This window comes from Pogoniulus pusillus, chromosome 30 (assembly GCF_015220805.1).
Source record: "Pogoniulus pusillus isolate bPogPus1 chromosome 30, bPogPus1.pri, whole genome shotgun sequence".
In the NCBI taxonomy this organism is placed as follows: domain Eukaryota; kingdom Metazoa; phylum Chordata; class Aves; order Piciformes; family Lybiidae; genus Pogoniulus; species Pogoniulus pusillus.
Genome location: NC_087293.1, coordinates 13440619 through 13860085, shown reverse-complemented (window position 1 = coordinate 13860085; position 419467 = coordinate 13440619). Strand labels below are relative to the sequence as shown.

Genomic DNA, 419467 nt, shown 5'->3' with positions numbered 1-419467 from the left:
AAATTCTTCGCAGAGAGAGTGATTTGTTACTGGAATGGGCTGCCCAGGGAGGTGGTGGAGTCACCATCCCTGGAGGTGTTTTGACAAAGCCTGGCTGGGGCACTTAGTGCCATGGTCTGGTTGATTGGACAGAGCTGGGTGCTAGGTTGGCCTGCATGAGCTTGGAGCTCTCTTCCAACCTGGTTGATTCTATGGTTCTATGAAATGACATCACCAAAGGAGATCTCTCAGCAGGTAGCAAAGTTCAGATTTTCACCACGGTGAATTGCTGGTGTCAAAGCCATTGGATTGCTGTAGTAAGCTTTCTATGTCGGGGTACAAAAATCAAGCTGTGTACAGAAATGTTCATCTTTCTGCAAAATGCTGACATCCTCTACTGTAACCCACACCACAGCTAGTGGTGGGAGAGGGGAGAACGACTTCCAAAGTTGCTTGGGCACTGGAGGGTAGGGATAGGCAACTTGCAGTATGGTTTGAAAGTGCCTAACAAGAGTTTAGATCAATAGGAGGCAGACACCTGACTTGTTCAGATGCTTTTGAAAACCATACTGGAAATGTAACTTGCATCTTAATGCTCATAAATATCTTTGAAGTCTTGCTCTTAATATAATTGAGAATTGAGCCCTTGTATCTTCAGTGCTTCTGAAGATAAATGTTGCTACCTTACAGTGCTATTGATTGGTATAAAAATAAAGGCTTTATATTAAACCACTTAATGTGACAGAGAGGGGAAAATGCAGCAGTTCCTCTAATGTCCTTTAGTGCTTCTGTGTCATAGGTAATCTTACTTTTGCTTTACTAATGTACTGCTATCAGTTCTCTTCATTTATTTATATTTACATAAATTTTCAACTATGCTTGAGAAATGCAGTCAAACACAGCCTGTGCTGGAAGTGAATGTGAGTCTTGTACAACCAAACCATTCTGCTGCAGGCAGGACAGACCCATAAAAAAAGAGAGGCATCAAACATAGGGAAGCTAAATGACATCTGACTGCCCAAATCAGCAAGACCCCTGGTGACAGCAGTGGGTGCTGAAGGCAGAATGTGGTTGTCTGACTGAAGAATTCATGCCTGAATAATGTGTTCTGAATAATGGAATAGAACCATCCAGGTTGGAAGAGAACTCCAAGCTCATCCAGGCCAACCCAGCACCCAGCCCTAGCCAATCAACCAGACCATGGCACTAAGTGCCTTATCCAGTCTTTTTTTGAACCCTCCAGGGACGGTGACTCCACCACCCCCCTGGGCAGCCCATTCCAATGCCAAGCACCCTCTGGCAACAACTTCCTCCTAACATCCAGCCTAGACCTCCCCTGGCACAACTTGAGACTGTGTCCCCTTGTTCTGTTGCTCCTTTCCTGGGAGAAGAGACCAACTCCACCTGGCCACAGCCTCCCTTCAGGTAGTTGTAGACAGCAATGAGATAATGCTAGAGGGAGCTGGGGCTCTGAGGGAGCTGGGGTTGCTTAGTTTGAAAAAGTGGAGGCTGAGGGGAGACCTCAATGCTGTCTACAGCTGCCTGAAAGGATGTTGTGGAGAGGCTGCTGCTGGTCTCACAGGTAAACAGTGATAGAACAAGAGGAAATGGCCTCAAGCTGCCACTGGGTAGGTTTAGACTGGACATTAGGAAACATTTTTTTTCCCAGCAAGAGTGGTCAGGCATTGGAATGAGCTGCCCAGGTGGAGTCACCAACCCAAAAGTCATTTGGTTGTGGTACTTGAGGATATGTTTTAAGGGTGAACTTTGTAACATTGGACTTGCTGATCCTGAGGTCTTTTCCAATCAGAATGTCTCTGTGATTCTGTAACTCATTAAGAGGGGCTGAGGGGTGTGAAGCGAGCAGTAAAATATGCTTCAGCTCAACACCTGTGTCCTGGGCAGGTGAATTGACTCTTCCTCGCACAAAGCTGCTCCAGGCTTCCATATTTTTTTTTGGTGCAGTCCTCCTGCATGCTGAAGGCACCAACTAATACCTGAAGTCCAGCTCTCTTTTCCTTCCTGCATGTGTTACAGGCAGAGACAGATGGAAACTTGAAATTGCTGGCCTCAGCTCCTGGATCATGTTAGCATCTTTCGCTTCTTACAGGGCAGCTGCGTGCTGCAAAACAGCAGCGTGCATGTATCTTGATATGTAACCCTAGAAGAAGGCTTCTAAATATAAGAGGAGTTTCTTTGCTGCTCTATGAAGGAGGTCAGCCAGACTCTTAAACAGCTTGTGGTGTATGTTTCATGAGATTGCACAGCAAAATAAAAACCAAAACCAAGGGGAAAATATGAAATAAAATTCTTGGGGTGTTTCTCTGGAGGCACACCCAGGAGTTTGCAGCTTGCAACTTCAGTTTTATGTGGCTGCAACCATAATCCATGAACAGTGTGGCTCAAGGCTCCAGAAGCTGTTGCTTTTGCACCTGATCTCTTTGGATATGTGCCACAGTGTGAACTGTCTTCTGCCTCTCAGCTTGGACCTAAGTTGTATCTGATTGCAACCACAGTGTCCATCGCTCTCAGAATCAGTCCAGATGCATCTGCTTCACTCTTTAGCCTCAGTTCCTTACCTGGGCCCTCACTTTGCCTACCAGTTATTTAAGATGGATTTTGTTACTGCTTTGCATCAGTAAGGGAGAGGCTGGGTCATCCTTGGCTGCCCAGGGAGGTGGTAGAGTCACTATCCCTGGAAGTGTTCAAAAAATGTGCAGACACAGCACTCTGAGACATGGTTTAGTGGGTGTGATGTTGTTGGGCTGGACAGCTGGACTTCATGATCTTAGAAATCTTTTCCAACCTTAATGATTTTCTGGTTCTGTGGTCTTCCCAGTGAGTTTTTACTTTGGGTGCACTGCGTGTGCATGCAAGCACAGGAGGGTGCATTTAAAGGCCTGGATTCCCTAAGGCAAAGCCTTGTCACCAAACTTTCATTCCTGATAATGGGGTAAATTAAGGGAAAGTTGGGTAGATGACCTACTTAGACTTTGGAGAAGATATATCCAAGCAAAGTAAGAGCCATCAGAAGGCCTGTGCAGGGCAGTCTGCATGGCTGCTGCCTAACCTACAGCTCTTCTGAGCCTGAGTCCTCAGGTTTTCATGGGCAGTACCTTCAGACTGAAGTAATGCATGAATGTTGATTTCCTCTTGCTATCTTCCCAGCTCATTTTTAACCAGCAGGTCTCTGAAGGTGTGCAGTGTTATGCTGGAGCAGAGGAGCTGAGAAGGGCTGCAGTGGTCTGTGATTAGTTTGTAGAAGGAGTCACAGTTTTCCGTTCCCCAAGGACAAGGGCATGTTCTGCATGCACAGCAATGGCATCTGGCCCTGAAATGTGAGTGAGCCTTTGAGCAGCCTGCCCAACTTCCTCTGCAGCACTCTCTGGCAGCCTGGCAAAACGAGCTGAAGTCAGAAGGCACCTAAAAGGAGGAAGGGGTTTGGAAACAGATCAAACAGCCAATGTAGAGATGGAGGAACCAACTTGGCAGCCTAAGGTAGAAAGCTGTAGTAAGAACTTTAACCAGAAGGTTTCTGCAGTTAAACTTCTCCTGTCCTGAGCTCTAGAATAAGTTCTGCTGCTGCTACTACCACATATCTCACTCTCCACAGTACAGAAGCCATAATAAGCACTTGCTCATGTGTCCTTTCTACCATGATTTATGGCATGTCTTAATTTGACCTACCAGCTCGTAACTGAGGGTGGCTCTTCTGGTTTTGTCATATCTAGCTGTAGGGCTGAGTCAGCTTCCACTTCACTTGCAAAGACTTCTCTTTTGGATAGATAAGCTTGCATCATGTCAAGGAAAAAGAACATTTTGCCAGATATCAACTGATTCATCAGGACTTTAAACTGCACAGTCTGAGACTTTAGGCCACTGCATTTCTCTTTCAGCACATGCTTTGGGTAAGAGAAGAGGAAACTCCACTGAAATGAAGGGATACCACCAGAGCAATGGTAACTGTGAGCTGTGGGACCCTCATGGACACATATCTCAACCAGTGTTCAGCAGGGTCTTAGCTGCCTTTTCATTTCAATCAACTCCTGGAGATAACCTGAACAGTGAAAACTCAATCCTGGCCTAGAGCATAAGTGGCTGGTGAGTGCCCTCCCTTCCCTGGGGCTAGCACAAGAGTTTAGTTTGACTTTTTGTGCCTGAAAGGTTTGTAAGACCACTCCTCACCCCGTTTACACAGGTCTCTCCTGAGATCTATCCTGTTTGGACCTTCCTTTCTGTAAAACTGAATCAGCTGATGCCCACAGATGTTAAGTGCCTGAGAGGTTTGCAAGATCACTCTTCACCCCATTTACACAGGTCTCTCCTGACCTGACATCTATCCTGTTTGGACCTTCCTTTCTGTAACACTGAATCAGCTGATGCCCACAGATGTTATGTGATACCTCTGAAGGAGCAGAGTGACTCAGTAGTAAAAATGTTTGTTTCACTTGACCCCTCAACCTGTACAGCACCAAAAGTGCTTTGTCAGGGTTGGTAGAACTTTCACAAACTCTGCTGAGTCTTATGCTCTTAGAAGCCAAGAACCAAAATGCCTTAGAGTTAATTTCTGAGGCAGAATCTCTGTGTGGGCTTTAACAGTTAGGCCAGGGCCAGTTCCTGTTTGTTTAAGAAGGTAGAGGTGACATGGGGAAACAGAAGCTGACCTTTGCTTGTAGCCAGTGGCATGGGAAATCATAGACTCAACCAGGTTGGAAGAGACCTCCAAGATCATCCAGTCCAACCTAGCACCCAGCCCTATCCAATCAACTAGACCATGTGGCTGAGACAGAGACCATGTGGCTCTTCATATCCTGCAGGTGCTTTACAAGCATCTCCTTTTTAAAACCTCACACTGCCCTGTGAGGTGCTGTAGCACAGACCTGACACCAGACACAACAGTTAATCAAGTACTTTTACCTTGGTTTGTGGGTTGTGGATAGTTCTGCTTTTTACTCAAGGTACTCTCTTTGCTTTTTATTCAAGGTACTCTCTTATTCAGAATGATTTGGTTACATTTTCCCCTGATCCTTTTGCCCCCCAGCCTGCCCTTTGTATTTCAACCTGTTGTAGAGATCCACCATGCAATTTCTGTGACATCACTTCTCTCTCCTGAACAGGCTACCACAAATTCACATTGCTGGCGTGGTTACTAACACCAACACTTTATATTTGTTCTTGTGATGTCTGACCTTTAGTTAAAGTGAGCGTTTGTCCCATGGAAATGTGGGCAGTGAGCACAAGCAGGGCACTGAACACACCAGAACAAAATAATCTGCAGTTCTGAATTTGCATTTAACCAAAGGATTTTGCAGTACTCACCCAAACTAGCATCACCTTCCTTTGGCTGAAGGATAAAGGCAAAAGTGATCAAGAGGCTTCCTGAAGACCTTGCTGGCAGCTAGTGTCAGGGGCAAGAAGGAGATTTTTATCTAATTCATTGTCTCCTCAGTGAAAATGCTATTCTTGGGCATCCCCCCAAATTGTAAGGGCACATACAGAGCTAAACAGCTAAGGAACAAATTATTGCAGGCTGGATGGGTGGGCAGAGGCGAATGGAATGAGACTGAACAAGGCTAAGTGCAGAGCTCTACAGTTTGGCCACAACAACCCCAAGCAGTGCTACAGGCTGGGGAGCTGGCCAGGCAGAGAGGGAGCTGGGAGTGCTGGTAGATAGGAGCTGAGCATGAGGCAGCAGTGCCCAGGTGGCCAAGAGAGCAAATGGAATCCTGGCCTGATTCAGGAGCAGTGTGGGCAGCAGGACAAGGGAGGTTCTTCTGCCCCTGTGCTCAGCACTGCTCAGGCCACACCTTGAGTGCTGTGTCCAGTTCTGGGCTCCTCAGTTCAAGAGAGATGTTGAGGTGCTGGAAGGTGTTTGGAGAAGGGCAGCAAGGCTGGGGAGGGGCCTGGAGCAGAGCCCTGTGAGGAGAGGCTGAGGGAGCTGGGGGTGTGCAGCCTGCAGCAGAGGAGGCTCAGGGCAGAGCTCATTGCTGTCTGCAGCTGCCTGCAGGGAGGCTGTAGCCAGGTGGGGTTGGGCTCTGCTGCCAGGCAGCCAGCAACAGAACAAGGAGACACAGCCTCAAGCTGTGCCAGGGCAGGTCTAGGCTGGATGTGAGGAGGAAGTTGTTGGCAGAGAGAGTGATTGGCATTGGAATGGGCTGCCCAGGGAGGTGGTGTTGTCACCGTCCCTGGAGGTGTTGAAGCCAAGCCTGGCTGGGGCACTTAGTGCCATGGTCTGGTTGATTGGCCAGGGCTGGGTGCTAGGTTGGGCTGGCTGAGCTTGGAGGTTTCTTCCAACCTGCTTGATTCTATGATTTTGGTACCAATGCCATGAGCACTTAGCAAGGGTGGAGCCCAAGTGCCCTGTTGCTGTGTCCCCTCTTTGAGAGAGAGTAGAGAGAGTTGTCATGATTGATTATTTCACTGGACAGTGACACCTCTGACATTCTCACTAGGGAAATTAACCAGGAGCCTCACTGGGGATACATGGAAGTTATGATGGAAGCAGGTGAATCAGCTCCTCATCTGTCACATCCTCACTTGGCAGCAAGAAGGTTAAAACAGCTATGCAGAGGGGCAGGGGTAGAAGAGATGCTTTGTAGTCTTCCTTTGGAACACAGAGGCTGGTCCTGGATGAAGGGAAAGAGGGTGACTTTTTGTGCAGGTTTCAGAGCAGGGAAGCAGGCAAACCTCCAGGGTTCCAGAAATCAGTGCATAGATGAGCTGTGCTAGGCCCTCGTGCTGTGTCTTTAGCTAATCTCTGACTTCCCACATCCTCTGCTTTAACAGTTGCAAGGGAATTGCCTCCCACTCAGGCTGATAGGAGAAAACAAGACTCCAGAGCACATGAGGACCACGAGCACAGACATGCCCACGAGGAGGCAGGGTGATGATTTAGTGGGCAGCAGTGGTTAAGCCCCCACATAAGACTTGTTGCTCATCCAGCCCTCATAATTCATATGGACATGGCACTTCACAGAGCAAGTTACAGGCTCCAGGACTGTACTACACCCACCTGTCACAGCTGACAGTGAGGGAAGACAAGAATCAGGGCTGAAGAAGCAGCAATCATAGGGGAAAGAGGGAGAAGGCAGCAACAGCAAAGCCCAGCCACCAAGGGGTTGAGGTGCTTGTGTTCACTGCTTCTGTCCTGTTTGCAGGCCAGCAACTCCCCACGGGTTTGGAATGTAGTACATCAGGGATGGACCACGGATTCTATCCCCACCAGGGACAGAACCCACCAAGGTTCACCACGGTACAGGGAGGAGCCATCACACTTCAGTACCAGACCTTTACACTGATCAATGCCTGCACCCAGCCCAGACCAGTGCCCAGACCTTTACACTGATCAATGCCTGCACCCAGCCCAGACCAGTGCCCAGACCTTTACACTGATCAATGCCTGCACCCAGCCCAGACCAGTGCCCAGACCTTTACACTGATCAATGCTTGCACCCAGCCCAGACCAGTGCCCAGACCTTTACACTGATCAATGCCTGCACCCAGCCCAGACCAGTGCCCAGACCTTTACACTGATCAATGCCTGCACCCAGCCCAGTGCCCAGAACTTTACACTGATCAATGCCTGCACCCAGCCCAGACCAGTGCCCAGACCTTTACACTGATCAATGCTTGCACCCAGCCCAGACCAGTGCCCAGACCTTTACACTGAGCAATGCCTGCACCCAGCCCAGACCAGTGCCCAGACCTTTACACTGAGCAATGCCTGCACCCAGCCCAGACCAGTGCCCAGACCTTTACACTGATCAATGCCTGCACCCAGCCCAGACCAGTGCCCAGACCTTTACACTGAGCAATGCCTGCACCCAGCCCAGACTCGTTCCCGCAGCCAGCGGAGAAGAGAGCAATGGAGCTGGGAGACAAAGCCCAGGAGGCTGCTGAGCTGCGTGGAACAGCAGGCTAGCAGCTGTGTTTGACAGCAGGATTGACTGCTGGGCAGGGGCTGGGGAAGAGCTGCCCACATGCATTGCCCTGCCAGCCTGCAGCAGGCTGTCCTGTGCCAAGGCTCCCACCCACGGCAGAGCAGCAGCAGCCGCTCCTCAGGGCGCGCTGGGGCGGGCAGCCAGCGAGGCACAGCGCATCCATCCCGGCAGGGCTCTGCCCACAGCTAACAGCATGGCACGGGGATACAGCTGAGCTCGGCAGCAATCCTTCTGTCTGCCTGCAGGCTGCTGGGACTGGCTAAAGAAAACACCCAGCGACTGCCTTGTAAAGGAGCGCTGAGCCCAGGACCCGCAGCGCTCCCAGCTTCGCAGCTCTGAGCGCAGGAGAAGACAGACAGCGACAGCTGCTGAGGAGCACAGGGTGAAGCGAGCCCCTGTAATCAGGAACGCGCAGAGGAGGATGTGAAAGAAATACAGATGAGCGTAACTTTATTGGGGACACAGCAGTTAAGGACTTAAATCCCCCTCAGTGCCCCCCCAGAGGAGGCTGGGCTGCCCAGGGAGGTGGTGGAGTGTCCATGCCTGGAGGTGCTGAAGCCAAGCCTGGCTGGGGCACTTAGTGCCATGGTCTGGTTGACTGCATAGGGCTGGGAGCTAGGCTGGGCTGGATGAGCTTTGAGCTCTCTTCCAACCTGGCTGACTCCATGAGCCAGCCCTGCGCTGGCGGCTCGCAGCCTGCTCTCAGCCCCTAGCGTTCAGCCTCCCGCTGCAGTCTCCCCAAGCGGGAAATGCCTTCAGTGCCGGCCCCAGCGTCCCGGAGCTCACTCAGCTGCAGAGCAGACCCAAAGCTTCCCCGCGGTGGCCGCTCGGAGAAAGCAGCCCCGAAGGCAGGTAAGGAGCCGCCGCGCTCCTTGCTAGCCTCGGGCCTCCGACACACTGTAGCGGCCACATGAACCGGTGTGGAACAGCCCCGGTGACCCCAGCGCGGGCAGAGCCTGCCGCGGGAGCCTGCCGCAGGCTCCTCAGCCCCCCAGGGACGCTCTGCGGCCGCTGCAGGGCCTGGGGCCGCCTGCCCGCGGCGGAACCTGCGCGCCGGGCTCGGGTTCCCTCCGGGCCTCATCGCGGTGCGCGGCGGGCGGAAGCGGAAGCGGCGCGGCGGCAGTGGAGGCGCCGCGGCGGGCTCTGGCGGCAGGCGGTGGGTGCCGGCGGCGGGACACGGGGCCGGGCGGTGCGGGGACCTCCCGGGCAGCCGGGCAGGAGCAAGGGCGGGTGGCGAGGCGAGGACAGTGCGGTTGCGACGGGAACGGTGGGGGCGGGCCGGGTTGCTATGAGGACGGCGGCTGCGGTGCGCCGGCGCCGCTCGGGGTTTGCAGAGCGTGTGGGGAGCGAGCGGTCCCGGCCCCGGTGCGCGGGGGTGCCGGTGCCGTGCGGCTGTAGCCCTGGGCACCTTCGTAACGCGGTCCTGGGTGCTTGCGGGGAGCCACGCCGGCTGCCGCTGTGCTCGGCCGGGGAGGGCAGGCGGGCGGCGGGGGTCGCACCGGGAGCTGCTGCCCACATCGCGGCGTGAGTCGGCTCGGTGGATGCGGCAGGAGCGTGTGCTGAGGGAGCTCCGGCGGCTCTGGGGTCTCGTTCTGGCCTGCTCAGAGCCTGGCTGGCAGAATCAGCTGTCGAACGAGGGCACTGAACGCTTCAAGCTGCGGCAGGGTCAGGCAGCCGCTTAACGCTTACACACCGCAGGCTTGTTGTTTTATCGCGCTTTTAAGCTGGGTACTTACTGTCTTCTTCAGTTACTTGAGCCATGCAGGCTGGGACAGGCTTCGGGTTGTTGCTGAGCTGCGATCGGCACGGTTGGAAGTTGGGCAGCGTCTGTAAGCTGAGTTTCAGGAGCCAGGGTAACATCCCATGGCAGCCCTGCAGGCCCCGGTTGTGCCGTTCCAGGGCTCCACACATCCCTCTTGGCCACATCTCCGCTGCTGCTCTTCCCCTGTAAGCCCTCTCTCAGGTGGGATGCGGCATGCGCATCCAGCCGCCTGCTCTCAGCCCGTGGCTGTGCGCTGCGGAGCGGGGGGAAGTGCTGTGTTTCTTCCACTGCAGGCCTCTGCCAGAGAAAAGCAGAGGATGAAGGAAGCAGGGGAACTGTGCTGCTCATGCTTTAGAGCACAAGGGTGCTCAGCAGGATGCCATAGAATCATAGAATCAACCAGGTTGGAAGAGACCTCCAAGCTCATCCAGTCCAACCTAGCACCCAGCCCTATCCAGTCAACCAGACCATGGCACTAAGTGCCCCATCCAGTCTCCTCTTGAACACCTCCAGGGATGGTGCTGCTACCACTTTGTAGTGAGGTCACAGTTCTAGTAGACTGCTTTTGAAGCACTCTGCCAGGAGCTTTTACTGATGTCTCAACTGATGTGATAGAACAGGACAGACACAGGACAGAAGAGAGAGGAACAAGCACTGATCTTGGGAAGAAGGAGTACCAGTGTGCTGCAGTGACAGATAGACCTGCTTGGTCAGCTTTTGGAGCAGCTGAGTCTTACAGAGGTGCTAGGGTAGATGCTGTCTGGAGCACATTATCAAGGACAGCAAACATTTGCTTGGGCAAGTTTTGGAGCAGCTGAGTCTTACAGAGGTGCTAGGGTAGATGCTGTCTGGAGCACATTATCAAGGACAGCAAACATTGGCTTGGTCAAGTTTTGGAGCAGCTGAGTCTTGCAGAGGTGCAAGGGTAGATGCTGTCTGGAGCACATTATCAAGGACAGCAAACATTGGCTTGGTCAAGTTTTGGAGCAGCTGAGTCTTGCAGAGGTGCTAGGGTAGATGCTGTCTGGAGCACATTATCAAGGACAGCAAACATTTGCTTGGGCAAGTTTTGGAGCAGCTGAGTCTTACAGAGATGCAAGGGTAGATGCTGTCTGGAGCACATTATCAAGGACAGCAAACATTTGCTGTTTGTTGTCTGTGTTCTGAGCGTGATCTGGCTTTAAGATGGCATCGGTTTGGGTTAGTCAAGTTCCTTAGACTTCTGAACTCAGAAGGAGAGCCCAGGTCTAGCAATGAGCCTGCCTGCCTCCCTGCCTGCTGGTGCTGTGGCTTCAGAAGCACACATGCTGATCTGCTTTGCAATTGTGCTTTTAGGTCCTTAAAAATGGGGAACACAAGCAGCGAGCGAGCTGGGCTGGAGCGTCATGGCCATAAGACATCTCGAGGGGACAGCTCAGGAGGAGCCATCAGTACAAAAGAGGGTGACAGACCAAAGATCTTAATGGACAGCCCTGAAGATGCAGACTTGTTCCATTCAGAGGAAATGAAGGTACTGCTGCTTGATTCTCCTGGCTGTTGGAAGTCGGAAATGCTGACCAGTTGGGATGCTGGTGGCAGCTTGCAGTGGTTCTGTCACTGAAGTTATGCACAAAACCACCTCCCTGCTTCCCAGGCTTAGCAGAGGTAGCACACTGCTGTTCAGCCTGGAGGAGAGAAGGCTTCCAGGAGACGGTGTAGTGGCCTTCTAGTATCTCAAGTGGGCCTAAGGGAGGGCTGGGGAGGGACTGTTTGCAAGGTCTTGTAATGACAGGACGAGGAGTAATGGGTTTCAACTGGCAGAGGGGAGGTTTAAACTGGAAAAGAGAAGATTTAAACTGGATGTTAGGAAGAAGCTTTTTTCCAGTGAGAGTGGTGAGACACTGGTACAGGCTGCCCAGGGAGGTCATGGAGCACAGAATCACCCAATGTGATCAAAGATCAGCCTTGATGCCCTTCTCAGGACACCTTCCAGTACCTCAATGTCTCTCTTGAATTGAGGAGCCCAGAACTGGACACAGCACTTAAGGTGTGGCCTGAGCAGTGCTGAGCACAGGGGCAGAAGAACCTCCCTTGTCCTGCTGGCCACACTGCTCCTGAGCCAGGCCAGGATGCCATTGGCTCTCCTGGCCACTGGCTCATGTTCAGCTCCTATCTACCAGCACCCCCAGATCCCTCTGCCTGGCTGCTCTCCACCACTCTGTCCCTAGCCTGTAGCACTGCTTGGGTTTGTTGTTGTGGCCAAAGTGTAGAGCCCTGTGCTTAGCCTTGTTCAGTCTCATCATTCTGCCAACTGTGAATGTTGTGCCTATAATATTTGTGCAATCTAAATGCTTCTTAGGTGTATTTCTTCTTTGTCTTTCTCTCTCTCAGTGTATCTTGAAAACTTGTGAGCTCAAGTCAATTTCTTTTGAACCTGATTCAGGCTAGAGGGGTTCTCAAGTCGATTTCTCTTGAACCTCATTTGGCCTGTGGGGGTTATTTTGCCTCCCACACTTTCTGCAGATTTGGAGGACTTTAACATCTTTGCAGAATTTGTCTAAATGAACTTGTGAACAGCATCTGGAAGTGCACAGTTTCTGATCTCCACCTGACAAAGACTATTTCTAGACTTATTTCATGCCTGAGCTCAAAAATGCCTTCAGTATAGTAAAGGTTCAGTCTGCCAGGAAAGAATTCCCTTTGAATTGTGCTTGTAGGCTCCATTGGAGAAAGAAGAATTTCTGGCTTGGCAGCAAGATCTGGAAGTGAATGATAAAACCCCCACTCAAGCTCGACCAACAGTGTTTCGCTGGACTGGAGGGGGAAAAGAAGTCTACTTATCTGGATCCTTCAACAACTGGAGTAAAATTCCTCTGACAAGGAGGTAATAAACTGCTGCTGCTCTGCTGGGAGTATTCCCCATGGCCTGGGAATGGTTAGGGCAGTGAGGAAGGTGATCAGCTGGTGGATTGGTGTCATGCCCAGGTTTGCCACTGTCCTGCTGCTCTCCTCAGGGCCTTGGTGAGAAGGTGACTTTTTGATGCTTGGAGAGCACAGGAAGAGCTGAGCTGTGTGTCAGTTTTGAAGGGGGGATTTGTTCACTGGGCACAGCCTTCCTGCAGAGTCTGGGCCAGAGTCAGGGTATGTAAGGTGAAGCTGGTTTGAAGCAGTGTCTCTGATGGCCTGTCTACTTTCTTCCCATATCATTGGCTTTTGCCCACCTCAGAGACCAGTTTCTGCTTAGGAAACTGAGCCTGGGATGCCTGCTGGTAAACATGAATGAGAAAACAAATCTGTGCTAAGGTGCCCACTGCTTCTTCCTGCCAGAGAGTTCTGGAGCTGTGTTAATGCTGCCCCTGACCAATGCTTTCCGAAAAGTCAGGACTTAATGGATGGCAGAGCCTGAGCTTTGCTGTTGCCCTGAGGCCTGCTCTCTGTCAGCAGTGACATATCCAGGAGAGATTGGTCTCCTGCCAGTTCCTGGTGTTTCTCAGCTCACTGAGTGGCTGCCTGCACTGTCACTGTTGCAGAAGTGTCTTCACTCCTTAAGAAGCTGGAGGGAGGGACGTGGTGGCCTGGGGAAGGACTATGGGAGGGTTGTTCTGTGCATGAAAGATGTGAAATAAATTACTGAGAGTGGAGCTGGCAGAAAGACCAATGGGGCACTGGTGTAGCTCTGTCATACTCTGAGTAGAAAGCCTGGGAGGTGGGAAATGATGAAATGAATCTGGAAGCAGGACAAAAATGTCTCTTTGCCAATAATAATAGTCAAAAAAAGGCAGGTCTGTCTCTTGTCAGGTTGGGTGTGCTGGCAGAGGAGCTGCTTGGGCCTGCTTGGAGGCTGGATAAGATTGTGTTACTGAATCAGATTTGCCTAAGTCAAAAAGCTCATCATTCCAGACTGAAGTTTGAAGCCCAGGTCTGTGGTAGCATGCCTGTGCTCCTTCCCTGAGAAGGAAGAAGTGAAGAGAGGCTCGGAGATTCATAGAGATGCTGCTGGTGTGTGGCCTGTTGGACCTGCTCACACTGCATCAGCCCTTTCTCAGCTGCTTCGAGATGCTGCTAAAGACTTCACAGGAAGTTCATGGCAGAGCAGTATCAGAATTACCAAGCAGCAGCCACTGAGACCCAAAGTAACTTGGGAGTATTGAGTTGCAGCTTTCATCCTCTGGCCATTGCTCATTCTTTTATGAGCATTTGTGAAATGCAATTTCTGATGGCAAGGAGAGGGGAGTGAGCTGATCATGTTCCATTAACAGGAGTCTCACAGGTAAAATGAGGTAAGATGAAGATGTGAGGCTGACTTTACAAAAGCTCAGTGCTGATTCCTTGATGTCAGGAGTGTGGATGCTAGTTCTGATTGTGTAGGGACTGACTGACTGTGACAGAGAAGATGGTCACTGGCAGCTACCTTAACTCGATTCTTCACCTTTAGTTTGCAGGAGATTCCCTGACATTCTCTCCCCAAGCTTCTGCTTGCTCAGGAGGCCTTGCATTCTGTGTCACAGCGTTTGTCACAGCCCATCAGCTCTTCACAATGTTTCAGGCCTGACTGTTTGTCTTGAATTCCAGTCACAATAACTTCGTGGCCATCCTGGACCTGCCAGAAGGAGAGCACCAGTACAAGTTCTTTGTGGACGGGCAGTGGACACATGATCCTTCTGAGGTAAGGTTTTCTTCCACTCCCTCTGTGTGTGTGCACTGAGGCATCTGAAGAGCAGGACCTGGCCTTTCTCTGCCAGTAGCTGGCCTTTCAGAGAGGAGTTCACAACAGAGACTGACTGGTTTAGCTGGCAGGAGAGACATTGCTGATCCCTGCTGGCCTAGGCAGCAGGCTGATGGCCTCAAAGGGTAGGAGGGCCTGGAACAAACAGGTGACAGTCTCCCAGGTATTGGCTTGTCAGAGGCACTGAACTTTTCTTGTCTAGTGCCAGAGTGTCTTTTAAAGCTGTGCAGCATTGCTGACAGCCCAGATCTCTGAGCTGTACTTGCTGTCTGTGCCAGAATGATGCTGTTGCTGCTCTAGGTATTTTCATGGTCCAGTAATGGTGCCAAAATCTACCAGGCCTTTTCTTTCCCCTCTGCTATGAAAGGAGCTTTAACCACAGGCTGCCCAGCAGTCCCTGTCTGCTTCAGCAGTCCTCACAGCTGCTGGTTCCAGTCTCCTTTGCAAGCCTTGCAGAATCCCACAGAATTTTCCCTGCAGTAAACCAAGCTTTTGGAACCCCCTGCCTTGGACTCCAGGCTTTGCTTTGGTAGTAAACCAGCAATACCCACCACACCTGGCCCTACAGCAGGCCCTGCAGGTCTTAGCCTGGTTCTGAAAGCCCTGCAGAAGCCATAAGTAAATCTTAGCCCCTTGTGTTGTCACTGTTAGCTTTACCCAGACCTGATCTCAAGACTTTGAGTGCTGCTCCCACTGCCATCCACCCCTCAGCCCTGCACCTGCTCTTAAGCTGAGAGTGGGCAATGGTCAGCCTTTGCCTATCCAGTGCTAGCATGCTTTAAAAGCAAACAGCACTCCTGCTAGTGCTGAGGGGCTTTTGAGAGTCCAATAGCCCTGCAAGGCTCTTTATTCTGACTTCTGCCTCTTGTTTCTTCCCAGCCAGTAGTAACCAGCCAGCTGGGGACTGTCAACAACATCATACAGGTGAAGAAAACAGACTTCGAAGTGTTCGACGCTTTGATGGTGGACTCCCAGAAGTGTTCAGATGTGTCTGGTAGGAGCTTACTGCTCATGGCAACACCTTTCTGAGCTGGTACAGATTCCATCTTCTTTTTCATCTGGGCTTAAAGCTCCAGTACAGATGAATCCCTGCTTTTGTCAGGCCCCTGGGCGTGTGCAGGAGTCACAAATGCAGAAAGGAAAAATGTGGAGTGCATGAAGTGGAGGTTCAGAGACCTGAGAGAGAGCAGCACAGGTCGCTAGAGGTCTGGTTAAGAGGAAGCCATGGGGGCTTAACAGCTGCTTGGCTGCCTGTCTGGTGTGAGGTGGCTGGATGTGGTCATGCAGTGGTGCTTCAGTCTCTGCCTTACAACTTCAAATCAATGCTGACAGCCTTTTCCTGATGAGGTGATCAGAAGCTGCATGTTAAGAGGCAGCAGTTAGGCACACCTTGGCAGTGCTACACAGGCTCAGGAAGGTGTCACATCCTCTCGCTTACCAAGGTGATATTTTTGCCTTAAGTTTCCTATCTTAGTGTAACAGGAGAGAGGTAAGATTGAGCTTGAGTCACCTCTGAGATCAGCCTTGCCATCTATTCTGTGCAGACCTTTGTAGGGATGGAGACCACAGCTGGTAGAGTACCTTAGATCTCCCCCAAGACATGTCCTCTGAATCTGAGGCAGAGGTGCATTTGGTTGGGTTTTGCTCTGTGCAGCTCTCCCCTGGACAAAGTCTTTTTCAGAGGGGGTCTCTGATGTGTGAGACTTGGATGCCACAAGAAGCCAGAAGGAGATTCCAGCAGATGCTTTCCCAGCACAGGCTGTAACCACCTTTGATGTGTATTGCTTCAGACTCCAAAGAGCCTTTTTATTACCCTGTCCTTGCATGGGAGCAATCCCTGCCTTGTGTACGGGGGTGCTGTGTGTTTAGTGCTTCCCTTGGAGGTTTGCTATGAAGCATTTGCTGGAGAAGTGCTGGGCAGCCATGACAGTGAAGTTCTGGGATGCAGCAGAGTCCTCAGAACTTCCACCTCCCCCATCTTCCTAGCTAGTCTCCAGTCAGACAGACCTTGGGCATCTTAAATCACCGCTTGGGCAGTGACCGATCCTCTGGCTCTGCATCGCCTGCTGCAGTTCTTGTACTTAGGTGCCATTGATTTCTTTTGGCCATGGATTTCTGGATGTGGAAATCCACTTTGAGTACTGATGACAGCATAGCTAGAGAGAGCAGATGTCCTCGCAGGCTGTTTAAGAATAAATATTTCACATCTTTCTGGCAGAGCTGTCAAGTTCACCTCCAGGACCCTACCACCAGGAGCCCTATGTGTGTAAGTCAGAGGAGCGCTTTAAGTCACCACCTATTCTTCCTCCCCACCTGCTGCAGGTCATCCTGAACAAGGACACAGGCATTTCTGTGAGTACCTTCCTTTGTTTTGCTGAGTAGCAGCCCTGAGGGGCAAATCTGAGTACTTTGGGGTAGTTACTGTCTTGGTACTTTCCCTAATGGATCTGCCCAGAGGAGTCTGAGCTGAAGTAAATTTATTGTTCTGCTTGATTCAAAGTGCAAAACTTGCTGGCGACTTCACTCCCAGCAGCCCTCCTCTTCCCCCTGCAGCACTGTTCAGATGTCAGCAGCAAATCAGAAGTCACTGAGGTCTGTTTCGGGATGCCGGTGAGGCTGCAGAGGGGTTCAGCCTGGTCTGTGTTTGCGGAGGGGCTCAGCAGGAGCAGCAGTGTGATGTGCCCGAGGGCATGGCTAGATGCAGTTTATCACCCAGCAGCCGGGTGAGCAGGCTGAGAGCTCTGCTGCTTTCACATTGTCTCCCTTTCTCCCTGTTCCAGTGCGATCCTGCTCTGCTCCCTGAACCCAACCACGTCATGCTGAACCACCTCTACGCACTTTCTATCAAGGTGAGAGGCCAGGGCATGCACTTCACACCTGTAGCTTTCAGATAACCGTGTCAAATGCTCACTTGTCTCCCATCTCCTGTAGGATGGAGTGATGGTGCTTAGTGCTACACATCGCTACAAGAAGAAGTATGTGACTACTTTGCTCTACAAGCCAATATGAGCATCAGAGTAGCTTGGGACCAATCGTTCTGGGCCAGTGCAGTCTCAGAAAGACATCCTTCTCTTAACCAAATGTACTTCTGCTCTGTGCTGTAGCAAAGGAACTCTGATTTCACATTGTTTCTGAGACTTCCTGGTTCTCCTAGATTTGCCTTATTTTTCCAGTCCCACCGTGGAAGTACTTGGAGATGGCAGCTTTGTGGCAACTATGCAGGCGGCAAAGGCTTCAGTGCCACCTGTCAGCTCAGGCAGAAAGCCAGCAGTTTAATTAGGCTGAAAAGTGTGGGGGCGGCAACAGAGTAAAGACCTGCAGCTGCAGGTGATCAGCAAGGCAGCCCAGAGCCTAGGAAGTTCAGGATTCTTGTGGAATCTTGAGCTCAATGCTCAGCAAAAGCCAACCTGCCACTGCTTTCCTAACTCATCAAGCACAATTATTTCAGTAGCAAGCTCCAAACCCGAGGCACTGAAATAAGTGTGACCATTGATGAACCTTTTGTAGCAGCCTTTGCGAGGTGAACTCTGCGACACACTCGCCCACAAGCTCGTTTGTATGTTACAGTGGCCTGAGGGCACTGTTTCTGCTGTGAACAGCTCTGTAGTTTTTCTCTTCATGAGAACTGAAACACAACTTTTTCCTCTGTGGAATTTCTGGTAAAGACAATTGTTCTAGTGGCTGGGGGTCTGTAAGTCACAGGTGTGTGCAGCACTAATCTGCTTTTTGAAACCAGCATCTCCTCTTGTCACCAATGAGCTCTTCCTTAAGCTGGGCTCAGTAGCTGTAAGGAAACCAAAGTGCCCAGTTTAGGGATTAGTTTTTCAGTGACCAGCCTGCAGGTGACCAAGTCACTTGTGTCCCCGTGGCCAACTTGCCCCTTTGCATGAGCAGCAGCAGCCTGCTGGGCACAGCAGTGCTGCACTCCAGGGCAGCCAGGGCTGTGGGCATCTGCCACTCTGTGGTCTGTTTGTATTTGCTAAGAGATAGTTGTTGCTGCTCACAGCCTGTTTCATCCCAAACCAAATGCAACGTTAATGCAAAAGCACTGCCAGTGTGGCTCGGGCCTGCCCTGGCAGAACCAGCTCGGGAGGTGACACACAGAGTCCTTCCCTCTTTTGTTTTTTTGGTGCCTGAGAGTGCCAGTGACTGTGCCAATGACAACCAGCACCCTCTGACTGGGGGGAAGAGCAGCAGGTTGGACAAACCAGTGAGGAGCCTGAGCAGGGAAGAGAACTGCGTCAGGCAGCGGTCAGTGGGAGCAGCCCCAGTGGCAGGGTGGTTTGCCATCCTCAGATCTGTTCACCAGCCCTGTTGCAATACCTGAGTAGCTGTGTAGAGCTGGGTCTAGTGCAATGGTTTTCTCTGAAAACTCTTCCTTCTGTGCTAGGGCTAGGATTTGGTATTCTGAGCTCAGACTCGCTTTTGTTTGCAGCCTCTTTAGAAACAAATAAAAGGTTTTCAAGAAAAGTCCCTGACTTGCTCTGTTATTGCCCTTCCAGCTGCAGGCACCTCTGCTGCCTCAAGTCGTTCCCTGTTTCTAACTGGGCTTGTCTGCTTGTGGTTTGCTGCCTCGGTGCATTTCGTTCACAGGTGAAAGCTTTTCAGTCAGTGATGCAGCTTGAACCATTTTGTCAGCTTGTGGTTAGTCGCTGGAGAGAGGCACTGAGTGTAGTTCTGATGTGCAAGTTACAGGCAGGAGTGCCGCTGCTCACAGGCTCCAGCCAGCAGTTCCTCGGGGCTAAGCTTGGAATGGGCCTTAAGCTTCTGCTGCTTTTCCAGCAGACCTTTTGTTTCAAGCCTTTCTCCCATGCAGGTTGGGTGTGGCTGTGTGTGCTGTCAGGCTACATTGTTAGCACCTGAAAAAGCTGGCTGGGGAGGAAGGTGGGAAAGAGGCTCAGTGCTGGTCCCTGCAGGAACCCTGTGTGCCTTGCCGGGAGCGCGGAGGTTCCTTTGAACGTGAGCTGGCTGTGTCAGGGTGGAAACCGAAGCTGGCTCAGAAGCAGCAGGGAGAGCAGGTTGGAGAGTCGCAGTTAACCAACAGGATGGCTTTGGCTGGAGTGGCTCGGTGACAGCAGCTGGGTGTTTGTGCAGAAGGAGCTGCAGGGTGCCCAGCACAGCTCACAGTCTACGGAACCCCACTGGGAGAGGGCTTTTGGTGAGAAGTGGCTGGTAGGAAAAGTGTCAGCAGCTGGAAGGCAAGCAAGTGGTGCAAGGGATTCTTTTTTCCATCTGTGTTCAGAGGAATGTAGCTGTGAGCATGCACTGGCAGCAGACCTCATGTGGTGAGGCCGCTGAGCTGCTTCAGTGGCAGCAGGGAAATGCTAGCACAGGTTTCTTACTTGAGTAGCCTGGAATTATTCTTTTTGCTAGACACTAAAGAGGAGCTTAAACCTAGCTTAATGTTTGGGATTTTTTTTCCAGTTGCAAAATAGACTTTTTAACAAAGCAAAGACTGAAGCTGAAAGTGAAGAAATGGAGCCCAGGCAGGGCAGCATTGATGGACTTGGGCTCATTAATGGTTTTGCTAAGCTGTGTGGATTTTTTCCCACCCTGACTCACTCCCTGCAGGCTTTCCATCAGTGCTGCTCTGGTGGAACCACAGGACAGCACTAATTATTTGGTAGAAAGTGTTTGCTTCTTTCCTAACTTGCAGCCTGTGGCTATGTCATAGAGTGCTTGGTACAGGGGTTGCAGCCAGCACTGCACCATTCGCTTCTGCGGCCCCAAAACCGCCTTGTTTGCCTCAGAAAGCAGTGAAGGGCTCACCAGGCTTTGTGCCCTGCTGCTCATGAGAGTAATTAACACTGTGATCACTTCCACCTGTCTGCTGTTGGAGTGAGTGAGGGCAGCTGCTGTCCGGGGGCCTCTCCCAGGCAGGGGGAGTGGCCGAGGTGTAAGGTTCCCTGGCACCTGTGGCCTCAACCATCACCTCCCAGGAGCAACAACCTGCTTCCAAGTAAGCCGCAGCCCCTCCTCTGCGCCCAGAACCGTTCTCTTCAGCGGGCACAGCAGCAGGAGTTCCTGGAAGGAAGAAGAGGTAAGCTGGTGGGCTTGGTTTTTTGCTGTGGGGTGGGTTTGGGGGGGTTTGGGGGGAAGCTTTCTGGGTTCTTTTTTTTAATGCTAGGCTGCTTCTTGCTTGAGAGGTGAATGAATTTGATTAGGCTGTGTTCCCTTAGTGTAAGGGGATGAATTAAATCCCTCCATAGGCAAAAAGCTGGATCAAGAGTTGGATTTATTAGCTCACTTACATTCCCCACCCACAGCTCAGTCTGTGCTGTTATGTTTATTCCTGGCTGTTGCTAGGAGCACACTTTCTTTTTTTTTAGATAGAGGCAGAGACTTTTGTTAGAGCCACTTTGGGGCTTCTGAGTAAGCTTTTAGCTTCTGCATCTACAGCACAGCTAGGAGGAGGCCCCTGCTCTCCCTGTTCCCCTGAACTCCCCCAGTGTGTGGTGGTCAGGCCAAGGGTGGATTGGTGCAGGGTTCTTGGGAATCAAAAGGCTCAATAGATGCTTCTTTTCTCTCTTTTTTTTTTTTACTCCACCAGTTTCTGGATTATTTTAGTTTTGTTACAATTCTGATCATGCATCATAGGACTGCAACAATGAGCTTAAATAAGTAGTCTTTGTGCACAGTAAAAGAGAAATAAAGGAACACTGAACAAGTTAGCATTTCATCATATACATCAGATAGTAGGCACAAGAGATAAGTCAAGCAGCTTGGGTTTCATGTAGAGCATTTCATGAGGAATGTCATGTAGACCAAAATGTAAGAGGAGCTATTAGTAACCCACCCCCACAGCCTCCAACAAGCCCTTTATCAAGGGTAAGGGGGTGGGTATGTGCACAGAACCAAAAACACTCAACAGTAGGAGGACAAATTAAGCTACTGTAGGCAGCAGTGTGAATATTAAAAACCTCTTCCTGTGAAAGAATACTTCAGACCCTGTAAAAACTGGTTCAGTTAAAAATAGATGTATTTACATTTAAGTCTGATCTAGCAAGTTTTCCCAGCAGGTGTAAGTAAGTTAAGATGTACAGGAACTCTGCAGGTTGTACTGGATCTGGCTGGGTTTGTCACTGTTGGTTTTCATAGTTGCAGCTGTCAGGCCTTAATAAAAGCACCAGCATGGTACAGCGATGGGATGGGTCACTGGCTCTGGCCGCTCTGCTGCCAGGCCACTGCTGGGGTAAATCCCAAGCCTGTCCTTAGCTCACACTAGTGTTAATCAAGGTGTGTGTTTGTTCCAGGTCCAGCTGTGTGGGTCATTTACCAGGGTGAGACTGCTGTCCCAGATACTCACAGGTCTCTCACCTCTCCCCATCTCACTAGTTGGGTATGCAAGGGCAGAATTTAGCTGTGGGTGTTAGCAGCTGACCGCTGCTCTGGTAGAGTGCTTGGGCAAATGCACCTGTTGCAGTCTGTGTGCATATGCTTTGTTCTCCTGCAGCCACTTCTGTTACTTGTTGAGGGCATAGTGACTGGAGAATGCTAAATGCCATCAGGGTTGGCTCTTTGGTAGGCTCTGACACCTCTAGATGAAGCAGCCTCTCCCTGGGGCTGGGGCTGGAGGGATGGCTGAGGGTCACTCTAACAGAAGGAAGCGTCCATGTCACCATGCCAGTCAAGATAGTTATTTGTTTTATTTGGTTATTGTTCAACAACAAAGTTCAATACTTTCCAGGTGGAGCTTTGAACTGTCCCTCTGGTTCCCTCCCTTGTCAATAATAAAAAGGTAATGAAGAAAAATCCTGTACTTTTAGAGACCTAAAACCTCATTTATGCTAACAAGCTTCAGTTGCAAGTTAATGTTACAATATTTCTTCATGGGAGCAAGGAGGACTAAGCTGAGGCCCCTCCAGTGTCTGGCGATGGCTGTCCACAACCACCATTAAACCAAAAAAGCTAAGTGTTGAAAAACGCACAGTTTACAATAAAAAAGTAGAAACCAATTCAGTTCCCTTTTGTTACGAATATAAAGATTCTTGGAAATATGTACAGTCCTTGGAGCTGTTTCTATAGCAGGAAGCATTTCACAAACAAGACACAAGAGAGAGAGACACTTCCAGGACTCCACAAGCCCCTTTGAGGTCTTGAAGATCTTCCATGAGATGCAAAGATTTTAAAGACTTGATCTCAGTGACCAGGAGACAAAAAACTTTCAGCAGGTTTCCTGCCAAGTCATCTGACCTAAACCAACCCAACAACAGACAAGAGAAGGGAATAGGCTACTCATGAGACTCGCCGAAGGACACCGACAAGGCATTGGTGATGGGTTTCTAGGACAGGTTAGCACAGGCTTGCGAGGGACTAGCAGGAGTTTAAGTGTCGCCAAGGGAAGATTGGCTGCAGTTTTGCTCTTGTAAAGAACATGGTGGTTCACTTGGTTGCTAGTGCAGACTGAATGGTCAAAACCTGCTTTGAAAATCATTTGCTCTCTGCCCCATGTTCACAGCAAAAGAGAATAGGAAGCAAGAAAAGGCTGGAGGTCAGGCGGGCAGCAGCAAGGCGAAGGTGGCAGCACCCGCAGCAGCTGGTCACTGAGTGTCCTCTCGTGCTGTGGCACCTGGTGCTTATTGTAGGACAGGTTACAGACCACGGGAAGAGCCCGCCCTGGGCAGCTCCTCTGTCAGGACTGTGGTCAGTGCTGAGAGGAGAACACAAGCCTGGCTGTAACTCTTGTCATAGAATAAGGCTCCTTAACTCTTCCTTGCCAATTTTCCAGAGTAATTAACAGTTATTTTGCAGCGTAATCTAAAGGTTTCAGTTAATTTACAAGTGAGGTACAATACACTACTCAGCAAAGCAACCTAAAAGGAGAGAGCAGCCAGTGATGGTGCAGCAGCATGCAGTGAACTGTCATGCAGAAGACCTGGATAAAGTCTTACACCCCAGCAGCTTTATATAGGTAATGCACTTTGTCTCGGGGCCGGGCACGTGGGCTCGTTTAAAGCCGGATTCTTCCCTCCCCATCAGAGCTGCTCTAGAACAATTTGAACGAGAACAAAATAACTTTCAGAAGTGGCAGGTGAACAGACTAACCAGAAGTAATTTTTCTTGTGTTCTCTAGAGAACATCCACTCGCACCTTCTATCGAGACTCACTCACCTTGGCCCTTCTTTTTCCAGGCCATGAGGGATTCCCAGCACATCTCACAACTAGGATCTGCTAAGGGGTGCTAACCACAGAAAAGACCTGGGGTGGGACTCCAGTCCCGCTTAATTTCCTTGATGAACTACTAAGGGACTAAAGTGAATACAAAAAGTTCATGAACTGCTTGAAAGAGTAACAGTAGTACAAAGTGCAAAAACAGGAGTGCAGGAAAGTGCAGAGAAATTAACTGAGATGCCAACAATCTTCAGAAGCATCACCCTCCCGCCGCAGAGCGAGCGTTGGCCCAGCAGCGCTGTGGTGGTAGCTGGGCAGCAGGCGTGGGGAGTGCATATACTCAGTGTAGTTCCTTTTTTTTTCCTGCAGGTCAAGATGAGTAACTTTGTCTAGCTGAGACTTACACTGAAGACTGGTCCCAGACCTGGCAGGGAAATAAAACAAGAGTTAGCATATGGCATATCTTTTTCTCACACATGCAGAGGTGCCAGCAGCAGCATTCAAGTGCTGTGGCTGAGTCAGTGTCCTTTGCTGGCCCACTTGTAGGGCAGAACTCTAATACCACTGGCAAAGGCAAGCACAAGGAGAATCACTCCCAGCACAACAGGCTCTCAGCTTCCTTTCTCCAGATATTGCCACCTGCAAACCCTCACTAACTTGATTTCTGCTGGTAAAGGCACCTTTGCTTTCAGATCTGGAGGACCTGATCCTGTTTCAGAGCAAAGCTGCTTTTGTGGCAGCAGAAGCAGCACAAGGGAAGGTGTACACAGAGCCAGTGAGCTATACCCTGTATGCTAAGGCGCAGTGGAAGCTGAGGGGCAGGATGGGAGATTTCCTTTGCTCTTGGACTTTACAGTACCAGCAGAACAGAAAAAGCTCTCCAGGCTCCTGCCTTACCTTATTGACTTGAGCAATAGGAGTTCTAGCCCCGCTCCCAGGCATTCTGCCTCGGCTGCTCTCGTCGAACAGTCTTCCAGGGGACCTCTCTCTGCGGGTGCTCAGAAGCCGTCCAGGAGACTTCTCCCTCTCCAGAGGTCGCCCAGGTGACTTGTCCCTCCGCAGCTCCGTCCTGCCCTCGCGGTACCGGTGCGGTGTGCTTGGTTCTCGAGGGTGGCTTGGGCCTTCTGGTGGTCCTGGGCTGGACGCTACCCGCTTGGTTATGTGCTCGTTGTATGTGGGAGGACCTCTCTTGTTAGGGCTGCTGTCATTCAAAAATAATGGACGCGAACCGCTGAGCGACAAAAACCTCACGTTACATTGTCTGCTGCAGAAATGTAACTGCCCCAAACACCAGCAGTGTTCAGGTGAAAAGCATCAGACTCCCCTGAGCCAAGATGGAAAGAGCAGAGATTTGCTGGCAGCTGAGTGTCTGTCACATCAGCCACACCAGCCAAGTGCCTCGGTCAGTCGCTGGCTAAGGCTCGGTAATGGAGCAGACAGCTCCCCGCTGGCACACTTCAGCAGTACCTCCCCATGCACACTACCACCTGGTGTGTGCCTTTTCACACACAAACTCTTCATCAGCTCCAGGATGCTCAGGGCCAGGAAAGAATGAGCTATGACCCTCAGTTTCACCATTTCCAGAATTGATTCAGCTGTCTGAAGTATCACTGCTCTGCTGAGCAGAAAAAGAGCATTTCACCCTCCGCAGTGCCAGCTCCCTAAGGCATGCTCATAATTTAAGAGGAAGAGGCTTTTTGCTTGAGAGATTGTTTCAGTCAATCCATGTTGAGTGTCCTATCATCTGTGTGTAAGGTCACCTAGCTTTGAAGTCACAGCTACGCCACACTGTAAAGATAAACCAGCTGAAGGCCACAAAGCATTTGTGGAGGAGACTACCCAGATACTGCTACAGAGTGAATGTTTCTTTCCCTTTGGCTTTTGAAGCACCGTTGACTCTGCTCTTTGCCCCTTTCCAGCGTTACAGCAACTGGCTGATGCCAGCCTCCATCTCCAAGAACAGAACAGGCTGGACACAAGGAGGAAATTCTTCACCGTGAGTGGCAAGAGACTGGAATGGGTTGCCCATGGAGGTGGTTGAGGCCCCACGTCTGGAGGTGTTTAAGGCCAGGCTGGATGAGGCTCTGGCCAGGCTGATCTAGAGTAGGGTGTCCCTGCCCATGGCAGGGGGGGTTGAACTGGCTGCTCCTTGTGATCCCTTCCAACTCTGACTAATTCTATGAACAAGGGCATCCCACAACACAGAGGGAAAAGCCACTTAGAGCCAGGTTTGTTTACGAAGCACACAGGACCCCTAAGGCACTGAATTCACCATACCTGCGTGTAGCAGAAGATCCTCTGTGGTGCTGCTGCTGCTGCTGCTCATTGTTGGTCTCCTTCACTAAATTGCCCTTACAGCAGATCACCCTTAATTTGTCTTGGTAGGAGGAGGCCAAGTAGATTGCTCCAGATGAAATTGCAGGCCCTAGGTACCGCGGATTTGGTATCTCCAAGTGGGCTCGCGCAGGAGTTCTGGGTAAAATTGCAGAACAAGCCTTTACAATGACCACACAGTACCTTTTCCTGGCAAGGACACAACTCCAGCTCACGCTGTTCAAAGCAATCCAAAGAGAACAACTCACCCTAGAGAAGCTCGTGCCTGAATCTCAATGACTTCCAGGGAATTGAAGTGGGTCACAAACAGATAGGGCTCCCTGTAGGCTGGAGGAGCACCACAAAGGCAGGAGAAACACAACATAAAATTCTCTGTTAAAAACTTCTGAAAAACTCCAGTGAGCAGCAGAGAGCCTCACAGCCCCGGGGGGGAATGGAGGGAACATATTTTCTGTAGTAAGGCACAGACACTGGAACTAGGAGGGAGATAGGAGCTGAAAGAATTGTTGCTTTGAAACTGTATCTCAAGAATTTGACTAACCAAAGTATCATGAAAAAGGCATCAAAAGCTGACTTAAATGAACAGAATCCCATTAGGCTGTGGGAAAGGCCTGTGGGAACCACAGTGACATGAATTCTTGACTACTTCAGAAACCTCCAAGCATCATTAAAAGTTCCACTGGCCAGTTCAGTCACTGCCAGGCTGGGAAATGTTAAAGAAATAAACCCAGGGTTTCTTTGTCCTCAGCTGTTCAGTTTTCTTCAGCACTTCCAAAGGTTTTCCATTTCCATTTATTTATTATTTACATCTTAAATCATGGGGAGATCTCCAGTTTCTGAGAGAGTCAGGAGAGGGAAGATGAAATGGAAGTGCTGAGTGAAGAATATCTGTCCTAGAGGGGTGCTTCCTGCTTTCAGTAACTGCCATAATCCAAGTGAATTTCCCTCAGCACCTACCAAAAGCTAAGGGCAGGCGATTCCATTTCAGGTCGTCTGTCCTACTGCGTCTCCCATAGGAATCCACAAAGACACCAAACTCTGCCAAGAGAAGTCATGTCATGAGCACGCAGCTGAATTTCATTCCTTTGATTTTGAAAGGACAAAGGCAACTTGGGCTCATTAGCAGCAACTGGGTGCTCACTGAGCTGCAAATCCCTGAGTGCCGTGGATGATTTTAATTGATGTGAAACTGGGTAGATGTGGGAGTGCCTTCTGGAGGAAGAGCTCCTGCGCTTCTAGGTCTCTGTAGCTCTTCAGGTAAAGAAGAAATAATCTATAGCTGGGAAGACTACAGGACTCCTGCTGCTGCTAGCCCAACGCTACTTTAGTGAGCTTTTAAAGTCTCTCTTTGTTTCCCTGATGCTATCCCAGAGGGCCAACAAAAGCAGCTAAATGAAAAAACTCACACCTTCTTACATCATCACAAGATGAAAAGCTCTCATCTGTCTGTACGGAACCAGACAATAAAGCTGAAGATTGGAAACCTTGAAGGTATTACCAGGATAATCCAGCACCTGTTGGCACAGCCACTGCAATCTCCCTTCCCTCCAGGCACAGATGCCTACACCTGGCAACTGAGCTACAGGCTTGGGAAGCTTTTAACCCAGGAGTGAGCTGACCAAAGGCTCCTCAGCAGGCAAGATCAGAAAGTGCTATTTTAGTGCTAGTGTCCTCTGCATCTGCTGCTCAAACCAGCAGCCACAGCTCTTCAGGGCTTTTAGAGTCACAGGCTCCAACGACTCTGTTACAGGAACTAGAAAGTCACCTCTGTTCATTTCTCCTTTACAACAGGACTTGGGTACTGTTCTGATGGTTCACAGAGCAGAGAGCACTTGCAACACAACTCTAACAACCACACCACACACCTACCGTGGAAACACAGCAGATACTCCTCCCTCTGCCCTGCTGGGTTCACTTGGATGATACTGACTGGAAAACTGTTGGTGGAAGCAGCGAACACAGCAGAGGCCAAAGTGTGGTCATTTTTATCCAGAAACTCTGCAAAGAGAATGGAGAGCAGCAGCTCCATCAGCACCAACCTGCTTTCCTACACTGCTCTAAAAAAGCCCCACCAAAAGAATTTGTGGAGCCACACAGTGTGTTCCTCAGGAGATGTCTCCTACCCTCCAGCGTGTACTGCTTCATCTCAATCTCATAGAACTTGTTGGTTCCAATGATAATGCTGTAAGTGGTCAGGTGGATGCAGCTGCAAGGCTCGGAGGTTTCAATCTCCTGGGAAAGAGGAAAGTACAGACTGAGATCAGTTCTCTGTAACAGCTGACAGCTTTTACCTGGTCTGAAGGGTTATATATTGCCACACTTGTCTGTATACAAGGGAAACATGACAAGATCCAAGTCACTAACAGTCTCTCTAAAATACACGGTAAAGTACTCTTGCTGGAAGAAAAAGATTTGTTGTGGTGGAAGTGATACTTGCTTGAAATATAGCCCTGCCTATTACCTCACCTCCAGTTGTGAACCCTAGTAAGAACCCCCTCCTTCTGGAGGAATACACTCTTCTGAAAGATATCCTTCTGCTCTGTAGCTCAGGGGTTTCTGGAGCAGCAGAGTGAGTCTCTTATGCTGTGACACAGCCACGCCAGTGACTGCTTGTCTGAACAGTGTCTGTAGAGGACACTGGCCAGGACTGAGCAGCTAAATGACAGATTTGTCACAAGTAAGTCAACCAGTCAAAACTGCTCCAGCTCCAAAGCAGCTGAGCTAGAGCAGTCACAACCTAGCCTGTACATCACCAGGAACCAGGGCAGCTGCTAGAAAGACAAAGAGATGACTTAAGACAGCAGGATTGACCCCAGTCAAGTCCCAAACTCTTTACAACCCACAGAACAAAGCTCTTGTCAGCAGGTATGTCTGACATTGTGATTGTTTCAGCAAAAGTCTGCTCTCTAAAGCAGCTCTGCTCTTAACATGCTTCAAAAATTAGCTTGATGGCTACATAAGCAAAAAGAATTCAAACACAATCTTCTTCCTTCTCTGTGCAAAGTAACCGAGATCTGCACTGTGACTGAACAGGGAGGTGCAGAGGCACCTTAGCCTGACACCACATGCAGATCCCCAGATCTTCTGAGGACAAGATTCCTTGCATAATTCCTAGTTTATCTGGAAATTCAGTTGGCAGAACGGAAGAGCACATTCTGGGCTTGCTGCCATCTTGTCAGGATCTAAATTGAGTTGTCTGGATCAGTGCAGATAAGGAAAATCTGCTCTGGAACAAGCCTTTGCATGTTTGCATGTAAGCCCTTGTCAAGGTGCTCGGTGCCATGGAGGTGAGTGGTAGCACAAACAGCAGACAGCAGCTGCTTGTCTCCAGTGTCTCCTACCAGCTGCAGCTCCACTGTGGGCAAGAGCTGCTATCAGCTAAATGCATAGTGGTGTTCCAGGCTTGTGGCATCCACATTGTTTGTGCCAAGATCTCCATCAAACACATCTTTACTTCCAAGGAGGCCAGCACCTGAATCACTGTGCTGACTGCTTCCAGTGCCTTCAGGGCAACCTGCAGAAGCTCACACAGCTATGTAGTTTGGCCTGGACATCCCTGAATTTGAGAACTGGACGGGACATGAGTTTCTGGATACCACTCCACTTAAAAGTGTGCAATATTCTCTTTGTTCTGAGGAGAACTCCCTGTTACTTTACCATTTAGGGTTTTTCCTGTGTGTGAGCATATAGCTTCTATTTGTGACAAAATGGACTTGCCCTTGAGAGGAGCAGAGGGTGAGGTGCTCAGAGTATTACCTGCCTGCAGCAGTTCTGCTTTTCATACCCACACATGGCAGGAGGAAGCAGTACAGTACTGGTGTTGGAGATAGGCAGGGTTATCTATATAGAGAAGCTGTATGCACAGCTCTGCACACAAGACCCAGATCTCACTGGGTTTGCTGGCCAGAAGAAAGTACACATCTGCCAGGGAAAAGTATGAGAAACAGCTGCCTAATCCTGGGATGCAGTAATACCAAACACCACTGACTTTCATTGGTACAGTAAACAAATTCAGACATCTTTTTTTTTTCCCTTAATTGCAAAGAGAAGAGAAGTCATCTGATAGGAGTTTCTCCAAAGAGGTAAGGGAACACTTAAGAAGTGCTCAAGAAGTAAATAAGTGAGGGTAGGCTTACAGCTGAGTCCAGTATATCAAAAATCATCACAGTTCTGTTCTGCATCTCCCCAAATATGCCACCTCTTATTAAAGGAAATTGCTGCCTACTCCAGTTTTAGTCAGCACAAGCTGCAATTTATTATCATTTTATCTGGCAAACAAATGTTCTTATGCATGCAAGAAGGTTAAGATGTTTGCTCCAAAGCCAGGCCTTAGAGCAATGTGTGAATTCCCTCAGTTACTGAAGGGCATTGCTAAGCTTACCTTTCTGATACAGAACTTGCTCAAGCTCTCATTGTAGCGCAGAACAACCACTTTGTTAGGCATGGCTGCACAGATACAAAGACTGTTCTCAACCTGTAAGGAAGATCACAGCAGAGTGACACAGATAGAATTCTAATGCTGAGCCTGTGAAGCAGAGCTGAGTACCTTGTGCCACAAAAAGAACTCTGCAGATAAGTACATTTTTAATAGGGTAGTTACTGTGAATTAGTGAAATAAGAAAAGCCTCTTCAGGTTCTCAAAAAAGAATGCAAATTTGAACTGCTTCTGTGATTTCTTTCATGCTTGAAAGAAGTTAATAAAAAATTAGAAGGTTTTCCAGAGAAAAACGTTTCATGAAAAGGGATAAGGATTTCAAATGGACTAGGTCTGCATTTTACCCTCTGAAATGGTTATCTTAAACACTGCTTTGAAATGAATGATGTTCAGTTTGTTATCAAAGCAGTCCGTGGAAGTAATTGTTAATGAGAATTTTTACTTTGGATTAACTGTTGCATAGTGAAACTGGCAATCCACATACACATCAGGAGTTACCAAGTGACACAAACACTTCAGTAGATTAGCCACCCTGGAAACTCTTACATGACGTTCAAGAGTGGGTGGAATTCACTGGTTATAAATCTCAAAGTGCAAGTTGGCTGTGAGGAAGTAGTCAGCCATGCTGTGCTATGTTTCTTAGCATGTAGCCATCATCATCATCTCATCCTGACTGGATTTATACATATCAACAGTAGCCCCTCCATACTGTGTTCAGCTCAGCCTCTACTCTTTACATTTGAAGATTAAAACAAGAACATAAACCTTGTATTTGTTGCCATTGAAATGGAGATGCTGATTTGATTCATATTATACTCAGTGTAGTCTAAAGGATGGTCCAGGGACATGAGGGAGCTGTATCCTACCTTGCCAGCAGCAAAAAGGTGACATCCTTTGACAGCCTCAAAAACATTTGGTGTGACATCAGGCTGGGCTGGGAGGTGAGACTGAGCTAGAGATTGCTTCACTTTCTTTACATCAACAAGACACAGAGCCCTTTCTTCTCCTGGAAATAAAAATGGTTACATTTTGTCAAGGGAAAACTCCCTGTTCTCTGCCAAGGTCTGTTCTGTTACCTAAGCAGCAGCTTATCATGACAGGCTGTTGCTGTGGTAACAGTCACAAGGTACCATCTAGAATCCATTCCATATTATTCCTATTAAAAGTGAAATAAAAAACTTACAAAACCCCAATCACACAACAGGCAGTAAGAATGGCAGAAGAATCATTCCCTCCATGCAGTATTAGTGTGGCTAAAGTCTAGCAGATCTCAGTAAGAGTGGCCTCATTGGGACACTATTCATACTCAGGCAGGAAGTTTTATTTTACCCTTCAAAACTTCCTCAAATAAAACTTGCCTCAGCCTCTCTGACGACAGAACCAGCAAAGGATTTCTAAGAGGTGCCCTAATAAATTGCATTATGGATCCAGCCCAATTCCTCTCAGAAGTTTGATGGTACAGCAACAGCCTGCTCCTAATTTTGTGTGAGATTTTCTTGTTCCAATTGCTTTTTTCTCTACCACCCTGAAACTAATAAAGCATGGACAGCTTAAATCTTAGCAAGGGGAAAAATGCAGAATAAACAGAACAAGAGGCAGAGTTTCTTTTCCACTCCCTATAAATGTCATACAGGCACTTGATAATTTGGGCTTTCAGATGAAGATACACCCTAATGTTCAGCATGCCTACATTAGTGTGGGAAGGAGTATCTCTGGAAAACCACAGATGGAGAGATTAAAGCTGGTTTGCTGCTCACAAGGGAATCAAACTACAGAAGAAGTCCCAATTGTGTTACATGGATTAGTGCTTAGAGCAAAAGAGGTTAAGAGTTGTCCCTAGGCCACAGTGATCACACTGTAGTCCCCAAATGGTTAACTACATTAATAAAGACATCACAGTGATTAGAGAAAGAGATGCTCACTGATCAGCTCAACACTTTTTAAACTGACAACAAACCCCTAAGCTGGAAATGTCTCTGAAGGTTTAACCAAGTCTCCATTCATATATTCATTTACAAGAGAGCCTCAGACAACACCCTGCAAACCACAGTCTGCTGCTCCCTGACAGTATGCTGATAAAAGACGAGAGAAAAGCCTATCACGAATCCAGAGGGAAGCACAGCTCTCCATCACAGCAGCACTCCTAATAGTACAATTGCCACACATTTGCTGCAGCAAAACACTAACACTTTCCCCTACCTGCTATCATGAGCAGCTTTTCCAGATCCTTGATGAGGTGAATTTGGAAGACAGCTCCCATTCCTGGGATGTGCGTTAAGGAATTCTTCAGTACATTCAGGGCGTAGAGGCCTTCTTCTGCACCCACCAGTACTACCTACGGTCACAACAGCACTGCATGAGGAGAACAAGGAATGCTCCAACAGCAACTGTGCACATTACTGTTTACCAGCAGAGAGGAAAACCAAGCCAACACACCAGCAGATAACTACACCTACTCCCATACAGACACCATTCCCATGAATGAAGTACCCAGCACCCTGAGAGGCCCAGCAGAACATTCTCTCTACCTGGTCACTGAAGGGCATCGTGCAATTTATATCCAGACGGTCTTCACCCTCCAGCTTCAGCAGGGAGTTTCCAAGCAATTTCTGCCAATGATAAGAAGATATTTTGTTTGTTGAGTTAATCTTTATATCCTCCTTTATTCGTATTTTAACAGTGTAAGGTCATCATTTAAGACAGGCAAAAAAGCTTGGCACAGACTTTCTCAGAAAGTAAAGGGTTGCAGAGATACCTCCTACAAAACAATCACTAAACTTTTCTTTACCTGCAACAGTCAGGCAAACCAATCATCATTACCCTAAACTCAGAGAGAACCTATTGCTGTCCCCATCCTTTCCATTTCCCCATGTATATCTCTTGCCAATGGAGCAGTAAAATTTTCCAGGAGGAAGGATTAAACACAGTCCAAGGGTAGGTGGGAACATGTATTTTTCTCAGAGACAAGAGGAATGCTAGCATAAGAGGTGATTTCCTGCCAGTACTCTCTACCTCCAGAGCTAACAGTTTCATACACAATGCCATAGAACCAAATCTCACTTTGTCAGAAAAATAGTGCAAATACGATGAAAGAGGCTATCCAAAACCAAACCAAATCCATCCAACCTCATAAAGAATAAAACGTAAACTAAAACAAAGAGAACAAACCCTACACAGCCTCCCTCCAAGAAACAAAACCCCCCAGCTCCATTAAGAATGGGAGAGGAGAAAGATTTTTGCTGTTTCTTTCTTTTGAGGTTTGCCCATTTTAAGATTGGACTTAAGCCATGTTCCTCACTACTCTTTCTTCCTTTTCTCTTTGTTGCAACTAGAGAGATATAATTTTGGGATCTTCTTGTTGCACTCCTCAAGTCCAAAGAGGGTACTGCAATATAAAGCATCAGCCTCACAACGAAGTCGTTCCTGGAACTCATGTCACACCTCACAAGGCAGAAGTAACAACTTACCTCCAGTCACATCTCTGTATGTCAATTACCGAAAACATATTTTTCACAACTCTGCTCCCTCCCAGAATATTTTATTATTAAATGAAACTTTTATACTCACAGCATCAGCCTCAGCTTTTTCTCTGGAAACTCTCCCACCTGCCACTACTGATTCCAGTGCTGTGACCCAGCGCTGTTTGTCAGGGAAGCTGGGTGCTAACAGGTAGAGTGTTCTACCAGGCCAGCAAGTGGTGTGTGGATGAGACTCCAATTTTAGGATATATGGCACATCTGAGATGTTATATAGATAGAATAAGACTTAGATTAGTTTTTGGTATATTGTTAGTGGACTTAACATCAACACCTTTCAGCCTCATTGGAGAGAAGTTGTATTTATCATGATGTGATACCATGGCAATTTCTACATAAGCTGTTCCTTTACAGATCCTGCCCAGGCTAGCTATTTTAAGCTAAATATTAGCTGCATGTATGCAATCCATACAGACAAAGCAGTCTTTACTAATGAAAAAATATTTCCTGCCTTTTAACTAAAAGAGAAAGAAATTTCATTGTGAAAAAAAGTATAAGAACAGCCACTTGACTAAGGTTTTCCTTGTACTGTTCATGAAAAAAACAACCAATCTGTAAAAACTGGTTATGGAAACCTTTGTTTGTAACCATCTGCATCCTTTAATGTTGAAGTCAAGACATACATCATCTTTCATCAGTTCTATTCATTACATACAAGTCAAAACATCAACATTTTTTCATAATGAGAGACTGTACACACCCCACAATATTTCTAAGTTAATGATTTTCTGCTTAGAGCACAATGGTGGCATGAATGATGGCACTTCACACTTGATAGAGCAGAGAGATTTAAATAACCCGAGTGCTTTTAAGTGTGTTACAGAGCTCTTCCACTTTACTTCCATTTGGCTCGATGATTAGATAATTCGCAGCTCAGCTATCACGACAGAAGCAAAGCCTGTGTGTAACCAGATCTAGATGACTACTGTTCACCTAATTCAAATAGAGGTAACCTCGAGATTACACAGTTACAGAGTGACAGTTAAAAGGGAGAAAATTCTGTTCAAACAGAATGCCACTGACAGCCAGCCAGATGAAATCCATTTCACCTCATCTACGTAAGATTCTCACCTGTCTTTGCTGTATTGGTAAGCTCAGTAGCTCCCACAGCTCCGTGAACAGTTACATCACCATCAGGAAGGCAGAGCTCAAACTCCTCCAGAGGCCGTTGTCCAGCTGCAAGGAGAGTGGGGAGAGGGATTAAGAGAAAACCAAACAAGCAGCAAGACAGTAACTGATAGCAAAGTGGAGTGGATACACACTGGATGTTTCACAGCTGGGTTGTTAGGACACACCAGCTAATACAACTGTTAAGGATCTAGAAAAACAATGTTGCCTTATTACAGAATATTTAGTTAAATTGGGTCTGGCCACAGCAAGCAGTTACAATCTCTAAGCCTCTTAAATCACCAAAGGGTAGCTGAAGATTTAGAAAAGAAAATGAAAACTTCTTCCTAGAAATACTAAGGTACCTTCTCTTGCTTCTGCATCATAAATGAGCACTTTGGTTCCTTCCAGGACAATATACTTCCTGTCCCAGCCCTGCTGCCCACGTTTATTATTCCTGAGGAAAATAAGCACAAAGCCATGTTGGATCTTCTGCTTGGATTCAGAATAAACGAAGCAATGCAACTCCTAGAAAGACAAACTTCAGTGGCAGTAATTTCAATGGGCACATCCTGATTATCACACAGTCAGAGCCAGGGCAATATAAGGAACTATTCCAAACATTTCAAGACCTGACATAGCACCATGAGTCATATTTATACCTTGGCACCTTCATCCATCCCTCAAGACGCAAACTGCTGCTCGGCTCCTTCAGCTGCAGACCAGGAGAATTCATTTTATCCCTGCAGAATGCTTCAGAGAAGTGTGTGGCATATTCTGCTGGCAGTCCACAAGTAGCTGGCAAGCAAGTTGAGCATTTTGGGTGACACATCACCTGGCACTCTGACAAGAGGACAGAGAAAAAACTTCTGTTAAATGACAAAAAATTCATGACACAGCTGCCTCAACTTCTAACACACAACCCTCCCCCCAGCTCTTCCAAGAATCTCCTCCTAAGTCTGAGCCACCAGACATTTTCTAGTGTAGAATGTTTGCACCACCTAGCTTCAAAGTCTTCATACTTGGACCTTTCTTCAGCTTTCACTGAAAATCTGTTCTAGATGGCTGATGGTTCCACCTGCCAGTGACAGTTGATGCACACCCTCTGCTCTCACCGAGACACTTGGAGGCTTGCCGGCCGAAGTGCACCGTGTCCAGGCACACAGCACACTTGGTTGCCCTCATGTTCAGCCCCACGTTGAAGCGGTGTGGGATATTGTGGTGCATTCGCTCCTTCAGGCGCCGGCTGTACTCTAGAAGGCACAGAATTCATTATCAGGGTCACAACTGTGGTAGGGATGAAAACCATAGCAGGGTTTGGCATTTTAAGGACAAGGTAATAAAAAGTGACTCCATCTCTCTGTTAAAGCCTGGCTGAACACAGGCACTGTTTTCCTTTGCAGTCTGCAAACCTTAAGCTACATGGTTACCACTTCAGTAATCGCCTTATACAGATGCACAGAATGTGCTGCTTGAGAGCAGGCTGTGGAACTGAAGTGGCAAATGTGTGGTGCAGCAAGAGTATGTCAATCAAACCATCTCGAGTTCCAGTCTGCACTCAGCTCCAGTTCTTACCATGTGCTAAACTATCTCTCAATTTTGCTTATAGCTAACAAACCCTTCAACACCTTTACTGCTGCAATCAATACAGAGCAGGCCTCCCTCACACAGCCTTCCTGCTATCCATCAGCACCAGCACAGAATCATAGAATCAACCAGGTTGGAAGAGACCTCCAAGATCATCCAGTCCAACCTAGCACCCAGCCCCAGCCAATCAACTAGACCATGGCACTAAGTGCCTCATCCACTCTTTTCTTGAACGCCTCCAGGGACAGCAACTCCACCACCTCCCTGGACAGCCCATTCCAATGCCAATCACTCTCTATGGGAAGAACTTCCTCCTAATACCAAGCCTATACCTCCCCCAGCACAACTCGAGACTGTCCCCCCCTTCTTCTGTTGCCGTTTGCCTGGGAGAAGAGACCAACCCCACCTGGCTACAACCTCCCTCAGGTAGTTGTAGACAGCAGTGAGGTCTGCCCTAAGTCTCCTCTTCTCCAGGTTTCCCAACCCCAGCTCCCTCATCCTCTCCTCACAGGGCTGTGCTCCAGGCCCCTCACCAGCTTTGTCACCCTTCTCTGGACATATTCCAGCATCTCAACATCCCTTAGTACATCTACACTGAGAGAAGTTCATCCTTCAAGTCATAATCTTCTATTGAGGAACAGGATGCTTCTCCCTGTTCATGATCTACCTCTGAGGACATCTCCTCATGCCAATGGTACCCATCCTCACAGCACTTGTGCTGCCCCAGCTATGTCTGAACCAGTCTGTGGGTTCCAGCTTTTATCCAGCTAAAGGCCAGAGGTTTTAGTTTAAAGGTCTCAGGGTCCAACACTCACTCTGGACTATTACCTAAGAACAAGTTAGCAGAGTTCTCAAGCCTTGAATGTTTTTCTGATGATATCCTCACAGATAAGGAAGAATATTCCCTTTTTCTAGCTAATAGGATATTCACATCATCTTTGATCTAGTATCTTCCTTTCATGCTTAAAGTTTTTTTCCTTTACAAAAGTCTTGATAGGACCTTTCTGCTTAGCAGAACAAATCTGCAGTTTAAACAAGAGAAAATGTTCACTGCTAAGGAAACAGCCATAAATCATTTTGGTCAATGCAGAGAGTAGCACAGAAAACATGTTCCTTTGAAAAAAAACATGCTCTTGAAACCAGTCAGACTAATGGTTACTTTATTGCTGAAATGTTCAGAAATTAATTCTCTAATCCAAAGAGAGGGTTTTAAACTAAAAACAAAAGCAAAACTACTCATCTAATGTCCTTATAAAGGAAAAAGAGTAAAAGATTTAAGATTGCAATAATAGACAGAGAAGTTCACCAAGAACTTACCCTCTGGTGTGGAGGTTTCCTTCCTGCGACTGGAGGGTGGAGCTAGCAAACTGATTGGAGTAGGCTGATGCTCCGGGGAGCGGACTATGGCAGACATGATGATCTGCTGCCTGGCTGTGGCTGGAGTAGAGGGATGAGGGTGGTCTGATATTTTCCGATGGGCAGCTAGAGACGAGACAAATTGTACCTGTTAACATTGCCAGCACGAAACACAAGTGCATAGCAGCGGTTCTGTGTAACCACTCAGTGGTTACCACCCGCAGGAAAAGGTGCAGCTTTATAGCACCTTCACAGCAGCAGGTGAGAATTAAACATGTTACTGCTGCAGTGGCACACAATTAAAGGCACGTTTATAGACCAAGGATTTGCGTCTCCTTCCAGATGCACCTTTTCTGTTAACCCCTACCTTCTTCACGAGCAGATCTGAGTTCAATGCGTGTTTTCTGTAGAGCCTCCTCCAGCTCAGCAGAACGAGCCTTCTCCTTCTCCAGTGCTACTTTCAGCTCATTGTATTGCAGGGGAACCTGTGTGGGTAAAGAAGGGTCCTCTTTCCGCCGACTAAACAGGCCCTAGCAACAGAAACACACAGACAACTCCTAACTCCTAGTAAAAGATGGCTTAAACTAGGCAAAGTGAAACTAGCTAGTGGCAGTCCGGCCAGAGGGCCTAATGGCAATTCTGACATGGATGGATTTTTAGTTCACATTGGCGCTGGAGAGGAAAAATGTTGAGATATGGATTAAAAAGGGATGTACATTACCTGACAGTACTCACACCTTGAGTTTCCAAAAGCATCTAAACAGAGGATCTCAAAGTAGGTGGTTAAAAATTAAGTTACTTAATTCAAAAATGATAGAACGGCTTATGAAGATGTGACACAAGTCACACTGCCTGCCTAATCAGTCCTATGCTGCAGCTACAAGACAGCCACAGTATGTCCATACACACAGACATACTTACCATTACAAAGCCAAAAAAGCATGGGTAAAATTCCGTATTCCTACAGCCTGACTGAGGTGTAATTACTGGGTTGTAACCTCAGTACAGTAGGAGTAACAAAATACTGGGAAAGCCACCAAAAAAAATATTCTGCCTAGTGAAGTTTGTGTTTAGCAACTCAAAAAGCTTAAATGAGGACACGAAGAAAGATAAAACAGAATATTATGAATACACAGCACGTAACTAATCACAGAAGCAGCATTTCATTCCATGCCTCTCAAGCCTTTTTCACCCACCTTTTTCTTTTTCGCTGGTTGGTCCATCTTTGCCTGCAGGAAATCAATGAGTTTGGTTTGCTGAGAAATAGTGCCCTCCATTTTCACTTTTTCATGGGAATAGAGAACCTGTGAACCACACGCATTAGAAATTCCCTCTTACTCAATAACTCAATAGCAGAACAGAGCTAAAGCAACAGCATAAGTGAAGTGTCACCCAGAAACTCATCCTAAAGGCCCATGGGGAGCTGAGTTTTAAGATGAGAAGCATGGAGTCCTGCCCACTGTTTCCTCATCCTCACCTGAATGTTTTCCAGCTGATATTCCAGATCACTCCTTTCAGTCTTCAGAAGATCTGCTCTATCTAGAGCCTCTTGCAGACCTTGAGTTAGGCGGAAGATGTGATTCTTCTGTAGATCCATTTGCTGCTGCAGCTTTGCCTGCTGTTAACAGGAAAACAAAGGCCAGTGTTTTGACTGTTGTTTGCTTGGTTTTAAAGAAAGGCTATTAAATGTCATCTTTCTTAGTAAAATAAGTATCATTGCACAGCTTAGAAGGGAACAAACCATTCTTTAAGAGCTGGAAAATGACAATATTCCAGCAGCTTTCCCTCCTTCCAGAACACAAGCATTTCCAAGTAGTGTGTTCACGTTAATCCAGAGCATAATTTCTTTCAACTGCATGTGCAAGTTTTTTGCCTTTGAGCATTTAAAATCTTGTAACTTTTAATTACTGCACAGAGGTGAATCATTTCTTGATGCCATTTTCTCAAGTTCTGTACCCAGTCACCAGAAGCCATCTCAGTACTTTGTTTAGAAAAAAAAAAACATTTATTTCCTATAAATCAGGATAAACTTCTTCCTTTATAGTCACATCAGGTAAGCAAAACTGCATCAAATTGTTTATATCTTTTGTCTCCAACTTAACAGAAAGGGCACATGACAAACTACTCTTAGTTCAGGCTTTATATTTTCTTGATGAGAAAGTCCTTGAGTGTGAAAACCATGAACGCTCATGTGTTACAAAGCAAGAGCCAGAAATCTTTCTCTGTGATGTGTAATGGAGTTCTTGGCTCTGGGATAACATGTCAGTACCCCAAGTACACCACAAAGGCTCCAATTGCCCTTTCTGATTGTCTGTAAGCAATTAGAATGCCTGTAAGCATCCCTTCCCTGAAATTCTTCTCTGCAACCTATGCCCCACTACCCAGATGTGGCTGCCTGCATTCAGTATCTCATTGCTAGGGTGCAGGTATGTAACCTTGGCCTGGACTGTTATGGAAAAAGAGCTGGAAGAAGCCTTGCTTGTGGCCTCCACCCATGCTCCCTTGGCACACTGCCCCCAGAGCTGGCTTTAAACTTAAGTCCTTGCACATGGTCTGGTCAGAACAATATTGTAAGAATGCGGTGCCTGGGCACAGACCTTGCTTTGCAGATCTGACCTACAAAGTGTCTCATCACTACAGGTTTCTGTAGTGGTCACTGTGGGCTTCTATATGGATGAACCTTATTACCAAACCTGCTCTGCTCTTCTCATTCATGCTACTGTGTCCACTGGTTGCAAGGTCCGTGTCCTTGCCCCCAAGTTGCTGTCACTGGCTTCCCTTGGGGAGCATTTCACTTTTACTGCTCTCTGACATGGATGCACACTTCACAAAGCTTTAAGGAAAATCACAACCTCCAACTTCATAAATCTCCTCAGTTATACAGAATAGGGATGGATGTGTAACACTGCTTATCACACAACTTCCCCCTCTCAAGACATGGATTCTTGTTCTGAAGTTGTAACAGGAATTTCCAAGGTTACCTCCTCCAGAAGCCTCTGCTTGAGCTCCCTTTCTGTCTCAAGCTTCTGCTGTAAACTGCGTGCATTCATCTCCAACATAGCATGCTTCTTCTCCAGGTCATTGAGCTAGGCAGGAGGGATAGATGGTCAGAATGACATTGAACACTAAGATATACATCATTCTACAGGCATAAAATCCAACATCCAAGCACAGGCTAAAGAAAAATTGTACAACTATCCTTTACTTACAATAAGGAGGAAAACCAACCAAACAACATTTTTGGTACGCTATTGCTGAAAAGCAGGTATCAAGTTAGTGAGGGACCTCACTGTACACTCCAGGCATCAGAGACTGCTTTCTGCTTCAGTCTTTTTCAAAAGGAAATCCAAGGTCTTTGGCTTGAAAACAGAATTCTATTCTGTGACCTCCAGCCTTTTTCATTTTCTCTAACATCTTCAAAATGCTGCTCAAGACCACACTTCTACAAGCAATAGCTCTAAAAAAGCATCTTATCTAATTATAAGAGTCTAGGGTTGAAAGTTACTTACCTTATCAGAAAGGCTCTCAGCTTTGAGCTTTTGTTCCTTTAGTGCTTGCTGGAGGGCTAGAATCTCTGCCTTGTGTTCTTTGACAGCTAGTTCTACCACCTGGCGAGATTCAGTAATACGCTGATCTGCTCTCACTCTGCATTAAAATGGAAGATAATGTTATCTAACTCCTTTCTGGGCTTGACCTCTTCCCTAGCATGCTGTAGCATCAATAACTCTTTCAGGGGTTTGCCTCAAATTCAAGATGTTACTTTACAAAGCCAGACTGTTTGCTGCAACACTTTTCTATTACATAACCCTGTTCCTGCCCCTGCTAGAACCGTGGCCTCAAAATTTTGAGACCCCACATGAACAGCTAGGAGCAAAGACTATTTGTCTGTGCAATAAAATAGAAGACACTAGATCAAGACATTTCTAAGTTACAGTGATAAATACCACTCCCCACGAATCGCTCTATCGCAAAGAAACAAAAGGAACAATATCACTGCCGAATGACTATTAACTAATAAACCATTTTTAGAACTACCTCACAAGAACTTATATTTAGTTCCAACTCCCATATCCTATTCTAAATATAATTTTTGGTACTAGCTTCTATAGAGCATTTCCATAAAAGTTAATAAAAGAAGGGGGGGGGGGGGGAAGAGACCTGCTCTGTTTCTCGGTATCCAGCATCCTCTGCAACTCTCTAACTCGACATTCAAACTGGGACTTCTCATCCCCTAGAACATTTCTCCATGCTTCCCACTGACGCTCTTTCTCCAAGAGTTCATCATTCAGGGCCTCCAAGTCCATTACTTGCTCTTCCAGCATCGTACACGTTGTCTTCAAGGCCTCCATAGTCTAAAAATAAATCCTCCTATCAATTCTCACATCCCACATCAAGCGTGCACTTTAAGCTTCAGCCTTACCATTTAAATTACAGTACATGCAAATTGGCAGCAAACATAAGCTGGTAAATCACAACCCATTTATTTCAAGGCTCCCATACATTCACTTGTGATTGCTGTTAATGTCAGTTCTAGCTCATTATGAAAATTTTGCAATTTCCAGGGTCACAACATTAAAGTGATTAATTTTAAATTACAGGATCTTCAGAGTGCAGAATTTCCAAATGAAACTGCATGAAAATACAATGGGAAACACCAAAACCATCCATTCACTCTGCTGCTCTGGAAAGAAAGGCTTAATGGAAAACAGTTTAAGCTGTTGCCCCTGGAAGCATAGTCACTCCTTAGGGGTTTCCAGGTTCAAAAGAACTTCTGCCTTTCAGATAATTAGCCAGCTATCACAAAGAGACTGCCACCCAGACTGACAAAGCCTTACCTGTTTCTGACTGGTAAGCTGCATCTCTCTCTCAGTAATCTCCCGACGGAGATGGTCAACCTCACTCCGCAACTGGACCACCTCATCATTGGCCCCCGAGGCCTCATCAAGTTGTTTGGACAGGAAGAAGTTCTGATTGTTCAGTTCTGCATTGTCTTCAGTAAGCTGGTTCAGCTGCTCTTCCAAATCCGTAATCACCTAGGAAGAAAAACAAATTAGATTACATGTCAGTGAGTACAGGCAGAAGTGCTCTTCTCTCACACAGCCTTTTATTGCCAAGCAAGGAGACAACCTGGCTTTTAGTTTTCCAAATTTAAACAAAAGCAGTATGGTAGATTTTATGCACAGGAGTGTCCTTCAGTTAGGAACAGTTTTGTTTCTTAAAGAAAAGAGTTTGACTTTTTTGATTTGGTTTAGAGTGTAAATATGCTGCAATGCAATTTGTCGTCCGAGAGAGAACTGTCACCTCTAAAGCAGTGGATTGGGAGCCAGGAGTTCTGGTTGTGTCCTCAGACCTGCTGCTGACTTAGTGTGCCTCTGTCAAAAGCACTTTACCTTTTTTTGACCAAAGTTCCCCTTAAGTGGAATGAGGCTAATACCACAGGGGGGCTTTCAAAGGTGACATTTAACAACATTGAACAGGAGGTGCAAAGGAGGCAGTAGAGTAAGGAATCTGCCTACCAGTTGTTTATTACTGCTGTATGTAACACTGTATGCAACCAGGGAAAGGAGAAAAATGTTAAGAGACACATTCTATCAAAGTAACAGCCTTATAGATGACAGCACAGGATACACGAAGAAAGAAAAAAAATTGGCAACAACAGACTAACAGAAAAATCAGTGAAAAGCAAAGACTCAGCAAGGACAACAGCTTGGCCTTTAATGAAGTGGAAGCGTCCATTTGTCCCATCAGTAGAGCATCATATTGTGTCTATTATGCTGTACTACCACTATACTGCTTTAAACCACATTCTGCCTTAAGGTAAAGAAAAATATGAATGGTAGGTGGGCCACTTCCACAGTCCCATCTGATTTTTATGAATGAAAGGCCATGAACGCTGGGTGAATGAATGAGCAAATACCTGTAACTCCACCTAACTCAAAGCCAACATCATCGCAGGAAGAAGCCTCAGTATAATCTTGAAATAACCTTCCTCAAAAGAATTTCAGAAATTGATAAACTCTGTACAATTCATATTCAGCTTTTACAGGCATTTTTGCCTAGATGCTGAAGGAAAGTGAATAAGATAGTTCACTAAATGGGAAAAATTTAAATCCCAGAGCACATTTGGCATCCCATTCGAATTTAAATGTTCCAATTTCCCACACAAGCCAAGGACTTAAATATCTAAAGCAGCAGAGCATAGAGCTCTTCTCAGCTATCTGGAAAGATGACAACCATTTCTTTCTGAAGCATCTGAAATGTGTGTTTTGGCAGCCTTTTGCCATCCCCCTCTCCTCTAGCTAAATTAACAGTGCTTGATTTTCAAAGTGTCAGCAGAAAAAGTCCAACTGACATTACACCCTGCTGGGTGAAGGGGAGTTCCTGCTTCCCATATGCTCAGGGTCAAAACGATTCATGCTTGAAATTACACCATTTCTAATGAAAACCTGACTGGGTGGTGGTGTTTCTCGAGCGCTCTCATTGCCCTGTTCAAAACACACATTGTATTGTGTGTGGTAAGAACGTCAAGGTTTCAAAGAGCACAGACTGCATCCTAAGTGTGTGTTAGTGTCTGTATTGCTGTGGGGATAAGAACTTAGACATGTATTTATACAAACAAACAGGAACAAAAGAACATTTGTTTTTACACTGTTTTACCCACCACTCTCACAAGTAGTATCTGAAATTCTACTGCCAGATAGAGAAAATCATCTATATTTTTCTTCCATCTTAAGCAGCACATAACAAAGCAGCTTTAAGTTACTTTTTATACATCCATGGTTTGTGCCACATATCATTTTATTAATACAAGTACTTTCTATCAAAATTTACTAGTTTTGAAATACAAGAAAGCAGAGATGGGGGAGACACAAAATGGATAAGGTGACACGCAAAGCTACATATCAAACTACTTCATTTGTTCTAAAACTGCCTACATTTCAAGTTGATTTTATCCCTTAAGGGCTGGAACTTCAGCTCCCATTTGCCTTTATTCTATGTTCTGAGATTTTTTACTTCTTTCCCTGAGTATAACTAAAATTAAACCAGATCATTTCATATTTCATTGTTACATATCATCTAGGAGGATATTTCTGGAACACTTGAGGCAAATAACAAAGCAGTTAAGAAAGAAGGGTTCCAGAAGAAGTGACATGATCTCCTTTCTTGAATATTTTCCTACCAGCATATTTATTGACAAAGCCAAAATGGCTTGGATTCCAGATATACTAGGCATTTATATATTATAAATAGATAGACAGATTTCTCTCTTTTTAAAAAGAGAGAAAAATCAGTTCTTCTCAATACAATTTTCCTTTTTCATAGAGAAAGGGGAAACCTGTTAGCCAAGTCAATATTTTTTGTTCTCTGCAGCAATGTATAACCCAACAGGGTTACAGGGCTTGGAAATGCTATAAAGCCTAAACAGTAATGGGAAACACTGGCACAGGACAGTGGGACATGGTAGAATATCAATGTCTGTCCTGGGAACCAAGAAGAAAGAAAACACAGATCAAAACCACACATTTGAAAGGAGATGTTGTCTTAGGCATACATACATACAACCTATGCCAGAATCCTGTACCGGAAGAGAGTTAATAGCTTCTGGTATTTTTCCTTCCAGTTAAGGAAATCTCCAGGCAAAAAAAAATATCTCCAGCTATTCTGGAGCTACATCTGAAGTCTATTAAAGGAAAATCTGTAAGAAAATAGATCTTATCTTTTAGAAATCCATAATATAATTTCAAACCCCTTCAAATTCAAACCTTATAAAATAACCAAACACTTGAAAGCTCGGAAAAGCAGTTCCAAACAATCTGAGCAGCCACTGCATCATCGCTCAGAGCAACTGGAATTTTCTCTTCAGTCTATGCACATCTTCACCAAACTAACCCATAAAACAGGTACCATCTAACTCCACTGCACAAATCTTGGCAGACTGGTCACACCCCATGTCACATCTAAGTGCTCAACTTATCTTTATACTGACACAGAAGACCATCTCTCATTTTTAAATATTATGGAGCAACCCAAGCACAACCCTTCAGCAAAAGTGACCAGATCCAGCACAGTTCCCTCCCCATTGCAGAGTTTCAGAAAAGCAAAGAGTTTCTGTTGTGAGATCAGGCAGATTCACAGCTATTACACCTGGCCCTGCAAACTTTCCAGGCATGGCTCACAGACTATCACCACATAAGTCCGGGGCCAAGAGGCTTAGTCTTGCAAAATGTGCTCCACATACCAAAACCACAAGGAAAACAATAAGGAAAAGAAGAAAAGGAGGCAGTTTGAAAATACTATTAACTGCAGCTTGCAAACTGCTCCATAACTTTAGTCATTTACAAAGATGTCTCAGTTCTCAGATGCCACCAAACAACATACCAGGAAATGGTAGGACACAGCAAGGTAAACTGCTGCTGTCTGCGGCAGGTTTTTCAGAGTTAAAGCAATTTCTGGTACAACCTTAATTCAGAACTTCCAGACCAAAGCACAGTTTCACTCTATCCATTTCCACTCCTCCCCACTCCCATTAATCTTCACTAGAGAGGTTGCTGTCAGAAGGAACTAGGAAAAAAAGAAAAATGTCTCTCTCAGCCCCAAATTATTGGTGAGGAGGAAGCAAAAGCAGGCATCAGATTTGCTTCATCGTAACCCACTGACGTTTAGAACCAAGACACAAAGCTTTCTTAGCCCAGAAAGCCCAGGCACTGCAGTGGCACAGAATGCCAAGTCTCTTAAGGCACACAGCTGCAGCTAGGGACCAGCCTTCTATCTCCACCTGTCTGATCGATACAGAACAATGAACTCCTCCCTTTCTTCTCCTGTCCACATCTGTGACTCGAACAGAGATCTCAGTCTCCAAAAACTCATCATGGCTTAGTTTGAGGGCCATTGCTCTTGTCAGTAGCTGCAGAGTAGTAGGATACTGCAGCCTGCATTCCTCTCCTTCCCACACCAGTCCCTTGTTAAAACAGTCTCCTGTTTTATCTATCTACACTCCTCTATCCTAGTTCCCAGAAGGAGCTGCCTCAAATGATGATAATGTCAGCATCCACAGTGAATGTCCCATTAGCCTCGTTCATAGCAACATCCTAGAAGACTCTGTTTCTTTCCTCAGGCTACAAAGCTCCATATTTGCCTATAACCAACATCTACCATCACATTTTCTGTCACATGAGAACCAGGGATAATTCTTCTCACCCAGCAGCCAGTTTTGTGGTTCTGTTGCTGTTGTTTTTCCCTTTTTTGACAAATTTAATAATGCCACTTGAAAGTTTTTGCCTGGGTATTAGCCTTGTTACAGTGGGCAAGATTCCTTTACTCTGAAACATAACTCTAGCATTTAAATATGTAATGTCTTTAGATGTAGTTTTGGAAGTTCTCAAGAACACAGATTATTCTTGTATGCCAACTCATCATTATTCTTGTATGCCAACTCATTGAGTCAATGTGGAAGCAGGATCTTAAACTGAAGTCAGCAGGACTTCATCCGTGACTGAAATTATTCATGTGCCTAAAGGCCTTACAGATTTAATGTCTCAATATCCAACCTCATAGTCAAGTGCAGAATCAAGCCTGTTAATATCATATCATAGTATCAACAGGGTTGGAAGAGACCTCACAGATCATCGAGTCCAACCCTTTACCACAGAGCTCAAGGCTAGAATGATTAAGACAGGAATAAAAGGTGGTGACAAAAGGACCTGAAGGAGGGAAGATAAACCTTGTTTTGCTGGAGACATCTTGAATAAACATCCAACCAGTAGTAGGAAATGTCCCTCTGCTTGCTAGAGTAAAAGCAACAGCCTGTACCTGAATGAAACTAGAGGATTCTGGTGGTGATCTCTGGACTAGCAATAGTATTTTTGTAAGCTGACTGCAAATACTTTATAAGATTCTTTATTTTCAAAGTTTATAGACTTCACCACTCTCTTCCTGAAAATTTTCTTTTGGGGACAATTCTACTATTTAGACAAGTCAGTTGCATTTTTAACTTCAAATATGTTGATGCTCCAACAACAAGCCACAATTGATAAGCAGTTGGAAACAACTGACAAGTGCATACATTTTCCTCATTTAGAAAATTACTTCCATTTCTGGGTCCTCTTCTGATTGCCTGGAAAATATTTTTAGAACTCAAATGGATTATATTTTTGATAGAATAATTTTTTAAATGGAGGGAGCAAAAGATTTGCTGGATGAGCTTATCAGTGTGATAAGATTATAATAGAATACTGCTCCTCATGTGTGCCCGCATGCTTCTGTGTGTGCATACAGCAAGTATTGCAATTTACAGGTTTTATTGTTGATTATGGGTCCTGTTATTTCTTGTACAATTGAAAGACTGAGAAAGCAAAAGCCAGCATCTCCCCTTTGACCCCCAGTAGTAAAAGGCAGATGTCACAAGATGAAACAAGGCAGAGCTATCAGAGCAAAGTCACAAAAAAGGCAGAAATTGCAACCGACAAGACAGCGATGGGCTCTATGTATGCACCCCAAAACACAGCCAAACAGGAGAAGCTAAAAAATGTCTACTTAAGAGATGTCAGCAAAAGGAAGGACAAGAGTGCAATGAGGGTACAAGGAGAGCAGACACATACTTGAGTTGTAAGCCTTCCCTACAATTGGAAGCTGTGTACTTTGTGAATCTAAAGAAACAGAAATACCAAAGAAAGCAGATTCATTACTTTATCTTCTGAGTACTATGGAAGTACTGAAGTAATTCAATCTTCCAAATATTTTTTTTCCCTCTACTAATCTTATTTTCACAATTCTTATGCTGTTTTGGGCTTCTCAATAAGATTAAATTAAAAAAAAAAATCCAAGGTTTGCCAGACTAGTTCAAGGAGTTTGTTCCAGCTTAAAAAGGATATCTTTTGAAGACTGGCTGAGAGAATAAACCCACTCGTTGTCACGCTGCACACATAGCAGCATATTACAATTATTCCCTTTAAGAGTTATCTTATTTTAAAAGGCATATGAATTCTTTTCACCTTCAAGAATAATCACATGGTCACCAAAAAGCAAAGCCTGCATCACACTGGCCACAAGCAGATAAAAAGAAGGCTGAAGCTTCTGGCAAAGGCACCATAATAAACATTCCCTGATCCCTCGGTGTGTGTAGAAGATACAGAATCATACAATGGTTGGAGTTGGAAGGGACCTCCAGAGACTGAGTCCAACTGCCCTGCTAAAGCAGGATCACCTATGGCAGGTGAAGCAGGAATACATCCAGATGGGTCTTGAAAATCTCCAGACTCCACAAGCTCTCTGGGCAGCCTGCTCCAGAGCTCTAGTGCACTCACAGTAAAGGAGTTTTTCCTCACGTTGAAGCGGACCTTCCTGTGTTCCTGTTTGTATCTGCTGCCCCTCATCCTATCACAGGACACCACCGACAAGACACTGGCCCCTTCTTCTTAATGTCCACCCCTCAGATATTTATAGACGTTATTAAGATACCTTCTCAGCCTTCTCTTCTCCAGACTAAACAGTCCCAAGTCCCCCAGCCTTTCCTCATAGGACACAGTCCCTAGGATTGTCCTGTCTTTTCCCTCAGTGCTCCCCAGAAGACAGGATGGACATCTAGGACTACTTGTAACAGAGAACAAGAAAGTTTCTGACCATGGTCAATTGAACTATACATTTTCCTGGGCTAGAAAGAGAACAAATGAACATGTATTGTCCATTTAGGAGCTATTCAATTAATTTCTTGTGGATGAGGATGTCCAATCCCACTTATCCCACTGAAGTGCCCTACAGTGCACAACAATGAAATCCTTTCGAGTAGAACCTTCAAAACTCTCAACATTCTTGAGATGTTATGGGTCACTCTTCACACTGCTGGAGACTGTTTACCACACTTCCAGTGCTGAAGTGCTACTACATGACGAGTTACAGCCTCTGAAAGGCAGCCTACTAGGCAGTGAAAAGGAAGCTACAGCTTTTCCACAGCTGTTTTTTACCTGCGTGGAGCTCAGATCAGCCTTTCTACACAAAGCTGTGGTTCTGCATGAAGGGCAAGATGGAGTAAAAGAAGACAGCTATGGATTCAAGATAGATGATAGCATATATGGAGCTAGAGAATCGATCTAAATAAACAAAGAAGGGAACAAAATGTAGAGTTTCTTGAACAGGATTTCTTTTTAGACATGAATACACTTTGGCAAGCTCTGCTTACCAAACAGAACAGAGGAATCCCCTAGCTTTGTGCTAAACAGCAACTGAGGAAAATAGATTTCTCCATCATAAAAAATGCTTGAGAGAAGAAAACTTTAAATATTAGACACTTAGTCCTACAGCATGAAAAAATAAGTCTGAGCAAATCACTGGAAGTAAGGAAACAATCAAGAGTTTAAAAGCAGCACTTAAGCCCTAATTAGAGGGTGAGGTTAAGGAGAAAAAGCCTAGGAAGATCAGCAATCAATGCTGATATAGAGGACTCTGGTCCTTTTGTAATTTGTGTCAGTGGGAGACGAATGCTCTCCATCAAGCACAAGCCTGAAGATAGTGTTAATCTGCAAGAATCCCTATTGATTGACAAACCTTTGGACACCTGTCCTGGACTGATGAAAGCAATCTAAAAACACATCAAAAGATCTCGAGCAACAGAAGGTGCAGACTAAGATCCCAGAGTCCTCTCTGCTCCTTGAGCAGATGACTATGTGTCAGTTATTTGGAACCACACTTCTTGCCTTTTCAAACATTGCTGAAGTCCTTAAAACGCAGAGGAGCATAAAGGCTCTTCCACTCTGGCCTAGATCTACAATGCAGCTCAGGATCTGGACAGGTAGATCTTTTTGTGAGCAGGAAAGATCTTTGCCTACAGTCATTTTTGCAGCTGCTACACCATTCTTACTAGCTGCACTGCAATGAGATTTTAATTTGCTTTCTTCTCCAAAAAGAAGAATAGCATCAATTTCATCATTAGACTAAAACCTCAAAATTGAGGTTTACCTGAAACCTAAAAGAAATCAAATCCAATCAGTCTAGCTCCTACTAACACCTTGAAGCCAGAAGTCCACATTAGGAACTAGTGTCATCAAGGATTAAATAAGTGAATAGTTTGTTTCCTTATCCTTAATTTCAAAAGAATTCAATGATTATCTGTATTTAATACTCACTGTGCAGCTATTACGAAGGGCTTCAAATTTACGCTGGATTTCATCTCTATGTGCCTAAAGGAGGTAAGAAGTTAATCATCAATTTTTCATACATTAGAATTCGAATCCAACAGCTGTTGCTAAACAAACTGCAGAACAATCTACCAGCAAGCAAAGTTTGGAAGGCAGATGCTGCAGGCTATGAAAGCACTCTGTAGTGGCAAAGAACTGATTAGCAAAAGTCACATCCTACTTAATCAAAATGCACTCACACTCCCAGTTCTGAACTGCTTTAGAAAAATGTACAAACTCAAGAACTGCATCATGTAAAAGGTTCCATTTGAAATGGTCACCAGAAGACACATGGATTCTATGTTTAGTTTGTACATTCACAACATTTGAATTTGAGTTGGTTTTACCTCCATATCCAGATTGGTTATTTCCAATGAAATAAACACTGCATACAATTTATTGCTTGCAAAGAAAAACTGTAACAAAGTACTATGCAAGCTATCCCAAACAGCTCTGTCAATCTACCTGAAGCCTACCAGAAAGTACCATTTAATCCTGAGCCTCTCTAAAATGCAGTGATGAAACATAACAATCAATTCTTTGGAAGACAGCATCCAAAGTATGGAAAAGTGCAAACACTCATTTTAAAGAATGCAGTATTGCATGCACCATTTTACCTCCTCATTTACAAGCAAAGCATGACAAAGCAAAAGTTCTTGTTTCAGCCTCATGGCCCCTCTCAAAATCCATCAAACTGATTTAGCAAGTGTCTCATGTCATATGCTGTCTGAAAATTTAACAATTGAAAGGTCAATGCTCTAGCCCATCCAGCCATCCTTTTTCATTCAGGATATTTTCCTTAGAGCCAAGAGACTAAACAGGAAAAAAAACTGTTCAGCAGAAGTCAAACATGAGAGATAAAAAGCTATCTTACCACAACAGGCAATGTGACAAATAAAAAACAGTGTATTAAGAAGTCAGAAATACTCCCAAGCCCACCAAAATGGACTCTCTTACACCAGCTGGTCCAAAAACACTACCACTTTACCAAGTTAGCTGAAGCAACGACTGAATGAACACAGGTCATATCTATTTACTTGTTTCACTGGTGGTACAGGGTAAAGATAGCAAGCACATCACCATCCCACTGGCAGCAATATTAATTGTTAGCCAAATCTTGCAGCTGGGAGGGGACTGCCTCAGTTTTGAGCAAAAAATGAAACTGACACCATGTTCTATTCAGTTATTCTTAAGCCTTGATGTTGTTGCTGTACTCTCCCAACACATACCCATCTCAGAACAACTCTGAGTGGGTGATTCTTCCATTCACCTACCCCAAGCAGCAACATCATACAAGCACCTATCTGAGCTGAGGCCACCATCCCTTCCCAAATGTAACAATGGTAGACATACTCAGAACAGTTCTTTAATCAAATGCCACTGGAGCAGGAGAATGCACATTTTCAGCACTTTAAAATAGCTGGATTTGAAGGTCATTAAAGACTGATGTGGCAGCAGGTCATATACTTCTCCACTCTCTCCCCCCACAGCCCTGGGCATCTTTTGTGAAGGAAATATTTCTCAGAACCATGCAGTCTGAAGGCTTCTTTTTGTACTCAAGAGACAGCAACCAGCAGCATATAATTTAGAATTCCATTTACTGAGGGGAGGGGAAAGGGAGGGATGAGGCAGGAATTGAACTTTTTTCTTTGGTATCATTCACACACCTCACCAGATACTGCAAGACACACGTGAGAAGTTCTAATGAAATAAGCACTGGAATAAAATTATGCACTAACAATACTATTTTCCTAGGGAATTTGTTTGGGTGCTTTTTCAACCTGAATAAGTTCTCTTCAAAGCAGGGTAGAAAAAAAAGAATATCAGAAAATTCATGATCCCCAAGTACTTTCCAACTCATGAGGTATTATTTAAAGAAGTAAATCAGAGTAAAACTCTTCACAACAATGATTTCCTATGCAATTTTTGCCTCATTGAAAAAGTAAGAATGCTCTGACAAGCAATCAGTTTTGGCAGCAATGAAACAATACTAGGAAGCATGCATCTGGAGACAGACAACATTTGATGTTTTAGCCACTCTTGCCAAGATCACAATTCATATCCTGTTCTGAAAAAAATCAAACATTAACATTTTATCAAGTCATGTTGACCTCATTATGAAACATGCACCTACATAATTCTGCTCTGTGTATGTAGTTCACACTATGAATTTTAGGGCTCACCGTGAGAGCTTGAATCTCCTCCTCTGCCTCAGCTGTGGTCTCCTCTAGTTCAGTTTTGGCTTCCCGGAGCTGGTTCTCCAGGGCTGTCCGTGCAGCCTGCAGCCCAGTAATCTGAGATTCCCGTTCCTGGAGTGTCAGCTGCAATTCTGTCAGCTGCCTTTTGAGTTCCAGCTTTTGTTCTTCGTGCTCTAGACTAACCTGAAGAAAGCAAAAAGTAGCATTCAAATGTAAGTTACAAAGAAAATATAGGCAATGTAATCTCATTTCAGACCTCACTTAAAGATGTCATTGCCATGTCTACCCCAAAAATCATATCTTGACAGATTGCTTAAGTCATTGAGAATGCAGGTTTGTCTATTACCTAAAACACTTACTCATTTGTTTTGCCAAAGGTTAAAACCAGCCTGGCATTTTGAAACAAGTTTCAAAACAACAGGTCCAGCTGTGATTCCAATATCGCATCTCAAATGTCAATATAAAAAGTACAGAAGTTGAAGTAGTTTGGGATGAACTTTCTTCATTGATATTGAGAACCTTTAAGAATCCTTATTTGGGAATCTTTAGGCATAAACATCAATACTAATCTTCCTGCGTATGCAAACGTTACCTTTTGCAATTGACTTTAATTTTCCCTTCAGATTCTTTTCACAGAGACAAACCAAATCAGCTGGCTCTGGGTTTATTTGAATGGCTTCTGTTGAAGTTTTTTTTTGAGGCATAGTCAGGGATAAACACCTCATTTCCAGAAACGGATGAGAAATGAACGAGCAGCAGAATACATCTCAGTGCTCAAAATCAGTTTCAAACCTTATCACCTTCTTCAGGCTGTCTGCTATCCCAAGGGAATCTGGCTGTTGTGCTGTAGATGGGCCATGAGCTTGCCAGAAATCTTACCCCTTTCCCAATCAAACTCTGGTCAAACAAGGACATGTGTTGGCCATCTGACCCTCTTAGATAAAGACAAGATTTCAGTCTTAGCTGAAAATTAGTGGAGTGGGACTGGAGAAGGTAAGAGAGGATTTGAAGTGGATCCAAACTAGTTGATACAAAACCAAAAATGAAGCACAGCTCACAAGCCTTTTAAAAAGCACATTTTCATATCACTGTTAGGTTACTTTTGCAGAAAACTTCTGCAAAGAGCATGTGAAGAAATAGGTCTCCTGTTTTCTTACAGCAATTCTGTTCTGTCCTTTGCTTTCCATTCCATAGACTCCAAGGCTGTGATAAAGCTGATCATTGTACAAACTAAGCTTTTCCTCTCTACTCTATAGCCAGTATAGCTAGGCAACATGAAAAGGATATTGTGCAAGAGAACATAAATAAGATTCAGAGAAAGCAAGAACGATTTAAAAGCTCAGATTCAGTTCAATCTAAGAAAGTCAAATGCTGAATACTTCGTTTTCTAATGAGCAATTTTGAATTATTTTTCTCTTACTCCTAGAGAAAAAAGTACTGCTAGACAAAACCAAGTTAATACACCTTAAAATATCCTTTTTTTGTCATGACACATGGAACTAAAATAATTTAATTCTACTTCTCTCTGTAACACTCAAAACAGAGTACATTCAGGTACATTTGTTTGGAGGGATTAAACCCAAGCTTTCACCTCTCGCAGCCTCGTCTCTAGCTCCAGCAGGCGGTTCTTGTCAGTGTGATCTTGGTGACTCATCTTTTCCAATTGTTCTTCTAATTTTCGGTTCTGGGCCTCTAACTTTCCAGCTTGTGTTTCCAAGTAGAACTTCTGTTGCCTGAGCTCTGAAATCATCTCCTCTTGGGCTTTCCTGGAAGGAGAAAAATGCAAAGTGGCAATCCCAAAACGTCTTTAACAGGCGGCCTTTCACTGGGGTGAAGGAAGAAAGAAACGAAGAGCTTCCTGTTAAGTAAGACAGTTAGGCTCATAGCTACATCTCAACAAAAGAACCCAAACAAATGAAAAACAAAACCACCTCCAAAAGCCAGCTTTTTACTCCCATGGACTAGTGTATTCATCAGCATAAGCCCAGAGGACTAGAAAGCCTGTTTGCAAATTGCACAGAAGTATTAATCCTGGACAGAGTAACATTTCTACAACACCTCTACGAATGTCTACAACAACATTTAAGACACAGTTTATTCTCTTCATTTCACCAATCCCTTTTTACATGTTTTTGTCTGCAGGAAAAACGAATGCTAAGAAAGGTCTTTTCACATAACATATTTCATGAGGTAAGAGAAACCCTGAGAGCTAGGGTTTGGGGTGATGTGGGGGGAGGGATATTGTGTTGTGGGTTGTTTTGTTGGGGTTTAAGCTGTAATGGACCTAGAATTTGACCCACACTGAAGTGAAGCTTTGTTGTCTCTGATCAAAGTCTTTATCTACAAAGTGAACTAAAATAATTACATGTGCTCACAAGAATTTTGAGAGCTGGCAACAATCATTAGCATAAGAATTTGAAATTGCTTTTGTCATAAAAACAAACTCTGAGAGAAAAAGGAGAAAAAAAAAAGGGAAAAAAAATCTTTCTATATTATTTACAATTCCTGGAATCATTTTATCAGGCATTGGGAAATTCTGCCTCATAGTGTGCTTTCTACTTAGAAGTCTCACAAAGCTCTCCATATATTAATGAATTAATATTTTAAGAGGTTTGCTGCGAGATAAGCTGTTATTAATCCTATCCCAGAGAAATTATGTGGGTTGCTCAAGATCAAATAGGAAGACTTAACAAAATTAAAAATAGAATTTAAGTCTTCTGACTCACATTTCTGTGCATTGCATGCAAACCCACCCTTTCACCCTTTCTCTTTCCTTATTACCTCTACAGATTATTGCCAGCCAGAACTGTCAAATGGTGTTACTGCACTTCCTGCTGTTTACTGGGCTATCTTCTCTGGAGCCTGATAATCACTGCTTTCCTCAGATACTGATGGAACAAAAGCTAGCAGAGTTCCCCTCTCCTCTGAAGGGTTTAATCACTAGCTCTCCTCTTCAAACATGCTCAGATTAGCTGCAGCTTTTGTGCCTTCAAAATACAGTCCAACAACAGATTTATACATTTTCACCACCACAATTCACAAAATAAGTAGAAATTCATCAGCTATGTGCATGCATAATAAGGCAATTTTCTCCTAAAATGCTGGTTATTCTCTACCATCTTCTTCCAATCCTGCAAAATTACAGCTCTTGAAGATAAGTCTCTCAATAATCTATTCTAAATCCTATATTAAAATGTTATTATGTTTTTTTTTTTCATGTTTCCTATGGATCCCCAGTCAAATGTCCTGCTCTCAGAAGGTGCCTCTAGCTCAGCTAAGTTCTTACACTCATTTCAGCACCAAAGACTGACACTAGATCTTGTATATGCTTCCCAGTCAAGACAATAGTTTTGGTGTTTTGCAGACTAAAGGCAACTTCTGGCTTTTGCTGCCTCAACAAACTTCTTGGGTGATTAACAGGATGCCATCTGGAGCATAAAGCAACACAATTAAAATTTTCAGTTATTTCTGTGAATATTTTTGGTTGATCAGGCTAAAATAACTTGCCAGATACTTGAAATACAGCACAAATTGGAACCATCACATATCTGGAGGCATAATCATGACTGAAAAGGGGAAAAAAGCAAACCAGCTCTTTGCCAAAATTTATCCTGCTTGATTCAATGTTATAGATGAATCTATCCAAGTGCTACCCAGAAACGCTGCCTGACATTGCACCCAGCAGCTGACACACTGAAAACCTTTCTGCATGCAGCCAATCTCTTACCCTAGTAAGAGCATATGCTACTTTAGCCCTACCTTGCAGGACATTCAGGTTTTTAACCATACTTGAAGCAGAATGGCTCCAAGCCATATATAATGGAAAAAACATCATTACTAATACAAGGAAACTCAGCTAAAATCCAAAAAGGAGAGCAAATTCAGACACACAAAAAGATCTGACACAGAAGACTTTTTCTCCATTTAACAAATAAGGCTTCACAAAGTGAGCTGCTGATTGCACAGTGATTCAGGATGACATTAGATCTTGACTAGTAGTATACTCCCAAAACAATGAAGTATGATATTGGTCATTGACTTGAAATCAAGAGAGGCTGAAGCCAAGAAGGCAATACAGATATATGCAAGTGTTGTCTGGAAGTAGCATTCTGAGGCTGAAGCTAGGATATCTACTACTTCACATTAGTTCTGCCCAGAATATCTCACTCTTGCAATCAGCAATTCAAAAACATGCAGAAAACTTCTTGGCTTAAAAATCTAGCTTTCTTACTTGTCTTCTTCCCCATCGAGGCAGGATGGAATGGTTAATGTTTAAAAAGGTGTTTATAAAGATGTTTAATGTCTTCAATGTCAATGTCATGTCATGTAACTGCCACAGGAATCAAGGACAATTTAAATCTAGTAGCAATATCTATGTTCCAAAAAGGAATACAGGTTTCTCTAGAGGTGTTTCAGACATTCAGAGTATTAGTATTCATTTAACATGTTTGGAAAGACCTGCACAAACACCAGCCACAAGAAAGATTCCAAAGTAAACACTGTAAAGCAATTTTCCTAGTCATGTCTGAGGAAACATGAGCTGTGCAGTGAACCACAGCTATGTGAAGAATAAGTGTTATTTTTACATCACTGAGAAACAAGTAGGAAGCACACAGCAGGCCTGCAAAAAAAGAACCACTTTTCCATGAAGAGAAGAGACCTTACTGTACACTGTTCAGTAGTGACCAGTAGGAGAGCAGCTGCTACACTTACATGTTCCTCTGGGTAAAAAGGCTGCTGTTTGCTGCCAGTTTATTGGCCTCAGACAATTCCACTATTCTCTGCTCCAGTGACCTAATCTTCGAATCCATTGCATTGATCATCTGAAACAGAGCAATATGCCTTTGAGACTGCACAATGGAAGTGATTATAAAACCAGTGTTTAATAAAGAAAAGATTTCACCTTTTGCAGAAACAAAAAGTGGTAAAAGAAAACCCATCAGATGGCCAAAAGTGCATCACAGATGCAATTACTGGAGCTCCTTACAGCTGCATTAATATTAGGAGAAAGCAACCATTGTATTATCAGTGCACATTAGTACACAGCAAGCTACGTGGCTACTTTGAAGGACATATGCTTGAAGACACTTGGAATTTAAACAAACAAACAAACAAACCCAAATACCAATTTTAAAAGACATGTTCCTTCAAAACAGCTCAGCAGCACTACAAAAGCTCAAACAAAAGTATCTTGCTTGAAATCAAAGTTGAGGAAAGCTGCTCTTAAAACACTAAGATTTCCAGTTCAGCTAAACATACCGCCTTCTGTTCAGCCAGGACTTTGCACTTCTCACGTGCTTCCTCTTCATGCCTTCTGAGTATATTCTCAAGTGCTTCCTTATCTGCAAGATCTTTCTTCATCTGATTTTCCAACACCTAAATTAAGACATTTCTTTTGTCTAAATTATATGTGTTTCACTGGGCAAAGGACAAGCAGAAAGAAAACCATCAAGAAAGACAGAAATGTTTTTTTGAGTAATTGATCATATCTCAAGCATAATTAAACCCAAGATGTAATTGCATGAAATCCATGGAAGAGCAAACTTCAAAAATGAGCACTCCCTCAGTTACCTCTGAAGACTGAATTTAATGAAATTTTGTCAAGATATGAGGATACTACAGATTTGGTTTTAGTTACTATTTCAAGTCATATAAACTGTGTTGAAGAAATACTCCAGATAAAGGCAACAGAGAACAGAAAATCTCTCGACCTCAACATATATGGTAGAGGAAGTAAGGAAGTGCACATCCTTTGGCTGCCCTACCAACACAGCTCAGGAAGCAATTAGTATGTTCTGGAAGTATGCACAAGAACAGAGACTCAATGAATTCTTCAAGTCAGAGACACTAAATGAAGAAGCTAAATAAAAGACTTCTCTTTGTATTCATTAGGAACAGGACTACAGTAACTAACTAGAAGCTTTTCTTTTTTCAAAGAAACATAGGTTGTGGCTGTAGGTATGTCCAAAGCCTCAAATCAGTTGTTGAACTAGAGGCCATTTCCTTCAAAGAAAGTTTTCAAAAGCACAAAGTCTGGATACCACAGGACAGTTTTTACCGTTCCAGTTACACACATCCCATGTACTCTTTTATGTCTCTCAATCTCTCACCTGGCTTTCTGATTCCTCCTAAGCCCTGTATGTGTCTCCATAATATACTGGCTGTATTTTTAATTATTTTTTCCAATCCCTATCCTCTTCTCCAGTTTTTATGCCACCATTTCTTTTCTAACATTATCTTTGACCTCTCTACTTTCTAGCACTCTCTTCTCATTACTGATTAGCAATGCTCTGGTATGCCAGGAAATCATCTTACTTTTCTTTTGTCCTTTGTATTTCTCCCATAGAAATTTCCTTTCCCCTTTTAAACACTACATCCTCTCATATTTAAGATGAAATATGGAATTAAAGTCTGAGGTAAATGCACCAGATAAAGACTGACAACAGAATGTCTTGTAGAAACAAAGATTCTTATAAAATGCATTTACTGGCTGATGCACTGCAGGTTCTTCAGAACAGTGCACATACACCTATTTCTCACTTTGTTTTTCCTAATGTTAGATGGTGTCTATGATTCTGTTTGTTAAAGTCTCATGTTACACTGGAAAAGACAAAAACAAAGTGGGTGGTTTCTGTGGCTCCTTGGCAGATTTTGCAACTCCAAGAGGATGGAATTTCAGAAACACTCTAGTATTTGCTGAACTTAAAACTTGCAGGTAGGCTGTGTGAATGCTCATGGAAAATCACCAGGAGGAACTGAAAGCCTTTCCAGGATGTGAGATCCAAGAGCATTAAATATTTTTTAGCCAGGAATAGTCAAGTTACAATCAACAAATGCCTTCCTATGGTTCTGACTTCAAATGGCACCTGTTTTAAGGCGGTGCTAAAGACAATTAAGGTGCAATGGCACAGACTAAAAGAAAAAATTGTTGATTCCACTGAGCTCTCCAAGTATTCCAGCGGCAGCAAAAAAAAAGGTAACTCATAGAGCCTAAAGGCAACTTCAACTGCTTTTCCCTGAACTCATTCTGACCACAAAAAACTTGTAGGAAGATGATATTTTTACTTTGAGTTTTTCCTCATAGAATTGTTCCTTCTGTTTCAGCTGCAACTCCAGATGTTGTGCTGCGATCTGAGCCTCACGATGCTTTTCTTCCAGCTCCTAAAAGCAGCAGAGATTCATATTTAGAGACAAAAAAATAGCAGGTGTTCTGTGTGTGTTACACAGGTATCAAAGATACATTCATTCATTCTCCTTTTTTTCAGGCTTCACACTATAAAAATCCCAAGCCCAGGGCTACTGCAGTAAAACTACAATAGAAGAGCTGTACACTATCAGTTTTAAGCTTTGCATACTGCTGCTGACCCATCCACTGCAGAGCAGATATCCTGCTACAGATAAAGAATTCTGCTGCCACAATAGGAATGGCCATTTCCCTGTAAAATACTCCCAGAGATGGGCCAAGGACGTTTTGTGAAAACAAGCAGTTACAAACACTTCATAGCTGCATTGGCATCACAGGAAATTCAGATCTATTTTTACCAAGGTCTCTCACTTGTTTTCTCACAGAAGACCTCAATAACAAGGCACTGCTGTCTATGCTTTTTATTCTACATTCATGGAATGGGAATAGTACTTACTTGGTTACATTTCTCAAATGAATGTTGTCAGAATAACTATTTATGAATTGCTTGGAAAAATACAAGATGCCATATATATGGGAGAACATATCAGGGTATTTTTAACTTCTTTACTTCACATCCGATAGTTAGAGCCATGCACAGTAAGGACTTGGATAATTCTGTACCTCTTATGTTAGCTATTTCTGCTGTATGACTATAGCATTTAGGATCTATCTATAGTCACCTTCCAACAGGATACCTTGCAAGAGTTGAGCTTAGAATTTCATGTTCATTCGTTGTCATATTTGCCATTTTAACAACTTCCTTAGAACAAGAGGCAGATCCAGGCCTGTCATTCACTATCACTGGGCTGACTCAATGATCTCCAGAAGTCCCTTGCAACCCCTAACCTCCTGTGATCCTGTGACTTGCACAAACACGTTCAGGTTTTGGGATGCACCAAGTTCTTCTGTCTGCATTCATTACTGCAGAGGACAGCAAAGTTTCTTGATAACTCTACTTTAGCCCTTTTCTGATCCTCCTCATCTTGAAAACATACAAAGACTTTTGTGCTCCAATAATTGCAATAGATCTTTTTCCAAAAGTGAGAATCAAAGAGGAGGTTCACTAAAAGTAGGTCATCTACAGTGCCTAGTACCCAACACTTCTGCAAGGAATGGAGATTTCTGCTTTTTGCAATTGAAATATGTCTCCCAGCAACAAGAGGGACAACTCACCTCCCCCAGAAGCCCACACGTTTCAGGTCCTGGCAGAAAATCAGACAACCAGATCAGCACCAGCTTCAAAGCTACCAGCATCAGACTGCTCATATTGTAGCAGAAACTTTACCAGTTTCTGCAGTGGCACTTCACAGGCAGTATGGGCTTAAAAAGGTAATTTCTTGCCATTCCAGATCTCACCATTCTCTATGTAGCTCTAACTTTGTTATCGACATCACAGCAATGATCTACACTTTCAAGCAGTATCATTTTCTCTAACTTGTCTCTTACTTCTGAAGTACCTGCTGATCTGCCTGTAGAGAACTGATTCTCAGGTTCTGCTAGAGAAGCATAGGAAAGCCAACTTCCACCTTATGCCTTGCAATTCTGTATCTACAGCTCCTTTCCTACCTTTCTATATTTCCTATACCAGGAAGAGTCAAAAGCATTTGAAGATATCAATGCCTATTTGACTTTTTAATAGAAATACTTCTGCAACTCTCCAACATTCTGTCAGAACTCCATGGAAACTATCTATAAGAGGAGCTAAACATGGTGTAAAACAATTAGTTGGTATTTCTGCATTCCCTTCCAATTTATCCTCCACAATGTAATCCAAACCAAGCAACAAACCCCAAATATACACAAGAGGCTTATGAAACAATGTGAAGTTTTACAGTATTTCTAAACATAAAGCTGGCTCTGTGCCCAGCAGAACCATAGTCTCCCACTTACCATGTACTCATGTTATGAAAACAATTTGAAAGAAAAGAGCACTACTAAAGAACTGATTCTGCCTGTTCTTGAGAGTGCTCAGACATTCTGATGTTGAAGTCCAGGTAGCAGGCAAGGACTTGTCAGTGTTAGGCTAAAGACTGGACTCAATGATCTTAAAGACCTTTTTTCAATCTAGGCAATTCTGTGGCTCTGTGACACTGAACTATCAGCCAAATCAAGTATGGGTCATCTGCTGACTCCAAACACAGTTATTGATATACTTCTACTTGACCTTCCTCATGCGTGTCTATGCCCAGGATTGCTACCAATATTAAGACATAATCTTTTTCCCTTGTCAAATTTGCAACACAGATACAGAATTCATCTGTAATGTAAAATTAATTTAATCATTCCACTATAAAACTGTTTCCTGTCCCAGGAAGCAAAAGCATTAACACCACCCTCTGCTTAGGTCACTGCAGACTGATGTAGTCCCTAGAAAGTTTTGTTTAACAAGGAGAGAAAACAAGAAACTGCCAACAGAGAAGGTATGTGGGTGAAAATGGATTCCTGACAAATAGTATCTTTGGAGACAAACAGTTTAGATGACTAATTTCTCTCTGCTTCAAAACGTAAGCATTCCAAGTACATCTGACCTCTTAATTCCTTTGCAATTTAGTTTAAAAGCTAAATATTAATGTTTTTCTTGTTGCAGCATTCTGTGCTGAGAATGTTTTACTTCTGAAAATATGCTTAGGCAAATAAATATTACTAACTTGACTTGAAATTGCTCCCACTGAGACAACTAGGAATTTAAAGTAGTATTAAGACTAAAGGCACAGGACTGAGTTTGTAACTACAGTTGCAAATAGTACTCCAGCACGCAAGCTCTCTCCAGTATTACTGGTACAAGAAACAAATCCCTTTCTTTAAGCATTTCCACCTTATCCAATGCAATTCTATGTCTTCTGTTCCTTTCCTACCCCTTCCTTACAAACTCTTACCCTTTATCTTTCATTTTCACCTCTGCTCACCAGAATTTTTTCTGCCATCTGTTGAATCTGTTGAGATTTGGTTTGAATATCTTCCTTCAGACGGTTTTCTCTTCGTTCCACAGTCTCTAATCTCTTCACTTGGTTCTCCAGAGAATGGCGCCGTTCCTGTAGAGCAACCATTAACTGCTGTTAGGCTTAAGCAGCTCTGCATTAGCACAAAGCCACGAGTAGTGTCTAGAAAAAGGCAGCTGAAGAAGTCAATATATGGTTGTTCCTCGTATTTTAAATCCTCATCATGCCTCAAATCTCTTTGGCTCACTAAGGGATGTGGTTCTATGTCCTTATTGACTCCTTGCTGAAAAGTCTTCTCTGTTTTCTTCAAAGAAATAGAAGCTTTTTAATTAACAACAGATTAATATTAACATCACTTTCCCACGACTAATTACTACAGCAATACAGGCTGTACGCAGCTCTCCAGAGGAGGGATTCTCAACAAAGACAAATTCCAACAAGTGATTTACTCTATACATGCATTCCCCACTCACCTCTGCTTCAAGCAATTTCTTCTTCATGCTTTCATTAGAATCCTCCCGATTCTGCAGTTTCTCTAACTCCTTCTCAGCTCTCTCCTTCGCTTGACGGATGTTCTGAAGAAGCTCAGTTGCCTCTGAGCTTGCTTTCACAGCCTAAGGGTAATACAACACAGAAAAATTTGCTATGTGAAAAGTTCATCACCTTGAGATGGTCAACATTCTGAGTAAAATTGCTAGACAAATTTGGCCTCAAAATCTAAACTTAAGCCCACTTACAAATACGTGCAGGAACTCTGATTCTACCTTCTGTTAAATATTTTCTGCTTCAGAAAAACAAAATTAAAATCTAAGAGATCTACATGTTTGTCTTGCTGTGCTGCAAGTTACTAATTGTCTCTACCTACTGCAAGGAAAAGTCTAACCCCAAATTCAGCTCTTGGAAATAACTCGCAAAGTACCCTTACTAAAAGACTGAAAGGAGAAAAGTGGAGGGAAGATTAAAACATGACTGGTTTGAAATATTAGTAGCACCAATCCCACATAGCTTTGGTTTCCTATTAATGTTCTAGATCACTAACCCTGAAAAAGGTCTCAAGTTTGAAAATCTGTTAGTGAATTACTGTGACAAGCCCTTTCTCTGCTGCTGGCAGATCCTCATAAGAGCTTTCCTGCTGCTCTTAAGTGACAGACTGACCACAACAGCAAACATAAGATGTTATGTACTGCTTTCAGCTTCCACTGCTAAGATACTTTAATTCTGTTGTGAAACCTCAGCATTCAACCTTTTTACTGTGCAATACTGAACTGGAAAGTGATTCTGAAGTTAAAACAGTATACTGAGAAACCAAACTAAGGTCAAAACATATTTTACCAATCAGCTGAAATTATCAGAACCCTGTCTACAGAAGCAAGGGCCCCATGCACTGCACAGGGCATACCCAACCTGACCTTTTAAATTAGGGTTTCTCTACACTACTCCAGTTCTGACTCAGCTCCATTTGTAAAAATAAACACTGTTGACATGCCTCAAGAGCTGAAAGCATACAGAGAACACCAATGATTTCAGATACCAGTTCCCACCCCTTTTACCTTATCATCCCCCATGCTATGACTAATTCTATTTTTGAGGATAAAACAAAGTGCATCCCTCCTCTGCATTAAGGTTTCACTGGAAAATCTTGTGGAAAATTCACTTTCACTACCCAGACATTACCTTTGTCAGCTTTTCCTGCAGCTCTTGGATTTTGGCCTGCTGCTCTGTATTGATCTACAGTTAAATAAAAAGATGAGGGGAAAGAGCACTGTAAAAACAGAATGGCAAAAATGCTCTCTGCTTATATGATCATATTTATTTTAATTCACAGACTTAATCAGGTTGGAAAAGACCTTTGAGATCAAGTCCAATCTGTCACTCAATACTATGTAAATTCACTTCCTCAATATTTGTGTTTCTCTCCTATAAATTGCAACACACTAAAATGCTCCTTGGCAAATCTACACCCATTTTACTAACATCTGGTTAAGAACACTCAGAACTCTCTTTTATTTTTTCATTTGCTATTTACTTATAAAGAAACCCCTTATGTATGACTAACTTAACTCCAAACTCAGATTAGACATACCTGTCATTCCCTAACTTCTGAACACAGCACATTAAGAACAGGATATCCAGACATAGCTTTATATCAAATCAGTGAATTGAACCAGGAAAACATTGTTTCAAAAATAAAACCAAACAGGGAAGGATATGAGGCTGTGCATGATACTGCCTAGTCAAAGACACCTTTGGTTTCTGCACATAGCACAAAAGTCCCAGGAAGCAAACTGCAGAACACAGAAGGAGCCTACCTTCTCCAATTTGGAATACAACTCTCCTGCTTCATTTTTCCCTTGATCTTTTACCTGTAACTTAAATATAAAATATATAAAAGTCTCAGGAAAAGTTGCAGCACACTGGTCTTTTATCCAGTCATCACCTCAATCAATTTAAACACAGATAATTCCACACAGGATAAATCCACATTACTTCAAGGGTACAGTCGAAAGGCATTTTGCATTAATTGTACAAGCCAGGCTAATCTTTGGAGGACACACACACAACTTGTCAGTGTAAAACAGCACTAGACATTCCAGTGAGTACTAATCCCCCTTCCCACGAAGCCTAAACTACCTTCTGTAATTTGTTGTGACATTCAGCAGCTTTACGTTTGAATTCTTCAGCTGCCAGTCGGGACTCTCTCAATTCCGACTCATAAAGATCGCTCCGCCTGCGAGCTGATATAAGATCCTCTTCCAACTGATTCATCATCAACCTCATTTCTTCTACTTGAGCTTGATATTCCTATAGTTGTGGTGCAAGGGAAGAAGGTACAGCATTTTAGAAGCAGCACGGGAAACACTTGGAGCAGCAGATCCCAGAATACTGATTGCAGGCAAGAGGCACATTAAGAATATGTGGAAGTAAAAGTACCAAAGAGAACAGTAAGAGCTAAATAAAATAACACATCCATGGTATTCTAGTTTGAGTCTTGGCATTTTCAAGTCAATACTTCATAAGTCAAAACACTTTTTTTTGAGAGTTGCTTCACTGCAGAAACATATACATATATCTCTACACACAAATGATAAATACTACTTACATTTCTAATTTCTGAATCAGAAATGTGTCTTTGAGCTGAGGTCTCTACTAAATGCCCAGATGCTCCCTCAAGATTTATTTTCTCAGGTTGATAACATGACAATTACCACAGATCTGCACAGCTTGGGTAAAAGGAAAGAAGGAGAAGCAGAAGGGTAGCATACTGTGGCTTCTAGCCATCAGTTACTTTCTCTGGACAGAGTTAAAAAGAATCATATTGCTCTATATGGGAGACAACCTAAAATCAAATACTAACTTAGAAAACCTGTCTCAAAATCACATTGCCCATAGAAGATATTTGCCTGTATAGGCCAAAATAATGATTCCCCATGCAGGTCACTACAAGGTAGGGATTTAGTTGGGGAAAGCAGAAGAAGAAAAGAACATTTGAGTTGCTTATCTCACTGAGACTGAATAAACAGAGACTAACTCATGAGATTGCTTCCTGCATCTTCACTGGAAAAACAATTTAATTATGCTTATTTACCATTTACTAAGTTCTGTAAATATGCATTTTATGAAATTACTCAAAAAAAACCCACCAAAAAACCAACAAACCAAAACCACCAACCAAAACCCACAAAACCCAAAATCAAGGCATTTTTTTAATGAAGCAGAGAAGAAAAACATGTAGATCAAGAGCTAGGATAAAAGATTCTGAAGGACTGACAGTGGGGGAGTCTGTCTTTCTTTCCATTTTAATATCTTACACCACGCCAAACTACCCCCATATTCAAAAGAGTAACTGTCTCGTGACAAAGTCAGGTTTGTCATCACTCCCTCCAGGCAGGCAGCTGTCATGAGTTTGACAAGTGACTGCATGAGCACTGACCCTAACGTCAGCCCGCAGTTCCCCAGCAACATGGAGAGCTTATCCAAGCCACTTAGAGAAGCTGGGCCTGTAAGAGATTGCTTTGGTATCCATCATGGGGAGCGTGGGAGAATGGCTCTATGGTTTGCAATTCCCCAATTGGCTCTCCAGTCTGTAAGGCAGATAGAGGACCTCTCTTTCCACTTAGCCTCACTTATATTCTTGCTGGAAAGAACTAAAAGCTTTTCCATAAAATGTGAGCTTACATTAACTCAAATATTCATTTTACACAAATATGTTTGTGAAGAAAAAAAGGCAGAATGCTTTGAAGGAATATATGCTGTGCTCAGAATCATAATTTGCCAAGATTCCCTAAAATATTTGGGGTTTATGTCAGCAAACACTTGATCAAAGAACTACAGGTATGACTATGGCAGCCACTGTGGAAATGAGTGTTTGGGAAGGGAGGAGAATGGGGAGGGAGAAAAGAAGAAAGAAGAGGAGATAATTAGTAATATTTCAGATTTTGTTGTTTCTTCACATTTGCAAGAATATCCTTGGATAAATCTCATTGTCAGGCCAGAGGAACAAGCCACATCACTCAAGGCAGCACAGAACAATACCTCTTGCATATGCATTGCTCAGTTTGAAAACTATCAAGATGTACTTAAGCACATATTAATGGACAGGCAAAGCTCAGGGCATACACCTGCAGCGAATCACATCAGAGTAGTTACATACAAATAAGTGGGCCTCTCAAAAAATAGGGATTCTGATTTGTTGCAAGTTCATCCATTCATACAGGTCTTCATCAAGGAAGGATCAGAATGCAGGCTTAGTTAGAACTAAACAAAACCAAACAGAAAACACATAGGCACCAAAACAAAACAAAAATAAACCCGAACAAACACAAACCCAGCATGCTCTTCTATTCAAGTACCTGGGGTTAAGTTGCACCTACAGCCTTGCCCTGAAAATACCAAATGCCTAATTACTAAGTTTTGAAAGTTCTGACTTCTTGTTAAGTTTTAATTCTTCTCTCTCATGTTTCAGGTGTTTGAGAGCAAATAAGGAACTCTTCCACCTCTCCTCCCAGTTCCCTCTGACTTAGAGGTAATGATCTAAGTCTTTCATGGCTAAGATCCACCTGCTGGTATGAGTCAGCAAAACTATCTCTGCACATTCTGTTGCGGTGTTCTTCCACATGGGTTTCAAATAGCTTGAGGACCACCCCAGATAGGAAAGTCTGCAGGATGTTCCAGATTCGTTTGTTGACCTAAGCAGCAGTTTTAAGCCATCATGAATCTACACAAGCCAAATTAAGAGATTGTGAGACAAAATGCTTGATTAAAAATTACTTTTCCCTCTATTACATGCATCTGCAATTCCTAAGAATCTATCTGTATTTATCATCACTGAAAAGCTTCCAAATTTCAGCATTTAAAGTCACATTGCTAAGAAAGCACCAGAACACAGAGAAATGAGCTTTAGAGCCCTTGTATTACATAAAACAACCATTCAGTAGAATGCTGTAGAGGTCTGTGGAGGCCTGCTACATCCAGAGAGTTGTTTTTGCATTTCATTACTTTTTTACATAAGAGCTGCTCATGTCTGGAGAATTATTACCAAGGTTTCTGGGCTTCCTTGTCTCAAACACTATGAAATTAGTCAGTTAATGTTTGTGAAGTGTTTTTGAAGATGAAAAACAACAGATAATTGCTAAGAATTGTTTAAATGCCATAGCAAATTTCAATTTCTTTTTCTCAGTACATTATGTTCCTATTAATTCATAAAACTGAATGGGTTCTGTCTTGTAGATCATTTAAAATCCTAAAAATGTCCACATTTGTCACCATATTTTCATTTCATTTTGATTTTTCCTCCCTTATGAACAACTGTATGGATTAATGAATTTTCAGTGTTCTGGTACAAAAAAAAATTAATTATGAACACTTACTTTGCAAATAGATTAAATTAGGAAAATAACAGGCAACAAAGATTCTGTTTTGAAAGATTATTAAGCATTTCAAATGGCCAGATGAGATGAAGAAAGAAAAAAAAGAAAACCACCACACACAAACCAAAATTAAGGCTAAGTCCTCTCCAGGTGAAGGTGCATTACCTTACTGTGACACCTGTACAGCTTGCCCATTTAAAATGGGTAATTTCTAATGGAGCATATTCCTGAAGTATTGCAGCTTTCTCCCAAGCTGGTGTTATAGACAGAGTACTTTCAAAACTAGGAAAAAAAAAAACTTCAAGTTTGGAGTTGGTGCTTACTTGCAACATACACTGAAAGTGCAAATTTGCTGCTTTCCATGTTGCTTAAGAAACCAAGTGAAAACATACAGCCTGGGAGTCACCACAGCCTACCATTGTGAAAGGTAATCCTGGCAACAGAGCTAGAATATGCCAAGAATGCCTAAGTGTAGACAGCCACTCTGCTCCCCACAGAAGCAGGTATACCTGTTCTTTGATCTCTTGCAGTTTTCGGCTTTGCTCTCTGATATCATGAAGTAGCTGTAGTGCCTTATCATCTTCCTGAGACACCTCCATCCGTGCCTGCTCCAGGCTTCGCTTTAAGCTCTGCAGAAAGCAAAACGTTCAATACACAGTCTTTGTTTTTTTCAGATGGCTGTATAAATAAAGATCTTTAGCTATGTAAATGCCTCCTTGATGGCAGTGGAGCATCAAAAAAAGAAATCAAGGCATCAGTGATGGAACCCTAAAGAACTTCATGGCCAGTGCTGCTTCTGTCTGGATAGAGGCAGCCCGTTTTACAAACAGCTTACTACACATAAATCTTAGTTCAAATCTCTACTTCCTCACACCAGCTTCACAGACAAAAACCAAACAGAGATGACAAAAGGCATCCATTATTGACAGCATTTATCTATATTTTATCTAACACTATTAAATTCAAAACCTAGATACAATCCTTCAATTTCGTGTTACTAACAAGCCTATTCATTCTCCTTTTCGCTCTTAAGCGAGCCAAATCCTGTAGTCATTACTAAACTTCTACAAAAAAAAACAGAAGAGCTGCTTCTGTAAGTGAACAAAGACCTTACCTGCAAATTCTGACAGACCAGTGGTCCTCCTATCAAGTGCATATTACTCTCCAATAATAGATATAAACTGAGCTTGCTTTATTTACCTAGCGGCATTTGCCATAAGGGAATCACTCAGTCGCCATTTAAGATCTGCTTCCCAACAAACCAACCCCTCACAAATGTTTTTCAAGCCTCAGAATATTATCTAGAGTTTTGGTCTCGGTACAAGTAAGGAAACAGGATACTCACATCCAACTGAAAATACAGAGACTATCAACTAGAATGAAAGTATCCTCACTGGAGTTTTGGCAGGACAATTGGGCAGACATGCCAGCTCCCACAAAAAACGTCAAATGGTCTTTGAAGATGTGAGTTTTAAGGCCTCATTTTTATATTCTACCTGAAAAATAGCACCTGCTCTAGGATCATGCCTGCATTATAGTGGGAAGAACTGGGTCAGTATGGACTCAGAGTACCACAGATGGAGGCAACATCATTGTTTCCTCATCTCACTTGTCCTTGAAGATTTCTGTCTAGGTACTGATTAGGCCCCATCCTCTGCTGGCTAAGAAACCTGCAAGAAGTCAAACCCAAGCATGTTCTAGCACAGCCAGTAAGACAAACAGCACAAATAGCTTCAGCAAGACCAGGACAGTAGTTACTCCTGTATGTTCTAAGCACATGACCATGAAACAAAGTTCAAATAGAACTATCAAGCAAGCCTCTGCAAACAATTCAGGGCTCCACGTTCAACAGATCCTCTCACAATGATTTTTTCTCTCCATCAAGTACCCCATTGAAACCATGATGGAAGAGAAAGGCAAAGACCACCAGATTTCAGGCCTTCAGAGCTGAAAGGACTGGTGCAGGGGCTCACACTGCATTCTGTGATATAGGTGGCCAGGTCCTGCTCCAGGAGGGATCGCTGGGTTTCAGAGGCTTTCAGTTCCACCTCCTTTTGGCTAAGTACAGCCTCCACCTCTGACACTCTCCGGTGCAACCGCGTCATTTCCTGCTCCATCTGCAATAAATATTAAGAGGTTATAAAGGGGGCTTCAAAAGCTTCGTTAACTGCTACTTTCAGAGTTCTGTATGTAAGGAATTTGTCTCCAAGAGACTTCTAGCTATGTTTCTCCAAATGGTGTTTAAATTCCAATACCATTGTCTCTGCTCCAGGAATGCACAGTTCTTCTTAAGGACAAGTAGTAAGTCTAAGTCACCCCATTCATTCAAGCTGCTTGTTCATATTCAGTCATTCTTCGAACCCCAGTTAGCAAAGAAGACACAATCATTTTTCACCTGACTTGCAGAGATGGGTCACTTTAACCTTATCCCAAATCCATGCTGGGCCAGAAGATGGTTTCCCCCCATCTCCTTGTCAGGAGCAAATGGTCAAATCCAGAACAGAGCAAGGAGAAAAGTAACCAAACTCTCATAAAAGTCTCAAACAAGCAGTAAGTTTTAAAAGACTCCACTGGGTTCCGTTATTGGAGCACAGCGACTGTTACGAGATGTTCACCATAACCAGTGATGTGATAACAGTTATGTAAGTAGAAGTTGATGAGTTAGGAAGAGAACCTCAGAACAGTACTGCTGTAATTGTGCGTATGATGAAGAGGCTCGGCCTGCAGGAAGAAGCAGTCGTCTGTGTCACGCTGAGGACTGTTTAAAATCCAGAGCCGCTTCTGGTTAAGATAAAAGTATCTACAGCAACAGCAGGGCCTAAATTCATCTCCCTTTGTATTGGACAGGAAGCCACCTCACTGAAGGAAGAGCACTTTGCCCACCACGAGTCTGGATGATCAGCAGCATCTGACAGATCCCCGGACATAGAGTGGTTGCAGATTCCTGGAGCAATGGAGATGGCCAATCGCATAAATAAATACCTTGTGACACTTGTCCTGAGCTTCTTGGAGTTCTTTGCTCTTGAGAAGAAGTTTCTTTTCCATGGAGCTGACCTTGGCTGGAGAATCCACACTTGAAAAAACAGATCTAAAAGGGCAAAGCCAAACAGCAATGAATATAGGTAAAGGGTAGAAAAATCTGCATTTATGTAACCTTGGTAAACTCATTGGGTACTTACTTATACCAGGATAAAAGAAGGGTGCAACAATTACAGTCTAACAGCCATCATTTCAGATCAAACACAACACAACACTTGATGACAGCACATCCTTATTAAATAATCCATGTGTACTTCTAGTTCCAACATTCATGTTTTCCATCAGTGGCTTTTATGTCAGAGTGCAAAACAACACATCACAGCAGCATTTTTGCATAGTTTGTAGAGATTTTTAAGTGGAACAAAAAGAAAGCATAAAGTAACCATTTGGAAAGTGAAGTTTTCAGAGAACTCCTTTTTATTGTGTACTTTAAACAGGTTTTGAAATTATCATCAAAGTATGAAAAGCCCTAAAACACTTTAACTGGTCATAATCTGCACCACAGGAAAAAGAATTTCATATCCTTACTCACCTTTTGTGAATCAAAATGGAACAGATACTTTCCTAACTCAATTCATGTGATCCCTACAAACTCAATCAATACCAATATGATTAGTCACACTGCAGAACTTCAGAGTCCCACTCGTAAGTAATTTTTTTCCCCCACAAAACACAATTTAACTCTACTACTGAAAACAATCTGACTCCAGAAACCTGAGGAAAATATTTACATTCTCTTCAGCTTTTTCTCTAATTGGGACTCAACACTGAAGAAGTTCACCATTTCTGTCAGTCTAGATTCTTTCTAGAAAAGGATAAGAAGTCACTCAATGTTATGGAGCATATTTTTAGTGCTTTGCAGTCTTAAATATGTAATTTGCAACCAAAACAATAAAGTACACATATTAAAACACAATTTTAAAACTCACATTCTCCCCCACATAAAATGATTCAAAGTAGATATTTAAGCAGCTAATGATGGAACCAGTGTTAAGTGATAGATGAAAACACAGCAGTACAACGAAGGTGCTAATAAAAGATCATACAGTCTGCCCACACGTAGCTTTCTGCTTCTCCTGGCCACAGTTTGGTATGCAGCCAGTTATCCCCACGGAGAGAAATGAGCTTTGAGCAGCTCTCTGCATATAGCCATACACCCACACACAGCAGCACAGTCTCTTCTTAACACCAAGGAAAGTTTGATTCCATCACCACCATTTTCTGAGAAAAATCTACTCTTTAATTCAAACAGATATGTGGGATATTCACCAAAAAAAAGAAAGACACATTTTTAAATTGACAGTGCTGCACAGCAACATATCTGCACCAAAAAAGACCTTCACCTTAAGCAGTCATCAGGAAACACTGTTCTGGTATTAGCAAACAAACAGAGCAAACTCTACTAACTATGCCTTGAAAGGCCAAATATCAGAAACTAGATGTGGAAAAATCCAGAAGAAAGAATTCTGCATGTCAACAACACAGATAACATCAGGACTTAATGAAAAAAAAAAGTTAAAAGTGAATGCTTCTGTAAAACATTCCTTTAGTCCTGGTCCAATCAATCCGATCCATCAGCACATCACATCTGAATATCAATTTATAAAGCGTGTCTGTACTCCTACAGAGAAAAGGCAACCATCTGAGAAAGCTGCATACCAAATCCCATAACAGCTGGGTGTACAAACAAGGCTAAAAATGAATAGTTGAGAAAAGCAGTCTAAAAATACAAATTAAAGCTCATATTCACTAAAAAAGACACCGAGGAATCTGCTTTAAAATGTTAATCAAATAAATGTAAATAGCTGCAAATGTGTGCTGAGACAAGTCTGAAATATCTTTTTATCATAAACATTAAGCTTCACAGGCTGAATGGCACTGGCTACAGCAGGATTTTTTACTATAGCTTCAGCATTAGCCATCACCTTTTTTACTTTTATTCTTTTCAAATCTAAGAAAAGTAAACGCAGTTCTCACAGACCTGGTTTTATTTGCTCCTTCTTGTTCACCTTCCTGTATGGGTTAATTTCATTTGGTAGTTTTTCTTATTTAGTTGCTATTACAAGAATGGGAGCCTGATTATACAGGCACCATTTTGCACTTCAGAAACTTCTCCTCGCAAGCCTCAATAGATCCACACATAGGGGGTATAAGGACAGATTCAGGCCACAAGTCACAAAGCTGTGCAGAGAGGGGTGATGGGATGGGACAGGGCACAGGAGACTCCAGGAGACTCAGTGACCGAAGTTTAAATTTCCTTAGGTGACTGTAGAGGGAGCTGCTCCTCAGAGTTGGGGTCAGTTTTGTAAGGAAGGATAGGCTACAAACTAGAATTACAAGCTTCCTTCCTCATCCCCATCCAAAGGGAGAATGAAATTCCTTAAAAATAAATGTCCCCACGACACAAGGGATTTCCTTCCATGGAAACAGGACACCTTATCCCCAGGTAAGGCTGATTTCAGTCAGCACAGGACACATGGTTTTTAAGAAACATCCTTTCCCCAGCAGTTCTTGGCTGCATACAAATTATATTAGAACAACTACATGAGCATCCATCAACCTTCAAAGTACCAGAAAGGGGGCAGAGAGGAAATCAAGAGAAATGGAATACTGGCTAATCTAATAAGCCTTGTCATGGTGATATAAGCTCTCAACACAGCATGACAAGGTAGAAAATGTCCACGTTTGCTGGGGCACTTAAATTCTTCCTCAGTCAGCATCATCTCAGAAATTAAACACATACAATCCAACATCAAAAGCCATGATGTGAAGCTACCATTCAGGTTGGTACCATCTCAGAACGTGCCATTTAATTAAGTGCTATATCTGGATTAATTCTCTTAGCTCAACAGAACTGTTTCTGCTGTCTCCTCTAAAGCATGAAAAAAAAGAGATAAACAAAAGATAACCAGCATACATCAACAAGAAAATTGCAATAAAGGACTAAAAAACCCCAAAGTCAAGTCTGTAGTACTGAGCACTGATAACACTATCTATGCCAATTTACTTCCCTAAGCAGCACTGCCTGCATGACTAACAAACAAGTTAACTTACAGCTGACTATCCAGTGATTTCACAGCTAGATCAGCAACAGCCTCAACCAGCAGAACTACCAGAAATGGTGCTAGCTGTGTAAAAGCTCCTCCAATCTTAGCATGGCTGAGATGAAGAAGAAAAAAAAAAAAAAGAGTATTTGGACAGGAAAAGATGTAAGATGGTCATGGGATGCTGAACCACTCTCATGCATCACACCTCATACCTTCCTTTGTCCTTCTGTGCCACTCTCACAAACCCCCAACTCACCTGTGCTTCTTCCTTCTCACAACGATTGACACCATCTGTCCTAATCCTGGCCCCCACACAACATGCCTAAAATCTCATCCCCCGTCCCTCATGCTCTATTCTTTTTAGCATTATACTCATCTGTACTTTCCACCCCCTCGTAAATGCTTGCTCAGGCCTAAAAAAAAACACCAACCAAACACAAACAGTGATACCATCAATCTGTGAATAGAGCTAACTGAAGCAAAGCATATTTTTGGTACGCTCATCCTGTGCTTCCTCTCTAATCTATCTTTGATGAAACAGTTTACCAGAATTCAACAAGCCATTGGAAGAAATCAACAGTCCTTCCTTTTGGAAGACAGGCCCAGCTTAACTCATCTTACAGAATCATAAAAGACCTCCAAGGTTATAAAGTCCAACCACTGACCCAACACTACTGTGGCCATTAAACCACGTGCTGAAGTGCCACCTCCACACTGTGTTAACTCTTCCAGGGGCAGTGGCTCCACCACCCCCTTAGAGAGCCTGTTCCAATGCCTGACCACACTTGCAAGAAAAAAATTTCTTAATTTCCAATTTAAACCTCACAAACCCAGATTTTTTTTTTTTTAGATATCTTGAAAAATACCACATAGGAACCAACAGAAAAGATCTGGACCATCTATCAAAGCTTCACAGATCACAATTCAAGAATTACTGGATTGAATTTACTATTTTGATAGATACTTAAGTAAAACTAAAACCCTGTATCAACAGCTGGGATTAGGTACTAGTCCCACTGTCAGCCTTGACTGTGGACATCTCTCTAGGTTCTATCATGAACCTAAGTTTCGTATCATAGAAGCTAAATGGACCTGACTCTATTTAGCTTCTTAGTCAGTCTAAGAGGACAGAGGCAGCAAAAATTTATATTCTAAACTAATTTTTTTAATTAGGTACTAATTTTTTATTAGCTATTTTGGTATATTTCATTAGACATTTATTTTTATTCATCATTGTGGTATATTTGGGTAGCCTTGGATTTATAATGTATCTTCTGCCTTAGGGCTTCTGCTAGTCCCATGCAAAGGACAAGAACAATGTTCTTTCACCACTTGATGAATATTTCTGGCATCTAAGGGTTTTTCTCACTTGTTCTAAGCACTGGAGATCAGCCACAGCTGGGAGCAGAAAGTAAGACAGGGCTGGCTTTTAAGGGAATTAAACTCTCAGTTGCATGTTATCTTGTCACAGTCACACGCTCGCAGCCAAACCAGCAGCCAGATTTGTAGCCAGAGAGGCATTTCTCCTTCAAATTGAGAATTCAGAGGCCACGATGGGAGAAGGAGTTTGCTGATCCTTCTCTGAAGCCTGATCCCAATTCTCAGAACCATATAGGAGATTTATTTAACAACCATTTTGCTAGCACGGGAACCTATGACATAAGCAGTGCCCTTGACTTCTCCTGATTGCACCCTATGACACATTCTTGTAAAGCCATTTGCTCATCTGTTAAATATTACATGTCTTATAGGGTACCAAATCCTTCCCAAACTTCATGGTATGGAGCAACACATGGAACACTTCAATTCAATGGATCACCCTGAACTACACACTAACCACATAATTTCTGGCAACAGGTCTAAGTGACTTAGGTAAACCCTTGTAAACCCAAGCAGCTGGATCCGGAGAATGGGAAACAGAAGAACTTATTTTATCCTTCTTCTGTACTTTTTTTTTTAATGCCTCTTCTCTGACATATTTGAAATTCCTACCTCAGCTATGCCTTTAGTGTCCAATGAACAAGGGCAGGAGTGGAAGTCTAAACTTCACAGCTTGACAGCCCACGGATTAAAAGCAGTGCAAGTCTCAAGGACCTTGTTAACAGCAGTCTGCAGCTGCTTGGCCTAACTGTGAGCAGCACTAGAGCCATTAGAGCTCTCATGCTGCAGACACAAGAAAACAGATCTGCATCACTTAGCAACCATAAGGGCTAGAATTCAGGAGAAAAGATTTTAAGCAAAAAAATTCTTGACTGATAAACTTGATGACTTAGGACCTTGCAGAGGAGACACCTCAAGATTCACAACAGATAAGCTGATCTCCAATTCACTGTTCTCTTCCCCATCTAGAATTTGATATTCAAGCTAGTGAGGACAGAAACAGCACTTTGTTTCTGCAAGTAAAACAGACACCACACAGTATTTTGTAAGAAGTTAGCTTTATGATCCAGTGTTGCAGTGATGCTGGGAATAAACTATTCACTGCGTTATTTAAATACAGATACATTCCAGTCTCCATACACTCCCTGTCAGGTCTAAATCACCTTCTTAGAACAAAATGCTACTGCTAAAAATATCAACCTGCATTTATCAAGATCTCATGCAAAAAAAAAAAAAAAAAGAGTAAAATGTAAGATATTAAAATTATTTGGGGGAAAATTAAGCATATGATGTCTTCTGTTGCAGCTCAAGAAAAAAAAATCAGGCCACACCAAGTAGAAATTTTACTTCAGTCAGAATTTCTCCAGCACATTAATCTCTCATCTTTTGCTATAGCCCTTCATATCCATTACCAAAATTCAAATATCACTTCAATATGCATTTTCAGTACTAGCTCTACAAAGAAAGATCAGTCATTCTACTCAATTTATATTGCTTTTCAGCCTTCAGCCTCCAGCAGTTACACCTCAGTTCCTCAGACTTTACCTCATGCTCCTCTCCAGTTCTAACCCTGTATACATTTTTACCATACATGTACAGCCACTGTTGAGCCTCTTCTGACTGTTACATGAGCAGTCATGTAGCCTTCATCAATGGGCTGCAGTTCCCCAGGCAGAAAAGATAACTTAGGATGTTATTTCACTTTTAAATCAAGATAGATTTTAACCCAGGTGTCTACAGATGTAACATTCCATTTTTCTAATTCTGATGACAGTATTGGATCATGTCACCCAAAGAAAGCTTTTTCCCAGTTGTTAGGTCCTTTGCTTTCCTTCCTCTTTCGTCATAAAAGCAATTCTGCTAACGAGGGACAGTCAAAGGCTCCGGTTTTATTACTGGCATAACCATCATATAACCTTGATTCAGAGCGTGGGCAAGATCAAAGATGTCAACAGTATCACCAGATTTGGTTACACACCTACTGCAGAGCAACTATCATAACCAACATGACAAAGAAATGAAAACTTGATTAAGACAGGTTGACAACGAAGTCCCTGAAGGGAACTAACCAGCAGCAGTGAACGATGGTTGACATGAAAACACAGTGACTTAGTGCATTGAGTCACTAACCCAGCTAAAGCCATTGCATTCCTGAGAGGCCTCATGATCCTGGGGTAAGGACTTCTCAACTTAATGTACTGCACTAACACTTTTTCAATAGCTCTGTCATAAGAAACTAACCACCCTCCACAACAAATGGTTTCTACCACACCATCTATGCTTTACTTTTTCTCCAGCTCCAACCCCTCAGAAAGCATGTTTTCTTTCCACTGACCATCATTTTTCTAGATCTTTACTGCCCTCCACAACCACACACCCTGCATACTTCATCTGAATCTCCAGGCTCTTAACCCTCAATATAGCAATGTCCAGTCTTCGTATTTAACTTGACCGAACGGCACACAGTCAGCTGCTATGAAGCTCCTTCTCTTGTTCACTGACCCATCACATTCTGCACATTCCCAAATTAGTGGAGCCCCATTTCTGTGGATCACTGATTCAGCCTCACATTCCCAGCACTTGGTGCCCACTCTCTGACCCAGTAAAATAACACCCCCCTCTCCTCCATCTCTGAACTCCTCAGCATTCTCCCGTTCAGGCATCTGCAATATCCAAAATGCAATCATCTACTGCTTGTCAGTTAACAGTAACAACTTATTCAAAGTCATTGTAACAACAATTTTAACAACAACTGGTTTAGAATCAATCTTTCTATCCTCTTTCCTCCTTCTTACCCCAGAAATAATCACAGAATGGTAGGACATGCACAAGCCACAGCAGCAACAGATAAAGCTAGCATCTGGCAGCTTCCCTAAAGCAGAGTATTGGGCAGTTAAAACAGCTTTTCTCCACGCTCCCTCCCCACCTTCCTATTTTCCAGTGATCCTATCCACCTGAGCAGTAATTCTTACTTACTCTGATCTGAGGATCCCTAATGCCTTGATGAATGAAAACCCCACAAACGGCAAATCTTCTCCAGAGAAACCTGCTGGGTTCAGCTGCCGCGGAGAGGATAAAACCCGCAAATTCTTCTCTGGTTCATCAAAATTTGAGGTGTCATCATCAGACTTGAGAGTAGGAACGAAGGGGGGTGCAGCTGGTGGAAAAAGCAAGAAGAAAAGACAAAATTCAGCTACAGTTCACTCTGCAACAGTCCCACTCATTCAGTGATTGCAATGGCACTGCAGCTCCTGCTTTTAATCTTGCTAACACAAGCAGACTGAGCTGCTGCTCTCAAATCGTATTACAGCAACAAGAGATTAACCCTTAAGCTACCAACATGGCTTCCACTCTGCAGGCAGAATGTCTCCCACACTGATTAAACTGGGGTTTAGGTTGGTGATTTGAGACTGACGTTTTCTGGAGGTTTTTTTTTTCAGGTTAGAGTGAAGGGTTTTTAAAACATAAACATTGAGACAAATCAAAGCACCAGACTAAGATAATCATCATTGCAATATAAATTAAAATTATTCAGTTCTGATTCATCTACAAATGTCTCCAACCTATCCAATTAGTGACACTATATGAGAATGTAGCCTGATCTTTTGCTAGTCAGCTAAGGGATATATCTACCCTTTTAGTATTACCAAGATTAGAAGCCCATACTGAGAATATTCAACTGCAAACTGGTCTTTCTCACTGAATATTCTAATAAAATTTAGCTATCAGAAGCTAAATGGTCTTTAGGTAGGGAAGAAATATCAGTAAGATTTTATGTCTCTAAAAGGGCTTGCTAAAGATCTGGAACTCTTGTCGGGACACCACTGCAGTCTGGCTCTGATACAATTGGCTCTGGAGAGAGGTATAAATAGCAGGAATTACAATGTATGTCTCACTATAATTTCTAAATTGGTACCACTTAACTTGTTAAGCAGTTGTTTAATTTCAGCTGATTTTCCCTTGTTTGCTTCAGATTAATTAACCAAGAGAACAAAAGAACAAGTTCTTCTCAATGATGTGCAGCACCCGAGCTACCTGCTGGCTTGGCTGCGTGTGCGCAAGGAACGAATGCAGAAGCCTGCTGTGCAATCCCTACCTCGTTAAATCACGTTTTCTGGGGGGGGGGTTGATTTATTTCGTCATTCAGGTCCTCGTTCACCACAAATCCACTATTTTTTTTCCCCTATATAAAGGTAACAGCTCTTCGGTCAGCAACTAGAACACAGCCCATTGTCACAAGCTGATGGAAGTGTAGTGTGCTAAAACCGTTACCATGGATCCAGTATAGGTCTCTGGTAGCTGAAGGGCTGAGGAGGACTGAAGAACAGGGAACAAACATTACAACCCCTGCAGTGCAGGCTCCCTGCTCCTCACTCTCTGCGTGCTCGGAGTTTAACCCTACCTGCCTGCATTCGTGACAGATGCTGATGCTTATCTGACTGACACGGGCAGAATGAGTCACGGCTGGAGCTTGCTAGCTCCCTCTAGGTTGCCAAAGCCTTTGTCAGCCTGCTTTTTAACTCTTCATTATCAAGGCAAACGTATGCTTAAACTACCCACCAGACCAGCATTAACAGCCAAGAAAAAAAAAGTCATCTGTCTGTGTAAACTGCCAAATCACAACTACACACACAGGCTTTGTTAGCAGCTCCCCAAGGGGATGTTCTGACGCTGCTCCCAAGCAGAGAAGTGAGAAGAAATTCCATGAAGATAGGATGCTGCTCACGTACAGTTCCAAGTACGTTAGAATAAGATAAATGGTGAAAATATACGAATTAAATGGGTTCTATACTAAGCAGTTTCACTTACTGGCTCCAGAATATTTTCTATCAATATCAGGAATTTATTAATTTCTGGTATTTTATTGGTTATAATGTCAAGACAATATAATGCTGACATTTATGTACTGCAAATATAATTTTGGAATAGATTGATTGATCTGTTTGTTGGGTTTTTGTTCAATCGCTTAATGTCAGCATAATGTCCAGCTGCACTTCTATATGCTCTTAATGACTGAAAACAGAGAAGCCACAGAAAACAGTTGATGCATATCTTCTTTAGTGCAAATGTAAGTCCAAAGATGAAGTTAATTTATAGCAGAGGAGAATAAGGTCAGGAATTAATGCATTTTAGGTTAGGACCTCTGCTGAAAGAACTTCGCACATCTTAAAGGAAGGGGTTGCTATGGGGTATTTAAATTGTCTTTGAAGACAGATTCTGTCTGGGAGGTGAAGTAATACAGAAAACAGAAAACTGTTTTCTTTGTCTGGGGAAGTTTAGAATCTTTCTTAAAGAGGTAACAAAAAAACAGCTCCATTAGATAGTCCTCAGAGTGACAGATAAGTTCATCTTTGAAAGAGAGACCTAGTGCCTGACTTCTTATCAGGAATTAGCTAGATCTTAAGAGTCATCTTCAAGACCTTGCAATTAATAAGGAAGTCATTCCTCCTACTAACAATAAGAATTCCTAGTCTAAACCCCTGCATAAAAGACAATATAATTTGAATATACCTAAGATCAGTATGCACATAAAAAGATGAAAAGCACTCAATAGGGGAACAACAGATGCAAAAAGATAAAAACTGAATGTGAGATAGAGCAAACCTTTGGGGTGGTAGGAAACTAAAGAGCACTGTGTTTTACACTACATTTTCCCCTAATGTTTAATCAAAGATATGAACAAAGAAGAGAAATTGTGAGCACTGGATTAAAAGACATTGAAAAATATCATTTGCCCTCTGTTTTGTGTGCATTGAAAATCCATAACTCACAGTCCAAACACTCTGCAACTTTGCAGAAGAACCTTATTACAATATTTGTTTCAAGAAATAGTAGCAACTAAAAAGAAAACTTGGGAACAACAATCATTCAACATAACACCTCTAGATGTAAGTAGTTCTGAACTGTCAAGAGAGACTGAAAATGAGAAGCAGAACTTCTGCAGAAATTTCAGGACACTTCCATGGGAGTAAGTGGGAGTATCTTTAAGGGAAAAAACAAACAAAAAAAGCCAGACCCAGTATGTCTGATTTTGTAAGTTACTTAGTAGCCTCTTTATAGTCCTTTAGCTCCTAAAATTAAGGAATTCTTTGTTCAATGTCCAAAATATCTACAGAATAAACAGAACAGTCTTGTGAAAGCAAGCTAAAAGAGACAAGCAGTGCTGCTCTCAAGAGTGGCTCATATGGTGACATAATCTCTGGTTAAATTATCATTTCTTGCTTAAAATCAGAAGGCTGTCACACAGCTAGAGTATTTCCAGAAAAGATGAAGATTGGTGAATGCAAATACATTGACACGCTTATCAACTGCTTCTTTAAAGGGAAGAATCCTTTAGTGGAGGTCAAGATAAGCCTCTGGGAGCTAACTGCTGAAACCACGTCATCACATCTGACAAGGGGAAGAACTTGCACTCTTTTCAGGCTCACCCAAAAGACTGGCAAAGCTATTAGTCCAAAAGACAGTAAACCCAACGCTACTACTTGTACAAACAGGTCGGGTATAGAGACCTCTTTTTGCCTCCTATATGCTACAAACAAACGTACATACTCTGTTGAGCATGTACAGTACCTCGTAAAGAACTGCATGCTTTAAAAAAGACAATTGCTTGCCTAGATACCTCCCCACTTGTGGAAGCATGTAAGCCTCTTCCATCTGTTGCAAAGAGTGACTTTTAGAGGAAAAGGGGGTGTTGTAAGTTGCTAAGTTAAAAAAGAGAAAACCAAAGCCACCACACAAACCCTGCAATTCTTGAACCAGTTTATCATTAAGACTAGATACAGACTAGATGTCTCTTATGGAAAGAAGGTGGGGTTTTTTTTTCCTTTTTGGACTGTGCATTAGTGGTTTTGAGTAGGTCAAGGAACTCTGCCTTAATTGGGTCTTTCCAGCCTTTATGCAAATTCATAAGAGATGTTGCATTTCCCTGGGATGGTGAAAGACTAAACAGAAATGGGAACATTACAGGAAATACAGAACATGTAAGAATAAAGATCCATCTTTTCTCAATCTGTATATACTTTCTGAGGAAAAGCGTCCACACAGTCCTTTTTAAGTAGGTTAGGCACTACTCTTCCTCAAGCTTTAGGAGGTCTGTTTGAGCAAAATGTTACGGCAGAGAAATAGAGGAGTCCAATTAATGTAATTTAAGGATGTTTTCTCTATGATCACTTTTACAACAGGCATTATACTAGTTCTCAGCAAGCTAGACAGTATTATCTTAACATCTTTATAGTTCTGTCACAGCAATGATCCGACATAGACATCAATTCTAATAAAAGTCATCTTCCAGCTGACATGGAAGTGATCTCTACTTAGAGGAAGGAGTCAACACCTTTTTCTGCAGGCAAGCATTTAAATGAAATATGACAATGTTTAACTGTGAAAATACTGAATGACAGCTTTGGGTTCACAAAGATAAAGAAAAGCCTTGGATTTAAGAACAAGGAGATTTGGGCTCCTGTCTGTTCAATAGCAGAAGACAGTAGAAAATTTAAAAACCCTCAGTCTTCGACACTTTCCCAAGTGCTTCTGTTTGCACAAGACATTAATTCCTTCTCACATATAGTTTCCAAATATGCCATTCCATTTTCAAGACCTCTGGGACTGCAGTTACAAAACAGTCCTTAAAATGAAAGATTCTTTACGCTATTCATATATATCACTTAGATAATAAGTCTTCCAACCATCTCTCAGCTAGCCCTCAGCAGGCAGATTTCCAGTTCCAAATGAAACAGCTGAAGTAAGTTATGAATTTCAAGCAGCAAAAAAACGATCAACAAAACCCCCAAATCATATTGAATGCAACCTGGCTGCTGGTAACTCAAGTACATCATTCCCTCATTCTCTACTGATTTTAGACACTTATCAAGTATTCAAATAGCTCTGATATCAACTTTCCAGTTAAAATCCTGATCATTTAGGTGAAACACAAAGTAAATAAATTCCAAAACACCTTCAGAAAATTCTGTAAAGTAAATCAATACAACTTTTCAATGTTTTGTTTTCTTTTGTTTGGGAGAATGTGGCAGTGTCTGTTTTGGGAGAGGGGTTTTTTTCAGACACTTTAGAAGTCATTAACTAGCAGAAATCCACAAATGAGAGTGGAATCTATAAATATATGTCAGTGCAATATTCCAATGAAAGGCAAAATTACCTGTTGAGACAGATTCAGTTAAACCTAACCTTAGGTTTCTTTAACTCAGAGCTGCTTTGACAGACACATGCTACTTGAACCCAAGGAAGCTGGTAGCTTTTTTAGAGGAAACTACTTTTGGGGAAGGAGTTTGCCAAAAAGTCAAGTGTTTCATAGGTTACCATAACAACAACACTGAAAGACTCCTTAATGACACATTCTTAACCAAAATCAGTGTGTGAAGAGTGGTTATCCTGGAGCTCCCAGCATGATAAACACCTGCAAGGAAAAGAGAGCCATTTTTTTTCCTATCTTTCTCAGTCTGAAATAGAAATAACATTATTGCTTCTACAGACTAGAGGAAAGTCTGACTGCTGACACAGTATTTATTTAACACTCATAGATTCAATATAGACCTCTTGGAAGGCAGCAAAGGGGAAAAAGATTTGGGGTCCTAATTGATGGGACCAAGAGCCAGCAATGTACTCTTGTGGCCAGGAAGGCCAATACCATTCTGGGATGTATTAGAAGGGTTGTGGCTAGCAGGTCGAGAGAGGTTCTCCTGTCCCTCTACTCTGCCCTGCTGAGGCCGCATCTGGAGTACTGTGTCCAGTTCTGAGCCCACCAGTTCAAGAACTGCTTGAGAGAGTCCAGCACAGTGCCACAAGGATGACTAAGGGAACGGAACAGCTCTCTTACAAGGAGAGAATGAGGGAGCTGGTGCTCTGCTGCTTGGAGAAGAGAAGGCCGAGAGGTGACCTCATCAATGTTTATAAATACATAAAGGTGAGTGCTAGGAGGAAGGAGCCAGATTCTTCTTGCTGATGCCAGCCCAAGGGGCAATGGGTAGAAGCTGAGGCACAGGATGTTTCATTTAAACATGAGGGGGATTTTTTACCCCTGGAACAGGATGCCCAGGGGAAGTTGTGGAGTCTCCCTCTCTGGAGATATTCAAAATCCATCTGGATGTGTTCCTGTGTGATCCAGTACAGGTGACCCTGCTCTGGCAGGGAGCTTGGACTGGATGAGCTTTGGAGGTCCCTTCCAGCTCCTGACATTCTGTGATTCATAGAATCAGTTAGGTTGGAAAGGACCTTTAAGATTATCAAGTCCAGCATTTGATACTCTCAAAATCTTTGACCTGATTAACTTGTGGGAGTGAGATTCTTTAATGTAAATCTAAATCCTGTGACCTCTTCCAGCACTTAGTAGTTTCCTCATTTTCTCAGGTTGCTCTTGCTCCAGTTAAACACCACTATCAGTGGAGGTCAAGATAAGAAAGAAACCTTTAGCTTTTAGATAGCCTGGGTCAAACCCAACAAGAGTTTCGAACAGAACAACAGTGACACTGCCCTGAATAAACCAGCAAGTGGAGAACCACTGCAGAGAGCAAAGCAATAGGTGATACATCGAATCTGCTACTAAAAGCAGGAAGACTGCTGTGTTTTGTGCTAGTTACAGTGGGGTTTTATGAACTATGAGACATAACAACTAAGTCAGGGGTCAAAATGCATGAATCTTCACAGTAGGTAGGGCCGGATATTACAGGGAATGATGCAATCCACTAGCCAGCTGCAGGCAGAAATTTATGGGTTTTTTAAGCTCTGGATGATTCTTTCAGCATTCTAACAGTGTAAGGGCTACCTACCAGCTTGTCCCTCAGTATCACCATTGTCACATGAAATGGCAAAACAGACAATTAACTCCAGCAGCTGCATGCATGCAGGACAGGCAATTGCCAAGGAAACACCAGAACATATGCTCACATGCCATTTTTTTCCAGACTGGAGATAATACCATGCAAATGCAACACAAAGATTTCAGAAATTAAACTGGTAGCTTAGGCAGAGCTCTAGGGAAAGAAGGCAAAGAGAGATGAAGTCTGGGAAATGCATGTCAAAAGGATGAAAGAGACTCAAGGCTCAATGGCTCTCAAAAGGTAGAAACAATGGAATTTAACAGAACAGCAGCTCCACAAGTTCAAAATTAATGAATCAACAGAAAAGTGAGTAAACATTCTGTGGAGCTGACAGCTGAAGTGCTTAGATAGTCATCAAAAGTAGAAGCACTGGCTTAGCAATTTATCACAGAAAATGGAGCACAATCATTGCTCTTACAGCATATTTGATAAAGGATATAAGGCAGACAAGTTCCTTGCCCAGATAATCTCACAGACCAAGTAATTTAAAACACTACCCAACACAATTCAGGCACTATACATAGATCATTCATGATCTGTGAAATACTTGCTTTTGCTATGAAGCTGGTGCCTCAATACTTTCAAATACTAAATTTCGCTGCTCCCACAGTATTACAAACAATTTTCTGCACAGAAAAGCATATGCTTCACTGGTTTTATTCCAATCCTACTGGAATGAACACATTTTTGACAGAAAAATTAGTCATATTAGCCACATTAAGTTTGAAAAACACCAATGTCCCTATAGCTGCTGATCTTTTATCATCTAAAGGAGAAAAAAAAATAAACAAAATCAATCTTAAATGAAACTGGATCACAAGCACTGAAAAATAGAGCAGAAGACACAACAAAAATTTATGTGATTAAGACAAAATTAAGCAAATTAAAGAGGAAAAGGCCCAAAAGAACATACTGATGCATCTGAATATGAGAAAGGACATGGGAAGGAAGATTTTGAGTTTCAGTCCAGTGCTTGCAACAATATGGCAACTGCATCAAAAATTCATATGGAAGTGCAGCAAACTTCATCTTGCCTCACAATTTTCACCTCAGAGATGTTAACACATCCTACCCAAAGCCCAGTGTTAATTGTTTCTTTAAAAATATCCATGCAGGACACAGGCTCTGCTTCATTATTTTAACATTATTCACCTCAAGCACATGTAAATACTCACATTGTACAAACTTTAATGTTACCTGAAGAAACAGGAATTTTAATATATACCCTATCAGGAGAGGCTGAGGGACCTGGGGGTGTGCAACCTGAAGAATAGGAGGCTCAGGGGTGACCTCATTGCTGTCTACAACTACCTGAAGGCTGTAGCCAGGTGGGATTGGTCTCTTCTCCCAGACAACCAGCAACAGAACAAAGGGACACAGTCTCAAGTTGTGCCAGGGGAAGTACAGGCTGGATGTTAGGAGGAAGTTCTTCACAGAGAGAGTGGCTGGCATTGGAATGGGTTGCCCAGGGAGGTGGTGGAGTCACAGTCCCTGGAGATGTTCAAGAAAAGCCTGGATGGGGCACTCAGTGCCATGGTCTAGTTGACTGGATAGGGCTTGGGGATAGGTTAGACTGGATCATCTTGGAGGTCTCTTCCAACCTGGTTGATTCTATGATTCTACAGTATCAGTCTACTCACAGTTACGGATATTATCCCAGTCAATTGTAGAAAAAAATGGATGGCAGCAGAGCCCTTCATAACCCAGCCTTTCCTTCTGTCCACAAAGCAGGCTTTGGATCAGGTCAAGAAACTCCCTACTAACTTTCACATCCTCTGGGAACTTCAGAAACCTCTGCAATAGAAAGAAAAAGGATTTCTGCTCAGTAGAAAAAACAGTGCCAGAACAATATGATTAAGTTTCATTATTCTGAAATACATCAGGCACAAAGGATAAATATTTATGGCATACAAATAAAAGTATTGCTTTTTCTTTTTCAGATAGGCTTTTATATGCATTTACTGCAGCAGAGATAAGAACAAAGGAATAACCATTCCCCAGCAGACAAATGGTAGCTCCAGATCACCATCTTGCGCTGAACAATGGCCAATGACATACACAAATGGAAGAGTAAAACAAAGCACTTCCCCAGAAAATTCTCCCAAATTTCCAAGGATTTCTGGCTTTCAGTTGTCTAAACTAGAGATGATGCCTTTTTATTTGCCAGATCTCAATGGATTCTTCTTCTATGAAATTTTCTAGTCACTCCTTGAACATAGAGAAACACTCAGTAGCTCAAAACAGAGAGCAAGGAACTCCTCAGCATGAGAATGTTTTCTATGACAAGTCCTTTAGTCTGCAATGTAGTTACTGCTGGCTGCTTTCATGTGGTGTTCCTGATTTAATATTGGAAAATAAAACAGATACCTGTTCTTTGTTCTCTTCCTCCCAGCTACACATATTTTTTTCTTTCCTATCAACTTTTTAGGACTGTTACTAAAAACATGGTTTAATTATTGTTGCCTAAGATGGACAGCTAGATCTTTTTAAATTCATACATTGCAGATGGTTATTTTTAGACACCTGCTACAAAAAATAACTGGGTATCTACAACACAGAGACATATAAAAACAGTATAAAGCAGATATCTAAATATTTTATGAACATGACACAGTCAGAGAACCATGAGCTTATTTTCTCAAGTGTAAAAACAATCTTTAGGTACAGCAGTTTTCCTCAGGATCATGGAAAGAGCTCTCCCTACCTGGAAGTTCATAATGTTATTGAAAGTTTTTGCTGAAGTCCCTTCAGCAAAAGGAGTTTTCCCATAAATCATTTCATAGGCAATGACTCCAAGGGACCACCAATCGCATTCTGGACCATAAGAAGCTTTCCCATCCCCATTCAAACCCATTAGCATTTCTGGTGCCATGTAGTCAGGTGTGCCAACAGGTAGCTTGGCATTTACCTAGAAGCAAACATACAAGAAGTGAAAATACAGCACTTGCTGCTCCTTGTGGTTTTGGTAATTAAATACATCATTTTACTTTTTTAAATGAGACAATTTTCAGTGACTTTTAAGTAATTTTAAGCAAGGCTGTAAAGCAAAAAAGTGCAAGGTTAAGGAAACTGATGATAAACAGCAAGCTATTGTGGTGTAAAAAGAGTCAAATTATCAGAGCTGACTTACTACAAAGTACAAACAGCTAACACAGAAAAGCAGCACTCTAGGAAGCAGAGAATAACTGAACATAGAGGTTTTAAGCAGTATATATACACTCTAGAACTATGCATACTGCAGCACTACTGCTTCAACTGGAAGTAATAGGGACATCATAAATGAAAATAATCCAATTCAGACATAAATATTTCCTGTCCTCCTCCTATGCTGTGTCATCCCTGTGTTTGTGATCAGCAAAGTACTAGGTTTTGAACTAAGTAAAATCAAGGAACAGCTACAAAGTCACTTTTCCATTTGTGACTGGACTGCCCAAACAAGCCCTAGATAAAGTTTAAATCCACATGATTACCACTTTGTTTACTGTCATTTTGGCAGCTGACCCAAAGTCCACCAGTTTGATGTGTCCAGTTCGGTCAATAAGAACATTCTCTGGTTTGATATCTCTGTAAGTAAGAGGAAAGTGATCAGCACCTTTCCAAACCACTTCCCACTGTCACAGTTAGGCAATAGGATACCCCTGCTCAGCTACACTAAACTGTGTGCTCAGCTGCACAGAATCTCAGTAATTGGGAGCCTTATTTCTGACTGTTTCCAAGCAAATATGGTAGTAGTAAAGCTCCCATTATTACGGAAAATCAATAATTATTCACACAAGATGGAAAGAGAAGGTGGTTTTGGTCCCTGACTACAATGTAACTAAGCTACAGTGAAGTGTTAAGTTGTTTTCTTCTCAAATTTCCCCACAACTCTGTATACATTCCAAATCCAGGCAGCTACCTTGCATTAGAAGGCCACAGCCTATGATCTGAGTGCATCCACTGCCATTGCTTGGAACATAAAAAAACTTCATAGCTTTCCCAAAGCCCCAGAATGGGATACATTTATTAAAAACCAATATGATCTGAAAATGCACATAGTAAGTTTTCAAGCCTTAAGATGATCTGTAGAAAACTCTGTGATATTTAACTACTCCAGCATCCCCTACTGCCCTGTTCTCCAATCACCACACAAGTTTGAACAATCACACTAATTTCCCAGACTACTTGGTCCTAAAAGCAAGGCTCTCTGGAAAAGATTTTAATTTTTTATAATGCATCATTAAGGCTTTTTATTCGCTAAGCCTCCAGAAAATACACGTAACAATCCTTTCTTGATGTTAGTTTGAACTTTACATCAAAGTTAATGCCTTTAGCTACAATTATAATTGCAGTCTGATTAATTTTCTAATTTTCTCTTCCAATACAGCATGTGAAATACTATCCTGAAAGAGGAAAGAATATAATAAACCCAAGAATGCACCACTGCAACACACTTTGTCTTGAATCACAGTGATCAAATGCTACTTGCAATGCAACATAATTTTTACCTACCTGTGTACATAACCCATCTGATGGACACTGTGAATGGCTAAAACCAATTCTGCAAGATAAAACTGCACCATACTCTCATCTAGTTGATCCTCATATCGGTTTAAGAGTGACAGCAAGTCCCCTCCAGGCTGATACTCCATAACCTACATGTAATTTTAAGGGAACAGATATAGCTCATGTATACAAAAGATATTTCATTCAACTCCTCCATGTTACACTGGGAACATACCAAACAGCAGCACGTATGACAGGAAGATTTCCTGAACATGAGCTCATTTTAACCATCACATTACTCTTAAACATAATAATGACAACAGTGTTCAAAAGAGGAGAAAAGAAGCAAAAATCAAACATTACCAAGTAGAGATTTTTCTTGTCTTGAAATGCATATTGCAACTGTGGAATCCACGGACTGGTGCTTTGAGATAATATACTGCGTTCTTCCTCAAAAAATGACACCTATATAAAAAGGAAGTGTTCAGTTACATCACAGTGAAGAGGACTTAGAATCTCCTAGTTCCAGAAAGATTTGAGTCTGTACCAAAGGCACTCATCACCCAAAAAATGACACAGAAAATATTAAATGCTATTTCCTTGTGAGGTGCACCTTTAAAAAAAGTAATTTTACTCCTCTGTGTTTTCAGCTAACCTTCCACCTTCTGCTGTCAGCTTGCTTTCAGCTGAATAGCCCCTGCAGCAAAGGCCAGCTTCCCTTTCAAACTGGTGAAGCATATACCAGTCTAGAGTGCACTCTTAGCTGACCTCATGTGGACTGGCTCTAATAAAATAAAACTAATCTCAAAAAGCATCAGACAAGCAAAAAAGAAGCTAGAGCAATTGTGGGGCAGTAGCTTAGCTCTAATTCAGTGATACATTCAGTGTAGCATATTCAAATACAAGGTTTTCTTGAAATCATCCTCTAGCAACTATTTAATTATTCAAATGTGCAGCCAGACAATAAGAAAGTAATTTTGTTACAGAGATACTGCAAGTTCATTTAAATCATCATTCTCTGCTTTCACTGAACTACAGTCAGCAAGACTGGGGAAGTGTCATATTGAGGATATTAGCATATTCTTTGCCTTCTTGTCAGCCAGTGCCATAGCAAGAGTCATTTCAGTTTATCTTCATTCCTGATAGCCATGGATCCCGGAAGCAACCTAACTGCACCATATTTGGGGAAGACTGACACAGCTATTACTGTATAAACCCACAAGGTCTTTTCATGGAGTATCTGTCCTACTTGTCATCTCACGTCACTGAAAGATTAACTTCTGTTTCTCACCAAACTATAACAACCTCTATTATCCCCTTTTTAAGTTTTCAAGTAACACATTTCTCAAGCTAGTGAGAGGCTCTCCATAAAAATCCAGTACCCAGTTTGCCTTCACACCCACTCTTGACATTCTACATCACTCTTTAAAATCAAAAAAACCAAAACACCAAAAAATGACAACTTAACAAATAGATTGCCTAGACATTGTACCATTCTCAAACTCATCAATACTGATGCAGTGTTTTCTTCATCAGCTTTTTCTTGTCTTACAATCAGATAAGTTCCTTAAGACAAGGGCATTTTTGCAGTTGGATGGCATCTCACCCAACAAATTCATAGTTTGGCTTTTAAACATAGCAAAACTACATACAAATCTATGACTTCACTGAAACATAAGGTGATCCTTTTCAAAACACACTTTTAACCTAATTCAAATACCAGTGACAGAAAAGGAAATGTTCAACACATTGTAACTTATTATTCTGCTGTCATAGCAGAAGAATATACATACTTGCTCCTGGGCCAACAAGGACTCCTTGCTCATCACCTTCATAGCATACACATCACCAGTAACTTTCTCTCTTACTACTTTTACTTCTCCAAAGTGACCAGAGCCAACCACACTCTTTACTTCAAAATCCTTCACACTGGGTTGCAGTTCCCTTAGTTCAGCTATAGCCTCTGCATCTATAAAAATAAAAAACTTATTTTTACATTTGCCAACTGGCATTTCAGAGCAAGCATAACATCAAACATGAAGAAGAAAAAAAAACTTTAGGTCCAGGATCTCAGGAAATGTTGAATCATTCCAGAATATGCTTCTTAAAAAAAAACCACACCACAGGATGCACAAGAACAAGGAAAGACTGGATTAATGTACAGCTAAGGCTGAAATATCGCACACGCGAAAGAATCAGGAAATATTAAGACAGTTCCCATAGCAACCATAGCACTGTCCCATTCATAACATCATAGGCTGATAGCCTCTTTTGTTTCTAATCCCTTTCCAATACGAAGTGTACCCCCCAGACACCTTGGCTTGACCCAGCCGAGCTCTCCGAGCCAAGTGGCAGGGTTGCCTCCTCTGCCTGTGGGAGGCACTAGTCCATTGTCTAACAAATAACTGTTCACATTTCAGAAAGGCAGTTCAAGCTTCTCCTCCGGACTAGTTTCAGCGAGCATGCATTGTGACAATCAGTTGCTTATCAGTACACACTGATAATCAGTTGCTCACGGTAGATTGTGCTAAAAATTCTTCAGACTAGCAGATAGTGACTGCACTAATAACAGGCAGAAACAGTTGAACTGTTACAGAGAGAGTAATGAGTTACTTTTAACTAAGTGCCTTTTGAGCAAATCTTACCAGAAAAAAATATGAACCTTTGTTTTAATTTTCCCCAAAAGGAATCTGAGCACATTCCCAGTAAAATATTTACTGTACCAGACATTACTTTTCTGAAGCACTAAATTACTGTTTATGAGTTACACATGCAAATTTAAACAACACATGAAATTCAAAAGATTACTGAAAGAGCCAAGGATTATCAAGTTCCTTTTCTAGAATTGTTTTTCTCATACTTCTAGTCACTGTCCTGCTCTCAACTTCTGTCATCCTTCTGTTGTGCATACAGCAAAGCAGACAGTGCCTGCCCAAGTATATAGCACAGGCTACGAAGGATGCACAATCAAGTCACAGCACTGCAAGAGCCACTTTCATCTGACTTTTGTGGACATGAACAAACCTCTACCAAGGCTGCCAAGATCCCCTTTGCAATATTCAGTCCGTCCCCAAAAAGCCAGATGTTCAACATCCAAGGATTATCATCATTGATGAGTCAAAGCACTAAAGTATTATTTAAACATTCATGACATCTGAAAATCAGTATAAATAAACTTACATTTCTTGACAAACTTGGCAACATGTTTAATTTTCATTAAAGCAGGGTTTCTGCATTCTTCAAAAAGAACGAATAAAGAATCAAGGATGCCTTCTCGAGAGAGAGGAGACATCTGCTGTTGAGTCACAAAGAGTGGTTTCCCCTGGAAAAAAAAAAGGCATCAGCAGATGGAGCCTCCAACAACAACAAAAAGCCTCAAATCAATAACATATGTATAGAGTAGATAACATACTATTCATTTTAAAACCACTACTTCAGAAATTAGACAAATTACATCAAAAGTGTGAGGTAAATAAATCCATTTGCTACATCTATCTGCAGCAGCTGCCTAAGGTATTTTACTGTTAGACAATGCAATCCTCTTAAGACTGTTAGTGCTCAAATCGCTTTCCTGAATCTACATCCTGCAGATGACTCTGACTGGCTTCTTTCTTGACATTGTATCATGTGGGTTTTTTTCATGGTACAAATAGCCATCTGAATTAATATTAGCTCTAGAAGGAAAAGCTGATGAAGCTCAGATGGCCAAACAGCAGCTGGTTAGGTAAACAGATCTCATGACAAACCCTCAGCTACATCACCCACGAAAAAACACAGATTACAGGACACTGCATGCAACACTTCATCTTTATGTGGGAAAATCCACTTGGGCTAAACCACTGCCAGATGCACTTAAACCTAAGATCAAGCACTACCCAGTGAACTTTGTGCAAAGTAGCTACACACTTTGAACTGAAAGTTATTCCCTTCTTTTGCTCCTCCTCTGAAAAACCAGGAAGGCACACTTTGAGTGTCCACACAAACAAACAATACAGTATGGTAATGCTGCTGGGTGTGGGCACTGATGAATCCAACTAATCGGTTAATCCCAGGCCAGACACTCTACCTGATAGAGCAGATTTAGCCGAGAAATTCGGCTGGTGATGGGTTCCATTGATCCTGCCTCCACCGGATTTCGCGTACCGCATTTAAACTTCAACATCTTTACAGCCTATCTTCTACAGAAGACACCTGTAAAAGAAAACAAAGACTTTCAAGCAAAAGCTTTTGGACAGGTAACTTTAAACAACAAAGGGAGATGAGAGAGGTTACAAATTAAGCGGTATTTGCATTTCCTCGGAGACAACATTTATTAAGACTAGCACGTCTGAGTGCGGCACCAATTAACGTGTTTGGGGAAGGGCAAGGAAAGGGAACCGCTGCAGACAGAAAACAAGTCCTAACGGAGCACAGCCCACCGAACGCTGCTGCCTCCCGCAGCCGCGGCTCCCAAATCCCCTCAGCGCCGGCGGCTTCCAGCCGTCCCACGCCCCCCCGCGCCCCGCTCCGCACCTGCCGCCCTGCTTTGCCGCCATGCAGGTTTGAACGCGGCGCAGGGCGGACCCAAGCGCCATCACTTCCGCTAACGCGCACCGCCCGCCCCCGCCTCGGCGAATCCCGAGGCCGACCTGCGGAAGCGCAGCCGGCAGGAGCGGGGCCTCCCCGGAGGAGGTGCAGAGGCCCCCGGGGACGCCATTGGTGCGCCACGCCCCGGGGCGGCGCCGGTAACGGTTCCTAACCGTCTCTCTGGGGGTGCCTGTGGCTTGCCTGTCTGCGTGCCGCGGAGGGGTTAGGCTGCCTGGGGGTGCTGTGCGCAGTTGCTGGCTCCCTCCCTCGGGGTTTGCTGGGCAGCCGGCAAGGGGCTGCGGAGGGGAAAGCGAAGGAGGTGGAAGGGAAGACAGAGCAAGGTCCTGGCTGTGCTAAGCCGGGTACGAGCAGTGCCAGGTCGCGGCTGTGGGTACTGCGGCGTTCGGTGGCTGAAGTGCCGCTTGCCAGCAAAGTGCACGCCGCTTGATTTGTGCTTTACCTCCTCTTTGCCAAGTGTTAACAGGCCAAAATGACTCAATAGTCCTGTCTGGAGCCAGTTCCACCGTAGACTAGATGTCATGGCTGGCAGCTGCTAACTGCCTGGTAGGGCAGCCAGAGGGGAAATAAAAATGTTTGCAGAAGCTTCAAATCTCTCTGTAAAATGCGTATTTGGTTTCTGTGTCCCACTTTACTTATATTTTCTTTAATGATAGGCGCAGACATTTTATTCTCGTGTAAGGTAATTAGCTTTCAAGTGAAGCACCGGTGGAAGTGCTCCAGCTCGGCCTCCCCTCCAAAGCGCCTACGTGCCATCCATCAAAATGCCAGGCGGAGAGCAGCATGACCTTGTTTAACAATGGAACAGCGCAGTGGTGCCTGCGGAGAGCATCAGCATGAAGCCCTGATGCTATCTCAAACATCACAGTTATGCAAAACACAGGACACTCTTACCAAGTGCAGCTCATTGTTACACAGTGTCTTGGCAGGAGGAGGCTGGTAACAGGTGACGGGGTTCCTTAAAAAAATAATCACGCTGCTGCGTAGTGACATAAAACAAGATGTTTTGCTATCCAGCAATCATTTTAATTATGCTAATACTGGCTTGGCATCTAGCTGATAAAGTAGCACACGGATGGATTTACTGTATTATAACTTAATGCAAATCATCTCACAGATCTGCTTCCTTCCACCTCGGTCCCCCTGGAACACTGACATATTTTCGGTGTACTTCTTGTCTCAAATTTACATATCCAGGTTCATTTCAAGTTACTAAATCTGAAAGAGTTTTTAAAATCTATTCTATTCCCTACTACTACCTGCACTGTCAATTTACATTTTGGATTTGCTGTCGTATTTTATGTCTTATCTACAAGGATGAGGCACAGGAGAGATCAGCCCTTGAAAAGAAAGGCAATAGAGAGCTTCCTTTTCATAAACTGGTCCATTTTCATGCTAGCACATGTTAGTAGAATACTACATCCTGCCTTGTTATTTGGAACCTTGCCATGTCTAAGGGTACTCTGTCCTAGGCTTTGGACAAGACTTATAGTCTGCGACCCAAACTTTATGCTCCTCTGCTTTAACGTTTCTCCAGCCTACCTTGTCCTGCACAAATGTCAGTAGCCCACTCCCCTCTTTCAACTGCTGAAATGACTGATAAATGTCTGCACTGTTTCTAAGGGCACTTGGGAAATTACCTTATCTGTACATTAGATGTAGAAAATGAGGGAAACAGAAAAGCTGGAGTCTCTTTCTGATAGTCCATTTCCATCTTGTGTTCAAATACTAAAGTGTGGCTCATCTTCTGCAGGATGGTGTGTAACAGCTGATCCACAAACTGAATGACAGTAAGGGTCTTTAAAGCTTCCTTCTCATCCACATTAGGCTGCCTTCTCCCTTCTACAACCTGAACATTGCCTTTGGCTCTCCCACAAAATACCTCATCTTCAGCCAGCCAGGTGAACTGCTTGGCTAACAAGTCTGCCTCAGCTGGGCAGCTGGCCTCTCAACTGCCCAGTGGGCTCAACAATGGTATGAGTTTAGTTGCTATGGTTTTCATGTTTATAACTTATTTTTTTTCAATTAAAGATTTCTTCTTTGTGTGCTGTTGAATCCTTGCAAGTGCAAGTAAGGAAGCTGGCTGTCAAAAGCATTGTTTGGGACAGTGACAGTTTTCCTCCTAATTTAGGTGAGGGCTCAGGTTATATGAGTTCCCTTGGAGGAGGCCTTTAAACATGTTTTGCAGGAAGCAGCCAGGTAGGAGAAGATAACTTACTGGGTTTCCTTCTTTGCTGCTGTGTAAAAGACTCCTGTAATCAAGAGCATCTACCAGCAAAATGAAATAGCAGCATAATAATACAGGTGCACCAGGAGTGTTATCAAACATTAAGAAGCTGAAGTGGCAGATGGAGAAGAGAGGGAAAAGATGTACAGTTTCAGTGACAAAACCTCAGTACCCACTTCTGAAGCCTCAGGTAAAAATAATAAATACCTTTTCAGAAGAAAACATTTTTCTTTAAATTGCTAATCTGAAGTCTTCAAAAGTGATGATTCCTCCATATTTTTATCCAAAGCAATCACAGTACACTAGTTCTTCGTCTTTAGAATGGTCAGATTATATATTGCTTCTTGATCTTGACAGCTGCTGCTGTGGATGACCTCACTTAATTTAAAGGATCATCAGGAGACCTGCAATTGTACAAAACAAGAGCTTATTCCCTCCTATTAATTTAATAGGCCACTCAAAAGCATAACAGAATGTAATAGCTCTGTGATTTCCCCTAACCAGGTCCCAGTATGGTCCTCAACATGTTTTGACATCTCACCCTACATTGAATTAGTTGCCATTTTTTGTTTGGTTGGGTTTTTTTTTGTTATAAGAGCAGGGGTTTTCCTTTATTTCCCTGGCCAAAATTCTCCTCCCTTGTGCTGTCAATAGTGTGCCAAGGTGACCATGTTAACACCCTGCAGGCTTGCTTGGGGTTTAAGTCACTAAATAAATGTAAAACTAAAGATCAGGCATCAAGTATGCCATTTTTTTGAAAAGAACCTAGCACTTAGCATGACCATAAAGCTATTTTTTGTTCTACCTTGGAAATGTCTTCATCTCTGTCATTTCCAGATTTTAATTTGTTAATTTGGACTGATGGCAGTTTGTAGCCTAGGCTTCCAGAGTACATGGGCCTCAAAAATAAATCCTCTTCTTTGGTGAGTCTTCTGTTGAATGCTATGGCTGGCCTTTATCATAGTCTATATAGGCATGAAACCAAAATTCTCTCTGTTCCTTTCTCTGACTTACCAGTATTTAAAAGATCTTGCCATAAACCAACTTCTCCCTTGTTTTTCCTAGCCCTAACCCTGATCACTGGGTTATCACTTTGTGTATCAAAATAAAGGGTTAAACTTGGCTGACCTGACCTATTATCATTCACCCTTGCTAATAATAGCTCTCACCATTGCTTAATGGGACCTAACCAATCCTTAGATATTAGGCACACTCTTTTCCACCTTTTTTTTCCTCCAAACTATCACAAAATATCCACCTTAGATATAATAGTCACATACACTACTGGGGATGGAGGTTTTTGCACAATACATGTTCAGGAATAAGGATTATGACAGAGGTAAGTAAATTCCTTTTCAGAGAGAGATGAAGGCAAGGAGAAATAGTCAACAGGAGAACAATCATTGGCTTCCTTCTGCAGTCATTTTAATTTCCTCCTTAGACTTTTTTGGAAGAAGACCACTCTGCAACCATTCTCCTAGGGTAAGCAGAAAGGAAATGAGACTTTCAAAGACCTAAGTGGCTGTTAGGTGACTTCACTAGACATTAGGTACAGAGCTGTATCTGATCATATTCTTCAAGATTGTTTTAATTGAAATATTAAAGGACTTTTTTGCTTATATTAGCAATATGCTAATAGTAGCATTATATAAGTGCTAATGTTCACTGGGGGGGTGTTCTACTTTGCTTTCTTCTTTACATTTACAGAAGTAAAACTCATTGAAATAGTGTTTTAAATGCACACAGGAGCCTCTCTGTTAGATACACATTATAAATACAAAGCCATCACCTAGCTTCATGTCTTTCTAGCAATGCAAACAGGCATGGGATGCTCTTCAGCCTTAACCCCAACTTTGAGGATCCCTCATTCCAGCACACACTGCTCCATGACTACACGTGTTTTCCTACCAAACTCTCCTAACATATAGTCATATGTTCAACATCTCTGTAAGCCAAAACACAACCAGGCTAAATTTCTCATGTGACCAAAATAAAATGGTTACTGAATTCAGCCACTAATAATCCCTTTTTTTTTTTCCCCCACGTGTCAACTGAGCATTTAACCACAATTTATCCTAAACCAAATAGCTCAGTTCTTTCTGGAGAAACAAAGTGTTAACTTTTAGATGCAATGAAATGCAAATGGTCTTTTCCATATCTCAGCTCCAGGCTTCCTTTGTGCTATCACAGGAACACCCCTGGTACCACAAAAACTGGTTTAGAGAAAGCAATTTATAAAACCTCACGATCTGTCAAGACACATGAATATTGATGTATTCACATTAACATCTCCTGGTGCAGCTGAAAACTAAATTTGTCATGACTTAATGGGAATTATATGTTGCAGAGCAACAAGTGACAGGGACTTAATTAAATCTGAATTGATAGAGTATCTGAACAACTATAACAAACGTATTATTTTGTTTTAAATGTAGCTGAAGAACTACTTGTATGTTTTCATTGATGTGGGAAGGGAAGCAATCTTGAACTCTGCTTTAGAAGATAAAACCTACAATGAGACAGGCACAGTTTATCATCTGGATATTGCTCTGGAATTTAGACACTGCAATCGTGTAAAATGGCCGTATCAAATTGTGTTTTACCTACTTTCCAAAAGAAGCTATGAACTGAGATACCTCTATCTATAGTGCAGATACCAAATCCATTTGAGAGCACAATTAAAAAATATTCCAATCTAATCTTGGTCCTAAGATGAATGCATTTTAGATGTTCACAGGAGGACTTTTTTCTTTGCCTTAAATCCACAGGAAAGACACCCTCGAGTTTACTACAACAATAATTTGCTTGCTTGGAGCTTTGATTTGGTTGTCATCAGCATTTCATTACCATGTGCTGGAATTCTATTTAGAAACCTGGCATTCCCCACCCCACTGTGGGCTGCAGAACACTCTGTATCCTGATTTGTGGTGAATGAATTTCTGACTCAATCCAGTCAATGCACTATATTTGGAAACTGGAAATCTGACCATCATCAAGGAAGAGTGCCTATAAAGATTAATTCTCTCTTAATATAAGCAGTAGGCTCTTAGCTGATCTCTGTCCCTGAGATCAGCCAGAAACAGAGATGTGCCAGACAGACATCTCCCTATCCAATATTGATGAGTAGCAGAGCTGCGCATACCTATAAATCTCTTTGGCTGACTTCCAGAAAGGTGTAAGAATGTGAATTAATTTAGGAGTTAGATAGATGGCATCGAAACTGTGTGTGAAAATTACTCACATGTTGCTTTACCATCGTGATTTGGGGGAGAACAGTTCTAGTTGCTTGGTGTTTTCTGGAATAAATGAGGTTACTTTGATGTTGAAACTACACCATGTAACAAAATAGTAGGCAACCTTCTGGGGAGGAAAACATCACTAAATCAGTTTTCTTCTCTAGAGGAAAACATACCCCTTTTTGAAAGGAAGGCTTTTGATAGTTTGTTTGGGAGGTTGTTTTGGGGTTTTGTTTTTCTTCTTTTTCAATAGGTCAGTTCAATGCCAGTTGCAAACTGAATTCAGATGGGAAGAGCCTGCTTATATCAAACCCACACACTGAGGCAATTGCTCCAGTTGCCTCTGCTATAGAAGTCCTTGGGGTGCATTAGGTGCTTTCCTGCAGCCCTGCCTTGGCTTACAGATGTACCTACACTCTGCTACAGAGTTCCAAGATTTGTTATCTAAAAGCCAAGTAAAGTCACTTGCTCTTAACTACAGTTTAGTGAAACAAATGCTGTCAGACTGAAGCATCAAAATTAAGTATTAAAATGGATTAAACAAAATACATCTGTTAAAATTATGTAAGCTCTTCAAAAAACCCCAACACTTTTTACTAACTGTGGTGAATTAAAATACAGAAGTAGAAAGGGCTTCTTCATATAACCAAACTTTAAAAGATACCCCCAAAAAAAGCAATGTCCTTAATTTTTTTTTCCAAAAATCCCATTAAACAATGATCTGTACATTGCAGCCTTAATAGTCATTGGTGGCAAGAGTGAACAGGGTAGAAAAGAACAACAGTAGCACTTTGTACAGAGTGTAAGTAAAAGCATCAGCTGAGGCAGTGACAGCTACACAGCTTTCATGTAGAAGGACTCTTCCAGGTAAGACTAAAAGGAGTTTTCAATATGTTTGCCTGTCTATTTTTTCATTTGGAATCACGATTTTGGTCCTTTACAGATTTAACATGTTCCTGCTCTGAGTGGGTGTGCTCATTCCTGTCTTGAAGAACTCTGCAATGACAGCCTACATGTTACTTTATTTAATTCTTCTAGAATTAGTTCTATACTGTTTGCTTGGAGGCCAAGGAATATTTCACAGTGATTATTGTAGGATTCTGATTTTTTAAACAGCTCTTCCATGTTAAGAGTTGTGATGAATAAGTGATAAAGAGAAAACACTGACAAACAGCAAAGTAACTTCATGTTCACATAGGAATTAAATGAGAATTTCTGGCTGTACTGCAGGGTCCTGCATAGTCAAATTGCACTTTTCAGAGCATGGTTCACAATTCCTGATGGCGATTGGCCTGACTCACATTATTTTCTTACACTTAAAATTCCTTTGCTTCTTTGGGAAGAAAAGGCTACCAAACCCAGTATATTCTTTCTCAATAAAAGGAAACATGGTGGGAGGTTGTTGCAATGATACAGTGTTCACGATCTGCCAAGGAAATGCATTTAGCCATTTTTAGCCAAAGGCTGGGTGCTAAAATACTTGAAAGAGGAGCAGAAGCTCCATTCAGAAGTGCCTGTGGAATAATCATCTCCTGAAACAAAGGGTTAAAAACACTTTTCTTTTTTTCCCTGTGTTTTTAAAGTACTACAAATGAACTTAAAGTTTTTTAAATCACTTATTTTTTAAGAAGTGGGTTTATGGTACTGTTTTGAATTCTTCTAAACTTGAATGAATTACATAAGTACTGAGGTAGAATATGTTCTACTTTCTGCTCTTCCCATCATTCAGCTATCCAGCTTGCCTCAGTCTTGTGCATTGATACTCTGAAATCCTAAAAAGGATCAGATGCAGCATTTACAAATTGTGCCAGTGGATGAAAAGAGATAACAGCAATTACTGTCTTGGGAACAAAGGGAGAGGTGCAGACTTGTTGGGGCATAGTAGGTATTGTCAATTCTTAAACCTTTTAAATGCAAGGCAGAAAGCTTTTCATATCAAACTATTATCAGAAAGAGCCTAACAGCCAACCTCATAATGACTAAAAGAAATAAAAAAGGTAAGTTCTTGTTATTTGCTAACAACCTTGCTAAAGCAGAACACCATTTAAAATCCTCCAGAAGACAGCAGTAAAAGCAGTGGAGGAAGCTAGCTGCATTCTGCATCATCTTAACCCACCATGAACAGATACCAGGAAATAAAGACTTGACTTTGTGGAATACAGGATGCTAGAATAAAAGAGTATTTGTACAGTCTCCATAGCTTGTTGCATCTCTGTCTTCTCTATATTCTCTGGGGTTTCATTGTGATGGCTCTCAGTACCCCAACATGAAAAGATCATCTCATTCCTGTGAATAAGATCAGCTCTTTATTTTTTGAAATGGGTTCTTTAAATCCTACTGGTTTTCTGTTTTACCAGGCTGTGATTTTTCAGCATCAACCAGGCACAGACAGGCAATGCTGGCAGCAGTGTTCAACATCTGTGTAGAGTCTGCTAAAGGATAGCTATGCTAGAATCAGACATCCCACTTTATATGTAACCTCTTGGGGCAAAAATGTCATCACAGCATTCAAAAGCATCCAATGAAGAGCTGATACAAGGTATTTAAAAATTAGGAAGTTGCAGGTACAAGCCTGCCCTGTCCTCACCACCCTGTCCACAACTGCCCAGCTGTGGTACAAACAGCAAGACTCATAGCTCCCACTGCAGGACTCCAGAGTACCAATACATCAGAAAATGGCAACTGCTTTTGTAAGGGGCAATTTCTACCCAAGTTGCATATAAATTGCACGTTGTTGGTAGATTGATGCTCTCTTGCTTCATCTGCACTGTGCTTTGTGCCAAAACCACAAGACTGCAGGGCTTCAGTCATAAAGAAGAAAATAATCAATAAGCCTGGGCAGCTTGTGACGCTCAGTGACAGATTTTCACTGCCTAGATGGCTGTATTTTAATCTAGACCAAAATAGTTAATACCACACTTGCATGCAAAAAGAAGTCATCTGCTTTTTATCTAATGTGTAATTCAATAATGCCTATAATTGATCTTCATTGACAGTTTATGCAAGCTCACTCACCCACATTGCACATATTGTGCTTCCTGACATAATTCCCAACATAGACTATGATATTTCAACAGAGGAAGCTTGTTAAATCAGGTCAAACAAAATAAAGAATCAAAACCTGCTGCAAGTCCTTGCAGCTGTCTGTCTTTTCACCTTCATCTCACTACCTGCCCCCTACACTCCCCAAAAACAAAAAAATCCTAACTATTGTTGGGTTTGTAAAAAATAGGGGGGGGGAGTTTTGTTAAATGCTGATGGGCTTCAGGAAAAAAAATATATCTGATTTTTTCCCCCCTAGGTGCTTGACTATTACTGTTGATCAGGCATAACTGCCAGTCATTATTGTTTCCACATGGTGTCCTTGGAAGTGCTATGAATATTCTAATGATCTGCTGGAGTAAAAGAACCCTAAATCGATTTCCAGTTAATGAGACACTACTTCTGAGATAGGCCAATAAGGGACATTTTCTCTGATAGACAAAGGAACACCAAAATTAGGGAGGTGATAACAGATCTTCAGGTGTCTGAAAGAGCGATGGGTGATTTCAGAGAAACACAAACAACAGATGCACTTCCCATTTACAATTCTTGTTAAAAAAAGAGGACCATAATGTTTCTGGTTTATAAACAGTCAGTTGCCTAACCAGCATTCTCCAGCTATTTCAGATGACTCTTATTCTCCAATGAACTGATGTACAGGGAATTTAACAGACTGACAACTAAAGGACACAATTAGCTGTAGCAGAAAGCCAGACAAAGTTAAACAGAAGCACACTAAAATACCAGACACAAAAGGCTGTAAGACCATTTCCAGGGCATATGCTAGCACAGAGGAGCTTTGGTTTAATTTTCTATAAATAGAACTACAACTCCAACTTTTTAAACACAGCATTATTTGAAGGTCAAAGTGAGGCATTTTTCTAGAAATGGAGATCTCTTTATTACAGGTTTTCTTTCCAGCTGTAAGACCTTATTCTATAGCAGCTGAGCAAATGATACCCATAAATAACCCCTTCACCCATAAGCCCTTATCAACTGGGAGTAGGCTCTTGGGCTAACCACTGACTGTGCTGCTGAATGATTTCCAATTTCAGATGGCCATAACACTTCAGGTCAGTTATGCTACACCTTACTGAGCCAGTAAGTCATCAAGAGAAAAAGGGAAGCAACCAAGCGTGGCACATGTGCAGGCACAATAAAAATCACAATAGCCTGCTCTTACTATTCACATCCACAGCAAGTTCCTAGGGAGGCTTCTGCACAGGAGAGGGATGTTGGTGTGCTCTGAAGAGCAAGACAGTATTTCATGAGCTCTGCAGATGTATTGTTTCATATGGAAGCACGTTCTTTTGCCCACTGAGTAACTTCTGGAACACTGAACAAACAAAAACACTTGAAGGGCAAACCCATAAATATTTCAGTTCTTTGTATATAGGTTACTCTTTTGGGGTTAAAGGATGGAATAAAGCTGACACAGCCTGTATCCCGCCTGTCACTGGCCCTGAATAGCACACAGCTGACCCAGGGAGTAGCAATGATTACCAGCTCCAGGCCAGACTGTCTAGCACAGCCAAGCCAGAGCCTCTTTTGGGAGGATACTCAGGAGTGCTTTTGAAGGCAGCTTCTTCCCTTTTGGCCTGTGCTAAAACGTCTTAATTTGGGGAATGAATATTCCTCTATCTATACAGTGTCTGAATCAATTAAATTCTTCCTATAAGGGTACATCTGACACAAAAGAGAATGACTTAAACATGCAAAAATATACATTCATTGTAACTAAAATGTTCTTTCAATAGTAAAGTGTTTCTAAAAGAAACCAGATACCCAAGAACGAAAGGAAGTTATACAAGTTAGCCCATAGCACTGAAATAATGCATATAAGATGACTTTTGATGGCTCCTCTTTTCCTGCACAAGGCTGTTTTCATGTGATTCAAAAGATCTTGCCAGGCAAAGGCCTGAAAGCTTTAGAAAACAACCTGATCTCCAAGAGAGAGGAGAATGACAGTCCAAAGCATGACAGGTATGAAAGGGCAATCAGCCAAGCTGAGCTCTGCTGGAAAGTCTGAATTGCTGTAAGATTTTATCACAGTCCCTGTGTCTGAGATGAAAGGCCATCACAGAAGCAAAATATGCACACAATCTCCATATCATTTCTCAGCTGCATGTCAAAGTATTCATCAATCCCAGTGAATAGTATTTGGCTTCATGTTTGCCAGATCTCTTGTTTGCCACGTTGCAGGTCACACTGCAACCCCATGAGGAAAGCTGACTGTGAACTCAGATCAAGACTGCCCTAAGTGTTCATAAATGTCCTTCCTGATGAGACTGACCTTGCCTGGCCTTAGCAGGCATGAAATGCTGTAAAGCAGCACTTAAACGTGAGAAACAAGAATAGAAGATGTTCTGTTAAGGTAATATTCATACCTAAAATACACCCCCATATAGATTATGTGTGGGTGAATATTAGATTTAAGCAGTTAATTGAATGCTGAACATGTTAGTGACAAAAATGGTCTATGCACTTCCTAAAACATCTAGAATTAGGCAAAGCAATAGTATCGGAAAGGGAAGAGAAAGACAAAGGAAACTTTATCTTAAGGTTTATTTTTAGGTCATATATTGAATGAATGTTTGGCTTTTCCACATAACACCCACACACATGCAGCAAAGCAAAGATTCTGATGAATGTGATAGAGTATCACAACTTTCTCTATACTTTTTTTCATGTAATGTAGTTAGTTAATTAGATCTCCTCTGATCAATCATTGAATTATCTCTTCAAAAGGCATTATGATATTATGAGAGTGCCTTGCAGCAATTAAACACTTTGATTTTTCTGTCCTAACATATTTACAGCTACTATGAACTGGATCATCCAAGCACGACTAAAGAAATGCTTTCTTAAACTACAAGCACAATTTATCTCACCATTAAATGAAATTATCAGTAAAATGGCTGTAATATAGATTCATCCTCTCCCTTTCTCCTTAAAGACTAACCACTTTCATATTTTCCATGTGTCTTATGTTTTGATCTCAGGCTCTGTGTAGCACTGACCTTCTCTCTTGCTCTTCTTCAGTTTATCTCTTTTAATATCATCACAGTTAGACATGTGTGACTTCAGCTGTGTTACAGGGTCTCCTTTCTTCATCCTCAGGAGTCTGTCTCAAAAACCAAAAAGTGTAGTCATGACAGGAAGACACTAACAGGATCTCTTTTGTTTTCCTCTTGTGGCTAGGCTCTTGAACAAGAATTGTGATATTAGGGTTCAGATTGTAGGTCACATCTGTAACAAGAGTACAGACTGAAAAATGATCTGCTGCAGAGTAGCCCTGTGGAGAGTGCTGGTGAATAACATCCACGTGACAGAATGTGCCCTTGTGGCCAATGGGATCCTGGGGTGTATTAAGAGAGTATCCAGCAGATCAAGGGAGTTTCTCCTCTCCCTCTACTCTGCCCTGGTGAGACCTTGAGTACTGCTATTCTTGAACACTGCTTTCAGTTTTGGGCTCCCCAAGTTAAGAGGGACAGGGATCAGCTGGAGAAGGTCCAGCAGAGGGCTATGAGGATGACTACGGGACTGGAGCAGTGCCTGATGAGGAGAGGCTGAGGGACCTGGGGCTGCTTAGTCTGGAGAAGAGAAGACTGAGAGAGGACAGTGTTCCCCTAAGACTTACATTACTATAGTTTCTATGAAGAGCTTTGGACTCCTTGGAAAGCAGAGAGCTTGGGAAGAAATGGCATGTAATTTTTGAAAATACCTAGTTTTGCTGCCTCTCCAAAATCAGATGACATTGCATGTATGCTATTGAGAGATCTTTACACAAGGTCTTAGAGAAGCATTCTTAGGCCAGCAGTAAAGCAGGCAAATAAAAAAGCTTTGTGATGGGTTACAGTGGATCCCTCCCCCAGTAGAGTAAATTCACTACAACTCAAAGTTGTGCTTCTGTTAGTGATACAAGTCCTCAAATAGAGAGAAAAAATGCTCCCCCCTCCCCCCTTTTTTTTTTAAACAGCATAAATGATGGGAATTAATTTCATTTTTAATCTTAAAGTAAGACATTTGCCAGATGAAAAAGAGCTGAGCTCCAGTATAGGAAGTTCTGCAGTTGTCTTCCCAGCAGGATAGTGCAGTCTGCAGGTAATTAAACAACAGAAACCAGTAACCATAATTCAACAAGGTGTCAAAGCTATTATTTGGCATTTTTTTCTCTTGAAAACTCTTATTCATAAAACTTCACTTTAAATGGAAGTCACTCATAGCAGGTTTTATTTCATTACAAATTGTTCTCATACAGCAGTATGTAACCACATTAAAAAAGAGTAAACACACACAATCCCTTTTGCCACCAGCCAAGGCTGACCTGCACTCTTACAAAGTCTGATGGGTTGAATCTGAATGTGCTACCTGTTATGTGCGCAGCAGACCCCAGGGAGATGAGAAACCAGTCTGGCAGCTCTGCATGCTGTGAAGTGGAAAGGTACTGACAAACAAGCCAGCAACTAGAATGAGAAGATACTGGAGTTTAATTTTTCTAGAGATATTAAGACCTGTTTTTTTTAATAGCAAGGTTGATTACAACCCCAAAATTAAACCCCATGGCTCACACAGGGAAACAAATTACTATCTGGAAGCTCTTTCTGTAGTACTTGCAGTGCTCCCCATGGCCAGGCTGGCAGAGGGAAGAGATATCCAAGAGCCTTCCAGAGTCAAGATGAGGAGAAGTTCCTGCTTCAGACCATCCTGGAGAGTCACTTGTCCTGGGACCTGAGGGGCTGATGCCCCTGTGCAGCCCCTGTCTTGTGGCATTCATGGACATTGCCCAGAAGACTCATGAGCTACTATTCAGTATTTACTCAATATTAAGAAGCCATACCTGACTTTTCCAGCTTAAACTGTTATGGGCAGGATGAAAAACAAGGCTATTTCCAAGTACAATCCTGCTACCAGAACACAGACTGGTAGACATCTACCCTGCCTGGCCTCTGCATCCAGGTGCCAGAAGGATCAGACATTTAACTTCAGGCTCAAGATGAATGTGTATAAGGTGACAATGCTCCTTTTAGTGACTGAACTGTTTACAGTTTGAAAGCATGAAAAAGCAAAATGATGCTGGGGAATAGCACTGACTAACTCATGCTAATGCAAGGTCCTTCAACCATATAGAATAAGCTTCAGTTAATGAAGAGCAACTTAATTACTTCTGTTCAATGGTTTTCCACCTACATATTTATTGTAGTTCGTGCTCTTGAAAAGCACTGATGAAACAGCTCTGGAGATGAAAGGTTGCTGCAGAAACTCTTTCTGAAAACTGCTGTGCTGCATATCCAGGATGCCTCCCTCTAGGCAGCACTGTCTGGCTCTTAATGATGTGACAGTTCAGGCTCTGAATTTTTTTCCAGTAAATAAAGGGATCCCTTCACACCAGGTGAAAGGGTAGGTTTTGTTTGAACAAAATACCCCAAACAAAAAACTCTTTAAGGGTGTGAATTCCTTTTACCTTAGAATCATAGAATCAGTCAAGGTTGGAAGGGATCACAAGGACCATCTAGTTCCAACCTCCCTGCCATGGGCAGGGACACCCTACTCTAGATCAGGCTGGCCAGAGCCTCATCCACCCTGGCCTTGAACACCTCCAGGGATGGAGCCTCAACCACCTCTCTCACCTTGAGGCAAGAATCTAGAAGTAGATGGGAAAGAAACTCTTGCACACACAGCCTCTGTGAAACATGTAAATGATTCAACAGAAGCGAGAAGTTCTTGTCTCAGACTATCACTCTCTTATAGTGTCTAGTCCCTTATAAATCTTCATCTCAAAGACAAAAGGACATAACCCTCCTTCCACATGCAGCATTGGCCACAGCATGGCCAGGGCTGGGCTCATGAGCCCTGTAGGTAGAACACAGACATGTTCTTCAAATCCAGCAAGGCTGGCACATGAAAACATTACATCTTTACTCTTTCTGTGGCCTGCAGAAGTGCTAAGCCTAACACATCTCTTCATGGCCCCTCCCTAGGTCTCCTCTAGACTCATTATGTTTACCATGTCACCAGGCCATTTTTTGTTTCTTTGCAACTTCCCCAGATGAGAAAACTTGAAGCAATGAGAAGTGATACACCAGCTGTTCTGAGGATCCTGTGTCTGTAACAATGCTGAAGGCATGTGATGGCAATCCCTGCAGCTGGCACAAGGGTATGTGAGGATGGGATCCCTTCTAGGCTGTCCCAGTAAGGAGGAGGCAGCTTGGGCCCTATCTGTGTCCAGAGTCTACCTGGAGCATGATAAATCAAGGATCCCTAGGTGCAAAGTAGCATGTATGCCATATTGTGAAACAAAGTCAAATTGCTGGTGTGGTACCCCAAACAAAGCAGGCTGGGCTGAAATATTTGCCATACAACTCCACTAGCTCCAGAGTAGTTCTGTTTATGCCCAGCACTGTTGGCTTAGCTGTGGAGAGACTGTTACAACATGCTTCCAAACCTCACACCTTGAACTGACAAAAAGCTATAATACAAAATATTTACACCTCACACTCACAGATGTCTCAGCTTGATGCTCAGATGTGCCATACAACAAGTCAAAACTATTGCCCTATTCTTTTCCCTTTGCATCCTCTGTTCCTTACAGGCAGCAGACAGCAGGGTGAGCACATCATGGTGTTGGCTCTGTGCTTAGGCAGTGCTGAGTCACCCAAGCCACGCTTTATACCCTTAGCAGTGAAGGGATTTCTCACGACTTCAGTGTTTTGAGTCACCTTGGTGGATGTTTTTTCTGCTCTGATATCATATTGATAACCTTGGGAAACCACAAACTTGCTGGAAAAGCTGTAGGGGTCTTGAGCCTTGGGAAGAATCAGGATGGTCTTTCACTACATGTTGCTTGGGTAACACTCATAACAGCTTTCTTTTCCTTTTGTTTGACTAGAAATGTCTGTTCGCTCCTCCCTTACCGACATCTGCAAATAGTTTCCCATCTTGTATTTCCACCCCTCAGCACCAGGGAAAAGCTGGGCACACACATACCCAACAGCTGTGGATGTTAACAGAAGCAAAGAGAGAAAAAAACAAAGGTCACTCTACAAGTCTTATCTCTAGCTGTGCAGTTCTGGCCTGCTTCAGAAGCAAGGCACGTATTTCCTTTAATTATTCATCTGGGTAACTGCAAACTCTGAGCAAACTCTCTTAGCCTGCCTGCACCTCTTGCTGCTCATCTTGCCACAGCAGGATGCTGGGGTACACTGCAACAGCTCAGCACAGAGGTACACAAACAACCAGAGTAACTACAACATTTGTCAGAAATAAAGTGCAGTAAAGCAAAGAGGAAAATAAAGCAATTAATCATTCAAAAATTTGAGAGTGAGAGAGGATAGCAAAAGAAACCTGATCGCTTGGTGCTGCCTCCCCCTGGAAGACTGTCAGCCTACTGACAAGAAGATTAAGGATGCTGATGGGAGTTCCTCTCTCACCAGTCAGCTTAAATGCACAGGACAATAATCTACTTGTACAAGTCTGGCTGTGGCCTTCTCACAACTCATTTTTCTCCTCTTATTCTAAATTGTAAAAAAGGGATGACCCCTTGCAGTGTTTGTTTTCTGAGTGCTGCCCTCACAGCCGAGGTGAAAGCATCAATTGAAGTACTTGGACATTTATTGGATTTGCAGATTTTCTGATGTGTGAAAAAATGTTCTGTCCTACAAAGTCCAGTATTTGCAGGTGCAACTACCAAAGGTCTAGACCCTCTGCTACACTTTCTTTCTGAAAAGACCTGCAAGCAAAATCCCCAGAGGGCAGAATACACTTTTCAAAGTATTGGTTTTAATGATATAATTCACACCGGGCTTGGAGAACCTGCACAGCATGGAGCTCACCTCTCCTTCACCTCTAGGGAGGACAGTGCACATTGCCATAGCCATAGCTTAGCTGGATTACCTGCTTCAGTTGCTCCTTTAGGAACCTGCTTATCAGAGTGAGTTGCACTGGCAGATCACCCTGAGCAGCAGCTTCAGTTCAGTTCCCCAGATCTAACCCATGGATAATCTTGGGATAGGGAATGGCAAGAAGGGAAAAAATACTTAATGATGAAGTCAGCACTGTCTTTTTTCTCCACAGAAGACAGAACTTTTTGCTGCTTGCTTTTCTTTTACAGCCCTGTAGGTTTTTCACCTGAGCAAGAAAAGAATAATTGCTCCTCTTACAGGCAATCCTACACCACTCTCTTATAGCAGTGCTTTGTTTTCACCACTGTTTCCTAGTACCATAGAGAAGGCTTTCATATGTCCTGGACAAGGTGAGATTTTTGTGTTATGTGATGACAACACTTGCATCAGTCACTTGTTTGCAATGTGCTTGGATCAGTCTGGCCTTCAGGCATTTTCAGAAAGAGTCGTCCCTGTGGTGATTTCCACACTGAAAGATGATTTGTGCTGTACACACAAGGCCCTTTCGTGCTACAAGATCATCAGCTCCTGAGGCACCTGACTTAAGTCTCCACACAAACTGCCCACTATTTGCAGTTCTTCAGACGTGAGTTTTTCAGACTTGAGCAGAGCAATTAAAAAAAACCCTCATGCTTGACTCATTTAGCTTAACAGCTATATTTTTTCTAGGCTGAGGATCTCCAGAGAACATAACCAAGTCTAACTGGGGAAAGAAGAGCAGACATGGGAGTCCAGTGTCCATCTACAGACAGCAACTGTCCCAGATTTCAGCTAAAATACATTTTAGGATCATAATATGTAAAACCATCATATAACTAAAGAAACTCAACATTGCACTAATGGCTTTCCATGGATATCTGATTGGGATAACATACACATGATAAAATACTAGTAAAGTAACACACAAAGGAGTTTTTAAAAAGCAGTTACCAAATATATTTCTAAAAACTCAAATCAGCAATTCGCAGGACAATGGATTGATTTTGAAGTGAAAGTTAATACCAGACCATGCTGTGATCAAAGCTTTAATCCAAGGTTGTTCTGTTATGTTTTGCAGCTCATAGGCCCCAAATGAGCATTAAGCTTGTACAGATGCCTGACCGAGATGGTGGCACATCTACAACACAGCACTGACTTAGATATGCTTTTTTTTCCCATCTAGGGAATAGGGTTTTTTCCATCCCTACCATAACAGCTGCAGCTATGGGTTTTGTTTAAGGCTTTGTCTGGGAGATTAAAACCATCTCAGAATAATCTATTTTTTATTTTATACACTGAAAGAAGCATTAGGGATGAAAATTAATACCACAATGGATTTCATTAATCGCACCAGAAGGCTCAGTTTGCTGTAGTAGGCACTTCCAGCAGAAGGTCCTCACAATCAGTTTAAATATTAAACACCCTCCTGCGTTTAAACAGCAACAATCAAATCTGTGGAAGCATAGGTCCCACATCAGGGCCAATACCGTTTAAATCATCTCACCTTGTGGCCAGTCCTGCTTTCCAGCAACAGTAAGTGCTAGCTGATTGCAAGGACAAAAGGTCCAACAAAGCCAGCGCCTGGGGAAATTGCCACGAGATAAAGAAAGCATCACCTCTGGGTCACAAACGAAAAAGAAATCACAGCCACAACAGCTAGCAGTTACCATTGTAGAGCAGGTGCTGGCAGGCAACGTGGCATGGGGTACCAGGCATGGTCCTTGGAGAGCATTAACTGACACTGCCAGGAAAAGAGCCAAGTATTGGCAGACTCTGCTAGCTGGGCTGGTGGGGCATATCCCCACAAAAGGTTGCATCCCAGTGGCAGATGGCCAGAGAGAAGTTTGCATTCCCACAATTGATGCTCTAACTGTTATGAATAATCAGCAGTTCTCCAGAGTCCTGGGTCTGGTGAAAGGAAGGAGCCTGCTCTGCTAGAAAACTGCATTGGCCATCAGCTGTCCCATCCAAAAACATCCCTGGATGGATGTGTTTGGGCAGTTGCATACAAGTGGACATGAACTAAGGGAGTCTTCTGTAGGTGGAAGGAAAGCAAACCCCATGGAAGCAGAGTCTGAAACAAAGTGCAAAATTAATAATTTCTTTATAGAGAATGTGGGAGTCAAAAGCACAGGTTTCCTTAAAAATGCTTTTGTTCAATCTATTAAAGACTTGCTTGAAATGAAAGCATACTCTGAGGAAACACAGTCTTAGCAAATGTGGCAATGTACAGTTGTAGGCCAGTTTAATCTACCTCAGCCTGCCTCTGGTGTCAAGAGGGAAACTGATGTCTGGATCTAAGAGGTGAAAAAACCATCAAATCCAAAACTGAAAAACTAGCCGGTCCTACTCCCAGTAGAGTCTCCTCCTCCCGAGAGCAACGTGCTATGAGTAAAATTGACTACAACTCCCAACAACCACTAAGATATATTTTATCCGGGAACATCCTAAACAGTCTGAACTTGAAAGCGAGCCGCAGTGGCTGTTGGAAGCTGTAGTCAGCTCTCCAAGAGTGAACTATCGAGCTCTAAGATCCTAAGAGTCCAGCCAGAGCTCTGCAGGAGCAGACAGCAAGGGGGCCGAAAGCACTGTGCCACTTTGAGGGTGCCAAGCTCCCTCCTCGGGCTTTTCAGGACATCCCAGGGTTCGGAGGCGATTCTTGGCCTGGGCCTGCAGCAAAGGCGGCGAGACCTGACTGAAGCAGGCACTTCCCTCTGGAAGCCAAGAAGCACAAACCCACCGTGCCCCCTTATCGCGCTGCGAGAGGCCCTAGCCCTGAGCCGATGAGCGCGGTGCGCCAGCGCTGCCGCCGGCGGGGCCCGACGCCGGGGGGCGGGGGCCGGGGGCGGTGGCGCTCCCCGCCCAGCAGCCGCGGGCCGGGCGCGGGGGGCGCAGCGGAGCGGCGGCGGCGGCGCGCAGGGCCATGTCGGCGCCGTGCCTGCGCCTGCCCGCCGCCGGGTCAGCACCGGCGGAGGCGGACAGCGCCGGCGGCATGGAGCCGCCCGCCGCCGCCGGGGCCGCCGCGGCCGCCGCCCTGGAGCTGGCCCTGGAGGAAGAGCTGGCGCTGCTGGCCGCCGCCGGGGAGCCGCCGGAGCCGCCGCCCGCCGCCGCCGTCCGCGACCCCGAGCTGCTCTCCCTGATCCGGCAGAAGGAGAAGGATCTGGTGCTGGCGGCGCGGCTGGGCAAGGCGCTGCTGGAGCGCAATCAGGACATGAGCCGCCAGTACGAGAGGATGCATAAGGAGCTCACCGACAAACTGGAGGTGAGGCCCCGCCGCTTTCCTCCCTCCTTTTCCTGGACCGGAGCCGTCCTCAGGGGCCCCTGGTCCGGGTCCGCGGCCCCCGGGAGCCCTGCAGACACTCCCCGCGGGAAGCGGCCAATTCTCAGACAAATCCCGGGCACTGCAGCAGGCACAGGGCCTGCTGAGCAGCCCACGGAACTCCCTCTGGCCGTGACGGGGAAGAAGGGGTCTAAGAAAAGCCTCTTAGGCCTGGGGGAGGCAAAGCTGCTGTGCTTTCCCTTCCCCGGCTGCAAGGCGACGTACTGGCCTGAGGACAGGCGACAGCACATCGCTTGCAGAGGGTCCTGTGGCAGCCGTTTTGCCCCAGGACTCAGGTACCACCTGGGCGAGCAGATGTGCGCTGTGCTTGACTCATCTCGTCATGGAAATGCCTCGAAAGTTACATTTGTACAGCGCCTACCGAGAGACAGAGCATATGTAGCGCTTATGCTTAAGCTTCTGCAGCTAAGGCATTAGACATGGCAGGAGATAAGCCCTAATGATATGACTCTTTTAACTGGTTGCTCTGAAAAATACCTACAGGTATCTGGAGAGAACCGTGTGCCAGAAACTCAGTGGATTGAGATATGTATTGATTTTTAAGGATGAAACAGAGCTGTTACAAAGAAAAAGACTTGTGCAGGCAGCTTCTTTTGGAGCAAGTCTCCTGGAGGACTCTGTAAGAGAGGCACTATTACCCCCACTCTTGGAATGTTAATTCTCCTGGCAAGTGATACCGCTTAGAAGGCTGAGGAAAAGACTTTCTCACCTTTCTAGAGAGAGTTTGAACAGGGCTAGATTAATGCTCACATTTCAGGTCACACCCCTAGACCAGTTCTTGCTGTACAGCCCTGCGTGTTCCTGTGTTCCTTCCTCACAGGTTTATATTTCTGAAGTCGAAGGGTATTAGTGAAATTATTGTATGGACATTGTTCTCATGATTCTCATGACAAAATTCCATGCTTTACCCAAGCTGATCCCTTCCTTCCTCTTAGCAGGGAAATCTCTGTGTGTATTATTCTGATACAAGCAATAGTGAAGGTGACATTTGCTCTTACTGTTGTTTAAGGGGCACTATATATCAGGTTAGCATTTCACAGAGTATTAAAATTTGCCCAACTGGATGTTTTCAGGTTGATCTTTAAGCAAGAACAGACGTATGTGGCAATGTGCTGACGTGATTTTCCCAATGAGTTGGAGTAGAACCTTTCTGCCATTAAAGGAAAAATGCACAAGTTTAGGTATTGGCTGAGCTGCCTGTTGGGGAGTTTGAGTCTCAAATACCACTCACTGTTCACAAAATGTAGTGAAGGGAAAAACATGACTTCAGGGTGTTTTAAATAACATCCCAGATGTTTACCTGTGTTCTCACAGGCCCACTCAGAAGCTGAATGCAGAGGTGGTAAACACAACCAGTTGTTTGTGTCTTTCCATCCCATTACTATTGCTCTAACTTTCCAGTTGAATAACAGTTTGCTACTCTGATAGGAGTTAGGTTTATCTGTTTTTTAAGGGTCAGATACCTTCCCCTATGTTTGGCAGATCTAAGACAGTGCTACTTAACACACATACAAAAATAATCAAATAATTTGAACATTAATCTCCTACAGCATGGCCTGATAATCCAGGCCTCTGCAGATTAAATATTTGCCACCCTTTATTGCCACTGAAGTGAACAAAATCACAATAAGCTTTTCAGTTTCACAGGAGCAGGGAGGAAGGACCCCCATCTGTTGCTACCATGCCTGTGCTGAGAACTTTCTGACAATACCCAGAAGCACTCTCAGATGAGATACATGATGAAAATTGTGCCTAATATAGCAATGTTAAAGTAACATTTAGGAGGAGAGATTTTTCTTCCATTTAACAGTAATGAGCCCAGTGAAGCCTCTCCATTTCTCAGCCGCTGGGCTGATTCTCAGGTGCTTTGCCTCAAGACTAAATAGGTTCTATTTTTTGAGGGCTCATTACTGAAGTGCAGCATCCCTGCCATACACCTAACTCTGGCAACTCTTTCACTTTACAACCTGAGTTCAAATTCATTTGTAATCATGGAGTTGAAGTCATGCAATAAATTTTGATATGTAGCTGTAGTCTGTCTTGTCCTCTGTAAGGGATTAAACCAGGTAATAGCTCTAGTCTTCTGAAATATTAAAGTTTGCTGTATCCAAACATGTTACAGTATGAACCCTCTTTATCAGCTGGGAAACTTCCCCTTGGTCTTATCTCTAGATGAGGACCAGTCCAGGTCAGCTAAGTTGAAGATAAGTTGTTTTCAGAAGAAAACATCTTCTAGAAAGCAGTTCCATGTAAAAAAAAAAAAAATCAGTAAGCATCTGGTGGACAGAGACACTCAGAAAACAAGAAGTTTCCCTTCTGATGACAGCAGTTTGCCCTCTCTTCACTACATGCAAAAGAACCCTATCCAGGTCTGCAGCTGTGCAGGTGCTGGGGTGAGGGTAGGGAAGAAGAGAAAGCTGTTCAAGAGGAAGAGGCAGGAGGAAATGGTCAGCACGGCCCACCTGGTTTATCCCTCGTCTTTGCAACAGCCTCTCAGTGCCCCACTGTGCTGTTCTGGTGTCTCCATCACAACAGAATAAACCTGATATTTCATGCTGCTCTCCGACTCCTACCTGTGTGATGGCCATTTATTTGAGCTCTTGGTAGTGTAGCTTTTCTTTTGAAAGTAAAGAACTAAAGTGTTTTTTAAATGATTGGCAAAGGTTATTGGTGGCTTCTAAATCACATTTCAGTAATATCTGGGGAACTTCAGCTGCAGTGCTGCTCCTCAGCAGGCTGAAGTTTCATCTTCCATTTAGAGAAGTCCCTGGTTCTTTCCAAACGTTGCCTAGCAGTGAAGGAGATAGATCTATAAAAGACAGCTTTTTCAGCATGCTGCTGAAAGTGAAATTGTGGCTGCTCCAAACATGATTTCTGTGCAGTGGTTGTCAGGGGCCTGGTGCTGGGATCTCATGCCTACCTATTGCATTAATGTTGGTAATACTTAGCTCTCATTTGCAAGGGGTACTCTTGTATTTCCCTGAAGCACAGGGAAATACTTTTGCTTTGGGCCACTGTTTTTAGTCAGCCTTCCTTTGCATTTGAGAGTTTTCCAGAAAGTCCTGAATTTGTAGGAGTTGGAAGGACACAGAGTGCTGCTACACTGCACTGGAAGAAGCATAGGAAGAGATCTGCAGATAAGACTGAGGAAGGGAAAACACACATCTTCTGCAGAGCAAGGGGTGGGAGGCTGGTGATAAGGCAGGCCAGAGGGCTGCTGGAGAAGTGCTTTGACATTCAGACCTGCTTGGGAAGGTGGCAGAGATTCTGCAAGGGAGGCTGTGTGTCATCAGCAGCAGCCACCCAGGGGAAATAGTCACCTCACAACCTGTGTTTCTGAAAAAGCAATAAAAAAGCCTCTTCACATAAAGGCAGTGCAATTTTCTTTTCCTCCTATCAGGCTTATTTTCTCCTTCTATTGTAAGTGCCATGGGGATGGCTCACTGGGGGATGAAACCCTGGGAAAATGGACAAATGCTGTCCCCAGTGGGTTTTTGTTCTTTGCTAAGAGACATTCCTAAAAGACTGGTAAATCCAACTGAGAGTAGCAGCAGGTTATTCTGGGGGACAGAACAAAGAGAGGGCACTTCAGGTTTCCCTGCTGATCTTGGGACATGCTCATGTCCTTAGTCTGTGACTGTTCTGCAAGTGTCCACATGGCTTCAGTCATCAGGGGAAATTCAAGCTCAGAGATTTTTTTTTTCCAAATGGGCACACCACAGATATGTGGTGACCTGATTTACAGCTCTGTTTAACTTGAGCCCTTATTTAACAGAGCCTGTAAAACATGCAAAAGTTCCACCAGGTTCAGGCTGTCCCTTATTTTCCAGCTGGTCCTAAGATCAGAGTCCAGAACTGAGAGTGGTCTAAAAAACCAGCAACCAGAATGTGCATGTATATAAGGTCTATAGAAAATACTTCACTGCATCCATTGCCATTCCAGAGCCAACTGCATCACACAATAGAGCCACTGTGCACTATCAAACTACCAGACAACTAATTAGGTCAGGAATAGAAGAAGCAAATTGGATAGATGATTCAACTGTTGTTCATAAGACCCATATGACAAGAAAGATGCCTCATCTAGATTCCTCATCAGCAGTTAAGGATACGGTTTGTGTAGTTTTGAATATAAAGGCAATTTTTTAGAAGAATTATGCCCCTGCCCACTGAAGTACTGCTTTGGAGTTAAGCTGTGCTCTGCTAAATCAATTGGCCTGCCTGACCTATATATTCCACCTATTGACATGCAGCCTGCTTTACTCTTTTGGCAGTCATTTCAGTAAAAATTCAATGTGCTGATCTCCAGAGGCTAAGGACAGGCCAATTGCTGAAAATGGAAAGCAAGTTTAGTGCCAGTGACCTGCTTTGACATGGGATTGGCACCTCCATGGCACTGTCATGCTCTACTGACATTCTCTTTCCCAAACAAACTATTTCAGCCTGAAAAACGGAGGAGGAAAAGGAGGCAGCATTCATTGTTATCCTTTCTAACCTCTTCTTCTCCTTGTTATCTAGCACCTAGAACAAGAGAAACATGAACTAAGGAGGCGATTTGAGAACAAAGAAGGAGAATGGGAAGGAAGGGTGTCTGAACTGGAAAGTGACGTGAAGCAGCTGCAGGATGAGCTGGAGAGGCAGCAGGTTCACCTGCGTGAAGCTGACCGTGAGAAGACACGAGCTGTCCAGGAACTCTCCGAACAGAACCAAAGACTCCTGGACCAGCTCAACAGGGTGAGTCACAGTGGTATGGCAAGGGCAAGCACTCAGCTGCCTTGATCATGGCAAAGGTTCACAGCTCTGTTAAAAACCACCTTTCAGTCACATAAGCAAGAGAGCTGCCTCGTCAAAAAAAAAAAAAAAGAAAGATTCAGCATCTGGTCAGATTGTGCAAGTGTCCTTCTAAAACACACTGCCTTTAAACTGACTTTTACACCTTTAGGGAGTGATGCATTTTACTCCAGTTCTGTTTCTGGGTTGAATGGTCATTTACTGCATAGAGCTGTCTCTCCCCTGTTTTTTTAGCTATACTGGCTTAGAAAATTGGTTTCTAATGTACATATAGGCTGAACAATTGTAGCACAAAGAAAAGACTGGTCTGTGAAAGTGAGGTGAAAGACTTCTTGCTGGCCTCCCTTTTTTTGACATGCATTGACTATAATGTTGTAGAGTTGAATATACCATGTCATTCTAAGATGGTGCGTCCTTGCAGGCAACTTTGCCGTGGTGAGAACCTACTGAAATTCCTTGGATGGCATGTTTCAGCAAAGAGCTTAACTAGTCTCTGAATGAAGTGGGATTTATAGTGCTACTAATCAGCCTAATTGACTGAATACTTTCAGCATGGGTTTCTTTCTGACAGCAAAAGACTTAACAGTTTCTGTCTCCTCTTCCAGAATTAAGAACATTGTTTTTTTTCCTCACCACTGGATAGTTAGTACAAACCATAATTTTTATGCTTGAGAGCACAGTTACTCCAGCAGATGAAAACATTTTCTTCTGACTAGTTGTTTATCCCCAAAAGAGCATAGAACAAAAACACACAAGACAGACTCACGATGAAGAGGACCATCTGATGTTGTAAGAACACATTTCAGACTAGATTGTCAGAGGTCAGCCTCTGGGGCTGACACAGACATTGCCCATGGGAGAGTCAAAACCTTGATTACAACGCTAGCACTAAAAGATTTTTAAATGGACCTAGGGCACAGATTTCTCCATCTGTTTTCACTTGGTCTGGATATGGAGTTTCCCTGTGCCTTTGGAGGTGAGAAAATAAGGTCTTGGGTGTAATACTCAATACTGGCATCCAAAGAAATCATTCCTTGTTCTGCTGCAGATTTTCTTGTCAAACACTTAAAAAGCCACTTTAACTGAGGATTTCTTTTAAACTGACTTAAAAAAAAAAAAAAACAACAACAAATTTAAACCACCAGATAGCTTCCTTAACTCAGAAACAATGCTAATTTTGTCTGTATTTTTAAAGCAATATCTCACAAGTGTTGAAGAAGAGCTAAGGAAGATCTTTCACCCCTTCTCTGGACAGAGCATATTTCCCATAAAACATAAATGAGAGATTCCACCCAAGCTCTTGCAGAGATCATGGGTGGTCTCATGTCTCTTATCCATGGCTAAGAACTTGGGTCTCATCAGATTTGATGAGCCTCAGTGAGTTTCTCTGCATGCATAATTTCCATCACTAGCTGGCAAGGTAAAATTTGTTATGGTTCCAGTATAAACACAAACTGAAGGATCAGTCTAGAAGATAGGAGGGGAGGAAAAGCAGACAGCTTGCTTTGGGCTTTAAATCACATGGGATTATCCTCACGTGACACTTGTGCCACAGGAGCCTCTCAAAGCCCATATGCTCAGGGAGCTGCTCAGCTAAGCCTTGTGCAAAGTAACCAGTAAGTTAGGTCTACTGGCATGCGATGCCTAGGCATGGGCTTTGTTCCCTTAGCTCACTATTACTGCTAGAAATAGTCTTCATGTGCTCAGTTCATAATGCCACATCCTGGAAGAAAGTCATCTTGGTGCTACTCTCCTTGCTCCAGCCCAGTTCCCAGCTTGGAAGACTGCTATTCTCCAGTGCAGACAAGACAGACTGATAGAAACAGCTTATGCTTGCTGACAAATAATTCGGTGCTCGTTGAGTTAGTCTCCTGGCCAAAACTGGCTGGTAACTCAAATATTGCAAAAACATAAGCAGTCTTCCTAGAATCATGAGAATCTGGGCAAATCCAAACAGGATTGGGAACAGTGTGTTGTTCACCCAGGGATGACCACTCACGTAAGGCTGAGACTTGTTAAAATCTCAGTGTTATATTAGCACTTGATTACTGGGTGCTTAGTGTTCCACATTTGCTGCTTCACAGTGCAATTAATCTTATTTGTCTGGTCTCTTATTCTGAAGAGGTTATGCATGTAATCCTTGAGGCATTGGTAGTGCTTAAACCCTACACCCACATAGTTTTGGCTCCTGTTATTAGGCTTTCAACAGACAGAAGGGACAAGTACAGCTGCATGATGTGCTTGCCCACAGTCATGTTGCCACAGGCTGGAGTCTTACTAGGGGTCATGAGCTGAGCACCAGGAGAGCAAAAACCTTACAAAGAAGTATTGTTGTTGCTTGTGTGACCTTTGGGGTGTTCTTGGTTCTGTGTTTTGCACCTACATTTTGTGTCACAATGGGGTGTCTGGAAGGAGTGGGTTATTAGAAGCCTGGGAGAGGAAAAGAAAATCTTATTCAGAGCCTCAACACTGTATACTCCACTCACAGGAAAGACAAGTTGCTCTCTGATATGAGTCATTCTACACTAGTAGGTACTAGCTCTTTAAATTTGAATTTCTACATTTTTGAGCAATTAACACCTCGTGGCCCATTTTCATAGCACTTGAGCATCTCGCCTGAGGAAGGTATTCCCTTAGCACTAAGCTCTGTATGTCAAATAACAGTCTCAGCCTCATGAGCTACCAGCCCACATGGTCCTGCTTGCTCCTTCTGGTGTCCCTAGGCTTCAGCCCCTTTTACCTCAAAGCAGGGCAGCAGCCACTCTCTACCTCATCCTACCCCTCCTCCTTCCTGCTGCTGTGATATTCTTTCACCATCTAATTAAGCTTTAGAACATTTTTTTAAACCCTACTTTCCCCAGAGATGAAAGGTCAACCCAAGCACATACTCTGTCTAAACCTGGCATAAATGCTAAGCAACCAAGCTTGAAGTCCTGCACACCCATGCAAGGATAGCAAGGGGAGAGCTCTGTCTCTAGATTAAAGCATGGAACTGAAAAAAATCCATCCTCAATTCTGGCAAAAACTGATAAGAAAAACTCAAGGATAGGAATTTTAAGTCTGTTCCAGTCTCTAAAAGTGGGGATAAGTGGTTTGCCTCAGAGTTGCCAAGAGGCTAAAATAAGGTCTGTGAAATTATTTGAGGTCTTCAAATGAGATGATGATATAGGAGAACTTTACATATCTAATAATAGTAAGTAGGCTATAAGGAACTTTGCCTCCTCTTGAAATACAGCCTTTGGTGTGGTTCTCTGCTTTTAGCAGAATGGAGATACTGCTTGGGGCTACAGCAGTATTAAGCCATGAGGAAATTAGGTGGGCTGAACTGGGAGCTCATAGTGAAAGACACGGTTCAGATGCCAAAGATCAGGTTTAAGATCTTCACAATAACCTTATGTTTTAAAAAATTTGGTAGTGATGATTAAAATCCCTTCTGCACATTGATTTGATTTCCCTCCCCCTACTTCAGTACAGCAAAGCCTGTAGCAACTTCCAGCAGCTTGTCCATAGCAATCTAAATGCCATTTTACCTAGGAGAACTGCAGAACACATTGTGAGCAGTATGCCAGGGTACATAACACTCACCATAAAGGCTCAAAGATAAAGTAGAGGAGTCAAAGTACAGATTTGATGAGAAAAATCAAGGCTTGGGAATTATTACATGTTCTGTTTCCAGCTCCTTCAGTCTCTCCCATCTGTTTCAATTCCACATTTAGAAAAAAATATCCTATGCTTTCTGTCCTCTTTATGTTATAAAATTTGGGAGCAGTGAGTACAGGGAAAGGTCTCTTCTTACATGTGCCCACCAAACCTAACATCACAAGAGTCCTCTCCCCACTTTGGGCTTCTAGGAGCTACTAATGCAAATAATGACAACAAGAAGTTCTCTTCCTGTAATGAGGCAGCATATTACTACTTTGCCACTAAGTGAATGAAAAGAGACTTTCACACTGTTTCTAAGTGGCTTCACCAGATGGCTTTCCCACACATTTCCTGCTACCAAGCTCTGGGATCCTGTAGCTATTTGCTGCCTGTAGCTTGGGTGAGGATGCATCTTCACCAGTTCAGTTTGGTTTCTTTTATGGTACACTGAGCATAAGGAAATAATTTTACAATGTCAAACTCAGGTAGTTTTTGGAATGAAAGTCTCTTTTCAGTGGCAGGAAAAAAGCGTGTCTTCTTGCACCACTGAAATGGCTCTTTGTGTTTAGAGAAGAGCGCTCAGCTGCTGCGGCATCCCTCAGAGGGGCCCTCAATCACCAAGTTCTTATATTCGCTCAGCATCTAGTGCCAACATACTGCTACAAAGAATGAGGTGTTCCAGTCAGTCCCTCTGGTACAGGAAGAAAACGATCAGCCAGCCCACAAGTCTCCAAAGGGGGTTTTATTTGCTAGCCACAAAACCTTCCTTTCAGTGATATTTCAGTGGAAGGAGTTTTGTTTCTAACTTCATGGTTTAACATGCAGCAGAGCCTCAGAGGACTGGCAGGCACTGCCTGGATTTGATTTGAGAGGAACAGGTTTTGAGTCAAGAATGAGCTGACCATATTCTATTCCCTTTTCCCAGTGACTTTTAATACATCCTTTTGTGGTTAACAGCACACTTAAAAGGAGAAGCACCTCTGTTGTCAGTTATTGATTTGAAGAGATTTTACTGAATGGTTGGCTCTTGGGTCTCTCAGCATAAGAATGATGTTGGTTCTAAGAAATCCAGACTAATTGTTTTTTAAGGTTATTTGCTGGGCAAGATTCACCACTTTTACCATGCCAGAGATCTGGAGCCTTTGTTGTGAACTATCTTGTCTTTAATTCCTTGTTTTATCTATACAGATGCTTAATACAAACCTCCTAATATTTCTTGTTTATTCAGTTGTCTCCTGTAGCCCATCAGGGTGTATTGGGAAATGCCATGCTTACCACAGTGGCAAGTAAGTCAGGCTGAATTTAAGAATTTATTAATTAATTAAGAACTTACTTAAGAATAAACAAAGAGTTTATTTTTAAACAGAAGGGGATCCTGAGTGGACATATGTTTCAAGAAGAGTAGGTTTTTACTAGCTCCACATTTCAAGGTGCAGATCAATCACTACACTGAATTCTTTTATAAAAAGCTTCTACTTTTTGCTGTGGTTCAGTGTTTGCTGGACCTATTTGGTAAGAAGCAGCTGACTCTAAGGAGCTCCATACTGAGCTACTGAGTAGCGCATGGAATTCTACATAGCAAATCTTGAGATGCATCATTTCTGAGCAGTCTAAATTCAACTGTGGGGGGAAGACTGCAGGGGAAAAGGCAGCATCCCTTCCTGCTGAAGGAACTGAAGTACCTGCCTTTCATGGCAGCTTAGGTAGAGCTCCTCAGTCCTTGGAGGCAAGCAGACAGCACCTCCAGCATTGCTCTGTGCCTAGTGGAAGCCATGTTACATATGGTATAGCAAGGGGAAATCAGATACCAGGACAAGACAGAGACAGACAAATCCTGAGGCCAGCAAACCTTCCATTATCATCAAGCACCCTCCATCTCTCTGCCTCTCTGGAGCGTCATCAGATCCCAGGACCATGTAACTAGACCCCAAATCAACAAGGGAATACGATCAGTGCACATGAAGAACAGGCTTCTTCTCAACAGGTACTTCTTCCCTAGCAGAGAACACTTGTTAATAATTCAGCTTGATGCCACATCAGGACTGAAGCGCTGAAGCTTTCTATGCCAAAGCTGTAAATATAGGATGTGACTGCAGCTGCATGTTCTCGCCTGCAAAGTCCTTCAATGAAATGATTCAGTGCCCTAGAAGGTAATGAAGAAATATCCTGAGGTCACTGCTGAGTGGTACTCGCCCACTACCCGTCTGGAGGAAGGGAGAAAGGCAGGAAGAAAGGCTCAATCCTCTGCTGAGAGTCTGGCCAAGCTTGCAGCACCAGTTAACCTCATTTTAGGGCACTCAGAGCTTCCAAAGCCAAATAGAAGACACTAAGACATAAAACACATCCAGACACTAAGGCATAAATCCAACAAACATTGAAGAAAATTTCAGTGAAGATGGGAGGGGAACACACCTCTACAGTGTTTACCTAAACATTTTGCATTTGATTTTTATCCCTGTATCTTTTAGGTTTAAATGCTGGTGAGCAGTAAGGGAATGGGCAGAAAGCTGTACAGAGAGTAAGAGTAGCACACAGAGAAAAGCCCTCCTCAAGGAAAGGGCTGAAAAATTACTATAAGCTTTTAAAAAGTATATTGCTATTAAGGCAGGAAATCCCTGCTCTTGGGGAAAAGGGATAGCATCCAGCAGTCCCAAGGACTGGGTGGGAGCCTCATCTGCCCCGGGCAGTGATGCAGGTACCCCGACATCCCCGGAGCCCCCTTGCTGGTTGCTAAGCGACAGCACAGCACGGCCCCAGCTGGTGATGTTGCTGTGGCAACCGGCTGTGATTTCTCTGCTTGTAATGCCACGGCAGTCAGCGGACACGCAGGGAGACGCACTTGTGACGTCCGAGGCAGGCGGGCGGAGGCCTGTCTGCCACCCCCGCGGGCTTGACTCGCTGCCGGGATGTGTGCCCACCACCCGCCACTTCACCCCACACCCCCTCCATATCCTCCCCTGCTCACGGCGATTTCTCCCCCAGAACCACTCAGGAATCTCCCAGCTCAAAGCAGCCTGGTGTCCACACCACCCACAATGAGGTTCGGAGCCCGCTGGGGAAAGGTAAAGGATTGCTTCCCTTGGCAAAGAGAGCCCCGGTGAGCAGGTCCATCAGCCCGCACAAGGGTGACTCTGCCAGGAGCCTGGCACTATGCATCTGCCCCCGAGTGCAGCTCAGGGAGCAGCACAACACAAACGATTATCTGCCAGAGCCGCATAACCTCTGCGCTGTGGCTCACACATCCTCAGTGCCTTGTGGTGCCTGGATGGAGCGGTAGAGGCTGACCCCGTGAGACATCCTCAGAGCGCGGATCTCTGCCCCCACACCCTGGGCAGAACACCAGCAGGGAACGAGTGTCCAGGACAAATATACCCAAGTGCTAAGCACCTGGTAGGCAGCCGTACACAGCTCTTCCTGCACTTCAGCTGTAAACCAACCCAGCTAGCAAACCATTCCAGAAGAGATTTCGAGTGTTTCTGCAAGGCTTCTGCCTTGAGACATTAGCAGCACCACTAAGCTGTGAAAATCCAAAAGGAGGAATCTAGACTGAAACTGAAGTCAAACTTTTTCCTGAGTTGGGAGATAAAAATCTGAATGAGTCCCTTCCTCCCCTCTTGCACTTCACTGGAAGTTTCAAGTGGCTGTTGTTCCAGTCCAGATCTTTATGTTTATATTAATTGTTTTATTAAGCAGTGCTCAAAGATAGGAACATGTGGGCAGAAGAGATTTTTTTTCAAAGTATTACTGCTTATTCACACTTGCTGTAAACACTTCCTCCAGGAGATTCTGGAAAGTAGGACACAGAAGGTGTTTGCATCCAGGCACTGCATTACTAGCTGGAACCAGAGTTAAACATGACTGAAGGCTTCGCAAATATATACATAAGGAAAACGCAATTAAAATCATCTGATCTTTAAAGAGCCATGCTGGGTTATAAAGTTCACACACCTTATAATGAAAGCAAGATTGCTTTTCCTAAAGGCAAATTACTAGATAGTAGCTCAAGGGGGAGGTCTCTTGTACACTGAGGTTTTTTTTCCAGCTGTATTAGGTGCTCTGGTTGCCCATAATACTGTAGAGCCAACCTTGCAAAACAGCCTAAAGCTTAATCAGCATTTGGTTTAGAATGGCCTTCAGGAAAACCCAGTTCACTTTAAGCACAGATAGAGGATCAGCTAGACTCTCTTGCTGACTTCTGACAGATGCCACAATGCAATACAGAGCTGACTTATGCTTGACAATGCTATCCCTGAGAATGGGAGATGCCACCATGGAAACATGAAGCTGTCTAGAGGTGAGAGTACAACAGGAAACAGACAGATGAGGGCATAAAGTGTGCTGCATGACAAAGCAACTAGGGTAAAAAGGTAGGCTAAGGAGGAAATAGAGGTTGCCCTAAGAATTCATTAGGTCTCCTCCTCTAGAAGCTCAGCTTTGTAACTGCAGATTTGCATCAGCTCTCCTTCATGGACATGATCCCTCCCAGTGTCTGGGGTGGAGGGACTGCCAAGATCAGAAGTGTTGGAAACATTTCCATTAACCATTCTTACCATCTTCACTCAGACTGCCCTTAAATACCATTTACTAGTTGCACTGTGCAGTTCCCCTGACCTAAAAAAAAGTATTGTGTTTTGTCTTCCTTGCTTCCCCCTCTGCTCTTGCTCCTCAGTCTTTGTTCCCTCCTGGATACATCTCAAAAATCAATTGAAGCTTAACTTCCCACCAGTCTCTGGCTGGTAGCTGTCTCTGTAGTTTTGTTCCTGAAGCTGATGTGAGACTATGTTATCCCTCAGCTCCTTTGGGATTAGCTTGGATTCCACTTTCAGTACACCAAGAGGGGAACATTTCACCTTACAATTCCCTTGTTCTCTACATCCTTGGAAGCCTGTTCTTGAATCCACTTCCAGATTTGGCACAGTTTTGTAGTAACAGGGGTGCTCTTAGAAAGCTCTTCCATTTGGCAGCTTTTTAGCATAAGTTGCTCACATTTATTTGTTGAACAAAGCAGCATCGTATTTGCTTGTGTTCAAGCTCAGATCAAAGGAAACTGAAGTCTTCTGCAAATTTGTGGCTGACACCAGGGCAACAAGACATGTTCAGACCTTAATTAAGACTTGTTAGCAGCAAGGGTCAACACTTACAGAAGAGAACCACAGGCCCAGTAGCTTTTGTACATGAAGTGTTTCAAGACCGAGTTTTTATTGCATCACAGGAAAACGAAGACAGAGAGTAGGCAATGATTACCCATGTAGCTCAACAAACAAGATCCTCGTAGAGGAATCATAGAGTCAGTCAGGATTGAAGAGACCACAAGGATCATCCAGTTCCAACCTCCCTGCCACAGGCAGGGACACCCTACCCTAGAGCATGCTGCCCACAGCCTCATCCAGCCTGGCCTTAAACACCTCCAGGGATGAGGCCTCAACCACCTCCCTGGGCAACCCACTCCAGGGCCTCACCACTCTCATGGTGAAGAACTACCTCCTCACAACCAGTCTGAATCTCCCCACCTCCAGCTTTGCTCCATTCCCTCTAGTCCTGTCACTACCTAATATCCTAAAAAGTCCCTCCACAGCTTTTTTGTAGGCCACCTTCAGATACTGGAACTCCACAGTAAGGTCACCTCAGAGCCTTCCCCAAGGTTAAAAAGTCTCCTCCCTGCTGAAACAGACTGCAAAGAATTTGAGCTTTTCTCTTGATCTTAAAGAACTGAGACTAATTGAGTGTGTGTGTTTTGGTTATGAAAGTTTGGATTAGGAATTTAGTGAGCTGTATCCCATACTGAAGGTGTACTATCCCAGAAAAACACTACTAGGATAGATATTACTCCATTACAGAGTTTAAACTCTATTCACTACATACCTTACATAAAGGGCAAGGTCTATAAGTTGCAGGGTAGGAATCAGATGTTAAGAAAAAACAATCTAGCTGTCAGGTTAACCGAGCAGAACAAAAGGTCGAAAGATACTACAAGATCTCCATCATAGGAAGCTTTCAGGAAGTGACCAGATAGTCACCAGTCAAGCAGGGCTGGCCAGCTTTTCACTTGGCATGGAAAGATCTAAACCAAGTAATATCTGAAAGAGAAACCTCTGAAGTCTTCTATCTTTTACACAGGCAAGACTTTCAGTAACATCAGGTCAAGTCTTCCTGAAGGAAAGCAGTAGAGAAGCCTGAAGGAACACTAACAAAAAAATAAGTGATCGCTAGAGCTTTGGAACAGACTTATATTATACATGGGCATAAAGTAAGTGAGGGGCAAAACCAAATGTAGACAGGAGACCATGCAGAGGCAGGTTCCAAACTCTGTTTGAATGTGAGCTCTTGAATGGAGTCAGATATTGGGGCAATTGCACTTGCCAGCAGACTTATGTTTAGATGAAACCAGTAGAGAAAGCCTGAAATTACCATATTTGTTCAAGTGAGATTGCTTGCAGAATTTAGCAGTGTGATATTTGTTCAAATAACATCTATTGATCAGCTATTAAGTTGCACAGGGATTTGCTAACTCAAATTACTTCTGTAGTTCTTGTCTATAATCCAGAGAGATTTATTCTCTAGACTTTACTGGATGATGTATTTCACTTTGTGCACAGATTCTTCTTAAGTGTTCCCTTCCCTCTCCACCTTAGTAAAAGGAGCTTGACATATTAGTGAAGACTAATAAAGACTAATAAATAATCACAACTGTGAGAGCTCAAGGCAAATGCTTGTGAAATTAATGATTCCGTTAATACTACCTCTTTTGGGGTCTTTCTGTGCTGGAAGCACTGGTGCCTTGGGCAGAGACCCTCACCCTTCAGAGCTGTAGTAAAGGAGAGGCCTCTTGCTTTATCAGCCTTTTTTTCCAAGAAACTACCATCCCCCAGGTCTGTTGAGCTACCCCATATTCATCTGAGTCAAGACAAGACAGCCCAAAGAGCTATTATTCAACCTGCTTAGGCTCATCTGGCTTGTTTGTGTGGTATGGAAGAATGAGCTCAGCCCAGAGGGAGCAGTGGAAGAGGAGAACACACACTTGGGAACAGCATTTATTTATTTATTTCTCTTGCTGGATGCAATTGCATATCCCTGGTGCTTTGAAAAGTAAACACAGGCACCTCAAGATTTTCTGGGCAGCACCCTCCCTTCACATGGAGCCTATGCTGGGCAGAGACTTCAAAACAAGTAGATAGAGAATGGTGCATTTAAGAGCAGGACTGGATACAGAACCATGGCTTAAGAGCAGTTTGCTTGGCTAGCTGGAAGGGGCCAAACACCATTTTACTTGGAACCCCTTGAAGCCAAGGGCAGGTGTTACTGCAGAAACTTCTACTGTGATTGTAACCACTGATTTGTACAATCTAAAACAAGTCTTCAGACCCCACCTGTAGAGGATTAACAGGTTGTTTCATTTCATTTAAAGAGGCCTCCTCCATTCTAGGCATTATCCAACCCAGCAGCTCAGAGCTACTTACTGAGATTAACTCTGATACCACGAGACACAGCCCATCAGCTGCAGGCTGACTCTCAGCAACTCCTTCCTTTCAAAGGACTCATTTACATCAGACTTTGAAAACTTGGGAAATTCCTTCTGTCTTCCTATCCTTCATAATCCTCCATCAAAAACAGTTTCACAGACTAAGAAGGTCAAGTTGAGGGAGAGGGAAGGAGACTGCAGCCTTTCTCCTTTCGTTATAGGTCAATGCCTCACCTCAACATGAGAAGATTTGCCCAGTGTGGGACAGTTCCAGACCACACAGCATTAGTGCTCCTGGTCCCAGACACAGGCCTCTTCCAATCTCTGCCCCCTCTCATGGCCAGGGAGCACACTGCCAAGAAATATTTTGCTACATGAAACAGATGATGCAGTAGCCCTCCCAAGCATGAACTTATTCAAGTTAAGATATTAGCTCTCCTGTTTCTTTCAATCTCTCTAAGCAGAGCTATGGGGCACCACAGGTCAGGGAAAAATGCCTAATCTGACCAAAAATGCCTGTTCAAACCCACATTCCAAGTAGTCTGTGATGTTAACCATTCCCACAGCACAGAAAATGTGACAAACTTCCAGAGTTAGTTAGCTGTGGTGCAACTGATCTCACGCTGAGGGCAGGGCAGGAGGAAACAGCTAGTTAGACTGGAGAGCCATTACCAAAGCACACACATCTATGCCCATATGTACATTATGCACCCCTTCCAATCTTCCTTCCTCTCACATGACTTTATGCCCAAGATATTTGCATGAGGCACCTGCAAGTATTTCAAGCACATGAACCAGACAATTTTCATTAAGGCTGTGTCAGCACCACTGACTGAAATGGCTTGTTTATTCTTAGTCTGCTGATGTTGCAGAGTGCAGATGGGCAGCCACCTCACATCCCTTTGCACAGCAGTGGGTGAGGCCACTGCAGAGTAGGATGGAAGCATCAAGGCCAACTTGCTGCTGCTTTAACATCACAGGGAAATTTTTTGCTTGTGTACCAACTGTCTCCCATATTCACCACAGATGAGGCAGTACTTCAAAAGCACTCAAATAGGAATCACTTTTTGGTGCATTCCACCAGCATCATTAGGCAAATGTCCATAAATACCCTTCTCACATATCTTGTCTCCCTGAGATTATCCTTGTCTCCTTGGCAACTGTCAGATGATGTATAATGCTAGCAGGGATTAGCCCCAGTGAGCCTTATAACCCTTGTCTAAATTCCTGCTCTATGAAGAGACCTGGCCAAACACTCTCCTTCCCTGGTAATATTAAGTGTTGCCATAAACAATCCAAGAACCTTTCAGTAAACTTGAGTAAGGATAAAAACTAATGTGGAGCTTGCTAAGTCACAGCATTTGTCTTGCCCTCCAAATAAGTACATTTCAGATGTGGATATACTTGGCATTTCACAGCCTGACAAGTAAAGCTGTATTTTGAATCAGTCCTTCAGAGAAGGTTTTGCTGAAAACTTGGGCTCTAATATCTTTAGCTCCTTTGTCCCTAGGCGCCAGTGGAGATCGCACTGAGAAATTCCAAATCCCTGCAAGAGCTTAACAAACTTATGCTGTATTTTAACCTATTAATTTCTGCAAACTAACCTGGATTCTGGTCAACGTGTGCATGCTCTGACAGCAGTTGTCCTGAGACTTTCTGCCTCTGATCAAGCAGCTACAGACTGCAACCTTGTGCCCCACTCCTCACCACTGCTCAGATGTGACCAAAGCATCAAGTCAGGGTACAGTCCCAACATCATAAGCTTTCTGCAAGTGGAGTAATTCCCTGCTCTATACAACATTTGGACCTGCTGAGGAAGAAATTGTTTGTCCCTTGGGACCCCATCTGCCTGGGCACTCAGAGCAGATTTTTGCCACATCATCACACAGATGAGACCTATCCCCTCATGGGAAATGCAGAATAAGCCAGTACAGGAAGCCAGGCAGCACTGCATTATAACTAAATGCATAAGGGTTGAAGTATGCAAGTGATAACAAACACTTGTGGAGCACAAGTGACGTGTTTAAATGACTTGCTCTTTCTTCAGTCCATTTGACTTTTTATAATGTTCTAGCTTGGTGAGATCTGCTGTAATTCAACAGAAAAAAAAATCTGAGTAAAGCCAAGGAAAGGAGGCTAAAAGAATCAGCAGCCCCAGCATCAAAACCCAGATCAGACACACTACAGCAGAAATAATAGCATGTCTGTAATTAAGCAAACAAATCTCTGGCACAGCATTGTGTCTACGTAAAAATTCAACAATGTGCCATGGCTGATACCTATATTAATCAACTAGAGAGAGAGAAGATAAAGAAGGGGGGGGGGAAGCCTCCAAAATTGTGGCAGGAGATAAGTCAGAACAGCCAAGCCACAGGGAAGCCAATATAGGCAAGCTAGTGACATGCAAAAGAAAATCCAGATCTTGGCACAAGATGGTTAGCAATGATGCGACAATTTCTTTGCATGCGCTGTGGACCTGTTTGCTCCTCAGCCATCTGCCAGCTTCAGTGTACATCTCATCACATGTGAGACAGGAGAGAGAAAAGGAGTCAGCAGCTTAAGGAAGGTCATTTTTAGCACAGATAGGATAATAGTCTTCCTGACTAACTCACAGGACAATGTACTTGCAGAAATTCTAAGTGACACCATTTTAGATACTCTTACACACAGCAAGCACTCAGTAAATTTAGTATTGCTACTGCAGGCTTCTGCAGAAAGAAAAATTCAGCTACAGCAGCAGGAGGAATAAAAACTACTGGGAGCTGGATGCCACCATCTCCTCTGGCAGCAATCACATTGTTCTTGCTTCCAGGCAGAAAGAGGGAAAGTTAGTTAATTAATTTAAAGGCAGCAATATTAGGGAAGATCCCAGATTAAAATCCTGTAGTAGCGTAAGAATTGGAGCAGCAGATCAGCCTGTGCTCCAGTGCAGGATAATCCATACACAGCAGGGCAAGGCCACCCTCACTTCTGAAGATAAAGCAACAAGCACAAGTGGAAAGCCATGAAAGTGGCCACAGCTACAGCCTGAGCACATTCCAAGAGGGCTTTCAAAATAAAACACACTCTGAAAACCCAGTAACTTGTCAGGGAGACTTTGAAGCTAGACCAATTCATTGTGTTTAACATGGTGTGCTGTAGATGGTCTCTTTTTGCCTAGTTAAGGCCAAAAAGCACACACAAAGGATGCAGATCACTCATCAGTCCTGACATTTCCTTAAATGCACCAGAGCATTTCCTCACCATATCCCCTTTCTCTCAAAAGGCACCCATAGACCTTGACACACTATCCCTCCTAGACGAATCACTGTAGGTGAAATAGACAATTATGGGGAAAGAGAGAAGCATGCTCCACTTGCACTGTTGTGACAGCTTCATCAAGGATGCTACTTCTTCCCAGACTAAGTCTTGGCCATTAACCCTTCAGCCACCAGGGAAAACACATCTTTTCTGAATGTCAAACACATAGGACAGGCTCTTAATTCTCACAGCTTCTGTCAGTGCAATGTTTCACAGTCTAAAAATCTCGTGCAGTACTTACAGGTCTCCTAACCCCAGTGCTGGTTTGCAGGCAACCTCGTGGCTTGGTTGCTCTCCCAATCCTCATGACTGCCTGGCACTTGCTCCATGCTGCACATCTCAGATGAGGTTCACTGCAAATATGCCATGTCTGCATGGAGCCATGCAGTGCCAAAAACACCCACAGCTTGAATGATTCTTATACTTCCAAACAGCATCTCAGACTGAGAGGGAAAGGGCTTTGATTCAGTGACACCTGACCAAAACCTTGACTGCAGGCACAGTTCAAGTATAGCACATGTGTGCCAAATTTCCTGCCCGCAGCCAAGCACAGAGTCTTTGGCTGTGACTTTTTCAGTGGACACTAGGTTCACATGCAGATACTCTAACAGCTGTTGGGATGCTTATGCAGTGGGTTTTTCCTCTTCTGCCAGCACTGCATTTCTCCTCCATCAGAAAAATGAGTGAAAATATGAAGAGTTCATACGGAGGGGTCTTCACCCACACAGGATCATCCATGCTTTACCTTAAGTTATGTTCACAGATACACCAAAGCCTTAAAATCATACAGACAGCATCTCCTTCCAGTCCCTGACAATGACAGGCCTGATTTGGCTGAGCATAGTATGTGTTACACGCCATCCTATAGTATGTGCTGCATCCACCTTGTTTTTCAGTTAAGTTTGCTCTCTGCATCTACTTGCTTTATTTTTTATTTTCAGGAACAGTGAGTTTGCCAAAAGCTGTTATTTAAATAAATTCTTGCAAGAACATTTTAAAAGCTAGATTGCACAAGCACAAAGGTTCCAAAGAGAGATCCACATTCTTGTTTCTGGACCCTCCCATTGTCCAGGGACTCTGGCTGCAGCAATGCCCCTGCAGTCTCCTCAGGGAAGGCTGACACATCCATTAGAAGCTCTGGCCACTTACAGAAGTGCTCAGCAGCTTCATAAAAGCTAGACTACAGGTGTTCAGAAAACTTATCCTCAACTTTGAAGGCACCTGCTGTGGCTTAATTTAGCAGCTGTGGCTCGTGCAAGAAGTTACTATTACATACTTGCCACCACATCGTGCTATTGAAGTGCAGACTGCTCTGAAGGCCAAGCCTCTGCTGTGAGATCTAGGTCTTAGAGGCTTAATCCCCTTAGTGCCACATCTGTGGCTTTGCAGAAAAAGGTAAACAAGTGCTTCTGCATTCAAGCATCTGCTACACTGAGTCATAAACTGAACCTTGGTGGAAACAGAGCAAAGCTGGGCTAAGAGGAGACAAGTGTTCATGTACAAAGCATAGATGTGTATTCAACTTGAGCAGATCAGAGTGCTCAGATGTTATTACTAACACACTGTGATTATCTTCTGTCAGCAATCAGCAAAGAGCAAGGCTGCCTTGTGCTCCAAGTCTGCTCCAAAGACCTTATGCTCTAAACAGATCTTTTCATGCTGCCAACAAGGGAGAGCAATTCAGGAATAGCTAGAGTCTGCTAAAGTACAGGAAGAAGCATTGCTAAGTTAAATGGCATCTCTAGAAGCTTTTTGTCTGCAGGTATCCATCACAGTTCTGTTGTGTTTAGAATGACAGGGGAAAAGCTAGCTGACCAAGTATTTTTAAGTAAAAAATGTTACCTAACAGTTCCAGAACAATACTTGAAGAAAGCAGATGTGGACCTTTTTATTTAAGTGTTACAATTGTGACATGCTTCCACGGGGCTTTTTTTTTTTTTCAAAACTTTGCTTCATGGAACTCACCTTTCATTTATGACCCTACTGTGCCTATCAGTGGCGAAAACATTTAGTGAAGAGAAAGCTTTAATAGAATAGTTTGAAGCTGTAGTTCCCATCCTGGAAAATATTCACTATAGGGTTTAAGTTTCCTTATTTTTCTGCAGAAAGCAGCCATAAGTTTTACTGTATCAGCTATGAGAAATAAGCCTTCTGCACAGAACATCCTCTGTCTTATTTTAGTCAAGCCAAACTCTCCCTCAAGACAAAGGCTTCTTAACTCTTTTCCTTCTAGGTTTTGAAATAAATAAATCAGTCTGTGAAAGAAACAACCTAACACATCAATACTGTTTCTAAGAAACAGTCTGATGGAAGTTGTTTGGAGTCAGACTTGGCAGGAATTTTAAAGATAATAAAACATGTCCCAGGTCAAATCTACCTTAAAGATACATTTTAGAGAAGGTTTTTCTCTCTTCCTATCTGAAGGCTGCCTGAGATAGATTTATATATTTTAAGCCAGCTCCTTATATTTTGCCTCATGGTTTTTTTTTGCATCCACACATTTCATGTGCTGGAATGGACACCAGTATTTTCATGCACACAGACATGTAAGTGCAAGCTTGAGCATCAGGTCAGCATACAGTGGAAAGCTTTTGGTTTGTGTATTACCACTAAATCCGAAAAGAATGTGTTCTGAGCTTAACAGGAGGTATAGATGAAGATTTCAAGAGCAGAGAGAACTGTCAGCCTGCCATCCTGTGTTAGATATCCCCAGCAGAACTCAGTTAATTTTCTTTGAAATAAAGGAGAGTGCATCAAGCCAGAGTAAGAGTCTGCAAGAAGTTTGATTATTGTCTCCTGCTTACAGGCACAGACATCTGAGTTTGAACACCTCCAGGTTTAAAGTCTTAGAGTAGAACAATTTCATTAAAAAAAAAAAATAGAGATTTACTCTTCCAACTTCTGGCTACCAGGGGAAGACAGCAAAGCCTCCCAGAGCAGGAGGGTGCTTTACATTTATCTTTGCCTCCACCATCATAAGCTTCTGCTTCTATTAAAAAAAAATATTTAATAACAAGGTTAAGACTTTGTGTTTCCAGTTCAGCTATTTCCAAACTACTCAGGCATTTTTTATTTCATTAGGCTATCATCTGACCCACACTTAGGAATCGCTACAAATTCACTGGAAGAAATACTTTGCATCCTTTAGCTCAAGTCAAAAAGTCAGACTGAGCTCAAAAAATCTGAATTAAAAGCTCACATCAAAGGTAACTTGGCCAAGACGCTCTATTGAGATAAAATAGGCCTTTTTTTCAGGGAAAGATAACTTATTCATGGAAATTAGGCATTAGAAATGCATTAGACATTATCTAGGAGAGCAGGCTGCTGAACTTGCCAGTGCAAAACACAGACCATCCAGCTTTCCAACTGCACTGGTTCCCTCTGTTAAGCCAAGGCAAAACTTCAGACACTGCAATCTTATACACAGGGACAATAGACTTTTTAACCTGAATAAACTGCACCCAAGCTGTGTTCTACTGGAGCTAATGTGGTGGTTTCTCTTAGCTCCACTTGAACATCACCAGACTTGAATATTTGAGTCATAAACCTTTTGTTTCCATTTGCAAACAGGTAACTAAAGCACAGAGAAACCACTGCTTCATTCAAGGGCACACAGACCTACAAGAGCTTGCTAGTTACATTTTAGTACCTTATTCCTTCTCAATAGGCAAGAACCAAACCACTGCCAACAAGCCCCACATTCAGCTCTCCATTTGGAGCCCTACCACAGGCACCAGCCTCGGGAGCCACTGTGCAAAGCTGCCTCATCTCCCATACTTGGGAAGCGTTACTTGTGTACAAAGAGCAAGACCCACTTCGTGCACTGCTTAGCACTGCGTGTCCTCCAGGCACACTTTGTCCTCTGAGTTATCTCCAGCGCTAATTTATTGCAGCATTCAAAGCTGCAGGCCTCCGGCAGTCCCTCCCACAGGAAACAAGCTGACTCATTTTTCCACACTGTATTTTCCACAAGAGCCAAATGCCTAGGTCAAGAATAAACCATCAAAAAAAGGAGGCTCGTGTTTAAGCACCTCCTAAAGTGTGCACAACCCACGCCCACTTCTGAAGCTATTGCTTTCATTCAAACAATGAACAGAGAGATTTTACACCCAACTAGAATTGCCTTCACATGGCACACAACTGTCTGCTTCTGTTCTAAACAGCAGTTCCTATTCCTGTAAATGATTTAGCCTAAGGAAACATTTCATTCCCCTCAAAATGGGCAATCCAGCTTCAGGCTGAGCAGATTCAAGTTTTGTGTAAGTTTCCACCAAAGAAATAAACACCTCCACTCTAACAGCACTTACCTGGATAGGTGCAAGCCCAGCCTCACGTAGGAAAAGAGCTCCCACCTGCTCCTTGCTCTCCCTTATAGCCAGCTCCCCACTGGCCTCTGCCTCTCAGGTGTGAGGCATCTGCACTGATATGGCATTAACTCATTGCTACCCACAAAAGCCCACAGCATGACTGGAGTGTGTTGAGAGGAAACTACTCACATACTTGGCTTGTTTTATTTTAAAACTCAGATAAATATGAGTTCAAAAGGCCTAAGAATTTGCAGTTTGTTCTACAAAAGGGAAGGAAGAGCAGATCTGCAGCAAAACACTTTCATACAAGCAATACAGTGTATGTCACAACTGCAGAAGTAGTGCAGATCTTACTCTAAAATGCCGCTGCTGTCCTTTGTCTCACAGAACCCTCTCAGGCTGGGTTTAATGCTACAGCCTTGAGGCTCTTCCCATGTGTCCAGAGCCTGATGCTTATAAAAGAGTAATTCCAGTGTTCCTTCTCCATGACTCACACTCCTTGGTTTGGCAATTAAGGATGATCATCCTCTAGATCTTTGGTTCCGTTTTTATTTAGCAGGTTCATTTTGTGCTACTAAACTGCCTCTTTATTCCTTCTTTTGTCCACCCGCTCTGTTGTCAGTATAGAACTCCTCCAAGCAATCTAGCTGGTCTTCTGTGCTCTACAGTGTCAGCCTGTTTCTCACTGAAGAGAAGGCTCATCAGCCTGTATGGTTCTAACAAAGGCAGTGCCACAAAATCAAACCTTTCTGCCTAAGCAGATATGGACGTATTGAATCCTCTGAATAAAATTAGAGAAGGAGGAGACCTGCAGGACTCTAAAGACCATTTCAGGTATCTCAGTGTGAAATTGTATTGCAAAGGCACCAAATGCCTGAATTGCACTGAAAAAAGGTGACAGAGACAGGAAGACAGGTTGCCATTTCACATAGTTGTACAATTTCAGTGCCAGGATCCATTGAGGACAGCTCACGCTGGATGCTGCATGTCCCTACCATAGCCACCTCACAAATCTTACCTCAATGAAGCAGCAGTTAGCTGGGGGGGACAAAACAAAGGAGAAGAGTGGACTGATGGGTGCTATGACAGGCTGCAGAGATGGTTCCTGAGGAGAAAGAAACCTGTGTTAGGAAGTAAATCTTACCTGCAAAAGTCAAGCAGGTATAGCCACTCTGGCTGCTGGTATTTAATCCACCTGCCAGTCTGCTTCTAGCTACTGGATATATAATAGGTAGTAAATAGCATTGTCCTGCACTTCTAGTCATAAAACCCTTTTTTTCCCTATGAATATTCCATGGGATCAATGTTAATGGTCTCTGTTGGATATTTACAGCCAAAATACTTTGGAAGTGTTGCAGGTTTCCTGAATTTGCGTTTCCCCACACAGCTTCTACAGGGAGTGACACCTCTCACGCCAGGACCAGGCTGCTGCATGTTTCATGTAGTTACATTTCCCCACATCTGGGCAGGAGCAAAGTGAAGAATGAGGCAAGGAAAGGAGGATTCATTCAGCCCTTCACATCGTTTGGCAGAGATGGGGACAGTGCTGGCCCCAGCCGTGGTGCACAGCACTCCCCTGCTCCAACGGCCCGCACCGCACTGGGGATCGGCGGGAAAAGGCTCAGCCGGGTGCCCCTGCACTCCTTCCCCAGAGCCGGTGCTGACAGGGCTGTTTCGCACACTTCGTACCTCACCTCTCAGTGCCAGACAGTGTTTTGTCCCGTCTGAAGAGGGTTTTCCCACAGGTGACACTGGCATCGCTGAGCAGCTCAGCTGTGCCGCGCAGGGTAGCCGCTGCAGAACTGGCTGGAACCGGCTGTGTCCAGCACAGAACAGCGCCGGCCTCACCTCAGAGAGGTTTCTGCAGCCCCGCAGCCAGCCCCTGACGACAAATTCGCCTCAGGGAGGTGTGTATCTAACCGTTGTCGTTAAAATATGCGCTCCTTGCAAGGCCTTCACAAACTTCCCCGACGGCATCAACCACAAAACCCTTCTCACACTAACACCGAAGCGTCACAACAAGGTGAGGGTGGCAGCAGACCGTCAGTGCGGCGCCATCCCTCCTGCCTTCACCTCTTTACCACAACAGCAACAACAAATCCTCGCTGTTAACCCATTCCCTGGGAATTGCCAGCCCAGTCACTGCTTTTACATCAGGTTCCTCTAAAGGTAAGCGACCTCCCTCGACTCATGAGGGAGTCACCTTATTTTCTACATCGTCATGAGCGGCTGGGTGGCTGCCTGGCCAGCCGCCACCGTGCCGCTGCTCTTCTCCACACACGCCGTGGCAGCACCGTACCGGGCCCCGAGGGTGCCACATCCTGGGGAACTCTCCTCTGTGCACATAAATCAGCAGATGCAACAAGAAGCCCTCGAAAGGCGATGAACAGCATGTACCACTTACTGTGTAAGCACTTTCCCGGATAAAACAATGCTTTGGATAAAAGTTTAAAAGTTGACCTGCATTGAAAGCTTCTCAAAGATTCCCTAACCAGGCAACCTCCACGTATGCAAAACGTTGATGGTGCGTGTGGCACCTGTGCACCGAGGGCTGGAAAACAGCCATGGCCTCACCTCTGACCTCATGGGTCAGCCTAGAAGAAACAGGGTTATCACCAGCAGCAACAGGCATTGGGGTGCCAGAGTGCCAGCCGTGGTGGCAGGGCAGAAATCCCAATACTCCCAACTAGATTCCTCTAGGGTTTTTAATTATTACTCTAAAGCAAGATGTAAATTGTTTATTTCTTTTCTTGTATTTGAGTAGCCAAGTGTATTTTCCTCCCAGAGAAGAGCTGGGAGTCCAGCAACCTGAAGCCAACGAGGCAGCAATTAGTGGTTTGAAGTGTTAATGGTACCAGAGTGGGAACTGGGGAGTCCCTTGAACTCAGCTATTAGCAAATTAATAAAAGGGGTAACATGCTCTCCTGAGTGTTAACACATTTAGCAATAATTAGGACTCCTGTTTCTATTTAGGCAAGAAAATCTCCAATATTCATTGTTAAATTTGAATCATCTTGTTTGTAGAAGTAAATCATATGGAAACGTTGGTTTCTTTGTGCAGCTACAGTCTATTAAACTTTATCCGTTCTACTTTCCTTTCTGGCATGACTTATAGCTGGGTATTTTATATGCAGCTAGTTTTATTTAGCAAATCTTCCCCCAAAAGAGTGTTTTCTTTGGAGGAGACTAAGCTACAGGCCATTTATTTCTCACAATCTATCCCAGGCATTTCAGAGGTCTCTCTTCACTGAAGCCTCAGTACTCCAATTTATTTGCATTTACTGTATTTATTTATCACTCATATATTCCAGATGTTAAATCTCGTGGGGTTGTTGTAACTCATAAACCGTGTTTTCCTGCCAGATACCTACACAGTTCTGTGCACTTTTTAGCACTTCAGATTTAATCACAAGAGAAACTTCATCGGGTTTGCAATGAAAAAAAAACAAAAGGCACTTAATTAGAACAGAGTCCAAAATGTCCTCCTGCGCTTCCTTGCTTCTTTCACTGCCCAAATCTCATCTAAACCTCGCCTGAAGTCCAGAAAACAAATCTCACAGTTGATTGAATCAATGTAATTGTGCATTGATGTCTGTGCGTTTGCAGATATGTTTCAAACTTTGCCTGGTGGCTGTGTTGGCTAATTTGTCTATACCCAGGAAATTAATTCTTTCTTAACTACAGAACAAAGCTATGATATTGGGCGATAGATGTCTGCCTTTCTGCAAAGAATATTACTTCTCTCTAGCAAAATCAATGCATTGTTTAAATGATGGATGTAACCAGAAAAGGTTTTGGCTTTCAATGTTTAGGAAAACACTGGTGGTAAGAGAAAGCACTACAGTTTGCATAGTGAGAGTAGGCCCAAAGTGGCTGAGGCAGAAGAAACTCATTTCAGTTCAACAAAAGCCACAGCTTATATGAGAAGAAAAAGGAGAATGTGGATAGAAGGTTACATCTTCTGATGTAACCTTAAGAGGATGTTAGAAGTAATCAGTAGTTGGCTCATGGTTTAAAACACACAGGTATGGCAAATAGACACCATATTTGCCATAGAGCCTGGCAAATACTGGACGCTGTCGAAGTGTCTGTCCATCAAATAAATCAAATGTATGTTAAATATCTAGATTTTGATAATCAATTAGAAAGGGTAGTTCAGCAGTAGTTTTTATAACCTCTGAAACAAAAGTAGCATAAAAGGGGGGGTTCTGTGACTAGAGTTCAGTTTAGAGGGCTTTGTCCTCCTTGCAAAGGTATCAGCCATTTCCTATTTAGAAGGAAATGGTGGGAAACACATAATAACACAGAAATTTTTGTTTTCTTCTGTTAAATGGCTGGCCAGAGAGAGTATTCTGCTCTGTATGAGCCTAAAGAAGGTATTCTTTTTATTTTACTGCATGAGATACATAGGGTGTGAGTGATGTACACTGATATGACACTGTAACATCTTGTCTGCTTTAGGGCCCCAAATGCTAGTGGTAAGTGGATCCTTTTTTCCCTCCATGGTGGGCTGTAACGGCAGGAATAAGATGTGTGAGTGTGTAAGCTGAGCAGCAGGTAGATAAGTTCCAGGTGATGATTTAAAGCTGGTGAATACAAACCTTGCAGTCTAGTACCAGAAAGGACCTTTGAGGTCAATTCATCTCCCTTCTGTCGTAGGCACCCCTCAGAAAGAAACTACATGATAAAGTGATCTACCTCCTTCACAAAATTAATTTTGGCCACCATTTCTCCCACTGTAATGGTGCAGGAGGAAGAATTCCACTGCAGATCCTTGGAAATGTAGAAATTTTCCTGTTCTCAGCCTTAATATACTCTTATCCAGTTTATTCACATCATTTTTTTTCTGCCAAAACTGTGCTACTGCTTAAATAGTGCTTCTCCCTTCTGTGTGCTTATCCGTGATTTATTTATAGGGAGTCCTCTCTCAGCATTCATTGCAGAAGATAAAATAAGCCATCCTTTTTTAGTCTCCTTTCATATAACAGACTTTCCACTATCTGAATCACTCTTGCAACCAATCCCTTCACCTGCTCCAGTCTCAGCATGGGGACCAGAACTAGGCACAGCAGCTGTATATTGTCGTACCAGGAAATTTTTTCAATGCCATTAACACTCCCTTGTTTCTTACTGCTGTATTGTACATTTATGCTTTCTGCACATAGAACTGTTCTAGCACATAAATTATGTTGTATGGTTACCTACCAAATACTGATGTGTCATCTCATCTAGTACCACTTGTGCTCCTTAGGAGTGTGGTCAGTATCTTGCAGGCATAAATCCTTTGGTGCTTTTCATCTAGTGCTTTTTTTATCTTTGATAGCTCCTGTGCGGTATTTTATCACCAAGTTGTTTCAGCAGTCTTTACAAAAGCAAGTGAATCATTCAAAAAAGGCACAATCCATCCATCTTCTTTAGTGTCATCAATTAACAGCTACTGAGGATGCTTTTAAATCTATAGCTGCTTAAGGGAAGAAAAATAACCACCTCCTTCCTATAGTGCTGTGCCATCATTATATTTTGTGTGCTTTGCCTGTGCAAGGAGGCTTTATTAAATAAATGAGGTGAGGGTGGTACTTAGAGGCCTCTGATGTGAGGCTTTAGAGGAGGGAAAATGATCACTTATGCTAATCCAGGATAAGAAGGGAACTAAAAACCAACTGCTAGACAAGATTATTTCTTATTGTTGGAAACTGTTTATCATTCTAGAGACCAGTTGTCTGAGCCTGGCTGATTTTGGTGAATGCATTTCTGTCTTCTGCTGTCCCTACATACAAGTAGTGTTAGGGCAACCACGTTTTCCTCCACTTGATGGAGGTAGAACAGTCTTTACCTCTTGATTCTGATTTGGATTATTACACTGCAGACTGCAAAGTAAGGAGCGAGTTTTAAAAGGGGTTAGCATTGCCTTTGTGGACAGCTCAGGCTGGGTCTGCATGCTCATTCTTCAGGCTACATGGTACTAGAGCAAAGCCATTGCAGCCTTGTGCACCCAGTGTCAAATCCTGACCCACATTTGCCAGATGTAGTGTTGCACACCCAAACCTGCCCACAGCTGCCGGGTGCCTCTATCCTTCTGTCCCATCTCACCTGTCTGTCTAAAGTGTTGTGGCTGCTAACAGCATTTGGTTTTGGACATATGGGCTGTACCTGTGCCCCAAGCAGGACAGCAGTGCTGCATCTTGAGGGGGATCTATTCACTTCCAGCTAATCTGCCCAAGAGAGGTCTGTGCCTAAGTGTTATGGATCCTGATGGAAGCTAATTAAATAGAAAACCATCCATTTGTGCTTTCTCATTAGGGATTTGTCATAAAAACCTTATGTTCTCTTACAAGCCTAAACAAGTGTGTTCACTGTGTAAAAACCAGCCATAAAGCTGTCTGGAGAGTAGTTAACACATCTAAGCTGTCACTGATACAGGCTGTCTGCAGCCTAGATCCTGCAGGTAGCAGTGACCCTTCCACTGTCCTCAAAACACCCTGTAGATATGGGACATCCCTCCTCCAAAACAGGAAAGAGGGCCAAGCCCAGCGATCCAGCACTGACAGTCAGGTGGAGTGGATGCTTCTCCATCTGGCCCTGACAGGAGCCAGAAACCAGAGGCAAGGAGCACTTCTTTTTTTCCCAGAGCTATGTCAAAGACGTTCAGAGATTTTGAAAGTGTACATTTAATAGCAGTGTTTCCTGAGGTCAAAGAAGATTGCCTCCCCCCTGCATTTGTGAGTGTCCTGGTCTCCTCAGCCCGGATCAGGCAACTATTTTTGAGGGAAACTAAATCCCCTGTAGGGCACGGGAGTCCTCATGCTATCTCACAATGGAAGAAAGTTATGGGCTGTGTCCTTTTGGCTGCCCCAAATCAGCATGGTCTAAATGGCTGCTCTCCTCATTGTCTGTCCAGGATGAGTTTTTCCCTCACCCAGCCTATGCAGGTTTCAAAGTTTCTGCCAAAGCTAGGACTTGTGGGGAAGTCGCATCAGGGCAGATCTTCCCATAGGCAGGAGGAGGTAACTGTCTACTGAAGGAGCCCCTGGGGTAATGGCAGCTGGTGTCTCCTTGCAGGCATCCGAGGTGGAACGGCAGCTCTCCCTGCAGGTCCACACCCTCCGGGAGGACTTTCGGGAGAAGAACTCCTCTAGCAGCCAACACATCGTGCGGCTGGAGAGCCTCCAGGCCGAGGTGAGTCACCTGTGCTCCGTCTCCTTCACAAGGGGCTAGGGCTGCTTGAATTTCTAGTATGAACCCTTCTGAACTGAGTAAACAAAACCTGCTGCTTGGAGGAAACAAAGAGAGGATGAAAGCTTTGGGGCAAAGTGAGAATTTCTGTTGCAACCCAAAGCTGGCTGGTGTGGCACAGGCCTAGCTTCCACTGCTGCCTTGACCACAAACACACATGCAAAATAAACATATGAGAGGGATCTTACAGGAGCTAAATCATGGCTGTACCTTGTAGGGCTGTTGTCCAGCACCAACGAAACTCCAAGGCATGTTGGGAAGGTCTGCAAGGGTATTTTTTCAGTTTCTCATGCTTGCAAAGCAGAAATCCTCTCCTGCTTCTGAGCCACATACACAGCAAAGCAAGGAGGCCTTGCTCTGGTGTGTTAGCAGGAATGATACTACCTTCCTTTCTTTTCCCTTCCTTTCCCTGTCTGGGATTATCAAGGACCATGTAGGCAAGAAGTGGATGGGTAGAAGACGTTCAGCTCTACTACCCAATCACATTTTAATTATAAGCTGTTTGGAAGAGCTTTTCCTAAAATCTCTCCATTTCTTCTTTTCTCCTGCTCCCACCTGCTCCCTGCTGGTCCCTCGCCTTTTCTTCCCTTCCCCTCGGTGTGGAGCAGCAGGTCCTTGAAGTAAGTATAGAGGCTCCAAAGGGTTTTGCCTGTGTATCTGTTGCTGTTTTCATGCATGCCTGTCACTGTGCATGCTTCACCTTGCCTCCTCACTGCCTTCCTGGTTTTTGCTTTCCAGATTCCTTTCCTCAGTGCCCTTCCCAGGGCACAGGGCCCACAGCAGAGCAATGCTTTTTCTATTACAGGGTCATTCACAGGGTGTTCATTACTGGTTTGGTATTATACCTTTTATTTTTCTGGCACCCCTTTTCTCCTACCCACGGAAATCATGATGGTGGTGGGAAGAGATGCCTTAGAAACCATTAGTCACCTAAAAGCAGCTTTCTAATACCTACAGCAGCCTTTATCCCTTTAGAAATAGCAAGTTGGACACACTTTGCTGATATTCCTTCATGCAGCCAAATCTTTCCAGCAGCGTGAGTAGCAACAAAGAGACAAGGTCCCAAAGAGACCAAGAAAGCAATTTGTTTATGGTCTATGAATTAAAAGCAGACCCTAGGGAACACTTAAGGTTATACTGGACTGGTAAATGGGATACCCAATCCCCAGAGGTCCTGTGTATACTAAACTGGGAAAAGGCTCCATTTTCTTGGCTAAACAAGAAGTGACCTTGGCTAATGCTGATTCATCCTGTGCACTGTTCCCAGCTAACTGAATCACAGAGGTTTTACTTGGCACATTGTCCGTCCTCACCTGAAATCACTGCCCTTGATGACTGAAAGAAATGAACCAATTTTAAAGGCAACCAATCACTGGAAAACTAAAAATAAGCATGGCACAGAAGTCTTCATGAGTGAAAAGAGGAAAAAAAAAATCCCTGGTGAGGACCTGGTGAACAAGCAGCAATTAAGAAAAGTGTATGGGCAGTGCTGTGGCACAGCCTTGCGGGGAGCAGGGTCCCGCAGGCTTATCCTGTGGTCTCCAGCAGACATATAGGAGAAAGTGCCACCATGTTCAGTCAGGGACCAGCCAGGGAAAGTAGCTAAAAAGAACCTTAAAATTTGCAGAGTTGGGCAAACAGGTGGTGGGCAGGAATGGTCTCTCCTTAATCCATTTGGACATTTCTGCCTGCTCCCTGGCCTCCCACCAATGCACACCCGGTCCCTTTGGAGCTGCCCCTGCAACCTAGGGAAGGAGGACTTTCCACTCAGATCTTTTCTAAGGTTTAAACATCACACAGAGATACAGGTTCTCTCACACAGGTACAGAATATTTACATGCATAATGTTGCTTTTTGCTGTTTCATTTTTCCTCTGGAAAGCATGGGGTCCAACACCACCTCTCTTTCCTCCATAGATCAAAATGCTGACGGACAGGAAGCGGGAGCTGGAGCATCGCCTTAGTGCCATGATGGAGGAGAATGACTTGCTCCAGGGAACTGTGGAGGAGCTGCAAGACCGAGTCCTCATTCTGGAGAGACAAAGCCATGACAAGGATTTGCAGGTGAGGAGGCAGCAACGGGCAGGGAAGAAGTGGGAAATCAAGTAGAAGATGTGGTTTAGGTTAAAATTGACCAGGAATATAATCAGGAACTGGGAGACAAAATGACTGCAAAGGAAAAAAGGCTCTTGTAAGCATGGCAACAAGCAAGGCCTTGGGTGTTCCACATAGAGACAGGTAACAGGAGCCACAGTGCAGCATCTTAATAGCAAAGAGTAGCTTGAGAGGGAGATCTGACCAAGAGAGTGGGACAGGGTGCTGGGGAAATAAGATAAATGTAAAAGGAAGCAGAGAGCTCTGGTTGCAGCATATTTTACTTAAAAAATTAAGAGTAGATTTGGCTTCAAAATGAGTTTCTTTAGACCCTGATATCCCCAAGGGTAGTATCTGGCCTCATAACTCATATGGTTTCCTGACAAGTCCCATGATGTTTGCAGCTGGGTGTCACCAAACCACCCCCTGGAGAACAATGTGGCACCTCTGTGGCTTCAGGCATCTTAGCAGAGAGGAAGATTTTTCCATTTCTCTTCTGTGGGTTGATGACCCCTGGATGCTCAGCTCTCCAAAACAGCCCTCAATCTTTTTTTTCCTTTAAAAATATGTATATATATTTGTAGTTATCTATGTGGTGAGATTTAAAAAAACCCAAACATGTCTGTATTACTTTTCATTCTGGATTAATTTCCTGATGTGTTGTTTTAAGCTATTTTTTCGACCTGAGTCCCAACTCCTTCACAATGTTTCTCATTTTAGTGCTGATTAACCTGCTATTTTTATCTCTCAGGATATTCTGGAGTCTAAACAATGTCTAATGACATTTAGAGATTATTAAGCTCCAATAAATAGCAATATCAGCCAAGAGTACTTTCCTCCTGGCTGGAAACCCTTTGTGACACCCATTCCTCCCTATCAGTTCCTTCCCAAAGAAAGAGATTAATCCTGTCTATATCACCTCCACTATTTTTTTTTCCCCCTGCATCTTTGACAAATTGTCTGATTTTCATCTCAAGCTGCACCAAAGCCAGCTGGAGCTCCAGGAGGTGCGGCTGTCCTACCGGCAGCTGCAAGGCAAGGTGGAAGAGCTCAGTGAGGAGAGAAGTCTCCAAAACTTCAACACAACCAGCACATCCCTGCTATCTGAAATAGAGCAGAGCATGGAGGCAGAGGAGCTGGAACAAGAACGAGAACAGGTATTTGCCCTCTGGCCCCTGAACCTCTGTCACCAGCCCCAGGGAAAGAGGGAATTTAATGCTTTTGATCTGATTAGAACTGAACCAAGAACGGTCTCAGCTCTGATATTAAGACTCTTTTGACCATATGAAAGAGCTGTCTGGGCTGCACTCACACTGCTGGCTCATGCTGAGCTTTTCATCAGCCCAGACCCCACCAGGTCCTTTTCCTTAGGGCTGCTCTCAGCCATTCCCCACCCCACCTGGATTTGTGCTTGGGATTGCACCAACCCAGGTGCACTTGCCCCTGTTGAATTTCATGAGGTTGGCCTGGGCACAGTTCTCCAACCTGTCCAGGTCCCTCTGGATGGATCCCTGCTCTCTAGCAAGCTGACTGTGCCACACAGCTTGGTGTCAATCTGCAAAGTTGCTGAGGGTGCACTCGATTCCTCTGTTTGTATCACTGACAAAGATGTTAAACAGCACTGGTCCCAGCACTGACCCCTGAGGGACGCCACTTGGCACTGGTCCCCAGGTGGACATTGTGCCATTGAGCACCATTCTCTGCCTGCGATATCTCTATATCCATTTCAAAACCACATAGCAAGCTAGACAAGTATTTTTGAGGCCTGACAATCACATGCCTCACTTCACCATAGAAGGAGGATCTCCATGGTCTCAATGTCCCAGGCTAATGCCAAGCTTTCTTATTCTAGCTGAGGCTGCAGCTCTGGGAAGCATATTGCCAAGTGCGGTACCTCTGCTCCCACCTCAGAGGAAATGACAGCGCAGACTCAGCAGTCTCTACAGACTCCTCCATGGATGAGTCTTCAGAAACCTCATCAGCCAAAGATGTCCCAGCTGGTAGTCTGCGGGCAGCTCTCAGTGAGCTGAAAAGACTGATACAAAATGTGCTGGATGGGGCAGACTCCACGGTAAGTTGGTAGCACAGAGAGGCCTTGGCTTGTGCATGTCCCTTTGCCCAGGTGACAGAGCTTGCTGCAGATTTCTGCAAGATCCTAAAGTCCCCAAATTCCAAGGAAACCTCTGTGGCTTATGAAGATGGACTGTCAGACTGCACAGCCTGCTCCTTGTGTCTCAAAAGGCCAGCTAAGAGCCAAGCCAGCTCATGGGGTTACAGCTTGCAGTGGTCCAGCTTCAAGTTCGTGCAGCAATCACTGGATTGGGAGACATTGTGCGTCATTACTGAGAGGAAGCTTTCTCTGGAATTTCCAGGAAGAGTGTCAGTGTAGCTGTACTGCAGTGCCTCTTAGGACTTTCCCAAGTGGGTTGTATTAGTGACAGTATCACAAAAACATTGTAACCCTGGAGTGGGTGGGTTCTGCCCCTCTGAATGGTGGCATACAGGTGCAAATGTCTTGACATGGCTGCCAGGGTTAAACCCATTGGCAGCTGTTTTGCTGGTACAAGCTGGTGTCAGTGAGGTATGGTCCTGATGATGCTGGGCAGGAGAGGATAGCATCCACAGGAGTTCAGAATTACAACAAAACATCTCAAATTTTGCAGTGGCTCAAATCAGGCCTATTTCCATCACCCACAAGCTGGTTGCACTGCCACCCAGCATTGCTTGTTTGAAGAGCCATGGTGAGGAATTTGCTGCAGACCTGCATGGGAGTGCTCACCCTCCTCATTCTAGTACCTGTAGCAGCTGGTAAGAAGGCTGAGGATAGAGATGAGGTTGTATTTGTTAAATAAGAGAGTCCTGCAAAAGGTCCAGAAATATGGAGACTGTAGGCATTCAAGTGGTCTCTGTAAATGTGATTTATGCTCAGGTAAGAGCCACTCTATGCTCTTTTCATCATGTGTAGAGCACTGCCTTTGGCCAAACTTGTTGCCACTGGACACACATGGAAACAAATCTGAAACTCAACCAAAGTCACATCCAGCTTTTCTTCTTCCTTGTCAAGTACCCCTCCACCCAAAACCAGTAACAGATAAATGCAATTGTCTTTTTAAAAGTGAAAGCTGAGCAAGAGATTTCTCTCCCCCTCTCAGAGCTCCCGACGAAGTGACGATGACACCTTAGAAGAGCAGATCAGGAGAACAAGTGAGGATTCACGAGCCCTGAGGGAATTAATGGATGGAGAACGGGGGAAACTGAGGCAGAGTTTGGAGGAGCTGCAGCGACTGCACAGCCAGGTTAGCAATTCCCACTTGTAACACCAGTGTTCATCCTCCAAGACATACCTTCCGTAGAAGAGATCAACATGATAAATAATCCAGGAGGATTTGGGCCAAAACCAGTTACGGTTGGATGGTGGAGACACTGTTAAACTCAGAGTAAAGGCATTGTGCATTTACGACCAGAGTTTTTGACAAGTTGTCTATGACCTATCTCAGACATCATCTCAAGCAACCAAACTTCTTTTAAACCTTTACTGCAATTTGCTTTTCAGACAACTTGTCTTGCTTAAATTGTCTTTAGCAAAAGACCCCAAAGTACAAGACTGCTTGATATGGAGTACTGGAAACCCGTAGGTATCTAGCCTGACCTGTCTTGCTTGCACTAAGACCTCGTGAAGGGTGTATGCAGCCACGGCATAGACAAAAAAGTGCTGCTCTGCTGTGCATGGTGCAAGGTTTGCCCCTTCTGCAGCAGCATCACAAAACTCTCATAGATGCACACCTAGAAAATCTTGACCATGGCAAGCCTGGCACCAGGCAGCAACCCAGGACAGGCTAAGAAATCTCAACAGCAACAAGTGATCCAGTGCTGAAACCAACACCCCATCCAAAGCACAGAATCACACTGCATCTGCACTAGATCATCTGTGTCTCAGGTCTTATGCCAACAGCAGCAAATGGAGAAAAGGCACTCGAGATGTTCTGCAATCCCTATCTCCATGGGACATGCCTTCAAATGTTGGAGGCTGTAGCAGAAGCAGGCTTTAGTACAGCTGATGATTCAAGACCACCTGCATTGGAGCAGGGAAGGAGATTTACACCCTTGCCTGGTCTTGCCAGCAGTGCTAATATCATCCTTTTTCCATACCCCTTTGAAGGAGAGAAAACACATCCCTGTTGAGAAAGTCAGCACAACCTGGGGTCTGACAGCCTTGTGCAGCTACCCCTCTACCATGTGGTCAAAGTAAAAAGAGTGAGAGCATCATTACGTAACTCCTGGCAGTAATGGCTGCATGTACATGAGGATGGGAAGTAGTCTTGTTGGCAAAGTGCTTAATCAGAGGCAGACTACAATGAGGGAGCAGCTCTAGAACCTGTCCTTATGTGAGGACTGCTGCTCTCAGCGGTGTGGCAAATAAAAGAGACATCTTCAAGGGCTCAAACTTGGGCCCCTAGTGAGACATGAGCTCTGCCACAGTCCTGCATGGGACAGTAGTGTCACACTTTCTGCCTTGTCTGTTTCCTTCCTCTGTGGTATCCCATTCTTACCTGAAACAGATAAACACAGCTAAAATCCCAGACCTGTCTCCAAATGCAGGTTTTTGAACATCTTGTTCCACTGTTCTGTGGGATTGCAGCAGAAGGGCTTTCACATAGCTCCTACCACTGCTCTCTATCATGTCCCTGCTTTGAGGTGCACCCTGCCCTGGGCTGCAGGAGGGCACAGCTCGGGCAGAGCTCCCCAGTTCCCTGGCAGCCCAAGCACAGGGTGGGGAGCCTCAGCACAGACAGGGCGCGCTCACACCCTCCTCCCGCCTCGACCCAGCTATGCCACGCTAACGGCAGATCCTCCCACGCCCTTGATGTGATGAACCCTTTTTGACTGCCTGCCCTCTATTTAAAGATTTCTTTGAGGATTCAAGCACTGCTGAGCTGCATTTAGTGACAGGAGATGGCTCAAATGCTGGAAGGATTTCCAGGTGGCGGAGTAGCGTAACAAAGCATGTGTGTGCCCTAGACAAAGAAATTAAACGTGTATGAAATATTGCAAAGCTGTGCTAACGCAATCCTTGCATGATTTCACACCCTGTTAACTCACTCTGCACAGGACCATAATGATAGATCATTTCTCAGACTGTTATAAGACTCTGCACATATTTTAAAGTCTAAGTGTAATTGCAAGATCTGCCAGTAACACCTTGCACAGCATGAAAGTGAATTTTCACATCCTTTGTCTTCAGCTTCATACTACTTCAAGAAACATAACAGCCCCCTGCCAAAAAAAAATCTTATTTGCTGCTAAATGATGATTACAATAATTTAACCCTGGAAAGATCAGAATACAGCAGTAAGAATCAGGGGATGTATGCACAAGACAAACTGCTTGGAGAGGGGCAATATTTCAGCACTGATACCACAGTGACAGCAAAGTTGCAGGTGCGTCCTGCCTTGCATGGCTGCACAGCTTTCCATACACAGTTGCTGCACGTTACTGAGGCCATCCTGGTGACCTGTCATGCTCAAACCAGCACTGCTAGCTCACTGGGCTGAGCTTGCACCAGCAACCTCCCAGCAGACACAGTTTCTCTGACAAGCAGGGGAGCTCAGCCTCCAGGTTGGCCCATGTGGCTTTTTTTCCCCCTGACTCATGATGAATTTGTCTGAGCAACCCTGGGTTCATGCTCTTCCTGTGCCCACAGGTCACACTGCTGAGTGTGGAAATGACAACGCTGAAGGAGGAACGGGATCGACTGCGAGGTGCTGCTGAAGACAAGGAGGCAAGTGAACGGCTCCTGCAAGCCATCAGGGACCGAGATGAGGCCATTGCCAAGTAAGTGGTCTGAACAGCCAGACAGGCTGGGTTAGCAGTTATGGAAGACCTTAGCAGGAGAGGTCTCCAGGACTGGTTTTTCCACAAATTTCAGTAACTCTTGCAAAGCAGTGGATTGAGTCTGGGCTTTGCTAGCATTGGGAAATACTACCAGCTGCTTGGGAGCAGGGCAATTTCCAGAGCTGCCTCATGTCAGGACTGGGGACATTCATTCAGGAGGACACCTTGAACTATGTTTGCACCATCCCTAGTGTTGGTCTGAATCACAACAAGGAAGCAGAATGGCAGGTCTGCCTCATCTGTCATACTTCTTTTGCTCTTCCAGACACTCGGCTGTGCTTTCCTGCCCTGCTTGGACTTCTTCCCTAAATTATTTCTCTGGATACTTGCTCTCATTTCCTCTTTCAGGGTCTCCAGTCTTTGACTACTTTTTTTCCCCATCCTGCTCATAGACCTGTGTTACCCCATTCCCTGTCTCCCCAGCTCTCTGCTTGGGCTTGCCACACTGCCCTGAGCACTCTTCTTCTTGAGGAGGGGACCAGAGACATTCACCCCCAGCTGTGCTCTAGATAGAAAGGGTGTATCTGATAACCTCTTCAATAAGCAGATGGGCCAAGACACCAGCAGCCCATCTCTTTGTGGAAAAGACTGTTACTCAAACCCTCAGCAAGAGGAGGAGCACAAGAGTGTTGCACCTCTGAGGATGCTGCAAGCTAAATCAGCATGTTCAATCCCTTCACCTTTTAAAAGACCTGATCATCCACACTGCTCCTGTCTGGGTAGCCAACTACCAAAATCCCATTGCTCTCCTCTGTAACACCTCCATCTGTTGGCAAAAATCAGGAGCACCCCAGCTGCACTGCTGGGTGCAGAGAGGTGGTTCTGACATTTTCAGTGCATGTGGGTTGTTGGTTCCGCTGTGGCTATGGCAACGTGCTGCCGCCGTGATAAATCCCCTGGTAATATCCAAGCAGAAATGGGGAGTTTCACAACAAAGGGCTGTTTACGGTGCCCAGACCCACAGCCGGGAGTGGAAGCATACAGCTTCTCTGCAGCATTAACGACCCTGCTGGGACAAAGCAACAATATTTACGGCTGACTGTCCTGCATTGACAGAAGCCCAGAGAAAGGAGGACGTGACAAGTGTGCATGGGTGAGTGGCAGGTGATTAATGAGCAGAAAGTGGCTGTGAAAGCAGACAAGAGCGTCTTGTTGCTAGAAATGAAAGCATTCCTCCACTAGCTCAGCTGCCTGGGGGGCTCGTGCTATACTTCCCACCTTGCACCTCAAAAGTTAAGCCACTTTTGTTGAAGCCCTCCCAAAAAAAAGCCCCAACTCTGAACAGAAATGAAATCACTGCCTGAGGCAGACATCTGGCATGGATGTTAGCTTGAAGGTGAAGTTTGGCAGCACAGGAAGCAATAGGAAGATAGGATCCTGTAACAGGAGATGTTAAGCAACTGCTACCTGGAATATAAACATGAATTCCCAGATTGCTTTTCTGTAGGGGAGCACAAGAGAGCTATTAGAAGGCAATGAATTGGCTACAGTTAATAAGATGCAATTATGTCTCCTGAAAATGTTTGCAGGAAAAGATGGTTCCTAGCAAGTCATGTTACAGTTTTCCATCACACAGCAGTTAATTGAAAACTTAAGGTTTGAGCTCACCTGTGTGCTCCCAGCATGGTGAGCAGCATATCCCAGCTTTGGCAATTGCTTCTTCCTAAAGGATAATTCCTTTCCACTGGCCAGTAGCAGCTACAACATCTCAGACACTGAACACTCAGGGCCCTTTGGGTAATCTTGTCCATGGCATCACATTCCCCATGGCCACAAACACCTGGAAAGAAACACAGCATCAGTGTTCCCAAGGGCTATTGAAACTGGAAGCTTTCCTCAAAGCATAATGTGATTCAAATATTCTCAACAGTGTCATTCTTCAGAAGCATATGCTGTGATAAACTTTCTTCTCTCAGTTGAGGTACCAACTTTTTGAGGGGCTTTATTTGTCTGTTTTACATTGCAACTTATTGACCAAGTGCTCAGACAGATCATTTGGGTTTTAGCACATACCATTTCCTTTCCTACACATTAATAAACAGAAGGAAAGGAAAAATAGGTATATGTAGATTCTACCTTGGGTTAGCTCTCCATTTTAATGTCAAGTCCTGCACAATATCCAGGCACACTGCACTGTCTTACATAGCAGTGTGTTAGAGTATCTTTGTGTATTCTTAATGTGCATAGCAGAAACATGCTGGGTTTACAGTAATGATGTCCATAGTTCTGTCCCAGTCTTTGGAAAAGTAGAATGTCCAGAATTCAAGGCAGATGAATTTAGGGACGTCTCCTCAAGGATATGTTTAATACTTCCTGTAAAAAAAAATAGAAAATCACATGCCCAAATTTCCCACTCTCCCCCAGGAAAAATGCAGTGGAGGTGGAGCTGGCCAAGTGCAAGATTGACATGATGTCCCTCAACAGCCAGCTGCTGGATGCCATCCAGCAGAAGGTGAACCTCTCGCAGCAGCTGGAAGCCTGGCAGGTGAGAAGCCCCTGGTCACCACAGGTCAGGGTCTGGATGGCATGCAGGGGGCACTTTTGAATGACTTTTTCCCCCACCCTGTGGGTTTGCTATGTTCTCAGCTGAAGCATAATAGATGGGAGTGTTTGCTTTTGACTCCATAGGAGCCAGTGATTGTGCTCAGGGTGGGCTAAACTCAGCACTTCTCTGCTCAAAGCATTTCAGCTGTGAGCCTTCCATTAGTTATATAGGAATAGCTTGTGAAAATGGAGAAACAAACCAGATCTGTGGCCACATGTGGCACAGGTAACATATACTTTGCAGACTAACCTGCTGTTGCCTGGGCAGAGAAGATGTCCATGCAGGAGATGTTCCTGTTCAGGTGTGGCTTTAGGGATATATGGGCACAGCACATCCTTGCATTTTCATAATGGAGCAGAAAGGTGGGAGGCAGAGGTTGTGGTGATTGTTTTATGGTGTAGCAGCACTGTTTTCAGCAGTTCAGAAGATCAAACAAGACGAAGCTAAACCACAGCAGTCTACCAAGGTAAAAAAAAACCAAGCTCACAGCAGTCCAGCATCTGCCCTGGAGATGCTCTACATGGGGTCTGTAGGGAAAAGCCATATGAAGGCAGAGAGCCCTTGAGAGCAGACAAGGCTGCTGCTTCTGCAAAGTGGCATCAAGGGAGGGCTACTTTAATAGGAAACAAGCAGGTACAAGAGAAAAGGTCTGGGCCAGTTACACTCATTTGTTGCAGATCATGCAAGACCCTGACTCTACTAACAAGCAGCCTGACCAGTAGAAACCTCTCCCGTACAACCTTGCTCCTGTTTCAACTCCACTGTGTTTTCGTTTCTCTCTTTTTTCTTCTCTTCTTTTCTTTCTCCGGCTTACAGTTTGCTTCCTCAGGGCTTTTTACTATCTGGCTCCTTTGGTTTCTGATCTAGTGGCCTTTCTCAGTTCCTGTACCAACAGCTTTAGTCGTACACCCCTCCTGCCTTTGAGGTGAGCTCCCCACCATCTCCTCACCTGCTCCATTCACTGCCACTACCACCTGCATCTGCTTCAGTCCTCACCATCACTTGGCAAGAGGGGCCACTGGCAGGTCCTCATCACCCACAGATGTTCTGCAAATACACTCTCCTCAACCTAGCACCAGGCCAGGGCACAAGGAGCAGCATCCTGTACTTCTCATGGTGAGGTTGTACCCTCCCCAGGTCACCATGGGCAAAGCCAGGCTGATGTACACATATCATTAGCCTTCTGTATGCAGCATCTCTAGTCTCTAGAAAACTCCTTGGAATACAGACTGAGATTTTACTTCTCAGCCTCGTTACCTGGTAAATACCTCCTGCATAGGAGCTGTCTGTATTCAAGTTCTGCTCAATTTTGGATGAGTGGTGTAAATTGAAACCTGCTTACTAGTATAGTCAGAGTTTAGTGCTGGAATATCCCCAGAATAGGATTTTACTGACAGGCTTTTGCTTTCTCACTTCACACTATGTCCTCCAGTTGCAGCAGTATGGCAACCCCAACCCTGTTCCCATCAGCTTTCTGAGATGAGGATCAGGCCCACTAGCACTGCAGAAAGTTGTCTCCAACATACTGACAGAAATTGTTATCACACAGTAGCAAAAGTGTTTCCAAACACCTAATGTCCCCAGAACAGAAGCTCAACCATAGAGGCACAAAACGAGTCAGGTAAATTATGGGGTTTAGGGACTATTCTGCAAGGCAGACTGTTTCTGACAAAATGGGATGAGATTCTCTGCTTTAGATGGGCATAAACAGAGGCTTTAATTTGATAAAATTTTGCTCTTTCACAATTCTAGTCTGCACTCTACCAAAGACCATCAACAAGATTTTCTGTAAGCACACAATCATGTATAAAATACACCATAAGCAAAATCCCACACAGCTGAGCCTAGCACCTTATCCCCATGCCTAATCTGCCCCCCCACTGGTGTTCCTCATTATCTGACTGGGGGCATTACTGGGAGTAGAGGAGGAGTGTGGAGGAGACTTGGAAGTGAAGAGGGCTGCTCCTCTGAAAGAAAAGCTCTGCACAATAGCAACAGAGTCACTGTTAGTTCAGAAAATGCTGCACTGCCTGCAGAGAGTTGCAGCCTTCGTGGCCACAGCCACCAGCCTCTGGGGTCACCAAGAGCACCTCCAACCTTTATCTCACACAAGGGAGCCCAGCTCCAGCTCACAAAGAAGTTATGTGCCATTTGCACCTCCTTCAGACTCATCCTCTCTGCAAAGAGCAGATGTTCCTGTGGACACCCAGGGCACAGAGGTACCAGGTTATCTGCTTTTATGGAACCATTTCATCAGATGGGTCTCATGCTGCTGGTGTTTGTCCTCCCTCTGCATCCCCAGACATTCCTGAGTCCCTGCCCCAGGCAGAGACCACAGCTCTGCCCCATTCTTTCTGCATACATCTACTCCCATTCTTTCCATACACATCTACCCCAGATCTCCACAGCTAAGTGCTATGCTTTCTGATTCAAGCATTGGACAGACAGGGACCCAAATGCAGTGCCCTATTAATTCTACTGCATTTTCATATATATATGTTTTTATACGTAAAAAATCATACTCATCCCTCATTACATGGTTAACCAAGGACACAGATCTGCCATGCTGGAGCCTAGGTGCCTATGCCATTTGCTAGAAGAGGTGCCTTTGATATCCAAGTGTCCACATTTTCATGTGGCAGCTTCACCTCTGGAAACTTGTTTCACCTCTATGCTGATGTTTACCTTAACCTCTTCAACTTTCCCTCTGCTTTTCCCCTTTCCTGCCCTGCTCTAAAATGATTCAAAGCTTCTTCAGTCCATGTAGTTCTGTACCCCCCTGCTCTCTCAGGGAAAGTCCCCATAAGAAATTCAGGCCCAGGTTATAAATCCTTTTCCATGCAGAAAAGGCTGCAAAAAGAGATTGGCCATCATTCAGGTTTCCAGTCCAAGCTGGCTGTTTTTATTCCACATTGAGCTATAGAGCAACTGGAGTACCCACTGGGTGATGGCAGCGTCTTCCCTTCTCTTTTAGTGCTGCCCCTGCCCTGCACAAGGTGCCAAGTGAAGAGCAAGCACCTCAATCACTACAGCCCATCCAGAGTGTCCTTGTTCTCACCAGGTAGTGCCCTAGGTCCAATTCAGGAGCCAAACCTCTGGAAAACATTTATCCTATGGATCTAGTTTGTGTACACTCACTAAGCTACAGTTTGAATATGCAATTATAGCAGAAATAATGGATCTGAAGCTTTAAAATGTCTAGAACTGACAGGTTTCCAAGAAACACATCTGCATGTCATTAGCAGCAACAGAACCAGCTAATTGTTTTGTGTAGAGCAACTTCACAGTGCTGCAAACGTGGATGAAACTAGAGCACAGTGCAGCTGTTCATGCCAGGCTGGTAGCTCCCACCGCTCTCCTGTCTCCAGGGGAAGGGATGAGTCTAAGGGACAAGCCTGGTTCTCTTTGGTAAATCTGGTGCAAAACTTATGTGGGGTCTGGTGGGCCTGTGCCTGGCCCCAGCCCCTCTGCTCCAGGCAGCATCTTCCCCAGAGAAGTCCTCCAAAGCAGTGGCTGTGCAGGCAGCTCTACCCTGCCTACCTGCCTGCCTGCTTCACATGGCTAGCACACAGGCCTGCTCAGGACAGACATCCCTATTATTTCTGGCATTTGCTTTCAGCTGTATTTGGTCTCTTTCAATTATTTCTCCCCGCAGAGGGGGCATCTGCAAGCTGCAGACAGCAGAGAAGCAGAGTTTAGGAGTGTTACAGAGTCCCAGGCAGGTGTGATGCTCCTCTGTGAGACCACCTGAGCAATTTATCCCTCAGAATTGTGTGGTTTACATTCCTTACTCACTAAAAAGCCTCACAGCAGCAAGCAAGGCTAAGCCTGCTGCTGGGTGGGGAGTTCCACCTGTCCTCGGTCCTGTCATCCCTCCTCCATCTCATCACAGCACGATTCACCTCCATTCCAGCTGCGTCCCGCGGGACCTCCCTCCGAACATCAGCTGCTAATAACAGCCCTCTCCTCTCCCTACTCCACAGGATGACATGCACAGGGTCATTGACCAGCAGCTGATGGACAAACACCCGAAGGAATGGAGCCAGCTTGCTTATTCCTTCTCCAGTGGCTACGGCGCCAAGCGGAGTGCCAGACCCTCCCCCGTGCTCAGGCCGGAGCCGCAGGGGGAAGAGCCTGCTGGGGCAGAAGGGAACCGTCTCTTTTCCTTTTTCAAGAAAAATTAATTTGAAAAAGAGAAACCTCTCCAACAATTCCTGCTTCAAGATGGGGAGTGGGGCAGCTGCCCAGCTTGCTGAGGGACCCGAGTCTGATCCAATAAGAAAAAAAAGAAGGGGGCAAAGGAGTTAACCTTTGAGACTCTGCACTATTTACACCGCACCTGGTCTGAACCAAATGTTTACATGAACTGGAGATTTGCAAATTGACAATGTGATACGAACAGAAAGAAACTTTTCTTATTAAGTGAAGTGATAAACTTCAGGGTATATTTTAGGAGCTCTGACAAAGGTCAGTTTCTGCTGTGAAGAATGATCTGATTGTATTAAACGCGTTCTCATGCTGGAGATGGAAAACCAGCCCCGAGACCGAGCAGTGCAGGGGATTGACAACGGCCATCATAGCGAGCACAGGAGGAAGAAGAGGGCTGAATGCAAGAGGAGAGAGAGTGGCTGTACCATTCTCCAGTCCTGGCAGCTTCATCCATCCCATTGAGACCGGAGTTGCTCTGGCCCCAGCACTGCCATGTCTTGCCAAGTGTAGCATTCTCCGTGGTGGAAGTTGAGCCCTCACTGCAGATCGTGCCTGAACGCCATCTCCCCTGCATCTCTGCGTAGCTGTTCACCCCTCGCTGGGAATCCAGGCTCCTCGCAGATCTGGGCAGGGTAAAGTGGCTGATGTTACTGTCTTCTCTAGCTCTCTCCTGTTACAGAGATAGAGTTGCAGAGTCTGTAGTTGCACAGGACGTTAAGGATTTCTCCCCAAGAGACTGACCATCTACAACAGATTACAAAGCGGGTGACAGTTGTGGATGTTCAGTACCGGAGCACCTACTGGCCACAGGTAGTTGTGGAGCTTCCGCGAGTCACACACCTTTCCCCAAAGCCGCGTATCCCTGCAGAACAGAGTAAGAAACTTGTCACTTTGACTGGCGCACTGAAAGCCGATCCCTGATAAGGTCAGCAGGTCTGTGGTACCGAGTTGGCAGACCTGATCCTCAGAAAGCATGCAGGCATCTACCTTCACTAAAGCCAAAGGCAATTAGTGCAGCTACAAAGCTCTGGAAATTCTACAGCTTTCTCTGCCCCGCAGTTACATTAGCTATGGCCTGATGAAAATGATGAGTATTTGTCCCTGCTTGTGAGTTGTTCACTACTCAGCCCTTTGGCGAGCAGGCAGCCACATCTCCTTTTGACTGAAGCTGATCGGAGCCTGCTTTGCTGTGAGCATGACTTGATCAAGAGGAAGGAAAGTAGCGCATTTGCTGTATGCACACAGTGGTGCTGGAAATCCTGCAATACTTAAGTAGGGACCTTCCCTATGCACTGGATGGGCACCTTACAGCTCTTCTCTTTTACACAGTCTACCATCATAAACCAGCAAGGAGCACCAGCCTAGGCTCAGAGATGTCCTGCTGTCATGCAGTTTCCACACATTCTCCAGCTCACAATACCCACAGGCCATAATTTGTTTCCCCATTGCTTTAAAGAGACTACCACCTACACTGTCCCACAGGAAACAGAGCTAGGTACACATTCAGCTCTGCCCTGCTCAGCAACTTAGGTGCTAAAACACCATCCTACAGAGAGCTGCTATCTCTGCTCTGTATTTACAGTAACAAACTGTCTGCTAGAAGAGACTTCTTTGAGGAAGCAGGTAAGAGATTGCTTGAGTTTATTATTACTCAACTTATCTATATGATACAACATCCATAATACCTCAGTACAAATATCCTTCCTGCCTACAAAGATTTGAGCATTCCCATATTTCCTTGTTAGCATGAAACTACCAGACTGGTATGAGATCATCTTGCACTGAGGTAGCTCCATGTTGCAAGGTGCAGAGTACTCTTTGAGATTGAAAACAATAGCAAAAAGCTGAGCAGTTAAGCCCAGTGACTCAAAAGCAATGAAACTTGGGCTGCAGGAAGCAGTTGGGTGAAGCACCACCAATACAGTTTGATGATGCTTACAGAGAAAGGAGCCTAGAGTCTCATAGGCAAGGAACGAAACTGAGCCTTGGCCTCTCCAATCTAGGCAATGCTCAGCTGTTGAGTATCTGCTTGTACCCACCTGTGAGGGAAAGGGACTTAGTACAGTGCCAAGCACACTCCCAGGATGGCAAGACCTCACCCCCACACATCCCACCTGTGTTGTGACCCTCAATTGTGCAGAGAGACACGAGACACATGCTCAGCATCTCCTGCTGTCAGGACTCGGTTACACTCCTATGTATCAGCATTAACTTTGATACCTGCAAAATTAGGTGTGGGTTCATGGATGCCAGCGATCTCTGTGAACACTTGTCTCATACACTGTTGGAAAGCCATGCTCTGCTGATCGTGGGAGAGCCATCTGAGCATCTTGGTCCCCACAGACCTTTTTTCTGCTGTCATTTGTCATTTCCCAGACCCAAACAGCTCTCCTCAAGCCACATGCCTGTCTGTGTGGGAAGCTACCCCCATGAGGATGTATAGATGAATGGATGCAATTCTAAGGCCTGGGCCTTAAGTTATCCAGTGAAGATATAGTAATGAGATGAAGAAAGGTGCCTTCTGCTTCATGTTTGCTGAAAGTGACTCTTCAGTTGCAGGGGTAGCGACTGAAATGCACAGCACTTCATTTTAGGAGGAACTTACCTTAATCCCATTGCAATTTTATTTATTTAAAGAGTGGTGGAAGAGATTGCAAGAGGAAAGTCAGCACATTCTAAGGTGCCAGTTGGGTATGGTTTCTTAAAACTAGCCCCTTAGCCCTAAAGATTTAGTTGCACTACTAAACCCAATTCTCTTGTATTTCTGGGTTTAATGAACTGGACAACAGACCAAAGGAGACCTCCTTGTGCTGAGCTGCTACTCAACAGGAACAGAAACTGCCTTAACATAGCAGCTATGTTTTGTTGTTTTGTCTTCTAAAACCTCATCAATGCTCCTTTACACTCTCATTTGTCATGTTGTGTTTTAACAAGGTCCCTACTATTTCACCTTGAGCTGTCATTAAAATGTTCTTCTCCATCCTGTCATGGCCAGAAGCCTGGAATCATTCTTGCAGTGCTGGGTTAGAAGACAATCCACTTGTAATACTTCATACTTCTAGGACACACATAGCATAAAGGAAACATTGGCTCCAGTGAATGAGATGGAGAAGCACGCTAGTCCAGCAGGTACTCAGGATCCCAGAGTGGGATTAGCAGCTCTGAAGACATCACTCACCCTTGCTTTTGAGATAATGGTAAATAAACCAGTAGTGCTGCACAGTCACTGTTACATATTGCACAGGGAGAAGATGCCTGATGAGATTAAGATTAGAAAGAACTTTCCCACAGTTAAGTAACAGGTGACTGGGCAAATGTTTATTATGCTAGCCTAAGGGAAAAGGGACCCATCTTCCTTGAGTGAATGCTGCAGGGGAAGTGGCTGTAAACAAGTAACAAGTGTAAAGGAAAGGCAAGTCACTAGCACTTTATCATCAGACAGACAGATCAGCAATTTGCCATTGAGATGAAAAGATCAATAAATGACAACAGGATCATCTGCACAGACAAGCAAGAAGTGAGGTTACAGGCAGTGCTGCCTGCAGAAGGACTCGAGAGCAGCGTGCACTTGTCCTACTTAGAGTGGTAAATTCCAGATATGCCTCTACATCAGGCAAACACTCTCTACTCCCCACTGAGCTTAAAGAGAAAGACTGTTTTAACCAAAAAGCCAGGAAAGGAGGTGTCTGGGTGCTGCAGCAATGATTCCCTTATACTGAGAGGGGGAAAGCACACAGCAGGGACAAGCAGAAAGAATGTATCTATAGATATGTACATACATCACAGTGCTGTAATTTTTGTATGTAGCAGCAATGTACATAGATGTATGGTTTTTATAAAATACCTATTATAAAAGTCTATAAAGGCATATTTTTAGTAAAAACAATGCTGTACTACTTTTGTAAATAGTTCTCTTCAGAATAAAACAGATCATTTATACGATACCGTCTGGGCTCTCAAGTCACTGCTTATCTTGCCTAGCTGCGGAACAGACTCATGTTTTGAAGTGTCATCTTCACAGCATCTTTCGTGCTTCATCTTCCCAATGCAGCCACATAAAAGACTTGCTTGTGTTCAGGAGAGAATGGCTCTGGAGAAAGAACATTTAAAGTTTTTGTACCTCCTGCCACACAAGAAAATACAAAAGGCAAGCTTATAAATCTTCACCTTCTGGCCATCTCTTCATTTACTGGCCTTTCTATAGAAGGATGTTGCAACTTCAACAAGGCTAGGCATAAAGCACGTATGGCCAAGGAAACACTTCAGGCTTGCACCAGCTGCAGTTCAAACCATCTACAGGGCCTCAGGATTTCCCTCTACACTGACAGAAGAAAGGCACCTTCCCGCAGCAAGCTTTGATCACACTTCTCCAGAAGCAAGCACTTGCCTTCAAGAGCCTGTACACCAAGGGCAGGCAAGGCAAAGGGAACACCAAGGGCAGTGAGCACAGCAAGAGCTGCACGGTTCCTACACAGAACAACAAACCCTCATTTCCTGGGAGAGACTCTGGATGCTTTGTAATGAGCTCAGAGCATAACCCCTGCTGCCTTTGAGGACAAGCTTTCAAAACCTGCACAAAACTGTGTGTTGAACAGAAAGACAAGAGATTATAGCAAAACCATGAGCACCTCACCTTCTTGCAGCAGGCTACCAGTTCCAGCTTATGCTTTTGTTCACATTGAGAAGCAGAACAGCAACTAAACATTTGAAAACATTAACTGCAGTCTTGCCAATATCCCCTTCCCAGGGGAAAAAAAACCCCAAACCTCTACATGCAACATAAGAGCTCACCCCTAGCTTGCCACCCTCCACCTCCAGATGCTGGACAGCAGAGGAAACAGAGCCTCAAAAGAGATTTGGCAGCTTGTAACCTTTATTTTTAGTTTTTTAAAATTATTTAAAAAGCATAATTAGAAACTTTCATTACAGAAATAATCCTAGCAAACCAGTTAGACATTCCATTGCTCAACATTTAGGAAACTTCACATCAGCACCACTAGAGACACAGTCCCCCACCCCTTCCAACTGAATAGTGAGTGGCAAGCGCAGAGGTAACTGCTCCTCCACAGCCTGCTCTAGGAAAAAATAGTAATACAAAAATCCTGCTTTAATCCAGGAAATTGGGACACCTGGATTGGCAAAGTTCAAACCGTGGCCACAAAGACCTGGACTCAAAGAGGACCAGCTTCTCATACAAGAGAACACTCCAGGCTTGGGTGCACCATTTCCTCATTTTATTGCATCATTTCCAGTCAATTCAGACATTTTTCTTTACTTCTGCCTGTATGCAGTTACCCCCTCTTAGATCTGCACACACCCTACCTCCAGAGTCCCAAAGTAATGCAGCTGGGCCATTCAATCTCAGAGTGGTAACCAGCACAGCACAGCATCATTTCAACAGGAAGGCTTTGAGGACTGACCCAGCCTCCTCCTTGGGTGCACACACTCAATGTCAGCAAGCACACAGGAAGGGCTGATGGGACATCAGCCACCACTTTCCATAGCCACTCAAGCCTTACAACACTCAGAGCTCAGGCCAGCAATATCATCCCAGCTTGTTCTTGGGTGACCAATGAAAGATATGTGAAGAAAAGAGATGGGTGAAGGCAGCTGGATACATCCTCCCAGCACCTGAACTGATTAAAAACCCACGTGTTACACATTCATTGTTTGCATCTCTTTAAAAAGTCTTTAAAGTGATTGTGATGTGATTGTATGATCAGGGCTCTTACCATGAGCCATAACATCTAAAAAAAATGCAGGCAAAATAAGTGACTAAAATTTAGCCTCTCCTGTGGGAAGGGGAGGAAGAGAGAGAAGTGGACTGATTCAGAGCTCACGGACACTGGTGAATCACATCCTAGCAACCTTAGGCCAGTGATTCCATAGGGCCATGTACTGACCAGCTGAGTACGACCACCTTCAAGGTCATACCCTCCATGCCTTGTAGTCATTTTAAGGGAAAAATCTTGTTTTAATTATTATTTAGGCAAATATTCAGGTGCTGAGCATGTACTTTCAGCCCAGACATTTGATAATTTTAGTTACACACACACACTCTCCACCTTTAACTACATCTACTCAGGCTGGTGACTTGAACCCTTGTCTTCCCAGACAGACAAACAAGGGCCAGGAAAATGCTGTAGAGCATAACAAGACCAGTTTGTTCCCAAGGGCAATCCTCCACCACCACATAACCCAAGCAAGCAAGCTTTCAATTTCTTTACATTAAAATGGCAGTCCTCCTTTTTAACAGAAGAATTCTGGGAATGTTCCTGCAGCAGCTTTCATATTCAAACATCAATCCAGAACAGCTCGGTTCATTTACATGCCTTTTCTCTCTCAGAAACAAAAACTTTGCCACCAAAATTCACATTCAAGTTCAAATCACCTATTTGTTGGCAGGGCAATGAGAAGTTTGGGGGTTTTGGCAGAATCACATGGAGTTTTTTTTGTTGTTCTGGAAAGAAATGGACCCTTGCTTAGGACCCTGGTAGAACCAGAAGCAGAGGTCAAAGGAGTTAAATTATGCTTTTCTTTCTTTCTTTCTTTTTTTTTTTTTTTACAAAAAAACATTTTATCCAAATAAATCTCACTTCTGCAGGTCAGTTTGGTTTTCAGTATCTTGATACAAACTAAAGGAGAGCAGAGGTACAGCTGGGCTGCAGCACAGGAAGGTGAAACACAAGGACCCAGCCACAAATCTGGATCATGGCAAACTGAAATCCAAGGCCCCAGCAGCAGCACCACCAGCTGCCAGCCCAGGGGCTGGTGAAGTGAAACCCCAGGATCTAGCAGCAACACCTGCAATCCTGGTACCTAGAAAGACAAAAGCTCGAGCCCCAGTAAAAGCCTGGAGCTCCAGGTGAAGCCATAGGTCCCAGGGGCACCAGTTGGCAGCCTGGAACCCGACAGAAATGAAGCTGGAGGCCCCAGGAAGCAGCTGCTGCCAGCCTGGGGCCAACTCGAATTAAGAACTTGGATCTGTTTCTTTAAAAAGATGAACTCTGCAGTCCATGATTGGTTGACATTAAGAAGGCATAAGCCAAAGCGACAACAGGGAGGCGAGGCTGGTTAAAGCAATATACATTATATACAAACTCTTGGGTTAATTAGTCCACTTGGTAGGCAACGTCCTTCTTGTCTACAAGGCGCACTGGAATGAGCAGGGGAGGAGAGAGGGGCAAGATTCCATCCGATACCTTCTTGGCACTGAAGTGGTAAGGTGCCAGCGCCTCTTGATAGAAAACATGGAGAAAAATAATCTTTAAATAACGGCACAAAACTGAGAAAGTCCTCCCAAAGCCTGCCCCAGTGGAATTGCCCGAGTCTAGCTGGAGGGGCTGATCTGTCTGAGAGCAGAGTCTCTGCAGCAGGGAAATGGCATTAGCAGCACCGCTTCTTCCTTTTACTGTTCTTTGTTAGCTTCACCACATCATTCTGTTGCTGCTGTTGCTGCTTTGCTAAGTTTTCTTTCTTTGCTCGCAGAACTAGCTCTGTAATGCAGTTAAACATCTGCAAGAGAAACAAGCAAGTTCAGACCACCCAGGATCTCAGGCTAGCTTATGTGGGATGCTTGTTCAAAAAAAGCACATTTGAAATAAGTCCACTTTTATTTCAATAACGGCTCAAAGATCTTCCCAAACCCACTATGGGCCAAGCAGAAACCCAGTACCTTCCTAACCCGCCCCACAGCTAAACCAGTAACATCCCTAGCCCCTCTCCCAAACCAGTGCCCAAAAAACAGGTCAGTTTGGCATCTGAGGCCAAGAGTGAAAACTGAGTGGTCCTACCTCCTTGACCACTCTCTCTGAAGTCACCTCTTTCCTGAGACCATGCCTAGCATGTCGACACCGCAAAGCCAGTGAAAATACAACATAGGCTCCTTTATTTCACTTCCCCAACTCCTCCAAACAGTTGGATGTCTCTTCTTGACATTTTACCTACTCACTCATAGATTGCACAAAGCATTTTGGTTTTCCTCAACAGGAACAAAGTAATTATGTTTTTTTTTCTCCAATCACTATCCCCAAATCACTTTATCTGCACTCTCCTGTGTACTACATTACCTCTTCCACATTAATATTTTCTTTGGCGCTGGTCTCAAACAATTGGATCTCCATCTGCCCAGCAAATTTATAGGCATCTTCTGTTTCTACCACTTTCCGCTCTGGGTCATCATTCTTGTTCCCCACTAGAAGAGGAAAGGAAAAAAACATTAGTTTGGTACTTCATCAAATTAGCCTACTAAAGGAGCTGATGTCACAGATGAGAAGCTTACCTAGTATCCGGCAGACATCATCACAGTTCTGATTAATTTCATGCAACCACCGTTTTACATTCACAAAAGATTCTGCACTCGTTACATCGTAGACAACAATGACCCCGTGTGTTCCTCTGTAATACCTATGGAGCAGGAAAAGGCACCAACTGTTAACTCAAGCTATGTGTCACTTTCTCAGCTCTTTCTCTCGGCTTCTACACCATTCATAACAAATCCCCAAGCTACAGCAAAATCGAGTGCCCATATTTTCATTCCACTGGGAGTCACTTAATTCTTTTACAACAGATCATGTGGTTCCCATAACCCTAACGAGTTCCCTGCACATTTAGTCTAGACAAGCAGGTTTTAAAAGTCTGAATAATGCTGTTTACATCCTTGTTCAGGTTGTCAGACCTTCAAAGATAGACACTGTCTCCCAGCTACATGAGCAAAAGGCAGTATTGCAGCTGGCACATGAGAGCTGGCTGGGATATGCACCTTCCCATTGCACAAGCCATAACAGCTCTTTGCAGTCATTTTGTTATCTGTGAAAGTTCACTTACAGGCTCAAATTTCAGCAGATCCAAATATACTCAACCTTCACTCACAGCTCCCTTGAGCTCACAAAAACTTCTGTCTTGTTGAGCGACTGTGTTCTGATCGCACCTTCCTACTCAACAGATCGACTCCATATGTGCATCCAACACACTCTGCTACCTTTAGCCATTATAAATAAGCTTCACTTCAGTTTATGTCCATTAGTGTTGGGCAACCAGCACCTTTAAATCATGATGAGCAATTCTGATATGCAGAAACAACACAATAATTCAAGTTCCAACATCATCACCTGCATAAGCCTTCTAAAGGCAGACATGAGAACGATTCTATAACAAAAGAAAAGCAAGCTCCACTTTCTCAGCTTTCAGCCATGGTCACAGGGCTACCAGGTTATCCTCCCTCCTGCAAATTAGGTAGGTAGTTGAAACACCTGACAGCGAGGACTTTGCCAGCAGCCAGTTTTTATGTTTTGTGTGGCTTAATTCTTTCATTTCCTCCTCTATGATCAATATTAAGTTTTTTAATAAAACTAATTCCAGAATCCAGCATACCAAAGCCAGGGATTTTTCCCTTCAATAATGGCAGCATTTCTAGACCTTGATCTCTTACTACAAGCATCTCTTGCAGCACTCTGCCTTCCACTGCACTTTATAGATGTGATCCTCTTTGATAGTTTATTCCAACTCAGAGAACACACCTCTGAATTTCAAAGCCTCTTACTCTAATCTAAAGGTGCAACCTTTTGGAAGACATCAATGCTGCAGTACATTTCTGCCACTGATGCACTTGACCAAGTCACTACCTATTCCCCATCTTTAGGCTCATCATCCTTTCTACAACAGAAGTCATCAGCATTACAAACCATCCCTTTACGAACCATCAATAGGCTTCCACAGACAGGCACGGGTCACACACCAAGTGCACAAATCTCCCTCCACCCCTTTTCCTCTCATGATCACTCTGCAGTGACAGCCACTGATATTGATACTCTTTTCCAATACAATCCATACTCCACAGAAAGAAAGCCTGCTTCCAGAAGACAAATACTCTATTTTACCAGTAATTTATACCTTCACTTTCCTTGGCAAGAACTAACCCAGGTAAGAATGCCTCACTCCCAGGCCATAAGAGGGAGTTTGCCCTTTCAAATATTCTAGTCCATCACAATTGGTTCCTTTAATAGCTTCAAAACTTGCTATAGCACTGCATTTCTGCTTCCCTGTGTTACAAGCTCGACTTTATTCCGTAACTTAGATCCTTTAGAGGAAAAAGTATTCCATAGCCTAAATCCACAGGCTGCAAAAACAACCCATCCTCTCCTGACACTAACACATACTGCACACTGGTTCTGATGAATAGTTTTGTGTGCTGGCATCAGAAAAAGAAAGATCTCCGATCCCATGCACACACTAGATTTCTCTCCATCTGAACAATAAACTCACTATCTTCAAACTCTCCCCTGTCACCTAAGCCTTTCAATTCAGCCACCCTCAGGCTGACCTACCACTTCCTTCCCAACGCTGAGCATTACATTTATGAAGACACCACTCAGCCTTTAGAGAAACACAGTGGTTCAGCTACACCTACGCAGAGCTGCCTCACTCTGCTATGCACACCATAAACCATGCCTAGTATCCCAGTCATCCAAACCAGAGGACACGATGGAGCATCCTGCTGCTCCTACCTTGCCCACGCACCTTCTAAGGTTTTCTTCTAAGCAAAGCATATGATGTTGGGGAGTAGAATAACATGCACCCTGCACATATAGATCCCACTCCTGACACGTCGTCAGCACTGTTGTTGCTTGCTCCTAGCTAGGGATGAGGACTGTGGGCTGGACCATGCAGCACAGACCATTATGGCATTCAAAACTCTGCAGGAGCTGGGAGCTCCTGCTACAAAGCACTAATATTGCCAACCAGCTCACAGAAATACCTTCCTTCATGCAAGACAGCAATCCCTGACTCCTGCTGAGTTCCTACCAGCATACACTGCTTCTATTTTTGGAAAGGAGAATTGTCTGGCACATCATTCTAGAAAGGTTGCCAACCTTTCATCCGCACTAAATTGTCACTTTCTCTGTTGGCTGACTAGCTGTTAGCTGCAGAGATAAGACCATGACTACCTTTGGTTCCCTAACTCTCAAGCCTCAAACACACATTTTTCTCAAAAAGCTAGTCATGCTATTTGCTGTCACCTGTTAGAGACAGCTTTGTGTTCTAGATAACATGACAAGTTTAACAAGTGCAGCAAAGATTCTCCAACCCCAAGTGCAGGACAGTACTAGAAAACAAAATCCACTTTGTCCAAACATCCCATTTCAGAATGATGCAGTGCAGCACTGCTTTTATAACAAGTTGTAGGCTTTGGCGAGTAGAGAACAGATGGGGCTTATGGCATTCAGGGAGGAGTAGGTGTTAAGTTTTGTGCTTTTGGCAACTGAGAGGTAGTCAAGGCTCTGACACCAGGGAAAGGATGCCTTATCTTCTCCCATCCACATTTTAGGGAAGAGGGAGACCACAGAAATGAGAGCAGAAGAGAAATTAGGTTCTCAATCTCACCATCCTGTGAAAGGACTGAATGACTGACAGTAACTGTCCTCTCTACATAGATGCACTCTGCAAACCTCAAAAGCCAATATCTGAAATTACTCCTAGTGATAAATACTCACCAAATACAGGAGGGGGAAAAAAAGAAGTTATAGAACACTTACTCATATTTAGAGTGTCCATGAAAATATCCTGCTGTCATGAAAGACAAGCAAACCTGACCTGTGTATGCCCTTGGATGCTTGGCAGCCACCAGCTATCTTTCTTGTGGCTGGAAATGTTAGCTAGATTTAAAGCCTTACACTTAGCTTTGGTATGGAAAAGGCTTAAAATGCCAATTTTAATCAAAGTAAGCACAGTACCACTGCAGCTGTTTATTCTACCTAGAGAATTATACTTAAAGAGGCTGAAAAACCTAAGCTTACTGTCTGTTAATACTGCAGATGATACAGAAAATCTTCAGAAGTGGCTAACCAAACTCCTCACGTCCTTCAGCCTCCTGCACTCACCCCTACATCCCTGAAGATTTCTAAGCAGAAGGGAGCCTCTTGCCATTTGCTGTGGTACTCCCCACTACAGGACACCAGCAAGGAAGATCTCAGATTTCCTCCAGTAAATGCTTCCCTACATGAGCACCTGAAGTCAGAAGAACTGGCTTTGTGAAGCATGACAGTAGCTACACCAGATTCAGAAGAGACAGAGTATCACTGACTGCATTAGTTCCAGGAAAAAAAGGTAAGTGGCCAGCTTTAAAGACAGGTCATTAGTGAAAGCCAACATCCTTGTTAATATATCACTGCTTTGTACTGTATATTTCCTTATCTTTCAGTCCTCTACTATTCTAATCAGTCCTAGAGACTTCTAATAATCTGGTTTCATACCAATCTTTCTCAGGTTCCTGGAAGCACATCAGTTGACTGGTCTTTCAACCATCATATTTGGTTCACAGGATGCAGTGATCCTGTCATCTCAAAACGTTTTCCTCCCTCTTGACACACCATTGCACACAAATGCATGGCAACAAGTTCCTCTGCCATCACTATTCATCCTGAGTTAGCATCTGACAACTATATCTAAAGCTTAAATCCTAACCTCAGTCCTGAATTGGGACAACACAGTCCTGCCAGCAAGAGCAAATCAACTACAGGAACTGGTTGTTCATGCATCTTAAGTGTTCCTACTAATACAGCTGAGTCCTGACATGCTACTTCTCTGGTGAATTTAAATCAAATTCAGAGTCTGGATGACACTCCTTGCCAACTGAGTTCATACAACTTGGCTTCTCCTCCCACCAGCCACCAGCTAGCACAGTATTTCCAAATTTAACAGACAGGAAAAGCAGCTGCTGTCTGCTGTCTTTTATACCTCCAAATCTGAAACTCTGATCTGCTTTATTCTACCCCAGTTCTGTAGAATACTCCACATCAACTTCATTTCTGTTAACAGTTTTATTCTGCTTTGGCTTCTGTAGCTGCAGGCAAGTAAGAGCAAAACAGAACAACCTTTTCATGTCTCCCAGTTTGCCACTATTGACTTCCTACAACCTCTACTGTTCTGCAGTTCTAGCTCTCCACAGCAGCACTTCCAACCTGTGACTTACTACCAGACAGGCTCTAATTTCAGGCTTGCTTGCCAGGCTTGGCTCAACATCAATCTGAACTCTACCTTTAACTGTAAAGGGAGTTCCTGGCCCACAGTAATACTGAAAGAACACCTTTTTATATCCTTCACTTCAATCTAAACCCCAAACTACTTCAGGGATAGACAAAGACTACTGCACTCTGTTGACAGTGCACTTGCAACTCCACCCACGACCTGGTGGCCAAACCCTTCAGTAAATACTAGCACGGTAACTTGATTTGTCACTCAGATCAGAATAAGCTGATAAACTGCAGCATTATTTTGCCAATAAAAATAAAAGACAGAACTATTTCTGAACCCCCGACCTTGTTATCTCCTGTTTTTATAGCTGACATCTTCACATCCAGAGCACCTCTTGAAAATTATCAGTGAATGCCTGACAGTCACAGCCAACTGAGCCAGCAGCAAGGCAATGACACATAACCAGCATTCCCAAAGTGTTTTCCTCAACACTTGAAATCGTTTGGACTCGGGAACTTCTTTGCTTAAACCTGCACAAAATCCAAATCTTTCTTCCCTGACCGTGGAAGATTCTGTAACTACTTTACTAAAGTTCAGGCAGAAAAACAGAGGCCTTCACTCTCCCTAGAGTAAAATACACCTCCCTTTGGAACAAAACTACACAAAAGAAAGTAAAAGCAGAGTTTAAATAGGTCATAGAACAAATGCCCTCAAATCTCTTCAGATTGTCCCTTTTAAATGTTAATCAAAGAAAAAAAATGTACATAAAACATTGTAAGAAGTCCAATCTGCAGCTATTGCTATTGACAAAAGGATGCCTCCTTTCCTGGTATTCCCTGTCCCATGGCTTTCTGAATGAGCTGGCACCAGCCCTACGAACCATTGCTCATTAACGCAGCCCCGAGTTGTGTCAGGGAATCTGAAAACAGGAAGGCTATCTGCTGACTCAGCACTAATTGGGCACTCTGTGACTGGCCTGTGCGCACAGCTGATGGGAGCCACAGCGCTGCATTGCTGCCTCCCCACCACCACTTCCTGCCCCAAGCTGCCTGCAGCGCCGAAACAAGAAGTGATGTCACGCACAGGAACCCTCCAAGAGCCAACTGATTTTTTTCAAGCTAAACACTTAAGAAACAATGGAAGTAATCCAGAGATATCCGTAGAGTAGCGCAGAGGAAAGGGGCAGCGCACGCAGCAGGGTCACCTCTGCCATTTCTACTTGCTCAGACGTAATGCAGATGCAGCCAATCTCTTTATTTTTATGTCCAAGCTAATCCATCAGCTGAAAACAATCCTCCTCTCAAGAGCCAAAAGAGAAGTCAGTCAGGAAAGAGCAAGTGAAATTCTTTTCAAGAATTACTGGTTTATGCCAATATCCAAAGGAAACCAAAGTTGCATTTCCAAGAGTATTTCTTCCCCTTCCCCTAATGCCAGAGTGTGCAGTTCCACCTTCACTGCACTCAGTTTACAAACACATTTTATTCTTAGTTCCCAGCACTGCAGCTCTGGGTGTGGTTTCTCCAGGAACAGGAAAAGCTGTACACACGCTGTTCAAAAGGACAATGAGCACAACACTAAACTGGAATCAAGGAAAAGGTTAACTTCATGTGGGCGTCTGCCTCAGCAGAACTCCACACAAAGACAGCTGATAAAATGCACTTGGCCCTGAAAGACAACCAAGTATCTGAAATCCTAGTCTTCAATCTCAGACCCTCCTTGGTTACGTGACGTTGACAGGGGCTGTGTGCTCTGTACATCTGCAATACCTTCCACCAGAGAATGACTCTCTTGGACGGGTTTCAGAGATGAGTTTTCTACTATATGAAGAACAGCAAAATAACTCCATTTCTACCATCTGGAAACTAGCAGCAGAGGATGAGACCAAGCCACCGTGGAACGGCTCAGAAGAGGAAGGAAATCTGAAATCCTATTTCAAACCTAGCCACACTATCACCACTGCTATCAGTTCCAAATCAGCTAAATCCCACTCTGCAGACCCCAAAGCTATTGTTAGCCGATAACTGCAACATTAAAACACCTAAACCATAACTCTAAACTAAAAGATCCATCCACAAACCTACAGTGACACTCACGTTGATGTGATGGTCCGGAAGCGCTCTTGTCCAGCAGTGTCCCAGATCTGTAGCTTCACCTTCTCTCCATTGATCTCAACTGTCCGGATTTTGAAATCCACTCCAATTGTGGTAATGTAGCTGCCTGAAGGGAACACGAGGAGAAGTGAAAACCTAAGGCTTGTTTATTTTGGATGTCCCAGAGCACACTTCCGAACAGCGTTTGGCAGCTACTCTCGGGCTAGACAGGGGAACAAGGTTCCCCTTATCTGCTTATTGTTTAAAATGTCCTATCAGGTCATGCTGATCTGCATATTTTTATCTGCACTGAACAGCTTTTTTCTAGCCATAAAACCATTTCTCCCATACCACTCTTAACATTTAAAACTCAGTGTTACAAAATAAAATTATTTTTCTATTGGTGGCCAAAAGTAAGCACCCAAACATCTCAAGTACTGGACAGTGAAAGACTGGAGGCCAAGCTTTGCTTTAACTGCTCATGCAACCATTTAATTTGAATGCAGACTAAGAGTTTCCTACCAATACATCAGTTATGTCACAAATATAAGTAGTTTAACCACAATATTCAATCAATTTAAATCCCAAATGGGTAATGGGAAGTCTGCACAGTACAGCATAAGCTAAAACACCTAAGCTATTTTTGGAACCATGTCAGTGTTTAAATACTGTGGGGCTTTCAGTCACAAGTGAAGATCAGACAGGACAGCTTGTATAAGCTTATACCAGGAGAAGCAAAGCTAGAAACATAGTGTATTCCTAGTGCGGATGTCAGTGGGCAAGAGCAGAACAACTCCCTGCCAACCAGCACCACAGGAGCAAACTTTGACCATTTCACTTACTGAAGTAAACAAAGCACTCACCTGAGAATGTATTATCTGCAAAACGCAACAGCAAACTGCTCTTGCCCACACCTATGACAAAAAAATACAGCAAGATCTTTGAATACAGTTGGCTTAGGTGTCAGGTAGCGTAGTTTTACCTATCCATTACATTTTAATGGATTTTTAAGGATAATTTTTTCAGCAGATAATTTAGTACCATCCACCTCAACTATCCACCTCAGCACTCCCCTTGAAGACATGGCCAAGCACTTCACAGTCACTCCAAGACCTGGTATGCTCCTTTTAGCAGTACAGGGTTTTTAATGTCCCCTCCTTATTTCAGCCCTCAGCAAACTCTCAAACTACAGTCAGTTCTAAGAGGTCATAAATACTGATAGCTAAACACAAGTTTACAATCAGTAGCCTGCATTTGCTAAGGGATGATCCAAAGATGCTATGTCCTGCCAACTAACAAGCACTCCGAACCCTGCTCTAAACTACTCTATTGAATTCCACTTGCACATCACATCTAACACCACTGCCTCCCATTCTTTGCAGCAGTGGAATTTGGACTACTTTGACAATCAGACTAGGGACTAGTGCTATAAAGCTTGTGCTATCAGGGCAATGGTTTAGCAGCAGCCTAAACCAAACAGTGGAGCGGGGAACCATTGTTCTGTGCTGCCATCCAAAAGAGGCTTGCCCCACTTCCAATGGGAACCTTTCTCATACCTTTCTCAAGTTGTATTTTCAGCCAAAATGTTCCACAAAACATTTCTCTAAGTGCTCTGAGCAGCATCCAGGTTTGCCTTAAGTGACTGTTTGCACCCTGACTACACCTTGTTGCAGTGAAGAATTTTGCACAGTGCTTCAGACAAGAATTGTGAGAAGCTGATTTTTGCACACCCAACCAAGGGATTCTGGGAATGGGAATGCCTCAAAGTTGTTATCTCTGCTGCTAATGTCTTAACTCTCCCTTCTCACCAAGAAAAGGAGTTTGCTGTGGCATGAAGAGGAAATTCTACTTCACCAGTGTGATGATCTATTAAATCTTATCAGGTGGAATTTAAGCTAATTGTTTTGATGATCTGTAACACACAACCTCTTCTTAGTAGATCTGTCCAAAAGGCATTTGTACAGAACTCCAACAGTTCTCAGTTGCTGGCATGCAAAGATAGCTACTAAGGAGGAAAAAAAGGAAGAACTCTAAAATTCCAGTAAGCCAGATTTCATTTGCAAAGCATTCAACTCACCAGAGAAGTTTGCTTATCATTAAGTATTACAGTGCTTACAAAATATATACCCCAAATAAAAAATACAGTGTTACACTGTGCCCACACTGAACACCTCTGAGCTCAAAAAAAGTAGCAGAGCCGTTCCTGAACTTTAACAGAGGACTGGTCAGTTACTCAGAGCTAAAACTCTGCAAAAGACCAGTCAGATCAGGAAAGAGAAAAAAAAAAGGTTTCAGCAATCACCATGCTCCTTGATCAATAGCTTCAGCCTCCAGCTTCACAGAACGAAAGCAGATGCTGGAACCCACAGACTTGTCAGACCACACCACTTTCTCAAAACGTCAGCCAGCCCCTGGCTAGGCTGCAGAGCAGCACAGGCTGCACATGACCACTGCTTTGTCAGGCTGTCCACCCTGCACAGCCATGACCACACTGCTCTCAGCACTGGGCAGCTCTGCAGGTGAGAATTCTCCTAAACTCAGGAAGTTCTACATGCTCCTGATGACAACGATCTCACGAAACAAACACTGCCTCTGACCCACACAGTTCATGCATAGAGCAACCACACTCTTCATGACCCTCCACTTCCTACACAGAGTTATTTTGAAGAGCTGAAAAAAAATGAAGGCTGGCAGGGCCACTTTGCTTGTTAAAGACAGCAAAACAAAACAAAATGCTAAAAAGGCTTAGTGGCTTTGCAAAAATCGAGATTGAAAGGTCATTTCTGTGCTATATTAGTTTACAAACCTCATATCTTACTGAATGTGCAGTGAATTAAAGCAGCACACACACACACCCCCCACGGATCACCTGTGTTATTAAATATTTGGCACAGCTGAGATCAGCAGCAGCTTTTCAAGATGACCTGTTCTAAAAACACACAAACCTACTACCCTCCTGACATATTTGCATACAAGGGAAAGCAGATGAAACATAAGCATCTTAACCAGTATCAGTCCACTTCCTGCTGCAAGGAATAAACATCAATAAACAAGGCAAGCAAACTGTTTTTGTGGGAGCAGGGACGAAGCCTTCCGGTTGGGGTTAGCAAAAACTAAATGAAAAATCAATTCTCCAGCTATATACTGAGATTTAATTACAGCAACAGAGAAGCACAGGCAACTCAACAGTGCTCACAGGACTTTTTTCCTCTCCCTAGATACACTCTAGGGATTCAAGAAGACTCGGCTAAGAAATTTCATTTAATTGTTCAAAACGAAGAGAAGTCTTCCTCAGAGTTTTCACCAGCCTGTTTATCTTGCCTGAACAGTTTTGAAACTCATCAGCAAGCAACAGCAGATTCTGCTTTACTCAGAATGCAGCATTTGGCTGTATAACCCACAGGCTCCCAAAAAGTGCCTTGGCTTTTAGGCTGGTTTGAAGCTGTTACTCTCTCTCCTTCTCTCTATTTCATGCAGCACGCAGACACGGTTTAGTATAAAATATCTTTACATACAGCTAAATCTGCTGGAGGTGACAACTGCCAAGATCATGCAACATTACACTTTCACCCAAGAGCCATGGCTCGCTGCATGCTGGGACCTGCTGCCTTATGGACCACACCTCTGTTAAAAAAAGTGGGTGGATGCCATCTTCTCCAGCTTATGGAAATTAAACTGTAAGCTGCTGGAGGGTTACCAACACCAAACTGGACTGAAAGCAGGAATCATGTCATCTCCCCAGTCCCAGTTCTTATGTACTTAGACTAAAGGAGCACAGACTGAGTTCACATGCTTGTCCTCCTGAAGCTTCTGAAACTGCTGCAGGAGTATGTAAAGGTCTGAATTAAAAACCCTTATCCCGAACTATTCTCAGTATTTGCATCCTATTCCACAACCCCACAAAGCTACCAGCTTTCCAAGGACTGAATTTAAAAAGCGACAAACTCTAGAACTGACACTTCAGGTTGAAGCACATGAAAGAGTCCTAAGGAATAATTAAGATAATAAGGCATATTAAAACACGGTAGTTGTCACACTGGAAACAATGGTCCCTAGGGCTGAGGACCAGACAGCGCTTCCCATCGACGCCTTAAACTGTCTGTCAAAGGAAGGGAATTCCCTCCTCAACCCAGCAAGAGATTAGTGGGTGCCCTCAGCACGTCAAGCTGCGAAGGCTGATGCTAGCAGGAATGCCGCTGCGGTCCGCACAGATACGTGCCTAATCCTCCTGTTCCTAAACCGAGCCAAGCTGTTTTCCATAATATCCTGTGGTAGCCAGTTCCGCAGGTTCATCAGATAAAACCTCCTGCAGCCCGAGCAGAGGCGCCCTCTCATTCAAAGCGGGTGGGTCCCCGGCGACCCGCCCGGGCAGAGCCCAGCGCCGCAGCACCGACAGCACTGTCCCGACGACGGCCACAGCGGCCTCGAAGGTCCCCCGAGAGGGGGCCGCCCTCTCCGCCTTTCCCGGCTCCGCCCGGCCCAGCCCTACCGCTGCCATCCTCAGGCCCCTCACAGCCCGGGTGGAGGCGAGCAGCGGCCACCCCGCCAGCGGCCTACCCCCCACCCCCGGGCCGCGCCGCCCGCCCTCACCGCTGTCGCCGATGATGAGCAGCTTGAAGAGGTGATCATAGTCCCTGGCCATGGCCGGGGCGGCGGGAACGGCCGCAGGCGGCGGAGCGAGGGGGGAGGGGGCGGCGGCGGCTGCGGGCCGGATCCACTTCCCGAACAAACAGCCGGAACTGACAGCGCCAGCGCCAGCGCCGCCGCCGCGCCTGCGCGCCCCCGCCGCCGCCGCCCGCGCCGCCCGCTGCGCCCGCGCCCCACCGCGCCTGCGCCGCGCCCGCGCCCCGCCCGCCCCGCGCTGCCCCGAGCTGCGGCACCCCCTGCCGCCGCCGCGCGGCGCCCGCGGGCCGCGCCTGCGCAGGAGGAGGGGCGCGGAGGAGCGGCGCGGGGCGAGCGGCGCGGGGCCGAGCCGCCATGTCGCGGCGGTGAGGGGCGGGCTGCGGCGCGGCTGCTGCTCCTTGCTCTGCCTTCCCCTCCGCGGCCGCCTCCGCCCCCGCTGGCGCTCACTGGAGGCCGGCAGACATGGCAGGAAGGGAGGTTGTCCCCAGGAAAGCACCAGAGGGGTGGAGGGGCGCAGCGGTATCAGCCATGGTTGGCTCCGCTCCGGGGACGGCCCAGGAGCAGCCCTCGGTGGCTAGGAACGAGGTTTGATTCTTTAGGAAGACGCCCGTGCACCAGAGAAGCAGGTTGCACGGCTACAGGAACAGTTCCCATCAGAGCCCGGCGTGCAGGTGAGGAGGCAGACGGCAGAGTGCTATGAAAGGCCCAGGTGTGTCATGCAGGCCTGGCAGTTCAGGCCCGTCTGGATGTAGATTCCCTGGGGGGTTGATCTGAAGGTGTGCCTATGCGTGGCTCAGGAGGGGCCTTCCCCTCACACACAAATGCAGCTGTGCCTGCGCCATCCAGACTTCACACAGTGCTCTGGTGGTCTGTGATCACAGACAGGTGATCTCCACCGTTAAATGGCTACAAAGGCACAAGAATGCTAATTTTCCATTGTTTTTCTACAACAGTATTTGTTCTTAGTGGTACTTAAACTCCTGATAACAAACAGTGCAGTGTTTTGGTACAGAACTGATAATACTTAGGACTTCTTTCCCCAGCTATTAAGGAAAGCAGCCAGGAAGAAAGGGACCTGGGGGTACTGATAGATAGTAGGCCAGGAGCAGTGTGGCCAGCAGGACAAGGGAGGTTATTCTTCCTCTGTACTCAGCACTGGTCAGGCCACACCTTGAGTGCTGTGTCCAGTTCTGGGCCCCTCAATTCAAGAGAGATGTTGAGGTGCTGGAATGTGTCCAGAGAAGGGCGACAAAGCTGGCGAAGGGCCTGGAACACAAAGCCTATGACAAAGCCTATGAGGAGAGGCTGAGGAAGCTGGGGGTGTTTAGCCTAGAGAAGAGGAGGTTCAGGGGTGACATCATTGCTGTCTACAACTACCTGAAGGGACATTGTAGCCAGGTGGGGGGTGGCCTCTTCTCCCAGGCAACCAGCAATAGAAAAGGGGACACAGTCTCAAGTTCTGCCGAGGAAAATATAGGCTGGATGTTAGGAGGAAGTTCTTCACAGAGACAGTGATTGGCATTGGAATGAGCTGCCCAGGGAGGTGATGGAGGCACCATCCCTGGAGGTCTTCAAAAAGAGACCTGGATGAGGCACTTGGTACCATGGTCTGCTTGACTGTATAGGACTGGGTGATAGGTTGGACTGGATGATCTTGGAGGTTTGTTCTGACCCCATTTACATAGTCTGGAGCATAGAGCACACACCTGTACATTAGCATAATCTAGGTGAGTACACCTCAGTCTTTCACATACATCACACCTTGTTTTTCTCCTTAGCCAGTGTAAAGGAGGGGTTTGAATATGGGTTAGAAGTGAATTGTGATAAATTATTACATATTTTATTAAATATATATAAAGAACATTTCCCCAAACTTAGTTACAGTTAACACACAGAGATTCTGTTATGGGGTTGGAAAAACCGTTTTTGCAGAATGTGTATTTACAGTCAGATTAAATGATTGAGGAAAGGGGTTTAGAAAATTTAAACAACTGGAAAGTCTGGCAACAAAAACTGCTGCTTAAATGTTAAACAAACTCTCATAAACTTCAGAGAAGAGAGTTTGTTTACTCATTGGTCAGAGTCTCAATATTTGTAATCCGGAGGTATATGTAGAAGTATAAATGAGGAAAAATATAGTCCCAGCCACGTGGTGGCCTTCCATGTGGTGATGATGCAGCGAGGCTTTGCTGCTTGTGTAGCTCAGATAAAGCATGTTGTCTGAGAAGGTTCATGGATGCAAAGCAAATCTGCCATGGTCATTGGAGTAGTCAGCCACCTGGGTAAAGCAGCATCCAGGCTTACAGGCTGGAGCAGTCCAGTCGGGTGCTGTATACAGCAAAGGAGTTTCAGAAAGATCTTGTCTACTTTGAACATCCAGCACAACATAATGAGATCCCTGAAGTCCAAAGAGTCAGGAGATTCTTCCTTTTCCTTCTGGTTGTGAATATCGAGTGTGGTCTTCCCCCCCCCCAGCCCGTGTCGTGACTGGCTGGCTTCCTCTGGAACAGACAGGGCACCTTGCCACCTCCCCCTGCCTCTCTCTGGCAGCCTCTCCCCCTTTTCATTTTACAACAAAGGCAGCATTTCTCATCTATTGCAGGGCCCTTGCAAAAAGATAACAAACATAGCACCTTTAACATTACTATACAGAGGACCAACAAAACAGCTCTTTCCATCTTTACTAGTGAGTGTGTCTAGCCCTTGAACTAATAACAAAGGTCAGCGGTAGCTCTGTTTTGCAGAGTTGTCTGTCTTGCCAAAAAAGGTTTGCTGAAAGCTTGTGGAATAGTATTTGCTTGTACACTAACCTCCTAATTCATTAAGTGTGATTAAAGCTAGCCATTAAGTGTGGTTAAAGCAGGATAACTCCTAGCATAGTATCAGGATAATGCAGCTATCATCCCATGCATGCACACTTCCCATTGTTCATTTGTGCTTATGGGTTGCAATCATAAACGTGCTTGATGTCAGTAAGGTTAACAACAGCCATATCCCAGTATACATTTGAGTTCCTTGCCACAGTGTCTGCATAGCCATCTGAGCAAGACTTCTGCTCACTGCCAAAAGCAGGCCGGATGTTACAGACTGGCATCCGTTGAAGACCTGTGGGCAACACAAGCATATACAAACAGATTCCTTCCCTACACAAATAGATCTATTGGCCTTTTCTAGGATGAATCTCTCTGCATGATTTATCTGGATAATTCCCCCCCCTTTTTTTTTTTTTAAGTCAAGGTTGTTAAATTAGCATAAGCAGGTGTTATTACTCCTCTTGTAAAGTGATTGTATATTGTGTGCTGTGTAGGCAGGTCTATTACCTGCTTTAATGTCTAAGCATACAACTGCATTGGTGTGATGGTAGCTTTTAATAGCTGCAGTGGCCTGTAGCAAGCCATCTTTTTGAAGTGTGAACCTCGTCTCATGTATCTGCTGTAGAAAGCTAGTACCTAATCTAGCATGCTGCAAGTGAAATCTCAGTGTGTAAGTGAAAACTGAATCCCATAATCTTTGCCATATTAACTTTGCCAGTGTATTGTAACAAGAATTCTAAGGATGCTTAAAGAGTAGGGTGCACCTACTCTGAGGGTCTTTTTGTAGGACCAAACACAAGCTTGAAATGAGTGGATCATCACCACTGCAAACCGCATTGGGTAACACTGGGACAGTCTGTGCATCAGAAGAGGTTGTCTGGGGAGGTTGTGGAGTGTGACTCACCTCGACAGTGCCCACAGCAACCTGTTCTTCACAGCTGTGCTTTGCACACTGGGACTGGACTAACTGAAATCCAGAGGTGCTTTCCAGCCACAGCTGTGCTGTCATCTGTGAATGTTCCTTAGAGAAGGGCAGACAGTTTATAGCAAGGTTGCTTTTTCTCATAACATTGACTTGGAAGTTATAGGCTCTTTTCTCTGGATTTATACAATAGGATTTGATGAAGAGGACTATGTCTTTCAGGCAATTGTCTCTCTAACTGCTTCTTCTGTATAGCATATGTGGTACAATGCTACAGTAATACTCATCCAATTTATATGCAGTTCATCTGCAAACAAACCAACCCAATATGGCTAAAATAGCATGTCTGTGTTGAAGAGGGTTTTTTTTAAGCACATAAAATTATATCTTCTAAATACATCTCATCAACAATATGGTTAATGTCTGTGGGTTTAATTAAACCTTCTTCAAACTCAGCCTTCAAAAAGTATTCTAGCCTCCAGTGCTCACCCGTCAAGTCACACAGATGCTGAACTCCACTTAGATCATCTCCATCTCATATTCACTCTGCAGCTCAAGCATTTAAAACACCACACCCCATAGCTCATTCTGTGTTATCCTCAACTCTGTGATGTAGCTGAGAAGTAGGAGGAAGGCTAGGGTGTTACCAGACATGAGTATCATTTAATAGACACCCTGCCAGAAAAAGGGTTTGCTGCTAGCCCAAACCTAGCCCTGTCCTAAAGCAACACTCACCATGTATCACTCACCCCAGTAAAGCATTTGGGCAGCCCATCAAATAGCCCAGCACATGCCCTGAGCATCAGAGTAACTGAGGATGCTGTGTGGCTGCAAAGAAAGCTCTTGAATCCAGCGTACAAACCATCAGCTCAACCCTAAAATGACAGTAACTCCTGTTACCTTATTATCAAGTTCATGAATCCCCATCAAGTGAGAAGCATGAGATGGCATCATGCAACCTGATAACATGGACAGTGCAAGCTGTGACTTACCTAAAAGAAAAACATCAAAATATTTGAATGTTTTATGCTTTCCCATTTATCTCTGTTCTGTTGGCATTTTTAGCACCTTGTAAATTTAAAAGTCTCCCATAAATTATTTTTTGATCTTGAAATACACTTCAGCTGTCACTCAGAGACACTTGCTTGACAGTTCAAAGATGTTATTACAGTCAGTTGTGGGGAAAAATTATCTTTTACTGACAACTGGTATTTTTCTGACATGGGAGACGAGTTAAAAAATTAATTCTTTCGTCTCCAAGTTGGCACAATCAATTTATCAGATCTTATGTTGTGGCAAAAAATTAGGGGTATTTTATCTCTGATGTATTATATTGCAGTGTATAAATAGTTCAGTGGAAAGGAGCTATCAAACCCCAAATCCAGTGTTTCGCTGTAATTGAATCAGCATGTTCTCAGCAAGGGCAAGTGAGCTCCTGCCTTTTACTCCTCCTTCTCAAAAACTACTGAGTGCAGACATTCAGCAACTGTTTGGAAAGGTGAATGAGCTTTTCCCACTTGCTGCTACAGAAGGTGGAAGTACAAATCCTCCAAATACTCTTAATAACAAAAGATCTTACTGGTTAAAATGAACAAGTTAATACAGAAGGCATTGCTTTAACTGACAATTTTCTTTCACACGTTTATGTGGAGCATCAATTACAACCCAAGAGAGAACAGGTAAGCCAAGGTGCCTGTGGTGAAGAGCTCAAACAGCCAGAAAGCTGGAGTTTTTTTCTTCCTTCATGTCCACAGTGATGTAGTGAGCAATTGCAATACAACCACTGAGCTCTTGGACACCTATTTAGTAGTTTTTGAACGGCATACGATTCTGTACCTGTCTCAGTGCACACAAGTGTCTGCATTGCATGGTTTAACTGCTGTTCTTCCCTTATCCTCAGAGACAGCTAATTCATTATAGATTGAACTAATTCCAGTACCTTGAGACTGCCAAATCCTTAAGAGCATTTAGCTGAGCTTTCACTCTTTGACTATTACCAATTCAGCACAAAATACAGTTTTAAGATTTGCAAGTATTTTGGAAGGCACAATCAGAATTAAAACCACCTCCAGGATGCAGATAAATGTTAAAAAATAAGTAGAATACAATTTCAGGTAGGCCAACTGGAAGGTACTGCAGTTCTGTAGAAACAGCCAACTGCATAAATCCAAGATTGGAATTAAAGATCCAAAGAGCAATTTTGTAGCTTGGCTTCATAGCTAATCACAAACTGAACACATCAACAGCACTGTGCTGTTGCAGAAGAGAGCAACCAACCTGAACTTGTGCTAGGATCAAGAGCAGTGTATTATGTAGGGCTTGCAAAGGAGACCTTGTCCAGCAGTGGATACCATGAGGTAAATAAAATGGAACAAGGAGGAAAGGTTGAGAGACCTGAGCTTGTTCAACCTTCAGAATAAAAGACTGAGAGGGGATCTTCTCAATGCTGATCAATGGTTGGGGGTGGGAGCCAAGAGACTGGTGCCCAGTGACAGGACAAGAGGCAATGAGTGCAAACTGGAAGACAGCCATTTCCACCTAAACATAAGGAAAAACTTCTTTCCTATGAGGGGGCTGGAACATTGGGGCAGGCTGTCCAGAGAGGCTGTGAAGTCTCCTTCTCTGGAGACATTCCAGACTCACCTGTATATTGTGATCCTGAGCAGTCTGCTGTGGGAGACCCTGCTTAGCAGGGGGGTTGGTGAGATGATCCCCAGAGGTCTCCCACCATGCTGGGACTCTGTGAAATACGGAGAGCAGCAGCATGGGTTTAGAAAACACTTAGAAAATTTAAACCTGTTTCCTCCAGGGATGAAAACACTGAAATGATGGCAGACTTGCTGCAAAGATGAGCTGGTTTCAGGGTCTCTGGGAAGAGGACAAGCAACAAGGAAGATTATTTTTCTTTACACATGAGGTACGTTCTGATAGTGTGAAAAGTTCATATCATTAAATAGGGCATAGAGATGTTATGGAATCTCCATCATACAATGCTATTAAAAAATAGCTGCATGGAAGTCAGTTAGGAAAGGTTGTGCTGGAGCTAAGCTTCCCTTTGGTAAGGAGTAAACTAGCTGATTTTCCCAGTACTTCCAACAGCATTCCACTGGGCCTACACCACAGGCTTAGGACCTGACACAGCATCAAGGACATTTTGACAGGCTCTTGTAGATCTGACCAGAACAAAGCACAGCACTGCTGAGTATCTTCTCCAGATTGTATCTCGCTGTGTTGAGGCATTAGTATGGTGAAAATAAAATGTTTTTCTGTTTGCTGCTACTGCTAGAGCAACCAACACATGGTTCTAGCAGAATGTGTGCTCCCACGTGGTTACATTTCATGCTCTCAAATTTTATGGTGCATGGTGGTGTTTTCCTCCCTTGTCATGGCCTGAGCCATCCAGAATTACATGCAAGGAAAATTTCCCACACACACCACCCACCCGTTGGAAACAACAACTATTAATGCTGTGACTTCCCAGGTACAGCTAGATTCTGTGTAGTTTCACAGAATAAGTAAGGCTTACATAACTATTAACTGTACATGGAATAGTTCCTTCTAAAAATCTCTGTGCTCCAGCAAGATTTTCACTGTTTTTATGAAGTGGCATAAAAGGTATTAGTACTTAAAGTTTGGGGTTTTTTAAATCAGGTCTGTGTGGTCAGGTAAAACAAAAATACTTCATTCTTGGAGCAGTACAACTCATTGACAAAAAAATCTGCATGTGGTTAAGTGCCAAGTATCTTGTGAAGCTTTTGAAGATGTGAAAATAGAGGACCTGTCACAAGCTTTCTGTAGTTAAAAATACTTTGGAAATTAACAGGAGTGATTACTCACAAATCTCATTAAATGTCAGTTCTGAGTTGGTTTTAAACCCTTGCTTGCCTCAGTTCTGCAAAAGGTGTTCTAGATTACAGCACTACCCACTCTGCAAACTGTGTGCCCTAGAAAAGGCAGGGCCAGAAAGTCATGCTGTCAGTTTGTTGACAAATGAATTTGTAAAAAGAACCGTTTACACTAGAAGGATCAAAGTCAGAGCCTTTATTAAATGTTCCTTCTTTAAACAGTCTGGATTGAATCCCCCCTTTCTCAGCTGTGATTTCTAAGGCTATTTTAAATACTTTGTTGTACAGGGGATTTTCAGTCTTCAGAACCGTCACAAGCAGCAAGTTAGCAGTACACAAAAACAATACAATGTAACTTCCACTGAGTTCTACTCCTGCCTCACAGGGTCTGTGGAAAAGACCAACAGTGCTGCCAGCGCTGCAGTTTCTGCACAGGCCCTGGGAAGGAAACAGCTGTCACCAGAGTCTGAGCCTGCTGTGTGCTGGCCGCATCTGACGCCTGGCCAGGGTTTCCCAGTATTGATTAGTATTATCTGTTTCTTGCACATTATCTGTTTCAAAAAGGGGACCAAATTTTCAATTTTCAGCTAACGTGGGTCTAATTAAGGCTATTCTGGCATATGTGGTACTAAAATACTCTCTGGGAGTCCTTTTCATGAAATCCCATCAGAATTAACATTTTCAAAAATGAAAACATTTAAAGTAAGTGTTGGAGTTGAAATGCTGATGCAGCGCTTGGTTCAGTGTTGCCTTGTCTTCTGGAGCTCTATTATCACGTCAGTATAGTGTCATCTATCTGTTCATCAGAGTCAGCCTGGCCAGCCAGCTTCTTCAGGGATCTCCTGCAGCTTTCGTTGAGAAGCTCCAAGCTGGCAGCATCTAGAATCTTGGACACTGACTGTTGGAGGAAGACAACACCAATTACCAAATCCTTATGACACACCATTCAAATTGAAAATAAAGTGCCTTACAGGCTTTGTTTATCTGAAAGTCTTTCAAATATACCAAAATCCTTCATCTGGTCTTGTGATTCCAGACATAGGAACTATCCAAACCAGCTAAGACTAGAAAAGAGCTCTGGAAATGCATGGGTGAAGTAGTCTACCCCAAACAACTCTCTCTAGCGCTGCTAATGTTGCAGTAAGACTACACAAGTGACAAAAGCACTAAACTTAGTCCTAGTTCAGATACATGCAGCAGAGTAAGCATTTTGAAAGCAAGGCTGCCACATTAAACCTGGGAGGTATGTGAGATACCTTAATGTAGTAGTACTGCACCATGTCAGCATTGGTCATTTCCTTGAGATTAGCATGAGAATACTGATGAAGGCTTAAATGCAAACAGGAACATCCCACTCCATCTGTTTCACAAGAGACTACCAAGCACCTCCTGAGGCTGAGGCACAACACTGAACCATGCCAATGTGACACAGCCTTTCACCAATGATGACATTTTCTGTGGTCTCATACCTCAAGCACTTCTTCACCCGTTCTCATCTTCAGAAGATTGACGATAGCTTGGTCGCTGTAGGCTCTCACACTGGTGTTTTTGTCCTTTGTGTTGTCCAGGAGCGCCTTCAGAATGGGTTTAATTGTCTGAGGATCCAGTGAGGGAAGGTGGTTTTTATTTGCCCACCAGATCATCTTTTCTGCAACTAACTTTATGTCGCTGGATGAGTTCTGAAGACACTAAAGGAGACAAAGATGGACTTAAATTCAAATACATCAAGGACAGCTATTTAAAGCAGTAGTTTAATGTAAGTATTTTAATAACAAGAAAAACAAAGCTTTCAACTCACAGGGACACAAAAGATAAACTTGCTACGAGCAAGTTTGACTGAATTATGTGACAGTAAGAGAAGATAAAGACATATTTTCAAAGGAAAAGCTCTACAAATGTGGTTGCCACCAAGGTCACATGTTTCTGTTAACTGCCTCAGGAAACAACAATGACCACGAAGGGCAGCCAAAGCTGATGGTGCTAGCACCTCTGCAAAACACCCCCGCAGCCAAGTCAGTCTCTGGTTGCAGGTAGAGTGGGCTTCCTTTTAAAATTAAACTCAAGTTTTGTATTTTTTATCTCATCTCAACACATTCAAAACATGAAAGCTAATGTCTGAACGTCACCTGCATTCTAAGTACTGTCACAAAGGTATTGTGACATTTTAATACGCTATTATGTTACAAATTGATACATAAATGTGGGATTTCCAGCAGTGCTTTGAGGAGTGATGCCCTGTGTCATGCCAACCTGCACGTTTTGTAGTTGTTTTCAAATTGAAATGTAAAAGCTAAAAATGTAACACATTTGTACTTAAAATAAAGGTGACAGACGAAAGCAAAAGCAGCTCTCCTCCTACAGCACTTCCCCTCACTCTATCTTCATCTATCTTTTTTAAGATATTAAAACCAGTCTGAGGTTCTGATGTTCAAAATTCAGATCCTAGCTACCTATGAAGGATGCTTTCCTGGGGAGTGGGGGAGAGGGAAAAACAGTTAAACCAAAAAAACCATCCCACACTAAAAAAAAAGACTGGTCAAGAAAAAAAGGAATTCTGAGGTAGAATATTCAAACATACATGAATTGAAAAAGGCATTATTAACTTCAGTGCTGTCTTTTATCTGAGTCTTTCAGGACTAATCCCTTCCACAATAGTGCAATTCAAGTACAGCAGCAAAACCAGGCAAGGTGAGAATTGGCATTTCATGCATTGCTAACAAAGATCCCTTGACCTTCAGCAACCATAGAGAAGTGACAATTCCCCCCACACTTCCTGCTTCTCTGCCAACTGTGTGTTACTGCAAATGAAGAAGTGAAGTACCTGAAGTGTACCACAGCAAGATCAAAAGTCAAATTTCCACAATACAGCAGGGATAGTGGTATTGTATCCAACAACTGCAAAGCAGGCTGATAAAGTGATGCTGTCTGTACTTTGCCCCAGAAAGAAATAGCTAGATTTTCACGGATCAGGGGATTTAGAGCTTCCCAAGATAAGGCAGCCAAGCTGTCAGTTTGCTTGCAGGGTTACCATACAGACATTTGAGAGAGAAAACCACCCCCGAGTTAGCTCAAATAACTGGATCACACAAGAACACCACCAGATAGATACCATAAAAAGTCTTACCTTAATAAAGAGGTTGGAAAGTTTGGGAGGCAGATTCCCTCCTTCTTCCATGTGGTATTTCATAAGGAATCCCATTCCTCTGATGCCACTCACTGCAATGGGAATCTTCAGCATAAAGACAAAAATGAGTATTACTACAGCAGAGTTCAACAGCCTTTATAACTAGGCTCATAGTCTGGTAAGCTTTTGTGGAAGGCTAAACCCAGCTTTCATAACCACTGTAGCAAGCAAAGCAGAAAAACCTTGGGTTAATGTAGTTGGGTAATATGATTAAAAAAATCCTAATGCAGCTATAAGCTACACAGAGTAAAGTGGCAGGACTCACAGCTCCTCCACACTGCCTACACCAAATCACTTATTCAGCCCTCAATTTAAAATCTTCCTCTTAAAATGAAATATTTGCATTTCTTGTAAACCTGGCCTATGAAGGAAACTTCAATAGGGAAACAGAAGTGTAATTTACTCCCAGTGAAAGCTATTATTTAATCTTCATCTTCACAGAGATCAGAGCTCTCAGAACAGTCTTGTCATTTCAGTTTAAAAACCACATCTAGCTGCAGGAGACTTCAGATGGCACTGGGGTTTTTATGTTTGGTAAGACAACCTATCACAATACCTTTCAAAACCACACTCAGCAGGTGTTTGCCACAGAACTCGCCCACTCACCCTGTCAGCAGTGGCATTGCTGAGGATCATCTCCTGGACACTGTTGTAGTATTTGGGGGAACACAGCCTACTAGGAGCAACGTTGACAGCCACAGAGAGAGCCAGGCTTCGCCCGTGTCTCACCATCCAGTCAATGCCTGAGACATCTGCTGCAAGTGATAGAAAAGACCAATAGCATGGCTCCTGCTATCCAGTTTCTTCATCTAAGAAAGCTTCTGTCAGTTTGTTAACTTGCTTCCACCAAATGAATAATAAGCAGCATCTAAAAGCAATGCTTTGCCTCCTCCACTCCTCCCACAAAGCCATCCAAGCAGTGCTAAAACAACACCTTTACTAGACAGGAACTCAAAGCCAGACTCGAACGGCTCTGTGCTGTTCAGCCTAGTCACTTCTGCTGGTCTTGGTGACACAAGATCAGCCCCACAACACTGAGTGCATGGAGGAGCTCAGCATGGGAATTACACAAGCTTTGACTAGAAAAACTCTACAAGTCATTTGTACTCTGAAACCAGCTAACAGATTCCCTTTCTAGTGCCAAAGAGAAAAGTAATCCTGTGGCGCTCAACCTCTATGAGCTCCTACAAAATTCATGCATTTATCATGAATTGGAAGCAAATTAGTTAATTCTCCAAAAGCATCTGAAGGCACCAGATGCAGTCTGCAATTAGCAAAAGCTAATCTAAGACAAGGAGTGTCATCAAAAGAGGTGGACTGGCCCTCCTGTCTGCCCTGCCCAACCATCCTGTCACCTCAGGTCCTCTCGGTGTCAGCACTAACAATCACTTAGCCATATTGATACTACCATCAACTCATCTGCAAACAAATTCAAGACAAAGTATGGGTAACCCCAAATTACAACTACCACCCTGTGCTCCCCTAGGCACCAGGGGATACAAATTAACTGCCACGAGTAAAGAAAAGCATGAGAAAATCTAGAGTAGAGATTCAGGCTCAGAGAAAGTGGAATAACCTAAACAAGTAGTCACCAGGTTTGCCAAATCAGTGGCTAAGGCTTCTTCCCCTGCTTCCAGTCACCACGAGCAGCTTCACTTACCCAGCAAGTGCTGGTGGAGAACAGTACTGAGCTCCTCTTCAGACAGAAATGCACACAGCTCACCTAGGCAGCCAGCCGAGGCCATGCGGGTGGCATCCTAGAGAGGTAAGGAAGGAAAGGGTAACACTGGGTAAGCTTAGTGCACACCAGAGATAGGGAGCAGGAAGAGCAACTGACAGCAGATCATATGAGATCTATAAAAAAAGAGGAAATGAATAGCAGTAGCAGTATTTCACTCCTACTACCTGTGGATTTCTGCCAGTTCACAAATATATAATGGAACTTAATGCCAGATCCAGTCGGAATGCCAGCAGAGGCTGAAGAATTACAGACCTTAGGTAAGTTCTGATTAAATGTGAAAGTTGTAAAGAGAAAAATGAATGTTTTAAAAGATGTGTTTAGATTCACAGTCTAGAAAGTGGATGGGTTCTCCCTCTGATAGACTCATGCTACTTTCCAAACTTCTTTCAGGCTTTTGTTGTTCTGCCTTGCCTGTGTGACCATCCCAGCACTGCTCCTCTCCACCCTGAAACTTAACTATCCAGGGGGAATTATTCAGTTCTGTTGCCCCATGCCAACAAGTTGCATGTCCACATGGCACCGGTTAAGGGAGAAATTGTTAGGTGATTAGTTTTAATCTCACAGATGGTACTGTTGCTATCTGCCACACCCAGCAGACCCTATATTAAACTTGGAGAGTTTCTTGCTCATTGGGAAAAAAAATCTGCCATTATCTGTAAAAACTGTCACACTACCCCACCTGAGAGCCTGCAAACACACCTGTGTGCACAGTGAAGGTACTGCAGTTATTCTCTAAGAGAAAAAGCAAACCCTGATTTCAGAGCTGCCTTGAACACCTTGGTGAGGAGCTGCAGGTCAAACCCACGCACATGGTTGCTAAGGAGACATTAAACTCAGGGATCTTCAGAATTTCCAGTGATTGGCTGAGGATCTCCCAGTCCTTGCACCTGAGTCCCAGCTAAACACACTGCAAGGCTCCAACAAAATGGATTTTACAGGCCAAGTGCAGTTTAGTGAGCAATACCCAACCACGTCCCTCTTCATGTGAGTTTCTTTCCACTCTCTCGTATGTAATTTACCCCAGAAGTTCTTTTGGAAAACAATTCCTCCAGTAAGTTCAGATTTTAAGACTGTCTGGTGCAGGGCTCCTTGGCAGCTGGCTGACACAGTACCTCATCATGTCCCAGCATCCCCAGAAGCACCATGCTGATGTTCTTCCTAATTGCAGCATCTACTTTTGCACCAGCTCCTCGTGTCACAAACCGCAGAGCTTGCAGCATTGTGTCCCTAGAAGTGAGCACAAGGTACAGTCAGACACCACCTCCCCCCACACTAAGGAAGAGACTGAGCTCTGGACATGTCACAGTTTCTTACACAGCAGAGACACCAACACAGCTTCAGTTCAGGAGGCTGATACACTGCACTGCTGAGAACACCTTTCTGTACTAGTGCATGTTAGTCACAACCTATTTTCTGACCATTCAAGCATTAACAAAGTTCTCAAGAAGTTAATTTCTTAGGGATCTGTGCACTTCGGATACAAGAACAGCTGCACTACTTCAGGTCAGACTGGCTACCAGTAATGTACCTCAAAGTGGGCTGCAGGGGGTGTGCAGGAGAGAGAACTGGGCAGGTGGCAGCAATGCTCCACCCAGTGCACTGTCACAGCTCAGCTTCTGACCCACGAAGTCCCTATCATGCACGTTCTTTGCTTCACAATGCTTGGTGAACAGCCAACTGCTTGCACCCAGAAGTAAACTCTCCTCACAGAACTGGGGGTCAGTTCATCCACCCCAGCCCTTTCTTTCATCTTTCCCAAGCAAGGTTGTCTGAGGAGTCACCTACAGCTTACCTGATGGCAGAGTCATCGCTGGAGCGAATGCCGTTGAGCAGCTCGGTGAAGAGGGGATCCACTTTGACGTGGATGACGATGAGCTTGCCCAGAGCGTCGGCGGCTTTGAGGCGAACGGCACGGTTCGAGTCTTGTAGAGCTTTAGTGAAGGTTGTTTGCAGCTGGGGCAAAAATGGCTTCAGAGCAATCTCAACCTATAGCAGAGATTAAAGAAGGGAAGGTGATACAGTCCAGTCTAAAATGGCTGGAAATCAAAGCCGGAGCATGGCCTCTTCTACAGCAGTCATCACAAATAGTCCTTTTGCACATCTAACACTACTGAAACAGGAAATACATGAAACAATACCACAACACTCCTAACCTTTTCAAAGCTGCATGCTGAGATACAAGGGTAACACTGCTGAAAAACTTTACCCTCATGAAGAGCCTTTTGCACACAGAGCACGAAAGTAAAAGCTCATCCCAGTTCAGTGATACACAAGATGATCTCTGCACTTGGCAGTTCATAAAAAAGGTGGACACAGGAGAGATTAATCACATGGTAGTTTGTAATCACTTGACAGTGGGATCAGCATTCAGCACTATTTCCAAGAAGCCCTGTGGCTCAAGCTTTGGCCAGAAGTTGCTGGAAAAACACAATCCAATCACAGTGCCATTCCTAAATATCCAATCCACGCCAGCAGACATCCAAGCTGCATTTACAGAAACAGCAACAGGTATCTCCGAAGGTTACTATGGAAAATATTCACAAACCACAGTCAATTACTTCAAACTTTACCTTAGCAAGAAGAAGGCTTAATGTTTCCAGCAGAGCCACCTTGACATTCCAGCTGAACCGATCTCCCAAGATCCGAATAAGTGGCCCAGTAATGCTCACCACAGATGGTTTAAGAGCTTCGGCAGAAGTCAGCTTAATAACCAGCCCTAAGGCCTTTGCTGCTTCCTCCTTCTGGTCTGGATTACCAGTTAAAACACCTTCCCGCAGCACCAGGAGGATGGAAGTCACTCCCTGTCACAAAAACCAGAGAAGAAAGCTCAGAAGGCAAGTTGCAAAAAAATACGTACCTTATTTTTGCTCCTGTTACATGTGAGATGCACAAACTTGGAGAGTTTCTCCCAATTTCCTGTTGACCTTCAGCTGCCTGCTTCCACATTCATGGAGCTACTTTTATGTGGTTTGATTTCATGCATCTACGCCTTCCTAAGCCACTTGCTATGAGAAAAGTGGTGGTGGCTGAGGGAATTTTTAAACCAGAGAAATTTGGCACAGGAGTCCAGATTTACTCCCCCACAAAAAGCAGCCAGCAACCACAACTAACACACAGAACAGAACTGTCAAAGGTCTTGTTACAAGAGAAGCCTTCTGCAGGGGTAACTCTGTCAAAGGTCTTGTTACAAGAGGAGCCTTCTGCAGGGGTAACTCAAGAGCAGCACTAACCTACAAAAGGTCTCTCTAATGCACAGCTTTGGACTGCCCAAATAATCAGTGCTTCTACCAGCTGTAGTCTTATCAGTCAGCTGCCCCAAAAGGTAGGTAACGTGGCTGTGAGGAAACCAGGCTCATTCTGATCCTTTACCTTCTTAGGAATACAGAATCCTGGCACATGCTCGCCTTTGGCCTCATTCCCTACAATCCGGATATCCTTGTGCAGGTCCTCAATGAGAGCAAGCTGGTTCCCAGCATCTAATTTCTGCAAGAGAGAGGTGCAAGTCAACAATAAGGCACCACAACAGTTGCTTATTCTTTGTGAGTACTTCTCAGGTGTGTCAAGTTCCCCATTTCCTGCCCCCTTGCTTACAAAGTCACAGCCTAAGAGTCAAGCTCACCTTACCCTTCTCCAGTCTCTGCAGCATTCATAAATGTAGTCTAGAGTCAAAGGAGAAGGGTCACTTCAGGCACTATGTTACCAGCTATCCCTGTTTTCTCCTTGCCACTTTAACCTTTACCACTGTAACCTTTTTAAGCTGCTTCTCACCTTGGTGATGGAATTAAGTGCATCCCAGCTTTCATTCAGAACGACAGGGTTGGTGTCATTAAACAGACGTATCAAGCCCGAAACCAAGCTCTTGAGATGACCAGTGTAGTCTGCTTTTGTCTTGGAGCAGTAGATATTCAGAATGACAGCTGCTGCCTGTCTCATCCCCAGCTCAGGGCTGCGGGTAGCTTCTAGTAAATCTTCAATTATAATTCTTTGTCCAGCATCATCTTCCACCGACAGGATTACAGACTGGCAGTTTGCCATCTCCTGAAGAGCCCAGTTAAGAGTCCATTAAGTCTCAAATAGAACAAAGCCAGATTTAGCTCCAAGTTTCCCCATGTTACCCACAGCTTTCTCTCCTAACAGGAACACTACAGCATACTTCACTGGCTAATTATTGCTTGTTTAGTAGCTGGTCACATCACAATTCAAGGCCCAATTCGGTGCTGGAGAGACAGGCCTAGAACCAACTCTCAGAACTGAACAAGTGACCACACTCTGCAGAAGTGGTTGCTGCACAGGTCACTCTCCAGCTGCACAAGGGCTAATTCACAAAATTCAGAGCACTCAGTCTCCCCATCCCAGGCACCTGCCAAGAGGGCCTTGTCAGGTGCCATTTTTTGATGTAGGTAATTTAATACATGCATCATAATACTAATTACAAGCACAGAGATCTCCAGACAGACTTGGGGCTAGAAGCTGAGCTAATGGGCATCCACAGCAGACAGAGCACAGGACTGTCACTAACATTCCTGATTCACTCTGCAATCACAACTCCAGGACATTCTCTGGAGTCCAAATACCAGATGTTTCAGAAGGCAGTACAGGAGGAGTGCTGCATGCAAAGCAGGAGATTTCCTCCCTTCAGCCCTTTAATCTCTCAGTCTTCCACATCAAGAATAAATACAAAGTTAACTAGACGCTCTGGCAGTTCTCCAAGAATAAGTAAACTGAGAATTGTATCTTGTTGCAGGCCAAAGACACTTTTATATGGATACAAATAGATTTGGAAAGCATAAGTTTTTCCACTCACAATATGCCACCAGGCAAAAAGATTCATCCTGGAGGAGCTAATGGACTGAATTAAAATAGGCAATCTGTGCATCTAGAGAACACAGACTCTGTGCTAGGAAGTAAACCCCAAAGCTCTATCTTCAGGCAACCTGTCATAACACAGAGCTGAGCCCTGCTACTTGCCAATTGCTCTTCATTGGTCCCCAGCTTCTCTTTCAGGGCAGACATCATAGCAGGCAGGATGACACTCAAGTGGCGTGTCAGCGCGTCCCCGGCCACCGACGAGAGGAAGGCAAGCACACGGGTGTTCACTGGGGGGGTAGTCAGCTGAAAAACCCAAAACAAGCCAGAGTTTGTTCAGAAGGAATCTTGACTTCATCTACAACATGACACATGAAAGTATCAATGCATCACGACCCAAATAAGAACGTATTGAGCATAAAATCCGAAGAAAATCTGAAGTGATGCTCTTCCTTTTGACATATTCCTTCAAAGAAAATTGGCAGAGAGCAGAGGAAAAAGCTTAGTTAAGTTCAAAATTTGTCTCTGACTGTACCTTTGGCACCAAATAAGGCAGCACCACACGGCTCTTGACAGCCATAACTTGTTTAAGACCATCCACAGCAAAGTCAGATGTCTCTTCATTATCCTACAGGGAAAGAGAAAGACAACAAACTCGAAAAAGATGGTTTGTGACACACCAAGCTAAACCCTACTCCAAGTAACAATTCACCACATGAACACAGAAACAACCCCACAGACCCTTCTATCCAAAACCACTCTCTGTTACATAGCAAAACCCAAACCAAGCTCTTGTGTCAGATCTGAAAGATTTCTGTATCAGGAACAGTGGACAGACAACTTCAGCAGGTGATAATGGCAATTCCCTAGCACAGCCAGATGTAGCAGTTCTTACATCTAGGCTTTAGCTGTAAGATCTTCCCTGCAGATGGCCAGGATGACTCCACGGAGTCATAACAGAACTGCCATCCCCTGGAAGGTCTCCCTCAGGCTAACTATTCAAAACCTGTCCCACAACATCATTAATCTAGCCACTGACTGAGGTTAGGCAATGTTTACCAGCTGCTTCAGCAAAAAGGGCAGGATATCTTCAAGGGCTTGATGTCCAATTGTCGAGTGCAACTGCTCAAAAGTTTTAGCTGCAGCCTCTCGGACTTCTTCCAGCGGGTCACAGAGAGCTTTTCGCACCGTAGGAACTAGGGACTCCGAGAAAAGCAGTACCTAAAGGTGCAGAGATGACATTACAGAACCTCTAAAGCACAACAGACTCATGCATCTCAGGGAAGCAGCTAAAGACACAGAATTTGTACACGTGAAACTAAATTGCTGTTGGCATGAAATGTGTTGGGAGAAAACCAGGCTTAATTAACGCAAATTAAGTGCTCTAAGGCTACATAGTGCACAGTCTTTATTAGTGGAGCTCACAGAAATCACTGTGCAATACTGCAATTTACTGTCAGATACAAATGCAAACATTTGCCTGAACAGCAGCTCAGGTTAGTTGTAAGCCCTGAATACAGCCCAGGAAACAGGTCCAGCCCTAGCTGTATTGTTGTGCCTCAGCTGCAATGCCTGCATCATAACACAGGTACCTAGAAAACTGGAGATTTCACTTCCCACGTGGAACTCACCGCATCCCGGCTGGTAGACTTCATTATCTCACTCAACCCAATGCAGACTCCTTGCCTCTCATCACTCTTGTCTGACCTCAGCCCATCCTCCAGAATGGGAATGATTTCAGGAAGGATCTTCTCTCCTAACTTTCGGACAAGGTCTCCTAATGTCCGTGCTGCAACCTGTGCCCAAAAAGGTACTGATTAACCATTCTCCTGGTTTGTAAAACTTCAGCAGCATATAAACAGTATGGACAGAGTAGTAGGAACAGAACCAGCACTACTGCAAATAAGCATAGGAAAACAGCTGTAATGCTATTACTGTGGCCTTCAGCAAAGGGAGAACTCATAGAACCATAGAATGAATGGTCTGGGCTGGAAGAGACCTCTAGAGGTCATCCAGTCCTGCCCCCCTGCAGTCAGCAGGGACATCCCCACCAGACCAGCTCACCCAAGGCCCTATCAAGCCTCACCTTGAATGTCTCCAGGGAAGGGGCCTCAACCACGTCCCTGGGCAACCTGTTCCAGTGCTCCACCCCCCTCATAAGTAAAGAACTTGTTCCTAACATCCTATCTAAATATGCTCTTCTCAAGCATGAACCCATTGGCCCTCGTCCTGTCACTGCAGGCCTTTGCAAACAGCTTCTCTCCATCCTTCCTGTAGGACCCCTTCAGGTACTGCAAGGCTGTTATTAGATCCCCCCAGAGCTTCCCCCTCTCCTGGCTGAACAATCCCAGCTCCCTCAGCCTGTCCTCACAGCCGTGGTGCTCCAACCCTCTGATCATTTTTCTGGCCCTCCTCTGTACCAGCTCCATCAGGTCCATGTCCTTCCTGTAACTCAGACACACTCACGCTTAGAAGAGTTAAATTAAAGACGGCTTTGGAATGATTTCTGGAAAGGAATTATCCTGCGTTCCTCAGGAGTTACACAGCCACCTGCAGCACGAGGAAGGCACCAGTCAGTCGCTCACCGTTCGCTTATCTGCACAAGTACTGGCCAAGAACTTCAGCAGGAGCCCGAAGAGGGTTGGCAGAATCTCACGCAGCGTGCGGGGGGTGTTGGAGACGACGATCTTCCAGACGTGCAGAGAGGCCTGGCGCACCACCAGCTGCGTGTCAGAGCGGCCCATGTACAGCCCTGCCAGCACCCTGTTCCTCCTCTCCACACCAAGAGCATTAATAATGGCCTGAAAAGAAATGTCAGCTGTATTAGTCTCTCCTGAAAAGTCTGAGAAGAACAAAACAAAGGAGTATTTGTCCTTCCAGCGAGCTTCCCATGGTGATTCAAAACATAAGAAACAAGCCCTAAAGGCACAGCAGACAAGAACAGCTCTACCTTGTTTGACTGGGCTGTTCCGAAGTTGTCGTCCTCTGAGGCAGTTTCTGTGGTCATTTTTCCAGTGACTCCTGAGATATGGAATAGAAGATCTCCAAGGAGCTGAACTGAGCTAAATCTGGCAACAGGACAAGTCAAGTGTTACAGAGTATTCAGGCAGTACCTGTCCAGTATGACAGGACATCAGAGACAGACATGAGCAAACTGCAAGGCCAAGAGCTAGGTCAGGATTGAAATGCTGCTTGGGCTGATGTGCAAGCTCAGTCTGCCTACATGACTGGGAAGAAGCATGCTAAAGGGAAGGAATGAATCATAAACTGAAAAGGGCTGAGAATTCTAGCATGAAAGCAAAGAACCAGGTAATGGCCTGGACTTTAAACAGGAACAAAACACTGCCAGTGTCTGACTGAGCCCCAGAGACACTCAATGGGCTAAGTGAGCTCATCAACTCTCGAGTGACACAGGCTCTTTGGTACCACTAATTTTTGAGCAATTGCTGTTAGCTGCAAGTGCTCCACTGCACATTTCCATACAGAGGAGAACAATAATTTACATCTTGTAAAATGAAACATAATATCTAAGAGCTAAATATTGAGACATCAACTGCCTTGGAAGTTCAGAGCCACTACCAGAATTAATGATCTAGTAGGAATGCTTTGCAGGTAGCAGGAAACCTAAGCTAGAGCTAGCAGGGTTTTGCAGGCTCAGTACTATAAGGCATCATATTTGAATCAGCAGGCAGACAGACACTTGGGTTTGCTTCTCAGGAGGTCTCTGCATTTGGTTGAGGAGCAACATAAGGGCCTAAATCGCATCAGTTTTTCAACCATGGAAGAGAAACATCTGTGGACAAGGTGGTTATGCCTTACCTTATCCTCCACAAGTCATCAAACAGGCCATCCTCAAGCTGTGGCAGCAGCAGTGCAATGGCAGTCTCAGCGTACATGCTGATGATTCTCTGGCCAGCACGCAGGGCAGTGTCCCGCACGAACTCGTTCTCGTCTGCCAGTGCCTGAACACAAACAGAAGAGGCTCTGTGAGGGCTGGGAGGTTTCAGCACTACACAAAACCAACAGGAGGAAAACAAAACAGTATTCTCTGTATCAGCTGTGGAAAGTGTGTGAACTCTCGAGTTGTGAATGCACAAAGGTGACTTCAAGAGATCACTACTGGCTACAAACAAAAGGCAGCAAGCAAATAACTTGGAAGAAGAAATAACTTATGATTTGTTTCTTTCTTTTTCAACAGTCCAGCAGTGCTGGACAGATCTCTGCACATCCCACAAACACTGGAAATAATGCTTTCAGTACTCTGGAGGTTTCTTTTTATCCTCTTATAAATAAATCTCTTCAGACCTCTGCTACATACCTTAAGGATACAAGGAATGATAGGACCAACATAGGGAGTGAACTTGTCTCCAAAGGTAATTGGCAGGTAGTTGAACATCATGATATAACCATCTCGTACATGTGGAGCAATGTCCACTTTACTGGCTGTAGCTACAATCTCTGGCATAAGTTTCTCCAGCTTTTCTACCCCTAAACCAGCCATAACTTCAGCCAGACCTGGGGAAAGGCAAACAAACAAGCAAGGAACGGAGTTGATATACACAAGGAACAGGCAGCTAATCTGTGTGAACAGAAGAAAGTCTGAGCTCAGTATTCAGACACAGCTGTCCCCACCTTGAGCAGCACCAGACCGATCCACTGAGCTCTGCTCGTACGTCAGTGTCTCCATCAGCCACGGCAACAGATCCTCAAAGCACGACTCTCCCATCCCCTTCACCATGGCTCCCAGCGCCTTTGCAGACACCGTACGCACCTAAGAGGCAAGAGAAACAGATCTGCAAAACGTTCCACCTTACCAAGACACAGGTGCCAGGCTGATTACAGCTCCATGGAAGAGATAAGAACCAAGTCTCACCTAATGCACCGAAAGACAAACTATTTGTACAGAAGACTTACTTCAGGTACTGGATCCAACAGAGATGCCTTCAGTCCAGGAGTCACGCTGGGTAGGTAAGGAGCCAGATCCTGAAACAAAGAGGCCAGAGATTCAAAATGAGAAAGAGGTAACCTTCACATGAAGGGCATTCAGCCCTTTATTATTAGCAGTCATCCATAACATCCTGAGTTTCATCAGTTGCTTTCACAGTCCTGCACATAGGCAGACTGAATTGTTCTGCAAGTCCAAGAAACAACACCAGGGCTGTGCACATCACTGCAAACCTTTTGGGTGCTCACTCGTGCCCAGAACTTTGTGTCTACAGAAAATCCAACCCTCTTAACATTTACACAAGGTTTAAAGGTAGAGATTACCAGCACAAAAACTAAACACAGATCTTTTGCCTACAGTGAGGGACTACAAATACTTTTCAAACAAACCCTGGATCCCTCTGCAAGCAGCTGGTCTGTGTTTTGCTGGTTTGTTTGTTAAGGCATTTAATGCATGGTAAAAGTGACAAGACCTTTTTTCAGGGATAAATCCAGTAACAAGTAGATGACCACAAGACAAAGCTGGCAGTCTTAAGCACCTGGAAACTGTCACTGTCTTTATAGTCATCATCTGTTCACTGACATGTATTTATTTAAAGGAGCTGTGTGGACTCTAATATTGTCAAGGTAGCCTAACAGCAAAATCCCAGACCCAAATCAATTCTGTCTAGTGGTTCCTCTGTTATCTCCCACATAGTAAATGCAGGGTGCAGTTAGTGTTGTCAGCAGCCTACCTTCTGATCAGTCAGGGAGTACATGTTCCCAATGATCTGGGCAGCCATTTTCCTGGTGTCTGTGGAACGATCCTGAAAAGCTCTCTGAACAATTGGCATGATAAGTGCTAAGGATGGAGCATCGATGAAATGGACAAATTTGGTATCCAGCAGAGTCTGCAGACACTTCTGGGTCTTTCTGGAGGGGTCGGTGAGAGCATCCAACAGAACTGGAGCAATTGCTGAGTGTTTTTTAAACAAGAGAAGAAAAAATATTTGTAGATAAAGCAAAGCACATCAGGGTGAGCTGGTGTCCGCTCCTGAGATGGTTTAGATCCTTCTACAGCAACTAGCAGCACAGGAACAGAGGAAACCCAACTAACATCAGCTGACAAAATGCCTAGGAACATTTCAAAAGAATCTCAGAACCACAGAATGTCAGGGCCTGGAAGAGACCTCCAAAGCTCATCCAGTCCAACCCCACTGCCAGAGCAGGATCACCTCCAGAGAGGGAGACTCCACAACCCTAAGTTAAGGCTGGGAATTTTCAAACATAAAACATTTATGGCACCAGTATTTCCTGTAGGATCACCTATGCTTCTCCCAGTCTCCTGCTCCACACACTACAGCTCATAGGAAGTCAGGGAAGGAACAGTCAGCCAACTTTGGCTCCAGGCGGGCGAAAAGGAATGGAGTGGAATGAGATCTGTGGGACTGCCACACTTAGCAGTCATTGCCAAAACAGTTTAGTGTTTGCCTTGAGCAGTTTAGTACAAAGCCTTGAAACTTTCACATTACACTTTTCCAGGAGTAGTTTCATTTCTGTAGAAGTTTGGATTTAATCCTAAATGCTGTGAACGTTATAAACCATGGGCATGTCAGGACATCAAGGGACTGAGACAGTTCTCACCCAGGATCTCTGGATTCCTGATGACAGAGCCAATCTGCCTGAGAGCTTGCTGCCCCGCGTTCTGCACCTTCACGTGAGAGTCTGTGAGCACTTCAGTGAGTTTTGGCACAATATTGGGTAAGCAGGAAGAGAGCTGTTTGGGAGCACAGTAGGCCATAGCCCCCAGCAGCTCCACCGACCCTGTGCATGATGTACACAAAAAGAAAGACAAAAGGAAAAGAGAAAACAATACACAGCGTTAAGATGAGAATCTAGCTGATCAGATTTATCTCAGACTCACAGCTACCAGTCAGAGAAGGCACAGAATGGCTCAGAATGGCTGAAATGTGTTAAGCCCCTTCAGAGACACTAAACACTTTTTTTTTTGTGGTGAGGGATGAACTTCCAGCTGCTGGAGTTCTTCTGGAAAGAAGAGGTAGTGAAAAAGCGTCCCTTGAATCTGCTGGGGGCAAACAGTTGCTCAGATGTGTCATGGAACTTATTTGTATCTCAACAGCTCTAAGTTATGCAGTCCCTTACGAGACAATAAACTATCAGGGCCATCTGTAGGGATGAAGGAACAAACAAGGGGAATGACAGCAAAGGGAACTGTGAGTTACTCTCAGTCATGGCACTCAGATATTGGTCCCTACCGGCTTTAGTCCTCCAAGATTCCTCTTCTAGTGCTGCAAGAAGTGACGGCAAAACCAGCTTCACTCCATGAGTACTCAAGTTGCTCATCACAGCTTTGGCACAGTCATCTGCAGCCTCCAAGGAGAAGAGAACATTTCTTTAACAAGCTGTGTCACAACACATTCATTTTGTTGCTCGGAGACTCAATGAGAACAAAGCCGTCACATAAAAGAGTGTCCAAGTACAATGATGCAGCCAGCCAAGTAGCTCCTAACTAACAGCCAATGAAATAAGATGCTTCCAGTTATTAAGAAGATCCAGTTGCTATCGGTGGTATCTCAAGGGACACGTCACCTTCCCAATTTGCCTGGTTACAAACAGCACTCATATCCATTCCATTCTGGTTTTCTCTTAACACTCTATGTCCTCAGAAGTTTCAGGCACTTACCTCTCGCACGTACTGGTTCCCATCTCCAAAACAAAGCAGCAAGTGAGGAAGTACATGAACCACATACGGCTCAAAGAGCTTCCCAAGCATGCTGCAGAGCATCTCGAAGGCAAACAGAGCCCCTAAAGAAACAAAAAGGAGAGTCTGAAGGAGATACAACTTCTTTTGAAGAGGATGGAAAGCAAAGATAAAATCTGCCAAATATCTCTAGAACTCCTCACAAAGCACTTGGCTCTCACAACCAAAAGTCTTTTGCCTTCCTGCACTTGTGGCTACTGCTGTGGTGGGCATTTCTGATGTCAGAAAGGATGAGAAGCCCAGTGGCATTAAAGATATGTAATAACCCTCTGAGTCCCAGCTTAGGCAAGTAGAAATAAGGACAGGAAATTTCCAGCAGCAAGAGGAACAAGCAGGCTGTGAGAGCCTCTCTAGGCCAGCTGGAGCTTGTACTGTTCACACAGGGAATGGGAGCCCCTCTGGCACCACTGCCTCTGAAGACAGGAAGGAGGGACACATAGGTATTGCCTAGGACCAGAAATCCTTCTTGTACCAGGACACAAACATCAGTTTTAGAACACTCTACACAATCAGTGGCCTCAGGACAGACACTTCCCATTTCTCTCTCTGCAAACTCTAGTGAAATGAATGTGGCCAAAGCAAGCTCAGGGGTTCAGGTATCATTTCATCTGACCACAATGGCAGTAGGCATGAGAGAAATACTAAGTATTGGGAAAGAAAAGTTCTGTCCCTTACCCTCCCGCCGGCGGAAGTTCTTCTTGTCCTGGATAGCATCTGTCAGTGTGGTCATCATCTCCTGCTGCTTGAGGGAGAGGATGCCGAGGCCCTTCACCAGGCCTGCCAGCCCATAAGCCGCACCCTTGCGCTCAGCATACTTATCAGACTCTAAAAGCAGCTGCATTAGCTTCTGGATCATTCCTCCTGCATCCTCCTTAATTGCAGGCACCAGAGGTGGTAGACAGCTTGCCACTGACTCTTGAACCTGTAATACAATCCACCAGCTATCAGATGACAAACTGCTCATCACCAGCATAACTTCCACCTACACTGCACCCACCATGGCAGCTTCCTCTTGCTGGAGCCATTTTTCATCTCTCTGACATCCCTAAAAGCATCACAGTGTTAACCTGCCTCTTCATGGAAACAGCAAACTCCTCCAGAAGGCACCCACCTGCTGAGATGGTGTGGACAAAGCTGCTATCAGTTTGCCAACAATTGGTTTCACTTTAGGGTCACTCTTGTCCAGATGTTTTGCCAGTGACCCCATCAGAATGACCACACTTTGCCTGACAGCATCGTAACTGGCATCGTTAGGAGCATTTTTCAGGAATTCTTCAAACACTGGCAAGAGAGAGTTAACATTGTCCTGAAAAACAAAACCACACAACTTGCCACTGGAGTCCACTCAGAATGGGATTTGCTATGCTCAGTGGACTTGTTTGTTCTTCCCTGAGCCAACAAGCCGAACAATCATGCTGTATTTACAGTTCGTTTAATGTGTCACATCACATAAAACCTTGTGCCATCCTGACAGACAACAAATATTTCCTGCTAGAGAGAAGTTAGCTCTTAAAAATTATGCCCTTCAAAACTTGCCAGCACCATGTTCTGCCAGAAGCAATCTAAGCAACTAGGCAAGACTGCTGGCCTAAATGCCAGTGCCTGCTCTTCTTCTGCTTGCTCCATATGCAAAGGGAAAACAGAAAGATAAAACAAACTTCACACTGCTCTTCTGAGAACCAGGGCTGCCCAGGGAGGTGGTGGAGTCACCATCCCTGGAGGTGTTCAAGAAAAGACTGGATGAGGCACTTGGTGCCATGGTCTAGTTGACTGCATAGGGCTGGGTGCTAGGTTGGACTGGATGATCTTGGAGGTCTCTACCAACCTGCTTGATTCTATGATTCTAAGATACTCTGACTGTCTTGGGCTTAAGAGGAATGCAGAGGGCTGTCCAGACACAGGAAGGAAATCAGAATTGGAGTAATTTACACCCTGCACACCTCCCCCATCTAATCCTGCATGAGAAGGACTAACAGTGAGGATGGTCCTCGATTCCCTGAATAACTTCAGTTGTTTCTAGTTTAAGCCAGTGATCAGCAAGCTTTCATGCTGTACTTTGCATGAGGCATGGAAATCTCACCTTCCCAGGATTAAAAGACCTGTGGTCTGGTTTTACTTCCATTACTCTAGTTTTATACCACTTTAACTGCAGTTAATCCAGTGCTATTACTTTCTTGTTGCAATAACAGGGAAAAAAAAAATCACAGTCTTGGACAATACTGGTCACTAACAGACCTACTCCAAAGCCACACAAAGGTATTCAAGTGTTACAACTAACAGTAACCTCCAAGGAAATATAAATAAATAAAAATCTATGAGCTCCAACACAGAGCTGAGACTTTCATCTCACTCTTTTCCAAAGCCAGACAAAAGCATTCAGACTTACTTTGCCATGAGTGTTGAGTGTTGAAAGAGCTGCGTCCAGCATGCACTTCCTGACTTCAGGACTGCGATCGTTCAGGGCATCCGGAACAAAAAACTGGAAGAGTGGCTTCACCTGCGAGCTGTCCAGATGCTGGGAGAGCTTATTGAGGGCCAGAGCAATGCCACACCTGTAAGGACAGCAAGCTTGTGAGCTTACAGACTTTAGCTAGAATTTGCCAGAGGTCACAACCACGTCTATCAGTGGAACATTACAGAAACTGAGCGAGAGAAGCACTACAAAACCAAAGAGCTTCAGTGTCCAAACTCTCTGCATTTTGTGACTTAGCCCCATGATGCAGGTTCCCACAAGGACAACAATGCTTCAGCCTTACAATGACTTTGATCCCAATTAAGCACTACAGATGCTTGGGCCAACAAAGGCAGATGTCAACAAAGGCTGAAATACAGCAGCTTTACACCAAGGTACATCAGCACTAAAGAAGAGATCAGCTTAACACAGGTAATGAACAAGATGATCTCTGATCTCCAATTGAACCTGTACAGGGCATACAAGAAGACAGTAATTAGCCAAACTGGAATGTGTCCAGTTCATTAAGGCTCACACTGCTGCCCTTGAAACAATCAATTGCCTGTACAGAGGTGGGAAGAGAGTCTCAGATAAGACAGCCTGAGAGGGAACAACTCTGTTCTTATCATGACTGAGAGAAGACTGCACCCAATATTTTGATGGAACCGAGAGCCTGCTGCAGGGCACAAATACTCCCTACCAGAAAGAAGCATTCACCAGCAAGTGAATACAACACCATCTATTTTGTTCCTTTAATATTCCCTTCCTTCTCCACTGCCTGAACTTCCAAATAAAAAACCTGGAACATCTCATCTGGATGCACAGGAAGTGATGAGAGCAGTCTGAAGATGACTGTACCTTGCTTCCCACTGGTCAGGGGGCGATTCAGATATCACTCGTCCCAAAGCATCTAAAACTGGAGGTGGCCTCTGGAAGAAGAAATTGGTTTCATCAGAATGCCTTTTCCAAGGACACATGCAGAGAATACTGCCAGCCACACCTGCAAGGCCATTTTAGAACACTGCACAGAGGTATGAAACCACCAACAGAGGAATGAAAAACAAGCAGAGAGCTAGAGTGGGCTCAAGAAGACTGCCCAGCCCCTGCTCTGCCCCAGTCCTCCCACATGACCTACAGCACATCTTCCACCTGTGCAGCAGTGCCATTACTGGCTGATAACTCCAGGCTCAAGACAGGAAAGTCTGTGATAAGCAAACACAGCAACAGCAGGCTTCATGCACATCCTCATGACAGACAAAAAGGAAAGTATTTGATAGGAGATACCAAACACAGCAGAAGCTTGTGGCTGCCAGCCCCTGCAGACAAGAGGACTCACATAGAGCTTCTCCTGGTAAATCTCGGTAAGTTTATTCATGACCTCTGCCGCTTGGCTCCGATACTGAGCTACAGCTCTGGAAAGGGCTTCAGCACCTGCTTGTCGCACTGCCTCCTCGTGGTAGATGACATCTTTGATCAGCAGAGAACAGAGGTCAGGCTGCAGCTCCAGACCCATGGACTCCCACAACCTGCAGCACGCACAAGGAGGTGACAGATGATCACTTTCAGCAGGAGAAGCCACTGCTTGACATAAATGTCAAGAGGACAAAAGCTGCCCTCCACCTGCAAGAGGCTAAACCTCTGCTCTGGGACCTCCATAAGTGAATAGAAGAGAGGTCCTCCCACAATCCAATCATCCAGGAAGAACTCTTACCTCTCTGCCAGCTTCTGGATCTCATCTTCCACATCAAACCTGACTACCCAAAGGCGACGCAGCAGATTCAGTCCATTCTTTTCATCACTGTCTGGGGTTGGTAGGACCATTTGTAATTCCATAAGTCCCTGGATAAGTTTACAGGAGAATCAGTGCAAGGATCTGAATTTAGAAACAGATATTTAAGACACTTAAAACCTTTGACAAGTCAAGCTTCTGGTAGTTGGAAGTGCCAAAACCCACGTCTGCTTGTGCAGCACACTGCCTGTGCAGATCAAGAACTCCCTGTTGCTAATATGTGAGAAGGTGAAACTCAGGAACAGAGCTCCACAGGCAGACTGCAGAGAGCCAGCTGGGCACTGGGTTGTGCTCTGATGACTACAGACTTTTCCTCTTCTGAACATCTAAGAGCCAATTCAGGTGTGCCAAGCTGAAATGTGTGACAAAAATGTGTGACAAAAAGCATCTTTGGTGTTTCTTTCTTTTTGTTTTCCAACTAGTGACTCAGTCTGAAGCCTTCCAAACACACTGAGAATAGCAATTTTTGGACAACTTTTCTAAGACTAGGCTCTTTGGAACCATAAATAGAGGGTGTTAAGTGTTAATGATTACACCTGTTTTAATAAAACAAAGACAGGGATAGACCCAGAGTATTCCTTTCTGCAAGATAAATCCAGCACAAAGAGCATCACTTAGAACATTAATGTTCGATACTACTGCCTCCTCCTGCAGGCACTGCCCAAAAACTGGCTGAAGCTCCTCTTCATCAGTGCTAGAGAATATTCACTTCCCCTGAATGCTTCCCACCTACCCTGAGAGCTGCATCTCGAACGTTCATGCATGGAGACTGCAGGGCCTGAAGCAACACATCAATCTCCTCCTGCTCTGCATAGGCACAGCCATCCTCCCCACTGCTGCTTGTGCACAGGGTGGTCAGTGCATTGGAAGCCAAAACCTAAAATGTCATGAGAAGGTATTAGAGATTGCACTGCTGCCTTCTGCTGCTGGGCATCTGTGTTAGTTTGAAGCAAGCTAGAATGTTTTGGTGAGAAAAAGTAGATAAGAGGCTATGAAGAGGGAAAACAATGGTGATGTCAACTTCTCTCACAGTCTCGCTGAGAGTTCTGGGAAGAAGAAGTAAACATTTGATAGATTTCTCTATTTTGTCTCTCACTTTGCTTCTGGGCTTTGACGAAGCTGCATCTCATTAACCTTGCTGCCACTAACCTCGCTCCCTAACCTCTTGGCTGCACCTCTCTTCTTTCTGAGAACTGGGGTAAGGTTGAGAGGGCAAGGGGAGGTGTTGGGGTGGTTTGAGAGCCCCTCCTGGGAACTCAGGTTTCTGGAAGGGGAGTTGTGCTTCTGTATTGTTTATCCTTTGTATATTTCTGTATATAACTGTATATATTGTAAATAGCTGTTTGTATATTTGCTGCTGTAAAATAAATAGCTTCATTTATATTCCTGGAGTCCCTTCTGAGTTAGCTGGGGCAAATTCAAAAGTGGGAGGGGGGCGGGTAAGAGCCCAAATCATCACAGCATCTGGCCAAAGTGCAGGATGGGAGCTGAGTGCTATCACAAGAGAACAAATTTTCAAAGAACAGTGACAAGGGTTCATGATCAAACCAAGAACTGACAGGTTCAGTCCAACCCTTTGCCATTTCATCCCTTAGAACACTCAGGGAGTGACTACTAAACTTCTTTGACAGAGCAAGGCCTTAGAGAAAGACTAAAATGTCACCTGTGAAGAACTGAAGAATATGTTTGGTGCATGAAACCCTCAGGAAAAGAGATGCAAATATTTTAACTCAAGATGGATACCATAAGCATAGCAGAAAATCAGTAATGTATCAACCACCAGCCTCAGAGACTTAAAGAAGGTTAGAGTATTTCCTTCAGTTAGATGCTGATGAAACCTGGGCAGAATCCTGCCTGTAAAGCCAAGGACTCACCTGTAGCCGTGGAGAACCTGTTCCAATCACCCGTGTCAGCAGAACCAGCATGTCCCTCCGGGGCAGCAACTCTGGGCCATTCTGAAAGGTTGGGGGAGAAAAAGCTTTATGCCTGCTGACTCCTAAGTACCTTGTGTGTATGACATTCCTTATAAACATCACAACCAAAACCTAGGGCTGGACAGGTAACCAAGGCCTGGGACAGAGAACAGTCTTCCACTATTAACTCGTACAGTTAAGCTGTGTCCAGTTTACACATGAGCTATTTTATCTCATGCCTCATCTGAACACACTGGAGGAGGTCATCTGATCCCCACAGGTCTCACCTCATCCACCAGCAAAGCCTGGCTGTTTGCTGATGATCTCAGCTGAGCATGGACTGTAAGGATCTGCAGAATCTTGACCAGAAACTCCTCCTTGTCTTCACTGTCCTGGGGAGTCTCAGTTATAACAGTCTTTAAGAGAGGAAAGACTAAGGAAAATGCTGGAGCTGACAGTGGGGCAGCACCTGCAGAAAGGCAAAAACAATCTTTTGAGCATAGCTGACCTTGTTACATTCACAAATGTTCTAATTCTAAAAATGTCTTTGTTTTAAAGTATTGATTGTGAAAAATGTACACCTTGGCAGCACAGAAGCTGAAGCTGGCCATATCCATTTTATGTACCAACTTGCTAAGTGACCCTAAGCATTTCTATGCCCCAGGACATCAAAGGACACTGTCTCCTGTGTGTCTGGACTTAGTCCACACAGACAGTCCTCAGCCTGTTCAAGGCAATGCACACATCACTGTTTAACCTCCATCACTTTGCCACTTCATTTAGCAGCAACAGTACAGCAACAACAGTTACATTTGGCTTTTCAGTGCTAATGATTGGACTCAATGACCTTAAGGGTCTTTTCCAATCTAAATAACTCTATGATGCTATCTAATGTTGTTCTTGCTTGCTACACCAATGAGCTGCCTTTAATTAAAGTCACACTGGGATTCCAGATTACTTCCAGTGCTTCAGTGGTGTGAAAATACACACAGTAAATGAAATCTAAACAATTCAGCAGATTAAAGGAGACAGGCAAAACTGGGGTTTGTCTATCCTGGAACAGGACACAAAATCAAACCCATCACACAACCGAAGCTGAAACAAAAGCTGTTGTTTAAAGTGCAATAAGTTTGTGTGTACACTCTGAGAATTCAGATTAAATTACCAAAAATATAAAAAAAACCAAAAAATTATGGTCAGTTTTACTTCTGAGCAGCAGGATCCACACAGGGCTCTGACACAATGTAACTAATTCACTGCTAAAAACCGTTTCTCCTAAACTAGAGGGCAAATTCCCACCTCCATTCCCATTATACACTTTCCAGCCATCTAGCTGATCTGTCATTCCAGTCCTCATCTGGAGTCTTGAGAATGAGGTTCCTCTAATTCTGCTTGCAAGTCTCAACTCCCCTCCCACCTTGAAAAAATTAAAGGTCTGGGATTCCCCTTGTTAAAGATTTTGATCCTTCCTTTTCACAGATGCTTGTTGTAGGACATAGCAAACATTTCTTTCAGTCCCTCCAGTTAGTCCAGCTAAACCACAAGCATTAGACTAGAGAAAAGAATTTGCTTTCTATTTCTACATCCTGTGCTGTCTGAAAATGTCAGATCTTAAATTCCTAAGATGCAGGCGAAGAGCACTGCAGATACAATACTGCAGTATTAGTCAGCTTATGTAGGGCATGGATACTGCAAAAGTAGTTCAAGGCAGAAATATTAAATATCAAACACATGGTGAGCTCCTGACTACTTAACATGAACAGCTTAGGCAAAATCCCCTCCATTTCTGATGTGGGATTTTTCTTTCTCTTTGCTCAGTATCTGCTCACATTTACATTTTTGGGGGTTGATTTTTAAGATGTTTTTAGGCTTAAGCAACTGTCCCTCTATGAACAGCAGAAGAAAGCTTCATCTGAGGAGATAAATATTCTACTAACAGAGTAGCTGGTACTGACCACTAGAAAAAAAGACTCTAAAATGGGTCTTGGCATTTCAGCAGTGAATGCTAAATCTTACCCTCCACATTATACTGAGGTATAGTCTCTCTGAAGTCTTATGTCAAGCTAAGAAACTAACCTCTCCTACATAATATGACAAGACTCCACTCCAAAGAACTCTGAAAATAAGGAAAAATCATTTGGGAATATAACATGACTTGTCCAACCATGTGCTATGGAACCTACTTCCTTGCTCTTGCAGAAATGAAAAGATCAGATACTCATTTAATTAAACACTTGAAGGACGAGGCTTGACAACACTTCACACTACTTTCTGGAACTATGACTGAAAATGGATTCCAGTGTTAATGAATTTGCACTTACTGTGGAAATAAACTGCATAGTGGATACACTGAATTTTCAGTGAGATGTTCAGCACTGAAGTGGTGCTCAACATGGTCAAGTGCAGCTACTCAGCTGTGAAGATTGTGCGTGCCACAGTCACGCAACTGCAGATCTGACTGGCAACAGCACAGTAAGAGCAGAACTGAGCCACTGGGGCAAGGACCAAGTGGAATCCTACATTTAATTAAAACAAATAGAAACCACAGCAGCTTTGGACTGAGCTAGATGACAAATAACTCCAAAGCCTGAGTGATCCACTTCTAGCACTACTAAACCTCCAAAGGCAGCAGACTTATGCTCCCCTCCCTCTTCTGTGCTGTTGTCTTCAAAGTGGCCATTAAAGTACTTGCATTCCCCATCATGAAGCAGAGTCTAGAAGTGATCTAAACTCATCAAAGAAGAAAACACCACCAAACAAAACCCCACAAAACAATCTATTCAAGAAAAAAGGTTCATTTCAATCCAGACCATATTAGTGCTTGCCTTCCTGTTACAAAATGGGAAAGAGCTACTGCTTCTACAACTGTGCCAGAATAAAATATTCATGAACTGCAGCACTACACAGCAAACAAGCAGAGGCCACAGGCACAGATAACAAGCAATTATTTTGCCCTTCTACTTAGTCTCACTGAATCACTTATGCTAAGTGGTGTTGAAAGGTAGGAACTGTCCCCAGCAAAGACGAGCCTTAATTTGAGTCCTACTGTTTCTGCATGAAGCATTTTAAGAACAAAGTATACTGTTATTTCATTTTTACACTTACTGTGCTTGCATCATTTCTACTACTACCACTGCAAAAAAACAAAACCTGAAAGGTTTTCATATCTGTGAACATTAATTCAATTTGTTTATTTTTAGAGAAGTGAAGCCTCACCTATAGAACATGATAGAAACCATCCCAGCTCAGAGAGTTACTGGGGGGTGTGGGGAAGGTCAGAGTGCTCTACAGGGCTTTTTACCTGGCTCTCCCTTGCCCGTTCGGCCGGGAATGGTATGGGCATGCAGCAGGCTAACAACTCTGTTCAGAGCAGTAGGCAGCTCCTCTTGACACCAGGATTCATCTAATTCACATTCTGGCTTCATGAGGCGCAGGGTCACATGGCTCACTAAAGTACCTGGTATGAAAGAATAAAGATTCCATGAGAGGACTAAGCCCAAAGGTTTGAGAGGAAAAATCCCTGCAAACACAAAGCCAAGAATTGCCACAAAAGCTCTGGGTAAGAGTCCTGGCTGCAAGAGGCACAGAGAAGGAAGCACAGCCCTGAGGTTATAAGGGACAGCTTTCTTCACACACATAGATTTGATTTACAGCCTCCAACCTCCACACAGAGGAGACAGGCCTACTGCAACCAACCACTACTGAGAGGTGGTCACAATGAGTAGATAACTCCTTGTCTTTGGACTCAGTGCTATTCAGCAGCAGAATCTCTAGTTCACTGCAGTCATCTTTCTGAGCACTGTTCCAGGGTGTTTTTTCCTCTTGGCTGTCTGTAGTACATTGTCATCATCCACAGCTTGTAAAAGCAAGGATTTTCACCACCCTGACATCAAAATAATGCGCTCTGCCCTCAAATGGTTGGACTCAATGATGTTAAAGGTCTTTTCCAACCTAAACAACTCTGTGATTCTAAACAGCAACTGCAAATACTAACCCAAGGTTTTCAGTCGAGCAGGCATGACACAGGAAGCTAAGGAAAGAAAAGGATCCTTAACCCTTGGAGCCGCCAAAGGTGATCGAAAAAGTGGCAAGAAGGAACCAATGAGCCCAGGGATGTACTGAGTCAGACCAGGAGGCTTTCTCTTTATGACAGTGTCCAGCAGTCCTAAGGCTGTTTCCAACTCATTATCAAGCTGCAAGAGAAACAATTCAAAAGGCTGCCATGAAGACTGTGTTGGGGGAAAATCAAGTTGTTACATCTAACTCTTAATTCAATAAACAAACAGATTATTGCCAGATATTCTCTATGCTGCTCCACTTTCCTTTTATCACAGTGATTTGGGTCATGGTAGAGCTGATGGAAAAGACCATCAAAATTACCTCCTTCAGCCGTTTTCTTATCTGAGACTCCCTTTCTAGCTGTGCATGCATCAGCTCCTTCTGCTTGCTAGTCAGCTGCACCTCATCTTTTATTCCTTTCTTCTTCTTTATTTCCTGCAGCAGAAAGCCATGGGCATTATTAAATGGAAGCCACAAACAACATCCCCTCAATTAGGCAGAAGAAAGTTGGACATATAGGGGGTTTATGCAATTTACTTTTAAAATGGTATCAAAATATTCTCCCAAGCTATCACTCTGAGGTGAAGACACATACCAGAAACCAGCAGGTTAAACGAGACTTAAATGACCCACTGGCAGCATAACACCAGCTTCTCCCACAATTAAATGAGTCACAAATTATTTGATGTCTTTAGGAAGATTTGTCCAGCTCTTTCTGCAGTGGCTGGGCACATCATCCTTCCCAGAGCAAACAGAACTCAACCTTCAATGAAAGAATGCTCCACTCAACCTCATATGTTCCCTTCCTTTCACCAAATTCTTCCCTACATCCCTTGCTCTGGCCAGATCGAACAGGACTGCTGGTGGTTGATGAGGTGGAAGCACCTATTTAACAACACTTACTCAAGGAGTTACATGAGATACATTGGACCAGAGGTGAAGGGAAAAAACAGGTACTGCCAACCAGTAAATACAATCACACACAAGTCAAATACCACAACAATGAATATAAACACAGGTGTAAGAAAAACTGACGCAGATGTAAGAGAAGACAATATTTAGGGATTCAAAAAAGTTCAGGGAATCTTTCCCAACAGTGTAGATACACCTGAAGCCATTGAAAAAACCCAGATGAGACAGCAGTGACAGTCCCATAACTCACCTCCTTCAGCTCCAGTTCTATGATTTGTTCCTTGAAGGAATAAGCTTTGTTCTCCCTCTTCATGTTAGCCTTTTTCATACTATCCTGTTGAGCACTGAGAGGGAAAAGCAGACAAAAAAATCAGCACAGCTCTGGACTGAGAGCACATAAATCACACTCCTGCTGTCCAAAAAGAGCATCTGACAAACCCACTCAGTCCTCTGCTAGATGCCAGCAGCAACCACTCCCTAGGTGCACAGAGAATAAAATGATTAAGTCCTACCTCTGTATAATAGATTTGTCATACAGTTCTCCCTCTGGTGTCTTCATGATGGCAAATTCCTCTCGCGTAACCTGGCACAGAGCTGGATTCTCCATTGATGCTGTGATAGTGCTGATGAGCTGTGGGAGCACTCTGCCAGGTGAAAGCAGAGACAGAGATCCCACTGCATTCATGGATGACTATCGAGAAAACACAGGAAAGAACATCAGTATCAGTATTCCTTGGAATTGTCTCCAAAAGGTATGTCCTGCTGAGGCAGCCCACGTCCTAATTCCTTGCTCTTGACTCTTACCTAAAGTTCTGCTTGGCTGCTGATGCACACTCCTTTCCCCCTGACACCCCAGTTTCTTTTCACAAGAGACATTCTCTCTGAACCTACTTTTTAGACAGATCTCCTTCCTTACAGCCCAAATTATTACTTAACCCCTCTGGAAAACTCTCTTATTCCAAAGTATCTCCCAAACCTTAGCACGAGGAAAGCAGACGTTTATCACCTGGTTCTCTGGAGTGTAGGCAGTGATCCTGGGTAATATGTCACTCAGGTGTTTGGTAATGAAGTCTTTGGGATCTATCTTCATCTTGATGAGGAGGGCTGGCCAAAGACCTGGCTGCACTGCCACTGGCAAGAATAAACAAGCATAATAAATACAAAGCAGACTGCTAATACAATGAACCAAAAAGGTAAGATAAAAAGCCACATGCTGGTCTTAACCCCTTCACTTACCTAGAGATGGATGATGGCTCAACAGCAGCATCTCCAGTGCCAGCTTTTCTGGCTCAAAGGAGTCCACATCAAGCCCTGCCACACTTGAGATGACACAGAGTGCCTCAAGAAGGATGCGGGGAGGAATGTATGCCTTGCCTAGCTCCGACAGCTCTCCTGACTCCATCACCAGGACCTCATGGGGCAGAACCTGAGTGGACAACTTGTCATTAACACATCACATCAAGCCTTCCTGAGTCCTGAGCACCACCACACAGGAACACCATACTGAATACCAACAAGCAGCTCCCTCTGTCAGTACCAACAACCTAAATCTTTCAAAGGGAAAAAAGGGATACAGGATGACAGCAGAAACAAAGCACAGAGCTGTCACTGGCAGAAAGACTAAGGATGGAGGACTGCAATAGACTTGGCTAAAATAAAACCAAACCAATCACTTTTGGCAGAGGACTTTGGAAAAGGGTGAACCAGCTGGCTGGCAACAGTAAGCTAACTTCTGCAGTCTAATTTTAGACAGCATCTTTTCAATAACACTGTGACAAGGGAAGATTATTTACAAAATTCCAGCCTTGGCACCCAGTTAGGGTAATAATTTATTAGACATCCTGATATGGCACTGCTCTAACACACCCAGTAACACAGCTCTCAGCATTCCCTTTGCTCATTTTCTCTTTGATAATAATTGCTACTGAAGTAGTTATATTATGTTTGTGTTACACAAGCAGCGCAGGCTGTAAGCCAGGGCCAAAGAACTATGGATGCCAAGAAAAGATCTAAGAGCTTGGCTTTCCAGCAGGGATTAGATTTGGATCAAAGTAATAGAAGGACATGGAAAACTACAACTTCCTTCCCAAATAATTTCGAATGGACTCAAGAGAGTCCAGCAGAGGTCTATGATTAGGGGACTGGAACACTGCCTGATGAGGAGAGGCTGAGGGATTTGGGACTTTTTAGTCTGGAGAAGAGAAGACTGAGAGGAGATTTAATAAATGTCTATAAATATCTGAGACCAGGGGGTCAGGAGGGGTGGGGACAGGCTCTACTCACTTGCTCCCTAGGATAGGACAAGGAGGAATGAATATAATCTGCAGCACAGGAGGTTCCAGCTAACACAAGGGGGACCTTCTTTACTGTAAGGGTCACAGAGCACTGGAACAGGCTCCCCAAAGAGGTTGTGGGGTCTCCTTCTATGGAAACTTTCAAGGCCTGTCTGGATGTGTTCCTGTGTGGCCTGAGCTAGATTGTGTGGTCCTCAATGGAAGGGTGGTTGGACTCAAAGATCTCTTTGGGTTCCTTCCACCCCTAACAGCCTGTGATCCTGTGAATGCTATGTCTTTTGTGTATAGTGGAAAGACAAGACACACCACAGACACTGCTACAGTAACATGCAAGTGGCATTCCAGATCACCCGGAACTGAATCATCTCCCTCTGATGCTGTATGTCAAAACAAAGAGCAAATCTAGGGTAGGGAGGTGGTTGGCAGTACACAAACAACTCAGCAGAGACTAAGTTTCTTGACTACTCACCTTATGAGAACTGAGAACCACTTTAAGTTCTTCCAAGAGCCCATAGGCCAGTTTGTACCCTCCCAGAGAGGACAAGAGCTTCTTAACTGTTTGATGGGCCTGCCTCCTAACATGCCAGGTGCGACTCAGCAGTACTGCAACAAGGGCCCGGTGGTACTGTCTGGAAAGGGAGAAACAAACAGTTCAGCAAGGGCAGCAGCACTGCAAACCAGCTGGACACAAAAGCACAAAGCTCAACATGTTGCACACAGCCCCAAGCCCACCCTCTCCACTGCCCACATTAACATGCAGGGATCAGGCACAGAGCAGTGGCAGCGAGTGTGTTCTACGTACTGAACTTTACTCTCGGGCAGCCGCTGTGCATGGTCCAACAGAAGGCGCTCTGTCAGCTGCAGCACTGTGCACATGGCTGAGGGGAAAGAGAGAGACTGAAAATAGCATCAAACTTCTTAAGGAAACAGATTTTTTTGGTTTTATTTTTTAACCTGTACACAAACAGCAGGTTGGACACATTAAAATAGCTACCCAAACTGAGCCTCTACATAATCTTCTCAATGAAGCCAGAGACAAATCCAGCTCAGATCTGCCAAGCCTGGAAACAGGATCATGATTTCATAGAAATGTTATTAGCTGGATCCCAGCAGAATTTTCCTGACCACTGTGTGTGACCTCTTTCTGTCTAAATCAACAGAGCAAACCAAACAATTAACACCATGCTTGCTGCATCAACTGCTAATTCCTGTGCCCTGAATTCATGCACAAGTGCATAATGCTATTTGAATAGCAGCCTTAGCATTTTATCTCATATCATCTTCAGCTGTCACTAAGCCTTTTGGTTTGTGTGTTAGTGTTGAATCACAAGAGCAGGAGCAGAAAGCCCTGAAACATGGGGGGGGTTATAACTCATAAAGGACAAGGGGACTTTTGACATTCGAGGCATCAGATAGTCTGGGGATGTTAACTATGTCAACTGGATGGGTTTGCTTAAACCACCACTAACAAAGCACAGCAGTATTTACTCTCAGCATTAGGTTTTTAGATCTAACATCCTAAGGCAGCAATATAAAATCTTCCAAATCACCCTGTTTCAGGACATTTAGAGAGTCAGGAAGGAAAAATGCCTAGAATATACACACACTGCCTTCACAAAACAGAGCCTGCAGGAAGTGAAGGAGAGATGATGCTACTTCCCAATTAGAAAGCTTCACCTCTTCAAAGCTTTGCTCAAAAGATAAATGAATTCATTTCAGGGAAACGATTCATGAACTCATTTTCAAAACTTCCAATTTAAAATGTAGTCAGTAATGTTTTCTGTTGGGCACATTCCACTAATTACTTTTTCTTCCCAATTAATCTCTAAATACAAGAGAACAGAGCACAGAGACACTAATTTATAACCCAAATGATTTCCTATATGTTGTTACTCTTTCCCCACATATCTTAAGATGCTTACTGACACATTTTCTTCTCCAACCTTACTTTACTGTTTCCCATGTTAATGTTAGCTTTCTCCACATCTTTCAGTTTGGCTGCAAGTATTTACTTACAAATTGGAACATCACAGTGATGCATTTTATCTTGGAAAGACTTTTACAGGATATACAGATTTGGAATTGTAAATGTTTGACAACTCATGTTCATAAAGAAATAACTGAAATCGTTGTCAAGCTTCAACTCCAAGTCCAGATGTACTTCTTAAAGAGCACACTCATTTTAATGTGATAGTAGATCCTCCAGGGACCACAGAACAGGGCTAACAGCAATATCAGTACTAAGTAATAGAGTTAAACAGCAACTAGACAGTTTACCTTCCTCTGATGCAGACTGCAGGAACTTCTCAGATGTAAAAATCTGCTTTTTCTCATCCAGAATCAGCTGCCAGAAACCGCTCAGCTTAGACTCTGACAGGAAAAGAAAAGATGCCTGTCAAGGATGTTTCAAAATCAATCAGAACTCATCAATGTACATAAAATACAACAGAATCCTGCCTCCTGAAATCACTTGTTACTTCCAGCTCTGCCTTCAGTTTTAAAGCCTCTTATCTCCCTCTTGCAGAAGAACAAGCATGCCCAGAAAATACCTGCTGACAAAACCAGACTTGTGAAACAGACTCGTGAAATGCGAACTCTGTTTCACCTTCATATTCCACAGGATAAACCTTCCTAAAACAACTGAAGGCAAGGAGAAAAGTGGTGAGCTGCTTCTGACAGATAGAACACACCTGGCTTTTATATCCTGGCAGCTGTATCAGCTTAGATAGCTCTTCCACTATTCTCTAATGGAAGTTAGAATTCCAGGCCTCCTGTTTTGCAGAGATGACCTGTAAAAATACTACCCAAATACCAAGCAACTAATACTAGTGGTGCCTCAAGTCGTAGTATGTAAGGTCTGGGTGAATGTCTTCTGTCAGAATAAAGAAGAACGTTGCCCTAAGTGAATGGAAACTGAAATTTGCAAAGCTACAGCAGAGCAAGAATTCTTCATGGCCATCACTGAGAGAGATGGGAATAAACCCCTGACTCACAGAAAAGTAACGACTCTGCAGGACAATACACAGATCAAGGAGCAGTATCTCAGGCACATGAAAAATGTCAATCCTCAGAACCTGTTTGTATTGAATTCTGCCAGATGTTCTATAACCTTACCAGTTTGTCCCTCAATTACTGACATCCTGCAGATCAGCAAAGCTGCAGCAACACCTTCAGTTACCATGGGAACCTGAGTACTTTGGGATGCTGCTTTTTCTACTGTCTGGATCAGCATTGGCAGCAAGTCCATCCCCTGTAATAAGGTGTCACCTGAGGAGACAGAGAGAGCCCAGTTACAAAACAAAACACTGCTTCACACTTCACTCCACAATCAATGGTCCCTCTGTTGTCATAAGACAAGGAAAAGAACCAGACACACAATAGAGAGACTCTGAATCTCCCAGAGTATCTGCCAATCACTGCTATCACTGAACTTCAACTGCAAAAAGCTAGATGATACCCACTTTAGGCCTTCCCTCACAGACAAGGGGACACAAAAGAAAACAATAATTCAGTTACAGTAAAGGAACTGGTTTAAATCACAGGAAGTCTGGCTTCAAAGATTATGTTTTCTTAAGAGAGGGAAATTAAATACCTGGCAAGTATGATCATGTTTCAACTTAAACATTCACAAGCCAAGTAACCCCACTGATCTGTGACCCTTACTACCACAGAAAGAGAGCTAGGTGTTCACAAGCAGCATCTCACACACCAGAGTGGAAAAAGAAACAAGAGCCCTTGTGATTTTCTACCTTAAATATTCACAGGTATTGTTTTAATCATAAATTCATAAGAATTAGAATGTCTATCTCCTTCATGTCCCAGTTGGATGCTTCACTGGGTGGGTCAAAGCTATTCCAGTCATTCTTCCAGTGGTAAGCAAATTATTTTAGAATGTACACATGTTAAACCTTGATCCTCTGCACAGCTGCACACATCACACAAGTAACACCCTGCTGCCTGCAGCCAGCATGGGCAACTTCAGGTTTGCCATACTGATGACTCTGAAAGGACTGGCGTCTTGTGATGATAGCACAGAAAGTCCTTGGAGCTCCTACAGAAATATGTGGGACTACATTTTTGTTTTTAAGCATACTGAGAAGGTATTGGCTTAACCCCTTTTACCTCTGCAGTACATTCAGCTACTGATCTCTTAAGCAAGTGCATACCAGCTTTTGATCCACACTGCACCAACTAGAGAAGGAGATCTCACATACAGGCATTAGACTGATGACCAAAGCCAAAGGGGATAGGACCAACAGATGCAAATCTCAAAAGGATCACCAAAAAATTAGAATTTCTTAAGATCTTCACTCCAAACACAGTACTTTTTTGTGTCTGTATTTTTTAAAGCTTCCAAGAGCCAAAGCCACAGACCAGGATCTCAGTGTGCTGGTGCTATATAAAACAAATGTCTGCCCCCTGACCTAGAAACCTTACCATTTTAAGTGCAAGACAAAAATAAATCAATCAAAAATCACTTCAGGGCTACATGAAAGACAGCAGGATGGGCAGTGATAGTAGTTGTACCAGGGGACAAACCATCTTCATGAACTTGAAGGTAAAAGAGTGTTTAAGAGAAATATAAAGGTCAGTGAACAGATACTGCCTTACAAAATCTTTCTTGATCCACACAGCTACCTACCCATATCAGGAGCTATCAAGGTTGATCTCTTAAGCCACACAGTCAAGAGAGTTATTAAGAGTTGCACAGTTTTACCTTTGAAGGAGGCTAGCATGCACTGCAGGTAGGCATGTCTCACAGCTGAAGTAGAGGTTTTAAGGCTGAAGGCTTTCTTTAGCCATTCTACCAGCTTCTTGGGAACTTCCGTGGTGAACCGAACACACCAAAGAGCCAGGACAGAGACTGCATGGACCAATGTGCCTTCGTGGACTAGGAAGCAACAGAGCTCATGTCAGTACAGCAACAGCACAAAACACTGGACAAGAAAACAGGAAGCAGGTTAACAATGTCAGGAGGAGGCAGAAGAATGCCTGTGCTTCAGACACAAAGCACTGTCTCCACAGGGCTGCTCATCAAAACAGGGCAAGAATCCAGATTTATCCTGAATAACAGGCCACATGAAAACCCTGCTCAAGACAAGTGCAGGTGAGGAAACCCAGAACAACGGCATGAGGGCTCACCTTCTTGTTGCAGAAAAGGGATGAAGAGCTCAGCCACAGTTCCAGACAGAGCTTGGCTAGAGGATCCAGAGACCACATGGTGACTAAGGCTGCCGATCCCTGAAAGGACAGAACTCTCTCATTAGCCCCCAAATGACCAGCACTTCTGCAAAGCCTTAAACCCATCAAAAATCGCCCTTCCCATTTCAACCCTTGGATGTCAAATGCAACATGCATCAACACTGCAGGACCTCTGTCTTCATCTCCACTCAGGAGACAGTCATCACTGCCCCTGCATAAAACATTCTAGCCTACCAGCCAAGAATTTCCTTCTGATAGAAAGCCACAAATCAGCACATGGTATCCAGCAGCCTCTATCAGCCAAGCACAGCCAATTTGGAAGGACAGGCAGAGAACTATAAAGGATTAAGTTCAGATCCCTTTCATTCAGACTTCTACTGAATTTCTTCCACTAGAGAAGCAGCTTTCTTCTAGGAGCCTCACCTGAAAGGACACTCATCTTCTGAGCAACAACTGTCAGCTTCCCTTCTGAGCCTGCCAACGAGAAACAGGGTGACAGCTGATTTACAGACAGGAAAAAGCTATGGGATACATCCAGAAACAAATACAAGTTTGCCTCATTATCCTTGATCCATATCCCTGATCCAGGCTGAGCCACCCCTACCACACAGACAGCTAAACACAATACACACAACTCCTTGAAGCTGGCAAACCTTTGTCTCCACTGCTTATCCTACAATTTACTCACCCCCTAAGATGGCAAAAAGGTGTCTGCCCAGTGACTCCACAGCTGAGGGATCACTGCACTGTCGAGCCAAGTTCTTTAATGCCACAACAGCCTCATCCATCAGCTGCACACTGTTGGATTTCAGATGACCTAGAAAATAATGCACAACCTAAGAGCTCCTCATGACAAAAAAAAGGAAAAACCCAAACAAATAAAAAGAGCAAGATAAGGACATATCTTTACATATGTCTTGGCTCAGCTTCTGGAACTGTCACATGAACAACTCCAGTTCCAAGTTACAACATCATCCTCCTTCCCACATAAAATTAGCTCTTCAGCAGTAATCAAGCTGTTATAGGTACAGCCAGAGAGTTGAAGAAAGCTTTATTCTGCATTCAACATTCCCTCCAGAAGTTATGAGCACTTACTGGCCAGTCCTTTCACAATGTCTAGAGCATACTGGCTGAGATCCAGGTTCACAGATACAAGCAAGCAAGAGATTGCTAAAGACAGAAGAGATAATGGCATATTATATTTTGTTAAGTAACTGGTTTTAGCATTTTAATACACCCTGCCTCACAGTTCACATCAAGAGCAGACAGGGTCAGCAAGGAGTGGGAAGCAAAAAAAAACCTGAAATTGCTGCCAAATGAACAGATTAATTCAGGATTATTCTTAGCACTCAGCTGTGAAATTCTGTCCTCAGTGCAAACAGCAGCTATCCTATCATACACCCAGATACTTGGGATCACACCACAAAAGCTGCTTCTCCACAATCTAACCCTTAAATGCCCAACAACCCCGCTGCCTGCACCCACAGGACCTTATTGCCCTCTACAACTACCTAAAAGGAGGTTGTAGTGAGGCTGTAGCTAGTCTCTTCTCCCAGATTACTAATGATAGAACAAGATGAAATGGCCTCAAGTTTAGGTTGGACGTTTGGAGGAAGTTCTTTACTGAGCAGGTGGTCAGGCACTGGAATGGGCTGCCCAGGGTGCTGGTGGAGTCGCCATCCCTGGAGGTATTTAAAAGGAAGAGTGGATGTGGTGCTTGAGGCTATGGTCTGGTGATGAAGGATGCTGGGGCGAAGGTGGGACTGGATGATCCTGGTGGTCCTTTCCAACCATAGCAATTCATAGTGATGAGATGTTGTGCTGAGGGATTTGGTTTAGTCAAGGACTTGTCAGTGTGAAACTAACGATTGGACTCGATGAGCCTGAAGGTCTTTTCCAATCTAAGAAACTCTGTGATTCTGTGAAAAGCACAGCCCAGAGAGATGCCCTCCCCCAGCAACTCCAGACCTCTGAGAGCAGCCACTCGTGCTCTGTGACAGCAGTGCAGAGAGGTGACAGACTCACTCTGGATGACGTTCTCCGGGCTCCGGAGCAGGGACTTCTGCAGCGTTGGCAGCACCAGATCCTTGAACTCAGCATGGGACATGTAGCGAAGCAGCGGGCAGCAGCTGTCCTGCAAAGGCAACCAGTGCTCAGCGCAGCAGCAGATGCTGCACGCAGGACAAAAAGCAAAACAGCTCTGTAACAGTGTGGCTCACCAGCACGTGCTTCTGAGGCTTTGTCTTGCTCATAAGGATGGTCTTCAAGTAGAAATCCAGAAGAGCACTCTTGAACACACAGAAACACCAAATTAACAGCTCTATCACAACCCATACACACCGCCGGGAAGCCAGGCTTGCCACCCCACCTCCTCCTCCTTTGGAAAGTCAGCTCTATCCACTAAGCAGCAGCCTTGCTTCCATTCTCATGTGAGACAGGCAAGCAGAGATCAGTGCTCTCCGCTCTGCCCTTCAGGCCAACACTCAGAGTGCACAGAAGTCTAACTGCTGCCCTTCATTTCCACAGCAGGGGAGAAGGCAGAAAGCTGCAGTGTTGGCCATCTCCAGAAACACACAGGCCACAGCAGGAAGATCTGGCACCTCCTCTATGAACCTATCCCAGCTGGTTTAGTCAGAAGTGCTGACTACTGGACTGACAGATAACAAAACCAGAAGCAAAGGACACCAAGCCATCTGTTCAGCCCCCTTCTCCATGATGAGAAGTGATGACAGTTACTACCCAAAGCCCAGCAGGGTGACAGACTCACCTTGTATCGTTTAACAACATCGACCTCCTTCTGGGCTGTGCAAAACTGCACCACAAGTCCCAGCATTGCAGCGTAACTCTGGTTTGGTTCAAGACCAAGTATGACACACAGGTACTGATCCACCAGGTCTTGGTTCTGAAGAGAAAAAGAACAAGACACATTAACACAATGGAACCTAAACCAGCTACTGAATAAGATCACTGAAGGCACACATCACCTCTTTCCACAGCCTGTTCAGTTTCTTCACAGCCCCATTGACTGCCTGCTTGTGAGAACCTCCCAGGACTTCCAAAAGGAGCAAACACTGAACCTCCACCTGTCATGAGAAACAGTTGAGAAAATCTACATGCATCTGCTTCTCAGAGAGCTTGTATCAAACAAGATATGTCAGATGCCAGTGATAGCTGCATCTGCTTAGGAAGAAGTCTTAGGTCGTGTAAGTTCTTCCAACAAGCTGTCATTGCTTTCATCTCACATGTAGCACTTTGCAGAACCATGCATAACAGTTGGGGAAACTCTGAAAACAGCCATTTACATCAGGTTACATCTCTTCTTAAAATGTGTCCCAACTCTGTTCCAAGCTGCTAAGAGCATGGCCACAGGTTCAGGTTCTTAAAGTAGGTAAAAAGAAAGCAAAAAGCTATTTGCTGCTGTTTGACACAACATCTCATGCAATTACTTCAAGGGAAACACATGCCATGCTGCAGTCCATGGAGGAACCACTGGCACACCAAGCCTAGAACTGGTATCCACCATGGTACACAGAGCAACTCTGCACAGAAGCAAGACAGCCCCACTCTCATGCTTTATACACCTCCTGCCTTCTCCTGCGGAATGGGAGAGATCAACATTCACCAGAGAGCAAAAAAGACTGTCATGTAAACCTGGATTTTAACATGACCTTATCAGCTGCAATCATATTTGCAGTGTTTCAGCATCTTAAAAGACACTGGAGATAACTTAAGTCTGTATCTCCAAAGGGATATTTCTGCAAACCAAAAGGAACCTACCAGTTTCTTCCACGTTTCTCCCTGTCTCTTGTCAGGTGTTGGAAAGACTGTGCGTACAAGCAGGCATGTCCAGGAGAGAGCCAGCAGAGCTGCAGATCCACTGCTCTTACTGTTGTACAAGCAGGAGAAGGAGGTCAGCCTACAGTTCCCAGTATGTAAGTTACACCTACTGGTCCATAACAGACACATCTTCACCCAAGTCAGAGTACCACCTTGTAAGTGAGGTCATTTCAGCACTGAAAAACTCAGCGAAAGCCTTAGCACTTAAAGGCAATAACCCCTCAGAATCTGTGTGTTCCAGCTCCTGCTTAACACTGTGAAGTGAATGGCACAAAAGAGGCTAAATCTTGTATGCTGGGAATGAAAACCCTCAGCAGAAGAAAGATCATTTTTGGATCTTCTCAGCGGCATTACAGAAATGAGAGCTCTATACTTTGCCAACTGAGAGTGCACAAAAAGTGACTCAAGATTTCTCATCTGCTGCTCATCTTTACTGTCAGAGCTTCCCAGGCTTAAACTGCCAAATCGTTTCTCAGCTTACATTCTGCCCTGGCACACTACACAGTTTTGGTTTCTGCCAACTCTCACCTCCTCCCTCCACTTCAGGTATCAGATCCCACCCCAGAGCTTCCTGAAGACTCTCATCCTATCTTGATCTCTGACTCAAAATGAAAGAATGTAGGAAGTGTCCTGTGCACAAGGATAGCCACTGTGACTGAAGGGTAAGTATCACTGCAAGCTTTTAAGCCAAGATCAGATATTCTTCTAAAAGCTGCACTTCTGCTCAGCCACGGAGGCACTGCAGGACAGTACTCTGTGGTCTCTGTCATCTGAGCAGTACCTTAAGTCACCTTTTGGAACTACTGTTGTTCCCAGATGCTATCACAACAGGGCAGCAGTGTGTATCTCAACTCAGCTTCAAACTTCAGCTTCCCATCTACAGTAAGGCCTTGAGTCCCACCAGTTGAACACCAAATGGACAAAGAAATTCTCTTTCCTAACCAAAAACTGTAACTCAGAACCAATCTACAAGCAGTCCCACTTTCAGAGAAAACATAAAAGAGGCAAGAAAGCAACATCTGAACGGTCATTAACAGCTTTGTCTCTTAATGCGTTTAACACCTCTGACAAGCAGCAGCAGCATTCTGATCACAAAAGCAACTACCAGCTACTCAGAACTGCTTCCATGCAAAGCAAGTCACCCCGCACCTGGGAACTCCAGCCTTGCCACCAATCCCCGAAGACTGAAGTGACTGCAGCAGGTTTTTTGCTGTTGCATCTGGCTGGGATTCTGCAAGCTGCTGAAGCGCCAGCTGCAGGGCTCTGCGGGATGCTGCATCACTAGGGTGAAAAACAGATCCTGGTGAATGTCATAAATCATGCCAGCATTACACATATTACTATCCTTGTGTCACACAAAGGGCTCTGCTTTCACATTTCAACAGTTGAGCCTGCAGTTATTCTATCCTTGCTGTTCCAGTAAGTGAAGAATTTTCTGGCAGAAGCTTCCATTCCCTTCCTCAACTGACAGAAGTTACACTGAGGCCCTCCAGGCCATTACATAAGCAATGAGAGGCTCTGAACAGCCTTTCTGCAACATGCCACGATTTAATCCAATCTAGAAGTATTTAAAGGTGTTTAGGAGATACCTTAGCCACGCTTCACAAGGACAGGGCCATTCACTCTTGCAAACTGAACCACAGGATGTGAGTTTTAATTACAAAATTAAAGGTGGAACACAAGGCAAGAGGTGTAAAACTTTTTGATGTCAAATTTACCTTGTTTGCATTTTTCAGGCACCTATGGGACACTGCATGCTAACACTTCTTGGTGCCCCAGGCCAGCTTAACTAACAAATACACAAACACTGACAGACCACACCATGCAGGCTTCCCACATTGCTCTACTCACCGGTATCGATGCAGAGTAAGGCAGAAGAGTTTGCAAAGGCCTTTCACTGCACCCTCTGGAAGATCTGCAGCAGAATCGAATTCAAAATACTCCTCTGTAAATTGATGAGCTTTTCATCTTTAACACAGTTCACTTCACAACTGAAATCAGTGTGAAATTAGCTCACGTCTCTGATATTTCTCACAAGGATCACAGTAAAAGTTCTTTTTTTACAGATTTGATGTCTGTTTTTAAAAATAATGGCAAAACACCTCCTGCTCCACAGTCACTTTCAGAAACAGAGAGAAATAAAGGGTATTTTTATTTGCTCCAACTGTTCTATTGAAACTATCAGAAATCTTCTGTCTTTCCCCTCTCTCTACTTATATATGCATGTATAGAAATCATGCATCCATAAAAAATATAGAGGAAGAACTAGGAGTGAAACAGGCAAATGATGCACCAATGAAAAAGCAATCCACATGATGCTACAGTTGCTTATTAGGTAAAATACACACATTAATAAGTGGATTTCTGTGCTACCTACAGAGCCCATGCTGGAATAAAGTACAGACTCCCAACACCACCAGCCCCCTCCCTAAAAAAACTACCCCTCAAGTCTCACACGACCTTTGAAACAAAGCATGCTAACATTCCACTCCACCCTGGCAATCAGAACTGTGGCCCAGAGCCTTTACCTTTCCCAGAAATGCATTTTCCCAGCTCACTGAGGATCTCTCTCCGTTCCTTCACACTGGCTGTAGTTACTTTTACTGCGAATCGCTTCAGTGTATCAGAAATCTAAAAGCGCACAGAGGAAAACCCATCAGACCGCACTCACAGCAACACAGCACACGAAACCAGGGCCACCAAAGCATGCCAGCTGCTGCCGTATCACCTCTTAGTGACCAAACGTGAGCATCCACAGCCTTATCTGCTGGGGAAAGGGTCACTGTGCACCACACGCGATGAAATTCAGAAGCCTTCTACTCAAGGACAATGGTTCTGGTCGTTAATCTGTCACTGTCACAGCACTCAGGCTCTGCACAACGCAGTTGCTTCTCTAAAAGTAAGCCAGAGTGAGGGGTGCAGGACCTTTACAAGCCTAAAAAGAAGTACCTCGAGAAGGCAAAAGTGCTTTTCAGTGTCGTTTCCTATAGTCCACACATCTTCTCTGGGGGACCTGTAACTGCAGATTACCCAGTTCTGAGTGTAACCACCCACCCGCCCACGCTGGCTCCAGCCTGCCCACAGCTGTGAAATTGTCCTCAGGTGCAGCAAGAGAAGGAACCACTCACCTTTAGTCCTTCCCAAAATTAACAAGCACGTTGCAGGGACTTTGCAAACTGGACTTGCCAGATCACAAAAGGCTACACTTCGCTAACAAACTCCTCTCACATGCTATCAGCAGCGCCCCAGGTCACTCCAGCAAGAGGAAAAATCACATCACACAACTAAAGGTTTTCTCCATGCCTGCGCTACTGTGTGCCTGGATCTGCCAGTACAAGGGACTGAGAGTGCTCACAGTTTAACTCCTGCATGGACTTGAAGTGGTATGAAGGCAGCACAATACGTTGTCTGGAAAGACGTTGAAGTTCTGTGCAAGCAGCTCCTAGAACCACTGAAACCATTTCCATGAACTTCCAAGTTTTGCAGGCTTTGTGCATGAAAGCCTTCGTGTGAGTTAAACAGCTCAGCTGGGGCTATGCTCATGGTTTTCCTGTATTTATACAAGCCAAAACACAGCTCTCCAGGGAAAGCTTTTAAAATTCAGCTCTTAAACTGAGCAGCTTTGTATCTAAATAACCATCACATTTAGAAACGTATCAAAATGGTTCCTTTCTTCTCCAAGCAAAAACCCACCGGTTTTGCCACAAAAATAAGTCTTTTCCTAGAAACAGAAGAAACTTGGCAGTGGAGAAATGGCAACTGCCTTCATCCTCCTCAACAGCTGCTTTCAGTGAAGCCTTTTTGCTGACACTAGTTACCTGGTACGTAGAGAAGCTGTCCACACCCTGTGACCATCTCATACCCTGAGCCCTCCTTGAAAACAGGCTGCAATCAGGGCTGCACCTCTGAACGGTGAGATACAGACTGAACCAAGGCAGTTACCATCAGAACTGACAGAACAAGCCACCCTTAGAGAGCTCATCTCCTTTCAAACCTTTCAATTACATGAGTTCACCATATGCAAACTGAAACCAAGCTGCATTTACTCATGCTGCTTAATCACGAGCAGGGAGATGTACAGACTTGAAGAATGCTTTAGGACTATCCCAGCAGTCTAGAAAGGAAGAACATAAATTGTCCCCTAGCAGCTCGGCACCTCACACAAACGGCACAACTATTACTCTCAAGTCTCCACAGCAGAGCTGCTGGGGCAGGCTTCCCCCATTGGCTTTTTCTTTTTATTAGGATTTGTCTGTAAAGTGCGTTAAAGGCAGAACATTGGCAGTGCTGCTGCAAACGAACACAGAGAACGAAAAGGATTTGTACTAGTGAGGATCTGATTCGCATCGGGCTGGATTTGCCTCGGAAATAAGCACCAAGCTGCAGCAAAGAGCTCAGCAGGGTCTAACAGGCGATCTCCAGCATCCAGGAGCGGTTATACCCAGGCAGGACAGGCTCTGGGCTGCTGCGCTGGGCCAGCGCTCGGACTCGCCCAGGTGCTCCCGGCAGCCGTGGCTCCCCGCTGCGGCATTAGGGGCCCGGGGCAGAGGCGCCATCCCGCCGAGTGCGGCAGCCGCAGACGGGGCACAGATGGGGAGGACGCGGCCTGTGCCAGCTACTTCTTGGGAACTCACTTCCAGACCGGGCGGCACACTCCCGAGCACAGCAGCCGCCGCCGCGGGCAGCCTCTCTGAGAGCGACGGCTCAGACCGGGCTCCTCGACCGCGCCCCCGACGAAAGGAGAACGGCAGCAGGACACCCTTCCCTTGCCCCGCGGGCTGCAGCTCGGCGCCGCTGCGGCCTCCTCACAGGCGGCTCCAGCGGCCACAGCCGACGCGGCCTTCCCGCCCCGGCTGCCACGTCCCCCAGCAGCCGCGGGCGCGGGGCCGGACGCCGCGGGCAGGCCGAGGGAGCACAGCAGAGCGGGAGCAGAAGCGGGCGCGGCCTCCAGCGGCCACCCCTCAGCACCGTAACCAGGCCGCGACCGCCGCGCCGCGGGCCCGTCCCGCACTCACCTGCGTGTCGGCCGCCATGGCGCCGCCTGTGACCCGGAAGCGCCAGCGGCTTCCGGTGGGGCCGCGCGTGGGCGGCCGGGCCCGGCTCAGCTCCATGGCGACGGCGCCGCCGCCCGGCCCGGCCCAGCACCGCGGAACCCCCGAGCGCCGGGCAAGGGCAGCTCCGTTGCCCAGACAAGCCGCGGCCCTGCCCAGCGCCAGCCCAGGCGTCTGCCGAGCCCAGGAAGGGCTTAGCTGGCGTGGCTGCAGAGCACAGCAGGCCCCGAGAACCAAGCAGGAGCGCTCCTCAGATTACACTGTGCCCAAGCCCCAGGGATCTGGAGACCACAGGACGGATGCAGGCAGAGATGAAGGTGTAAAAGAGCTTTTTATTTCTCTTTGTTTGGACCAACTTTGACACAAACAGACAGACGATGCCTGTGGTTAATCAAAGAGACCGAATCCCATGTCCTCGTCAGACTCCTCTGACTCCTCCTTCGCAGCCTCCTTTGCTGGAGCGGCAGCGGCGGCAGCAGCAGGTGCAGCTGCTTCAGCTGCCACGGGCATGGCTGCCACGAAAGCAGAGGGGTCTGCCAGGAAGGCCTTCACCTGCAAAACGAGGGGGAGTATTAATAAACGGTTAACTCAAAACAAACATGTTGAAGGACTGAACCTTTACAACCACGAAGGTAATGCTTCCAGCTGGCCAGAAGACCAACATGCATTTATCCCTGCCATGTATGAAGGTTCAGAGACATCTCAGCTACTCCCCAGTGCAGTAGCCCCACGAAAGGAAGGAACACCAGGTAACTCAGCTCTCTGCTACCTCAATATACAGAAGCAAGTTCAGGAGCCAGTCCTCTCATACAAGTCCTTTCAAATTAGGTGATGTACAAGGTGTTTCTGTGACTTGGCTGCATTTTAACACCTCTCTTTGCAGCAGATCATTCAGCCATTACCTTTTCAGCCAGTGGGAAGGTGTAATCAGTCTCCACTGCCACAGCCAGAACCCGCTTGTACCCATTGATGATGGAGTGAGGAACAGAAGCAATGGTTGGGTACCCAATCTGCAGGCAGATGCTGGCAACGTTACGAACACCCTGTGAAGAGAGAAGATTCATGCTCCTGTGCTCCGAGAAACAACCTGGACTAGAAACCATGGCAGATGATGGCATATTCTTATGGTGCCAACGTAACGAGGGGCAGGGTGCAATGCACAGCTCCAGTGAAATCAGACGAGGATTCAAATGACCTCAAACATTTCTGAAGTAGGCTCAGATGAAAAAGCAACAGCTCTGCAGGACCTCATGGAAAATACCAGAGCTTGCACTTCATTCTGGGGCAGTGGTGGCTGCCACAGCAGTAAGGATGAAAAGGTGGAATGTAACAGACATAGGTTGTGGCACTCACCTCCAGGAAGCGCTTGTGCAAGGTCTCCTCAGTGATGTCCAGCACTTCAGGATTGTAAATGCTACCATTGTCAAAGACCTGCTGGATGACCAACCCGAAAGAGAAGGGGGAGATGTTCAGCATGTTCAGCAGGGTGGCTTCGCTGGCACCCACTTTGTCTCCGGTCCTGATGAGCTGCACATCACTCTGAGGAAATAAGGAGGAAAGGAATGAGGACACAGCAAAGAAATCCAGACACCTTGATACAGCAGGACACAAATGCTCATTTCCAATGGTAAGAGATGGAACTAAAGGAACAAACGAGCACAACAAAAACAGGCTCCAAGTTTGGCCCCAAAAACCTCAGACCACACAAGCAGGTACATCTCAGCTAGGAGATAGAAAGCACTCTTCCTGCATTAACTGCAGGTAGCTTGCCTTAGAGTTCCTCCAGCAGAGCTTGACCAGCCAGCTAAATCTGGAGAACTTATCCTTCTCCCACTGCATGCTGAAGCCAAGCCAAACCCTGTCCAAGCTCCCAAGCACAGCAGACAGACTGCTGACACAGTATTTCAGCACCAACAGGAGTTAGTTCCATTGACTGCCACAATCAGGGCTGTCTAATCAAGGAAGAACTTCAGCAACAGCAGCCTGCTGCTCACTAACCAGAATTTCAATGGTCCCTCTGGAAATCTTTGTGGTGATGCCCAAGGCCTGGAAAAATGAGGTCTTCTCAGGTCCAAGACCAGTGTTCTGGGCTGGCACTGTCACATCACAGGGAGCAATAGCACCAGCACGGGCAGCAGCTGGCACCTGGAAAAAGGGAAAACAAGGAACTGGAAGTATGCTCACCTCTCAGAGCTTGTAGGATGGAATCAACTCCCTCCTGGAATGCTGCCCCAGGAAAAACATCACCCAGCACACACAAGTTAGACAGAAGCTGAACTTGAGCGGTTTGGCCAAGACTGCAGAGGCCTAGTTACAAACCCTTGAAGACTCTCAATAATCTAGTACCCCCCATGTGGATTCAGTTTTGTAACTACCAACCCAGAAACACAGTGAAGATTTATCCAACCTACCTTATTGGCCAGCAGCATGTCTCGGATCTCAGTCAGATCCTCCTTGGTGAAGACAAAGCCCACATTCCCACGGATGTGAGGAAGCAGCCTGAAGGAAAGATGACAGTCCTCAGTTCTGCTTCTCAGACAACATCTCCTCCTCCCAGACAGAGGATCCAGAAGCACACTCAGACAGCGTTACCCACTTTTCTAAGGCAGGGTTATTCTCCAGATGACCACGAATAGCTTTGCGCATCATCGTGTTCTTCCCCATCAGCACAACAGCCTTCCCACGCAGGGACATGCGGATCTGCTGCATCTGCTTGGAGCCCACATTGTCTGCTCCCACAATGAAACATTTTGGGTAGTCATCCAGCAGTTGCTATAGCAAAAAAAACACTATAACTATACAGAGAACTCTGGCCGGGTAACATGTAAAAAAACCCAAAACAACAAAACAAAATAAACAAAACCAAAAACTTGCCAGAAGTTTTAGAGTGCCGAGCTCTGACTGATGCTGGGTGCAATACAAGGCTGCACCTTTAACTCAGCTGTCCAGTTAGATCCCTACACAGGCTACCTCTGCAAGTATCACCGCACATTCTCACTGCAGCCTTCAAAACGGTTTGGGGAATCTTAATCTCAGATAACTCAAAGCACCCCCATCCCCCTTTTCAAGAGTTCCCCTCCGCAGACACCTCACCCAGCTCCCGCCGGACCGCTCAGCGGCGAGCCGGGGCCTCCCCCTAGCCCAGGCGACGGCAACGCCCCATCAGGCCCGAGCCTCTGGGCCAGGTCTAAGGCCTCAGGGGGCCGCGCCGATACTCACGATGATTTTCATAAAGTAGTTGGACTTCCACGTAGCCCTGTCTTCCCTGGGCATCGCGGCGGTGCTCCAAGGATCGCCCGGTGGGTTTAAAGACGAGCTGGGATCTGTCAGAGAGAAGTGCGGCTCAGGCGGGCCCACACCCTGCCCTTTCTTTCACCTGCCTCCCCCGCCCCGCAGCTCCGCGCTCCCCGCCCAGCAGTCTGGCCTCAGATCAGGACCATGAGGACGTTTCGAAGACGATGCGGGTACGCTTCGAGACCAAGCCAGCCGCCTCGGCCCACTTCAGACACCCGGGAGCCGCCGGACCGCACACTCACCTCCACGAGGGCTCCGGGAAGGAAAGGCCGCGGCCCGGCCCAGCCTCCTTTTATAGCGCGGCTCACGCCCAATCACAGGGAGCCACAGCGCCACCACGGCTCACGCCATTGGCTGCCCGCCGCGTCAATCAGGACAGGCCGCCGTTACCATCGAGCAGCGGCGCAGGGGGCGGCGCGGCTTCAGAAGGCTGTCTGGGTGCGCGCCGCCCTCTAGCGGAGGGAGGACCGCGCCGCGGCAGCACAGTCGCCACCGCCCCAGGAAGCTGGGAACGGGGCGAGCGCAGGGACAAGCTCCGCTTCCCTCGGAGCAGCCTCAGCCCCCGCAGCCCCCAAAAGGGACCTCGCCTTGGTTCTCACAAATGTAACGGCTATGAAAAAAAAATCCCACCACAGGCGTGAGAATAACGGTAAAAACTTTATTAGCGTAACTGCAGGAATCGCAAATGGCACAAGAAAGCGGAGTTAGAAGTTTACAAGGAGAAATCAAATAACTGTCGACCCAGCGGAGCATCCCCCACAGCTCAGCCCCGACGCGGTGGGACTGACCTTGCCCCGGGATAGCATTTCGTCTGGGGACAGACCTTTAGACAGAATCTCCCCAGGAGCAGCCCACTGCACCGGTCCCTGCTCCAGCACCAGCCTCTCACACCCTGTCTCTCCCCCCACACCACCCTCTCGCCTCTCACCCCGTAGCGTGGTTGTGCTACCCTAAAATCCCATTTGTTATCAAGTAATAGGCATTTAGGGCACCTACTGTGGCAGCAGTTACCAAAAGTCATTATTTGGCAGAGTAGCATCCATGTCGCATCTCAGCATGTCAGAGAGCAGCTAAACCCAGGACACACTCAACACTTTGCTCAGGAGGTAAATGTTTAACAATCTTGGTTAAGCTCCAAGAATAGAGAAGCCTCCCCTGTGGTGCTGTGCACTACCAGCACCTTCCATGGCACCCTGCACCCAGAGTTTTCCATGCCTTCCTGAAGTGTCACTTACACAAGCCTCAGCTAGTAGCGAGGTAGGTTAAAGACTCCCTGGACAGGGAGACAGAGGCACATGATTACACAGTTTGCAGCTGTCACACAACAAAGTGGTAGTGCCAGAGACACCTTCTCAGCCCTCTCTGGCACTTCTAATGCAACGACTTTTTGTTCTCTTAGCAGTAAGAAGTTGACCTGTTCTCAGAAATGTCCACTTTTAGTCAAACTGCTGTCAAAGATGGAAAGACAAACACATGGTTCCTTGCCTCACAACCTCTCCAAGAGCTGTGCTCAGCCCAGCTTGACACAGCTTTAGCTCTAGTGCTTCCACAGCTCCCTTCCCTCTCACAACTGCAAACTGAGGTTCATTTGTACAGGGAAACAGGTGAAAAAGTTGCAGTGACCTAAGCGTGGTGGCGAAGCAATGTGGTGAGGTCAGACGGGACAGTAACCCACAGATTCCAGCCTACGTTTGGGCTGGTTTCTGACACAGGTGCCCCCAGGCCCCTAAGGCACCTGCCAAGCTGAAAAGCACAACCAGATGTCAGTGGTGATATTGCTGTATCACTCTGGAGAAGTGATTCCAAGCACCACTCCTGGAGCTGCTTTGGCTGATAACACAGAATGTTGTCAGATGTTTTGATGTCATACCTCACCTCCCATAGCACCCTCCAGGCCTCAAAGTGCTTTAGCAAATGTGAATTAAGCCTCACAATAACCTCACAAATCCAGGCTGAACTGCCCCCATTTTACAGATGGGGAAACTGAGGCACGGTAAGGTTTAGTCACTGGCCCAAAAGTTACACAGCTAGCCAGGAACAGAGTGTCTCCCCCGCTTTCCTCTCCTTAGTTAAGGCCTTTCTTCCACAGGAGAAAAAGAATCTCTCCTCCATTTAACCCTATTCTGGTTTCATATAGGTGAAGACAGGAAACTGAGGGCAAAGGTCTGAGCTCTTCTGCCCCTGCAGCATCATATTTTAAGACTCTCTATAGCATCCTGGAAGCTGGGCTTTGGGAGAACGGCAGGTGACTCAAATACAGCAGTTTACAGGTTACAAGAGAAACCAAAACAACACACTTTCAGGTGACCCAGAGGAGGGAAAGGAAAGAAAAAAAAACAAAGAAAGGACAAAAAAAGCTATTCACAGTTCACCTGCCTGTGCTAGGGAAAAAAAAACCCAGTCACATTCCCTTCCCCATAGATTGCAGCCCCTCCCAACCCACCACAAAAAGAAAATAATCAATGTTAGTTAGGCTTAACAAAGCGTTGAGGTTACAGATGCAGTAAACCAGCACAACTGGCAGACTGCCTAGAATAGCACAGCTTGATATAAAAGTTGCTTTCTTAAAATCACTTCAAAACCAATTTCTGTATAAGAGGATTAAAAGTAAATCAGATATGAATTTAAAAAAAAAAAAAATCAGTGTAGAAATCTACAGTTCTTATCAAAGGCAGGATACAGTATTCACTTTGATAGGAGAACTCCCAAGTGTGTCTCACACACCTGACCCGAGGGACTTGTTAGACCAGTAACAGTCAATATAAAAGGTTATTGCTTTAGCATCTCTCAGTAGAACATGTTAACAAGAGCACAGAAAGGGGAAATACCATGGGGCTCACAGGTGTCATTAGCAAAGAGAGGAAGAAAAAAAAGGATATAAAGCTTGGATTTTTTCTTTCCCTGGGTTCTTAAACCTCTCCACTTTCCCTGCTTTTGTGGCAGTTCCAGGCCCAACAAACACACACAAGTCACACCCTCTCCTGGCAGGGATGGATGGAAAAAGGCTGTGCTCAAACCATTCTGCACCTGCTTCTAGAAGGAGGGAGGATGCCTCTTCCCTGCTCCCAGGAGCAGCAGATGCCCCCAGCAGCTTGGCTGCTGACAGGTGCCTGGCACAGCGTGTCACCCACAGGAGTGCACATCACTGCTGAGGTGTGGCCAGGGCTTCCACCTCCTGCTCCAGTGTGCTGAGAAAAGGCAGGGAATAAACTAGGGGGGGCAGAAACCAAAAAACAAAGCACCCCACACAGTAACACCTTGATTCCTTAAAAAAAAAAAAGAGAAAAGAAAAAGTAAGTGGTATCATCTCCTTACAGTGTAATGGAACTGGAGAGACCCTTGCAGGGCCCCGGCTGCCTGTGCTGATGCTCTGATCTCAGCAAGTCACACGTGCCACGTGGCTCCAGCGAGCAGAGCCAGGGTGGCATTGAGATCACAGGGTGCCCTCACTGTGTTACTGCTCAGGCTGCAGGCATGCAGACAAAAGCCTGAGAAAGAAGTGTCAAAGCAGAGGGCTGTGTTGTCTGCAAGTGTCACGATTTGCTCAAGGAACTGACACAGACTGAAACGAACTGGCAAAGGCTCCTTCTGCCAGGAGGGGGTTGGGTAGGATCTCCCTGCTGGAGCCTGCGAGCTCAGCTCAGCTGTCAGTCACACACAGAGACACCCACGCCACACCGTAATGAGGGGACTCGCCTCTCTCTTCTCAGACACAGCAAGGGCATTTCCAGTTTAATGGTCCATCTCATCTCTGGATCTGCTGCCTCTCCGTAGCAGCAGAGAGCACTCCCACCCCACCCCACCCTCCTCCCCCCGCCTGGTAAGGTTTCTAAATCACAGTAATGTTCAGAGAGAGAGAACTGCCAAGGGGTGGCAGAAAGATGCTTAGCGCCCGTCTACGACGCCTCTAACAGAAGAGCTTGAGGAAGCAGTTCTGGCAGTAGGGCTTGTCGTTCTGTTCTTTGAAGGTTCCTTTGTTGAGCTGCTTGAGGCAGAAGGCACAGACAAAGTGTTCGGGGTGAAATTTCTTGCCCATAGCAGTGATGCAGCGTCCTGTGATAGGCTTCTGGCAACCGGAGCAGAGCGAGCCGCGGCGCTCGTGGTAATGCACCTCGCAGTAAGGCTGCCCATCGTGCTCAAAGAAGCTGCCGTTGATGAATGGAGTGAAACATTCCTGCAGAAGGACAAAGCAGAAGGGGACAGGATGTATAAGAAGCCAGGCATGCAGGCAGCTCCACAGCCTCCCTGGCTCTGTGGCACAGCCTAGCTGCACATGGAGCAGGGTGAACAGCTGCCCTTCAGCACCATTGTGTTGTTCAAGCAGCCAAGCTCTGTCCATCAACAGCAGCTTCCAAGGAAAGGCTGATAGATGGACAGATAAAGCCACAAGCAAAGGAATTAACCAGGCCTCTTTCCTCAGCTTGCTTCACTTACACAAGGAAATATAGTAAGCGAGCCACCAGATATGGCCAGTCAGGAGGAAGGATGTTCCTACAACAGCACATTCCACTTTTTTCCTTCACCTTCCCCTAGTGTGGCAGGCAGAAGTGGGGACCAACACTGACTTTCAAGCAGTAAGAATCCGATGAATGTGGGGCTGGTTCCAACTGAGGAAATGAGGCACGCTCATTTTCACAAGTGGTCTGTCCAGAACGGTTGGCATTACACAGGTAAGACTCTGAGCAGGACTGTCCTTCCTAAAACATCTCCACCAGGTACACACACACCACCCCTGGGAGAAACTGCTGTTTGTTCAACAGTACTAATCATGTGGGACAGAGAAGGAGGATACCCCAGCTATGTGCTCCTTAGCATCCAGATGCCAGCTGAGGATGCTACACTTCAGAACCTGCAGTGGAAGCACCCACTCTCCACATGGGAATGGGGGGACAAGCAGCAAAGAGGCAGGAGGGTGCAGGGAGAGTCAAGGATACTGCCAGGTTTACCAAACAACTCTGGGCCTTGCTGCTGAGCATGATGAGAAGGCAGATTTCTAGAATCCTGGTTTTGCTCAGCTCCAACACCATCCTCTTCCCCAGGATGGACACACAATAGGGACCTTGACATACCAGTCCAACAAACAGCATGCAGAGCCACGTACAGCTAAACATTCACATCATCAGAACAAATGCAGTTTGCCTGCAACAAGTCCAAGACTTTTCTAATGCTGACAATTAGTTTAATAAACCATCTCCTCCCTCAGTCAGCAGGACAACTGGAAAGCCTGCTCTGCTTTAGCAGAAACAGGGAGAGAATCCCATCTCATGTCCTGAAAGACATCAGTGCTGGGCCCACTAAGAGAGGCCATGTGGTGGCAGGGGGAAGGGAAAACAGAACTGCTTGACAGAACTCTTGATCTCAGCACAAAAAGGCACAGCTTCCCCCAGCCCCACACAGACAAGGCTGTCATCTTCTGCCTCCACTTTCTGCACATCACTGTGGGAGCCAGAGTGGGCAGGAAGTCCCAACAGCATGGTGACAGTCTGCTCTGAGCACCATAGAGGCAATCAGCAGCTGTGGATCTGCTGCTTGTTCTGGTCTCTTTCTTCCCCACACTAGCCAACCGATTTTGCTGATTTTGCTCATCTCTTGGGGCCTCTAAGAGTTAATATTTGCAAGGCTTTCTGAAAGAGTGCCAAGCATTTAATCTGCAGTATTCCTGTTTATTATGCCTGTTGCATGGAGCCTGCCACTATTTCACTGACTTACATGTTTGTCTGAACGAGGTCAGTCTCATTAGTTTACATTGTCAGATGGAGCACAGGAGGAAGATCCTCAGAATCTGATTGCTGAGGCAAGTGCTTAGGGAGAAACTTAGCTTGTAACTATTTAAAAGTCACAGAAAACGTCTCTGTGTTTATCTGTGAGCTGCTGCAGAAGCCCATAATTGCAGCTGGGAAGAGAAAGAGCAAAGCAGCTAGAAAGTTTAGTGTAAACAGGCAGAACAAGAAGGTGTTTGGCTGCTGACATGGTTTTATCTTGTGGGGCTGTCTGACTTTCACTACCCCACAGACATCTTTTCCTGATAAGGGATCAGATGCTTACAGGGTGGAAATGAGAGGGATTCTACAGCAGCAGCAAAGGACCTTGAGTTTCTTACCCGACAGACAAAACATTCAGGGTGCCACAGGGTGTTCAAGGCAGAGATGTAGTTTTCCAGGATAGCCCGGGCACAGCCTCCACACTTGGGAGCAAACATATCAAAGTAGTCTTTGCGGCAATAAGCTTTGCCATCCTTCTCATGAAAGCCTGCAAAAGGAGAAGAGAGGCAGTGAGCAGCAGCCCTGAGCTTTACCTACAGCCAGGCAAGCTCTGCAGGGTAAGCAGTGTGGGTAGGACTATCCTTCACCCTACTACAACACAGGATCCTTGTTCTGCTGCCCTTCCTGTCCCATGTGCACACATGCTCACTCTTCCTCTCCAGGAGAAAAGAGGACTGCTGCTAGCATCCTTCCCCCAGAAACAGCTACAGCCCTTGGAATCTGCTTCTTCAGTAGTTCCTCTGTCACCTCCCAGGCTGTCCCCTAATAGCAGCTCTGCCTTACACCCTTGTCAGCGGTTCAGGGAGGAGACTGCAATACCTTCAGGTCCAAAGAAAGCTCCACACTGGGCACAGAAAAAGTGTTCAGGGTGCCATGTCCTGTCCAAGGCCGTCACCACTTTCTGTTCAGAAGAAGACAAAGTGCAAGTCACATAAATGATGACTTCAGCTTGGAGGTAAGGGAGGGCTGGGCAGGGGGGAAAAACACAGTACCGTTGGTAATGACAACATCATGCATTAAAATAGCCTGTCCTTTAGAGAGCTGAGTCAACTCTCTCCTTTGGCTCATTCAGGCTTTGCCTGCACATGGTTTTTTTTTACCCTAAAAGGATCTCAGACACTGCTTCCTCCCTTACACAGGACCCTGTCCAGCTCTCAGGACCAGCACTGGTCTCTGTTACTACAGGCCACCAACAGCCAAATGCTGAGGAATTATTACTGCAGTGATATGGGGCTCTGAAGGAACTTCAGTGAAGGTAAGAGCGATCAACTCCTGTCAGCAGTGTAAGAACTGACTGGACCAAGCTGTTTCCCATTCAGAGCCAAGGCAAGTGGAAAATAGAAGCCCCAAACCAAAAATCCTCCACTCTGGACACACAGGTAGAGTCTTTAGCAGGCAGGCCTGCAGCACCCTCGAGCCCCCCGCGGCACTCACGTCGAGGATCGGCCCGTTGCAGTAGTAGCAGCGCGGGGAGAAGAGGTTGTGGTAGTCCTTCTCGCAGTAGGGCTGACCGTCGCGCTCAAAGAAGTTCCGGGACCCAATCTCCTCCTGGCAGTGGGTGCAGACGAAGTGCTCAGGGTGCCAAGTTTTCCCCATGGCTGTAACTACCTGTTAGGAAGACAATTCATGAAGGACAACTCTATCTCACTCTCCCCTAGACCACAAGACAAGATACCAGCTGGAGGTCAGCAAGAATGACAAGTTCTACTACTCGAGTGAGCCCTGGACTGGGGTAGCATGAAAACTGAATTACCTATCATCTCAGGAGAGGGCAGTCCCTCAAGGGCAGGGTAGAGGTCACTGGAGGAGCTTACAGCGTACCTAGCCAGTGGATAAATAGAGTACTTCAGTTTCTCCAGCATCTCCAGTCTCTTCAGCCTCACGAAAAGCCCTCCCCGTTACTCCCAGCTGCAGCCCAAGATCCAGCAATGAGACAGCATCTTCAACTCACCTGCCCAGCAATAGGCTTCTTGCAGGCTCCACAGACACCTTTGGCAACTGTAGCTACACCCAGCTTGTTCAGGTCAGACTGGAGACTTCCTAGCATGGTATCCAGCTGGCTGCCAGGCTTGGAGGTTGTGGATGGAGGGGAGCTGCTCCCGACTTTGCCCTGAGCCATGAACTGCAGGGAAGAGAAAACAAAGACTGTAAGGCTGCTGCACTTAGGAGCTAAATGCCTGCTCTGCCAGTGGCTCCTCTGTAGAGATGGACTGGAGACCCTTAGGAAAGAGCTACATTCATTGCAGAAGTCAGGGATCAAGGACACACACGTATTCTGCTCATGCAGAGACCCTGGGATGTTTAACAGCAGAGTTGTGAAGTGAGGGTTTGATTTTTCATTCACTGAGCATACAGCAGAAGTCACCAGCACATCCCAAGCAGTCAGTACTGTGCTCTCTAAACCTCTGCCAAAAATCTCCCTTTACCTCATCGGTTCCTGGCCAGCTGACAAGGCAGAGACGCCATCCAGAGGGCCCCTTCCTCTTGACCTCTATTATTTCTATGCTGCTCTTGGATCTCAGTTGTCACTCCTCTGATAGAGATCCCTTGCCCCTTCATCACTGCACCTCCCTTTTGGCTAGAATATCTTCTCCCTTCCCCTGTCCCACTTTGCATCACCTTCTGCACCTCTTTTTGCCAAGTCTCCTTTGCCTCCATCAGGTGGCTCTCATCCCAGGCCTGAGCTCAGAAGTGGAAGCAGGCAGGAATTAAATCCCCTCACGCTGCCTGCTGTTTACCTACAGAGCTGGCAGCGCACCCAGCACAGAGCTCCAGCAGCCAGGGCTGCCACATCTATTGCTGGACTGCTGGATTAACATCCTTGTCTCTGAGGCTGTTGCTGAACCTCACACTACAGGTGGCTAGGAAAGGTTTCTCAGAGGATGGGGAGAAATGTTTTACTTGGGTTCCTAACTCACAAAGTTTATGACCATTGTGGCCACCAAAGCTGCCTTTGCAGGCAAACTGCTATAATGAAATACAGATTATTTCAGCTGACTTTGCACTGCAAGAGCTACCATCAACTTTAGAGAGATCCAGAGAAATCTCTCTGAGATGCTGGTCTGGGGCACATTTTCTCCTAGAAAAAGATTAGATTACACCAGACACAATATCTACACTTGTGAACAACCCACCAGCCTGCTGCCAGCACAGCCAGGGAAGCAGGAACTCACCAAAGGCTTCACAACCTTGGCAGAGCAAGCCCTTCCAGCCACAGGAGGAGCTCTGCTCCCTGTCCCACAGATGGTCATATCTTGTACTTAACTGGTTTACTCAATCACAAACCTTCACAGGATCACAGGATGTTAGGGGTTGGAAAGAACCCAAGGAGATCATGGAGTCCAACCCCCGTGCCACAGCAGGACCACACAATCTAGCTCAGGTCACACAGGAACACATCCAGACAGGCCTTAAAAGGCTCCAGAGAAGGAGACTCCACAACCTCTCTGGGCAGCCTGTGCCAGTGCTCTGGGACCCTTACAGTCAAGATCCCCCTTGTGTTGAGGTGGAACCTCCTGTGCTGCAGCTTCCATCCACTGCTCCTTGTCCTATCCCAGGGAGCAGTGAGCAGAGCCTGTCCCCCGCTCCTGACCCCCAGCCCTCAGATGTTCATAAACATTTATTAAGTACCCTCTCAGTCTTCTCTTCTCCAGACTGAAAAGTCCCAGGTCCCTCAGCCTCTCCTCATCAGGCAGTGCTCCAGTCCCCTCATCATCCTCGTAGCCCTCCGCTGGACCCTCTCCAGCAGATCTCTGTCCCTCTAAAACTGGGGAGCCCAAAACTGAACACAGTATTCAAGATGAGGTCTCACCAGGATAGAGTAGAGGGGGAGGAGAACCTCCCTTGATCTGCTGGACACACTCTGCTTAATACACCCCAGGATCTCATTGGCCTTCTTGGCCACAAGGGCACATTGCTGTGCCGTGGATGTTAGCCACCAGCACTCCCAGATCCCTCTCCACAGGGCTGCTCTCCAGCAGATCACCTCCCAGCCTGTACTGGTGCAGTTTATTATTCCTTCCCAGGTGCAGGACTCTGCACTTGTCCTTGTTGGACCTCATTTGGTTCCTCTGTGCCCAGCTCTCAGTCTGTCCAGGTCTCGCTGGATGGCTGCACAGCCTTCAGCTGTACCAGCCAAGCCTCCCAGCTTGGTGTCCCCTTGGTTTCTACTCACTTGTGTAAAAATTCTCATGGCATACATAAGTTCAGTGTTTTCACACACTCCTCACTAGCCTTGCCTTGCATGCAGCATCACTCTCAACAAAGCCTAACACACAGCTTTTCCTCTCCTCTCTCCCCCAGGCCATCCCATAACTTGAACCTCTCCTAGTCCAGCAGCATAGAACAGTTCTGTCAGACTGCAACACACTGAGCCTAAAGGTGAATGTCTCCAGTGCACACCATGGGAAGAAGACTGCTCACAGGAGGGAGACAGCAGACCTTTGGAAATAAAGCCAGGCCAGGGTTGGGACAAAGCCAGGACCTTCTGCACAGCACAGGATCACAGGATGTTAGGGGTTGGAAGGGGCCCAAGGAGGTCATTGAGTCCAACCCCCAAAGCAACCAACTTTCCACAGCACAAGGAAGGCAGCTGGGCCATGTTGAGAATCATACCCTCTCTCACTCCCACCAGGAGCTTGTGGCCACCAGGGAGGGCAGGCACAAATGCCACGCAGAAATGATAAATGCCTTCAGGAGAGAAGGATGAAATGAATTCAATGTGGAGTCTCACAGCACTTCACCCTTGCCTGTAAGGACCATGTGCTCCTGCAAGCCACAGCTGACTGCAGTGCAGGCACAACCACCTGTGCACCCTGCAACTGCTAACTGGCCTGATGGTCCAGTTGCCTTGACAGCTCATAGATGAGACCCCACCTGAAAGCAGCTTGCTACCACCTCCTGCATGCAATGCCTGCTGCTTACAGAGGACACTCAGCACAGCATCCACAGAAAATTCTCATGCAAGTGCCCTTCAGATTCCCACCCTTCACCCATGAGATCTGCTGTGGGTCAGGGTCAGTCAGGAGTGCTACAAGCAGCAAACCATGCACTACAGGATATCAGCAATGGTGCTGGGAGCTCTTGGAGCAGATCCCAGCAGCATTTGCAGCACACTCATCCACCAGAAGGGCACACCATGCTGAGGAAACAGAAAGGAATTCCTGCCTTGTTGTGGGTAGGGGGCCCGAGGGGTGCATGAGCAGCCACTAGATTGGCACTGTGCAGGAGAGGAGGAGCAGAGGTCACCTGAAAAGCACAGCAGTTTGAGATACAGAGGAGTCTCCTTGGTCACTGCTGGAGAGCTACCCAGGCACAGAGCATGGCACACCACTGCATTGCTCATATACATTAAGACATCTCACCACCCTGGAGCTAGAGCTCTACCCTGGCAGGAGATGCAAAATACAGCTCTTGATTACACCACCTCCTTCCCAAAATCCACTTGAACTATGGACCCCAGTCCAATGTGCAAACAGGGGCTGACTGCTGACCTGCTCCTTCCAGTAACAAGGCTTTGCCATCTTTCACTGTCCCCCTCTTTAAGAGAGATTGTGGCAGGGAGAGTTGCAGCCTGTGTTCCACAGCTGCCACCTTCCTCTCAGAGGGAAATACAGTCCCTGCTGCATAAAGTGATCATCATCAGACAGGAACCACACATGTCAGCATGTTCCTGCACAGGCCTGTACTGTGCAGTGCTAGGCAGGCACACTTGGGTGAGCCTTTTCTCCTATACAGCAGTTCAGTACCAGCCTTTACCTGACCTTATACCTACTTGATCTACCAACCTGGGAGTATCTAGACTGGAAAACATTACTAAAAAAAACCCTCAAATGAACAACAAACCAAAAGAGAGAAGCCTGCCTGCTTCTGTGGGAAGAAAGCATCATCTTCAGTCTGACAGCCAACAGAAACAACTGTCCTGGTGCTAGGGGTCCTTTTCTGGGGAGAACAGGAGCGTCTAGGATCTTCAGGAGGGGTGCCCACAACAGAAAACTCATGATAATCATTCTCAGAAGTTCCCCACTGGAAGAGAGGCTGGGGAGTCAAGGCAAAGGAAGAGGAGGAGGCTGGACTAGGAGCTGGGGTAGGTGGCATGTGGGAAGGCTGAGGTGTGAATGGAAGAAGAGGTGCAGGGCCAGAGAGATGAGAAGGAGCAGCGTTAGCAGGGATTGTCTTTGCAGCTTCTCTGGAAGGCTGGAGAGGGGAAGAGGCTGGAACAGAGATCATCTTCCTTGAGGGGTGTGGGGATTCTGGAGGAAAAACCACCTAGAAAGACATGGAGGAAGAAAATAGGTGAATAAATCCGAAGAGGAACCAACGAGCACTTCCTGCAGGAAGGCTAATTGTTACCACTATGTTTAAGGGGAAAAAGCAGCAAGAAAGAGAAAGGAACCAGAAACCATGCTTCTCTGGGTAGCTCAAGGGAGAGCACCATCTTATACCCACAGCTCCCTGCACAGGGGCAGTACTGGGGATAACAATGCATGTCTCTATGTCAGGTGTAGTTTTAAAAATAATCCCCTGACAGACATTTGTTGATATGTGATAGCAGCAGACTGCCCAGACAGGCACCAGCATCAGGAAATCCCACTCCAATCTTGAACAAAAAGAACCAGGACCTGAGTGCCTGTTCACTTTTTGTGCCAGACAAATGCGAGTCAAAAGAGTTAGTTCTTGATTTCGTGTTGCTTAGGACACTCAGAAACTCAATCTGCACCTCCATACAATGCTATCTGGGCTGGGGACATGCTGGAATTTCCCAGTGCATGTCCTGCTTTCTACCTTCTCCACTTGCTCTCCGGCATTCTGCTCTTTCCCCTGGGGCTGGGCAGCGACAACGACCCCCTGTGTCAGCCAGTCACCCTGGCTTTGCCACTGGTCCTGCTCCTGCTTAGCGATGCCCAGTCTGTCCTGCAGCTCTTCCATCTCACCATCTCGGGACTCAGTCTTGTGAAATATGGCAGGGCCTAGCTTACGCCTTGGAGAGAGGTCTCGATACATGGGATGCACATTCGCAGTCTCTTTTGTCCTCTTGATTAAAGATTTGATCTAACGACAAAGGCAACAGTATCAGCAGAGAAGAGCAAAGTCACAGCAAGCCCAGAGATGCAACGGCACAAACCCAAGCCATTAGTGACAACTGCGAGCAGGAAGAGTAATGACATTTGTTCCACAATGCCAAAATTCCTCTTGGCACAGCCCAGAACCGTGACTCAGTGCAAGGAAAAACCCTGTAAGGATAGTCACAGCAGCCAAAAATAACTATCTAGAAAAGGAAGGGAAAGATTAACAAGCAGGAAGCCAAGCTAGGAGGTGCAGCATGACCACTCCGCTGAGCCTTTAAGAAACCTCAGCATCACAAGGACAGAGGAGCCTCTCTGCTTGCCCTTTACAGGCATGAGGCTCTCGGTCAGAGAGGTCTGGTGCACAAAGCGTACTTCAAGTGCTGGAAGGAACACTCTCAGCTCCAGCTGTGAGACCTAAAAAGGTTAGCAGAGCAGAGGAGATGCCATCCCAAGTCAGGAACATCCTCCAGTGGTGTGAAACGGACCCTGAACTTTTCAGAGGCCTCTGTGCTCCGAGCCTTACCTCAGTAAGGAAATGGAAGTCCATTTTGCAGGGAAATCCCTACAGACTGCCACATCCTGTGCTTCTGTCTGACATGCAGAAGTGAGCACAAGATAAAGCAGAGATTTCAAACCTCTGTGACATGCAGCTGCCAGTACCAACAGTCAGAGCCTCATGCTGTTAATGTGGGTGAGGCCAGGCACACTCACAGCACACAAAATGTTAGTGTGTTGTCAAGAGTCCTAGCCAGGACTCATCCTACTCCTACATTCATTCAGTGCCTGCCTGGCCTGATGCAGAAATCCTCTCAATGGGTGGTTTGGAGATGCATGGCAGATCCCACTCAGCTTTTTCAGGAGATGGTGGAGCAACTGCAGAGCTCCTGAACTGCTCACTTTCCTGGTGGCCTCCGACTTTGGTTATGTTAGCAGCACTTGCCTTCTTAGGAGTTCTGTCTCTGCCCTGCCTCTTCTTGATCAGATCAGGACAGCCATCTACCTGGGTTTCACCCAGTACTGCAGCTTTTAGCTCCTGACCTTGCTCCTCTGCAAAGCCCAGCTGGTTTTTAGTGTCTGGGAAGACATCCTGCCGATCCAAGGCCACGATAGAAGGTTCACACACAGGATTCAAAACACTGTCATTCTTTGCATGTACCTCTGGCACATAAGCAGGCAGCTCCAGGGCCCACAGCTCATCTAAAGCCGTGTCCCCATCTCTGCCTTGGGAAGGAAGGGCTGAACTGTCCCTGAACGCTCCCTGCTGATCCAGTTCTTTAGGTATTTGTCCCTTGCCTTGACCATTTAAAGTGTTTGAAACTGGTACACTTGAGATTTTGGGGTCAGTCCTCTGCTCTTTCTTCTCAGTCTCTTTTGCCAAATCTTTCCTTAAGCCTTGTGCCTCCTCAGGAGCAGATCTACACTGAAACTCTGCACTGGAAGCTGGCACAAACTGGAAAGCATTTCTGGAAGCATCAGGCTTTCTGCTCAGCTGAACTAAGCTGCCTGAAGTCATCTGCACCCCACGAGTTGCAGAACCAGAAGAGACTCGTGGTGGGGGCACAGGGACCATTTCTGGCAAACTGGTCACATGTGGAGGAGCAGGAAAATGGCCTGAAGTAGGCAGAATTACAGTGTTGCTGCCATCCTCCATGCAGAGGACTGCTGATGGGGCCGATGCTGGCACTGCCAAATTCCCTCTGTGACTTGCAGAAGGGTGCTTAGAATGGGATAGCACTGGCAAGCTGTGAGGAGAGCTGCTGGAGTCTGCATCTGCTGAACTGGGCATGGGTTCTAGGGAGGATTCATAAGTCAGAGACATAGTGGAACTAGTCTGCAAAAAGGAGAGAGAATGAACAAGGAGAGAAAAAGATAAAGACAGAGGTGAGGAGAAGAGAGAAAGCAAAGAATTAACCATTACAATAATCATGACCTCCAAGTCAAAGAGTCATGTTAATCTAAAGCCCTACTTTCAAGAGCAGGGAAGTAAAATGAGGTATCAAAGCGCAGAATCAGTATGACAGTGAGCTGATCTTCACAACACATCACAAGAGATGAGAGTTCCACATCCATTAAGATCCTTTTCCTACACCTTTCTCCTAAGGTCCTGTGTTCACCTGCAGCTGTGATGAGGGCACACAGCGGCCACTAGGAAGCCAGCTACAAACCCAGGAACGTCTAACTGTAAGTAAAGGTCACCTTAACTTACTCATAGTCAGACATGTAAATTTTACATTTCAAAGCTGGAAAAGAAAGTGAACAATGAAAAGAACAAAGCATGACATTTTCTTCTTGATACACTAATAAAATGCTCCAGTTGGCTGAGTACATGGTAATGAAAACAAAGCTTCAGGGCATTCACAGCAAGAACAGATGACATGGGCTTTGTTCCATTCACATCACTAATCTCACCTTGGATGTGACACATACTGAATCTGTACCAGCCTGTCAGTCACTTCATGCCCTACTAAGCATTGCTTAGGTGGCTAGATTAGCCTCCTCCCCTTAGACCAAAGACTCCAGATCTACACTATCACAAAATCAGTATTCATTTTGATCCAAGTACAACAAGAACAACTGATACAGAGTTTTGGCTTTGCCTTGAATTACAGGGTCTTTTGAAAACAAAAGGCCACGGCTCCTCCTTTCTCATTTTCAGTCATTTCTGGCTGAACTCTAGTTGACAAACTGGCATTACTCCTTCTATTAAATAGGAAAAATTAGGACAGTGGCTTGGACAAGTACACACAGCAGGTCAATCTAAAACCAATACTGAGCCCCCTCAGTTTTAAAAACTTATCCACAAAAGATTTCCAAATCTAAGAGCTATCAAGACCTGCTTTGACTTGGTCACATTTTCCAAAGGAGCCTCTAGAAGTTAGGAACCGAAGTTCCTAAGCTCAGGTAAGGTATCTCAGTCTCTACTCACTTTTCTGAGATGCTTAACACAAATAAAAGATAGAATTAACCAGAACATGCACAAAATCTGCCAGTGAATGGAAGAGACATACACCTTCATGTGACCTTAGCTGCAACCACCCCGAGAGTTCAGGAGTTGGCATACAGAGACACATTTGCAAAGTCACAACTGTAGTGCAACAGGGAGACCAATGCTCCAGAAGGAAAGTGGAGTAGAGGGCCACAATTCATTACAGATTGTTCCTCCCCTGGAGTAACACAGCAAGACTCACAGCCACAGGAGAGAGGAAAAGCATAAGCACACCCAGTAGCTAAAATGAGGGAAATACTCACTATCGCCCTCACTCTGTATTTTGCCTAAACCAGCATCACCTGTAAAACTAACCTGGGTTCATGCTGTGGTTCCAGACTTCTTAAACTGAAGTCAGTAATTTTCAAGTCAAGACTATCATTTTGCTCAGAAGCAATTCTTTCCAGGCTATTAAAAACAGACTAGCCCCAAAATAAGTGCAATGGTTAAACACTCAGCAGTAATAGAACGGTTAAATGCAAGCATCTAGCTATGCAGTCAGCAGGCATCATGTTACACAGGGATGGCAGAGGTTGAGAACACAAGTGCATTAAGCAATCCCAGTGCCTGCTGACTGATGAGCCAGATAGCCAAAATCAAATGGATTCTGTAAGTGAAAAGAATGAGCAACTCATTAAAGCAAGCAAGAGATGATAAAAGGGTAACCTCTCGGTCTGTAACAGTGCCTTTTACTCTGGGGCACGAGGGAAACTAAACATCAGTGCCTTCACTCCTCCCATCCCCATCTACTGCAACTTCTAGTTGCACCAGCTACCAACTCCACCTAACTACACATCATACTTACCTTCTCTGTCCTATTTCTTGTAACCACACACACATCTGGTACTCTAACAGTAGCCTTTTATCTTTGCAAAGACTCCATTTCTCTCCCTGCCACTGGTACAGACTAGAGATCCCTCTATACAAGCAAGCTAATACCACTAGTGGGCACAAAAAGAGAAGGTAAAACAAACAAGGGCCCAAAGGAAAATGAAGCAACCTGGAGGACAGGAAAAAGGAAAGTAACTGTTTAAACAAGCCAATGACAATATTAACAAAAGGAGGATAATCACAAAAAACATGTTCCTTGTGCTTCAGGAAGAAGACTTGGACATAGATGAGCTCAATGCCTTGCAAAAGTACATACTAAGCCCTGCTCTTAAAGGTCTACTGCATTTCAGCTTGCCCTCAGAGCTCAACCAGAAACTAAGACAGGAAAGCAGACAGCACTGCACAAAGCAGCTCACCTCTGCTATGCAGGTTTTATTTGAGTTGTGCAAAGATTCTAAGGTTTTTTTTCTCCTCAAGACTGCAAAACATGTTAAACAGCCACACTTGGAAAATTCCCCTCCTTGTATCTTCCTAGGAAAACCTGTGCTGGGCAAGACCATTCTCAGTTGCTAAGAGCTCACCTAGGAGTAAAAGCAGTTAGCAGCAACCCCACCCTGAGCTTGTTTTCTGAGCCCTGATAAAGCAGCAGGGGCGAAAGGCTCAAGCTCACAACACACTAAAGAAACAAGGCACACCCACAGAGCAGGTGGGAACTCTGCTCTGCTTCTCTACAGTGCAGTTCTCAAAAAGACTGGATAGGCACTTGTGGATATCCTACACTGTACCCTGGGACCTAATAGAGAGGGGGAAAAGGCAACACTAAGGTGTCAATATTTGCAGTTGACTGAATACACACTACAGTAAGCCTTGAGAAAACAGTGAGTAACTCCTAGATTCTCACAAAATGAGGTACATGTGGCAGAACTGGCAGACTGAATTCAGTGCCAGCAAGCTCAAGGCAAGTGAAGGCCTGAAGATGGTGCATGGTTACTGCTGTGCTCTGAACTCACATTTGGTCAAAACTCCAGGTACTGGAATGACCTCCATGAAACATGCAGCACACAGTTCACAGGAATGGTGGCACAGAGAGGTCAACAGAAAAGCTGTCATTGGATGTGCTGTCTACCTTTCCTCACAAAACATTCCTCAGTTCTGCCTGTCCCACCTAAAGTCATGGTAGGAGGGGATGGAATTCAGTACAGACAAGAGACACCAAGCATCAGCAGAATATTCCACGAGGTAAAAGAGTTAGGGACTCTCTTAGGCTTAGAAAACAGACTTGCATGTAAGAAAGGCAAACACAACAATGACAATAAAGACAATATATTAGGTATTTGCTTTCTCCACCTCTTGTAACAAATTCAAGTGAAAAACTCAGTAAGGCTGAAAGCAGAGAAATATTTTTCATTTTGCTATGATTATAGGGAAATAAAAAGTCATTTTCATAAAGTCTCATGAAAATAAGCTCCAAGATAACCTTCTCATTCATGTAAGAATGAGAATGTACTTACATGAATAAAGAACAAGTCAACCACACATACATGCCAAGCATTTCACACATCAGGACAACCACAGTCAAGTCACTCCTCAGCTTATCCTACTATGAGACTTCCATGGCTATCTGAGACTGTTCCTTTCCAATACAACAGTCTGATTTCCAAACAAGAGTCTGAACAGTATTTGCTATCCTCTGCCCCCACATGAAGCTCAGACTTTAATCCCACTTTGAAGTGAATAAGAGACTGCTTTAAGACAGAAACCTTTGAAGTCTCCAGCTGTCTGATGCAAAGGCTTCAGTGCTCACAGCACATGCCTGAAAGATCCTCCCCAGGGAAACCACATCAGGGTAAAAATACCTCCAAAGAGAAGGGTCATCCCACAGAACAGAAGAGTCTGGTCTCTGTCAGTAAGCAGAGTGGCATCCCATGCTCCCCTAGTTCTTGTTAAGTACTCTGTACTGAGCAGTCACTAAGCTCATTATCTTTGGGAAGCAGACAAATTGCAGAATCAAAGAAAAATCAGACCCCAGAACTGCCTTAAACTGCCAGTGATGAGAATTTACAGCATTTGAGAACATCTATGGCAGCAACCCCTACAAAAAGCACAAATACCACAGGAAGTCTCTCAGAGCAACTCCGAGAGGCATTCTGGAGACCAAACAGGGTCAGTAGCTAGAGCTAACAGGCAAGAGAGGCTGGGGGTGGGTAGGACAAGATAAAGTATTAAGTTGTCATGACAAAATACCTTGAAGTCAGAGAGAGATGCCATCAGCTCATCCAGTTCTCGTGTAGCTGAAGAAGCAGATATCCGGGTCTGCTGCTGACTGGCGGTGACCCGCTGAGGGCTGCTCACCTCACCTTGGCTCACAGTGATTGCAGGGCTGGTGTTCAAAAAAAAATAAGAAGAAAAGAGTGCATTTAAGCCTGGGAGAGCATTCCTAGGATGAAAGTCTCACTGCTCCCCCAGGCAAGCACAGTGTGAGGAGTTTCATCAGCACTGCCCACCCTGGCCAGCCCTCCCCCAGCCCCAGCTCTCACAGCACAGGCAGGCCCTGTCTCTCTGCCAAGTCTAACACAGTTACACACACAGCATCCATTAAGAAATGGACGATGACCAAACATTCATTTTGTCAGACAGTGTGTATTTGTGATCAACTGTAAGTCTGAGTTTGAGCAATCCACCTCTCATAATGTGACCTGTACCTTTTCACCCAGGAGTAGATAACAGAGCAGCAGCATCTTCATGTACCTGCATGATTTCTGACCTTTAGACAAAGCCCATCTTCTGTTTGGCGCTCTCCTGCAGTATCTGCCCCTATGCTACTCCCACAGGAGTCTGTCCCACCCACATCAGCAACCACCAAGACACTACTCACACAGGACTTGGCACAGAACTCTCCAGCTCATCCAGCAGGCTCTCCACGCTAGGACGCACATCTTCGACCCCACGGGCACCGTTTCGCTTTGGCTTTTCTTTTGTAGGGGGAGCAGCCTTCCCTCCCACAGAGCTGCTGCTCTCTGGGACAACATAATGAGGTCCAGTCACACTGGGCAGCGATGGGCTTCTGCTGGCTTCATCTTAAGAAAGGGGAGCAGAACAGAACCATTCAGACTCCTGTGTCCACACATACAGGTGAGAGCAAGAGACTGTCCAGAAATCTTGTGGAACAACCATCTTTGAGAACATTGGAAACTTAACAGAACAAGGGCCTGAGCAACTTAATCTAACTTTGGAACTCCAGTTAAGGTAAATTTTGAAGCTGCCCTGGTTTTGAGCAGTGTGCTGCACCACAGCTTCCCAGAGATCCCACTTATGCTAAATGAATCTTTGATCAGGGGCTGGAGAGGTCTCCCTCAGTAAGGGGAAGAGAAAGCAGGCTGTTATTTTGAGAATCAATCTACCACTCCTACCAAATATCTTGCTACTCCTTACCTGCTGGGAAGCCACTGGCAGGACTATGCTGAACAGCATTCAGTTCCAGAAGAAGTCTGTCCAGTTCTGAGAGGTTGCTGCCCAGAGACGAACTGGTCATCGTGGGAGATGGCTCTGCAGACTTCTGCTTGTTTGGGAAACTAAAGATAAAAGGGAAGAGTGCAACTCAAGATACAGCAGAAGGATAGAGAGAAACATACATTATGTTCACAAACTTTACACATGTACTGTATTATATTCCAGCTCTGGCAGAAAGATGTGTGCACTTTGTGCAATGACTACAACACAGCCACTGCTTAGCCACATCTTCAGTTCTTGTTTAAAAAGAAACAGCATTGATGGGCAGGGCTTCAGATTTTAGCAATATGTGTTCCACTGCCCTGTAGCAAAGAGTTAACTGTCTGCAGATGCAGGGCGCACAGAAGAGCAGCAGAACCATTAGCTCACACACAGGAAAATGCCTTGTTTCTGCTGACATCACACCAAGCAGCAAAAACCTCCCCCCTGAAGCAAGACAAAGTACAAACCTCAAGCTATCAACAAAAAAGTCAAATATAGCAAGTTACGTGGCTGCTTCTTGCAGCACTCAAGGCCCCAAACCTTTAATCTGAGGAGCTCTAACCCATTTATAAGAAAGCAGTTTGAAACCATTTTCTACTGTGTTAAAACAGAAGCCTTGAAAGAAGTTAACCTGTACACAAGTGTGTATAAAACTCAGGCTGCAATTATTGCTAGTCCTATATGGGAGAATCCCTTTATCACACACAACTGCAAACTGTTTCAAAGCAAAACTTAACACCAATGCAGTAATTTGTATAGTCTTTGCACTGTAGCAACAATCTTCCCAATGTTGAGGTCAGAGAAATTGTATTTTTCTTAGTTTTACAAGTGAATAAGTAACTTCCAATGCTGGAGAGGTTCTCATTTTATCAGGAAAGTTACTTTCCCAAATCCAAAATGGGAGTCGCTGCCCTGGGCACACTGCTACATTATGTTCAGAAAATGAACACGTCACAGGCTTTGGGACTCTGACACCTGTAACCCCAGTAACAATTATGAAATTCCAGAAGGGCAGCTATTATCTTTCTCCTCAGACTGGAAATAAAAGAAGTCTCCACAAACCCGATATGGAGGAGGGCACAATTTATCCCGATCCAAGCATGCAAGCTACCATTCACAGCAGAGCCACACCGTGCCAGGCTCTTCCACAGGAGGACTTAGGACTGTAATTACCTCCATTTTGTACTAATTGCATGCAGCCATCTGAACAAAATTCCCATTACTGTCTCCATTGCTCCATCTCTGGATATGCCTGCCTCTACCCAGAATTAGTTCTGGCTGAAAGCACCTTTCTGCTCAGCAGAAAGAATTAAGCCCCTTGTTAGAACACCAGTGCCCACACTGTCAAAAGCTGCCCAGGACAGAGCACACTGCAGAAGGCCATCACAGCCTCTTCCTCACTCATTCCTGTCAGCAGAAAGGTCTGTGCTACCATACAGGCTGCTCCTCCAACCTCTCAGTGCAAGAGCAGCTGCCTGTGCAAATATAAACTAGGTATCTACCTATCTATCTACCCATCCCCTACTGAGGTTACAGTTTAAGGAAGTTTAAATTCATGTGAAAATTCAAGTCACTGCACACCCTGCTAAGCCACAGGGAACTAAGTTCCTGGGATAACTGACTCAAAGGCCACTCACTTCTGTGCTGGGGGGATGGATTTGACACTTGTCTCTGGATCATATCCTTCACAACACAATCCAGATCCTGTTCTGTCTGATGGAGTCTTAACCTCTCCTGCAGCTGAGCAAACCAAAGGGCCAGGTCAATGTCTGAAGTGAGCATGAAAGCTAGAGTGGCCTCTTACAAGAGAGGTAATCAGAACCAACACTAGGCAACATAACAGACACAGAGAGCAGTGTTTGTTTCCACTTATAGGTGACAGCTTGAGCCACAGCAGGCTCAAGCTGTGAATCAGGCTTATCTCTGAACAGGGACAAGATACCTGTAGACGTGTTCCTCTTCACTGGCACGGGGAGAAGGAGAGCTGAGCCCGTCCTTAGGACCAGAGGCACTGGAGCTTTTGGCACTAGAGCTGTATATAGGAGACTGGGACTGAGGCTGTGAAAATGAGATTTGCATTGGAAACTGAGAATACAAAACAGCTACGTACTGCACTGCAACCCCACACACGGATAGGGCAGAGCAAGGCCCCGCAGAAGCAAAATTAATCTGCTACATAGCCAGCCTCTATCAGATGAGCTACACCAGGAAAAACTGTTCCCTCCTGCTTCAGATTTGCCTGCCTGTGCTGGAAAACCCCAGTCTGCTTTCCACAGGCTACGCATGGATGACTAACACTAATCTCATCACACTCCCACTTCGTCAGAGCAAGGGTTTCAAATTCTTTTTTACCACTTGCTCCAACTGATTAGCTCCATTAAAAACCCACCTCACCCCCTATTTTCCCACTCTGTTCACAACTAAATTCATCCTCAACTCTTGCTATTTCCCTCTCCTCATCTACTTCCTCGAGAGGTTTTGCACCAGTAAAACAGGCAAGCGCCCTCCCCACCCACACAGGTTCACTTACTTGCTGGTGAACGTATCTGGATGTGTTGGGTTGCCACTGGTCTAAGGGGTCAATCACAGTGCCATTCAGGGCCTCATTGGAAGGTGGTGGGGGCACTGGAGGTGGGACAGCAATCTCCTGGTACGTGTGGTTTCCAGTTGGATAGGAGTAAGGCGTTTCCTCTGTTAGAAACACTGGCCGTTTGGAGATGTGAGAGGTGGTGGATTCCAGGTCTGCCAGTAAGGCATCTGCAGGAAAGCCAAAAAAAACCAACAGAACAAAAAGGTAAAATCCTGGACTACAGCTTTCCCTCTTTTGTCTCGTGTGGGGTATCTGTATCAGAACGTCCTTGGGAAGACTTCATCCAGGATGATCTACTAAACGCCCTAAAAAACACTACTGCAGCACAGGACTGAACGGTTTAATCAAACTTCCAAGTACAAAGAAAGCACCAAGAGGCAGCAAAACAGCCAAAAATACTGTGTGAGCCTCAGATTTTTGTCTTACCACCCAATATCAGAGAGCCACAGTCTCGCTGTACCTTGCGCAACAGCAGCCTAGGAGAAACCTGCCCAGAGATCAACTGGCAACAGGATATTGACACAGACTAATTACAGGCCCCACATCATCACAGTCATTTGCTGTGGCCGCAGGCACTGCTTTCTGCAGGAAACCATCTCGGGAGGGGTTTTCTCCCCAATCTAAAGTAGTGGAAGAGCTATGAAACTTTCGAATCAGTCCATCAGTGCAGCAGCAGTACGCGATTCAGCACATCACACAAACAGTTAACTAGTTTCCAGAGGCTGCCAGGTGAAGCCATTTCTTCTCCTGGAAACAATTCTCAACTTGCTGGGTGGAGACTGCTCACAAATTCCTGAAGAGAAGTAAAAGTTCCACCAGCTAGAAAACACTACCACTCATGCCAGGTAGAAGAACCCACATCACACAGTTAGAACCTCCCAAAAATCACAGGGCAGGGCAAATACTCTCCTTCACAGACAGGGCATGAAAAAGCATTCTCACTTTTCCAGATTTCTCCCTGCAAGCTACCTTCTGTCCATTCCCAACCCTGCACTCCTCTGTGGTGACTCACAGGCAAATTCTGACTTGCTGGACCTTCCATCCTGAGAAGCCACCACGCAGAACCCACTGCAGTCCCTGGTGGGGGAAAACTCCAGCGAGTGCCTGCGGGTCAGCACTGCACTGACTTACTAAAGAAAGCCTGGCTGGCTGGGTGCCCAGCTTTCCACTGAGGCAGCAAGCTCCGGGGCACACCTCTTGGAAGGCTATTAGAGAAGAGCTGGTTCACTAGAGAGATCAGCACTCCATTATAAGAGCATCAGGACATACCTGGCAGGTCCCTTCGGTGATAGGGAACTGAGCCAGACAGCAGTGATGTAACTTCAGCAGAATTAGGAGAGGAGGCTCTCAGAAACCCTGTGGATCTCCCTCCACTCCACACACACCCAACTGACTTCAGGCTGCCTCAGTTAGCAGGATCTGTCATTCTCCTGCACAGAGAAGGTACTCCATACCCAGGTCTGGGGTACGAGGGCCTGAGCAGAGCCATCCTGCAGTATCCTCCACCAGGGTCACAAGGAGCTGAGGTTATCAAGGAGCACTAGAACAGCAACCAAGCAAGTGCTCAGCCTAATGGCTGCCGACCGGCTCTGAGAGGGCAGGCACCTGCCAGCTCAAAGCCACTTCCTGAACAGAGCACACCACACATCAGCCAATGCACTTAGCAACCCTTCGAGAAAATATGCTGAAGGGTCACATGGAGGACACTATTATTGCATTACAAGACGAAGAAGGTGCTGATTTTATATTCATTCTCTTCCACAAACTAAAGCATCACTAAAGAAAGGGGGGGGGGGGGAAGGGGGGTGAGCGATCCTGCCTTCAGAGAACAGTACACAGCCATTAGCAAATTAAATATTGCCTTAAATTAACTCTGTGCATCCTTCATCTAGTCAAAAAGATGCTTCAAATCACTTAAGCCAAAGGTATCTTCCTAGAAGAGCCAAAATACCCGAGAAGCAGAGTCTCTGAAGAGATATGAGCTTTCTGCAGCTGGGGGGAAAAAAGGAACTTCATCTTCTTTTTAAGCAAAAGCACAGCTGGTGGAATCCGGAGTGAAAGACACATACCTCAAAGGAGCTGCTGAAGAGCTGCAATTGCTTCAGCCAAGCAGGTCCTCGGAAGGTTGGAGGTTTCCTGCACATAACCTCCAAGAGAAGTGCTATCCGAGAAGGTGTGGTTTTTGCTTCTCCCCACCAATGACAAAGGCAAATCAAACTGCACCAGGAAGTGAAAATCCCATGAGGGTGTTGGGCTCCTCCAGCCCTGCAGAGGGGACCCAAATCTTTTTTCCACCCTCCATCCCCAGCCTTCACTGCAGGACAGGCAGATGTAACCATCTCGGCACAACATCCACCTCCTCGGCTCAGTCCTCTGCTGAATGAATCACCGGCCAGAAATCCCCTGCTTTTCCTAACGGCACAGAAGGGAGCTCGCTGGGTTTACTGGCTTACTTCTACAAGTCTGTAGAAGAGGATGGGTCTGGAAATACCAGGAGCACTCTGCCCCCAGGTTGTGAAGGAGTTAAGGAGAAGACATTACAGTTTAATGATTAACTTCCCCTATACCCTCCCCCTTCCTGACTTGAGCAAACAAGGCAGAGCTGAGAAACGGGAAGCGGTGGGAGGAGAAAAGGCTGGAGAGGATCACTCGGTTACTCAAACTGCACTTAAACTTTACAACTGCTACCAAAGCAGCTGCCCGAAGGCACCATGCCACTCGCAGGACAGCGAAAGCAGCCAGGAACAGCGCAGGCGCTCACACACCGGGCTATGGATAGCAAAGAACCTCTCCTTCTGCTTGCTTGCCCCCATGTTCTGCAAGCCTTTCCTCACACCCCAGGTGTTCCCTCCAAGGTCACAGCCACGACACAGAGAATCCTAGACTGGGTTGAGTTGGAAGAAGCCTTAAAGACCATCTAATTCCAGCCCTCCTGCCACGGATAGGGGCACTTCTCACTAGACCAGGTTGCTCAAAACCCCATCCAGACTGCACTTAAACACTTCAAGGGATGAGGCATCCACAACCTCACCGCACAACCTGTTCCAGTGCCTCTCCACGCTCACAGTAAAGAATTTCTTCCTATAGTCCAGTCTAAATCGACCATGCTCTAGTTTCAAAACATTGCCCCTTGTCCTGTCACTGCAGGCCCTTAAAATAGTCCCTCTCCAGCCTTTCTGGAGGCCCCCTACAAGTACGGGAAGGTCACTATAAGATCTCCCCAGAGCCTTCTCTTCTCCAGGCTGGACAGATCCCATTCTCAGATGTATCCATACCCCTTGCTGCTTCCAGCCACAAAAACTGTTACCTAATCCAACCCCATCGGGTACCGCAATTGCCCTGCTGGACTGGGAAGCTGTGCCTGCTCCAAGGCACGATGGCAGAAATTGGCCTGAGGAGGGCAGGGTGAGAGTGGTAGTGGCACAGTGCGCTCAGTCCACCTCACTTTGTGGAGCTTCATCCTGTGAGAGGGAAGTGAACTCTGCAACCCACAGGCACACGCTGCAAACGGCTCCCTCAGAGGTCACCCCAAGGAGTTTTGAAGTCCAGAGATGCAGCCAAAGGGATTAACATTTTGTCTTCCATGCCACATCTCATCTCATGAGGTCCCAAAGCATTGTTGCACTCACTTAGGATCTGTGCAACTTTCCAACACAGAAGACAACGTGAAAGAAGAAATGGGGAGCAAAGAGGGGAGATTTATCAATGGAAAAAAAGATGCTTCACTCTCTGTCTTTTGCAAGGAGGACAAGACAGCTGCAAGCTGGTGAACTCATAACAAAGATGCTGTGTCTTGTACAGGACTGAGTTCACCTCGGTGCTCGCTCTCTGGATAGAGTATTAAATACTTACACAGAAATATTATAGGTTCGATCGGTTTATTGGGTAATGAAGTGTTCCTCCCCAAGGCGAGTCCCGAGGGACAGTGCGGCCGGAGGCGTAAATCAACCAGTTAGTCCCTCCCAAGCCGTAGGCAGCAGCTGACTGATCACCCCCACGCCCTGACGCAGCCACACAAGCAGCAGCCGTCAGAGGGCACCACCGCATCCTTACATGGACAGAAAGAGGAAACCCGGCAGCGAAGGCTAACTTGGCAGTAACTTCACCTCACTTACTCGTCCCAGCAAAGTCGGGCATCTGTCCCTACTTTAGGCACACTACTTTCCGCTGCTGCCACATGTGCTGCACCTCCCCACCAAGACGTGCATCTTCACACCAGCACATGCTGCAGCAGCATTTCAGGGGTTACTGCCCAGCACTCTGAACAGCCACACGCACTGACCTCACCACAGCTCTACTGCTGCCACGAATACTCTGAAGTACTACAGACAGCTTTAGGAGGCTGAATCTCCCCCCGATAAGAGGTCAGAGATTCACTTGTTTCTAGAGGACAGATTTAACAGACAGGGGTGTACTAGAGCATGAAGACACTGGTCCTCCACAGGATCACCCCTCCCATCACTCTCACCTCTCTCCATCTCTCTTCTTAAGAAGCTACTAACACAGCCCACAGACAAAATGTTGACTCACAGACACACAGATGCAGTGCAATCACACAGTGCAACTTACAAAACCTCAGTGGGGCTCAGCATACCCACAGGCATGGGCTGTGCATACAGAAATTCTTATTTTCCACTCCACTAACAGCACACTGCTCAGCGTGGTGTGGAAGAGTGAGGGATGCTCAACAGAACAGCAGGCACAGACAATCTTGCTTCTCATCACTATGCTGGTGCAGTTGCACACTGGTGAGACCCTGTCTGCCACTGCAGCTCCGTGCACCCCAGTGTGTGCAGCCCTGGGTACTCCACGGACTTAGGTAACTTGGGCAAGCACCTGATAAACTGCAGGCAAGCAAGAGACAGAGGCATAGAAGGACAGAGTCCTCCTCCCTCCTCTGGGCAGCCCAAAAATTACATGCTCAATTGAAATCACATTCAGGCCAGAGGGCTGCTCAAACCACATCCTCCCTAGTACGGGAGGACATTTGTGTTTGCATTCAAGTGGTTTTCTACACAGATTTTCCTGTGGAGGAGAGACAGCTAAATAATTATATCATGTTTGATACCTTCACTGCAATAAAGCACTCCAATACATCTGGAAGTCCAGGTGCATAGTTTGCCCCTTCCCCTCTTCTGCCAAAAATTATTCTTAACTATGAGGTCCTTGGGATTCTGCTCTTCAAATCTCACACACAGCTCTGCACATAGAGTAGGTATGTGTGAGTGGCCCTTCTTAATACCAACTGCACTGCTTCAGGGCAGTTCCCAGCACCTGCCAAAGCTCTGCCAATCATCAAGACAGCCCGAAACGGGAACTCTCAAGCTGATGTCCAATGCATTGAACTGCTCAGGGAAAATCCCTTCTGCCATGAAAATCAGCGAGATGAAAAAGCAGGATAACGGCTTAGGGCTGAAGCTGCACCGCACAGAGTAATCATCCGCTGCACGTTCCTGCGCTATCTTCCCAGCACACACCTCTGTCAGGCCGAGCAACAGCTCAGCCATTCCTGGGGCTTCGGGGCAGGCTCCACGGCTGCGTGTCAGCACTCGGCCCTGCAAATGCACCATCCTCCAGCAGGAATGGCCTCTCTGCAGCTGCAGGGGCACATTCTTCAGCTTCCCACATCCCAGGTTGGTCTGATAAAGAGCAGGACCGCCAGCCTGCGACAACACTGTTCTGAGGTACAGAAAAGGAATGGATAACACAGGTCCCTTTGTACTGATGGACCTATCAACCCACCCTTCCTATAAATCTGAGCCACACTCAGCTCCCTTAAATAGAGTGAAGATATATAAGAAAAGGGAGGGTGTTTTTAGCATGCTTCTTCCCATATATCAAACCACATTTTGCTCACTTCCCTCTTGCTGTGCCTTCTGTGCATCTCAAAACCACTCCTGGATGAAGATGGCACAGTGAAGCAGAACACACATAGTGAACTAGTTCTGGAAAAAACAACATGACAAGGCTTCAACAAACTCAGATTTGCCAGCTGGCATGAAGCAGCTTTTCAATGCAAATTTTTCCTCAAGCAGTAAATAGTTTTCCACTATTCATAAGCAGTCTAGGATTTGTTTTTTAAGTGAAGCAATTTAGAGAAATTTAAATTGCCTTTCTCTGGTTAAGGAGAAGTCTTCTATGACTGTGTCCAGTGTAACTCCATACTGTGCAAGGACTAGAGAGATAACCTGCTCAGTCAGCTCAAAGATGACAGGATTAGTGCCAAAAGAGAGAAAGCTACATCAGATTTCCATACACAGTTCATCTCTCCACACCGAGGATGAGCTATTAAGCCATGCTGACACAGCAAACCAGAGCATTATCAATATATAGTAAGTAGATCAAAAGGATAGTGGTCAAATTTTCTTCTACATCTCATTCACTGCTGGGGAGGAAATGAAGCATAACTGGGGCAAGATACTTCAAATGCCTCAGCTATCAGCCTTTCATTTTCAACAGCTGAAAGCCACATCTGCACATCCATCAAACCACACGGTGCCTGTAGCTCTGCTTGCTTGCATGGGACATCTGGAAACTGAGAGACACTGGAGACAGGATTCCTCATCCAGCCACCACACAGAGCAAATGTCTTCAACGTTCAGCCACAGAGTCACATCTCACCCAGCATCTCTGCTGCCATGTGTCCCTGACAGCCCAGACACAGCACACTGGGTAACCAGGGTGAGATGTCTGAGTACAAACTACAGTATTTCCCCTAACGCAGCTACTGTGCTCCCCCAAGCCTCTGGTTACCAAAATAACTAGAACTGCTACAGGTTTTCCTGGCTGAGGCAGCAGAAGATTCCCAGAAGACTGGTAAATGGAAATAAAAAGTAAGGTAGCTGTAAGGGCATGTATAAATGAGGACATGGACTTTACATGGCAATTGTCTCGCTCAGTGTAAGCTAAATTGCAGACTCCTCATTTGCAGAATGACATCTCATTCTCCAAGCTCTTTTTTCTCAATACCTGTAAGAGGCTGAATTAAAATACTTGATTTTTAATGTCCCCAAAAGAACAAGGGGAATTACAACTCCAGAACTGAACCCTGAGCTTGGACTCATCCAAGCAGCCTTTTTGCAAGATCCCTGAATCCCAACTTTCCTAAGTCTTCTCTCCCCCACCTCCAGAAGTAAATGCAGCTCTAGCTTACACATAGGGAGACAGCCTGGGGCAGTAACCCAATCCCTGGCAAGACAGTTTTACATTGTGAGTAACTGCAGAGGAATGGGGACCTTGGGTATATTCATACTTACAATAATAAGCCTTTCAAAAGAAACATTTGCAATGCTCTCCAAAAGCTGCATCAGGAAAGACTTATTGGAGCCCTGCTACAGGGCTTTTCACTACCCTCCAGTTTGAGCCTGGAAGGGGTGGGGAGCCCCAAAGAGCAAGACTCAAAGCAGGAATTCCCTTTTGAACAGCAGTTCTGACTTTTCTCAGCAGCATGCATTAACATTATCAGAAAGAGAAAAATCATGAACAAACAGGTGAATGCAGGCACTGAATTCCAGGTAAAAGAAATGCAATGCCAGATTCTTAAAGCACTGTATTCTAATCAATGGGTTTTAATACAAAGAAAATATCAGAGGATACCAAAGTGATAAAATATAAAGACTATATTCAAAATGAGACCTTAAAAACTCAAAATGTAATTATATGCTCTTAAAATCCTGAAGTCCTCTGATTTACATCCACAGAAAGCATGTAAAAGAGCCTGGCTTACTTTGTAAAACATTTTGCAAAGGAGACATTTAAAAGCTTTCCAATATGTTAAGAAGGTGGTTAGAATACAGAATATGTAACTGCTCTCAGCTGTCTTGTGAAACTGGGACAGATTATTATTTAAGATACAGAAAAATTCAAGGCACAGAAGTCATTTGCCAGACCTAACAACTGCTGAAGAACCAGTACGGAGCTGCCACTGGCATTTTTACCTCATGTTGTCTAGACCTGCCTAGAGGAAGTTCAGATGACATAGTCCAAAGAGATCACTCAGCTATTTCTTTAATGTATTCCAGGGAGTGGTGTTTATTTGAAGCCTTGTGCTTTCTCCTTATCAAGGTACTGCTGCAAGTCCTGCCTTGTGTCATTGCCTAATAAAAGGAATGTCCAGATTAGCATCAATACATGTCCTGGTGAACTCCAACAGAAGACAATACCTTGAAGATTCTCTGCTCTTTCAAACCAATACAGCTCCTCAGAATAAGACAGACTGTGCATTTGTGCACTGATTTACACAGCTGGGTGGATGCTTTAGAGAAGCTGAACAGCAAAGGCAAACACCTAGTAGCTGTTATGCCTAGCTACACCCAGCCAAACTAGTCAAGAATTGTCTCCATGACAGAACTGCTTTCAACATCACGTGGAGGCAGCCACCACAAATCCTATCTATGCCAGAACACGAGTACAGACAGCCAAACCAGTTAGCTCTCCCCAGTACAGCAGCCCATGCACCCAGCTCTGACCACTATCAGCAAATGTCTAAACAAAGACAAGACGCTGCACTGTGAGATGTGGTCTCCATGACCTGCTGCAGCAATGATTGTGGCTTCCTGTCCCAACCACGGAGACCTAAGCCAGAGACTTTATTCCAGAGCATGTGGCCAACTAACTGGTCACAACTAACATGCACTACTACCACCCCAAGCATGGGGTTTTAAGAGAGTGTCTAAACACAGCCTGGTTCAAGCAGCTTCAGTAACTGTTTATCACTGCACATCTGCGGATGAAATGCAAACCCTCCGAGTGCTGTGGCTGTAGTTCAGCAGAGCTGACACCACCACATCCTGCCAGTGCCAGGGAAGAGCCCAGCGATCCCCCTTCCCCCAGCATGCAAACCCTTGGCTCTTCCTGGAACTCTCCCTGCTCATCAACAGATGCCTTCTGAACTAATTAACTTACTCAAAAGTTTGCTGGGTTGTTGGTTTATGTTTTTTCAGATAAACTCATTACCTTTCTTGAAGGACAGCTCCAGTCACTCTATCATTTAAGCAGCTCTTAGAAAATGTTTTAGAGACCAATGCCAGAATTTACCCCTTGGCTACATAACTCAATTAAACTTCTGCTTCAAAGAGAAAATACTGTCCTTCTACCTCCAAAATTAAAGCCAGGGCACAAATGGTAAAATCCAGCTCCATCCTGCCATTAGCTGAAAGTAACCATTCATCCTGTTGTATTCCCAGAACTAATCTGCATCTCAGGTGTAGACTAGAAAAACTGCAGCCTGAAAAGGGAGCAATCAGCAGACAGCACAGTCTGAAATGCTCTCAAACTCGGGAGATGTTCCTCGCTACTACCAGCCAGTTCCAGAGCCTACACTGATATTTTGGCTTTGCAGTCCCAGAACTGTAGCACCATCAGTAGGGCTGCACACTTTATGTACCTACTGGTGCTATCTCATTTGTGCCACTCAGCTTTTGGCAGCGACTACTCCATGACCATGACATTTTGAGGACAAGACCGCTCTATATTCTACAAAAACCCAACAGAAGTCATCCTGGGCACGCAGCACTTCTACTGGATACCTCCAAGGGGCAGAAGGGCTGTTTGTATGTGTGCTGGAAAATCATCAAGGTCACTGAAAGGTCCTTCCTGGAACTGGCCACAGCATGCACTTTCCAATTAACACAAGCTGTAACCTCAGCAATGAGGAGGGTGCTGGAGTGTCAGCATGACCAGGGGTCAGCTAGTTCCTGTATAACCCAGCAGCAAGGCTTTCAAGGGCACAGAGACACTCTGTAGGAAACCAGCTGAACACTTTTGCAGCTTGACACCAGCTGTCCCTGGGAATCACAACCCCATTCCTTAACTGAGCATCTCAGATCCACCTCTTGTCTTCTTTGATGTAGCAGGCTGGGAAATCCTTTGACTGCTGGCTCCATTCACATCACCGAGTTGGCAGGAAGGTAACCTAATCTTAACCAGACCCACAGGGCATGGGATCATCAACACAGCATGTAGGCCGACTCTGCAACTGCCTCAAAGATCTGAGTCAGCAGAGTTTCCTGGAGGAAACAAGACAAATCCACAGCACTCTCTGGCCTACAGTTCAGCCTGCAAGAAGGAACCACAAAAGATTTTCCTGTAGGACCAGAATTTTTCCACTTAGCTCTAAAGCACTACATTAGAGCCCAGTTCAAACTGGCTGAGAGAAATGAGACAACACCTACAAAAGTGAAACACAGTCATTCTGCCTTCCTCCAGCTTCCTTAGAAAAAATTCATCCTCTTGCTGCTGCCTCAGATCAGTGCATTAAATGGCCAAGATAATAGAAGTCTAGTTTCAGAGGACACAGAACTTCTTACATGGTCAGAGAAAACATTCCTCAGGATGTTACAGGTTTGCTGAGCGTCCTTGCACTGGGAGTGATCTGTGATTTAAATACTATCTCCTTTCAAAAGGAATGTAATTGATCCTCCAGAAAAGAAACACTGTAAGGTTACCAGAACTATTTCCAAAGAAAATACAGTTTGAATAAATTGTTTCTTTGTTCATTTTCAGCTGAAAAGCTGCTAAATCAAGTGTAGCCTTTTCACAGTCTCCAAATCAGCCTAAGCTGTCCACTCCACTGCCATGACTACCTTGTTCAGAAGCTGTCAACAGGAGCACAAGGAAGAATAAACTTTTACTGGCATCAAAGATCTACAGACAGCATAGAGCAAAGCAAGGCCACACAAGTCCAGCTAAAGTTGGCTGTTGCACTCTTCATATATTGGCTCCAAGAGGAGTACTGGAACTTTGCAGCAGCGCTGTGACACCTCTGGTTTCAGAGCCTGCTCCCTCCCAAAGGTGTGTCCTCTGCTAATTTCTCATTTCCAGAAAGTGCTGGGGATGTTGGGAGGGAAGGGTTATTTCCTGTGGTATACAGCATCCTCTTTTTTATAGCATGGCTTTCTCCACACCAGAAGTGAAAAAAAGGCATCTTATATTTACTTCCCTCTGTTTATAGTCCTGAGCAGCTAAGGTTCATGCCATGAAAAAACACCCTATGCTAAAACCTGCTGCCTTAAACTGCATTCTTGTTCCAGCTTACTAAACAAGTAAATGTTTTCAGTTTCACAGCTACTAAAGGCCCTTGAGAATGCCAGATCCCCAGATCCACAAGCCCTGAATGCCTCTGTACAGTGATTCATAGACTGACGACCTACAGTTGTGTGTAGTTAAAAGAGAAAATCCCTCACATAGTTTCTTCCCATCTAGATTTACTGTACTCCCAAAACGAGTCCTGAACAACAGGAAACAACTGCCAAGGATGGGCTTAGTCAGAGAATTCTTTTGCTGTTATAAGAACAATCTCTAGGAGGGTCAGGAAAAGTTTGTAAGGGGTTTGCAAGTCATAGTTGCAGCACATCCTGTGACACAGCGCAGGAGGCTGAGCTAATCTCGACACTTGTACAATGTGTAAGAGCACAAAGTTCTGGTTTACTGGACAGAGGAGATTGCATAAGGGAAGTCTGTGATACATAAAACGCTTCACACAGACTTAACCAACCCTTACTCTGGACTTCAACTCATGATCTCCAGTGATTCAGACCACCATGACTTAAGTGCTAACATCCTCAGAGGACTGTCCCACCCAAAAGTTGCAGCACTAATAGAAGAAGTCATTTTCAGACACATTTTTCAGACACAGCAGTCGGCAGCTCCACACCCTAAACCTCAACATATTCTACTCTATATTGATATAACAAGCTATGACCTGCAGCAACTATAAGCAGTGAAGTCTGCAGCCACTGCACTTAAATTCCAACAAAGATCACAAAACAGAATCCTCACCCTAACAACATTTACATCCCCTTAAAAGCACAATCTTCTGCCTGTCAGAGAAGGAGAACTGACCTGCAGCCCTGAAGAGCCCAGTATAACATGGCAAGTCCATGCTATATCAGAATAGAAAGCAAGTCTAACTCTCAGGCCTGAACTAAAAATACCTAAGTTGGAATTTCTCAGTCTGAATCTGCAGCCTGCTAGGAGCTCCACCTGCTCCCAAGTCTTTTGTCAGAATCCTCTCCTTTTGGAAGCAAACAGACTGGTGTTCCTACGGGCAGTTATAGTTAGCCCTCCCAAAGACTATGAGGAACAACAATTTGCACAAATTAGAGAGTCTCCATTTCTCTCCCTGTGTGTCAACTGCCAAATTGGAAACAGCTTTGGTCTTCAAGGCTAAGTACAGCCTCTGACAGTCCTCTCCCAGAGCAGCTCTTCTTGTGCAAGATCTATTTCTGATCTCTGCCTGACAGCAACTCAGATCTTCAGGCACTTCCCAGAAGCTCCAGACAAAAGCATCAGCGAATGGCTGATAGTGCCCTAAGTTTCTCTGGAAGGGAGGCAAGCTGGCTCAAAAGCAAGAGACGTTAGCTCTGCTCAAAGACAGCAATGCTCAAACTGCACAGGAGTGAAATGGCATCCTGGCTGAGTCTGGTGGAAGGAACAGGTTGGGGTAAGTGTAAACATTGTACGTAAACAACTAAGCAGTTAACACCATCTCAGTACTGACCTGTGCTGGATCTTGGCCAATGTCCTAGGTGGAAAATAATGAAATATAAATAAAACCATTAGTCACCAATGCATTCACCTTTTAAGTCTTTTATTTATCCTCACATGCATGAAATAAGAAGTTAACCCTCCTCGTGTATCTCATAAGCATTTTTTGCTTCCCTCAGAAAGTTTTGGAAATCAAGATCAAGGTTCAAAAAGGTCCAACCAGATCTGCTCTCCTCTGCCAGAATGAAACACAACAACAACAAAAAGTCCTGAAAACAAATGAGCAGCCACTGAACCAAGCCCTCAGGGACAATTTCCCAGCACCAAGGCCTCTGAACAAAATACCAGCTCCCCCGCACTCCTACAGGAAGAGGGGCTCAGCCAAGCCAGCTATCTGAGGAACCAGACCCTTCCTGCTGCATGCTGATGTTAGGTCAAAGCCCAGCACATGCTGCAATTTGGCAAACATCTGACAAATCTGTACAAAAGAGACCTCCATTAAACAAAGCAGAGTCCAAGGATGGGTATAGAAACACCAGGAAACAAGCCACTATAGATTCTAAACTACAGCTCTAGTAAAGGCAATAAAGAGATGCTCGAGGCTCTAGGCATTTGCTGTCCCTTGGCTGATGACTCAGGCAACACCAACAGAAATAATACCCTGGCCAGTAAGAGCACCACAGCACTGGGAAATTGTAGGATACAATAAATTTCTCCACAGCAGATGAGACTCCAAACCTGTGCTGCTCTCTCCTAGTCAGGTATGTCAGACTGATGCCATATAATGTTCTGCCAAAAGTCAGTTTGCCCTCCTGGTGCAGTGAAAGGAAAGACTCCCTCTACCTACTATTCTTCCCTAGCAGTACACAGGGGAGCTAGGAAAGTCAGCCCTCAGCCTCCTCCAACAGACCAACTTTCCTCTTTCAGAGACCTGACCTAAGCAGGCTGTTTTCATGCCCTTCTTGAAAGACAGGCAGAGAATGGTAACAACTGTAAGGACAGCAAAGCAGTGGAAAATGCTGCCATCATGTGTGTGCCAGACACTGCTCAGCCGGGAATACAGGACTTGGACTAGAACTGCCAAGAGCAGAGGTGTGTGGCACCCAACTGCCACCAAGCAACCCCCTGAACATGCCCACTGAAATGAGGGTGGACAAGAGCATTTCTTAAGCCCTGAGTGGACTGTATTTGGTTAAGATTCACATAACTGCAGCCAGTTGGGTCACTGTCATAAGCAGCAGTGAGGTGACAACACATGCTGATCCACTACTGGATAACTCTTTGGAGCATCTTCCTAGCACAGGCAACTCAGAACAGTGTGAAGAGCAGTAGTTTCCAAATCTTTGGGCAGCAGTAACTCTTGTTTGTGTGTGCTCCAGAGCCCTCAGGTGGGAAAGCCAAGCCTGTAATTTGACCGCTTAAGAATGCACCTAACAACAGCTGCAGAGAACTTACCACTTGGAGATCATAATTTGGTAACTGCTGATTATAACTCATCTAGGGAAGGAAAACATGTTCCATCAGGATTTACATGGGAACAGAGCATGGGAGTTCCAGTGGACAGTGAACACAATGGGCTGAAGGATAGGATTTCACAGGATGCAGAAAGGCAAATTAACAGTTCACCACTGCCAAAAATGGAAAGGTTTTACTCCCTCTTCCAGACATGTGCTGCTGCCACTTAATTGTGTTGGCTCTGGCTTTCACAAGACCCCTCTGTGAACCAGTTCAACACCTAGCCAAGAAGCCTGACTTCTTTCTTAAGAATTAGAAAATAGGTAAGCACAGCAGTCAGCAAGGGGGAAAGGGCAGGAAGAAACCCAGATGAGGGAGCAAAAAAGGTGTAATTGAAAGTAAAGTCATCCCCCCCTCTCAGCAGCAAGAAGCCATTATATTGACTCAACTAGCCTGTGGGACCACCACATCAAATATCCCAGCATCTCACCTTTGCCACATCAATAACAATAACCAGTGATAAGACTGCTAAAGATTACCATGAGCCTATCCACCTGCAGGAGGTTTGGACACAGAGACAAAATAGAGCTTGCGCATTCTAAGTTGATTATCTCCGCCTTGTAGCAAGTAACAGAAACAGGGAAGCATGTGGACCCTATCACCAATAAAGGGAAGGGAAAGATTTGCATGATTATAGTAGACTTGGAATTCAAGAGAAGGAAAAAAAAATAGCATCTTTTAAACAGTGGAAATCCCATGCAAGCAGCATAAACGGATCTGAATATAGACCCATCCAGGCAAAGTGCCAGTTACAAAATTTGAGACACACATAAAGATGATGAAATGAGGGACAGAAATTAGTATAAATTCTAAATTCATTGAAAGCATTAAGAGTATGAATTTTGCCCAGGAGATACAGAATGACCTGGCTACTAGCAAAAGGATTCCAGTAGTAAAGAAGACACTGAAGAGACACTGCAATCATATCCATATTTAGTACAGTCTTATTGAGGCATTCCTATCCTGAAGGCTCTCAAATGGCATATCACAATGCAGACTTCAGTGATTTTAGTCCTTGAAGAGAGTATTTTTCATTAACTCCAGCAACCTCCCATTCAGTAAATAACAAGCTTCTCTCCCAAGAGCATATACATACAAAGAATGCCCAACAAATGCAAATCTACCCTTAAAACCCAAGGTGCCTCAAGTTTTAAAAGCCTGTGCTTATAAGGAGAAATAAAGACCCAGCAAATCTCCCCCAGATGCTGAGGATTCCAAATTAAAGGTTAATACAATGTGAAATAAAGAAAGACAAGTTGAAAAGACTTCTTGGCTTGATCTGCCAACCACTCTGAGGCAAGTTGGTTTCCTTTACTTAAGAAAGGAACTTCTGTCAAATGTGGTGTGTGGTTTAACTGGCTTGTTAAAAATCTAATTACTAACAAAGTACTCTCCAAATGGTGGGGTTTTCTTTTTAAGAAGGGTGCTTTTTTTGTTTCTGCATGGGTTCTCTCTATTACAGAGAGTGGGAACAGACTTGGAAGCAACACCAAACCCTTTCTAAGCCAAAAAGTGTAAGTCATCACCAGTAACTGACTTTACACGAAGCACTGCCAAAAGCCCAATGTAAACTCAGAGAAGAGCGGGGGGAAATGACAACAACATATTTAACATTTTTCAGTCATGTGCATCTTAGTACCACTTATAGCTATAACAGGTAGAAAGTTTAAATAAGCTCTCGGTCTGATGGGCAGTCTACTTAAAGATAAGCCAAATTATTACAGATAGTGGGCAAGGAACATCTTTAACAAGAGTAAAAGGGTTAAAAATCTAATTCAAGCAGCTTCTGGGAATGAAAGAAGGACAATGTTCCAGAAATTAATGTGGGAACTGGCCCCCCAGTCTACTTTGAGAGAAGATGTGGGTGGCAATTTGAGAGAGATTGCTGATGGCTCTACAGCTCTGTTTTTTCCTACCACTGGCAGAAGAATGTGGCTCAAGCGTTTCACAATGTCATGACAGAGGCCCACTGAAAGAAAATGAATTGTTAAAGCCAGACAGAAAATTAACATTTTTAGAACTGGAATACATTGTAAGCAGCAGATGGAGAACACTGAAGGTTTTCTTATCTCTTCCTGTGGTGCAAAGGTAGATGAACTGTCACCCTACCTACAACCTGGCACCAGGGCAGAAGCATTAGTCACAACTCTTTGGCTTGTTTCACCATCAGCAAAAAGCATGGTGAAGACTTCTTCTTACCAAGACCACTATTAATAACACAAACACATGACAGATTTTTCATTTCAGTGCCCTACACAGAAGTTGTTGGGCAGCTATTAGACAGAGACAAATTTTATGCTATTAACCACAGGCTGTTTTACTCACAAGAAAACTCATGACCATGGAAAACTGTAATTTAAAAATAAATAAATAAACAAACTCCAAAGAGAAAGTAAACTTTTGAGAGGTAAAGATGAGTAAGAGAGGCCAATCTCCAGCTCTGACCAAAAATGGAAATGCCAGCAATGCTGAAATAGAAGCAGCATGAGAACAAACTTCCCTTTCATAGGTACGTGAAATAAATCCTTCTTCAAATTACTTTCTAAAAAAGGGGGTTAGCATGATCTGTGCCTCCACCAATCCTATAATGAAAGTCAACAATCATCTGTGATAACTGGAGAGCCTATTTTGCACTAGTCTGCAGAAGTCAAGATTCACAGCTCCTGCATTTCTGCTTTGCTGAGAATTAAGTTGACTTCTTTGTCTCAACTCATCATATTCTCACTCGCTCTACACTTAACAGAGTGGAAAATACATTCATTTTCCTATCAAGTACCCAGGTGCAGATATATTTTATATAGACATGTACTTCTTCACATCACTGTCACCCCATCACTGCTGGGTGCCTTAAAATTCACTTGATCCACTTCAGAACCACACTGACATTCACAACCCACCAAGAAACAGCGGGATCAGGCTCTTCCACTTACACCCTGAATGTACGAAGGCAGCCACTCGCACAGCCACAGCAGTACAACTGCCCCTTGCTGAGAACAATATTCTACTCCTATCTCTGAGACAGACCCAAGCCTAACTGCTTAAAGCAGCTGGAAAATAGACTGACTCCAACTCCTTCCCCCCTCCCCAAAATAGAAAATTAAAACATAGCTGTTTCTGCCAAGCAAGCGCTGAATACACTGCATTCCATTTCATTAAAACAATTACTCAGAAGCCAGCCAAGAATTACATAAAGCTTCCTCCCTGCACCACCCCCAGTCTCTTCTCTTCAGCCTTCCTCCCCAACAGCTTCCCAACTGGGCAAAGTCAAGACCACACCAGAGCCGTAGGGCTCCAGAGAACGTGGCAGCACAGACTTCACATCACCCTGGATAGGATACTCCATCCCCCGTGCAGCATCTTGCAAACCGAAGGCATGCAGCCCGAGGACTCCAGCAGATCCAGTCTAGAAAGTCTCCACATGTCACACACAAGCCCTGCCACAGTGATCTGTTCCATGTACCATTAAATGTGAGGGAGAAAAATCCAACAAATTAAGCCCTTAACCAACTCTTCCAGAAAAACTAATCATGACCTAACAGATTTGATCTCTAACTCACATGGCCAAGGCCTTATTTAAGCCTGATTCCAAGGCAGGTGTTGAAGGCACCAGATTTAAGCAATTAAGCAGAATGGGAACAGTACTTCTGGCCAGCTGGGTTTGTGAGGCCTTGCCCAAGGGAACTGCTCAGGACAGACAAGCAGCAAATCTCAGATTAAGCACTCGCAGGATAAACTGAAAACTACAATTTTAGGATTATAAGATCCTGAATGACAAATTCATCCCAAACTCCACACAGCTACTCCACAGCTCCAGCCTGACTCACAGCACTGAACTCCTCACATTTCACAGCAGAAATAAAAGGCAGCTTCTTCTGGCTAACACAGCTCACCCACCCACAACACTGAGTTGGCCACTGATAAGAGATTTCATGACGTGGATTAAATGGCATTTCGCTCCCTCCCCCAGTGCTTCGGCTCTCTGCAGGGATCCTGTCTAACTGCTGGAGCTGCTCACAGCCAGACAGAACAGTTCCAGCTGTGTATCAAGCTGCCTAACCAGACCTACAGAGCCCAAGAAGACTGCCATATAAAATCATAGCGAACAAGAGGGAGAGCTGCAAACCAGAAGTACTACTAGTAGGCATCTAACTCTTGTGGACCACCTCTGCCTCAAAAGGGACATTTGCAGCAACAAAAAATAAACAAGTCCCAAGGCAGCTGCTGAGGAATGGGGAGCTGCAGATGCCACTGATGGACAAACAACGTGAGGAGCAGAGAAGATCCTCCTGTTGCAACTCATGGGGCACCAGTAATCTCAACTGCTGCGCAGTTAGTCCAGCCCAGCTGAAATTAATGACTCCAGTGCCAAAGAAACCTTTTCAGAGAGAAGCCTTGAACTTGTTTAGAACTGTGAAAGGGGATAGAACAAAGGATTATTAAACCCCTAATCCATGGCAAATCATTTACAGCCCTCCCACTCATGACCTTTTCTACTTCTGGCAGGTTTTGCCCCCTTCTGCTCTTAGAAAAAAAAACTGCCCAATTACTGTCTTTGAACCACCACAAACTTCCCTATAGCAGAAAGTAATATTCTCTGCTCACCTTGCTCTTTGGGGATGGAAAGAGATCCTATTGGGTGTCCAGACACACAGAGGATTCATTCTGTCTGCCAGTCTCAGTTTTGTGACAAAAACCATGGGACTGCTTTATTCCTGCAGACCCCATGCAGTTTGATTTGTAGCTGAGCCATTTAAAGTACAACTCCCCATACAAAGTGTCATTCACAAAGTTTATTCCCTGGAGTGCCATTTACTGTTTTTGGTGTTCTTCACCTCATTTGCAAAATGTTGGAGATCTGAGTACATGCAATAATCAGTAAAATCAAATAAAAAATAAATCAAGCTACACTGCACTGCAATGCTGCCAGCCAGTAGCTCACCCAGCAAAGCCACATACACCAAACTTGCATGTGACAATAAGAACAGTGGGAAGTAGCAAGACAAACTGCATTTCAAGACTTCAGACTACTTCACCATCATTTCACAAACTTAAATTAAACATGTTCACAGTGTAGAGACAATGCAGCAAAAGGAAAGAGGGGCCAAGCAATAACAATGCAGACTGCTCCCACTGTGGCCTGCCATAAGTTCTCTTGGATACTCAGCTTACAGTTGTCTCAAACTGCTTAGATAAAATTCCCATGGAAATTAATACTTACTGCCTGCTACAAGGAAATGCTGCATTCATATGAGCAGAGGAGCAGCTTACCAGCCTCCTAAACAGCACAGACAGATAAGCTTAGGGACTTAAGTTCCTGTAACCGAAACACCATTACCAAACTTGTTCTGGAGCAGTCCATTTGCCATTTCTATTTTGTTTGTTTCATCAGGATTTAAAACCATACACCCATAGAAGAGAAAGCATGGACATGGATTTTCACAGCAGTCAGTCATGGGAGACTGTCCCCAGCTGGTTTCTGCTGCTGTTGGGGCCATTTGCAGCGAGAATAAGCACAAATGAGGGAAAATAGCTAAGAGTGATATGAGAAAGCCATTACCCACCTCCTACTTTTATGGTATAACTTTAGCATATGGCATTCTTTGAATGACTTACACAATGCTCTGTGTTAAAGACTAGAGCAGAACTACTGTGAGAGACTTGGAAGGGAAATCTTTTCTGCCTTCTCACAGGCTGTCATAACAGAGGGTAAAGAGAGGATGAGCAAACAGAAAGGCAGGGAGGGAACATTAAACAGGGCTGAGAATGGAGCAGAAACTTATAAATCAAATTCAAACTTGCCACTGTAAGCTTTTCCAGCAACAGTGACCAGAAAAGCTTGAAAGAGTCACTATTCTGCTATATTCAGCTGAAAGCTGTTCCAGAAACATGAAGACCTCACCAAGCATTAACCATACTTTGGAAGTAAGGAGCTATTATCCTCATTTTGCAGACGAAGAAACTATATGCCTGAAGTCAGGACAAGCTTTTGAGGCTGTGGACAAATGGTTACCTTATGCTAGATAAAACACAAGTCACAGCTAAAAGAAGTGGCCACAATTGCTTCCCAGTCTGTTGTCCACGTGAAAAAAAAAATAGGTTTCAGAAAAATTAGCTTGTTGATTCACCTAACTGCTCAGTGGTTATATTTGAGACACAAGGAAGAGGTAAGGGTCAAGGAACACCACACACCTTAGAGCAGCCAACACTTAAGTAAGGTTAAACCAATTTGAAATCGCAACTTCCACTTACTCTCCAATCCACTTAACTTCATCTGAAAATGGAAAGGAATGGTGCCACTCCTTGCCTCCTCTACTGCACTGAAGATAAGTAACTTGCCACAGGGCAAGACAGTTCAGATTACTGATCCAATCTGTTCAGTCTTGGGGGAAGAGCTGGTTTGAACCTATCCACTCTGGATCCTGATAGTCACTAAGTACGCAGAAAGTACCCAAGAGATGGGGAAGCTGGAATCACCATTTTTGGCTGCCATCTGGAACTGGATGAGATTTGAGGTGAGGTTTCACAAACACTGAAATGAGAACGGGATCCAAAGGTCTCCACAGTTTCCTATCTAGCATTCTTAAACATAACAGCCTAGCAGTGATGACAATATGTATTTCCAGGGCTTGTTACTAAACCTAAGTTAGCTAGTACAGGCTAAAATAAGCAAGAGTCTCATTCCCCAAACCCCATCTACTTATCACAGCCCAGGGAAGCTTCCCACAGACAATGTCTCACTTTCAAGCAGCTGGACTAGAAGAGCTTCTTCATTAACAGCTTCCGCATTAGACAAAAAGGGACACACAAGATCAGTACACAAAGGGAGGGAGGCGTAGTCTGAGACATAGAGCAGGAAACTGGGACCAGAGGCCCTATTCATTCACACTGATTTTACACTAGCACAACACAACTGAATTCAGAATCTGTTCTGGCTGTCTCCAAAGCTGTAGTAGATCCTGGATATCACAATTAATGCATTAGTCTGACTCAAACAGATCTGGTTTGTGGGCACGGAGCAGCATTTTCTCTTCCTCCAGCTGCAGATTTAGCAGTAGGTCTGAAAAACAACTGATCTAACTAGAAGTGATTACTGCTTGTTCCGCTGCCTGACCTCAGAATTTCATCTGTCATTTCTGCAGTTTCACAACTTGTTTCATATACTAAATACACCTCAAGGGGAAAGAAGTGAGGAAAAAAGGGTCCAGTGAAATTAAAGTATCATGATTCCCTGAGAAAGAAAGAACAAGTAGATAAAGATGTACGAGAAGTTAGCCACTTCATTCTCTAGTGGTAAAGATGGTGTCGAGAGATCAATTTTAACCAGGAGGGCAGCTGAACACTTGGGATAAGTTGACCTCTCCCAGCAAGGGACAAAGGAGCTAAAGACAGTACAGTGTCCAGCTCTTCCATGGAAATAGAGCAACAAGAAAAGATGCCTCTCTCTGCATCGCACACTGCTCGAGGCAGAGGACTCCCTGTCTGAGTTGCTCAGGACAATGAAGTCCCTGTTTTACTAGGGGTCACAACAGCTAAGGAGCTGAAACAAGTCAGAACCCCGTTGTGCAGAGTATTAGTTCTGTTTACAGTCTTCTCGCCCAGCAGCAGGAATGACTCAGAAACCTGAGCCAGTAGAAAGCCAAGGGACCAAATTACTTCACCAGTGTTTGCCCCCAATACCATTTCCTGGGCGTAGCTGACCATGAGCAATTTCACACTAAACTTTCAGACCAAAACCCACTGCATATGACTTGCAAACTGAAGAACTGACTCAGAAACAGGCATGCATCCCTCTCAGAAGAGGGACAGACAGCACAGCAATCTTCCAAATGTTAGGACAGATGACAGATGGAAACACATGCACTGCCCTCCACGCTCCCAGGAAAAAAAATCAATGGCAAGATTACTCCTTGTAAAGTCAATCTTGAGAGGATTAAGCCCGGGAGAGAGGGTGGGTTAGAGTTCCTAAAACAGAAAGAAACAACTTCCAAAGTAAAGTCTTGTACCACTGAACTTTTGCACCCAGAATTCTGAAGCCACGTTGCTAGACAAACCTTCTGCAAAAGGAAACTCCTTCTGGAAGTGAGCAAGAAGCTTACAGTCTAGTGAATATGTTCTCATTAAACAGAAATTAACTTCTTTGTAAAACGTCTTCTACAAGTCCTAGTGAATCCTGCTTTGGTTTTGATTGTAGAATCAGGTTTTAAAAGAAAATCTGAAACATTTTAAAATAAAAAAAAATTAAAACCCCAACAATAACAAAAAACCACCAAACCCAAGCAGTAGAGAAGTAAGAATTTCAAAGCCATCTAAAGAAAGCTGCTAAAATCAACATCATTTCTGACTGGTGTTACCAAAGCTAAAAATAAAGAAATAAATTTCACAGTAGTGTTTGTAAACAACCCATCAGAAAAGGGCTATAAAAAACTATTCAAAGCCAAAATCCAGCAGTGTCTGACTAAAATAAATTTAAAGCTTGCTTTCTCCTACTCTGCTCCACATAAAACACATTCAAGAAAAGACTGGATGAGGCACTTAGTGCCGTGGTCTAGTTGACTGCATAGGGCTGGGTGATAGGTTGGACTGGATGATCTTGGAGGTCTCTTCCAACCTGGTTGATTCTATGATACTGATGAGGGCTCTTCATCTGAAACCAGCAGATCCTAATGGATCTGGTCACACTTAGACAAGGTAGCACCACAGAACCAAGAACAATTCAACACCTAATTCAGTAGTCTGAAGCAAATGTGTGGAGACGGTCACTTGTGTCCTGAAAGCACAGCATGTAACAACGTGCTGCGCTTTAGTAATCCCCTGAAAGGGGAGATAGCCCTGAGCTAGGGTTTTCCCTCTTTGGGACAAAGTTTTACTCTCTGTGCCAACTTACAGCACTGCAGAATGGCACACTCATTCAGCAAGCTTCCTGTCAAACTGCAAGCACATCCGCAAAACACGCTTCCTTAGAGCGGCTCCAGGAACAGCAACCTGGACAAGCCCGGTCAGCTGCTTCAAGTCACCATCTCCTCCCCTCTTCCCACACTGTGCTATTCCTGCTCACAGCCAGGCCCAGCACAGAGTGTCCCGTTTCGCGAAGGCTCCCCCAGCTCAATGGGGCGCACCAGTTCCGCTGGCAGAGCTCGCAGCAGTTTCCTGGGTGAGCCGTGTGCTGTAACACCACTTCTTCAGCGCTGTGGGAGATAATAAGGAACAAAGTTCCTTTCAACTCCTGCTGAATATCCAAAGCAGCACGCATCTGTTCTCATGTTTCATAACCTCTCCAGCCCAAGCAGCATGAAACTGAGATACTTCTGCATCTCCATTTCGCTGTGTGCAAGCACACACTGATCAACTCCATCAGCTCCAGGGAGCGGGAGGAGTTTTTTGTTAACTCCAGGGAGTTACGAACAGACATGCCAACGGGCTCTGTAAGCTGTTCACTCGTGTCCAGCAAGGGACATCAGTCACTACTCCTGCACCACAGAGGTTCAGAAACAGGGTGTGGAAGCATCTAAGCTGATTTTACTTGACATCAGCTATGAACTTTCAAGGCTTACTAACTCAGACTCAATTCTAAACTACTTTTTGGGCCAAAACTGGCCCTGGAAGCTATGTCCACATGGCATTGTGCCTGAACCAACAAGTTCTGCTGGACCAGCTTGATTCTGGACAGAGCCAGCACAGACGTCTGTATCCATGGCACAGTTAATCCACAACTCAGATAATCCACCCATAGATAATGAGGAAAGAAAAATAAACAACTCTCACTTCAGTTCAAAAGTCTGACTTATTTCAGGGGAGTTATATCAGCACCATATTGCTGTATGCATCCCAAGGTGAACGGCTTCAGAAAAACAAGCAAGCAGTTTTGGGGCTAACAATGATTTACAGAAGCAGAGTATCTGGTGTGCCTTTCCATGGTGGATTTCGTAAAGCAAAGAAAAGCTTAGAGAGAGAAGGGTTCACTTCTTTGTTCAACTGCTACGATTAGATTAATCTGATCTTGTCCATTTTGAAAGACTACACAATAATTGAGAAAAACGTGGTGTAATTAAGACTTGATGAAATGAAGTTGCTGAGACAAAAAGCTCTCTTTTAACTTCTGGTTGTGCCAACACATTTAACACCTCAGAAGAACAAGAGAGACACAAATTCACATTTTTTTCAGACTTTCTTTGTGGTTCACCTCTAAACCTCCTACAGAGGAAGGAAAAATGCGTTGAAATTGCAAAAGTCTATTCAGACAACTGCTGAAGGAATGCAGCAATTTCAGTGGGCACAGTACAGCTCCCATGGCTCCCTGAAGAGCATGCTGATGAGACACTGTGCTGGCCCTACACAATGCTATCTGTATGCTCACCTTGAGGGCCACTCAGCAAGTCAATACACAGCTGGGTGAATCCTGTTCTGACTAGCAACACATTCCTGAACACGCTAGAAACATGTACCAAATCTCCAAAAGATAACCAGGATGAGGAATATGAAGAGTGGCAAACAGAACTGTCTCCAGTTAAACAAATAGCAAGTACTGAGAAGAATCTGCGGTAGCAGTAGAAATTCATTGTTTGCACTACCAGCTACTTCACCCAGGCAGAGGGTGAGGCTCCACACCCTAAGAACAAGTCCTTCGTAGTGCACCTTTCACCAGAAGCCATGCAGGCAATAGACTCCTTGCCCCCTAAGTTTTGTCATTAGTGCAATTCAAAGTCTGTTTTCTGAAGGTGTGATCACTAGCCTTATGCCAGCACTGCAATGTGAGCTTCCAGGTCCAGTAATAAAAGTGCAATTTTCCTGGAGCATAACTTAACAGAACGTCTGGTTCCTATTAAAGGTAGGATGGAAGTAACGGATTGCAGCCCCTCCCCAGTGTCTGATTTAATCGTTTCATAAGCGGAACTCAGTCACCCTAATGTCTCCCAGAGCATAAGGGATTTTGGCACATCTACTCCCTTTCCGGCTAGGTACCAAAGGAACTCAAACTCTCTAGATCTTTCCAGAGAGCCCAGTTCCCCGATATTTCCCCGCTACACGGTTTCGGAAGACTTCGGCACATCTGGGAGAAGCCAAGGGAGGAGCAGGACGAACTCGGAGCCCGGCGGCACGTCGTGCAGGGGCAGTACACCGCTCATCCCCGAAGGCTCCCCGGCCACCACCCTACACCCGTGAAAGTTAAAGCTCTCGTTCAAGAAAAGGTTTCAGAGCCGACGGCAGCGGCAGGGGAGGCGGCGTCTGCTGAGACCTGACCGTGCTGCACGCTGCTCTCGGGCTACGGTCCGAGAGGCGCCTTGCCCGGCCAAAGCAGCGTCCGGACGAAGGCGGCCCGGTGGGCGGGCGGCGGCGGTCCCGGGGCAGCCCATCCGAGTGGTCTCAGGGGCAGCGCGGAACGGGCGACACGGGGAAGCGGGAGGGCCTGCGCGGTCCGCGGGGAGCGACACGTCCCCGGGCGCCGGCAGGCCCGGCCCGAGCCCCAGGGCGCGGAGTCGGCAGCGGCGCCGAGGGGCGCGGCATGGCCAGGCGAGCCGCGGAGTCTGCCCGCAGCGCTAAGGGGCGGCGGCCCCCGCCGTGGGGGGTACACGCGCCTCGGAACTCACCCAGGTCGTCCATGGTGCCGCCGTGCCCGATCCGCCGCCGGTGCCGCCGCCCGCCTCAGCGCCTCGCAACTTTGCCGGCCCGCCCCCGCGCGCTCCCGCGTCCCGAGCGCGCCCCCGCAGCGCCGCGCCCGCCAGCCCTGCCCCCTGGCGGCAGCAGCGGGAGCACTCAGCTGCCCGGGACTGGCCGCCTCCCCCGGCGCTGGAGCGCGGTCCCAGGGCAGGAAAGCGCTCCGCGAAACGCTGGGCTGGGACAGGAGCACCCTGGGCAAAGCCTGCCCGAGCGGAAGCACTCAGCTGCCCGGGACTGGCTGCCTCCCCCGGCGCTGGAGCGCGGTCCCAGGGCAGGAAAGCGCTCCGCGAAACGCTGGGCCGGGACAGGAGCACCCTGGGCAAAGCCTGCCCGAGCGAGGCTCCGGCCTGGGCCCCTCGTACATCCCAGGCTGACGGTGCCCAGCCAGGAACGCAGCCCGAACCTTTGTCCAGTCACTCGAGGAGCTGGAGCCTCCCCAGGGGCACATCCCTCCCGAGGGCTGCCATGCAGCCATGCTGGGCTCGGCTGTGTGCTGCAGCCCTCCACACGGGGACAACCTTTGAACAAGTCAGCCTTTTTCTGCCTCAGATGATTGACCCAATCCACGGGGAAGTTTGGGCAAGTAAAACCTTTCCTGAACAATTTTCCACAAACTGTTGCTGCCACAAAGGAAAGCCAGCAATCACTTCTCCTTTGCTCTGTCTAAGAACCGTAAATGCCCTCCTGGGTTTATCATGTGATAGTGCGTGGGGAACCACCGCTTCTCACTTGCCTTTCCCTTGAAACCACTACCGCTCCGTTCTCAGCACAGTTAAGTCCTCAGCCTTGTCTCAACCGCCGAGGAGCTCCACCCTCCCCACAGCCAGTGTGTACTCAGTCACGCAGCTCCGGCCAAACCGACGTGCCAGTGAAACTCGCTCAGCCCAAGCCCTCAGCTCCTCATCTAACGAGCGATAGACTGAAAACTATCAGTGTGGGAACAGCCAGGGCTCCAGGAAACGGGACTCCTGCAGTGCTTTTCTTGACCAAATCACCACCGAGTCAGGGAATGCTCTCGGAGCTGAACAGCACATGTCCTGTTGGCAAGCCAGGATCGCAGGACCGCGTTTCCATACAAACACAGACCGTGAGGTCAGCCGCTAGCGATCCCTGATGCTTCGTTTTTCACTCTCTAGACACAAACACACCCAGTTTCCCCTGCTAGCACAATTCAATAGACACCACTCTTTCCTGCGTTAAGACACACTATAATGGGAACCATCACTGGGGGGACATGGAAGTAGTCCTTTAACAATGTTTGTGAATAATCAACAACCTTCTGGAAACCCATTCCAGGTTTTACTCCAAATCAAGGACTCCTCAGTACATTACACCCTATGTAGAGCTAAGTACAGTACAGATACAAGCAAAGGCATTCGGCTTGTGGGTCACCATCTATGCCATGGATCTCCTGACACCCCCCTGAGCAAAATGAATACTTTATTTGAAGAGACTATCACGTTTTCTCAAAAGCTGTCACTGCCTGTACCAAAATGACTTCAGAATATGTGTCACCTAGGTGGAGCATTGTAAATCACCAGAATGGGCTGGTAATGTAGTGGACCTAAGGTCGTTAGAAACACGTCCTTCCCTGTCCTGTCCTAGCAACACCTGACAGGCATCTGTCTTGACTGGGGGTATATTTTTACCTCTGCATAAGTAAAGTGCCCACTCTGCTTGGCTCACATTGTAGCCTGCTATGCAATTTTTATCTTTGGTTTCCTACAGTGTCTTTTGGGAGTCTGGAAGTGAGTGTAAACCAAGAAAGCTGTTTTTATTCTGTCTCAGGGTTGAAATTAACATGTCATAGCACCAGCCAGGGTTGGACCCACAAGAAGTAGCTGGTGTCCAAGTTGCTCAGTGTCAGAGGGAAGAAAAAAAAAAAGGCACTGCCTCTTTGCCCATGCCCTCAGCACTGCTACCAAAGCGTCAGTGGGGTGGAAAGGCAGGGTTGTCACATGAGTGACACAGTCCTCCAGCAGTATGGCTTTTAAAACCAAGGTTATTCTCACTGCACTCCTCACAACCAGCTGCTCTTCAGAATTGAATTCTTCTTCACACAGTAATATCTCATATTTAAAATGGCCAGTCCTTAGCCCTCCCATTGTAAGGAGCCAAGCTTCTAAGGCAATTGCTCAGCAGTGTGGGCTCAAGCTAAATTCACCCAAGCTGTCTGTCCTTCCTAAACCCTGAACCTGCTCTCTGACTCTGAAACTCCCACTGACTCACAAACACCTGCTTGCTGCTCCAGCACCATTCTTACATGGCTGCCAGCTGCTGACAGAAGCAGCTGCAGTTCCCCAGTGATGGCCACCTTCAGCAAACTCTTTCCCACCAGAGCAGCATACCCAAGGCATGTCCAGAGGCTTCTGGGGGGACTGAGTGACTCTGAGAGCAGCTATATTCAGGGAGCTTCCTGTCATGTTATGCCCTGTGACTAAGAGACTGTGACTCAACTTATCTTTCACAGAAGGTGTGAGAAGCTTTGCTTCCATTGACAGCAGGGGAAATGGAGCTAGGAGGTGGAAATAAAGCCAGATAGTGAGTCAGCATCAACATAATGTTGGATTTCAGAACTTACTGGCCTCACACAACTCCGAGGTTCGGAGTACTTGCTCAAGGTATCTCTCCCTCTTGTCAAAGCACCATTTACCAGTTACAGACCAGCTCCAAGGAAGGGTGGCTTAACCCACTGACCTCCACAGACTTTACACAGACAGGATGGATTTACTGTCCACCTGTCCCCCTTAGGGCTGTAATCTCAGACTGGCTAGCAAACAGATGAGCCATCCAAGCTCATTCCATAACACCTCCTATGAAAAGTACCATTATTTACAGAAGACACTCTATGCCAGAGGAGAACAGATATGAAGCTACATTGACTTGTAAAACATGTCTAGAGCTTACCTGTGCACCTTGCAGAGAGGACTTGAAACTGCAGAGCGATGAGAATGACTTCATTATAGTGTGTGTCCTCAGCGCTGTGCCACAAGGACATCGCACAAGGAGATGAAGCTCTTTCTTCAGGTGAATGCATAAAATAACAATTCTTGGCAGAGCTTTAGGCTTAAGGCAAAGGCAGTAAATCTCAACATGTAACTTCCTGATCCAAGGTCGAATTTTGTACTTGTTGAAATGATCATTTCAGCAAAATGAACAAACAGGGTTTCTAGCATAAGATGTAGGACATGACTTCACAGCGCAGAATGACAGCACCACAGCAGTGCATTATCTTAGACAGTTTTGGCAGAAGAGATGAGAAGCAATCAAGTGACAAACCCAATACTTATCAACACAGCTTGTGTGAATCAAGCAATTACATGAAGTACGTGAGTGGAAACTATGTATACCTTTGGTATTAGTGCGGCGTCTTCTGCCAAAGGGAAGTGGCATCCCTGTGCTTCAGGATTTGATTTCACACTGATATTGCAAGCAGTGGAGCAGAAATGGAGGGGAGAAAAGCAATCTGTGAGATTTCACTGTCGCTATTTGGTCACTGTTGTGCATAAAACTCCAGTATGGTTGAATACTACAAATAAACCTGGTAAGAGGGAACATTGATATTCACTACTAAGTTTCCTGCTAGGTATTGTTTAAAACAGCTGCCAGGCTCAGGGTCTTACCAGCAGAGTAGGAGCATCTGTATGGCACACACGACCATAGAGAAAACTTCAGAGGTAGCCTGTCAGCAGTGTAAGCTACACCTAATGCACACCAAGTGACAGAGGGCAGCTGCTTCCAGCCCCAGAAGAGATTGGGTCCAGAAGCTGCTGTGCAATGGTCACTAACCTCCCTCCACAACGTCTGCTTGGGTCTTAAACAAAAGAACAGCTGCAAATTAGAAATGGATGAGGTTTAGTGAGGTAACAGGATTTCACACCAAACTCAGCAGCTGCTTTTTCCAGAGTAAAGCTTCATGATTTCTTTGACAATGAGAAGCCTCTGTTTTAGAGCAAGTGATGCCAATGGATATACATTGACAAACTCACACAAAATGGAGGCTATGGCACTGTGCACTGGAAGCTGTACACTAGTCGTTGCTGGAGCAGGTCTAGAGCCAGTCAAGCATGATTCAGACTTGACTTTCCCCTCAATTGTTCCATAAACACCAGCCCTCTCTGTGCCACCTAAGCCACCTCCTGAGAAGCCATGCTCCTCAAGGGACCCTCCTCAGCAGGAGCTACAACGAGCAATGCTTCTCCAGTACCCCGGTCTAGACCCCAGCTTCCATTTTCAGCAGATACGAAAGAAAAAGGCAAGCACGCAGCTGTCTACGTAAAGGCGGCCGAAACTTATTAAGCCGTGCTGTTGACAGGCGGCGGCGCCGGCAGCCACGACAGAGAACAAAGGCCCTTGCAGCTCCGCACAACGAAGCTTTATGGTCTGCTTCACCCGCGGACACCTCTCACTCTTCCACATCGCTTTCTCTTTTCTTTACCAGCAGAACTCAGTCTCCGTAGAGACTGTCAAAAATTGCCAATGCCGACTATATTTCAAGTCGTCATGGCGGGGTATTGGGAAAAGTTTTCAATTAGCAATAATCGCGCCTCGGATTAACCTCATTGGCTACGATACTGCCACTGCGCAAAGCTGACCTGGTTGCTCTGCCGCCGCCGCCCCGAGCCCCGGGGCCGCTGCCAAAGTCTGGGCGAGAGCCGCCGCTTGTCCGGCGTCCCACCTATTTGTGCCCTGGCAGCACTCCCCACCTGCCGCCCTGCTCGCCTCATGTCGCTGTCAGGAGCGGGGCGCCCCTGTTCTCCTATTCGGCACCACTTGGCGGCATTGCCGCGAAGCTTGCTGGGAAGCGATATGCAAATTAGGACTAACGTCACTGTGGACGGCACCCCGTGAATGGCGGACTCCCCGGTGCTGCCGCGTACTGCCAGCCTGTCCCCGGTCCCAGCCCAACTCAAGTCGTTCCCCGGGCATCTCCTCCCATTACGAGTCGTTCTCCGCGAATCTCCCCCGAGCTCCATCCCGAGTCGCTCCCCAGGCATTGTCGCCGAGCACTAGCACAGGACGATTCATTCCCTGGCCAACCCCTCCCAGCGCCAGCCCAGCCCAAGGTATTCCTGGGCATCCCCGCACACCCCTACCCGCTGCTCGCGTTATCTATTTTTCACACACAAACACAGCCTCCAAGGAGGCTCTCAAAAATTGCCAGTGCCGACTATATTTCAAGTCGTCATGGCGGGGTATTGGGAAAAGTTTTCAACTAGCAATAATCGCGCCTCGGATTAACCTCATTGGCTACGATACTGCCACTGCGCAAAGCTACCGAAACGTTACGCCTTCCCGGCCCCTCCGCCGCCGCCCTGCCGCCGCGGTCAGAGCGTGCTGGCGATTCCGCGCCGGCCCGCAACGTCCGACGTCCCCTACGGCTTCGCCGTGCTGCCGGGGATGCCGGCGTAGAGGTTTACGGGGGAGAGGCAGAGCGGCTCGGCGGCGGGGCCCGCGGGGCGTGCTGGGAGAGCACTATGGTAATGAGCGCCAGGTGTGGGGCTGCCCCGCCGCCCGGGCACCGAGCTCGGCGGACCGCATGGCCCAAAATCGCCGTTTTCAGACTCCGCAGGGAGCGCCCAAGGAGGAGCGGGCGCCCTCGGGGTGCAACGTGGTTTGCCGTGCCTGGGCTTCTCTCTCCACCAAAGCAAAGTGACCACGCCACGATACGAACATGTTAAAACGTTTAAACCCTGCACCAAGCGCTACTTAAGACTCACAAATCTACCAAAACACAGGTTGTGCCTGAACTTCTGTGGACCCGGCACGGCTGGCTGACACTGTGCACCGAGCCGGTGGCATGCACTTTGTCCTTGGGATGGCAATGCCTCTTGTGTGCAAAATAGAATCACATAATCATTGTGGTTGGAAATGCCCTCTAAGGTCATCAAGTCAGCCCATCAACATCATGTCCACCAAACAGTGTTCCAGAGTGCCATGTCTACACGGTTTTTAACACCTCCAAGGATGGTAATTCCACCACTTCCCTGATCAGTCCATTTCAAGTGGCCACCCCTACCCACTTAGGAAGGAGTAGCTGCTGGATCAGCTGGTAAACACTGGAAGAAATCTCTCCCACTTGAAGAGGTGGGTGCAGTTGATAAAGTTCTGCAAAGCTGGGATGGCACTGATCCACCAGCTCATTCCCAGGGAGAGGTGGTCACTCCACCCCAGCATTCTGCTCCCCTTTCCTCAGGTTTCACTGGGTCAGCTCACCCAGTCAGCAGCGACTCACTTCTACCAAACCTGCAATGACTGAGCCCACAAAGGAGCTGGTGAACTCACAACTGATGCAAGCCCTTTAGTAGCAAAGGATTGTATTCTAAAGATGTCTGACCATGTCCTGGGAGAGATCCAAGCAGATCTCCAGAACGACCACCTTCTCATTTTTCATCCATTCTTCCTCTGCAAGCTGAACAGAGATCACTTGTCTCACATTGACCTTGTTTGGCCACACTCACTGCAGCATAAGAGATCAGATTGTTGTTATTTGTCCAGTACTGCTGCCACAAGCCCTTTCCATATCTATCTCCCAAACATCTTCCCTGTCATCCCAAATCTGCATAAATAAACATCAAGTTTGCCAGAGAGGTCCATTTCTCCTGGCACCAAATGTAGGCACCAAAGGATGAATGCCAGGACAGAGCAAGTCTACCAGTCTAGTGTGCCCTCATAGCTTCCAACAGATCCCATCTCAGGGAATTTCTGAGCTGGAAGAGATGTCTTCACCAGCCTTCAGTGAATTCTTTTTATCCCACTATTTGTTTAGTCACATGTTAAGCCTAAAACCTGTATCAGGAAAACCACAATTTATAAGGACATGCATCCACAATGCACTTTATCAAAGCTATCACTTGAATTTGTGTCAAATAAGACCTGGGTTTATCCTTGTGAGTGTCCTCCGGGGTAGCTCTGAAACACTTGGCGGTTTCGATTTGCTTTGGTCAGCGCCAGGGACTCGGTTTTTTTTCCCCTCCTTTGAACCAAGAGAACTGTAGTCTTTGTGCTCAGGGCTTAACGGCTTCAGGAACTCCGTTTCCCAGAGCACTCCTGTGGCGGAGGCCAGCCCCTTCCTGCCGCGGTGGGGCTGGGCACCATTATGAAGGGTAAGTGCTCGGAGTCGCTCGCTCGGCCGCGCCTGTCATTAGATGCGTTCGGTTCGGCTGTTACCCGGCCCCACGTCATTGGTGCGGCTGAGACGCGGATGTCGTGGCTGTCCCTCCGAACTCCTGCCTCTAACCGTTTGTAGAAACCCGTGTTTGCCTTGAACTTGTCAGATCTCTTGCTGTGGAGCATCTGGATGCGTGTTAAAAACAAGTCTAGCCTCGGATCTCGATAGGTACGTTTGCAGAGCTTCCCTTATTTATAGTAGTTGTTACCTTTTTATCTAAGCACTTTGATTTTACAAGCAGCTTTGCATTTCACAGGAAATACTCTGTCCTTTGTGTGTTTCTCTCCTACATGGCCCTACTTCTAAGCTTCACAGCAACTCTCCAGTGGATCTGTTATTTTTGCTGCTGGGACTTGCACTGCCTTCACTCTCTTGTGGATCAACCCAGATTAGATCTACATTTCATTTCCCCTCAGAGCGTTTCCTTCTGAGATGATGATAAGAGACAGGAGTGGAGAATTGTCATCAGTTAAAGCCATTTAAGTACTGTCAGACTGGCTTAACAGTCTTTGGGGAGCACCATGGCAGAAGTTACTCTCAAAGCAAATTACACTTTATTGGGAGAATTTGTCCTTTCTAATTAATTTGTATGGAAAATTAAACCTCTTCAGAGGGAATGCCTGACACAACTGCTGAGCAGCAAAACAAGGGAAAAATCATTGCCAACAAAATCCAGTGCTTAGATTTAAAAAGTAATTCAGTCTGTGGAGGGAATCCAAATCTCCCCTGTAATTCAATTGACAACGACACAAAGCCTTGAGAATTGAAGATTAACTGAGACAAATCTACTCTTTGCCACTAGCATCAGTTTAATATCACAATACTTAAAGCTGAACATCCACATTTTGAATGTATTTAAATGTTGTAGGAACTGGTACTGAGACCAGGGACTTGAAGCGAAGCAATTTAGAGGCAGCTGGACACTAAAAACCATGCAGGCACTGCACACCAGCCATCAGAAGTATTTAGATGCTATCCTTTCAGACAAGCTCACCTCCTGAACACTTCTTACTGCGTCAGAGTCCTCACAGATCCCCACAGGCACTGCAAGCTTGCTGTAGGGAGCATGTAGGAACCTGTCCACATGCTTTAACCATTTGACAGCTCCTTCAAATCACTGCCTGTAACACCAGAGATGGATCTGTTGTTCCAGCTGGATGAGGGCCCCCAATGAGACCAAATCCATGAGGTGTCTTCCCAGTAACTTGTGATCGTGAAGGCAAAAGTGGGCATGAATCTGCATCCAAGTGTCCTGCATCACCATGCAAGCTTTAAACACCAGATTATCTGTGGCCTGTTGCAATCATTCTTTGGAGATCATCCCCTTCTATCAGTAATTAAACTCCTCCCTCCATCTTCCAGATCTTGTGCAAGCTGCCTTGCTATGAGACATGCTGGGAGGCAGAAATACCAGACAGTCAATTTTCAGTACTCTTCCTTTCAAAACTTTTCATGCTTTGTAGGCAAAACCAGAAGCAATAATAAAATGGGGAAAGGAGAACTGCAGACTGCTAGAAACACCCAAGTCCAAACCAATCTGCTCCTGATACAACAGGTCCTGCACACAATTCCAGGCTACTTGTCAGCAGTCATCCTACCTGTCCCAAACAAGGCATGCCATTCCTCTCCTAAAGCAGGATATCCCTCCCATTCCTACCTGTTGGGCAGCTGTTCCTGTTCCACACACATCTGGGTGATCTCATCTCAGCATTGCTCTTTGTTCCTTAAACCTTTCCACTAACTCTGGGGAGGTGACACCTACAAAAGAAGAGGTGCCAGTGGCATTTAGGTAGTGTCTCAATAATCTCCAGCCCCATTTCAAGGTCTTTTTGGTACCACACCTTTTTAAGAACCCGGGAGGAACTCCAGTCAAAGCCTTTGTCCTGAAAAAGCAAGGTTGTTTTTCTGTCCCTTCCCATGACATATGCAAAGGATGGGGTAAGCAGAAAGGACTGATTTGGAGCAGGCAGAATGTTAAAGAAAGCAGAGCAAGGGTCTGTTCTGGGGAGGAACCAGCCAGCCAGTGTCTCTGGGGCAGGGTGCTTGTCCTTCATGCTCACTCTTCTCTGCCCTGCTGCACATACCTGGAAAGAGTTTGCATGCTCAGGTCTTTCTGGTCTCTTTACAAGTCCTCTCAGGCAGCAGTCTTTCACACCAGGACAGAAGAGCAGGACTCCTGCAAGTCAGGGGCACCAACTTTGTCCGTATGCCTTAAGCAGTCCTCAGTGTTGCCCTCTGTCAAAAGGACATAGGAATGCTGTCCCCACATGGTAGGCTTTAGTTAACATTTGCAAAATAATTTGTTTATTGACTAAAAAGGAAAAAAGAGCAAGGAATACTTAGCAGCATCATTTCCTAGAGAATCCCAAGAAAATGGAGTCAAGGACATGCCCTTTGCTTTTTTACCTACCATGTGTTCTGTTCTTCACTTTTAGCTGACCATGTTCTCTGGCAGGAAGCTGTCTGGAGTTTGCAGAGCCATCAGCTTCCATCATTTCAGATCCCATTCTGTATCCAGACCCTCTCCAAACTTGGCTTTTGTGCCAGCCAGTCTTCCGCCAGACCCTGCAAAAGTAGAGGAGCTGCAGCACTTTGTTTCTAACTCCAAGAGGCTTTTTGTTATGACTGGGGCTGGAATCTCAACGGAATCAGGGATCCCAGACTACCGCTCAGAAGGAGTGGGGCTGTACGCCAGGACGGACAGACGGCCTGTCCAGCACGCGGAGTTCGTTCGCAACGCCAGCGCCCGGCAGCGTTACTGGGCAAGGAACTTTGTGGGCTGGCCCCAGTTCTCCTCCCACCAGCCAAACACAGCACACCTGGTACTCAGGGACTGGGAGAAACTGGGGAAGCTGCACTGGCTGGTGACCCAGAACGTGGATGCCCTTCACACCAAAGCTGGGAGCCAGCGCATGACAGAACTGCACGGATGCACACACAGGTACGCATCCACAGGATGCACACACAGGTACACAGACAGAGGGAGGATGCTCAATTGTTTGGGCTCTCGTTCAGGGTAACTGACAAGCAGGTGCAGTCTTTGCCTGCTTGATAAAGGAGGCAAAATATCAGTGCTGTGTTCCTGGAGATGACATGCTCTAAGGTGATGTTGGGCTGGGGTGGAGAAAAAGATGACAAACCAGTGGTGCTGTTCATAGCACAGGATTTAAGAAATATGAATACCCTTTTTTTTCTGTGCATTATTTAGATCATTGTTCCCTTGACACAGCAAATGTCCCCTTAGTTAGGAGGACAAGGGGATTCTGAGGATGTAAGGATTATCCAAGACTAAGCAGTGCCAGAACTGCACGGGATGAGTGGACTGGAGAAGGGCCACCATAGCCTGGCTGTGATCATTCAAAATTTCCAGATGAAAAAGCACAGCCTAAACTGGGAGAGAGGGTTCCAATTGCTCCTCTGGAGCATTCCTGCAAAGCAACAGTCAGAGGTAGAAAGAGATCTCCTTGACCTGTACAGTCTGGTAAATAAATGTGAATAATGACAACAGACCTAGGCCTTCTAAGAACGAGTTACAGACTCCAGATCTTCAGCTGACATAAAATTCTCCTTTAAGGCTTTGCTCTGAATTTCAGAGTTTTTTGCCTGGCCTGCGGAGACCAAATCCTGCGCTCTGAGCTTCAAGAGCACTTTGAAGCTTTGAATCCCACCTGGAAAGCTGAAGCATTTGGTGTGGCTCCAGATGGGGATGTCTTCCTGACAGATGAGCAGGTGCGTAATTTCCAGGTCCCAGCCTGCCGTAAATGTGGTGGAATCCTGAAGCCTGACGTGACATTCTTTGGAGACACAGTGAGCCAGGAGAAAGTGAATTTTGTGCACCAGCGCCTGGCAGAATCAGACTCCATGCTGGTGGCTGGATCCTCTATGCAGGTGAGAAGGTCTTCCTCCCACACTGCATTCCTATTTCCGTGATACTTTGCCTGCAACACTCCTTAGTCCCACTCTTTAGGACTACTAATTGCTTGTGGATCAGAACAGCCTCTCCTGAGCTTCTTTCTATTTTATTTTTACTGGGGTTGGAATCTGGTTTCACAGCCTGCTTGGGCTTCCCTGTCACTCTATCACCAGTCTACTTCATGCTGCTATAAATAACTCCATTCAGACATCTCTCTCTGCCATCAGTACGCTGTAGGTTCACAGCTGCCCATAAAGCCAAGGTATCTGATAAAAATTCAGTCCTGCAGAGATCAACACCCCACATATTTTTGGCTTGAGTTGTTTTTAGCCTTTGCCAGCTTTCTAGGCCTCACAGCACACAGTGTAGAATATCATGTTTTAGGCCATCTAAATCCTATTTACAGTCTCAATAAAAGAGCAGAAATACCTCTGCTTGCTGCTTAGTATTGTCCTTTGTATCAGAATGTGCTTTCTCCATTAGACACTTACAGATAACGTAAGGTAGTTTAGGAACACATTGTTTAACTCAGAAGCTTTTGGAACAATGTTTGTATACAAGAAACGTTTCACGGCCCAAGTTCTATTGCATTATAAAACCCTATTCTAACACCTCCCAGAATGAGATAAAACCAAGGCTGCCTGATTGTGATTCTCTTGGCTTCAGGATAGGATACTGGAGGAAAATTCCTTTAGCTTGCACTTCTTAGGCTTATAATCCTTTGCACAGGAAGGATTGAAATGCCTTAGGTTCATTCTTGTACTACCTAAGCTGGGCCATGTGAGAACCATCAAAGTGGAAGCGTTCAAGTACCTATGATAACTAATGAAAACTGCTGCAGAGATTTACTGAACAAGGACATTTCCCCTCGATGCACTATGAAGTTTCACTTTCTATGAAACTAAATCTATCACTGACAGAAGTTAAAAGCTGTTCTTTTCTGTGCACTGCTGAATGCATTTCCTACCTGAATTCAACGCAATTGCCTAACGCAGCATATACATGCAGCCCCTTCTCTCACTGCCAACAGCAACTCTCCTATTTTACTTAACTCCTTTCATGTAGCCCTTCTTTTGCCTAAGATGTCTTCTGGTTTTTCTGCAGGTATACTCTGGTTACAGGTTTGCTCTTGCTGCCCGGGAGAAGCAGCTGCCCATTGCAGTCCTTAACATTGGGCCCACAAGGCTGGATCACTTTGCATCATTGAAACTGAACTCCCGCTGTGGAGAGCTGCTGCCTTTGATAGTGGTACATGACCCAACGAGCTGAGCTTTGCAGCTGTCAGGAGTAAAATTATTTCTACAAGGTAAGTACCACCCCAGGTCAGTCACCCTACAAGGTAAAAAGATGCATTCCCATCAGATGCTGAGAATGAGACGTGCTGACCAAAAATATGCTCCCACAAGGTGCACCAAAATGTGGCTATCAATTTTCATCTGTAACTGGTCACGTACCACTTCCCAGGGTCATAAACAAAAAGCACTCTAAGTTCTCACAGAAAATGGGACAAGAGCAGCCATCACACTATTGAGTGTTGAGCTCAAATCCATTTGTCACAATCTGAAGACAATAGGAGATGATCTGCAGGTTCAGAGAACCTGATCAACACTGCTGCCTTTGCAACTGATGATTCCAAAGCTGTGCCTGGTTGAACCGATCCAACTAATCCTAATCAAAACACTGCTGTTTAAAATAATCAATTCCATCTATAAAGCAGCTTCTTTCCTGCACTCATCATCTCAAAAAAAGGAAAACCTCAATATAAGAGGCAGTTGCGAGATCCATACACAGCCCCTGATGACACCAGGAGAGGGCAGCAAGCCTCACACATGTCAGCCTGACTAGTTTTCTCCATTGAAACCATCTCCACTTACCCGGAAACAGGATGATGATTACAAAAGTACTTTTCTGTCTTACCTTGCCATTGTAAACAGTGGGTTTTCTTTTTATTCCCTAGGACAAGATACTCAGACTACCATATCTGAGAATAAAACGCCAGTCTTGTAACTGGCCCCGAGAAGAATAAGGGACAGGGATTTTGGTTAAGTAACTTGGAGGCAGTAGCCTAGGAGGGCGATGTGGAAACCCACCTCATCTGCTGGAGGATCCAGTACCACTAGTGAGCAACTGTGGAGTGTGCAAAGAGGAAAAGGAGGCAAGAAGAACTGCAGTTGTTATTTAAAGAAAGCAAAACAGAAGCTGAACAAGAATACTGCTTGATCCTGCTCCTGTAAGAGATTATTTGAAAGCACAGACTAGAAGGCTGACATCTTCCAGCAAGGAGGGGAAGCCACCATCTCTCTCAGCTGTCACTTGACAATCTAAACTGCTTACTGTCATCATGTTAAAAAATGATACATTGTTGAGATGCCAGAGGAGTTACTTTAAGCTAATCTGACAGCACTGCTTTCAGTGTGGCTGCTACATTTTCTAGAGTGTGTTTTTTGAAGCTGCTAATTAATGAATAGCTAAGTAGTAAATCAAAATTGTTTACAAGGCTGCTGCTATTTTGTGTTGTAATTTCCTCCCTCTCCTATGATTTATTTAGGTACAGTCTCCATATCCAGATTCATTTTTTCCATTGCAGAAATGCAGGATTACTAATAGTAATGCAGTAATTACTAACAGCTGATGAATTAAGAGAGAAATACAATTAAATCTGCACAATAGGTCTCCCTCAGGAGGTCATCTCTAGCTATTAATAGATGTCATTTTCCACACTCCTAACAGGAGATTGTTCACTACTGGGTAACCATTTTTGGCTGATCCTTAGGGTAGTAATATAAGACATATTAAACCATTTTATGGAGTAAGAAAGCAGAATCTTGCCCAGACTAAAATACTAAATTTTTGACCAGACCTTCTGTATGAATCTACCACTGTCCTTCTGGTTATGAGGGAGATTAATTGTTAGGGTCTTCCAAATACCCCTGTCCTGCTCACCACAGAACACCTCCTGTACTAATATTTTGACAAGAACTGTGATACGCAGTTGGAAGCAAGGAAGCCAGAGTCAGCTGCTTCTAAAAAAGATCACAGAACAGCAAGCACCTCTTCTGGTGCATCCCCTGAGCTCCTTCTGCAGTTCATGCTGGCAGTTCCCATGGTGTGCAGCATTTGGGAGCAGCAAGCCAGGGAGAAGAGGCATTTCAGACAGGTGTGGGCCGGACCACTTCTCCTATCATCACCCTCCAGTGACCAGAACCCAGTAAGACAGCAGGGCCTTTCCATTCCACCTATCCCACTTAACCCTCTGCTGAAGTAGTCCACTAAATATGCCCAGGCTGTTACCAAACCCACAATATCACTACTTTGCAGTTACAAAAACAAGACAGCACTTGTATGCCCTATTTAGCAGATGAATCATCTCAACCACTTTATAGGAGAGGAGATGCAGCCACCCATAATGGACAGAGAAGGTCTACCAAGATGCAGAAGAACTGGAGTCAGCAGCAGTTGTCCTGCTGGTCACTGCAGCAACATTATGCTTATTTGGGTTCTTTCTGAACAGAAGCGTATGACTTGAAACCTAAAAATCAGGCATTCAGCTTGGATCCAGAGCAGCAAATACCAAACACGAACTCAGTTCCTCTCCTGACTTAACTTCTGATACTGACTTCAGCAGCACTAAGTTCTTACTCTAGCACAAAATTCAAGGTACTATTATTTATTAAATGGGAAGAGTTTGCAAAACTCTTCGCTGGATGTGTTGTTTTCTGCATCTTGTCTTTAGAACACTCTGCCAATAAAAGATGCTTTCAGAATGGGTATTATTCAGAAATGTTCCCTCCATCTATTCCAACAAACACTGCTGTCCCAAAAGATGCATATTCTTTATGTTTCTTACTTCTTGGGTCAGCCAGCCCCAGAGGCAACAAGGATAACCAACAGGTGCAGAGTGGATTCAAAGCAAAGAGGAAAACTTTGGTAGTGTTGCCCAGGGGACAGGGCACTAACTTCGGAATGATGACACCAGAGCGAATTCTCTGTCCTTTGATCAATCCAGAAGTCACACTGTGGCGTTCAGAAAGCCATTTTGTCCCTTTGCAACTGTTTTCTGTAATGTAACAGATAAAACATTGTGGCTTATGCCTCTTTGTAAGGCATTCTGAGGTCTACTGAGAAAAGGCATGAAAGAGCTGATAGAAAAACAGTATCAGTTCTCCCTGAGATCCTTCCTGAACGATCAGGAACTAAACTGCAAGGTGAAAGGCAGAGTCAAGCCACTGGGGTTTAAAACCACATTTCCATATACAGATAATCTGCAATTCTGTGTGCAGCTCCTTGTCCTCTCACTAAGGAAAGATACCAATTCACCTCATTCTGCACTTTTCCCCCCTCTGCATCACTAACTAGACAGTGGCAAAGAAGAAAAGCTGAGCCTGAGAGGAAGAGCAACAGCACAAGTGACTAATACCGGTCTCTGGGCCCAAATGGCAATTGAAATATGGTCATTAATACAAGCATAGTTGTTTGCTCTCTGCGTGTCTCATCTCAGCACTTTCTCTTTCATCTCTGCTGTGCCCACATAGAGTAATTCAGATCTCCTTGCAGAGCCTGAAAAATCTTGGCCTGAAAAACAGCCAATAGGGGAAAGGAAGATAAGATGCCAAGACTTCACTTCTGCAGTATGAGCCCACAGAGCCACCGCCCTCCAGCATCACACACCAGCTGCAATGGCTGGTGCTGTGTAGGGGTTGAGAGTTTCCACGCTTGCTGAGCACAGGACAACCTGTATGTCAGGTACTCTGCTTCTGGTCTTGGAACAGGAATAGAGATCAGCATGGCAGATCTACACACACTCTTTGCACTCCAATAAGCTGACAGTAAGTTAGTTCAAGCAGTCACTGGCAAGATCCTCATACTTTCAGCAACACTATTCAAAGCTCTTAAAGAGCAACTTTGCACCACCCCTTCAGCCTCCCCACCCATAACATTTATGAGGGCCTGCCACTTTACACGAGGTGGGAAGACACTATGCATGGGCCCACTCAGGAAGTTGTTTAAATTCACTTAGGTCTTCTGCACCATCAAAGAGACATGTAAAGGAGAAGCATGACCAAGGGACCAAACCTAAGTGCAGGGCTTATAAAAATCTGTAAGGCAGATATGGAATGCATTGGAGCCTTCCTCTATCCACCAAGTTTCTCTAGGGAATGCTAGCACGTCCCAAGCTCTTACTCCAGGGAAGACTTACACCAACAGTTTCTGAAATGTTTCCAACTGCACCCCAGCTTGTGATGATGCAGCTGAAAAGCAGAGTGTTCCTTCTAGATAGTGCCAGTATTTTACTTTATTTTTTCTCTACAAAGAGATTTATCATTTATCACTATGAAGGGAACTCAGTAACATTTACACTTACTTAGGACCTTTACTGCTCTACAAACAGTAATTTCAGAATCAAAGCTAGTGTGTGAGGATAGGGGACTCAACTTGCACTTTCAGCCTCAGTAAAATGGAAGTGCATCCTTTCTGTGAAAGACTCCAAGAACTCAGTTTCACCCACACAAACACATGAGAAAAAATAAGCAATGAATACTGGTACAAAACTAGAACTCAGTGTCTTAGATGGAGTATCCACCCAAGACCCACACCTTTCTTTAAAATAAAATAACAAGATGCAATTCACCATCCTATCTCATCATTCTGAGACCCTCTAAAATCCACTAACCTTCAAGGGAAGGCAGTGCAAGTACCATCAAGCAAGGTATCAAGCCAATTTCTTCCTTCTCCATCTGTTTCAGCTTTTTCAGAGGCTCCTCTTTAAGCTCTGCTCCGTGTTTGGGTACAGCTCACGTAAGAATTTCTGAGCACGGGACAAAGACTGCTCATCAAAGTTCTCTAATGAACTCAGCTCACAAAACGATGCACTGAGAGGCTAATTCTTGTCAAGCTCATCCAAGATCTCCACTCTGTGCCTGATTAAAAAATTACAGGGCAGGATCTATACTCTCCTATGGCTGGTGAGTGCAAGAGAGCTATTTTGTGGTGATGAACCAGGGCCTTCCTCCTGCACTGTCAGCAAACACTACACAGGGTTGGACTTGATGATCTGTGAGGTCTCTTCCAACCTTGGTGATACTGTGATAAGCAGCCTCAGCCACAGGAGCTCACCAAAGACCTCTTGAAACCTCTGTAGCAGGACAGCACTCAATGTGGGTAGAAGCTTTGGCATAGGACCTTGTCAGGACAGGCAAATGGGCCAGATACTGTCCCTCGGAGGGAATCCCTGCCCTCCCGTGGCTTCCAGGCCAACCTTACATCTTTCCCTCCTTTAACTTTTACACCAACACCACCACTTTCCCTCTCTTAACTTCCAGGCACACGTTACCTCTTCCCCTCCGACTTCCAGGCACACATTACCTCTTTCCCTGCGCTTCCGACCAGGAACAGCACTAGGCAGGGGAAGACTCCCCTCAGGCTACACACACATACGGGTCTCTCAGAGCAGTAAACAGACAGCCAGCTGAAGCCCCTCACGCAGCCGTGCCCCCAGGGGGGCGCACTCGCCAGAGGGGCAGCTGCTCCGCTAGCCGCGGCCAGCGCAGGCAGCCCGAGGCGCAGCGCCCTCCGCTCCGCTAGCCGCGGCCAGCGCAGGCAGCCCGAGGCGCAGCGCCCTCCGCTCCGCTAGCCGCGGCCAGCGCAGGCAGCCCGAGGCGCAGCGCCCTCCGCTCCGCGCTCCCCGGAGGCCAGGGCCGGCCCCAGGCCGCGGCTGCCTGAGGGGCGAGGGCGGAGCAGAGCCGCGCCGCGCGCCCGCGCGCCCCCTCCCACCCCCGCGTGCCCGAGGGTCAACCGGAGCGCGCGAGGGCGCCGCGCGGGGCAGGGAGGCTCCTGCGGGTCCCTCCCCAGGTCCTCTGGCGCGGAGCAGGCAGCAGGCGGAGGCTGGAGGCGTTGAGAGCTCTTTATTGAGTGACAAAGCAGCAGGCCCCTTGCCGCCCGGGGGTCAACGCGGGGCCTATTTGCAGTATTTGTCAGTGTCCAGGCCGTGGTACGCTGAATTGTAGGGTGCCTTGGCGAAACACGTAGCAGCGACGCGGTCGCAGTTGCAGATGAAAGCCTCGCAATCGTCGTTCTTGCCTGGAGAAGAGAACGGGAGCAGCCTGACCCCTCACGCAGACTCCGCCAGCAAGCATCGCAGCGACTGCTGCCAGCGTGTGTCAGCTTTACTCCTGCTGTCATTTGGGGTTCTTTGCACTAACTCTCTGGCCCCAGAGCTTTAAACTTAGCCCAGCAATCCCCTTGTCCCTTCCATCCCACTCTGCTGTTTGCCAGCGCGTTTGCTATCTATCTCTGTTGCAGAGCCCTGTAAAAGCTCCACCATTAAACTCGAGATCTTTGGCAGAAGCCGTGTAGCTCTTCCCAACAAGCATGCTCATCTTTTAAATAGTGCCTTTAAAGGGACTCCCAGCAAAGTACCACAGAGACTCAGTTTTCTGAAGAAGAGACAGGCTTCCCCATGTCCTGCAACACCATATGTCTTCAGAAACTTTACATGGTGTGCTATACGGAGAATATTGACTCTCGTGTCTCTAGGAGGTGCCCCATTTCTAACAACCAGCCCCGCGTCAGGGTCTTGTACTGTGCCTTCTTGCAACAGCAGCACGGAGTGCAGCACAGCCCCATTCCTTCAGCAGGGAGATCGGAGTAATATTTGAAGCAGAGAGACGCAGAAGTGGACGTACTGCTGCATGTAACCTCCTTATTAGAGCAAGTGAAGGAGTACGACTCTGTGTAGGGGTTGTCTAAGATGAATTTGCATGCTTTATAGTTCATTGCCTCTGAGTAGCATTGATCATGTGCTTGACAGCATCTGAGAAACAAGAAAAAAAGTCAGAAAATAGAAATACAGTCAGATGACCTACAAGACACTTAAAATCCTCTAGCATTGCTTAGACAAGGCACTGAACAACAACAAACATATCCAGTGATAAGAGGTCAGGACAAAAAGGACCTCCAAAGGACACAGCTCTTTCAGTTAATGATCCAGGAGGTGTACATGTACTTACTGGAGCATCTTCACAGTTGCGAACTGGGCCACAATACAAGCAAAAGCAAGCATTTACCCTGTGTGCCCCATCAGTGCCCAGTAGCTGACAAGCTGACACAATTCACTGTGTCTTGCCTATCGGACTTGTGTGATCTCTAAACCACCCAAGCCATTTCTTAGTGTTTTACGGCTCAGCTTCCAGTGCAGCTGTGTTGATGGTCATGCACTGGTCAGCGTGCAGAGTTGCTTTTGGGCTGCCGGCAAAACACTGCTGCAAAATAAATAATGCTGGGATGAGCACAGAAGACAAAAAAATACTTGTTTGGGTTATCTTTTAACTTGGTAATAAGGCATGGAGGTGTGATGCTACACAGCCTTTTTCCCTGAACTAATCTTAGAAAGAAAGTTTCATTCACAGCAGTTGGAGAGTTTGTGGATGTTTACAGGCAGGGCCAGCTGAGACGAAGCTGGTGCGCAGAATCATGAAAGTACAAGCAAGGGAAGAAGTTTGTTAAAGCAGAGTTTTATAAACCTGTCGAGCTCATCCACTGGGGTCCCACTGCCTCCCAAGCCACAGTAGCAGCCATAGTCAGCATATTGCAGCAAGGGATGGCTGTTGGGCATGGTGCATTTCATCATTTTGCGTAAGTTCCACATGGCGCGGGGTGAGGCATTCTCAGCGCTGGCTGAACAACCCACTGAGAAGAGACACAGAGGTTAGAGCTAGGCATGGTGTTACCATCTCTTCCACGCTTTGTTCTCAGTACACCTCAGAAAGCCTTGCAAAAAGACATGGGCCACAATATTGTATCTATTACATTAGAGAAAACAGCTACAGAATACACAGAGATTGAAAACAGAGAGGCTTAAGTGCCACCTACGTACCAGACAGCAGGAAAAGCAGGGCCAGGAACTTCATTTTTGGAGATCTTGACAAGAGCTGCTGAAGAAAACGCAGCTTTTTATAGAACAAGCTCACCTTCACGTGGGTGTAGTGATAAACAAGCCAGTATTTACATTACTAAATGCAGACTTCTTCCATCAGAGGCTGTGGGCAGCAGGTTGTAACGTGACCAAGTGAAGGCCAGTGGAGTCAAAGCTATGAAGTCCAGAAAGGCAAATATTTGCACTCTAGTTTTTTGATGTTAAATTCTTTTAATGCAAGAAATTACTACTAGAAAGCAGCCTAAAATGTCTGGACAAATTTTAAAAGGCTCTCTACTATAAACAGTAGCAGTGTGGTAGTTGGAAATTGCTGGCATGCAGCTCATCCTACTAATACTCCCACTTGTCGTGAATCCTGTATCTCTCCACAGATTCTGCTTGCCCAATTTGGGGAAATAAGGTACAGTTTGTCTACACACCTCAAATGACATTTTGGTATGAGATAAACTGAGAAAAAGTCAAGCTGTTTTTCACTTTGAAACCACAGAGAAGAAGGTAGTACTACTGGGCAGGAAACAGAAGCCAAGCAACCTGGAAAGCCTCTGTGTCTGGCTTACGCAAGGAACAGTGTTTGATTTAACATAACCTTAAGGGAGTTAGACTGGAAATTAACTGGTCTTAGAATCACAGAAGGGCTTACTTAGGTTGGCAGGGACTGTAGCCATCATCTTCTCCACCCGTCCCACCACAGGCAGGGATGCATATATAGCAGACTTCAGTAGCTCAGAAACAGAAGTTGTCTTTCTCTAGCACCAAAGTAGAATTCAGTTAGATCTCTTAGCTCTCTATGCCAAAGTATGAGGTGAGTTAGGAACCAGGAAATAAGACTTTAAAAACTGGTAAGAAAAAGATTTCAGAAGTCAGCTAAGTCCAAAATACTGCACTCGCATTTGGACCCTAGAGGCTCTAACACTGAGGGCTACAGGCTTGGTATTTTCATGCACCCAGGAGCTATCCTAGACTGCTCAATTTTTGATAGTCAGACAGTTAGTGAGTTTATCTCTAAAGTACCAGGCAAGCCTTTGGTTTTTAAGCACAGAGGAAGAGGCAAAGTCCCTTTCCACAGCAGCCTAATAAACCAGAGCACTTCTTCATGAAACTCTGGGTTCACCACACTTCAGTAGATTCAAATGTTTCTGTAAGGGATGATGAAGACATCTTCCTCCTCAGAGGGTCTGAAACTTGTGATAGGGTATCCGCATATCCTATATGCATTTCAACAGTCTGTCTGTTTAAAGGCAGATGCACTGATGGACAACCAGAACCATTCTAACGTTGTGGATTCTCTGGGATTCCTCACTCACAGGCCAGTTAAAGCCAGACGCTAAGTTACACTCAAGATTCTTGTGTCCTAATATTGAGAACACTGAATGAACATTAAAGGCTGATGTAAAAGACAGGTTGGACCACAGTTAGTGCCATGGTGTAGCTGATTGTCTAGGGCTGGGTGACAGTTTGGACGGGATGATCTTGGAGGTCTCTTCCAACCTGGTTGAGTCTACGATTCTAGTCCAGAAAAAAATGGATTTAAACTCTTGGTCACAGAACAATCTGCTGACTTTCCCCTCAGATTGCATTTACCTCTTCTCCTTTGCTGCTTTGGCCACCTCTACTCTTTCATTATTTCTCTGTTCTCCTATCTGTGAGACTTAAGACTGTGGTTCCTTTTTACTCACATCTCAATGTCTGATCTATTGCTGTTGCCAAGAAAACCTCCAATGACCTGGCCTTCTAAGATCACAACTCAAGGATACTGTGCCACCTTGGATTTAATTCAAGGAGAAGATCAGCAGGTGTTGGAAAGTCAGCATGTGAGCATTGCAAGTGTCCTGTGAGAAAAATCCCAGCAGGATAAAGATTTTTCCACTGATGCTATTTTTGGTTTCCTCCCACCTCTGCTGCATACAAAGCCACTGGTCTTGGGATACTTGTGAAGATATTCCATCGTATGACTGGCTCCAAAACTGGTAAGTTTGAGTCTTAACTATTTTTTTCTCTGTAAGTAAAGACTTGCTGCACAATGTTCCCTGCTCTTTCACACTACTACATTTCATTCTTCTCTTGCAGTGTCACCTGTTAAGAACTTTCCTTCCCTTCCTTTCCCATATCCACATTTTACTTTCTTAGATCTAGTCTCCTCGATCCACCACAGTCATTGAATCCAGAGCCTCCAAGCCAAACTTTTAAGCACCGCACTATCTCCTCCTTTCTTGAACCTACACATCTCTACAAAAACCCTTAACACCGAGAAGAGACTCAGTATCTATTAAAACCAGATCTGCCTCACAGTATCAATTGGGCCACTGCCAAAGTCTGGAAGCAGAACACGGAGTCAGAGCCCTGCCTGGGGCTTTTATCCTAACGGCAGGATTTGACTCCTGCCAGGTTCAAATTCACCTAAAATCTCTATTGGAAAAACAAACAAAAAGAAACCTCCCACCCCCCAAATAACGACAGAGAAGGATAGTTTTCAAATAATTTATTAGGAATTTAAAACTGAAATCTGGAAAAAGGGTTACAGGTGTGGAGAGAACAAACATTGGAGTGTAATAACTTACTGGCTTAAAAACACAGCTTTATTTCTTTTAAAAAAAATGCCCACCCTGAAACCGGAGCCCCAGCCTCCAGGCAGTGGCAGCACTGGCCAGAGAGTGAATCGCACAGCCCAGCAGCAGCACAGCTGGCCTTGGATGTCTGGAGGGGGCACGAAGCAGTTCAGCGCACACACCAAGAGGGAGGAAAGCGCTGTCTGCAGACCCAAATTTGAAGTATATAGAATAAAAATAAACCCAATAAAATGCAGCTCTTCTTTAATTAGGAAATATTTTAAAAAAACAGACATACAGACTCTTGTCTCAGTAACAAAAATTATTGCTTTGTGTTTTCAGTACTGATCTGTTAAGTACCCTCTTACCTAAACAGAACTCTCCAAACGCATCGCCCAGGTCAGGACAAGCTCTGGCAGATGGGGAGGAATGGAGGAAAAAAAAAAAGGGCCCTGTGGGCACTGTGGCCCTGCCGGTCCTTTTCTAAATGTCCCCATCCCTTACAGGGGGCTCAGTTTGGGGGAAGAGAGGGAATGATTTTTAAAACTTAAGATGAAGCTGTTATTTCCCTGGGAAAAGAGTTTGGCTGCATCTTAATAAAAGGCTTAATCACCCCCCTTAACAAGGTCTTTGGTTCACTGAAATCCAGACCCAAACCTGCCCCCTGTACTCCTGCTGGAGGCTTCCCCTGGCAAGGTGCTTGTAGCAGGAGCCTCGACCATGGCAGGGGAAGCCCCGGCAGGTTCTGGAGAAAGGACCAGATCACCCCTGCACAGGACAACAGACCAATTTCCAGTCTTCAGAACACAGAGTAAAGCAAACGGGAAGCTGCAATTCTAGAATTCATATAATCCCTGAGAAGCCCTTAACCCGCCCCCAAGTCACCACCCTAATGCTTTTCTCCCCCATTAATGACTCCCCAACCCAGTGCCCTGCCCTTCAGACAACAACCACCCATATCTCCCCCTGGCCCTGGCCGACCCCCCTTCCGATACCCTCGCCTCCAGAGGAGGATCCCCTTTCCCAGGAAACCTTGACACAAGCGATAGAGTTTGGAGAGTGAATTCCTTTCAAAGTAACCAAGACAAGCGATGGCGGTAAAGCCCTTGACCTAACGCCGAACCAGAGGCCGGCACTACGGAGCCCACTGATGGAGTCTGTACATCGAGCAATTGGAAGCAGCTTTAACCCGCTCAGCAAACAGCCAATGGCTGGTACCTTCCACCCCTGCCCCCCGCCCCCCTCCCCCCTTTCATCTCATCAGAGGTCTTAAAATCTTACAGTAAAAGGTGTACAAAAAAAAGAACTGAGTCCTGTCAGGATTCTGCTGGAGAATATTGCTCACACTGCGGCACCAAGTCCAGGACCTGGAGCTGCTCCTTGGAGCCAGGCTGCGGGCAGCAGCCAGGTTCAGCTCGCGATATTTACATATTATACAGGAGGAAAAAGAAAACCCCACGAAAAACTAAACCTAACAAAAAAAAACCCCCAACCAACCAAACAAAAAAACCCCTCTTTCAGCTGTAAGGATAGTGTTTTCCACTTAGCAAAATATACATTTGTTCTGTTCCATAGCGATGTCCAACGTTTTCGGATCCTTGGAGTTTCACACTTTTCAAAGCCTCACATTTACAAAACAAAAACAATTAAAAACAGTTTCTTTAAAAAAAAATAGAAATACATCAGTTCCTCTCAGCCTTTCTGCTCTCTCTCTCTCTGTGTCTCTTTCTTCCCTTCAGAACTGCATTCTTGTTACATACCGTGCTTTAAAAACACTGACGACAACAACAACAACAGAGTCGAAAATATCCAAAACAGTTTCAAAGCCAAATAAAAATACTCCTCAATAAAAACTACCTAACACAATCACAAAGCCAATTCATAAAATAGGTCTACTAGCTCGGGAAGGAGCAAACAACAAAAAGAAGGGGTAGGTAGCCCCCCCCCAAAAAAAGATAAAAAAATAAAATAAAAAAATAAACCTAACAGCTAACAAAATAAATAAAAGAAGAATCGGTGGGCTGGGGGCGGGGAGGGGGAAGCGTAAACCGTCGGTGGTTAGTAAGAAAGCGAGATGATCTCCTCGGGTTCAGTCCAGTGTGGTCTGGTCAAAGGGAGAGATCGGGGCAGGGCGGCAGGAGCCTGGCAGCCAGCCGGCAGTGTGCAGTTTGATTCAAGAAAAAGGTAACCTTGGCTCATCCCCCGAGGCTCACCAGATTTTCCAGCCGCTGTCCTCGGTTAGGTCACTGGGGAGTCTGTGGGACATAGCAGGGAAGGGAAGGGACAAGATCTAGAACAACCAACAGCTTCTCTCTTGGGGTTTCCTTCCGGTGTGATCTGACAGAAGTACTCAATACCCAAACCTGTCCCAGCACAGCCTTGCTCTGCATCTTGCTGGCAAAGGGAGGGGCAGAGCAGAGAGGCTTCCATCCTTAATGGGAGTGTGCAGGCCTGGGAGTCAAGGTCCCACATGCTGTGCAAGCTGCCTGCCCAGACCTGCGGCACTCCTGGCCCTGGAGGCCTGTGACATGGCAGGGTCCAGCTGCCTCCCCAGCATGCTCAGCCCAGTGCAGTTCTGCCAGGCTGCCAGAGGCTCCTGTCTGGACACTTCCCTGCAAGTATTTGCCCTCCTTTTCAGAAAGCTGAGAGGTTTCTTTCATTTTAAGCCAGCTATTTTCAGCCACGTTTGCAAAGCAGAGACCATCCACCATTCCTTCTTGGGCCCATTGGAGGACCAGAAACAGACCCAAGCAGACAGACCATCCTGCCCTAAAACCTCACTCCTCAGAGAGAGTGGTCTCAGCAGCAGTGAGAAGAACCAGCTGCATGGAGGAGGCTTCCCAAGTCATGCAGGTGAGCCAAACCTGCCTCTCAGGATCACCACTGGGTTGCTATACTGGTCAATCCTGCAGACCTCTCCTCTTTTGTCAGCACTTCCTTTTTACCTTCCTCTTTACATTCAGACACTAAGTGATCCTTATACAGCACTCCAGTCTGGGGATCATAAAGTAGGAACTTAACCTGCCAACTGCAGAACAAAAGCCCCAGACTGGCCACAGGACTCCTCCTACAAGCCGGGTCAGGCCAGTGAGCCTTCAGCATCCACAGCTCCTGCCCAGAGCCCAAGTACAGAGGCAAGCTCAGAACTCCCTCTTGTTACCCATTTGCGTGAAGCTCTCTTACCTCCTGCCTCCTTGGTCCCCAGCTTCAGTGATACCCGTTGGTAAAAGCTGTTGCAATCAAGGGACCCTGCAAAGAAAGAATTGAAACCCCACTCTTAAGCAAACAAAAGTAAAAGAGAAGCACTACCACAACAAACTTAGTTATGGCCCAAATGCTGGGAAAGGCAGTTTCAGATGGAGGTGCTAGGTGTGAAGAGCCCATTACCCTGCAGAACACTGTGTTGGGGCCAAGACAGGCTCCAGAAAAGTCACTTTGAGTGATGGCCAGGGAGAGCCAGCAAGGTGCAAAGATGGTGGCTCCAAGTCAACTGCTGCATGCTGCATCACCTATCTATGGTCTGGGGCTCAGCTGTGGCAAGGCAGATACTGCAGTGAGTGGCATTTCTTAAGCAAATAGCAAGCTGTGGGCTGAAAAGGGCCTACCCACCACTGCTCACCTTCATCAACATATAGAGATGCAGCCCCTTCCCCTGGCCATGCCCCTCCTTCCCGCCTGCACAGAGCCTGACAGGAATACTCACCCCTAGGCTGTGGCCAAAGCCAGTGCTTGGGGCTGGACTGGCAGCGCTGATGTAACTGCTGACCCCTGAGTCCTGGTTGGCGGCTCCATAAAGCTCTGCCATCGGCCCGGGGCTGGTGGTGCCCAAAAATCCACCGGTGCGGCTGGGGGTGGAACCTATAGGAGGCAGCAAAACTACGTAGTGAAGATCCCAAAAATGCAACCCCGTCCCACCCCCCTCCCACTGCCCATCGCAAACCTCTGTGACAGGACACCGAGCTGGGGAGGAAAGTGGCAGTTACCTGTCCCTCGCACCACAGCTGCTGCAGCCGCTGCTGCCGCCATTGGTCCATACGCAGTGAGGGGGATTGCTGGAAAAGAAAGAACAGGCATCTGAGGGGCACTGTGCTACACAGGGACCTCCACCAAGAGCCTTCATTTCCCGATGCAAAATACCAGGCCCACAGAGACATGGGCTTAGTGCTTCACACAGGACAGCCGAGCATGACAATAGGGACGGGCACAGCCCTGCATTTATTAGCATCCTTTTACACAACAAACGCCTGGTCATGCTCTGCTAAGCCCACCTCCTGGAGCTGCATGACATGGAAGAGCTGAACCAGAAGAGGGCAATTTCAGACATATCCTGGTGCTATTTAGCTTGCAAAATGCAGTTAATCTGAAGCTACAGATCCAGATTTTGGCTGTATACGTAGAGAAGTGCAGCAGCTCTGGGGCAGCAGCTGACAGCTCCGCGTCCTGAGGCTCAGCCCCTCCTCTCTGTCCCTTGGTACTATTCTTGATTAACAGCTTAATAGCCTCTTTCTCCCTATTCTTTGCTCTGCTCAAGGCACACCATCCTCTCCACCCTGAGTTTTGTTCCTGAACTGCTCAAACCCCTACTGTTCATTGTAGAAGAACAAGAAACATATACCTAGGGAGCAGGAACTAGAAATGGCTTAATTAAAACAGCAAGTCTTAATTTATATGTAGCAGTTCTAATTCCCAACTCCACTGCCACAGGCATCCAGCCCTCAGGGCAGGAGGCATCTAGCCAGTATGCTTCTCTTTGCCCTTAAAATGACTGGGTCAGCATTTCATGCTTCAATGTGAAATTCACAGTGATTCTGTTTAGAGCACCATAAAAAGAGGTCAGAACAAATCAATCGCGTTAAGGCTGAAACCCAGACTAGCTTATAAGGGAATATTTAGTATCAGGCACCAGCCTGTTTCAAGCCAACGTTATACAAGGCTTGTATCTGGGTTAGCCGCTCATTACCGGCCCTGGGCCAACAGCAGCATGTTGCTGCTTCACATCATCCCCAAAAACACTCTTCTGGGGAGGCAGGCTGCTGGCAGACACTGTCCTGCCCCGTCGTCATTTTCAGTCCTCAGCACACAGCTGAGTGAATACTGTTTTACGGCAAAAGGAGGCCAAGTCTTCTCAAGGAGACTCCAGTTCTTTTTCCAGGAAAAGCCTGTCTTGCCCTTGCAGTCTGTCTACTGAGACACCAGGTTTGCGTTGTGATGACAAAGCACCTGCCTGTTAGCTCCCTGCATGCTGCAGCAATCATCCCTGCTTGTGCCATCCTCTCATCTCAGTTCCACTTGCCAAGCCCACAAAGCGCAGCGCATTTAGGCGCACGCATCCACTTGAAGGCACAAGGGCCCTCGAGCCCTGCACAGCTCGCTGGGCCTTTGTAGGAACCAAGGGGGCCCTGCCCTCCACGGGACCAACTCCAGCCTATACACGGGAATCGCAGCTCCGGGCCTAGCCAAGAGGCTGAGCAGTGGCTGTTTAACAGTAGGTAAGCGTAATGGGGAGGGAAGAATGCCACGATCCCCAGCTGGTGCTTCATCGAGGCACTCAGGACTGTAAGCTACCATGGCGCCCAGCCAGGCCTGCAGCATTAATAACTTCTTGTTGTACAGAGCCCTGGTGCACCCCAGCTGCCGACGACAGCCAGGCCTGGGGCAATTCACCTCCACTAGGAAAAGGGACAGTGCAGTCAGAGGGGACCCAAAGGAAAAAGCACTTTTGCCAAGTCACCAACATTCCTCTACACAGATTGTGAGTTTTGCAGAAAAAACACACATGTAAATAAACAACTGGACCCACATCTCCTTTGCTTGACAACCGAAAGGCTCAGAGGTGGGGGCTGGTGCTTATGCAGTTGCATACATGGTGTCAGGAAAGAACTGTCCTAAGAGGGAGCTAGGATTTGTCTCCCTCTACCTTCCTCAGGGCAATTTGTTCATTGGTGGCTGCCAACCTCAGCATCCTCAGGAATGGAGAGTCCTTAAGGATAAACAAGGTTCTGCACCACAGAATCCCCCTCTCAAGCCTGTTGATACTGTTAATTCCAGGACAGCTTCTAAGGAAGCTTTTCCGCACTCCCATTGTGGAGAGATTCAAACCCTGAAACAGGTGGAGGCAAGGAAGCGCTGGAGGAGGAACACCACAGAAATGAGATGGCACACAGAGAGCAGGGTGCTACACTAAGCTGCTTTGCTACAACAAAAACCATGGACACAACAGAGCTGGGGAAAACATGGCCATGGAAGGGAGAGCAGACAGAAGGAACAACACCTAGAGAGAACACGCTGCACACAACCCAAGGGCTGAGGGTATTTGCACTGTGAGGACACTAAACCAGGACTAGTCTCTGGAAAATGGTCCTCTGCCCCCCATTCCACTCCACAGTCCTCTACAAGTAGTGCAGGACATTGTAGAGTTCCCCCACACTCACTTCTGCCCAGGAAGTCCATGTAGGAGCAGCTGAGAAGCTGCACCACCTGGAGCAGGGAAATGGGATTAGAGTAATCAGGAGTGCCCCCATACCCTTCCCCTCCTCCCCACACTCCAGATCTCATCCTTGCAGCAGCTCAGGCTAAGGTCATTTGTGAACCCCTGAGAAGTCACCCTGCTCTCTGCAGTTTTCCAGGTCTGGTTTACACCCAGCCTGGGGCGAGGAGCTAAAAGTGAGGCAAGCAGCAGGAAACGCCATCTAAGGATTACATGCCTTCATTTAGTATGACCTGCAATGCCCTTCTCAGAGGCAGTACACATGGCTCTGATTGCCTCTCCGTCTTTCCAGCCCCAGCTTTGGATGGTGCTCAGATGGAAGAGGAAATAAGGAACGTTTCCAGGCTAACTGCGCCAGGCTGTGGAGCAGTGACACCACTGGAACAGCCCAAAGCCCCCTTCTCCCCTTCAGCTTGTGAGTGTAGCAAATGAGTGGGACTGACCTGTGAGCTCAGGGAGGACGGGGGCACTCGGGAGAGGGGTCCGCTCTACACGGAACTCTAAAAACGAAATGCAAGACAGCTTAGGAACTCATCAAATGCCCCAAGGGAGACCCCGCAGAAAGACAGCAGTCAGGGTCTGCTGGGGGAGCAGCCTGCAGCCAGGCTGTGACCAGACCAGTGTCTTCTTTAAACTGATGTGTAACTGCTGCTGAAAGGTGCTGGACTCCTGCCCTGGAGACTGAAAGGATGACTGAAAGGATCCTTTTGTCCTTAGAATAAAACTGGCCAAGGCAGAACAAGTGCAAGCTTCACTGTGCAGCCTCAGGTCATCCCTGGAGCACCTCTCTGCAACCCATCCAATCTGACCTCTCAGCTGCCATGCCAGTGGGTGCTCAGCACATTCCAAACTCACTGGGATAGGAGTTTATGATGAGGCATTTGAAGCCACTACAAATGAGGCCCATAAAACCGGATTCAGGAAGAGCTTCCAGACAGCTAGGAGGCAACAGCAGCTTTCAGCCACAGTCAGCCTGGGCTCACCTCAGGCAAAAAAGAAACTTTCCAGCCCCTAACATCAAGACTTCATATATAAACCATCACACTGAGGGATGGAGTAAGGAAGGGATGCTCAGAGTTGCCACTTCTCTAGAAAATAGCAAGACAATCTTTTTCCCTGAGTGTGCTCTGCCTCGTTCCCCAGACTCACAGAAAACAGGAGGGAGGAAGAGGCCACAGAAAGCTGAGAGCAGCTGCAGCACAGCAGGTTCCAGCCATTGATCGCACAATCCATGTTCAGAGCACATGGTGAGGTTGGGAGCTTGAAACCACCCAGTTTGCAGAGGATCTGCAGCCCATCACCCTAGCAGATGCTTTTTGGAGGCTGTGAGTGGTCCAGGCACTGTTCAGAACACAAGTGCAGTGTTGCCAACACCTGTATTTTGGGTGCCAAGGAGTTCCATGGATCACAGAAAGGCACATTTCAAAATCCTGTGCTACTTTCAGAGTCGTGGCAACTCCGTAAAGAGAGACAGACACACACAAAGGCAGCGAGACAGGAAGAGCTGCAGGGGCCCTTCTGTGTCACAGCAGCAGCCCTACTGAGGAGGCCAACATAAAGGGCGTTGGAGCAGCCTTGGGCTTTTCCTGCCACTGGAGTGTGAGGATAATCCTAATGAAGGACAGGCTGCTCCCACCTATTCCAGGGCTTCTCCCCTCCCCCTTCACATCCGTCTCCAATTTAAAGAGAGATCTATCAGGGGAATGGGGCAGAGCCTGGGTCACAGATCATGCCAGGGACTCCCATCACCTGAAGGCAGACCGAAAAAAAACCCAAGCAAGGGAGCACCACTCACCAGGGAACTGGTAAGTGTAGCCAGGTGCAATGCCAGTGTAACTTCGACTCGCGTAGGTGGCAGCTTGAAAGCCTGGGTAACCTGAGGGAAGAGAAAAGGGCTCTCTTACTGCAAGCTCACGGGGTCCATGTCCCCAGTGCCTGGCTGCTCACAAGCAGTGTAACCACTGGCATCAGAAAGCACAAACAGTGAAATAACAGAAACCCTGGGAAATTGCTGGGCAGAGTGCACAGCGCCAGCGAGTCTACAGAAAGAGTTTTAGCAGGCCTGGTTGATTTCTTCCTCACTCCAGACGTGTAGGGACATGGAGGTTTCCTTCTCAGAAACTCATAGCTCTGTAGACTAAGGCTTTATGCAGATCATCTAGATCTACAAATAGGAAATCAGGGAGCTGGGGATGAGCAGGTCTGAGTAATTTCGCACTGAAGCACTGGCGAATGAATGCAGGCAGAGTGCTTCTGCCTGGCACCAGGCAGGAGAACTGCCATTTCCTGGGAAGCTGACCACCCCTACAGAACAAGCCTGTGAGAACGCAGGGCACTGACTCACAGATGAATATTTGATTTGAGATCTCCCAAGACATGAGTACGTGGATTTCCCAGTGACTCAGCTTGTGCTTTGCTGATTTAAAATTCAGATGGCTTAGGCAAGGCAGAACTGAAACCCACAGGCTGGAGATTTATTTTCCTTCAATAAGTCAAGTGAAAACATTGGGGAAAAAATGCCCTTTTTGAGGTTTTGTTCAGTGACTAACTGCTACTCGACAGGCTTAGCAAGGAGAGCCAGGCTGAGTACACCCTGCCCAGCAACACCAGCAATGATCCTGAGCAAACAGTCTGCTCCTGGGTCAGCTCAGGCCCAGCTGGAGCAAACTTGAGAAGGGAGAGAAGCCAGGAACAGCAACCATGCTAGAAGGATCATGCTTGACTCTCAGATCCAGGCATGAGGTGTTTGTAGCCCTGGCAGGAGAAGCTAAAAAGGACTATTTTCTTCTTTTTTTTATCTTCTGTCTGAACAGATTTGCCTTAGAATCATTGACAGACATGTAACCCCAGCCTGCTTGTCACCAATTTCTCATTACAAGAGTTCTTTGCAATATCAGATACTTGCTGTTCCTGAGAGGGAGGCAACAAAGTGAGACAAAGCTGAAGTAGAACTTTAAGGTCATTTTTACAGTCTTTAAAAGACAGTGAGGACATTTCTATGGACCACTGTTGAAAGTGGAAGCTTGGTGCCTCTTTAACCAACTAATTTATGAGAAAGCCTGTAGAAGAGCAGGAAGAAGATGCCTGGACATGGAGTACTCCACACTCGTTTCAGCACTGTAGTTATATCCTAATTCACGAGAGGCAGGAAAGACTTCCAGCCTGTGCACTATGGCACTGCGAGACCGCTGAGAGATCGCAAGGGGCCAGAGCTGCCCAGCATATTGCTGCGTCCGGCCAGCTCCAGCTGCCGCAGGGGAGCAGAGACAAGTTTGCAGTTTTACCAGGTGCCACCAGAGGGCAAGTTGTGATCGCAAACAGGTCCCAGCACCCCCCAGCATCCCTGGCCTTGAGAGCAAGGAGAGCTGCCCTTGGCCACCCTGCCTGCTCTCGGAATAAAGCCTCTAAGCTGCCTGGCACGGCAGGGAGCTGGGGAGGAGATCTGTCCTTGGGCTTACCCAGCATGCCGATCCCGAGCATGAAGGCATCCATCCCGTAAGGCATGACTCGGGACCGCCCTCGTGCCGAGCCCGTGGGGGACATCACCTCCTTCGGCTGGGCTTTTTTACACTCCACCTGCCACGAGAAAGCAAGGATCAAGTTCAGCTGCCACGGGCACAGGGCACTGACACAGAGGACAGACAGGGAAGGCTGTTGGTGTGTGGCACTTTCCAGCGCTGGCCACCCCTGCCAAGCCCATTCCGCTGTCCTCCCCCAATGTCCCTGCCTCTGGCCTGCATGCTGCCTGGCTTCCCTCTTGCTCTGCAGCCACCAGCAAGGAGGAGCTCAAAATTCATCTCCTATCTTTTCTCATCCTGGTGCTGCCCCTTGACACTCTGCCTGGCCCTGCACCAGGGCCTCAAAGCTTAGTTTTCCTTGTTTCTGAATAAAACCCGTCCCCTTCCAGGCCACTAAGACATTTCATGTAACTTCAAAACCCCCAAACACTGCACAATTCTTCACTGCAGTTATCTCTTCTTGAAAGCTCAGTATTGTGCTGGTTCACCCCCACACTGTGAATTTCTCTCCCAAACTGTGATTTTGGGAAAAAAAAGTAGGAATTTCCTACTGTAGGGGAAGTGCATCAGGATCCAACTTCTTGGCACTCTGCCCCGTGCCACTGCTGTGCTCTATCCCATACCTCTGTCCCTTCTGCCCCAGCCACTCACCATTTTGTTGTTGATCTCATGGAAGTGGATTTCACACACTTTTTCCACAATGTCTTCGCTTTCAAATGTGACAAAACCAAACCCTGAAGATAAAGCAAAACTCCTTGATCAGGTCAGAGCTCTGCATGGTTTGCACCCACTACTCAGATCCTTTTATTGGCAGGAGAAGAGAAGGATACTACAATCAGCCCTTTCTCAAACAGCTGTCACTCTCATCCTCCCTCTGCAGCAAATCTCGCTTTTATCTCAAGAAGAGGACCATCCCCTTACAGATTCCTCTTTCTTCCTCATCCTGTACTTCCTACCCTCTCTGAACTCAACTTGCTCTCAAATCAATTACATTTTTAAACCTCCCAACCTTTGCTATTTGCAAGGCAAACCACATGGCTGGTAGCAATGGGGAGGATCCCAGCAGACACTCACACAAAGAGTTGATGGAGAAATGAACAGCTGCTTGCCAGGACATCACCATCCTTACTAAACACACCCCATCAGCACTGACACCATGCACATTTCCTCAGCAGTCACCAGGGCCTTGAACAAGCAAAGCAGTTGCAGAGAGCAAGACAGAGACACACGTGGAAAGTGATGTGCAAAGTTGCACCAAAGTAAGGTTAGTATCTGGGCTAAGTCAGGACAGTGTGTTCCTGGCCCCGGCCCACCTCACACCTCCTTTCTCTCACCAACCCCTTTCCTGACAGTTTTGGCAAAGACCAGTTTGAGTGGGCAGACTAAACTCCTCTCAGCTGACTGCAGCCGCTTCCGGAAAACTGAGGCAGGTGGGAGGATGTCTTTAAGCCTGCCTTACAAGCAAGATGGGATTAAGCAGAGCTTTCCGTTTTCCAGAACTGGCCAATTCCATGGTGCTTTAAAATAACTTTTGAAAACAGATGAGGATCTGCTGCCAAGAACCCTACATTTTCTCCATACTGCCAGAAAAGTCTCTACTTAAACTCCTCCATCTGTCTGTGCTCAGGTACAGTTTCACACTCAACAACCTCAAGCAGAATTGCTTGAGAGTTCAAAAACAAAACTGATGCTGACACAGTCCTGAGCTCCATCAGACCCCCATCAGGACTGCTGCACCCTGGACAGAGCCTCTTACTGCCCACATGGCGCTGGCAGCTCTCCCTGCTCCTTCTGAAACACCCAGCTTTTTAATTAGGCTAGTAATTGGGAGGGATTCATGGAGGAACAGGGGTTAACACCTCTTGGCTTTTAAGATGAAGCTGGAACATCCAGGCCAGGCAATCAGAGTAGATTTAATGGCTTTAGAAAAAAAAGCAAAAACCTGAAGGGCACACAGTGTAACAAGAGCAGAAGGGAGTGTTCCTTTGCTGATCTGGGGGCAGAGGTGCTTGGAAGTGCTTCAAACAACACACAGACGTGAGAGTGGCCCAGCCCCAGTAACGGGGCTGTTACTGGCCCTGATTTGGAAGAGGCCAAAGCTAAGTTTGAAGGTTAAGTTGTTGCCAGTAAATGTCTGGGCTAGTGCAATGCTAGTGCGGAGCTCTGCCACATGAGCAGGGAATGGGCGTGAAGACTCACCAGCAAAGCAGGAGGCAGGGACACCCACAGCAGGCTGAGTCCAGATAGTGCAGATACTACAGCCTTGCTTCCATCCTGAAACCAGACTCCTGCCAGCAGGACTCGGGTAAGAAAAGGTGACCTGGGAGCACAAGTGGGCTCTGGGCCGAGGAAGGGGTGAGGAGCAGGCACTCTTCAGGCTCTCGTGTCAGCTTTCCCAGAGCTCAGATTACTTGGGACAAGGTAAGACACACACTGCAGGCTGGAGCCACGGAGGTAAGTGGGCAAGGGAGGGGGCCCTCTCCTCTCACATATCTGCAACTCGGCGAGTTTACAGCACAGGAAACGCACTGGACAAAAGCTCTCTGTGCTGCAAGGGATGCTGGTAAAGGATGCAGATGCAAAAGATGGGGCAACTGGAGGCTAGATAAAGAGCAGCTGCAACTCGCATCCCCTGCTGCTGGAATACTAACCCCTCCAAGGAAGGAGGCAAACCCTCTCCTCCTCCACAAACCATCTCCTACAGCTAGAAGACAGCTCTCACCTCGGTGTCGGTTGGTTGTCTTGTCGAACATCAACATTGCGTCATCCACCTGCAAAGCGAAGGGCTCCGATCAGATTATTGCTGTTGCCAAGAGCATCCACTGACAACTGCAGAGAGCTTCCTGGCCCTCCTGTCCCCAAGAAGGAAACATGCATACGCACACACACCCTCCGCACAACACACACCAGCTACCACACCAGGCCCTTCCCCAAGCCATGACCAGCACAGTTCCCCCACCAGCCCATCTCGGGGCAGGTGCAGCCTTGCTGAGCTCCCTCGGCCCGGCCCCTGGCAGCAAGCGACCCCGATTGTTTGCCTGCGGCTCCAGCCGGGGGGCAAGGAGCAGGGAAAGCATTGTTCCCAAATCCCGGCCTCAAAGCAGCGGAGAATTTAGGGGAGGGAGGAGGGAAGCAAAGCTGGGGATGGGAGAGGAATAAGGGGCCTCCCAGCGACAGGGGAAGCAGAGGCCTCAGACAACAGAGCCTGCCTGGGAAAGCTGGGAAGTGCCCCTGCCCCCACCCTAGAGGAGCCTTTCCTCTAAGTGAGGTTTCCCACTGCTGGAGGCTGTAATTAGAGCAAATTTACTGCAAGGACTGAGCAGGGCTGCCTTCCCGGGGGGGAGGGGCGGCCGGGCCCCATCCCCCAGCCGGCCCGGGGCTGCTCTCCTCCGCGGCCAGCACATCACCGCCTGCTGCCACTATTCCCGCATCTCCCCGCGGGTGCAGCCTCCTATGAGCCAGAACCGCTCTGCTGGCCAGGCCGAGCAGGGTTAAAAAAATACACTTCAATCCCCTCCGTGTAAGCCCCAGTGTAAACCTGTCCCACTGACCCATCCCTCCTCTCTAATACCACTGCTTTAATCCGATTATAAAACTGGACGTGCAAGTGCTCAGGGGAGGCAGCAGCAGACTCCGGCCAGCAGCTACCCTGGCCCTCCTCCTCCATGTAAGACACATGTTCCTCGTACAGTGAACCCCATGCACCCTCAACTCCGCAGGATTGCTCTCTTGCCTCATCCCCAAAAACCCTATGTATTGCTGCCTTCTTTAGAACAGACTACCAGTGAGGGCACAGTGCTGCCCATACCACGGCATGAGCCCACAGCCTCAACCAGAGAATGAAGAGGGCTCTGAGCCTCAGCCCCCCACGACTACATGGGTCATGTGCCGCCACCTCTGTGCCACGAGGATGGAAGGAGAGATCATATTTGGTGCCCTTGGGCTTGTCCAACACATACACCCTGCAAGACTGAGAGGTGACAACAGAAAACCCGGCTGCAGTTCCTCCAGCATTCTTCCTGTCCTAGCTCTTCCTCAGCCAAGTCAACAAAGAAACGTGCCAGGCACTCAGTCAAAGCCATGGGGAATGTAAGGCTTCACACAGACCTGAAGCAATTTCTCAGCAGCTTCCCAAGACACAGTCAAGTAGCTAAAAGCTGGTGGCAGTTCATCATGCTGCCATTCCCCATCATTGCTCACTCCTGCCTCAGCACCATTTTCCTTCATGGTGCCATCACAAGTGAGATGTGCTGGAAGGAAGCCTGACATGGCTTCAAAATATTTCAGGTTCTAGTGTCTGATTGGTTCATTTCTTAAGATAGATCCATTCCTCCATCCAGTTCTCCAAAAGGCAAGCACATAGCTGTCCTCTCCCCCACTGAACACGGGGAAAATGCAGTGTCAACAGCACTCTGTAGCAGTGACACTCCCTAAGACTTCAGCTCAGGTAGCTGAAGCCCACAAACCCATCACAATGGGAGAGAGGCATGAGAAAGGAAAACCCTATGGGGACAGGCACAGCACAGCTACTGACTTGGTCTGTCCAAGCAGCCCCAGCAATAACCTGTTTTTCACAGAGCCCAGAAAGCAGGAGCAGAGCCCAGCACACATCCACACAAAACCACCTCACTGCAACCACATCCTGGGCAACGGATGTGCGTTCCTGTGGTGCTTGAGCACTGTGTGCCGGGAGAAGAGCAACAGCCTTCCTCTGCCTGAACCTTTTCCTGTGTTTCTGCTGGTGCTTTAAGATCAAGTGCCTGCCCAGCACCTCAAGACACCTTGTGAAAATGCATTTACAACAACACCCACTATTAGAAAAGTGTTTCCTTCCACGAGCTACACCTGAGATGGATAGATACGTGTATATATGCATCAGATGTGAAACAGTCTAACCCCTCTCTCTCAATTCTAGGGTGCAAACTGTGTATAGCTACAACTAGTGGGTTTTATTGTCAACAAAACCTATACATGAGCATCTCCCTGTCTCCCTCCCAAGTAAGAGAGGAGTTGGGTGGTCTCAGACAGTATGCAGCCAGTGCCCTGAAGTAAAGCAGGGCCCTGCAACCTGGGGAAGTACAGAATCGTTTGGGGTGGAACAGACCTCCAAGATCATCTAGTTCCAAGCTCCATGCCATGAGTCACTTTGCACTAGATCGGGTTGCTCAAAGCCCCATCTGATTTGGCCCTGAAGCAGTGTTGCAGTCTACAAAGGCCAGCAGGATGGGCTGCAGACCTTCTGCGAAGAAAGGCCTCACCTGTGTCCACAAGAAGCAGCCATTTCCATCACCCCGCCCTGGAGATCCAGCCTCACATTAGATCCCTGCCAGCTGCTGCCCTGGTCTGGAGCTAAGGGAGGGGATGGGGACCTTCGCGGGGCTCCCTGAAGCCCAGCACCACCCAAACACCCGGGCAGATCCTCACAGGAAGCGTTGACCGCTGATGGCATCGAGGTACCATGACCGGCTCCTAGCCCGACAGGGGTGTATCGACCGCGCAGCCACAACCAGGTGTGAATGGCAGCCCCCGGCGGGCAGCTATTGTGGCGGCGAAGCGCCGCGCCGGGCTCTTCCCGGCTGGGCCGCGCCGGGCCCCAACAAAGGCGGCCGCCGGCGGGGCCGTCACCACGGCAACGCGGCCGCCAATGGCAGCTGCCGCCCGGATTAGCGCCGCGCACAAAGCCGCCCTGCTGCGCCGGGCCCGCGCCCGCCTCGCCAGCGGCGGCGCCCTCACACGGACTGCGGCCGGACGGGGCCGGCGGGAGGGCAGCAGCTACCGCCCGCCACGGCACAGAAATCGGCACAACCTAACCGCTGCCACGGCACAGCACCGCCACACACCGAGTATTGGCGCAGCCAGACCCCTCCTGCACCGGCTCTGTCCCGCTCCTGGCCCTGCCGCCATCTTGCCTCATGCCCCTTTGAGAGGCAGCGGGCCAGGGCCGTGAGGGGCAGCAGGGACGCGGAGGTGTGGTGCTGCTCGGACACACGGCCAGGAGCGGGGCCTGGGCCCTCCAGCCAGACAGCGATGGAGGCATGTGCCCTCTCCAGCAAGCCCCCAATGGCAACAACTGGATGTGGAAGCGTGTGGAAAACAGCACTTAGCAGATCCAGAGACATGCCCAAGTTCATTTGTAATAGGGCGTGGAAATAACCTATGATCAAAACTACTTTAACAACAGTTTTTCTGGTGGGTGAATCGTCTTCCACCCCATTCTCTCTCTCTCCCTCTGCCACCACCCCCCCTTAAATAAATATTTGTTTCAATTCTTTAAACACAGTCAAAAAAGCAGATCCCCTTACTGGAAAACTGTTTACCTTAGTGGTCAAGGCTGTTTCCCAGGGAACTTTTTAACGTGCTGGGTTCAGGCTGCAGTTATCCAACATTTGAGGTTAGAAGTTCAAGGTTTGGTTAATTTTGAGGAATTTTGCCCTTCTTAGTGTTTAGCCATGGCAGTCAAAGCCATCAGAGAAAAGAGAGGGGGTCCCAAAAGCTCATGTTCACCCTCCCCAGGGAAGCCTACCACAGAAGGTTATTTCCCTGGATGTACCTGGCAGTTCAGAGGCAGGTACCACACCTCTGAGCCTGACACCCAAGGTGATGGCTAACATCACCTCCTCTGAACTGTGTTTCCAGTGGCTCTCCCTAGCTTTTGGAGGCCGAGTGGGAGTAGAAGAAAGATGAAAGCTTTGACTCAGTGGAGATAACACATTCAGAAAGTCAGAAAAGGCTTGTCCCTGGGAATCCTCTTGTCTCAAACTGCACCAGGGCAGGTTAAGGCTGGACATTAGGAAGAAATTGTTCACAGAAAGAGTGATTGGCATTGGAATGGGCTGCCTGGGGAGGTGGTGGAGTCCCCATCCCTGGAGATATTTAAAAGGAGGCTGGATGAGGCACTTAGTGCCATGGGTTAGCTAATTAGAAGGGTTAGGTGATAGGTTGGACTCGATGATCCTAGAGGTCTTTTCCAACCTGGTTAATTCTGTGGTTTTTCACTGCTGAGACCTCCAGCGGGAGGGCAGCAAGCGGCACCTTCCCGAGAGGAGCAAACAGGCCCTTCTCAGCTCAGCACCGGGTTTTGATGAGAGCAGTCTGGTGGTGACAGGAGACAAAAGGGCGAACAGAGACTCCACCAAAGCAGCCCTCAGCCTAGGCAGCACATTCAGGTGCACAGCTATGAGGAGTACAATCCACCTGGCCTTGACCAAAAGGCCTTATTGTTTTCAGTGGCTAAGTCCCACTCTAGTATTCAGTCGTCCTGAGACAGTCACAGGCGTCTGAAAAAGAGGAAGCCAATGACAGCCTCTGGCATATTTAAATAATAATAATAAAAACTTTCAAGAGAAGTTCGATGAGAGATGTTGGTGCCCCTGCACATAGATAGATCCTAAAGAAAGCTCTAAGTCTCAAGCAAAGGCTTTGCAGAGATAGGCATCTTCTACCTGAACAGCGACTAAAGATTGCTCAGCCCGTCCTAGAAAGAACCATGACAACATAGCTGTAGTAAAATTGGGCAGAATTACAACTGCTGAGACAGCTTCAACAGGGGAAATACAAACCAAATTACCTAGAAACCACTTGGCCATCCTGTCAAGAGAGGGCATAAACAACCCTGTGAGCTTCTCTCAGCTGCTCAAACAGGACTGTGTGACTGTGGGGAGGAAGATGAACCAACCCAGAGCCCAGCTCCCGGGAGCAGGCATGCTGCACCTTATCCTGCTCTGTACAGCTATTCCCAAAACTCTGAGAACAAGACTCAGACAAGGGACAGAGCCTGCTCCGTGCCACAGGTGAGCAGCGCAGCCTGTCCAGGTGTTCCTGCCCGCTCCTGCACTGCACCACGGGCACCTGGCAAATATCAAATGAACCACTGAATACCTGAATGACCATTAGTGCTACTGCATTTTTGGCTATCTGCCTACCAGATGCGGAGCACAGAGAACCCTTTGTTCCAGAGGCATTGTTACCAGAAGCCAAACTGCCTACTGCCACAAGAGAGGTGATCAGATTCCCCTTCTCCTCCCCTCCCCATCTGTTCATTGCAACCACGTTATGCGTGAGAATTTGCATAAATTGGCCTCTGATCTGCAGAGGAAAATCCAAAAATCCAGTTTGGAAATCCACAGCAGGTTGACAAGAAGCTTTGATCCCCAAAAATTTCCAGAGAGCAGCAGATTAAGGATTAATTAATTAACATTATCCTGATCCAAAGCAAGGGAAATCATGCCCACTGTAAGCACAGAACAGGTCTTCCTTTGAGAGAAATTCCCTGTCAGTATCTAAAGGTTCCCCAATTAGCAAGCAGGGAAAGCCCATTTCATATACCCAAGTCAGCCACACCATTTCCTGGCAGGTGTACATGAATATGCATTCGTGCCAGCCACACAAACCCTCATCACATCCAGCACCTTGGATATTGTGTTTTTTTCCTGGCTGGGACAGTACCCAAGTCATTGCCCAAGTGAGATCTCAGAACCTGTCCTAGGCAAATGGTCCTGAATTTGGTCTGAGTATTAGATGGCAGCCTAAAGGTCAAAATCATCCTCAGACCTCAGCAGATCTTCTTCCTTGTTTGCTTCCAGGGTATTTTTAGAGAGCAGATCTCTCTCTGGGCACGATCTGCCTCACAGAGAGGCTGAGCTTTCGTGACCGACTCATCCACACATGCAGATTACCTGCAGGCCCAGGGAGAGAGTCAGACTCTGTTTTTAAACACTTCTGGAGCACCCTTGGAGCCACAACTGATTAGTAACTCATGCAAAGATGTCACTGTGAATATATTTCTTTTACTTCTGCTTCGTAAATGTGCAGAAGTGAAGCAAAACCCCTATGAGTTCAAATACCTGAATTGGGTCTGGACCCCTCATTTCTAGTTTCTGAACTGATCAACTTCTAATGACAAAAAGGAGACTGGCTGCACCAAGTCACAGCAGAGGTCCACCTTGCCCAATACCCTCCCCAAGATATCAACAACACCCACCACTGGAAGAACACAAAGACAAGGCAAGGAAGGATATGATGACAAATCCCAGAATGGAATCATGCAATCAATTTGGTTGGAAAAGACCTTGAAGATCAAACTCAGCCATTACCTAACTCTACCAACACTACCAACTCCGGTGCTAAGCCATGTCCTTTACCACTGCATCTTGTATTTCATCATCTTCCAAGCTATTTGTCATTTGGGGGTTTCCTGAAGTCTAGAGGGTGTCTGTGTACTTAAAAGACCTTCCATGAATTTGTCTGATCATTCGGAGTCTATGCAAATTTTAGCAATCACATCCTAGGGCAAAGATTTCACATCTCAGATAAGCTCCACAACAAAGGATCTTGTTCAGAGCCTCCTATCTTGCAACTTTTAAAACTTTCTTCAGTGTAAAACTTTATCAGACCAACCCTTCAAAAAGAAATGGATTATCTGAAATGTTCAGTCACGATATGAAACCAATAACCTCACTTCCAAGATCAGAAACCAAATGGTCCAAAGGGATTTCTCTGGTGGACAACTGCCTTTCCCCTAAAATAATAATGCAGAACATGTTCACACATGTTTAAGTAGAGGAGGAAGCTGGGACTTGAGCTCCTCTGAAGCATCCTCATACATGTTGAGCAGAGGACTAGCTATGCCTGAGGTGGTAGGTGCAAGATAATCTTCCTCCTCTCTGTTTCAGGTTTCAGTGAGGGTGGTAGCCTGCCTCTAGAGAGGCTGTTGAAATACTTCCTTTTCCAGTCCGAAGATCTCCAACATGTCCAACTTAAGCCAAGACACTTGGCTACACATACTGTGAATGCAATTCTTTCCAGGACTTCTGTCCTGCAACTGTGAAAATAATCTCCCTTAGAAAACATGTCCGTGGCTTTAGCTTGCATCTCAGAGAGATTAGAGTTTTGGAGCCAGAAGTGTTTCCTAGCAATCCCGCTATGTTCAAAGCCTTAGCAACTGCACCTGACAAACCATAGCCAGCTTGAGAGCACTTCTCAGTCTGATTGTACTAAAAAAAACCCAAACCCTTTGTGTTTTCTTCCTCAGGAAAACAACAGCCCATATTTTTCATTCAGAGTTTTGGAAAGAAAAAGGAGGGAAAAAAAAGTGATTCCTCTTTGAAGTAGAGAAATTCACACTGCATTTGGGATCCTCTTTGAAGCTTCACCTTTTGTGCCTATTAAAACCAAGCATTTTGATATGAAGACCAGGATGCCAGTCTCTCCCCTTCTTCCCTTATCCCTAAGTAATACTCATGGATTTCCCCTTCATACATTTTAATTTCTCTTTTGCCACTTCTGGTTTACAAGGCTGAGAGGTTTGGGGATCCAGCAAGGAAAGAAAAGAAGACAAGAAATAGGGAGAGTAAGCAGAAACGCCAAAATGAAAACAGTGAGACTTAGGGAACCTTATTTTAGTAAATGGGAACCTACTTCATCTCCAGTCCAACCAAACTGCCATTTTTTGCTGCTGCTGACCCAAAATGCACTGACATTAGCTGCCTTGGTAAACTTGCAAACTGCAGCTCACGGATTTGGACTGCAGAGAACATTATGATAATCTAATTTGACCTCGTCTGTTCTGCAGGCCATAGCACTTCCTCTCAGAACTCTACAGCATGTGCAGGCTGTCTGGACTAAAATGTAGTTTCCAAAAAGCATCTACTGTAATTTAGAGGCCTTAAGTGGTGGCAAATCTAACACACACTTAGGCTTGCGGCCTGAAGATAACCTTCACACAAACCCCATTCAGCAATCTGCACTCCATTGTCTTCAAAAGCAGAGGACAGTCTCTCCCTGATGCTCAGATCCACACTGAGCTTGCTACTGGATTCACAAAGACTGTCTAAAAAAAAATCACCTCTGGGAACCTGGTTCCTTGATCTTAAGGAATCAAGACAGGATGACTTGGTACTCCTTACTCTCTCCTCTCTAGATCCTAAGCATCTCCATGCCTTTCTGGACAGGCAGGAGGAAGGAGGAGTGAGTTTTCTCCTGTTAGATCCAAGAAAAGTGTGGGGCCACTTAGAATAAGAGGAAACAGACAAAACCATTTCCTCATTCTGTCAGTCCTCCAAGGAAATGCTTTAAAAGAATATCCATAATAATTCCTTCTCACACAGTCCCAATCCAGTTCCAGATGTAGCACTGGTACAAATGACTTGGAAAATATTTTTTTTCAGACAAACATTTCAAAATGAGGATGACTGAAGCTTTACCACCTCTCAGGTAAAGATGCCATAACTTGTGGAGAGAACAGCTCTAAAGAAGGGATCCTAGAAGACCTCTGAAATCTAGGAGGCCCCAGAGCATCACAAACACCAAAAGAGCCTGTGTACCAAAATCATGTTCTGCATGAGTCACATCTGACATTGAGGGCAACAAGTTTTTCTTATCCCTAGAAACCACAGATCAGCAGATTCAGAGCTCAGAAACCCAGAGCTGATGGCCTTAGAGGCTTTCCTCTGAAATATGCTTTCCCACTGATCCTGCCCATCAGCCATATGGAGTTACCCTCCACAGAGAACTTCTCAGGAAACAATTCTCCTGGCCTTCAGTGAATGATCTGAGAGTTAGCCTAAGGAGATGGGTGTGGAGCAGGAAGGATGAGCTTTGAGGAGTCTCTTCTCAGCTGTAATGAAAATTGTCCTGAAAATGGGAGAGTCAATCTCACCATCTTTGACCTCTCCCCATGGAGACTCCCCAAAACCAAGAGGCCAGCTGTCCCAACCTCGTACAGATTGAGGGCCAGATGTTGTCCAGGATGCTGCTTCTTCAGAGGCAAATTGCACTGAGCTATGCAGACCTCTCCCTCCTGCCCAGTCCCAAGAAAACAATCTGACACAACCAGTTCTTGCCGGACTCCTGACATCAGGATACCTTCCAGCACATGACCACTGAATAAGAGGAACACAACAGCAGAAAACCCCAAAACAACTGGAGACTGCTCAGACTAGAGCACTAACTGCTTGTAAAGCAAGTGCTGCATGGCATGCTTCTCCTTCAAATGAGCTCAGCTACGGTTAAAAGGCGATTACGCCCAAAACATTTTCTTCTATCAAACACATCCATCAGCAGAACTGAAGCCCATGCAAGTCAAGCTAACAACCTTCAGACTACACAGACATCACCATCTTTAGTGGTGATGCCTTCTGTTGCACTATAGAAGAAGTCTTAGGGTCACAAAAGAGTTTACTTATTTCCAACAGAAAAATTGTAGCACAGAGCTAACAACTACCAGCCATGACAACATCTGACTGCTTTTGCTGTTGCCACTTCCTCTTAGCATTGAACAGAAATACACAGGAGCCCCACGTTGCAGCCACGATAGTATTCCAGGACATGCAGTTTTGACTTCAGCAAATGAACAAAGATACAGAGCAAACACCTGTTCCAGACCTCCTGCCCAAAAGTTGCTGTGATATGTCAAAATTAGTTACAAAACTTCCTTTCACCAATTAATATACCTTTCACAGGATCTTTCAGATGAAAATCAACACCAAAGCATTCATTCTTGACACTGTGGCTCCCATGGTTCTTCCCTCCATATCCATGATGCTATCTTAGCGAAATCAGTGCCAGGCAAACTATGCTCTTTCCACCCCTAGCCAGGCAGGAGGATCCCAAGAGCTGAAGAATCCAACATTTTCTGACCCTAATAGCAAATCCACGCACAACACCATCAACAGCAGTGCAACAGTCACTGTGCCCTGTCCCAGATATGACCATTTGGGTACAAAAAAAGAGTCTTGGGATCCTTCAGTCTAATACTATCAAGACTGCCTCTGCGGATGCTCATATACAACTGACAGGGGACTGAAAGGCCAAGACTTAGCCCTTTTCTAGCCTTTGATTCAGTCCCAACTCACAGTTTGCACACCTGGCTGCCACTGATCACAGCACAAGAAACTTCCACCCACAGAAACCCACCCTTCCCTGAGCCATCAGCTGGCACAGAAGAGCCAGGCCAACATAAGGGACAGCCATGATGACAGATTTTCTTCAAGCATTCAAAACTAACAACACCACTTGCCCAAGACTCAGCGTGAGAAGTTTCAGGACCAAAAGGCTTGTTTTAAATAAAGGATTACCAAAATATCAGTCACAAGGCTTTGAGTTACAGGTTTGATGCTGCAGCCACTCTGTCAGGAGTGCCTGCAAACCTCCCTCCAGCATTTGAACAGAACACAAATCCATGACCTACACAAGCGTTATGGACAGGGAAAAATTGGGAAACCAAGGAAATCCCTTAGCCCAGGTCCTACCAACTCCAGGCACAAGCACACTCTTTGTTTCAAATCACCACAGGGCAAGGAGTCACTGGCTGTAGCCCCTAACAAAGCTAAGACAGTCATTCAGTATCTGTAACTGACCTTCAATCTGCTTAATGCTGTGCAAAAGACTTACAAGCTCCTAATCCCACCTCCACAGTTCAGAAAACTTTTTTGCCCCACATGCAACAGCTTTGATCCAGCATCACTCCAGAGACTTACCTTCCCAAACTGCTCAAAATATTGTTTCACATCCTCCACAGTAGTGTTCACAGACAGACCACCCACAAATATCTTCTTCGTTCGGGTCACCATCTGGAAAAAGGAAGGACAGGAATTCACCACATAAACCCAGAGTGAGCAGAGAACAAGACTCAGAAGGTCACAAACTGCCCTCTGCTGCTGGGAAGTGCCTGCCCCTTTTGCTGCAGCTGAGCTTCCACCTTCTTGAAGCTCTCTGGCCAAAGCATCCCATGACAAACCTCAGTTCATATTCTCGCCCTCACGCCACCCCATCATGCTTGCCAGCACCCAGCCACCGCCTCCCCTCCTCCTTGGACTTCATATTACCAGCCTCTCCCCTCACTAACCTGCTGCCACTCCCTTGGCACCACCCTGAAGGTGCTAAGGCAACTGTCTCCTCCCCAGCCCTCCAGCACTTCCCGCACTCCTGCCACTTTGCACAGCCAGCCTCCTCCGGGCTCCCCCGGAGATGCTGCTCTGCTTCCCAGAGCAGAGAGATTGGCAGGAGGCCTGCCAGCACTGGGAGGCTTCCCCAGCTTCACCTTTCCTGCTCACAAATTGCAGTGTATCTGGTCGTGCATGGAGGAAGCCTCATTTCACACCCACTGTCCAGTCACTTCAGTGGAGCCAGGTCAACTCTGTTAAATCTCTTTCACCTTTGCAAGAAGGCAAAGATCCCTCTGCCACTTGTCACTCATGCAGCTGGGACAAGAAAGAAAACTCACTACCCTGAGAGGGGCCATTGCTGCCAGGCTGAGGCACACCGACAGCCTTTGAACCAGCTCTCCAGCTGCATCCTCCCTGTAGCTGCTTGGCTACACCCCTGCTCTCAGAGGAACACATGGTCCTAATTACCCCAAGGAGCACAGGGCTAATCCGCAGCAATTCCCTGGCTTGGAGAGCAGCCCATTCTAACACTAAAGCACCTTCTGTCACCAAACTGCTTAATGGAATTAACCCAATTCCTACCATGTGCTTCCTGGCTCCAGTTACTCGGGATACCTGCTCACCAATTGTTCTCAGTGCCTGATCCCCCCCTACTTCCCTCCCGGCACCAGTCTTCTCTTCCCTCTCTGATTCTCAACACTGCTTCTCCCCAGCTTTCTCCCATGACAGCTCTTGGAACAGAGACTCTAAACTTTAAAGCTGCCATCAAAGAGCAAAGTTAAAGAGAGATCTGAAGTCTAAAGACAGTCTCTAGCCTCCTCAGTTAAAAGTTTCTAGCTGCACGCCTGGAAACAGTTCCTGCAACTGTGCATTTTGAAGCCTTTTGGTTTCTTTCTGGTCCAACACCAAACTCCCTCTGCCTTTTCCAGTGCTGAAGCACACAAGGGCATTTCACAACATTAAATCCTTCTCCCACTCCCTGCAATACACCTATTGTACACACACATGCACACGCAGGACCCTCTTCCCACCTGTATCACAGCACAGCATGGGGCTGTCCTCTAAACTTACAGGCACTGGTCACAACCTCAGGAAGCTTCAGTTCACCCTGGGCAGCATTTATTTCATCACCTCTAACTAGTGCATCCTAAAGTATAACTGAGAGGCCTCCCAGTTCCTCCAGCGGCATGCAAGGCCCCAGCACTGCACTGGAAGCCTGACAGGAGCGCAGCACATCACACTGGCAGTGCAGCACAGCAGCTCCTGCTCCAGGTGAGTCCTGAGCAAACATCAGGCAACCTTGCACTAAAGAACAAGATTCACCACCATGACTTTTGGCCTTTGGCATGGCAAGGGCTGCCCACAATGCTTACCTTGGGCTGTGCTCGGCGGGGAAATGCTACCTTCGGGTCAATCTGAAAGAGATGAGATGAAGAACAGATGAATGTGCTTGTGCTGGGCTCCCCCATACACACAGCTGTCTCTGCCCACATGGCACCTTGCTAAAAACCCAAAGGGCCTACACCAGGTGCATAAAATGAAGCTGTTTGCAGACATATTTCCCTCTCAGTGAGGTATAATCCAGGGAGACTACAAGTCCCAGCATGCAGTGGTCTGTCTCTGGCTGAGCACCGGTCAGACGTACACCAGAGCCTGTCACATGCTGGGATTAACGGGCTGGGCTTCACCCTCCCACTTGGCCTGCCCCTGGGTGCCCTGCATCACCAACCTCACATTAAAAAGTGCTGCCTTCTGCCTTTCTGCTCTCCCCCTCTACTCTGCCTGTAAGTACAGAGCTCACCTGGGCAGGAGCAGGACAGAAGAGAGGCAGCACACAAAAAGCCAACCACTTCATCCCACAAAACACAAGGTGAAGAAATAAAAGAGCAGACAGGACGGTAGGAACGAAACCAAGGAGCCCAAAGCCTCTCAGGCTGCAGGGGCTGTGGCCACAGGGCAGCGCGCTGCCCCCCTGCCCAGCCTGCGCCGCACACAATGGCGCGATGCGTCCCCTCCCCGGGCTGAGCCCTCCATTGTGCCTGTTCAGCTTCTCTCTAAACCTGCTGCCGGCCGGAGCTGCTGTCCCCACGCTGCCATCCAGGTGCCGCGCGTTCTGCTGGGCTCAGCAGGGATGAGCGCCTGCCTGCACTGGCCTCACACCACCACAAAAGCCGGGACAGCACTAATGCAGCTGCAAGCCAAACGCCCACGAAGCCTCCTCTCCTCCTCAGCCACCATCTCTTTCTTTACAGCCTATTTTTACAGCAACTCCTGTAAAGTTACATCACGTCAGGGATGATCCAGGCCTACAAATCAGCTTACAAAGACCTGTGGTAAAGGCAGGTCTGGCTCATCCCCGCATTTGGACAGGCTGCAACTGGGAGTGCAGCCCGGAGCATCGTCCCATCAGCCCAGCAGCTCAAACAGCCCAAAAGGAAGCTGCGTTTCTCCAGCTCCTCTCACCGCTTTGTTCAGCTCTCCAGTCTGGCCGCCCTCCCGTCCCACGTCCTTTCACTTGTCACACAGCCCCAGAGCTTGGCCTCCCGGCGCCCTTCCACCAGCTTCTCTCCCTGCCTTCCCCACCTCCATCCTGACTCACAGCCTACAACATAAATAAACTCAGCACGTAAGTAAACAGAGGCAAAAGTGAAGAGCACAAATAAACTCAAAAATAAACCTCCCTCCCCAAGCTCCAATCGCCAGCATATTAGCATACCCTCCAGTGCCTCCCTGGGGCATCTGAACCGTTCCTCCACTCCCCATGCACACACACAACCCCCCCCACCCCGCTTCCTGGCTAGTGCAGACACCCACAGCGAATTCTGAGGACAGGGGACGGCAGGAGACCAGGAGGTTGATGGCAGATAATAAGCAAAAACAATAATCTACTGTCTTTTACTTCTCAGCCAGTGTCATTCAGCTCCTGCCAAGAAGATGCTTTCATACTCAGCAATGCTAAGCTCAGCCTCATTTTCTCATTACCCTGAGTGTGATCAACTGGGCAGAGATAACGTGTCCTCCTGGCTGGAGGGAGCAGGCAGTCATTTCACAAATTCTTCTGCACAACCAGCTATTGTTGCAGGTAGAGGGAGGCCAGGGCGACTGACTGCAGGGGCAGGCCTGGGAACACGCAGAGGGGAGCAAGTTCAGTGCTGGACTCAAGTTACTCAAACTGGACTGTGCCTTGGTGGCTAGAGTCTTTCTCATTAAAGCAAAAGGACTGGTACCTTATTCCCTCATTTCTGGTGTTAAAACAAATAGCCCTGGAGGAGTTGTGTTTCAGTGTCACCCACTGACGTAATGGATCCTTTTTAAAAACCTAGATAGACATCTGCTAAGACTAAGAGCATTCAGAACTGCTCAGACTGTATCCAAAAACACAAAACCTTGAGACCAGGCTGCAGTGAGTAGAAGTCACTTGAGCACAAACTGCTTCCACTTCACCTCACAAGGCTTAGGGGATGAGGAATCCCACTGATGTTGCAGGTGTACCAGTGAGCTGGATGGTTTCTTCAGCAATGCTCTTCAGGCCATCTATGGCAGAGTTTAGTAGCTCAGGTCAGGTAACTCCTGCATTAACCTGACCGCTGTTGGTGCCTCAAAGCAGGGAAAGGGCAGGTAAGGATCTACCAGACTTCAGAACTGGGTTTGTTCATTCATCACACTTCCATGGCTACCTCTGCTCTGTTGCTCTGTGATGCCCAAAAGGCACAGATCACAAAAAAAACACCCAAACAACAAAAACTCAGTAACAACAACAAAGAAACAAGAGGGTGACCCAGCAGCGCCAAGCCTGCTCTTCGCAGAGCACAAAAAGGAGCTCAAGGCAGCAGCCAGCTACAGCTTTACAAAGTCACACAAATCTTTTACCTTGAGACTGCAAAGCCAATTCACATAGCAAGCATATCCATAAATAATCCTGTAGGCTGCTGCTATCTAGCTTAAAAACAAAGAGTAGTCCGAAGAGCACAAGGTTTCCTCAGAGAATTGGGCCAACAGCCCTAGTTAGGGTAGGAAGAACCAGAGTACAACAAAGCAACAAGTTGGGCAAACACTGTCTATAAAGTGCTGCTTGCCAGGAGACACCAAGGCTCAAGAGAAGGCTGTCCTTCAGGACAGGACCTTTTCCTGCAAAGTTCCATAAAACCCTAAATTAAGATTCAGATGAGTTTGTGTCATTTAACCCATGACTCACACCAGAGCCTTTCAGCAGGGCAAAGGTGTATAGAGGCTCAAAGTGGTACAAGATCAACCTCTCACCAGGTAAAACATCCCAAAACATCTGACCCATCTGAAAACCACACTAAATAGAAAGTAAAAAGGAATGGAGGAAAGGATCAAAGTTCCTAACAAAAGAAGGGCCCTGATGAAACTGCCCCCATTCTCTGTGCCGCGCCGACCGAGCGAGCAGAGCAGATGCAGCTGGGAATTTCAATGGCTGGCCGGTCCCCATGCGCTCTGCGCCACGAGGCCCTTCTGTTCTCCTGCCGCCTGTCCACTCCTGCGCTGCCGGTCCCTCCCCGCCCTCCTCGGCTGCAGGGTGGGCTGCAGAGCAGCTTCGCACAGGCAGCAGCAGCAGTTCGCAGGGAAGAATGGAGACCGTCGGTTTCGGTGGACTCCTGGCACCCAAACGCTTTCAGAACTAGTGCTACAGCAGTCATCCATCACTTGCCCTTCCAAGAGGGGCCTATGCCAGCCCACAGACTCATGATGGGACTAGCTGAGCAGACACCGTGTTGACATAGGCTAGTGGGGAAAAAAAAAGCCCTGGGCCCTCCCCTCAAAAGACTTCACCATAACCCTCCCCCAGAGCAAAACTCACTTCACATCACGCCCGAAAAGAGGAAGGCTGGGAGTCCTGGGGACCCAGCCTCGGCCAGGAAGGCTGGGGAAGGTTTCACCAGGAGCTCCCGTGGGGAGGAAGGACCTGTGCACATCAAAGGGAGCGATCCAGGCAGTTAAACAGGAACAGACATAAATCTTGCTGCAACTCACGCTGTAAACCCTAAGAAAGGGGGTCTCGCTCTCCCGCCCTCTGCCTGCTGCCAAGATAAAGGCTAGGATGTCTGAGCCACACGTTGCAAGAAATAAAGTTGCACATTTGGACTCCTCAGCAGCCCGTACCCGGAGCCTCACCCCCTCGCAGCCCCCGCCACTCCCCCATCCCTACCCTCACCTTCACCCCAGGGCAGCAATAAGGAATTCAGGAGAAGGCAAGTCACTAAAACTAAAGAGAAAGGACCTCCCACTCCGACACCTCACCCCTCCCCGCACATCTCCCGTGGGCCACTGACTTACGAAGCTGGACCAGTCACGATACAACGCTGACCCAAGGAGCCAGCGAAATCTTTCTGCTGGCCCAGCCAGGGCTCCTAATCAGCCTTCATTTGCAAGTGAGGGCCAGAGTCACAGCCGCTCTGAGAGGTCAGTGGTGGCCCACATGGGCGGGCGCTGACCACGCTCAGAAACAATAAAATCTCAGATCTCCACGACCGTTACAAAAACTTCACCAGGAGAAAACCACGGGGGAGTCTCTGGGGCACACAGCACAGAGGGGCTCTGCCCAAGGGAGGGTTCAGGCCACCATGGCTGGGGGGGTGGGGCGGGAGCGGGGCCTGGATGCTGGGGAACAGCACCCCTGGGGAGGGAACAGTGCTCAGCAGCAATAAAGGAAAGAGTTGGCTCCCCTCTGCCCAAACACAGACACATCCATTTCCTAGTGTGAGTCCTCGCCCCAAACGCGCTCAAGTGTCCCAGCTCCGAGAGGACCACAATTACTCCCTGGAGAGATCTTAAGATCAACGGACAAGAGAAAAACCATCCTCTAGACTTCGCAGACCTGGGTCAAAGCATGGCAGCTACATTAGCCACCAGTGAGCGGGACACAGAAAGGGCCGATTGATCCGTATCGGGCATCTATAGTTTACAACCTCCAACTGGAAATCAAACATCGCAATAGCCGGCTGCTCCCCGCACCGCCGCTCCACCGGCAAATACACCCCTGAGATGAGAGAAGTCATCTCACCGTCTTGGAGTCCAGTTCATGTCTGGATTGGGCGAGGACCTTGTCGACGCCAGCCTGGTCCATGAACGTGACGAACCCAAAGCCCCTGAGCCCCGCAGCCCGGGCAGGAGAGGGGATGCAGAGAGAAGAGAGAAAGTTGGTTAAAGTGGCGGCCGGGCCGCGGCAGGGGCGAAGGGAGGCGCGGGCCCGGCCTCTCACCTGGATCTCTTTGTCAGCGGGTCCCGCATCACCAGGCACTCCTTCACCTCGCCGAACTGGCTGAAGTACTCCCGCAAGCCCTCTGCAAGCACAGCGCCCACCGTGGGTGTCCCAGCCCAGCCCGGCCCCGCCGCCCCCGGCCGGGTTCGGCCCCGGCCCCGCCACCCCCGGCCCCAGCGGCAGGTGCGGGGCCGCCGCGGCGCTCACCTTGCGTGGTCTGCCAGCTCAGTCCCCCGATGAACATTTTGCTGCGGGAGGAAGGAAAGAGCCGTGAGCGGGGCCGCGCCGGGGGGCCGCGGCGCCCCGCGGGGGTAGCGGCAGCGGCGGCGGCGAGGCCGGGCGGGGAGGGGAGGGCGCGGATCGGCCATGTTGGCAGCGGCACCGCCGCCGCGCCTGCCCGGGCCGGGCGGCCGGGGCCGGGGGGAGGGGGCGGCCGCGGCTGGGGCCGGGGCTAGGACCGGAGTGGGGGGGTGGGGGGGCGATGGGGGTGGCTGGGGGCGGCCACCGCGGAGGTACCAGGGGTCGTGCGGAGAGTCCGGGGAGGCGAGGCCGGGCTGGCTGCCGTCTGTCTCCATTCGGACCTCTTCTCCCTGCGAGGAGCGGCGCCGCACTCCCGGGGCAGATGAGCGCTGGAAAAGGGGCCGGACGGACAGGCCATGCTGCCCCCTCCCCCGACCCCTCTCCGCCGGGCGGGGAGGGAGCGAGGGAGGAGGGCCCGGCGGGCACAACCTGCCCGGCTCCTCCCACCCCCGCCGGCCCGCCGGCCGCCCTGCGCATAAAATCCGCCGGCGGCGCCGGGGCCGAGTACCGGGAGCCGCGCCCGCACCGTGCTGAGGGAGCGCGCTTGGGCACGGTGGCGGCCGCGGGAGCAGCCCGGGAGCCTGCGGTGGCTTTGTGCCCTGGCCACGCCGCCCGCACCTGCCCTGGAGCGGCGGACAAAGGGCAGCGGGTTCAGCCCTGCCGCGGTGGAGCCAGGCCGGATTCGGTGCGCTCGGGGTCTCTGCGGTGGACCCCGGACACCCCCCTCACTCCCCGGTGTCTCACCGCCGCCGAGCGGGCGCAGGCACCGGGAGGGCTAAAGCCGACGCGGGATGGGCCCAGGACTGGCCCTCGTCTCTGTCCTCCTACCGAGGGCGCGACCGAGGCTGCCGTTCTCGTCCAGGTACCCCAGCCGGGCAGCGGGGAGCCTCGGCGCCGATACTCGAAGCGCCTTCCCAGCGCCTCGGCATCTCCGTGGCCCCTCGCAGCCCGCGAGGACGCAGCGGGGGTCAGAAGCTGCCCGGCCTCACCGCTTGCCCGGTCTCCATGGCACTGCCTGGGCTGCACCGGCTGTCGGGCCCCGAGCAAAGCCGCTGCCTGGAGCGCCGCGGCATCGCCGGGTTCGCACGGCCCAGGCTATTCCCGTCTGCCCGCGGCTCAGCCGTGGGGTGCGAGGCTGGCCCTCAGGTCACGGCACAGCTTCTTGGCCGTTCAAACTGATGGAGTCGTGCCAACCTCCAGTCTCTCTTCATTGCCACACAAGTTCATCCACATGCTGATGGCTTCTGGAGCAGGTCTGTGTACTCTCTGCCTCTGCTGTTGGGCAACCCAGCTCGGGTGGCTGGAGGAGCACAGCAAGGAAGAGTTGAAGTGCCTGTGAAGCTCGTCATGAGTGTTGTAGTCTCTCCTGACTGTGCTGTGTATTGTTTTGAGGGAAAGCACTTGCTTTCATCTGTGGCATATGAAAACAGCTCACAAGCCTGACAGTTGCTGTGAACCCCTCTCATTGCAAGAGGGTGTGACAGAGTCCCAGGTACGTGTCACTGTGCTGCCAAGTATTCCCCGTAGGCATCTTCAATCCTTCCAACAACAGACTCCTCTCTAGTCTCTTGCTGCCTAAAGTGCGGTATCGGCAGCTCTCAGGTCGCTGCCATCCTCATCTGACCGTTCTTCCTGTTCTCTCCGAACTGCGTTTCCATGTGCCAATACACCTCATCTCCCTCCTGGAGAGGAACCAGACACCTTTGTTTTAATGACACTTTGCAATGGTATATTTCATTACATGGGCTCAGCCTGTGGCTGCAACGCTGAGTTAAATTCATCTTCTGCCCGTTAGCTCTGCCAAACCACCATTCACCCACTCCATTTCCTGAGCAGGGTGAGTGACACTACCCTGTCTCCTGGCCCTCTAACTAGGCAACACACTTAACACCAGCGACTTGGTTGCCACCTCTGGGCACTGAGATACACAACTTCCCAGCTGTGGCCACATAACAGTCCCAGCTCCCACTGCCACCAGACAAGGCTGAGCTGCTTCTCCAGAGACTTCTGATTCCACAGGGCTGAAGTCACTGCTTTGGGTGGAGGTGCCCTGAGAGGCAGCTGGGCTGGTACTGAAGAGAAATATAAATAGCAACTGCAGAGGTGGTACTGCAGCTGGCAGTGGCAGGGAAGGGCTGCACGACCTGTGGGAGCAGCATTACCGAGGCAGCATCCTGGCCATCTCCCCTTGAACATTCTGAGTAACCAGGAAGGTGGTGACTGTGCTGTCAGAAAGCCACTGCTGCTGCCTCCACTCTGCCCACACTGCCCAGGCTGCTGCACTGCCTCTTGGCATCTGCTCTCTCTGATTTGGATGGCAAATGCTCCAAAGGGTGAACCAACATTTTCAAGTTACCTGGCACAGGTTTTATGCTCCATAATTGTCCAACAGTACTAATGCTTATCAAACACAAGAAAGATAAAAAGAAACAAGATCTTGGCGTTGGACACACTGAAGAATAACGTATTTTGGTTTAGTACCAGTGCATTGCTATAGCTTTAAGTGTGGGTTATTTGGAAGACAGATAAAGTAGGACACTCTGAGGGACACTGTGAAAATGCTTCATTGTATCTTTTGGGGTTTTGTATTATGCTTGGTATTCTATTCTCTTTTTCTCCACCAAAATACTACTGGAGGAGGGAGAACAGGGTCAATGTGAGCGAGCCTTCAGGAAGATCTGGATGGAGGTTGTGGTTGGGTTTGCATCACTGGGAATGACACTGCACCGTGTAACTTATTCCAAGGCCCTTTCCAAATCATACAGGCAGTACTTTGTATTTCCACCTTAGGCCTCCAAAGTGCTTTGCAACGATCAATTCCTTTATCTGTGTAACGCACAGTACAGTGGGTCTTGACAAAAAAAATCTGTTGATTAGTGACAGTAGGAAGCTTTCCTCACAGAGCAGTAAATATATAAAACGTTCCAGACCTTATGATTGGAAAGATGATCTGCCGAATATCAAAGAATGCAGCATTGTGTTCCTGAGGCTGCAGACAGACAGCTGTAGTGCTTCTGTGGCTGCTGCTGAGAGGTTGCCAAACACCAGCGAGATTAACAAAACTGCTCAGTTTTCTTGCTGCTATTCAGCATCTCGTGTGTGGTAGAGTGACACTATCAAAATCATGTCCACTTCCTGCTGAGGAGGATGATTGGCAAAGCTCTGCCCAGCACCAGTGGCAGACACTGGAGTTATTCATGGCGAGAGGGAGGTTCCAAAAAGTGGAGGTTAGGGGAGGAGCAGGGCAAAAGCCGCCTCTTTTCCTCCCTCATCATATGAGGCTTAGGGAAAGACTGTGTCCTGGGGACCTGTCTCTGACCAGGAGGTTTGGGCAGCTGGGTACTAGGAGAAGTTTTGCTTTTCATTTAGTTTGGACAGTTGATAAACAAACTTGAACTGGAATTCAGATCATTTTTGCATTATTTGTGTCTCGATGCTGCACATGCAAACCTGGAAGATATTAACTGCAGCTCAGTAGGCAGCCTGGGGGCAATGCCAATCCCTGGCAGCAACTTCCAGTGGTGCTGGTGCCTATTTGGAAGGGATGCTGACCCTCTGGAAAGGCTGATGGCAAAACCTCCCTGGTAGCCCATGCACAAGGCAGCCAGGGTGCCTGCCCTGAAGGGAACCCACTGCTCAGCCACCTCCTGCCTGGCAGGAGCTGGCTTGGGGCAAGAGTCAGGCACAGTCAAGGAGAAGAGCTATTTAGAGAAATTTAATTATTCAGACTCCACTCAGATTGAGGGGAGAGACAGTCAGACACAGGAAGAATGGAATAGCTGCAAAGGCAGCAAGGATTTCTTTGCTTCTAACAAACCTCACAAAGCAACATTTGTAATGGGAAAACAGCAGTGAAGGGCAGGGAGTGGGGGGAAATAGACAAGAGGAACAGCATTGTACGCAAGGTGGGAAAATAGAAACATAGGTGTGAGTGAATAATGAGCAGGAGAAGTGGGAGTAGTAAGAGTAAATAAAGACGACTGGCATAACTGGAAAAAAAGGAGCAGAGACCACCCCAGTCACCACAAAGCAGCAAGAGGCACTGGAGCCTCAGAACACAGCGTCAAGAGAACCTGTACAGTGATGCATAGAGATTCAGAACAAAGCCACAGAAAAGAGAGGTCTCTGAAAGATAGTTGGAGATTGCAGGCTTCCACTCACTGTCCTGGAAATGATGGCTAAGGGAAAAACTAGAGAGCCCTTCCTGCTATTCTCCCTCTCTACAAGCTCTAAAAACTACTACGTGGTGTCTAGTCTCCATGATCCTATCTAAATCTGTCCAGCAAATGAGGGAGGAAACACTGACTACTCAGCTCTGACAGTGGAACTGCTCCATGCACAGAGAGCATCCAGCACCACGCCAGCCTGAGCCCTGTGCAAGGGGCACCTCTCTGGTGCAGTCTGCAAGGGGACCCCCTCTCCAAAGAGGAGATGAAAACATTTTCACTTCTTTTTTTTTCCCCCCTCCTTATCAAAACCCTCCAAGGAGTGCATATAAAGTGACAGAAAGTAACAACAGATGTGACAAATGAGACCTCTCTCCTCGAAGGTGCCCTGAGCTCCACCTCCTCTCTAAGCTCTTAGTTACCATTTGTCATAGACTCCCACTAGTCACTGCTTCCTGCTTCATCTCTGCTCCTACCTAGGCTCTCCCCAGTCCTCACTCCAGCAACCCCAAACAGACCTTTACTAGAGCATTACAGTTAAGAGGCTCTTCCCCAGCCCAGTTGCAGAGGTGATCTCTGGGTGCCATTTTTTGCCCTTGTTTTCTATGGTTCCTTCATCACATGAGCAGAAAGGACAGAAGGAGTTTGGAGCAAAGGAGGCAAAAGTGAGGGCTTGTCTAATAGAAAGGGGAATTCTGAGTGTGATCCAATACAAGGGTAGAAGCTAGAGAAGAGAGCAGTAACACAGAACTTTAAAGGCTGTGGTCCATGGGCACGTCAGGGCAAGGATCAGCACAGTATGGAGCCAGGCTGCACCAACCACCATCAGGACTGGAGAAAAGGTCTGTGGCTGAGTCAGGTAAATAGGAGCAACAGAAAAACGTCTGGGTCAGGTGTGAGTGCCTCAGCCAGCACAATGGCTGCCAGATATCTTAGACAAAATGGGGCTTTGCATTAACAGATTTACAAAAAATGCTCTCTACTGAAGATAAAATCCTGTGCCCTGGTATGTTGGAGGGAGTAGGGGGGGGGTGGAAAGAAAAGAAGCTCCCCAATCAGAACACCACACTGCACATGGCTTTTGCAGTGTCTCCCTGCAGTGACATGCTGGGCCTCCAGTAAGCAACCTCTGAAGCAGGGCCCGGTGATGCTGCACTATCAGTTGATCTGCACATCCTCTGCAGGTCTGATGCATGTGTGAATTATTCATCCAGGGCTGAAGTCAGCACCATGTCAAGGACCTCTAAAATCGGCTTTCCAGATACCCGAGTCCAGAGGAACAGGGAAGCAAGGGAAGAACAGGGCTCAGGGGAAGCAGGGCTGGGTCCTCCACCGAGGTGCTTGCAGGAGGCAGAAAATCTGGGTGCTGGCACTGTCCCAGAGCAGAACCCAGAAGGAAGAGGCACTTACAAGAGCAAACAGAGAACTTTTGGCTCAACACACAAACAGGAGCTGAGCAAGCAGAAGCTGTTTCTTCATCCCCTCTTTCAGGACATAATCGATTTCCTACCTCTGCTACAACAGTCACACTGGCTTTTAACTCTCCTATTTCTTCAAGACTTAATTTCTAATCTAAGATGATGGGACCTTTACTCCATAAATCCCAACAGCACTTCTCAGAAAACAACTTTATAGCATCCTGGTACTAGGGGGATGTAAAGTAACTGGGACTACACTGTAAAACTTATCAGCAGAAAATTGAGGAGGTTTATGGATTATATGGAGGAACGAGCAGAAAAGAGCATCTTTAAAATCCAGGGTGCATGCTGGAGGTCCTGAGAGAGGAAAGGTTGAGACCAAGGCAAATGCTCAGGACAGAAATACTCTCTGTAAATCTCCTTAAGCAGCTCAGCCTGTCCTGGTTCCTCAAGGTTTTGCCAAGGTATTTTGTTTGTACTTGTCACATGACTTACATCAAGCATCACATCCTAATCAAGACAGACACCAGTGTCTTCTCAGGCAAAGCTCTCATCCTCAGATTGCGAGAGCAGCTTAGCTGCTTTCTACACGTAACCTCTGCCTGAGCCTCTTCCCTGCCCGACAGAAGAGGCAAGAGAGGCTGTCAGGGTCCAGATGCACTTGGGAGTCATCTCTGTCATTCTTCTCTTTGCTGTAGAATAGTCTACAGCAAGTCATGAATTCGCCCAGTGGGGTGTTGTATATAGAACTCCTGGTTTTCTGCAGCACTGCAACCAGAACTGGTGCTCTGAAGCCAGGACTGATATCTTCCAGAGAGGGAGAGTTTCCCCCTCCCCAGGCCACAGCACCTCTGCTCAGGCTTACAGGCTCCCAACCCTTCCAGGATTGGGAATGTGAAATGGTGCAGCCACAGATTCCAGCCACAGCAACTACACTAGCTCTTAAGTCTTAAGTAAGTTGAGTTTGGAGCTGGAAAAGGCTCCAAATCCATCCTTTGACGCCAAGACACAATGATAGCCCTGGCCACAGACCCAGTGAGCTAACCTCTTGCAGAAGATGAGCTCTGATTCTGCACTGCTCAAAGTCTAGTGGGAAATACTTTGCTCTTGCTGCTACTTGTCCATTCTTGCCCTTGTGTCTTTCACTCACTTTTCACAGCCTTTAAGCATTTATCTTTTCACGCCTTTGCCTGCTCTGGATTTCCCTCAAGGCTGATTTTGCTACATCAGGGTTCTTATGCCATTTTCTTTTTCCTTTTGTCCTACCACCTACCTTATGCCCATGCAGTTCCACATGCAGAAGAAAACTGAGTCACTGACCCTTTTCCCACCAGGAGCAAGAAGTGATTCACAAGCTGTATCCCTCAGAGCTCCCAGCTGGCTGGTGGCCAAACTGCCACAACAGCTAAGGACCAGCTCCTTCCAAAGTAACTGTCCAAGACATTTTTCAGCACAAAGCTGAGAGGCAAGCAACGTGTAGATAGTCTGTCAAAGAAGGGGGATGCAGAGAAATGACAGGAATCCCCTTTCACAGTGGAAAATAACCATATATACATTGGAACCATCCCTTTATTAAAGTAGGAATGGCACAGTAACTCCTGGAATTTAAAGTTTCTGTCAGATACATGTAGTAAAATAAAGAGCCTTAACATTAAAAACAAAAAGAAACAAACCCCTCCAAAACAAACAAAACAACACACAAAAACCCAACTGACCAAACAACAAAACCCAACAAAAACAACAACAAAGCCTCAACCTTAAGGCTCCTACGAAGATTTAATCTCATTCCCAGTTTTTAAGAGTTTAGTTTCATCTATTTGCCACATTTGTGATGGATCAGTTAGCAGATTTTGCTCTCCTATTTGCAGGAATGCCCAGTGCAGCTCTGGAGACACCAGAAGCGAGGAATCTCATGAGTTATACTGGAAATAGCAGGATCATACTCAAGCTTCTGACATCCTGACTCACTGGACTTGTAATCTGATTATACGGGTGTTTTTGGAAGCCCTGTGTAGTACATCCTGCCCTGCTCCAGCATTTCCCCTCTGGGGATCACCAAGTCTGCTGCTTCACAGGCACACTTGGGGTTTGGAGACTGCTCACTTGTGACGGATGGAAACACTGAGGCATCTTCCCCAACTGCCTGTCGATTTGGAGCATTTGAATCAAAAGCAAGGAGATGTGGTAAATATTCCTCTTTTCAAAGAAGGCCTGGGGAAGCTGTGGGCACACAGCATCCTCTACCAAACAAGGATTGGTGTCTCGAGGTGCACAGCCAAGATCTGTCTTTCCTTGTACATAGTGGTGTAGGTGACTAGGTCGAAGTGTAATGCTCAGATAATCTGTTCCCTCCCTATGCTTTTCGCTGCAATAGCAACCTGCCCTCTGTTTACCAGGCTAGACACCAAGAGAGCTGGTACAAGCATTTTCCTATCCCAAAAGTTACCATGTCCTTGTGACTTCAAGTGTGTTTAAAACAAATCACATTTTGGAGGGGGAATCTAAAAGAGCCTCTCTGGTGTTTGAAGAAACCTGGGGTTAGAAGTGATGTTTGTTGGGAGGGCAGCTCAGAAGCCAAGTGAGTTTTTGAAGTAGGAAAGCTCCTCTTACACAGTCCTGCCAGTCAGCCAGAATGTGCTCAACTTGGTTGGTCAGTCTGGAGCCCTGCAAGCGATGCAGCGTCTGGTAAATTCATTCCCTTGTGCTGGGGGAACAAGGGATTGTGGGAGGCAGTGTGAGATGGGGAGGGATTTACTGCAGAACAGACAAGAAAATCAATGGAAGTTTGTTCAGCCTTACTTCCCTTTAGGGTTTGCTGCTTTGGGTTTGTTTATGTTTTAGTGAGGCTGCAGTAAATGTTGGGATTTTATGCTTGTGTTGCTTTAAGGACAGGAATGCTGGAATCGGAGGTATTTGATACCTTTGCTGCTAATTACAGTGCAAGCTCCCAGTGTCCTGACAATGCCCTTGTCCCTGACCTGGAGGGGCCTCACTGTCTCAGGGTCAGCTGTAATTTAGTTTTAGGTCAGACCTGGGACTCTCCTGCCAAACTAACTGCACTTTGTTTTGAAGTAGAAACCATTTACTAGCAAGTCTGAGACCATCAAACTCATTTCACTAACGAGAAACAGGAACAAAGTGCAGAGCCCCAGAGGATGAAGGTCAGTGTTCGACACAAGGAGAGTTCAGCTGCGTCACGAAGGAAGGGGCTGCTCTGCCCACAGAGCCTCACCACCGCATGAGCTCAGATCTTCTGCTCTCTTCAATTAGGGATGTTTATTAAAATACATATATATAACTAGGGACCAACTAAGCCATGCCAGACCCTGAGAGGCACAGGAGCAATGGCAGCCCCTTACATTAGAAAGTTTACAGCACAATTTCAGGGGAGGCTCAATAAAGAGAATGGAGCTCTCCAGTAAAGTTCCTGAGTTGTTGATGCTGCTCCTACTTCTTCTCACTGCTTGGCCAGATGATTTGGGCCAAGAAAACTCTGAGTTTCTACTTGAAAACTGAGGATTTGCTTCCCTACCTCAAAGAAATATTTAAAAATTCTTTGAGATCTTCAGAGAGAACATGCTGAAGAAAATAACCCAAAAGCTGGAAAGGGCAATACTCTGAATGATCAGCACTCTCTAACTCACAGGGAATTCAGTATTTAGGTTTTTTTGCAAACAAACAGGTTCTGATCTGATCTTCTTCCTCCTCACCATGTTCATGGACAGAGGTTATTAATACTGTCACAACACCACGCAGCATTACCCAGAATCAACTTGTGACTTGAAGAACAATTCTTTACAACCAGTGGCTTTGCCCTAGAGCCCAGTGCATTCTCCTCAGGGTTCTCCTCTCTCAGAGTCCCTGCTCTTTTGCATTTCCATAAACACAGCACTGGGATTGCTAAGGCAAAATCTACCCAGAGCACAAATATCTTTCTGCTCTGCACACCAGGGCAACAAGAGGCCAGCCTGCACTTTCTGCCAATTTACTGAACAGTAAAAGTTTTCTGACGGCAAAGGAAGGTTTAGTGTCCAAATCTGTGAACACAAACGAGACAGGCAAGTATAGACCCAAACATCCTCTTTGGGAGCAGTAAAACATTCAGTTATAGGTACTGGCCACAGCTGAGGTTGGTTACCAGATGCAAGAGACCACAGCTCTAACAAGAAAAAAGACTGCTAAGGGATGTTCCAATCATTCTCTCACAAAAGTTGACTATAAGTTTGCAACACACCCTGATGTGTGTTAATGCTTGTTCACTGCCGTGCTTGACAGCTGCAAGGCAGTGTGCTAGAAAGAATTACCAGCCCTACAGACTTCCAGATGAGTTTGAAATGTAATAGCCCCATTGTCAGACACTGCAGGTCCCTAACTACATGTAAGCTCAAATCGCTCCTCTCACCATTGGTGCCTCTGCAAATAACAAACAGGCTTCCAAGAGCTCATCTTAATTGTCAGAGCTCTTTGTGGGACAAGTCCCAGCTACCCAAGAGCCATGTCCCTCCTTCGTGGCTCACTGGGAGAGCCACGTGTGTCAGGAGCAATGCAACTGCCGTGTACCAGAATAAGGCTGTGGAGCAGAGCAGATAGCTTCCTTGGCAGCTGGCCTGCAATGTTGCAGCTTGCTCCCAGGAGAGATTAGGGGGAGTAAAAAACTCATTGCCATCAGAGCAGAGCTCTCAACCTGCTTCTACCAGAAATTTCTCACAAGAGCAAAGAAATCCAAAAGTGTCTCTACAAATTGGAGGCTGCAGGAACAGAGAGGAGATAACCCAGTTAATGTCATGCATACAGCTCTGCTAGCACAGATCACTGAAGGATAGGCAGAAGCTCAGAGCAGAGCCTGTTTCACATGACCAGCATCTGGACAGAGAATTGCCTTCTACAGAAAGTCACCCAAACCCCAGAGCTGCAGCTCCAAAGCTTTCAAAAGTGAGGTTTTTAAATGTGGAAGTTGAACAGCATGTAAGATATTCCATCCTCCAGATGACCTTATCCAAGCCCATTTTTCGATTCTCAAGGCACAGCAGAGGGCAGAGGCTACCCTCAGAGTCGCAGAGAGCACCCCCAGGCAGATGCAAGTACAAACTACTTGGTCTCAGACGTTGTGTGCTTTTGGACTCCCCCTGCTACTTCAGGTGTCACCACATCTACATAACCTCTACAGCAAAGAGGAAAGGAGAAGGTTTTCACTGGTTTCAAGGAAGACTGAGCTCTGCCCATAGACAAGGCAAATTCTGTCTAAACACAGAGGACTCTGCACAGACAAGCCTTTTCCCAAGGGCACAGCAGAGCCGCTTTTGGGAGATAGCTTCTAAAGCTGCAGCTCCTGTGCTGCAGAGCATGATGCAGGCTCACTCCCTAGCCCAGCAAGCTCCTGGGGACAGAGCCATAATGACCATGGACTGCCCAGTCAGCCGTAGAGAGGTCATCTCCCGTCCTGCTCCACTGCCACCGAGGTAGGGCTCTGCAAGGTGGAGCATGGAGCTCTGGGCAGGGCTGTGCGGGCGGCAGCCCAGCCTGGGAACTCAGGAGCAGCAAGGAAGGAGAGGATGCTGGAGTGGAAGTGATTTGAATTAGAACAAACTGGCTGCTGAATAGAAGCTTTTATTCCAGCATGGAGAAGGCTTTGTTAGTCAAGCACATGTGATGCACAAAAGCCTCCACTTGAATTCATTGAGTTTTAATTGGTTCTCAGGTGGGGGAGGAGACGGGTGTTAAGAATTAGGGATTCCTTAAAGAGGCAATATCATTAAATCTTAACGCCTCTTCCCTCTCACCCCCAGCTTCGGCTTAGGAGTCTGGCCTCCTTCAATTGTCTTATGTTAGAGAATCAGAAAAACTGAGGGAAAGAAAGGGTGGGAGGGGGAGTCACTAATAAAGCCTAAAGGGAGATCAATGAGCGAGGAGGGTGAGGGGCAGGAGAAAGACTGAAAAAAAGAAAGAGGCTGCTTGGGGAGAGGAGGGAGGTCACACAGGCAGGGAAGGCAGGAGAACCTCAAAGGAATGAGAGGAAGAGAATGATGCCATTCGAGTTGGGACTTTCTTTTCTCCCTGCATTCCTGCTATTATTGAACACTTAAAACTTCACTTGGAGATCCTCTAGCTTGGCTCTCTGAGCCTGTACGGCGAAATAACAGATGATCGCTACAAGGAAGGAGGCAAATCCTGGGATGGGCACGGAGTGTGTGTGCACAGGGAATGACGGCAGCGAGAGAAACCTACTTGGCTGCTGCTTGTTTTGCCAGACGCAGCACATTTCAGACAGAAGTTTTGTTACTTTGAGCCTGCTGCAGACGCAGCTGAATCAAGGTCCTTGTGAGTGAAAGAAAAAGGGAGTAAACATGGGCTAAGGAGATTTCACAGTGGGCATTGTAGGAGGTGCAGCACACTGCCCAGCTTAGGAAATGGACTCTGGGTTCCCGCAAGCCAGTCCCTGACAGACAACTGCGACACCATCACGGAGGACGCACATCTCCTGAGCGCATAACGATTCCCGTCAGCCCAGTACATCACAGAAGAGTGAATTCATGCCGTTTTACCTGTTACATTTGAAAGCTGTGGCAGTGAATGACAGACCAAACGCGCTGCCAGCAAACGCCAACTCAAACACGTTCTCTTCAGAGTTCCCTGCAGAAGAGCACAGCTTCTATATTTAAGACAGAGAGTTTATCCTCTATAAAGCCATACACAGCAGATACTCTTTGCAGGAATCACTGCCTACTGTTTTACCATAATTCTTCATTACAAAACTAGACTGCACAATCTCTGCTTGTACACAGCACGGCACTAATCTCCCCCAAAACAGGGCCACAGTGGCTGATTAGAATATGGATTCAAACTGGAGGTCTCTGACTTCTGTTCAAGGATGGTGTGGGATGCTGTAAACAGCATTCCCGAGGTGGCTTCTAAGAGACTCTTATCCAAGTCACTTGCTGTGATGTGAAATCCAAGGGAAACACAAGATCCACACAGCTGTGGTATGGGGTACTTCTCACATATATGTGGGTTACTGATGTATTTCAGAGCACAAGGGGAAAAAATAAAACCAAAGACAGATCAGTGAATTCAACCATTGAAAGTGTCATAGGCTTTGGTTTTCCAGACCCCCTTCCTGAAATACGAGCTTAAGTATCACTTAGAAATGACACAGAGACTCAAGTCTGATCTGATCCTGAACTCCAGCTAAAAGCAGACATGGTCTCCACCTGGAAAAGGCATTTGTGGGCCACAACAGTGCCTGACACCATCTACACGGAAGGCATTTAACCACACGTGGAGGAGAGCTAACATCACTTGCCTTGATTTTTAGTACTGCAAAGTTTACACTCTGGCTCTGCCAAGCTGCCTATTGTCACTGCCTGACCAGTAACAACCCATGAGAGCCTTGCCTTGCAGAAGCAGCAGGGCTTTCCTCCAACAGGGGAGTCTGCCCTGGAAGGCTCATATAGAAAAACACAAACAAAAAGCTCCACAAATTATGTCAGAGATAAATTTTCTTTTCTAACTAATTTTCTTGTGTGCTTCAGTTCTCCTCACAGTGCAGCACCTGCATGGCAGGCAGTATGCACATTACAGACACATTTATTTCACCTTCTATCTCTGGAGTCTGCATTAAGCCACGGGCATGATTTCAAATGATACCTGACTCACCTGGAGCCACCAGCTGCTTTTCAAAGACAGCATTTGTGAGTCCACCTTATTGTGCATAGCTCTAAATACATCCCTGCCTCACCGGGAAGCTGTGTGGCTCTGCAGAGGACTAAGCCTGGGACCATTTACTACAGCCCTGCACAACTCCTGGGACCATCTTCCCAACAACAGAACATAGCAAAAGGTTGTGGAGTAAGGATGGGCAAGGTCATGCCTCCAAGGTTGTTCCCTGTATTTATCCTAGACTTGTTGCCCTGAATGCATTTGCTCTCTTCCCTGCAGTTTTCTAGTGACAGCCGTTCCTGTAATTGTTTCCTTCTCTCTCAGATAGGTTCACTTTGTCCTAACGCTTCAGTGTTGGAATATTGTTTTTCCTGATGCTACCTTGTTTCTCAACAGCTCCCTGTTTTGTAGCTTCCAATAGAGTCTGACCAAAATGCCATTTGTGCCTTTGGAAAGAAAAATAATTAAAAGCTCCAAACCTCCCAGTATGCTCAAATATCTTGCTGCTCTCCTACGGCTTTGGTAGTTGAGATCCTGCAACATTTTTCCTAGCAAGCATCATTTCCACAGCCTTTTGGTATGCGACAGCAGGCACTTCTGAACTGCTTCGCTACACAAGCCACAGATTTGTCTGTCACAAACAGTGTCAGTTATCACAGCATCAAATTTGCTGTGTGCAGCAGGTCTCTTTAAGACTGCCATGAATTGAAAATTGTTTTGCTACCTCTTCTCAATGCCTGATGGAACAGGTTCCTCAGCAATCAGTAGTGGCTTTGGGGCAAAGTGTGACTGGCACATCTGTATCAACTATCCAGTTAATTTTATTCCCCCACCTGTTTTGTTACACTAAACCTCAAGATGCTCACCATATTTCCTCTTTTCCAATCAAGAGCAAAACCATCATTTCAGCACCAGAAGAAGTTTAGCTATGGCTGCTCCACCAATTAGACTGGCTTTAGCCAGGAGATGACTCCTTTCTTTGCAAGCACTAACATCACACAACAGCAACCGCAAGCAAAATTCAGCCTTAACATGGTACCTCTGCCTGTTTCAACAGGACCACAACAAGTATGTCCTGGGTCAAGCTGATGGTTGGGCAGAAGCTTTTACTTTCTGTCCTCCTCTGTGAAAGGGTGGAATGATGTGGCTGCTCACAGTTTCAAGAACTATAATATGAGGACCACCTACAGCACAGGGCTTTACAAAGGTGGTCAGAATGTAGCAGAGAAACAGAGTGCTCTGCCCCGCTTGGAAATCATCCTTTCTGCTCCAATGAATAAGCCCTTGCAATGACTTTGGAAGCACCCATCCTTAGCTCTGTCGATGACCACATCAGTATCTTGTGCATAGTCCAAGGGTTTCCTGTGGCCTGCCCTGCAGTGAGACTGCTTGCAGCTTCTTGTGCTTCTTCATCTGAAGGTGTAGACCCCAGCAGACTCCACACTCAGGCTCCTGCCCCAGCCCACCCCGGGGCTGTAGTTGCCATGGGACTGGACATTAGAGCATTGACAGCTCCTCTGGGTCCCAAGGCCACATCCAAGTTGGTGCAGGAGGAGGGTGGAGCTGCACCAGTGGCGGGTACCACGCACTACAGAGACAGAATGAGGCTAGGATGACTAATGAGGGAAGCCAGCACTGCAGCTTTCCAGCCCAGTGCCTTCACAGGTTCCTGTGTGAGATGGAAATACTTCACACATTTATTGGTGTAGCACTGCACACTTACTGGTCCTTCCCTCTGCACAAGCTCACACCTCCATGCCCTTACTAGCCAGTGGACTCTGCTTGGAAAGCCCTTTACAAACACACATAACTACTGATAAACAACACACTAGTTACGCACTGTGAACTTCAGCGGAGTGCTCTGCTACTCCCGTGTGCTTGCCCATTGCACCCAAACACCTTATTTCTCTGAATTAAATCAGTGCTCCAGCTCCTGTGTTGTGACAGGTAGGTAGATGAGGGGCAGTGTGGCTTTAAGAAGGTCATTTCCACTGTCCTGCCGGTGTAATTAGCCTGCTAAAGAAAGGGCAGAGGCTGGAAATTGGATTGAGCAAACCAGGCTTTAGCCGTAGGATGAAGGCAGAGCCCCAGGATTGTTATGTTAATCACCTGAGCTCAGCAGTCCCTGCCCTTCAAACCAGTACAAGTCCAGCACCTCTCTGCGGAGCAAACCCAGCCTTGCTCAGGCCCCAGCCGCCCTGGGATACCTCTCTCCACCTCACGGAATGCAGGAGCCAGCCGGCACCAGGAGGAGATCCCTTGCCTGGCCACAGCCTCAGCCCGTGGTCACACAGCTCCCCGGGTCCCAGCTGCCAGCAGGACCAAGACTAAATGGGGGTCACGGGTGACACTGTGAGCTGATGGGACAGGGCTGCTTTACACCAGCTGAGGATCCAGCCCCAGCCGTGCTGAGTCAATAAGCACGTCTGAAAGCACAGACTGCTTGCTGCTATTCCACCGATGAAAAATAGCATGAAGAACAATAGGCCAGATTCGTATCTGGCATAACAAGGGCTGCAGACAGCAGAGCTGCAGGCAGTTCAGTCAGGTGCCAGCCCCTCTGCACAGACAGCACAAGCCCCCCATGTCCCTGGGCCACCAGATCGTGATCAAGTCCAATGTCTTCAGCAACAGAAATACCAAGTTAATGCCACGAACAAGTCCTGGGCGACATGCAGAAGGGGATGGCAGAGAGGATGGACAAGTTAATGCCAGGGACAAGTACTGGGGGTCTTGCAGAGGACATGGCACAGCTCCCCCGGCCTGCCTCTGCACTCTCCTTAGAAGCACAGCTACACTCTGCACCAGATCTGTCACCTGCACCAGGCACTGGCTTTACCTCCAGCACCGGCTGGTTGCAACACCAAAACAAGAGGTGCTGCACAAGCCAGCAGCAGTGGTGAGCTTGGCTCAAGGTGTCCTGTTTGCTGAAGGAACATGCATTCGTAGCACAGCCAGCATGAGCTGGCCACGAATCTCTCCCAGTCACAGCCAGCTGCCTGCTGCCTCCTGTTTTGTCCTCACTGCCTCTCTGCTCCACGGGAAACAAGGCTGGAGTTTACCTCACTGCACTTTACTAGCTTGTGTCCCTTGGAAACGTGCCTTTTTGTCCCTTCTCTGCTCAGAAACTTCGGGCTAGCAGCCCTCACCACCACCACCCACCTTCTTTTTAGGACAGGGAGGCAAGCTGGCCATTGTCCCCTCCTCACTGCCTCTATTTTCTTAGGGCAAGCTCATGCCTCTCCCCCGCGTCGGGCCAGCTGGGGCTCCACGTTACCTCCCTTGTTCTTGGCACATTTTTTCACTGCACCCCTGTGCTGCTGGGGAAGGGGGGGAGAGGAGGAGGATGGGAGGGCAGCGTCTGGCTCTGCACCCAGTGCGCCGGATGGCATGGTTTTGGAGAGGCTTGGCTTAGTGAAGTTATTCAAGCCAACGGCAGCCTGGCAACCAGGCGGCCACAATGGGAGCGCAGGAGGAGGAATGTTTCCACATGCCTGATCAATGGGAGCAAGGGAGACAGCAAAGCAAACAGAAGCTGGGAAAGAGACACAAAGAGAAAGCAGCCTTTTCTCTGCTCAGTTCCTTTCATTTGTCACAGCTCTTTGTGCAGCTGATGACAACGGAGGCCCTTCGGAGGCTAGTTTTAGGGAGTTTGGTTTTCCTAATTAAATAAAACTCCGTGTCCTTTTTCTTCACTTGTCACCTCCCCACGCACCAAAAAGCCCCCAGAGCAGCCCCACCTCACTGCGGCCTGCTGCCCACGCACCTCCTGGCAGCCCTGAGCACCCCTTTCTCCCAGGGAAGGCAAGAGGCATAACCACCCTCTCGCTCGCTCCAAAGCCTGCAAGGCTGCTGCAGTGTCCTGCCCGGGGGCACAGGGGAGCCGAGCAGCACATGCCACCCGTGCTCCCCCCGGCTGCTCATTACGGGAATAAAGAGCCCAACGAAGGACAACCTCTCTGGAGGTGCTGTGATCCCCACAGCAGCTGCAGACGAGACCAACGGGCAACTTTCTATGGGAACGAGGCAGCATTCAAAATGGGTTAGAGGAGAGTTGCCTTGGAAACTTGGACCGTTTCTGCTGAGTGGCTACGATTGCCCTCAGCAGGATCCCAGACAGAATTTACCTGGGAGCCAACTGCGGGACAAACTCCTGCAATCTGCAGAGCAGCTCCCCAGAGTGGGCATGGAGGCAAAGGAGAGGTTTTGGGACAGAGGCACCAGCTTGCTAGTGCTGGGCTGCATGGTGACAAACAGCAGCTGAATCCAGTCCTGTTGCGTAACCAGTACTGGGAACCCAAAGTTGTTTCCTCCAATTACCATGCAAGAGTTCACAACAACAGGCCTCCTCTGTGCAGTTTACAGGAAAGGTCCTCCCTGGCTCTAAGGCAACACCAAGCAAACCAACAGGAGAGGGAGTTTGGGGGTTAAACTTCACTGTCCTGAGCAAAGATTATTCTGTCTCTTAAAAAACAAAACAAACAAACAAGTCTACCTGGATGTATGTAGCCCAGGAGAACAGAAAAACCTTCTGGCTGCTGAGGAGCAGGAAGCAACATGCTTTCCTTTTCCACACCTCTACCAAAACACAGACTTCCCTCCTGCAAACAACTCCCCAAGCAGCCAGGCCTGCAGAAGCTCAGCTCTAGCACTCTCAGCATCACGAGGGCAGGAAGAGGATTAGTGATGCTGCAGGTGCCTCAGGAGGAGGGAACTTCAGTCATGACCATGGCAATGTTTGGTATCTCACCAATCTGTTGCTCACAGGTTCAGGATGCAACCAAGCTGTGAAGGGGAGCTCTGGCAATGTGAGGCATGGCAGCATGAGCTCAAGGAAATGGAACGAAACTTGGATGTAGCAGTGGTGCAGTAGCACAGAAAGATTCCTGCCCACTTCTAACAGCCAAATGGCTAAATATGAGCTTCTTAGTCTTCCTTGCCAGATGTTTCAGGCCCTCTTGAAACAAGGCAAGTGCTTTTGCCAATACCTGTTGCTATTCTCAGGACTTATGCTGAGCTCAGGGATAAACTCCTCAGTACTCCTGTCCCTCAGTGTGGCTAATACTGGACAAGTAATTTTGGCAGTCATGCTCTGAAGTGACAAGGATGTGCAGTCTCACCAGCTTCCAGTGTCATCCCATTCGAATTTCCCTTCACACCCTGCATCTCCACTCAGTCTTCTCCTTTGAGGGTCCAGGCATGCCTCTGTTGCCTGGTCAAGTTAAAGAGGACCCCATGAGGCATTTTGCATGAAGGCTGAATGCCAGCAGTGTTGGGGTTTCCTCTGCTTCACCCTGGACACATCAAGGGGATAGCATGCTGCCTCAGTTTCCCTGTTTCCCCCCCTTCCCAATAACATCATGTGTGATGTTTTGCTGGTTAATGATGTTTGTGAGGTGTTCATCGCGTAACAACGTAAGTGCCTCTAAATAATGATAATTACAGTTACTAAAGAAGGGGATTCCACCATACCTCAAGTCTCCTTAACACCAAGTTGTTTGCTGCCATATAATCAGCAAAGTTGCTTTTGGGAAGCATCTCAATTTCCATATGGAGTATATCACTGCCATCCCACAGTCCTATCTGGCTCTTCCAGTGCCCCTAGACATGTGCCAAGTGCCAGCCTGCAGTTCAGTGAAGATCAGGAGCCTCCCCTTCCCAGCTCCAGACTGAAAACTTACTCCACAGACACTGCTTTAAAACTATTCCAGCCCTCCCTGAGCCTTCTTGTAAGGAAGGAGAAATCCACTCTCACTCCCGCTCAAAGGATTGCTTTCATTAAGGCCTCTACAGATTTGTGATGGCAAGTATTTGACCTGCTTCAAAAATATTCATGAGGCTCTCACACACATCCAGTAAGGGCAGACAAGCAAAATCCTCAGCTCATGTTCTCCTGGGGTCCCAGGGTGCTGATGGCAATATACATCCTAATTACAATATATACCATATTGAGAATGAGACCTTGTCAGCTCCGGTGATGCTTTCTTTGAGTCAAAGAAGCAATCTGGAAGTGATTGTGATTACTTCTCAGCAGATCAGAAAAGGGAAAAAAAGAAGTCTAACCATGTGCAAATATCTTTAAGTAACTGCCCTTATCCCTGGCCTCAGTGAGAAGCTTCCAAGACAGGCCACAGGGAATGTTCGAACTGTACAAGAATACTTAGACACTTTCAGAGCCTGGGTTGGGGTTGTGCAAAACAGCAAAATGTGTTGCTCCCATACAGAAAAAAAAATCTCAGGTATGAAGACTGCCAAGAGAGTCCTTTACTGTGTTCAGTGAGCTCTGAAACAAAGAGGTTGCTTTTCTTCACAAAGTGCATTTGAAGTGCCACAGAGTAACATACATGGGACAAAACAAGCAGCATGAGCAGCATTAACTCCCCACAACCAAGCACCACAGAATGCTAATCACTTGATGCAAACCTGCAGAAACGTTGCACAAGATGCAACACAAGTGGTCCCTTATAAAAGCAAAGTGTGCTTCTCTCTGACACCACCACTGCAAGACAGAACAGTTCTCACATAGCTAGTGCTCTTCTTTCACTCTTGCACCTGCTGCAAGGGTACCATCCTGATAAGCAGCAGCAATCCAGAGCTCTCTGGTCTGCCTCTCTCAACAAGACCCTTCTGTGCTGCCTATGGAGTCATCTCAAGATAACATTCTTCAGTAGAAGGCCAACCTGCTGATGGACACATGCAATTAGCAGCTTGCTGACAGGTGCCTTTTCAGCCTCTCTGTGGCCCTTCTTACTCAGGTAAAGCTGGCACAGTGATCCAGCCACCCATCCGTTGTTACAGCTCTATAAAGTGGAGGAAATCATTCAGAAAGTTTTAAAGACAGCCTCACGGTGGGAAGAGAAAACGTGGTAAGTATTCCAGAGCTGAGGGAGAAGCAGCATTTTATCACTGTGGAAACTGCTCCCACTATTGAATCAGTAAGTGCTTGAGCTTCTAATGATTCTCCTTAGCACAACAAGGTGACACCACAACAAGGCAAAGAGCTGCCACCCGCAAATATATTAACACGTAAATCTCAGAGGGAAGAAGGAGTGGGGCACAGAGAGTGCTTCTTTCAGGAAATACTGTGTTAATCCCAACTGAAAGGGGAACACTTCCTCTAGTATCCTTTTTTTTTCAGTTCTCTGACAATGCAACCCTGATGGTGCTCACAAGGCAACTGGGACACTGCCCCCTCCGACCTGATGATGTCCTGCACACTATACCCAGTGACCAGATCTCCAAGCAGCCTCCTTATCTGACCTTGGCACAAGAGTCAACCCCCAGGGCAGGAGGAAAGGAAATCCTTTCAGGTATATCATTTCAGAGCTTCTTGAGAACCTCCCCGCTTACTCATGTCTCAGAGTCACTGGCACATGTAGGTCACAGCCTCCTAGAGTTGTTTTCTGAATAAAACTAGAAGCAAAGTGATTGCAACCCATTTTGGTATGGATCAAGCAACAGAACTTTATCTGGTTACAAGGTCAGACTGCAAATACTTGTAAAATCCTCTTTCACCAACAACCACAGACACTTAATGAGAATCAGAGAAGCCCACCCCTTCGGGTACATTCTGGTCACGGCCACACCACATGTAAGTGCCCGAGGCAAAGCACAGGGCAGATCTAACCCTGCTTCCTTCACCACTTGAGACCCTGACCTTGATCATCCACTTGGAATGCAGTGTTCAGAGATTTCTCCCACCGGTGTCCAGGCTCTTCCCTGTGCTCACAGATATATTGCACAAAACACAGCTCAGACTTACAACAGGTAGTAGGTAACTGAAAACCAGCTCTACAATCTCCTTTTAGCCTGACCCAGACAACTCAGACATCTCTACACCACCTGGGAAATTGGTTTTTAACCTTTTCTTGCTTGCAGACCCACCTGGTGAAATTCAGCCTACTGGAAATCCAGCACATTTCTCTTAGCAAATCCTATAGTAAGAACCTTTACACCCTAGAGAAGCAGATGTCAAGCTAGGTCAACCATGACAAGAAAAAAATACATCTCGTTGTCTTTTACCTAGGAAAGAAATGTTCCTTGGCTCCAGTGAAAAAAACTGTGACTTCCAGAGAGCTCAGGCATGCTGACTTCTGAAGCCCACCCTACATTTTCCAGTGATCAGCCAGCCTGAGTAGTACAAGGGAAAAGTCTACTGGCTTGCAATTTGACTTGGCATGGAGTGGACCAAAGAGGAGACATGTGAATACTACCCATAACCTCTACTGGAATTAAAAAGCTGTTCATACAAAAGCCATCAGTAGCCTTCTGTATCCTGTCTAGAGCCTATGGACCAGGCAGACAAGTGGCTTCCTAATGGCTCTGCAAATTCCCTTTTAGAAAGGCTGTGACAGCTGATCTGTGACACCACTTAGCACCTGATGAGCAGTAACTGGGACAGGCATGCTTACAGGTGATACAGCCATGTGCTTCTAGTACTGGGGGCCTGTCAAGGCACAGAGCTGGGGGGAAATGGATTTCACCATCCTGAAATTCTGTCAGTACAGCACGTCAGCCCTCTTCTGCATCATCACTCTGTCCTGCTGATTGCAGAGAGTTGCCTCTAACTCCAGAAGCAGCACAAACTACTGTCTCATTTCCTCTGTCATCTGCATTGTCGTGGCACTAAAAGCCATGTGAATCCACAGAGTTAAATCCACCCACCACTGCAATCCTGAGGTGTATGCATCCTTCTATCATACTAAAACTGCCACGCTGATGGTGCCCAGCAGCAAGTCCTCCATCCTGCCTGTTGGCCATTTGAAAATAGCTCTTTGTGATTCTCTGTCATGCTAGAAGAGTTTGTCAGCCTGTCTCACACCCAGTTCTGGAGACGCTGGTGTATAAAAAAGGCATCTCACAACACCCATCACAGAGACAACTACAGGGCTGATCACCCAAACTGGCTACAGGATGTCTGCCCACAGCTGGGAGAAGTTAATTTGAACCAGGCCGGGCTGGACAGGGACTCAATCATTAACAAAGAATGTACCTGAAGCCAGTGTATTAAGAAGTGAGAACGCATTTCAGGTCCAGAGAATTAAACCACTGTCATCAGAGAAGAAAACAAAATCTGAAGTAAAATCCTTGCATAGACCTTGACTATTCCCTCAGCAGGACAAGCCTGATGACTAGTTGTTGTTTACAACGATAAGGTCAGAGGAAAGGCCATTTCCTCTCAACAATTGTCAGAAGGGATTAAAACCTGCATTCAGGCTCGCTTTGAACTAGCAGGTACTCCATTCCCCGATGGTATCAGGATCCATTCAGCGAGGTCTCAAGCAGCCTCCAGGGCATGTCTCCATAATACCCCTATTGTGGAGATATGCAGGACTGCTTCCTGCGTTCACTCTATCTTTATGAAGCTTCACCCTTGTGGTCTGATACCCAGGTCAGGAAGCAATCCTGCAATCACTGCTTAATTAGTCATTTCCCAAGTCTGCCTCAGTACAGAGTGCTGCGGCTTGTCAGCTTCTGAAGAGGGAGGTTGGGAATCAGAAACATCGCTACCGGACCGGGGAAAGGAAAGTTGCTGCCAGGGAGCGGGGCGCGTTTGCGCTGCAGCCCGACGTGCCGCTTCGCCTTCTCTTCCTCTCCTAAGCAGAAGGCTTGGAACGGCCGAAGGAGCCACCGCATCTTCTGCAAGTCAAGGCAAAAGCTGATTTATAACCAAAGTGCTTCTGTTTTTGTTGATTTGTTGTTACGGGGGCCAGGCTTCGGTTGGCTCGGGCTCTGTTTTGGGTTTTCCTTGAGAACTAGCGTCTTTGACACAAAGCACATAATTCCAAAGAGGTCTGTTCCAGGAATTCCAGTTGCATACTTCCCTTTGTGGCAGTGCTGAGAGGTTGGATACATGGCAGCTTCAGCTTTTCCAGACGAGCTCACTGGAAGAGGTACTTCTTACCGTACAGAAACCGATTTGAAAAGCACGGGAGTTAACGTGGTGTTAAAATATTTGTCTAGATAATGAGTGTTTGTGTGGGGAGGAATGTCAAAGGAAAAACGGTGTTTGTGGCACCCCAACTGCTTGGAAAAACACGGTGGGGTTTGTGTTCAACAAAATTAATGAGGTATTTCAGCAAGGCCTATTTTGGCATTTTCAGTGCACTGGATGTTGCTGAGGTTTTCAAAACAAAGAAATGTAACATATTAAAAGTTAGATAAAGGAACATAAAATAACAATTCTTTTTTGGTTAAAGACACTTCAATCAGAACTGCTCTGATCAAAACAGCGTTTTTCAGTTTCACTTTTTAAGGAAGTTTGATTTAAAACGTGGTTCATCGTGGAAAGGAAAAGGCTTGTGAAATCTCAACATTTTTCAGCTGCTCAGGGTGGTTGTGGAGTCTCCCTCTCTGGAGCTATTCAAGACCCACCTGGATGCATTCCTGTGTGATCTGGTATAGGTGATCCTACTCTGGTAGTGGGGTCGGGCTGGGTGATCTTTCGAGGTCCCTTCCAGCCCCTAGTATTCTGTGATTAAAATAAACACTCCTGTCTTTCTCTAGATCCAGTTTCCTTTGCAGTAACTAAATAATTGGAGAAGCACTGCATGTGCTAATTTCCCTGTGACAGCAGGACAGCCTTGCTTTTGATAAGTGAGTGTGATGCAGAAAAAAAGAGAATCAGAAGAATTAAAAAGAGGAAAGTCAGTAATCCTACCAAGACATCAACATCAATGGCAAGAAACCATACTGCAACTCACAGAAGAGTGATAGGTGGGAAACTGACTCCAGGGGGGAGTAGAACTGGTGAGGGAGTCATAACATGAATTCTTGTAGCTATTGTGTGAGGCATTCCTGCTCTCTCCTTGGATCTAGCATGTAACTTCTTATGACCTTGTACAAATCATACCCTGTAACATGCTGGACCGGTCTCTGCACTGGGTTATTGCACAATGCTTCCAGCAGCTTGGAGTGCAGGCACAAAAAAAAATGTATTTGCTACCAAAAATTGTACAAGTTTGTCCTCAGAAGAGTCTTCTCCTTTTTCTCTCACTAAGGCTACACTAACCTTGGCAACAGCCCAAGCCAGAAGACATGAAGATGGGATAATGTCCTCACTCTTTTTGGTGTCTCAAGCAGACAAGTGGCATCTTCTACACACTCCTTTCCTCTGATTCCCTGACAGCTTCCCTTTCTGTAGCAACATATCTGGGATTACCTCCTGAGGCCTTCTATTATGTGATCTTCCTCATAAGATGAAGGTTTTTGCACAGTACCAAAACACAGTAAGAAAAATTACTTTTGAGCCCAAACTGATGAGAGAAGGATGCAGAAGCAAACTGTGGAGAGAACTCCAGAACATCTGTGAGGTTATCTCAATCCCCTCACTTGGAGGAACAAAAGCTCAGTATCCAGCATTACCATAGCACCAATAACCATCAATAAATTGCTCTTGTAAGAGAAGAACAGATGTGGCAAAGATTGTTCCAACGTCTACAGCAGGCCACAGCCAAAGCAAAAGAGTCTAAATGTGCTGGGCTGGGATGGCAAGGGAAGTCACAACTGTGTTCCATCTAGGGGGGAATTACTCTTACACTCGAGTCATCAATTTATGGGCAAGTGATCCACAGGCAAGGCTGACTTGATTAAACAGAGCCATAATGACAGTGAGTGTAGGGAAGCACCCAGCCAAGTATGCAAACTAGCCTTCTCAGCCCAGAATAAAAGCTCTCTAACCAATAATTTCATGCTTTTATCTATATGATCATTAATACAGATACCAAACAATGCCAGCTCAACGTGGTGTCAAAGGCTCTGACAACCTCTAATTGATAATAAATAATTCAATTTCTGTCCCAATCCAAAACTGCTGAATCTTGGGACATGTTCCAAATAAATGATTAAAAAGAACTTTGAATGTAATTATATCTAACACAATTGGGGATATTGCCCAGATGAAATTTACAGCAACTATTCAGAGCGACAACGTTTCAATGATGCTGGCAACTCTTTAAGCCTACTAGAAATTGAAATGTTCGTTACTCAGGCAATGGCCCAGACTGTGTTGTACCCACAGCTGTATGCCAGCACCTCACCCAGGCCAGCCCTGCCTCCCACAGAGGTGTGGTCTTCCCCAAAAGCACTCGAGAAAATGTAGGAACAGGGTTTTCATAGAATCAAGCAGGTTGGAAGAGACCTCCAAGCTCATCCAGTCCAACCTAGCACCCAGCCCTATCCAATCAACCAGACCATGGCACTAAGTGCCTCATCCGGTCTTCAACACCTCCAGGGATGAGCACTCCACCACCTCCCTGGGCAGCCCATTCCAATGCCAATCACCTTCTCTGCCAACAATTTCCTCCTAACATCCAGCCTAGACCTCCCCTGGCACAACTTGAGACTGTGTCCCCTTGTTCTGTTGCTGGTTGCCTGTGAGAAGAGCCCAACCCCACCTGGCTATAGCCTCCCTTCAGGTAGTTTTAGACAGCAATGAGGTCTGCCCTGAGCCTCCTCTTTTGCAGGCTGCACAGCCCCAGCTCCCTCAGCCTTTCCTCACAGGCCCCTCACCAGCTTTGTTGCCCTTCTCTGGACACCATCCAGCAGCTCAACATCTGTCTTGAATTGAGAAGCCCAGAACTGGACACAGTACTCAAGGTGTGGCCTGACCAGTGCTGAGTACAGGGGCAGAAGAACCTCCCTTTGTCCTGCTGGCCACACTGCTCCTGATACAAGCCACAGCCAGATCTTTATTTTTCTGTACATGCAGAGCTGGATCTCCTTTCTGATACAACTGATTCTGCCCCTCCTCTAAACCTGCTTACCTTACAATTAACACAAGTTTCCTAAGAAATGAACTCCCATAGTTGTTGGAAGGACACTAGGGTGACATGCTTCAGCAAGGAAAGTGACTACCAACACAGTCCTGAAGTGAGGAATGCAGCATCTCAGAGGCACACTGATTGTTCCCAGTAACTTCCAAATCCAAAGCCAGAAGGAACTCTGAACACTTATTAATGAAAACACAGGACACACATTTACAAGAGCATTCTCCCCCTCTACCTTGGCCTAGTGAGACTACACCTGGAATACTGTGTCCAATTTTGGGGTCCCTAGTTCAAGAGAGAGAGGGGCCTGCTGGAGAGAGTTCAGCAGAGAGACATGAGAATGACTGGGGAACTTGAGCATCTCTCCTATGGAGAAAGACCAAGAGACCTGGAGCTGTTTAGCCTGGAGATGAGGAGACTGAGAGAGTATCTCATCAAAGTCTATAAATATCTGAGGGGTGTGTGTCAAGTGGAGGGGGGCAGCCTCTTTTTGGTGGTCTGCAGCAATAAGACAAGGAGCAACGGATACAAACTTGAACACAAAAGGTTTCATCTCAACATGAGGACAAATTTCTTTGCAGTCAGGGTGACAGAGGACTGAAGCAGGCTTCCCAGAGAGGTTGTGGAGTCTTCTTCTCTGAAGAATTTCAAGACCTGTCTGGATGTGTTCCTGTGTGACTTGCCCTAGGTGATCCCACTTTGGCAGGGGGGTTGGATTCATTATCTCCAGAGGTCCCTTCCAACCCCTAGCATTTTGTGATACTGCAATTCCCAGAGGAAAGTGGTTAACAGAAAAAATAAGTATCAGAACATATTAAGGGTACTTTCCTCATGCAGTTGCACACATTAACTAGCCAAAGATCTCTCATATTTTCAGGACCTATGCTGAGGCTGATATTATTTTTGAAGAAACCCAGGAACAGTGGAACCCAGGCACAAAAATGCTGCAGTGTCAGAAATTACTCTGAAAGTTGATGAGAGAACTGACTGAGCTCTGTGGCCCTATGAAATTTTCACTTGTTTTTTTCACCAAGTAACTTTACAATTATTAGTACTCTGTGTTTGAACCACATATGTATAGGAAATGTTTTCTTAAGACCTTATTGTTAGGGAGATTGCAGCAGTTCCTTCAGAAATTCCAATGGCAGAGTCTCTTTGGAGAGAGGAGAAGCCAGTGGCAATAGCAGAGGGTTTGAGTCAGTATCCTGATTTCTCCCTTCATGCCTGCAGGTTGGAAAGGGCATGGGATGACAGAACAGCTATATGCTTCACCTCCAGAACACCAGGCAACACACCCCTGCTGGCAGCTCTTCTGCTGAACAGAAGGGGCAGCACTGGAAAACTTGATCTAACATCTCCAGTGCTGAAAAAAAATTCTCTAGTGCAGGAAACAAGATGGAAAACACTTCAGAGCTCCAAGAAGGGCCAGAAATAGGATAAGATAGAAAGCAGAAGTGCAGAAGATGTATTTAAAAGCTGTCATGACCTCTTTAATGTGTTTTGTCTTGTCATCTGTAAACACCCATAGCTGCTCCATTTGCACTGGTACAGAAGATGGGGAAAGGCTGAGTCTGTGGCACCAGCTGTACTCGGAGGGCTGGGTAGCTGGCTCCAGCCTTCCTGAACAGGCACAGGGCGAGTGCTGCTGAGGTGAACTCAGTTTAATAGGTTGCTACTTACAGGCTTAGACTTATTTACAGGTGTTTGCCCTGAAATATGACCATTCATGTCACCACTGCTAATCCTTTCCTATCTCTGAAATCCTCCCACTTCACCTGATAGCTATTTCTGGAAGAGAAAACCACATACATACCAAAAACACCCTGTGCTCTCTGAATCTCCTCCCACAGGAAGGGCAGCCTGACTGTCACACACACAAGTTGTCTGCTACAGCACAACACCAAACCCTCATCCACCTCTGTTATGGTGGGTGTCAGCCACCTGCGTGTGACAGCAATAATAGGGATGTCACAGGGAGAACACACACAGACCTCACATCCTCCTCCCTTGCACCTGCTAGAAAGCCACCTGTTAGCCTAGGAGGCAGAGCTGGGCTGCTCTTACTGCATCCAGGGGAGCAGTATTGTTCATCTTTCTCTGCTGAACTCTCTTTTTCTTGCTCTCTCAGGCTGGTGACCTGCTCTTTGAAACTGAGTTTCCATCCAGCTTGCATCCCAGCTTTGGATCATGACACACTGCTGGAGGCCAGTCCTGACAGATCCAGTGGCCAGAGCACTGTGACACTGTACTCAGTAGATGAGTTTCTATTCCCTGCACATACTGCTCCAGCACTGTGGTAATGATTTGCAGGCATACAAGAGAACAAGGTTCACAGTCTAGCTATACTAAACAAAATTATCATGGGATTGAAAGTAAACTTAGAAAAGCAGATAACCTTTTTTGCTTCAAGTAATATATCATATAGCTATTGACTACATTGCATTCATCTGTCTCTTAGCTTAGCTTAGAGACTGCTAAGTAAAGCTTCTAGAAATCTACCATTCACAGTAAAATTCAGCTTCCAGGAGTTCAAGGCCATGCCAAGTCTCACATACTGAGCATAAGACCTGGCTGCTGTGCTTTGCCTCATACCCACAGAACCTACACTTCAGCTATTTTGAAACATGACAGCCCCATTTCTCTGTCACTCCAGGATTTTCACATGGCAGATATGTAGGTTTGGCAGGTCACAGTGAGCTTCATACCATGTACCACAACCAGGAGGACTGCTGTTGGAAGGAGTAGCCTAGTGTTGAGTTTCCTGCTGCAGTCTGAACAATGGCTGCAGGTATCAGGATCTCAGCGCAGAGAACTGAATGCACAGGCACAGATCTTCCATTATTTAACCCTAAAAAAACCCCACAAAGGTCCTAGAAATTTTCACAGACTTTCCAAGCAAAAGTCAAACATGAAGCCAAACTACACAAGCTATAGACAGAGATAAAACTGGATGAAAGTCCACAGAGACTGTGAGTTTCATATCCAGAACAGCAGAGAAAGATCATCTCTGTACTGTCTGAAGTCACATTGCAGCTCACAGCACTACAGGAACAATCCTGTCCAGAACTCCTCACTCATTCCTCACTGCTACAGAACTAATACCTCCAGGAAAAGCTGATGGTGACTGTAAGTGCTGACAGTGCAGGGATCCCATTCCCTGCAGCATAGAGTACAAGGGACTCCTCACAGGCTTCAGGTTTCATCTCTACCTCTCCTATACTTGGCATTAGAAGAACTACAATATTTGGAGGTATCTGAGTGGATGCCGGCATGCTGCAGACTGCCCTTCAGTTTCTGTGGACACTACCACCCTCCAAAAGCCTTCCTGGGGATGGAGAGCTGGACCTGTGCTTCCCAGCTTTTTCTGATACACCCTGCTTCTGTTGTTCTGCAGCTATGTGAGCACCTCTCTGTTCTTGCTTCTTTCTGCTCCAGCTCTGCACAGCAGTTACTTGTTAGTTCTCAGAATCCCAATTATTTAGGTCAAAAAGCTGGGTGAATCTGATGTGGTTTGTTTCACATAAAAAGAGTGAAATTGAAAACCACTTTATTCTTCTCAACTGAAATGCTGCATCCCTATTAATTCAGGTGTATAAATAACACTCTAATGCTGCATCAAGGGCTCTGCTGTGTGATTAAACCTGCCTCCCTGACCTGTAATTAGAAACTTTGTCTCTGAAAGGCAGTTTGCAGAGAGAAAAGGAGACAGAGAGAGAAGGAACCAGCTCTCAGACCCAACAATTAGAATTAGAAACTCTGTCTCTGAAAGGCAGTTTGCAGAGAGAAAAGGAGACAAAGATGGAACCAGCTCTCAGACCCAACAATTAGAATTAGAAACTTTGTCTCTGAAAGGCAGTTTGCAGAGGGAAAAGAAGAAAGAGAGAGAAGGAACCAGCTCTCAGACCCAACAGTTTTGTTCTGAGTAAATTATTCTGAGTTTTTGAAAGCTGAGCTGGATTTCCATCTGCTAGCATTAAAGACCCAAAGGGAAGAAGAACTGAAGGATTCTCGCAGCAGAACACGACAGTACAGAGCATACGGCTGGAAACAAGAAGCCAGCTGAGAAGTTCACTGTGTCCTCTGCTCGTCCCTGCTCTATTCAGCTGCTGTCTTTGCATGCGTGGACTTCCAACAGGTCTTACAGCAGTGCAGAGTGACCCTCAGCCAGAGTCCTACTGAGCTGGAGAGTCATGTGTTTAGGATCTAACAACAGAAGAAAACTCCCAAATTCCACGAATGCTTTACCAAATACCAGCAGAATCAGAACACCAAACGAATACACAAACCAGTGATGGTCACAGAAACAATAGAGACCAAGCTGCATGGTCCCACACAGGTAATATATAATCTTTCCCCAGACAAAGATGAATTAATGATTAAACTGATCTTTTGCTCCAGGAGCAGTTAGGCAGTACAGACCCCTCTCCTATTAATGATGGCAGCCACTGTTAGTTGCAACCCCAAGGCTACACCTGGTGTCATAAGGTGAACTTGACTCACTAGGAAGCACAGAGATAGTAAAAGTATTTTCCTCCCAGAGTCATAGTAGGAAAAACTACTACCCCTTCAGCCAATGTAGATTAATTTAAACAGAGAAAAAACCAAATAGACCACTCCAACTTCTACAACAGATGTCAGTAATCTTTCCTCCTTCCATAAATTGAGGTTAGAACAGGCTTCAGAGGACCGGATAACGAGAACTGGCCCCAGGATGAGAGGTCTCTGGCCCTGGGTATTTGGCAGCTGTTTCCAGAGTTCTGCTTGATTTCAGATCAGAGAGATTTTGTGATGAATTCCTCCTCTGGTTACACCTATAATCTTTGTGTTGAGGGTGTGACTGACATCATAGTTTCAGTCTTTTATGTTTTCAGGCTCAAGTTTGCAAGGCCTCACACTGGGGGAGTCGAGAGTCTGATAATTTTCTGCGTAATTGTCCTTTTCTAGGAATTCACAAGGTCAGTGCAGGGTTTCAAGGAAGCCATGTGAATTGAGACATCAGGTTTAAGGGGACTTAGGTGAGAGAGAAGAAACCTAACATTTACATCTCAAGGGCCTTTGGGTCAAAATGCCAGACCACAATGCTTTACTGTGCTTTCTGACATACACAGTTTTAATACAGAGATGATGTTGAGTCTACCCACATATTGAATTGTTGCTGGTGGAAATGTCTTTGCTCCAGGCTGCCTAGGTGCAAAGCCATTGGAGACCACAACCCTGGTACGAGGGTGTGGACTCCATGAAACAAGAGAGTCCTTCAAACTCAATAACAACAACCTTAAGTAATCTTTTGTGTTTGTAATGTGGTAGAGTCCAAGTTTATCACCGAGCTGCCAGGACATAAATCTGATACAAACTACTTTGGATTAGATAGTGCAGCAGAAAGAGCTTTACAGGGCTATTGTGACAAGTTTTATGAATTTCTTAAAGAAACAGAACTTGGAAATACTAGCAGGGTTGGGAAGCTATTGCCCTGTGGGCTTGGACACTCAGCACTGAGAAAGGAAGAAGAAAAAACCTAGCAGATTCAGAAAAGAGCAGTTCTTGAAACATGTATTGAGACAAGTTTGGTTTTCAACTGGAATTGTTAAGACAGTTGTACTTAAAGCTGAGTCCTGTGAATCCAGCATGCTCTACCTTCCTCAGATGCAACCATGGGCTCTCCTCCTCCTGTTCTTACAAACCCTCAGAGTGAGTCCACTATCACTTCACTACTCTTTCCTCTAAAGGTTTCTCATCTTTTAACATTGCTATGCAAGTTCATAAGCAAAAAGATGTAAAAGGTACTAGGAATTTGTCATGCCTCAGCTTCCAGAGACTATCCGCCATGGTACTTTCACGCACAGGGACTGCCCACTAGCCCCTGAGATGTACCAGCACAGAGAAGAGAAGCCAGGCAGGCTGTTTCAGCTGTTCTGCAGGAACCAAGTTCACAGTTAAGTGCTTGTGTGGCTCTGCTTCAGCCTGCCTGAGTTGCCAACCACTTTCCCTGGTTTTCAGCAAGTCCTACATCACCCAGAACTAGCCCACATGGTTTGAAACAGCCTTTCCCTCCTCACTCGCAGCAGCGCTGTCAGCATAGCTGCTCAGTGGAGGTGTCTGGCCTGCCCTCCCTTTCTCACTTCTTGAGGGTAGTTCACTACCTACAGCTGCTCCTTTGAAGATTTTGCTCTCTCATACAGGGATTTACTCCATAAGCTGCGCTTCTCCCCTGCACAAACGCCTCATACTGCCACCTTTCCAAACATCTCAGCTTCCCCTACAATGCCTGGGGCACACGTGTGCCCCCAGGCAGTTTGTGTATGGGTTGCTGCAATCCCAAGATTTCCCTCTTTAGGAATCCCTCATTCTCTGCCACAATAGCATTTTAATGTCCCATCTACCACCTTTCCCTGAGTAAATGGGTTCCATAAGGGTTCCCATCAGGATTTCTGTGCACAGTTACTGCTGTAGTGCGATACTTTCAACTCCCTGATATCAGAGTTGCTGTGCATCCCTGTCCTTTTTCCTACTAACTTCAGATCTTCATTCTCCTCCAGTTCTGCAGAGGTTGCACACAAGCCCTGTATTTATCTGGCAACAGATCTTTCACTGTGCTCACACGATAACTTTTCTAGAGTGATAGGCAGAGATGAGATAAAGGTATTGGTATGCGAGTGCTACCACCCAGTCCCTACATTTACAAACGCAGCAGTATCTAAATTACTGCTGGCCCCTTAATTTTCCCCTTTTTTGATTTCCTAGTATTTTCACAAATCAGAGGTGTCCTCTCTCTCACTAATATCAGGAATTCTCTGAAATATTTGCAGTTGATCAGATGGAGCATTAAGAAGTTGTCCTGTTCCATGAAGTCAGAAACAACGCGCAGAAGAGCACTCAAGCCCCACAAGTTCAGCCTCCAACATTATGAAAGTCAAAGGGAACCTTTTGTCATTCCAACCTTGAATTGAACAAGCCACAGGGGGATAACCTTCAGTTAGCCTTGGGTAAAAGAGGGTTTATGTGAGGTTTTCTTGGAGACATCCCAAGTGACTTCCAAATCTCAGAAGGAAAGGTGGCTCTGATGTTCTGTGTTACTTCCAACCTCCAGACTGAAATAAAGTACTACACTGAAAAACTACTCTGAAGAAAAAAAAAGAAATAATTGTTCTATATCTATTAAACTCCACTGAGTCTGAAGAACACCTTCCCTGTTCCTTAGTACAAGTATTTCCCTAGCTTTCAGAATGCAGAGAGGATTCTGAAGACCACACTGAGTTTCTGTGCATCGACTGAGTCAGAAGGTGCCATTTCTACACAGCAGCTCTGCAAATATGATTAAAGGCTGAAGCACAATGCTGTGCTCCATGGGACATATCTGACCCACACACTGCCTTTTCAACTCTCTGCTTCTCCTAATCACCTACATTAGGAGTGAATAGGAAGAAAATATGTAAACAAGAACAGAAAAAGGTTGTTGCAAGTTCATTAATTCTGATCACTTAATAAGCTGTAAATTGAAGTGCATGAATTCCATTCTCTTGAACACCAGGATAAATTTGAAGACTCTCTATTGACTTCATTTACACTGATATGCATTAGAATAGTTTCTGGCACATTCAAAATCAAAATAATTATTACAGCAACATTCAAGACCAGGAGGCATCTAGTTCCCATCTAGAGAAGTAAATGAGGGCCAGGCTGACAGAAGTAAAGAGTTCACCAAGGAAAAGGGAAAAAATAATCTTCATTATTTTACAGAGGTGGTGCAGAGGCACAGCCATGGGGCACAGGAAATTTAGGGCTGCAGGATAGGCCTTGAGAAGCTGGGTGATACTCTGCATCTAACTAATGAGAGCACAGTGCTGTGCAAAAGAGCAACTGTCCTCCCTACCTGTTTCTTACAGTAGGAAACGATGAGCTGCATACAAGGAGGCAGAACTATTGGAATCACTCTGTCAGACCACTATGTAGAGTGATACTGATACAGTTTGGAGCTTTTTGCTTACAGGTTCCCTCAGAGGTCATGCAGAATCCAGGATATCTTTCTATGCAAAGGTAAGCATTGCTTCGGAATTCTTTACTCTGTGGTTAAGATCCATAAATTCTTATACCAGCTTGCTTATAAAATAAAACACTTGGCTCCTTCCAAAGACCAGAAAGAATCCCCAACGTCTTCAGGAACACCTTAAGTTTCTGAAATGTCAGAGAACGGCATCATGGTGCAAGAAGGAAAAGGAAAGGGAAAGATCACTAGAGCTGCTCAGTTGCAATACCACGAAGCTGCCTCTATCTTCTGCTGCTGCAAGGAAGTCCCAAGAAAGATCTAAAACGATGCCCTTGAAACATGCAGCTCTGCCTGCAATGTTTAGAGGGCTCCTCCTGCCGGCTGCTCCTTGGCGGTCCCAGCTCCTGCCAACACAATCCATTTTTGGTTTGTCTTCTCAGAAAGCGGGAAATGAAGAGGCAAAGCTGATGCCACATCTTTCTTATCTGTGTAGCAATAGATCAACAAGATGCCACAGTGCCTCTCATATCGCTGCCCATTTGCTCTCTGGCCTCTCAGGCAGATGGAGATGCTGTGTCCAAAAGGCTGTGGTCAATGCCAGAGAGCTTGGGGAGCACCAGAAGCAAAGGTGAGCTAGGCTGACAGTGAGGCCAGCAGTGTAAAGAGGAACAGTGGCAGGGTGATCAGGAGAGAAGAGAGGAGTGGATTTGGCAACAATAACCTCATTTAGCCAGGAGCTCACTGACAGCCAGACAAGCCCATAGAGATGAACCAGGTCTGAGGCCAAGTCACAAAGTCAAGTCAGGGTCAGGAAAGGTCCACAGCCAGGCACAGACACACCTACTGCCAACCTTAGACGAGGACTGAGGACAAGGGCAGCTCTGTGCTGTGGCTCCCAAGGGAAGCAAGGAGGCCCCAGCAGGCTTCTCAGCTCTTTGGCATGCAGCTCTATTCAAAGTATTCTGATCCTAGGTTACACTCCACTATACCAGAGCAGACCTTCATCACAGGCAACCACAGCTGTAGGACTGGGGGAAGAGGTTGCAGAGTAAGCTGGTGCACCCGGGGCACTGACAACACACTGCCCAGCACAGGCAGTGCAGAACATCCGAACTGTTTGATCTGTTGACAAAAGAACCTGGATACAAACATGCCACAGGGGTTGGCAGTGCTCAAGGATGAGTATCTGTACTTGAAGCTGTTTCAGGGTCTGGTCAGGAACGACCTTTACAGGGTCATTGTGTGCTTTTGTTCTGCCATTGTGCTGGGAAAAGACATCTTTCTGATTCAGAGTAAATTTAAAACTGCCACTGGGATGCAACAACAAAATTGCTCCAAGTTTTTCACCTATAACTTAATCCTGAAAAAAAACCCAAAACAAACTCAACCCCCAAACCACCCAAAATAATAATAATAAAATAAACTAATTCTGGCTTCCACTAAAAACAAAACAAACACACCACATATTCTTCTGTGACATTTCAACTGCACAGTTCTTTACCCAAGCCATATCCCAGAAGAAGAAAGCAAATGAGGCATGCTAGCATCCCAGTTTTTGCCTCTTCACTGGTGACATTTGCCACAAGCCTGGCTAGATCTCACAGCTCCCAACCTGTCCAAGCTCTCAAGCCTGCCTGCATGAGGACCTAAAAACATCCTGAGGAAACAAAGTTCCTCAGTGGCAGGTGAGAAGTACCTTCAAAAAAGGAGCTTCTGAAATCAACTGAGGGAAGACTAACCCTTTGGAAAAGGGCAGCTGTGATTATCTGATTGAGTTACAGCAGGAAAAAAATCAAAAGATGGACATAGAGGGGGAGGGAAACAATATGAGGTGAGCATCCCAGCAGTGTTCCCAGCTGGGCTGACAATGATGTACTGCTTAGATAAAGCTGGTCTGCACTGCAAAGGCTGTGTGGCTGCACTACAGCAACAGCCTACTGGAAAAAATAACATTTTGTATCAGTATTGATAAAAAATTCCATCTCCAGATTACAGAAGCTGTTTTGGTGAAAACTCACATTTACAAGAGGGCCTCCTAATTTTGCTGAGATAGCCAGAGGTGAATTTTGTCTCTCTCTCTATAGAGTACTGAATGTATACAGGATTGAGTGTGGTTCCTCTGCCAAGCAATTGTATTCCTGTACTTTGTATTTCCAGTGTGAAAACTCTAATGAAACATTTTAAACCAAAGCCGTTTCCTTGGAGCTGCTGCTGACCTTCTTTTCCTCTGATTCTCCCTGCCAGGATGAATTCAGACCTAATGTCTGCTCCTCCCACCAGGCTTTTGGATATGTGACAATATCCTAGTCACTGGGAGCTGTGCCTGCTGGTGTCCATTGTCTTGTGTCCAGTTTGGGAGAGGGCTTTTAAGGAAAAGCCTAGAATGAAATTTATGAAGAGTCCAATGATTTACAGGAACAGCCAACCATGCAGCTAGTTGTGGTACTCATTTATCAGCAGCTTGTGAGTCCTTAGCAATCAGTTCACAAAGCTTCAGCACCAGAATGGTTCAAGGCTTGAGAAAAGGCTTTTAAAAGTTTCTTTTTCTTTTTTTTTTTTTTTAAATTAAATTCTAAATCACAGAATCACAGAACGTCAGGGGCTGGAAAGGACCTCAAAAGCCAATCCAGTCCAACCCCCCTGCCAGAGCAGGGTCACCTATACCAGATCACACAGAAACATGTCCAGGTGGGTTTTGAATATCTCCAGAGAGGGAGACTCCACAATCCCCCTGGGCAGCCTGTTCCAGGGTTCTGGCACCCTCACAGGGAAAAAAATTCCTCCTCATGTTTACATGAAACTTCCTATGCCTCAGCTTCCACCATTGCCCCTTGTGCTGCCTCTGGGCATCACCCAGCAGAGCCTGGCTCCAGCCTCCTGGCACTCACCTTTACATATTGATAAACACTGATGAGGTCAACTCTCAGTTTCCTCTTCTCCAAGCAGCACAGCCCCAGCTCCTCAGGCTCTCCTCAAGGCAGAGATGTTCCATTCCCTTCATCATTTTTGTGGCTCTGTGCTGGACTCTCTCAAATAGTTCTATGTCCTTCTTGAACTGGGGGGTCCAGAACTGGACACAGTACTCCAGATGTGGCCTCACCAGGGCAGAGTAGAGGGGCAGGAGAACCTCTCTTGACCTACTAGTCACACCTCTAAGTGCAAAATGAGAGCCCAATCTCAAAGTGCTACAACCATATGGATCAGCTAGGGCTACGATGCTGGGCAAAGTGGAGGGGAACTGCCTACCAACCTGCTGTGCAGGGCCTGTTACATTCCCTCATAGTTCTGACAGGCACAAAAAGGAGGAACACTAGAGAGGAGCTGCTGACCATGCCCTGTGGAATGCCTCTGTTAATCAGTTTGGTGATGGGCACAGCATGGACATGCAGTTTGACCATAGCCACTGTTGTTGACAGCCAAGCAGTCAGGAACAGCAAAGCACAGCTGATGCAAGGCCCTGGATAATGCAGTGGTGATGCTGATGATACAGTGGGGCACTGCCAGAAGGAAAGCATGTTATAGATCTTACTTAGAACCAGTCATAACCTGTGGGGACATTATATGCCCATTCCACATTGCATCATCTGTGTCTCATTTTGTGTGGTCATCTGTATTGCCTGCCCTGCATGGTTTAGGTACATGAGCAAATCAACACCTTGGTGGAAATCTGCTTTCTCTGTTAACATCTCCTGCAATCACACTGCAACAAACAGAGCACAAACTCCTCTGCAGATATCTATCCAATTCCCACATTAAATCAGTACCTTACCTGGAAAATGCTTTCATTTAAAGACCAACTACCTGCTAGGAATTCACAACTAGGCTTGAGCCCTTTGTCTATGAACTCTAAACTTGTCTTCTTCAGCCCCCTCTTCCTTCTTCCATCAGTGTTCTGCAATTTGCCAGCCTCCTTTATGTCTTAGTTATGTCTGCACAATGTGAGGCAGGCAGATCCATGTGCCCACAAACAGAAAAGCTCCTCCAGCTCACAATAACTCAGCAGGCTCCTATGATTTCCAGAGGCTGCATTACTGTGTGTCCATGTCTGTTGTCAAATTACTGCCTGGACACAGGCTCCATGGCTAACCTCAGCCTTACCTCAAACACGAGCCCTCAGAAACACTCATCTTCTCCTGCAGTCTTTCTTACACAAAGTTATGTAAATATATTTGACACTTCTAGGAAATAAAGATCATGCCTGGCAAGTTATGATTTTATGTAGTCTTTCTGAAACCTCCTGAGAGTGGCTGTGCTCCATGGCAGGCATCTAAAACTCATCAGAACAGACCTGAAGGGTGGAGAGTCCTGCCCAAAGTTTTTAAAGGAAAATGGAGCTAAAAATCATACAACCCCCCAATCTTTCACATATAGCAGAGGCTGTGTAAAGTCTAAACCTAGTTTATTTTTCTCTTTAGTGCAAGTTCTGGCAGTCCTAGGACTGTTCTGACTTCTAGCTGCTTGTCACAGCTACAACCAAGACAAGTGCTTATGATGCTTCTCCCAGCAGTGAGGAAGAGCTCCAACTACAGTTACTCCAACCTTAGCTGCCTTCCCCTTAAACTCCTCACCCTGCCCTACTCTGAGACAGTGAAAAGACAATAATAATAGGAAGCTGTCCTTAGAGCTCCACAAACAGAACAGTTATTTTCACCTCCTGCCTTATTTGAAGCCCCGTACATCGGAAAGCTGACGCGCACAGATCACACACAGACCTGCAATTGAGGCAAGATTTTCTCCAGTCACAGGTGCTACTGACTGTAATTGCTGTTGTCTGTTTCGACCTTCTCCTCGAGGTGTCTCCACCTCCCATTACAATGTCACAGCAAAAGAAGTTCCCTGGTGATCTGCAAAGAAGCAAAAGAGCAAGTGGCAGGACAGAACTGACATTGTTTATATGACATGAAATTACTTCTAAATCAACAACTCACAGAAAGTAACCCTATTGTGCTAGAAGATTTCTCTGACAGACCCTGCTTCTAACAACAACATTTTGCATATATAAAGCACTCTAGCCTCAAAATGCTTTAGAAGTGCACTGCTATTCTTCAGTTTTGTACAGAAAAAAGTGGGGCAGAAGGCATTTCTTACGTCTTTCTTGAAGCAACTGACATTTTACCACCAGAATGAAGAAGAGAGGCCAAGCTGTTACTCAGTTAACCTATGTTATTTTAAAGCAGCCCTTGGATTTACTCATTTCAGTGTAGGCTGGGTAGAAGGGGCACTAAAGCAGAAAGAAACATGTGTCCTATGTCTTAACCTGAGATTTTCCTTGTGGAATGTCAATAAGGATACCCTGCAACCCTAGGTTTTTCCATATAGCCATAAAGCCTTCATCCTCTCGACTGTGCTAGTAGCCAGGATAACCCCCAATCCATATTCTGTGCCCAGTATATGCTGCAGGAGGCAAAGATAACAAAGGCTGTGACAGAACTCTATCATGGAAGTCCTTTTGGGCCCCATTTCCATCAGCCCATAAAAGGAACAGCCTGGACCCACATGCTGGGCTCTGCTAAGGCTGCTCCAGGCTGCAGCTCTTCATTTGCAAAAGAAATGACCCATTCATTTCTCTCTGACCTCTGCAGACACTTCAGACTGCTGACCTCATCTGCCGAATGGCCCCGCCACTGTGAGCCTCCTCAAACAGGTGCTCCAGGACTAAAACTTCTGTCTTCCCAGGCAAGCAAACTAAGGCAGCTTCAGGAATCCTCTATCAGAGCTCGGGGGCGGGGGGGGCTGTTGTGCGCAGGCTGGGAGTATTCAGCCCTCAAAGCATCCATTTCCTATGCAGAAAAGCAGAGGCCACGTGAAAAGGAGATAGAAAGGAGAGGATGTGAATTAACTGAGTCAGCTAAAGCTAAAAAATACACTTGTGTGCGTGCAATTGACGACACAGATCTCTTCCCTGCAACCACTGACAGCCGCACTTTGTAACAGCGTGTGGCAGTACAAGCAGGTCCCGCAGCTCCTGGGGAGAGCGGAGCAGCTTGGGATTGGGGTGCGACTGGAGCGTTCCTGGCTCTGCAGCGATTTCCAGACTCAGCTGCGTGTCAGGGGATAGAAGATGACAATGCTACTTCAGCAGGGGAATCCTGTGCTTGCATCCCACTCCAGGGAACGCTCATCACCCACGCTAACTTTCGGTAGTAAGGCTGTGAATGCCAAGGTATCACAACCCTTGTTGACTTTTGTTCTTAACAACCCCATCCTAGAGATAAGATTACAACATTTCGCAGCTAAGGTCATAAAGGCATTCAGCAGCTGAACTGGGAATCCAGTGCTGGTTTTTAAGTCCAAGTTCAGAGCTTTGCTCACTGGACTAATCTCTAGACAATAACGTTTTCCTGCTTGGCAGAGAGGTGGGAGCTGTCAGGTCTAGAATGTTGTGTTCCTCAGATGGAGTCACAGTACAGGCTAACAAATTCTCAATAAAGTGGCAAAAAAAAATAAAGCAAACTAGGTCAGTTCTTCCACTGGTCTCAAAAGAACACCCAATTATCAGAACGAACATAACCATCTTTAATAAGTAAGCAGTTTTGGAAGCTGAACTTTTTGTTCCCGGTGTCACACAGCCACCGGCTCTTGCTACTGGCAGAAGAGGCCTGTGAATCAGAGCCCGAAGTCTGATGCAAGAGGAACTTGGGCGTCTCAAGCTGCTTTCCCCAATAGAGAACAACCCTATTAGTTTGAGAAAGTCCCCTGCCTGCTTTCTCTCTGAGTAATTAAGAGTGAAATCCTCCTCTCAGTGACCCCAATGCTCTCAGCCTAGGCTGATTTACACATGAAAGGAACCCTCTGAGGGGCTTTCTCCCTTTCACATTCACAAGCAGGCAGGACCTATAAATAAAACCTTTCTGAAAACAGGAGCTTTCAAAAAGGTCTGTGTATGTGCACAAATGTATGTGAGAGAAAGGGAATGGATGTGTGCACTCGAGAATGCCCGTGTGTTTGCATGCATATGTGAAGAGTGGGCGAGAAGAATGTGCATTCACACAGCAGCCCAGTGCAAACAAGTGTACTCAGCAAAGCAGCTACACAGGTAGTGAGAACCCTTGCAGGAGAGAAACGGCATCTCTAGGCTGCCTTCCAGCTAGCACCGTTCCAGGGGATGCTCACCTGAGTCAGCTGTCACTCGAGTTACACACGGAAAAAAGAGCAGAGCTAGACCCAGTGGTGCATATGAGAGCATGCTGGTGGTGCACTTATCCCTCTACAAAGCAGCAAAGTGCTTGCAGAACAAAACACCACTGCTTTGGGTATAACGAGGCAGGTAACAGAGAGTTGGGCTTCGTGGCATGTTTCCCAGGGCTCTGACGGAGATTTTTAAAGGACTGCACCTTCTCAGCTGCCCAGGACAGAGAAAACAGTGGTGTATTTTCCAGAGCTGTCACTGTTTGAAAGAGATTTTTTGTCCATTGCAATGCAAAACCCCTCAAGGTTTGAAAAAATAAACAACAAAGGTCAGAAAATCCGAAAGACTCTGACTGCCTTTATGGGAGCTTATAAACACAAAACCGCCCAGATATGAATCTGCGCTCTCCCTCCCCCGTTGCCCTGCTCGCCCATGTGCTTGCGCAGGCAGAATATTCCCCTTCCATGAGGCCTGAGAAGGACCCTACACAGCCTACAGGAAACTGGCAGTTAGTGTGACCCTGCCCTAATACAAAACAGGTGACAGAGAGCTCGGAGCTCAGCCGGGTCAGACCACAAGGTTTCAGAAAGAAGGTCCAGATCTGTCAGGCTTCGTCCCTGTAAGAGGACGCTTTTTAAGACCTGGCAACAACGTGATAATTTGAGAAGTGCAAAACTATTTCACTCCACTACTCCCAACTAGTAGAATCATTTGTTCACTGAAACTGTGTCGGTGCTCCACACCATATACTGCACTGGCACCACTGGAGCTGCACCGCCGCTTGGTGGGAGACTGCAGGGTGAGAGGTGGGGAGGCCAGAGGGGTGCTGCACCCTGCATCGTTCCGCCTTCATCACTGTTAATCACAGCTCTTAGATCTCTCGTCTACCCAATTCTCATGCAAACACGGAGAAGCACGCAGAACAGCAGCACAAAGCCAGAGCCATAAGGAGCGCAAAGCCTCACAGAGGTGCACAAAGAGCAAAATGTCTCTGCTGCTAGTTCAAAAAAGTCTTCCCAGCAACTTGCAACTAAGCAGGAGTGCGTGAGCAAGGCTGCAGAGCTCCCCTCCTACCGAGCTCGCAGCTAAAGCCCTCCCCCAGTTCCCAGGGTCTTCAAATGAAGATTTGCATAGTACTTCCAGATCATTCTCGAGAGCAGGGACAATGGCTCTCTCAACGCCCTCTTCCCCCCTCCCTCCCTCCCTTACCAAGCTGATAAAGCCCTGGTGAAAAGGGGAACAAAGGATTTACAGATGGCAGAATATTGATTTCTGCAGTTCCAGGACAACAGGGAGAAGATGAAGAATCCCCGAGAAACTCTCTGAAGTTCGAGACACAAAACGCCAGCACTGCGGCACGGACTCGGCGTTTGATAAGATACTATCCGAAGGAGGAAACGTTGCTATTCGAGAGGGAAGGGATGAGCAGGTCCCTGAAAACTTGAAAATGCAGAAGAGCTGAGATTACAGTGAAATCCCGGGGAGCCTGCCTGCTGTCCCTATAGCTCCTGGGCGGAGAGGCGCTTCCAGCGACAGCAGTTTGCCACCAGGCGGGCCCGGCCGGCACTGCTCCGGCAGCCTGCGGCCGCGGCTGGCCAGACCCAGGGCTTCGGCGCAGCACAGCCTGCTGCGGTGCTGCCCCTGGCCCCTTCTCCTCGATGGCCACCACTGTAGCTAGAGAAAATAAGAAAGAGAGTCTTTGGGAAATGGCCTTTGACTCTTGACAGTGGAACCTCCCTATCTCAAACATCACTGTGCTTTAGTTAGGGTCAATACCTGAAGGTTACAACTTCATGCCTTCACAGGCACTGCTGTGCCAAATAGACACAAACCCAAGCTTGATTTCATGCTGCAAACATTCATCTTCAGCTTAGTGAGTCAGCTTCACTTCTGCTGAACGCCAGCTTGCTGCAATCATGCCAGTTTTGCTGAACTGATCAGTGAAATGATCCGAAGTGTTCAAACCGGGTGCTGCAAACCCAGCGGGAGACCTTTCCTGGGCAGCCGAGTCAGGCTATAGGAGTTCTGGCCTGACTGCATCCCGTCCCAGCACCACACTAAAGGCAGCCTTCTCCAAGTGCTACCAGCACTTACTCCCACCTCCCTTTCCTTGTATTAGCGCTAACTTTGTAGCGTTTCCACACCCAGAAGGCTCCCCCAGGCTACTGGACCTTGTGGAACAATATATTTGTTGAAGCTTCCTCAAAAGGCTGGATTTAAGGCTGCAGTTTTAAATGTGACAAGCTAGTTTCTAGTTCAAATGTTATCCCCTCAAACAGGCAGCTCTGAGGAAACTCACACCAAGACCCTTCTGCAAGGCAGCAGTGCAGACCAGCGAGTGCAGGAGGGGTTCCCATGCCACAGGCCAATAACCCAGACAGCTCTGTCTGTTCAGCCACCGATATTTCTCTCACACCTTTGTGAAAACACATGCTGTCAGGATGACTGCAATCACCACAGTGACAGCAGCTGTTACTTACTGCACAGTTAAACATATTCCGTGCAGCTACATCAAAACGTCCTTCACAATGCCTTTCAATACCACTGGGTTTCTTCAAAGACCTGGCTGTCTTATCTCAACGAGAAATTTTTCACAGGGATCCTTTGTGTCACCAAGAAGCAGTGAATCACATCCATTAGACTCCTGACACAGCTAACAGAGATTAATCACAACTGTTGGGATCATAAAGCCAAAGAAAGTCTCATTTAAAATCAGCATAACTCAGACTGCAGTGAAGCTGCCACCCTATGGAGGTTCAGGACAGACCTGAACCCCATTTCTGTCAACTGCCTGGTGCTCCATGGATGGAAGAAGAAAGAAGGAACTTCTTTTAACCTTGGTCAACTGTGCTGAGAGTCATCACTGCTACGTACTATGACCATCCTCCAGGCAGAGAAGTGAAAGGCAGGGAGAACAAGAGAGAATCACACCTTGCTTGCTCCTATCTCCTACTGAACACCTGCACAGGCTTTTCAGGCTACTGCAGCAGCACAGCTCAAATTATTTTCACTTTAGAGAACATCTTTCCTCATCCCAAATATAAATTTATTTCTTGGTTTGCTAGTATTTTTCTCTTTCCTTTGTAAATACTAGTGTCTGTTGCTTACAGTTCTTTCTGCTACAAACAAGAGTAGTTTTGTTTATGTAACTCCTGCTATAAAAATCACCATTATTTGCTTTAGGACACACAATTTAATCTTGTTTTCCACAAGTATTACACAAAAGAATTCTCCTATCTTCTTCTCCCAAGAAAATTCACACACAAATTTTCAAATGTCTCATAAGTCTGAATCCAAATGATAAAGGTGGAGAAAGGCAAAAATCTACCTCCAGTGTAGACAAAAACTTAATCACGGAACCACTGAGGCTGGAAAAAAACTCAAAGATAATCAAGCTCAATCTTCTGCCCAGCACCTTCAAGACTTAGGACCATGTCATGATGTGCCACATCTACTTGTTTTTTTAGCACCTCCAGAGATGGTGACTCCACCACCAAACTGCTCCAACACCTCACCACTCTTTCACTAAAAAAACAACAACAAAAGCTTCCTAATGTCCAATCTGAACTTCCCTTGGCACAGCCTAAGGCCATCACCTCTTGTACTGTTGTTCCTTGGGAGAAGAGGCCAATACATTACTTTACTCAGCACAGGAACTTCGTTTCAATTGCACACATTCCTGAAAGCATAGCTCTGCCTTTTCCTACTTCCATTCCAAATTAATGACATAACATTCCCAACCTCATCCAGTCAAGCTAACGTAGGTGCACGTGATGAGCCACAACGGTCTCAGATCTGCACTGTACAAAGTGTGCCACATCAATGGAGACAAAACTCTCCTGTGGGTACACACACTGTCACAAAGTAATGACTTCTCCTTTCAGTATGGAAGCAAGACTTTTTTTAAAAGTATTAAAGGAAACAATATGAATCCAAGTTAATGGGAGAGGCAACTATGATTTAAATAACAAAGATAACAGAGAAACCAAAGATTGAGTCCATCATCAGTAAGTTTGCAGATGACACCAAGTCAGGAGCAGTGTGGCCAGCAGGACAAGGGGAGTTATTCTTCCCCTGTACTCAGCACTGGTCAGGCCACACCTTCAGTGCTGTGTGCAGTTCTGGGGCACTCAATTCAAGAAAGATGTTAAGGTACTAGAACATGTCCAGAGGAGAGCAATGAAGCTGGTGAGGGGCCTGGAGCACAGCCCTGGGAGGAGAGGCTGAGGGAGCTGGGGGTGTGCAGCCTGAGGAAGAGGAAGCTCAGGGTAAACCTCATTTCTGTCTACAACTACCTGAAGGGAGGCTGTATCCAGGTGGGGTTGGTCTCTTCTGCCAGGCAACCTGCAACAGAACAAGGGGACACAGTCTCAAGTTGTGCTGGGGAGGTCTAGGAAGAAGTTCTTCCCAGAGAGAGTGATTTGCATTGGAATGGGCTGTCCAGGGAGGTGGTGGAGTTGCCATCCCTGGAGGTGTTCAAGAAAAGACTGGATGGGGCACTTAGTGCCATGGTCTAGTTGACTGGATAGAGCTAGATCTTGGAAGTCTCTTCCAACCTGTTTGATTATATTATTCTATTTAACACTTCACACTGTAAAGATATAGTAAACATACAACTGAGCAATAATTTAAGGTCAGGGTATGCTTCACAACAGCCTTCCAAGATCTTGGCCATCTTAGCATTCCTAACATGCTACACAGCAAGCCTGGACACAAGCCCTGCTCCTGGTGAAAAAGGGGAAATGAATCACAGTCTCCAGCAGCAAACACAGCTTCCCACCATCTAACCAACCAAGCTGTCATGGCACCTCAGCCATGCTACATGCTTGGACAGAAAAGTGCTCTGTTTTGTGGGACCAAGGTGAAAAGTTACCCTGTGCCAAAGCAGCACTGTGTCATTACATAATCTCAAATCAGGACTGACCTCTTGCACCTCCCCTTCCATCTTGCACTGTTAACTGCTTCATATAACAAAAACATCCCAATGCATCTTGATACAATGATAACAGAACTCCTTCATATCATTCCCTGACAGACCAAACCTCACCAGCACCTCCTCCTGAAAGCTCTGGGAAAGCTTTTGCTCTGCTTTCCCATTCTGTTTCAGCCTCTACACGCACCCTCACATTTCACTGCTGGGTTTTAAAGTGTTTGAACATGTATTTTCCACCTACCAAAGGTCAAACCACCAGGCTCCAATAAAGAATAAGGGCTAGGTATTTTGAAACTGTGATTTTCCAGATCTTGTGCTCACCCAAATGATGCTGAAATAGTTTCAGCAGAGTCATCCAAAGAGTCCGCATCATTAAAAACACATCAGTGGCTACAAAACTATATGCCATTACTGTCACCACTGAAACAGGGTTTGTATGCCAGTGATGGGGTTGGTCCCCACTGTGAAAAAGCCATGTTAACCTAACAGCTCTTCTCTGCTCTTGCATAGAAGAAAGTCAAACACAGCTGTGCAATCGCTTCGCAGGCAGGAAGCTCCGCAGAGAATACCAGGGCTGTCTCCTAGGTCACCTACACTGAGTACAGCCTCTGAAACGCACTCACAGCTATGCACAGCTGGAGACCTCCTCTCTCAACTTTCTCTGTCCATGGCGCTTCCTTCGGTTCTGCAGAGCTGTGCGGCTGCACAGGTCTCACCCCGCGCAGCCCTTCAATCAGACCCGCACGCACCGCTGCCAGCCGCCACAGCCGCCCCGCTGCAAAGCCCTTTCTGTGGCCAAGCCTGACAGCCCCATGGCACCGCCACAGGCCCCTCCAGGGGACCGACCTCCTTCGCTCGGCTCCCCTCGTGGCCGTTCCGGCTCTCGCTGCACCCCGCTCGGGGAGCGTTTCGGCCGCGCTGTCCCACACCCGCCCGACCCCACAGCCCCGCAGCCGCCCAAGGCAGCCCTGCCCCTCCCTGCCGCCTTTATCTCCCTGCCCCTCCCCACCCCCGCACGTCACTCGCGGCCGCTCGCGCCCGCCCCTCACAGCCGCGCACGCGCAGCACGGCGCCCGCAGCGCGCGGCGCTCAAGGTCAGGCGCGCGGCGGCAGCGCGGTGCGCGTGCGCGAGTGGCGGCGCGCGCAGCCGCCGTGTCCCCTGCCGGCCGCCGTCCCTGCCACTTCCGGTGGGTCGCCCGGGGACGCGGAGGCGATGGCGGCGCTCGGGAAGGTCTCTCGGCTGCTGCTCGGCGCCGCCACCCCGCGCTCGCAGCCGGGGCGGGGCATGGCGGCTGCGGCCCACGAGGGTGGCGGAGGTATAAGGGGGATCTTCGGAGCGCGGGAGTAGCTGGGGCCCGCGGGCGGTGCGCCGCTGCCCTTGACAGCCGCTGCCCTTTGCTTCCAGCGGGGCTGCGCTGCAGAGCTGGGGCGCTCGGCAGGTTCCGGCGGAGGGCAGTGAGCTGCCCTGGGGGAGCTGCGGCTTGGGCCGTGAGCCCAGGAGCCCCCGAGAGAGAGGAGCTCTCCCTTTTAGAAACGGGAAGGGGAGACTTTGTGCTCTGACAAGGGCCATGGAGCACAATTCCTCTTTAATTGCATGTAATGTGCTCTCAGGTCACTGACGTTGATAAAGTGGGGAGTATTCTATTTCATGTAATGTTTCCTATTAGCCCGCCTGTGGAAGATGTTAACCTTCGTTGTGGCTCTGCCCGGTGTTGCTGTTTGCATGCTGAACTGCTACCTGAAAGCACAGGAGGAGCACGAGAGACCCGAGTTCATTCCTTATGCTCATCTCCGGATCAGAACCAAGGTACTTCCCTCTGCCTTTTTTTTAAGCCCTCTTTTTCTTTATTATTGTACAGTTTCATCTGAGAACTACAGCATCTCGTGTTTTCTTGTCTTTTATGTGAGGTGCTGCATATGTAGCCATGATCTTAACTCATGGCTGTGTTTCTGAGAAGCAGAAGAGTTCTCACAATGCAGATGAAGAACCGGTGGTATTCACAAGCCCTAAACTAATGCAGATCTAAAACCCAACAGAGAAGAGGTTCCATAGTATAGTACAGTTGATGTTTGAGTAAGAGCAAAGATGATTTTGTCTGGAGACGGTGGCTTCTAGCTAAGATGGACTATTTTGCAAGAGCCCAGGAACAGATGCCAACTTGCTTAATTTGTTAGCCTATTGTCTGAGTACTCTTGAGTCCATCTTGCTGTTGATGCCCTGTGCTATACAGATCACTCAGCTGCCCCTAGCTTACTTGATTCTTTTTCTCTTAACAGCGTTTTCCCTGGGGTGATGGCGTCAAAACTCTATTCCACAACCCCCACGTTAATGCTCTCCCAACTGGTTATGAAGATTAAAGATCCTGACCACAAGCAGAACTTTGGCTCTTCCTGTCCTGCATCACAATGTTGTGTGGGTGCCACTATTTAGGGAACTGTCATCTAAGAAACAACATTCCTTCTACAATGAAGTCGAATGGCCTTGTGGCCTCTGTCTGTGCTTGTGTAGAGGTCCTCTAAATAAACAACTCTGAACTTGAATTTAGGATATGACTTTTTTGTTAATCTGAGTCCTTAGAAGTTCTTCAAGACACTGAGGCTTCCCACAGGATACAGCATAGAAGCAGAGAGGTTTGACTGCCTGTTAATACCTGCTCCTGTACCTGATGACATCAACAGCAGAGACACACAGCACAAGATATTACTCAGTTTATTAATCATGTCTGGTTTAACTGATCACTGTGAACCCACAGCTTGCAGCAGATGAGCAGGTATCAGGCTAAACATTCTCCAGTTACAACATTTACTAACTCACAAAGGCAAATTTCTTCTAGCTTCTAGAGAGGAAGTGGCAGCAAAGATACTTAATGAAGCTCTGTGTGCTTCATAATGTTCATCTCTCAAACTTTCTATGCTGTTTGTGTATATGTTGCTCACAATGTTTTTCATGAAGTACCAGTCTAGTACAGCACATGTACAAAGCCTCATTACAGGTGCTAACAATGAAAACACAACTTCTGCTCCATTGCATACATCTATATTACATACTGTGTCAGAAACTTCTTAACCCAGAAGAGCTTAATTATCTTCCATGATTAATTGCAAACTCTAAAGCCCTGAGTTTATTCTAGTACTTTAATTTTCAAGTTTTTCTCCTCTGCACATGAACCATTTTCCAGTGCCTTCTGCAACTCTGTATTTGTGTGGTATGAAAGAGAGCTCCTTGTCTTGGCTGTCAGCAATACTGTTTTCCAAAAGGGACAATGCAGCAGCTGACTTGGTATCTTGCTGCTGAAAGGAGTGGGGGATGGCAGGTGGAATCTCAAAGTGGGAGCTGCAAAATGCCCTTCTGCACATTTCAGTGCAATCTATTTGCTATTAAAATGCCTGCTAAAATAAGCTTTTCTGTGTTAACAGCACAGAAAAAGGCACTGATGGGTACAGTTGGGTTTAAAGCTGACAAAACCACTATGTTTATTCTTGCACAAAGATCATAGAAAAGCAACAAAAAACCCTAAACAAACATGAAAAAAGCTGTATACTTCAAAGTCCCCAAAACTGCTGTTTACTGTGCTCTTATACCTTTACCTTACCTTTATTTACACCTGAGTGACCCAGCAGTTTAACACTTGCTTTTCCAGTGCCACATGTAATCCCTGTACTGACACTGCCCTACCTCTCCTCACTGCAATTCTAGAACTAGGAATTTGATTTCTCTTTCATCCCTAGGCCATAATATTTCACCTCTGTTGGTGTAGTAAGAGGACAGCTTTTCCTTATCCCTCTAGGAGGATCGAGAGAAGTCTCCTCCCCTGCCACAGTGCTCACAGGGCTATTGGACAGGGTGGATCCTGCTGTCTTGCCTCCAAACACTTTTTTCAGTTGATGCAGTTTAACAAGCTAGCACAAATATCTTCCCTTTGCTTTTGTTAGTGTAAGTACATGGAGTTCAGGAGCAGCTTGGAGAGCAGGTGAGATCCCGAAGCAACAGCTGAGGCATTTAATGCTAGCAGCTGTCAAGCTTCATCCCAATGTTTCCCTCATTCAACACAGGCTTCAACTACCACAAGCAGAAGTGTGGCAGTGACTGTGGCCAGCCTGGTGCTTTGTGGTAGTGTGGAAAGTACAGCCAAGACTGTACTCCACTTCTACTCCAGGAACAGATAATGTTAAAGAGGAGGGAATTCCAGATCAGGATTGTTTCAGTACCTCAGGTAAGTTCTGAAGAAGTTGCCTCTGCGCTGTGTCCACTTCAGCTTCTGCTTCAGGCCACCCTATCCCTCCTAGAAGTCACAGTCAGATTCTACTGCACAGTTATCTACTTGAACAGAATAGAGGCTGGTTACATCTATTTCAGTTGAGTTATTGCAGGTCCAATAGAATGCTTTTACATCATCTCTGCTGCTGATACAACTTGTTTTAGCCTCTCAGCATTATCATAAAGGAAACTTCTTCCACCAAAATTCAGCAGCAGAGAGACAAGACAGATTAAATCAACCTCCTTCATACTGCTTTTTAACAGTTTCAAGTGTTATATAAATAAGCAAGAAAAATCAGTCACAAAGCAACCACTGTGCCAGCCCAGTCTAGTAAGCATTCTCCCGTTAGAGTACATTCAATAGGAAGTTAGTTCAAATGGCTTTTCATGCGATCAGATGCTAAACCACCACCACCACAACTCCGTGTTGGATTACTGCATGATCCAGTCTTTCTTATGCCCTTTCCCCCCCCCCTTTTTGTGTTGCTTTATGGTTGCCATTTGTTTTTACAAGCAGAGACTTCCTGCTTGCCAGAACACAGCTTAATAAAGGTGTGATCTGGGTTGCATCCAGCTGCATGCCTGCTGATGTCATCTAGTCCAAAGGCCCATATTAGTGATTCCACCCATCCAGATGAGGTCAGGAGGAGTTCTCAGTTTTTCCTTTGTTTGGGCCCATAAACTCCAGGCCTTCAATGGGTATGTCCTTTTCCTTGATTGCTTTCTGAAAACAGAAAAATGGAACTCAATACATCTTTGTAGGGCTAAGTGATGTGACCTGTGGCACAAAACATGATCCAGAAAAAGTAGTCATGAAGAGTGGTTTGGACAAAGATTCAGTGAGAGTTGTTCACGTCTGGACTGAGAGCTCAGGCTGAGCTACAGCCCGGATCCTATCATGTGAGCACTCTGACTCTCTAGATCTAAAGAGAGTCTCTAAAGCGGCAGGCTCAGTAAGTTACATTAATGGCATCAGCACGAGATAGCTGTAAAATACAGTATGGCGTGGATGACTGAACCAGGAGACAAAAGTCAGAGCACTACCGTGGAGTGCCAGAGAGGTTCCTCTGGGGCTACCAAGAGAGCAGTACGGAAAATAACCCCGGTGGAAGAACGCCCGGGGCAGAAAGCGAACAGAGATAAAAAAGTAAGAGTGGAGCGAAGGCACTCGTGTGCTACAGCAGCGGCAGCAGCCTGGGGAGCAAGAGCCGGCCAGCAGCTACCAGCCCGGGCTGTATAGCCGGGGCAGCGGGAGCCGGCCCGCAGGTGCCAGCCCGGGCAGCGGGAGCCAGCCCGCAGGTGTCAGCCCGGGCAGCGGGAGCCCTCCGCACGCACCTGCACGCAGATCTGGTAGCGCTTGAAGAGCTGCCCGCAGGGGTCCCCGGAGCTCTCGCCTTTGAGGAACTTCTCGGCGAACCAGCGGTTGAAGCACTGGTCGTACTCACGCTTCAGCTCGGTGCAAGCCTCGCCTACGCTGTTCATGGCGGCGGCGGCCCGCACCGCTCCCTCACCGCCCCGCACGGCTCCCTCACCGCCCCGCACTCGCAGCGCCGAGCGCCGCCGCCCTGACGCGCTTCCGGCGCGGGCAGTGACGAGGCGCGGCGCCCCGGGCGCCCCCGTTACCGAGCCATGCCGGCGCCGTGGCTCGGCCGCTGGCTCCGCACGGTGCCCGGCGTCACCCGGGGGGTCCGGGAGGGACGGCTGCCACTGCGGGTCCCCCCTGTCCGGGCCGTGCTGATGGCGCCCGCCACGTCCCCCGGGCCTGTCCCGCCTGTCCCGGCGTGGCAGCACGGCGAGCAGCGGCCGTCTCCGCAGGTAGAGCAACGCCAGGGAGAAAAGGGAGGGGGGCAGGTACTGCCCCGGAATACGGCTCCAGGCCGTCTTTCCTGCCAGCCCCGCTCTGCCAGTCCCGCTCTGCCCCAGGGTGAGCTGCCCGAAGGAGCGGCAGTCGCGTTTTGCCCGAGGCTAGGAGGGAGATCAGAACAAGAAATACTTGAGTTCGAATAAAGTTAGTTTTCCAGGCAAGCACAAGAAATCAAGGGGTCTTAGCAAATGCAAGCTCGGAGTCTTGCCGTGTAACCAGTTTGCATTTAGAACCGGCTAGCAGCGCTGCATTGAACGTGCTCAGCTTTGCCCTTCTGTTTTTGTGTGCGTGTGTGTCTCTTGCGCAGCAGACAGTGACGGTGGAGGTGCTGGCTCACTTGGAGCACCTGGCCTTGGTCGATTTCCGTGATTCGGAGGGCGTAGAGCGGCTGCAGAAAGCCATCCAGTTTGCTGATCAGCTCCATGAAGTGAACACCGATGGCGTAGAACCAATGGATTCAGTCCTGGAGGACAGGTGATGAATTTCGTTCTTACCTGTTAACATATCAAACTCTTTGCCTTTGTAACTTTGTTTTTTACCCCTTGCTTCCCACCACCCTGGGAGGATGCTGCATGGGGTGCAAGGGGCATTTGGCCCTTTTGCTTACACAAAAGTCTTAACCACAGTTCTGCATGGAAGGAATCATAGAATGTCAGGGGCTGAAAGGGACCTCAAAAGCCAATCCAGTCCAACCCCCCTTGCCAGAGCAGGATCTCCTACACCAGATCACACCAGAATGCATCCAAGCGAGTAGCGTTTTGAATATCTCCAGAGGTAGAGACTCCACAACCCCCCTGGGCAGCCTGTTCCAGGGTTCTGTCACCCTCACAGGAAAAAAATTCCTCCTCATGTTTACATGGAACTTCCTATGCCTCAGCTTCCACCATTGCCCTTGTCCTGTCATCAGGCATCACCCAGCAGAGCCAGGCTCCAGCTTCCTGGCACTCACCTTTACATATTGATAAATACCAATGAGGTCACTTCCCAGTCTCCTATTCTCCAAGCAGCAGAGCCTCAGCTCCCTTAATCTCTCCTTGTAAGAGAGATGTTCCCTTCCTTTCATCATCTTTGTAGCTCTGTTCTGGATTCTCTCAAGCAATTCTATGTCCCTCTTGAACTGGGAGGCCCAGAACTGGACACAGTACTCCAGATGTGGCCTCACCAGGGCAGGGCAGAGCAGAGGGGCAGGAGAACCTCTCTCAACCTACTAGCCACCTTTCTGTCCACGAGTGCACATTGCTGGCTCATCATCAATGTCCCATCAACCAGGACTCCCAAATCCTTTTCCCCTTTGTTGCCTTCCAATAGATCAGTCCCAAATCTATACTGATAACCTGGGGTTGTTCTTTCCCACATGCAAGACTCTACACTTGTCCTTGATGAATGTCATTAAATTTCACCCTGCCCAATCCTCCAGCCTGTCCAAGTCGTGCTGAATGGCAGCACCTGTGATCCTTATGTGTAAGCACAGCAAGGATGAGCTCCCCTTCATGCACTGATCCCCAAATACCTGTCAGTATCATTCTTAGTTGTTTCATAATACTACACTACTTGTCTTACTGCTTATTTAAGATTAAAATCACGTTTAGTGCTAAGGCATACTTCCTACTTTATCAAATAGCTTAATGACAGGCTAATAATCTTTGTTCTTCAGGTGTCTGTATCTCAGAGATGATGATGTTACAGAAGGCAACTGCATGAAAGAGCTGATGAAAAATGCCAGAGAGAAAGTAGAGGAGTATTTTGTAGCCCCACCAGGTATTGTCTTGCTTATAAAAATCTCTTACTCTTGCTTGGATTAACTTGAGGAATATAACCCACTGTAGCTGCATCTACTTTGAGAAATACCTGCTAGTCATAAGGATATACTAAAATAGATCATTGTAGCCACCTGTATAAAAGAGTCTGCAATCTGCCAGTCCAAAAGAAGTACAGAAGCTAATCTTACTCCAAAGTTACAGCACATGTTGAACAACTAATTACAGGCAGTCAGACAGGTCTTAACTTTCTTTACTTCCTCAGGAAAGCTGAAGCTGCCTGTATATACTTAGAAGAAACTGGAGAAGCAATTTTACTAAGTTGTACTACTAGTAAGATGACTTAAAGTTGATCTCACACAACTTTCCTTTTGTTTTCTGTCAGGTAACATCCCTTTACCAAAGCTAGAAGAACGAGACACTTTTCTGCAGGGCTCTCAGTGAAAGCCCAGGACCCAAACACTGTTTTGATGGTTTATTTGGGAAACAAAGTTTTGTGCAATCACAGCTGAAATACCCTGCCATTGTCATCAAAAGAGGAGCACTTGCAAGACAGTGTACAGAAGAAAGAAGATGTAAGAGGTTTAGTAGTGCTACTGAAATAGTCTATCTTTAGGATGCTAAGGCAGCATGACAGGTGACCTTAGTGCTTTTATTTAACCAAGTGAATTTGATGTTAATTCTTAAAGATACTGAAGAGCCTAAAGGCCCTAAAAAGAGCTTCAAAAGGTAATGATGAAAAGTCCCCAAACAGTATATGTTCTTTTCTCATGAAGTTTGTCAAGAAAACAAGAGAGTTTAGACCAGTTTCTCATCTGTGGATCCTGTCTGCATCTGACCCTGTCAGAAGTAACAAAGTCTGGTATGGAGGAGGAATCCATCAGACTGCAGAGTATCAATGTAATATATGGACAGAACTTATCTTCATGATGGAAGAAAAGAGACTTTGAGAAGAGGATTTGCTCGAGTATTTTGTTTCCACTGAATATTGTTATGTCTTGCTCCATATACCTTGTGGCCTACCTTCTCTTTCCCACTTCATATTCTCATGAATAAAATACCTGGAATTGTACATCATTTGAGGAAGGACTTTTCAAGCACAGGTGCTCTAAAATAAATATGACCACTCTGGTTCTCTTCCATGTTGCAGGCAGACATTGCTGGTAGGAAGCTAGCGACAGCTTTATTAGATGAAGCAGTGTGATTAGCAGATACTGCTCTGGATAGAGCTTCTCCTTTGATCTGTTTCCAGCTCTACAAACTCATGCAAGCATCATCTCAGTATCACAGTTTTTACTAGCTGTAATTTGATTATAAAGATGATGAACTCTGACTTTAGATCTGAGAGTTGTAGAAACCACTCCTCTCTCTTGGGAGAATATTCTAGAAGCAAAATGTCTTTGAGCACACATCTCTAGACACTTTTCTTGCTGCTCAGTATTGGTTTTGGCTTAGAAAATTTCCATCTTGAGGGGAAAAGAGTCAGCCATCAGGCTTAGCCTCACATAGCAATCATATCCCAGTACCTCAAATTCTGTAATGACACAACTGGGGCAAGCACCTCAGCCACCAGCTTCCACATGGGATGTCATAGAAAGCTCAGGCACAGTAAAAAATAACTGTAAAACTGTAGCAAAGCACCAAGAACAAAATATGCTGCCTTGATACTGCCTTACTGGCTCAGAGGCCGGGAGACCGTCACAGGAAGAGGTCCTGTGCTGAGCAAATGGGGAAGACTGCTCTAGAAAACAAACATCACTGTCATCCTGGCAGAGAACACTAAAGCTTCATCCCAGAACCTCTCAGCAGTCAGAGGCAAGAGCAGCCAAAACTCACTGAGACAAACTAGAGACCTGCTGAGAGAAGGATACTGCAGCAAACTACAACCAGATAGTCTGGACCATTCACTCCAGGGTATAAGGAATGCAGTAAAAAGCTGAATAACACTTTTCTTCCTGGGTGCACATAGAGCTACAAGAAGCCATCATTGATTCCAGTAACTCCATGCCCTAGCAGATGGTGACATGCTAAGCCATGGTGGATTTTTTTCTCAAAAGTGCTAGAAAACATCCCTGATGTTGTTGTAATGGGTTACTGCTAACCACCGGTTCTGAGATTGCTGGAACAGCTCCTAAGAGCCTGATAGGAGAAGTAAAGAAAGCCTCTCTGTGACTGTGCAGGCACATGTTTCCCCTCGGGGCAGAAGCTTGCCTCATGAGCTAATCACTTGATGTCATCCAGCTTACACAGTGCATCTTCTCTATCTTTTTGCAGAGAAAAGCCATTACTCCCATCTTTCTGTACCTCTGCATAATGAACACCACCAGTGTGGTGCATCTGTCCCTTCAGCTCCTGCCAGCTGTCTGCTAGAGGAAGTCCTGAGCGTGGCCTTAGTAACTGTTTCTCCTGTGAGCTACATCTTGCACGTCCTTGCAAACAACAGGTAATATAAATTAGAGGGTAATGATAACACGTGCATTGTTTCTTAACATCTCAAAAGTCCACCAAGCACATTGGAAGTATAATTTGAAGAACAGTGTAAAAATACTAAAGAGTTTGAATAGTCCTGGTACCAGGCTCAGCCTTGACTGGCTTGCTTTTAATACCACATGTACAAAGTGCTTTGACAAGCTCCCTCTCAGGCCATTCATTATCTGCCATGTGTTTAATGGAAGACCTAGGCTGAGTGAAAAGGCCTACAGCTGTTTATGCTGGTATAAGAAACCACAGCTACTGGGCAGGAACCACTTTCACTCCGTACCCTGAAAGGCTGCATGTTTGGTAAGCTTTAAACTGTTTATATTTTGTGCCTTTTTTTTTAAGTTATTTTTTTCTGTAACTGTTCTTTTTTTTTTTTTTCTCCTCTCTTTTTACTTGTTTGTTTCTTTCTTTTTAGGTTGGGCTTTTTTTTTTTTTTTTGCATTCCTCTGGTGGAAGTGAGAGCAAACACTTGCCCCAGGCAGGAAGTGAGAGCAAACATTTGCCCCGCTCTTATTTGTGCAGTTACTTCAGTATTTGTTTAAGCTTCCATACATAATATACACCCATACATACACATGTCTACATATATGCACATGCATAAAACATATAATTACTAGGAGACTTGAATTCCTTCAAAGGTGTTGAATTAAAGTCTGTAACCCCCCTAATCCAACTCTCTGCAAGGCTGTATCACTTTATTAGTGGTTTAGTTTCAGGCTTTCCAAGATTCAGAGCCTGCAAATGCTGAAGATCTAAAAATACAGGAGCTCAGCCTACAGATAATTTCTGATGCATGTATAAACAAGGAAAGACCTCAGGTTAGCAGAGAATTCCCAGTTTGAGAAATTTCCATTGCTCTGTCCACCTTGGCCTCTTGCTTTGACCATCAGAGAGAGCATGGGCACAACATTACTTACCTAGGAAAAAAGAAGAGGAATTTGCCATGGCTGAAGAAGCTTCCAACCCAGTATATCAAGTAACTCTTTAAAAGCAACAGCCAAACAATTTGGACAAAGGTCCCACATTCCCAATGCAGCACTGGGTAAGCTTCAAACTGCTAATTCACTGCTGTTCCCATACCCAGATGCTCCAGTGAGAGGATAAGCTGCCTGATGCTTGTTCCCCACAGCCCAAACTGCATTCAAGGATGAAAACACACATTTCCTTAATGAAGGGGTTTGTTGCAACTTCACCACTAATAAGGGAATTACAGCCCTGACTCAGACACCTGACCCACCAAAACAGAAACCCTGGCAGAGGCCAGATGAACTGCCTACAGGCAGAGCATGTTAGTGCCTCAGCCTGCTCTTGGCATACCTTATGGTGTATGCTGTACCCCACGGGATGGTGCAAAGCCTCACTGGGCCCTGGCTTCACCCTGAGGTGGGGGTTGAGAAACCTTTCTTGGTGCCTGTTCACCTGCTTTCACTGCAGGCCCTTGACATGCAGGTGTGTCTGGGTCTGCGTCAGATCTTTACAGTGCTCTGCCACAATGCAGCTTATAAACCCTGGCAAGTGAATAAATACAGTTAAGGACCCATGTAATCAAAACACAACCTGTAAATTCCTTGTAGCTGCAGTGAGGCAAACATAGTGTCTGTTTGTGAAATAACTCCTCTCAGTGCTTATTGGATATGTCAAAAAGAAAAACAATAAATCTGCTTTCTTTAAAAAAAAACAAGAAAAGGAGGCCAGATTCTGAGATGATGTAAATGTGTCTGGTTTCCCTGGAGACCTTGGAGATAACTTCCACCTGCTAAGGTTTTTCCACTACTCTACAGACCTAGAACATATAAAATTGTATTAGAAGCCTGAGCATATTGATTCTAGGCTTATTAAGAAAATTTCAAGGTGGAGATTTCTTTAGTTTTATGAAACAGATGAAGTTTTATTGCTAATAATGATTATTCTGTGTTTTGATAGTAACTAGGAGCCCCAGGAAAAAATCTGTTAGGTACAGTGATTGTCTGAAGAGGAGAAGACTCTGAGGCAACATTATTGTGGCCTTTCAGCATATCTTAAGGGGGCCTACAAGAAAGCTGAGGAGGGGCTATTTAGGCTGCCAGGTAGTGATAGGACTGGGGAGAATAGAACAAAGGTAGAAACGGGTAGATTCAGCCTGGATGTTAGGAAGAAGTTCTTCACTATGAAACTCTGGAATGGGTTGTCCAGGGAGGTGGTGGAAGGCTTATCCCTAGAGGTGGTTAAGGCCAGGCTGGATGAGGCTCTGGACAGCCTGATCTAATGTGAGGTGTCCCTGCCTATGGTAGGGGGGTTGGAACTGGGTGATACTTGTGGTCTCTTCCAATCCTGTCTGATTCTGTGGTCTGCAACACAGAGTGAAAAAAGGCCTCAGCTGAAAAGTGCTTACAATCTAACCTCCATCTGCAAGAGGAATCTGATGATATGCCTTATCCATTACCCAATTTGCTTCCACACCTCCTCTACTCCAGCTATCATCTCCTATGTGTATTTGTTCTGCCTTCCCCTGCGGCTTTGCCCTGAGGGAAATTATACTTTTATCTTCTGCATTAACAAGCAAGGCTCTAATGTGCCTCTTTTAAGCTGTGTATCTCAGGCTTTAATGTTTCTCGTTAACGACGTGTATCTCACCCACGCTGACATTTCTTGCAGTCGTCATCACATCTGTTCCTTCAGCTAACCATTTCTTAATAAATGCACCGAAGTTTGCCTGCAGCTACCAAACACAGCCACCTCCTTAGAGATTCATGGGTGTTTCTGAAGATTGTCAAATGGTTCAGTTCTGTCAGCACAAAACTCTCTTAAATACTCAAAGAACCATTGCAAGTGCAGATATTAAACACAGCTCTGTAAATTAATTGCTTAGTGTGGCCTTGAGACTACTCAAAGCTTCTTCAAGTTGCTAGCAGCCAAGGTATCTTATGCCCTTTTATCTGCTGCATTAAACCAGGTAAGTTGCCTCCATTTCATAACTTTCAGAGTTGTCCCTAACACATGCCAGACAGACAGCAAAGCTGCAACTCTTACTTCTTCTAACAGGAATGCTAAAACCTGGGAGTTATTTCTGAGATGCTCCAGAGTGACAAAACTACTACATTATCCAGTTTTAATATTTTGGGGACAGTATATTCCTCTGACATTGCTTCAAAGCTTGCAAAAGCAAAAGGTGGCTTGCAGTTATGCTGCTTTTGCTAGTAGGAAAAACATTTGCATTTGGAATAAGATTAATTACTGCTCTTGAGTTTATTTCTACAAGGAAATGGAAGTCCCACCACCACTATTTGAAAACCTGCTTTTAAGTCATCCTGTGCTGTTTGTTCAGGGAGGTGGTGGAGGCACTGTCCCTGGGGGTCTTCAAGAAAAGACTGGATGAGGCACTTAGTGCCATGGTCTAGTTGATTGGATAGGGCTGGGTGATAGGTTGGACTGGATGATCTTGGAGGTCTCTTCCAACCTGCTTGACTCTATGATTCTATGATTCTGTACTTAACCAGTCACCCGCTGTGGAAGACTCTACAGCCGTTTTCTAGCTGTGGAGCAGAGTATAAGGAGAAAGCAGCCCAGGGAGAGTGAAAGGAACAAAAAAAGGGAACAAAATCCCTGGAGGTGTTAAAAAAAAGACTGGATGTGACGGTGTCATCGTCTAATTGATTGGACAGGGCTGGGTGATAGGTTGGACTGGATGATCTCTTCCAACCTGGTTGATTCTGTTATTCTATGAAAATAGAGCATTGGGGATCTTCCAAAACATCTTGCTTCACTTAAAATCCAACCAACCAACCAACCAAAAAAAGGCAACAGTTCCAAAAAATAGTGAAAGCTGAGTTAAATGAGATTTAGGAAATCTGATGGATTCAGTTCACTGAATCACAGTTCACAGCTAGAGCTGACTTGATCATATTCGGTAAACATAGGTGAGATTTCTAGCAGAGGTCGCTTAGTCTGAAGGGCAAAACCAGACACATGAAAACCAGACACAGGAAAAATGATCGAGTGCCACTTACAAGCATCCTGTGATGTGGGTGGACTTTCAGTAAAGGGCACCTTACTGCAAGAGCTGTCCCAGTTCGATGAGAAACGAGGGTCCATGGCAGAGCTTGCTGGGTTAAATTCGCTGCCTCTGTGACCTGGGCTGGGGACAGCAATAAAATGTCCTTTGGAGCCAGCCTACTATCTGTGGAAAAGTGTTCTACAGAAATCGGTGGACAGCGGTAAAACCGATTTGAGGACGAGGTACTTTAAGGAAGATGCATTTTGGCCGGGATCACTCGAGAATGCCGGAGCCGAGTAGCTCGGGAGCCAGGGTTTGAGCCTTTCCATACGCAGTTAAGAGCCACCTTCCCGCCCCCGGCAGCAGGCGCTCTGCCCGTCCCTGCGGCAGGGACCCAGGACAGCCTCGGAGGTCTGACTCGGCCGGGCCCGGGTTGCGCCCCGGCGGCCCCGTCGCTATGGGAACGGAGGCGGCGCGATGCATCCCGGTCTGCAAGAAAACGCTCGAGTAAAACCCCAGGAGAGCGCCGCCGCACGGCCAATGAGCGCTCGGGGGAGCGGTGGCGGTGACCAATGGCTGAGGCCGGCACGCAGGAGGCGGAGCTGGGGGCGCTGGGAGGCGGTGCGGCGCGCACTGACTAGCCGGCAGCGCCGCTCCGCTCTGCACAGCGCCGGTCCCGCAGCGTCTGCAGCACGGTGAGGGAGCGGCGAAGAGCGGGGCACTGGGGGAGGGCGATCCCCGGGAGAGATCGATTCGGACTGGGGCGGGCCTGGGCACCGGCCGCCGTGTTTCAGCCTTACCGGTGCCCGAGCCCTGCGCGTCGTTCTGCGCGGTGCGTGTCCCGTCGGCTGCACCGTGCAAGAGTCCTTAACCTAGCGCCCGCCTCTGCCTTCTCGCATCCTCGGCAGCTGTAGGCTGGAGCCTTTCCGGCAAACCGCGGAGAGCCCGGCTCCCAGAACTTGGCAAGGGGTGCACGGCTTCATTCAGCACCCTCGGCAGTAACAGGTCGGAGCCGGGCTCTGGACCAGCTGCGCCCTCTCCTGGGCTCCCGGCTTGCGGGGAGCCGCTGCCCAGCCGGAGAGGGACGGAGGGCGGCGGCAGTGTCCGGCGCACACTTGGAACCGCTGCTTGCGTTGCTCCTGGCCCCTGGAGCGCCTGGGGAGCGGGTGCTTAATGTGGCCGGACTTTAACCCATTGCTTCTCTGTCTCTGAGCACGGGCTATGCCTGCACCTATGGCAGAGCACGGCCCGAAACCTCACCGGAGATGGTGATCCCTGTGTGACTGCTGAGCAGGCGACCCTGGCAGGTAAATACTCCTGCAACTTTGAATTCTCCCCTTCTTTGCTCAATACAGGCAATCATGAGTGATCGAAAGGCAGTGATCAAGAATGCAGACATGTCAGAGGAGATGCAGCAAGACTCTGTGGAGTGTGCTACTCAGGCCTTGGAGAAATACAACATCGAAAAGGACATTGCTGCTCACATAAAGAAGGTAAATATTTGCTTATAATGCCCTCGTGAAATCTCTGTGCACATGAAAAATGAAGCAGGGAAATGCTGCTGGGCAAGTAGCTCTAGAGAAACAAGTTCTAGAGACACTAGATAATCATGCTGGATTTTCTCTGCAGGCTAGTGTCCTTATGTTCCTTTCCTCACCCTTTTCATGGACTTTTCCAGGTCCTTCTGTTTTTCTCTTGCAGTACTTTCTACTCAAGCCTTTTCTGCCTCTGTCTCATTGTCCATCAAGTGGCAGCTGACTGTCCCTGTGACCGCTGAGCTGCTCCAAAACACAGGGGCTCTTTGGAGGCTATATTGGAAGTGGTAATAAATGGGTTTGGGTTTTTTTTTATCCCTACCACATGTAAGACAAACTGTTCATGCTAACACAGAACAGATGGTCCATAGCTTACAGTTTGTCAGATTGTCTCTCTGCCTCCCACTGGGAGCTGATCAAGCTGCACATAGTTGAAGGGTTTGGTTGAGCAGAATCTAACTCTTGCACACCCTCACAAAGAGTCTCTTCAGCTGACAGCTGTTAGATCCTGCAGTATATCACTGCTGCCTGCACGGCTTTACTCACAGTCACCTTGTAGACAGGAGTTTATCTTAAAGTCATAGCAGGCTCCTGAGGACAATGTAGGGGAAGAACATGGTCTTGTGACTTGGTATTAAGGATGTGGCAGAGTCCTTTATATAAAGAGTCCTTTTAGTGTCCATGTTGAAATGAAAACAGGTAATGGAGTCAAAATAATAGCTTAATCTGTAGACATCCACAACAAGAGGCAAAGCTCTTACAAGTTACGGTTTGAGATCACGGTGTGACTTTTGGTGAAAAGTTACTTTCCCAAACATATGTTTTAAGCTTATTCTTGCCCAGTTTGGAAGCACTTTTTTTTGGGGGGGTCTGACTCATCAGCAAGATGAGTTGCGAAGCAACAGATGATCCTTGCACTCAAGAGCATATGCTGCTCTGCAATCGCCTGCTTCCAAAAGTGACACTTGTTAACAAGTGACATATCACTGCAAAAAACACCCTCTTAGATAATATTAGTACCATTCTCACAAAAATGCTGAATTTCTAGTCCTCTCTCCTGCAGGAATTTGACAAGAAATACAATCCCACTTGGCACTGCATCGTGGGAAGGAACTTTGGCAGCTACGTGACGCATGAGACCAAGCACTTCATCTACTTCTACCTCGGCCAAGTTGCTATTCTTCTTTTCAAGTCTGGTTAGACCCATGGACTGTTACTGAACCTTGCACGTGTCTCAGGACTGCACACTAACTCTAAACAGCCTCTTACCTTCAGCCTTCCTGAGGAAACAGACCTTGATCTTCAGGTCTTTTGTTGCATTGTTAATTGTCAGGGATTTTGCTGTGGCAGCTGGTATTTTCATTGTGGCTATAAAAAAAAAGGCAAAAATGTCTTCCTTGTATTTATTTTCTTTTGAAAGATGGCTTCTTTGCTAATAAAACTATTGGAAGAAGTTTCTTCTTTAAGAGTTTTCTCTACCCTTCTGCCCTCTAGTGCTCTTTACTCCACTGTGAATAGAGAAGAAACCTTCCCACCTCCATTTCCCTCCTTGAATCCACAGCATCTGAAGCCCAAACTAGTTGATGCAGAGCTGGTTTATTTTACAAGCCTTCCATTTGCCTTTGAAAGAAGTTAAGGCATTTTCCCCACGCTTCCTTTAAAGTCCACATAACAAAGATAATGACAGCTTAATAAAAATCTAATAAACCCATGTTAATTGTCATGGGCATGATATCCTCCCAACGCTTAGTAAATAAAGGAGGCATATTAGTCAAAAGACTAGTCAGACTGTTTCTGCATCTCCACCACTGGTAAGTGAATTGGATTTGTTGGCATCATCCAGTTTTGGCCATGGCCTTTATGTTGCATTTGATGGGAAATGAAAGTGCAAGGAAAGCCATGAAAGTCACTCCCATCTGCAGGTTTCTTGAAGGAAAAGAGGTAGCTGACATTCTTCTGAGTATGACTGCTGAGCAAGTATCTGTTGCACAAGTTTTTTGTGCAGATCTTGGTAGCATTAAATTTCCATGGCTTTCATACTCTTCAGGAAAACTCCATTTCCTGTGTTTTCCTAAGCATTAGACTCACTTTTTGAAACCTGAGTGAATGACAACAAAGCCTGAGTTTAAATTTCGATAATCCACTTAGAAGAAACCTGCCTCTTCTGTTACTGCCTTCAGCTCCTCCTGTAAATTAATAGCTCCATCATTTTAATAACCTCTAGGGCTCAAGGCCAACTGCCTGCTAGATTATGCTGGGACTGTGCTTTGTGTGTTGTGAATTCAGACCTGAAGGGGAAAACGTCAGATGCTCTCCACAAGATACTGGCAAGTGTTCCAGTTACCAGTGATAGCCTCACCCAAACAGGGATAACTTGGAAACTGTACAGACTATAGAGCTTGCACAGACAGACAACAAATGCAGATTAGTACAAATTTCAAACCAACCCTCTCCAACACAAGCTTATCTATCACTAGGCTATGGAGGCTGTATCTGATTTAGAAGTGCACAATGAGGTGGCCTCAAAGTGTCTCCATCTCTTACTCTGTCTGAGTACAAATTGCAGAACCTTGTGACGTGGCATAAAGCATCACTATGTTCCCACCTGGATAGAAGAGGGTTGCTGACACAACTAAATGCAAGGCAGAGAAATCTCCTTCCTGGTTTCAGCATGTGGTAGGCATCCTGAGGTACCTAAGACAAAGCAGAAGTTTCATTTGCCTGGAACAGCACCTGCCTATTATCATGCCACATGATGGCAACTCAGTGATGAACCGAGGGGACTAAAGTGATTCTTGATTAAGAGTCTTCCATATTTACTTGTGGAGAAGCATCCCAGGACAGGTATAAAAAAACCCTCTCCACACAACAAAACAAAAACACAGTCTCTTGTTCTTACATTAATAGATTTACCCTGGGTTTGCTGTTACATTAGTAGGTTTACTCTGGGCTTTGTGTCAAAGCTCTGCTGTTGGGTTTGCAATTTTTCCTTTTTCAGTACTCTCATTTGATGAATGTTGGCCAGCAGAGCTCTTATAATTACAGACCAAACCCAAAAGGGAGAAGGTGACTCAGTTACAAGAAGCTGAAAATGAAAAAAGAACCTGATAGTTTTGGGGTTTTTTAAAATCAAAAGATTTTACTCAACTGTGAGGCACACCCAAAGGATCAAATGCTGGGTTTTGCATGAGTGATGTGTGAGAACAGGAAGGAAGAAGACAGGAGGAGAAAAATCTTTAGCTACTTTGAAAATTCCATCCTATACCCAAACCAAAACACCTAAGAAGAATCAAGACAAAATTCTATTTCCAATTGTGGGTTTTTTTTCTTTTTTTCCCCCCATACAAAAGCACACCAGAGTTGTATGCAAGAAACTTTGCAGGTTTTACACCTGCTTGGCTTCTACTCTCACATTCTTAAGGGATAAAGTATAAACAGTACACAAATGTGATGGGACCTCTGCAAAAGAATTGGAGGCTTAGCTGTGTTTTGTGTCAGGTCTCCAGGGAGTTTTGCTACCAAAGTGCTGTGTCTGTGAAGGCAAAAGAGCCTCTGCTTCAGAGGGGTGCAGATAAGGCGTCGTAAAAAGCCATCCACATTAAGAGAGGTTCAAAGGCATATAGTTCAAGGTGGTTTGGATCCAAACACTACACCTCCTGCAGAAGGAGCACTGCCAGGGTTGTAACACACTCCTCCAAAACACAGACAGCTTACTCCAGCTAGACAGGTGATCTAATCTATCTTCACCCCCAAGACTGCCAGTCATTCTTGAAGGACAGATATTGTTCAGAACAAAGGGTGCTGCTTGCCCTAATTAAAATCAGACTCCTTCTTCATGGGAAACTCTACTGCCAGCCAGGCTAAAGATAGCGAGCTGAACAAGTCAGCTCAATAGCAGCAGTGGCAGCAGCCTGCTGCTTCCCACTCTGCTTTGGGAGTTGAGATCTTAGTAGTGGATCCAAGCAAACATCTCACAGCAGAGGAAGCGTTAGAGCATCCTTGGCTTCAGGTAGGAACTGAATCTTAATAGAAGTACAGAAAAGCTGAGCTGTCCTGGGGATAACTCCTTGATGCAAATTTAAAGGAAGTTCAGTAGCCTGAACGTTACGAGGTTTGCCTCCTTCCTAGGCTGCTACTAAGGGTATCGATTGTTCATAGGCGACGGATGCTGCCTGTCTAGACGGAAGGCTAACATCTAGTACGTTCAGTTCTAGACGTCACACACGTTGAATACTACCTCCAAAAGACTTCCCCCGAGCCCTGCTACTGTGAGTTGTGAGGAGTTACTCCCTCTAGTGTTGCCTGCAAGTATTGCAGTCAAAAGTTATAGAAGAGCGCTGCAAGGAAAAAGTTTGGGTTTGTTCAAGAGGGATTAACTCCGTTTTAGTGAAAGCAGGCCCTGAGTTCTGATCAGGCCTCTTCTAGTACAGCTGACTAAGGAATTACCTACACAGACTTTAAGCTTGCACATTCGGTTCTTTCAATATTGTTACACTTTGCAAAGTTCAGTTCAGGTTTAGGCTGAACTAAGTAGTTATTGGCGGGGGGAGGCAGGGAGAAATGGTTGTAGGATGAAATAGAAAGAGGTTCAAACATAGTTACATAGCGAAACATTTGTTAGTCATTCTGCTTTTTGTGTCACAGAAAGCAAACCTGTATCCAACCTGTGTCATTCTGTAGCACATGAAGCAGGGAGGCTCTGCCTTACCAGGCTCCATGCAGCCATCCTGCTCTATCTTCCTTGTAGCCAGCCACAAGAACGAGTCTCCATGAACACGAGGAAGAATCGGGCTCTTCTAACCATGCTGTTCCTTCTACATCATTTCAGCAAACAAGGTGAAAAGAAAGCAATTTTTATTAATTAGAGCTTTTTAATATGTATTTGTAAAGCAGAACTTCAAAGAAAAATCTTAATAAAGGAATTATTGAAGATGCAATTGCTATATAAAAGTACCTTATTAAGACTGAAGTGTACGAATGAGAACATGCACAAATGGTCACATTCCCTCTCTTCCACCTGACTCAAGGATAGCATTAGAAAAACTCATCAGCTAAAAGAAATGTCATGGTTGGCCAAGAGGGAGTGATTCAGTAGCTTTGCTCTGCATCATGCATCTTCTGGTTGAAGGCATTCACTGTACATTGATTTGGAAAGAATACAGCCTAATGTGTTATAGAATTCTGCGCTCCTCAATTCAAGAGAAATGTTGAGATACTGGAATATGTCCAGAGAAGGGCAGCAAGGCTGGGGAGGGGCATGGAATACAGCCTTGTGAGGAGAGGCTGAGGGAGCTGCGGGTGTGCAGCCTGCAGAAGAGGAAGCTCAGGGCAGAGCTCATTGCTATCTGCAACTACCTGAAGGGAGGCTGTAGCTAGCTGGGGTTGATCTCTTCTCCCAGGCAACCAGCAACAGAACAAGAGGATACAGTCTCAAGCTGTGCCAGCGGAGGTCTAGGCTGGATGTCAGGAGGAAGTTGTTGTCAGAGAGAGTGATTGGCATTGGAATGGGCTGCCCAGGGAGGTGGTGGAGTTGCCGTGCCTGAAGGTGTTCAAGAAAAGCCTGGATGGGGCACTTAGTACCGTGGTCTGGTTGATTGGATAGGGCTGGGTGCAAGGTTGGACTGGGTGAGTTTGGAGGTCTCTTCCAGCCTGGTTGATTCTATGATTCTATGAATAAACCAGTGTCCAGTAGGAATGAAGATGTTTGTGAGCTGTGTTTTCCCATACATGCCCATTGCAGAGATCTTGTGTGTTTGATTTGATGTTAACCATCGTTGATAATAAAATGGCCATTCTTGTACATTCATATTTTTCTTAAGCTGGATGGAAGAATGTCCATTGGTATCTGGATGAAAAAAAAAAAGATCTGGGTTGGACACTGGAATGGGCTGCCCAGGGAGGTGATGGAGTTGCCTTCCCTGGGGCAGTTCAAGGCAAGATTGGACATGGCACTTGGTGCCATGGTCTAGCCTTGAGCTCTGTGGTAAAGGGTTGGACTTGATGATCTGTGAGGTCTCTTCCAATCCTGATAATACTGTGATACTGTGAAATCCACCCCAGATCCATGGGGTGATAGAACAGAAGAAGCACCATCTGTCTTCTAGTGCCAGTCCCCCTCTGGTGCTCATTCTCAGAGTTCAGGTACTTGCTGTCACTCAGCTGAAGTAAGAGGTAACACTCAGCTGCCATTTGTAACATATAAGAACCCTAAAGGACTCAGAGTGCTTGGGCCAGATTTGTGATCTGATTACTGCAAAATCCTGTAACTTTGGGATTTGGCTTCCAGTGATCTTAGAGCAGCATTGTTAGAGATGAGAAGATAATTCACTGGCTACTGCTTACACTGCAAATTACCTGTAAATGGCCTTCAGATACAAACGGAAAACGTGTATAATTTATTCCTGTGTCTTTATTACATCCCTCTAGTTTTAGATTATTTTTTAATCTCTTTTGCTTGGATCCTTTCCTTGAGTCCTGACTTGGACCTACTTTCTAATGAAGTCTTTGTTTTGGTCTTGCTCATTTGAAGTCAGACCTTTGCTCCGATGGCCATTTGTTCACTATTTAATTGCAGAAAGCTTTCTGAAGTTTCAGGCTCCTAGAATTTTTCCATGAAAGAGTAAGTCTGAGAGGTGCTATTAAAGTCTAATGAGATGGAGTGGCTCAATTTTTCGCTTAGGCAAGAAATTATTGTTTCTTTACTATGTATTATTCACAGCACATCAGTCTTCATCATAATCTGCCTGCCTGCTCATTTTAGCGGGCATGAGTCTGCCGCACTTGGAAGGCTTCAGTCAGGACGCTCTGGGAAGGTAAAGGCTGAGCCTGGCGGTGGCACCGGTGCCCGGTGTCGCTGCCCGAGCGCTGCGGAGGTGCCATCCCCACTTACTCTCCAGCAGCCGTCGGGTAAGGTACCTACGCCTTCACAGCAACGCAGGGGCTTTGTAGCTGTGCCCTGTGTGGAGATGGGGTTGGGAAGAGTTCGCGCTGGGCCCGCGGAACAGGCAGGCTGTTGCTGGGCTCTTTGTGTGGCCCCGAGCTCGGGGTCGCCCTCAGTGTCCGGACCTCCGCCTGGGAAAGGGGCGACGGCCTCGGCGGGAGGGGGGTTCAGCAAAACGACCCGCCTCGGGCGGGAAGCAGCGCGGCCCAGGGAGGTCGGGCTCCAGCCGCAGGACGTCCGGCGCAGGGCCGTGCCGGAGCGGGCCTGGCGCCGTCGGGCGGGGGGCGTCCGGGGTCCGTCTTGAGCCCAGCCCCGGAGGCGGGGCCGGGGGCAGTGCGGTTCCCCCCGAGCCGGGCCCGGAACGTGGCGCTGTGGGCCGGGCGGACGGAGCGGATCGGCCCGGCGGGGGGCGGCGGCGGCCCCCTGAGGAGGAGGAGCCGGAGCGCGATGGAGCAACAGGCACCGCCGCCCGCCCCGCCGGGGGCCGTAGCGGGGGGCCGGGCTCGGCGGCGGCGGGAGCGGGACTCGGAGCCTCCCCGGGTGAGTTGACGCCGGACGGGCGGTGTTGCTGCAGCGGGCTGGGAGCGGCCCTTCGGCCCGACCCGCCGCCGGGCGGCCGAGGAGGCGGGAAGGAGCCTCCGGGCCGGGCGCGATCCCTGCCCGTGGGCGTCGGAGGGAAGTTTCGGTGCGCGGGAGGGCCGCTGTCCTGGCCCGGAGGGGGAGCCCGTGGGGAGGGCGCAGGCCCGGCGGCTGGGCGAGGTGAGCTGCTGGGCGGCGGCGGGGCAGCTCCCCCGGCGGGCCGCTGGCGGGCTGGGGAACATGGTGGTGGGCGGCGGGTGCCCGGTGGGGCTCTGGGGCCAGCAGGCCTCGGGTGCAGCCACGGTCGCTTGGCCCAGCGCTCGGCTTCCTCGGACCTCTCGACGGGCTGAAAGCGGCGCCGAGTCCCCGGGAGCCTCTGCCTCGGCCGGCGGGATCTGACTAGCCGTCCGCCCAGCCCCGACGGAGCGCTGCAAAGCGGGCGGGGAGCTCGGCCGGCCGTCGGTCCTGCCCAGTCAGCGGCTGTGGGCTGAGCTGCCGGGACCGGTGGTCGCTGCGGGCAGGACGCGGCTGCCGCGGCCGTGCGGTGTGCTGTGGGCGCCTCCCGCCAGAGCGCGCGGGTAGCGGCGTGGAAACCGCGCACCGCGGCTCCCGGGTGACCGCAGCCCCGAGTGTCCCCTTAAACCTCCCGGTGCAGGCAAGGTCCCGGGCGTACCGCCTTAATTACCCTGTTGGAACTAACGGGCAGGCGCACGTCCTGCATGCTGCAGCCGGGACCTCGGCAGGGAGTCCTCGCCTTTGGGAAAGTTGTCAGTAACTCGGTTACAGGAGCTTGGTTACTGACAGGGTTTGGAGTGTGGAGCCTGGATTCAGTCAGTGCATCTTGGATGACAGCAAGTGTCAGTGATGCTGTGCTGTTTCTTCACTGGAACAGACTGGTGATGAAGGATTAGATATACGATGCCTGTCAGCAGCCCCTGCTCCTATAGTTTGATGTCGCAGCCATAGGGATGTCCCTGGCTGCCCACAGTTAGTGGAGAGTTGAAATGGCAGGGCATCTATGTCTTTTTTTTGTCCTTCCTCCTCTTCTTTCCTTGGAGCTATTTACATTCGGGTTGGTTTTTTTTTTTTTTTGGGATTACTTTTTCTTGGAGGTTTGCACAAACTTAGACAATGCCACCCCTCTTGTGCTTTCTTCTGGTGATGAAGAAGAGCTTTTGAGGTGCTCAGATTAAACCCTTTACAGTTTCTCTTTGAAAACGTTTCTTTGATCAATGGATGTGTGGGTGCCTTCAGTGTTCTATGATTTTTGCCAGCAGTAATGTGCCATTTCTGTGGGGAGGGAGTTGCCTGATGTAAACACAGTCTTAAGGTCATACAAGTGTATGATACTACTGATTATTATTAGTGATAGCATCATTAATGATGGTTATTACTGGTACTCTGTTATCCAAAAGAAGAAATGAAGGCCAGTTCTGCAGCAGTATAGTCTGTGAATGTATTTCTGCTGGGTATTGATCAAGTCTTGTTTTCTTCACGTTAACCCCATCTTGACTGAAGCTGAAAACCTCTTTCTTGTCCATGCCCTTTCTATCCTTGCCTGTTACCTGATATTTCATTCCTCTTGGGCAGGTCACATAGATTGGGCTGTTGCAGTGAGAGATGGCAGGCAGAGTCCCTTCTCTCTGGTGTTACCAGTGAAGGCTGTTGTGGTTGCTGTTGTGCTGACATCCAGGTCTCCTGGATGACACACAGCCCTTCAGAGAGGGGAAGAACTTGTTTCAGACAACAAAACCCAGGGAGAATATGCACCTGCTGCCCTCAAAAGTCTTCCTGGAGTGACTTTCCCCTTTGGACCTGGCTTTTGCTGTATGACTGATTCTTCAGTCCTCTGTGTCTGTGTCTGTGGCTGACTGGTGGCTCAGAGTTGTCACTGGTGATGTCTAATCTAGCCATTATTTACAATAACCAAATTCAAGATTTTGTACTCCCTTTAGTTTATGCTAGGTATTTTCTTTACATTAGTGATCAATCTGTTGGATGACAACAGGAACAAACCTCTCTTTAGACTTCAGAGGTCACCTTTTATTTCTTTTCAATGTCCCAGTGTCATACTGACTGTCCCTGAATGAGAAAATGAGCTCCCTTCTGCTTTAATTTCTCATTTTTCTTCATTTCTTCATCTCTTTTCCCTTTGTCCCTGTTTTTCTCTGTTTCTCCCATTCTTTTAAGCATTTTGACTGCTTCACATACTTGCTCTGCAGTGATTGACCATAACATACACAGTATGTTCCTGAGCTGTGGGGGCACTCTAATGATATTAGCAAGGTCCTGGAAAGTTTGAACTTTTATTTTAGACTTTCAGTATGTCCAGACACAAACCTGAATTTGCAATCATTAGTCTGGCTTCAAAGGTTGTCTCTGGACCAATGAAGCTGATTATTTTGTTTTTCTGAGAAAAGGGAAAAACTGAGTGTCCTCTGTTCAGAAGTCCAGGACAGGGAGAGCAACAACCACGCTGGCTGACTTGTGCATGGCTGAAGAGCTTGTATAAAAAGTTATATCTAGATTGTGGTGGTCTCTTGCTGTTTCCTCATCTCACTAGTTGATGTAATATCATTGCCTGAGATACTTCTTAAGGGAAGGACTGAGAAAAGCTTAGAATGTATTACCTTATACAACAGCAGAAGTCAAGTGAGATGCCCTGGTCATTAACATAGGACTGCAGAAACTGCTGACCATTGGAAGTGACAGAAGCAGCAGGGGTTTATTGGATTTCCTTCATGTTGCTTCTGATAGATGGAAGATAACTACAACACAATGTCTGTTGGGTAGTGGTGGTGGCTTTGTTTCCCTTGTAGCATCAGAACTGCACAGGAGTATTCCAGTGGCACTCCAAAGAGTGGATGTGTTTGCAGCAACCCTTCTGCACCCAGCCAGTGAGGAGTGCTTCTCTCACTGACTTGCAGGCTCAAGATTGTCCAGTTCTACTCACATCCTGCTTATGGGGTGTGTATTTTATGTTGCTGAGATTTAAGGAAATGTTTCTCTCTCCTTTTGCAGATGTACACTCAGTAACACTTCATAACAAGCTGTGAAGACAAAATCCATCTCAGACAAATCTGGCAGCCTGGATAGCTGTTGTGCACATCCCACAGTGGCTTAAACTTTTAGTTTCAGTGGCTTTTTGTTTCCTTCCATGCTATTTTTGTTAAAATTCTGTTCTGAGTGGGTGAGGGTTGCATGGGGCTTGGCAAGGTTTTGTGTCTATTCAGAGCTCTGGCACAGGCCAGCTGAAGTGCTGGCTGTGGGAGCATGGAGGTTATGGGGAGAAACTTTGTGCTTTTTTCTGCCTTGAACTCCTGTTGAAGACAGTTTCTGTTACAGAAAACCAATAATAACCCAGAATATAAACCATAGAGCAAAAAATCAAGGAGTAAAAACCCATGAAGCCATTTTACAGATTCTAATACAAGATGCTGTTTAGATGTCTTTATAGGAAGGGAGGCTCAGTTACAGACTTGAACTGAAATTGGAAACTCATAGTGAGAGTCAGTAGCTGTCACTTTGTTTCAGAATCCATTTGGAGTGCCAGTTTTTTCTACTTGCCTCTTTTTATTTTTCCCACTTTCTGGTGCTTCATTGAGTACCTTGAGCAATTTAGATAATTAATTAGATCATGAAAATGCTACACATCATACTTTAGGTGTAATCTAGGGCAGAGTGTCCCTGCCCACAGCAGGGTGGGTGGACCTGGCTGATCCTTGTGGTCCCTTCCAACCCTGACTGATTCTATGAGTCTATGGTTTTTGAAAGCTATAAAGGATTTTCCTAAAAGGTGTCTTCATCATGGACCTGCCACCCCAAGGCATCACCTAGATAAGGCATATTTATCTGCATTGCCTAGCATCCAATAGGATGGATTCCATACAAACCGACAAGCTCTGAGGTGTTTGTTGTTTGATCCAGCATTCTCTTCATGCCGTTGTACCATATTGCTTTCCTTTGTCCTCTTGTCTTGGAGGAGAGTTTGGGTTATCTGTTATCTCTCCCCACTCATCATCTTGGAGCTGAATGGGAAGCTACTTCCTACTGTTTCCTGGGCAGTGATGTGCTGCTCGGACAGAAGGAACTTTCAGTGTGTATGGACACTTTATTTGCTAAGTGTTCTTTCTCTATAGAGGACCAAGCTTGATCTTGGAAGATAAATGTTCTCATAGGTTTCTCTGTGTGTTCAGCTTACTGTTTGCTTGGTCTTGGGGGCAGGTTGGGAGTTTGTTCTTTCTCAGAAAGAGACATAGAAACTTGTGTGCTTTTAACACTGGCCTTGAATGGTCACTGAGGCTGAATTTTGAGCACCTTCTGCGAGAGGAGGAGGTCTTTTCACTTAGGAAGGGAATTAATTGCTGGGATTAATATGAAGCAGATACCACGGGAACTTCTGTCTGATGTGAGCCCTGTAGTAGGAGCTGATTCCTGGTGCTTTGTGCTGATTTGGAGAAGTGATGCTGAGAAGCTTGTGCCGTCTTATTCTGTCTGAGAAATCCTCTGCTGGATCCAGTTCTGCACTTCATTAGAACCTTTTTTGTTCCACTACATTAAGGAATTTCTGCTTTTTTAAAGCATTGATTTAGTAGTTTGAGTAACTTCTACAAAAAATTTTTAGGCAGCCTAAATATGTGCTGGTCCTTCCACTAAACTGGCAGAAGAGCAGTGGTGACTGGGAAGCAGGGATGGCTTTTTAATGAGCACTTTTTGTGTGCTGGTACCATCATCATTTCTTTGGTGATTCGAGTGCCAGAGTGACTCATTTTGGTTCTGTGGTTCTTTCTTTTACCTAATGATGTTTTACTGCCTTATGTAGTTCTCATGATAGCAGGAATTAAAGAACAACATACTGCAGAAATTACCATAACAGTTTTCTTTTACAATAGTTCTGTTCTATTTTTTGTTTCCATGAGATTATTCAGCTTCACAGGATATTAGAGGCAGGAACCACTTTACTTGGACTGGGAGGATGTCTCCTCATGGATTCTCCTCGTTGTTACAGACTCACAGTATGATTCTGGGAAAATTATTAACAGCTTTGGGTTTTCATTTGTTCATGCATAATAAAGAGGCAGAAAAGACAACTATTGTTTGACTTGTGCATTCTTTAGTCCTTGATATTGCTCTGATGAGACATGCCCTTACTTCTGACACACCAGAGTATCCCTGGAATCTTTGCCCTGGCTTTCTTGGTCACCTTCTGACATTTGTCCTCTAACACTTCTTAATTTATGACCGTTCATTTCCTCAGATCCTTCTGAAAAATGGTGTATGAGAGATCTTTGGCTGTTAGCTCTGCATTTCCTGGAGTACTGCTTGAAAGGTCAGCTGCTTCCAGAAATTTTTGACATGTGTGAACTCTTTTTAGGCCCCAGGTAAAGGTTGTGTATATATATATACATATATATATATATATATAGGAGAGGCTGAGGGAGCTGGGATTGGTTAGCCTGGAGAAGAGGAGGCTCAGGGGAGACCTTATTGCTGTCTACAACTACCTGAGGGGAGGTTGTAGCCAGGGGGAGGTTGCTCTCTTCTCTCAGGTGGCCAGCACCAGAACAAGAGAACACAGCCTCAGGCTGCGCCAGGGGAAATTTAGGCTTGAGGTGAGGAGAAAGTTCTTCACTGAGAGAGTCATTGGACACTGGAATGGGCTGCCTGGGGAGGTGGTGGAGTCGCCGTCCCTGGAGCTGTTCAAGGCAAGGTTGGACGTGGCACTTGGTGCCATGGTCTAGCCTTGAGCTCTGTGGTAAAGGGTTGGACTTGATGATCTGTGAGGTCTCTTCCAACCTTGGTGATACTGTGATACTGTGATATATATATATATATATATATATATATATATATATATATGTACTTTTTGGGGAGCAGAATTCTGTGATCCTGCTCTGGCAGGGGCGTTGAACTCGATGATCTATGGAGGTTTCTTCCAACCCTTAACACCCTGTGATTGCTCAGGTTAAAAATCTTCCACACTTCTTATACACAATGAGCATTTCTGTAAGACTTCATTGGATTTTCTCACCCGTAGTGACTCTGAAGTGGTGATTCTAAGTTGTATACAATCAGATTTCCCACAACAGACATGTCTCTGAAAAAAACTGTGTGTAATCACAAGGTAAGGAATAGATCTATAGTTTGTAATCTGGGGCTTTCCTGTTGTTGTTTTGGACTTAAGGAAACAAAATAAAGTCTACAGACCATTTTGATGCTTGAGGCAGGATGTCAGTTTGCAGCTTGCTTCCCTTTCCACCTGAAAACGTGCCTGAGCTTGCTCTGGTAATGTACTTAAGCCCTGCAGTTGTTGTGCTGTGGTAACAATATGTGATAACCTTAACTTTTTCTTTGTTCTTTCTGAGTATTTCCAAGTATTTTGCATGTTTCCATGCATACTTGTTGCCTGCCACCAGAGCTCACAAGTGTCTTGTAATCAGTTGTCCAAAACTCTTGCAGGGTTTTTGAGGGTCCTTGGCAGAGAGCATGCTACATGTGACAGAAACAACTGCTGACTGCAAATGGCTGCCTGAGGAAAACGAGGAATTAAACGAGGAGAAAGGATGGACTAGGGCTTTCTACAGCTCCCTTTAAATAGCAATCTTCAAAATGAGAAGGTTTACACCTGTTTCTCTCTGTTAGTTTGTACTGCATGGAGCTGACAGTCTAGCAAAGTGGCTGATCACTGCTCTGTTGCTAAAATGCTAATTTGTGTGAGCGTGCCCAGCTCCGAAGGCACATCCTTCCCTTTCCATTTGGGAGCAATTTGCAGCCTGCAGGTAGTTGGGCATAGAGGTTTGTGGGCAGATGGATCCCTGCAGGTTCTCTGGTCTGAAGGGGATTTAGTCATTCTTCCACTCTATGCAGGTGTGCTGCGTGGTCTCCATGTCAAACTGCAGGCCTGCTGGCACCATCCTCACATTCACACCTGCCACCTGCCATAAACTTATTTACCTGGCAACGCTGTTTGTGCTGGAGAACAGATACTGTGGCTGAGGAGAAGCTTGTGAACATGAGAGTGCATAATAAAGGAGACTACAGTTAAACTTATACCTGGAGAAAGCAACGTGTCTTCTAGAAGGGAATGATATGTTTTATAAAGCTCTTTTTTCTTACTTCTACTTCTGTACCCCTTGAAAAGTAAAACAAATTATTTCTTTACGGGTCTGCTTCTGAGCTCATAATGTGTCCTGCAGTCCTGCAGGTGCCTTTAATTTCTGCTGTATGGATTCTAATGTTCTGATTCTGTTTTTCCTTCTCTGAGAAGCATTTCATAACACTAACAGTTCGTTTCTCCCTCCCAGATATCTTTCTTCGGATCAAAATCCCTTGGAAGAAGAAGTCCTGACAGTCCCATGTTGAGCAAAGCTGAGTTTGTTGAGAAGGTTCGCCAGAGCAACCAGGCTTGCCACGATGGGGATTTTCATACAGCAATTGTCCTGTACAATGAGGCTCTGGGAGTTGATCCTCAGAACTGCATTCTCTACAGCAACCGTTCAGCAGCCTACATCAAAATCCAGCAGTACGACAAGGCCCTGGATGATGCCATCAAAGCACGACTGCTGAATCCCAAATGGCCAAAGGTAGGAGAGAGTGTTTGCCTTCTGGGGAAGGAGTGACTCATTTGAGGTTATTATTCATATATGTAATGTCTTTTGGGAGCAAGTGCATGTATGTGCCTGTTAAAGTTTGCTCTTACTAGTATCTCCAGGTAGTAATACCTTCTGTGCTTAAAAATAGCCTGACTTGGATTTCCTGTTGGGAACTAAATTGTTTTCTGTCTAAATATGCTTTTCTCCAATACTATTTTACTGTTTAAAACCAGCATGGTACCTTTATTGTGAAGACCAATGGTAAATGTAGTCAGCATTCAGCAGCACCCAGGAACATCTTGTTCTTGAGATGTAGAATGGATATTGTTACCAGGAATAGAGCAATAAGGCTTTTCAAGATTGTCTTCCAGGAGGGCTTATGATGCTATTTTACTGTTTGATGCTATTTTACTGTTTGATACTATTTTACTGTTTTAAACTAGCATGTGATATCTTGACTGTGAAGACCAATGGTAAATGTAGTCAGCATTCAGCAGCATTCAGGAACATCTTGTTCTTGAGATGTAGTATGGATATTCTTACTAGGAGTAGAGCAATAAGGCTTTTCAAGATAGTGTTCCAGGAGTGCTTATGTGTAGTATGGTTTTGGGTAAACATTTGAAGACATGTCTCTTTGTTTTCTTAATTAAATCTGACTCTGCAAGGAAATATTTTGTAAAGAGTGAGTGGTGTTGGTTGCCTCTTCCTTCTGGTTCCCTTCCAGTGCTTCCCACTGGTTGCTTCAGTCACCGACTCACCTTTGCCTAGCCCAGGGACAGCCCCTTACATCCTAATCAATTCTAATAGCAGGTGCTCCATGCTCCATTTCTCCTATCAGGCCCTCACAAAGTCCCACTAATCACTTCTAGAGATGCAGTTTTAAGAGCAGATTCATCACCCAGGTTCCTCTCTTCAGACAGCAAGTAACAAGCATAATGCTCTCCATTAGCTGCATTCCAAACTGTTGAAGTTAAGTTTCCTTTTATTTCAAAGCAGATCACTAAAAGTCTTGTTTTCTGGTTTCAATTGTTTATTAGCTTCTAGAAAAGCCTTATCACACTCTTCTTTACAACTTTAATTACTTTGCCAAATCCCAGTTCTTCTCATTATCCTCCCCATGCTTTGCAATTGTGTTGTATACCTTCAAATCAGCCTTGCCTGCCCTCCCTGTTCTCATTGGGTCATTGTGTGTTATTTTGTTTGAATGTTTAGTAGTCTGTTAACTAAAACCATGAGTATTAAGTTTAGTGGCCAGCTGCTTAGCAGTTACATTTTCAGCCTCTCCATCATTTAATTTCCTGTGCTGCAGTGCATTTTCCTTCGTGCCTGCACAGTATGAGTCAGTATGGAAAAGTGGGATATATGTGTAAGTACATGTAAATATGTATAAAATAGTGTTCTCTCCACTCACAGGACAGGACATTTCTCCTAGATACATGTAAATAGTTTGAGGATTCAGTGCTGTGAAAGCTTCTGCTGTTTCTGCAGCTTCTGAGATGTCATCTTGCTAAATGAGGATGATTAGGGGACTGGAGCACTGCCTAATGAGGAGAGACTGAGGGACCTGGGGCTCCTTAGTCTGGAGAAGAGAAGACTGAGGGCAGGTTTAATAGATGTTTATCAGTATATGAGGGCTGGGTGTCAGGAGGGGTAGGACAGGCTCTGCTTACTTGCTCCCTGGGATGTGACAAGGAGCAGTTGATGGAAGCTGCAGCACAGAAGGTTCTGCCTCAACACAAGGGGGAACCTTTACTGAAGGGTCCCAGAGCACTGGCACAGGCTCCCCAGAGAAGTTGTGGAGTCTCCTTCTCTGGAGCCTTTCAGGGCCTGTCTGGATGTGTTCTTGTGTGACCTGAGCTAGATTGTATGGTCCTGCAGTAGCAGGGGGATTGGACTCCATGCTCTCTTTGGGTCCCTTCCAACCCCTAACATCCCATGAACCTGTGTCTGCTCATTCCACCTCAGAAGGAATGACAGGGATTGAATTACTCAGGATGCAACACCTGAGTTCATTTGAAGGCAAAGGCTGGTGCTATCTTCTCTTCAGTATGATTTCTATGCACAGTGTCACTTTGTCCCAGCTTTCAATCATGTGCTGGCTGTGACAGCTTGTCTACTGCACTGCTGGGCATGTCTGCATTGATAATTCTCTCATCTTCTCAGCAAGAGAGAGAGCATCCTGCAGGTATTTTAATTCAGTGATGCATCTTTCTGAAGGAGAAGAGCTTAACTTTTCTTCTTCTTCCCAAGCCCCTTTGAAGTTTGGTTTCTTAACTCTGGAATTTCTAGTCAAGAGACTGCAATTTCCTACAGACTTTCTCAATCTGAGCTTGTCTTTTTAGTGAGACCAGAAAAGTGCTGTAGAGAAAGGATATTGAAATTGTTTTCTAAAGCTCTGCTCAGCCATAATCACAAAAGAAAGACCTTAGGCTAGGGGAGATCCTTCCATTTTGTTGATCCTATTTTTTGGAGTTGCCAACTGTAAGTATGTTGACATTTGATTTTCACACTTAACTTTTCTACCTTTTTTTGGCACTTTTATACTGCTGTTTAAACTTTTTAAAAGGGCTTAATGTGTTCTCCTTGTTTTTTTTTTTTATTAAGCCTGTCTTCAATTTACTGTTCTTATCAGTTCACCTTAGAAAGAAACTCCTGCTTTGGCAGGGAGGTGATTTATAAGCTTGTAAGTTTTTGGGTCTTTTTTTGAGGGTGGCTTATTGTTTGGCTTTTTTTTTTGGTCATTAACTTCTGTCTTGTATTACTCAATGGCATAAAAGATTTAGCTTAGATTTGTATAAGGGATTGTGTTTAAAATAAGAAAACTGCATTATTGTCATTGAACCTCATATTTCCAGGTCAGTTGTTTTGAATACAGGGAGTTAAAGAGTATAAAAGCAAGGGTGCTTCTGCTTAGTTTTGTTTCCTGTTTCTGAGAAGCCTGGTAGTGATTTATTAGAGAGCTCACTTAGATGAAAAGCTCTGAAAACACTCCATAAAAGAATGCTATCAGAATGCCAGTCACAGATAGAAGTGTAACAAGACCTCTGAAATGAATCTTTGGAATGGATTTGTGGATCAAAGTCAAGGTGGAACAGAAGATTTCGCAGCTAGGTGGCTAGCTGTGTTAAATGAAGGCGTCATTATCAGCCTGTTAAACAGGAATAAACAGTGTGTTGATGCAGTGCTAGGGTGGAAGAGAGCAACAAAAATGTTCTTGGTAATGAAAAACTGAGGCTTTTTTGGAGGGCTGACTGTATTATTGAGTGAGATCCCACCTGGAGTACTGTGTCCAGTTCTGGTGCACATCAGAGGGCCATGGAACTGCTGGGTCCAGAGGATGGCACAAAGGGCCACGAGGATGCTCAGAGGGCTGCAGCAGCTCTGCTGTGAGAACAGACTGAAGGAGTTGGGGCTGTTCAGAGGATGCTCCCAGGTGACCTTCTTGTGGCCTTCCAGTATCTGAAGGGGGCTACAAAAAAGCTGGGGAGGGATTTTTTAGGCTCTCAGGGAATGACATGACTTAAAATGCAAACTTAGGCATAGAAAATCTAAGCAATTTTATTTGTTAGCCAGAAGAGGGAGCTTAACAGGTACTGCTGCTATTCTGTTTGAAAGGCCTGGGTTTAAAACACAGAACCCAGCTTCCATTCCCTTAGGAAGCTGGAAAAAATCATTGGAATAAAATTTTTCTGAGACTTAAGTTGGTATAAATCATAGAATCAAGCAGGTTGGAAGAGAGCTCCAAGATCATCCAGTCCAACCTATCCCCCGGCCCTATTCAGTCAACCAGACCATGGCACTAAGTGCCCCATCCAAGCTTTTCTTCAACACCTCCAGGGATGGGCACTCCACCACCTCCCTGGGCAGCCCATTCCAATGCCAATCACTCTCTCTGCCAACAACTTCCTCCTAATGTCCAGCCTAGACCTCCCCTGGCACAACTTGAGACTGTGTCTCCTTCTTCTGTTGCTGGTTGCCTGGCAGCAGAGCCCAACCCCACCCGGCTACAGCCTCCCTTCAGGTAGTTGTAGACAGCAATGAGTGTTTTTCTTTCTTGAACTGGGGTAGGCTTTATTGATCTGGGTAGCTCTAGATTTATCTGGGCACACATCCTTTCAGACATCACAAACCCATTAATTTACTTCCTATTGGCATTTTTATCACTGGTTTTTACTATCTTAAATAGATAGTCTGGAAGAAGTGGGCAAATTGTAAGGAAGAACTGTGGGTTGCTCCAGAAAAAGAAATGTGGAGTGAAGAAATGAGGTTAGACAACAATAGGAGTTGGTCATGGTGGCTGCTCTGCATAAGCAGAGGTTCTGCTATCTCAGCAAGACCAGCTGAAACCTGAGGAATGACTGAAAGTCTATCCATACATGATCTCTTTGCTCATTAGTTCTGCTGGAGATAGCTCTTTTCTGTTGCAGAAAGCAGCCCAGTCTGTGGTGGCAGTTTGCAGAGCTGCTGGTGCAGTGTTTTCCCTTGTTCTCATGCTGCTGTTCTGTCTTGCACCCAGACCCTTGATGTGCACACACCTGCAGACGCTGGTTGAATTCCTCTCTTTACTCTGTTTTCCCCTGAAGTATCAACCTCCTTTGTGCCACACAGTTGCTTAGTGGCTGACTGATTGCTTAGTACAGAATTAGCTCACGTTTTGCAGCTATCTCCCACTTGGCTTTTGTGCAGCTGGCATGGGAACATCCACCTGCAGTTGCCACATTTGCTGTCAAACTAAGCTGAAGTTGGTGGGATGCCTGTCTGAAGGTGGCATGCAGACCTTGGCCTTCCATAACCTGTTG

The 419467-nt window shown here is 45.9% G+C and overlaps 14 protein-coding genes, 4 long non-coding RNA genes and 2 other non-coding genes across 37 annotated transcripts; 7 read left to right on the top strand and 13 right to left on the bottom strand.

The window, feature by feature from the left end:
- Positions 1-9022: 9022 nt before the first annotated feature.
- PRKAB1 (protein kinase AMP-activated non-catalytic subunit beta 1) lies at positions 9023-18856 on the top strand. The gene is made up of 8 exons (XM_064169073.1): positions 9023-9075; positions 11017-11191; positions 12378-12544; positions 14233-14326; positions 15266-15380; positions 16605-16738; positions 17167-17235; positions 17318-18856. The coding sequence occupies exons 2-8, from the start codon at positions 11027-11029 to the stop codon at positions 17393-17395; spliced, it is 822 nt and encodes a 273-aa protein (XP_064025143.1). The 5' UTR covers positions 9023-9075; positions 11017-11026; the 3' UTR covers positions 17396-18856.
- Positions 18857-22013: 3157 nt separating this feature from the next.
- Positions 22014-138869, bottom strand: CIT (citron rho-interacting serine/threonine kinase). 9 transcript variants are annotated; one of them, XM_064169062.1, is made up of 50 exons: positions 138804-138869; positions 107105-107208; positions 98014-98210; positions 95062-95186; positions 94176-94317; positions 92789-92964; positions 91359-91460; positions 91002-91144; positions 89981-90074; positions 89215-89418; positions 88151-88304; positions 79654-79834; positions 72194-72299; positions 71185-71328; positions 69721-69840; positions 65976-66146; positions 65654-65713; positions 65019-65072; positions 63818-63958; positions 63312-63437; positions 60285-60380; positions 58479-58595; positions 57933-58042; positions 54811-54985; positions 53205-53402; positions 50971-51024; positions 42688-42885; positions 42011-42204; positions 41362-41497; positions 40834-40938; positions 39330-39470; positions 39049-39156; positions 38220-38382; positions 37814-37978; positions 36025-36162; positions 35572-35752; positions 35275-35366; positions 34874-34978; positions 33834-34003; positions 32795-32875; positions 32466-32601; positions 31133-31272; positions 30213-30305; positions 27955-28063; positions 27701-27829; positions 26789-26869; positions 26080-26158; positions 25775-25969; positions 24395-24728; positions 22014-23921 (listed from the first exon to the last, which is right to left on the bottom strand). In XM_064169062.1, exons 4-50 carry the CDS (start codon positions 95155-95157, stop codon positions 23898-23900), a joined length of 6261 nt encoding a protein of 2086 aa, XP_064025132.1. In that variant the 5' UTR covers positions 95158-95186; positions 98014-98210; positions 107105-107208; positions 138804-138869; the 3' UTR covers positions 22014-23897. The 9 variants fall into 9 exon arrangements, with proteins under 9 accessions (XP_064025132.1, XP_064025134.1, XP_064025135.1 ...); XM_064169064.1 differs by lacking the exons at positions 98014-98210; positions 107105-107208; positions 138804-138869 and having other exon boundaries at positions 24395-24698; positions 95062-95172; XM_064169065.1 differs by lacking the exons at positions 98014-98210; positions 107105-107208; positions 138804-138869 and having other exon boundaries at positions 24395-24695; positions 95062-95172.
- BICDL1 (BICD family like cargo adaptor 1) lies at positions 114873-172719 on the top strand. Of its 3 annotated transcripts, none has more exons than XR_010307917.1 (11): positions 114888-115226; positions 119823-120038; positions 145863-145979; positions 147953-148099; positions 149107-149286; positions 149982-150200; positions 151282-151425; positions 153831-153961; positions 156386-156506; positions 160550-162398; positions 172589-172719. XR_010307917.1 is itself a non-coding variant. In XM_064169072.1 (10 exons), exons 1-10 carry the CDS (start codon positions 114888-114890, stop codon positions 160748-160750), a joined length of 1815 nt encoding a protein of 604 aa, XP_064025142.1. In that variant the 5' UTR covers positions 114873-114887; the 3' UTR covers positions 160751-162413. The 3 variants fall into 3 exon arrangements, 1 of the variants encoding a protein (XP_064025142.1); XR_010307918.1 differs by lacking the exon at positions 172589-172719 and adding an exon at positions 157383-157491 and having other exon boundaries at positions 160550-160637; XM_064169072.1 differs by lacking the exon at positions 172589-172719 and having other exon boundaries at positions 114873-115226; positions 160550-162413.
- Positions 161388-164856, bottom strand: LOC135189082 (uncharacterized). The gene is made up of 3 exons (XR_010307919.1): positions 164721-164856; positions 161577-161637; positions 161388-161445 (listed from the first exon to the last, which is right to left on the bottom strand). It is a non-coding gene; the product is annotated as an uncharacterized LOC135189082 (long non-coding RNA).
- RAB35 (RAB35, member RAS oncogene family) lies at positions 165631-180603 on the bottom strand. Its single transcript, XM_064169075.1, has 6 exons — positions 180428-180603; positions 176701-176751; positions 175841-175964; positions 169057-169181; positions 168845-168969; positions 165631-168290 (listed from the first exon to the last, which is right to left on the bottom strand). Exons 1-6 carry the CDS (start codon positions 180477-180479, stop codon positions 168162-168164), a joined length of 606 nt encoding a protein of 201 aa, XP_064025145.1. The 5' UTR covers positions 180480-180603; the 3' UTR covers positions 165631-168161.
- A 171-nt stretch (positions 180604-180774) lies between these two features.
- Positions 180775-190383, top strand: LOC135189024 (uncharacterized). The gene is made up of 3 exons (XR_010307908.1): positions 180775-181131; positions 187005-187112; positions 189609-190383. It is a non-coding gene; the product is annotated as an uncharacterized LOC135189024 (long non-coding RNA).
- On the bottom strand, positions 188222-233007 carry GCN1 (GCN1 activator of EIF2AK4). Of its 3 annotated transcripts, none has more exons than XM_064168956.1 (58): positions 232950-233007; positions 230463-230565; positions 229786-229849; positions 229084-229215; positions 227875-227983; positions 227082-227180; positions 226865-226999; positions 226317-226385; positions 226123-226231; positions 225193-225267; positions 224786-224914; positions 224521-224571; positions 224038-224136; positions 223613-223786; positions 222010-222162; positions 221173-221265; positions 219698-219773; positions 219365-219524; positions 217838-218027; positions 217608-217732; positions 217114-217292; positions 216852-216945; positions 216011-216124; positions 215625-215823; positions 214932-215087; positions 211918-212099; positions 211592-211672; positions 210451-210594; positions 209640-209767; positions 209265-209454; positions 208787-208857; positions 207863-208028; positions 206588-206782; positions 206152-206398; positions 205399-205520; positions 204971-205085; positions 204339-204518; positions 203450-203670; positions 202686-202754; positions 202404-202542; positions 202090-202286; positions 201591-201733; positions 200722-200839; positions 200357-200572; positions 199403-199567; positions 198831-198992; positions 198307-198399; positions 197934-198077; positions 196734-197003; positions 196335-196448; positions 195536-195766; positions 194758-194951; positions 194078-194192; positions 192885-192981; positions 191831-191979; positions 191165-191269; positions 189510-189728; positions 188222-188938 (listed from the first exon to the last, which is right to left on the bottom strand). In XM_064168956.1, the coding sequence occupies exons 1-58, from the start codon at positions 232965-232967 to the stop codon at positions 188813-188815; spliced, it is 8013 nt and encodes a 2670-aa protein (XP_064025026.1). In that variant the 5' UTR covers positions 232968-233007; the 3' UTR covers positions 188222-188812. The 3 variants fall into 3 exon arrangements, with proteins under 3 accessions (XP_064025026.1, XP_064025027.1, XP_064025028.1); XM_064168957.1 differs by having other exon boundaries at positions 191831-191976; XM_064168958.1 differs by lacking the exons at positions 227875-227983; positions 229084-229215; positions 232950-233007 and adding an exon at positions 232569-232933.
- A 290-nt stretch (positions 233008-233297) lies between these two features.
- RPLP0 (ribosomal protein lateral stalk subunit P0) lies at positions 233298-236581 on the bottom strand. The gene is made up of 8 exons (XM_064168570.1): positions 236522-236581; positions 236205-236308; positions 235582-235757; positions 235397-235484; positions 234984-235130; positions 234339-234524; positions 233888-234028; positions 233298-233537 (listed from the first exon to the last, which is right to left on the bottom strand). Exons 2-8 carry the CDS (start codon positions 236256-236258, stop codon positions 233373-233375), a joined length of 957 nt encoding a protein of 318 aa, XP_064024640.1. The 5' UTR covers positions 236259-236308; positions 236522-236581; the 3' UTR covers positions 233298-233372.
- A 336-nt stretch (positions 236582-236917) lies between these two features.
- On the bottom strand, positions 236918-288081 carry PXN (paxillin). 2 transcript variants are annotated; one of them, XM_064168417.1, is made up of 11 exons: positions 288014-288081; positions 258948-259174; positions 258360-258475; positions 256358-256497; positions 255801-256002; positions 255170-255305; positions 243993-244163; positions 243476-243649; positions 242861-242942; positions 242380-242528; positions 236918-240453 (listed from the first exon to the last, which is right to left on the bottom strand). In XM_064168417.1, exons 1-11 carry the CDS (start codon positions 288054-288056, stop codon positions 240187-240189), a joined length of 1707 nt encoding a protein of 568 aa, XP_064024487.1. In that variant the 5' UTR covers positions 288057-288081; the 3' UTR covers positions 236918-240186. The 2 variants fall into 2 exon arrangements, with proteins under 2 accessions (XP_064024487.1, XP_064024488.1); XM_064168418.1 differs by lacking the exon at positions 288014-288081 and adding an exon at positions 284594-284677.
- Positions 288082-289114: 1033 nt separating this feature from the next.
- Positions 289115-289255, bottom strand: LOC135189091 (U4 spliceosomal RNA). Its single transcript, XR_010307922.1, has one exon. It is a non-coding gene; the product is annotated as a U4 spliceosomal RNA (small nuclear RNA).
- A 543-nt stretch (positions 289256-289798) lies between these two features.
- LOC135189092 (U4 spliceosomal RNA) lies at positions 289799-289939 on the bottom strand. Its single transcript, XR_010307923.1, has one exon. It is a non-coding gene; the product is annotated as a U4 spliceosomal RNA (small nuclear RNA).
- A 2681-nt stretch (positions 289940-292620) lies between these two features.
- LOC135188780 (uncharacterized) lies at positions 292621-302417 on the bottom strand. 2 transcript variants are annotated; one of them, XR_010307830.1, is made up of 3 exons: positions 302111-302417; positions 293919-294399; positions 292621-293592 (listed from the first exon to the last, which is right to left on the bottom strand). It is a non-coding gene; the product is annotated as an uncharacterized LOC135188780 (long non-coding RNA). The 2 variants fall into 2 exon arrangements; XR_010307829.1 differs by having other exon boundaries at positions 292621-294399.
- Positions 294276-299517, top strand: SIRT4 (sirtuin 4). The gene is made up of 4 exons (XM_064168424.1): positions 294276-294775; positions 295428-295722; positions 296852-297053; positions 297705-299517. Exons 1-3 carry the CDS (start codon positions 294276-294278, stop codon positions 297014-297016), a joined length of 960 nt encoding a protein of 319 aa, XP_064024494.1. The 3' UTR covers positions 297017-297053; positions 297705-299517.
- Positions 302418-302630: 213 nt separating the features above from the next.
- On the bottom strand, positions 302631-304528 carry PLA2G1B (phospholipase A2 group IB). Its single transcript, XM_064168218.1, has 3 exons — positions 304267-304528; positions 303430-303557; positions 302631-302824 (listed from the first exon to the last, which is right to left on the bottom strand). The coding sequence occupies exons 1-3, from the start codon at positions 304389-304391 to the stop codon at positions 302703-302705; spliced, it is 375 nt and encodes a 124-aa protein (XP_064024288.1). The 5' UTR covers positions 304392-304528; the 3' UTR covers positions 302631-302702.
- Positions 304529-307141: 2613 nt separating this feature from the next.
- Positions 307142-337936, bottom strand: MSI1 (musashi RNA binding protein 1). 2 transcript variants are annotated; one of them, XM_064169016.1, is made up of 15 exons: positions 337853-337936; positions 337544-337584; positions 337337-337418; positions 337139-337223; positions 332487-332528; positions 330706-330798; positions 319953-320001; positions 317882-317964; positions 317171-317288; positions 315508-315588; positions 314156-314212; positions 311209-311277; positions 310929-311083; positions 310409-310474; positions 307142-309480 (listed from the first exon to the last, which is right to left on the bottom strand). In XM_064169016.1, the coding sequence occupies exons 1-14, from the start codon at positions 337909-337911 to the stop codon at positions 310433-310435; spliced, it is 1056 nt and encodes a 351-aa protein (XP_064025086.1). In that variant the 5' UTR covers positions 337912-337936; the 3' UTR covers positions 307142-309480; positions 310409-310432. The 2 variants fall into 2 exon arrangements, with proteins under 2 accessions (XP_064025086.1, XP_064025087.1); XM_064169017.1 differs by lacking the exon at positions 314156-314212.
- A 38073-nt stretch (positions 337937-376009) lies between these two features.
- Positions 376010-384607, bottom strand: LOC135188781 (uncharacterized). The gene is made up of 3 exons (XR_010307831.1): positions 384313-384607; positions 377228-377407; positions 376010-376471 (listed from the first exon to the last, which is right to left on the bottom strand). It is a non-coding gene; the product is annotated as an uncharacterized LOC135188781 (long non-coding RNA).
- A 275-nt stretch (positions 384608-384882) lies between these two features.
- Positions 384883-386230, top strand: LOC135189048 (cytochrome c oxidase subunit 6A1, mitochondrial). The gene is made up of 3 exons (XM_064169021.1): positions 384883-385005; positions 385357-385496; positions 385967-386230. Exons 1-3 carry the CDS (start codon positions 384903-384905, stop codon positions 386045-386047), a joined length of 324 nt encoding a protein of 107 aa, XP_064025091.1. The 5' UTR covers positions 384883-384902; the 3' UTR covers positions 386048-386230.
- Positions 386231-386383: 153 nt separating this feature from the next.
- TRIAP1 (TP53 regulated inhibitor of apoptosis 1) lies at positions 386384-389565 on the bottom strand. Its single transcript, XM_064169023.1, has 2 exons — positions 389283-389565; positions 386384-388671 (listed from the first exon to the last, which is right to left on the bottom strand). The coding sequence occupies exons 1-2, from the start codon at positions 389427-389429 to the stop codon at positions 388588-388590; spliced, it is 231 nt and encodes a 76-aa protein (XP_064025093.1). The 5' UTR covers positions 389430-389565; the 3' UTR covers positions 386384-388587.
- On the top strand, positions 389534-392640 carry GATC (glutamyl-tRNA amidotransferase subunit C). Of its 2 annotated transcripts, none has more exons than XM_064169020.1 (4): positions 389534-389762; positions 390122-390285; positions 391466-391569; positions 391954-392640. In XM_064169020.1, the coding sequence occupies exons 1-4, from the start codon at positions 389577-389579 to the stop codon at positions 392010-392012; spliced, it is 513 nt and encodes a 170-aa protein (XP_064025090.1). In that variant the 5' UTR covers positions 389534-389576; the 3' UTR covers positions 392013-392640. The 2 variants fall into 2 exon arrangements, with proteins under 2 accessions (XP_064025090.1, XP_064025089.1); XM_064169019.1 differs by having other exon boundaries at positions 390119-390285.
- A 5972-nt stretch (positions 392641-398612) lies between these two features.
- On the top strand, positions 398613-401010 carry LOC135188811 (dynein light chain 1, cytoplasmic). 2 transcript variants are annotated; one of them, XM_064168489.1, is made up of 3 exons: positions 398613-398717; positions 399378-399515; positions 400621-401010. In XM_064168489.1, exons 2-3 carry the CDS (start codon positions 399384-399386, stop codon positions 400756-400758), a joined length of 270 nt encoding a protein of 89 aa, XP_064024559.1. In that variant the 5' UTR covers positions 398613-398717; positions 399378-399383; the 3' UTR covers positions 400759-401010. The 2 variants fall into 2 exon arrangements, with proteins under 2 accessions (XP_064024559.1, XP_064024560.1); XM_064168490.1 differs by lacking the exon at positions 398613-398717 and adding an exon at positions 398785-398854.
- Positions 401011-419467: the final 18457 nt, after the last annotated feature.

Bases quoted from the DNA above. Each gene is read 5' to 3' on its own strand.
- PLA2G1B (XM_064168218.1), bottom strand. From the start codon at position 304,391: ATGTGGAACTTACGCAAAATGATGAAATGCACCATGCCCAACAGCCAT. The intron at 303,558-304,266 runs GTTTATAAAACT...CTTGTTTCTCAG, and splicing joins CCAGTGGATGAGCTCGACAG to ATGCTGTCAAGCACATGATC. The intron at 302,825-303,429 runs GTACGTCCACTT...TCTCTTCTCCAG, and splicing joins TAAGGAGGTTACATGCAGCA to GCAAGAACGACGATTGCGAG.
- LOC135189048 (XM_064169021.1), top strand. From the start codon at position 384,903: ATGGCGGCGCTCGGGAAGGTCTCTCGGCTGCTGCTCGGCGCCGCCACC. The intron at 385,006-385,356 runs GTATAAGGGGGA...GTTTCCTATTAG, and splicing joins GGCCCACGAGGGTGGCGGAG to CCCGCCTGTGGAAGATGTTA. The intron at 385,497-385,966 runs GTACTTCCCTCT...TTCTCTTAACAG, and splicing joins ATCTCCGGATCAGAACCAAG to CGTTTTCCCTGGGGTGATGG.
- PXN (XM_064168417.1), bottom strand. From the start codon at position 288,056: ATGCCACTTCCCTTTGGCAGAAGACGCCGCACTAATACCAAAG. The intron at 256,498-258,359 runs GTATCTTGTCCC...TTTTATCTTTAG, and splicing joins GAAGAGGAACACGTCTACAG to TTTCCCAAACAAGCAGAAGT. The intron at 243,650-243,992 runs GTGAGTTGAAGA...TCTTCCTAACAG, and splicing joins AGAAGCCTATTGCTGGGCAG to GTAGTTACAGCCATGGGGAA.
- RAB35 (XM_064169075.1), bottom strand. From the start codon at position 180,479: ATGGCCAGGGACTATGATCACCTCTTCAAGCTGCTCATCATCGGCGAC. The intron at 176,752-180,427 runs GTGAGGGCGGGC...TTTTTGTCATAG, and splicing joins GCTCATCATCGGCGACAGCG to GTGTGGGCAAGAGCAGTTTG. The intron at 168,970-169,056 runs GTAAGCTTCTCA...TTCCTCTTCTAG, and splicing joins TGATGTCTGCCGGATACTAG to TGGGGAACAAGAATGATGAC.
- BICDL1 (XM_064169072.1), top strand. From the start codon at position 114,888: ATGTCGGCGCCGTGCCTGCGCCTGCCCGCCGCCGGGTCAGCACCGGCG. The intron at 150,201-151,281 runs GTAAGTTGGTAG...TCCCCCTCTCAG, and splicing joins TGGATGGGGCAGACTCCACG to AGCTCCCGACGAAGTGACGA. The intron at 151,426-153,830 runs GTTAGCAATTCC...CTGTGCCCACAG, and splicing joins TGCAGCGACTGCACAGCCAG to GTCACACTGCTGAGTGTGGA.
- SIRT4 (XM_064168424.1), top strand. From the start codon at position 294,276: ATGTTCTCTGGCAGGAAGCTGTCTGGAGTTTGCAGAGCCATCAGCTTC. The intron at 294,776-295,427 runs GTACGCATCCAC...TCTGAATTTCAG, and splicing joins CTGCACGGATGCACACACAG to AGTTTTTTGCCTGGCCTGCG. The intron at 295,723-296,851 runs GTGAGAAGGTCT...GTTTTTCTGCAG, and splicing joins TGGCTGGATCCTCTATGCAG to GTATACTCTGGTTACAGGTT.
- TRIAP1 (XM_064169023.1), bottom strand. From the start codon at position 389,429: ATGAACAGCGTAGGCGAGGCTTGCACCGAGCTGAAGCGTGAGTACGAC. The intron at 388,672-389,282 runs GTGCGTGCGGAG...TTCTGTTTTCAG, and splicing joins GCTACCAGATCTGCGTGCAG to AAAGCAATCAAGGAAAAGGA.
- PRKAB1 (XM_064169073.1), top strand. From the start codon at position 11,027: ATGGGGAACACAAGCAGCGAGCGAGCTGGGCTGGAGCGTCATGGCCAT. The intron at 11,192-12,377 runs GTACTGCTGCTT...TTGTGCTTGTAG, and splicing joins TCCATTCAGAGGAAATGAAG to GCTCCATTGGAGAAAGAAGA. The intron at 17,236-17,317 runs GTGAGAGGCCAG...CATCTCCTGTAG, and splicing joins TCTACGCACTTTCTATCAAG to GATGGAGTGATGGTGCTTAG.
- GCN1 (XM_064168956.1), bottom strand. The intron at 202,755-203,449 runs GTAGGCTGCTGA...TCTTTGTTTCAG, and splicing joins ACTCCCTGACTGATCAGAAG to GATCTGGCTCCTTACCTACC. The intron at 189,729-191,164 runs GTAAGACTTTTT...TGTCTCCTTTAG, and splicing joins TTTCCAACCTCTTTATTAAG to TGTCTTCAGAACTCATCCAG.
- RPLP0 (XM_064168570.1), bottom strand. From the start codon at position 236,258: ATGCCCAGGGAAGACAGGGCTACGTGGAAGTCCAACTACTTTATGAAA. The intron at 235,485-235,581 runs GTGGGTAACGCT...TCTTTCCTTCAG, and splicing joins AATAACCCTGCCTTAGAAAA to GCTGCTTCCTCACATCCGTG. The intron at 234,029-234,338 runs GTGAGTGCCACA...CTCTCTTCACAG, and splicing joins TGCACAAGCGCTTCCTGGAG to GGTGTTCGTAACGTTGCCAG.
- MSI1 (XM_064169016.1), bottom strand. From the start codon at position 337,911: ATGGAGACAGACGGCAGCCAGCCCGGCCTCGCCTCCCCGGACTCTCCG. The intron at 337,585-337,852 runs GTACCTCCGCGG...TTCCTCCCGCAG, and splicing joins GACTCTCCGCACGACCCCTG to CAAAATGTTCATCGGGGGAC. The intron at 315,589-317,170 runs GTAAGCCCAAGG...CTCTTCCCTCAG, and splicing joins GCTCGGGATCGGCATGCTGG to GTTACCCAGGCTTTCAAGCT.
- LOC135188811 (XM_064168489.1), top strand. From the start codon at position 399,384: ATGAGTGATCGAAAGGCAGTGATCAAGAATGCAGACATGTCAGAGGAG. The intron at 399,516-400,620 runs GTAAATATTTGC...TCTCTCCTGCAG, and splicing joins TTGCTGCTCACATAAAGAAG to GAATTTGACAAGAAATACAA.
- CIT (XM_064169062.1), bottom strand. From the start codon at position 95,157: ATGTTGAAGTTTAAATGCGGTACGCGAAATCCGGTGGAGGCAGGATCA. The intron at 92,965-94,175 runs GTAAGTTTATTT...TTATTTTTATAG, and splicing joins TGCCAAGTTTGTCAAGAAAT to ATGCAGAGGCTATAGCTGAA. The intron at 32,602-32,794 runs GTAGAGAGAATG...TTGTGACCGTAG, and splicing joins CGATGCCCTTCAGTGACCAG to GTAGTACTGGTGGGTGCAGA.
- GATC (XM_064169019.1), top strand. From the start codon at position 389,577: ATGCCGGCGCCGTGGCTCGGCCGCTGGCTCCGCACGGTGCCCGGCGTC. The intron at 389,763-390,118 runs GTAGAGCAACGC...TCTCTTGCGCAG, and splicing joins AGCAGCGGCCGTCTCCGCAG to CAGACAGTGACGGTGGAGGT. The intron at 390,286-391,465 runs GTGATGAATTTC...TTTGTTCTTCAG, and splicing joins GATTCAGTCCTGGAGGACAG to GTGTCTGTATCTCAGAGATG.